Source organism: Sciurus carolinensis, chromosome 4, assembly GCF_902686445.1.
Source record: "Sciurus carolinensis chromosome 4, mSciCar1.2, whole genome shotgun sequence".
Taxonomy (NCBI): domain Eukaryota; kingdom Metazoa; phylum Chordata; class Mammalia; order Rodentia; family Sciuridae; genus Sciurus; species Sciurus carolinensis.
In genome coordinates this window covers 101,570,019-102,097,717 of record NC_062216.1, presented here as the reverse complement: position 1 = coordinate 102,097,717, position 527,699 = coordinate 101,570,019, and the positions used below count along the sequence as shown (strand labels likewise).

At 34.7% G+C, this 527,699-nt stretch overlaps 1 protein-coding gene across 6 annotated transcripts; it reads right to left on the bottom strand.

The window, feature by feature from the left end:
* Positions 1-41,844: 41,844 nt before the first annotated feature.
* On the bottom strand, positions 41,845-406,398 carry Cntn1 (contactin 1). 6 transcript variants are annotated; one of them, XM_047548775.1, is made up of 26 exons: positions 406,252-406,398; positions 312,234-312,281; positions 270,671-270,987; positions 191,098-191,251; positions 189,568-189,600; positions 181,082-181,214; positions 177,809-177,981; positions 175,628-175,723; positions 169,736-169,942; positions 167,109-167,208; positions 166,790-166,971; positions 163,882-164,006; positions 163,080-163,197; positions 157,924-158,074; positions 152,731-152,858; positions 152,332-152,507; positions 136,749-136,869; positions 110,956-111,114; positions 100,254-100,403; positions 92,010-92,080; positions 90,347-90,581; positions 87,828-87,931; positions 79,326-79,512; positions 76,785-76,897; positions 75,714-75,870; positions 41,845-44,406 (listed from the first exon to the last, which is right to left on the bottom strand). In XM_047548775.1, exons 4-26 carry the CDS (start codon positions 191,156-191,158, stop codon positions 44,330-44,332), a joined length of 3,057 nt encoding a protein of 1,018 aa, XP_047404731.1. In that variant the 5' UTR covers positions 191,159-191,251; positions 270,671-270,987; positions 312,234-312,281; positions 406,252-406,398; the 3' UTR covers positions 41,845-44,329. The 6 variants fall into 6 exon arrangements, with proteins under 6 accessions (XP_047404731.1, XP_047404734.1, XP_047404735.1 ...); XM_047548778.1 differs by having other exon boundaries at positions 191,098-191,158; XM_047548779.1 differs by having other exon boundaries at positions 191,098-191,158; positions 270,671-270,769.
* Positions 406,399-527,699: the final 121,301 nt, after the last annotated feature.

Genomic DNA, 527,699 nt, shown 5'->3' with positions numbered 1-527,699 from the left:
GACAGATTATTAACATGTTTTATAGATGTTAGCCCTTTGAGGTACATTTTTTTCTCCTTAATTTTTCTTTCTTTTCTCTCTTTAATGAGGTTTTGTTTTCCCCAGTCTTGAAGTACGTGTGTCCAGTGTTTGGAGTTATTTTCTGGATGTAATACCACTAAAATAAGCCTGGAAATAATAAAAGGTGTCAGATGCAGAGTTATCTCTTCTAGGGGGCATGGGTATTTTAAATAATCAGCAAGGAGTTCCTTCACATAATCTTGGCTAGTGAGTAGAAGGAGTTCTAATCATAGGTGTACAGGTGCAACTGGATGAGATTGGGTGGTGAAGGTGTGTTGTGTATAACCAGGCAAGCATATGGATTTCTCAACCTGCATGCCCTCCTCTGTGAGGAGGAAACTATGCTGGTAGAAAATAACATATTAGAAACTTTATTTTATTTTTATTTGCAAATTCTTTCCCATTGTTCTAGTTCAACCAAGGAAGAACAGAATCACCTCTCTTTCTTAGATGGGCAATCTTCCCCAAACTCAGCAAACAATGAATTGTAGAAGCCAAAAAAGGTCAGGATTTCTGCAGATAATACCTCCCAGAGACATGATTATGAAGTGCAGTACTTTTTATATATATATATATTTTTTTTTTTAATTGTAAACAAATGGGATACATGTTGTTTCTCTGTACATGGCATAAAGGCATACCATTTGTGTAATCATAAATTTACATAGGGTAATGTTGTTTGATTCATTCTGTTATTTTTTCCCTTCCCCCCACCCCTCCCACCCCTCTTTTCCCTCTAAACAGTCCTTCCTTCCTCCATTCTTGCCCCCCTCCCTAATCCTAACTCTAACCCTAACACTAACCCCTCCCACCCCCATTATGTGTCATCATCCACTTATTAGCGATATCATTCTTCCTTTGGTTTTTTGAGATTGGCTTATCTCACTTAGCACGATATTCTCCAATTTCATCCATTTGCCTGCAAATCCCATAATTTTATCATTCTTTATGGCTGAGTAATACTCCATTGTGTATATATATATATATATATATACCACAGTTTCTTTATCCATTCATCAATTGAAGGACATCTAGGTTGGTTCCACAATCTGGCTATTGTGAATTGAGCAGCTATGAACATTGATGTGGCTGTATCTCTGTAATATGCTGATTTTAAGTCCTTTGGGTATAGGCCAAGGAGTGGGATAGCTGGGTCAAATGGTGGTTCCATTCCAAGTTTTCTGAGGAATCTCCACACTGCTTTCCAGAGTGGCTGCACTAATTTGCAGCCCCACCAGCAATGTATGAGTGTACCTTTCTCCCCACATCCTCGCCAACACCTGTTGTTGCTTGTATTCTTGATAATCGCCATTCTAATTGGGGTGAGATGGAATCTTAGGGTGGTTTTGATTTGCATTTCTCTTATTACTAGAGATGTAGAAATATTATCAATCTGAAAATGTGGCACAAAGATAAATGGAAAATGATGACATTTTAGAAACATATGATATAAACAATGATAAAGAAACTATTTGGGTTAATTAGATATGTACTTGACTGGAAGCTATGAAATGGGTAGAGCTGGTTACCACCTCTTCAACCCAGATCTAGTCCAGGCATATGATGCTGTTCTTTACAAACTGAGTGACTGCCTGCCATGATTCACAGATTTGACTCTAGTTTCAATACGAACTGGAAAGTACCATTGGCAAGTCATTTACTCCACCTCTGCTTCCTCATTTGCAAAATAACTGAAATATCTTGAGTGCCTCACATGATTGTCACAAAATTAAATGAGATTTTGCATATGTAAGTCCTTTACAAAAGAGAAAATCATTCAAATGTAAATTATTATTATAAAAGATGAGTAAAGCAGCCAATTATTGAGATGAGTTAGCATTGGTCATATGACTTCTAAAAAATTCATTATTGGAAGTCATTTAGAAATTTATCATGGAATATTGGCAATATTTTGTCATTATGACTGTACCCATTCACACAATACCCAAGTATTTTCTAACTTTTTGTATCTTCTACCACCCTTTTCCTCTCTTTTACTCCAGCTTCTAAAATATTCATCTCTTCATTTTTTTAAGCAATACATTTTGAGCCTTATTTGTACTCAAGCTGTTCTTAACTGAGGATCCCTATCACATTTTCCCTTCCATGAGTTTTCCCTTAATTAATTAATTAATTAGTTAATTTTACTGTATTTGGGTTCCTTATGTGTTTTTCTTGTATTCCATTTAGTGAGCCAAAAAACATACACTGAGCACCTGCCAAAAGGCTAGGGAGGAAGTCCTCATAGAACTTAACCTTTTGTCACAGAAAGGAGAAAGGAAATTCTGACCATTATCACAGCATGATCAGTTTTGACAGGAAAAATTTTAGGTGTAATGGAAGCACATTGGAGAGTCAATTCAGATAGATGAGGAGAAGGGCCCTAAAGGAACAGATATATGAACTAACACTTGGAAGATACCAGTATTTGACTACAAAAACATGGTGGGAAGTTTCCCAGGGACTTGCAGGTGAAAGCAAGTAATTGTTAATTCTTTAAAAAAAAATTTCAGGTAGATCGTAAGGGTTCGAGGAAAAAAGCAGGTTCTGTGTGGGTGAGTAATGAATGTGTGTTTCTAGAAAGGCAAAGACCAGGCCCTTTGGTCTCATACACTAAGTTAAGAAGTTTGAGCTTCTGTGAAGGTTAGTGAACTATTAAAAGGACTGTATGAATTACATGAGTATCTCAGGAAGGTCACACCAATGGCTCTGTGCAGGATGGACACACTTGGGGAAACACATCAACTGTGTTTAAGTTACATTTTCTTCAGGGGAAGTAAGGGTTCAGAACTAACAGAAACCATCAGTGCCAGAAATTAGAGGGGAGGGTGTCATTTCACATGGACAAGAACATCTTTAAGTGTGGTGAAATATATTTCTAAGTGTAAAATTTTGTTGTTTTCTTAACAACCACATTTTTACAGATATAATTTAATATATTCAAGCATTCTATCAGGTTTGGTATGTTTTCATTTGTACCAACCATACTGCCAAATGCACATTCAGGTAAAAGAGAACTTGATTGCACAGCATGGGAGAGAATTCCCGGGGTTGGTCTGACACTTCTTCCCTTGGCAAATGACTGAAAGAGTAATTAGAAAGCTGTAACTCTTTTTTAAGAGATAATTAATGACAGACTGCTCCAAAGAAATGACAGAGAAGATGTGACAGATGAAAAAAAAATCTATCAAGGAGAAAGATTACATGAAAACATGAAAAAAACAAAACAAAACAAAACAAAAAACGTTTAAGCCCACAGTTTTCTTTCCAAGAGCCACATTCTAGGCTCCTTGATCTCTTGATTTCCCTCATCTCTGTTTTCCTCTTATGTAAAGTAGTAAAGATCCATCTCAAAGATCAGGTGAGACAATGTACCTTTAGAGCCTAACAGATCATGCTCAGTTTCAGGATTGACTTTTGAGACCCATGCTGTTGGAGGACAAACATTGCTGTTTTTCTTTTTATCTCCGATTCCTTCCTTCTAATGCCCCCACTGTTTGATTTATTCTTATTATTTTCTTCCTTTTTACACTGATTCTTGAGTCATACAGCAACCAAATCAAATACTCATGAGTTACTGTTCTAATTGTTCTGATGTAACTCTTCAATTATAAAGTCCTTACAAACCAATATCATCATTTCCAGCATTGGTGAAGATAATTTATGTATTTGTTTCTTTTAAAATTAAATAACATCATGTATAAAAGTTAATTGTAGGTACTATTCATGCTTTTGAAAGAGTAGACTTGAATTGAATTTATTTCTAAAAACATTAGCAAATATTTTCAGCAAAGATTTACCCTTCCTTTCTTTGCTTTCTCAGAAAATTGAAAGAAATGCCTGGGTTTTTAAATTGAATTCTGATTTTTAGTTCCAGATTAGCCACTAATATCATGGATTCTCCACAGGACACAGTATGTATTCCCAACTGCACCATGAGAAAATAAAGGAAACCAATAGAAATGGTAAACATTATAGTAATGGAAGAAATCCAAGATAGGTTGTTACTGGATATTTTATGCAAATATGTACATATGGGCATTTCAAATATACTTAACAATGATCACAGAGAGAAAAAAAACCTTTGATGGAGGCCACTTGACATTTAGTCCTCCAGATACCATTGTATATGTGACTAGAAGCTTCTTAAGAAGTCTTACGTTTGAGCCTGCCATTCTCTCTACTAATACAGCCCACACTAATGCAGACAATGATGTTTTATAGTAAAATTTTCTGTCCATAATAAAATTCAAATGGAAAAGAAATTTCAAAGGCAAAATTTCACATTAGAAAATATCAGGTCCTAAATGGGATCCTGATATCAACTGGAATTCCTTGGCTGTTTTTCTTTTTCAACTTGAAAGCAATTCTTATTAATTGACTAGATTACAAAAAATAATCAGGGTAGACACCCTAGTTCATTCTTTCTAAAAGCCTGTTAATCTGGTCCTCTCTGTTGCCAGCATGTCTATAATGCCAGCATTTATATAATTGCCAGCAATTCTATAATTTTATTTCCTATAAAATGGGTGGTGGTCTTTTTCTTCATTCCACATCATGGAAAAGGTAATCTGAAGGATCATGAGAAGTGATTTCCCTCTTCACAGTCTTTTCTAACAGTACAGATCTCATAAATCAGTTCCTCCATGTAGATGATGCTATGTTTTCCAAGAGATCCAACAATCACAGTGTCATCTGTCAAAGCAAGTCACTTCTTGGCTTTGTGATAACCATATTTGTAGATTAGTTGTTACGGACCTCAGTTTTTGATACCCCATGCAATAGATGGATCCACAATCTCAGCAAGTTAGTGAAGCCTCCTTGAGTCTTACTTCTACTGAATAGTAATTGGAAGGGAAAAAACTAACACCTTTGGACCTTTGGACTCATGCTATTGATACCTCTGATCCTGTTGACAAATGTTAGTTTGGGTTCTGCAGGTACACAGAAGTTGGCAGTTTTTCTTGCTGGCTATTTAAATCTCAGTTTTTGCATCCATCTATACTCACAATAATGCTTAGTTTTTTTCATAGACAGCATCTTACTTGCCTTTTGAAGTATCTTAAGTGCTCCATTCAGCTCTGAAAAATTTCTTCCCTTCTAAGCGCTTCTGGCACTGTGGAATCTTCTTTTCCACACTTTGTGTTTCCAACTGGAAGAGGTTTGGCTAACATTTGGGAAGGCTCAAATTCATAAACAAGGAAGAAAGAAGTTGTTAGAATTTTCTTTACCACCATCCTCCTTTATGAGTTGTTCTTGTCTCTGGAATTTTTCTCCATCACCGAGACAGATTTTTCTAGGTCATGACACTCATGAGAGTAGGTTTCTCTATTGTGCGAAGTATTACATATGACAATCATCCAAAAGAGGCAGGCAGCAACCTCCAGCTCGAACTTCTGCAAATGGCATCAGATCAGTTGCACTCCCTTCCGTGACTTGTGTACAACTCACAAAGCACTTGTTTAGATAATATTTTGAAGCTCAAATTATCCCCAGGGGGGTAGGTAAAGAAAAATATCCCTATTTTGGCAAAGAATAAAGAATTTCTTAATTAGTGGAGGTAAAATTGAACTTCAACTTCCCAACTACAACCCTAATACTTCCAAATTCTCATTTATGTATATTTTTGGGGTGTCTTCATTCAGATGCTTGTTGCAGCTTCAATTTCTTCAAATTTTCTACCCAACTTTAAAGGAAGAAATGTGATCAAAGGAAAAACAAGTACATAGTTATTTTTATTATAATTATCCTCTACATTGTTACTTTGTTTTAGAAGTAGAAGAAGATCATCACAGTTGATATGCAGGATTCAGCCAGTTTTGAAGGAGGCTTAATACTTTCTGCCATTTGAACTGGTGCTATGGCTTAGCAGTGGAGTGCTTGTCTTGCATGCATGAGGCACTGGGTTTGGTCCTCAGCACCACAAATAAATAAATAAAATAAAAGTATTGAGTCCATCTACAATTAAAGATATTTAAAAATTTTTCTGCCATGCTCAATCTATCATAAGTTTTTTAGACAGTTTCAACCTTTTGATTATCCCCTGCTTAATATGCTTCCATTCTTTCCCCTACATGGAGGCTGGAATTCCTTCTCAGAGTGTTGTCCCTCCAGCTTTGCTACCTTTGCGCTCCAGTTCTTCAAAACCAATGTACTTTCTCACTTCATCAAATCTATTCCTCCTTCAAGAATTAATTCCAATATCACCCTCATGTGAGAAGTTTATCCTTGGATTTCATAAGAATTAAATTGTGTTTTCTGACCTCCCCTCTTAACAACTATTATTTATAATTATTTTTTTTTTCTCTCTCACCTTCTAGAAAGGACCAGGAAGTCAGGAACTCTGTTCTACATATCTTTATATTTCAACACTCTGGCCTGGTGCTTAATAAATGTTTGTTACACAAACCATCAAGTTAATGAATTCACATAATGAAGCAGGCTCCTAGAGGCAACAAATTGTTAAAAGGTTAGAAAAATTGGACTTTTGAATTGGATCTATGTTTGAATGCCACTTTTGAACTTATGAACTTACACTAATCATGGAAAAAATTTCTAACCACTCAATTTCAACATTTGTGTAGTGTGGATATGTTAAGGATCCTAGGGTGCTTAGCACAGAGCCTAGTACTTTAACTAGTCAACATAGTTTAATTGTACTAACCATACATTTTACTTAGAAAATGAGTGATAGGGTATGGTTGGTGCACAGCAATTCTAAACAAGAGGAATGGGGTGAAGACATTTCTCAAGGGCACAGAGGAGTTGAACATGGTGTGTCAAATTACAATATTCAGGAAAGATGCTGCCCTAGCAGACAACCCAGGCTTTATGATGGATGAAGTTGCATCAGACAGACATGAAGGAAATTCAACCAGTAAATGGAGCTGATTTTGTTCTTAAAAAATGCTATTAACTAGCTCTAATCAAAATTAAAGTATGGTTTTCATTAGATTACAATATGGCTACTGGTTGCCTAATGAACTTTGTAGTTATACATTCCTACCAAGCTGATGATCACAGCTAAGTTGATTTTCTTTAACACAAAATATACAGAATATTTATTGAGCTGAATTCCCCACATTATCAATCATCCTCTTCCCTCTTATTAATAAAAATCTGTTATTAAGCCCAAATCAGTGGGACCATGTAGAGAATTGTGCCCTTTAAAATTAGAGCAAGAGAGATTCTTAGAAAATGAAATATTTTGAAAAGATAATGCAGAACCTCTTTGGTGTTCTTCCTTACCTCTATTTTGTGAAATTAAAATCACTATATTGATCCTATCAATCTATTGACAATATCAACTTTGTTAAAACAATGAAATTTCAGTACCTATAAAAATTTATTATAAGATTATAGCTAGACTAGTGTTTAATAAACTAAGTTGCTGAAGCTGGCTTTGAATTAAAGATTCTCCCACCTTAGCCTCCCAAAGTCACTGGGATTACAGGTGTGCACCTTGGTTCCTGGCCTCACAAAATAATTTTGACCATTTACAAATTATCAGAAAAACGTTCCAAAATTAAAAGAAATAATTAAAATTATTTGCAGTTTAGACTGAAGTTTACAAAAAAAAAAATCAATTTCTTGACTTGCTTTAAATAAATTCCCATTCTACTGAACCTGTGCAAATTGAATTTTTAATCATGATTAGAGGCAACATCTTACATTTACATGCTCTCTGCATCTGACTAAAGGTCCTGAACTATAATCTTGAATGTGTTCATATTCTCATTTTCTAAGTGGGCAGACAGCTCTGTCATTTTTTTGTGTAGTGTGGAGTATGGACAGACTGGCCTGCACTGGGGCCTGAGCATCTGGCTCAGCTTCCATGAAAGAGTGGTGCCTGGGCCCCAGACCTCACTTCACTCACAGGACCTTTTCGGTGCCCTTAGACCAGAATCACTTGCCTTCAGGCTGTATCTGCTTTGAGCTCTGCCATTGTCTCTCCAGCTTTGAAACACCTGGCTGTATGATTTCACCTGAAACATGGAGTAGAGCAGGGGAAGGTGGGGCCAGGCAGAAGGGAGCAGTGAACATATAGGTAGAATCCACCAGGTTACCATGATAGTCCTTTTTCTAGTCTCATTTTTAAAAGGAAGGCAAAAGACAGTGAAGATTTTGGGATAAGGCTTTAATAATTATAATTGAAAATTGTCATTAAAAAGACAAATGACAGTACTAAATTATCTACAGAATGAGAAGGAAAATCAATTCTGATATGAAGCTCATCTAAGGAGTAATGGTTAAATTTATGTGTCAACTTGAACAGGCCACAGTATGCCCAGATATTTGTTTAAGTGTGATTTCTGGGTGTTTCTAGAGAGATTAGTATTTGAATTGGTGAACTGAGTAGAGGGTTCTCCCTGAAGTGGGTGAACATTATCCAATCTGTTGAGGGCCTGAGCAGAACAGAAAGACACAGGAAGTGGAATTTCCTCTCTGCTGACTGAATGAGCTGAAATATCTGTTTTTTTTTTTTTGTTTGTTTGTTTGTTTTTTTTTCTTCTTGCTTTAGAATCTCCTGGTTTTCAGGCCTTCATATTTGAATTAGGATGTATGTAATTTGACTTAACTCTCTGTGGTCTTTGAAATAAAACTGCTTGCCTTGGCTTCCAATTTGCAGGCAGGAGATCATGGATGCTCTCAGCACCATGACCCTACGAGCCAATGCCTAACTGTGTGTGTGTGTGTGTGTGTGTGTGTGTGTGCGTGTGTGTGTGTGTGTACACAAATATGTGTATTCTGTGGCTGCTGTTTCTCTGGAGAACAATGACTGATACATTTAAGCTTCTCAAATTATCAGTTTAAATTTTGTGGTTGTTATTTCATCTCCTGTAAGTAGAGGTTATTCTATAACATAAGAACCAGTCTTTGCAATATTTCTTTTGAAATAATCATCTTGCCCTAGAGTCTTCTCTGCATTTTAGAGGACTACTGAGAAGGAGTTAAGGAGAGACAGCAAGCTGCATTCTGTAATACACTTCCTTATTTCAATCAAAGCAACTCCACTTAGAAATTTTCTAAATTGAACTTTCTAGTAAATTGCTCTCTGGAGAAAGAATTCTCTGACCAAAAGAGAATAAGTATATGAAGAACTTATAGAGTAGCAGAGAAATGATGATCATAATAGAATAAAATGTCTTAGAACAAATAAAATCTATATAATACAAACTATAAAGAAAAATAACTTATTGAATCATTCATTCTACAGATATTTATTTGTATCTACTGTGTCAACTATCATCTAAGTAATGAAGATACATCTAGGACTTAAATCAGGAAAAATGGTTACTGTAATAATGCTTCTGTTATAGCAGGAGGCAAAATAATCAAACAAAATCTAAATAATATGATAATATGTGCTATGAAGAAAAATAACTTAGGAAAAAAAGAATGGAAAAATTGGTGTGGTTCCTACTTAAAAGGTTTTTATAGGAGGTATTCCTGATAGGATTATGTTTGAACTGAGATAGGAATAAAATGAATGAATCTTTTGGAGCAACGATGAGGATTATATGAGATAAGTATATAAAATCTCATGAGACGGTGCTTGTCATAATAGAGGTTGGATAAACTGCATTTTCTTCTTGAGATAGGGAAATTTGGCCCTGGTAGAAGATAAAGTGTTGATTGGAAGCTTGTTCATTCAAACATGTTTTAAGCAGAACAAAAAACAAATATAATCAAAAGTCTTCACATCCCCCTTGAACCCTTAAATTTACACAAGAAAAATACATTGCAAACACAAGAAGAATAAGCTGTGTGTTTGTATGTGTGTGTGTGTAAGAAAGACTACATAAAGGCATATGGTAAGAGGAAAGAAAAAGGGCTGAATTAGGTAGGGACATTTAAAGTTTTAAGCAGAAAGTGCTGAAATGTTCAAGCATTTCAAATCAGAAACTGTCTAATGTGCTAATAAATAATGTCGAGTCAGAAATCAGAACTTTTTTGCAGAGACAGGAAAATAAGTCTGAGACTGTTTCTGGATTTTGTCCAGCTCAATTAAGGCCATATATATCATATGGCTCACCAAATTGATAAATCACAGGTACAGCTGCCCTTATGTTTTAAATAGTGTCATGACTATCATAATTCTGTGCAGAGAAATTGAAGTTTCCTCTGGGAAAATTATATAGACATAACAATTTTATATGACTAACTGGAGAATAAATATGGTGCTATAATATACAATATGACATTTACCTGAGTCCACGTAGTACATTTAGTGTGACTTCACTTCATGGTTTTGGTATTAAATTAAAAATGAAATTGATAAAGAACTCCACCAGAAATTTTATACAGAATCCAGGTGCCAGATTGTGAAATAGTAACTACTTTGAATTTCTTGGCATGGTCAGGTGAGTAGACCAGGTTAGTGTTACCCTACATTATGCTGCTTCTGTTACTAATCTTTGTAGCTAATTATGATATTATTGCCCATAATATCTTATTTAATTTAAATATGAAGGTAAAAGATATAATGAAGGAATGTTTGAGTAATACAAGTTGGCGGTTAGAAGTGTGCTTTTGCTTCTCTAACAGTATCTAGAGTCCTTGTAGGAGAAAATAATTGGGGAAATTAATCCAGTAGGCTGTTCACTGATCTATCTATGGGATTAAGTTGCCTGCTAGAAAATGGGGTACTGCAGTAGCCCACAACCTCTGAGTACCTCTCCATTCTACTCTTCCAGATTGCCCTATTTTCACTCATGACCTTCAGCCTTGCTTTTGACAACATTTGCAAATCATGTTTTGTAAACCAAGACAGTGCATTCCTCTAAATAGCTGCTCAGGTTATTTTATCTAGAAAGGAATTCCCCAAGTTAAGGCATCAGACATGCAATGTTTTTGTTGCATAATAAATCTTTTTAGTCTGAATTTATACTGTCATTTCAAAATAGATCAAATTAGAACTGTAAAACTAGAGAGTGTCAGAATAGTGTGACCATATTCTCTGTGGACCAAGTCCCAATTCCTTGTCTCCTCCTTGAATTTCTCCATAAAATTCACGACTATATTTGTTTTGAAAGAGGTTGTAATCTCTGTTGCTATGTCAGCAAATAGCATTCTGCAAATTAAGAGAATGGATTCATTTTTCTGAATCATAGTATTATTTTACTTAATAATTTAATAGTGAAATCAAATATTAATAGAAAATACTTTCTCAAATCATCTTTAGGCAGGGTAACTCATCTCAGAATAGATTCAGCCATATCTATTTCTGGAAGTTAAATTACATGGAACCTTAAAGAGTGTGTCTTTTTCAATAACAGAAAAAGCATAGTAGCTGTGCTGGTTTATTTAAAAATACATATTCAGTCTGCATTTTAAATAACCACTTGGCCTTACAGGAATTTCATATTTCAGTAACCAAGTAACATTTAAAAATATAGTGACTTATCACCTGTGCAAGATAAGGGTAATGGTATTGTAACTATGGGAACAACTTTTGATAAAAAAAAAAAAAATACCATCCAGAGGCAGGTCTTTCTGAATGTGGCATTCGCTCACACCCTTTCTAGGTGTGGTGTGGTTTCTTCTTATTCCTTATAAAATCTAAATGCTAAATATAAATAATGCTTACAGTGCACATACCATGTAGTTCACACTAGAACAGATGGATAGTCTCAATATCAGAGAGCCACAGTTCTGATTTCATAGCAACTCTATGAATGGCTTATTCAGAGGTCTCAAGCCATAGACAGCTGGCTGCATTCCTCAGGGCTCCAGGTGAGGCAAGGCATCATGGTGGAAGAGTATGGCGGAGGGAAGCAGCTCACATGGTTATCAGAAAGCAGAGAGCACAGCGACTCCATTCACCAGATATAAATCCATACCCCAAAGCCATGTTCCTATTGCCCCACCTCCTCCAATTACCACACAGTTAATCCCATGAGAGGATTAATTCACTGATGGAGTTAAGGCTCTCACAACCCAATCATTTTTTCTCTGAACTTTCTTGCATTGTCTCCCATGTGAGCTTTTGGGGGACATCTCACATCCAAATCACAACAGGAAAGCACTAAAAATATTTCTAAAGTTTATCTGGCTAGCCAGACCTGTATACTTCTATCCCATAGCTGTGTCTGACTGCATCATAGTGCCACAATTTTGGCTACAGCATTATTTTGTCTAATATGAACATTTTCTTCCCTACTACCATTACAATAACGGCACTTGATATTCAGAGAGCATTTTATATTTACAACTTTGTGAAAGCTTTAGATTTGCTTTATAGATGAGATCAGAAAAAAATTGATTTGTTCAATCATATAACCGGAAATAAGATACATACCATTCGACACTAGTTCTCTAAACTTCAGGGTCTCTAACATGTCTATTTTTTAAAAAGTCTTTGATGAACAAAAAGAAATTTAAAATATGGAGCTCAACAATAAAGTAATTCCTGGGAATTGCTGCTGGGTGATGGTAGCGGTTCCTACATTGACAAGTCCTCCCATCAGATTAGAGATGAAGTTGATTTAATCTTCATCATTTTGCTCAGTTTTTCCCAGAAAGACTTATGATCTTTATACCATACAACCTCCCCACTGCGTGTTGATAGAAAATCCACCTATTTCCTTTTGGCCCTATGCTTAGAGAGATACAGTTGAACAGCCTCTCAAGGGGTCTACAATTTGGCACGAATAGCTGTTGTTTGCACACAGATTCTGTTTTCCAGGCAGCGTGCCCAGTTTCATTTACATTTTTGTTTATTATTTCTTCAGCATTCCACATGCTTTTCATCTGGCTGCTTTGGATTATGATCACATTTGTCTTACTCTTCTTTAAAGGGGACAATGTCATCTTAAGATGGTATATATCCAAATTCGGAATGTGATAAAATGTGTAATTCTGAGTTTTTTAGTGCTACACCATTCATTTGCTTACTAGAGCATTCCCTGCATGCAGTGGGGTTACCCTAAGGAAATGAATAAGGAATCTTTCTGAGGTTCATATTTGCACATGCTGTCTTGGCAATACCTTGAAATAATAAAAATTAGGGGAAAAGAAAAAAAATATCTAATCTACAGGAAAGGAAAACAATATGTCCCTTATTTACCAAATTGAAATTCAAGTCATTTTTCATTTTGGTTTTGTTTTTGGTGATGCAGCTTGAGTTGTGAGGTTTACATCTAGCTAACATGCTTCATGGAATAATGTGTATAGTATGCATGTGTGCGAGAGAGAGGGAATAGCATGACTTTTCCTTATTCTTTCCATTCCATGGTTGGACATAAATTACTTAAATAAAAGATATACATTTAGTCCTAAATGAAGGGTGAAGAACCTGAAACAGTCCAACTTGCACGTTGGTGCCCCATCTAGCATTACCAATCCCAGTAGGAGGCTCATGTTAAGTTTATAAAAATTTTATTTCTCTATTTATCACACTGTGAGAGACACTACTGTGGATGCCAAGATGAACAGAAGTTTAATTAGGTCAAAGGGAGAAAAGGAGTGATAGTCACAGTAGGCCATCGCTACAAATAAATGGGCTTCCATTAAAGCCAGCAGCCCTGAGGAAATAGCGTCCTGTGCATCTGTGACAGAGTGGGGAATGAAGATGTACATCTGAGATGGAGTGGGGAATAGAGAAATGGAAGCAATGGATGGTGCTGATAAGGTAGGCAAGATTGTTGCAAGGTATGGTAAGTTATTCAAAAGAATTTGGAATTTAGCTGGGTGCCATGGTGCATGCCTATAATCCCAGTGACTTGGGAGGCCAAGGCAGGAGGATTCAGAAGTTAAAAGCCAGTCCCAGTAAATTAGTGAGGCCCTAAGCAACTTAGTAAGACCCTGTCTCTAAATGAAAATATGAAAAATGGCTGGGAATGTTGCTCAGTGGTTAAGCACCCCTGGGTTCAATCCCCAATACCAACAACAACAAAAAAAAAAAAGAAAGAAAGAAAAAAGGAAGGAAGGAAGGAAGGAAGGAAGGATGGAAGGAAGGAAGGAAGGAAGGAAGAAAGAAAAAAAGAAAGAAAGAAAGAAAGAAAGAAAGAAAGAAAGAAAGAAAGAAAGAAAGAAAGAAAGAAAGAAAGAAAGAAAAGAATTTGGAATATATTCTGGTCTGTTCCACATAGTCATCAGTGTTAAAGCTATTATTTCAGCCTGGGTCATGAGTTTTAGTTTCTGGCATATATTTTCTCCCCCACTGCTCATCAACTCTAAAATCTGGGAGTAGTAAGGCAATCCCATTACATGTGCCTTTTGCGACAGTCTCTCAGTTTGCAGAGTAGGAAACGAGTACCTCATGGTTTCAGTCTGGAGTTAGACATGGTTGATGTTATCACCCAATAAGATTTCAATCTCCTGGGCTCTCAGTTCATTTAGACTACAGGCCATAGGTATGTCTTTTTTAAGAAGGCTCTATTAGCTTTTGTCTCTGTTTGTAGACTAGTATGCCCTCACCTGAATTCTGCTAAAATTTTTTGATGAAAATGTTTTTTTGGAAGTTTGAAGAAGCAGCCAGAACACAACATTCTGATTTTTTTTTCCCACTCATTTACTGAAGATGATAGCTTTGGTTGGCATTTTATCTGTCTTCTAAAATATAGTAGACAGTATTTTGACCAAATGTTTTGCCGTTTCTTAACAAGGGTCAACAACTTTCCCAGCATTAATATTTATGTCTTCTCACATCTACTAAGTCTGCTACCATTTAGGTTTTATTATTGCATTCCATCTAATCACATTGTTGGTATAAAATATAAATAATAAAGAAACATGTAAAAATGATTTTACTAGTTTGAAAGGAGATTTTAAAGTAATGAAATAGCAACCTTTAAATTAGAAAAAAAATTAAAATTCAATGATAAGTGATAATAAACATGGAGCAAAACCAGTACAGTCATACATGCATATTGCCACAATCATGCTTTCATTTAGTTGGGCAATATAAATCAAGACTTCGATTTTGATATTATAACAACAATCATGCAAACCATGATTTTTAAGAAATAATAAACCCACTTAGAATTTAAATGATATGTGTGATTCGTTTCCTATCCTTGCCAAAAGTAGGAAGCTGCTGATTTTAGTTGGGTTGGTCTGTTGTAACAGTATACCATAGACTGAGTGACTTATAAACAGAAGAAATTTCTTTCTTACAGTTCTGGAACCTGAGAATACCAAAATCAAGATGCAGGTAGGATCAGTGTCTAATGAGGGCCCACTTCTTGATTCATAGGCAGCTATGTTCACTGTATCCTCACATGTAAAAGGGACCAACAGCTCTCAGAAGTAACAACATTTCAATTTGATAGAACGCAAAGATTCTGGTCATGGTGCTACTAGAATATTGACATGAAGAACAGAGGACAAGAAAAGTACTAGTCATATACTCAATGAAGTATTATGTAACTATGAAAATAATCAGGAAGACTATGTTTCAATATGTATAAGTGCTTATTATGTATTATTAAATGTAAAAATTCAGGATGTAAACATGTACATGCATAATAGCAAGCAAGTGAAATAACTTATGAAAAATTATTAGATGAGATTATAGCATATGATCATAGTATTCTGTTGCATGCCAAGGTCATTTGTTCTTGATAATTTCCAAGTCTTTGGACACAAAAAATGTCTAAAAAATTATGGACTATAAACAGGCACAACTTATTTTTAAAACATAATAAACAGAAATTATGTTATTAAAACTATTTTTCTTGGAAGGACTCTACTTCCTATGTTGCAACGTCACATTATTGATACCCTTCTTGCTTGTGTTTCTCCCCCAGTAACATCACTTTCCTCCACTAAAATCCCAACTCAACATCCACTAGCCACCCCACCATATGCTTTTTGTCAAATACTTCTAGAATTTTATTTTTACTGTAGATGTAATAATAAAGTGAAGTTGTAAGTGGTGAGAGAAACAGTGCTCATATATTAGCACCCAAGAAATCGAGGGTGTCCCCCCTTTTCTAGTGTTTTGATCCATTATTTATTTCCTTATTCAACACTTTTTTATTATGCTCAATTATATGATAGAACTGAGCTAAGTTCTGAAAATCCTGTGTTAATATAAAACCAAATAAAACTATGGTGTCTGTGTTTACAAACCTCACATTCTAGTGGGAAAGGTAAACATGAATAATCATGATCTATTCCCCTATTCTCTTTCATTTTTACTTAGAAATTTATAATAAATATAATAAAAGGTAAGAACAGAATACCACTGGAGAATCAAACAGGATGTAGATAGTTTAAAGAATGATTTTCTGGGTAATTGATATTTAAGGACCAAAGTTTGAAAAGGGTCGACTATGTGATGAGTAAGTGTGACTGTTAAGGGGACAGGGGTGGTGAGCAGAGAGAGCACACTCTGCTGAAGGTCCGGAGGTTAGAAATAACTTGTCACAGAGCTCCTGTCCCCCAAATAGGAACTATGCAGTGAAATAGATACAAGGTATCGTGCTCCCTCCAGGTTGACCTCATACATATAGGACACAATCCTTTTAGTTGTTTCCTTTGGTTCTATTTCCACAGAAAGATGGTAGGTTCTTCTTTTTAGTGTTGAGTTCTCAATATATATTTATTCATTTAGTACTAGGGATTGAATGCAAGGGCACTCAATCACTGAGCCACATCCCCAGCCCTTTTTATATTTTATTAGAGACAGGGTCTCACTAAATTTCTCAGTCCTCACTAAGTTGTTGAGGCTGAGTTTAAACTCACGATCCTGCCTCAGCCTCCTGACTCTCTGGGATTACAGGTGTGTGTGACCGCACCCAGTATGAGTTCTCAATCTTTAAACGCAATATTTACAAGTATTTTTGTTGGCAGTTGGTAGAATTTGAAGCTGGATTTGCTCATCAGTTGACCTTTTAAGAAGAATCTATCAAGTAACCACAGATTTCCTAGATAGTAGTAGCACAATGGCTAGCAAGACAACAGGTGTGTGATGATGGCTGCCTTGAGGTTGGTTCAGCTCCTTCCATGGATTTGGCCAACAGGGAATCTCGACTCTGAATAGTTCAGTTCTCTCTTACATAAAAGCAAAGTAAGATTGGCATGATGGTTTCAACTCGCCATGTCCCTAATTCCACATTATGATTCTAAACCAGGAAAATGAGACAATGAATGACACTGGTAAACGGTCCTTGATGAGTGACCTTTAAACCATGGCCAGTCACTTTCATAAACTTACCCAGAAGCCAGAGGCTATACTTCTAAGGCATAAAAATGTGATGGAATGGGGGCTGGGGAGATAGCTCAGTTGGTAGAGTGCTTGCCTTGTAAGCACAAGGCCCTGGGTTCGATCCCCAGCACCCAAAAAAAAAAAAAAAAAAAAAAAATGTGATGGAATGTCCTGGACTCAACTAAAATGAGGCAAATGAATAAGAACCAGCTTTGTGGCAGTCTTTCACCAAACTGGAATGAGAAAGTGCCTAATAGTGACTTCTTATGAGGTTTCTCCCCTTACTCCAACAGGTTCACAAGACATTCCACCAAGACTTGGTTCAGTTACTAAAGCCTGGCCCTGTGTAGAGATGTACAATTTTGTCAGGTCACCATGATAGAGCCATTTGCATGATTTTCAGTGTTACTCCATAATGTGTGTCCCTTGTGTCCTTCATAATCAAAGGAAGTCAAAAGTAATGAATTATATAAAAATAGTGTACATTAATATGAAGTTAGAACAAAACAGCAACTCTTCTTCCATAAACACCACACACACACACACACACACACACACACATACACACACACTTTCTAAAGATATTTGCCCTAGGTGTTCCTTACTCAAGATGACTAAATTGCACTTTTGTCTTCTCATCAGGGAGACTGGAAAAATGATATGTAGGTAGTGAGGTAATTTTAAGGTTACTGTCCAATATAGAGGTATAATTATCTATTGATTAAACAAGAGTGTCCTTGGCCCTCCCGAAGGGACTAAAACAAGACTTCTGGAAATATATGACATCCAAGCTAATATATAAAGGAAGAGAATACATTCAATTTATAGTTTTTCTTTTTTTTAGTTTTTTTATGTTATAGACTGTATTTTGATTCATTGTATACAAATGGGATATAACTTTTCATTTCTTTAGTTGTACACAATGTAGATTCACACCATTCATGTATTCATACATGTACATAGGGTAATGATGTGTGTCTCATTTCACCTTCTTTCACACCCCTCCCCCCTTCCCCCTCTTTACATATAATAAGAGTTCAAAAATATCAGATGGAGGATGAGGCCTGGTCAAGGTTGCTGTTGGAAATAAAGTGAGATCAAGCCAACATTGGGTGTTGTATAATGATCTAAGAATTTAGAGTTTATCTTGAATGTTATTTTGAGAAGTTAAAATCAAAACTGAGGTTATGTTTGTGTATTAGATAAATTATTCTGGTAGCAGGACATATAGAATTTAAATGTCTCCTACACATACACATAAGAAACTAAATCAAACCAAACAGAATAAACAGTTGCAAAAATAGAAATTGACAATATCATTCCAAAATTTACATGGAAATGCAAAAACAAAACAAAACAAAACAAAACAAAAACAGGAATAGCTAAAACAGTCATGAAGAAGAATGCCTAGGAGAGCTTGCTTTAATGGATAGCACAGCATGTTATAAAGATAGATAATTAAGATGGTGTGGGTTAATTCAAATACAGACAAACCAAAGCAACAAAATGAATAATTCAGAAGGATACTCATATACATGTGGACACTTGATTTATGCAAAAATTGGCATTCTGAAGTAGGAGAAAGAATGATCTAGTCAATAGAAAAGTTGAGTCACTTGGATAGTTAGAAGGGAAAAAGGATCTTGCAGAATTAAAGTTATTCCAGATGGATTTTAGATATACATATAAAAGGAAAAGCAAGAAATTCATCTAAATAAAGATAAAATAGGAGTTATTGGTAGGAAGCAGTTTTAAATATAAAATACAAAAACTTTAATCAAAAATTTGTTCAATTAATTATTTCAGAACTAAGCACATTTTATCAAACTATGCCATTTAAGAGAGTGGAAAAACAGGTCTTGGAGTGGGAGAACTCTTTGCATCATCTATAACAGACTTCTTGAACGTTAGGAAGGACTCCAACTATTGTGGAATGAATTGTGTTGGATTAACACCTAACATAACTGTATTTGGACCTTCATCCCATAGAACAGATGTCCTTCTAATTGGAATGGACATCATAGTTTATCTATCCTTCCACATATGGAGAAGAGGCAAGAAGACCACCATGAGCAAGCTGGCAAGAGAGACCTCACTAGAAATCAACCTGGTGACATCTTGATCTTGGACTTCCAGATGAAACACTGTGAGAAGATAACTTCTGTTTTTCAAGCTACACAACATATGATATTTTGTTACAATAGCCTGAACAGACTAAGATGCCCACCAGTCAATAAGAAAAAGACAGCAACCTGGCAAGAAGAAAAAGGCTAGCAATTCAATCAAGGATTTCACAAAAGAATCTCAAGGGCCAGTAAAATAGGAGGAAAAGTATTTATAGCATCAAAGATCTGGTCAGGAAGTCAGAAAAAAAGTATGTCTTTCAGGTATGAAGGACTTTACTCAAGGAATTAGAAACTTATAGACTCTTAGGAATGGGGACTAAAGCTGAAAGAAGTTTGACTCTCAGTCCACAGTAGTACAGAGAATTGTTCCTCAGAACCAAGAGGTAGTTTATGAATATCATGTCTATGGAGAATCTGGCTGCAGTGAGTTCATTTTTATAATATTGTTTTGGTCTCTCAGTCTATATATCTATACCTTTCATTTATATAGGAATAGAGATTTAAGGTTTAATGTTTAATGATGACTAGTTCTAGGTGGGATAGAATTGTTTGCTGTTTTTTAACTTTATTTTTTATATTGAATGGCTTAGATGTTTTAAAGTGTGCAAATTTTTATAAGCAAATAACACAAGCAACGATATTTAAAGGTACTGAAGTACATGTTACAAGGTGTTTTCTATTTCTTTTATGTTAACAAATATTGCAATATAGTAAACCAATGTCTGAGAGTACCTCTGTGAAGCCCACACTCAGGGCAGACTTGGCATATCTATGTTTACCATGTCAGTGGTGGTAATCTGATAAACAAATGTCCCTGTGTAAGTGATTAACATAGTATTCTGTTTAAGCAAGTGAGAAGTAAATATAATCACTTTTGTAGACCCAATAGTTTATCACATTTAACAATGAGACTGGATTATTCACTAGTAGAATTTTGACACCAAAAACTATCCAAAGGTTAGCTGTGAAAACATTCTGAGTTCCATGCTGAGATGACTTAGTCCAGTGCTTTTTTATTGAGATCCAGAGGAGCTGAGTTACTAGTTTCACTATTTTCTCTTTCTTAGGATTACTAAGTGATAGCCCTTTAGCTATTTGAATAGGTTTGCTATAGCCTATAGCTTTGATGTCCAACATAGTAGCCACTAGTCATGTGAGCCTATTTAAATGTAAATTAATTGAAATTGAATAACACTTAAAAATTCAGCTTCTCTTCACACTGTCTAGATTTCAAACTCTCAGTGACTAGAGCTGCCACTTTGGATAGTGAAGATCAAGTGTATTTCTGTCATTTCAGAAAGTTCTACAGGATGATAGTCTAAAGTTAATTTGTTCAATGAAAGAGTTTTTTGAAAATTTTTTTACAATGTTTTCTCTCTCTTTTAATGTATTTTTCTAGGCCACTTTTCAAAAATCGCTATTTCAAGAAAAACAAGATATGCTATATGATATCATATATTAGCAAGCAATTTAACTTGTTTTAAGAACTTGAAACAATATCAGGGAAAAAACTTGTGATAAGAAATCAAAGTTGACTTCAAAGGTTTCATTGCAGATAGAGCTCTTGTCTCAAAATTAATAGGATCTGGAAACATCATCAAATTTTAATCTTAGTCTAACAACAAAAAACCATTTGAATTATAATTCAGATTAAATGCAAAGTATATTTTCATTATTTTAGTTATTCAGTATTTTTTATTATTTTAATGAGGCATTTAAAAAATCTTACAAAGTTATGTAATGAACACACTGGAAATTGATCCTCAGATGGTTGGCTCAATTTTTCTAGTTCAGGGAAGTTAAATGGTACCTGTATCAACTACATTTAAGGTACCAGGGGACATGACTTTTTCCTAAGACAAACTTCTCCCATCAGCAGCCTAGGATCTGAGCTAATAATGGCAGTTGGCCAATCTTATGGATTAGTTTAAGATAGCTCTTGCTTACAAAGCAAAATGGCAAGACCCTAGATATTAAGAGTTCATTTAATTTAATTTCCTTGCCTAAGAATAATCAACACTTCTTCCCATAACAGGGAATAAGCATTTATATTTATGAGTAACTCTGTTGATGCTCATTTATTACCACTGATTTATATTAATTGCTTTTTGAAAAATAAAAAACAGTATTTGCAGTTCCCACTATCATATATACAACACAATCACTTAAAACTGATTACTAATAAACTTGGAACTGCTTTCTGTAAATGTTCTGTGAACTTGTGGTGAGACTGATGCTGTTAGCAACTATACCTTACACATTTTGGTTCAGAATGATACCACATCATTTCATGTATTTGATTTCATAATATTTTTGGAGTTTTTATTTATATGATTACAAACATGTCCCTAGTATGAAGCCTACAGAGTAAAGATACAATTTAATATTTATGTTTTATGAATGAAAGTATGGTCTTCGAATTATATTTCTGGAGTTATAAATTCTTTGTCCTAATGTTTGCTTCTAGACTAAAATAGATTAACCAACTGTAAAGTACAAAAAATGAAAACAGCTTATATATATGTAAAACATTGAGTCAAAATATTTGATTGAATGATTATTGGTCTTACTTTGAAAATTGCAAAGCTGTATATATAAATTTTCCACCTCTACAAACATTTTTAAATATGTAATAAGTAGTACTTGGGTAAGCACTGTGTTTACATGGTTATGCCTTTACTGCTGAGGTAGAAGTTTAACCCCAACAGAAATATCTGGGTGTCTTAAAGACACATTCTACATGCATGTTATCCCTTTTTTCCAAAGATCTCATGGAAAAAATCGAACCAAGTCAGTACTGGACAATAATGTTTGGGAGTACACAGGGACTGTTTAATACTGGAGGCTTGAGAGGATTCCATGTTGTCCAGAAATGAGGGGATCCCTGAGAATCAAGAGGAACTCACTTGAGGTTGCCATCTGTGAATTGTTATTTATAAAAATGTACAAAGGAGGAAGGAGAGGAAGGCCCAGCAACCCAAGGGAAGCCTGGCCTCTGTTGGTACCTAAGATGAGATCCCTACGCTCTTAGCTATTATTAGTTTTCTCTTCAGTTCACTGGAGGGTCTGCTTCCATTGCCTAGCTGCACAGAACCCAACTATACTGGCTGTTTTCAACATATTCTACTGAGCTTAACTGCCTTCCCTTAATAGAATGGGAGATTTGGATGAGCCACAATATTAGATTAACAATTACCTGCATGAAAAAGTATCATGTAAATAAAGTCAAAAGTAAAATAAAAAAATGAAATAGCATATGTAACAACATATAACAAACAATTAATAATAGTTCCAACACGTCTATAAGAAAATGACAAAAACAGTAGAAAAATTGGCAAATTTCTTAACAGGCTTTCTATAACAGAGGAAATATAAATAACCAAAAACTTGTAAACAATGCTTACTTTAGTAAGAAGAAAAATGCAAATTTAGACAACTGTGAAATATCTTTTTCTCTCATCAAAAAGGGAGAAGGTATGGTAATTATCACATGTTGTGAAGATGCTGAGAAATTAATATTCTCATATGTTTCTTAAATTGCATCTGTTCCTTATTTTATAGTTTTATAGTTATCAAAATTAATACCTTATATATTTTATCCAATGTATTGATTGCACAAAATCCCTGTTCCCTTCTCTTTTATAATAGTATTTTAATATTTCTTCAGAAATCTATCCCATCTTTATTAAATTAAATCCTGTCAGAATTCCCAATCAAGTTCCTCTACTTTCTTCCAGAATAAAGATTGGCATCTGATTAAAGCAAGTCTATACAAGCCCTCTCCTTTGATTTTGATCTAATCAGAATTTTATTAGACTCTAAAAATACTGGGGTGCTTAGGAAATTATCCATTTTGGGATTTTATCTAAAATGCTGTACATGCAAGAAACACCTTTACCGTACACCACTTAGAAAAAGTTGTCAGTTATACAGATAATGCTTTCTTATGACACACTTTCATATTTAACAAAAGAGCTCCTTTAGATGCACTTAGAAATATATTTTTGCTATGTATCACTCTTTTTGTTTTTTTAATTTGTTCTAATTAGTCACACTATCACTCTTGCAAATTAAATAAAGTAAAATAAATTTTCTAAGTTATGTCTAAATCCTCCTCATTTTGAGAATTGCTTTGACCCAGTGTTGTCTTGAACCATCTTTTATTCAATGTTCATAATTCTCTGAGTCATATATGAGGGAGTTAATGAAGTACATTTTAGTTTCAGATATTTTCTTCCAAGCTACTGTTCTGCAATTTTGGTGCTTATAATCACCTCTTCAACATATTACTTCACTAATGTAAAATGTATGCACTGTGACTGCTTTGATGTCTTTTTGAACACACTATTCTTTTTCAATAAATATCTACTCATAGAATAATCAAGATGTTTAATATAATTAAATCAAACATGTCTGTTACCAACTGTGTTCTCTTCTAAACTGTGGTGAGGTCAATATTGACATCATAACCAAGTTTTCAAATGTTTAGCCAAGATTATCCCCTTTAAAAATTCTTTCTGTCCAAAAGTGATTATAAGGCACCACCAACTAGAAGATAAGTCCCAAATCTAGACATGTTAAAAGATTAAAAAATATTCAGCTTGGAATTAGTAAATATGTTTTAATCATAATAATAACCACAATTACTTTAGTTATCTGATAATGCCATGTTTTCTAAAATCTGAGAACTGATATTTCAGATTTTCCTTCATTTAGAACATATATGTCATAGACATTCTAAGTGCTTTACAAGGATTATCTAACTGGATTCTATGACATACCTGAGGTAAACACAGTGCATGTGTATCTATATTGGAATATATAAAATATATAGAAAAAATATGTAAAAGTATGTATAAAACTGGATGGAATGAGAACTGGAGGCAATCCAAGTATCTTTTAGTGAAAGGGAACTTAATTTATAGTATGTTACAAAAACTAAGTTACAGTCAGTCTCAGAGCTGCTTACGGTAACTCAGGAACGTCCATAGTGACCATAGTTAAGCAAGAAGGTAACTGGGCAGCCTTTGCCCTGGGGAAAGTGGTGTCAAACATTTGCAATATCAACAAATGTCTCTGAGGCCAGAAAAGAGGCCACTGGGTCAGCCATCTGCAGAGTACAAGCCTCCTTTACAGAGAGAGGCTGTTCTTAATTCCAGCTAGTTCCTTGTGGACACATATTCCATTGTTACTAGATTTGTCTGATTTTTCAAGAAAATCCGTAAGTCCCATATTTTACATGCCATTAATTGACAAGTAGTTAAAAAGTTAAATAATGCAGACAAAACAAAGCAAGTACGCAAACCAACTTTGGGTTTGGATAAAGCAAGTAGGAGGCAAGATTAAAAATTCAGAGTACTCTTGTCTCAACCTTCATTTTGAGGATACATGGCTCCCTACAGAAAAAAGACTGCATTCCACAGGTTCCCTTGGGGCTCAGACTTCATCTGGTTAACTTCAGAAATTTTCAATAAAAACAGCCAGAAAGTGCCCTTTGCCTCTTCTTCTTCACCCTTTCTTGATTTCCACTGCCTGGAACCCTCCTGGATCTTGAAGACAAGGCCCACATCTTAGGAATAACAGACTGGTGACCCAGAAAGGACCCAGGTTCTTCAAGACATTGCAGAACATGAACTATCAAACTAGCCCTCCTCTTTTAACCATAAGAATTTTACTGGACAAGGAATACATTGCTGTACCATTTAAACCTGCAAATGAAGTTTATTCTCTCTTGGGAAACTAAATTGGATAATCTAAATTAAAAACCAGAGGAAACTGCTGCCTCCTGTAGCATTATGGATCTTATATAATATGTTCCCTGATATTTAAGTCACTAGGCAGCAAAATATCAGAGTGAAGAGAAGTGGATTTCTTAGGAAGCAGGAAAAGAAAGGGACAGATTTTGTTATAAGTAATTATACTGGAAGCCAGAAACAAAAAAAGCTCTAGTCCTTGTAAGTAGTCCTTTTTGCTTGTGGCCAGGCCTTCAAAGGAGCTGAAGATCATATAATCCTGTTACTCATTCTTATGAATTTCAAGAACATCTTTAATTCTTTTGATTTGTATGAAGGTTTCAATAATCAAAAGCAGGGAATGAAAACAGTAGTGGTAGAGGTTAATAACAGACTGGAAGAAACTATAAAAACTATACACTGTGTATAGGAAATGCACTTTAAATATAAAGACAAAATGGTAAAAAATAAAAGATGCAACAAGATCTACCATGTGAATACCAACTATAAGTCTGAAGTGGTTATATTAGTAAGACACAAAGTACATTTTCGGACAAGAAATATTACCAGAGATACTGAGACACAATTCGTAAAACTAAAAGGATCAATTCATCAAGAAAATGAGTACAAATTGTGTATGTGCTCAATAACAAAACTGTATAATGCACAAAACAAAAACTGATAGAATCATAAGGAAAATAGGCAAAATCACAATTATTATTAGAGATTTCAACTCTCAAGTTGGTTAATCACAAAAGACAGAAAATCAATAAGGATGTAAGAGGCCAGAAGATTATTAATTATTAAATTTTTGTCATAGTTCCCCAAACTTGGAAGACTCAAGGGAACCATATTTGAATGTAGGAAAGCCTGTGTTTTTGATGACATCATCCAACAGCTGAGACACCTTGAAGAAACCATGTATCTGGACTTTTTGATGAGATAATGACGAAAGTCTGAGTGAATGAGTTTTACAGTGGTTGCATTCAAATACATCTGAATTCATATAGCATCCCTGGGCAATCTCTAGAACAACAGGATAGAGCTAGTTTAAGTCAACCAGAACCTATTTTAATGAGGAAAGGTTTGGTTGAACCTAACCCACATGACTCATGGGAAGCAAGTAGAGATTATTTGTCTAGGAAAGTGGGAAAAGGGATGCTGGACAGTCATCACCACCTGACTAAGCATGTGCCATAGAAATGGAGTCAGTTAATTTTTTTCAGGAGAAAAAAAAAAGCACTCAAAGAAAATTACCAGGTAAAAGCTTTAGAGAGGGTGTGCCTCTCATATAGAAAGTAATTGACAAGAAAATAGACAAAATTGAAGACTTCTCAGTTAAGGAATTTCATTTTCTCTCTTGAGAATTTTTAAAAGAATTTGTATGATGTGTTTCCTTCTGGAGAGTGTGTTAGGGAGGCATCTAAGGGGGGGTGTAGGAAAGAAGAGATGATTGTTCCAGGAACTAGGCAGTAGAAGGAAACATAGCTGGAGCCAGGTTGGAGTGTTTGTGGCTGCTCCAAACTGCAACCTTGAGAGTATCATCTCTGCAGAAAAGTGAGTCACTACTCTCAATGAAGACCCGGAGGTATTTAAAATCCACTCATGGAGTAGCAGCTTAAAAAATGTTGAAACTTCCATATAGGATCAAAGACAAAAATCCTGCATACTGGTACTGGAAAGAGAGAAATTTTGGGTGGTATAGGAGAGATGAATGGATTTTCATGTTTGTATAATAAATACAAATTACATTATATCTATTACATAGATATTAAATTATGGGTGAAGTTTTATAATTTATTTCACCTAAATTCAGGAGAACTAGGAAAGAAAATGGAACAGGAATTTGATGTACTTATCACTTGATATTCTTTGATATGAATAACAGGGGTGGTAACATATAAGGCAAATATTTTGATATAGTTGTGAAAGAATGATAATAATAAGCCTTTTCCCAAAACCACATGTCTAGGAAACTGTTTTAAAAGTTTATCAGGTAGTTTATAGTATAATATTTTAAATGATTTTTTCAGAATATTGACATAAAATTATTAACAGTGAATGAATTGAATTGCTTATGAAAATTTCTTTATTGAGATCATCACTCCAAAAAGAGAAACCTAAATCGGAAGTCAGGCTTTTTATAGAAGGCTTGATAATGGTCCTAAACCCTGGAACCATTAAATGTTAATTTTACAGTAAAGACTTTTCAAGTGTGATTAGGATGTACAGATTGGACTATTATCCTGGATTATCAGAGCTGGCCCTAATGCATTGACAGGTATCCTTTAAAGAGGGAGACAGGAGACCTGAGTACGTATGGAAGAGTAAAAGGTTATGTGATCATCAAGATAAAGGTTGGAGTAATGTGAGCACAAGCTCAAGAATGTCAGAATTTGCCAAGGTCTAGAAGAGAACAGGGGTCGATTCTTCCCTAGTGCCTCAAGGGAGTACCACCCTGACAAAACTTTGAAGTGGATTCAATGATACTGATTTATGATCTCTGAACTCCAGAAATGTGAGAAAATGTTATTTTAAACCATCTAACTTGTAGTCATTTGTTACAACAGCCATAGGAAACTCATACAGTTATAAAAGGGGATAACATTCTTAAAGGCAATTTGCCACCTAAGAAATCATACATTTGAAATTGTTTAATGAATTGTTTTATGTGATCTACAATTGTTTAATTCCTTGATGACATTGGTTATGAGAGAAGATAAGCAGAAACCTAATATGAAATTACAAGTAAATCCATATTTACACTCTCATTTATTATAAACCCTTTGAATCAACTTCCCAGATATAATAACAAAAACTTCAAGCCAAGTCTTATCTGGTGGATCCTTTGTATTAGTTTTCCAGAGGACAGAATCAGTAGAATGGAAAATATGTATGTGTATGGTTTGACTTACATGATCTGAAGCTGAATGGTCCTGCAATGGCAGTCATTGGAGTGGAGAGATGGGGAAACCAGTATCTGCTCAATCTAAGAACCTGGAACCTCAGAACAAGTGTGACTCACATTCATGTAGGGTCTTTCCCACTCAGTTCACTTCCTCCCATGCCAGTCTTCTCTGGAAACACACTCACAGACACACTCAGAAATGTGCTTACAAACTTTCTCACTCCAGCCGAGTTGACTGACAACCAAGATTAACTATTACCCCTCAAATAGTTAATGAGGACTTAGAGTTTAATGACCTTAAAAAGGTCTGTATCATGAATTTTACATGTGCTACCAGGTGACTTGCACCTCATAAGAAGCAGGTACTTTCCATTACTAACCTCTCCAACCTCCCCTGTTTCAGTAGTCTACTTTTTCAAAGCCAGAATAGTCAAAATACCAATCCTTAAAAATATTTTTTTTCTAAATACTAGTTACCATAATTTCTGTGGTGTGGTTTATTTAAGAGGCTACATATTTAAATAACATTTGAAATTTTAGAAATCTCATAGGAATTTTCTGGAAACCTGGGTTCTTTAAGGGTGTTATCAGAAGACTTGGTACAAGAAGGCAATGTAAGGGATGATTGATGACAATTTTCCTTAGGAGATTCTAAAGAATGGGAGAAAAGAGACATCTGCTCAGGAACCCATGCCACAGAAGCAGCCAGTTGTAGAAGGTGGAGAAAGATGGGACAAACGGGAGATCAAAGAGCTTCCTGTGGTTATTTTGGGGATGGAAGTCTGAGGCAGCCCTTTGATTTGGGACTTGCCCACCCACAGGGTATTTTATGCCTCTTTAGAATGGCCACCCAATTGGAGCTTTCCTGAGTGCCATGGAAAGAAATCTAAGTTGTTTTACTGGCCTTGAAGAATCATCACAAGGGAAAACTATTATATTAATAAGGAGTCAACAAAAAAACTATGGGGGGGAGGGAAAAAAGCAAGATAATACAATAAATGAGATTCTCAGTGAAAATATTTCAGGAACTTGGAAAGATCACATTTTTTATTTGATCTTTAATAAATTGAGATTTCATATAGTTGTTATGTAGTTGTCTAGAGGCAGTATTTCTCCAGTTGAAGAGTGATTGATTGTGTCAAACACAAAAATAAATTCACTGTAAATTCCTAGGGGAAGAGTCTTTTCCTGGGAGTGGTAGGAAAGAATGTTAAAATGATCTTTTTCCAGAAATTGAGATTATAAAAATGTATTCTAGAAATCAAATTCCCTAAATGTATGATTTTGTCAAAATGAATTACTATGTGTAATTATAATTCTCTAATAAACATTTTTAAGAACATATTATAAAAATATGGCATATTTTTCTTCAATTCTGCAGCTGAAGCACACAAATAGATTACAATTAAGACTATCTAATAGGCTTCTAGGAATATGCACATATACAAGGTGAGTTGAAAATACCTATTATAAGATACATGGGGGATTCAAGTGACTAAGAAAATGAGAAATAATTTATTTTTATTTTGTTTAATGTTAGTATTGCAAAAGTTTAGGATGTAGATTAAAGGAAATTTCTCTCCCTACATGATTTGATGATACAGAGGGTTGAGCCAATGATTATTGATACCAGCACCCTACTATTATGATAGATAAAATTAAGACACACAACGATCACATATCTAGCTCAGTATCTCTGAATCTGAAATTCAACTGATGGTTTAATGCACTTAGTAAATTACTTTTTTGAAGAGTGGTTATGTTTCCCAGAACTTTTCAAGTGATAAAACACTCCCCAAACTGGATTGATTAAAATACTACATTGCATGCCAAATGAGTCTTTTTCTGAAGTAAACAATCTGTCAATCTAGAATAAGATAATTTAAAAATAATAGACTTATTTTTCAAATCAGAGAAAGTGATGAATATATAGAATCAATAGTGTCTCACTGGCCATAAATTTCAGTCCATAAATCTTCTCTAAAAGCTTGTTGGCATTAGTTAGTAGTGTAAATAGTCCTTTGAGAACTGATGTCATTTTCAAAATCTGCCTCTACTTTTCTGAGAATGATAACTCCAGGTGAACACAGCCAAATTGAAGAGAATAATGCTACCTCCTCTATAATATGTATTAATGTTGTGAACAATTCTTTTAATATTCAAAGAATGTTTTACATTTTTTCTCAGATCATTTTAAGTCACCCGCCTATCCTGGATGATGACCTCTTTGGACTCTGGTCTAAAGCCTTCTAGAACTTTCTAGTATCCCCTGAAAGACTTATATAATTACTACAAATGGTTTAAGTTCTGACCACTTCTGAACTCTTAACTCAAGTAGAAAGAAGATTTTCTTTCTTTTTCTTCAAGGCCCTTCCCCTCTCCACTCAAACTATTTTGAGTTAGAGTGTCAAAGATTGTGTGCTGTTCAAGGCCGAGAACTCTCCATACAGCGACTTCATTCCTAAGGTGTAGAAAGGCCTCCGCAGCATGAGAGATTTGGGGAAAGAAGGGTACTTGCTGATGGGCCTCGGACAGCTCCCTCACCGACATCCAGAAGACCCGAAGGCAGCAATTGCCAGACCCTGGTCTGATGCCCCTGCTTGAGGCTGCTGCAGATTTGGACTGGTCCAACTTGGTAGATGCTGCCAAAGCCTATGAGGTCCAGAGAGCCTCCTTTTTTGCTGCTAGTGATGAAAACCATCAGGAGAGGAGGAGGGTACCCTGAAGCCCCTCCTCCCGCCTGCAGGAGCATTCTCCGCACCTCCCCCAGCCTCCCACCCCTCGGGAGTGCACAACACATTTGCAGATCAACAATCATTATCTGCCTTTTGTAGAAAAGAAAAAAAAAAAGTAAATAAAAATTTTAAAAAGTAAAATAAAAGTTTAACTGCTAAAAAACAAAAAAGATTGTGTGCTGTTCTTTACAAATAATATATACTCTTAACTCTTGCCTATCAAATCAATCCAGTGCTCCTCAAGCTAATTCTGGTCTAAGAAACTTCTTCCCAGAAATTATATTTTAAATTCAAGGAGAATTTAAAGTATTTGATCATTTGGTGATTGTCTTTGGATGATATCTTTAAAAACATTGAAAGCATTTACTGGGTCCACTAGATAACTAAACATTTCCTACAACTTTAGTCCTAGAGTTTGTATTTATAATTCCCTTGGTGCCAAGTACCATTGTGTATAACAAGAAATAAACCGATGTGAACTTGAGGGTAAATGATGAGTTTGCACTAAGTGATGTCCAAATGTCAGCACTGCCTGCCAAAAGATTTTATGGTAATTAGAATAGAGAAATATGGTGGAAGACTTCAGTTTTCTAATATAGGACTGTGAGCAACAGATTAACTTCAGCCAAACAACCTCAATTGGTCATATTAAATCAGTTATTAATTTGAATATTAGTAGCCTTGTAGATTTGTTTCATTTTAAAATTTGCTTCAGTATGCAATACCAGAATGAGACATTTATATTGAACATATTTAAATAACATTTTAATAATAATTTTAATCAGCAGGGATAGTTTGTGGTTGTTTGGTTGATTTGTTTGTTTTCAGTTACATTTTCCTCAAGTTTAAGGGACACTTTTAAGAAACTAGAGATAATAATATAGATAATTAAAATCTATCAGATATTTGTCCCTTTGGCAATTATCAAACCACTTGATACCAGCAGTTGTCTTCCCAATAACTGTAAATGGCAAATATTTAAGCAGTCAGTTAATGTTTCTGAGCACAGCAGGGTGAGGAGGGGAATATAACTTGTTTCCTTTTAAAATGTCTATATAATCATGTTCTCAAAAGGGGATTGAAATTTCATTTATAAATCATGAACAATTAGAGAAACTTTTGAGCAACCTAAATTCTTTCTGCTTACCTAAGCAAGTTCTTAAGTCTCACGGAAAATACTTTGTAGTTTTCCTTCTGTTTCCTTTCCTTCTATAGACTAATGTGCATTAAGCTGCCCTCCAGGGATTCCATTATTTTTCCTAGTCATGGCTATGAATAGTGCAAGCACATTGAAATGATGCAATTATGAACATTCAGTGCAAATACTTAAGGAGACTCAAAATCTTTCCTTAAGTCAGTTTTGTGTACTGCTTATAATGTCTATGAAAAAGAGCCAAGACAGAAATCAGTAAATGGTATTCAACTTTCTTTCATTTTTCCTGTCCACCATGTTCAATCGATTTAGGAGTTCTTTTTTTTTTTTTGATATTTCTTATCTCTAAAGTCTGTGTAATTTATTTTGCTGCATCATATGAAGATTTGGGGCCACCTGAAGGATTCTCTTCTGGAACACAGAGACTGTCTACTCCCAGACTAATGTTCCTCACTTCAGCAATACTCATTTCCAAGCCCCTCTCCAAGTTCTAGTCTGAATTAGGCCTAAAAGGTCATTCTTATTATTTCACTGTTTGTTTGCCTCCAATGTGGCCTATTTCTTGTAAAATAAACCACAATTTTCCTAACAGGGATTACAAGGTCCTTATGATCCACTTTCATCTATAATTATAGTCTCTATTCTCACATTCAAGCCATACTGCCCTTCTCCCAAATTCTAAACCTCACTAAGTGCTATGGTTTGAAAGTTTCCTTCAAAACTTAATGTTGAAATTTAATTACATTAGGACAGTAATATAAGGTGAGGCCTTGAAGAGGTGACTAGGTCCACACTCATTGTTATGGTTTAGACATGAAGTGTCCCCCAAGTACTTCATGTGTGAGACAATTCAAGAAAATTTAGAAGATGAATGATTGGGTTATGAGAGTTTTTAAACTAATTAGTGCATAAATCCACTGATATGGATTACCTGGGTGCTAACTGGTATAAGTAGTCTGTGACTGGAGGAGACAGGTCACTAGGATGTGCTTTTGGAGTTTATATTTTGTACCTGATGAGTGGAGCTTTCTCTCTGCTTCCTGATGGCCATCTCCTGAGCTGCTATCCACCATCATGCCCCTACTGCCATGATGTTCTGCCTCACCTTGAGCCCAGAGCAATGAAGCCAGCTGTCTATAGACTAAGACTTCCAAAACCATGAGCATGAAGTAAACTTTTACTCCCCCTAAATTGTTCTTTCCATGTCTTTAGTCAGAGCGATGAAGAATCCAACTGAAACATTCATGAATGGATAAGTTGATTATGGTGGGAAAGGGTTAGTTTTAAAGGAAGGAGATTGACCACCATTCTCCCCCTCCGTCTCTCTCTTTCTCTCACTCATCATGTGATGCCTCCCTCCATGTTATGAAGCAGCAAGAAGACCCCTACCAAATGTGGCCCATCTATCTTGGACTTCCCAACCTCTAAGACGATGAACCAAGTAATGTTCAATTTATCATTTGCTCAGTCTGTGGTATTCTGCTATAGCAGCACACAACAGACTTAAGCTTCTCTTGTTTCTGTCCCTTCACAGTGCCTTTCCATTTGCTGGGCAACTTCTTTTTACTTATTGTTTCCTGAGCGATACCCAGGTTTTTTCCCCCAGGTATCCCCTTAAACACCATTTCCTCTGAGAAGCTTCCCTGGATTCCTAGATGTTTTTGCCATGCCTGCTGTACTCCTGTAGAATCTCAAATTTTCCTATTATAGATTTGTCAAACTTGGTTATAATTTGTTCTTTAATTACCTGTATTTTTTGTTGACCAAGAATAAAAGTCTTATTAGTTTATTGTGGAAGAAATACATGATAAACATAGTACCTGGACTAACGATTTCATTTCAGGACAGAGCTGGAAATGTAGGGTTATGCACAGATAGTGCTATTAAAATTTTAAATTCTTATTGAAACGTAATATAAATAAAAAAGCACATAAGGTTTAAGTTTTCAACTTAATGAATTTTTATACAGTATGATTACCATGTATGGAAATCTCTTCATGCTCTCTGCCAAGACACCCATCTTCTCAGATTCTGACTTCTAACCAAATATATCAATTTCTCTGGTCCGTGAACTTAAAAAAAAGTTTTACAGCATACAGTCTTTTGTATCTAGCATTTTCAGTGAACTTACAAATATAATTCATCCTTGAATCTAGTAGTAGAATATTCATATTAATCACTGCATAATATTCCATTACATTAAAAATACCTGTAATAGTTAATTTTATGTTTTAATTTGAATGGACTAAGGGATGCCCAGAATTTTGATTCCAAAATTTATTTGGAAAAATAAAAAACCCAGAATAGTCAAAGCAATCCTTAGCAAGGAGAATGAACATTATTCCTGGGTGTGTCACTGAGTACTTTTGTAAGAGATTAGTATTTGAATCTGTAGACTGAGTAAAGAAGATCCGTTTTTACCAGTGTAGATGAGAATTATCCAATCCATTGAGGGCCTGAATAGAAAAAGGTAAGAGGAAGGGTGAATTAATTTTCTCTGTTTAAGCTGGAATATCATTTTCTTCTGTCCTTTGACATCAGCACTCATGGTTTTGCTACTTTGATCTCGAACTATAACCACACCATCTGCTTTCCTGGGCTTCCAGTTTGCAGATTGCATATCTTGAGACTTCTCCACCTCCATAATCACATAAGTTAGTTCCTCATCATAAATCCTTGGTTCAGTTTCTCTAGAGAACCCTGAATAATACAATGCCACAATATAGTTATCTAAGCTACTAATTCTTGGAACTTGTGCCAATTCTAAATTTGAACAATCATAAACAATGCTGACTTGAATACTTTAATACTTAGTGCATATATACACATATTTTTCTAACATATATACCCAGGATTGAAACTGCTTGCTCAGAAGGCATGCATACCTTTAAGGGAATATTAAAATGTTTAGGTATGAATAGGCAATACATGAAAGAGAAAAATATAAATAGTAAGCAATCACATGAGAAGATAGTACATCAGAAAATGTAAATTAAAACACTACACAGACTATTGGCTAAACTTTGAATCTATATATTAATATTGGATGAGGAAATGAAGACCTTCAAATGCTGGACAAAGTGAAAATTGGTGTTACCTTTTACAAATTGGAATGACTTTATTTTGCTCATTCCAACACCAAGAAGAGTACCTCGCTAAAAAAAATAAATAAATATATTATACACACATACTATAAAGTAGTAATTTTGTTAATAAATATACCTCAGAAATATTCTCACAGAGGTGCATAAAGAATCATGCCAATAGATGTTTGCTGCAAATAGTCTTTGGTGGAGAAATTTAAAAATGGAATGGGCAGAATTAATATCATCAAAATGGTCTTACTACCAAAAATGTATACAGATTTAATGCAATTTCAATTGAAATCCCAAAGATATTCTTCATGGAACTAGAAAAAACTATCATGAAATTCATTTGGAAAAATAAAAACCCAGAATAGCCAAAGCAATTCTTAGCAAGAAGAATGAATCAGGAGGCATTACAATACCAGAACTTAAACTATACTACAGAGCCATAGTAACAAAAACAGCATGGTATTGGCACCAAAACAGACACATAAACCAATGGCACACAATAGAAGATACAAAGACAAACCCACATAAATACAGTTATCACATACTAGACAAAGGCACCAAAAACATTCACTGGAAAAAAGATGGCCTATTCAATAAATGGTGCTGGGAAAAATGGAAATTTACATGTAACTAAATGAATTTAAGACCTTATCTCTCACTCTCTACTCAAAGTGAATTGAAGACTTAGGCACTAGACCAAAGACCCTGTGCCTAATAGAAAAACAGTAGGCCAAAATCTTCACCATGTCAGCTTAGGATCTGGCTTCCTTAACAGGACTCCTAAAGTGAAAGAAGTAAAATCAAGAATCAATAAATGGGACAAATTCAAACTAAAAAGCTTTCTAGCAAAGGAAATAATCAATAATGTGAAGAGAGACCCTACAGAATGGGAGAAAATCTTTACCACGTGTACCTCAGATAGAGCATTAATCTCCAGGATATATAAAAAACTTGAAAAAACTCAACACCAAATAAACAAATAATCCAATCAATAAATGGGCGAAGGAACTGAACAGACACTTCATAGAAGAAGAAATGCAATCAATCAACGATATATGAAAAAAAATTTCATCTTTAGCAATTAGAGAAATGCAAATCAAAACTACTCTAAGATTTCATCTCCCTCCAATCAGAATGTCAATTATCAAGAATTCAAGCAACAATTTGTTGATGAGGATGTGGGGGAAAAAGTACACTCACACACTAGTGGGAATGAGACTCAGGACCTCACATCAGGAAACTGAGAAAGCTTTGCTCAAAAAGGGCAAAATATATACCCCAAAGGCACACCCCAGGGTCCCACCCCCAGTCACACTGTGCATGCCTTCAGTTCCCTCTAGGTTAATCCCTATTGGGGGATTAATTCACTTACTGGGTAAAGACTCATAACCCAATCTTTTACTTCTAAATCTTTCTGCGTTGCCTTACACATGAGCTTTTGGGGGATACCTCACATCTAAACCATAATAAAGGTGAAATGCAAAATCAGAGTTAAATGGATAATTACATAATAAAACATATAAACAAATACACATATAAATAAAAGATGCATTTTGCATATTGTGTAGTTATCACAACTTATATAGCATTTTCAATTATGTCCTCCTGAGATGCAAACATTTGAAGAAAGTGTTATAGAAACAATGCTAAGAGAAGGAAGTACTGGCTGTTCCCTGAAGGTACAAGTGTAAATTGACTTCTTCCTCTTCAGTGATCACTATTCATTGAACCTATTTCTTTTCTAGATGGTTTTATAAACTCAGACCTATAAACACTTCATTGTCTGGAGTTGATTTTCTCTTTTATTCAAGAGCTCTCCTAATATTAAAATATGTGGAACACATACCTTAGCAATCCAGCAATACAAAAATATTTTAGAAAAAGGTCCTAAAACACTAAACACTGAAAACCTTAATTTTTCATTCAGCAATCCATTCAATAAATATGTACTGAGCCCTTTATTACATGCAAGGCCTTGTACTGCTCTGTGAAGATGAAAAGAAAAGGTGAAACAGTGAGCCAGATGGAACACTTTGAGCTGCTACATTTACAGTAGATGTAAAGGCAGAAACCATTTCCCTTGGCAGCCCTGCTCCTCTCGGTTTACCACTGGGATCTCAGCCAGATGAGCTGGAGTCCTGCCTCCACAGTGAACCAAACACCATTCAACATCCTAACCTAAATATAACCCTCACCTTCTTTACTCTAAATTTACTCATAGACGCCACAAGCATCCATAAGAGCTGTTAAAAATCATATTTCTAGTATACATACTTTTGTACATTTTAACATCTCAGAAAATAGGCGGCATCTTGCAATCTATGTTGTCTTTAAATTGCTCTCATTGAGGAGACAACTATGACATATGTGGCCTTGTTCATACCGTTTATATTGTCATTACTCCAGTTGATTAGGAAGTATGTTGAGGATAACACATGTTGACTTTAATTGCTTTTTTAAGTGTCTTACAATTTAAAATGGAGACAAAAAGTTCTAATGTACAGAGATTCCTCAAAATAAGGTAGCTGGACATCTAGGGATACATTTGTTATTCTTACTGAAAGGATGACTTCATTCACTTAACATTCTTGTTAACAAGTCATTTAAGAGTTTCACTGTATACTACTTGTATGGCTCTCTGTTACTGAATACAAATCACTGCAAGACATACTGGCTTACAACAACAAATATTTATTATCTCACACAGGTTCTGAGAGTCATGCTTCTGGGACCAGTTTGATTTCATGGTTCTGGTTGAAGGTCTTTCATTAGATTGTAGTTAAGCTTTCAGCCAGAGTATGGTCATCTGAAATCTTGGCTGGGGCTTGGAGATATGCTTGCAAAATGATTTATTCACAAGGCTGCTGTCAGGAGGCCTCAGTTCTGGACTATATAGGCATCTCCATAGGGCTGCCTGAATGCCTGCACAACATGGCAGAGAGCTTCTCCCAGAAACATGATAGAGCTAGATGGAGATGTTTGGCCTTTATGTTCTCATTTCCAAAGTAAACCACTGTCACTTTTGCTTTATTCTATTCAGTAGGAGAGAGTCATTAAATCCAGCACATCCTCCAGGGCAGTAGAATTAGATTCCACCTATTAATGGAAAAAAAATCTGTGGACATATTTTTTTGATGGACACAGTAACTTTCTTTTAGTGTCTGGTAATGTAGAGAGAGTATAGGCATAATGGGCATCAGTGGCTTAGAAAAACGCCAGAGTGTTCTTTTAAGAAATGATGCATCACACAATACTACCAAAGAGCAATATTTTGTATCAACATACAAGCATCAACTGCTCAGACTTTTTAAATGATTTAGAAGAGTCATATTCTGAATGTGGAAAATTTTAAGATTACCTTATACAATTTATTTTATGAATAGTTTCATTTTTGTCTACCTATAAGAATAATAAATAATAATTTATGCAATAGATATAGCTGTTTCAATACACATGTGTATATATATGTAAATTTTACATGATAATAAAACATTGTATTATAGTTTAATTAGGAGTATTTTTTCTTTTTTAATGGAAAAATTGATAGTTTCTGAGAACCAATGAAATTTTGTAAGTATTTGAGGGAGATCGCACCATTTGGTTTCAGTTTTTTGACTCTGTCTTTATATCTATATTCTTTGTAACTTGAAAGTGCCCACCAATATATGTGGGTAATCTACCTTTCCTCTTGGACCTGTGTTTGTAATATGACTCAATTTGGTCAATAGAATGTTAACAGACATGAGGCAAGTGAAGGCTTGAAAGAGGACATACATGTTTCCACATGCTTTTTTCACTTCAGTTTTTGCCATGGGAAGATGCCAGGACTAGACTCCTGGAGGTTGGGAGAAAACTAAAGCAGAGCTGAGTTGCCCTCAAAGCCCCATCTAAAGGCAACCTCTAACAGCTGACAGTCATTGACTCCTAAATTTAAGGCAGCCCAGCTCAGGTAGCAAAGCAACACATCTATTACTGCTACCCAGATGTGTGAGCCACTATCACCTATTGTTATATGCCACTGATGTTTTGTGTTTGTGTTTTGGCCATAAACACTAATGTAGTTAGCTTAAAATGTTGTGTGTTTTCAACATGATTGTCTATGTTTGTAAGATTTTCCAGTGAAGTTCTGAAGTCCCTTAAAAACTTGTACTCAATATTCATGTCATCCTTTCTTAGACAATAGTCTTGATTTTAGAAAGAGCCTCCACCACTGGGCTGGGGATATAGTTCAGTTGGTAGAGTGCTTGCCTCACAGGCACAGGCCCTGGGTTCAATCTCCAGCACTGCAAAAAAAAAAAAAAAAAAAAAAAAGAGTCTCCACCAACACAGTTCCATCATCCCTCATGCTGCTCATGTGCACACGCTTCCCTCACATCCAAAGCCTGGCAACCACTATCCTGTCCCCAGAGTTCCATCTTTTTCAGGATGTCATATAAATGAAACCACATAGCATTTTGCATCTGACTTCTTTTGTAGCATAATACATTTCATATTCATCTACCCTGTCGCACATTATCAACATAAAGGCTTTCAGAAAATGTGCTTGGAGCAGCATTTCAGTCGTATCCACATTAATGAGAGTGACACACATACAGGTTTCAAAATGAGGAAAGGAGAATATTCTGGGTGGAAACAAAATTAACATTTACCCAAAACCTGTGAATGTGAGCTTTATTTAGAGATAGCATCCTTGTAGATGTTACAAAGTGAAAATGATGTTGTACTGGGTTAGAGTGGGTCCTAATGTCCTTTATAAGAAGAAATTGGAACATGAAGACACAAGGGAGAATACTATGTGACAGGGAGTCAGACTGGAGAGGAACCCCAAAGAACGCCACAACTACAAGGAGCGAAGAGAAGCATGGAGCAAATTCTCCCCCAGACTCCAGATGGCAAATGGGCACACTGATTTCATTTTTGAAATTTATACTTCCAGCTTCCAGAACTGCCAAAGAATAAATTACAGCCCTGGGAAACTAACACAAGAAAATATGAAGATTTGGGACTTTGCTCTCAAGGCAGCATCCTTGAAAGCAAATGAGTCTGTTCTTATTTATTTGTATGGTTTGTTCTGTTTAGTACTATGCATGACAGCAGAATGCATTTTGATTCATTGTACACAAATGGAGAACTTTTCATTTCTCTGGTTGTACCCGATGTAGAGCCACACCATTCGTGTGTCATACATGTACATAGGGTAATGATGTTTGTCTTCTTCTCTTTCCTTCTCCCGACTCCTCTGCTCCCCTCATTTTCCTCTACACAATCCAAAGTTCCTCCACTCTTCTCTTTCACACCCCTGACCCCATTATATGTCATCATCCACTTATCAGAGAAAACATTTGGCCTTTGGTTTTTTAGTACTGCCTTATTTCACTTAGCATGATATTCCCCAACTCTATCCATTTACCTGCAAATGCCATAATTTTAAGCAGATGTGACAGAAGACCAAGTTCCTTCACTTCAGAGTTCTGCCTTATGATCAGCCAGACTGAATTCTAAATCCAAATTAGTAATGGTATTGCAGGTACTGGTATTCATTACCCCAAATAGCAAATGTATTCCTAGTTACTAAAATGAGGAATCTGTTTTTAAAACATAATAGATAATTTATAAATGTAATTTTGACCCGCCATAAACTAATTTATGAAGTCAACCTATTAAAAATCATATTTCTATTCAGAGAAAAACAATTTCTGAAGTTGGAAGAGGGGCACCTTTCATCATTATTTTTGTTTTTAATAACCTCCAAAGGATTATAGATTCAGAAAATGATTAAATTTTAATTAATTTTCTAAGTGTCATTGAGGAAATAAAAAGAGAAGAAAAAAAGAAAACATAAGGAAAATCAACATTGCTTTAGAAAAGAAATTTAAGGAATATTTGTTACCTGCATTTCAGATATAAACAAATTAAGGGATATTTTTGTTATAGAAAACATAGCACTTTGATACTTATGATGTAGAGGTAAAGATAAGTCATAAGCACATAAGCATTTTAGGCAAGTTAATATGGATTTTTGTCTTCAGGTGTATTTATATTATGTATATATTATGTTGAACTATTTTCTTTATTTAGTTAAAACTGTCAGTTGAGCTTATAGTAATCATGAAAAATCTGATTCTCATATCTGACCTCTTATCAAACACTCCTAAACATTGCTGCCCATCCCCCAAATTAGCTTCCTGTATCTCACTCCCCAGATTCTGATTTGGAAAATTCAGACTGAGGCCAAGGGAAACCATTTTGTTTTTTCAACTTCTCGAGAATTTGAAAATTCTGATGGTCACCCAGTTTTGAGAAATGCTTAAATAGAAGGTACTCTCAATGAAAACTTTGATCTCCCAAAGCCTGGAAAAATTTGAGCTGAGGTCAGTTGAAGGTCAAATACCAAAAACAAAATTTTAGAATTAGGAAGTAACCTAATACTTTTGGTCTAGTAATGGAAGCAGGGCTTAAAAGGAAAACCAGGATTCATGGTGAAGCATGTTTCATGAATCAGGAAGGGAGGTCAGAATGCCAAAGAGAAATCACAATAGGGACACTTGGGAAAAAGGAAAGGCAGAGCTCACGAAGCCCTGAGATTCAGAAATCTGGGTCCAGCCTTCTTAGGACACAGAAAAAGACTTTACCTGTTTCAGACTCCTTGCCTGTGGGTTCATAGTTTTATGCAAATTCTTCTTAGTATCTCAGCTCATTCAAGATCTACCAGTCTCCTTTATTTTCTCAGTCTGCTGCAGATGAGTGATATTCATGGGCATCTCCAGGAGTCGAAGTGACTTACTGGGTGATCCTATTTCACTGTAACAATGCTGCTGGCTGTTTTTGTCTGTGCATGTCTACTTTATTTTTAAAACAGTGAACCATATCAACATTGAACTGTTGCTTCACCATTAATATTTATTCCATGCTATTGAACTTAAAATGAAAACCTTCTAAAAATGAATTTAAACTTTAGGTAAATTGAAAGGACAGTTGTTATGTTTTGGGTAACAGTAAGACATTTATTTCTTTATAATTTGTTTTCATTCATAAAAAGGACAAAGCACAGTCCTATACTACTCCATTGAAAAATGATAAAAAATAACTAAAAAAATCAATTCAATATTTTATCAGTATCAAATAAAACTACTACCACCTTTCCTGAATACAAAGAAACCACAGATGTTTCTATATCTATATAAAGTTTAATTAAGAATCTTGCATCTTAAAGCATATGATACATTAGTTAGTTCAACAACAGTTTAAAACTGATGGTCCCAGTCAAATTCGTACAATTGTATGAGGAAATGAAAAGCTTAAGTTATCAGTATATGAGATATTTTAGTCTACTTTATCTGTCACAAATTTAAAACTAAAAACCTCCAAAGTCTGTTTTCTTCTTACCTCTCAGAACCATTTCATGCAAAAATCTAGCCAGCTTTGCTCTTTATTACCTTACATTTAAAAATAAAAAGGCAAGCATGCATTTGGCAAAAGATGTAGTTGCTGTTGATATAAAAATGCCCAACGTGGGTCACATTGCAAAAGGAAAACCCCATAGTGAAACAATGAAACACCAACATTTATACAGAAGGCTTACAGAGTATTCATTTCCTTTAAAGTATGAAGTCATTTTCTTTTCTAAATAATTAAATATTTTATGAAACCTGGTAATGATCTTAAGACTGTTGACATACTTCCACTGGGCAGTCATTCATTTAGTTGATTTTAAAAAGTTTCATTTTATAACAAAGAGATAAATGTAAATTAATGAAATATTTATCGGTATTTTCATAATGAAGACTCTAAACATTTACACATAGATATATAGTACAAAAATTATACAAATTAAAGATAGGGGGTAAAGTAGTAATAGATTTATTTTGCTTCCTGTAAATATCTTTTATGAACCTATAAGGTATCCTTTCTAAAAAGATAAACTCTATCTCTAATTAGCTAGCAAGGTTGTGCTAATAAATAGGATCATACCTCCTGAAGCATCAAACATTGCACTATTTCATGAGCCAGCTAATTCTTTATTTCCCGAGCTCTCACATCCACACTCAGACACATTTCCATACACACCGTGGAGAATGAAGAAATGTGCACCCTTCTTTTCACAACTTATTAAAAGCCTTAAGCACCAACACTTGGGAGACACCATCAGACAGATACATCTTCTGTCTCCCTCTGGTCTTCCAGTTTTGCATAATCTTTAAAGTACCATTAACAACATATCAATTTGGTATTTTTAGCCATTTGTCAGTATGGCATTGAAGTGGCAAATGAGCTTAAAACTAAGTTTTGTTTTATATTTTTAAAAGAATACTGTAGCTTCTTCAACCTACAGGTGATGTCTTGATTTCATACCTTCAATTAAAAAAGAGATTATACTTAGGAATGAAGCACAAAAACAAGATATTAGAATATTATTAGGTAATTCAGATATTCACTTAACTGTCATTTATTCCTACTATATAAAGACTCACATCTTAATAAAAAAATGGAAGCACTCCTCAAAATTCGTCATTCCACATATGAATAAATACAGCAACATGATGACACCTCAGATAAGAGCTGTGGTTTTTGAGGTTTGATACTGATGATAAGAAAAGCATAAAATAACTTCAGAGTAGAATACAAAAGTAAAAAAATCTTCATATGGTATGTGTACCATTAGAAAACTAACTGAAAAGCATTACTGATTCTGAAAATGAAATATTTAGAAAATTACTTCAAAAATAAGAATACTGATAGTAAGTTCTAGAATTTGGTTTTCAATAGTCAAAATCTTTCAGCTCATTCAGTAAAGTGATTTGGTAATGGAATTTATGTTGAAATGTTTCTGTCATGTTCTATTTTTTTTCAGAAAAAAATTAAAATGTTATGAATGATAGGGGCCATTCAAAAAGATGCAGGACCCAAAACAGAGGGGATAGTACAAGAGACTGTATTACTCTTACATTTACCACATACAATCAACATTTCAACCTCTATTATATTTCACAACTTGTTATTAAATTTAAAGCACCTGTGTATGGTGATTTTACTTTCACTCTACAGCCTATGGTATTGAATTGAACACTGTAACTTGTCCCATTGGATTAAATCATGCAACTGTCACAGAATCAGGTTAAGTGGTTTATAAGGCATATTGGAACGAGTTAAAAATCATTTTATATCCATTTAAAAGTTTTTTTCTTTTGGATGCAGGGGTTCCTGAATGCCTCAGTCATAGTATGTTGGAAATCAGTTGGATAGTTTGTTGAAGTAAAATTTTTTTGGCTTAGGATGAAGCCGCAGGAATTGGTGGGAATTGTAGTTATCCCAGGATGAGGGGTATCCTCTGAGCTGGGTTGGGAACAGCAGCTTTCACACCACATTCACAATTCCAAGTAGACAAGGATGCCAACGGCAGGCAGCAGTAAGCCAAGAAAACTTGACGATAGGGTGGATGTACCTACAAGAAAACCAAACACATGCTTATTATTTCACTGATTAGTCACTATTGCTCATTTAGTCTGCTTGGGAAGGCATGATTGTGTTGCCCTGAAAACCAAATGCTTTGTTTAACAAACTGTTTTCTTTTATTAGTGATTGGAAGGAAGGAAGGAAGGAAGGAAGGAAGGAAGAAAGGAAGGAAGGAAGAGAGGAAGGAAGGAGGCCATGTGGACTGTTTTTATATCAAGTTTAAAGTAGTTATGGAAAATAATAAGCTCAGAAATGATTATGCTGTTCCTATGTTACAACAGTCCCAAATTCCTACCAGAAGGCAAAAGATCAAGAAAAAGTATATATGAATAAGTACAAAAATAAAATAAAAAGGCTTTAGTAATAAGAAAGAAATGCAACAAATACTAATAATGGGGCTGGGGATATGGCTCATTTGTAGAATACTTGCCTAGCATGCACAAAACCCTGGGTTTTGTCCCTAGCACTGCAAAAACAAAAAGCAACCACCACAACAACAAACTGATAATGTTACCTGGGATAATGATATCAGAGGTGTACTAGACAGATCTTGCATAATTCCATATTCCAATGATTTTAAGACATTTAGGTACTTACACAAAGACTTAAAGGCATTTCTAATAACACTAATTTCTTTAATTTTTTTAGCTAAAAAACAATTGCTCTGAGGTATTATTTTGTGAGATAAAAATAAAAATGATGTAACATGCTATGAACACATATGAATTGATATTGCATTTTACCCAGAAGGACTACTTCTGTTGTAAGTAAGTTCTTGGCCCATGTGCTTTTCTCTCTAGAACTCTTGACAAAAAGGTTTACTGTTTGTTTCCATTTTCCACACATTTTAGAAACTAACTTGCTGGAATGAGAGAAGGGCTAAAAACTATAGTCAACAGTTTGCAAAGATAATAGATTTTTGTCAATTTTTAGAAGTTTACTTTCTAAATTGGAAAACTTAAACATTATTATCTAACATTAAAAATGCCCCAAACCAACCCATTCTTTGTAACCTCTTACATTCAAGAAGATTTAGAGCATTTCTCCTGAAGATCTAGGCATTACAATCACATCTGTGCTCCCTCTAAGGGGAAGATAAGAGTGTTTGCGTGCCTACATTCCACCATTGCCCTGCTGGCTGCATGGAAAACATAACGAAAAGTATATTTAGACATACCTAGATAAAGTGATCTTAGAAATAAGCAGGACAGTGAGGGTCAGAAAGTGAGGACAAAATTTTAAGAGCAATATAAATGGGCCTTCAACAGCTTCTTAGAGCCTTAGTAATGCAGATTCACTGCAACAAAATAGACTCCCTGTTGGTCCTCTTCTCTCCCCACCCCCTTATACACACACACACACACACACACACAATTAATTTAAAGTCTCTTCATTTTATTATCCTGATATTATAGATTTTGTATCCTAGATTCAGACCAGCCACCACTAGAGCCCAGAGAACCAGACCAGCCACCACTAGAGACCTCAGATTTGTTCAGCTCCAAAGGCCATGTTCTTTCTACCTCTCTGTCACTATCCCACAGATAACTTTAGGAAGGGACCAATTTCGGAAATGCATAAGGACACTGCACCCTACTCTTAATGTGTCAAGACAAGGGCACAGAAAGAAAATAAATGCCATATGAGGAAACATGGCTACCTCCTAAACTGTTTGAGAGAGGTCTTTGCATTCTTGTAGACTTTTTAGACCTATTTTTCTACACAACTTTTTAAAAAATACTATAATGCATACATAATGTTATTCTGATAGTTGACTAATAACAAACCTAAATCAGACAGTAAAACATTCAGTTTTCAATGTTTGACCCAAATTAAGACACCCCCCCCCCCCCCCCCCCCCCCCCCCCCCGCCAAAGACCTTTGTCTGAGGATGAGTACAGGGTTTCTACAATGGTCTATCCTGTGACCACAAATTACATCAGCAATGGGTATGCATTTATGTGCTTGCCTGAGTATGTGGCTTGGCACTGTATAAATTGTGGCTGCAGAAAGAAGTTTAGTCAATTATGGATGTGATTTTGAAGTTTTTGTGTTAGTATGAAAACCAAACACAATTTCATAATTTGTGGCTTCGACATCAGGATATTTGATTTATTTAAATAAACTCTTCATGTTTATGTGTGTTATATTTAATTTCTCTAATGGCTCATGCTTGTGTAATTGTGGTCTTCATATTCAATTCTCTTCTCCATTCCAAGCAGAAACTGGAAGCTTGATTGAATTACTATTTAAAGTCATTATAAATGTGGGGTCTATATATTCTTGAGGGATTTTCAATATATTTTGGTTACATATCTCACAAAATATATATTACTGCTATCAAGAATAATTCTAGTTCATAGATGGTATATACTAAATATATATTTTGCCTTTCATGAATTTGATGAAAGTTAAATATGAACAAATCATCAGTCATGTGAATCATTTTTTCCCTAGAAGAAATGTAAAACTAATTTAGAGTACTATCTATTCCATTAGATTTTCTTGCTATTTTTTTTTTTTTAACCTAAACTCTCAGACTTATTACTTTCTTCAGGAAGGGTTCTTGCCGGAGGGAAATACAGATTGAGAGCAGAAGTTTCAATTAAACATTACTTCACTTAAAAGTTAAGTTGTCTTTTTGCTAAGCAGAGAACTGTTCTTCTCAGTTTTAGTGGTATCTCCTTTCTGAGGCTTAAATTTGATTACTATGGTCCAATCCAAGTTGCTACTGCTTAGTTAACGATCGTGACATCATATAGAGATTTTTCTTTTTCTGGTATCATTTTTTTGTTTGAGTTCACAATTGTTAATGTCACTAGTTTGTGAACAACTTCAGGAAAGAGGCTACGTACATCCAAATCAATGCAGCTATGTTGACCAACTTCAAGCCCAGTATATAGAAATTATTCAAACCATAATGACATATAATTGAATCATGTTTTCATTAGCAAGACAGGAAACTCTTCTGATAGATATCCAAGTACAAGGCATGAGGGAAAACAGCAAGTGGGTGGGGTAAGGAGATCTAAGGAGGAAGACAAGGGACACCACTGTGACCTCAATCAAACTTTTGATATTTCTCTCTCTCTCTCTCTCTCTGTCACTCTTTCTCTTTATTTTAATTATTTTTATATCATGATACCTCTAACCTTTAGAGACAAGGGGTAAGGCAGAGGGTTACCCCTTTCTTTGAAAGATTTTCCTCAGGAAATAGTTTTTTTTTTTTTTTTTTTTTTCCAATCAGAGAGTTGATATTCATCATCTACACCATCAGAAGGCATTAATTTTGCTAAGTCCTAGGGTTGTCCAGCTTGTCTTGCAAGGCCACTTTTGACTTTTCCAAGGTCTTACAATCTCCCTGGGCTTAGGAAAGAAAGCATTCTGATAAGATAGTTGATCCCTGTACTAAGAGGTTTGCTCAGTATACATCAGATCTCACAAGTTTTTGAGTCCAATGAAACCCCTACCGGGACAGCAAGTTTAGAAAGGAGAAAGAGCAAAACTTTGGGACTGAAAGAGTGAAATTAGCTCAGACAGGAAAAGAACAAAGTCACCTCTCTTTATACAGGTTAGTAAAGAGACAAAAATAATGCCAGCTGCGAAGTTGACAGGAGGCTCTTCCAAGATGACACAGCAGCTATAAAAGGCGATGATAAATTCTTCCTTGAGTGGATAGCGTACTGTTACAATGACGGCCCAGCAATGCTTTACTCTCTCATTTGTTAGTAGGGATACCCAACCACTAACCTGCCCTCCCCTCCTGACCATAGTTAATCCCCACTTCTCCTCCTACCTCAGAAGCAGAAGTTAATCCAGAACTGACTGCTAACTTTCTTAGGTCCTCCTCAGAATTTGTTGGCAGGAACTCAAATCTTACATTAGGTCCTTCTCACTCATGTGTGAGTGAGATTTCATGATTGCTCAGTGTGTTTCCTTGTTGCATTCAGTTAACATTGTCTGGCTATTTGTCAGAAAACAGATGTGTGCTTGGTTTTTAGTTAAGTTTTAACAGAACAGACTGGCACATATGAGGATCAATAAACAAGCGGCGATTTCCCTGGTCTTAGTAGGAGCGGTGAGGGTGTGCTGGGAACAGCTTCACATGGCAGCTCAAGTAGAGGGCTCTGAGGCCAGTTGAAGTACAAACCCTGTCTCTGCCTTTTGCTGACTGGACAATCTTGAGGATGTATGTTCTGTAATCTTTAGTTCCTTCAGCCATGGAATGGGAATAACAATATGTCTCTAGGCTTTATTGTGAGAATTGAGAACATATCTATCAAAGTCTTATATATGTACAACATAAACTCTTTCTTTCATAAACAGTGGAAGCCCATTATTGAACTAGATAGGAAAGGGATGCTTTATTGAAAGATGGGTCTGTGGGCAGGACACTGCCAGGTTTTTGCCTTATCTGTGTTCAAGCTTGCAGCTATACTCTGCCCCTGCCATTCAATCACTCCATAGAACACATGGGGTTCTGCTTATCACAGCCTGAAAATAGCTTCTTTCTGTAAAGCACTTCAGCAAATATGTAGACAGTAGAAAACTCCAAGAAAGTGGTAGCTTTTCACACAACATCTGAATGATTATTTCTTGCTCTGGACCTGCATATTTTATTTTTTGAAAGAGTAGTTGAATAAAAAACAAAGTAAAACAACAGCATAAACTGAGCATATTGAATTTTAGACAACCTGCATCAGAGGCCTAAATTTGGGATCTTGGACCCTCAAATCCTCTAAGACTTAGACATTTTTCTTCTAATTAAATGGCAAATGGCCTGAGGTTCCTTACTTCCAAGCTTTCTTTTATCTTTGCTCAAGGCCCTCATTATGCCAATCTTGCTCTGCTATACCATTAATTCTTGCTGACTCCCCACTCCATAACTCCCCTAAATCAGGTCCTGACCCCCAGCCCTCTTCTTCACTTACTGCCCCTGAAATAGCAGATGAACTCCCACCAAAAGTAAGTCAATCTGCAGGCTATAAATGAAAGTTTCATAAATAGGAGTGCCTGATACTATCAAAAGAGACTACCAGAGTCACAAGCTTTTTTGAGTCAGTTGGAGACCTACAAATCCTCCTTACCTCCAACATAGGCAGGCTTGATCTGTGTTTCTGTACTTGTTAGTATGATTATCTAGACTCAGTATTTGTCCCTCATGTTAGCCTAAAAAGATGTAAAGTGGTGCATAAGAGTCCTAACTAACTTTACTAAGAAAGTCCTCATTGACACAGATAAAGGGATCTCTACTAAACACAGAGGTAATGCCAAAAAGAAAGATATTTTATAAAAATCAAATGTCATTAGACTTCTTAACTACAGCTTGTGAGAACATCTGTGGCATTATAAAAGCCAAGTGTTGTATATAATAATTCTATCAAATGGGTCCACTGTGCTGATTCCCACATGCTTTCTTTTCCAAGAAGCAATTTGTCTGCAACCCTGCCTGGGATATGCCACATTCCTTAACAAACTACCTGTTTACTGCAGGAGAAATGCAGGCCCAAAATAATGTTGATAAGAGGTAGGTTAAGAATGTGGGTCCTGACTTGCTTCAGGTTTTTGTTATTGTTGTTGTTGTTTGTTTTTTTTGTTTTTTGTTTTATTTTCCTGTGGGAGAAATTTGATGCCTGGGTCAGAGGAAGGCTTGAGACAACAGAAGGCAGCTGGTGGGGGCCACTCCCCAGCACTGCATGAAGATCTCATGCCCTGAGTCTGACCCCAACAGCCCACAGGGGTACCAAATATTGACCACTATCTGCCTTTCTGTTTCTGATGGACTTGACCTTATGGTGCAAGGCACCTTCACCCCAATCTTGGATCCTGAGATAAAATCTTAGTCTGATCTCATCTTTGGGAAACAGGTGACCCAATAATCCCCAGAACCTGACTCAAGCAATCTCTCCTCTATAGAAATGATTTGACCTCAATTCTGTCCATATTGTCTGACTCTGAAACAGGGAAGCATTATGAGAAATTCTCCAGATAGAGCTCCTCTAACTTTAAAAGAGTTAGACTACCTTCTCTAGACTCTCACAAGACTCATTTTCATTTTTATTCCCCCTGTCTGGCAGGAAAAAAACCAGAAAATCTGTCTCAATTAGCGTAAACTACCCCTTATATGTCCTATTTCAGGAATCTGAATTATTTATCATCTCTAGTGGAGATATCACCCAGAGCACTAATGGGCTTACCTCCCACTTCAAATTGAGGAGCATAATATGAAATCATGGTCTTGTGAGTATGAATTTCCAAAAGGACAAAGGGAACATGTAAGAAATTTTAAGGGCACAACTAGCTGACAAATGTCCTCCCTTAAATTAAAACAGTTACCAAGAAGTTAGTATCCTCCATTCTGGGTGAGACCCCAGTCAGAGGTCATGGAAGAAAAGGCAGAAACTGGTGAATTTTCTGCATCCAAACCTGTCCTGATTACCAACTGGGGAAATTAAAAATGGTTAAAATGCCCCATGCATGAGGTTTCACTCAAACAGGGGCTTCCCTTCCTTCTTAGATTCTGCCAGATCTCTATCTCTCCAAGGCTTACAGAATCTGCGGAGTTTGCAAGATTGACAAGACTTGCAAAGAACCAGTTGAAACCAAAGGGGGGAAAACGTGTCACTTTTAAATTCAAGCTGCTTGTGGGACCTAAATAACTGACTATCTTATCTCCTCTAAATCTACCATGCTGCTCTTTTAACAAGTTCCTCCCTAAACACTACAACACAGGGAGGGAAAATGAAATGATCTCATATAAGTCTTCTGTACCTTGAGAATCTTTACCTAAGGATTTCACAACTCTCTCACTCTTTCAATATCTGAACTGACTCTTATGTGATCCAAAGTGTACTCTGATCTGATTAAAGATGTTCTGCATGTTCCTTTATTAATTACTGCTATTTTTTTAGAACTTCTGATTTTAAAAATTCTATAGTTTTGAGCTCATGGTTTTATGGTGAATTCACATTTGATTCTGCATGCCTAGTTTAAAATATTCTTTCTGACCAGTCTTATTTTACCTAACTAGAGAAAATTTTACACTCTGTCTTTGTTTAGAGGCCAGATTTTCAAGGGTAAGCTCTCAAATACATTGTAGAATCTCCTTTTACAAAATCCTAAAAAAAGGACATGGACATGGTGATGTTGACAATAAATCTGATAGCCTTTGAGGACACCTGATTTTAGTGGCCACCATGGTTCTTAGACTTTATACCTATAATTTCCAATTGCATAGGTCTCTGCATTTAAGTCATAATGTGAAAGTCTAATAAGCTCTGTTTTAATTTCTAACAGTTTAAATCTAATAATGGTTTTAATAAACATCTGTAACATTGCCTCCTACATGTGGAGATCTACCTATAAACAACTACAAGATCATTGTTTCCTGTTTTATGTTTATGTGCACACCTGTGTATTTTGTTGTTGTGTCTACATATGTTCTTATGTCCATATATTATGTACATGGCATCAAAATTGGCATGTAGATAAATGAGTGCTCATAAGTCAAAATTTAAAATAAAAAGGGATCCAAATACCTTTTAGTTCACATGACTTAAAAATTCAATTTAAATTAGGTGAAGGGATGAGACTAAAGATGTCTTTAAAATTACTAACAAATTTTTCTAGGTAGTCAATTAGCAGAGTGTTAGTTTCTATAAAATGTCTACAATGTAATATCCATTGTTTCTAGGATTTTCCTTCAACAAGGGAAATCTCTAAGTGTAAACGTTCAGAGATGGGTTTGCTGAGGGTGAGGATGGACGATGCCTACCCTACCTAGCTTTACCCAGTGCGCTTACTCAGGCATCGGAGATTGAGCTCTGAAGGCATGGATCTAATTTTATTTAGGGTTGCACATGACATATATAGACATTATCCAATCAATTAACATGCTTGTTAAAGTATAACAGAGTCAGCTTACAGGTGAACTATATGTCAAGGGTCCAGGTAGGGTAAACAAACCAAGTATGCTGAAGCAAATCTGCCCAGCAACAGGTCTGAGAAAGGACTGGGGGAATGGCAAGCTCCAGCACACAGCATGAGGCAAGGCAGTGCGGGCGAGTTCACATCACAGCTTTCTGAAATGCATGTTAGAACGAGGCCTCCCCTCAACTCAAACTCAGCCTCAGAAACTGCAAAGACCCATTCCATGGCGAGTCTTTACCATTACCTCAGTTTTTCTGTTCAGACTGTTTGGTTTACTTAGACCAAGGTGTCAGTGACTGCTGTCAGATAAGCTTGAGGAATGTTCCCTACATCTAAGGACTTTGTAATTCTGGGCCCCATGACCTCCTAATCGGGAAGATTGATGAGACCCTGGAGAACAGAAAGCTGACCAGTGCATATGCTGCAAAGAGGAGGTTCATTAGAGAAGGAGACATCCAAATGCTTCCAAGGGAGGCACATGGTCAAGGAGACCCTGACCTACCCTGGCAGATGGCACTAAAGGAGCTAAAAGGCTACTCACAAGTTCCCAAGAGTGAACCCCTGAGGGAACTCAGCTGACTCTTAACAACAGATAGGAACAAGGTTAATTTGACCATCTTTGTCTTAAACACCTAGCAAAATAGTTATAACTAAAGTACAGCTATACCTGAACATTTAAAAGAAAAGACAATAGTTCTTTTAATGGAACTTAAGATGTACACTTGTGTCAGCCCCAAAGCCCCAGTGCTCCCAAATTCTGAGGTGTATTTCCTTTGCAAGGCTCATATTTACCACTGTCTACCAAAAATTGGACTGGACTCTGTACTTTGGTCTTTCTTACTCCTCAAATTTCCATTTCAACTAACAACCAAAGTTTGCCTATCCTGACAATGGTGTACACCAGACAGAAGAGAGCCCATCAGTTTATTCCCTTACTCATAGGGCTAGAGATATCTACTGGGATTGGCACAGGAGCAACAGGATTGAGAGCCTCAATTAATTACTACAAAGAATTATCAGGACAGGTTATTGAAGACCTCCAGCAACTAACTGATTTCTGGTGGTCCTCATTGGGGGATCTAAAATGATGAACCTCCTGGTTATACCACCTTATATCACCCTTAATATTCGTATTTCTCATAATAGACTTTCTTCCCTGTATTTTTTATTTTATATAGAAACATCTTCTTAGTAAGGGGACTTGTTTAGCTCAAACCACCTCCCAGGAACACATTAAAGCCACTCTCCTCCTGTGCTCACTCTGATTCTCTGAAACCACAAAAAGGGAGTTCATCCACAATGACCTTGAAGCTCCTTCCATATACACCCCTCTTTAGCCTCAACCCTAGGATCTCCATATTCTCCCCCAGAACTTTGAAAGAGAGTCCCCCTACTTGACCCCTTTCAGCAGGAAGCAGCCAGATGTGATATCAATGCCCCTATTCATTATCCCTTTCCAGATTCTGGAATGAAGGATATGGAAAACAACCCTTGGGCTCCTGACTTTCACAGTGCCCCATATCTACAACTGTTCCCCCTGATGGCCTGATGCATTCTGCTATGACTCAGTCTCATTGAACCCTGTAAAACTCAGACCACTATGGTAACCAGTTGCCATTTTTCTTTTGAAAATGTGCCCCTCTGCTGCTTAATAAAGCATCACTGATCCATTGAGGTCTGTTTCTTTTCAAGATCACTGAAAGCAATATTGGATAATCAGTATTCCAAAGTTGTTGACTAGTAACCCTTTTGTCAAAGAGCACGTCATAAGAGGAATGACCTGTCTATAACTTTGGAAAGTATGTTTTGTGGCAAATTTGTGGTAAAGTACAAAAATGTATTGCAGGGAATTACATACCTGAGTTATTCACAGTCTCTCTAACTTCCCTTTCTCTACTTTTACCTACTTTTTAACTGCTTGAGGCTAATCAAGATAAAAGTGAGTGATCTAATTAGCTACAGAAAACGTAGGCATTTCAGCAAACTAGAGTCATTTCAGGAGAAACCACTGAGATTCACTCAGGACTGGTGCAGTACTAGAAACTGTCAGCATTTCTGACCTTATTTATTTGCAGAGGAGTTTGTCAATTTACAAATTCAATCACTCATAAAATTTACTCTGAAAAAAAAAAAAAAACATTTAAAAGAGGCTTAAGAGCTCTGTTTTTGAACTTAGCTCAACAAGTTGGGTATTTCTGGGTCATTCACCAGATGTACCCTTCAGCAAATTATTTAATTTTATTTGTGCTCTACGTGATCACAGTAAGGATTAGGTGAGGAAATTAATTAGATACATAATTACTTAATTTTTGTGGTAGAAAGGAATAAAAACAAACATTAAAGGAGGCAGAACTGAATCAACCTAAGAGATGGATCAATCTTCTGACAAAGGCAATTTTTAAAAATTCATGTAGTCTAGTTTTCTTACAGAATTTAACACTTGATCAATTTGAAGCTATTGAGACAAAAATAAATTTTAAAATGTGCCTTAACCACAGGGATTTTACAAAATATCTGGGACAACACAATCTTAGAATTATTATTATTTGACAGATTTTTTAAAGAATTTGTCTTTGTCTTTTTGTGTTTGTATGTTTTCTCTTGCACAGTTTTTTCTTTCCAGGTACATATCCCATTCTTCATCTTGCCTAAACTCCATCAACAGCAAAAGTAACAATAAAATATAAAACTTACAAACCTACAAAGTAGAAAATTTACTTGCCTGAAAACTGGGAAAATATCAGTGGTAAAATTCCTGCAGTTCAGGGAGATTAATGTTAAAATTTCTTTTAGACCAGTACCAAAATTGTTTTTTATACGTGTTCTAATGCTTGTTAAGAATCTGAAGAAATTTTGAAAAACTTAAGTTTTTAATATTCTCATCCCCCCCATACACAAACACAAATGTGGGTTTTGGTTATGTTAATTAGTTTGAATCTTTACATAATGTGTTCATAGATCAAAATATCACATTGCATCCCATAATATATATTACTATTATTTGCCTATTAAATATGAATGAAGTAAAATAGTTCAAAATTAAAATTGTCTTTTTAGGGAATTAGTTGGACTTGCTTTCAACAGTTCTTTTGGGGAAAATGTCCATACCATTTTTGATTTTGATCAATTATTATCAATATTAACTTTCTGATTTTAACAAAATGAAGTAATAGATACCCTAGTTGGTTTTAAGAATTTCCAGAAAAGAAACCAAAAAGAAATAAGAAAATAGAATTAATTTATACTTTTAGGTAGAGCAGGATTTTTCTATATTTGATATTTTTGTTTTCTTTTTTGCCTTCGGATATATATCTCATTACAGTTATCTGTATATCACCCTGCTTATTCTGATTTTGCTGATTTTATCTCCTTATTCCTCTTTGAGATGGTATAATACTAAGCTACATGGAGAGAAAAAAGGCAGCCTAAGGCCTACTTATAGTTTTGTCAATAACTAGTTATATAACCAGAAAAAAGAATTTTTTAGGCTCAAAACATGGTTCTGACACTGCCATGATCTTTGGCTATTTTATGTCTCATGAATGTGGACTTTCCCTCTGTAAAATATAGGGTTCAGTGTTTTAGTCTTAAGATTCCTAGTAAGGCCATGAGTCTGAATCTAAGCAAACCATAATGTAGTTAAGAATGTCATGCACTGAGCCATGAAATCTACAAACACACTTGTTATATTTCTCCTTATTTATGATAATCAAAGTTGATATTAGTTTATAAATATTCATTAAGAGCTTGGTCATATAAGCACCAGTGGCTTTGGTGGGTTTTTTCAATCTAGTGAAACCTACTAATCTTGCTGCTTCTACTTGTTTGGCAATTATGAACCGTTATGCCAAGCAAAATAGATTTTTTTATTTTTTTGGCAGAGGTTCATGTTTGGCTGGCAGCTGGTCCTGGCAGTTGTGTTTGTTCCTCACTGTTGATTCTGGCCCTTTCCCTGTCAAAGAATGCCAGATTGCTAGGATACATTTCCTCTTTGAGCAAGGAGTGAGCATTAGCAATAGATGACTACCAATTATTTTCTGGGAAACATAAAAGTAACCTATAACTACCTCCTTTCCAACAAGCACATGCTTCAAAACCCAATTTTGATATATTTGTGGGGGGAGCAAGGTAAGGCAATAATTATGAAGACTTTTAAAATTGGTACACCTACTTCTTTAGAAATGCAAGGTGGCATTTTCACAGGGGCATGAGATTTGGGATGAGAGAATATAATTTGAATATCACAGTCACTTACTTGAGGATGTGACCCCTCAGAGGCACTTACCCTCCTCTCTGAGTTCATTTCCTTACCTGTAAAATGGGGAGGGTATACTTACATAGTAAGATATTTGTGAGAATTAAATTTTAAAAATATTAGAAATGCACAGTGAAGAACATTCATTAGTTGTGAAGTTGAAAAAAAACGTTCATTAAAAAAATATTAGTTAGTGAGAAAATGAAAGCCTGGAGGGAGACAGAAGAGACCCAGATCTCAGTATCTGCATCCTGTTCTAAAGAATTCTTGCATGGCATACATAAGGGTTTCATGGATTTGTTCGTTTTCAACTTATACAAATTCTTTTTCTTTTTTTAAAATGAGAAACGTCTCTTTACTGTTGACTGGTTCCATTTCAAATACAGCATCTCGCAAGTCACATGGACCCCCCAGAAAATCTACATTCATTCCACATTTTCCTTGCAATTACCCCTTCCAAAATGACTTTTACACACTTTCTGCAACCATACATCTACTATGTCTCAACTGATGTTGATTCATACATCTTTTAGAAAGGGAAGACTTAGCTATTTAACCCTTCCTCATCACATGTACCCTCCATCCGCTGTCTCCTTCATACAATGATGTCATGAAGGGTAGAGCAGTATTATCAGTTTGGTTGCAACCACACCCTTCTGAGCTGTCATGTGATTAACATGACTCATACAAATTCTATAGCAACAATATTAAATTTCTTTATTTGTGATTAACTTGATAACAACCAGAGCAAGGGTGTTAAATAATCTTTGCATTTAGTTATGAAAATAGCCATTTGAAAGAACATTCTTTGCAGTAGTAAGCCTGAATTTTGTGGAATATATCAAATTACCACCAGGATTAGTTTCTCTTAGCTTGAAGTTAGAGAGCCTGGGAACTTCAGATGCCCATTTAATTTTTTCCATATTTTTTTAAAGTATTAAATTATTCTTCTGCAACTTCTACCTTGCCTTCATCTAATTAGTATTGAGGCACAGGGACAAGTGGAGTCAGAAAGAAGGTTCAAGAATTGATGCACTCTCCTGCACCAAGCTTACTGGTTTCTCCTGCATGCCAGGCTGGAGGGACCAGATGAAAATCTTCATGACCAAGACTTCCTGGACATTTTCAGGAGCTACAGGTGGGTCTACCTAGTGATAAAGAAGGATAGGCTCCTGCACTTCCTTCTTTCCCACTTCCTTGTTCTATTTCTTTGCTTTTTACTGTTTGGGGGAGACTGGCTACTGTTGTGGCATGTGGATCATAAAGAGATAGAATAAAATTAGCTGTTCATGAGAATTGATTTTCTTTAAACTTAATATAAATGTATCTAAACTAAAGAAATTCAAACTAAAGGGAACAGATATGTCTTCCCACAAAGCCCACTGAATTCCTCACAGTTCTTTTACACAAATTTGCTGGTTTTAACACCTATGTTTGAGGCCATGGCAAGACATAAAATTTACTTCTAGATGAGATAATGGAACCTTAAAGACCTAGACTATCATGAAGCTGGATGTCATGACTACTCATCAGAGATAATCTAAATGGTATGAAATCCCTAAAATTATAGGAGAGATGCAATATGTTTGGGAGACATGTATTTGAACACCTATCACCATACCAATATTTGTGAGAGAATTCATCTTCTATTCTAGGCAAGGGTAAGTATGTGGCCTATTAAGTTTATTTAGAACAGTAGCTCCTTCAGGAAGATGCAAGTTGTGGGATGACCCAGAAAAACTTCTGTCCATCAGAGTTGTGTGTTCCAAAGTAGAAGCAGTATTCAGTTTCATATGACTCCTTATTTATAGCCGCCATCCAAGTGGTTGTGTTACTTGGAAATTATTCTGATCTCACATGTACTTCTGATTTTCTTTGTAAAATAAAATCTTCCTCTGACAATGAGGAAAACCCCCAAATTTAAAAATGCTGAAAGTGATGATAGGAGAACACTGAAAAGGAGATTTGTTTAAATTACTTCGCTTAAATTTTCTGGACAGTCTAACCCATAACATGCATTAAAAAATATTGGTTCAATGTACTCCTTTAATTTTTAACACTTAGTAAGTGCCTACTCTGTTCAGGACACTTAGAACATTTTATTTTATTTAACCAGTATAATGCACAATTGATGTATCTTTATCTTTATTTATGGAGGAGGGTCCAAGGCCTCACATATGCCCACCTAGCAGAAAGCAAATTGGGTACTCAACTCAAACCTTAATCTAAGCCTAGTGCCCTTTCCTCTATCCCTGAACATCTATTCCTCTTCCTGAACATCTCCTAATATTGTTAGATAATGCAGTGATTCTACCTACTTTAATGTAATGATTTGAGAGTTGGAGATTATTACAGGTATCTAAATGCCTCCATAGCCACAGCAGTCAAGAATCCTATTTCCCCACTGGTTCCAAGTGGTGATTCAGAGACATGACTAACTTGGAAATTTTCCCAGGTCTTAAACTGGGGCAAAAAGTCCCATTTGATTTCTCTTGATTTATCTTTGGCCTTGAGGCTATGATAAATGAATGAGTCACCTGTTTAGTATAATATCTTGGTACATATGATTTTCCTTCCTATTTGATCCAGAAATCATTTGCTATACCTGGAGCCCCACTGCAGGATTCAGCTATTAAAAAGATCAGTGCCTCTCTGTTTTCCTCTACACACATGATGTTCTTAAAAGAAACTGTCCAAATCCATTGAATCCCTGGGACCATTAAAGGATCATAACAAGCCTACAGTTCTCTTTGCACTACAGGAGAAACAATTCAGCGTGTCCTGAAAAGGGTCAGAAATGTGTAAGGAGTTACTGGCCAGAACTGAACACTGACTATTCTAAAGAATGTCTAAGAACATGTGCTTATTCACTTTCTCATCCAGCAGTATAAAATAATTGTAATTACTTTAGATTGTATCTGTACAGAATTTCCTTGGTTCTGTTTATATATTCTCGAGAATTTCTTCTTTTTCCAAAAGGCTACTTCTTAATCAAAGTTTCATGGTATTGGACCCTTAAATATAAAGTGCTGTTAAAATTCTTTTTGAATTAAAAAAAATGATTAAAAAAAAAGTTAGCTTTTATCACTTCTGCAGAGTCAACAAAATCAACAGAGTAGTTACTTCTTTCCAATCACGAGGGAGTCTGGGAAATTCTTTAAGAAACCATTTTGTTTATATTGAGCAAGTCAATGCCCACACAGATGATGAGAATTGAAAGCCTTTTCAATACCAGCATTTCTAACAGTACTGCTGCTCTTCTCTCAGTCACTCATTTACATAGTTTTTAGAGTCATTATTGCCTTTCATCTCTTCAACTTGTATCTTATTATCTTTATAAGTCTTGAATTTTATACAAAGGGATTTTTAAATGCTAATCAATGATGATATACTAAGCATTTTGAAGTAATTGATAATGTAACTTTGAGGTTCTAAGAGAAATGTTATTGAAGTCAGAAGTTTGAGAGCAATGATTCACTTTTGACATAGTATATCTTACCTGGGCTGTCCTAATTCTTGTTCACCTTACCTAGTTTTCTCAGGTTGGAATTTTTCATTTAGAGTTTGTCACAGGACTCCCTCCCTCTCTCTCTCTCTCTCTCTTTCCCTCCCTCCCTCCCTCCCCCACCCCACGCACACACACACATACTTTGTCATTATTCTTACAAAATTTGCCCATCCTTCTGCATTACCTAGCTTAGTTCATGACATCACCATGCACTTAATTATTCATAATAGAAAACAGTCATTTTCAAAACCCTTTTTTTCCTCTCACTTGCAATATATCAACTTGGACATGAAGTTCAATTGATTTATTTTCCAAAGCAGCTCTTGAATCTTAGTTCCACTCTATTGCCTCTGCCTTAGAAATGACCTCATCAGCTCTTGCTTAAATAAAAACAAACAAACAAACAAAACCCCAAAGCTAACAAAATTAATCTGCTCCCTTTTCACAGTATGACTAACCTGTGCTTTTTCAAATCTACCCTACCTTTGTTTTTGAATTTTCCTTTCCAGATTCACTGAATGAGACACCATTTTTATGTTTTTCCAGAGTCAGCATTTTTCCTTAAATTTGTTTCCTTAAATGTCCTTCTATGCTTTTTATGCCTGGAAAAGTCTTAGGGATCTTTAGGAATCACTAAAAGTGTCATTTCTTGAAACAATTGTGCATAGAAATAATTATCTTCTCTGTGCTGGATTCTACAAAACTTAATGCACCATGCTGCAATTATTTCTTCACCTGCCTTATTCTCTTTTAAGTTTACGGCTCCTTAAATAGAGAATAGAGACTATGTTCTTATTGATCTTCAAATTTCCAAAGACTAATTCCTATCTAATGCAAGTTTGGTGCTCAGTACATTTTTGTTGAATGAATTGATTAATGGTCAAAACTAATTTCATTCTATCACTAAGCCGTGCTTTAGATTTCCCCCCTCTGCTGTAGCTCTACCATGTATTCTCTTTCTTTCTTTATGCTGGAAAGAGCATTCTCCTGAGAAAAGGCAGTGAATGAAATTAGTTTCCCTATGAAATTCCCTCTTGTTGGTAGATCCAAATCAAGTAGTTAGTTTAACATACACTGTAGACTTCAATTCTGAAATATGATGAAACAGGGTCTTTCATATATTCCATATTTGAGGAATGTCTTTGCTAGCTAATCATTGGTCAATTTTATAATATAGACAAAAAGAAAACGGAATTCTACTGGAGAAACTTGCTGCACACCAGACCTTGACAATATTTTTTTTTTCACTTGTGAAATTTCTGCCCCTGCAGTTAATTGTAAGATGTTAAGCACTATTGAGCATCTTTCTTACTTTATGTGTTGATTGCATTTTTACTGTGCAGGGAATATAATCTTAGACCAGTAATCATAATCTATTACTTTTAAGGAATATATTTAGTTAATATTTTAATTTGACTATGTTAGCTTTTAAGTGAATCAGAAGAATTTTCCTCTTATATGGATGGACTCTAGATAATTAAAAGAAAATCATCTGAGTTTATTTAATTTTTCCTCCCCCAAGAATATTGTGGGTTCATTCTGTTTAGATAATGGACAAGGCAATTATAGGTTCTTTCTCCTATAGTTAACAAAATTTGATTTGGAGGTGGGGTGCTATAAATTTCACTTCTGCCTGTCTGGTTTCACTATTTATTTTGCAACATAGTAATTACTTATAGAATGGCCTGAGTGTTTCTGGTTGTCTTTGTTTCTCTTCTGCTGTGCCATGGCATGTCCCAGTATCAGGTTCTTGTTAATCAACCATATGGAATTAATCACATCTGGGCATAGTGTAGAGATTAAGAGCACATACTTTGGTGTTAGAACTAAATCATATGAATTCTGGATACTTATCAACTATATGACTGTGGAAAAATTACTTAAACTTTGAATTTCAATTATTTCATCAAGAAAAAGGTGAGAAAACCTAATTGTATCTTTATACCAATTAAAGATACAGAGTACATTGCTACTAAAAATATTTAATAGCTGGTAGCTCTTCCTATTATTATAACTAGATATATCTATCCTGATCATCTCCATTTGTCAAAAAATTGAGTGACATTCTTCTATAGTGTCAACAGACCACATTCAAAAGAATTCCACACTCAGGAAGGAAAAGATATCTGATCAGGCCCACAGTGAAGGACACCTACAAGGTAACAAGAGGAATTTTGAGCACCATAAGTCAAGCCAGGGGGAACCAGTGCTGTGCTACTATAGCTTAACCTTTCCAAGGTTGTGCAAACTAGAAACCAACAGAGGTGAGGCACACCCTTCTTTCAAATAAGAGCAGATCCAGGACTGTCATTCCACTAGCAGGTAAGCAGAGACAGAAGACAGACAAATCACTGCCAAGAAAGGTAGACTAACAGGATCCAACTTGTAGATAAAATCAACACCCATAAATCAAGTGTATGTATATACATTACTGATGAATCCTTTGAAAGAGAATTTAAGAAAAGTACTCCATTCACAATAATCTCAAAAAAAATAAAGTACTCAGGAATCAATCTAACAAAATAATTGAAAGACCTCCATGATGAAAACTATAGAACACTAAAGAAAGACATTGAAGAAGACCTTAGAAGATGGAAAGATCTCCCATGTTCTTGGATAGGCAGAATCAATATTGTCAAAATGGCCATACTACCAAAAGTGCTATACAAATTCAATGCAATTCCATTTAAACTCCCAATGACATTCCTCAAAGAAATAGAAAAAGCAATCGTGAAATTCATTTGGAAAAATAAGAGACCCAGAAAAGCTAAAGCAATCTTTAGCAAGAAGAGTGAAGCAAGAGGCATCACAATACCAGACCTTAAACTATACTACAGAGCTATAGTAACAAAAAGAGTATAGTACTGGCACCAAAATAGACATGCAGACCAATGGTGCAAAATAAAAGACACAGAGACAAACCCACATAAATACAGTTATCTCACACTATGCAAAGTCACCAAAAACATACATTGGAGAAAAAAGTAGCATCTTCAACAAATGGTCCTGGGAAAACTGGAAATCCATATGCAGCAAAATAAAATTAAACCCCTATCTCTCACCCTGCACAAAACTCAACTCAAAGTGGATCAAAGACTTATTTATGCACTAGAACAGAGACCCTGCACCTAACAGAATAAAAAGTAGGCCCAAATATTCATCATGTCGGCTTAGGACCTGGCTTCCTTAATAAGACTCATAAAGTGCAAGGTGCAAATTGAAGAATTAGTAAATGGGATGGTATCAAACTAAAACACTTCTTATCAGCAAAGGAAACAATCAATAATGTGAAGAGAGAACCTACAGAATGGTGGCGTTAGTAATAGTATTAGGATTTGTAGGAGTTCTTAATATCTTTGGTGTGTCATGGATGCCTTTAGTAGTCTATGAAACTGAGACTACTAGAAATAATGATTTTACATGAGTAAAATACAATATAGAGCTAAAATAAAACCAATTATTGAAATGTATCTATAAAAAGATTTGGAAGCCAAATATATGTTTTCTAACACATTAATATAACATGTTGGGGCTGGGGTTGTGGCTCAGTGGTAGAACACTTGCCTGGCATGTGTGAGGCACTGAGTTTGATTCTCAGCACCACATAGAAATAAATGAGTAAAATAAAGGTCCTTCAACATCTAAAAATACTTTAAAAAAAATATAACATGTTTATCAGTACATTAAATAACAAGACCTAGAACTAGGTCTAATAATATTTTTGAAGTGCTACATCAACCGTTGAAATAAGGTATGAGAATATCTGCAGTTGCTATTGGTGACAGTGATTTGCATTTGAAGGAATGTTAAAGTTCTATTAGAAATTAGTGAACATTACAATGTATTTTTTCCCTTATTAAAATGTCAGGGACCACTCAAATTCTAATTCATATTCTGGATGTGATCCTGTCTAGATTGTGATTTTAAATGGGTTGTATAGAAAGGGGAAGGGATAAGATCCTCAGGAAAGGAAAGGCAAATAAATCAGGAAGCCAGGACATTATTGGAGAAATCACCTATACAGATAATCGATATCTTAAGAATTAACCACCTGCAGGCACAGCTGGACTCTGAAGCATCTCTGGGCTTAGTGTCCTGTGGAGCCACTCCTCTGCAATTTACACACCCTGGAATCATCCTGCTTTTCTGTGACTCAAGACCGGTGCTTGGCTTTTGATACAGTCAAGTGTGCTGGGTCTAATGGCAGAAGAAAGACAACTGGCTGGAGAAATTCATACTATTGAAATATGCTCCAAATTATTTCCTTTTGGTCTGGTTCTATAAAAACTGTCTCTGGAATGCCATCTGATTCACTGCACTGCTTCCATACTGTGAATGGCCCACCGAGAGGCCTGGCTTCTCGCCTTACCCAAATCTGGGAAGTACTTTGAGCCCTGAATATTCCTTCATAAATCATCAAAGCTGGTCCCTAATGTAGTATTGAATGGACCATTTAGACTTGTTGGCATATTACTTTTCAGTTTAAGTGTTTTATGCTCCTCTTATTATAGCATTAAAGGTTTTTAGTTACATTTGTGAGAAGTTTCCAGGGTCTTATTTTTAACGACAAATTCATTTTCTTTTATAAACATTTTTCACATTATGTTATAGTCAATTCATGTCAAATCTCAGGAGAGAAAATTTAAAACCCAACCCCCTTTCTCAACACAGGCAATTGTCATTATATTTTCTTAAGATGGTTATAAAGTTCCTGAGGATAATGAATTTTGAAATAGTAATTTTATGCTTGATGCATCAATTACAGATCATTTAATTGCTTTACCTCACATATTTATTGATTCTATATCAATAGAGAATATAAAGTAATAAAATGATTTGAGAGGAGGTATATCTATCCTAATATTTCCATCTTTAGGAACGCAGGATATCTCTAATCCTTCTACGTATACAGAAGAGATATGTTAATATTGTGACATTAATATGCTAACTTTTAAAAATGCAAATTTTAGATTATAAATAATTACAATTATATACATAAGACATATCATTTTAAAATATTACCTATTTTCTCATTACCAATTTATTGAAGTACAGCATTATAATTCATCATTAAATAGATGAAATTTTACAACAAAATTCCTCATAGTTTGGTACTATACAAACAAGGTGAGAAAACCAAATTACTATTTAGTGAAACAGGAATTTTTCTGATGTCCAATATTTATAAAAGTAAAACCTATTTATGAATCAAGAACATTTATGAATCAAGGAACATTGGTTCATTTTCTGGAACTTTTTTGTTGCAATTATACTTTTCAAAAATGGTAAATTCCTCTAATATCCAATCCACTTTTCCAAAGCAATGATCATATATAGGAGTCCCTGCTCATGCTAAGTTCCAATTTTAGTTTCTTTAGTAATATTCCTTCCGGTCTACGTCCTCACAGTATAGCTTTCTGATATCTTCAAATGAGTTTTAAAGGGGAAAGTGCTGCCTCAAAGACTTCAGTATTGTGAAATATCTAATCTAAAATAGAAAACAGAAAACATTTACATTTTCTTATGGCAGTAATGACTGAATCTGTTCCTTAAATATTCCTGTCTACTTGTGTGTGTGCATATTCAAATATTTAAATACAGCCAAATATATATTTAAAAAGGATAATTTGAGTTTACTGAGTTTGTTTAGATCAGAGTTCTTTCAACTTAATTTGTTGACATAATCTTGCATAACTTGGTCAGTATCATAAATCCTTGTTTTAATTTCAGCATCTATACTGATTGACTATACCTTATTGCTTAAATTTAAAATAACCCTCTCTTTTGAAGATAATGTTCCCAGCATGTCCATAACTTTCCAACCCTCTTCCTCTGCATTTTTATGAAGTTGATCTTTGACCTAATTCCCTCTTCTTCCTAACTTTGAATATTAAGCAGAAATCTTTTTTCCTCTTTGCTTCCTTGCTAATCTACTATTCATTGTTTGTTGAGATATTTATTCTCCAGAAAGTTTTGTCATCCTCATAACAGCAGTAAATCTTGATAATTTGGGGCAATGGTGGAAATTCCATTTTACTAGAGATAGACTTGTGACTTGCTTCTGAATATCATGGGAGAGTTTTCTGAGTGGCTTTTGGGTAAGATCTATTATTTTAAGATGGACTTTCAAAAGAGACCTTCTTGTTCAGGGACATTAATTATAGAGTCTATATGTCATGGATAATTCCTACTGCTTCTTCAGCCTCTTGAATGAAGGGAAGTTTTTGAATAAAGCCAATACTGGGACCTCTCAAGGGGAGAGAGAAGGAAATTTGTTCACTGGTTATATTTTTGAGACCCTGATTCCATCAGGACTAAAGTTCATCTATTTTCTCAAATAATTTTGAACTGAGGATTTATTATGGACCACTGAAATTGTTCTGATGTATACAGACTGTTTGGCTCTTTATTATTTAACAAGAAGTGATGAATCTTTGCTTTCTTCAACCTTCTACTAAATCCTATTATACTAAAGCACTCTTTAATTTCTCCAGTCATCTATTATATTGGTAGATGATTCTGTTTCAGGACATGAACCTCTTGGTCCTGTCAGTAGATGATTCTACTGGTCAATCTAAATCTTTAGAGTTATACTAAATCCCCTTTCACACCCCTCAGCAGCTCATCAAAAAATAGTTCTGGTCTTCTTCCAAATAGTCCTGAATATAACTGCATCTTCCATCTTCTGTGGTTGGCACACTAGTCAAAGCTGATTTCACGTTTTGCTTGGACTATCATCACTAGGCTCTTCACTACTCTGTTTCCAGCGATGCAGAGAGATTTTCACACCATTCACAATATGTCTTTGTCTATCTCAAAGAGTAGATGAAATGTTCTTTTGCAAAACATAAATTTGATCATATCACTTTCTACCTTAAAATGCTTAATAGTTTCACATCACATCTACAATAAAATCCAAAGTCCTCAATAGGACCTGCTGACTCTCTCTGACTCATATCCTATCTACCTCTTCAGACTTACTTTGTCCATTCCCCTCATGGCTTGCTGGGCTGTGGCTACCCTGTTTTTGTTTATTCTGGAATATCCAAACATACTCCAGCTCAGGGCTTTTGAATCATTCTGGTGATAGTACTTTTCCTTCTCCCCAGATACTCTCCTCACTCCATTGTTTCTCTTTTCCATTGCTACTATAGCAGAGCATCCTCTCCCCGTCACACTGAAAACTGATGCCTTCACCTCTTCCTTCACTCTTTATCCACCTTTTCCTGCATCACTCCCAAACCAGCTATCTCCAGATATGATCGCTACTTGATAAAATGCCATATATTGTCATATATTTATTAATTTTACCTCCTTTCTTTAGAATGAAAACTCTACAAAATTTGCTTAGAGAAATAAGACCTTTACCCACACTATTTTTTTTTTATTTTTTACAGATTTCATTTTGATTCATTATACACAAATGTACATCATTTTGTTTCTATGGTTGTGCACGATGTAGATTCATACCATTCGTGTAATCACAGATGTACATAGGGTAATGATGTCTGTCTCTTTCCACCATTTTTCATAGCCCCTTCTCCCTCATTTCCCTCTATGTAATCTAAAGTTCCTCCATTCTTCTCTCACTCCCCACTTACCCTCTCCCATTATATATCATCCACTTATCAGAGAAAACATTCAGCCTTTGGTTTTTTGGGATTGGCTTATTTCACTTAGCATGATATTCTCCAATTCCATTCATTTATCTGCAAATGCCATAATATTCTTCTTCTTTATGGCTGAATAATATTCCATTGTGTATATGGTGCTGGGAAAACTGGAAATTCATATGTAGTAAAATGAAATTAAACCTCTCTCTCTCACCCTGCATAAAACTCAACTCAAAATGGATCAAGGGCTTAGGAATTAGACCAGAGATGCTGCACCAAATAGAAGACAAAGTAGGTTCAAATCTTCATCATGTTAGCTTAGGATCAGACTTCCCTAACAAGATTCCCAAAGCACAAGAAATCAAAGCAGGAATCAATAAATGGAATGGACTCAAATGCACTTCAGATAGAGCACTAGATTACAAAATTTATAAAGAACTTACAAAATTTGGCACCAAAAGTACAAAGAATCCAATCAATAAATGGGCCAAGTAATTGGACAGACACTTTACAGAAGAAGACATACAGGTGATTAATAAATATATGAAAAGCGTTCAACATCTCTAGTAATTAGAGAAGTGCAAATTAAAACAACTCTAAGATTTCATCTTACTCTAATTAGAATGACTATTATCAAGAACACAAACAATAATAGATATTGACATGGATGTGGGGGAAAAGGCACACTTTTACATTGCTGGTGGAGTTGGAAATTGGTGCAGCCACTCTGGAAAGCAGTGTGGAGATTCCTCAGAAAACTTGGAATGGACCCACCTTTTGACCCAGTTATCCCACTCCTCGGTTTATACCCAAAGGACTTAAAATTAGAATACTACAGTAACGTAGCCACATCAATGTTTATAGCACCTCAATTCACAATAGCTAGATTGTGGAACCAACCTAGATGCCCTTCAACAGATGAATGGATAAAGAAACTGTGGCATATATACACCCACACTATATTATAAAATTTACTTGTTCAAAATTATTAACTTCTTTAGGGATGAATTTTGATCCCCACTAAATTCTTATGTTGAGTCCTCTCACCCAGGACCTCAGAATGTAGCTACATTGGAATATGATTTTAAGGAGATAAGTTAATTAAAATGAAGTTGTTAAAATGGTCAATTCAATATGACTATGTCTTTCTAAGAAGAGGAAGTTAGAACACAGACACCCACACAGGAACACAGTATGGAGACAGAGCAAGAACTCAGTCATTCTACAAGCCAAGGAGAGGGCCTCAGAAGAAACTGACTCTGGGATTACTTTGCTCTGGAGCATGTGACCTCCAGAACTGTGAGAAAATAAATGTCTTTCTATTTAAGCCATCCAATCTTGGGTACTTTATTATGGCAGCCCTAGACAACTAATACAGACTTCTAAATGCCAAATTCAACTCCTTCCACCCCCTTCTTACTTTTATAACCTTGTGATAAGTTATGTAAATTAGTATTTGAAAAAACATAATAGAGCAAACAAAATTAAAAAAATCTCTATACTTCCTTACTAGGCAAAGAAAGAGCATTAGTCCCATCCTAGTAGTCTCTTCCTGCTTGCTCGCGCCAGAGTCCTCACAGCCGCCCTGTACTGAATTTTGCATTAGTCATTCTCTTCTTGGTGAAGTTCTGCATGTTATATATATCTTTTTATACAGGACTTCATTGTTTTATGTTTTAGAATTTCATATAAATGAACTTACAGGCATTATTTTGTGACTTCTTTCTTATGCTGAACGTTAACAATTTGAGAATTCTTATCATGGCAACTCATTATTTTTTATAAAAATAACCATATCAATCTATCATCAATAATATATTTAAACACAAACTTGGAAAAATATTCACTATGAACACAGAATGAAAATATTTATAATCTTGCTTTATAAATTGATCATAAAATTGTAAAGAAAGATATTAGTATTTAACACAGCAAAGGTCATGAATAGAACTTCTCAGAAGTGGAACTATAAATAGTGAATCTATTAACATTCCCCTCAAGAGCAATAAAAATTATGAAATAGTATTTTCTAAATTAATAATTTTTTAAATGGAAAATGCTAGAAAAATACATTATTGATAAAATATGGGCATTGTTTTTAGATAATTTGAAAATTGCTAAGTATAAAATATATATATATATTTTACTTGTCTTTAAAATTCACTCCCTTTAATCCAGTATTTCTACTTCTAGTAATGTATTCTAAGAAACAAATTCAGAAAAAAACAGGTCTATGCACAAAGATGCCCATTATGATGCTATTATAATATGAAATATTATGTAATATAAAATATGAAAATAGAAGGGAGATCATTAGAGTGGGATTGATGAGGAGGGTGGAGGGATGGGGAAAAGGAGGATGTGTGAATTTTCTGCAGCTCAAAGAGACCTTGGAAAAGGATCAGGAACAGCCAGGTTAGTTTAGATGCAGAGGTGCCACCTGTGGCCTAGAAAAAATGGTAGCACGTGCTTCTAGAACTAGTACTCAAAGTTTCTGAAGGACAAGTGAGACTCCAGGAGGTCCCTGAGCTGGAAGCTGACCATTCACTGCTGGAGCAAGCCTGGGTCATCCAAATAGGTTATCAATCACAGGGGCTGTGCATCTCTTCTTGAAGTCTAATTCACAAAATATTACTTTATACAAATAACTTCTACTTCATTTTCTTATTTGCCACAAAACTAGGAGTTCTGTACAGCTATTGGGGAGAGGTTTTGAGATGTTATTCAGGATTCACTGGAAATGAAGGGGATTCATATTCAGAAGTAACGTAAATTAAGCTATTTGTCAACCTAGATCTATGTAGGCTGGATTTATTCACTTGAAATCCCAAAGTGAGCACACATAAAATGTAAAAGAAAACCAAATATTTGGTTACAGCAAAACAGTCACAGAGATAGCATTCCTTAATAATATCTAATTGCCTTTATTGCAAATATAAATTTATTAAATTATGGTGATGGATTTATAAGAATGGCATTCAACTGTAGTATTACTGTTTAATAATATACATTCATAATATTCACGTGGGCATTTTATTCATAGAAATCTACTTCTACTAAAAGAGGACATCACAAAGTTGCTGATGTAGGGATTACTGAATCATATATAGCATCCTGTCATAAGAAAGGAAGGATAAAGTAAGCTTAAAACCACCATATGTATTACCTTCCCCTTCCATTTATAACTTATTGTGTAAGATTAGAAGCCCAGAACAATTTTGGGCTTGAAAATGCCTATATAAGACATTATAAGGATGATGATGTCAATATTGCACTTTCATTTAATAACATGTGAATTAATTAAACATTCCATCTGTCATCTTGTCACTTTTATAGTGCACTACTTAGGCACCAGAGAAGAGCACATGAGAATTAAGGAGTTAAATCCTCAAAGTTCCAATCATAAAGTGATTTTTACCCCCTTTTCTTCTACTGGGGAGAAAAGGACAAAAGACAAAATATGTTTCTCATCAGTGTTTAAGTCAGTGGCTTTGGTTATATAGTTTAACTTAATAGCTTGGAGTTACCAAAAATAGTAGGTTAAATGTTTAGATTACATCATCTGTGGTAACATCAGGATAAATTACAGATTTATTAGAAGACATAAAGTCCACAAAATAAATACACAGTAACTTTAAGTCAAATGGAAAAGATAGCCTGTTCTTTTAGTATCAACCCCAGATTCCTATTACCCTCTTTCTGATCTAAAACATCAATATCTTTTAATAATTCTATGGTAATAAGCTCTACAATTCCTCTCCTTACTTCTAACTCCCCTGCTATATATATTTTCCATAATCACCAATATGATTTTATAAGTGAGAAAATCTGATCCTTTTAATCCCATGCTAAAGGTTTCAAATGACTACTTCTGCCCTTAGGAAGAAGTCCAGCCTCTGAAATGTCCTTAAAAGTCCTCCTTGGTTTGGCTAAGATATCTATAGCCTGTTTAAAACTAAATAGAAAAATAAGGGCTTAGAGTAGGCATGCTCACACATGATTAATTCAATATAAGCTTCTCTGTGGATATTTATTTATAACCAATGATCCTTATTACCTTATAGCTTGAATCGTATAGCAAATATGAATTAAACCGAACTAGTTTACTTAAATTAATACTCAAAACACTGTTGCTATCTGCACATTCTCTTCATTTAGCTCATAATGATTGGAAACAACTAAAGGTTGTAAAAAGATAATTCAGAATTTCTTATAGTTTTTTTGATGGAACATTTGAGGTATTACATTTGTCTTGATGTGTACTACAAATATTCGATAAGGAATCATGTAAGACAGGAAGGCAGTATTCAGGTCAGAAAGCAGTAGAATTACCGATTATTGTGCCTCATAAAATTTCTAAGTCTAATATAAAGTTTTAATCTTCATAAGACTCAAATTTGTAGATCAGCACCTGACATACAATGCCTATACCTAATGGGAAAATGTATCAATATTTCTGGAGATCTAACCATGGTCTTAAGTTGCCCAAATTATTCTTGTTACTAAAATTTTCTCTATGTGGAAATTGTAAATGATTTAGCATTCATTTATTAAATGTTGCTATATGACAAATAGTCCCCTTGGGGCTGGAGATTCCAAAGTTGAACAAAGCAGACAATAGCTTGCTCCCATAGGGTTTAGAATCAAGAAAGAATGGAGAGAGACAATGAACAACTGGTTGATTTTATTAGGCACAAAACACTTTTAAATGGTTATAAGTGTTATGAAGGAAATAAGACAGTGTTGTGATATGTAACTAATAACTCTCAGAGTTGCGGGGGCAGCTAAAACTGGGGGTGGTACATGGTTCCTCTAAGAAGGTTATCTCAGAGCAGAAACAAATGATAAGAATGAACCTGTTTTATCAAAATGCAAAGAACTCCAGGCAGAAGGTGGAGCAAGTATGATGCTTCAACCAGGAATGACACCTCTGTGTCCAAATAGACACAAAAAGTCAGCGGAGAAGGGAGAAATCACTTAATGAAGGTGAGTTTGGTTAGATTACAAAGGACCCATGGGTCATGAGAAGGAACATGACTCTATGGGATCTCTTCTTAAGAGGAGACATAGATGATTTGAGTATGTCTGGAGAGACCCCTCAGAGTGTGCATATACTGGATTGTAGGACACCGAGATTGGAACTAATAAGACCGAAGAGAAATATAGAAATGTGTATACCTTAGCACATTTTAAAATATGTGAACTGTGCCCACTGCACTGTATCTAATTGTATATTTGTTGAATGAATGAATTAATAGCATAATAGTTATAAACATCTAAAATCTAGCAATATATTAAAATTCTTGGCTACATATTTTGGATATAAAACTGCAATAAAATATTAAAGTATTAGAAGTCTTTAAATTTGCAAGAAGGCTTAACATTTCCACTTGTATGCTTTTTTCTCATTATAAATAATTTAAGCAATTTGCAAATAAATCCAAACTCAAACAACAAAATACTAAAATGTTATTATTCCCCAAATATCTGGCTTTTCATAATGTTGATTCTGTATTTCTTTGTGCACTTATGGTTGGACTAAGATAAATAATAGAAGTTTTGCAACTAAGAATTGTCTGTTAGGGAAGAAAGTGAGGGAAAGAGGGAGAGAGAAGGGGAGTGGAGTGGAGTGGAGAGGAGGGGGAGTAAAAGAGAGAGAGACAGAAAAAGGGAAGGAGGGAAGGAGAGAGGGAGGAAGGAAGGGAAGAAGGGAGGAAAGGAAGGAAGGAAGGAAGGGAAGAAAGGAGGAAGGAAGGAAGGAAGGAAGGAAGGAAGGAAGGGAGGGAGGGAGGGAGGGGAAGATACTCAAAATATGCTTCTAAACAGGCAAACGATGTGTCTTCTGTACATAGGCTATTTATACTGGAATGTCTAATTACTTCTGTGGTGTGCTAAAATTGGCCCATACCACCTTCTGAGAGTCGACTGTCATATATTCAGGAAATTTATGAGCAACTATTAAAAACACCATTATTAAAAGTCAAATTAAATAAACTTGTTAAATTAAAAGCTTGAAACAAAGGTAGTAAATATTCAAAATCCATCACCTCCTAATTATTTTACTACTCTGCAATGTCACCAAGGCTCTTGAAGTTACACCCCTCACATCTGCAGGGTGGCAGCACTTTACACTAAGTAAAACCATGCGGGAAGCTTGAAATCAAACATGGTGAGAATATTTACACCACAGATCTTAACAAAGGGCTTTCCACCATCCCCAGAGTCTGTTATTGAGCATTTACCAGCATATCACTTTTATAAACATGTTGACGTTACTGGCTTGGCTACAGAATCTCCAACTACAGACTATGAGTCTAAATACCAGAAACTATGTGCAGTTTAAACTAAGGAATGAATGCCAGACTTAAAAAAAAAAAAAAAAAAAGTGTCAGTTATCAAAGTTCAGAATATAGGAAAAGTTTCAAAAATAAAATGATACCATTTTCTTTTATCAAATTAGTAATGACTGAAGAGAAAGACAATAATGATGGAGTATTAAAGTGAAAACAGTACACATAATCAATGATAGGAATGTCAATAGATAAATGTCTTCAAAGTACTTCTACAAAAGTGGAAGTAAAACATTTAGTTTCATTATTTAAATTTAATCAGTGGAAACATCACTTTATAAACATGTTCTCAAAAAGTGATCACTTATGACGGGAAAAACTGAAAGGAGTAGATTTGTTTAAAAGAATATTATGTGTTATTTTAAGTGAAATTTTCAAAAACTTAAATGATAAGCAATATTTTCCTAACAATTGATAAAAGTTGGTTATGACATATTAAAGAAAGTTAAAATATGAGATAATTATATGTACACAGAGCACCTAGAAATAAACTCAATTAAACATTAAGTATAATTATTATAGGGTATTTGGAATATGAATGATTATTTTCTATTACTTTTAGATTTCTCTAATTTCTAAATATTCAAAAAGGCAAAATACTAATGTTTAAAATAAAAATGAAAAATTTAAATTCACTATCCAATAAATTTTGATAGTATATATGTATTATGGTACATTTCATGAAAATATGGCAGATAGAAAGCTAGCATTTAATTTATTGTCTGATATTGTGTTAAAGATGTGTTATTGGTTTAATATGTAACCTACTCATCTATTTAGTCATACATCACCACTCTTCTAACTCAGGTATTCCTATCTGATTTAGCATCTTCTAGTATTTCATATTCTCTCATAAAATTCTCAAATCAACATTAGTTTTAATTCAGTACAATGAAATCATGCTGATAAGAAAAAAGCCTCAAAAATTTAACAAATCATGAGTGCTATCCAGCCAAAAAAAAAATTTCTGCCTGTAATATACATTAGAAATTAATCAATGATGTGAGAAATAGAGTTTGCAGAAAAGAAATAGGCTAACGCAAAAGGAGACAGGGACCAAGGTAAAGAAGAGATAATGTGCTGTCTTATTATCATAACAATATGTGCAGACAAGGAAAAGGAGCTTTGTAGAGTATTAAAAAATCATTCTGTAGATTTGCTTTTGACGTAAGAGAAGTTTGGATCTTATTAAATTATGGTCTAGAATTAACCATTTTGATGTCTTATATTTTAAATGTACTTTTATATTTTAAAATATTTAATTGGAAAACATATTGAATCTATTCAAGGTATAAAACATGATTGGATACACATACATAGTACATAGTGATTATTACAATCAAATTAATACATCCATCACCAACCCTGGTGTATGTTAGATCCCCAGAACTTGTTCATTCTGTAACTGAAAGTTTTCAACTATGCTTTCACGCCTAGATAATAATCAACAAGCTTGTGGTATGTTGTAAATTTACTTTTGAGACACATAAGGAAAGAATATCAAGTACCAGGTTTCCCTGACATTTCAAAACTACTTAGGGAAATGTTGATATTGGTATGAATATCAGTTCTACCTTTACTCTTGGGAAGCCACATGGCATAGAAACTTAAAGGTATTTAGCTGAAATATGTCTGACTTACCTGAAATTTTGACTTGAGATACCACTCCATCTCCCCCATCACTGTGTGCTCGAACCTCTACAACATACTCTCCGTCTCTGGGGATGGGGACCTCTATGGAGTGTTTATGAGTTGAATACAGCTTGCCATCATGCTGTCCATCAGGTCTATAGAGTACCTGATAAAGTCCAAAAACATAAATACTTAATAAATTCAAAATAATGAGCAAATGCCCTAATACTAAAATCAGAATGAAAGTACTTACACTTGCATTCATTTAAAAAAATAATAATAGCACATTTAACACATTCACACATGGGAAAATTTCATGTTATTTTCAATTCATAGAAATGATTTCTGGTGGGGTTGGAGTTGTGTCTCTGTGGGAGAGCACTTATCTAGCATATGTGAGGTACTAGGTTTGATTCTCAGCACCACATATAAATAAATGAATAAAATAAAGGTCTGTCAACATCTAAAAATATTTATAGAAAAGAAATTGATTTCTGCTTTGGGAGGAATGTTATATAAGAAGATTTTCCATAAGAATCTAGATTTTATTTTTTGATATGACAGAAAACAAAGAGATGGGAGTTGTGTTTTTTAAGAAAAAAACGTAAAACATTTTCAATATATTAAAATAGTCTAAACATATTCTCTCTTAATTTAAGTTTTTTTACACTATTCTGAAAATTTAGTATCTGATAAAAAATATGATAGCATGTGATATAGAGGATATAGTAACAATCTTTTCTGTTTTACTTTGCTGTGTGTTTAGCAACACTAACATAAATATTATCAAACAAAACCAAATTAATTCTGTCTTTCCTCTGTAAGCTCTAATTATTTTGACAATTATCTTCTTTAAAACAGTTATTCTATGTATCTTGATCGCTTAACATAGCATTTCCCTAAAATTTACTGAAGATGTTTTCTCATTTCAAAATTTACCATAGACTATGTCAACTAATTCTGCTATAGGTAAAATAAGAAAGCTGAATGAAATTCACTGACATGGCAGAAATTACACATGTCAATCAATGTTTTAAAGAATGAAGCCTGTGTGGGGAACATTTTGGTACTCTTGTATACCTTATATCCCGTCACTGTAGATTCATTTGATAGTGCAACAACATGATCCCAGGTGATTATGTAGCGTGAACCAGACCTTATTGAACTGATGATCCTTGGTGGCTGGCTAGGAGCTGTGGAAAGCAGCAACATGTAATCAGTGGTCACCATATCCAAACTCAGGTCAGGTCTGCAGTCTTATTGCATCAGGAAGTGTAATACTGATGATATAGCAATGGTAACAATTTGGAGGAGTGCTTCCTGTTCTGCCAGTAAGGCACTAGGCTAAGCACTTGATATTCGTGATAATAAGTTTCCTTTAATACACCTGGTGGGCTTGTAGGTTAGGGAATATAGCTATCTTGTATTCTTTTCTATCACACTCCACTTGGGTTTCTTTCTCTGCCACTTTTTTGAAACTGCTATTTTCAAGGTCACCAATCACCTCCACTTAGCCAAATCTAATGTCCCTTTTCCATTGATTTCAAACTTAATATCCTTGGAATATTCCACAGAACTGAACCACTTCTTTTTTTCCTGAATCCCTTGTTCTTTTTTAAATGCATGGTGTCTTATCTGGATATTCTTTCTACCTTGGTCATAGTTTTTTCTCATTAATTATCCTGACCTAGCTCTAGTCTTCTGCTCAACTTCTAAATGTAGGCATCACATGGAACTTGATCCTGCACATCCTTCTCTCCTCCTTGTCTAAATCTTCCCAAAGTACTGAAATCAAGTCAATTGTTTTAAACACAATTCTAATTACAGCACTATTTTCTCTTTTGACTTCTGGACATGTGTGCTTAAGTGCCTATCTCTAGTTGAACATCTGAAAGACTTCTTAAGTGTAAAGTAATCAAGATGGAACACTTGCTGTGTACCTCTAAATCTGCCTTTTATAAATCTTACCATTTTTTTTTCAAATGACACAACCAAACCAAATTTTTGTGAAGCAAAAATTTATTCAGAGTAGCAACTCAAATTTACAGGAAGAAGTCAACTCTACCTGTAGAAAATGTACCACTTCTGTCTTCATTATCACTCCATACTGCCACCAGTAGTCCTCCTCAAAGATTGAAATGGACTTCTGATTGACTTTTATGTTTTCTCTTAACCCAACATTAATCATTTTCCACCCAAAGACCACAGTGATTTTTTTTAAAAAACAACGACAACATAATTAGATATTTCTCTCGACCTTAAAATCTTTCAATGGTTTTGTAGAACACTTAGAACCCAAACTTCTTATTGTGGTCTACAAAGCCTTCAAAGTTTGGCCCCAGGGTACCTCCGTCTCCTTACCTCAAAACCTAAGCCCTGACTCTATTTGTCTTTCTACAGCTAAAATACTTCAGGCTCTACCCAGCTTATGGTTTTGCAACAATTATTCTCTCTGCCCGAAGCAAACTTTCTGCAGCCTGCCACAGAGCTGGTCCTTCTTATCAGCCATCACTGATACTCATGCTTATAAGTCATTCACTCATATGACATCTTCTCAAGAGTCTTCCAGCCACCCAATTTGAATTTTGCTCCCACCCAAGTAACTTCCAATTTTATCTGTTTGTTTTTTCTATTGCCCTGTTGATAGGACCACATTTAAATATTTCTCAGAGTTTTGATTTGGTTGTTTTCTTCCAGGCCTGGCTTAGTCTCTTCTGTATACTTACCACTTACAATAGTGCTGGATACATAGTATATTTTTGAGGAATGAATAAACGGAAAGAACAACAAAGGAATGAATGCTTCTTTTATAATTTAGACAACTGAGTTTTAAGGAGGTCAGGCAATTTTTCTTTTATCATTTACGAAGAGGCAGACTATCTTAAACCCATATCTGACACCAAACTTTGTCTCTTACCGCTATGTTCTGTCATCTCATTAGGAGCTTCTCTGTCCCCAAAAGCATTTTATAAATTTTCAAACCCTAATACTAATCATGTCTAAGCATTCTTGCAAAAGTCCCTAGAGTCCTGCATGTGAATTCTTCTTTTTCAGATATTCAACTTGGGTTCAAGAAGAGAGATATCAAGGTGAAGCTGGAGTGATTGGAATGACCAGAAAATCTGAGCAGATTAGGCAGTCTTGATATATGAACAATGGAAAACATACAATAATACAAGAGTAACAGAAATGCCATGAGATTTAACTTGTATTTGCTTTGTGCAGTGATGGTTTATAAATCAAGCATAGAAAAATGAGCAGAATTTTAATTTTTTGATACTGTGAATGCATTTCTTTGGAAAAAAAACATTTAAATTAATGAATACAGAATGCGAACAAGTTATTTACCTAATGGTACAAAATTTGAAGTAGACTTTACAAAGGGCAGTTGTTTAATTATTGCTATAATGGAACTTTAAATGTATGGAGACATTCTTCACATTTTTTTCAATATCCAAACTAACAATGCTTTAAAAGAAATCTTGTGTGACCATAAAAGATATCATTGGAAACCAAACGTGTTCCCACAATAAGGTAGCAAATTTCCCTCCAATATACCTGTGTCATGATTGAATCCAGTGAGAGTTTTTGACAAGGCTAAAATCAAACTATGACACTCACGTGCTTTCCGGGTGAAGGTTTCAATCACATCACTGGGAGGGCCGCACCCTGCACTATTGCAGGCTCCAACCTCCACAAAGTACTGGGTGTCTGGCAGAAGATTCTCCAGTCTGGCTGAGTACTCTTGACTGGTGACTTGAACCCGGTGTGCAGCTGCTTCTTTGTCATGGGCGGCCCAGTATCGAATCTGCAAACATTGAAGAGGAGTAATATTTTACCATGACCCAGACTCTTCAGTTTTGAAAGGTTCTTTTCCATTGTTTCCGTATAGTGGTGTTTGTTGAACGTCATATTCTCAAGGGTTATATTATGGTATCACCCTTCTGTCAGTCATTAGAAAATGGCAAGGTACACATGCAGTTCTTATTAAAGCATCAGGAGCAAATCAAAGCCTCACCTCATTGGTTGAAAGTTTTTATACTGACTAAAAAGAGTATGACTTATCTTCAAACTATGAAAGTGATCTCCTTGAAAATAATTGCCACAGTAATTTTTATCATTTATTTCCTACTTTATTTCTGTTACATGGTTTCAAACTTGTTAGGAGTCACTGATTGTTACGGCTTACATGTGGTGTCCCCAAAAAGCTCACCTACGAGACAATGCAAGAAGGTCTGAAGTAGAAATGATTGGGCCATCACTAGTCACCTAATCAGTGAATTAATCCCTGATGGGATTAACTGAGTGGTAACTGGAGGCAGGGTGTGGCTGGAGGAAGTGCTTCACTGGGAGCATGGCTATGGGGTATATATTTGTATCTGGTAAGTGGAAACCTCTCTTTCTGCTTCCTGGTCACCATGTGAGCTGTTTCCCTCTGCCACACTCTTCCACCATGATGTTCTGCCTCACCTCAAGCCTCAAGGAATGGAACTCGCCTTCTATGGACTAAGACCTTTGAAACTGTAAACCCTCAAATAAACTGTTCCTCTTCTACAATTGTTCTGGTTAGGTCCTTCATTCACAGTGGTGAAAAAGCTGACTAAAACACTGATAAAGCAATTTGACAGGAGTACAACCTTGTTTGACAAAAGCAGTCAATAAGCAGCCTAGAATATGCCAGAGTAATCTCTAGTTTCTTTTAGAAGTATGCAAGTAAAATTGTTTCCTTCCAACCCTGATAGAAGAAATATAAAGAAATATATCTAATAACTTAGTAAGTTTTATAAACTATTTCCCCTTAAAATAATTTTTAAAAAATTTACCCAAGTTATAAGTAGAAATAATGACTTGTGCTAAAGGATTATAGTCTCCCTTATCTCTTAGTTTAAGAAAATTTATAAGTTATAATTTTGATCCTTCAAATACAGACTTTATTTTGGGGGGGTTATGGCTCAATATTCTACAATTATACCTAAGGATGGAGTAAAAACACAATTGTTTATAAATATGTTGGTATTTTATATAGTATAGGTTCCCATCTATAAAATTATAATTTTAATTTCACAATTAACTCAAAATTCCAGATAAAAATATCTAAAATTAAAATAATCTGGAACTTTTCATTCACATAAATACATATGAAATCATTATAAAATGGAACTGAATGATCCAAATTCTCATGGCAAAATAAGGTTTATATATAAATGAGCACATTTCTTAATAAGATTAGCTATTAATTGTTTATTTATTCCTCTGCAATGTTTTTGTTTCCTAATGCTAAATTTTTCTTATACAATAGTGTATTTTCTAATGATTGTAACAGACACTCCTTGGCATTTTCATCATCAGACCAGAAGAGTAATCTCAGACAGAGGAAGTAGAAGTGCACCAGAGACTGCAAAGGCAGCTTTAGCTGGCAGAAACTTCCTCCTTCTAGATGAAACAGGAGCCTTCTGGTGGAGGTATGGGTTTTTCAGGCTCTAAGCACATGCATCTGAGCAGAAGCAAAATGCTGATATCTAAGTGGGTGTTTGAGTCAGACAAGACATAAGGCCCCTTCCTTGCTAAGCTAAAAAGAAATAAAATGAACATTTATGTTCTAAGGAAATGCCAGGTGCGGCATTAGGATCACCCGCACACATTCTCTACTCAACGAAACTCTGATGGTAGGATTTACCCCATCTTACAGCAATCAAAATGGAGGCCCTCATGGTTCCTGAATTTTTATATGTGTGCTTATTGACCGAGATGCATACCAGAATTTAAAACATCATTCCATGAGGAGAACCTTTATACCCAGTTTAAAGAAGAGAAGTTTTAGACTAGATGACTATAATGAAGGCAATTTGTATAAGATGTTATATACTAAAATGAGTCACCTTATTCAAATTCCACGATGCATTTGGCACAAAAGAAAAAAAAAAAGTTTTCCTTAATGTATTCTTTGTAACTTATCCTAAATGACCAATTTTTTATTCTTCTGACTCTGGCAGGAATCTATGTAATCAGTCTCCACTGAAATTCATCAATTGAAGTAGTGACTTAGCTATTCCCTTGTAACTTGGGAGCAGAAAGAATCATTGAGTGTGCCAAGTACTCCCTGATTTCATAATTTCTGCATATGAGAGTTGCATAGCATTTTCACAGGTACACTCAACCTTTACAAAAACATCTGATGCAGAATCATCTCATTGTGTAATCAGTCTCTTCTTAAGTATATATGACTTATGTTTTCAAAGAATCCTAAAATAAATAGAAGTAGATGGATATGTGTAAATATGGCATTATAATTTTTATCTGAACTAGTTGCTGACTGTGAACTTTGAATTTCCAAGTAGATGATAAGTTTGGGCTCTTGCATCTTGATATCCATGATGAGTTACATCATGGTGAAGAAACAACATTAATTTGTGTGAAAATTTGTTTGGCAGTGGGAGTCTATGACCTATAACCGTAAAACTGAACAAATGCAATGCTCTTGGTTAATCACTAGGGAGACCGAAAGAGAATCTAAATGAATTAATGAGAAGTAAAGTATCATTACTAGAAAAGTAAATAAATAAATAAAGCAGGACCCCACTTTGTTATAGTGAACCATAAATTCATTTCCATAGGCTAGAGAAACAAATGCTGTATTTAATTTAAATGTTTATTAATACATGTTAATTATATAGAATAATGGGTTTCATATCCATATATGCACATAACATATTTTGATCATTTCCATCCCACCATTACCCCCTCTCTTCCCCTCTTATCTCCCCAATCCCCTTTCCCATCACTAAATCTCCCTTCTACATTCATATGGTCTATTTTTTTCTAGATTTCACATATGAGAGAAAATATGTGATGCTTTCTTAGCAGTTTATTTACTTCTATTTAATGCATGATATTTAACTCTTATCTACATGTTGTTAAAATGCCCACCATATGCAGTGTCTAGTGTTAACTCCTAATAGCATATTAAACCATTATAGAATCACCTCATAACTTGTCTCTCTGCTCTTATAGATTATAAGTTTAATGACAGCAGGTGTATGTTATTTTTGAGCACATTTTATGCTAAAATTGGGAACTAAAATGTGTGCGTAGGACTGTGTTTTACCTGTGTCACTTATTCATTCATTAAACAAATATTCATTAGATTCACAGTTTGTACCAGGTCATGTGCTAAATGCTGATCATGCAGTAGAGAACCAAGCAAACATGCTCTTCTCCTTCATATATTTTTTTAAAAAATAAATCAAGGAATAAATCAAAGTGCTTAAGTTCACATATAATTATTAAGTCATTGATACAGAGATCTAAGTGTTTATTTTTGTTCCAAGAAAATGTACTCTTCATAAAAGTATTAAGAAGCTAAAAGAAAAATCCTCAGAAAAAAAGACTAACTCCTATTTTTAATTAAGAATGATTATAATAAACTTATGAGCTACAATAGTGTCATTTTTGTACAAAGGCAACGATTACATCCCTTCTCAGAAAAAAATGAGAAATTTGTAATAAAGCCAGTCCTTTAACCACATTTACTTCAAAGAAGAGCAGAATAAAATAATAGATGCTACCAATTATGGAGTACTTGAAGATATTTAGCATTTCTGAAAACTAGGCTTGTATCATTTTATTATTTACTACTTCTGTAAACCTTCCTATCAATTTCCAAGTTCTCTCCTTTAAATCATGAATTTTGTCTGTCCAAAAGTAATATCTGACACGAGACTATTCCTCTACTTCATATAAGAATTTAATACAATCTTTAAAAAAATCTACATATGGTATTTAAGTAAAAAAAAAAAAAATGAGAATAACAACAACAACAAAAAAAAAAGACTGATTTTAAATTATCCAGGTCCCAGATCAGTATTAGTACATTCTATGACTATGAAAGGCAATGATATAAATCTTCCAAAGTCTATTTGTATGCCATCTGGGTACTACTCAAAGCTCCCTTTTATTTCAGTCACTGGTAGAGATATCAACCAGAGCTAAGCAGGCTTCAACTAGCTTTCCAAAAATACAGGACACCACTTCATCTCCTGGTAGCTGCCAACATCACACTTCCCATGCAGGATCAACCTTCACCGCAAGGTGAAACTTGCTCAGTAGGCCCAAGAGGAAGAGGAGACAATGCATGGCTCCACCATTAACCAAGGGGAAAGGAGGGCATCAGAGCTTCCCCTTTTATCCCAGGCAGGGCAGTCCGAAGCCACATTTATCAAGTTTCTTACAGATCTCAAAGGATGGGGGTCCAAGCTGTCCACAGTGGCTTTGTTTTTAAGCTCTCCTCAGTCATGTTTTCTTTGCCTTTCCCTCCCACGTGTTCCCTTGGATGATATGTAAAATAAACAACAGTAATAAAAAGCCCCCTTTTCCTACATCTTTGTGAGGCTCTGCTTAGGGGAGATATAGACTAAGATAGATGCCTTCTCCAAAATAAGAAAACAAAACACTTCCTAAACATAATTTTATGCTTACTAATAAGAACTTCACCTGTAAGAACACTTCAGAAGAATATTTGGGGCTGTTAATCCTTTATGATGGTTGTGCAATCAATTATCTGCATTAATCTCCAGTTCAGCTGCTAAGAGTTTTTTCATTCATTATTTCTGATAGCCTAGTTTGGCTTATTTTAATTAAATTAATTAAGTGAATGTTTTACCTGCTGGGTGAGTAAAATAAGTCTTTTGTGGATTTCTGGGAAGGAGATCAAAGTTACTGAAATGACTTTGATAAGGACTTTTTGTGTTTTTCTAGCTCACCTATTCTATGGAAAAACTCACTTGGTAAATTAACTTGGAAGTGGGGATCTTTTTAACCTGATCATCCCCCAACAGAAAAAAAAAAAAATGTGTGCCTTTTATACTTTCTACTGAGATACACTTTAAATCCACAAAGGAATACTATTTTTAGACCCCATTACCTACAGTACTCATTTGAAATCTCAGAATTCAACTTTCTCAACATTATGTTTTATCTAATATTTTAATGTGTTGCTTTTCGCACATGTATCTTTATAACTTAGATTCATCTTAGGTTTTCATAGGAAGTGCAGTGGGGTATTTCCTGACCATCTATCTCACTAAATCACTGGCTTCTTCCATACTTTTAAAAATAGAAATAATAATTATATGATAATCAGTAAAAAAATTTCCCCCATATATTCATGGAACATTTCTCATGGGAGAAATAAATGACACTGATTTTTGTCTTTTAAGATCTGTGCTTGTCTTTGATATTCAAGGGTCTGTGTAAAAGACTTCAAAGGATTTTAAGAAAGACTAAATAGAAACAATAATTGAATGATTTACTTCCAACATTTTAAATCTTCCATTCTCTGGAGAGGCAAGACATAGATTAAAATCTGGTCATGGTAATTATTATAAATGTTTGTAAGACTCACGACCCTCATCTTTAAAATGGCGGTAAAAAAAGTGGCTGTTCCCTAAGGTTCTGTAGATTTGGTACCATGAACTCCTGAAGTATTCAGCGTGTAAGGGCTCAGTAAGAGCTGCTGTTCTCATCATCATTAATATCATCCCAAACATCTTCATCATTGCCACTGTCATCTTCAGCGTGCCCAATGGCAAAGAATAGGAAAAAGCTTAGTGTGGATTATTCATTTCTTCTAAGCAACAATCCTATGAGGCAGTGGTGACTCTCTCAGATTTATAGGTGAGGAAACTAAGGAAGTTCAAATAAATCTCCCACAAAATTCCTAAGTGCTGGAGCTGAGATGTAAACCCCTGTCTGCTCAGCAACAAAGCTCATAACTTTCTACTTGATGTGGTGCTGCAAAAAATCAGAAGTCTATGAAACCACTTTTCTATGACGCATACTTTTCTTTTGAAATTCTCATTTCAGAAAATCTAATTTGCTAAAGATCATTTTCTGTGATTTGAGAATCCTTAATCGAGGGTTAATTCGCAATCAAAAAAGCTTGTATTCTGATTATTATCTGAATCATTGGTATCACTGTATGGTTTCTCACCTTATATTTCCTTCGTACTCTGCTGAAAATTATAAAATAGTCAATATAGAATTTCTGACACAGGGAAAGATAGTATATACTTCTCTAGCATGCTCTTTAATGAAGTGGAATATATATTTAACACTTCATTCTTTTTAAATTTTTTATTTGTTAAAAAGGAGTAACATCAAGGAGGAAAAAATCCTGTGGTCTAAAATTTGACTTTTCTTTTTTATTTTAATATTTTGACTTTAGATGAACACACTAGCTTTATTTTGTTTATTTATATGTGGCACTGGGGATTGAACCCAGTGTCTCACATGTGCCAGGCAAATGCTCTACCATTGAGCTACAACCCTAGCCCCAAAATCTGACTTTGCAAGCATCGATCATTGGTGTCTTCTCCCAAAGATATCTTGGACTTACTTATTTTGAGGATTTGTGACATCCAGAGAATCAGTTTCTCTCTCCTTTTCTACTCGGTCTGTCAGATTAGTAAATTATGAACACAGGGTAGTCTCAGTCTGCTACTTTCATTCCTAATCCCCTCTTATCTGCTATCTTTATTATAATTTCAGCTGAACCCTCCCAAAATTTACCTGAAGGCACTTTGAAGGTTACCAAAATCATGAACTACAGTGCCAAAACAAAATAACAACAAGAGAAAAGCAATTTCTATTAGTCTAGGTGTTTCTGCTTAAAGACTTGGGTGGCTTATGTGTCTGCATCTCAGAAACATGGTCTTCAGACAGCCAAAAGTTAACACTGCATTCAGTCATGCCTCATTATTCCTACCAGTATTCAATGAGCATCTATGTAGTACCTGCTATGTGCCTAGCACTCTTGTCAGCACTGAGAATGGAATAGACAAAAGCCTGCCCTTATGGAACTGATATTCCATACACAGATGGAAAAGTTGAGCACAAGAACAAAGAGGGCAAGCTAGCCAGCAGGCACCTCCAGGACAGCAGTTCTGTCTACTTGCTGGGCAAAACGAAAGGAGGTCTGTGGTGTGTCATCAAGTCCTAACCTTCAATCAGAAAATCTGAGTTCTAGACACTGCCCTGACACTTTTTGTTACTAATAACAGAGGAAACATGTCAAATCTTTTGGGTATCCGTTTGCTCAGCTGTGAAGGCAGATGACACCAATTCCTTTGTTCACTTTTTCTACATAACCATGTCCAAATTGTGTTAGCATTGTGTTAAAGACCCCAACAACTTCCTAGTTTGCCATTTCCAGTTTTCACTCCCCTAAGAAGACAAACCTTCCCCTTCCTACCTGGCTAATTCCTACCATTCCTGTAAGACTGGGTTCATGAATTTCTTTTTTCTGTGAGGGAGGGTACTGGGAATTGAACTGAAGGGCACTCTACCATTGAACCACACCCCCAACCCTATTTTGTATTTCACTTAGAGACAGGGTCTCACTGAGTTGCTTATCACTTTGCCATTGCTAAAGCTGGCTTTGAACTCGTGATCCTCCTGTATCAGTCTTCCAAGTTGCTGGGATTACAGGAGTGCACCACTGGGACCAGCTGGGTTCGTGAATTTCTTTGGGATGTTTTGATTGTTGTGAATTTTCTGTCACCATAGATAACATTATAAGACACACTTCTGGTAAATTTATAATGGTCTCTTTTGAAGGAATTTTAGAAGTGGAACTGCTTAAGTGAAATAAGAAGACCATGTTAAGGATGTTGATATAAATTACTAAAATGCTTTCCAAAACACTTGACATTTTATGTGAATGTCAGTCTTAAAATATTTGGCTAACTATGAGTGTTATTACCTTAATCTTTATTTCAGCCAATGGTTTGCCAGCATATAGATCTCATCATTCTACCTAGATTAGCCAGTTAGTAACTGTCTTACTCTTTTTTCCTCTTTTTATTGAGACTAATATTTGTACATCTTTATGGAATACATTATGATAATTTAATACATGTATACAATATGTAATAATAAATCAACTCAGGGTATTACCTATTTTACTCTTGAAAATTAGCTTATAAAGCCCAAAACACTAAACACACAGAATACAGTGTTTGTTGCTCTATCAATCAATAGGACCCAGGACATTAAAATATGCAACTATTTCAAACTTATGCTTATGTATTTATGAATAAATGTATTTTTAACAAAAATTGAGCTCACCTGATAGCTTTCCACTATTTTTTCTAAAACATGTTTCCAATGAACTGATATCTCAGAAGATGATAAGACCTTTACACCTACTTCTGTGGGGGCTTCACTAGGAGCTGAAATTTGATGAGAACATTACATTTTAGATGCTTACATAAATAAATTTGAATAAAACTGCTATATAAATGAATTAGAGCTATAACATTTTAAAAATAAATTAGTTTTACTATATCTCCATTTATTTTTATTAATATTACTATGTGCACACATTTTCTTACACATAAAAGATAATGTAGACATACAAATATTCATGCACTTTTATAAAATATAGGAAATTTGGGGGATTTCCATGATATCTTTTAGCAAGAAGTACGTTATTTCACCCAACTGATATTTTTAAGAAGGCCTACTTATATAAATTAAAACTGTATTTATCTATTCTATCTTACCAAAAGTAAGAACTTTGGGATTTACTATAAAACTTTTTCATTATAATGAAGTTTTTCCTACTTGTTATTTATTTATACAAAACAATATAATTAATAAAAAAAAAAACTTCCCTCTTTTATGTTCAAGCTAAGATTTTAAAAAAGAATGTAAGATCCTTTGAAACAAGTTGTGACATCCACTGTTTCTTGGACTCAGGAAAGCTTTTTATATGTCTAATCTTACAACTGGGCATCAAGTCAAATATGTATCAAAAAGGCCTCTGTTCAGGGAGAAAAAGTAATTTACATCCCTTATGAAATTTACACAAAGAAACCAGGGAAACCTTTAAGCAGGGGTGATCAATTTTTATTATCTTTCATTAAAAGGCCATAATCCTATTTAATGTTAAAAAATGTCCTACATATGAACACTGTTGCCTTTCCAAATCAAGGTAAACATGTAGCACTGTGATGGATTTCTTAGAAGTAGAAGAAAAGATTAACAACTTATGCAAGTTTCAGCACATGTGAGTTTTATGAGACTCATGAAATATTTAGGAAAGAAATATAATTAAACACAAATGGCCATGACTCCATAGATGACAAGCATGGCCTTTTGCCTGGAAGCTTACTTTAGCATCAAATACAGCAGTAAAAAATGATATTGGATGAAAAGATAACTTGTAAAATACTTTTAACTTTCATTTTCTCCAGGAGATGTAATCATGTTTTTCAAGTTATTAAAATTGAGTCAAGTTATCACATTTCTGCTGAATAAGTACAGGAATAGGGAATATAAGATTTGTCATCAGGACTTTTGCAAGGTTTGATTATAAACAAATTATTTCTGCTTTTTATTCTTTTAAGGTATTTAGCTGAGCTAAATGACTCCTATGGTTGCCTTTCATATGTGCATTCTTGAATGCATCTTATATATATTTAATATATATAACATGATGTTATAAGATACATGTACAATAAAATGACATAATTGGAGTATATAGATCATGAGATTATTTGAATTCATATTTCATTTTTGAACAAATATGAATGCTAAAGAGTCAATGCCTGAGGACTATATGGGAGAAGTTCAGTTGAATTCTAAGGGACACCTGTGTTAATATAAAGTGAAAATAATGTAAATTGGATGATGAATTAGTTGGAGCCTTTTTCCTCATAGAGAATAGAAGAGTACCTCACACAGTTCTAGTTTTCATACTCTTCCATCCTGGTTTTTTGCATGTGTTCCAAGGGAAACTTGGCTAAGGGTAAATGTTTAGATCAGAAGGCAATGAAATCTCTATTTGCTTCCCCAGTCATTAATTATTTACGCAGTGCACATGAGTAAGAAGACATAATGTGGACATTTTATCTCTTTGTAACAGGAGCATAAATTAAAAAATCTTAGCAGCTTAAATAGGAAATCATAGGAAACCAGACAATTATGTTTAAAATTGTAGGTCATTTTGTCTAGATATTTAAAGTCCTTTATGAGCATGCTTAATTTAGTTAGTTTCTAGAAAAAGAGAGAGCCAGTATCAGTATTTTTCCCCTAAATGGCCTACAGGACAAAAACGTTACCTTTAAAAGAAAAAAATTCAACTGATTTTCTGATTCCTCTTTTATATAATTATGTTTAGATTCCCTTTAATAAAATTTCAGCACTCTATTATAATTTAAAAAACTTACTTGAATGCTGCGATCACACAAATTTTGTATTATAATTTTGAGCAACTTTATAATACATATGTTTTACAATACATATGTTCTAGAATGTTATGCAGTAGACTTTATAAATGCATAAACATAAGTTCCAATAAAGTATTGGAGAATTTTGACAACCAAATTATAATTAAGAGGCAAGGAACCGGAGTCTACTTAACTATATTGAACATGATCTAAAGGATGAAAAAAAGCATGAGTAACACTCTTGTCATTTACATGGAGAGACTGAGATTTTACTTTGGCTCAAAATGATACTCATTTGCTAAATATGTAGGACTATAGAAAGTTCTTAATAAGTAAGATGGGACAGAAAGCAAACTGAATATCAAAGATTTGGATTCCATCTCCCTCATCACATTGGTAAGGCCTCTGACCTACCGTCTTGTGCTGAATTAATGACAGCTATGAGGCTGTAGGGTCCATCTCCTTTGTTGTTGAAGGCTTTCACTTTCACTTGAAATGCAGTGGAAGGGCTCATGGTTTCATCTTTATGAACATATCGGCCAGTGTCTGGATTAGTAACTGTAACTTTTTTCCATTCTTCTCCATCAAAAGGTTTAAATGCCACTATGTAACCAAAATTGTTACCATAGTGGTATTCTCTTGATAAAGGCTAAATAGAAGTTAAAATATTAAATAGGTTTTAGTGATAATAGCAGGGAGAAAAATCTTATGAGAATAAATATTCACCTGGAAACATGCTTTTCCCCAAAATGTATTTGCTCATAAGTTAGTTCTAGTGGAAAATGCCAGAATAAAATCATGCTCACATATGTGATGATCTCATTTGCCAAGTGGCATCCTTGCTATTTCTTAAACTCTCCATGAGCTCCTGCCTTGGGCCTTCCCATTTTTAATTTCTTCTGTCTAAGATGTTCTTCTAGATGCCATGTGATTCCTCCGAAACTTTCTTGAGCTTTCAACAATACTGATTCTCAGGCCCTATCCTTGGAAACTCAGTTTTGAATTTTAAGAGAATTTCTAATTCAAATTTTTTTGACAGCTCATTTTATTGTGAAGCAGATACCAACAGGGTTTACAAAACTCATGCGATTTGGAAAACATTAAGATGTCTTAATTTTAATATTTCCATTTTGGGTAATCACATTGACAGTAAAACTTAGAAATAAATAACTGGAGATTCAGAAAAGCAAAAGGTAAGGTACTTTTTAAAAATCTTGCTTAAAAATCTAATTTAGGTGGCAAACATAAGAGATGACTACAGAGCACTGAGTAAAGTCAAGTTCTCCTAAATATGCACTTACTGAATAAATTAATTTGATTCATGCAAAGTTAAAAATCTGTCTTTTTCTTATAGTCCTCAAAAATCCTTTGGAACCTAAATTGTGTTCCTTAACTATCTACAGAGGTTAAACATTAAAAATATGAACTTCATAAATGAATTTATATAAAGTATTAAATGCCAGATGTCTACTTCATGTAAGTCTGTGTTTTCACAATCTTCCCCACACCCTCCCAACATCTCTCCCACTTCAAAAACCCACAAGTACTATAGTTTGATATAGAACTCTTCTTTGCTTAAGAAAATGTAATAAACTATTTATATCCCTTAGTAGCAGTCCCTTGGATGACTTCTAAGACTGATCTATCATGATGGATTATACTAGGAATCAAAGTAAACCTGAATGAAGAACAATCTCCAATTTAAAAATGGGTTTTGAAATAGTTTCCAAGTTGACTCTTTGGAGTTCAGAATGCCAAGAGAAAATGTTATAAATTACAATTGGGTTACCAGACCACAATGAATTCAAAATATCCTGGAATCAGATAGTTGAATATTTAATCTTATAGGCAATTGCCTCTCTGGGTTTGGGATCCTTGTTTGTGTAGGATCTGCCCCCCTTAGCTTTTGCAAACCTGATGAAATTTGACATGCATGCAAGGAAAAAAATAATAAAGTAATTCATTCTTGTTTGCGGATTGAGTGTTCAGTTTTATTTTGAATTTACTGCAGGAAATAAAATGCGTTTGCAATTCAGTGTAAAGTACCCTATAATACGTTGAACTCATCAATACTTACTGCCCATGTTATAGTCAGTTCTCTGTTGCTTCCACCCCCACCTCCCACATCAGAAGGAGCCACATTTGGTGCTGAAACAAACAAACAAACAAATATGTGAAACAATAAAAATAGAGGTTACATAATTCTTTTCTGATGGTAGTGTTCTATTTACCACAGAAACCAGGATTTTTTTTTTTTTGCTAGGAAAAACAAGCTTCCTGCATGATCTACTCAATTATAATAACAATGACTCTCAGTAGCTGTAATAATCTGTTTTACTGCCAAGATAAAAATTGATTCAGTGCCACAGGAAATGTGCCGGTTTCCCTCAGCAAAGGAGAATGAAGCAAATTGGCCTCAACCATCTTTTGTGTGTGTGTGTGTGTGTCCTTCCATTTAACATGATTTTGAAAGACTAGATATACTCTGTTGGAAAACATTTTAGAGCTCTCACTTGAAGCCCTACAAATTTCTAACAACTCACTGTTTTGTCATTTTTATGCTTCATTCTACAAAATAATGTTAAGACACCACGAGTTTATATTAACATTGGATAATGTTTCCCCAAATATCTGGAAATAAGAGAAATGTAATAAATCTAAGATTGTCTCTTATGCTCTCACTTCCAATTCTTAAGTCTCTTTTGGAAGCTTGCCCCATCAGTGACTCCAACCCTTCTGCTCCGGATCCTCTTACATCATCCTTTAGTCTCTTTCTCTGCTGGAGAGTTTTCACACTGTGCAGTCTCTCTGCTCTGAAGGACTTCCCTGTAATGCTGCTTTCCTCTTAATCCCAAGCCATTACACCCTTTCCTGTCACTGAAGTATGTGAAAGAACGGATATATGACTGTCTTTTGTGTTCATTACATAATCACTTTTTAACAACCCACAATCAGTTTCCACTTCTTCATATTCCTAAAAATCACTATTTCAAAAATTACAAAATTGCTTTTAACTGCCAAGTCCAGTGGGTTCCTTTTTGTTCTTCTCTCTCCTTGAAACCCCTTCAGGGTAGGCACTGTATCTTGTTGGATGTGTAGACAGCCTCTAACTGGGGACGTGCAGATGAATGAAGCTTTGTGTGTTCTGAGTATGCCCCAGCTACTGGTTGCCAGGGATGAGGTCTGTGTTTCCATAGGCTATGTACATTCCCCATGCAAATGTGTTGGCTCAGTGGGAGATATTATTCCCCCATCTGTTAACCCTTCCAAGAGAATGAAATGTCATTTCTTCCCAATTCCCTTCCCAAGGGGACACAGTCATACCTTCCTGAGAGTCCTCATAGCAAGGTGACATTCACTGAAGTACAGATTCTAACAAATCTGTACTTGTGATTTGTGATTCCAAAAGTTCTTTGATGAAATATGTACATTTATTGCACAGAAACAAAATGCATGCTTTCCTTTATATTTATGAAACTATATGATGATTTCCTTTATTCATGAAAAAAGTAGAACAAAATCTGAGTGATTTCAGTTTACTACTAAACTGTTACCATATTGAGTGTTGGAAGGTGAAATTTAGTGCACAGTGTTGTTAAAAGAGAAATTATTTGTAGCTCTTTAGTTAAAATACATATTGAAGGCTGAAGGGATATTAAAATAACTCTGGAAAGTCTTCTAAGACTATAACTTATATTCTAAAGTCAAAATTTCATATGCTATAGAAAAATAAAAAGCTGTTGTCTAATAATCAATAAATAAATCATTTTTTGTTTAAGTACAAGGTTAGTGGTCATAGGCAAATTATTGTAAAAATAGTTCTAAAATAATGTACTATACTGTAATTTGTTGAATCAAATATTTCCTTCCTTGGGACAAGTATATTAGCTAGGACATTTCACTGTAATGCATTTTATTATAATCATTTTTAACCTTAAGAACAGAATGAAAAAAAAATGGGTATGTTTATATTGCCACTTTATGTTTAAGTGCTTCTTAACATGCTTCAAGCAAATAATTCAAGATTGATTTGTTTCTCAAATATTGCCTATTGGGCTCATGTTGCTGAAAACAAGACAATGAAGGAAAGCACAGAAGTCAAGTTAGTTTTATCTTAACCCAGTGTTTTGATTTCTCACTTGGATTAATTATTGACATAATTTCCCCCATGTTGTCTTGACTATTCACTTGGAACCTTAGCAGATTAGGGGTATTTTTCATAGATGGAGTGAGAACATAGCCTACACATCTAATTTGAATCTGAGACATAGCAGTTACATGTTCAATTTTTACTTGGCCCTGGTAACACAGGAGGACCTGGTCATACACGGTGATTTGTTTTAGGCAAGTAGATCACCCTACGCACAAGGGAGTCTGTTTAACTCCAGGCTCTAGCCACTGAACAGAGAACAAACTGGACATTCTTTAAATGATAAATCATTAAAATGAATTTAAGCTAATATTTAGGAAAAATGCTAAAATATTAATCATGAATAAGCAATATTTATAATTTTAATAAGAAAGGTAAAAATAGTGAAATGTTTGAACATGTTCTTTTGCCATCATTTCAGTCTAACTGTGATTCCCTTGAGGTTTTTATAAGAGTGCCTCTGTATTATAGTCAGGAGTCTAGAAAACTTAAAAAAGAAAATCAAGTCAATGCCATGATTATTCTTTCCCATGAAAAGAAGCTAATACTGCCAATTTTCCTTTTATATTTGAATGCTTAAACAATTTGCATGTAAGTACCTCTTGGGGCTTTGATGTTTTATTTAACAATGTTGAAACTGACTCATAACAAATCCTAAATTTTCAAAATAGAGTATATAAAGATTGGACCTTGACTCAGAATATGTTAACTACTTATTTGTTGTTAATTATTTCCTTGACGTGAATATCATTTTTATAGACAAAAAGTTAAACATGAATGTAACTTCTCTTCTTAACTTGCAGAAAAATTTCAAAATGATTTAAAACAAAATATTTTAGTGAGAGATTTTAAGTAATATTCTAGTCTAGGAAATCAAAGAGATTAAAATCTAACACCTACTTTTATTCTATCTTTATATCTATACTCTTAAGCACTTAAATATATAGTTCTGAAGAGTTTTTAATAAATTAAAATGAACTGTAAAATATTTGGAAATTCAAATAAAAGTAGTTCTTTGTAACTCATGAAATCTTAGTTTGATGGTGGAACAGATTGCTAGCAGTTCCAATGCATTTCTATGTTAAATTGGTGTTCTTCCATTATAGATACAAAAGGAATAGAGTCTAAGATAGTTTACAAAAATATTAATGTTTCAGCATTTTATCGGGCAGAGATTGTAAGTATGTTTGTTATTGTAGGCTTTGTTTTCAAATAGGAAATTTTAACAGGAGAGTAGAGTAAGTTTATTAATTGCTCAATGAAATGATCCTATAAGAAAAGTCAGTTGCAGATAGTATTTGGGTAGACAGAAAAGAATGCTATAAGTTGAAAAAATCATGGGCATAGTAAAATTCATAAGAAGAACCCAAACCAGTAATGGATTATTTATTTAAACTAAATAAAGGACTTAATACTTTCTAGTTTACCTTTCTCTGTGCATGAAAATCCAAATCATCCAATACAGATGTCACGTTTGTTATCAAACAAAACAACATATATTTGGTAATAGATCCTTCTAAATCATATGTGAATCTCACTGTTGCTTTGATCATGCTTTCTCTTTTCACCGTCTTCTATTAAAGTCTTATAGTACTATCACTTTATCCTCCTTGTTTCTCCCTTTTTCTTCTACAAATAATTTTGAGCAACTATGGGCAACATGCTGTGTTAAGCACTAAAGATAACAATACAAATACAATCTACTTCAAGTCCTAAAGATGCTCTTTATGATGGTAGAGATTAAGGGCACGCTTCTAGTTTTAGTTCAATGTCTTAAATATCCAAAATTTATAAAAGTGCTGAATGAATAAATGATCCCTGCTTAACAACAGGCTCAACTAGAATTTGGGAATTATTTTTACTTACCTCACCTAATTGGACTCTCAGATAAGCAATCTGAAGTATATGGAGAAGTAGCATTATCCCCATTCATGAATTCCAAACAAACTAATTAACTTGTCCAGGTTACTCTACTCACAAGTATAGAAGCTGCCAACTTTAATTCAGGTCTTCTGATGGCTTAAAAATCAATTTGCTTCTTTTAAAAGGATTTACCTATTTAATTATTAATGACAACAACTAACTTTCCCATAGTAGTTTCTTACCAACTACAAAACATGTTTCTAGTGGCATTCCTCTCTTTTAATGAACATAAAAGGAAAAAAAAAAATAGAAAGAAAAGAGGAAGTAAAAGAGAAATGGAGAAAGCTAAAAGAAAGAACATTCTAGCTTCTTTGGACATGAAATTAATACTTTATACATAATATGAAAGTGTTGACTCTGATTTTGTTATTTTTCCTTTTTATCCCCCTCAAAATGGTTTGAACTGGCAAATAAACACAAAAATGTCAAAATAAACCTTAATGTACCATTTGAGGCTATCAATTCACCAAATGCACCTGCAGAGCTATTAGCTCTGGGAATATATCTTACAATGACTCATTATTTCAAAGGATGTTTTTGTTATCTCTTTCTTACAGTCAAAATTAAATGGGCTCAAATGAATTACAAACATGCCTTCTAATTCTTCATTTGGGAGCATCCATTTTATAATACACTTGTCTGAATCCAAAGAATACACTCAACTGTGCTCTGAGATCTTGACTTTAAGTAATTGGACATATCAGGGCATGTGCAGCATTGGATAATGTCACCTCTCTTCAATCAGCATAATGAGGCACAGATCAACCTTTCTATCAAATGGAAACTAGCCTTTATCCCACATAACATATGCTGGTATCTCTTAGAGTCCTTATAATGGCACACAACAAGACAAACATTCCTCATTTAGAAAGTATTTTTACTTTCTTGTAAGAATGAAAATTGCAAATGTCCAATTTTACATATATTCATTATTAATAAAGTAAATGAAAAGAAAAACAAAAAGAGAAATTCTGTTGAATTTTATTTTGTGAATATATAAAATGACTTTTAATATGATTAATAATTATATGAAATAATACGATCTATTATGTTTATAAAAATGGAAATATATTGTCAGGTGAGGTGATCAGTTACAAAGTAGACAAGAGACCATATTTTTATAAGCATACTAAACTTTAAAATGAACATTAATAGCACAATAAATATTATTTGTTGAGCAATATTATGTACCACAGTGCTTATCCTTACGTTTTTTAATCATAAAAATAATCCCATAAGTCAATTGATTTCCATATAGAGATGAGAAATGTGAGACTCCAAGAGATTAAGTAATGTGTCCAATATCACAGAGCTTCCAAATGATGATGCTAGGATCCCACCAGAGGATTGATGGCTTAGAACTTCAATACTGTATACTGTTTCAGGTAGAGGTTTAGGAGCAAAATCTTTAGAATTAGAAAGATCTGGGTTGAAATCCTGACTCTGCCTCCCATTAGCTGTGTACAATCTTAACTTCCTCATGTCAAACTAGGAATAACTATAATTCTGTAAAGTTATCATGAGAATTAAGTGAAGCAATATAAGCAAAGAGTGAAGCACTATGTGTGATAACCTACAGCCCATGTATGAATTGTGGTGCCATAAAAGTTGATTAATCAAAGATTCTAAAGCATTTCCTGATTAATAAATGTGTTAGAGGTTATAGGATTTAGTTTTTCACACTTGAAGTAAATGAATCACTCCATATCACTACAGGGCTTTACCTTGTACTGAGAATAAGACCTTTATCATTTTGTAATTGTGTTTGCTGTTTTGGCTATGAAGTCACTTAAAAGAATTTATTTTCTAAGCACACCAGAGATGAAGATAATTTCTCAACAAAATACCATTTGAGTAAAAATAAGGTAAGAGGTGCCAAAAAGTAGTTGGTTGCCACAATTTTGGGTTTGATATTACTTTGAAAGATTTTGTTTACCAACATTTAAGAAAAAGAAGACATCAAAGAAAATTCTTCAGAGTTACATGTTAATAAGCAAGGTACTTCTAGGTATTATATACAAACCATATTCATAAACTCAGATATGAAAGAATTAAATTGAATGAGACATTGGTATTTTTATTGTTGCTCTTAAAGATATTTAATATCATCACTCCTACTTGGGAATTAAAAAAAAATAAATCATACAGCAATTGTGACCAGATGATGCACCCATGTAGCAAAACCTTCTCTGGGAAAAATACTAAAGGTATTATTTGTAATGAAATTTGTAAAAGGAGGGAGGTCTACATCTATTATCAGTGCCAAATGAAAGATTCCTCCTGTCTGTGAGTCATTTTTACTTAAGAAATAGTGTCCAGGTAAGACTTGGTTCATATTACATTAATCAAGAGATTGCAGAAAATTAATCAAATTCAATGAGATTTTTGTTTAAAAAGGTTTGTATTTGAGGTAGATATTTACAGTGTTGTAACTGAAATATTTGCTTAGGCCAACTTAATTACTCTGTATTTTTTCTCCAACTTTATTTTGAAAATGAAAATGCTTGCTAAATCAAATCAAGTGCACGATCTTTCAGAGTGAAATTATGTGGTCAAAAGTACCAGTCTAGTCATGCCCCATTTTCCATTTCTTCCTGTTTTTCAAGAAAGAGCAACTGTGTTCAGTCTGACATACAGTAGCCTCCATTGCAAACATAGGTGGCTCTAGGGGATAATAATAATAAAAACAAACACAGCAGTGCTTCCTCTGTACATTTGTGCTTCATACAGCTTTGACTTAGATGACCTCCATATTCTAATGGGATTTCTATGAGGAAGAGAAGGGGAAACACTTTGTTTCATAGGTGAATATACTAAAACAAACAAATAAAAATAATATATAAGACATCTCTAACTTCTTAGTTAAGGATTAAATAAATTCAAGCTTCTAATACAATTCTAATATGGTTCATAGAAACAGATGAATTTTTAGGGCGTTGCTTGAGATGTTGTTTTTATGAGAAAAGCTCAACATATCAATGGTATCAGACAGATCTGAATTTGAATTCTGAATTTTGCAAGTAGGTTATTAACTTAGGCAAACTACCTAATGTTCCTGAGTCTCCTGCTTATTAATGATCATAGGGACAATACTCCTACATGGAAATATTATCATGAGGTTTAAACGAAATATAGATGAAAATACTCCACACAGACCAGATATCTTAATGCTATTTTCTTCATTTAAGAATCGGTCATTTTTATCTGATAAATTAGATAAAATTATAGGAAACTTTGAGAGACAATTTATTGATAGCCATCTCTGTGACTTAGTTTGCTTTAAAAACTAAAGACATTAGAACTAGTAATTCTATTTAGAAGTTATACCATGTAATTGAGGTAGCCAGAAACGTGGATAGATGGTATTAAGAGAGCACAGCGGAATTTAATGACAGTCTGTTATCTGCTTAAAATCTTTTCCCCAAAGCACAGAAATTTGTCAATGTGTAGTCAAAATAAAGGAACCCAGAGAGCTTACAAAAAAAAAAAATCTTTTGATAGACAGGAATGATAAAAGAAGAGCTATCATTAGAATCAGAACAACATTTTGCTTAGAAATTCAGGGGGAAAGGGGAAAGGAGTAGAGTGCATCTTTCAGTAAAAGCTATTTAAATGGAGTTGGTAATTAGCATAAAAATGCCAATTTGAATTTGAAGAACAGTCAAAGTTGAGCTAGATAAAAGAGAGTATTTGAGTGATACCTAATGTTAAAAGACCACGTCCTGGCTATGTCTTGGGGAGCTCTGACTCCCTAAGTGGCACTGATCTGAGAAGTCCTCAGCAAATTCTCTCCATGCCCCCCTGTCCCTTTGCTCTCTGCCACACCCCTCATCCATGAGTATGTTCAGTTAGAAATGCCTCCAAGGTACATAAATCATTAACCTTCTAAATCAAATTCTGGAACCTGTTTAATCCAGACTCAGTCTGGTTAAGATTCAGAATGTACATTACAGTCCATCTTCTACATACCAACTTCATTTAGATAGTCTCTGGTAGACTGTGCAGTGGTTTCCATTTACTTCTTTCCCTACATTAGTTATGCAAAAATATTCAAAACTTCATACTTTCTTTTTTGGGTTTTAGCTGCCTTGATATAGAATACATACATGTGTGAAACACATACACACATATATACTTTTTGGATGAATCACTTACCTTAGAGTATTATTTATTTCCACATACTTTCCTCTATTTCTTAGACTGATACTGCATTTATAAATCTTTCAGAGTTTAGTTTCTTGCACATACCTGCGCCGTCCGTTTTAATCCTGTTCGATGGTAAGCTGGGCTCTCCTATACCCAACGTGTTAGTAGCTACCACTCGAAATTCATATTCCATCCATGGGATTAGGTCCACTGCTCTTGCCGCCTCCATATTCCCTTCAATAATTGGGGGATCTAAATGAAATAAATATTAAATAGAGATTATTAGTTAACTAAGTTGTTATTTCTATCACTCCTATATTATATGCAATGGAAATAAAAATAACAACTAGAATGTGAAGTTCAAGGAAGAAGGAGAGGTTATTATAAATAATCAACTAGGAAGAAACGTGCAACTTAAGAAGTCTGAGGTGAGGGACTGAAACTCTGTACTTCTGAGGAGCTCCCAGGTCAGGCTGGTACTGCTGGTCCAGGGAGTACAGCTTGAGGAACAAGAAGCAGTATTCTGGAGGTGAAACCTAGAAAGATTTCCAGAGGCAAGGGTAAAACTGACACAAAAAGTTTATGCACTGCCACAGGTATAGTCTACACATAGCAAAAGATTTATTAATAGGGAAAAATGGATGATGTTTATAACCTTTTTTGGTTGGTTTCATAGATGTGTACTTAGATCATTTGGGGCAGTGATAGTAAATGTTATATTAGTAAAGTACTCACAATTCACATTACTAGCTACTAACAAACAATTATAAATTATGGGTAGGATATGACATTAGCTTGCTTATTTAATTGACATATGATAAAGTATATAACCAAGACAGGTCTATATTTTACTTTAAACTCTCTACAAATATTTCTACATGATTTTCATAATTAACTTACACATACATGTGCATGCAAATGCCCATACACTACCTATTTGGAAAATTTGTTCCTTTGGGCTTGTCTATGACTCATTATGTTAATATTTAGGGAATTTTTATCCTGCAATGCACCCCATGAATATGCAGCTTCTTAAGAGGCTGTACCCATTACCATAATAAATGCCAAGCATCCTGGTGTTCAGTTTCTACTTTTAGAAAAATTCTTCTATAGCTCAGACTGTTTCATTTCTCACCCTGCTGCAAGTTTTGCTATTTATTCTCTTATTTTGTTATGGATTTGTTCTATAGACAACATACATTTTTGACTTTCTAATTAAAAATTTGGCTTTCCCTTCTGTGTTTCTGTTCTGCCTGTTTATTTTCTATCTATTCCACCATTCCCTTGCATGCAATCAGAATCTTTTTGTTTTATTTGATATACTTAAGAAATTTTCCTTTTAGGTAATCAGAAGAGAAAAAGTAAAATTCTGGATTGCAAAGGGCACTTCATAGAGTAAAGGGAAAATAGAATGGGTTGTTATGACCTGGGTTGGGCAGTCCTTAATCCTCTCTCAATGCCTTTCAGTGGCCCTGAACCCTCTGTGGAAAAAGACACTGTGAAGCTATAATGGCTTAAATCATGCCCCCCTCACACACAAAAGTTCATGTCTAAATCTAAATTACCTGAACCTATGCATGTTACCTTACTGGAAAGAGGGTCTTGGCAAACCTATTCAGTTTAAGTTAAGGCTGTAATTAAGTTAAGGTTATTGGATAAGATCATCCTGGGTTATCCACATGGGCCCCAATCTAATGACAAGTGTCCTGATAAGAGACACAGAGGACAGACTCATAAAGAGATGGAGGCAGTGTGACCGTAAGTATTGAAGTGATGCAGTCATATGGCAAAGAACACTTGGAACCATCAGAAACTGAAGAAGCAGGGAATGGCTTGCTCCCTGGAGCCTTTGGAGAGGGTGCTGTCCCGTCAACACTTTGATTTTGAACAGCTGGCCTCCAGAATTGTGCAAGAATAAATTTCTGTTGTTTTATGTTACAGAGTTTGTAGAAATTTATTATCCCATCCCTAGGAATTTAATCAGAGGCTTAAAGGAAAAACCTGATGGAACTATTTGACAGTTTGTGATTTTGTGAGTTTAGGGGCTTGAGAACAAATTATTATAAAAGACTTGAAAATATTATAAAAGACTGACCCAATCCCCTCCTGCCTATACTGCAAAACCTTGGCACTGTTCAAATGCCTGGAGAGTGGAAATGTTGGAAGCATTCTAACTGGCCCATCTTGGCAAGGATGTGGTGTTCTCATGATGGCCAAAGTTACCCTGGGTCTTTTCCAAGGAGCTGAGTAGTCAACAGGCAGGAGCAGGTATCTGCTGGATGAGAACAGGAAGAACCAACTGGATGCACAGTACAGCCCGCAACCACTAGACTGATTTCAGGCAACATGAGAGTCCACTATGAAAATACCCCAAATCACAGGAAAACTCAGGAACATAGTCCAAAGACAAGAAATTCAAACTTGACCACAGAGAATATTTCAAGGAATGGTGGGAGATAAAGTAGAAAGAGTCAACTGGAGTCATTTTGCAGTAGAATTTGGATTTCAGCTGAGGACAAGGGCCTTTGATTTTAAAATCTGAGAGGAAGAAAGGAAGAAAAGTAAGTATATAACCTTGGAGTTACTACATTGAGCAGGTGGACACAATGGGAAGCCAAGAGATGCCAATAACCTTCTCAAAGGGGAAATAGAAAGTATATATCAAGAAGAGGGACCTCCAGAATGTGCCTCTTAAAAGATTAAGGAGGGAGTTTGACATGTATAAATTAACAATATTCTCTACTAGAATTGGTAATGACTTAAAAAGTGCTTGTTTTAGAAAAAAGAAAACTAAAATGGCATGTGCATTAATTGAATAGGTTTCTAAATCTTGGTTTTAGTTCTGAGTGTGAATTTTAAGCAAAAAAAAAAAAAAAAAAAAAAAAAAAAAAAACCAGTAAAGGAGGAAACTATACTTCTTACTTTAGTACTTAGGCGAGATTCTTTTACGTACTTTGATTTTAGCAACAGCCATGATTACTAACCCATAGACCTATTTACAAAGATCTTGAGGCCAGAAGACTCAGAATAAAGACTGACAGCTTTTTGAGGAAAAGAAAAGCAAGCTCTCTAAGGCCAATAACTCTTAGGTGTTGCCTGGAAACCATGCTTGTGGTTTTTGGCCATCAGACCACACTGACTGCAGGTTCAAACCACCTCAGAAATAACTAGAGTCACTTGAGGACTAAAACTAGATTGCTTCAATAATAACTCCAGCCAATATAATCCCAGGTATTCTAGGCTTTGGGAAATTGCCAGAGTGAGTCCTGATATTTCTTATGGGCTCAAATGGAATTTTTAGGATCCTCCATCTCAATCTAAAACTCAAATATTTGAAACTACCTGGAAAGAACTTCCCACTCACGGTTCTGACTAAAACAGCAGGGCTGTATTTAAGACTGGAAAATAACATTTAAAGGCTTCTGCCTGGCCCTAACACAATCACTCAGTTTTGTGTTATAGACCTTAGACCCATGGATAAATTGATCACTTGGCAAGACTCAGGAAGGAGCCACAGGTGTGGCACAGTTCCTACAGCAAAAGGAAAGCAAGCCATGCTCTGGCATCCCAGCAGGTGTGATTCATGGAACTTGCTCTAAGGAACATAAAAATGAGAAACTCACGTTTGAAATGAGAACTACAAAATGTGAAGGCAAAGAAAGAAACAGAAGAAAGAGGGAGGGAGAGAAAGAAGGAAGGCAAGGGAGAAAGGAAGGAAATATCCTACAATAAGTTTTGAATAAGCCTTGAGTTTTTTGTTTTTTGTTTTTTAATCTATCAATTTGGTAAAGACATAAAATATAACAGTAAGTATTAAGTAAACACAGCAGAAGAAACACTCCTACTAGTTGTGGGAACACTAAGTGGTTCTGCTTTTCATGTAGCCCATACACTAATGTGGTTTACACTCAATAATTTAATTTATAAATGTCTACTTTGACAAAATAATCTAAAGTCCAGAGAAAGATGTTTTTGCAAAGACGTTAACTGTAGAAAGTGCATAGCACTCAATTCAGTCTTCCACATGACAGAACTTTACTAATAAACTCATTTTCTTCTCCACTTTAGAGAACAGTTCTTTTAACTACTTCTCATGCTTTCTAGGCCTTACTACATTCTGTTCAACATCGCCCTTACACATGCACACATGCACAGGCACTCACACAAGCACACACATGCTCAACCTTCAAAATATATAATATTTCATTCTCTAAAGGTAGCAGCATGAACTCTAACACAGTATTTTGAGTATGACCTGAACATCTTGGGAATGATAACAAACTGTCCACTCTTAAAAAAATTGAGAGCAGTATTTATAGTAGATTGTTTTAAAAAATCTACTCTTTCCTCCTCACTTTTCCTCATCTAATTATTCTAAATTTAAATTTAATCTTTGAACTTGTGGTAAGAGTTGATAACTTTGAAAAATATTTATTGAATACTCAAAATAATTAACTTCATAAAATTTATTTCATCCTGTACTTTCCTTTTTAATGAACACTACCATAACATTAAACATCCATGATTTTAATTATGCATTTCCTGCAAAAGTATTTTTTTACTTCTATTGAAGATGTAGTCACAAAAAAAATCTTCATTTGTACACTAACAAAAGTACACAGCTAATCTACCAAAAAAAATTCATTCTTCAAAGCCAATTACAGTTGAGATTGTGAATAAATATAATGGTGTAAATCTCATCTTTGGTAGAGCACCAAGGAAAGGAGGTCATAGTCACAGATGTCAGAGTACCAACCAGTGATCTAACATACACGTCAAGAGGGACAGCAAAAAACAGAGTGGAGAAAGGAAACATTTCAAGAGGTAGTGGCTTATAATTTTCCAAAGCTGAACTATCAATCCAATTACACAAGAAGCCCCCAAACCACACTCAGGATACATACATTCTTGCCAAGCTAAAAAGCAAATTTGCAAAGGCCATCTATTCTAAGCCCATGGCCAATATCATTCTAAATGGTGAAAAACTGAAAGCATTCCCCCTAAAAACTGGAACAAGGCAGGGATGCCCTCTTTCACCACTTCTATTCAACATCATCCTCAAAACTCAAGCCAGAGCAATTAGACTGACCAACGAAATTAAAGGGATATGAATAGGAAAAGAATTCAAACTATCCCTATTTGCTGATGGCATGATTATATATTTAGAGGAACCAGAAAATTCCACCAGAAAAATTTTAGAACTCATAAGTGAATTCAGTAAAGTAGCAGGATATAAGATCAATGCTCACAAATCCAATGCATTTTTATACATAAGTGATGAATCTTCAGAAAGAGAAGTTAGGAAAACTACCCCATTCACAAAAGCTTTGAAAAAAAGAAAATACTTGGAAATCAATCTAACAAAAGAGGTGAAAGACCTCTACAATGAGAACTACAGAACACTAAAGAAAGAAATTAAAGAAAACCTTAGAAGATGGAAAGATCTCCCATGTCCTTGGATAGGCAGAACTAATATTGTCAAAATGGCCATACTACCAAAAGTGCTATACAGATTCAATGCAATTCCAATTAAAATCCCAATGATGTACCTTACAGAAATAGAGCAAGGAATCATGAAATTTGTCTGGAAGAATAAGAAATGCAGAATAGCTAAAGCAATCCTTAGCAGGAAGAGTGAAGCAGGGGGTATCAAAATACCAGATCTTCAACTCTACTACAAAGCAATAGTAACAAAAACGGCATGGTATTGGCACCAAAACAGACAGGTAGATCAATGATACAGAATAGAGGACACAGACACAAACCCAAATAAATACAATTTTCTCATACTAGACAAAGGTGCCAAAAATATGCAATGAAGAAAAGATAGCCTCTTCAACAAATGGTGCTGGGAAAACTGGAAATCCATATGCAACAGAATGAAACTAAACCCTATCTCTCACCCTGCACAAAAATCAACTCACAATGGATCAAGGACCTTGAAATCAGACCAGAGATCCTGCGTCTTATAGAAGAAAAAGTAGGTCCAAATCTTCAACATGTCAGCTTAGGATCAGACTTCCTTAACAGGACTCCCACAGCACAAGAAATAAAAGCAAGAATCAATAACTGGGACAGATTCAAACTAAATAGCTTTCTCTCAGCAAAGGAAACTATCAGCAATGTGAAGAGAGAGCCTACAGAGTGGAAGAAAATCTTTGCCACTCATACTTCAGATAGAGCACTAATTTCCAGAATATATAAAGAACTCAAAAAACTCTACAGAAAGAATACCCAGTCAACAAATGGGCTAAGGATATGAACAGACACTTCACAGAAGAAGATCTGCAAGCAATCAACACACATACGAAAAAATGTTCAACATCTCTAGTAATAAGAGAAATGCAAATCAAAACTACCCTAAGATTCCATCTCACCCCAATTAGAATGGCGATTATCAAGAACACAAGCAACAATAGGTGTTAGCGAGGATGTGGGGAAAAAGGTACACTCATACATTGCTGGTGGGGTTGCAAATTAGTACAGCCACTCTGGAAAGCAGTATGGAGATTCCTTAGAAAACTTGGAATGGACCCACCATTTGACCCAGCTATCCCACTCCTCGAACTATACCCAAAGGACTTAAAATCAGCATACTACAGAGATACAGCCACATCAATGTCATAGCTGCTCAATTCACAATAGCCAGATTGTGGAACCAATCTAGATATCCTTCAATTGATGAATGGATAAAGAAACTGTGGTATATATATACAATGGAATATTACTCAGATATAAAGAATAATAAATTATGGCATTTGCAGGCAAATGGATGAAATTGGAGAATATCATGCTAAGTGAGATAAGCCAATCTCAAAAAACCAAACGATGAATGATCTCGCTGATAAGTGAATGATGACACATAACAGGAGGTGGGAGGGCGACAAGAATGGAGGAAGGAGGGACAGTATAGAGGGAAAAGAGGGGTGGGAGGGGTGGGGGGGAAGGAAAAAATAACAGAAAAAAAAGAATAATAAAATTATGGCATTTGCAGGCAAATGAATGCAGTTGGAGAATATCATGCTAAGTGAGATAAGCCAATCTTAAAAAACCAAAGGAGGAATGGTCTCACTGATAAGTGGATGATGACACATATAGGGGGTGGGAAGGGGGCAAGAATGGAGGAAGGAGGGACTCTATAGAGGGATAAGAGGGGTGGAGAGGGGGGGAGAAAAATAACAGAATAAATCAAACACTATTACCCTAGGTAAATGTGTGAATACACAAATGGTATGCCTCTACTTCATGTACAAACAGAGAAACAAGATGTATCCCATTTGTTTACAATAAAAATGAATTAAAAAAAAGAAAACAACTCAGAATTTATATCCATTAAAAAACAGAACTTCAATATGAAACAAAAGATATTTTCTAATGGAAAAAAAAAAAAAAAACCCTGAAGGTCTTTGACTCTAATAACCTGAAACAAGTGTTATAAGGAGTTCTGTATTTATGGAACTCATGCCAAAGGAAAACCAGTTTTACTGAAAGGAATAGAAAACTCAGCAATAAATATATTCACAAATATAAAGGGATTTGAAACACCTTTCAGAAAACTGAGAATAGAAAAGTGCTTTCTCAGCCTGATAAAAAAAAATCTAAGATGTCATAGTCTGAACATTTAAAGGAAAAAAATAAAAACTCAACCAATAATATTATATGCAATAAATATTTTAAAACTAAAGGTGAAATAAAGCCACTGCCAGGTAAATAAAACTTTGGAGAATGTGTTTCTCGCAGATTTGTCTCAGAAGAAATACTGAAGGAAGTTCTTCAGACTGAAAGCAGTGTTTCTCAGAGGGAAATATGAAGCAGCATGAAAGAAATAAGAAGCCCTGGCAAAGGTAATTATGTAAGTATAAAAGATACACCTTTTGTCTTTTTCTTCTCTCAAGTGATTTAAAATAAACAGCAGAAAACTATATATACAGTTGACCTCCATATCTATAGTTTCTACATCTAGATTCAACCAACTATCAATCAAAAGTACTAGAACAAAATCAGTTGCATCTGTTCTGAATAAATACAGATCTTTTTTCTTATTATTTCCTAAATAATAAGTATAATAACTATTTGCATAGTATCTATATTGTATTAGATATTGCAAGTCATCTAGAGATGATTTAATGTGTGGGATGATGTGCATAAGTTACATGCAAATATTACACCATTTGATATAGAAGACTTGAGATACAAGGATTTTTTTTCATCCATGAAGGGTTCTGAAATCACTTTTCCATAGATATTGATACAATTGTACAAATATTAATACATATGTGTCTGTAATACATGTGTATAGATTACATGTGCATTGTATAAAATTGTTTTGGAACCTATAATATATTGAAGTGCAATATATTTGACAGTAACTATACAAAGGGGACAGGTGGAGCAAAGTAGTAAGAAAATGACACAAGATGGTAACTCAAATCTATAAGAACAACTGAAGAAAACCAAAAATTATGAAAAAGTTAATAAAACTCCATAAATACAGATATACTTGCTTGTCTTTCTTCTCTGAATTTGCTTAAGCTACAAAATTATAGAAAGTTATATTTAAAATAAAAAGTTATCCATCATCTATTTATCTATATACTTATATAATTATGATAGTACAAAAAAGGGAGAACATGAAATACAGCCATCTAGGAGAAATATTTGCATATCTCTCTGAAAGTAAGTTAGTAAATATTTGAAGTCTATTCTAAGAAGTTCAGATATCTGGTAAGCCCTACAGAATTGATTAAGTGTACACACACACACACACACACACACACACATATACAGTGAATATCATTAAGAAAATTAAAATGTTATACTAGAAAATGTGCATAATCCAAAAGAAGAGAGTAAGGAGGAACTAGAAGAACAACAACAAAAAAAAAAAAAAAAAAACATTTCGAAAGCAAAAATACAATGGCAGCTGTAATTCCAAGCAGAATTCCAAGCACAACATTAAATGTTTAATGGATTAAAGAATTCAGTCAAAAGGTAGAGATTATCAGACTGGATGAAAATAAGCTCTAACTATACACCATCAACAAGAAACATACTTAACAGCCAAAGATACAAATAAGTTAAAAGGGAAAATAGGAAACATATGTGATGCAAACAGAAATTGTGAGAGGAAGGAGTGGCTACATTGGTATCAGAAGCACTCTATTTAAAATACAGCTCCCAACTTCCTATGCTTCCTTACTGTTGTTTCTCTTTAGCACAAATCACCACATGACTTGCTATATATTTTAATTATTTATTAGCATTTCTCCTATAAGAATGTAAGGTCCTTGAAGGCAATGGTGTTTTTGGACTTTTATTTTTTCTCTATGTTGCTCAGCTGTATTTCCAGCATCTAAATCAGGCTCTGGAACACAGTAGAAGCTCAGTAAGTACCTAATGAATGAGCACTATGGGACTGAAATAGGTCCTGGGAGTAGAAGAGTGAATAAAACAAAGTTTTCATCCTTATGGAAATTAATTTAGGGTGGATTCTTTTTTTAGTAATAACTTTGCTTTCCTTTTGATTGAGCTACACAGTAAGCATACATAGAAAACTAATAAAAATGACTGAATTTAGTATTCCTATTCTAAAACCAAGGCAAATATTAACCATGTATTGATTTATTTCACTTTGCTCTTAGTACCTATAATTAGTGTTCACTACTTGATTTCTAATATTATATATAATTTAATAATTGTGTTATTCTCTTCAGAAAAGTAGGAAATGCTCATGATTTAAATTAGTCAAAGATTTAAAAGGTTTTTAAAAATGTTTTCTAGATTATCTGACTTGTTCAACTGTATACATAAATAATTTCTTATAATGAGCACAGTGTAATGGAAATATTTCACCTGTTTCTAATTCATAGGAACTTTATACATCTATGTGGAGAATTACTTGTTACTAAGATATATTCTAAATCCTTGAAACAGATTTAAGCTTATATTTGACTAATTTCTCTTGAGAGAAAACAATATGTACAATATGAAATAAATTTAAGTTAAAACACCTTAGTGAGCAAAACTATGTCAGGATAAAGCTAAACTGAGAGTATGTGTGAAGCATGGGATTAATTATTTTTCAGTTTTTAAAAGAAAGAAACATCTTATTTTCTACTTATGTCTTATTTCTTTTTTCTGTAGTGACAAATGAGTAGATATTTCTACTATCCTTCCATATTATTTTATTAAAAAACTCCTATCTTCTTCAATGTTACCAGAGAAAATAAACTGATATGTGATATTCTCAATTAGTAGTGATAAATGGCAATGGTAATAGTTACAGGTAAGGAAAAGTGTCCACATAATAAACTTTCCCTTATTGACTTTTAGAAAATCTAAATATAAGAAAAGAAAAGGTTTGAAAGATACAAAACCTTAAAATATTTTTTTGAGGAAATCAAATCAGGCACAATCATTCTTGGGAAGTAAATGACTACAGGAAGTAAGACTTGAATGCTTAATATAATATTTATGACCGATGCAGCTTTTTAAAAAAATGAAGAATTAAAGTTCCTAAATAATAGAATAAAATGATTCATAAATGACATTTGCCAAAACAAAGACTTTGTAATGATTTTTTTCCCAATGAATCTTAGCCTCACTATAATTCAAAGAAGAAAACCAAGAGGTCTCTGTTTGCTTTTCCATTACAGATTAAGACATGCTTAAAGAACTAGTATGTTAAAACAATGATGTTTAAGAAAGAATTTTAACATATATTATGAAATTCTAAAACCTGCAGGATTTTATTGAAAAAGTCACACTGAAACATGTACAAATTAATCAGACAAATACAACTCACCAGTCTTAGCATCTTTCCAGTCATCTGAAAGAATGGTCCTGGTCTGGATAGTGTATTTGGAGATGGGACTGTGATTGTCTGAGCCACGGCTCCAAGTGAGGGCCACAGAGGTGGCTCTAATGTCCTCTATTCGCAGACCACCTGGAGGGCCTGGGGGACCTGGAATGAAATGAGCAATGAATCGATGAATTCCAACTAGTGGGTTGAACACACATTAGAAACAAAAATACTCTCTTCCAAATTAACCTGAACAAGTATAGAAGACAATCAAGTGTTGCTGCACTTCTTTTAAATATAGACTATATATAAGGAAGAATAATGAAATATCATTTGTGGTGTTCACCTAATGATTTCATGTCACATTTTAAGGAAGAAGATAAATAGTATCATTAAAACACAGCATTATTATTCAGGATATATATGATAATCTTCAATTTATAAAATGCTATTGGCATTAAGAGGACCAATACAGATTAAAGGACAGTAAAATATAATGAAATTTTGCTGAAAGCATGAATCAGATATGGCATTATAAGTCAACCCAGGTATGAAAACACCTATTCAAACATTTCTTTCTCTCTCCTCCAAATGAAATAAACACTTTCTTATAACTCTACCCAAAATGCTCTCACATTACTCCCAATAATAATATAGGTGATCTATTACTTGGAGGGGAAATTTCTCCAAATAATTTTGTATACTATTTGGTGTAATAAAATTTCATGTTAGAATAATAAAAATAACTAATAATAAAATAAATATTTGTACTTCTATAAGACAGAAAACAATCATCAACTCATAGATACACCATGAATATTCAGAAAACATCACATTATTTGTGGAAAAGTCTTAGGACTTGTTATTGCAGAACATAAAACAAAGTTAAAAATAGTTTTTCACAGATGCTTCATAATTGAGCAACAATGCTATTTACTTATTTTTTGAACTGAGAGCACTGTGCTAAGTAGCAGAGATGAAAAGATACATAAGACGAACTTTTGGGCTTCGAACAGTTCTTTGTCTTAAAGAGGGTGAAATGGATCAGCAAGCAAATAACTATAATAGAAAGTAATAGATGCCATGATAATTACATATAAGGTACTGATATTTTGCATCATGATTTCTTCTTTTTTAAAAATGAGGGGGGAAAGCATTTAAAATGATAAAATGGTATCTGTTGCTTACACTGTTAAAGAAGCCTTTTGGTTAATAGTTCCTAGTACAGATATTTCAGAAATACCATCACTGTATTTTTTCTTTGCACTACTAAGGAGTTCATGTCCAACTGAATTAGGCATGCTGAATATAACAATCAAAACTTAGGTTAAGTAATACCTTCAATTTGAAATAATGAATGTAGTACTAAAGAAGATATTTATATTTATCTTTTAGCTGAGAGTAACATAGTTTTACATCAGATGAGTCGCTTAGCCTAGATTGCTTTTTCTTTCCATATGGGTTTGATCTTTGCAGAAATGTGGGCAAAACCCAAACCTTCACCAATCTCTTTATGGTTGTCCCAAGGAAGAAAAGAATTTGTAGGTCAATGAACACATCATCTCTAATATAAAGTAACACGAGACACAGTCTATGGATGGTAGTAAATTTTATTATTTGGAAATATATCACATTTGAATATAATAAAGGTAAATTAACTTGTATAAATGTCCTCTGTAATATTGTACTTACACTTTTTAATGTTAAATAATTGAAAGCAGATACATAAATAACAGAGCACATTTGATATTGAGAGAACATATTGCATTTTTATGTGAAAAATCACACTAAAATACAGTATACATTATTGATCAGAACCAAGAAGTTCAGTACTTCACAGAAAGCATCATTCCAAGTTAATAACTAAGAAGAATATTTCAAAGTATTAAAATTAAAAATAAGGGAGGAAATATAAAGGAAAAATTTTAAAAGAAAGGTAAATTTCTGTAATGCATGCATTCAAATACTTTTTCTGAGTTTAAAGGTAAGGTATTTAGAAAATGTTAAAGGGAATTTGAGGCAAAATTGCCATAGGTTCTTTAACCACAAAACTATAAATCATTTCCTTGCTGTTATTCTCTGAATTCTTGGAGTTTCAAATGACTAATATTTCACAAGATCAGATTAGAGCTGCATATTTCAGTGTATTTGTTGGAATATTGCGTGCATAATATCTTTTTCAGTTTTCCATTCACTGAAGAGCAGCATTCTTAAGTAAAACATGGTGTTTGTCATTTTTTCCACTAATATATGTTTGACCTATAGTGAGTTTTTCATAAGTATTTGGTAACTATACAAAATAATTTATCATAATTGATCTCCAGATAGGTCCATAACCATAATGACCATCTACAATACAATCTGCATTCTTACACCTGCCCTGAAATGACAGTGTCATCACAAGGAGGTGGAATTCAGAGGATAAATACAGAGGGTCAGGTTGGTTAGTATTCTTACACCCTTGTGTGGCAATGTTACTTGGTAATGTTTCAACTGATGTAAAGTAGCATTTTCCATCTAGCAACTGACTACAAATCTTTCTCAGAAAATAAAGGAGAAAAAGACATACTATTAAAAACCAGGAATTTTAGAGTTAAAATGGGCTTGGCTTTAAATTTTATGCCCTGATTTATCTTGATCAAGTTTCTTAAATTTACTAAGTTCTAATTTTCTCAAGTATAAAACAAAAGTAATGTAAATTGATGATACTGTTGTTAGGATTAAGATGACATCCTTAAAGAATCTAGTGCTAGGCCTGGTCTGTAGAAGTCCTCAGTAAACTTCAGCTAGTAACAATATTATTGTCATTGTCTCTAGAATAGCTGTCCAAGTGTCTTAGCTATCTGGCAATAGTGATTGTAGTCCTTGTTAATCATTGTGAGGGATCTATTTACCGCATCACTCATTTATCACTTGCCACTAAGAAGAAAGTAGGAATATCAGAAAGTAAAGTGTTTTCTGGTCAATTTGATGGAGGTGAGGAAAAGTCCAGAATATGAAGACACTCCTGTCCATACTAAGTAATCAGGATGTGGTAAAAATAGGACAGTGTTACCATAGAGACGGTCAGGCCAGCCCTGTGGCGGCTTGTAGAAGGAAGACTTTTGAGCATGGAGGCTGATGTTACTTGCTTAGTTATTTTTCAGAATGGAGAGAAAAGGGCTGTGGTAGAAAATAAAATAAGGAGCTACTTGTTCCTCAGCACAAGGGAAGGCATTTAAGAGTTTACAACTCTTCTGATTCTATTGTCAATGAAAAAAAAAAAAAAAAGCTATACATAATTCTGACCCCACAAATTCCTTTTTCTTAAACTCCCTTCATTGTGTACACTCAATAAATCCTTAAGGAAAGAATCGAAGCCAGGGAAAGCTGTAAGCACGTGAACTGCTACACGCAGCTCTTTTCATTATTATCCTCTTATACCTCTTTAGAGTTTCTTAGATTGTTCTCAATCACATAGCTAATGACTGACAAGAACATTATCCCAAAGTTAAATTATCATGAAACAGAGAAATTGATCCCATGAAAAGGACCTCTGCCATCTGACTATATTTTAAGTGTCTAGATACATTAGGTGATAAATTACTTCAGTCTTTCAATTTTTTCTTTCTTTTATTTTAATTATTAAAGATTTGAGGGGGGACACTGGAATGTTCCTCTGACTAGCCCAGGAGAGGTCATTTCATCAGTTCTTCTTACTATCATTAATTAAATACTTGGGGAGTTTGAAAGAGAAGAAAATGAGTAGAAAAAATAAAAGGAGATTTGGATGAGACAATAAAAAGCTATTTAAGTCATGCTTTTTGCTTTTTTGCTCTTATGAGTATGGCTTTATTTTCCTTCCTGTCTTCCTAACATGTCTCCCATCCCATGCCCTAGAGTTTCTGAAATGCATTTTATTAAGCTCATATATCATATCCCTACAGCAGTGCTGCTATTTTTGTTTCCTGATTCTTCCCAGTTCTGACCATATGTCACAAAGAGTGGACACCTCTAATTGTGTTAGGCCCATCCAGGTGACCAAATTCCACTTTGATACAAGTAACAATACATATGCAGTTCCATGTTGGTTGTTTGCACCTTTTCCCATTCAGAATCAAAATCGGTGTTTAATTGCAACTTTTCTTTGTCTTGCCTTTTTTCTCTTCTCAGCTGGAGGCTAACACTATGAGTAGTTTTCCTTTTCTATTTCTATTACCTATTTCTTACTGTGCTTGTTTGACACCTAAGTATTCTTTCTCTCTAGCTGCAAGTATCCCTCTCAGAAACTGTTCATTAAGAATGTTCAATAAAACCTCGCCTATGGGGGATAAATAATGGTCTACCAAAGTCCTTGTCAGTGTTATAGTTTTACATCATGAGTTCTTCAAAGTTAGCTAAAAGTTCACAAATAATTACTGAGGCTCATTTCTGTCACCTTCTTACCTAATGAAGGACTTTGGAAACTTCCAGAATGATCCCTATCATCTGCAGTTAAATGGAAAGTCTCACTTACCACATCTGTATTTTCTTTCCCTAAATTTTTCTTGGTTCTCAACATTTTTACTATTAAATCATTGACCTTCAGCAGATAACAGAGATAGTTCAATATTTTATATATATCATATACACTTCAGAGCTTGTTTAAGCCAATATCTGTGTGTTCCATAGAAGGATGCTGTGTCTAGATAGATTACTACTGTCAGAATTACAGCCTGTCAGTGGCAATGCAGAGTCAAAACAGGCGACAGGGCTTCCTGTTGTAATGTGCCCCATCTGAGAAAATGTCCATTTGCAAATTCAGATCATGTGACTCAAATGTGTCATCTGCAAAAAACTTCTAAAGAACTATCTGGATGCCAACAGTTTTACTCTATTGTTCTCTGGGATTTGTCGATATTAGTTGAGGAAGTAATGAACCCATGACAGCATAAAATTTACATGAGAAAATTATTAGTAAATCACAAAAGGAAGTTTATATGGTATATGTTAATAAAAATTATAGTTTTCATTGAGTTCTTATTGCAACTGAATTACTGCCAAATATTTTATAATTCATACTAATACCCTATCCTATGCTATTATATTTCCTATTTTATAGATGAGGAAATATAGTAAGGGACAGATTAAATCAATGACCATGGTCATCCTGCTAATACATGGCAAAGTTAAGGATTTGAACCCAATCAATTTGCCTTGAGGCCAACTTCTCAACAACTATGCTAAAAGCAACAATTTAGACATAGCATTATTATTATCACATTTTAAAATAGACTTGATTACTTTCCATTAGTTACTTTTTTTTATCCTTCTTTAAATATTTTATTATGCATATTATTCATGTTAAGGGAACAGTGTTACTTTTTATTGGAGAGAATATAAATTACTTGGGCCCAGGAGCTATCTTGGAAAAACAATGAAACTATAGTACATTGGTTATAGCTTTTAAATCTCCATCTGATCTGCTAAATCAAATATGTAAAGATTTTCACATCACCTATTTATAAATTCTTAATACTTTCCCAGTCTTTCTTGATCACCATAAAGATATTTGTTAATCTTTTCTAAATATTATTAATGTTTTAGGAAAAAAACTTATTTGATTTTCACTCAGTTCTCATTTATATGTAAAATAATTAGAAAAATGATCAGAAATACAATAAACACATTGATAAAACATTTTTTATCAATTTTGTCCATAATGTTCAATGACAAGATTTCAGACATTTTAGGAAAGCTAGCAGGAAAACTATGTTTTCCAAATGATTCACATATTAAAAATAAGCTGACCATATTTTTCTCAATCAATACTTGAAATTCATTTTTTAATAAATCAAATGGGACAGAAGACTGGAGAAGAGATGGGTTGTGCATGCCGTGCCCTCCAGCCATGGGTGAAGTTGGTGACTACCTAGCAGGAGACCTAACATGCTCGCTCCCCATTCAACAACTACAGTTGGCTTCCTCAACAACTACTGATGGAAATGTATCCCCACAAGCATCAGTCCTTTTGGGACACTCCTGGACACAGCACACTGTTTTAATATTTTAACATAAATCTTGCTGATCTCAAACTGATGTTTAATAGAAAAAAACATTTTGTTATCATTTTCTTTCCCAGCAAGGAGTAAAACGAAAGCACCACAGAAAGTATCCCAGGATTTGTTGTTTATTTTTGCCAAAATGACAACTTCCAATGAAAAGTTTGAAGATGATATGGAAACAAAAATTTCAGAACTAATTATGGTTCCTTTTTAAAATAAGTTAATTTTAAAATGAAAGTTGCTGGGAGATAAAGATCATCAGTTATGTTAAGGCAAGTCTTCTTTACTGAAATAAATTAAATTTCCCTTATTACTGTTCTTGCCCTGAAAATTAGTTAAAGCAATGGCTCTATTTTAAAATGCATATAAATGCACATTAGAAATACATTTATTATAAATGCAAATCAATTTTGTGTGGTCTTGTTGATGTTTGAAACTGTACTAGCAGAAAACTAAGTATTAAATGTCTCTACCATGTAATAGGAGCTTGATTTTTCTTAACCTCTGACATAGATAAAAGTGAACTTAGATTCTAATTACAAAGAGATTGGGACCAAAAGGAGGTCAATGAATCTGTACACTTCTCCTACTTTATATCAATATAATTTGCTTAAATAAGAATGTTGTCCCTTTCCTTGTCCCATCATGCTTGTTACATGGCTTCTAATCTAACTTTTACTCTTTCATTCTAAAACTATATTCCCAGCTTGTCTCGGTGGTATAATTTCAAATATGGACTATGTAGGAAGATGCCCACAATGATGACTCAGACACATGTCTCCATGGTGATGTTTATAGATACTTGAAAACTCTCAGCATGATTTTACATAACTTACTAACATGGAAATTGATTCAGACCTCTAGTTCAAATTCTAAGAGAGTTCCTTCTGTGATGGCAACTGAGTTTACAAAATATAAAAGATGGAAGTAAGATCTTGAATCAGAGACATTTATTCCTTTAAGATGACTAATACATTATTTTGAAAATAAAACTATATATAAGTAATGGTTTAAGAATAATATCCATATCCCTCAGTGCTTTCTGAGGTGTTGCTAGAGTTACTAAATGAGAGGTCTGAATCCTGTCTCATACCTAAATATAAAATTGTTTATAAAGAACAAAATTATTTCTTGGGAAGAAACAAAAATTTTAAGCATGCTTCTTTGACCAAAGAATGAAAATGAAAGCATTTTCAAATAATGAAATTTAAGTAGTCCCAGAAAGAGTTATATAGTGTCATTTTAATCCCTCCACTTCTGCCCAAGTCCTTCTAATAAATATCTCAACCTTGCTATCAAAAGAAAAGCCCAAGAAAGCTAATGGCTTTATGATAAAATTTATCATAAACTTATGTTGCTAGTGGCTTAGCCATCCTCCCATAAATCTTCCTACAGAGATGATGTTTTCCTACCCATACTGTCCATATTCACTTCCAAATCCCAGTATTCCCAGTTCCTTCAGGGTTGTGATCACTCTCTGTGGTTATTATTGCTTTTCCTTCTTTCCTACCAAAGAATATGAATGGCACAAGGATAGGAAAGGCTCCTGGAGCACGGCTCCTCTTATTTTATGTGCTAATTAAGGTTGCGCAATGGTGAATTTGACAGCAATATTGTTCATTACCTGCTCAAATAAATCAAATAGTCCATTCAGTGGCAATACTCCTGTTATACTTTACCAGTTCTTCATAAATTTTTCAGGTAATGAGCTAACTTCTGAGATATATAGTTTCAAAGAAAAACAAGACAGGAAAACACAAAACTTTCACTTGGCCAGTATATGAAGTACTGGGTTAGTTCACTAGGCATTGTTTTCGGGTATTAGTGAAGCTGTATAATTACATCTAAAAAAAATCTTTTATGTTTAGAAATTTCAATGGGGAAACATCCTCTAAGAACTAGTTTGCAGAGGGAAAATTGCAGAAACTATAAGATTGAGTTAATTAGTCAACTCTAGTATCATATTAAAAAAAAAGGCTTTCACACAAATGGTGAGTGTGAACGATCACCAGGTTGGAGGCAGGCTTGCACAGACGGGGAGAAAGGGATCCGCCATGCTTTTCTCTCCATCTTTTCTGTTTTTACCTGCAAGAGGAAAGATCAAGGCTGAAGGGAGAATGTGGATGCCAAGTTCCAGGCAGGAAGCCATGAACTTTGGGGATTCACCATGTCTCCTTGACAGGTAGGTTGGAACAATGAACAGAGAGAGCTGTCTTCAAGACACTGAGGATGGAGGTTCAAAGGAGAGCAGGCTGAAGTGACAAGCTTGCCCAATCAAACCTCTTTCCCTCTTAAACAGTGACTCACTTTTTAAAGATGAGTAACTAGAGACCCTTCACAAAAAAAACAAACAACAAAAATGAGAATTCTGACCCTGTGTAAACTTCATTCCCATAGTACAAGTCTACCCACAAAAGCATATGCTTATACTCTGAGAAGTTTAACTAAGAAAAATATACTATGGTAGATTTAAGCAATAATCCTAAAAGGTTAATCAGTAGTTGGATGTGGATGTCATGATAGCCATGTCTGGAATAATATTTATTTTACGTCTCTATTTATTAATAGCAAAGAGGAAGGAAATAAAAAAAAATACGAAAAGTTACCATGGGTAATGTGTACACAGTAACTAACAGTATTGTCTTTCACAAATATGCGACTTGAAGCTTATAGTGATTAACTGTCTCTCCTGACCCCACAGGTAATTAAACAGGTGGAGTGAATAGCTAACCTATGTGCCAAATGCCAAAGGCCATAGTCTTTCTCTCACACCAATCTTGATCTTGTAGCAATTATATGTGTTTATTAATACAGCTAAGGTATTATACAAAATGGTGCAACTGACAGAAGATCATCTACTTCTTTTTCTTCTTCACAACTCAGGACAGTCTGGTTATTAGAATTAGGTTACTTAGTAGCTACTACTGATCTTGATGATAGTTACTTAAATAGACAAATGTATCTAGGAAAATTTGCCTCTGCTGACAGTTTGTTGTATATTTATTTATTCCTCATGGCAAATAGTAACAAAGGTTTTAGAACTCGGACACTTGAAACATATGAAATTTTAAGCTCTTTAAATAAAAATTGAAACTGCCAATTTGATATATATTCTCCCCCTCTACCCCCACACTTTTTTTTTCTTGGTAGTTTTTAATGTATTAGCAGAATGTGTTTATTTGTGATCTGAAGTTTTAAGTCCAGAGAGAAGGGGCTGTAATCATTTCCCCAGTGAGCTTCCCTGAGCAACTCCAGAAACAGGAACCATGGTGATCATCCAAGCTGTTTAAAGCCCAGACATCAGAGGGACCTGACTCATTTCTCTCAATAACAGTCCCTACAATCTGGAGAAACCCTCAGAAATGTGTGAAAGGGGATCAGCTCTGCTGATCAAGAGCCACTACAACTGCAGGTGGCAGGTACTCAAAAGTATATTCTTCAAACTACACAGTGACACTCCTACAAAGCATTCCTACACTTTGGTATGTGACCAATAATTTGCTACTAATAACATTGATAATTTAGAAATTTGTACATTGTATTTACATACTTATTTTTAACTGATATATAAATGTTGAGTATATTAGTGGGGTACTATGATGTATACATGTATGTGATACACAAACACATGGTAAAAATATATATGGTAAAAATATTTTAAATCCTTTTGTCTGATATTTTTAAAACTACACAGTACATTATTGATATCTACAACAATTCTAGTGTGTAATGCAATACCAACACTTCTTCCTTCTAACGTAGTACCTGTTAATCAACGTAGTAGTTAATATAATGTAGTAGTACCTGTTAATCAACCTTGCTTCATCCCTCCCCCACCTCACTCTTTCCAGTATTCAGTAATCATCATTCTACTCTCAACTTCTGGGAGATCAACTTCTAAAAATTACACATCTGAGTGGGATCATGCAATATTTGTCTTTCTATGCCGGGGTCATTTAACTTAATGATCCCTAGTTCCACACATGTTGTCACAAGTGATTGGATTTCATTCTTTTTATGAGTATGTACATTTTTTTTAAAAAAATTAATGGATTCAAAATTATCCCTGCAATACGTGAGATGTCACTCACTGTATTCCAATGCACTTTCAAATAAAGGGATTGCCTGTCCAGGAGTGTCTTGAGAAATGCACACAAACCTCAGTCAACTTCTTTGGTATTCCCACGTTCAAAGTGACCATTAATGATGGCAATTGGAAATTAAAATAGTCTTTTACTTTTTTAGGAGAAAGAAATTTGGGGATTTATGCCAGAGTCTGCAATCACTTAAGATAGAATAATATACAGTAAACACTTCGATGGAAAAGTGCCCTGGCAGAGACAAGAAGAACTTCTCCCTGATGCTCTGATCTCATGGGATGCCTGACTCAGATGTAGATTATGCACACACACAGTGTGTTCTGAAACACAGGTTGGGGTCCCAGGATCACTTTTGAGAAGGTAGGAGGGAGGCTAACAAATCCGGAGCAACTGCATTTGTAGGGTACCAAGAGAGATTCTCCAGTCAGTTGTAGAACCTTTTAACATTTCTTCCTTTCCCTTGCAATATGTTTCATTAAATTCCAGTAATGTTTGGAGGAACCATGTGATAGGAATTTAGAGGCACTAAACTCTCCTCCTTATAGCTTCCTAAATTTATCCTATGTGTAGATGTAAACACTTTTTCTGAGTTTTCTTCATTCTCCTTTGTTTAGAGGTAAAAACTTTGGGGACATAATCAAATTCCTGGGGCTGGGCTGAAGAGGTAAGTTGAGAGGTCATGGTGGTGGTAGGAAGCCATCCTGCACAGGGCACCCTCAGGATAGAGCTGCACTTTCCCAGAACTTGAAAGGGTAGACTCCATAAAAACCATCAGAAACAAAATTGTTTTGTTTGAAAGGGATTTTACATCATTACTTCTTTTCTTGGTTATTTTATCAGTAATAACACCAAAGTGTTTTTCTTCCTTTGTTTAGTAACTAAAATGAATTGAAAAAGATCATTTTAATGAAATTCTAATTTTAAATAACCTAAAATTGTACATTACTCTATAATTAACTTGGAATTATCAATGACTCAGAACATTTGTATGTGTGGTGGAAAATCCAGTTAATTTGATAAACTAAACATTTACCCACAGTGATAGTGATATACAATAAAAGTTGTGTGGTCTGATTTCTGTCCCTGGGAAAGTTAAATATTAAGAAGAGAAAAGACATTTCAGGTTGTTGAATTTGGAGCACTGATATCTGCCTGCATATAGTGTGACAAATAAGAATTTTCTCTTTTTTAAATTCTTTTGTCAATGAAAAGAGATTAACAATCTTCTTATTACCACTTCACAACAATTTTGTTAGAATGATATGGCAAAATTTATATAAAAGTTTTATAGATATGTGCATTGTATTACAAGATATTTAAACATTTTGAATGAGTTATTTTTAACTGTATGAATTAGATGCTGTTAAAAAAAAAAGCAGGAAACATAAATCAAAATTTCAATGAACTATTTTTAGGCCAAAGATTGCACTATAAAATCAAACTCTAAAACCATCTACAATAATTTATTTACTCTTTTTACTATTGGAATTATAACTGTATGAAGTTACCTAGTTGAAAAATATATTTTAAATTACTATAGTTATTAGGTCATATATATATGTATGTATATATATACACACACACATATATTACATATATATGTATATATATCATATATATCATGGTGAAAATAAATTATATATTATATATCAATATAGTATATATTATATGTATTATACATTATTTATATAAAATTATACACATATATATATCATGGTGAAAATAAAATTTCAAAATCTTTTATCAGAGGCTTCTATAAAATAATTATTTCTTGCCAAAATAGAAAAGGCTTTCATTTTAACATTTTCGCATGATTTTATCACATTAAATATATCTGAATTAGAATTTATTTCCATCATGTTACAGTAATCTAGTCGTATTGCTAGATATCATACTGGGAGTCACTGTCTGGATTTAACCTTGCTCTTATACTAAATAATTCTCTGACTTTGGGCAATAACATCCTTGGACTCAATTTCCTCATGTGTAAAATTGGGATAATAAAATTGTGTGTGCCAAAGAGTACTTTTAGTAAATGTTATATATCCTCATGTAATATAATAAACATATGACATAAGTAATAATGTGCTATATAATTATTATATTTATTACACCATATATTACAATTAAATAATTCTATCATATATATTTACATTTATTTTATATTCATAATACATACCTTTATACTGCATAAAGATAAGAATTGCAAAAATATATTATTTTGTGAACAAAAATAAAATTATTTTCTAAATATGAAAAAACTGTCATTTATTCACTTATAAGGAATTTCGACATCATCCATTATCTGCACCTGCTTCTAAAAAACTGACTTAACTGGTGTCATTCTCAGCTTGATTTGTTTGGCATGTCTGGTAAATACACGGAGACTTGTAAACCTATAGGGGGGACTGTAGTAGAAAGTCTAACAGTTCACAACGCGAATTAAGTTCTGCAATGTTTTTCTGTTTTCTCCTGGGTCAAAGAAAGAAGTAACAGAGTTGTTTATTTGTTTGATTGTTTGTTTTAAGGAAGTTGTAGACACAGATCAACTGTGTAGCAAAGAAGAAATTCCAGTTTGCTAAAAGCTGACCAGCTTAATCATAAGGCAAAGAAAGTCAGAAGTAATCACTATAGGTTCAACTTACATTGAAAAAATATAATTTCGGATCACTGATGTACTTTAAAACTCTAAAAGTAAATGGAAAGTCTGCTATTTTTATCCAAGTTCCTTTTTTTACAAAAGAGCACCACTAAGTTCTAACTTTGAAACAATCATCCATTTTCTAAATTCTGTATTTATTATAACCAGATATGCATTTTGGCTCAATATGTCAGCTTCAGTATGTAACAGTTATGGACAACTGGCCCCTAATAGTTTTTCTCTGACCTAAATTTTAAGATTCTCTTGGGCTATTAATAGCTGTATTGCCAAGGCTTCATGCAGAGTGGGGTCAGCATGCCTCAGAAGGGCGCCCAGTCTGTCACTGTTCCAACCAGTGTGGGCAGCAAAGGACCATTTTGCTGTCTCAGTTCTCCAAGGCTGATGAGACAGAATCTTTAGTCTGTCTCTGTGGCAAGATTTCCTTGGCCAAAGCAAGTGGAAAGCACAGGCAATTATCCAAGTATCTGAGGTAAGTGTGTGTTTTTCTGCCCCAAATACTTGAAAAACTACCTCTTTAATTTGACTATGATGATCTGAACACTGACTTTTTTATGCCTGTATAAATTTATCCCTTTTTTGAATCTCTTCCCATTCTTTGGTGTGTGTGTGTGTGTGTGTGTGTGTGTGTGTGTGTGTGTGCCCGTGTGACATACGGGCATACGTACATGAGTGCATAGGTGTGTGGTGAGGTATGGGTATACTTGGATACTGATTTTCTATATATACTACATGAAAGTTTTGTCTGTTCTTCCTAATTTCATGGTGACCAAACTGATTAATTTAAAAGTCTTTTTTTAATTAATTTTAGCCTGGCATGCCTTCATAGTAATTTTGTGTATAAATCCACATTCATTCGTTTAATAATAATAATTTGAATACAGGGATTCTTGAACACAATGTGAATTTTATGCCAGATACCACAGAATTCTGAATTCTGATTTAGCACCAAGAGTTCCACAAACTTCTAACAGACTCTCCATCCTACTGCTATCACTAACATGCAACTTCTGAGTTAGTCATTCAAAGAAACCCTAAATAATCCTGGAGGTGGTGATTTATCCTTTTCCTAAAACACGTCTTTGGTTCAATCTTTCCCCACAATGTTTCTAAAATTGAATTACTTTTGTTAGTATATGCCAGACAATGGAAAAGGAAAAATAAAAAAAGCCGTTTCAGTAGAAACTGAAATCAGGAATTTTTACTGCTTAGTAGCAGTGATTTTAAAGCTGACTTGATAATCTTTCTAATGTGGAGACTTTTAGAAATTAACTATGTATCTAATTTTATTGAAAGTTTCTCTTAGAATCCCAGTATAATAAGACTGAACTAGAGTCCCAAAATGATCAGGTGCCAGTAAATAAATGGGTAATGCAGGGAAAGGCACTTTATCTGATTCCAAGTTTGTGAAATGAGGGAATGAGAATTATCCAGATGACTTTTAGGATTAATTCTCAGTTCCAAATTGTATTTTAATATAAATAACAAAAATACATTTACAAAGGGCTCAATATCTTTAGCATTAGGAAAATGCAAATCAAAACTACACCCAGACTTCATCTCACGTCACTCAGAAAGGTACAATAAAAATAAATTTAAAAAAATAAAGAATACAAACAATACTAAATGCTGGAGAGATTTTGGAAATAAAGGAACACTATTACACTATTGGTGGAATTAGTATAACCACTATGGATATAAGTGTGAAGATTCCTTAAAAGACTAGGAACGGAACTACCATATAACTCAGTATTCTATTCCTCAGTATTTATCCTAAAGAATTAAAGTGAGCAGACTATAGCAATGCATGCATATCTGTATTTATAGCAGCACAATTCACAATAGCCATATTATGGAACCAGTCTAGGTATCCATCAATGAATGAACAGAGAAAGAAAATGTGGAATATAAACATAATGTAGTTTTATTCAGTCATAAAGAAGAAAGAAATTATGTCATTTTCAGGAAAATAGATGGAATTTGAGAGAATTAGGTTAAGCAAAATAAGCCAAACTCAGAAAGTCAAAGGTCATATGCTTCTTCTCATATGTAGAAGATAGAGAATAAAAGAGGGGAGAGGTGATGTGTGTTTGGGTGGGGAGGGGACAAACTAAAGAAAATAGAATGGAGTACAGTGGAGTAGAACACCACCAAGGTAGGAAGGAGAGGAGGAGAGAAGGAGGTACTGGGGAATGATATTGATCCAATTATACTGTTATATTCTGTGCATGTGTGCATATGTAACAACAAATACCACTATTATATATAATCGTAATGTGCCAATAAGAATGTAAAATTGTTTTGCAAATGTCAAGAAGTGGGAAGAAAAAAAGTTATAATTAATGTATCAATTGCCATCAATAGGATTAGCACATGTTTCTCAAAGAAAATTTTTATCGATTCCATATTCCTTAAGGAAAGAGTACTAGTTTCTCTGGACAAACATATCTAAGTAAACACATCAAAAACATTTTTGCCTGAACAGCAAAGACTGGTATTCTCTGGATATAAACTGCTAATACAGAACAGCTGAAAGTAATAAATACTCAAGAGCATTTTTCAAAGGAAAGACTTTCAGCCAACCACTTCTAGTAATTTAAAATTTAGGAATATTATTCAGACTAAAAGGAGTATTGACAGTTCCCACTTCGAGTTTCCAGGTTATTTTATTCAAGTATGTTACCTTTACTTATCCAACAGAGAATTTAAAAGGGGATTAGTCATCAAACAAAATGACCTCCTTAAGAAAGAATCTGGTAACTATGTCATTAGGCCAAGTAATAAAAACTTCAATAGACTATACCAAATAAAGATGGCATCTACCTTGTATTTCTCTCCATTCTGAAACTCTATGTTTGGCCTTGGAAATAAAGTAGAAAGTTACACACACACGCACACACACACACACACACACACATACACACAAAGTGCTTCCAGCTAAATAAAAATTCACATAAGACAAAATCAATATAAACTTCTAATATTACAATAGAAAAAACATGAACATATTTTTGGGCGAAAACAATTCACACCATTTTCATATTATCTATTTTAGCTTCAGCTATTTTTTCCCTCAAAACAATTTCAAATTTCATGGCACATATGTTGGGGATGGGAATCAGATCAAAAGAAAAGTTATATAATAAAATCCTTTTGTCTTCTGTTTGCTTTTTGAAAGTTCAGACTTCGGTTAAGAAATATTATTTAATGTAGTATCTAGGCACATAGGAGAGGACCTGAAAAGTATAATCCTGATTGCATCTCCTATTTGGCAATTTTAGTGCCAAACATATTTTGTTCATCCAGGTGTCCCTAATAACTAGCAGTATTGCCAAGGATATTTGTAAGATAGCAGGAACAACAGGGAAAGAAGTAAAGCACATACAAGTTAAAACCTAATTTCTTGCACTTGTGGCTTAGTTTTATGGCCCATTTTTAAATATCTCTCATGAATGAGAACTGAGATTTAGCAAGCTTAATCTTAATGTGTTTCCACAAGTGTGGCTGAGTAAATCCTGATGATCCTTTGCTCCTAAGTGATGCTCTGAATAGAGGAGCTTTAAGGCCTCCAGAAATGTCTGCAGAAGAACATTCACACAGGGCTACTCCCAAGCCTTGAACATTTCCATGAGCTTTAGAAGTAATCATTTTATTACAAACCCAGACATTTGCATCCATTCTCTTAGAACGATTTTTTACATTGAAAGCCTAAAAATATCTAAAGTACAATAGAGCTGATTCTTTTTCTTTAAAACCAAGACAAAATGTTATTGAACTCAAATGATCATCTAAATATTGAGCAATTTATAGTGGTCTGAGTTTTAAATCTGTTTGACTATACGACACAACTCTAATTTGAAAAGGTTGATTCTAAAATTACTTCTCTCACTGATACATTATCTTCAATTAATACCAATATATGACCCTCATTTAAAAAAAAGACAAACTCTCCCTATCTCTGCAATCTTCTCAAAACAATTTGAATGTCATAATATCTATGACCTCCTGTAAATTTATCTTAATTTTAAATTGATGTTGCATCTGGGGAACTTGTTTTTGCTTTTCCTTTGTGTTTTGTCCTTTTTTTTTTTTTTTTTTTAACCATTGATGCATGCTTATATTGAGTGGTCCTAAGGTTAACTACAGGGTTTTTAAAGCTAACTCCATCTAACTTAGTGTGACTTAGTGTTTAACTGCAACTATGCTAAAATGATGACGGATGAATTAAAAGACCATGAAATTAACCCTTTTCTCTCCCCCTGGAATGCTTTCCTCCATTCCCTGCCATTCCTGGCCTTAAGGTCAGAACTCTATTCCATTGCTTCTAGCAAGACGTAAGCATTAATTTTCAATGGTCTTCTGATTTAGTTCTATATAGTTTCCACTTGATAAACTGGAGGAAAGGACTGTAGTACTATCTTTCTGAAACACATTTCAAAATTAATTTATCCTAAAAGTACATCCTATACACAAAACAGTACAACTTGCAAACTGTTCAACAGGTATTCCTTAGAATAATAATTTCCAAATAACAGTTACTACTTCATCACATTTGTCGTGGGGACTAGTTAATTGCAGAGTTGCCAACCCAGACCAGGTTTAAACATTTGATCACTTTAGGATTGTATTCATCTGATGAACTCCATAATGATATTCTTTAAAAATGTATTTAATATTTATTTAAAGGAGAGATGAAGAAATGCAAGGGGAAAAATAGAAAAAGGGTTTTTAGTGCAAGTGTCAGGCTCAACTCTTCTCCACTGCCTTCAATAATTTCAACACTGCTTCCAAAACTGCAAGTCCCACCCACTTTGCTTGTTCCTAAGGTTAAAAGGAATGCCCCTTAAAAGGCAGTGTAGCAGTCATCACTGTTCAAACATTCCTTTGGGGATGCCTGCCTTCTAATCACATCATGCTATTCTTGAAATAAGTGCCAACAATGACTACATGTTTTCTCTATATTTCTAGTATATTTCCAGTGATTTTTTTAAGTTTTATTTTGAGCTAATCACAGATTCATATGCAATCGTGAAAAGTAATCACAGAGATCTTCTTTATCCACCACAATAACATTTTGTATAAAGTGCCACCAGAAAAATTGGAGCTACTTGTGTGCAGCCACAGCCACTCTGTTCTTTCCCTTTCCTTAACCCTTGACCACCATTCATCTCTTTTCTATCTGTATAATTTTGTCATTTGGATTGTTTACACTTTGGGGCTATTATAAATACAAATGTGATGAATATTTGTGCAAATATTTCTATGTGAACGTAAGTTTTTATATCTCTAGGAAAAATGCCCAAGATTGGAATTGCTGGCTCATATGCTGAGAACATGTTAATCTTCTAAGAAATTGCCATATCGTTTTCCAGCGCATCTGTACCATTTTACATTTTTACAAATAATATGTAAGTGACTCAGTCTCTTTGCACCATTTTATTCTATTTTTAATTTTAAGCGATTCTGATTGGTGTATAGTGATATCTACATTGGGTTTTCAATTTGTATTGAAGACTAATGGCTAATTGATGATAGATATCATTTCATGTGCTTGTTATTTGTATACATTTCAGTGAAATGTCTGTTGCCTATTTATTTTATTGGATTTTTTTTGTCTTTAAATTATTGAATTCACAAAACTCTTTATATGTACTACATACAAATTTTTTTGTCAGAAAGGTAGTTTGAAAATATTGTCTCCCAGTCTGTAGGTTATCTTTTTATCCTCTTCACAGAATCTTTTGCATAGCAAAATTTTAAAAATTTTGATGAAGTGAAATATGTCACTTTTCAAATTATACATTATGCTTTAAGGTATCAAGTCTAAGAACTCTTCAAAATTACCTCTAGGTTCTGAAGAGATTTATCTATATTTGTTCTATAGTTTGATGGTTTTACATTTTTCATTTAAGTTCATCCATGATCCATTTTTTAATGCAATACCTTGATTTTATTTATTTATTTTTATGTAGTGCTGACAATTGAACCCAGTGCCTCACACATGCTAGGTAAGTGCTCTCCCACTGAGCTGCAACCCCAGCCCCCATGATCCATTTTTCTTTACATTTTTCTGTTTTACCTATGAATGCCCAAGTGGTCTAACACCATGTGTTGTAAAGACCATCCTTCTTCCATTAAATTGTTTTTGCTTCTTTGTCAAGAAACCAGTGGGTATATATGGGTCAGTTTCTGTTGTTATTGCTAATACACCAAGGTCTACCAGACTAGTCTTTGATCTGGCTTTACTAAACCCATCCTAGAGCTATTAATTCAGAAACTGCCAAGAAAGGGCCTAGAATTGTGTGTTTATATTATCCATAGAGGTGGAGCTGATGCACATACAAGTGTGTTGGTCCAGGCGTGCACAAAGATTTCTCATCAACCATCGTGGGGAAGGATAGTGGTGAGGAACTGGGGAACAGCACAGGTCCTCTGTGACTCTCTTTTATTAAATTAGATTTGTTAAGAAATATCTAACATTTAAGAACAGTTTTAAAAGATAGGAAAATGACTATACACAAACCTACCACCTGGCATAAGAAAAAATTACTTATAAAGATGCAGCTTCTAGCAGATGCCCTCCTTCTTTAAATGCTATCTTCTCCCAATCCTTTCTTCCCAGCCCAGAAGTAACCCTATTGTATTTCATGATTCTCATTTTCATGCATTCTTTGTTTTTATCCATATTAGATATATACCGTGTGTGTAACACACATACACACTTACACACACTGCATTCATACATATATACAGATGCCTGATTAGTGACTATGTAGAAACCTGAACTAAAAGCAACTGACAGCTTAATTGGAGGACAATTCATCATTCTGACAAGTCTTAAAATCCAGACCAAAGCATACTCTGAAGTCTGACTTAGCTCAGTCTGTTTATGTTATAATCTAAATGTTGTATTCCATCCCAGAATTCTTGTTTGAAACCTAATCACCAGCGTACTAGTATTTATGTACTAGTATTTGGAGGTAGGGCCTTTGGTAAACTTTTGATCATCAGGGCTCTGCCATTAATGCCCTACAGAAGAGGCACCAGAGTGCTGTCCCCTTCCACCTTGTGAGACTCTAGTAAGGTGGTTTCATCTATGAGCCAGAAGCAAAGTCCCTCACTAGATACTGAATCTGTTGGTACCTTGATCTTAGACTTCCCAGGCATCATAACTATAAGAAATAAATCTTGGTTGTTCATAGTTGCCTAGTTTATGGCATTCCATTTTAGTAGCCCAAACAGTCTAAGAAAATTTTGCATCTATCCACATGTTCATCAGTTTCTTCATTTACTATGAGTTTTAACATCTCAGAACTTTCTTCTAGAGAGGTTTTCCTGAAATTTACCCATTACACATCTTTAGAGATAAAAATCTCTAGGGGGATAAACTGTTTCTGTTCATCTTACTATGGTTTTATTTTTTTATTATAAAATAATTTGTGTAAACAATAAACATTTAATTTTCTTTTAGCACATTGAAGGTAGTATAGTATTCCACAGTTGTATTAGTAATCTATTGCAACAAGACAAATTAACCCCAAACTCAGTGGCTTAAAAACATTATTTTCTTTCATAGTTTTGGTAAACTAAGAATTGAGTGACTGAGCAGATTGGCTGACTCCTGATCAATTTCTCTCATGAAATTTATAATCAAGATGTCAAACAGAACTATATCTGAAAGGTGTTTCTGGGGATGAAGAATCTGCTGTCTAGACAGCTCACTGAATGATTGGGCAGTTGGTGCTTGTTATTGAAGAAGGCTCGTTTCTTCTTCAGGTAGCTTCTTCAGGAGACTGGACTGTCCTCATGACATAGAAGCTGTCTTCCCACAGAACAAACCAGCCAAACATGCAGGCAGAAGTAGAAATGTATTTTACCACTTAGCCTGAAAAATCACACACATTCACTTCTGCTGACATATAGCACAACTCCACGTATGCAAGGGACCACACTAGGATTTATGCATCAGGAGTCAAGGATCAGAGGAAGTCATCTTGAAGGCTGGTGTCCCCAAGTTTTATTGCTACTGAGTAGCCCATGTCAGTGTATTGCCACATCTTTGGAGGGAAAAAAATTATTTTTATTCTCATACTTGTCTCAATGTTTTAGAGTTTAACATTCATTTTTATTTTCTTGTGTTTCATTATGTTGCTTGAATATGAGGAATCATTTTTGCCACTAATGCTCCCACATTTATAATCATTAAATTTTGAAAATTGTTTCTCCTTACTTTGTCTAATGTTTCTTCTGGTAATCCAATGTGACAAATACTAATTTATGGTTAAATTTATAGTTATATCTTCAATTTTTTTTTTGAGTTTTAGTTTTACTATGTAGTTCAGGCTGGTCTCAAACTCCTGGGCTCAAGCAATCCTCCTGCCTCAGCCTCCTAAGTAGCTGGAATTGCAAGTGTACACTACCAATTCCAGCTACATCCTCAATGTCTGGAAAATATCTTCATAATTTACCTTTTATTCATTATGTTGAAATATGGTGATTTTATCATATCTATCTTTCACTTCTCTAGTTCATTCCTAGGTTGCTACCATCTAATTAATTATTTTCAATGATTATATTTATCATTTTCAGGTGTTTCTATTTTTTTCCAAATTTGCTACATTTTTATAGTACATTAATTTTGACTCATTTTTAACATTTCCTCTCTAATTTCTTTAATATTTTCAGCATGGCTATTTTTATTTTTATGTAATGGCTGTACTCTGAAATTTTCTTGACTTGAATTACAAATTTTTTCTCCCTCTTGATTGTTTTTGATAGTGAGTTTTCTTCTTCATGTGAGTTATCATTTTTTTATATAATTTCATATTTGATTTTCTAAGTCTGTTGGAATCATGAGCAAGGTGGTTTCAAAACACTATTTCAGAAAGGCTACTTTGCATTTGTCAGACAGTGAGGGTGAATGTTTATCCACATCCTGAATTTTATAAATGGAACTTTCAGGAAATACTGTTTGAAAAAAGGTTTCTCTTGTAAAAATAATCTCTATTACTGTGAAAAGTCTAGTGAAATATTTCTAAAGTAAACAGATAGTTCTGATAAAAAAAAATAGATAAGAAAAGTGAAAATTATAGGGTTTGTGTGAGCCGATGATTGGAAGATGTTTCCAGAGCTGGAGGATTAGACAATGTGCACTTTTCTGGACTCTTCTCCTTGAGCAACCTTGGATCCAATTAGTGGTTAAACAAATTAAAGTGTTACACCTTCAACAGGTAAACAGTTATGTCTGCTATAAAAGATGACGTCTCATAGTTGATTACTGGGGCCATATTTTATGGATTATTTTCAGTTGACAAAAATTGCTGTTTTTCTTATATTTTGATCTTACCATATATAACACAGACAAACAAGGGAGTAAGTATAATGTTACATTTGCCTTGACTATGATTTTCCTATATTCAATTTTAGTTTTACATTTAGAGACTGCTACAGTTTAGATATGATTTGTTTGTGTCCCCCAGGGGTTGTTCATGTGTGGAAAGTGTGGTTCCATAGTGTGGCAGTGTTGAAAGGTGGTAGAACTCTAAAGAGGTAATTCTTAGTGCTGAGCCCCACATAGATCAATACTGGTCTCATGAAGTGAGTTAGTTATTTGCATTAGAGTAAGTCGTTAAAAGAGTAAACCTCATCTCTGATTCTCTCTGGCTTCTTGTCTTGCCAGGTGATCTCCCCCCTCACATGTTTTACCATTACTGTGATACCATCTGCCATGACGTCTTTACTCAAATTGGCCAATGCCAGTGCCTTGGCCCTGAGCCCTCAAAACTGTGAGCTACATAAATCTCTTTTCTTCATACATTATTCAAGCTCAGGTATTTTGTTATAGCAATGGAAAGGGTACTAATAAAGAGGCACTCATATTTAACTGACTTGTCTCCATTCTAAAATCAATTTAACACAATAATAGAAAGCATAAGCCTAAAACACATTTTTCTTGTCATACAAATTGCTTTCATGAAGTTTTACACATATAACCATACTTACTCATTGACAACTACAAATTCACACACACATACACACACACAAACACACACATGGTATGAAGGGTAGCAACTTTTTTTTTTAACTATGTATTGATTTCCTTCAAGGTAATATAGACTAAAGGAAACCCACAGGCTTAATTACATCTAAATATTTATACTTTTGTTTCAGTCATCTGATAGAGTATAAATGTGTACGTAATAGACTAATTTGATTATCAAAAAATTTCTTGGTGTTCCTCAGAGAAAACTGCTTTCCCATCTACAATGTCCACTGTCCCTCTCATAACCCTAACTTCGGCATCTGCAGTTCAGATCACTGGTATCCGATACGAATTAGAATGAGTCCATGTCAAACCTGGCAAGTTTTGTATATGTCTAAAGCCTAGTGAATGCAGTAGTGTGCTCCTTATTAACATTCCAAGATCCACAGTGGAGGCCTGAAACTGCAGATAGTACTGAATGGTACATATATTGATTTTTCATACACATATATAGTTATGATAAAGTTTAATATATGAATTTGCACAATAAAAGACTAACAGTAACTAATAGAACAATTACAACAATAGACTGCAACAAAATTGTGTGATTTGGGACTGTTGTTATTTAAAGTAAAGGTTATTTGAACATAGATACTGCAATACTATGCAACTAATTGGTAAACCTAGAGAGTTACTAAGTGACTGATGCACAGGTAGTGTACACAGCATTGACACAAAGAAACAATTCACATCTTGGGAAGTATGGAGTGGGACCACATGAGATTTCAAGATGTTACTCAGAACAATGTGCAATTTTAAATTTAAAATTATACATTTCTGGAATTTTCCATTTAACATTTTCAGAGCATAGTTGATTATAGTAACTGAAACCACAGACAGCAAAACTGCAGATAAGAGGGGAGGACTACTATGAAGTTTACAAACTTTTGGGAAACAGATATTTATTCTTGAATGGCTAAATGCAAACAATCTTTGAAGGAATTCAGTCAAAATGTGCTACTAGATATCACTACATGAAATTTATTGGAATTTTATACTTTTATGTAAAATGAATTAACCAGCTCTTTGTTTCTCTTTTCAGAGAGTCTTGATCTAGATGGGGAAAAATAAAGATTAAAAATAAAAATTAAGATTTTTAATGCTTTTGGACCATTGCTGCCTGAGAAAATCTGATGATGATTATAAATCCTCTTCCCAGGAAAATACACATATATATGGAATTCAGCATATAATTTCAGCAGTTTCATTCATCTCTTGAGGCTGTCCATGATCTCTAGGTTATGACTTCCTGAACTAGATGCAAAAGCATAATTAAGTGGACAAATGGACCAATAATAATATCACTTAAAGTAAAATGTTTCATATATTACTACTACTATAAGAAATATTGAGAAAACTATGTAGTTGAATAACCTCTGATTTTAGAAGACCTGCAATATGATTTTGACATACTCTGCAGGAATATATTTATCTATTTTAATTGTGAATTTCTTTTGACATAAATGAATGCCTTTTCTATTATTTTTTCAGGGGGTGTACCGGGGATTGAACTCAGGAACATTTGAACATTGAGCCACATCCCCAGCCCTATTTTGTATTTTATTTAGAGACAAGGTCTCCCTGAGTTGCTTAGAACCTCACTTTTGCTGAGGCTGGCTTTGAACTCTTGAACTCTTGAACTCTTGAGAACATATTTAACTGGAATAATAGTTTTTCTGCATTTTCACTATGTTGCTTAGGGACTCCATATTAACACTGCTCTAGAGGGAATTCAGGAAATGTATAAAACTGAGTGAAATTCTATTAATCTGAGTCTGGGAGGGGCATTAAAACTTATCAAAGATATTATTTTATTTACCAATTATTTGTTCAAAAATATGAAATGTGGATTTAAATAATAGTCAATAAATATTTTCAGTTGGTAAAATGTGAAAAAATGGAAATTTTAATATGACATTGAGACAGAAGAAAAGAGTTATAAAACTATGTAAAGGAATGTGCAATTCATTAAATATTAATTTAAATGCATGCATGAATTTTGCAATTTAGGAGATAACTCATGCACAGATAGCTGTAAAATACATTGGAGAAAGAAGTAAATGTTATGAAAGTTCATATTTGGACATTGAAAAAAGATTCCTGAATTTAGTAATATGTAAGCAATACTTTGAAAGTATAGATATGAATTGGTGTGAGAAGTACATTAAAGAACTACTGTGAATCAGGAACAAATGTGGAAACATGAAGGTATTGTGAATTAGTGGAGCATTTAGAGTTGGTTACAGGGAATGATGGTAAGACATTAGAAAGTAAGTAGTCTAAAGTCAACACACAAAATGCCTTGGACACTAAGCAAAATGAAATGGTCTTCATTCCACAGACAACCAGCAAAGAGCCAATTAATGAATTTTAACAAGATGTGTCATGTTCCAAGTCAGCCTCATCCCCACACCGAGATCAGAAGCAAAAGGGCTATATTTTCAATAAACATGTATCCCATCACATTCTGAATTATATTATTTATATGAACAAAGGCACTAGTTTGAAAATGAGCAACAAATAGAAGCATGATAAATGAATAAATTAGCTTTTTATTCTACAATGATGGTTGGTGATAAGTATGTAATACTCAATATTATAGTAAACAGTATATTTTTCCATAAAAAATTAAAAAGGAAACCACACTATACCCAACACACTAAAAACAACAACAACAAAAAAATAGTAGGAAATGAAAACTTTTGGTAAGTACTTAGTTTAAAAACACAAACATTTAGTAGGTCTGTGGCGTAACTTTCTAGACAATATAAAGTTAAACAATAATCAGTCTTGTTTACTGCTTGTCTGGTATAAATCATTCTCAGACATGGGTAAGAAGCTAAGAGACATTCTGAGGCATGGAATTGAGACCCTACATAAGAATTTGAATTGAGACCCTAAGAGTTACCAGAAGATTACACATATTGCCACAAACCTTTGATTATGTAATTTTGAAATTGTGAAACTCTTACCTCGCACAACAAGGTCAGCTGAAGCTGAAGAATTGTCCACAATTGTCTGAGCAGTGCATGTGTATCTTCCAGCATGTTTCAGCTGGGCATTTCGGATGAGCAGCTCACCATTGGCATCCAGCTGTTAGCAAAAACAGCAATCATTCCAATCAGTGCATTTTCTTTCCCACAAATTATATGGCATTTAGAATCAAAAGGTACTTTTTCTCCCCTGACAAAATGAACACCATTAAAAGGCATCTAACTGTCCTTGCTTAATTTACACATGATTCTTTGGATTCTCTGCTAAAAAAATAAAGTTACCGAATTCATTACTTAAGGTCCTTTTGAACTTCAATATCTTTATAATTCTATTATTTTTAATATTAGAGAGCTATACTGAGAAAAAACAAGAGATAAAACTATTTTACTGAGCAGGGTACAGTGGCGCATGCCTGTAATCCCAGCAGCTTGGCAGGCTGAGGCAGGAGGATCTTGAGTTCAAAACATCCTCAGCAAAATTGAGGCACTAAGTAACTCAGTGAGACTCAGTAAACTCATATTTAGACTCTCTAAATAAAATACAATAGGGCTGGGGATGTAGCTTAGTGACCAAGTGCCCTTGAGTTCAATCCCTGGTACCCAAAGTCTAAAAAAAAAAGAATAAGAAACTATTTTATCAATACCATTTAAAGAAAAACATCAAGGTCTCATAATTGCAGTGTTAAATGTCAATGTGGATAAATAAATGCTATATGGCTGAGAATTGCTAATTTGGTTTTGCAAAGTTGAATTAATTGTCTCATTTCAAGCTATGCTATAGTTCATTTTACAAAGATACTAGAAGTTGGTAGGAACTGTCAAAATGAACAGTTCTACTAATGTACTTTGTCACCAAAACATAAGCTAAGTGAGGATTTTTGTGGTTGTTTTTTGATACTCTATTCACAATGCTCTGAAGAGTGTTCAATGAGTACTTTTTGAAGGAGACTTGAGGGAAGCTTACTTGTGACGATAAGGCAAGATTTCAATGTAATTTGTAAAGATAGCTAACATTTATTGGATGCCTAGTCTGTATCAGTCCTGCGCTATGAATGCATGTATATTATCTCATTCCTCACTTCTGATCACAGCCCTACTGAGATAGGTCTAATCATGTCTACTTTATTAACAGTAAGAGGGAGACTTAAAGGGCGGTCAAGTAACTTAACTAAGGTTTCAAGATTTTACTTTCTGTTATTGGTTTTTCCCTTTCTCCACCTTTTGCTCCTGGATCAATTCTAATCAGGACTTCATCCCTTTGCCTCACCTTACCTAACCTCCCAACAGCATTTGACCTTCCTTCTCAACACATTCAGTTTTTCTAGTCATCTGTGACTTTCTAAAAACTTCAAAGTCATTCTTAAACCCACCTCTTCTTCACCTTCCTCAAAATTTCATGACAAATTCTTAAATTTATTCATTGTTTCCCACCACTATTGCCTCTACCCTTGTCCAAACTACTGAACTCTCGGGCCTGACTTTTACTGTATACCATTTGGTCTCACCAGCACCCTGTTCCATTCCACTCTTTTCTTTTCTTTTTATTTTTACAGACTGCATTTTGATTCATTGTACACAAATGGAGTACATCTTTTCATTTCTATGGTTGTGCACGATGTAGATTCATACCATTCATGTAATCATACATGTACATAGGGTAATGATGTCTGTCTCATCCAACAATTTTCCACTCTTTTCTTCACCTGATACCCAGAATGACCTTTTGAGATATGCGACCATGCTCAAGTCACCAGTCTGTATAAAAGTGAAAAACTGAAACATTCAAAACTTCCTCTTCCTTGGATAAAAGTCTTAAACCACTCTGACAGACAACCTGCTTCCTTCTCAGGTGCTGATGCCTGCTTACAAGCTGCTCTCCAGGAAGAGTACTCCTTTCTCAGAACCACAAGGGCAAGTTGCTCTGTCTTATCTCTGCCCTCCATGATGTTATTGCTCCTGGAAATATGATTTTCTCACACTCCACTGCATTACCATCTTCACCTAAATACCACACTTCCCTCCCACCCTGATAAAAGTTCAAACTACTCCTCAATTAACCTTCCAATTTTCTCTGGAGCAAGCAGTTCCTTGTCCTGTTTGACCATAGCACTGGGTATCTTATGTCATATTACATATCTCAATTGTGATTAAATATTTATGCAATTATGTGGCAATCTCCCTGGCAGATTGTTAGTTTTCTGTAAGTAAGAAACGTGTTGTAAGTCCTTGTGTTGTAGGTCCCTATGGCTGTGTGTGCTGCCATCCCAGGACTGGCATCGTGCCAGGAACATAATCCCTAAATCCACATGCTTGAATGAAGTAGTCAAACATCTTATTAAGTATATGCATCTTCTTTTTAAAATAATATATGTTCACATCTTTTTAGCTTCAATCAGAATTAGGTTAGTAGGTATGTGACAATGTAAGCCCATGACGATGATGGTATTTCTTTCTTTTTTTTTTTATATATTTATTTATTTTTTTTAATTGTATACAAATGGGATACATGTTGTTTCTCTATTTGTACATAGAGTCAAGGCATACCATTTGTGTAATCATACGTTTACATAGGGCAATGATGTTTATTTTTTTCCCTTCCCCCCCACCCCTCCCACCCCACTTTTCCCTCTATACAGTCCTTCTTTCCTTCATTCTTACTGCTCTCCTTATCCCTAACCCTAAACCTAACCCTAAACCTAATGCTAAACCCTCCCACCCCCCATTATATGTCCTCATCCGCTTATCAGCGAGATCATTCGTCCTTTAGTTTTTTGAGATTGGCTTATCTCACTTAGCATGATATTCTCCAATTTCGTCCATTTGCCTACAAATGCCATAATTTTATCATTCTTCATTGCGGAGTAATATTCCATTGTATAAATATGCCACAGTTTCTTTATCCATTCATCAACTGAAGGGCATCTAGGTTGGTTCCACAATCTGGCTATGGTGAATTGAGCAGCAATGAACATTGATGTGACTGTATCTCTGTAGTATGCTGATTTTAAGTCCTTTGGGTATAGGCCAAGGAGTGGGATAGCTGGGTCAAATGGTGTTTCCGGTATTTCTTAAACACATAAACAGACTGTTCTTGGTGTCCAGTGTAACGTACAGACTCTTGCTACCTGTTCAGATCTCTCCTGCACCCAGCTCCTGTGCCCAGTCTACCATGAGAAGCTCAGATTTTGCTACATGCTTTGCCTACAGACCTTGTAGATATCACTTCATTGCCTGCCCCATCACATGGTTAACTTCAGCCCAAATTTGAGAAGCCCCTTCCTTCTTCAGAATTCAAAGCCTCAGTCAGGAATTGGCCTTGAACTATCCCTACCTAGGATAATTACGCAGCTGTTCATTTCTTCCACTAAAATGTAATTCTATGAAGGAAGTACTACATCTTATTTATTATTACACACAATGTTCTTAAGGTCATATCTGCCACATGAGATGAATTCAACAAATATTAAATGAATTAATAAATACTTATTATCTAAAATGACATGATTTTTATCCATTTTATTTTAATTTATTTTATTAATTTCATACATATTTTTCAGTTCAGATAATGATGCCACAAGGAAGCTGTATCCATCTCCTTAAGATCAATTCTTCATGACTACTACTTTTCTCATTATTCATATACTGATTTCATGAGAGAATGTAAAAGTTTTAGGAAAAAGAGTATATTTATAGAAAGAAAGAATATTGTTAATATTTTCAACAAACTAATATGTAAGGTGTTTTTCAATCTAATTGTGTAGTAAGAATTTGACATTGCCCAAAGATATTTCTGGCCTTTGCTGTCGGCTTCTGGAAGGTGATCTCTAACATCTTTCTTTCCCTGGTACTTGGGTTATACTGGATAGTCTAACAATGTGATTTAGGTTGGAGGTTAGCTACACTTGTATAATTTTAGAGTAGAAACTGATCATAGAGTAGGGATTGGGTCATAATGCATAGTCTACCAATGAGATTGAGGGTGGGAGAAAGTTACGGTTGTAGAGTCTCAGAGCAAGGGGTGATTGTGCCAAAAAGATGAGCATTGTGACATAGAATAGGGGCCTTTGGTAACATGGTATCAGTGGACATAGAGATTGAGATTACCCATGTGAGTAATTCATCAATCACGCCTACATGATGAATCCCTAATAGACACTCTGGATATTGAGGCTCAGGTAACTTCCCTGGTTGGCAATACTTTGTGTATACTACTGCACATCAAAGATGGTTAGTAATGTATTTTGATTTCACAGGGAGAAGATGATGGAAGTTGTGTGTTTGGCATTTCTCCAGTACTGCCCTATGTACTTCTTTCATTGGCTGATTTTAACCAGAATCCATTTTTTTGTAAGAAACTGTAACCACAAGTATAACCACTTTATTGAGGTCTGCACGTCTCTTCTACTGCCGAATTGAACCCAAGGGTGGTTTTGGCAACCTTCTGAACTTTGCAATTGATGTCAGGAGTAAAGGTGGTCTTGGGGACTGTGCCCAATTTTGTATTTGACCTAACTTCGTATACCATTCTAAATAGAATTCATTTAAGAAAGGAGATTAAACATTATTTTATTACTTATATTTTAAAAAGATATTAGAGGTAAGCAGAGAGTAAGATTCTGTATATGAGGAAGGTAATTTTAAAGGTTTTTCTTAAACTATAATAAAAACCAATTGGCACATGTATCTAAGTAATTTTCTGAGAAAAAATATTCAAAGTAATATAAAATAATTTGAGCAAAACAAAATGAATAGTATACATTTATGAGACAGACTAATATGCTTTGACATCCTTAATATAAATGTACTTGCCATTAAATATTTATTAATAGAAATGTGTTAAGTAAAATGTTTTTAAACTATTATGGCACAAGAATACTATTGTATTGAAAAAAATAATGTTCACATAGAAAAAAGCACCTATTCTATTATATTCTTTACTTAAGTGACTTAGTACTTTGATTGCTCCAGTTTTCTAACTGAAAGATAAACCTGTGAGCTGGAGATGTAGCTCAGTGGTAGAGCTTGTTTTATAGTATATGCAAAACTGAGTTCCAATCCCCAGCAACAACAACAAAGATTATCCTGTTATCAAACTTCTATTATCTCATTATTTAAAAAAAAATCTTATCTGATCAAAAATATTTTATTATCCAATGTTATAATAAGAAAACTAAAAAACTAATATAAAAATGAACAAGGGCATCAACATTGCTTCTTAAAAAATAGTTATCTGATATTCTTTACTTCTTAATGAAATAGTTATCCTTCTGTTCCTAAGTTTTCAGTTTGAAACATAATACTATTTATATATCTGCTTATTTTATTCTGATAGAAATGATATGGTCTTTCTTTTTATATGGTCACATGTTACAAAAACAAGATATTTTATGTCCTCAAATATTCCATCAAATCTAAACTTATTGAATGTTCTCAACAAACACTTTTACAACTTTTAATTAAACTATTTTAGAAGTTTAATACAAACCTGATTTTAAAATCGGTTCTGTTTTAAACTTTAGGTTTTAGGTACAGAATGATAGTAAGCAACTTCAACATTTATTCTTATTTGTCCTATATTTGGTGAAGGTGTGGTGCTGCATGTCTTCAGAAGGAAAGCAAAGAGAAAGCATACTATATCATTTCCAGTATAGCTGTGTACATAGAAAAGCTTTCCTGACAATTTTATAAATGCTGCTAGCACTTTCCATACCTCAGGAGAAGCTGAGGTTCTCAGTGGTTGACAGAACGCTTACAAAGCAAGTAAAGATCATGGACCTCAGCACATTCTAGCCACAAATTAGATGCGAATGCTCTCTATATTTTCACTAAAAGCCACAGCTTGGCTGAATTACAAAATTCTTCCCTTCATACGAGGATAGTTGAATCACATACTGGAAATTGTGATAGCAAAGCTCAGGGATATTCCAAAGTGTGTATGTGGTTGACCACTCAGAAGTTTCCCAAGTTTAAGTTAAAAGACTTCCAAAGTACAACTGCCCATTCCTCTCTCCCCCTCCCTGTATACTAACTGCAAAATAATTACAGCAATATAAATGCACCTAATTACTAATTTGTATTAAATTAAATTAATTTTAATGAGCAAAGAAATATGCTACATGGTACATACAAAGTCTAGATAAAACTTAGATCTCAGAATGACTATTTAAAAAAAAATCTGCTGTATTCCATTGAAATTCATAGTGAAGGGACAAATATAGAAGACTGAAAGAAAAGGTATCTTTTAAAGGTATATCATATAAATGTAAATAGAATTTATTAAATATATGTCTTAGAGTCTTTATTCATGAAACAATAACAATTTTCTTCTTTTTTACTTTTCACTTGGTAGAGTGAAGAAATAATAGCTATAGAAGATGCATCTTATGCAGTTACTAATGGTAGCATCACCATCACCAACTTTGCTAATGGTAATATTTACTAAGGGTTGTCTAGGTGTCAAGGGCTGTTATAAAGACTTTGCATGTACAAATACCCTTACTTGTAGCAATAATGCTATAAAATAGGTACTATTTCTAACTATTTTGCATATAAAACCACAAAGTTACTATGACTACAATTGCTACTACTGCTGCTATTAATACTACTACAGCCACCACAATCACTTCTGCTCTTGCTACCTCCACTGCTGTCACTGCTCCTGAACCCTTGCCATGACCTGATCTAATCTACTGAATGATTTTTAAATGTCTGGCAAGGTGCCAGCTACTTCACATACATTTTTCTCATTCATTTTCATAATACCCAGGGATTTACTATTAATACTCCCATTTTAGAAATAAGGCATTTGAGTTTTTAAGTTAAGCTGCTGTGGAAGACTCCACAGGCAACAGATCACTCTGGTTTCACCGGATTAAGCAGTTCCCTAGGCAGTGCTTTAGAAATCAGGTAACTGCATGGAGGTTCACAGTTTGGTAAGTAGGAGCAATAATTCTCATAAATAATATGTTACTATATTATTATGAAAAATAATTATTGTTTTCCTGCTTAAATTTTCAAACATCAGAAAATAGAATTTGTACAATCACTACCCATAAACCACCAGACTAGATTCAACGAATGTAAACTTTTTGCCATATTTGCTTTATCTAATTGACTAGGTAGCTAGTTCTATTTTTTTCTTCTATTATCTAGCTAGCTAGTGCTGAAACCTTGAAAAATAAATGACTGATAGATCAGTACTACTTAGCTCATCAGAAACTTAATAAGACAGTAGTTTGAAATCTCAAATGACAAAAAATTCTCTTAATCACAAAACCATTTTCACACATAGTTAACACTAATTCCTTAACATTATTTGCTTACAGTTAGTGTTATTTTAAGAAATGCATCAATATTAAGATTACTTGAATCTAAACTTTTTAAAAAATATATAAATCTTATTAAGATGAAGGAATGTAATTGAACATATAAAAACTCAAATAAATAAGAAAATCTGTCCAGGATAACTACTGAAAAGGTCATTTAGAATCTACAGGATCTGTAAAAATGTTGACTTCTCTACTTTAGATGATTTGGATATAAACTGTGAGAATGATGACTAAAGGGTCCATTTTTGATCAATTGATCCATTTAAATAAAAACTCAAAAGGAGGAAATTTTGTTTGAGGCCTCTGCCAAACATTTTGAATGATGAACAAAAATATCAATGCCTTGGATTTGGAAAAGTTGAAAGTAAACTTGGATATCATTGATTTTGTATATTTTCCAAATTGGTTCTAATTAGCCTCAGAGTCAGAGAATTTTCACAGACTACTAGTAGAAGGAAAGAATCAGGATGGGAGTTTTAGAATAGGAAGAAATGAGAGGCCCTGTGGGTAGGGCTCCTGACTACATCATAGACAGACAGACACACAGACACACACTTTCATTTTCAGATAGAGAAACCTCATTATATATATATATGTTCTAAATTAATTTTTCTTTATTAAAGGTATTTTCTCCTAAACATTCTTGTTTCTATTGTTTATTAAAACTTCTAATGTGACCCAACCTTCTTCATGTGACAGATGCAGAGCCTGAGGCTCAGAGTGACACTTTTTGCCAAGGTCTACAACATATTGATGGCAAAACCAGAAGAAAAAAAAAAATTCAGATACTTAGATAATATCATATTCTTTAAAACAAACTGAAAAAGTTTGATTTTTTTAGGAATATGACAACTAATAACAAAATTGTATATTTCTAGTGTGATAGAAATAAAAGATCAAAGTCTACAGTACAAAATTATAAAACTCCTAAGATACCAAAAGTTTTTATATTCATTTTCACATCTTCTTATTGACTTTATATTGTAAGCATAAAAAGCCAGAATAATTATAGTAGAGACAGTTAAGTATATGAAAAGTTCTATGTAAAAATACGTTCTTAACTTTGGAAGAATTTTAGGAGATCCCTTGAAGCCAATCATACATCTCTATGGAACAAAGACCTGCTCTATGTGCTTACTGCTATTCAATTAGCTCTGTCATCAACCAGTGCTCATTAAGCACTTGACGTGGGAAGCTTGGTGGGACAGTGATTTCAGCTGCATGGTCTCTGCGCGGAAGTGTGATGATCCTAAAGAAGCCTGCCCAACGAGAGACACAGTTCATGAATGTAGATAACGCCCTATGTGTTTAAGCTGGGAAATGGCAAATAAAATTAGTTATAATTACCTATGACCTAATTAAAGGTTTATAGCCTACCTAATTAAAGGTTTACAAAGGTAGTAAAGAAAAGCCTAACTCCTTTCCAAATAATTACTAATAGGAAGAACAGAGAGAGGACATGGTCCTAAGTGGAATGCCCTTGTGAGTTTCGAGGTCTCAGAACTATGCCGGGGGTCTGCATACTTTTTACGTATTTCTTCTTCTTTTCTACTGTTCACTAAAATTTAAGTCTTAAATTCACAGTGCACCTACAACCTATCTACTACTCATACTAATCTTAAAAATGCCTTCTTTTATCTAGCTTCTTATAATATATGTCCCCAACACTTTCATCTGCTCAAAATAATATGATTCCTTATTTAATTCTTTCTTAAAAATATTTCCCAATCTTGGCACTTTTAACAGTTTAGACTACATAATTCTCTGTTGTAATGGGTCTTTCACATCATAAGATATTGAACAGCACCTGTGCTAAACAGATACTCATAACACACAGCCACCCAACACCTGTGCAGTGTGAAAAAACACAAATATCTCCACACATAGCCAAAGTTTCTTAGGGAGCAAAATTACCCTACGTCTATGACTATGGATTTAGGACTTACGACTCTTATTGCACCTGCCTAGTCTTCTACCATTTTCTTTAGCTATAATTTGATTCTTGTCTCTCTCAGAATGATTGTCAAATAGTCTTTATCTCTTCCAACCTGTTGCCCCATAATCTTGGACAGTCCTCAGCTTCTTATCCAACAGTGAAGAACAGAGAGCAAACCCTATAGTATGAAGAATAGATTTCTCAGATCTAAACACTTTTTGTGCCATATATAGTATCATTAATAGTTTCTTTATGAATGAGAACAGACTTTGGGATAGAACCACTATTTTTTTTTTCTTCAGTGGTGTCGCCTGTACCATCAGAAGAATGCACTACAGACATGTGAATATACCTACTAAAGGAGGAGATCATTAAGGATTGACAAGAGGGACTGGAAATATAGCTCAGCTGGTAGAGGGCTTGCCTCGTATGCACAAGGCCCTGGTTTCAAACCCCAGCACCACCAAAGGAAAAAAAAAAAAATTGCCAAGAGCTTCACAGACCACCTGAAGCAGTGTAGGCCAGACTTACAGTATATTGCAAAAGTGATTGACAGCGTAGGAAGAAAGAAACAATTCAGATTAAACTGAGTAAACATAAGTGGTTCATAAATAAGACTAAAGAATAAAATATGAGTTGAACAGTATTGCCTTGTAGTGTTTTGAACAACTATAGAATTATTTAAATAGGTGTAGGCATGAATATTAATCTATGGATTAGAACTACAAGTGAGGAAGATCACATGACCAAGTAGTTAGCCCACAGGGTTTCAAACCCTTTCTCAGCCATGAGTTATGAATTATGAGTTATCAGGGCTAGAGACTCAGCCTTTTTAATCCTCAACTTTGCCGCCTCAAAAGTTGAGAGATTTACAATGACATGTATTCCATTCTAGAATGCTAAGAAGAGCAACAAAGAAATATAAGAAATACACTTAATATAGTGCTGGCCAAATAAGAACTGAATACATGTTGATTATTATGGCCTCTTCTTTACCCTCAACAATGAAATACCTAGGATGTTTTGGTCTTAAATTAGGTATCCAGCAAAGTGAGCAGCACAAGAAGTAAACTGTGGAAATGAGATCAGTTACCAGAAAAAAAAAAAAAAAAATTTGGCAAAAGCTTTTGGAATTTTCAATGGGAAATCATTGCTCTATTATAAAAAGTATTAATAATAACCATTATAGTGGATCCTGTTCCAAGCACTTTATAGGCACTCTCTCATTTATCTTCACAAAAATACTATGAAGTAATTGGTTTGGAAACCCAATGAAGTAATCCAAATAAAGTAAGTAAATGATTAACAGCATTTTAAGAGAGAAAATCTGAGGCTTTAAGAGGTTGCAACGATGGCTCAGGGTCATAGTGTGAAAGAGTAGAGACTCCCTTATAAAAAGAAAAATGTAGAGACCCTTTGAAAAAAGCAAATATATCTAGTTCAGATTGACCAAACCAAAATGGGTGTGAAGAAAATCTTTGAGTTGTGCTGACTATGGTAAATACAAGGACAGAAATACCCAAGATAAAATAAAGTGACCGTGAGTTAAGGACATTGTGACCATTTCTGTGAAGCAACCCATCCTCTGGAGGCCCCAGAAGCTGCCGGTTTCAGATATGGATAGTCTAGCTCCCCGACCCAGCCTGCCCTGTTAACCTGACAGATGCAGCCTGAAAGAGATAAACTGAAGCTTGCTGTTTGCATTTCTTTAAGAAAGACCCCTATTGTAAGCCTGCCAAAATTTTTGTGGTCTTCACTTTTAAAACCCAGCGTGCTGGAGTCACTTGCTACTACTGCTCCCCATTACTTGGAGTGGTAGTCCTGATGTATCAGCCTGCTCCTTCTCTTTCCCCAGAATAATTTTTTTTTTTTTCTCTACTATAGTCTCTGGTGGTCTCACTACACATCAATAATTGGACCCCAAAACAATAGAATAAAAAGTGAAGAAATGGAGCTTAGAGCCCAGGTCAGGTTATGACAGAGCCACTGAACAATTCATATGATATTTGTGATTTCATAACAGGATTGCTGTAACCTCCTGCTGGATTACAATTTTAATATTTGTAATAAGAGAGTTGGAAAAAGTACAGAATTTCAAAGTTTAAAAAACTCATGTTTAAGATTATGACTGACAAGGAGAATATCACTGAACAGTTGAGAGAAAATGACTCATACTAGGATGTCAAAAATTAGGCAGCTATTGAAAAACTAAATTCTGTCACTCAGGTACTATCATGAGAAAGAAATAAAATGATATATTACAAATGCATATTTTATGATAGATGGTTTCAAGTCTATTCTAGAAAGAGTTATAAATTAAATTAATAACTAAAATGATTGTCTTTTGTATTTACTCTAAGGAAAGTACCTTGGATTGGAAAATCAATAGAGAAATCATCTTATAATTGGACTAGAAAAATGTATACTTGTCACATAACTGTAACAGAATAACAATGTAAGCTGCTTTAAAAACTTAGTAATGTTTAATGACAATAAATATGGAAGCTTCTAATTTATTAAATTTAAGCTTATAGTTTTAGGATCCCTGTACATACAAGTTTAAGTTAAAATGAAACATTTACCAGCCATGATCATGTAATGATATAAACTCAGTGAATTTTTATTAAATAAATGACATGACAGGTAAACCTTTGACATTTAACTTCTTGATATTTTTTATAAATCACAGACTTAAAATTAAAAGTTCTATTATAAAAAATAATCTCATGCAGAAGAGTTTTACATAAATAGAATTATTAAATGTAATATTAATATTCTTCTTACTTTCTGTTTGTGGGTTTACCATAAAGTCTTTAAAAAAAATACACATCTTTAAAAATGCAGTTACTTTCTCCTGATAGTCTTATAATTCTAATTGGATAAACTGTAATGAAGAAATTTTAAGATCACCCATGATCCCACAACATATTCATAAATATAGGAAAAGGCATTAGTTTAATTTCATAAACTAATGCTTCAAGTTACAAATTAGTCCAGGCTGTAAAATTTGAAGCCTTATACAAGACTGCCATTTAGTGGTCAAAATAAAGAATAGCAATCTAAAAATCAGGATATTTAATTTTTGAAGAGCTTATTTTTCAAATTGGAAATTCAAAACAAGCTCATGAAAAAAAATTTTAAATTGAATATCTTCAATTTTTGTTAGTTATAACTTCTGATATTAATTGGTAGCAATTAAAATTACTAAAACGAAGATAATGGCATCTTTTTTGATAATGGTGAAAGTTTTCAAACATTTCCATCCAAATTTTAAACTCACAGATTATCTCTGATTTATTTTGAATTGGTATCTGTCTTTGTTTCAGCCAGTGTTTCATTTACCCTAGGGCCTCTTACTATGCCTACTTGTGGTAGGGACTCAGAACATATGTTTTTGAATTTTATTTTTTTAGTTGTAGATGGACACAATACCTTTATTTTATTTTATTTATATTTCTGTGATGCTAAGAATCACACCCAGTGCTAAGCAAGCCTCGAAGGTGCTAGGCAAGCACTGTACCACTGAACTATATCCCCATCCCTCAGAGCATGTTTTTAAACAAACAAATGCTATTTAAGTATTAGAATATTGCCAGAATTAACTAAAAAAGCAAATCATTATTTAAGAAACACACACATGGCATTTTACCTATGCAATTTTGAACAATAGACAAATGGTGTCAACTGCATTCCCTTCTTTATTCTTGTTGTTCCTAATTCCTGCTATTTCTGTTGTTTCTCCCACTAAGCATTAGGCAGGAAGAGTTGCTCCTTAGTGTTAACAGCCTCACAAGCAATCACTAGCCATTAAGACTACCTTTCAAAACATTTCTGATGTGTTTACTTAAATTTCATTTAGCTGGGAAGTCTGCCTTTGATGTTTGCCTTAAAAAAGAAGGAAGGGACCAAGGAAAACTTATCTTTTGGAGGTTCAAAAGAGAGAATTAAGTTTAATAATGTATTTTAAAATAAATATTTGTATCTGAGATTTTTTTTCTTAATTTAGAAAATTGAACCCACCTGTCCATCTATGGCGTGCTAAAAATGTGACTTTGACATTCTTATTAATCACATTGCCTATTTAGCTGGTGCTCGGGTGTTCTGTTATGGGTGGATCATTATCTGATGGAAGGAACTAAAACCCGGGCGAATGAATACTGAGATGGGGCCCACCTTGGAACTGTCCTGGGCTTCCTGAGGCAACTATGTGAACTCTGTGTCCATGGTCTGCAGAAGGAGCGAATGCAGTAAGTGACAACTAACCTCCACATTCTTAGGGTCTGTTTTCTCATTTATTATTCATTTTTAATTTGTATTCTAAATATTTTCTTATTTTACTCCCTTTTTAATGTACTGCACTCTTTTTACCCCTCCCTCCTTCCTTCTCTCTTTTCTTACTACCTTTTTTTTTTTTTTTTTTTTTTTTTTTTCCCCTCCTCTTCCCTTCCCTCTCTCTTCCAGTCCTCTCCTTTCTTCTCTGGCACCCCATGGCTATTTATATCAACCAACAACAATGTAACTATTATTTTAAAAGAACATACACACGTAAATAAGGAATTTCCACTTAATTAGGGAAACTGAAGTCCCCAAGGTTATTTACTGCAGCAACTAAACAACCACTTTAAAATTTATAATACCAAAGAAGTAAGTAAATTCAAAAGTCTATTTTGTTCTTTATTTCAAGCAAAATCTCTATCTCACTCTTTTCCTTAAGGTGAGTAAAATACTGAGTGGCATTTACTTTTCTTAGAAAATAAAATTTACAATTTTTTGGTTTTAGGTTTGGTACTCGGGATTGAACACAGGGTGCCTTAACAGTGAGCTACATACTCTGCCCTTTTTGATTTTTAATTTTGAGACAGGGTCTCACTAAGGTACTGAGATTGGCCTTGAACTTGTAATCCTCCTGTCCCAGGCTCACCAGTCACTGAAACAGGCATGTGCCTGCTAAACCCACAATTTGAAGAATTATTAAATTGTTAGAGACCTTGATAATGATTTCATTAATGTTAGGTATGTTTATATTAGGTAGATCTAAACAGTTTTAGACATATGAGGACAAAAATATCACATGGTATGATGTCAAAATAAAATTCATAGAATTCATAGTTCTCTAACAATTCTGACAATTTTCTTAAAAGTGTAGTTTTGGTTCAGAAACAAATTTGTATGTTTACTGTTGATTTACAGTTCTAGCTAGACCAGGTAAATTAAAGAATCTGATTTATAGTGAACACACAGATACATATGTATTGATAACTGCATCAATAATTGTTCATATGCATCTACCAAATAATGTACAAACAAATGTCCCTTTCTAACTAAAGTCTCACTGAACTTAACTGAAAGCCTCTTTGTCTTTTAAAGTGGAAAGTTCTAGAAGAGTAAAAAGAAAAAAAAAGGCAGGATGATTTGTAAGCATGTTATTATAATGTGTAAACATCAATCCAGATTTTATATAATTTTTAAAAATCTTAAATACCCCACAAGTTTCATATCTATATTAATAGCTGATTCTAACTTTAAAGTTTTATTAATTAAGGATATGTTCTAAATAGATCTTCAGATTTCTAAACAGTCTTCTTTTTAGGGAAGAGGTTAGCAGGAGCAAGTGACCAATTTCTCTTTTAAATAAACAGCAACCCAGGAAGTCTATCAACAGACCAATGTGGTTCCTTTGCAAGTTGCTGCTCTTGCATTACTTCCAGGTCTTTTCCCTCTATTTTATTCATTTACATACATTGATTCTCTATATCACTATGCTTAATTATAGGACTCATGGCATGTGCACTTTCCAAGTTTTTAAAATATAGCCACTTAATCCTCCTTTTCAAATCATATTGACTATCTCTTCAAGTCTTGCAATATTTTAAATATATATAAAACAAACTATCTGTATAGATATAGATGGTTTATTGCCCTCACAGAATGAAATAACTACTCTAAAGTAATTAAGTGTAGGTTCTATGCTCTTATCTCATTTAGAGTAAAAGTGAAAGCAGTAGTATATATACACACATACTGAGGTACAATATATATCACTATAAGTATTTAATTATAATTAAGAGGGAAAATGTACCTAAAATCTAATCAATATTTATATTACTATCTCTAACAAAATCCTTCGGGTTAGCCCTTTTTGGATTCAAATACTATGATTACTAAAAACTATGAAAAGCTTTTTTTTTTCCTGTGTTCTCAAGAAAAATCATATAAAATATGATTATGGTTATAGAAGCTTAATACAGAAACACAAAAATAATTGGGATATTAATAAGATGAAAGTTAAAACACATACCATAAAATTCCTCTGGTAATGGATATTTTCTTTGTTAAAGTCAATCACATAGCCATTGAAGGACCAAACAAATGTGAGGTCCAAGGCGGGGTCAAAGGATGCAGCACACTGCATGGTGGCATTTTCTCCAACAGTGATATCAGCATTAATTGGGGCCAATATGATTCGTGTGGGATCTGTAAGTTTTTAAATGAAGGAGTAAAACACAATTCAGGAAAATATAAGATACCATATTATCTTGTACACTAAATGAATAATAACCAACATGTGTTGATTTCTCTATGTAAAGTAATAAAATATTTTCACATCCAAATTCCAGGAACAATTTTATCAAAGAGGTTTGTCTAAGAAGCCTTTTGAAATTGAAACATATTGATCAAATATTAAATTACTTCTTACCTGTGATCACAAGAGTCCCAGTGCTATTAGCTTTCCCTCTATTATTTTCTGCAAAGCATGTATAGACACCTCCATCATTCCTTGTAATGTTATTGATTTCCAAGCTACCATCTTCCCAAATGAGTATTCTATAAAATGAAAAAGTACATGATTACACAATTAATTTAATAAAATATTACTGTACTCTTTACATTACAAACACTAAATTTTTTTACTATTATTCTACACAAGTCTTGACAATAGGGTATTTTCAAGGTGAAACACCCAGCCTTCGTTTTTACTATTCTTGAAATATCCCTGGGTCCTTTAACTGACTTCTCATTGGTACTCTGGCTTCTCCATTGTCTCTTTCCCACATATCAAACAGAGAGAAATTCCTCTTGCAACAGAACCTAAATCTTTCACACTACACCTATTTCCCAGGTACTCTTCTTGTAACTTAGGGGTTAGAAATTAAAAACTTGCAATGTTTTGTTTTATAACCCCTCATTCTTAGACTCAATATTGGATTGCCTGTAATTAGATTTTTATTTTCTTTAAAAATGCATTATTTTCAAAATTTAAATAATTGTTTTCTACATTGAATGTACAAAACCTTCAAACCTATTTTCCATTTTAAGGGCAAAATCTGATGAAAGAAAAATAGTACTTATTTACTTCACTTAAAGTGTCAATATAAGAAAATACACCAGTCTGTAAAAATAATAATAGAATTTAAAAAGAAAAAAGAAAATACCAAAATTCCACTAATACTATATTCCAGGATTTTCTTTCCCTACTTTATCCAGTTAAAACTCATTTCAGAACATTATTTGATGTTGAAGAAGGGCAATATCAAAATAATATAGGAATAAAAGTAGTTCTTTGATATCCTGGGAGCTTTAAAAATGTGCCTTTCTCCAACTGTAAGAGAAGTTGCCCCAGACACTACCCTCAGAACTCCATCACCAGTCAGCCAAGGTCACCCAAGTTCACCCATCCCACGGGTTGCTCTCAGCCAGTGACTGAGCATGGGAGGACCTGTACAGGAGGCCTGTCCCTTGAAAACAGTAAACTCCTCCAAGGGGCATTTGGCTGAAGCACTCCTGAGAGTTGTGCTGTGCACGTCCCTTCAGCCCATTCTTTCCCCTTTCATCCCTCTCTCCTTCTTCTGGTATCAGAACTGCATCTCTGTCAGATGGCTCCCCACCTTCCATCCAACTTCCTCTATATTTTCCCTCCCAGGCATTGCCATTAATAAATCCCTTACTCAGCTAGTCCTTCTCTGGCTTCTATTTCTTGGAAAATACATATTACCACAGTACCAATATTAATGTGCCATACATTTTCCCTCTCAGTTCCAGAATAAATCCTTGCCAAACTTCTAACCCCTCCCATTTAATCTTTCTTCAAGCAAAGCAATGAATATTTTGGTCGAGTTACTGGGGGGGGGGGACCACAATTCCTTCTAAAATTCATACTAATATTTTTAGTTGATTTACGTATATTAGCTCACAATTGATTTTTACCATCTTTAAGGGGTTTAAAGTCATGTACCACTCATGATGTTTCAGTCAGTGACGGCATATGAAAACAGTGGTCCTGTAAGCTGAAAAATTCCTATCACCTCTTGATGCCATAACCATTGCAATTTCAAGGGCAATGTACTGCTCACACATCTGTGGTGATGCTGGTGTAAATAAACCTGCACTCTGAGTTTTATAGAAGAGTAGCATGTACAATTATGCATGATCCCTAATAGTAATGATAAGTGACTGTGCTACTGATTGATATATTTACTGTACTATATTTTATCATTAGTTTAGAGTGTGCTCCTTCTATATAATAAAAAGCATAGGTTACTATAAAACAATATGCCATATTATGCTGGCAGCAGCCTCATCCATCTCATGTTTCCCATGTCCCTTCATTGAACTGTTATCTCTGGTGCTTTATTATATCTCATGTTGTTTTTTCCATTGTGACTGTAGGGATGACAAGCCACACCAGCTCGGCTTGTGTAAGCACACTAGGATGTTCACACAAAGATGAAATCACCTAACAATGCATCCCCATGTCAAGTGAATATGCTTCCAACTTCTCCCTTGGCATTGAAATTACTTTTCAATAAGAATATTTAGGGAATTTAAATTTTGGTAAAAATGGTCCTCATTCTTAAATAAATTTGAAATAAATTCTCAGATTCTTCTCCTAGTTTCTAGATAATATGCTATGAATCAGTCAACATAATCAAGGAACAATCCAGTTTTTAACAAATTAGTCACTTATTTTCATCAAAATTACTCCAGGATGACCTCAATTTGAAGGTTGTTTATTGTAAAGCATACCAATTCTGCTGTAGGAAATAACAGTGGATCCTCCCACTTACATGACTCATATAAAAGTCATTTTAGAGTTGACAGTAGTCTATTGAATACAAATGAGTAGCTAAGTTAGTTGTAAATTAAAAAGAAATTCTGTTGGAGAAAGTATTTCATTTCAGTCCAAAATAAAATCATATAAGTAAGAATGTAAGTATAACTTAAATTTAAGTTCTTACTGAATACAAAAATTGTATTAACCAGGCCACTAAACAGGCACAGAAATAACTGCATTATGTGAAACCAATTTTTATATATATTATTTAATAATATATAATATATACTATTATTTTTATACATAATAATTATATATTACATAATATAATAATATTATATATAATATATAATATGATAATAATATATAATATTTATATAATGACTTTTATAATAATTATATCCATCAGAATATTGTATTTTTTCTTAAAAACTATTTAGTCCTTAGATATTCTTTTTCAATGTTTGTTTATTTTTTATAAATACGAAATGTTTTCAGTTTTCTCTGTACATACGATTTTACAACATTCAACATATTTGTTACATATTACATAGTTTTTTTAAGTGGTACTTTTGCTGAAATATTAATGAATTTAAGTAGTGAGCAAAAATTGAACTCTAGACCCATTAAGGAAGTAATGCAATTTGATTTCTAAGTGTATGCAATTGTTATAGCGCAACCAAAATTATAAGATTTTAGGAGCTAGACCATTCTCTATCTCTGTCTCTTGATTTTTGTTTTTCAACACATATTGATATTTAGGAAAAACAAGACCAGGAAACATGGTTCTGGGAAATCCTTGATTGGAGAAACTTTTGACATTAACATTGGTCTTCCTCAGAATCAGAGCAACATTCTGCCATAAAGTAGGGAGGGCTGGTGGTGGGGCCAGTGGGGAGTGCTGTACCCTATGTGCTGTAGGAGTGAGTGCCTAACAAGGGGGTAAATTGAGCACAGTGACTCTTCTTTTAGCATTAATTCTTCTCATGTCATTTTGTTAAAGTCTTAAAGACTCAGGTCAAACAGACTAACATTAATGTGTTCAAAATTCACAATAACCAAAGTATGGAACCAACCAAGGTGTTTGTCAATGGATGAAGAGATAAAGAAAACGTGGTATATATACACGATGGAGTTTTATTCAGCCATCGAGAAAAATGAAATTATGTCATTTACAGGAAAATGGATATAACTGGAGAACATTTTACTAAGCGAAATAAAACAAACTCAGAAAAGTTCAAGGGTCCTATGTTTTTTTCTTATATGTGGAAGCTGGAGAGGAAAAAGGAAAAGAAAGGTGAGGTGGGATCTCATGAAAAGCAAAAGGAGATCAGTAGAAAAGAGGAAAGGGATCAGAGGGTAAGAAAAGAAGAGGGAGGGTATTGGAATGGGTACTGACCAAACTATACTGTTATATCAAGGGGATGAACTAATGTGTGACAACAAATACTAACATTATGTACAGCTATAATGTACCAAGAAATGTGGCAAAAATCAAATCTGTAAATTATGACTTTCAGACTGGCTGGCTGTTTTTATAAATAAAAATTAAAGTTAAAAAAAAAGTGAATGTGTTCAGGTAAGGCCCAGCTGTTCCCGCCCTGCTCCCATACACAGTTGTAGGTGGGATCATCCTAATGAGACAACTGCACTGGCAAATTCTCTTTCCATATCAACATGACACAATCAAGTTCCTTGGATATTAATGATGAGTTTTCATAAGATCAACTTAACTTTTCCAGGTCTTAGACACATCATATTACCTTGTTGGATTGTTGTGGAGATTTATTTTCCATACTTTTGCCAGAATGTTCTTTCAAAGGGCAAAAAGTTACCTCATTCCTCCCTGGTGTAAGTCTTTAGACAGATTTCCATTATTCTTACAGGAAGCCCAATCCCCTTAGCAAAGACAACTCTGTAATTTTTATCTGACTCACTGTGTCTCATCCCTTAAAAGTCTTCCCCAGGACTGGGAATATAGTTCAGTTGGTAGAGTGCTTGCCTAGCATACACTAAGCCCTGGGTGTCATCCCTAACACCACTACCAAAAAAATACAAACAAACAAAAAAAAACCCCCCAAAAGTCTTCTCCATTTCTCCTGAAGACAAATCATGCTGATTTTAGGTCTTGCAGTTCCTAACATCCTATACACCTGCCTCAGGGCCTTTGCTATGCTGCCTTCATTTCCTGGAACACAGAGCTACCCCACTTCCACTTCCATTCTTCCTATTTCCCATCCTAGTTTTCGCTCTCTCATTAATACTCAATATAAATATAACCTCCTCTAGAAAACCTACAGAAACAATTCACTGTTGGTTTTAAGTAAACAGTCTATGCACACCACACATTTATTTTTTTGTACCTAAAGCCACCAAAACATTGGTTGACTATTTGTTTACTGGGGAGATGCTAAGAATAAGGATATTCTTATCATTATAAGAAGATGGGAAGACATGATTGTACTTTGAAATCACCATTTTATTTTCTTATCAACATATTTAATAGGCTAATTGTATAAAATTATATAAAATGTGAATAAATGACCTTGTTAGGGAAAAATTGAGTTAGAGAGATCCTATTTCATTTTGCATGTTTATTAGCTGGATAGCCTGGGGAAATTTACAAACCACAACTTACACCTCTGAGCTTTGAAGTCCTAAATGCCTTATAAATTATGTAATCCTGAAAATTAAATTCTGTTCATCTTATTACTATAGTATCTTCTCTGGAGAAAAGTTGGAAGAAACAACACTTTATTAATGATACGAAAGCAAGTATTCTACAAAATAAACTCCCAAATAATTAATTTCAATTAGATTTCTAGTTTCCAAGCTGACCTGCTACTGTTGACAAGCCACTCTGTTCCTTTACTCCAGGAGAACTTTGGTTTAGGTGCAGCTTTAGGTTTGCATTCGATTATAACCCTTCCTCCCTTAGCAGCCAAGATCTTTTTCTTCATAGGATTCATTTCAAAAGTTGGAGCCAAAGCTGAAAGGAAAACAAATGATTATTTTTCTCTTCTTGTTAACAAATCCAATATTCCTTCTGCATTACATCACTTCTATTCCACTTTGATTAGGAGAAAGGATTAATCTCAGTAAATACAAACAATTATGAGCCATGCCTAATATCTTTTTTCTTTTATTGAATAATATATACATATCATAAACTTCACTCAATTCAAATATACAATTCTTGATACCTTGATTATAAATACATAATATTCCTTGGTTATAAACTTTAATTACAACCAAATGTTGTGCATAATTTAAACTCAAAATGACCTCTAATTCAATTTTTTTTTATTCATTTCCAAAAGGGAAGTTAATTGAAAGGCCGGAGGGAACTCAGCAGTGCTGTAAACACTCCCATATGGTCATAGTAGGTCCTCCGAATCATACTTTGAATGAACTGTGCAGAGGTTATAAATAAGAGAATTGAAATCTATTGGGATCCTACAATTTCACAAAACTGCCAGAGAAAATATATTGGTAGGATTCAAATATGAATTTAGGTCCTTCTGTTTCCAAAGCATGCAATATCCAAAACAATATCACCCCTCTTTCATTAAACATTTGCCGAGCACTAACTGTGTACAGACTCACTGCAAGATGCCCAAATAAACAGAGCAATTCCTGCCTTCATGACCTATATACAAATAGCTGTGGGAAGAGGACCCCATTCATTAAGGAGCACATGATCAGCTGTAGCTCATCCTCACTTTACAGTACACAATAATAATGATATCTGGATATTGTGTCTCATGAATGGTCACTCCATTGATGGCATGCTCTCACTCTCTTTTGGGTCTCCACTTCTTGACCACTGCTCACTCCCCTTGTCTTTAGGCAGACTGTAGGGGGACATTATCCATTCACATTCCAGTCATCTGTACCATGGCTCTTCTGGAGACTTCTAGGACTATGTATATCTTTAACTGGAATTTGACTCTTCATCTAGTCCAGTGCTTCACTAATTTTATCTATCTGAGGATTTTGTTTTAATGTCCATCAGTCGGTATGGGAGGGCCTGAGATTCTGCACTTCTAGTAAACTCCTAAGTACTGCTGCTGTTCTGAGAAGATGCCTTTTATGCAAGGATTTAGTCCATTTCATTGTTCTTTTAGTATGAATTTTAATAACCGGCAATAGATAAGTAGCCAATCAACCTGTATTGTACACCTAACAAAGTGTCAAGTATTTTGTGTAGATTCATTTTGGGGGTGACATATTGTACATAAAATATAACAGAAACTTTAATAAGAGTATATTTTTTAAATTGAAGCACATCTAGAAAATAAGAAAATTTATAAATCAGTTAATATTTTAATGAAATGAAGTCCCTTAAATGACCTCATTTTATCTGATATTTTGATTTCTAGAAACAGAATCTAGACTATGTTCCTACATATTTTGGAAGTAGGAAGCAATGGGAGAATATTTTTTTTTAACTAAGAAAAAGAGAGTATGACACATAGCCTGTCTTATTCTTCACTGCATCACATGCATCTCTTAGAAGAATGGAATTTGGTGTAGAGTAGGCACTTGACAAATATTTGGTGGAAGAAACATGAATTAAGCATGAAATAATTCAGGAAGAAAGAGAGAGAGAGAGAGAGAGAGAGTTTCTAAAGGTATAAGGTATAAGAGTAAATTAAGACTAACATAAAAATGTCCTGGAACTATTGATGTGAGACTTAATACAGGAATAGTTTGCTTAATTACTATTTTCAGCAAAAAGCAGAAAGTTTAAATTTGGGAAAGAATCAAACTCACACCATTTGTTTCTTTAAGCATCCAAATGATTTAACATCCCTTTGTACCAAAGACATCTGGGCCTGCAATGTTTGTTTGATACACAAAGTAACTAGAGTAAATGTATTACCAAGGAATTTAGACTCTAGGGAGGAAGACATGGAGTATGATCTTCAGAATTACAAAAATGACAAGGAAGTTAAAATTAATATTGCCTAAACTGTTTTTTGAAGATTCCTTAACACTTTCCTAAGAATTTCTCGTCTCCTACCATCATCTTCTAGAGTCAATCAATCTGCAGTGATACACGTGGTTTTAAGAGTTTCCTTTTGGTGCAACAAGAATAAAATTTGTCTCACTGAGTCATTGCTTTATGTTTTCAATAACCAATTCTAGAAGAGGAAGTCTGACTACCTGGATTCATTACTTTCAGTCTGAACAAAACTGGTGTCAACTCCTTCAAATAATATGAACAGGATGTGACACCGTAAGTACTTTGCTAAAGAACTTACTTTAGTAAATTAAAATAAGGAGAATGTCAAAGATCTGAGAGAGATTGTTGCTGTGAACTGGAGAAGTTTGGTGAATGTACTAGGTGTGGGAAAGGCACCTAGTGGACTCTACATCCTTTAGAACAGAGAATTTTTGAGGAGAGAAGATGTGGCTGTGAATAATGAATTGAGTTTCAAACATTCTGGTTTTGAATTGTTCGTGGGGTCATCTGGATAAACATTTCTTCTAGAAAGTATTTATATTGAGTCTGAAGCTGAGAATAAGTCTCTGGGACAGAGATTAGAAAGATAATAATTAATGGGAGAAGTAGAAATTGAGTAAGAATTTAAACCATCATCATCATCATCATCAACCTGGAATAATTACACAGAATATGTGAAGGATACAGGAAGAAAATGGAATGGAACCAGAGGAATGGAATTCTGGAAGAAGGCAAGGTTTTAGCCAAGCAGAGGAGGGGATGGAAAGAGAACAGTGAAAGAGATGGAGAAGAAGTGGTCTTGGAAGTATGGGAACTGGAAGTCCCAAAGACAAGAGAGATGAGAGTTTAAAAATAAAATATGACTGGAAGAGGTATCTTCAAAGAATATGTATACATACAAGGGTGCACACACATGAGAGAAGGAATAGGTGCTGATATAACATATTGGGAAAAGTAAAAAGCAATGAAAATAGAGGTAGAGGGATGGAAGAGACACCTCCTTCGCTAGATGAAGAGTACTGAGAAGATAGATGGTGCAGAGATAGTTTAGAGTGTGGGGCACAAGTTGAAAAACTTTATGCCAGATTTCTATTCTGATGAAAAGCAAGACAACACCTTGAAAACAGGAGTCAGGGTGGGGCAAAGGACCAGCAGAAAGTCCTGAAGATAAGTAACGGTAGCACAGGAGACTCAGGGACTGGTAAAGCTCCAAAGTGGTAAAGACTCATCTGAAGCGAGATCACAGGCAGTGCTGGAGTGTCAGTCTTCACTGTTAGGTGAATTTGTAGACTGTGTTTAGCTGCTTAGACACATGAAAGAAGACTTGTCAAAAGTGACACTTGTAGCTGGGAAACCTGGAAATTCATATATAACAAAATCAAATTAAACCCCTATCTCTCACCCTGCACAAAACTCAACTCCAAGTGGATCAAAGACTTATGCACTAGAACAGAGACCCTGCACATAACACAAGAAAAAGTAGGCCGTAAGCCAACATCACGAAGATTTCACCATGTTGGCTTAGGGCCTAACTTCCTTAACAAGACTCAAAGTACAATAAGCAAAATCAAGAATCAATAAATGGAATGGTATCAAACTAAAAAAGTTCTCAGCAAAGGAAACAATAGGTAATGTAAAGAGAGAGTCTACAGAATGGGAGAAAATCTTTACCACATGTACCTCATATAAAATATGAATTTCCAGGATATATAAAGAACTCAAAAAAAGTCAACACCAAATAAACAAATAACCCAATCAATAAATGGGCTAAGGAATGAACAGACACTGCACAGAAGAAGTATAATCAATTAACAAATTTATGAAAAAATGTTCAACTCTGTAGCAATTAGAGAAATGTAAACCAAACTACTCTAAGATTTCATCTTACTTCAGTCAGAATGACAATTATCAAGAAAACAAAAACAAGCAACAATAAATGTTGGCAAGGATATAGAAATAAAAGGTACACTCATATATTGCTAGTGGGAATGCAAATTGGTGTAACCATCAGAGAGAGTGGTATGGAGATTCCTCAGAAAACTTGGAATGGAACCACCATTTGATCCAGTTATACCACTCCTTGGTTTATACCCAAAGGACTTAAAATTAGCATACCACAGTGACACAGTCACATCAATGTTCATAGCAGCTCAACTCACAATTGCTTAACTATGGCACTGACATAGGTGTCCTTCAACAGATGAATGGATAAAGAAACTGTGGTATGTATACACAATGGAGTATTACTAGGCTTTAAAGAAGAATAAAATGGCATTTGCAGGAAAATGGATGGAGGTGGAGAATATCATGTTAAATGAAATAAGTTAATCCCAAAAAAACAAAGGCCAAATGTTTTCTCTGATATGTGGATGCTAATTCATAATAAGGGGGGAGAGCTAGGAAAGAATAGAGTTAATTTGGATTAGGTGGAGGGGAGTGAAGGGAGGAGAGGGGGTATGGGGATAGGAAGAATAGTAGAAAGAATTGAATATTATTATCCTATGTGCTTATATGATTATACGACCGGTATGATTCTACATCACATACAATCAGAAGAATTGTTAAATTCCATTTGTGTATGATGTGTCAAAGTGCATTCTACTGTCATGTATAACTAATTAGAATAAATTAAAAAATTAATGACCTTCAAAAAGAGTGGCACATGTAAAATTTGTTTTACCATTTTAAAAATGTTAAAAACCCATTATACTTCATGATTTCTCAAAATGATAAGAGAGTACAGGTTCTCAGTTAAAAATAAAATCATACAATTTATGAAATAATTAACATGAACTGGGAATTTTTCAATGAACCTAAGACAATTTTAAAGAGTTATTCTTTCTACTTAGTCTTCAGTGAAAACAAAAATAATACCATTCCATTCTAAACCACATTTCAAAAGCTAGACCACATTTCTAGCAAGTAGAGAAAATAATGTGAAATGAAACAATTATGAATACCCTATTATCTTTTTATATGTTATTTTCATGATAAACATTTAGGAGAAATTAGAGATGATACTGACCCAAGATTTTCAACTCAGCATTTGCATAAATGGCTCCATATGTGTTTTCAGCTATGCACTGATACATTCCAGCATTTTCAAAAGTCACATCATATAGTCTCAGTTCCCCTTTATGATACTGAAAAGAATAACAGTAAAACACACTGTCTTGATAAACTTTAATAGAAATGCTTTCATTTAGGCTTGGGTTTATCTTTTAATTCAGCTATGTTAGGTTTCTCTGCCCCCGCTATTACCTAAGATGTGAAGAGTGGGAATTTCATGGCATGGGGAGGAAAACCCACTTACCATGCCCAATGGCTCTTGTTCTACTCATCTTACAGAGCTGAGAGTCCACCTTTTTCCCTCTTGGACCAGCTGGGAGAATACAGTGGGTAAGTAGACAAGGATCCCACTGCTGCTACTTGTCCCCAGGGCTAAAGGTAGGACTTAGAGAGCGTCTCTCCTACCTCTGTTTCTGTGGGGTTCAGGCAAACAATGGCAAGAAAAAGGGGACAATATCAGGTAGTGGAGATGGATGAGTAGGAAGAAGGGGAAAAAGTGGAACAAAGGAAAAAATAAGGAGAGAGAAAGAGAGAAGGTAAAGATAAGATTATAGAAAGTTGTTTAAACTGAAAGAAGATACGTAACATTCAGTTTCTTTCTTGCTTTTTTTCTTTATTTCATGAAGCTTTTATATTTCAGGGCCACTACCCTTACTCTATTGACTCTCCTGACTCTTCTGCTAAATTTATCCCAGGACTACCCTGAAATGTTGCTTAAACGTGAACTTGGAGACAGCACAACGCTGGAACATACATACCGCATATCCATTTTTCAGCCATCGAATTGAAGGAATGGGCTTCCCTGTGGCCACACAAGGCCAGTAGAGATCACTGCCAATGTCCACCTCTGTGTCATTGATATGTTCTACCCACTCAGGAAATGCTAAAAAGCAAAGAACATTTTAAATATCAAATGCAAATCTCAACATCCCTCATAATCTCAAGAGTGTAAATATTATATTTTGTTAACATTTTTATGGAGAATACATTAGATATGGCATGTGTCCAAAATCAGTGTTAGAGCTATTGAAACTGTATTTGCACAGGTCTGCATTCTATGCAAATCCTACATCATCACAACATGAGGTAACTATAATTCAGCAATTATTTTTCTATTTGTAAAGCATGTTTTGTTGGAAAGCTAATTCACATAAAATTGATTTTTTTCCTTTCAACATAAATCTTTTAAATCTGTCAAAAGGAAAAAGAGCTTTTAAACAATTATGTATTAATTAATTATGTCTTAATTAATTCATTATGATATCATATTTTCATCTTCTGAAGAAAAATTCTGTTTTTTTAACTACCTCAGGTATACATTATCTTCCTTTTGTATCTTTTATCTGTTAACCACTGTACTATGCTATTGTAGGACTTAAAAATGACCTGGTCACTGAAATGTGCTTTCCATATTTGAAACTAAACACAGGAGCTATTGACTGGCAAAATCCATGCTTCAGTGAAATAATCTCAGTCTCATTATTTGATCTAATCTACTAGATCTGATTCTTCTAGTTGAAGAAATATGCTTGGCAAATGAGAAAATGCTAGAAATTTCCCACAAGAAGAAGGAAAAAAAAAACTGTAGACAGCAAGCACATGAACAATCTGATAGTCTGGTTGAGTACATCAGTTATCTAAGTCATCCACACAGATGTATGTAAATGAACTGATGTAAAAATGTTAAAAAATATGGGGAGAAAATCCTGAGTGGTGAGTGGCAAAATTAAAATTCATATTCAGTTTTGACAAAAGTAATATATATATCTTGTGGGAAGCATTTAACCTTTATGTTAATTTAAAAACAGAATATTTTAATGATATCACCAAGCCCCATCAATAGTATATAAATGTGTATATCTATATAAATTTTTATGGTGCATATAATGTGATTTTCATTAACCAATATATTTGTCTAACACATAGAGAATAATTTTTTAAAAACTAAATATTAGTAGATATGTTCATGTTAATTGATACATGTTTGATTTTGTGTACAATCTTAGCAATACTTAGCAATACTTGAAGTAGGAATGCCAGCATCTTTCCTGGCATCACGTGGATGTCACATTACATAATACAATGAGGAGTATAAATAAGTGAATCAGCTTGATACATTCTATGCATGGTTTAATTTTTTAGCCTTCTGATGGTTTGATTATACCTAAAGGAAAACTTTAATATATCTCATTAGAAAAGGAGAAATAATAGTTCCCTTAAATACAAGCTCTATCACCTTGGTCCTTCTAAGGCATTAGATATTAGAATATTCAAAATTCTACTCTTCTGAGAAACTGGAGTGCAGATTCCTAAATATATTGAATAAAAACATATCTATATACATTAGAAATCTGGTAGAAAAGGGAAGCTTTATTTTAAAATTTAAGAAATCTAACTAGAATTTCCCCAGCTCACAAGGCCATCACATTTGATGTGTTCATGTTAGTGGGTCATTTGGCATGTAAGTCTGTAGTTCAGAGGAAATGTCAGGGTTAGAGCTCTCAGGGTATAAATGAGCTCATAAAAAGGGTGACTGAAATAGAGAAGAAGTGCAAAGACCAAACTGTGAATGCACTAATCTTAGAAAGACACAGAGTTAGGAGGACATGTCAAAGGAGAATGAGACAGGTGCATGAGGAAGTTGATGAAGTGTGGGTTTGAGATGCCAAGTACAGAAAGTGAACCATGGAGAAAGGAGGGATCCAGTGTGGCCCCTGACACTGTCAGATCCAATAGGTACAAAGGAGAATTGCTCATCAGCTTTAGCATCATAGATGTCCTTGAGGATCATGAAAAGAAAGGCTTTGGTGGAAAGGTGTAGATGAAAATCAAATTGAAGTGCACTGAAGAGAGGTAAAAATTGGAGATGGAGACAGCATCTTTAGAGTCTGAATGACTCTGTCAAGATTTTTGTTATATTTTGGGGGAGACTAGAAGAGGAGAAATGGGGTATAAACCATAGTTTATGGTTATGAAAATGAAAAATCTTGTTGAAGTTTTAGATGTTTATTCCACATAATGGAACATGACAAAAATGATTTTGACCTGAAAACTTTCAAGTGTTGCCTGAAAAAAATATGAGTTTATTTTAATGTGTGAGATTAGAAAACTTTTGCTGAAATGATTTTGTCAAAGAAAAATGGTTCCTTATGCTAGTGGTTGTCAAAGTGTGATTGTAGGATTACCAACATCAGCATCTTCTGGGAACTTGTTACAAATACAAATTCTCAATCCTACAGTAGACTTTCTGAGTCAGAAATTCTGAGGATGGGGCCCAACAATCTGTGTTTTAACAAGCCCTCTATCTTTGGGTGATATTGATGCATGCAAAAGTTTGCAAACCACTGAATCAAACTAAGTCATAGTATATAGATTATTCTATAAATACAAAGGTACTGAAAAAAGAGAATGTCCGAAGGAGTAAATGAACTACATTAATTGTGTATTTTGAAAATTATCAAAACACTACTATATCAATCTATTAACAATGATGCTAAAGGTTTAAGTTTATAACTTCTATAACTCATTTGTGGCATAACTAAACATGAGGTAAATATTTCACCTTTCTGTACAATGTAATATATTGTACTGTTTTTAAAATATATAGCAATGGAAATTGTTCTGAATAAAATATTGATAAAATTTTTAGAAGACTAAAATATTCACCTTGAACATAAATTCTTGCCTGGTGTTTATCCTTTCCTCTAATGTTCTCAGCCTCACATTCATATATGCCTTCATCTTCCAGTTGGATATTGAAGATCTTGAGGACAGCTCCTGAGGTGCTGATCTCAGCAGTACTTGGCATTGGTTCTAGAACCTTCCGCCATCGGATATCTGGAACAGGACTTTAAATAAAAGATACAAGAGCTAAAGATCCACAATACTTAAGATATATTTATAACTAAATATTTACATCATTCATTTCCTGGAAAAGTACAAAAACTAATATTTGTCTATACATGTTAATGAAAAGTATACTTACTTTCCAAGTGCAAAACACTCTAAAGTCACATTTTGACCCATCAATGCATATATGTCCTTGAACTGAACTACAATATCAGCAGGATATGGTTTTGTTGTTCCTAATGTTAAAAGAAACAAACATCCATGAATTATTAAGCACAATAGTGTTTTGTTTTGTTTTTTTAACTTTGTGACTTATGTAGGATTAGAGCTGCTTCAATGTGGAAAGCTTTTCTCCATACAGGTATTCATGATGTCACACTATAGATTCACTTGTTTATATTCAGTATGTGAAAATATAAAGTTCATCAAACATTTTCAGTTAACATGAACTCATTTTGAGAACTATATAATCAATCTGACTTAATTCACTGCAAAAATTAAAGGAGTCATTAAGGAGCATCAAATATGTGTAAAACATCATGATCAGTGGTGTACAAGACTCCGGAAAATAGAAAAAGAAGAAAGGAAATGAGGAAGAATGGAAAGGAAGAAGAGTGGAAAAGAAATAGGCAAGACCAGAAGAGATGGAGAAGGGATGGAAGAAGTATACAAAAAAGATAAAGGCAAACAGGAAACAAGAACTGTACAAAGATCTAGAAACTCGACTGATGTTAAAATATATGTTAATTGAAGATCAGCTTTAACCCACAATGTGGAAGGCCTGCAAACATATTAAAAGTTTTGGGATTTCCTCACTGGATAACTACCAAAAGCACTTTTAAGAAAAATAATATGGATATTACCTTAAGTAGAAGACCTTGTTGGCTATTTTAAAGAATGAAGTATGGAAAAGGGAAATAGAACAGACAGAGATCTAAAGAAGATTGTTTCATTAATTCTGGAAAAACAGGTGAGAGCTAGACCTGGGGTACATAATAGAGAGAATAGAAAAGAAAGACCAGACACAAATTGTATTTGAAGCAATTACAGCAGTCAACAGGACTCTCCTTGGATCAATGTTTCTCAAGGTAAAGATCAAAGACTAATGCATCAGAATCACCTGGGATGTTCAGTGAACTTGCAGATTTCTGGGTCATATTCTAGGTCTTCTAAGTCAGGATCTGCACTGCATATTTTTCTCAAAACTTCTCAGTGCCTAAACTAAATAACAGCCAAGGACTAGCTGTTCAGAATATCAGGGAAAGAGAAAAATTGATGAGTTAAAATTCTTCCTTGCATTAGGAAAAATAAAATAGTGTGTTCTGATCACTTTGAGCTTAATCTCCTTGAAAACTTTTTGTGGGACAAGTTCAGGACATAAATTTAAAGAGATCTGCAGAAGACAGCTATTAAAAATGTGTAAGTTGCTAAGAATACCTAGGAAATGAGAGAGAAGAAAAATAAGAAAGAAAAATCTCTGGTGAAAAACACTGCAAAATTTGTCACAGCAACAGGTGGGAAATGAGGAGTCCAGTAATTAAAATGGAGAGTTCATGAGAGGTAGAAAAGAAGTGCCAAAATCCAACAGAATAAGGGCTGAAAAGAGTCTTTTGATTGAAAAACAGGAAGTTGTTTGCTTTGAATGTGAAGAATATACAGAGGGAATGAGGAAGAGGAGATTTTGAAGATTGTAAGAGAAATTAAAAAAGCAATGTGGTAAAGTCTCCAATTGAATCAAATGGGATGTGAACCAGACCAATGGGAGGAAATAGCTTGAGCAGGAGAAGAAATATTTCTGCCACTGAGACAGAAAGTAAGAAAATAAACTGAAGTGCTGAAATGCCAAGTATATTTCTTGGGGAGAGTAGGAAGAATGATCAAGGGAATTTTCGCACAATGGCTCCTTTATCTTTTGAAGTAAGAAGTGAGAGTATCTAAGACTAAGAAGAAAAAAAAAAGAAAGTCAATAACTTGTACTGAATACTAATTATGTCACTTTTTCTTTACAGGGAGAAATCTGGCATCTCAGTGGCATTATGGCATTTTCCCCATTGTCACGCTGCATTCTGGAAGAGGCAGGAACCAAAGCTGTCTATCCAGTCTTATGATGGTGTTTCCTCTGATGCTGGAAATCACTGATATTAATGTAGCAGCAGGACTGGGATAAGAAGCAAGGTAAAAGAAGCAAATATAGTGTGATCTGATTTTCTTAAATAGCAGTGAAATTTAAAAGGAAGTTAGCTCACTGGGAACGTGTCCAGTGGCAACAAAGGCATAGCACCCTATGTGAATTAGAGTAGAAAAGACAATTTATTTACTTAATTTGCATCATATAAATATTTCTTTCAAAATTTCAAAGCAATAAAACTACCAATCACCATCATCCCCCCAAATCTGCAATGACTGTTGTTTGTTTAGATCTAATCATTTGGTGTCTTCATGGACTTACAAAGAAATAGGAACAGCTACAAAACAAAAGGCAGATGCCAGCAACTCCCACTGCAACCAATAGACTGGCACTGGGAGGAGGAATCAATCCTAAGCTAAAGGAAACTAACCTCAACTCAACCATCTTAGGGAAGTTATGTTAGATAAATCTCAACTTGAAGAATTAAGCTTTTCACCCCACTTAGATGCCTGCCTTTTGTATTATCCCTCCTAAGAAGCTGTCTGGTCTCTCCACTGAATAGAACTTCTTACTAATATAGGTATGCCATAAGCAGACAACCTTGCAAAAAACAGTGTATCAAGTAAAATACTTACGTTCAGGTATTGGAATGAGTGGGATAAATTTGCTGAACACACTCTTTGTAATGGAAGGACTGGATACAAAGCAGGAATAATTGCCTTTGTCAGATGCCTCAACATTTGCAATGTAGAGATTGCCATTGGTTTGAGACACAAATCTTCGTTTATCCATTGTGATAAATACAGGAAATTCATTGAGAAGCCAGCGGTAGCTAAGATCATCTAGAAGAAAATATTGTTGATTAAATATTCAACTCTTCTTCAAAAGCAAAGATTCTGTTTTCTAATCACAAGCTGTCAAATAATCCAGTAGAGATTATGGAAGAACAAATGTTGGAGGAAAGCCAAGACAACCTTAGTGCAAATTTTCTAATAGCTATCACTTTTCATGAATGCAAGCAAAGTACTAAGTAATTACATTTATTTATCTATCTATATTAGTGTATAAACTATTAGCATTGTTTTTTCCATTTCATTGATAGCTTTAAGTGAAACTCAGGATTAAAACTTGCTTAGAATTTTCATGACCACTAAGTATAATTGAGATTTTAATCCAGGTTTAATAATTCCAAAGTCTACAATCCATCTGCCCTACTGTATTTTGTAAATAAGTTCAAAATGACTTAACATACTATGGCTTTATATATTTTTCTCCTCTGTATTCCTATTTCAAATTATAGATTTAGAAATGAGCTTGCATAACCTGTTGTGGTCATAATAAAAAATAAAACCAATAGAAGTGGAAAAACATGTAACTGGTTTTCTTAAATAGGAAACATATCATATGGTTACTCTTAGCCATGGAAATTTCATTGATTAGTCATACCAGACAGACCAAAAACAGAATGTCCTTCTTAACTTGCTGCTTCTCCACTCATTTTTTATTTCTGCTATGAGGAAAAACTCCCCAGTAGTCATTCAACAAAAGTACAGGATGAAACTATGGATGAGGCATACTTCTAGATTATGAAAATGATTACTGTCTATGTGAAGACAGATGCTGCTAGGAAGAGTGTAATTAGAAATTCAGATTCTAATTAGATTTGAAATGTAGGTGTACATTCTCTAATTTACTTAGGTTGTACAAACTGAGAATCTCCAATGTGCCATTAAACAATATAGATATGGTCTTGACCCTCGTGGGACATGTAACATAAACTAAAGTCAACTAACAAATTTTTACCTAATGACAAGGCCATTCACTTAGACAAAATAATAACTGCAATGTGTCAGAAGCTTTCAACTTTCATTACAACAAAAGAAGAAATATTTTACCATTATCATACAGGGGAGCAAAGGGCTTACTATGTTAATCGATTTCCCAGAAGTCTTACAGCAAGAGGAAGCTGGAACTATTCTCAACTTCCTCCTTACCTGCCATCACCAAAATAAACTGTGCCATGACCATAGTCATAGGCACCCTGGCTCCCTAAGTTAACAATGAGATAATTTTAGCAATCAAGGGCTAAGCCCTAATATAGTTCTCACAAAGACTCAATGGATTATCTTCTCTATATATTTCCTTGTCCATTCCTCTGTCCCTTGCAGTTGAGCAAATCAGTCATCCTTGAAAAAGCTATTCCCTCTTTTTCTCCTACCATTATACACTGAATTATATAATAATTTACCATAAAATTAATTTTTCAGTCAGAATAAGTGCCACACATGTTTTAAAATGTTGTTTTTGTCCATGGATATAAAAGACTTCTAACCCTTGCTCCAGGAGAGTCTGAACCATACATGTTACAGGGGAAATTTTGTTTTGGACAACTGCAGTGCGTTTAGCTAGATTCATTGTATTACTTTAAATTGCACTTATTTAGTCTTACTAAATAATGTATCTTTCTCCTAGAAACACACTTTAAGTTCTTTTGTGTGCCCTAGAGGAGTAATTCGCAAACATTTTTAGAATATTTTCATGCCTTTATAAAAACTAGCCTTGACAGCATAGTTTATCTACACCAATAAAATCACCAGAGCTTCTGATGAGTGCTTTGACATAGTAAACTACACATTAAACATGTTTGGAAAGAAATTTATACCAATTTATACCCATTGTGAGTTAACATATTCCCTACCTTGCTCTTCTGCTCATCTGTTTTTGGACTGACCATTATTAGTCTGTTGAGATTCATTCATAATCATATTCGACATACCAGGAATTATTTTTCTTAAGAGTATTCCCATGTTCTTATTCAGTTTTGAATTCATATATAAGTCTATTTTTAGGTATTTTATATTTTGTAAATAGAACCCACCCTTCAATTGATGGGCTTTTTCTTTTCCTCTCTGTTCTCACTCTCTAAAAATACAAAGATATGGTTTATATTTTCTGAGATATTATTAAACCATTTATAATGATTATGTTAACATAAAATAGACTGGAAATAAAGCATTGTGTTCTAATTTCAAGAGTCTAGGAATTTAAAAAGTCTCATACATTTGTGAATTACTTATCTAAAATAAAATTTAAACAAGTTTATCTTTATATGAAACTTAACTCCTACATGCAATGAACTTAATGAACAAATGATATTCTCTGTCATTTTCTTACCTCCTCATTCGTCATTGAGCACTTATTTTGTGCTAGGCATTAAAAATCAGTTGTATATCAAATTTTAATATAAAATTGAATGACTATTTATTCTGAAATGCACATTTGTGATTGCTCTTGATAAATAAGTAGCATAGTTCAAATCAGATATTTCTCCTTAGGAAAATTACAGGGTACCTAAACTCAGAGGAAAATGTAAGGACTATGAAAAATGAGATGTTTCCTTTTGGATTTTTTTCCTCTGCATAAATGAGAGAGATAAAATTTCTATAGTCATGAATTAAAAATCTTGGACTAGGAGTGTGGCTCAGTGGTAGTGTCTAGCATGCATGAAGTCCTGGGTCTAATCCCTAGCATTGCAAAAAAAAAAAAAAAAAAAAAAAAAACAATCAAAAAAAAAAAAAACACCACACACACACACACACACACACACACACACAATAAAAATAAGTAAATAAAAGTCCCAAATCTTTAATGTAGTAAGATGTACTGAATAATGACTGTAGACCCAAAAATATTGAATGCATTCAGAACAAGCTACATGGAAAATGGCACAGGAGTTATTATCTCCAAAGTTTAAATGAGAACATTAAGACAGATGTGTCCAAGTTTACCTCACAGTGAGGACTCATTCTCAGATTATCACTAGTAATAGTGCTTCACAACTATAAATAGTTCCATGTATAATATTCTTAGATACTCAGAAACCTACAACAGATTTTTTTGAACCCCCATTAAAGTTCTAAGCTTCAAAGCACAAAATTTCAGTTTAACTGCATTAAGAACAAAGGAAGATTTATGGTATGGAGATGGTATATATGGTTAAAGATGCCATATATAATGTTTAGAGATATCATACAGATGCTAATAACATGAACTGGAAGGAGATAAAGAGCTACTCAGATTTTATTCAGTGATTAAGGGTTTTCTTAGACTCATCTAAAACCAATTAAGTTTTAGTTTTAGTTTTTTTTCCCACAAATGCATATATATCTTTATCAAAGAGGTAATCGATTCCCTTGGTTTAATTTTTTAAGTTTCTCCAAACCATTTTTCTGGTTCATGGAATTCTTTATTCAACACAGTGGTTAAGAAATCATAGAGACTGAAATCAGAACTTATATTAAATACATCTTATAGCTTGTATCTTGGAAATCTTCCTCCCTCTTTCTATCTACTCTAATTTTCTAGGTAATCACATGCAGTCCAATGGCTTTAAAAATATATCATGATAAATCACAAATTGATATTTCTAGATCAGATGTCACCTGTGAGCTCCAACATAGAGAGCTGACAATATGACTTTGATTGGAAGTTTAATAGACACTTGACATTTAACATTTCCACATCTATTCCTTCAGCTTAAAAAATGGCAATTTCATTCCTTCAGGAACTCATGACAGAAACTTTGAAGCCTTGCATAACATCTGCATTTCTCATATCCTTCACATAAAGTCTACCAGTAATTCCTCTTAGCTCCTTCAAAATGTATATGGAATTTAACTAAAGGATATGTAAAATTAAACATACAATTAAATATATTCTATTTATCTAGAGTATATCCAGAATTATCTTTCCACCTGTCCTGCCACCACTCTGGACCATCATATGCAATACCTGTAACTGATCATCTTCTTCCAGTAACAAGTCATCTTTTCAAAACTGAACTAATGTTATGTGACTCCTTTGCTCAAAATCCTTCAGTGTAATTCTCATATGAAGCAAAAGCCAAAGTAATTTCCATGAGTGAGAAGATCCATCACAATAGGGCTCTAGTTCCTCTCTCATTCCATTTCTTGCTGCTCTCTACCTTTTTTACTCTAATAGAACCCCTCTGGCTTCCTTGGTTGCCCATGGTCTCACCTCAGGCCTTCATTCTTGCGACATCATCTGCCTGGAACATCCTTCTCTCAGCTCTTTCATTTCCTTCAGGTCCCTTCTCAAGGAGGCCCATTCTAAAAGTTCAACCATTCCGTCAACTTACCCTCTCCTCCCCTTCCCTGCATTATGTGTTTCTCCCTAATATGTATCTAAAATACCAAGTATGCTATATCTTTTAATTCTTCATCCTATTTATTGTCTGCCTGTCCCAGCAGAAGGTCTAGAATGCTGGTAGATTTTCTAACTTGTTCCAACTGAGGTGTTACTGTGGCATAACAGTGCCTGTTACATAAAGTGCTCACAAGAGATTCCTTGAGTCAATGACTAAAGGAATGAAGCCCCTCTAGGACTGAATTTCAGATGTAGCCATTGCTGTTCATGGCTATTACCTTGTTTGTGGAAAATACTATGAAGCTGAGAAGGGGTTTTATTCACAGAGTAGCAGTTCCTCAAGAAAATGCCTACATTCTCTTTGAAAGGTTGTCACAACATTTTAAATTTGATGTTCTTCTTGAATTTCTCAAGGAATCCTCTCTCTGTATGTATATATATATATATATATATATATATATAATAGAGTTATGAGTTGTGGTATATATATAATTTTCAGGGAATACATATATATATATATATATAATTTTGTGCAAGGTACACGTGTATATATGTGTGTACCCATATATACAAATCAGATTGACATATTTCACACAAAATTATTTATAACAGCCTGTTATGTTTCATTCTCTATGGAGATGTTTAAAGTTAAATTTATGACATAAATTGTATAAAACATTATTTTAATTACAAAAAAATTTACATATCATCTCAAGGGGAGGTTTGATAATAAAGCAAGGGAACATACATGTATGAAGCATTCTTTTAGCAAGTGCTTTGCTGGCTTTTATTTTACTGATATTATATTATAGAAAATGAATTCAGAGTTGAATCTCATAACGGATGATACTCATTTTGCCTCTTTCCTAAAGTAATGACTATTCTTGCATCTATGTGTTCCTGAAGAGATTAATAATTTATTACATCTATATCACCTTCTAATATTTAGTTTCAGTTCACAGTATGCTGTAGGTGTTAAATTATTAAGAAAATGATTGATTATATATCATGCCTTAGTGCTGTTCTATTTCATGAATAATTTCTCAAAAATCTATCATAATTTTCCCCATGTAACAGGAATTTTAATGAGAATACAATCCAACATATATACTGTTTATAAACTAAAATGATCAAAGATCCTTGGTGTTAGGATCAAGAGACTAATAAACCAATAAAGAAACTGTCTATAACTACTAGAAAGTAATGCATTAAAAATTTAGGCAAACATTGTGTCTCATTTAATTAATGATGAGACATGATTATTAAGTTAGACAATTAGTAAATGTACCATTATTACTAGAAAAATGGAAACTTGTCACTCATTTCATATGTACTTACAGACACAGAGACACTGAGTTTACCTGGAAAATGGTATGGGGGATCACAGAGAAGCACCATTCCTTTTCCTTCTTTCACTTTGACCTCAGGGCGTTCCTCAGGTGGGAAAGGATCAAGATCTATTATAAAAAAGGAAAAGGAAATTATTCACTTTCCGGTCAAGAGAAAGAGAGCCATTCATTAAATATTACCTTTCAGTAGCTAATTGAGATACAAATGCTCCTCATTTTCACGTGCCAGGATTTGCACACACTATCCAAGAGTTTTGTCATGAGTACAAAACCTATGGATACCAGCAACAGCCTGTGTAAGAATTCTAACAACTGAAGATTACAAATATCATATGAACTTTTGTTTCAGATTTAAGGATAACCTACATAAGGAAGTAAAATGGGACTGGACAAATCAGAGATCTACCTAACAAAGTAAGTAAAGAGGTATGCTTAGAGGAACTGACTCATTTGAAGGTTTATATTTCCCTACTAGAGGGAGGATTTGGATATTGAAAGGAATTCGAGTAAAAGGCAGAATCTTAGTTGAGAAGGTGAATATGACCAATTGCTTGCTCCTTTTCAAAATCTTGGTTGTCTCAGTCCCAATTTCCTTTACTCTTTTCTATGTATTTGGAGCTCTTGGTTTGTTTTATTCCTAGATCCTGGGCCACTTTAATTCTTCATTTCTTTTACTTATACTCATTTTGTTTCAGTCCTTGCCTCTCCTTCTGGTCCTCATCTACAATCTGCCCCCAAACTATATTGATTTTTTACTTCCCTTAATATATTGCCTACCTCTCAAAATCCCTCTGTTCTGACTTTTATCTCTATACAGAGAAATATTCACATCAACATCTCAAGTCCTGATGTCTCACTTGAATGCCATCCCTATCTTCAATTGCTTACTTGACATTTCAGTTTGGATAACTTCATATTACAATAAGCCCTGCATATGAAACAACTATCCAATGCTTTCTCCAATCTTTAAAAGTGGGTTTTCTTTTTCCCATTCCATGTTTAATGAGCACAGAATATGTCTGTATCTGCCCTTTCTCTGGACTTTCCTTAAAAAATATTGAAGGTCTTCTTTCCTTCAGTGCAATGTAACCTGTTAATTATTTCTCAAGGTTAGTATTTATCATTTACATTTCACTTTTATCACACTAATTTATTTTATTGTTGTTTCTGATCCTGTCTGACCCCCTTCTGGTGGTCACTGCCATGTAGTATTTCTCAAAACACTATTCTCATCCTATAATTCATTTTGCAAACGATTTGGTGCTGGCTTATAAAATCAAGTGGATATCATTTGGTTCAATTCATTTCCCAATGTGCAATGAAAACAACCTCTAACTTTAGCACAGTATCTCTTGAAATGTTTTTAACTATTGGCTCCCTATAGGTGAAAATTTTTATTTAAGTTTAAAATAATTACATTAATTAAAATATAATGTTAATTATTCCTACTAGGAGAACTTAAATATTGAGGAATAAGATATTGCCAGGTAGCATTGAGCATTGGAAAGCTATAAACCACAGCATTGTAATGCCTAAGACATTTCCTCCTCCTAAGAACTAGTTTGCACTTCCTTGGAGATACTAATGTATGGCTCAGCACTTCCAGTGATGCTAGTTTTTAGAGCTATGCAATAGTCTTCAACATGGTCTCAGTTTATTTTACAAAATTATCTTTCACAATTTTAAGTACATTCAAAACACCCTGTGTGATTATTTGATCTCTTGAAATTTTTCATCACCATACAATTAAAATCCACTCATCATAAAAGAACCACCTCATCTGCATTGACTTCCTTTCACTACACTGTCTTCTTGCTGAATTTTTAGGGTAGCACTTATTGATAACTATCTCAAAGATCATAACAGAATTTCTGCATTTCAATTGAAAACTTTCAAACACGTCTGACCTGTCTCATCAACTACATCCTGCTAACCTGTGTGGGGAGCAAGACCGCATCTTCTCCAACAACCCACACAGTGAACATTTAGTACTTCTGTTGGAATGTTGAGGCAAGAGACCATTTTCACTGGGAGAAGCAAGTAGAAGGATTTTAACAGGATAAAAAAAAAACTAAAAGAGTTGACCATCACAAAATTAGTCCTCCAGTTTATATAGATTTTTATCAATAATTAAAACATCTAATTCCCACTTCACCAAATAAAACTGCCCTTTTAAAAGTTATAACTACTTACATCCAAAGCTCAGGATTGCTTCAGTGCTTCTGACCATGCCATAGTTATTTGATGCCAAACAATAGTATGTTCCAGCATCTTTCTGTTTGTCAGGGTTGTTGATGACAAGGTTTCCTCCCACCATACTGTATCGGTCACTTGTCAGATCAACATCTCCGTTATTCATTCTCCATCTGTGAGAAAAAGATATTCATGTCATATCAAAGGTCAGGAGGTTTGGAAACTTTTCTGGACTGGCATTTATCTAAAATAACTTTGGTATAGCTCCATATGAAATCAGATGATTAAGTGTAAAATAGGGTGGTAATTCATACTCTCAAGTATCTAGGGTCATGATATATAATTTAGCTCAGATACAGAAAGGCAAATGTCAAATTACTTGACATTATTTCCTCTTTTTTTAATGAGACATATCAAATAATAATATATTGTTGAGTTTTACTCCATAAATTGATTTATTAGCAGATATACAAGAATACATCTGAATATAAATGTTAGCAATTAATGTACTAGAATCATACATATGTAGGTGTGTTCTATGAAATATTAAAAGCATTGATCTGTCAGAAATAAAATATAAAATATCAGTATCTGATTTTTAAACAGCAAATAAATTTTGCAGTGACATAAACTAATTAAAATTCTGCTTAGTAAAGGGTATATTCTGACCACTAGAGGGTGATCACACAGTTTGAAAATTATAAGATTCCATTGGATCTTTTGATTCTAAGTCACATATAAATTAGTTTAAATCAGATTTCCTCAGCCTAGAGTCAATGGTCACACTGAGTGGTCAGTGCTCCTTTTCTCAGTATTTAAGTATTACTTTTGACGAAAGTTATTTTTTTACCTGTTTTATAATCTTATAATGGATGGGAACTGTCATATATAAATTGACTAGAAACAGGGATCTAACTTTCTTGGTGAGATAATAAGAAAAATGCATGTGGAATATAGTTTTCAATTAAGATGACCACCTCAAAATTTTATGATCATCCTGTATGACCATTTATCCTTTAACGTTTCATGTCCTTAGAAAGGTCAAAAGGCAAGAACCCTGGTCAAGTAATTTAAGTAGTAAAGCCTGTGACCACATCATTCATTGTTGGCATATTTCTGATAAGCAAGAATCATGCCAAAATGGCCTGATGATTTTAGAACATCTTTTTTACCAAATCAAATTTACTAGAACATATTCAGTTATAAAGTTCATAATATGGGGGTAATTTAAGAAATAAGAATAGAAAACAATGCTTTTGCATTTTTAAAACCTACCCAATCCAACCCAAGGAATAAATCTATCCCCTTTCCTTCAGTTGATGGTAATACCATTCCTGCCCCAACCATCCAGTGCTATTGCTTAGACTTTTCAGGACAGTGAGTTTCCTTGTTGGTCAGCTCCAACTGTTGGGATTTCTCCTCCATTATATGGACTCCCCATTTTTTGTGTATAGTATTGGCTTCCTCCCTAGGGATCTGATTCTGCCTGTGATATAACCATTAAGTTTTGCTGTTTGGGTAAGTTGACTGACCTATTTTCAGAAACACACTATTGTTACAATTCCTTTTGTACTGCTTTAAATACAGCTTTTACCTTAGAGCTTGTTGCTTTGAGGGCAGGGGGAAGATAATGGAGGCCTCAAGGCTAAAAAGTGGAAGATAAAGTTCCCTGTTGTAACTCTTACCTCTCAGGATGTTGCTATGAATAACACATTATCATGGAACATGCTACAAATATAAATCCACTGTGTGAATGACAGATTGCCTGATTACCAAGGTTAGTATGGCTTGCCTGGAATATTAAGTGAATTTAAAAACTTTGAGTGTTCTTTTCCATGAGACTAGTTGAATCATGAACATTTTGTTTTCTTTTTCTCCTTTTCTTTCTTACTTCTTTATTTATTGATTTGTTTTTATGTTTTGTGGTTAAATGTAGACTGTCTTCCTAATAGGATTAAACATCTACTTGGCTGCTCCAGCTTTCTACATTGATACAGGCCAAGGCAACCTGGGGATTTCACTGCAGGGATAGCCTGTAGGAGGGAAATGGTGATACATTTGCCAAGAGAAGTTTTCTTCTTACTGTCTCTGCTGAGGGGCACAAGGCACAGCAAGAAACATAACCCTGCCAGTGTTGTTTCTAGAACACTGAGAACAGCCCCTCTATTTTTTTGACTCCATTCTAGTCTGGAGGCTGACTTGCCAAGGTTTCTGGTAGGCATATCCAGGACAGAGTGTCACAGAATAAGCATCACTGAAATAGCTTTTGAAATTCTATCAATCTATCTAGATAGATAAATACTGAAAAAATTATAGACTTCTTTGCAAGTCATAAAACTTGGGTTTTCAACCTGGATCTGTGATTTACTAACGCAAAACAAGTCAATTTAATTACTGAGGGCTTAGCTTCTTCTCCTACAAAAGTCTTAGGTTGGATCTCCTCTATAGTTTCTAATAGCTGTACTAGTTCATGACCAGAACTGTGTGCATAGAATCAATCCCCTTACATATAGCTTAAGGGTAGCAATAAGTCTAACCCATCAAATAATTTACAACAAATGTATTTATATTGTACTCCCATGCATGAAATTGAAACAATAAAAATAATTTCAAAGGTATGGTGATTTTATGTCTAAATTCATATTTTATTTTAAGAATAATTTTGTAATTATACCCAGTGGCAAGAGAAAATGAGTTCAATTAGATTTAAATGAGGGGAAGGGGATATTTTTCTTTGATATTAATTTTTTATAATAATAGAAAGTTATTTTTCTATCCAGGAATAGGAGTCTACTACTAAAATCAAGGCTGTTGAGTGACAACCTTCAATTAAGTTGGTTGATATTAACCCACTGCAGCCCTTAATTTTCCCATCAATCACCTGCTTTATTTTCATGGAACTGATTCAAGTGAAGTTCAAATCCATTTGTGTCTGGCTAATTTTTGAATATTTTTTTTTGCATTAGACTAGAAACTGCTAGTGTTCTTTTTTGAACTACCTGAAGCAGGAAAACCCATTGTAACTTTTTCTAAAGTTATTTTTAAAAGCATCAACATGTAACTCAGAAAAACTAAAAGGCATATATCTAATAAATTGTCCTATAGGTATAGCTATTTAAGAAATTAGTTCTGTTATCTGGAATACAGACTTAAGAGTACTGGAAAGGTAATGCTTTCTAGAATTATCTATGAAAGCTTTATAAATTTAGTTAACATAGAAATATTATCCATCATTTATAGGTATGACTTTTTCCGGATAGTGAGACACATTACTTGTAAACTGGAAAAGGGCTGGCTCGTGCCCTACAGTTTAGTGAAACTTTTCCTTCCAGTGATTCTTCTGGATAAATGGTATTGATTGGTTGCTCTTCAAAAATTGGTCCAAATCCTTTGTCTTCCTCAGAAACTGTGAGAAAAATAAAATTATTTTATATAGCAAAGAAAATCTAGATATACTGAAAAAAGTTATTTAAAAAAATGTCAGAAACAAGGTCTCCATTTTAATTCAAAACAAAGATATTACCTCCATGACCCTGATGAAAATATCCTGTTCTGTATTCAAAATTCTTTTCTACCCATCCCTCATCATTTTCCTAAAAGTACCTGGTGATTCCATACTTCACTACTTCCAGCAATTAGAGCCATGCTTTCATGCCCCTGGGCCTTTATATATGCTTTTCCCCTTTCTAGAATCACCATTCAACTCTTCTGCGAAAATTTGTATTGTCCTTTATGACCTAGTCATAGAGTTAGTCCCTTCAAGCAGCTACCTCTTGCCCCTCTTGGCTCTAGCTGATTCTGTTTTTTCCCCATACCTCCCTATACAAGTTATGGTACTTAGCATACCCATTGTGATGTGTGTGTGTGTGTAATTTTTTTTTTTTTTTTTTTTGTACCAGGGATTGAACTCAGAGTCACTTGACCACTGAGCCACATCCCCAGCCCTCTTTTGTATTTTATTTAGAGACAGGTCTCTAAATAAAGAGAGACAGGTCTCGCCAAGTTGTTTAGCACCTCGCTTTTGCTGAAACTGGCTTTGAACTCACAATCCTCCTGTCTCAGCCTCCAGATTCCCTGGGATTACAGGCGTGGGCCACCGTGCCTAGCCCAATGTGATTCTTTTTTTTTTTTTTTTTTTTTTTTTTTTGCAGTACTGGGGATCAAACTCAGGGCCTAGTCTTGCAAGGCAAGCACTCTACCAGCTGAGCTATCTCCCCAGCCCTCCAACGTGATTCTTGAGGCAACTTTCTGTCACTCTAGATGGTCACTGCTTGGGAACAAGTGGTTATGTCTTTAGTCTCCGTAAACCAGTGTCCTAGATTGGTGTGTGTCTGTGTGGTGCTTTAAAAACTTGTTATAAGAAAACAAATAAATTTCTAGAAGCTCTAGGGGAATTAGTCTCTTTCTTGGGTCTCTATCTATCTATCTATCTATCTATCTATCTATCTCCTAAACATGTGACCAGCACTGGTACTCAGCAACATTTAGAACAACATTTAGAACAACTCAGAAACAAATCACCTGAGTACAAGATCTGACCAACTGGTTTGAAATTCATCACAATATACCCATGTTGTGAAGAAATTGTTCCTGACAGTCTATCCTCTCTGGAAGGAAAGGTGGCAATGCACAGCAGGACGAAGAGAAGGAACTCACTCACATGTCACCAGTGTGACAGCACTGATACTGCACAGCTCAGGCCCCCCCCCCCGCCATGTTTCCAAGTGAATTAATATTGATTTGTGTGGCTAGAAAGGGGGACTATTCTTACATAGGGTCACTGAAATGTCTCTGCTAGTTCAAAGCCATAGTTTATTCCTCCAGTTTATTTTTTTTTAAGAGAGAGTTTAAGGCAAATGTCATGTTGCCTTTTTATCTCTCTAACCTCAACCTTGAAGATGAGAGATCTGTTCCAACTTTCTTTAACAGTTTAAGTATGTAATTTAAGTTTTGCTACATACCATTTATCAATGTGCCCTTAGACAAATTATTTACTCTATCTAAGCCTCAATATCACCCTTATAAAAGAGGAATCACAAAATCTCTCATGAGGTTATTATCACAATAATTTTGAGACATTCATGGAAGACAGTAGCATACCTACTTGGTATATAATCACTAAACAATAAATATTTGTTATATAAAAATTCTCAACTTACCAATATTTTCAAATATTAGTTTATATTTTTATGTATATCTACTCTCAGACAATCATAAAGCTCCTAAGAGACAGAAGCCAACTTGTACTCAGTCTTATACTACAGCCGTGGTACTATTAGTATTGTGTAGACTTAGATACTCAACACATATTTGTTGTACACATAGATAACTAATAAAGTCCTTAAGGTAGTTTCCTCCACCGTAAAGCATTAATTTTTCTAAACTAGCTCAAAATGTTTCAAAAAGAGCTGTCTCATTTTTTTTAACTGAAATGCTCAAATTGCCATTCAAAAATTTATAGATCTCAGTCACAGTCATAACAGGTAGCTGGTAAGTTGCTCAGAGGACCTGGGATTTATCTCCAGCAATTCACTTTTTAACTGCTATTTTATACAAGCTACTTGTGCTACATGGCTTCTACACTTATAAAGAAAAGAACAGGGGCATATGTCTTTGGGACCCCATGGGCCTACCATAACAATAAATAAAATCGTGAATGCAAAGGATTCACAGAAGCCTTCAGCTAATGATTTTGAAAGTGCTGACTCTAGTTCCACATTCTTCTTGAGGTTGAGAAAACCAAATATATTTATATAAAATGCTTTCTGCTTCACTTCTAATAACTATACTGATGATGCCTGCTACTTTCTGGCCTTTCTGAATGTAACAGCACACCAGGGGAAAAGAGAAATGAATACAAATCCCTGAAGACTAGAGACTTCCATTTTGTACAGAGGGTCTAGATTTTCCAATTTTTGAGAGAAATGACCCTGTGCTTATCTATGATAAAAGTCATGCTATTTTTCTTCCCACTTAGACAACTTCATAAGCACTTCCTTGAGACTCTCCCAATTGCACAAGCTTTTCTTTCTGGAGCAATTTAGTAATACCTGCTGATTTAGAGATCCCGCTGTTCTTCCCAATGCAAATAAAAATACTCAAAAAGATAAACAGAGAAGTGTACTTTTATCAGTATATTTAGGTTCTCTTTTTGAGAGCAAGGTGACTTCTATTTTCACTTTACCCTTTGATAAAGTGATTTCAGTGTGAATTATTTCAAACATCATGTAAAATCCTATACATAAATATTTAGAATACTAAAGATACATATTTTACTGAGTAAAAAGTTTATAATTATATTTCAAGTAAGCTGCATTTAATTAAAAGCATAATGATGATGTCATCATGGTATTACCAGTAGATAAGATCATCAAGAAGAAATGGATGTGGGATGTGGTTATGCCTATAATGTACACCCAAGACCACTAAATCTTCACTGGATTTGATTTTGTGTTTCTGCTAAGTACAACAATGTTAGACTAAGGATTTCAGATGTTGCCTTGGGAAGTACAGTTTGATGAACCTTAGGTGTTAGTGTTCTTAGTTCAGCTGATGATCTAATCTTGGGTACAGCGATGAGTTCTTAGATACAACACTAAAAGCATGAACCATGAAAGAAAAAAAAATGGATAGGTTGAATATTATTGAAAATCAAAAACTTCTGCTCTGTGAAAGGTACTTTTAAGAGAATCTCAGATCTTCAGAGTCAGGGGATTTTCCTTTGGGACTTTTTCAAAGTTACATTCTACAGGCAACAATTTGGAGAAGTTTTATCTAACTATCTTACTTAATGGGGAATACAGTAGTGATTGCATAAGGCTTTGTAAGGTTTAAACTAGAAAGAAATGGATGTGGGATGCAGTTATGAAAGTAATGTAAACAAAAGACCACTGCTGATCTGCAGAATAAGAAACAAATAGGGATTATGTTTAAAACAGAAGCTAAGATTATTTTTAAAATATACTCCCCTTTTCTTGTTGGATAGAGTCTTCTATAGAGAAGCATCAAATTCTCAAGCTAATTGAAGATGTAACACTTTACATCTCTTTTTCTTTTGAAGTGTTCTTCATGTGGACTCATTTATTTTCTAACATGATTGTCATAAGTCTATCAGTGAAGTATCTTTCTTAAATTTGATCAAAATATTAATAAGAAAAAAATCATTTACATATTTGTAGTCAAATTTATACATATTATATTTATATATGTATATATATTTATATTTATATATATTATATTTGTATATTTACATATATATATTTATATTTGTATATTTATGATTGATAGGCAAGTGTTACTGATTTTTCTTTGGTGCAATTTGCAGTCTCAAAATTAACATAATCAGTCAGTTGTTGGATCAAAATTATGACTACTTCATTTCTCACTATGTGGAGATGGTCCTCTATAATCTTGTTATTCTACTTTATTTCTGGAGATTGAAAGTAAAATAAAATTTGTGCTGGAGAGTTATTTTTATTCATTTTATATCCATATTGAAACAAATTCCAATTCTCATTCTGAAATGTCATCTCAATCTGTTAGTTATTAAACATAATTTTTAAGCATATTATAAGAAGAATCTCAGAAAAAACCTATTAGAAGAAAAGTAATGGCATAAAAATTTGAAGAGAGTCTAATATTGGAATTTTTACAATATTTACAATAGCATAATCATTATAGGGTGGGGTTCAAGCTCTCTTGAAATAAAGTAACCTCTCTAAATAAGACAATATTTAAGTTGTTTCAAAGCATACTTATAGGCAGTACAGATCCTTGTCTTCACTGCCAATCATTCCCTACTGATAAAAGAATAAAGATGTTTGATGTTTAGGGCTTGGCTTTGAAAACTTCGGTTTTGTAGGCATTTAGAGTCATGAGTAATAGGTAATATTGTAATAATTTATCATAAACAAAAATGCAAAATGTGCAGAAATCCAGTTTGAAATTCAGAATGAAAACTAAGATCAGGTTAACAGAAAACTTAAGTGGATAGAATTCTCCTTTGCTTGACTTTACCTGCCCAAGCAGAGCCCATCAAATTTCCATAGCCATTTCCTGGACCAGTGTCCAGATACACACTGTGATTTATACAACTGGCACAGCATCTTTCCAGAGCTTCCTAAGATCTGCCTTCATCCTCAGATGTGCCATGTTCCAGCTGATGCACCTACTTCAAGAATCCAGTCTATGGAGCTATCACATATACTAAAATAGTAATAATCACTAAAATATCACTCGGATAAAAATGTACTGAAAATAATGCTAAATAACCATTGTAAGACTAACTGAAATAATATCCAGGAAATTTGGGTGAAAATGCTCTAAAGACATGGGAAAGTCCCTGTCTGCCCTCCCTCCAACCAAGTCATGAAAATAATTATTTTTTAATATTAGCTTTGGATATGATAGAGTCCTAGCAAGATGTAAAGTATAAATTACAGATTATTTCTCATTCTAATTATTCTGAAATAAATACTACTGTTTTATTTCTTCACTTTATACTTTTTGTCATTGAATTATAAAGAATTTTAAAAATATTTATTTTTATTTTTTGGTTAGCCTAGATGAAATTTGGTCCTGAAATAGCTGCAGATTTGTTTTATTCTTTTTTTCTGATAGATAAATGCAGATGACAAATGAAAAAGCACCTAAAATAAGTAGTTACTTTCAAATGATATTATTATTATTAGGGTGTATGTGTGTTTGTGTGTGTTAGTTTTGTGTGGCTGTAACCAAAATCCCTGACAAAAACAACTTTGAAGAGAAAAAGTTTATTTTGGGTTCATGATTTCAGAGGTTCAGTCTATGGTCAGTGGATTCCATTTTTCTGGGCCTGAGTGAACTAGAGAATCATGGCAGAGGGTGTGGCAGAGGAAAACTGCTCAGTTCATGTAAGCCTGCAAGCAGAGTGAGGCACCAAAACATAAACCCCCAAGGCATGACCCCAGTGAAACACTTCCTCCAGTCATGTCTCTCTGCCTACACTTATCATCCACTACATTCATTTAAATTATTAATCCACCAAGTGAATTGATCCACTGATTATATTCCAAATCTCATAATCTAACCATAAATTTTGGGAGGACATCTCTTGTCCAAACCATAATTGTATGGGTGTGTGTGAAAGAGAAAGAGAAAGAGAAAGAAAGAAGGGGAGAGATACTGGAGATTGAATCTATGGTCACTCTGCCACTGAACTACATCCCCAGCCCTTTATACATATATATATATATATATATATATATATATATATATATATATATATGTATAAATTTTTTTTTGTACCGGGGATGATTAAACTCAGGGCCATTTGAACAGAGCCACATCTGAAGCCCTCTTTTTATTTAAAGACAGGTTCTCACTGAGTTGCTTAGCACCTCACTTTTGCTGAGGCTGGTTTTGAACTCACGATCCTCCTGCCTCAGCCTTCAGAGCAGCTGGGATTACAGGCATGTGCCACTGCACCTGGCTATAATTTTTAATTGTGAGATAGAGTCTTGCTAAGTTGCCCAGGCTGACCTGGAACTTGCAATCCTCCTCCCTCAGCCTCCCAAGTAGCTGGGATTACACATGTGCATCACCTCACACATCTCAAAGGATTCAAATAGTAATTAAATATCTGAGCATTACAAGTTGGTTTTATGCAACTAGATTATATTCATTCTCTTATCTTGATAGAGTACAATATTGCTTTCACAAAACATGAAAAATTTAAAAAACAATTAAAAACATGAAGAATAATGAAGTTGGTTCTGATGATTTTACTATATATCATACATTTAAATTTAGTATAGATGAGTTTTTTGGTATTAAAAATCATTTTTTAAAATGGGGGCAGTTAGTGTTCTTATTGCCATCAGCTAGTGGTCAAATTAGCTTGGGAACATCTGGACATTTTATAATTCTTCTCAGAGAGTCACGATACTTTTTGTTAGAGCAATGCTATGGGTTAAATAAGGTCTCCTCCTCTTCCCCTAAAAATTATATGTCCTAATTCCCAGTCATCCAAATGCAACCTTATTTGTAAATAGGGTCTTTATAGAGGTAATCAAGTTCAAATGGGGTCATCAGGTAGATCCTGATTCAATAAGACTGGTATCTTTATGGAAGAGGAAACTTGGACATAGAGATGGAGATTCACCAAGGGAAGATTATGTGAAGAAATGGAGGGGTAACATCATGTGAAGTTGGTGACAGACATTGGAATTATGCTGCCATAAGCAAAGGAATCTGTGGGGCTAGCAGAAGCTGGAAAAGAAGGAAGAAGACATTCTCTTTAGGTCCCAGAGGGAATGCATCCCTCTGACACCTTGATTATGAGCATCTATCCTCCAGAACTGTGAGATAGTAAGTTTCTGTTCATTGTCACCTATTTTGTGGTATTTAATTATGGCAGCCCTAGGAAACGAATACATATTATACTTAGTGTATAAGTAGTATACATATTATTTAAAATTAATAATAAATGATTAAAATTAAATTTGCCAGTTTTTCCTAAATTTATTGGATAATGAAGTCAATTTTAATGAAACTACTAACATCCTACAAAACACTATAGGAGTAGTGTTTTTTTTTTTAATACTCTTCACTCTTATTTGTGTCTTGTCCTCTATTTAGAATTTACTCTACTTCTAACATTTAAAATACTTGAAGTTTCCTTTCCCTACCCTCTTTATCATTAAACATATCTTAGTTCTGCAAATAATTCTTTTAAAACATCCATCGCACTTTTTCTTATAAAAGGGTTATCTTATTTCTTACTACATGATAAGGGTTTTACATCAAGGAACACATCAAACTCATCCTTATACAGCCTACATATAGTGATTCCCAATTGACAAATGTATAAACAGAAAAGGCTTTGATGGACTTTGGGCTAAGAATTTCTTGTCCTTTTATCCCACTTGTGGAAGTTCTTTTCCTTCAAACTGGCATGGAATTCTCCAGTTGGCATGCAAGTTGTGGCACTGGTTGCTGAGATTCTTCCTAATTTTCCAATCTCCTATCATTATCATTATGCTTTTTCGAGTTACCAGTTTTATTGTATTCATTAAGCACAGTCACTATGCTACAAGCTTTCTTGCCTTCTTTTATCGGTACTCACGATTCTGATTTTTTCCAAAGTGCAAAACTGAGATTAATAAAAGTAAAATAATATACACGAGAATTCACAAAATCAGCTAGTGAGAACTAGGTTGTAGGTGCAAATCCAGGTTGGCCTTATTCAAGATTGCATTTGTTTCTAGTATACCATGCTGCCTCTATTTCTGCAAGAACTGTTGAGTAGTCAAAGTAGAATACAAAGTAACAGGATTGTCCATTGTTTAATACATCTTGAACCATAAATTCTGCAACATGTACAGGCTCCTAATGAAACCAAATCTTAAGTTTCTAACTTCACTGACTTCAGTTTTCTCTCTTAAGGCAATGCAAACAGTTTTCTAAAATAAATTAGACAGCTATAATGTTTAAAGTAATGCTTCAAATTATAGTAGCATAGCATTGTTACAAAGCATATAGGAAGATAATGCAGGCCACATTGAATATTTTCCTTCTGCCACAATCCTATTTGTGATTTATTCACTTGGCAATTGAACAAGCTGCCTTATTATCTCACAAAAACCATCATGTAAATTTCCTAAGTTATCTAACATTAAAAGTTTGTTTTCAAGTTTAGAGAGGTAATAACACAAGGAAGAAACAAGAATTGATTCAATTGAGAAAAGCTATTTAAGGGGTTTTCCCTTTCATCAACTTACCTCCATGACCATACCTTCTGTGCCATGTAAACTCTAAAACAAAAAAGAAAAAACAATTTTGACATAAAGTAATTATTTGAGTTGTGGTTTCAAACATTACTTGAATAACTGAGACTCTAGTTAATGACATGGGAGAATCAGTCCTTCACCTTTCAGGTAGAAGTATCTCTACATCTGTACAGATGTTATATTCTTGTCTTTACATTTTATAGTTGCAGCACTAGTTTGTAATCAATAAAATTCATATGAATTTTTGGTACTAATAAGATAATTTTGACTTCATACATATAAATAAGACTTTGCAATAATAATATTACCACATTTTTAATTGCATTTACATTACATATGTGTATACATATAATGTATGCAATTATATTTGTGCATGTGTATGTAATTATTATAGCTATAAAATACATAGTAGTCAATGTCATTAAAATTCTTAAGCAATAATGAAGCTCTCTTTTATGGATTCTGGAGTCGGCATAATAAAATTTTCTACCCAAAATAAAACACTATTTTTATTTCCTTAAAAATACATTAGGAATAGGATAGAATGTTCCTCAGTTTTATCATTAAAGCAATCAGTAAGAATTAATTAATGTAAAGGGTGGACACACAGCTATGTCTTGAACTTCAGCCACTATATGAGTCTACTGAGTTAAGATTATTGACATGAAGGTATCAGAAATACTGATTGTTAGAAAACACTACTTTCAGATAAAAATATGATGCATCTTGCCTTGGAGGAAATATCTCTGAGTGCTTCATATCTGTCTTCAAATGACAGACCTAAAATATTTGTCCTGAAACTGGAACACTCTCACAACTCCTTTGTTATTCTGAATGTGCCTACACACATTGTAAATTATTTTAAATATTATTTATCTAAGATTGACTAAATTGATCAAAGATATGTACAATTCAATACTGTTTTGTACCTACTCATAGTAACTCTCAAGAATTGATTATTAATTTTCAGGAATTTTATGAATCAGTTGTTAAACACAGAATTAACATTTACATTATTATGAAGTTACCAATAAATTTATTAAAAACAAAGGGAACATATTTAAAATCATTACTTTCAAAATATTTTAACCACTTTTCATTTCACTGTTGAATTTAAGTATTTCGTTATCTGGATGATGAAAATAACTATTTAATGGTGAGCTGTGACCCATTGTTTCCAATTCCAAATTAAATGATTTTAATTTGAAACTGACAATCCTAGGAGGATTTATTCTCAGGAGTGGACAAATGCGACATGCCAGAAATTCTTCCCCTTAGATATCCAAATTTTAAACATTTACCAGCATATTACCATATGAGGTGACAAAATCCTGTGAATTTTAATTGAAAGCAAAAATTTTAAAAAATAGGGTCAAGCCTAACATTAAATTTATTTACTCGTATGACTTGAATGTCAAAAGAAAACATTAATTTTAACTCCATACAACTGATTTAGTGAAATGCAAAACATATTTATTATGTGTGCATAGTTTATAGAAAATATACAAAGGATATGCTTACCTGCTAGACAGGTTGTAAATGAGATTATCATCAGATGACTAACCAGCAACCACATTTTCATCTTGTGTTTAATAGAAATTCATCGAATTTTCCAAAAAAAGAAAAAGAAAAGAAAAAGCTTTAGCTTTTTCGGCAGTTGGGTAGTATTAAACACCTGCATGAAGAAAAGAAAAGAAATGGAAGGAGAAAAGAAATGGAAGGAGAGGAGGGGAAATGTAAGGGCAGGATTAGGAAGGAAAAAAAGAAGAGGAAAGAAGGGAAACTGTTTATCATTTGGGGCCAACAACATTGTCAAACCTATTTTATTTTCTACTTCTAGCTTGTAGAATAAATTTTAGCTTATTTAACTACATTTGTAGACACTATTGTAATGAAAAGAGTAGATTCAGTATCACAGGACTGACATCCAGTACCGACACAGCCTGGTCATGAGCAAGTCACTCAACAGGTATGTGTTCAAGTTTTTTTTCCTCTCTAACCACTGAGTATAATAATCCTTTTCTACAAATAGTACAGTTGTCAACATTCCAATATTTATCATTTTCAATAAAGATTAAATTTAATTGAAGTGCTGATAGAAAGATTCATTTAAAGATGCATTTGTGTTAAAGCTTTGTGAACTCACAGGTATTATTAGGGTGATATGTTAGTACTACCTATTGTTGGTTTGTGGAAAATTTTTGCCATATTGCTGATTTTTATAGTAAAACACACTGATTAATAATATACTCATTCTTCCTTACTTTTATCAATTCATCTAACAAATAGTAAACTACTAGGGTGTGTCATCAAGGAAAAATCTAGTTCAACAATCAGATCTTTAGAATGCGGGGAGACTTCTTTAAAGACAAGGAGACAAACTTAGCAAACTAAGCTACAAAATTATGCAGCTGTCTAATTAAAATATCTTGCCCTTACAAAATTTGCAAAAATTAATGACCATGTAATCAATTACACTGTTGAGATTTCACCCAGGGCCTTGGAATAGTTTTATGCAAATGAGGGGACCCACAATTTAAGCTTTGTTATCTACATGGTATCTCCAACTGTATTAAGCATACAAATAAGATGAATCAAGAGAAAGGTGGAGTTTTCTGTCTTAAGAAGTTCCTAGGTCATTAGAAAAAGAGATGGATACACAAGTTTGTGTAATGAGATAATTATTTGGACTTATATGCTATTAAACTTGAAAGAAAATGTTAATCATTTTAATTGAAAGCATTGTAAAATATAGCACTGAGCATGTGCCCAAGTGTGGTAGGCAGGGCATGAAAGTGGTGATGCTGTCTGTGTTCTAAGATTTAAGTCATTTGATTACTTTGTAACTCAACCAATTATTCCTGGGTCTTCTTGAGAACAATATATCCTAGGGCATTAAGAAAAGACCTCTTAAATAGGACCCAACAGGAGTTTCAATTTGAAAAGACATTAAACCAAGTTTCAAGTGTTTTATAATAGAACAGAGAAATCTTACATCATAGAATTGAGTGTAAAACATCAGGTTATATACAGCAAGAAATAATTCTAAAAAAACTTAATGATGTAGTGTTCAACATAGAAATATACTTAAATATTATCCAAAAGAGCAAAAACAAAATCTTACTGATTACTCATATTTCACTGACATGTTGGAGAAAAATATGGGCTTCAGTTAACTTTAGTTATGATGGATTTTTGAGAACATAATTGCAACCTTGATTTTCAAGAATTCTAACACTTTGCATTTGGCTTGACCAAATGTTTACTGGCACCACGTGAGCCAGGATAATTTTTTTTTTTTACTTTCAGTGTATTGATTGCTCTGCAAATTATTTATTCATCTATTTATAGAAAAATTTGAGTTGGATTCTTAAAGAACACAGTAGAAATGAGTCAAATTATAAGCAGGAAATAATTAGAATGCTTTATTGTAAAAGAAGTACCTCATAGATAATTTTTAATTATTGATATTAATTTATAACCAAATTTTTTCTCTTGGAGATTCTGAGAATATATGAACTATACATCTGTACAGACAATATGAAATCTAGAATTTTTATTTCATTTTTCTTTTACTAAGCAGGACCATCGAGAAAGAAAAATAATTAAGTATAATTAAAATGAAGAATGAAGAATAATTCTTTTGGTTGTAGGAGAATCAGTGAAATGACCTGTGGAAGGTTTTTCAGTTTTTTTTATTTCAATGCTTCATGGTATCATTTATATCTAAATCTAGATCTAGATGAGAATTACTGGAATGTGTACAGATTGGCTGTGTCTTTCTAAGCTTTGTCAGACACACACAAATGTGTCTTAGAGCATTTTCTTGGCCCTTTGGTTTCTAACTCTTCCCATTGGAATATGCACAATAATGAGGACAGCCTCCTATTATGAGGAGAAAGGTAGAAAACATCAACAGGAATCCATGCAAAAACTGTTGTCTTCATCAATTTATTTTTAAAAATTAACTTGGACAACATATGTGCAAACAGTAGCAAATCACAAAGCATGTACAGCTCAGTGGCAACCAAAAGTGATTATTAAACTAGATTTTTAAAGTTCTAATTTATTTACTAATATACTATATATTATTATTTAAAACTCTAAATGACTCTCACAGATATTCAAATTTAAGAGCAAGGGATCCTGGTGTAGTTTTGTTATTAAGAGAGAAAAGGAAATAGAGGCAAAGGATAAAGTTCAAGTCCTCTGGTGTCCGCCATATTTTTCATTTTGATGGACTGTGGCAGGGAGATTGGGTCTATTTACCCATTAACTTTAAAGATAGTCTAAAAAAGTGGGCAAGTCTAAAGAAAGGATTATTTGTGCTCACACAGAGCAAGTGATTTTAGGAAATTGAAAATAAAATACAGACTATTTTTTCTAGGTCTAGGATATTATTTAACACTTCCTTCTCAGATAACAATCACAGTGTGGGAGAACTCATGCCAATGCATAGTCAAAATAATCCAATAGAAGCCAGATAGATTTTGTGTGAATTTTACCCCAACAATTCTTTAGCTTGCTACTTTGGGCAAGTTACTCAAACTTTGACTCATTTTCCTTACATATAAAATTTAGAAAATGCCCATTTCCTAGAACTACTGTAAGTATTACATGAGAACTTGCATGTTAAGATATTTAGTATATTTTTTTGGTAAATATTAATTTATTATTCTACTAGGTCGTAGACCTGTCAGGGCAAGGGACATGTTTCTTATTCATTGTTCTGGCTCTCTGCCAAGCATGTATATATTTTATTTATAATTGATATATATGTAAAATAAATGAAAGAATAAATGAACCATGTGCATTACTATATTCCAAAGCCCTTGCCATAAACCAACTGAAATTTAATTTTAATTTCCTTAAATAAGGATAAGATGGTGACAATAGGTACCAAGAACTGTATCTTAGTGAGGCTTTGATCTTTCTCACAGATTATGATGACTTTAAAATGTGCTCTTAAAGATGTTCTAAGTATCAATATTTTAAGGCATTCTAGATTTGCAGTTAGTTGAGTGTTGATGGAAATCTGTCTTTCAGTTGGAACATGCACACTCTAATCAGAATGCAAAGTTTTTTCATTGTTTTGAGCCTCTATGTCTTATACCATGTTATCTCTTCCTTCACTTCAAAATGTTGCCATTTCAATGGGACAGTGAGCCATCACTCTGGTGGCATGTAATTTAGTTTGCTTAATGGGTTTCTTGCAGGTTGGGTATAAAAGCGTCTTTCACATCTTGTTTACACATGTGCTTTCTGCTTGTGATTTGCTCTACTGTGTCACCAGTTATCCAGTCATCTGTGACTCCTGATCACATCCCTCAGCAGCACAGTAGAGAAGCTAAACTCATTTCAGCTAATGTGGAGGAAACCACCCTTACAAGTTCTCTCTTAAGGACGTAGCACTCAGCAACTCAGTCCCTCTCTGACCTCCATGGGCTTGGCAGTATTGCAGCAAATGAAGGGACAGAGGAAGAAAAAAAGTAACTATGACAAACGCGTCAGTTACAGGGGCAGAATTGTTCCATCTCAACAACTGAAATAAAAGAATGATCAGAAGCACGCATACATTCCTGTCCCTGAGGCCATGCTAGGCTGGCCAGCTCCCTGAATTTCTTGGCTTTCAGAGAGTCCTGTGGCTCTTACACTCCCCAGTCTGGCATCAGGCCACTGGATATTATATCCCACAACCCATCAGAGCTCTAAGGGACTCTAGTGACTGGCTCACCACTGACATATAGTGGGGCTGTACTAATGTCCAAAAGAATCCAGCTTCCTCTTTTCTCCAGCACTCCACTAAATCTCTTAACTATGTCTGGAAACAACAGCACCTCTCTATGTGGTAAAGAAATGCAGTAGGATTCCCCTTCTTCCTTCCTTCTCCCCATGCCTGTCTTTCTCTCTCTCTCCCTCTTTGCTTTAGACAATTCTAGTTGAGAAATGTGGGCCATAGCTAGATATGCATTCTGTCCGGAAAGACACTGTCTAACTCTTCTGCTCTTATGCAAGATAACTCAAATAAATTATTCAGAAAAGCATCAACAGTACATTAGCAAGCATTTAGTCACCAACAATTATTTACAAAGTATTTAATACTGCTATATAATGAAAACATGTTCCATCAAGACCAATAAAACAAAATTTTCATTGCACTAATGGTTACTTTATCTACATTGAGGGAAAACAAGATCCCAGGAACACTGAGAAAATACTCAGATGTATGAGCAAGTGGTTCCATCTGTTTTAAAAAGAAAAAAAGTTTGTTTTTTTTTTAATCTTCAACACAATTCATGAAAGGTGATTTTAAAAGGATAGTTATCCTAAGTATAATTTCACCTGGTTCCTCGTCCTCACTCTGTTCTGGTTCTGAAGAACATTTGCTATCAAGTTCTATTTCCAAATGTTTTGAAGAAGCTTGTTAGAGTTAAGCACAGATTATTCTAGTTGAAAGACACCAATACCTCCTACTCTTTAGTTCAGAACTGGGGGACATTTTATTCTCAGAATCATTCTAAAATACTGCCCCTGCTGCTCTGTCCCTTAATCTTTCCAGTGTTAGTAGCCCAGTCTGTAAAACTGGATATCATCCTTTTAATTTAGAGAATTATTGTGACAATTAAGTAATGTGTATGTTTGTAGATGCATAAGTCTTATGATGTGTGCTTGTAATAGGGGGATAATGAATAAATGAAATTTCCTGGGAACAAAATGTTTTTTGAATTTTTAAAACACTACTTCTTTAGAAAGGGGATGTTATATATTCAAATGCTAACTTCATTAAATACTTTCATTTAAGTATTATATCTCTCCAGTTCATTTAAACATAGATGTCACAACTTTCTCTAGTTGAATAGTGGTGTGTTTTAGAACTTCAGCTCTCGCTTCACAGTGACTTCTTTAAATTCTATCATCAAATTATTGTTATTTCAGTCTAAGCTTTTTTATGCAAACTTATAAACAATGTTTGACTAACTTACTGCTATTGTCAAGTATATTTAATAAAAAGATCTGAAGAACATTGTGCTTTAAGCCAAGGAATATAGTACATGCCCAAGGAAAATATCCCATTTTCTGAAAATTATTATATAAGTAGTATCCTTTCTTTTTCAGAATAGAATCATATATTGCTTGACTAGCAGACAAAGCTGCATTGATCTGTGGTGGTCTTCAGATTACAAGAATTTAGCCCCTGACCCAACCTACTATTGCATGTGATTGCATGTGAAGGATACATTTATTTGCAAACAGTTTTTAAAAATAAAACACCCTGGGAGTGTGAAATTTAATAACTCGGAGGATACTAGGGAGGGGAGGGATCTAAAGGCTTTTTGCAGATATGGATATTAATTGAGTGCTGACAACATAGCCTGCGTTTTTGCAGAATGATGCACACATCTTAGATAATTGAATTTATGCTTAAATTAATTACGCTTTTATTTTTTAAATGATATAATGCATCCAAAGGAACTTCAAAATAGTGGAACCACATTTATAATATTTATAGCATTTTTTCACATGGTGTCATACAGAACCATCAATGAAGCAGTTGTGATTATTCACTGGATTTCAGGAAACCATCACTATTACTTGGTAGAATAAATAGAAAGTCCTATGTAGATTTTATCCCACATTGTAGGAGTGTGTGTATGTGTGGTTAGGTACTTCATAAAACTTGAGAAAATGCACAAAGGCCCTGCTGATCCCAAACTCTGTCTCACAGGAAACTGGTATGGTAACAATACCACACAATTGTTTTTCTTGAAACTACAAAACCTGAGATGTTAAAGGAAAAAGAAAAGATTAATAATGAGCAAATCAAGCAATGTGACTTCTTGGTTATTGGAAATTCCAAGAATCTTATTCTAAATCAATGAATAAAGGAAGTGCTTTTATTAAGCAAGATTTAACAGTCACATGCATATTTATGGGGTTCCACTCAACCTTTTTCCCATCAACACATTAATAAAAATCAGTTTGCTACTCAAGGGCAAAGCCAAATTTTATTTTACTCTGAATTACCAGAATCTAGTGCTAGGGTTGTCAAAAAATTGTTGTTTGAAATCTAAGTGAATATTCAACAAAAATGTGGTAAGACATAGAAGGTGAGTTTAATAGGAGTTGAGGAAAGATGAGAGGGAGTACAACTGATAACACTCCTGTGGTCAAGGATTTACAGGATTGACAAGGGAAAGAAACTGAATGGAACAAGGTGGCAAAAGGGTAAACCCAGCAAGGTTACTCAGATGCATGAGGACAGTTTGGTTACAAGCAACACACACAAACACACTCACACATGCTTAAAATGTTACAAATCATTAATTGATATATTATTTCATATGATCCTGACCACAACTGTCTGAGTTTTCAGAGACAGACTAGGTTATAGGGATCATGTGGGTCGCCCAAAGACACGTAGCTAGTGACAGAACCAGGATTTGAATCCTATTCCAGACAACTTTTAATCCCATATTTTTACTGCTTAAAGTTTTAAAAAGATACTTAAAATATGTCCTTACTGTAGATAATAAGAAAGGATATTTTATGTATTCAATGATTAACAGTTTTCATAACTATGGGTCAGTGTTCTGCAAAATGTAGTCTAGGGGCCACTACTTTAACAATGTTTGGGTGCACTTGTTAATAAGATAAGAGTACTGAGCAACTCATAAAAATAATCAATTTCTGAAGATAGCCCAACTTATCAGAAGTTAAGTCAAACTTCTCAAGGAATAGATAGGTTCAAGAATTATTGAAGTGAGAATATTAAGTGAAGGTTGTAATATTTCCACCACACCCAGAGACAGTCTATAGGTAAATTTGTGCATGCAAATGTGTTCTAAAGCCACACCTTCAAGCAATGCATTCTAAATTATACTATGCCCCACGTAAGAATATACCACAGTGAGCCCCACTTGCACATAATTATAATGCACTAATTAAAATAATGATGATGATGATGATAAAGAGCTATTAGTAGAGTAGACTGAGCAGATCAGTGGAAGGGAGGAAGAGAGAGAAAGAGAAGGTACTGAGGAATAAGATTGATCAAATTGTGTTCCTATATGAATGTGTCATAATGAATCCCACTATTAAGTATGATTATAATGCACCAATAAAAAATTATAAGAATCTATAAAGAACTCAAAAAACTCTACACCAAGAATACAAATAATCCAATCAACAAAAGGGCTAAGGAAATGAACAGACACTTCACAGAAGAAGATGTACAAGCAATCAACAGATATATGAAAAAATGTTCAACATCTCTAGTAATAAGAGAAATGCAAATCAAAACTACCCTAAGATTTCATCTCACCCCAATTAGAATGGCGATTTTCAAGAACACAAGCAACAACAATAGGTGTTGGCGAGGATGTGGGGAAAAAGGTACACTCTTACATTGCTGGTGGGGTTGCAAATTAGTGCAGTCACTCTGGAAAGCAGTATGGAGATTCCTCAGAAAGCTTGGAATGGAACCCCATTTGACCCAGCTATCCCACTCCTTGGCCTATACCCAAAGGACTTAAAATCAGCATACTACAGAGATACAGCCACATCAATGTTCATTGCTGCTCAATTCACCATAGCCAGATTGTGGAACCAACCCAGATGTCCTTCAATTGATGAATGGATAAAGAAACTGTGGCATATATATATAAAATGGAATATTACTCCACCATAAAGAATGATAAAATTATGGCATTTGCAGGCAAATGGATGAAATTGGAGAATATTATGCTAAGTGAGATAAACCAATCTCAAAAAACTAAAGGACGAATGATCTCGCTGTTAAGCAGATGAGGACATATAATGGGGAGTGGGAGGGGTTAGCGTTAGGGTTAGGGTTAGGGTTAAGGAGGGTGGTAAGAATGTAGGAAGGAAGGACTGTATAGAGGGAAAAGAGGGGTGGGAGGGGTGGGGGGAAGGGAAAAAATAAAAATGAATCAAACAACATTACCCTATGTAAATTTATGATTACACAAATGGTATGCCTTGACTCCATGTACAAACAGAGAAACAACATGTATCCCATTTGTTTACAATAAAAAATAAATAAATAAATAAATAAAAATTATAAAAATTTAAATAAAAAATAAAAATCAGAAGATATGCAACATTTAATAGTCTATCTCTTAAAATTGTGTCTGTACTCTACTTTGGCATCTAGCCACCCAGACAAAATAGTCTGTCTACATCTGATTAACTTTGTCATATCATAATGAAAACGGTGTTTTGATATGTGGCTTTGAGTAATACCTAAAAGTGTTCTGACTTTCATATGAGACAATCTTGTTGGATTATATAATGACCTGACTGTGCTTTTCACTTCTCTTGTTGCCCAACTGCCACTCAAATTGATCTGCGATAACGGGACTACTACAAAGAAATGTGTGCTGTGATACCTTCCATGTGAATCATATCAAAAATCCAAAGTTGAATTTAATAAGTCTTTGAGAGCAGAAAAAAATTCCCATGCCAGCGAGACTGAATGTTCAAACTTCTTTCTCTTTTGCTCTCACAGAGTTACACAAAAGGACAAGACCTGTGAAGAAACAGTGCCAGATTGAAGAGCCCACTCAATTTACACTGAGAGTGTTAAGGTCCTCCCAAGCTTTAATATCCCCTCCGTATGGCTTTATTCCTCTGTGGAGATGCCCACATTTAATAAAAAGGCTTCATTGCTGCTGTCATTTCTGCTTTCTGAGGCTCCACTCTAAGCCATTTGCTCTCATGTTTCTGCAAAGGCTCAGGATGTTAACAGCTGCTCCATGCTGCACAGTATCTTTATGTTCTGCAAGTAAAAGAGTAGGTATTGATTCTACTCCACCTGTCCAAAGGTACATAGAGTTTCTTAATGCCTTCTGACAGGAGACCTACACACATAGGGAGAATGAGGTTGATGATCTTATAACTCCTATGAGTGGCTGTTCAGGTTAAGAAATATGCCAAAGACATGTCTCCTCCTGGGAGAGCATGGTGTAACCATGGCAGTCTATTTTGTAAATAAAAGGGAAGAATCACTGAATATAGAGCATTATATCAGTACTTGACCTAAGGAACCATTCATACGTAAGCCATTTAAGTCCTTATTACTAGAAATAACACAAGATAATTTTTCTTTGAAATGCACTTCAATGCAGTTTTGAAAATTCAAAAGCATTTATTTTTTTAAACACATATAACAGGAGTTCAATGAACATTTGCATAATTTGACCATTTTGACATCCATATTTATAGTATGCTGTTCTAAGACCAGGAAATTTGATTTATTTTCTTTGAAGAATATGCAACAGAATAATCACATAGGGTAGATGGAAGGTGAATTTTTTTTTCTTGCAAAACTGGGGATTGAACTCAGGGGGCTCTACCACAGACCTAAATTCCCAGACCTTTTTATGTTTTATTTTGAAACAGAGTCTCAATAAGGTACCCAGACTGGCCTTGAACTTGTGATCCTCCTGCCTCAGTCACCAAAGTAGCTGAGATTACAGGTACATGCCACCATGCCCAGTTGATGAATGGTAATTTTTGATTATTCATTCATTCATTCCATATATGTTTTCAAATTATCTACCATGTCCAGAAATTATGTAGGAGCCACACAAATTTGGTAGATCAGAGGTAAATATTTAGCAAGGGAATTTCTAAATATGATCTCCAACAGCAAGGGCTGTCTTGTGCTTTTTTCCTACCTACATTACCTACCTACATGATGCCTTACATATTGAGGATTCTCAATTAATACCTACCAAATAAATTTACTGACTAACGACTAACAGCAGATCTTTGCTCCATATTTGACAAATAGATCCACATGAGCAGAAAAAAGTAGCAACAGCGAAGTCATAAAGTAGAAAAGGAAAGGTCAAATTCAGAAAACACTGAGAGTGTTATATGGCCAGAGCATAATCTTGAGGGATCATTTAAGAAAGGCAAGTTGGAAGAGAAGTGTGATGAAACTGCAGGAGCATAAAGGCCCTGGGTTGAACTTTTGGTTTCCTCCCTGGATAATGAGTTGCTGGTGAATAGTTTAATCCTAAATGCTTTGGTTCATGACAGCTCTGTGCTTCACACTCCTTTCAAAGGCTCCATTACTGAAAAGGACATTGGAGAGACTCCCTAAATCCTGAGTCCTGATGCCCGTGGGGTGTTGAAGTGTTGGATGTATATTGACAACATGGTCTGGGGCCATACAGAGAGTTTGGTCTCTTTTTATTCAGATTTGTATAAAATTTAATTGAGTAGCCAACAGGACAAGAGTGAATACATGCATAATTTCATATAAAATTACATTAAAAAGATGTGAATCATGCAAAAACTGAAATCTAAAGGACTAGGATTCCATAGTTTCTGGTAAATATTTATTCTCTCTCAATGTATGTATTTTATTATATCAAATCAAAGTCTTAGCAAACAACAAATACTAATTACCTACTATATGAAATTTCTTAAAAGCCTCAAATGGTAATAGAAATAGAGGCAAATTATTAAAACTTAGGAGCTTAGATTCTAGTGAGGTACAAGAATGAGAGAGATCTCTCTAAATCTACCTTTTAATCCCTACCCACCGAGAGGAAGCATTGTCTATTTTAAGGAACATATATCCAGATTTCTGAAGCTTAGTGCACAATATAAAATTAGATTTGACTTTCAGAAAATGTAACTGTCTTGTACTTCTCTGGCTCAAAGTTTATCAATGATGCATCATCATTTCATAATTCACTCAACAACTGTTATTGAACACTACTTATAGACAGTATACTAGGCCACAGAATTAAAATCAATTTAAAAGTCCTAGTTTAGTAGTCAAGATATCCTACTCCATCTTGCAACTTGTAACTAGGCTCCACTTCAATAACTTAAGTATTAACTCAATTAATTAACATAACCCAATAATGTAGCTGCTATGATTAACCTCAGCTTGTTGATGAGAAAAGTCTCATGTACATTTCAAGACCCAAATCAAAATTTATTCTTATAGAAAATGGTCTTCTTGGCTAATCTTCTCCTCAGAGGACTTTTCCCTTGTCTAAAGTCTAGGAGCAGCTGTTTGGCTTACACAGTAAAACCTTATTATTATGTATTAGGTTGTTGCTGCAGTTTAGATCTGAAATATACACCAGAAGTGCATGTGTTAAAGGCTTGGTCCCAAATGCAGCAAAGTTCAGAGATGGGGCTCTTGAGAAGTTATTGGATCATGAGGACTCTGACCTCCTCAGTCGATTAAGCCATGGGTATTCATAATTTAATGGCATTATTAGTGATGGAAACTGTAGGAGGTGGGACCTAGTTGAGGGGAGTGAGTCCTTGGGGGCATGCCCTTGGGGTCTCTCTTATCTCTGGCCCCTTCCTCCCTCTCCGTAGCTTTCTCTGCTTTCCACTGCCATAAGGTGAACAGCTTTGCTCTGTCCTGTTCCTCTGCCATGATGTAATAATGCCTTACTACAGGACCAGAAATAATGGGGCTGACCAATCATGGACTGAAACTTCTGAAACCATGAATCAAAATAAATGTTTCTCCTCTAAGTTGATTATCTCAGGTACTGTGTCCCAGAGAAGAAAAACTGACTAATACAGAAAATTCCTATGTGAACTCTTGGAGTAACTGTTTCACTTACTCAGTAATATTTTGTTTTTATGCTCTTGCTTATCTTTTAAATGTGATGCTACTTCCAACTGAATATAGTTATATTTGATTAGAAAATAATATTTGAAGATGATTTCAGAGGATTAGAAAAATAATATTTTGGAGAAGTAATTTGTTTGCTGAGATCTGGTATTTCTTATAAGTCTTAATGGCCTATGAAGATAATTAATAAATAGAAAAGAATATCTGACCAGAAAACTGGTCTGCAAACTGGACCTATAGTAATGGTATTTTAGGTTTTTATTCTTATAAGGTAGTGAGATTGAGAGAAAAGTACTTGTGGGTATAATTAGACTAATTTGTATGACTGGATGGCTTTGGGCAAGTTATTTTAGCATTTGAGAAATGGGAAAAATAATAGTTATAAGAATTATATGAAAAATGTTACCAAGACCTATCATAGTTTCTCTTTCCTAGTTACTAAATTACTAAGGAAAAAGAACATGATTTATAGGAGGCATCATATTTCTAATGGGAGTTAGATACTTTGCTTAGTATATGGATCAATAAATGTATGTGTGCATGTTTAATAACATTTATGTGTCATAGAAGGCATCTGATAATTAAAAGGAAAAGTAAGTATAAATACCTATGCAACTGTGTTCATTCAGAGCTCTTAATCACTATCAAATATTTAATATTGGTTGAGGGTAATTCCATAAATTTTTTTGTAACTGGGAGAAAGGATACAATAGGACTTCTCTTCTGAGACCTAATGACATTTCTAAGGCAGTGCAGTTGCCCCTATAATTTGCAATGTAGATAGGCTAAATTAATAATGTACTTAGCGAATATGGAAACATTTACAGGCAATTTTAGTTATTTTAATATGTTGAAGAACCTATCATGTGCACCAAATGAGTTCTTAGGGTTTCAACTGATCCCAGAGACACAGCCTGTGGCTTCTTCAAAGAGGGATGGATCAGTGAGAGATGAACACCCAGTGGATGGTGCCAGTAGAGACACTGGAAGTAGGCAGTGAGAGAGGAATTCAGGAATGAGTCTTTTAGTTTGGCCTTTGGAGGGAAAAACGCTGCTACTTGGCAAAGGAGAGGGAGGATTTGGGTGGGAAAATGAGTTGGCCAAAAAATAACTTTCAAGCATGTTGGATTTCTGTTTCTTGACAGACATCCAAGTGGAGGTACCAAGTAAACATTTTGAATAAATGAGACCAAAATTTGGAGATGAGAAGAGCTGTAAATAGCCTGCATAGGACTGTTTGGATGTGACCTGTACAACAATAATATTTGAAGTGCAATAGTAGATAATTGCTTTATGCAATGGATAAATCAAAGGGAGAAAATTATGTAGCAGAAACATAAATCTAAAGTGATTTTTTCCCCATTGTAACTCTCAAAAACTAACAAAATAAAACAAGGGAGAGAACTGTGACAGCTGTACCTATTGGCAGGATCCCTAAGTTCTTTGCTCTCTTGCCAGATTATTGACTTACTTTACAAGTTTGGAGAAATACTTTTGGCCTTTATTCTACATTTCTTCCTGAAATAAAATGATTTTTTTAAAATTGCTTCTTCTGTGGTTTTGGAGATTTAAGGAATATCTCCACTATAATTTCAGCTTCTTAGAATAAGATGTTAGAAACTCAGAGGTTAACAAATACAGAAATTTCTCCCCTCCTATTTTTTGTGAACTAATTTTGAGTGTATACTCCAAGGTTTTTTATGGCTATTCAAAGACTTTTAATTTTATTCAATAATATATCAGTGTTAAATTCAATATGTCCAAATTTTTGTCTCTGAATTTTATATTATCATTGACATTTTAACTGACACTGATTTAGCTTGAAACCCAAATTTTTTACTTGATTATGTAAAATGATATAATGATCTATACGGTAAAGAAAAAAAGGAAGATTTCCCAATTAAAAACAAAACTTTGGCCAAAAGGTAGTATTTTTTACTTGAATTATCTAAGAGGTCATTCATTCTTCATTTGTATTTAAACTATATGTGAAATATTTAAACCAGGATGTTCCTTTTTAATATTTTATGTATTTTATGTAATGTAGATAGATGATGCTTTTAATACGATCCTTTTTTTTTCAGTTCCTCCTCCTGTTGTTTTCATTTGTCTGAGTTCTTTTTTTTTTTTTTTTTTTGTTACTATATCTTGAATCTCTGGGATGGAAGATTTATAATGATTTGTAGTCTGCTAAACTGAATCTCTTTGACTCTAAGCATTCCGGTAGGAAGAAAAGGCACCAGGTGTTGCCATTTATATATAAATATATATATTTTAAATATATATAATATATAATGAATGAGATAGTAGCAAACTCTTACAACCATGCAGGCTGAAAAGTTACCAGTTTCAGATTGCAAAATTAGACTTCTATTTAGGAAGGTGGAACAGTCATTAAATAAATTTTGTCCTGAAACAGATTAGTTTTCCTGTTGTTGGGGCTGAGATAATGATACCCCATAGTCTAAGTATTTTTAACTTTTTAAAAATTCAGTCTCAGAACCAAGGTCTCTCTGACCTCTCACCCTCTGTCTCTGGCCCCTCTTTGCCTTCAGCAGGGAATTTCTCTGAGGTTCCTCTATCTACTTAAAGGTGGATCCTCCAGAGGATTAAATCACCAGAATGAAGACTGAAAGTTAAACACCACTCCCTGAGTTGAAATAAAGTTTGTCTCAGCCCATTTTCTGTCCTTCAATCCCACTCATTTCCCCTCAAAATCATTTACTCTTCTTGTAAACTCACCTATAGCCCAACTTTCCTCTTTCATGAAAAGGATATTTAAGCTTCCATCATCTTTGATTATTTGAATTTCATACAATGGGTGACTGTTATGTGTTTGCACATTAATAAATTTGTTAATTTGGCTATTGTTAATTTGTTCTACAGACTCAAATTTCTAAACTTTCAGAAAATAAAAAAGTTCTGTTTGCCCCTATATTGTCAAAAAAAACCATCCTAACTAAATCAGGTATTATTCCTGACAAACCAGTAATAATGATTATTTACAGTTCTTGCATACCCTGTTGGTGTGCCTCCTTCTTTAGAAAGGATTCCATTTTGTTTTCTGCAATTATTTTTATTTAAGTAGGAGTCAGTAACCTAATATATCTGTTCAAAGAAAAATCTAATTTGGTTGAGATAGAGGTTTGCTGAGAAAGAGCGATTACTCGGATTCATCTGGATCATGCATATTATTTTATGAAATCTGAAAACTACATTGAGAAAAACATTTTAGAGGTCTTTATTATAGCACAGATTTTAGACATGAGATAATTTCAACTGTACTGTAGTTACATTCTTCCTGCTGCCTGCTAAGTGCATTTAAGCTATACATTCTGCACCTTCAGACAGTCCAGTGCAAAGATGCAAATTCTCATGACAGATCTTTGTTTAACCTTATCAGTTAGCAAGTTATTTGACCAAAACCAAACTGCAAAAAGAAAATATTTTCTCAACAAATGGTTGCAGCATAGAAGAGATCAAATCTTCCTTTCACTGAACATATATTTTAATAAAATGCTAAGATAAACATAGAACAAAAAGTCAATATTGTTAAGGGGTTGGTTCTTCTCAACATTACCTAGGGATTCAACACAATCCCAATTAAAATCCCAGAAAATTATACTGTGGATATCAACAAAGTGATTCTAAAGTTTATATGTATAGTAAAAAATCATAGGATAGTGAACACAATATTGAAAAAGAAGAATTAAATTAGAAGACTGATGTTATCTGACTTTAAAACTTACTACAAAGTTGTAATAATCAAAGCAGTGAGGCATTTGTGAAAGAAAAGGACAGCTAGATCAATGGAAAAAATATATTCAATTAAATATAGATCTTTGGCAAAGAAGAAAAGACAATATATTGGAGAAAATTAGTGTTTTCAACAAAGGATAGTGAAATAATTGAATATCTATGTGCAAAAAAAAGTCTAGACAGAAAATTCACATTCTTCAGAACCTGACTCAAAATGTATCATAAATCTAAATATAAAATAAAAAGCTATGAAACTCCTAGAAGATAACATAGGAGAAAATCTACGTAAATTTGGGTAGAGTGATAAAGGCACAATCCACAAAAGAAAGAATTAATAAGCTGAGTTTCATTAAAACTAAACACTTTTACTCAGCAAAAACTATTCCAGGAGAATAAGAAGACAAACTTAAATTGGGATAAACATTTGCAAAAGACATATCTCAACATAAGAAAACAAACAATCCAACTAAAAAATGACCAAAAGATCTGGACACCTTGTCAAAGATGTCAATGTAGGCTCATCCACTATAAGAAACACACTGTGCTGAGGGGTGCTGCTGAGGATGAGGCTGTGCATGTGGGAGACAGGGTGTACATTGAAACTTTCCACACATTCTGCTCTGTCTTGCTGTGGACCTAAAACTTTCCTGAAAAATTAAAATCTATTCATAATAATAATAAATTTTAAAAGGGGGAAATAAAGTGCAATGGGAATTACAGGATATTCATACTCAGCTTATAGATGACTTTACAGATAGACCTCATCCAGTGCTATTCCCAGAACTGATCGTCGATGAATCTGTATTTATTTGTTTTTTATTTAAAATATTTGTATAGTATACAGATTGACAACCCATAGGTGGGAGTCCAGTGAAAGAAATTACTCATTTTTGGACACCAATTCAGTTTCAGATACTGGACAGGTTGTTTAAATATTGCTTTCAGTTATACATCATCCAGGAGGTAACTATTGTTAACTCCAACAAATGGATAAACAAAATTATGCCAAGAGGATCGAGGGACTCATGGATGGCTATAAATGCTGTTACCTGTACCCTAACATCTCCATCCTCATCCCAGAGCTCCTTCTCTTCAGTTCTTCTCATACTGGACAAGGTGTGATGGTTAAACTCTGCCATGGTCCCTGTCAAGTTCCTTTCACGAATCACCTCTTTTAATACTTACAATGACACATCAAGATTTATACTACAAAAATTTCCATTTTTCATATGAGGGAATCTATTCAGAGATGAGTTATATTTCTTTTTTATTGCAAAGTAATATGCACAATGTAAAACTTACTATTTTAACCATTTTAAGTGTTCAGTTCAGTGTCACTGAGTACATTCACATGGTTGTACAACCTTCACCGCTATCAATCTCAAGAACTTTCTTACCTCTCCACAGGGAAACTTGAGTTATTTTTAATATTGGAAACTTGATCAGAGTTTTCCTCCTTCAGTGAGTACCCGCTAATTCATCAAAATGGGTTGCAGTGTTTTGTCAGATCTAGTTCTTGCTTGTGCATCTCATACTTCTCATTGTGTAACTCTCATTCCTTTCACAGGTTGCACCTTAAATATACTTTCCTTACAGAGGTTGTCTCAGGATCCCAACTATAATCAGAATGTTCTGTTGCACTTTCAGTTTCCTGTGACTTTCCCTCACGGTAAGTAGAGTGCTTATGACTAGATGATTCTCAATGTCTGACTTCCCCACTGATCCTCAAGCTTCAAAGTTCCCTAAGGTTCCCTAAGGTTCCATAATGCCTATCAAGGCTTACACTGTTTTAAACTCCTGAATGTATAAATTAACACTTTGAACATTATAACTATTTCAGTAACTTAAAAAAATAACAATCTAATATAAGTGCAGAATACCGGAAGGGATAAATGGATGAGACTGGAAAGGAATGCTATTCTAATTGCCCTTTTTCTTCTTCAATCACATTCAAGTTATTTACCACCATGTTTAACTTTAATATGCTTTTGTTATTTCATTTTAAAGTACTTATTACATCCCCCATCTTTGCTTTTTCGTCTTGCCATTATGATCTAAAATCTAACTAATGAAGAGCAGTGATTCTAAGTATTGGCCTAGTCAATTCTCACAACCTAGTAAACAATCTCCATCCCCTAGAAATTTATTAAAAGGGCAGATGGGAAGTATGAGACATCAAGTTGAAATCTTACAGAGAATAACTTGAGAAGGAATTCTCAAATATTTTTATCATTTTACAGCTTCAGTCAAAATATTTTCAAGGTCCTGTGGAACAACACCTGCTGGCAGAGACCTACGGCCCACTGGCAAGGGGCCACTGAGGGCTCCTCCTGTGAATGTTTCTTATAATGCTGAATCGGGGAGGTGATCGCTTCCCTTCTCAGCATCTCTCACACTCTTCAACCTTGTTTTGTTTGTGGAAAGCTTTTGAGCTTATTAGACTCTTATTCTGCTACATTTAATAAATTGATAAAGTGCTTCCATAGGCACTTTAATAAACCATGTCAAAACCTCGCTGTCTTCCCTACCAATCAGGCAATTTGATTTGACAAAATACTTTCTATCCTTTCTCCTATTTCAGCAGTAGAAATATGAAAATAATAATTACTGGCAGAAGGTAAATCATGGTCTATTTGTTTGTGCTTTTTTTATTACCACATTTCTTAAAATCCTAACCTACACTCTAGAACAACAAACCACATGGTAAGATTATAATCATACCCTAACATATTCCTGTTTCCTACACATGTAGGTGACCAATCTGTGGTTGTAGACTTGTCTTATGTTTCCAATGTTGCCTTTAAACACTTAGAATATTACTTTCTAAATTTAAATTAATGTATTTATAAAAAGTCCTTTTCAATCTATCAGTTATTTTCACATAGTTCTATGGAAAATAAGGAACTGATTTTTAACTGTCTTAGTACTATCAGTTTTCCTGTGTGTGTTTAATCCACACACAGATAGGAAAACTGATAGTACTAAGACAGTTGATTTCAAAATTTAAAATGTCTCTTACAAAGTTAAATTAATCAGGATATAAATAAGACTGCCATTTATCACTACAAATTCGGATTCATGTTTCTGGATTTTTTATGGTCATAAACTCTCTAGATAATTGAATGGAAGCTAAATAGCATGCAAGTCGACACACAGCATTTGATAGATTGATACCACTGAAAGAGTTCAGGAAAGGTCACCCCAACAGAAGATGCTTTGGTGTGTTGATTACTTTGTATTGAGGGTACTTAGTGGAACAGCAAATGCAGACAAAAGTTTTCTCTGTTCTCCCTTTATTTCCCTAAAGATGGGTTCCAAAAAAAGAGTTCAACTGTCATGAGTCACCTCCTGGGAATATTAGCAATCAGGAAAGATTAACTCAGAGCACAGGAAAGGAGAATGGAGTTTGGTATTATACCCAGCAAGAATATAACCTTTCTAAGGGGCCATTAACCTGTCCCAAAATTAGTTTACTGTCCCCTAAGTTGCCCTTACTTCCCCTGTCCTCTCCTGTATGAAGAGCGCATATAAGCTTCTAGGCCTCACTGAGTTTGGGGGTATTCACATTTTTTTTTTAATGTGATGACTCCAGACACCTATTAAATGTTATACAGTTTCTCCTGTTAATCTGTCTAATGTTAACTTAATTCATATTTAAGCCAAAGAACCTAGAAGGATACAGGGAAGTCAATTTTTCTCTCGTCAGTGCCATGCCAAGGTTCTGAGGCTAGATTTGAAGTTCTGTGTGTACTTGGCCCTTCCTTGGCTGTGGCATCTGTCTACCCCATCGCCTTCCACAGCACCTGAAACGTGCAAAACACCCCTTGAATATAAATTTAAACATACATGAATTTTGTATTACTCTGAAAGCTTAGGCAAAACTGTTGATAATGAAGTAAAATTAGATTTCAACAATTAAAAAAGAGGAGTTAAGATTATTATTTGCATGCAGTGTGATTATATATCAGTATACCAGAGAAAATGTATTTTAAAAAATACTAGAATTAAAAGAGTTGATTAATGTAGGTAAGCAGAAGATAAATATAAATCAAACAATAGTTTTATTGTGCACTAACAATAATTATTTAGTATTAAGAAAAAATAATATTAGCAAACACAATTAATTATTTAGTGATATTCTTAATAATTGGTGTGGGAAGAAAAGCTATAAATGTTTAGTGATACATCTAAAAGAAACATTGAAGAATCAGAGAAATATACAATTTTCCCAATAAGGAGATTTGATGTTATTATTAAGTTTTTCCAAAATGATGCTCTTCCTGTTAAAGTACAAATGGATCTCTCTAAACTTGATATAACAAATCTCAAAAATTGGATGAAGAGAATATTAAGAACACTTTGAACTAATGGCTAACATTAGCACAGCACTTACCACCAAAAATTTTAAATATATTTAGTTCTCATTTAATCCTTTCAATAAATCTCTGAGGTAAATGATATAAATACTTCAGTTTTACAGACAAAAATTAAAACACAAAGATGGGAAGTAATTTACCCAAGGTCATATAGTTAATTAGTTGGGAGGCTGGGAGTCACACCCAGGCAGTCCAGCTCAAGAGACCATGTGTTTAAATACTGCGCCAAATTGTTTCTCAAGGCTAGTAAAGTGAGAATGACTCCACCAGATAGAAAAGAAAACATAAAACTCCATAAAACAAGTGTGTTGTTCTTGTAAGGATAAACAGATTTGGTAATAGCTGATGTTTCCTGAGCATTTACTACGTACCCAGACATCTTAGATATATTATCTCACCCTTTACAATGTCAGAAATAGACAGGTTTGAGTGGTGCAAACATGAGGATAGGGAATAATTCTATAAATTGGACTCACTGTGCTGACCCCCAGGTGCTTAGCTTAAGTGGACAGGATATATTACATTCCTCAGCAGACAACCTGTTATCTGAGGGAGAAATGCAAGCCCAAAATGCCAATAAAAAGAATACAAGTTACCCTGAAGCAGTGGGGGGCAGGGAGGCTTTTGTGACCCTTATACACACAGATCCCAGAACTCAGGGAGATAAAGATAATTCTTCCTAACCATAAAATTTGTAAATAAAAAAATATATAAAATAAAATTAAAAGTTCCAATTAGAACTGGTCAGCATGGACCAAAGTGATCTAGAATTGTCATGCTCAGCGGGGTCTTGAAAGTCTGAAGTCATTCTGCTGTTAGTCAAAAGTTAAGAGGTGGACCTGGGCAGGACTCTCTGGAAACTTCCTGGGATCTCCAATAAAACTAGAGGTTAGGAGGGGCACACCATCCTTCTAAGATGATCCACTCTCTCCGTTGAGAGTGTTCCTTTCTCCTTTCTCCTATCACTTCTAATAAACTAACTCAAGCCTGTTAGTCTGAGTGACAGATTTGAAATCCTTCTGGTATGATTGCAAGAAGCAGGGTTTGAAGAGGGGAACTCCGTGGCTACCTCAGCTTCAGGGCAGTCTGGTGCCTTGTAGTAAGTAATACCTTGTGATATAGCCTCTTTCTTTGTGTTAATTTTGGAGATGATACAACTGTGGGATATAGATTAATCAACTTGCCCAAAATTGTGATGGCTATGATGACAATAATAGAACTGAAATTTCAACCCAGGTTTCCACGTATACACTTAATCTTCTTCATTTCTGAAAATACTAATAGGCAAATGAAGATAAATATTGTTTAACAAAGAGTACTGAGGCAGTGAAATAGTCAGAAGAAAATCAATTTATATTCTACACTACATACATCAACACGAACCCAGAAGAATTAAATGTTAAAATATACAAATCAAATCAACTTAAAAGTAACAAAGGAAACAAATATATAAAATTCTGAATAGAAGAAAATACAAAGAGGAAGTTTTAAATGGCACACATAAAAATTATGAATAAATTTTAAATTAGGTAAAAGTTAAAAAAAGATTTTTAGACACAGTTGTAAAGAACTCATAGCTGGGGCGATCCAAGATGGCGGCCTAGAGGGAGACTGCACTTCCAGTCGCTCCACAACCCAGGAGTTAAGAAGGGGAGGCATTGAGAGACTCGGACTGAAGTGGAGCCACGGGTGAGTCTGCCCACTAGGTAAAGCTCGGCCTGGGTGGCAGGCCCAGATAGAGGTGGCTTATCGGAGCCGGGCAGGGCAGCTAGAGTCATCCACAGGCAGCCCTGCGCACTCCGGCGGTGGGCCCCGCCCACACAGCCAGCTTCTCCAGGTTCTCGGAACGGAACTGGCCCGCTAGTGAGAGCCTGTCTGAACAGAGCAGGCTCCGAGTCCCGGAGCCGCTGCAGTGCAGTGTACTCCTGCAAAGAACCAGCGGAGAGTCTCGATCTGCAATCAGCCTCAGGGATAAGGGCAGGGCAGCCGGAGACCTCTTCAGGCGGCTCTGCCCACTCCGGCTGCGGGCTCTCTCCACGGGGCGATCCAAGATGGCGGCCTAGAGGGAGACTGCACCCCCAGTCGCTCCAGAACCCAGGAGTTAAGAAGGGGAGGCACTGAGAGACTCGGACTGAAGTGGAGCCACGGGTGAGTCTGCCCACTGGGTAAAGCTCGGCCCGGGTGGCAGGCCCAGATAGAGGTGGCTTATCGGAGCCGGGCAGGGCAGCTAGAGTCATCCACAGGCAGTCCTGCGCACTCCGGCAGTGGGCCCCGCCCACACAGCCAGCTTCTCCAGGTTCTCGGAACGGAACTGGCCCGCTAGTGAGAGCCTGTCTGAACAGAGCAGGCTCCGAGTCCCGGAGCCGCTGCAGTGCAGTGTACTCCTGCAAAGAACCAGCGGAGTGCCTCGATCTGCAATCAGCCTCAGGGATAAGGGCAGGGCAGCCGGAGACCTCTTCAGGCGGCTCTGCCCACTCCGGCTGCGGGCTCTCTTCACGGGGCGATCCAAGATGGCTGCCTAGAGGGAGACTGCACTTCCAGTCGCTCCACAACCCAGGAGTTAAGAAGGGGAGGCATTGAGAGACTCGGACTGAAGTGGAGCCACGGGTGAGTCTGCCCACTGGGTAAAGCTCAGCCCGGGTGGCAGGCCCAGATAGAGGTGGCTTAGCAGAGCCGGGCAGGGCAGCTTGAGTCTTCCCAAGGTAGTCTTCCACACTCCGGCAGTGGGCTCTTCCCACACGGCCAGCTGCACGGTGCAGGCCCACAGTGAGAGCATTTCCGCACAGAGCCAGTTCCAAAACGTGGAACCAGTAGGGGGCTAGGGGCCGTATTCTTCGAATGAGCTGCTTTATCAGATTCCTCCAAGACATCAGGCTACTGAAGGCTGGGAGGTGATACACTGGAAATCTACTGGGACACTATAAGCCAATAGTGGAAAACTGCAATATCTCAGGGTCCCACTGACAACTGACCATTATGAGAAAACAAGGGAAGAAAATGTCCCAAACAAACCTAGATACTACATCAATAAAACCCAATGACAGCACAGCAGAAGAAATGTCAGAAAGGGAGTTCAGAATGTACGTAATTAAAACGATCAGGGAAGCTAATGAGGAGATGAAAGAGCAAATGCAGGCATTGAAGGAGGAGATGAAAGAGCAAATGCAGGCATTAAATGATCGCACCAATCAACAGTTAAAAGACCAAATACGGGAAGCAAGAGATCATTTCAATAAAGAGTTAGAGATACTGAAAAAAAACCAAACTGAAATCCTTGAAATGAAGGAAACAATAAACCAAGTTAAAACTCCATAGAAAGCATAACCAATAGGATAGAACACCTGGAAGACAGAACCTCAGACATTGAAGACAAAATATTTAACCTTGAAAACAAAGTTGAACAAACAGAGAAGATGGTAAGAAATCATGAACAGAATCTCCAAGAACTATGGGATATCATGAAAAGGCCAAATTTGAGAATTATTGGGATTGAGGAAGGCTTAGAGAAACAAACCAAAGGAATGAACAATCTATTCAATGAAATAATAACAGAAAATTTCCCAAATCTGAAGAATGAAATGGAAAACCAAGTACAAGAGGCTTATAGAACTCCAAACATACAAAATTACAACAGACCCACACCAAGGCACATTATTATGAAAATACCTAACATACAAAATAAAGACAGAATTTTAAAGGCCGCGAGAGAAAAGAATCAAATTACATTCAGAGGGAAACCAATAAGAATATCAGCAGATTTTTCAATCCAGACCCTAAAAGCTAGAAGGGCCTGGAACAACATATACCAAGCCCTGAAAGAAAATGGATGCCAACCAAGAATCTTATACCCAGCAAAACTTACCTTCAAATTTGACGATGAAATAAGATCCTTCCATGATAAACAAAAGCTAAAGGAATTTACAAAAAGAAAGCCAGCATTACAGAACATTCTCAGCAAAATATTCCATGAGGAAGAGATGAAAAACAACGATGCAAATCAGCAACAGGAGGCGCTAGCCTAAAGGAATAGCCAAATAAAGGAGAAACCAAATCATGTCAAAAACAAATATGAGTCAATTGACTGGGAATACAAATCATATCACAATAATAACCCTGAATGTTAATGGCCTGAATTCATCAATCAAAAGACACAGACTGGCAGATTGGATTAAAAAGAAAAATCCAACAATATGCTGCCTGCAAGAGACACATCTCATAGAAAGAGACACCCATAGACTAAAGGTGAAAGGATGGGGAAAAACATACCATGCACACGGACACAGCAAAAAAGCTGGAGTATCCATCCTCATCTCAGATAATGTGGACTTCAAACCAAAACTAGTCAGAAGGGATAAAGAAGGACATTACATGCTGCTTAAGGGAAGCATAAATCAGCAAGACATAACAATCATAAATATCTATGCCCCGAACATTGGCTCATCCACGTACGTCAAACAAATCCTTCTCAATTCCAGAAATCAAATAGACCACAACACAATAATACTAGGCGATTTTAACACACCTCTCTCACCACTGGATAGATCGTCCAAACAAAAATTGAATAAAGAAACTATAGATCTCAACAACACAATCAGCAATTTAGACTTAACGGACATATATAGAATATACCATCCAACAAAGAATGAATACACTTTCTTCTCAGCAGCACATGGATCCTTCTCTAAAATAGACCATATTTTATGCCACAAAGCTACTGTTAGTAAATACAAGAAGATAGAGATACTACCTTGTACTCTATCAGATCATAATGGATTGAAACTAGAAATAAATGACAGAATAAAAAACAGAAACTTCTCCAATACCTGGAGACTAAATAATACACTATTATATGATGAATGGATAACAGAAGACATCAGGAGGGAAATAAAAAAATTCTTAGAAGTAAACAAGAACAAAGACACATCATATCAAAATCTCTGGGACACTATGAAAGCAGTACTTAGAGGAAGATTTATTTCATGGGGTGCATTCAAAAAAAGAAGTAGAAATCAACAAATAAACAAGTTAACACTACAGCTCAAAGCACTAGAAAAAGAAGAGCAGACCAATACCAAAAGTAGTAGAAGACAGGAAATAGTTAAAATCAGAGCCGAAATCAACGAAATCGAAACAAAAGAAACAATCGGAAAAATTAATAAAATAAATAGTTGGTTCTTTGAAAAAATAAATAAAATTGATAAACCCTTAGCCACACTAACAAAGAGAAAGAGGGAGAAAACTCAAATTACTAAAATTCGGAATGAACAAGGAAACATCACAACAGACACGAGTGAAATACAAAACATAATTAGAAGCTATTTTGAAAATCTATACTCCAACAAAACAGAAAACCTCAAAGACATCAACAAATTTCTAGAGACATATGAACTACCTAAACTGAACGAGGAGGACATACACAACTTAAATAAACCAATTTCAAGCAATGAAATAGAAGAGGTCATCAAAAGCCTACCAACAAAGAAAAGTCCAGGACCAGATGGGTTCTCAGCTGAGTTCTACAAAACCTTTAAAGAAGAGCTCATTCCAATACTCCTCAAACTATTCCATGAAATAGAAGAGGAGGGAACCCTACCAAACTCGTTCTATGAAGCCAATATCACCCTGATACCTAAACCAGACAGAGACACATCAAGGAAAGAAAATTTCAGACCAATATCCTTAATGAACATCGATGCAAAAATTCTCAACAAAATTTTAGCAAATCGCATACAAATATATATTAAAAAGATAGTGCACCACGATCAAGTGGGTTTTATCCCAGGGATGCAAGGTTGGTTCAACATTCGGAAATCAATAAATGTCATTCACCATATCAACAGACTTAAAGTTAAGAATCACATGATTATTTCAATAGATGCAGAAAAAGCATTTGATAAAATACAGCATCCCTTCATGCTCAAAACACTAGAAAAAATTGGGGTAATGGGAACATTCCTAAACATTATAAAGGCCATCTACGCTAAGCCCATGGCTAATATCATTCTAAATGGTGAAAAACTGAAAGCGTTCCCCCTAAAAACTGGAACAAGGCAGGGATGCCCTCTTTCACCGCTTCTATTCAACATCGTCCTTGAGACTCTAGCCAGAGCAATCAGACAAACCAAAGAAATTAAAGGGATACGAATTGGAAAAGAAGAACTCAAACTATCCCTGTTCGCTGATGACATGATTATATATTTAGAGGAACCTGGAAATTCCACCAGAAAACTTTTAGAACTCATAAGTGAATTCAGTAAAGTAGCAGGTTACAAGATCAATGCTCATAAATCCAATGCATTTTTGTACATAAGTGATGAATCTTCAGAAAGAGAAATTAGGAAAACTACCCCATTCACAATAGCATCGAAAAAAATAAAATACTTGGGAATCAATCTCACAAAAGAGGTGAAAGACCTCTACAATGAGAACTACAGAACACTAAAGAAAGAAATTCAAGAAAACCTTAGAAGATGGAAAGATCTCCCATGTTCCTGGATAGGCAGAATTAATATCGTCAAAATGGCTATACTACCTAAAGTTCTATACAGATTCAATGCAATTCCAATTAAAATCCCAATGATGTACCTCGCAGAAATAGAGCAAGCAATTATGAAATTCATCTGGAAGAATAAAAAACCTAGAATAGCTAAAGCAATCCTCAGTAGCAAGAGCGAAGCAGGGGGTATTGCAATACCAGATCTTCAACTCTACTACAAAGCAATAGTAACAAAAACGGCATGGTATTGGTACCAAAATAGACAGGTAGATCAATGGTACAGAATAGAGGACATGGACACAAACCCAAATAAATACAATTTTCTCATACTAGACAAAGGTTCCAACAATATGCAATGGAGAAAAGATAGCCTCTTCAACAAATGGTGCTGGGAAAACTGGAAAACTATATGCAATAGAATGAAACTAAACCCCTATCTCTCACCCTACACAAAACTCAACTCAAAATGGATCAAGGACCTCGGAATCAGACCAGAGACCCTGCATCTTATAGAAGAAAAAGTAGGTCCAAATCTTCAACTTGTTGGCTCAGGATCAGATTTCCTTAACAGGACTCCCATAGCACAAGAAATAAAAGCAAGAATAAACAACTGGGATAGATTCAAACTAAAAAGCTTTCTCTCAGCAAAGGAAACTATCAGAAATGTGAAGAGAGAGCCTACAGAGTGGGAGAATATCTTTGCCAACCATACCTCAGATAGAGCGCTAATTTCCAGAATCTATAAAGAACTCAAAAAACTCTACACGAAGAATACAAATAATCCAATCAACAAATGGGCTAAGGAAATGAACAGACACTTCACAGAAGAAGATGTACAAGTAATCACCAGATATATGAAAAAATGTTCAACATCCCTAGTAATAAGGGAAATGCAAATCAAAACTACCCTAAGATTTCATCTCACCCCAATTAGAATGGCGATTATCAAGAATACAAGCAACAATAGGTGTTGGCGAGGATGTGGTGAAAAAGGAACACTCATACATTGCTGGTGGGGTTGCAAATTAGTGCAGCCACTCTGGAAAGCAGTGTGGAGATTCCTCAGAAAGCTTGGAATGGAAACACCATTTGACCCAGCTATCCCACTCCTTGGCCTATACCCAAAGGACTTAAAATCAGCATACTACAGAGATACAGCCACATCAATGTTCATTGCTGCTCAATTCACCATAGCCAGATTGTGGAACCAACCTAGATGCCCTTCAGTTGATGAATGGATAAAGAAACTGTGGCATATTTATACAATGGAATATTACTCCGCAATGAAGAATGATAAAATTATGGCATTTGTAGGCAAATGGTCGAAATTGGAGAATATCATGCTAAGTGAGATAAGCCAATCTCAAAAAACTAAAGGACGAATGATCTCGCTGATAAGCGGATGAGGACATATAATGGGGGGTGGGACGGGCTAGCATTAGGTTTAGGGTTAGGTTTAGAGTTAGGCTAAGGAGAGCAGTAAGAATGAAGGAAAGAAGGACTGTGTAGAGGGAAAAGAGGGGTGGGAGGGGTGGGAGGGGTGGGGGGGAGGGGAAAAATATAATAAACATCATTACCCTATGTAAACGTAAAAAAAAAATAAAAAAAATAAAAAAAAAAAGAACTCATAGCTAAAGATGTAAAAGAATTATAATCACAATAGAAACATGGATGGAAAACATGATTAGAGATTTACATGAAAGAATATGAGTGACTACTAAATGAATTAAAAATACAACTTTAAAAGGCTATACATATGTTTTGATAAAATCTGCACAGCATTAAAATTAGTAATATTCAATGTTAATCCAAGTGCAGCGGTTGGTATTTTTCTACACAGATATAAGAAATAGTAACTAAGACAACATTTTGAGAAAATAACTTAGTAATAAGTATCAAGGGTTTTAAAAGAGTTCTGACATTTTGACACAGAGATTCCCCGTAGAGAAATTTATTCTAATGACTATATTTGATTTATTTGTTATAATATACCAATATTATGAAATATTAGGGAGACCTTAAAGTTATACTAAGTTACACTTATAAATGCCTCATTAGAATCAGAGAAAGCTTGTGAACTATATTATGTAGAAAAGCAAGATTGAATATTGTGTCGTGACTTCAAAAATACAAATGTATAAAATGCAAAAAAAAATAAATAAAATAGAGGGTAGGAAAGGAAGCAAAACAGAAAAGGAATGAACTGGAAAAATAAAATAAAATAAGACTTTGGAAATACATCAAGGTACATTAAAATTACAATAACTATAAAGGGATCAAACAAATTTACATATTCAAAGGCAGGGACTATGGGAATTTATTTAAAGGGAATGAAACCAGACTTTAAAACTCTTAGCTAATATATACTAAGTATTTAAAATAAACAAAACATGAAGTGATATCACCAAAATATGTATACTTCTGAATGATGGTATTAAAGTGATCTTTATTATCTTCTTTATATTTTCTGTATAACCAATATTTTCTATGATGAAGAATATGTTACTTTAACAGTAAGAAAATTATTAAGAAAACATTTAGATGAGTTCAACATTATGTGTGCCTTTCTTTTAGAAGTGATTATTTTGACAAATATCATTGTATGCTTACAATTTATCCTTACACAAATTTTTACAAAGAGAATTCCTATAAGTTTCAGTGTGACAAATTTTTAAAAATTTCCAAAATGAAACTATGTAAGTGAAATTATAACTGACTCTCTCAGGATACTGAGTTAATAGATTATTTTTCTACTTTTTAAATCAGGACATGCTACCACTACACTTTCTTATTACAGGATAGAAGACAGCTCAGTAGGGGATTTCATCTTCAAACTGTGTTTCCTAGCAACACTCCTTAAGCCAGAGTGTCTTTTCTATCAATCACTCACATCTGTGAAAAATACTTAGAAACAACTCTTTCATCCTGTGAATAAACAATGTGAAATAGGCTAGCAGGCAGCTGCAGAAGCAGAAAAGGAATACCAATTCTATAGTCCTTGGACTTCATATTCACTGTGGAATATTATGACACCTGCACTTTAAATTTGGATAAATACATCTGTATTTTCAATTGCAATTGTACAGTTTTAGTAACACTTTTAATTGTGGAGGTTTTATAAAGAAAAACAATAGACACCATAACTATGCCATTCTCATTTTTTCAAGACCAGAAATAGTCACTGATTTTGAAGAATACATTTAACTTTAAAAAAGTAGACTTCTTATCAGATTAACCATTCTTAACCTTGAATACAAGTGAAAATCACCTGGCAATCTTTTAAAAACTTCTCATGCCCTCATTCAAATTTTGTTATTTTGTCCGAATTGAGGCTTGGTTAAAAGCCTTCCAGATGATTAAAACACATAAACTAATTGAAAAGCACAGCACACCATACAAAGCTTTTAGTAAGGTATTAATTAACTTTCTATAATGAATGAATAATGATGTTCAAGTACAGCTTAGATATACTAATTTATGCAAACATTTCCAATCATAAGTCCACTGTAAAGTTCAAATAATGAAACCATAAAGAACTTGAAATAAAAAACTAATGCTGTGTTAAAAAGAAGAAACAAAAAATATAGTTTTAAAATCTTTGCTACTATAAACTATTTTGCTTGTATTAAATGTGGAATATGTTAAATTCAAAGCATTTATTTTAATTTAGTTTATTTTTTGGTACTGGGGATTTAACCTAGGGGTGCTTTACCACTGACCTGCATCCTCACCCCATCTTTAAATTTTTTTTTTCTTTTAATTTTGAGATAGGGTCTCACTAAGTTGCTGAGGATAGTCCTGAACTTGCAATTCTCCTGCCTCAACCTCCTGTGTCTGCAAGTACAGGCAGATGCCACTGTGACTGGCTAAAATTCAAAGCATTTTAAAAGGAAATTTTGTGTACGTGTGTATTGGCACATATATGACCTGGAGCAGGACATGGATAGCACATGGGCTTACTGAAGATGGAATACTATTTTGAACTATACCATACTATTTATACTTACACAGATTCTAAGGGATAGGCAACAGGAGAAAGAGATTCAAGTGAGATTATTTCTTCTGAAACAACTGTGTAGAGGGAAAAGAGGGGTGGGAGGGGTGGGAGGGGTGGGAGGGGTGGGGGGGAGGGGAAAAATATAATAAACATCATTACCCTATGTAAACGTAAAAAAAATAAATAAATAAAAAAAACAAAAAAACAAAAAAAAAACTAAGAATTGGTTGTGTAAAGCACTATTCAAGGGGCGTGGTAGAATAAGCATTGAATAAATCCTATATGATTCTTTTAAAAAAAAAAAAAAAAAACAACTGCTATTTATGGTCAAAGAGGAGAGAAAACCTAGACTGAATAGTGTTTATATCACTCAGTTTTCTGCAATGTATATTCCAGAAAATTGGGAGAGTGAGTTCAAAACCAAAAATCATCTAGGATACAGCAACATTTCTTTTCAAACTGGAAGAGTTTTAGAATTGTTACTTTTTCATATAAGTTTTTCCTCCTGTGTAACATTCTCTGCATCAAATTAAGAAAGGCACAAATATATGTACAGGTTTTTTTTGTAACCCATGCATCTAAATAACTAGAATCAATCACTAATAAAGTTTATAGTATTCAAAATCCTTGTTAGTCCAATTTATTTTGTACATACCTTCTTTGTGACTATTTTCATGATAATTTCTATTCTAATTTATGCAAATTAAATAAGTGGATGATGATACATAATGGGGGGTGGGAAGGGGGCAAGAATGGAGGAAGGAAAGACTGTATAGAGGGAAAAGAGGGGTGGGAGGGGGAGGGGGAGGGAAAAAATAACAGAATGAATCAAACAACATTACCCTATGTAAATGTATGATTACACAAATGATATGCCTTTACTCCATGTACAAATAGAGAAACAACATGTATCCCATTTGTTTACAATAAAAATAAATTTAAAAAAAAAAGACTTCTGATTCGTGCCTGGTAACTGTGTAAAACCTATCCTTGTAGCTATAATGGTGAGCTCAGAGATGAGCTTGTGACCCTACAGGTTCCAAGCATAGGATACAGTAACTATTCAGGAATCAACAGAAGTTTCTCTCCACTACAGGACTTAATCCTAAGAGGATGTCAACCTAAAAACTTAGAACTGAAGGGAACTGTCACGGACCCTGAGAACAAAACAGAGTGAAGAAAAGGATAAAAACGCATTACTGTTTGAATCATCTGAGTCTCAGATATTTCTGCATTACATCTGAACTTTTCGATGATAAGTACCAGTATAAATTCCTTCCTTCTTCAGTCAGTTTTTGTTGTGTGACACTTATTGTCCAAGGAATCCTAAGTGATGCTCAAGTTTCACAATGTCCTTACTTGCCTAAAAATAAATTCTATTTTGTCCACTGCACTAATTGCCAATATCCTGGCTAGTGAATAAAATTTGTCCTTTCTAGTACCTTTAATTCAACATAATTTAAATGCAAACCTGTTTATACCCTGCATACTAGCCAGAGATTAACCACTCTATCCTGAAACTTAATTATTTTTATTCCCCTCCACACACTATTAACTCTGTATATGCATTTAAAACCACTAACTCAGAAAGGAATACTCTCACACTGTAAATCTACTTACTCCTTCCACCACCACTCAAAAACAAAACACTCCAAAATTCAGCAAAAGAAAATCCTCCTTCTCTTCCTTAGACTTCCCAAATTTTAGAACTCAAAGTAATCTTTCACCTCTAAATTCTAGTTGATTCTAGATATTTTGGAACTAAGTGAATGAATATACAAAGTATGTATCAGTTATATCATTTCCCTTCTTTTTATTTTAAGTTCTTATCTATTACATAATATTTACCTTATTGTAAATAGTTACCACACCAAGTAAATCTGTTTCTTAGGAGTTCACTCACTCTGCATTATACTATCCTGTATTTGCTCTAGAAATCAGCAGTTAATCCCTAGAATACAGGGATTATCATGGATATTTTTTGTAATCTTTATTCAGCACATCTGATGAGATAATGTTACTTATTTTTACATAACATACAATTATCTCTAAGAATTTATTACCTCTAAAGAGTTAGCTATTTTTCTTTTCCTTGTTAAAAATTTCCAAATGCTCAACAAGTGAACAAATTATGAAATTGAGTAGCATTCAATGTAAAAATTGAGACAGGGGCAAAAGAGCAGTCAGTGTAGATAATAAATGGGTAGGGAGATGGGGGCTGATTGAAAAGGAAGTAAAATGCTAATACCTCCAGAGTACTTTCCCTTCCTCCAACCTGTTGCCAAAGTTACCTACCTCCAGAGAATTGTTCCTCCCAGCAAGGAGTTGTTAATGAATGCCCCTGGGAGGCTCCTTTCCTGCCTGCACACCTGAATAGCCCCTTTCCCACCATGGGTACTCTACCTTTCAGGTCAGGTAGGCAGGATTGTAGGAGGGGCATGAGAACAAAGGAAATCTGAAATCTATAAAAGGGGCAGGACACCTCCACTCCATTGGCACCAGCTTTGGACCCCCTCCTCTTCAGAGGAGTCTTTGTCTTTCTCTCTCTTTATTCTACCCTTTAAATAAAACTTTTTGCTCTTGCCTCAGCACTTCTCGGGTGTTCAATCTTCAACATCAGGGGAACAGGAACATAGATACTGATTTCTTTTCAATACCAGTATCATTTCTTGTCTCAGATAGAGGTTCAGCCAGGACTACCACCAAGATAAGTTCCTTTGCATGTAACCCACATTTTTCTGAGGTGCAACTTTCTGTCTCTTTCCTTCTTTCTGGAGACCATAATGGTCACCTGCCAGCTAATTAAATGCAGTTAGTGCAAGTCACCATTCTACAAAACGGGTGACAGGAATCACAGCCTAGGTGGTTCCTAACCACCTATCTTGAGGGTCAGGAATGTTGGATTCTGCCAAAGCCATTTCTCACTATCCTATCCAGGCTTGGAGCACATTTGGCATGAGTATGCAGGTCTCTAATTAGTCTTATTTTATATAACTATAGGAGACTTTATACTATGTCTTTGTTACAGAGGTTAATTTTTCAAGGGTTAGCTCCCAAATACATTGGAAAATCTTCTTTTACAAAATCCTAAGAAGGATATAGACATGGTGATATTGGGAATAAATCTGATTGCCATCGAGGACAAGTGGCCACCTGAACTTTTTGATTTTGTTGTCTACCATGGCTGTCAGAAGTTACACCTAGAATTTCCAACTGTACAGGCCTGCCTTATATTTAAGTCATAATATAAAAGTCTGATAGGCTCTATTTTAATTTCTAACAGGTTAAATCTAATAGAGATTTTAATAGATATCTATAGTATTGCCTTCTACTTGCAGAGATCTAATTACAAAAAATTACAAGATCTTTGTTTCCTGCCCATCTTGTGTATGTGTGCACACCTGTGTATTGTATTGTTGTGTCTACATATGTTCTTGAGTCCATATATCATGTACATGGTATCAAAATTGGCATAAATGAGCATTCATGAATCAAAATTTAAATCGGAAATGGATCCAAATATATTTTAGTTCATGTGACTTTAAAAAGTTCAATTTAAATTAGGTAAACAGATGAGAATAAAGACGTGTTTAAAATTACTAACTCACAAGTTTTTCTAAATTGTCTTCTGAGTGTTGATTTCTATGAAATGTCTAGAATGTAACATCCATTGTTTCTAGGATTTTTCTTCAACAGAGAAGAGATGTCTAGTGCTGTTAACTACACTCGTCTGATATTTTGGTTTTTATAGTTAAAAACAAGTAATTTTAATCTTCATAAATATGTTTTTAGAGGAGACATCTGACTAATTTGCAAAGTTAAAGTGCTAAAACATCAACTACTAAATACAAAATCAAGTGCTCCTGACTTCTTAAATTCCATAAGATAATATATTTAAACATTATGCACTTTCATAAATGGGTAAATGAAAAAGGTTTGAGATTGCTTTGTCTCTTTGTCTTTATTTTAAAAAGGTTACTAAGGTTAAGATTCTATCAAGTATAATTTTATAGACTAAGAATATAAGAGGGTTTAGTTGGATTTCAATCAAAATAATACACACAGTATTTCATCTTATTAATTTGTCTAAATTCAGAATTTAATAAGGATTGTTTCAGAATATAAATTTAAAAGGAGGTTAATAGCTAGTGAAGAGATATAATGAGATTCTAGATACGGAAATATGTTTTAGTATGAAATTATAAGGAAAAAGAAATGCTTCTGGTTGAGAAAATCTTGGTAAAGTAAAGACATAGAATGTCTAAATTACAGAATGTTTATGGAGGATAAATTTCAAAATGTGTGTAAATAAGTCAGTTATATATAATTAGCACAATTAGTTAATGTTACTTAAGACTGTTTCCTAAGGTCAAATATTAATGTAGTGATATAAACCAAAGTTTAATCCTGTATGGGTTAAAGTCACAAAGATTTCTTAAAAAAATGAATCTGCTTTGATATGTCAAGATAATTTCTTGTGTCTGTTAAGTTTTATTCTTTAGAGAATGACTAAACAACTGTTATTTTAGAGTATCACAGTACATTACAAATCTAAATTATTCTCTAGAAGCTAAATTTGGTTAATACAAGAACATCAGTGTAACTGTGGTACTGTTACTGGCTTCTTTGTATATTAGATGTATTTATATCTTCCAAGTATGCAAATCTTTAAAGTATATGGTTTAGAAGAACATTTTACCAAGCTGGTTTTCTTCAAATTAAAGTTTAAAGTAAAGATTTGGGCTTATAAAATTTATGTTTCTTGATTCATATCTATTATACAAACTAAATATGTTTTTACTCTTGTTAATTTCATTTAGTATCTTCCTTGTAAATTTTATAATTGTTATCTGTTAGTGCCCTACAGAAGTGTAAGTTCTAATATAACAACCAGAGTTAATTTGAGATAATAGGCCATCGCCTATAGGACAGACAAGATATGAGGCTGACTTCCAGTTCTAACACTGACCCCAAATAAATAGAAGGGGTAACTTCTATTCAACTAAGTAGAAGATATAAAATAACTGTAAAGTTATAGACATTAAAGTTAAAACCCAGTACTCTTACTTTTAAGACTGGTGAAACTGGCTTGCTGAATGTTTAAGACCAAAACTTGGAGACTAAACTTAAGGAAATAAAAGGGCCAAGGAAGAAAATAGCTAATATTTGGATCTTGCCCTCTGATTCAGCTTGAACTGATGGAACAAGGGGAATTTTCTAAGGGCTTTGCAACTCTAAACCACATGAACTCCTGGTAGGGGTGGGAGGGGGGGTTCAATGACACCTGGGAAACAGAATGATCAGTGCACATGCTATAAAGAGGAGAGTTGTTGGAGAGGGAGATGTCCCTAATACTTCCAAGGGAAGCCAGGTGGTCATGGAGACCCTGACCTATCTTGGCACTAAAGGAGCTAAGAGGCTACTCACAAGTTCCTAAGAATGACCCCCTGAGGAAACTTAGCTGACTCTTAACAGTAGAAAGGATCAAGGTCAATTTGACCAGCTTTGTCTTAAACATAGCAGAACAAGTTATAACTCAAGTACAGTCAGCCATACCTGTGCATTTAAAAGAAAAGACAATAGTTCTTTTAATGTAACTTAAGATGTACACTTGTATCAGTCCCACCAAGAGTAAATAATACTAAAGTGTAAAAAATAAAATTCTTAGACAGGAGTGCCTTATAACTATCAAAAGAGACCATCAGAGTCAGAAGGGTTTTTTTCAGTCAATAGTCAAGTTAAGGCCTACAAATCTTCCTAACCTTCTACAGAGATGGACTTGATCTATTGGATTGTATGAAATACAATCTACTACTCTACTACACACAGAGGTTATGCCAATAAAAAGATATTTTACAAAACTCAGATGACATTAGATATCCTAACTACATCTCATGGGGGCATCTGTGATATTATAAAAACTAAATGTTGTATTTTACATTCCTGATAACTCTGGCAATGTAACTAACATCCTTAAAGATTTATATTCCTAAATAGAGACCATGTGCTCACTGGCCTTGTCAAGGAACAAATTCTTAGCTCTTGCACCTCCTGGTGAGACTACTGGTTTCTATCATCATCATAATATTCATTGACATGTCCCAGATACTACAATATTTATTTTGTATTAATCTTATTCAAATGCTCATGTATTCTTGTTTCTCTCATGTAAGCACCCATCTCCCCAGATGACTTTACAACCTGTTGTTTCAGAACCATACTTTTGCCATTGACCCCTCAATTGACCCAAAACATTCCTAAAAGGGAAACCCAAACTGTTTGCCTCTGCATTGCCCCCTCTCAGCTGGAAGCCACCAGAGCAGTCAGTCCATTTCCCCTTACAGCAGTATGGGTTCCGTTATCAGAGGCGGGGTTGAGGGTGTGGGGGGCCAGCCAGTGTAGGTAATGAATGATAGGGTAGGGAGACAGGGGCTGATTTAAAAGGAATTAAAATGCTCCAGAGCACTTTCCCCTCCTCCAACCTGTTGCCAAGATTACCTGCCTCCAGGGAATTGTTCCTCCCAGCAAGGAGTTGTTAATGAATGCCCTGGGCAGCTCTCTTCCTATCTGTACATCTGGGTGGCGCCTTTCCCACCCTTGGATCATGCCACCTTTTGGGTCAGGTAGGCAGGATGGTAGGAGGGGGCATGAGAACAAAGGAAATCTGAAATCTATAAAAGGGACTACTCCCTTCTGCACCAACTTTGAAATCCCTCCTCTTCCAAAGACTGACGACTGTCTCTCTCTCTCTCCCTCTCTCTCTCTCTCTCTCTCTCTCTCTCTCTCTCTCTCTCTCTTTCTCTCTCTCTCTCTCTCTCTCTCTCTCTCTCCCCTATCCTTTAAATAAATATTTTTGCTCTTGCCTCTGCATTTCATGGGTGTTCAATCTTTAACACCCAGGAACAGAAACCAGGATCCTGATTTTCTTTTACTTATTTATTTATTCATTACTTTTACAGACTGCATTTTGATTATACACAAATGGGGTAGAACTTTTTATTTCTATGGTTATGCACAAAGTAGATTCATGCCATTCGTGTAATCATACATGTACATAGGATATTGATGTCTGTCTCATTCCAGTATCTGTCCTAACCCCGCCCCCTCTTCCCTCTCATTTCCCTCTATATAATCTAAAGTTCCTCCATTCTTCTCTTACCCTCTACCCCCACACCCCCATTATCATGATCCATACCAGTATCATTTCTAGCCTCAAAATCGCAACACTTATAGCCTTGGTTGTAACAAAGTATGTCATGTGTCTGTGTGAACCTCCTGGGCTCTCTTATCATAGGGACCTTACTTCTTCCTGTTGGTGAAAGTCGGGACTATGACTAAATTCTCTTCCAGCTGCCTGTTGTCTTCTCTAATGTCCCTCTGTGTTTCCTGACGTGCCTCTTGTTGTTCTATGGTGGTAATGTTAATCTCTTCTTTAATTCTAACCTGCTGGCCTCTTTCCTAATTTTCTTTCTCTTATTGCTAATCTTCACCTTAATATGTAGAAAGAAGAGAGAGGAGAAAGAACATTGGGAGGGGAAGAGTTGGGGCAGCATAAAATACTTTCATCTATTCCTGGTCTGCTAATTCCATGTCTAGCATTTTCTTAGAGAAGAAGGGACTTTACTGTATTCTCAAGATTTTTTATTAAGCTAAGGGATTCCACAGAAATGAGCATTCTTTGTTGTAAGAGGAATACTGAAAAATCCTTTGAAGAAATAGTAAATAAAATCCTGCTGAGGTGATTAAGCTTCCAAAGGAAAAACTGACAAATGCTCTATGAGGAAAAGGCAAAGTAATATGTGATAAATGATTTAATATGTATAATTAAGGTCATCATAATGCTTCAAAATCTCAACTCAAAAGCCATGACATTGATTTAGCTTCCTCACATGAGATTACTCCAGGCACAGCATAGTTGATAATCAATCTCTAAACAAACCAAGGCCAGATGATGTGACCTCACTGCCCTTCAGATTCCATTGCATGGACTTTATTTTACATGGAGTTAAAAAAAAAAAAATGAATCCAAAACATCTCATAGAAAGTTAAATAATGTGAGCAACCTTTGTAAATGCATGTGAGCCTTGTAAATGCTAAGGTAATTTCTTCCTTTGAAAAAAACGTTTTGAAATATGTTTAGGTTTCTCACTTTGCTTCTTTCAAAAAATTACAGAGTGAAAATCAATGTTTAATTAAAACTAATAAAACATTTAAAAACATTATAAGATGTTGTAGATATGTTTATTAATGATTTGTGAATCCATCTGAACATACCATTTTGGATAACATAATAGTAACTGCAAGGAAATTCACTGTATAAACTTTAATTTAAAAAAATATTGTATAAATGTTGCGAAATACTGTATAAGTTGTAAAATACTGTATATCCCTGCCCTTCACTGTACACAAAATAGGAGATATAAATGTACAAGTTAGGATAGTTATAATGGGAAATTGGCTGGTGGTAAGGACTGATGAAGAAAACATTATTTTTTTTGTGATTTCATTATTGAGCTAAGAAATCACAAAATAGGAATATTCACATTCACAATTATTTTAGTGAGATTCACTTCTTTCAGCAACTCATAGCCAAATGATTAGTGGCAAGAGAAATTGAAGACACACTTGAATATTTAGGTTTTGAAAAACTGTAGTCAGACGAGAAATGTAAATTCATCTTGATAAATTTTGGAGAAAAATAATGCAGGCAAACATCAGACATTACTTCATTAATAAATGTATTGAGCTCATTAAAATGATATAATCACAAATCTCTTCTATAAAAGCTTTTGTTGACAGAACAAAATAATACTTGTCCAACATATCTGCAATTATGCTTGTGTGTGAGGAAGCTGAGAAGTCTGTTTCCAACAGGTGGGAAAAGGAAACATGTTTTAATCAGCTTTTTCACTGCTATGACTAAAAGACCTGAGCAGAACAACTGTAGAGGAGAAAAAGTTTATTCGAGGGCTCATGGTTTCAGAGGTCCTAGTCCATAGAAGGCCAGCTCCATTCCTCAGGGCTTGAGGTTAGGCTAAAACATCATGGCAGAAGAGTGTGGCAGAGGGAAGCAGCTCACATCATCAGGAAGCAGAGAGAAAGAGAGTCTCTACTCAACAGATACAAATATATACCCAAAGCCATGCCCCAATTTCCATATCCTCCAGTCACACCCTACTGCTACAGTTACCACTCAGTTAATCCTATCAGGGAATTAAATCATTAATTGGATCAAAACTCTCACAACCCAATCATTTCTCCTCTGAACCTTCTAGCATTGTCTCACACATGAGTTTTTGGGGGGCACCTCCCATCCAAACCATAACAAAACACTAGAAACTAGAAAATGTTCAACATGTATATTTAATAGTTAATAATTTGGTATAGAAGTAGACATAGTTAAATGTTATAATAATAATAATAATATATGTTTTTTCCATGCTAATTTAATTTTATTCTCCTTAATAGAATATTATGCTGTACTTTTGCTGATGCTAGTATCCTAAAAATTTTTGAGGACAGATGTGCTCATATCAATGGTTTTGTCCAGACTCTAGTAAAGAGGACACATGCCTCATTTGATATCATACAATACCAGTCATTTACTTTTTCCATAAGTTTACTGGAGGTTTAAGTGTAATTCCAAATCCAGTTTATTCCAAAGATGCTTGGGTATTTTTTTCTTCAAAGCATTTCTCTTACTTTGATTTCGAGTCAATGAACACCTCATTAGCAAAGTATGCTTCTTTTAATTAGTTTCTAGGAATATACAAAAGTGTTTTCCTTTTCATGCTTCATGTAGAAAACAAAACTGGTGAAATGGATGTATATAGACATTAATTTCCTAGTAAATATGCAGTACATTGGAAAAAAACCAAGTTCATTTTTACAAATATTTAAAGTGTGGCTATTTCATGTTTTATAAGTATTAAATATAGCATTCATTTCCAAAATTAAAATATAAAATTTGGTGATGACATTATTACAGGCAATTTTACCCTGGACAGGCACTGACTGACTTTTAAGGGTGATCAAAGAGAGAAGTGTGAGTTTAACATAATTTTCTGAAAAGCAAAGAATGATTCAGGATATCTGCTTCTACCCTTCCATGCAATGTTACACTTGAGTATTATGCCATCAGGCCAGAAAAAGAAATAAAAGGTAGAAAAACAAGAAAGGAAGAAAACTATAATTGTTCAAAGACATATGATTGACTATGCAGAATTTGTTTTAAATTTTGCAAATTATAACTAAAAATACATTGATTTTCATCATATAAATCAATTATAAAAATTATTTGTAGTCCTATAAACAAGTAACTGACAGTTAAAATATATTTAATAATATTTACATTAGCAACAGAACAATTAGGCATTTGGGGGAAAAAAACACAAAAGTAGTATAAAATCCTTGGAGGAAATTGTAAAACTTTAGCAAAAGACTTTGAAAGAAAGCTAATTAAGTGAAGAGATATTATTAAATGTCCACAGATGGGAAATATTGACTACTTCAAATTCTACTGAAAATATTCTACAAATTCAATACTATTTCAGTCAAAATATCAATAGTATTTAGCAGGGCATTTAGTAAGATGATTTAAAAACTTATGTTGAATAGTGACCTGACAAGAAAAGTCAAAACAACTTTGAAAATGAAATAAGTGGGGTTTTTATTATTGCAGGTTTCTTAACTCTTTCTAATGTTATGATAGCTACAGTTGCATAATAATATTGCAGGTGGGGAACAATAAACCATTGGAACAAAATAGAAAGTTTAGAAACATAGAAAAGAAGACATGATAAACGATAGAAATATTCCTATAACTAGTAGGGGACAGAATGGGTTATTTATTAAGTAGAATCTGGGACAACAGGTGATTCAACTGACAATAATTTTGCATTCAAATTACTAACAAGTTTAATAAAGAAAAATGTTTCAAAGCACAAAACTTCAGACTTCTAGGGGAAAACAAAAAATAGAAACACGTTCATGACCTTAGAATGGAAAAGAATTCCCTTAAAAAGATACAAAAGCACCATTACGATTGAAAAGTTTTATAAATTTTGCTATATTTACAAAAAAGTGACTTCCATTCATCAAGACACCATAAACAAAGTGAAGAAACAAAGCACAGCTAAGGAGAACCTATTTGCAATTCATATAACTGACAAAAGCTTAGTGTCCTGAGTATGCTAAAAAAAAAAAAAAAAAAAAAAGGTCATGCTGAGCAATAAAGGACAAAGAGAAAAAAAAAAGAAAAGTTGGCTGAAACCTTGATTTCTTAGAGAAGCTGCAAACTGCAAAGCTGATAAATGTATAAAAAAAAGTGTATAAAAAGATCCTTAATCTCAGTAGTAATTAGAGTTAGCAAAATAAACCACGATAAAATATCATTAAAAACCTATTAACATTTTAAGATTTTGAAAATGCCAAGTAATGATAAAGATGGAGCAAAGAATCACCTATGACTATGTAAATTGCCACAAACTAATTTTGCCAAAACCTAGTAATGTTGAAGATATGTATGTCCTATGTCCTGGCAATACCACTTCTAAGTATAAATTCTAGCATAGTAACTCTGAAAACATGGGGAGATCTAAAAATTCTCATACAAAGATCATTTAGAAATTTTTTAAAAAATTAAACATGTAGGTACTACATCACTCACAGCTCTATTCCTGGGCATTTATCCCACAGAAATGTAAATGTATGTTCAAACAAAAACATGAGCATGAACATTCATAGTAACTTCATAGGTAGAGTAATCCCCCTTTATTTGTGGTTTCATTTCCCACAGTTTCAATGACCTGTGGTCAAAGGGGCCCAAAAATACAAAATGGATAATTTCAGAACTACACAATTTTAAGTTTTAAGTTGTCACTATTTTGAGTGGTGTGATAAAATCTCACACTTTTCTCTCCTTTCTGCCTGGGATGGATCAAAGACAGCTTTGTACATCATATCCATACTGTATCCCCTACTCACCTGTTATTTGCTTTTGACAATCTCAGTTTCAGATTGTCTACTGGGTTCAGTACTACCTGAGGTCTCAGGCATCCACTAGTATCCTGAACATACACCCTCAGAGTAAAGGGTGAACTACTCTCTTAGCCAAAAGTTAAAGAATACCCACATGTTTTTCAACAGGTGATAAGCTGAGATAAAAATTTGTAGAAGACAAAAAAGAGTAGGGAAATTTGGAAGGACTGATTTACATTTTGGGGATTTAGAGACATGGCCATTAAAACACATTGGTATATTTTAAAACTACTACATTCTTTAAAGCAAGATCCAGGGCCAAATGTCATGAGCACCACAAAGATAGTTGATGTTCCTCATATAATTAAAATGCCCTTTGACCTAAAACATGAAAATTTTAACATTAATATTTGGTAAAAGCAAAGAAAGATTGCTACATTTTATGTTTGATTTGAAAACTTTTCTAATAATAAGCCAATGTAGTTTGTATCATGTTTTAAAATACACATTATTAGAAGCTTAACCCAGAAAAGCTTTATCAAAATTGTTCAATAAAGAATTATAACTATTCTTTGGACCATGAAACTAAGTTATATTTTATATCTTTCATCATACATAATATTTTATTACTTGCAATGCATAATTTAATAGTCACAAAATGATCAGGAATATATATTAATAATTTCTTAAACAAACATAAAAAAGCTAAAAATATTTCATATTTTGTGGGACATTTTAGAATTAATTTTTAAGTGACAATTTTGTGTCACTAATGCCTCCTTGTCGTGTTTATATAATATTTCACTTTCTGATTACAATACTTATTGCATTACCAAGAATAAGGTAGCAGAGCAGAGTGGAGAACAGCATGGGGTTGGCTTTAGTTGTACATTGGCTGCCTACAATGTTATGGTTTGGAGAAATGACCTTGTCTCTTACCCTTGATTTATGCAACTGTTAAAAAAGGAAATAACAGTACTAGACTCACAAGGTCTATGAAGATGCAATAAGACAACACCAGTAAAATACTTAGTGCATATAACAAACTACTAATATTACTATAATTAGTATCATTATTAGTATTTCTCAAAGACCAGTTGAATATCAGATGAATTTCACTAAGCCCTCTAAAGATATCTATATAATTAAGAACTCCCCAGGTAAAATTAAAGTAGCATTTTAGTTATTTCTGTGGATACTTTTATTTGAGTCCACACCACTTCATTTGATGGATATTAGATTGTTACACTTGATATGGCTACAAATGACAATGTGCAAAATTTAGTAAATGACTGTGATTTTCTATCATACTAGATCCCATAAGGTCAAGCTCTAATCCTGATTGATAAAATATGTGTGTAAACTTTTTCAACTTATTTGGCATTTGTAGGTCAATTTTTTTCCTTCTATACAATTAAGAATTATACTAGATCATTTCTGAGGAAACTTCAAAGGAATGAGCCCAAACAAATTAAAAATAGCTTTTATATCATTCTGTCCCTCAATGTCTTCAATCTCATTCAGTGATGGACAAAGAACAGATATAAATTCATATTGTAAAAACATATATTTTATGTACAGAAAATCACTCATTAGATCATTTTTGTGTGCATGTTGTTTTTTGGTTGCCAAATAAAAAAATAAGTCTGAAATATCTCTGTTAAACCACCGTCAACAACAATAATATCTGGCCAAAAGAATAATAACAGATGAGCATTCAAATTATTTTAGAATGATGTAAGTTGGTCTGACTTGCTCTATTAACACAATCATTTTGAGTCAGACTTATTTTATTTTGTTTTGGCAGTGTAAAATGCAAAGCATAGCCTTATATAAAACATTTAAATCTCTCTCCTCCCTGATTTGAGAATACATCAGAGAATGGAATAATCATTTACTCAGTTGATCAAGCACAGTGATTATTATTATCTTTTTCTCTCCATTGATATCCAATTTTTTAGCAAGTCATTTAGACTATAGTGTTGGAATATCTTAAACCCAACCCACATCCTCTACTACCAATCTATCCTGTACCCCCATGTGATCTCCCTGAAGTCCACTCTGTAAAAGTTTCAGAGTCATCTCCCATATTTCTCCTCTCCCTAACATCATACAATAAGTGTTCACTGCCACTAAGCATCTTCTAATGGCCTAACACCCATATATCTTAGCACTCACCTACTCCCTGAACACAGCGCACCCAGGGCATATCATAATACCTTGTGGTTGTATTCTCTAGCTTATTTTTCTTTCTTGTGACAGCTGCAAGCCCTTCCTTAGGAAATTTGAGCTTGTTATGGAACTAACTCCCAGCAAATTCTGATGGTTTTCCAGCCTGGTAGGAATCTTCCATGACTACCTCTTCCAGGTAAAGTGACCGCAGACTTTAAGTATGCTTCAGTGGGAAATTGTTCCTACACTCTCACTCACTCACTTATGTCCTTACCTGCTTGTTTGCTAGTTCTAGATAATGCAACATGAAAATATCCATGAACTGAAACTTTCATAGTTCTCATTAGTCTTTCAACTCAGACCACCCTTTACGATCTTGCCATGCTCAATTAAAATCTTTACTTATTTGAGTGTGAGAGTGTGTATGTAGGGTATAATATGCATAACTCCATAATAAGCATCTGTACATCAGCAACAGTATTTCTTAAATGTCTGTCATTCCTTTGCCCACACCATTCCTACCATATCATGTATCAAAATAGGAAATCAATAAATATTGATTTAAATTTATTAGTTCCCCTACAAAAAATGATACCTAGAATTGCCATAAATATTAGGTTTAGAAATTAATACCTCTGACATGTCTCCATGATTGTGGACAAGTGATTGAATGCCCTACATCAAGAAATAAAAGGTGAAAAAAAATATATAATTTGAATTCTATTCCAAGTCTCCTTAGATTTCAAATTAAACTAAAAGTACATAGTATCTTATTTTTTGCTCTAAGAATTGAAAAAGAGATCCCCAGTACAATGGCATTTTCCACAAAGTATAATGTCTTTTGTTAAAATAAATAGATTATGCCATGCTTAGTTCCTTCTTTCTACAACTCAGTAATTTTATGTTCCCTTTTTTTCCCCTTATTTCTTGAATAATGCCAGGAATATGTAGATGTTACATGAGAAAAAATAATCATTGTCTTCAAAGTGTGTTTTTTGTATTTGTAACTCAAAATAATTTCCTTTCTAGTCCAATGTCTTTATTCAGGACACAATAATTAGCAGTTGTTACAGGTAATTTTTATTTAGTCTGCAAACCATGACAGTAATATGAAATGAAAAACCACTATAAGTTTTTCAATAGATTTAGCATAATAATAAGCATTGTTTATCAATAAGCTATATATACAATATATACATAATATGTGCACTACAGTTCATTGATTAAAATAATGTATGTATATGCAAAATTAATGCAGTAGTAGATTTAGTATCCTGTTATACTGATTGTTTTTATTTTTTGAATATCTTAAGATCAAACCTTGTAGACTACCAATTATTGTATTATTTTGTGCTTTCAAACACAAAAAACTAAAATGATGAATTCATATTCACCAATGCAGTATTTTATTCACATTAATAAAAATTTAATCAGAATTTCTTTTCTATTTTCCATACCAATATTGACATTAATATTTATAAAGAAATCTAAAATGAATAATGATAATGTAACATTAAAATAGGAAATAACTAACTACAAGATCCACAATGTCAATAGATCCAAGAGGTGGGTGATATTTTATTCATTGGACAACATTTTTAAAGCATCTAATGCTTTAAAGAACTATAACTACTTGTAAAAGAAAACATAGCTGGTCTTTGTCCACGTGGACTTTATGATCTACTGAATTAGATGAGGAAATGACAAGGACAGTTGTTTCTGCTACATGGAAGGGGGTGCCACCACAGAGATCTGTAGGGAACATTCCTCAAGCTTATCTGGCAGCAGTCACTGACACCATGGTCTAAGTAAGCCAAACAGTCTGAACAGAGAAACTGAGGTAATGGTAAAGACTCGCCATGGAATAAAGGTCTTTGCAGTTGCTGAGGCTGAGTTACGAGCTGAGGGAAGGCCTTGCTTATCAAGCACCCCAGCAAGCTGTGATGTGAACTCCCTGGAGCTGCCTTGCCTCATGCTGTGTGCAGGAGCTTACCTTCCCCCAGTCCTTTGTCCCAGACTTGTTGCTGGGCAGAATTACTTAGGCAAACTTAGTTTGTTTACATTATCTTGATGTATAGTTCACTTATAGGTTGATTTTGTTATGCTTTAACGAGCGTGTTAACCTGATTGGATAATGTGCCTATATATGTCTTGTAAAATCCTAAGTAAAATTAGATCTATGCCTTCAGAGCCCAGTCTCCGGTGTCTGAACTGGGGTAGACACTGTACGTCCTCACTCTCAGCGGGACCCCTAGTCTCTGAACATCTACAGAGATCCAGGGCCACACATAGAAAGGAGCTTGTGAAACAGGAGCAGAAGGAGCAGAGTACACTTTTTAAGGAAGCAATAGTTCACAGAAGTTGAAGCAAAGTGCATGAATGGTGTGTTTGTGGAATGAAGAGCTGAGAAAGATGTTATGCAGAGGTCAGCACTTTTTTGAGTGTCTTCGAACTACACCTTCTGTAGATTTTATAGAAATTGTTATAGTTGTTGTTCCTTAGACAGTTAAGGTTCCTATTTCAATTCTTAGCCATAGGTATCAAATGAACCCAAATCTCTGCTCCCATTTCCCATAGTATTGTCCAACTGTAGAGTAATTCCCAACATATAGGATATGACCCACAAGAATTAAAAGTCAATGTGAATATTAAGCTTTATTCTGATAAAAACAAATAAAACAAAAGATGAAGACTCCAGTTCTACATCAGATTGCTAAAGACTTTTATGTCACTATTTCTTTCTTTCTAGTGTACTCACTTCTTATCAAGACATGATGATTTTTATGTTCTATTCTGTGAACTTTGTGGGGCTACTGACCAAGAGCAATAAACTGATCTGTGCTCTTGGGATAGCAGATCATGATAACTTCCATTGTTACTACTTCCAGTTAGTACCTTAAGATTTGAATAAGGGTATTCAAGTGAAAACTACTTAACTAAGAGCAATGGTTCAATAAATGTGACATTAGAATATATTTGAAGAGCCCTGCAACTCAGGTTTCTGAGACAGGAGGGTTCTGAATTTGAGGCCAGCCCCAGCAACTTAGCAAGACCCTCAGCAAAAAGTGAGACTCTGTCTCTAAATAAAAAATAAAAAGAACTGGAACTGTAGCTCAGTGGTAAAGTACCCTTGGGTTCAATTTCCAGAACCATAACAACAACAAAAATCTGAAGAAGCATGTAAGTCTAGAACTAAAACTCTATTACGTACAAAATGCCCTTTCTGCCCTGCCACAGTTAATAAACCTTTTGCAGGACTTTATGGCTATATTCACATGGGTAGATCTGTTAGTACTTAGAACAGTGCTTTACATAATGAAACTTAAAGGATAGATTAATAGGATCAATTATAAACATCCGAGAACATAATTCAGTCTAGATAAATTACTTTATGATTCACTCATTCAATAAATATATTTTGATTGCTCACTGATAATAATACTAAACACCCCCTCTAATCCAAATGTTCCACATAATTGATTTACTTAATCCTTATAGCAAATGGATGAGAAAATACGTATTTCTTAGAAGGGTGTAATAAACAAAATTTCAACTAGTAGCATCTAAAAATTTTACCCATTAAAAGTATATGAATATACTTATGTTCATAATTTGACATATCTGATTTTGATAAATTAAAAATACCCTACCTGACATAATTGTATATTTCATATCATTGGTTACACAGCCCTCAGATTCTCTAGCTTTCACTTACACAAGTTTCACATTCTTTCTGAAATATGCCCTGAAATATTTCAAAAATTGAATTTAAATTACTAACTTTTTAAAACAAGTCACTTTTTGACTATTTTTACACTCTCTGGCCTCTTAAATTGATGAATTAAATAACACATTTTCTAACATTGGGATAAAGAAAAGTTAGCATTCAAATGACTACCTAACTCTAATAAATAAAATCTTCCATGGAATAATTAGTTATATTTATGGTGGTCAAGATTTTATACATTGAGAAAAAAGAATGTCATTAGAAATAAAAACAAGCAAAGGAAAGAAAGAAAGAATGAATGAAAGGAATGGATGAATAGGAGCCATCATCTCCAGAATGAATAGAATCTAAAAGCTCTTAATAAGTTGTGGCTTTTGATTAATGACCTTTTAATTTCTCAAAGCAAGTGATTTTTTTCAGTAGTAAAGCCAAAGCCACAAATTACAACAGGTCTCAAGAGCAGAGTCAAAAGCTAAAATATAATTCATGGTGTTTCCATCCACACTAAGGCAAGTATAAAATACCACCAAAGACATCTCCAAAATAATACTGTAGATAAGTAAACAAATAAACAAATAAATCCAGAAAGTTCACCTTTACGCTGCTTTTCCTTTGTGTAAAGGAAACAGTATGACTTCATTTTTGTGTTATTAAATATTTAACAAAATAAAGAGAATATATATAAATTAGAAGAACAGTAATGCTAGAAAGTTGATTTTAAATACTAGGTCTCTGCTAAATACTAATCTTTAAAACAAAAATATATGTCTGTATGCTCTAATCAAAGTGACCAGAGAAACTCATTTATAGTTTATAGAGTAATTATCATAAGATGTATAGAGCTGCTGTTAAGTATATATAATTTATAACTGCAAGAAATGAATTTGATCCATTCAGGAATTACTGAAACTTAATTTATTGATTTTACATTTGTCCGTAGTATAATAATTTTCAGTCTGGGAATTAAGACCTAAATTCCTCTGCCCTTGGCAGCATTATACACTGCCTTTCTTTGTAATCACCTAGAATTTTGAATATACACAAACACATATACACACACAGAGTAATATTTATATGTGTGTATATATATATATCATATATGTATAAATATATATTTTAGCTTATTTAGATTATTTTCATGTTTGTCTCTGATACAGGCATACCTTGATTTATTATACTTTTTATTGTACTTCACAGGTACCGCACTTTTTTTATATAAATTGAAGGTCTGTGGCAACCTTGCATTAATCAGGTCGATGGTCACTGATTTTCTCAACAGCAGGGGCTCACTTCATGTCTCTATGTCACATTCTGGAGATTCTCACAATTGTTCAAACGTTTTCACTATTAACATATCTGTTTTGGTGATATATGATCAGTTACCTTCATGTTGCTCTTACAGTTGTCTTGGGGAACCACAAACCACACTAATACAAGATGGCTGACATTAAATGTGTGTGCTGAGTACTCCATTGATAGGCATTTCTGTCTCTCACTAGCTCCTTGGGGCCTCCCTATTCTCTAAGATAGAACAGTACTGAAAATAGGTCAATTCCTAACACTACAACGGCCTTTAAGTGTTCAAGTGAAAGGAAGGGTCACAGGTCTCACTTGGAATCAAAAGCTAGAAATAATGAAGCTTATTGAGGAAGGTCTGTCACAAGCCAAGACAGACTGGAAGGTAGACCTCTTGCATCTAAGAGTTAGCCATGCTGTGGATACAAAGGAAACATTCCCAAAGGAATTAAAAGTGCTACTTTAGTGAAGAATCAAGCAATAAGAATGTGAAACAGCCACAAGGCTGACATGGAGAAATCAAACCAGCCACAACATTCTTTTATACCAAAGCTGAATCAGAGCAAGGCCTCTTCAATTCTGTCATGCCTAAGGAAGGTGAAGAAGCTGCAGAAAAATGTCTGAAGCCAGTAGAGGTTGGCTCATGAGGTTTAAAAAGAGACAAATTTCCACAACTCGGAAGTGCAAGGTGAACAGCAAGTGCTGATGTAGAAGCTGCAGCAAGTTAACCAGACCAACCAGATAAGATCACTGATGAAGGTGGTCACACAATAGGTTTTGGTGCAAACAAAACAGCCTCACATTCAGAGAAGATGAGATCTGATCTTTTTATAGCTAGAGGTGGAAAGTCAATATCTAGTTTCAAAGGGCAGACTGATTCTCTAGTCAGAGGGTAATACAGCGGGAGACTTTAAATGGAAGCTGATGTTCATTTAGCATTCTGAAAATCCTAGAGCCCTTAAGAATTACACCAAATCTACTCAGCCTGTGCTCTATAAATGGAACTACAAACCCTGGATGATAGCACATCTGTTTACAGCATGGTTTACTGAATACTTTAAGCCCACTGTTGAGATCTATTGCTCAGAAAAAAAGACTCCTTTCAAAATAGTATTGCTCATTTACAACACACCTGGTCTCTCAAGAGCTCTGATGGAGATGTACAATGAGATTAATGTTGTCTTCATTCCTGCTAACCCATCTATTCTGCAGCCTTTGGATCAGGGAATAATTCAAGTTTTCAAGATTTACTTAAGAAATACATTGTGTAAGGCTATAGCTGCATAAATAGGACTCCTCTGAGGAATCTGAACAAAGTAAACTGAATGTGTTCTAGAAAGGTTTTACCATTTTAGATGCCATTTAAAACATCTGTAATTTATAGGAGGTTAAAATGTCAGCATGAATAAGAGTTTGAAGAGGGCTGATTCCAGCCTCCATGGATAACTTTCAGGAATTTAAGACCTCAGTAGGAAAAGAACTGCAGACATGGTTGAAGTTGCAGAACTAGAATTAGAAGTGGAATCAAATGATGTGACTGAATTGCTGCAACTATGTGGTAAACCTTGAGAGTATAATGAGCTTTTTTTTTTTTTTTTTTTTTGGTCAGTGAATCATTTATTAGAAAGTATTCAAATAACATGACTTTGGATCCCCCAACAAGGGTAATAACACATTTTGTAATTGCTAACTTGAGGAATCTGCATCTAAAACTTGTTATAGAATATCACATAGCATTCTGTATCTACATTTGTTAAGTTTGTAAAAACAACTCACCCTTATCAGCAGACAAGTTGCTTCTTTTGAATGAAAAGATGAAGTAGTTTCTTGAAATGGAATTTTCTCCTGGTGAAGATGCTATGGACATTGTTGAAATAACAACTAAGGATTTAGAATATTACATAAATTTAATTGATAAAGCAGGGGAAGGATTTGAAAGGATTGCTCCCAATTTTTAAAGCATTTACCATGGGTGAAATACTATCAAACAATATTATATTGATTGATAAAAAACTTTAATGAAAAGAAGATGCTTCTTTGGTGGGGCAACTTTCATTGCTAACTTATTTTAAGAAAACCTTACAGCCACCCCAAACTTCAGCAACAACCACCTTGATCAGTCAGCGGCAATGAACATCAGACAAACACCCTCCACCAGGAAAAAGATGATGACTCACTGAACACTCAGGTGACTTAGCATTTTCTAGCAATAAAGTACTTTTTAACTAAGGCACATACATTGTCATTTTAGAAATAATACTATTGTACCCTTAATACACTACAGTATGGTTGTGAACACAACTTTTATTTGCATTGGAAAACTAAAAAATTCACGAAACTTATTTTATTGTAATATTTTATTGCAGTGATCTGGAATGAAAAGCACAATATCTCTGAGGTATGCCTGCACATCTTGTCTTTGTGTTCTAAGTGCTTCTACAGTTTTAAGCATATCATCTGTGCTGAATATTTGTTGAATAAAAGCATTAATTAATGAATGGATCAGAAAGCCAGCACTGTTTGACAGTGCCAGGATATAAAAGACGACTTTGGTAAAATAGCAGGTTCATATTGATCTTAAGATGATAAAATGTTTTAATAACTGGCAGAGACTTACAAGCACTTGCCAAGTATCCTTTTGCTTTTCTCTTCTGCATTCACATGGCTGGAGCCTATAACTGGTTCTGGCCAATGGAATGTAGTCAAATTCTCTAGCTCTCTCTGCCCCTAATACAGTGACCTTGGAGTTTCTAAGTTCTAAATGGCAAAACCACAGATTTGATATCAATAAGAAATTAACATTTTATGTTGAAACAAATATTTGGATTTTTTGTTAGTAGAGCAGAGGTTAGCTTATCTAACATAGAAATCTGTACTTTGTAGAGGGACACTGCTGCAAAGTTAAAACATATCCTAAAGTGATAGAGAAATATATAGTGCTCAGATTGTGGGCAATAGGGAAGTCAATAATGGACACTGGAAAGACCTTGATTCATATATGCAGTGGCAAAATTTTGGCAAAGATGCCTCCTACAAACTCGAGGGGAGCAGGCTACTTGCTCACTGAGCTAGTACTTCAGGGGATGGTTTACAAAGTCTTGTTGTAAGTACTGACTTTACTGCTTATATTTGGCTAAGTTTTATAAAAACAGATGAGCTCAGGAAAGAACTGGCCAATTTTCAAGAGGGATTAAAAACAATATAGTTAAGTCTAGAAACGTGGCTTCAGGGTTGAAAAAGACCAACTTTTCTATATAATAAGGAACAAAAATGAATAAAACAGGTTTTCAGTGAGAAAGATCCTGGAAAACTTCTCAGTTAAATAAAGTAAAAGGGTAAAAGTTGATTAAAGTTTTAGTCCTTTCATCAGTTGTTCCAGATATTCTAAAGGTAGCAGCTATGGAGTTGTGAGATAAAGCAGGTGCCCTGATAAAGAAAATAAAGCAGATTCTAAAACAATGTATAGAAAAGATGATTGAAGTGTGTTGAACTGTTGAAAATTGAAACCAAACTTTCCAAAAAGTATAAACTTATAAAAGAACATGATCCCAAAAGATATATTCAGTGAGGATGATAGAAGAGGGAAGAATCAGAGGGCAGAGAGGAAAATAAACATAAAATTTCCTTCTGGAGAACAGAGCATGAGTCTTAGCAGAGGCCTTCCCCATGATCAGGATAGCTCAACTTGACAAATCGCCTGACCTAGAGGAAAACAGCATGTCTGTATGCAGTGATATTTGCATGTTATTCAACCTTTTATTTTCTAATCAGCAAATGTTATCTTTTTCCTCTGCTGGCCCTGATTTTATGTTAGGTGTATTGATGGATGCAGAGGGTGTGTATATGTCAGTGGGAAAGTGCCTTTCAGTTTATATATTGTTAGACAAAGAAGATGTAGTTACTAACCAAGAGTTCCTGAAAATTGAACTGAATGTAGCTTGGGGTTGTGGTGTGATTTGGGGTTGAACCCTTTAAAGAAGAGATTGACATTGCTATGAATATAGAAAGGGAACAAGGGAACAAAGGGACAGAGGGTGACCACAAATGCTGATGGTGGCATAGACTACTGGTGATCAGCAAATGACAGTGTTTCTTTACATTTTCCAACCTGTCTTTAGGGTAAGTGCAGGTCACATTTCTGAATTCTGGCATTTGGGACTGAATAAGAGTAATGTATGCAACATCTAGGTCTAAGTCTTAACAATATTCTTCACAAAAACAGACAACAGAATGATTTCAGACAAGTCACTAAGCAAAAAAATTATCAAAAATAATAACAAGCAAACAACAATAGTTATAGCCTCTAAGTAGAAGGATCAGTACCCAAATATAAAATATGCAATTACAAAAAATTAAAATTAAATGAAAAGATGCAAAAAGGTGTAACCCATGGAGTAAAATTATTAATGAAGTGCTAGCAGTAGAATGAATCCAGCAATACAGAAGAAGGATTATATATTGTAACCCAGGAATTTTCTCCAGGAACACAAGGTTGGTTTATAATCCCAAAACAAATCAATTATTAGTAGAAGGAAGAACAAAAGCCAGGGGAGTCGAGATGACAGATTAGAGGCACCCAGCATTTGCCTGCTTCTCTAAGAGAGAGAATTAAAACAACAGAAGTGAAGTTGCTTACTGAGGTGGATGACTGTGGGAGATGGCTGCAATTTAAGTTAATGTACAACGACTTGGAGAATTGCAATTGCAAGGACTTTGGATAGTGGAAAAGAGAATGAAACAGAGTGCCCCAGCAATGATCACAGAGCATGTCAGAGGCAAGGGGAATATCACCTTGATGGAGACGAGGTGAATGAGGGAGAGTCCCAATGAGCTCCACTTGCACAAGATTTGGTACTCTGCAGGTGTATTGTTCAAACAGATAACAGAGCTAGAACCTAAATAGTGAACTGACTTTGGAGTAGTTCTCTGATCTTAACAGCATATTTTCACAGTACTGTAACTGGGAATCTTTTGGAGAAGGGTCCTATAGTCTGAGCCTTACAACTCTGGAAGTCAAGTCTTCTGCATTTTCTTGCCTTCAGGACTGTGCAGTAATATCATTGCACTGGTTGAGCAAGTGGCTGTCCCTTATGTCAGTTTGGCCTGGGGGACAGAATCTGACATAGGCCAGCTGAGAATTTTATGTAGTAGAGAACCAAACTGTGACATGGAGGGGAATGCAAAGTCCAATTTCTTTAAAACTTGCAATTCAGGAGAACTGGCTATTGGAGTCCAGGGGAGTGAACAGTCATGTACAACTCTTTGTGGTAAATAAGCCTGGAAACACCAGATGTGTGGGTAGCAAGTTGCATGGATCCATTCACCACTTCCCCCAGCAGAGATCTGTATGATTCTACAGTCTCCATTGTCTTTTTCTGCCCTTAGGATCATCTGGAGAGAAACCAGAGTCAGAGGTATCCCTGCCCTCAGAGTGCATAGCATAAAAAGTTCTGGAAAGATTCTTTGCCAGATGAGTCCCACATTCTATATTAGGTAATTAACACACTGCATCATCACCATCTATCTTTCCCTTGGAGTGTGCAGCCAAGAGAGCTTCAGTGAGAATCTTTACGTGGGAGCTCTGCATCCTGCCCTAGCTCATTCCAGCGTGCAAAGCAGCTGAGAAGTGTTCCAACAAAGACCCTTAAATCAGGAAGTTTCATGATAAAGTGACAGTAGATAAATACGTTAACGAAATGATGCCATATCTCTGTACCCTTTCACTCCTGTGGTAGGCAGAATGGTAAGATGGTCTCAAGATCCTTGCTCCCTACCTCTGGCATAAACTTTCTATATCATTTGCCCCTTGAGTGTGGGTGGGGACTGTGAATATGGTGAGCTATCATGCCAATCAACAGATTACATAGTAGAAGAGAGGTGAAAAGGTACTGAAAAATCTAACTGAAATCTCAAATAGATGATTCTGAATTCATCCAAAGCAAAGCTAGCCCTCAAAAGAAGGTTTGGGGCTGGGGATGAGGCTCAGTGCTAGCGGGCATGTGTTTGTTTAGCATGAGCAAGGTCCTGGGTTCAATTCCTAGCAAGACCTTTAAAAAAAAAAAAAGAAAAGAAAAGAAAAGAAGAATTTGGGCCTTTCCTAAAGAGAAATTCACTGACCTGCTGTGGAGTAAGCTGTTTCCTTGAGAGAAGAGATTTGAGAGGGGCAAGGAATGGTGAATAACTTCTAGGAGCTCACAGTGACCATGACTAAAACCATGAGGACCTTATACTTAACAATAAGAAGAATTCTACTTAAGATTGGAAGAGAACTCCAAGCTCCAGAAAGGAACATGACCCAGCTAAACTTGATTTCACATTTGTTAGACTCTGATCTGGAATCTATTTAAGCTGCTCTTATGCTCCTGAGACACAGAAATTGAGATCACAAAGCATGCCTCAAGTCACTAGATTTGTGGCATTTCATAAGCAGAATAGAAAAGTAATACACCCACTATCAAAAACAGAACAGAAAACAAAAGCGAAACAAAACACAAAAGAATTGTTAGATTGATGAAGGAAGCTGATCATTTAGGGGGCATGGGTTATCTTAGGAAATGAAAAAGGCTGTGTCTGCAGATCTGAGTCTTTTATGAATGTACAAGAATTTATACATTCAGAAAAATTTTATTCCAGTAGTTTTCCCTTAGTCTCAGTTTCTTTTCTGTGATGTAAGTTATGTGTGGTCAACTGTGGTCCAAAAATATTATATAGAAATTTCCAGAAATAAACAATTCATATGTTTTAAATTGTGAGCTGTACTGAGTGGCATGATAAAATCTTGTACCATCCTGCACTACTCTGTTCAGGATATAAATCTTCTCTTATCTAGTATATTCACCTTATATATGCTATCTATCTATTATTCAGTATGAGAAAATACACTATATGTCCAGTACAATCTAGTTTCAGGCATCCACTGGGTCTTGGAACACAGCATCCATGGACAAGAAGGAACTACTGTACTTAATATGATATTATTTTTCTTTAAGGTTTTCGAATTCTGACTTCATGTTTTCCATAGTAAGAAACTTTATTTTTCTTTGAAGCAAAACCATACTTCTGAGTATTTGTGTGAACAAGCCTGCCATCAGGTCATCAACTTCTTGTAATGACTGAGAAATATTAAGGTTTATAGCCCCAGATCTCTGTCCTTGTCAACTTTTGCCAAGCCCTGAGAGGGCATCTCTACTGTGAATGTATCCCTACCAGTCAGAATGTAATGAAGACAAATTAATCAAAATCAAAAGAGTACTACTTGCCTACATTTGCTGTGTTATTTTCAATAGCTTACCAAACCCTTAGAATGGATTATTGGGTGGAAACTCTTGAAATACTCATAATCACTTCATTTTTGGAAAAATTATGTAGATTAATAATTAATTTCTGCTCCTGAAACTACCGTCAATCAACATAATACATTTCCCTCTATCTAGATGAACACCACCATCCTCTCCCAAACTCTGCTCCCACTTATTACTTACTTTTAGTGTTCTTTCCATCTTCTGCCTACAAATCCCCCAAAATAATTTTGAGAAAGTTATATGCCTCCTTGTATAAGTTTATATCTAAACTCTTATTAAGATATATATATAATAATTTCAAAGAACATCATTTTCAGTATATTATATACTATAAAGTTATTTTATCTAGACATTTTAAAAATCTTGGGAATAGATTAGAAAGAGAGAGAGAGAGAGAAAATTCAAAGTTCAGAATGTTCAATGACTTGGTCTCCTGAATGCAAAAAGGTTTTGTACTAATTATTTCAAATATTATGGTAACTTTCTTGGCTTTGATCTCAAAGAACTCTTTCAGAAGAGCAATTCATTCTCCTATCCACATTCCAATCAGATGTACCCCTGCTTAGCTTCTGAGACTATATGGGAGCATTCAGGGTGCTAAGGACTTAGATAGGAACTATACATTCTCAAGTCATCTTTGCGTATGGATTGTCTCCTAGGCCTCTTATCTCTGGGATTTTTCTTATGTTCTCTTGTTCTGACACATTCTGACAAGTCTTACTTTACAAATACATATTCCTATACCGAGTACACTTTTTAATTTTATTCTACCTAGAGGTACTGAGCTACTTTGCATTTTATCACTTCCATTGTTAATAATTCACATTTATCTCACATTTCTCAAAACCAGCTTCTGAAATTAGCATATAAAGCCATCAGTCTTTTGCCTGCTCTGTACCTTCACCCCTGTGGCTGATGACTGCAGAGAAAATTACACAACTTTGCAGGTCAGCCCTATAAACATCATCTCCAGTTACCAGACAGATGGCTCCCTATTTCCCTACTCAGCTATATTCCACTCTCTAAGGAATAATTTAAATGCACTCTACTCTTCTCAAATTTTAGAACTTTGACACATATTCTTAATCTAATAGACACCAAAATTTATTGGATGTGTTCACTTCATAGTTCTCTTTCTTTCTAATGTCTTTCTACTTTTCTCCACAATTACTGGGTAACTTGGTCTGCAAACTGCTCTGCATCTACTCCTGAGGTACAAAAATCCTCTCCTAGATAAGATGTACTTGAAAAGATTTCAAAGAATCAACTAAAGATACTTCTATGTCAGAAGTGCAAGTTCCGCTTTCTTAGTTACCTTTCTCTTATTTTTCAAATAAAGACATTCTTCTTACCCATCCAAAATTTCAATTGCAGTGACCCAGCATGAAAATGCTATAGGGGCACCAAACAATAAAACAACTGATATGAATGCTGAGAAATAACTGGAATTGCTGTTGACAAAGTGAGTGACTTCAAAAAACTATTTTATAAATCAGATAATTTCCATTTCTTTGTATTCAGTGAAATTAATAAGTCTTAAAGGTAGATTTTGACAATAGATCTCTATGTGATTTTTACATATGATCTGAAGGAGTTCAAATAATTGAATGGCATTGTTATATTCAACCCCTTCTCCCATCTACTAGTTACCATCTATAAAAATAAAAAGCCAAAACAGAATTAATAATAAACCTTATCTCATTTTTTCAATAAGTAACATTCCTCCAAAGGTGGAGAATTAATTAAAATTTCAAAAGCCCATCTGTCACATTAAGCAATACATTGCCAATAAGTTGTACTTCTTTTGTCACTAGCAATTTTTTAGAATTTGAAATTCAAATTCAAATATGTAGTTTTAGTCAACTGTACATTAATAAAAATTTTATCAACAATCTGTTTTAGAAAAAATATTAATAAATATTTAGACCCTTACAGTTATAGGAAATTGAAAAAATTAAGTGATAAAAATTCACAATTAAAAACATGATCAGATAATAAATTGAACACTTTTAAGCATAGAACATATAACAACAGGATGAAATTCTATCGAATGGAAATATGAATTAAGAAAAGAGAAATGCATACAAATTTTAAAGTTCTATAAGAGCTACTTTCAAATATTTTTAAATGACTTAATGATAAGTTTAGAAGCTCAATGTTATTTAGACTCTAATAGATACATTTAAGAGTGAGACAACAGATTTATTTTAAAATGTCAAAATTTACAATATGTTCAAAATTACATCTTCTGCAAGTATTTAAATTTATGATGAATATTTATGTTGGTTCATAAGTACATGACAGGATATATAATTTTACAGATTTTGGGGTGTACTTATAGGAAATATTTTGGACTACCAGTCTAGGCTATCACTGTTTCTCCCCAAGGTTTCTGCAATATCCTCTAGTATTCTTCCTGCTTGACAGTCATATCCCTCTCAAAAATGTTTCCCAACTACAAACAGTTGGGAATTAGTGATAGTTCCTAAAGGAAAAAAATCCAACTGGGTTCCTTCTCTACTTAGTTCAGTCAGTAGCTTCTCACTGCCTTTCATTGTGTACCTCTTTTGTGACACCTTGCCACAGCTGCCCTTTACCAGCACTCTCTGGAAAAAGAACCACAGGACTTTCCAGGCCCCCACCTCTGGGCCTTTTCTCAAGTCCTCTCTGTTCTGACTCCTCAGGGCTTCTCACTCCACTTCCCCTCCTTCTACCATCTGCCCTTCTCCTGATCAACTCTCAATCATCACTCAGGTCCCAACTCTAAAATCAGTTCCTTTAGAAAATGTTCTTGGCCCTCCGATTTGGAGTTAGAAATTGCCTCCATGTGTTGTCATAGCACATAACTTCTGATTTAGAACCAAAAATTTTAATGGGAGCCAAAAATTTCCACTTGACTCCTCAAATCCTCTTATTTTAAATGGTTAGATGTTTGCAAGATAATCTCTCTTTTTTTCTTATTTCTCCAGCTAATTTTTAACTCAGATCAAATCATACAGACTTAAGATGTAGAGACTTAAGGTAATTCATAATTTCGATAAATAATACCAAACATAGATTTAGAAATATGAGAAGCTGAAATCTTCAAAGTTAAATATGAGAAGATAGGAATAACAAGCTAAACCCCTATGTCTGGTTGAATAAATCTTTGTCCTTCAGTATTCAAAATAAATTACATTTCTACAAAAGTCTTTCTTTGCTCATCTAAATTCACTCCCACACACTCTTAGTCCACAAGAAAATTTATATTTCTGCAATTTCCTTCTCAGTATATATGCAAGATGACTTATATATTTAAATATTCACCTGTTTAATTATTTTTAACATGTGTCTTTACAACTAGACTGGACAGTACTGTTAGTAGGACAGTGTGTTTCTGTTCCTACCATTATATCCCAAGATTTAAGAGAGTACTTAGCGTACAGCAGGACTTCAAAGTTGCATCAAAGAATATTTGATTTAAATGTTTAAAAGTCAGTCCTATTGATCTAGAATTCTGGGAAAGAGAAGGTATTTAAAAGAAATGAAAAAATATTTGGAAAATTATTTTAATTTTGTACATACAGGGAAGCCTCATTCTGAGTCAGGTATAGACAAGGACATAGTTTGATTATTAGGTCTATGGGCAGTGGCCTACACATCCTCTTGTATCTTTTTTTTTTCTATTTTAATGTTGTTCCCAATAACTTGAAATAATCAGAGCCTTTTAAACAAAAAATAGAGGTGGATAAGGGTGGGAGAAGTGATGGAGAGAGCAGAAAAGAGAACTGAAATTATTCCTGATATCAAAACTTGCCTGAGTTTCCCAACAGACTCCACACCTTTTAGTAAAAATGGGCTTGTGTGTCTCTTGTTTACCACTGAGCTTCAATACCTAGGACAGTCTCACACAGAGAGGGTGTTCAGTAAATAAGTGCTGAATAAATGAATGAAGCCAGACTACAGCGATATAAGCATGAAAACAGTTTTGATGTCATAGATCCAAGTACGCCTTGGATGGAGCCCTCAGCAAAATTTTCCACTTACCCTTTCTATGTCAGCTAGATCCACTTCACAAGGACCTAGCTCCATTTCCTATTCCACACTTCATTTTGTACAAAGAAGATGGAACTCTTCCTTGCACTTGAATTCCTTATGCTGAGGTCTTGCCCACCACAGCCCTTTGAACATACTCCTTTGGCATCCTTTCTACCTCCACTTTCCTCTTATTCTTAGTTATTCAGACATTTAAATTGCTTCAATTCTGATTCCCCTCTACTCAGGTCTTGTCATCCCTGGTAGAAAAACCTACATAAGATGAGGCAAAGATAGAAAAGTTCAGTAAGAAATTCTAAACTCCAATTTCTTACATACTTTCCCCCACTAAGAAGAAAAAGAAACACTGAGATGTCCTAGAATATTAAAAGTTTAAAGGAAAGGTAGTGTGTCAGTTAATATGGTGGAGAAAACACATCGCAATAATCCAGGCCATTACTGAAACACTTCAGTAGCTATTTAGCAAGATCACTAAAAATATAATAGATATTAGATTAAATTCCCTCACAAAGGAAAACCAATGAAGATTATCTGCTAGGAGAAAATTGAGTGACTTAAAACTGATTTTAAAGATTGTGAAAATTAATAAAGGAAGATTTACTAGCACTTTGGAAATTGTAAGAGCAGAAATAATTAACTAGTCTTTGAAATACATAAAGTTTCCCCACGAAAACGGAGATTTTTATCAGAGGTAGGGAAGAAGGGAATTCAAAGATACATAATAAGTTTCTAAGGCATCAGAACCAAACAAAATCATGACATAAAAGTGCCTCCTTTGTTTTGTGACACTTTCTGTTCATCGATTTAATTTTGGGCTTTGAAAAAAATTATTGTGACATTAATTCTAGTAGCATCTTATTTTTCAAAATATTTAAATGGGGGAAAATGTGCCATTTAGAATTGAGAGAACACAGTGCTTAAAAAAAAAAAAGGAAGGTACATGTGATTCTTAAAATACAAATAAACATTTTGGATATATGATGGGTATCTAGAAAATTTGATAAAAACCTTGAAAGCCATACTCATACTGTGTATTGGAAAGGGCAGTGGTCCCAGATAGAGCTGGTCAAGACTACAAATAAACATTGCTCATCAACCCTGGAACAATTATGAAGCCAAGTTCTCTGAATCTGTTTCCTCATCTATAAAACATTAAGAAAAATAGCTTTCAAACCAACCTTAAGTACAGCTGAGTAATCATAAGGGGAAGATAAAGTATGCATAGCAATTTTACAGATGTGATTTTATTTTATTTTATTTTTTTTAGTGAGCATGTAATTCTCTAACAAAACAACCTCCAAAAGAATAAGAATGGTTGACAGACAGATGTCCTAGAGGACTCCCAAAACATGGATGAGTCTTCTTTATGGGCTGCATATTTAGTGCAGAATACCTACTCCTTTTTGAAATGATTTAAAGTACATACACATGTACAAATACATATGGGTGCACATACAAGTATAATTTTTTAAGCTAGGGCTTTTATTCCCAGAGCACTGACAGGGAAAAAAAAAAACCAAAAAAAAAAAAAAAAAAAAAAAAAAAACAAAAAAACAAGGAGATGAAGAGGGGAAGAGAAAAGAGAATATGCAAACTAAAAAGAGAAAGTCATGCCTACTTCTAAGCTCTAAGTTTTTACAAATTTATGTTTTGATATTTGGGAACATGGGAACTCTGTTAATACAATTGACTAAGAGCCCAATCCAAAGATTTCCCCATTTCTACCACTACTTTGGAAGGTTTTGGAAAATAACTTTGCATCAAATCAAAGATTCACTGCATAGTAAATATAATCCCAATCAGAATTCCAACAGGAATATTTCCATTTCATATCCTAAAGTGAGAGTTGTCTGGGCGAAAATAACCCCATTAAAGATAATTGGATGGAAAAAAACATTTGCTGAGTTTGTTTTATGCAAACAAATAGTATTTTAAACCTCAAAATGAAAAAGAATACAATGAAATTGAGTAATTCATACTTGGTTTAGATTTAGTGCAGAAATAATGCAAAAATGAGTAATAACTTCCTGCACAACTCCCCCCCCAAAAATAGAAACCATCTCATGTCATCTGGTATATGTCTGTACCAATTATAATGTCAAGGAAAGATGAGAAAAATAGATGCACTCTACTTATTCATCTAAAGATGGAGCTTATTCTAGACTAGCTCATACTTTAATATATCACTAGATAATTTTTATTATGCCAGATAAATAAAAAGATAAAAGGTTCAAACTGGGTCTGCAACTTCGGAAACCTCTCCGCCATTTTTTTAAGCTTGAAGAATAACTAAGGAATAGATTGGAGGCTTTAACAATTCCATTTTGTTTTATGACACAAAGGAAAAGAGCTTTCAGTTACTACTCAGTTCTTTTACCACAACTCCTTGTGGTTGGCCCTGCAGGACTTAAGTTGGGATACATCTAAGGTAATAGTTTAAAAGTAGTAAATATACTCAGACTTCTGCCCAAAAAATTAAGAGAAAAATTAAAATTCCTGTCAGGACCTTGGAAACTTTAAGTTAAATTCTATAAGCTGACAGTCTTTAGAAAATATGAAATGGGTGAAAATTTGTTATAAGTTAATTTCATAATGATCAAAATGAATATGTTTGCAAGACATACCCATGGAAGGAGGGGTCAGAAAAATAAGAACCTGCACCTTTGTAAAATATACAACTTAAATTTAAATAGAACTAACTCAGTCAGCATCAATTATAATGCTGAATACATAATCTATTTAAAAACTCACTTTTCTGAAGAGTTGAAGAGTTGACTGGTTGATCGACTCTTTGACACTGTATAATATGTAATATGTATATACATAATATATATATAAATGAGCAAACACATTCATATTTCTCATTATAAAATAAACTTACAACAAATTTTTGTTCATTTTTTATTTTCCTAATGACTATCAGCTTACAGGCATTTGGCTTGTAGTTTCTTTAACATTATTATTTATTTTTATATATATACATCATTATGTATATATATTTCTTTAACATTATATATATACATATATATGTGAATGTATATATATATATGTGTGTGTGTGTGTATATATATATATATATATAAAATATCCATCTACCTATCTATTCATATACACATACACTAATACAGTATTCTGTATCTCATGGGGGAAAAATAGGCTTTTCCTAACTTAAACTTATTTTGCCTGGATTAAATATGACATGGCTTACAAATGGGTTTTAAATCTTTATATTAATAATACAAATTGCTATTAATTTTTAACAGGTGTGTAAGAAAGTGCTAGCATTACTTATTTAAGGGAAACTCCATCTTCTCTTTAGTAGAAATTCTTCAAATAGGTAGAAAATAAATCAAAGACCTTAACATAATGTCTAACATCAGTTACCATTATTTCTTCTAGTAAATTCTAATCAACCTTCATTATTGGTTTGTGTGGAATCAGAGGACAGATAGGACTGGACCACAGTTATGAGGCAGTTTCAAAAGAACTATTGAAAGATTCACTGTGATTTCAAATCTCGAATACGCTTGCTTTAAAGTCTATTGTTAATGCATTTTAAACATTCATTTGTGTTTTATTTTCCCTGAATGAATTACTTAATATATATTTATCACATAAAAATCAACCTTTTAATAGTGTAGGTTTTATTTTTTAATGTTAAATTTACTTCTATTTTCTTTATACCATTTTTTAGATGTGCATTAATTATATGCAGTTCTGTGAACATTTCATTTGTATTTGAAAAACACTTTGATAACTGGTAAAATCAGGTATGACTTATTTCCATTTTAATGATTAGTAACCTAAAGTTTAAAGAGATTAAGCCATTTGTTTAAAATCTCACAGGACTAAATTTGGGTTATCTGATTCTTAGTCCAGTGTTGATGATACCACCACATTAATATTTATTGAAATTTTTAAGCGTTCAGGGATATTTTCTTTTGGTACTTTAGTACCTTAGTGACATGGGCCTATTATAAGTATACTAGTACATTGCATTCCTATATTGTATTTGATTATTTTACTTGAGAAGGCAATTCATGGAAAAAGAAGTGATATTTTCCCTTTATATCCGTTATATCCCTTTATATAGAGAGTCTCTACTCTCATTAGTTTTTAAAAAACTGATGCTCTATATTCTGTCTACACTACAAAGCACTTATATATAATTCAGTACTGTACAACTTCAACAAGAGTTTCATCTTCTAAACCAAAAGACTAAGACTGACTTTCTAGTTGCCAGACATGACATACATTGTTGAAAAACAAACAAACAAACAAAAAACAATTTAATCACGAAAGCCTCTTCAAAATATCCTTCCTTCATTTTATTTCAGTGGGCAGTTTATTATTTATCATAAATTCTAAAATATCATTTGAATTACTTGACTTTTAAAGAGGAAAGTGTCCAGATGCTAACTGGTGAACCATTTACCTATTGCTTTTTTCATTTTATGTACACTAATACTTCCTAAAGTATTAGTATGGCATCTTACATAGTCAATAAAGCTTTTAACATTGTCTTAAGTGAGATACCAAATCAAGTAACCTAGCCTATGGCCCATTACTGCATTGCCTATTTACTGAACAGAAAATTTTGTTATGGGAAATCTGTCAATTTAAAAAAAAAATGAAGATATAAAAGGAAATATCAATCAATAATATGACTTTCAGCTACTAAACTAAGTACTTTTATAATATTAATCATTTTTCTTACCACTGAGCAGTGAAAAATTTTACAAATGAAATGGGGGAAAACAGTAGTTTGAAAAAAAATTAAAAGAATATCAGGTGCATTTTTATATACTGATTTTCATATTAGTTATGTTGTCAAATCACACAGTCCTGAGAATCCATTCTGTGGATGTAGAAGCTCACCACAATGACACACATACAGTTTAGAAGCCTAGAGGAACAACTTAATCCTTCAGGCTACAACTTCCTACTGAGGAATGCCTGTGGCATTTCCAGAAAGATACATTTCCAATTGCTGCCTATATATTATGAAGTCACTGTTTTTTAAACTTTTCTCTAAAGATCTTTGAAAATAATAAATTCAATGCTCATTTTTATTTGTCACTAACAGGCAGCACAATGTTTGAAAGAGCCATAATTAAAAGAAAGAACACCCATTAGTGAATTATTTTCCCTCCTCTGAAATATACATGTTGCACACAAAAGAAAAAGTTCCCCTACTATTAAGTACAGTGGAGTATTGAAGCATGGGAAAAACGGAGATGAGTGTGAGATTTTGTGGTAGCATTGGGTTCTCAATATCCAAATCCTTGCTCTTTTCTAAATTACTGGCTGATTTGTTCTGTCTTTTTCATATCAATTATCCACCAGAGTTTACTGTTTTTCTAATTTCCTTTGCAGGGCCATAGCTAATTTCTCTTGACTTTTTCCATACATTCATTTCCTAAATTCATTTTAGAACATACCCCCCAAAATCACAAGATTGTTTGCCCAGCTAACTCAATCTATGACCATTTTTACTGCCTATGAAGAATATTTAATTTCCATTCTACTAATATGCATTTTTTGTTTTTTTATAACCTAAACTTGTTTACTCCATTCATTCTACCAATAATATGTGAAGAAGATTTTTTTTTGTAGTTTATCTCATATGTAATTATGAAATGATCTATTAACAGTACATACTAACTTATTTTAAATAACCAATCATACATGTAGCATACCCATGACAAAAACATCAGTTTCTAAATCAAATTGAAATGCTGGGTATTATTAAACCATTTAAAAATGCTTAATGAGTTACAATAATGATGTCATTTAAATAAATATGCAAAACATTTAACACAGTGCCCAGCAGGAAGTAAAAGATGAGTAAACGTTGATGCTCCCATTTCTCCCTGTGAGCAGTCTTTGGAAAGTCAACAAAATACAGAGTGTGATTTTACTGTGGAAGAGGTGATAACATATATTGGAGATTAACAAATTCATTTTTACTCTTCATTCCTCTTATTTACCTAATTGCTAACCAGTGTGATCGTCATAATTTTTCTTCATTTAATGTCTATTACTATCTACACTTTACCAGGCTACTTCCATGTGAGAAATGTAGATTTATACAATTTGCATTTCAAGTTTCACACATTTGCTCTTATTTATTCCTAAATTATAAGCCACTAAAATTTCTGATTTTAATAATATAACCAAAGCATTAGCAGATAGTCAATTAACACATGACAAACTCTTTTAAAGAATTAAATTTATATTAATGCTGAGCAAGTATGTCCCAATGGTGCCCACTTCCTAGTCAATGCTCATGAATGATTTCTTCCAACATTCTCCTTCTGTGGTTGAAATCTAAGAAATCTAGTCAGGCAAGGTAGTGCATGCCCATAATCCCAGCAGCTCAGGAGGCTGAGGTAGGAGGATTACAAGTTCAAAGCCAACCTTGGCAATTTAGTGAGGTCCTGAGCAACTAGGTGAGACTCTGCCTCAAAACAAAATATAAAAGGGCTGGAGATGTGGTTCAGTGGTTAAGCGTCCCTGGTTCAATCCCTGGTACCAAAACAAACAAAAAAATAAGAAATCTACATGATTTGAATCACAAAGGAATGATATTCTTAGACTGAAGTTATTTTCTTAAAAATATCTCTTGAAATAGATAATTTAGAGAAACAAAAGTAATTCAGTAAAGAACATTGTCCCTTAAACTCTGAAAGTAACTACTTGAAGAACCGTAAAACTGAATCAAGAATTCTATAATTAGGAAAAAAATACTGTAATTTTTATATCCTTAGATTTTCAAGTATACACTCAAGTATATATATATATACACACTACATATATATATATATATGTATGTACACACACACACATATATATATGCTTGAATGCTTATATATATATATATATATGCTTATATATTTTCAAGTATATATGTGTGCAGGAAAAAATTACTATATTTTTTATATCCTTAGATTTTCAAGTATATATATATACTTGTATATATATATATGTGTGTATACACACACACACACACACACATATATATATATATATATATATATATATATATATATATACTTTTAAACATTTTTTATTCCACAGGTATGCTTAAGTGGTAGGCTTGGTCATCAGAAAATTAATTTCCACATGTAAAAGTAAAGATTAGTCCCAATTTTTAACATTACCACTTTCAAATCTAAGATTTCATTTTATTCTTGATGGTGGACTAGAGAAGCAGATCCTAAATAATATGACTTCTGGATTACCAAAATTATTTTTTTGTTACTGCAAGAATCATATTTAAGTTCAATTTAAGTTAAAGGAGGGCTTCACCTTAAGCAATGTGAGGGCCACACCCTGACCTTTACATCTTGAAGCACCACTGCCCTACCAGTGAGCTCAGGTAAGGGTTCATCCACAACAGGATGAGGCCAGGGCTCAGAGGTGAGGCTCATCCTATTGCATTAGAGAACACAAAAAGATATAACCATATCGTGGGTTTTCTTGCATTGAATAACTTCGAAATAATTATTGTGCCAGAGAATTTTCTTTTATCATATTAAAAGGATTAAAATATGGCATTTATTTAAAAATCAACAATATTTGGCATTCATGCTCTCCTGCAAAGGTCTCATCCAAATATATCTATGTAAACATTGAGCCATGTTCTCTCTCTTCTAACTGAGTATTCTGGCACCAATAACCCCTTTTTTCAGTAACTTTATCATTAGCCCAACCCAGTGACTCATGCCCGTATTATGAGGTACTCTGGAGACTGAGGCAGGAGCACAACTTCCAGGCCTGTATGGGCAACTTAGCAAGACCCTGTATCAAAATGAAATAGAAAGGTCTGGGGATACAGCTCAGTGGTAGAGCACTTGCCTTGCATTGGGGAGGCTCAGGATCAAAACAAATAAGTAAACAAATACAATTATATATTTATCTACATACATATATTTTTATTATTATTCCTACTTATATATACATATATATTTATTTATTATTGCTACTTAGTTCTACTCTTATCCCTAGGTATTTAACATTGTCAATAAATCCTAAACAATGTGCTATTTCAAGACAGTTTTGAGACATAAGACCAGACCCAATCAAACACATTTTTTTGGCCTAGACCTCCACTTGTCTTGCAGGTCATATATTTCTAAACACTCTCTATCATATAATTTGTCCTTTTTGAGGAGGTCACTATCTGGAATGTATTCACTGGTTTATGAATACTTTCTTTTCATTTCCACTCCCTGATTGTAATCCATTTCTCTAAACTATTATGAGCTAATTACATAAGTCAAGAAGTCCTTATTACCATCATATTAAGAGCAACTATTTACCAACTATTTGCAATATAACAAGCAACATACTAAATGCTAGAGATACACAGATAAATAATATGGAGACTAAAAAAGTGATGAATATTATTTACAGTAATTTAAAATATTATAATTAAATTTATCCCTAATATTCATCAACTTCTATGTAAGACATAATTTCTGTGTTATTAAAATAAATATAGTAACTTTTTTGGATAAATATCTTTTTAAGTTTTAAGTCAAATGTTTTTACATTGATTTTCAAAATCAATATGTCAACAAAAATCATATGTTCATTCCAATCACCTGAACTATTTACAAAATAATCTTTGTTAAAACAAAAAAAAAAAATCAAAAAATGTATTCACTGATGGGGGGGTGCTACAAGATATGAAGATATTTAAACCTCAATTCCACCAAAACATAGTGAGGTGGGTCTTCACTGAGATTGGAGCCCACTAACATTGTTGACATAAGAGTCAAGTCCTAAAGGTGTCCTTAGGTCCAGTCTCACTATAACCCTATCCTTCCCAAAATCTGTGTATACAGCCTTCAATCATGTGATACTAAATCCTTCCAATAAATTCCTCTTATTTAAGCAAGTTTAAGTTTTTGTCATTTAACAAAGAATCCACTATTATAGGATTCATATTACATTTGGTAAGTATGTTTAACATAATGAGTCCCTGGTATGGTTTGTGTATGAGGTGTCTCCCAAAAACTCCTGTGTTATACAGGTACATGCAGAAGTAAAAGGATTAGATTATGAGAGTCATAACCAAATCAGTCCATCTTGGTTTGAATGTGCTAACTTGGTGGTAATTGTAGGCAGATGGAACATGATTAGAGGGGGTGGGTCATTGAGGCCATGTCCTGGAAGTGTGCATCTGCCCTGCAGCCCCTTCCTGGTTTCCTCTCTGTGCTTCCTGACCATCATGAATGGAGCAATTCTTCTCCACTATGCCCTTCTACTATGCCCTTCTGCCACGATGTTCTGCTCACCTTTGGCCCAGAGCAATGGACTCAGGCCACCAGGGACTAAACTTCTGGAACCATGAGCCAAAATAAACTTTCCCTCCTCTACACTGTTCTTTTTGGGTATTTTGGTCACAGCAATAGAAAGCTGATTAACACAGTCCCTAAATATGTATAAATTTGATGGTGTGATTGAAACAATTTCTTAGATTTCATTTTGACAATAATAATTCATGTGGTCATTTGTTCAAAATGCACCTATCGAACATCTGTATTCAAGGCACCACGTTAGATACCAGCAATGCAGTGACAAGCAGAAGTCATGCCCATTTTACTTTTCACCCATCTACAGGAGACTACCCAGGTTAATGTCCCTTTTCTTACCTGAATTAGAAAGGGGAGAAAAATTGTCTAAAAGCATTTCCTGAGAAAAAGACATTTTAAAAAGACATTTAAAATCATTATCAGAATAATTCTAATAAGAATAATTTTAGAGAAAATAATAATAAACTAATTAATATAAATGTATTAAAAACTTACTCTCCATCAAGCTATTCACTGATATTTTAGTTGCTTGCACACATCAGATACCTTATAATGTTTATGTATTTTCTCAAATGGCATTTTGTTTCTTATCCATCGGTCAAATTTTCCACACTTAAGTAAAATGACCTATCTTTTGAAACTTTTGCTTATGGATGGTTTACTTTTTAAATTATGCTTGACATTCTCCTAATTAAAAACATCAATAAAAATTAATTTGCAACTTTCCATTGGTTCCAGTATATCAATTTTACTTCAAATGAAAGGAAGATGAACAAACCAAAGAGTAAAAGGGGTCCAAATATCACTGAATAAATAAATGCATTGACATTTGAAAGTTTCTGCAAAGTGTCAAGAAGATTTAGCAAATTATGGAGATACAGAAGAGAAACATTAATCTCCTAATCCTGAACCAAGAGTTTTTGTAACAGTGTTACTTCCAGATCTGTTTTCCCACCATTGAGAGTGTGAACCTCACTTCTGAAGAGGATTGAGTGACACATGCATTTAAACATGATTTCAACCCCAATTTTTGTTTCTGTTCAAGGTGTGTTCATTAAATGCATGTTTCTTTTTAGTGTGAACCTGTAGGTTTATAGTCGACACCACTGAAAAACACCAATGAGTAAGCCATTATGCAAATATCTTTAAAACTACTTTACCAATCCCGTGATTGCCTCATTTAGGAAGTTTTTTCTCTAATTTTGAATAGCATCAATTTATATTCACTTAGTGTACCTGGTGTACATCCTTAAAAGAACTATCTTTGTCTAGCTAGTGAACTTTCTGTTTGCCCGGCTGTTTTTCAATAGACTGTTTTATCTATGGTGATAGAGACTATACTTTATATACCCATTACACAGTTAAGGAACTAAATATATACTTTCTGAATTAATAAATTAGTATGGTCCCTAACCTCAATACAATAACAGTTATGGGGAATGATATACACATATATCACATGTATATAATATTGTTTATCTATGAAATTGTACCTTGCTATCTGGCATATATATAAATATCTGGTTAAACCACTAGAATATAAATTCATATTTTATTCAGGTTTGATTATCCTGGAAGTCTAGTATAGTGCCTGGCATATACGTGTAGGATTTGCCATAGATGGTTCATTAGCTAAGGAATTTGCTCCAGGTTATATATATATATATATATATATATATATATATATATATATATATATATATATATATATTCTAAGTTTACATACATAGCAAATGGAAGTATCTTATCGACTTAGAGCATATGTAGCTATTATGAAGCTCAATCAGAATGGCTATATTAAGTCAAGTTAATCCTATAAATATTATTGTGCATGGCACTATTTATATCAACCCATTGATAGAGGCTGCATTTATAGGTACTTAACTACATTACACAATTGAAAAAGTTTTTTTAAGTAAGAATAATTGTCTAAGTATATGGTGACCTAAGGGTAAGTGAGTATGAAGGCAGAAGAGACCAAATGGCTTGTAACCATCTTCTTTATGTCACTACTTTTAATAGCCCAAGATAATGTAAGGCATCTTTATAAAGACAAAGCTATATTCAGATGTCCCATAGTATGATAAACTCCCTTTTCAATAAGTTACCATTCTTATTTATTTACTTTCATTTTATTTTCATTATCTTTTATTCTACTTGCATTTTATTTCAGTAGTATTTTTTCAGCAAGATATTTCAACCAAGCCAGGATCAAAATCAAACTATCAGACACACGAAACTAGGAAATAAAATAAATTTTATGTTCATATTAATTTTACAGAATAAATTTCCTTAACTGTAAGCATCTTAGAATTTTATACAAAAATCTTGGCCTCTGTAGAAGATCTTTGTCCATCTTCATTACACAGCACTTTTTCAAAAGCATATAGTAAAAGTTGTTTTCCCAGGCTTAAGTAAAGGAAAAAAACTGCATTTGTTTTCTATTCTTCTTGCCTATTTGTTCTGGAACTTTGTGCCCTCATGTTGAACTATTTCCTTTACTACTGGTCCACCTAATTCACCTCTTGGCTGCCTACCCACCCAGTTCTTCAGTGTCTTCTCCTGCTTGTCACACAGCATCTTTCCTTGCCAACTAATATATCATCTTCCATCTGTTTAAATTCCCATGTTCTTTCTGGCACATCTCCGCCTCCATCTTCCCTCTCAGCCACCTACCTTGCTGCCCTTCCATCTGCTAGCATGACTAGTATCTTTTCTAACCTATTCCCAGCCAAAATCATCGCCAATTTTGCACGTAAGCTTATCGAAAGTTTACTTCTTAAAGGGAGATTGCAATTGCAACAACTTACACAATCTCAGTGTAGAAAGGAAAGTTAAAAGGCATAAAGATCAGACACGTTTAATGTTTGAATTTTTCCACACCTTAAGGTCATTTGCCATTCTCAACTTCCTTCAGTAATGGTGTTTTGAAACAATGGAGTACACCACAGGATGATATAGCTAATGTCTTTCGGTATGAATGCTTCAGAGGCCTACTTTTTGCATGGTTCAGTTCTTGTTATTTTTGTAGTTAATTGTATTTGGTTCGTTGTTACAAAGCTTTGAATTCATGGATTAGTAGTAACCTTTTCTTGGAGACCACATTCTCAAGAAAGTTCAATTCAATTTTGTAGACTTAATGTAGCAGAAATATCTTTTAATTAGAGTGTGTGTTATAGTTGCCTACTGGACATGAAAGACATTATGTAAACAACACTAGCATTTGGTAATTACAGATTCAAAAATTTAGGTTCTCAAGTAGTATAAAGACAGCATTTTCTCTCAACAATGATGTAACTGCTTGACAAACTAGAGACTTGCCTTCATGTAGTTGATATGATAAACTATAATTAGGTTGTTTCAGGAATTTTTCTTTCTCTATTTGCAGTTTTGAGGATGGAACCCAGGGTGTTTTGCCACTGAGCTACATCCTGAGCCTGTTTTATTTTTCTATTTTGAGACTGAATCTATCTAAGATGCTGAGGCTCTCAGTGAACTTACAAACCACTTGTCTCAAGTCCCCCCATTAGCTGGACTTCGGGAAAATATTTAAAACTCTAGACCTATGTATCTTAAAAGTCTAAAAATTTCTAATTGTTCATATTTCTGGAGGACAAACCCGCTATCAATCACAATTTTGAAAATAGTTTAGTTTATGCTTATAGCAGGTTCACTCAGAATTTATCCTTAAATTCAAAATAACAGTTTAATAAAAAACTGTTTTTAAATAAAGAACTTTAAATAAAGAAAGAGCTTTATAATATACATATCATATGTGTGTGTGTGGAGAGAGAGAGAGAAAGGGAGAGGTGTTAATTTGTATTAAGAGGACTGGAGTGCAATTCAGTGGCAGAGCACTCACCTAGCATGCAGGAGGTCCTGGATTTAATCCCCAGCACCACAAAAACAAGCAAAACAAAGATTAAAAAAGACTTTTTTTCATTTTTGTTTTAATATAGGTTTTATTATTTAGGTCTAATAAGGACAACAGCTCTGATGACAACTGCCATTGAAAAAGACGGCTTGTTATACATAAGAGAAAAGGTACACCATACCATGCAGAGCCATATGAAGATACACAGAGGCCAGTCAGGAGGCACAGGCGAGAGGGGACTGTGTGATTTTTTCAGAGGAAAGAATAGAGGGGACAGGTAAGTGTTTAGAATTGTCTATTTTGGATAATTTCAGAGGGCCCTGTCACATAGAAACTAATCATCTGATACCTATTCTTGGAGTGACTAAGGCAAGTGGATAATAGCCCAAAATATCAGAACCCAGATAGGAAGGTGGGTTGTAGGTATGGACTCTGAATTGGCTGCTTTGCATTTGAATAGGGAACTCAGGTGGAAGTTGTTTACCAACTCTGGTTATTGGTTAACCCTGGGAGGGACAATCTCTATAGATCAGCAAATTCAAAGCATCAGAATGCAGAATAATAATAGGATTAATAATCCTATTAATAATTTAGGATTGATAATCATTAAAAAGAAATGTTGAGAGTTATCTGATGCAGGTGTTAGAAACTTCTCTAGTATTAAATATTTCTAGTGAGGTTAAATGATGTCTGTGAGTGTTCATTACCTGTAAAAACAAGTTTTAACATGATATTCTGGTAGTTCCAGTCTTACTAACCTGACCCCACTTCATTTTTTCTCAATTACAGACCTCTAAACCCTCTGTTCAGTACTGACATTAAAATATATAGTATTAATGTTTGCCTTCATGTTTTTATGAATTTTTTTTTTCCTTCAGGATTTAGAATATGGATCCTCATTTTTGCTATGACTTTTACCAAATATTTTGACCCACCCTACATTGCACCTACTTTTCCCTCTATATTGCCTTATTTGTTTCCAGTGTAAGCACAGGCTCATCATTCTTTTCCATCTAAAGAGTCAGAGAACCTAGTGATAGGAAACAGACAGATGTGTGTGGTGGGAACTTAAGGTCAAAGAAATCATTCTATAAACTGGGCCCACTATGCTTGAGACTGGGGCAAAGGACAGGTACCCGATTATCAAAGAAAAGGAAGTAAGTAGATATTAAGTCCCTTTCAACCAGTTGCTAAGAGCCTCCAGGGGAGGGGAAGGGTTGTACTTTCCAGCACAAACACCCACTGGGTGACTCTCTTCAGTCTTTTGGTCACATAAGCATGAGAAAGAAGGAGACCTAAAATCTATAAATGGGCAAGACACCCCCACTTCCACAGGCACAGCTCTGGATCCTTTCTCTCTCAGGAGAAGTCTCTCTCTCTCTCTCTCTGTTCTCTTTCTTAAATAAAATTTACTTTTTCGCTTTTGCTTTGGCATTTCTTGAGTGTTTAATCTTCAAGACTACGGGAACAAGGACCCTATCCTGATTTTCAAGACTGATGTAATGCTGACCCCCACATGATTTCTGTTTTAAAAAGCAATTTACCTGCAGCCCAGCCTGGATTAAGTCACCAAGATGTATTACATTCCCCAGCAAACAATCTGTTATCTACAGGGGAAATGCAGGCCCCAAATGCCAATAAAAAAAATACAAGTTACCCTGAAGGAGTGGGCTGGAGTTGGGGTCTTTTGTGAACAAATTCAAGAACTCAGGGTGATAAGCATAACTACCCCTGTAAGACCAGATTCCAATTTGAACTAGTAATATAGGTGAAAGAGAGCTAGAGTTATTGTGCACAGTGGGACTAAAAAGTCTAATGTCATCCTGCTGTCAGTCAAAGTCAAGATGTAAACCTGGGTGGTACTCTCTGGAAACTTCCCTAGCATTCCCAATAAAAATGAAGGGAAGGAGGTGTGCATCATCCTTCTTCCCTCTGAGAGGACCTATTCTCTCCCTAGAAGTATACCCTTTTGCATTTTCCTCTATCTTCAATAAATTCATGCCTGCTATTCTGAGCTACATATCTGAAATCTTTCCCGTATAATGACAAGAACTGGGGTGAAGAGGGGGTTTCCGTGGCTGCCTCGGCTCTGTGTCATGGCTCATGCCCTGTAATACTAGCAAAACCACAAAGAGAAGATCATTCAAATGCTTCCTTATTGCATCGAGTTGTCTTTTGAGAGGAAAGATATTAAGAACCAAAAGAAAAATGGGGTGAAAGGTGTATTTCAAGTGAGAGGGAATCAATAGTGAAGCGTGCATGAACTTATATCAAAGGACACACTCCTCAGAATCCACTCCTGAGCATACCTTGAAGTGCTTCATTAACTACTCAGGGTATATTTCAAGGTAGAACTAACTTCATCATTTTCTCCAAAGAGAGAGAAAAGATGAAATCTTTTGATTATTATGTTTTATTATAAATTCATACTCGAAAAATTTTCTGTGAATTTTACAAAGCTTAGAAATGATCAGAAATTTTTTCCAAAGAATCAAATGGGGAATTTCCTTACAATGCAAATAAAAGCTCTTAGTTAATTTGTATATGTGTTTTAAGTTTGGGAAAACAGATATATTATCTCACTATGAATATTCTGAAGTCTCTTAACCTGCCATAAGTCATCTATAATTTTCTCACAATCCTATATAAATGAATATATACATATAAATATATAAACACATATATAAGCATATATATGTAGTTCTCTATGTAGGTTTATTATAAGTTCCAACAGCCCTTATATATATATCAGTATTTATTCCCTATAAGAAATTAATACTTTACCACTTCAAATTTTTCTTGTCAACTGATTTCTCAGTATGCTAGTTTATCTCTGAAATTAATTTTAAAGTAAATGGTAAAACCATTGACTAGTAAATCGTTTTCAGAATTCTTACACGTTGATTTTAAGAGGCATTAATAATGTCTATCAACCACGAATTAAGTACATTTTGTTTCAAAAATCTTATATTTGATGTTTTATTATTATATTTTCTGTCTTTCCTTTTCATTGTCTTTTTAGAATATCTTCAGTCTTTTTCCAATTATATCTAATATGATTATATCTTGCCATAATAATCACAAACCAATCTTATTTTGGTGTTTTACCTCATATACATCGAGGTTGATGCTCACAAGTTATTAATTTCCTGTTAGGCTCTCCCCAGAAAGAGTCTACAGAAATTAATTATAACTACTTGAAAAGTGGGAACTGAGGCTATCTTGGTTCACATTTCTGTCATGTGATTCAGGAAATATTTCTTTTCTGTCCGTTGAGTATTTAAAATGAGATGGATTAATGTCTTGGCTTGGCACCCGAAACAAGACAGAGAGGTTTAGGTAAGTTCAAGTGCAGTGCTCCCTGTATCCCTCTGTACCATCTCCCATGCTCCTGCATTAATTTCATTGCTATGATCTTGTCATCCAGAGCAGGGGCTTCTACTCAGCCATAGTCACCTCAGCTAGATCCAACAAGTAGCACTGCCATTATACTCATAACTCAGAATTTACATGTCAGGCAATAAATATCCTCAAGTTTCTGCCCCCTCCATTCTTTCTCATTTCCCTTTAGTTTCCATTTTACTATCTGATAATGGAACACCTCAGCCAGGAGGCATCTGGGCAGAACTAAGCACCATGACTCAGCATCAGGAGACCTGGAAGATATATAGGCACCTACTTCTTACTTCCCCTCTCTAAGGAAAAACTCCATGTGGGCACTTCCTTATATACCTGAACTAGATTAGCCTTGAAGATTTAAACTCTGTGGTCATGGCTAGAGTTCTCTGCCACGCCAACAGGCAGTTGATAGGAAACCCAGCTGATGTAGTAACACTGTGGCAGAATTGAAATGCACTGTGAAATGCTCGAGGAGTAGTTTTCCTATGCTCTTATTATCACTGTTCTATATTTCTTCCTTTGTTTTTAAGTAAAAGGATGCCTATTTTAGAAAACATAGTTGGCTTTATTTATTATTGGTTATTGAAAGATTCAGCAAACATTTTTAAAACAGTATCAATAAAAACACTTAAGGAAGTAGAATTACATATACATTAGACATTGTTTTATAAATTATGTATCATATATATTCATATATGTATATTTGCTGATAATGTAATAATATAAATTTACTGTTGAAAAGTCTCCCTAAAAATTTTACTATATCTAAAGTCTCTTACTAAATATATGTTAAAGCTATTTTCTCACATTAAAGAAATATTCATGAATTCTATGCTGAACATTATTTGTATACTTCTTAATTGCCATGATATTTAAACAAGCAGATTTAATTCACAAAGACCTCTAACCAATATAGCAGTACAGTATATTTTCAGGTCTGTAGGGTTTTTGCAAATTTTACTTGACTCTTATTTTATGGGTCCTGTAATTGTATAAGCTTAATTTTTAAAACATCAAGAGAACTATAAATCTTCTCCCTCCCTCTCTTTCTCTCTCCCTCCCTCCTCTCCACCCTTCTCTGTAAATTTCACAATATGCCATCTATCCATTCCTTTTGGAGTAAGCCCTTGACAGGAGGAAAAAATAAAATAACAGTTATTATAGGTAAAAGTCAAACTGTTCTGTTTCAGACAAGGTCTTCCCTCAAGGACACACTAGTCCAAATGGTTTTAATTCCATCTGCTCAATTTGTATGCAACACAGTATTTGAGTTTGAGTACCTCAGTGCTTTCCTCTACTTGTGGGAGAAGGATTGAGCATTTTTTGGTTTCTATCATCATCATTATCTAGAATGAGAAAATGGTAATGTTAAGGAAATAATCTGAGCCAAAGCAATGCCACAGCCCTGCTAAAACTTCTCCACCAGGAGGTAATTTTCACTTATTGATTCAGCTCACTCTCAGTGCTGTCCCTCCCCGGTTTGCAGACATACACATTTGGGCTCAGGTATATTCTTGAAAAGCCTTGCCTGCAAAATTAAATACCTAGTATGGTCAAACACAAAATAAAGTCACCTCTCAATTAAGATAACAATTGAGAGCCCTGCCGCTGCTTTACAATACTGAGGTCTGAGTCTACCTTACTATTATCACCACATCACCATTATCCCAACTCAGCACATTCTAGTTTAAATTACCTAAACTAGAGAAAAATCTTGGACTTACCTCATATGTTGAATTATCTGCCGTTCTGGGTATTATGTCTATTGCAAATTGTCCATTTGAATAAATGCAGCGACAGTTATATCACAATACGCCTCTCTCCTGCAGCAGAAGGCAAGTTAAAAGGACTTCAAGCTGTGACCTCAGAGGCAGGCACAGCCGCTCCCATCCTTCAGCCAACCTTCTGGGGAGAACAGGTTAGATGACTGCAAAGCTGGCTCTCTACATAGCAATACTTTCAAATAAAGCCTTCTGTGCTGTGAGCTGGGGGGTTTACATCTTCCAAATTCGGCTGGCCCGAGTCAATGCTGCTTCTATGCCTGAAAATATTAAGCATTTTACTGCAGTCACTTAATGCAAGAAACTATCTGAGGCGACTTCACAAACCCTGTCATTCTGTTTGGAGACTAAAGAATGAGCACAGAATGAGCACGGCATGCATAATTCATGCATTAAAATCTTCAATGCACTTCCTGTAGCCGCTGTTCTATCCAGTAATGGGCTATTGATCACCTCATCGCTAAGACAATCGGAGCTCCGTGATTGGTTTATTTCCACAAATAAAATTACAACCTAAATCACAAGCAGAAGCCTCCAACCCTGCAGCAGCCACTCGGGTAAAACATTCACATAGACAAGATGACATTTGCATACTGCAGAATGTTCAAACTGGACTCTCTCTTGGGCAGAAAATGCTACAGCATCTGTTTTTTCTATTCAAAACACATACGTACTGCAGGTTTAGGCTGGATGCTCTACATTTTTCGTTAAGACACACAAAGTTGTTTTTTCCTACCATTTCTGGGGTATCAGAAAGGCTTAATGAAAATTAAGAAAAAGTAAATAAAAGGGAGAGTAATATGTGGCTATAAAAATAGATTTTGTTTTAAAAACTGGACTCATTCAAATAACCTTTTTTAGAATACATTAATTTTTAAATAATTATTTTTTCATTTTTATAAAGTATGAAGAGTTTTTTCTATAAATTATCATAGTAAGTATGTGTGACTACAAATATTAACTATTTTGAATCCCAAGTTCCTTTACTTTGGGTGTGTCAGTAGTTCTGAGATCTCTTTCTCGAGAACTCAAGCTTGTAAGAACACATCACTGTTTTCAAAACCCCCCAAAAGATGCTTTAAAACAAAATGCACATTTAGATATGATATTCTTTGGGAGAAAACAAAGTAGTACTTCAGAATGGCATAATAGTATTTATAAAAATACTATAGTGGGAAATCCACACAAAACAGAATAATGCATACATGTATAAGGAAGCTTGTTCACTCTTCAGTGTTTTGGAAGTAAAACTAAGTCTTATTTTTCCACCCACAAAGGACTGAACCTAATGTTATTAAGGTCACTGAGTTGCCTAAAGTCTTGTCTTTCCAAAGCTTTATTCATAATGTGTGTGTGTGCACGCGCACACACACAATTCATATTTCTATGTTATCACATATGAGTATATGTAAAACCAGAGTAAAATCTTCAAGCTTATATTTTGAAGTTAGAATAAGGAGTAACCATTGGAGGGTAGCTAAGGTTTCCCATCTGATATTTATATTGTAGGGAGCAATTCCCCTTTGGAGAACATAGGATCATTCTGGTTTTTGGTCAATAAATCCACAGTTGATATCGGCCCTTGAGGGTAGTAAAGGTGCTGAAGACAACAGAGACAACCAAGGAAATATGCCTTTCTCAAATGTATGTAAAGAATAATCCCTGCTTGACTGATAAAGATTAAGTTAAAATATCCTAAATGGCAGTCTGAGAAATTAATTATCCAATTAGTTAGTCTTTAATATATTCCATATTCTTATTGTTGTGTTTTGCCCTGGGTAGCTTTTATTTTTATATTTATATATTGCCACTTACCTAATAAATTTCAAGTAGACTACATAATATTATTTTATTTATTTATTATTTTATCATATTATTGTTATTTTATAATAATATTTATCTTTCTCTGAGTAGTATTCTTTATTCTTAAATAGGATATTGAAAAGTTTCATATATTTTTAAAATTATAGAAGTTTTATCAAATATCAACAGAAGTAACTTCATATGAAGAGAATATCTTATTTAAAAATAATATAAATTTGAAAATTTTAAAATGTATTGATTATAAGGATAGAAAATCTAAATTACTGATATAGCCTTCAGTAATTACAAATGTAAGCATTAGAAATTCAAGTTCCCGGAAATGACATGACAAATAGTGCATAACCAGGTGCCTATGAAGAACATTAGTTTATTCTGTCTCTGTGCAGTGAATGGGAGAGAAACCAGTATTTTTTTCTCCCTTACAAATATCAATAGTTCATGTCTAAAACAAAGACTGAAAATTTGGATATGCTAGTTCTCTAAAAATGGGGAGAGAGATGAACACAGACAATCAACCTAGAACAGACCAACATTAAGAGCCAGCAAAAAGGAGGATATAAGAGAAACAATGAATATAATAAAATCCCAAAGAAATCATAAAAGGGAGGTGGTAAGTAAGACTTGAATAAAAATTCCTGGAGAAAATAGTACTCTCATATAAAACAGTCCAAGGCTGTAATAAAGAGCCACTTTCCATTTTCCAGAAGCCTGGCTATGCTTGAGAAAAACACTTAACCGATCCTTTCAAAAGGATGAAAAACAGAGATGACCACTTGGAACAAATTTGATCTCATTGCAAATCAAGAGACTTTCCAATATTTCAAATTTTTAATGCATGTAAAATACAGAGTGAACACTGTATGGTGAAGAGGATCAATAAAATAAATCAAAATTTGGTAATAAATCAAAGCATAGTTTGTTAAATCTGTATGCCTATTAAGGTATATAATTAGACTGCCTGAATACTGTCATTTGGAAAAATGCATAATTTGTCTCCAATATATAAAGAAAATAATGTCATGAGAATGCAGGAAAAGAATTCAGTCCAAAGTTCTTACAACCCTGAGCTCAAGGAAATAAATTCCATAGGAGATTACATTGTTCTGTGAAATTGAAGACATTCTTTCTACTTTTCTATGTCCTACCAGTACTATAGCTACCCACTAATTGTAACCCATTCATTTATTTAAAATATATTTATTATGACCTTCTACATGTAGGAAAGTTTGCTAGCTAGAAAAACAAATATGTATAGTCAGTGACTGCCTCCAAGGTGTTCAAATGTTAGTTACAAAAACAGGTAAATACCCTGACATAGAATGATGAATTTATTTAATAGGGTACATATTATGATGTACAAATAAGAAAACTATCAAAGCACATATAACTACACCTGTATGTTAAGTAACTACTAGGTAAAAGTCAACTCTTCCTATTTTATTCCACTACACGAGGCATCGTGCAGAAGAGATATTGGCATTGTCATCTATCCATGGGAGCATCAGGAAATGATTCATGGAAGGGGATGACATTTAAGAAACTGGGTGGTATAATGGAAATAACATAGGCTTTAATGTTTGATGAATTTTAAACTAAATTCAGGCTTTTCTGAATTTAACTATGGGAACTTAAATGTGCCATTCATACTCCTTGAGTATCAGTTTTACCATGTACAAATCAAGGTAAATATGTTTCCTTTGTGTACATGTGTGTGTGTGAGTGAGAGAGAGAGAGAGAGAGAATCAACTTAAGGCACCATCATTTTAGAATAGAGTTTATGTAGTTAGTCAATGGGAGTTTAAATTCTACTTCAATTTCCTCATTTCTAATAATATGTGTTTTTTTTAACCTCACAGAATTATTAGCAAATTCAAATATTGCAATGTCCTTATGTCACTTAACTCAATTTAAGACACAGTAAGGACCTTACAAATATTGATTCATTTCCTGCCAAAGTTTAGTCTTAGAAGAAAGAATTTAAGGGAACAGCATCTCTAGCAAAAAAACAAACAAACAAACAAAAAAAAACATGTATTTGTAGGGAAATAGGAGATCCCACGATATGTGTAAGAAACTCGAGCATCTATATTATGAGTACTTTGGATACAATGAACATTTTGTTAGGTGGTAAGGCAAAATTATATAAAATGTGACTTATAGAGCTGTTTTTTAAAAATTTAATCCTGAATAAAGGACATTTCAAATAGTATTGAGGTATTTAATACTATTTTGCAGAGAAGGAGATATTTATAGATGTCACCAAAAAAATAATATGATTAGATTTTGTGGGGAGATGAAAAATGAGTGCAGTAACCAGATGCAAGGAATAAAACTAACAGAATACCATTTGTGTAGTCTGACAGAAAAGGATGAGGGCCTAACCATGGCAGACATAGGGATATGGAAATAAAGAAAATACTCCAGAAACACTGAAACTTTAGAGTCAGTAGTTCTAAGTAGGACTGAGGTTGAGAGGAGCCATAGGAGACCTTAATGGTTTGACTTGAGTGACTTGTCTTCCGCCCTGCTTCTGTCAATACAAAAACCTACTGGTATTGTGAGAATATGGTAAGATAATGAGAATACAGTATTAGACATAGCAAACTAAACTTGGAAACAAGATGATGCGTTGATGAAGAGTTAGACAAATAAATTTCCAATACACAGTTGGATAAGGGGGTCAGATGAAACTGAAATATTGACAAATAAGTACACATAAAGGCCTTCTGTTAATGTCTTGACATAGTAATAGATTCATAGCAAAAGAGAAAACTGCTCATATATATTACATATACATATCGAAGCTGGAATAATGCTTACTACTTTAATAAATTAATTTAATTTGGCCGTCATGAAACCCTTATCAGTTAAGTAGAACTTTTTTCCAATTTTCTCAATGGAAAGTCATGCTCAAAGGAAGACAGTAATTTGACCAAGTCACATGACCAATGAAGAAGGAAGCTGGAGGTAACATCAAGAATTTCTGAGTTTGCAGGGCAGGGTGGCACGTGCCTGTAATCCCAGTGGCTCAGGAAGTTGAGGCAGGAATATCTTGAGTTCAAAGTCAGCTTCAGCAAAAGGGAGGCTAAGCAACTCAGTGAGACCCTGTCTCTAAATAAAGTACAAAAAAGGGTTGGGGATATGGCTCAGTGGTAGAGTGCCCCTGAGTTCAATCCCCGGTATCCACCCCTCCATCAAGAAAATAGAATTTAAGTTCATAGCTCAGGCTCCTTGCACTATATTCAGCTGCTGAACCACCCCCTGGAACCACTGTCACAATGGAGTGTTTTGAATCCATTTCTTTGTACTTTTATGCCCCAGAAGACCAATCAATGGTCAGTTTTGTATAAAAATTATGTCTAATAATTGCAACTAATTTAAAAAATTAGAGAAAAGAATTAGAATGTAGAAAAGTGAATGCACTTATGTTCCAACATATATTACATATCTCCATATATACATATACATGATTATATCAGAGCTAATTTATAAAAATGTGATTATCTCATTCTGTAGGTACAAAAATAGGCTGAAATAGTTTATATAAATTTCTTAAGGGTGAATTGACATAAAGAAAATGACAGAATTTGAGTTCCTCTGAAAACAGGGCTATGCTTATTATATAAAATCACATTTTCATAGGAGTTTTAAAATTTCACTCAAAACATAAAATATAAATGTCAAAATAAACACAGTTTATAAGCTTAACACTAAGGTAAAAGTATGGATGAACTCATACCTTCTAGTTTGACTCACAACATTTAAAAACAAGAAAACAGTATAATTAGGCAGACATCAATGCAAGGTAACAGAAACAACAAAACCAAGGGTACATAATGTCACAAAAGGACCACAGTAATTTTCTAATAACCCACCTCAAGAAAATGGAAATTTGAAAATTGCCTGAAAAGGAATTGAACATAGTTGTTTCAAGAAAGCTCAACAAGCTACAAGAAATACAGCCAGATGACTTAATGAAATAAGGAAAACAATATATAAAGAAAACAAGAAGTCCACCAGAAAAATAGAAATAGTAAAAAAGAACCAAACAAAAATTCTGGACTGAAGAATACAAGTAATAAAATAAAAAGTGCAATAGACAGCATAGATAGCAGATATAATCAAACAGAAGGAAGAACTTGTGAACTTGAAGACAGCATTTAAAAACATCCTGTCAAAGGAGATAATAGGAAAAAAGAAAGTCTATGAGATTTATGGGACATAATCAAATTCACATTATAGGAAGGGAAAGAGAAAAGAATATAAATATTATAAAAAATGATGACTGAGATTTCCCCAAATCTGGAGTAAAGATGAACATGTAGGTACATGAACTTGAAACTCCAATCAGGTTCAAACCAAAGAAGACTTCACCTAAACAAATTATAATCAAATGATCAAAAATAAAAGACAAAGATAATCTTAAAAGCAAAAAGAGAGGAGGTTCCTCACATACAAGGCTAATTCCTTAAAGCATTCAGCAGATTTCTCAGCAGAAATTTCTCAGACAATACAGTTGGATAATATTTTCAAAGTACTGAAATAAAAACTGCCAACCAAGAATACTATACATAGTAAAGCTGTTCTACAGAGGGTAGCAGAGATAAATTCCCAAACAAAAGCTACCAGTTCACTAGTAGATCTACCTTATAAGACATGCAAAACTAAATTCTGACTACTAACAATAAAGGACAATAATTAGTAAGATGAAAACATACGAAAGTAAAAAACTCACTGGTAAAAGCAAGTATATGGTCAGAATACACTAGTACTGTAATGGTAGCATGTAAATCACCTTCTATTATAAAAGGTAATAAACAACGATTAAATTTAAATGTAGTTAAAGTCATTTGTTGGTGGATATTAAATATAAAACAATGTAACTTGAGACATCAAATTTTTAAAATGTGTGTGTGTGATAAGAATTGTATGTGATCAAAGTTAAGCAGTTATTAACTAAAATTAAACTTTTATGATTATAACAGGTTCTAAGTAAACCTTGTAATAACCACAAACCAAAAACCTATACTAACTACACACAAAGAAAGAAAAGAAAATCGAAGCATACCACTTTAGAAAGTCATCGAGTCACAGAGGAAAACAGCAAGAGAAGATGAAAAGAAGAAAGGATCTACAAAATAACCAGAAAACAACAGCAGCATTGTCTTTACCTAAATATTAATAATTACCTTCAATATAAATGAATTAAATTCTCTAATCAAAAGACATAGAGTGGATGAATATATTCTTAAAAGACCCAACTATATACTTTCTATAAGATATTCACTTTTATGGACACATGGAAACTGAAAATAAAGGAATGGAACAAAATATTCTGTGCCACGGAAAATGAAATAAAGCCAGGGTAGCTTAAGTTATATCTGAAAAAAAACAAAAGACATTAAGTAGAAAACTGTAACAAAAGACAAGACCATTATATAATAATAAAGAGGACAATGCATCAAGAGGATGCAACAACTATAAATCTATATGTCCCCAATATTGTAGCACCTGAATATATAAAACAAATATTAACAGGAACAAAAGGAGTTATAGATAGAAATACAATAATAGTATAGTACTTTAATATATTGCTTAAAACAATGGTATTGTCATTGATCATCTAGGCAGAAGTTCAATAAGGAAACTGTAGACTTGAATAACTATGTATACCAAGTTAACCTAATGGATATATACATCAAACTCCATCCAACAGTAGCAGAATATATATTTTTCTCAAATGCACAAGGAAAAATCTCCAAGGTAGATCATATGTTGAACTACAAAGACAGCAAATTTAGAAGACTGAAATTATATTAAGTAGATTTTCTAACCAAAACTAGAAGTCAATAAGAGAAGGAAAACTGGAAAATTCACAAAAATGTGGAAATTAAAAATGTACCCTTGAACAAGAAGTAGGTCAAAGAAGGAATCAAAAGGTAAATTAAAAATTATCTTGATATGAATGAAAATTAAATGAGATACAACAAAAGCAATTCTAAGAAGTAAGTTTATGGATAAATGCCAAATTATAGTAGCAAGAATACATCAAATAAATGACCTAACATTACACCAAGGAACTATAAAAAGAACAAAGAAAGGAGATAACATAAATCTGAAATAAGTGAAAGCAAAATAGAAAATGTCAATGAAGCCAAGAGTTGGTTGTTTAAAAAGTTCAACAAAACTGACAAATTTTTAATGAGACTAATAAAAAAAAAAGAGTAGATTCAAACAAATCAGTTTGTTAAAGATAAGACTTATGACTATTCTACAGAAATACAAAAAGATCACAAATGACTACTACGAATAATTATATGCCAACAAATTGTATAATCTACAAGAAATGGATAAATTACTGGAAATTACTACCAAGACTCAATAATAAAGAACTAGAAAATTTTTACAGATCAATAGTGAGTTAAGTAAATTGAACCAATAATCAAAAATCTCCCACCAAAACCAACAAAAAACCTGGCCTGATGGGTTTTCCTGGTAAATTAAAGTAATAATTCCAGTCCTTCTTAAATTCTTGCAAAAAATTAAAGAAGAGGAATTGCTTTCAAATTCATCTTGTGAGGAGAGCTTTGCCCTGATACCAAACCACATATGACACTACAAGGGAAAAAATTATAAACCAATATAAAAGAGATGCAAAAATCCTCATATCAGTCTTTTAAAAGGTGTTTTGTGCTGTCATTATCAAATACCAAAAAAGATCATGATTTCAAATTCTAGAGTTTAAACACTATGTATATCTCTATTTTGTCTCTTATGACATACAATCTCAAATCTAAAATATCATAAAATTCCCATGATGTCTTTGGTTATCACAGTTGTATGGGAGGCAAATTTTAAAAATGAATTGAGCCAAATTTCTATCCATGAGAGAATTTTAACAAGGAGGAATAATTTTATGAGCCTGTCACCATCCTGATTCCAAACCCAGATATCAAAGTCAAACAAGGACACTATAAGCAAAGAAAATTATAGACCAATACCTTTGAATAGAGTAGAGATAAAAATCTTCAACAAATTATTAGCAAATAAATTCAACAGCATTTTAAAGGATGATATATCAAGATCAAGTAGTAGGATCTATCTCTGGAATGCAAGAATGGCTCAACATATGCAAATCAATACATGTGGTTCACTACATTAGCAGAATGAAGACCAAAATTATGACCATCCAAATAAACTTTAAAAAAAGTCATTTCAAAGTTCAACATCTGTTCATAATCTCAACTTTTAACAAAACAGATATAAGAAAGAACTTGCCTCAACACAGTAAAGGTCAAATATGAAAATTCCACATTTAACATTATAATAAATGGGGAAACACAAAACCTTTCTGGTAGGATCAAATAAAAGGCAAGGATACCTTTCTCCTCACTTCTTTCAACATAGTACTGGAAGTCCTTCTCAGAGTAATTTGGCAAGAAAAAGAAATAAAAGGCTTCCAAGTTGGAAAAAATGAAGTAAAACTGTCTGTCTATAGGGGATATGATTTTATGCATAGAAAACTTTAAAGACTCTACAGAAAAATACTGTTAAAATAAATGCATCTAGCAAAGTTTCAGGATACAAAATCAGCTTACAATAATCATGTGCATTTCTACATATTAACAATGAACTAGGAAAATAAAAGAAAAAAAAAAGATTATAGCATAAAAAATAATAAATTACTCAGGAATTAATTTAACCAAGAAGGCAAAAGAGCTGTACACTGAAAAGGATAAAACTGATGAAACAAATTGAAAAAGACAAAAATAAATAAAGCAATATCTCAGGTTCATGAACTGGAAGGATCAATATCCTCAAATTGTCTGTAACTCCCAAAACAATCCTCATACAGATTCAATGCAATTCCTATCAAATTCTTAATAGCATCCCCCCCCCCACTAAATAGAAAAAAAATCCTAAAATTCTTAGGAAACCACAAAACACCCCAAATGACCTAAGCAATCTTGAGCAAAGTAACAAAGTTGGAGGTATCACACTTTCTAATTTAAATTACATCGTTATGCTATAGATGCATAGACCAATGAGACAGAATGGAAAACCTAGAAATAAAACCACATATATACACATTCAGCTAGGCTTCAACAAAGTTGCCAAAGAATACATGTTAGAATACATGCTGGAAAGAATCATCCTTGCAATAAATGGTCTGGGAAACTGGATACACATTGTTATGGTTTAGATATGAGCTATCACCCAAAGGTAATGTGTGAGTTCACAGGTGAAATGATTGGGTTATGAGACCCTTAACCTAATCAGTGTGTTAATCCATTGACTAGGCAGTAAGTGTAGGTAGGTAGGGTGTGGCTGGAGGAAGTAGGTCACTGGGGGTGTGCCTTTGGGGTTTATATTTTGGCCCTAGTGAGCAGAGTTTTGCTCCCTAATTTTTATTTCCTGAGCAGTTTTCTACCTCCACACTCTTCTGCTTTGATATTCTCCTTACCTTGAGTCCAGAACAATGAACTGAGACCTGTGAAACTATGAGTGCCAAATAAATTTTTCCTCCTTTAAAATTGTTGTCAATTCTTTTGTTCACAGTAGAAAAGAAAAAAAAAAAAAAACTAAAACTAAAACAGAAATACATGAAGGAAAGAAAAAGAAACAGAAAAATAAAAGGAAAGAATAGAAGAAATGGGAAACATTTTGTATATATCATTGAAAATTAATTCAATTCAAAAGAGATTAAATGCTTAAACATAAGAACTGGACCTGTAAAATTTCTAGAAGGAAATGCAGAGAAAAGCTCTATGATATTGGAGCTTGATTTTTTGGATATATCAAAAGCAAAAATAAATAAGTGTGACTACATCAAATTAAAAAGTTTCTACACAGCAAAGAAAAGGATCAAAATGAAAAGCAATCCATGGAATGGGAGAAAAATTTTGCCAAGTATCTGCAAAATAAGTGATTAATATAAAAAATATATACAGAATTCACACAATTTAGTAGTTTTTAAAAAGACAAATTACCTGTTTAAAAAATGAGCAAAAGATTTGAATAGGCTTTCTTCCACGGAAGACATACAAATGAACAATAGGTGTATGAAAATGTGCTTAGCATCACTAATTATCAGGGGAATGAAAATCAAAACCACAATGAGATATCCCTTCACATATTAGGATGGTTGAAATTAAAAAGTCAAAAGATAATAAGTGTTGGTTATAGTATTGGTCAGACATTATATATTTTTGTTGGAAATGTAAATTGCTATGGCCATTATGGAAATCAATGTAGAGGTTCTTCTAAAACATAGAATTACCATCTGATATAGCAATCCTAGTCCTGGATATTCACCAAATTTCCAAAGGATAACCACTATGGAGGAGATAGAGATACCCACATGATCATTGCAACAATATTTACAATAGCCAAGATACGTAAACAGCCTTAGTGCCCACTGATGAATCCATGGATAAAGAAATCTGGTATGCACACAAAGGCATGAATATTATTTAAAATATTAATATATTTTAAAGAAATCTGGTATACACACAAAGGCATGAATATTATTTAAAAAAAGAAGGCAATCTTGCCATTTGTAGTGTCACAGATGAACCCAGGATACATCATGCTAACTGAAATAACTCAACCAAAAGGTAAAACTTGGAGACCTAAGACGAATAAGTTCTGGAGACCTAATGTACAACATGGTAAGCATGATTAGAAACAATGTATTATATAGTTGAAATTCTCTAAGACATTAGATCCTAAATATTCTTACCACAAAAAGAAAAGAAAAGGAAACTGTGTGAGGCAATGGGTATGTTAATTAACTTGTTGGTAGGAAACCTTCCAGAGTGTGTAAATGTCAAAACACTGCCTTGCCATCCTTGTACCCTCATGCACCTTGAATAGAGAAAAATTTTATTGGTCAAATACAACAAATCAAAATGCAGTCTGTAAAAAAAAATAAATAAATAAATAAATAAATAAATAAATAAATAAATAAATGGATTCAGTTAATGGAAAAAATATATACCTCAATAAAACTTAAAAAATAAATAAGCGGACATATTGTATGAATGCATAAATGATTAAGTGCCAATAACAAAACAAGCAATATATTCACTACAATATTTTAATTAGCACATTAAAAAAATAGGCTTTCTTTATGGGTTTCAAGCCTCTTTATCATTTAAAAGGCACTTAAAGACTTTTGAATAGATGTACTTAAAAAACAATTACATTATGATTATAGCATGAAAGTATATATTGTGTGCATATATGTAGATGTGTATTTGCATTCAACATTGTGAAGCTTTTATTGAAGACAACATACTTCACATTAATGTACATTAAATGTACTTTACACAAGCATGTGTATACTAGTGTACATCAGGGTACACTAATACATCCTCTTCCAATTTCAATGTTAAGCACTATCCTGACTGAACAACATAGATTAGTTTCACCTGGATTTTTTTTTAATACAAATATCTGAAATCCAACTGTAGAACTTTAAAATTCTTCAGCTATACAGTCACTTCAAAAGTAAGTTTGGGCAAAAGTTTTATGTTCACACTCTTCCCATTTTTATTTGACTAGAAGTTCAAGATGTAAAATGTAAGAGTGATAACATGCTTTTATTTGAGAAGGCAATTGTGAGTTAGCTGGTTTTGATGTGCATACTTCAGAACACATTTTATTTCCTATCAAAAACTCTATCCCATAGCAGGATATTAATGTACCAGTAACTTCTTTCTCAAAATATTTGTTTTTGTGAAGTTATTACAGAAGGCAATCAACTTTGTTTCTTCATAAAAATTCTATCTTGAAACTAGCAACTATAATTTCCTGGAAAAGATTTTATCACAGACATTTGTCCTATAAAATTAAAGAGGCACTCTTAAATGTACTTTGAAAATATAATTAATGTTTACTTCTAGGTAGTTGGTTATAGGAATCTTTTTTAAAAAGTGAAACTTTAAGGTAACACATGAGGATTTCAATTAAAAACATATGAATGACTTAAACAGGCTGTAAAATTCCTGATTTCTTAGGATGACATATGACCTAGAATGTTTTTTTTTGGTATAACATGGCAAATGCAAAGTTTGTCCAGAAGGACTAGTATGTAACAGAAATAAATTACATTTAAGAAATCAGAAGAACAAATAAAACAAGCTTAGGGTAGGGAGGTAAAGAAAAATGGTTTGGAGGCACGCAGGTGTGAATACAAGAGTAACACTTAGCTTTCTTGCCTTGGCTAACATTGACTGGAGCCCCTTCGTTCACAAATATTCATTGACGAGTCGAAACTCAATGAAGTGCCTGGAATTTAATGGCCCTGGTCCTCAAAGGCTTATCTGTGGGATTCAGTCCATAACAGCTTGCAAGAGCCTATTTTAGCTTCCAGGAATTTCACAAACATGGTCATTACTAGTAATTAAATGATACAGATTTATGATTGAATAAATCATATTTTAAAAATAATATATGTTCAAAATATAAAATTTCCTATATATATATAAACTATATATATAGTTTAATATTATCAATAGTTTAGAGATTATTTATACATATTTTATTGGTGATATAAATATTATATAACAGCATATATTGGGCATCTCTTCCCAACCTCATTGGGAAGATATTGTATTGGTAGCTTGAAGTCAGTCATGATGTATAAATAATTACATGACCAAAATTAGCAAATGCTACAAATTTTATTCTCTAATAGAAAAAGGCAGTTGTTGAAGATTTATCCATATATGCAGCTCACAAGTAATTCAAGAATTTTAAAAACAACAAATGCTAAATTATTCTAACAACATTTTCCAATTTTAATCTTGATGTTATTTACTCAAAATTTCAACTGATGTTACCTGTAAAGATAGGCAAATGCTGTATGACAACCTCTCTTTGGTCAACTGAACAATGGTTGAACCTAAAGGAAACTCTAAGGAGTATTATTTCAAAAGATCTTTACTTTTTCCCTGTTGACTATTGGGAAAAACAACTGGAAAACATTTTAAAGTGATTATACTTCCAGGTAAACAGAGAAGTGAGCAAATCATTGTGGTTAAATTTTTTTAAACAAATTCACAGGGAAATTCACACACACACATACACACACACGTATATATGTGTATCCTTTAAACCATCTGATTGTGCTTCCTCCTTTCACAATAGTATTAAAAATAAATAAAAATTCTAAATGTAATTATATTTAAAATCAGCCTCAAATGTGTATTTTTCCTGTGACTGAATAGGATAATAAAGTAGCCATCTAAAATTCCAAAGCAAAAATTTAAAACAGTACAAAGGCTTAACAGAATAAGATAAGAATAAGGAACATAGGTTCCTCTTGAAGCAATATAAAAACAGAAGATGATATTGAGGTTCTGACAGTTTCTGAGACTTCTAGTCAGTTCTAGCTTCTAGTCTTTTTATTTATTTTTTTATACACTGCATTTTGATTCATTGTACACAAATGGGGTACATCATTTTGTTTCTATGGTTGTACATGATGTAGATTCATACCATTTGTGTAATCGTACATAGGGTAATGCTGTCTATCTTATTCCACCATTTTTCATACCTTCCCCTCACTCTCATTTCCCTCTATGAACTCTAAAGTTCCTCCATTCTTTCTCACCCTCCACCCCCGTGACCCCCAATTATATATCACCATCCACTTATCAGGGAAAACATTTGGCCTTTGGGTTTTTTGGGTATTGGCTTATTTCACTTAGCATGATATTCTCCAATTCCATCCATTTATCCACAAATGCCATAATATTATTATTCTTTATGGCTATATTAATAAATATATGAAAAAGTGCTCAACATCTCTAGTAATTAGAGAAATGCAAATTAAAACAACTCTAAGATTTCATCTCACTCCAGTTAGAATGACTATTATCAAGAATACAAGCAATAACAGGTGTTGGTATGGATGTGGGGGAAAAGGCACACTGTACATTGCTGGTGGAGTTGCAAATAAAAGTAGCCACTCTGGTAAGGAGTGTGGAAATTCCTCAGAAAACTTGGAATGGACCCACAATTTGACCCAGCTATCTCACTCTTCGGTTTATACCCAAAGAACTTAAAATTAGCATACTATAGTACCACAGTCACTTCAATGTTTATAGCAGCTCAATTCACAATAGCCAGATTGTGGAACCAACCTAGATGCCCTTCAACAGATGAATGGGTAAAGAAACTGTGGTATATATACACAATGGAATATTATTCAGCCATAAAGAAGAATGATATTATTTAACTTCTAGTCTTAAGTGTATTAAGACTAGAAGGTTCTGACAGTTTCTGAGACTAGTCTTTTTATTATTATTTTATTTTTAAATTTGTTTTGATAATTTATACGTGACAGTAGAAGGCATCTTGACACATTGTACACAAATGGAGCACAACTTCTCATTCCTCTGGTAGTACATGGTGCAGAGTCAGAATCAATAAATGGGCTATGGAACTACACAGACACTTCACAGAAGATATACAATCGATCAACAAACATGAAAAAATGTTGATGATCTCTAGCAATTAGAGAAATGCAAATCAAAACCACCCTAAGATTTCATTTCACTCCAGTCAGAATGGCAATTGTCAAGAATACAAGCAATAAGTGTTGGCGAGGATGTGGAGAAAAAGGTATACTCATACATTGCTGGTGGGACTGCAAGTTGGTGCAACCATTCTGGAAAGCAGTATGGAGATTTCTCAGAAAACTTAGAATGGAACCACCATTTGATCCAGCTATCCCACTCCTTAGTTTATGCCCGAGAAGTTAAAATCAACTTACCACAGTGATGCAGCCATATCTATGTTTATAGTAGATCAATTAACAATAACTTCTAGTCTTAAACAGGGTCTGTGAATCCCTTCAAACATGGAAGTACCCTTAGGACTACTCCAGAGTCCTGGAAAGTAATAGACTTTAACTTTGGTACAGCAACATCTTAAACTTCATAAGAGGGTGACCCTAGATGACAAGCATCATCCAAACTCTCCAGCATAAACACAGCACTGAGCATCAAGCAACAGCATTCTGCCTCTGAGATGCTGGCAGAGCATGGAGAAGATGTCTTCTGTAGGAAAGGCAAAAAGAGTTGGCTAAGAATTGGGTATATATCACAATGTTGGTTTTAAAAAAGAAGTGAAAAACAAACATCAAAATTCTATCAATCTAATCTTTTCTCTAAGCACTAGCACAACACTGGAGAAATCTGAAATTTCTCTCCTATTAAAGATCATCAAAGTAACACTAAAACTCAAAACTTAAATCCATTGCTTCATAATACCAATCTGACAGAAGAAAGGCACACTCATTTTCAGGTATAAATAGAGTTTGGTTTAATCTCCATGGTTCCAGAGTCAAGGTTTAGCATCCCAACTTATGAGATGCATACACATGCTCACACTACAACCATTTTCAAGAATAAACCAATAAACTGGCCCATGTTCCTGGAACTAGCAGGAAGTTTAAAACAACAGTGATTAACACACAAAAGGATACAGAGGAAAGCATGGAAAACTTCATGAATGCATGAAGAATTTAAGCAGAGACATGGAAATGTTAAGCAAAAGATAAGTGGAAATATCAGGAATTTTAAAAGATGATATTAGAAACTGAGAATTTCTTTGATGGACTGAACAGTATACTTGACACAGTTGAGGAAATAGTGAACAGAGGACAGTGTAATAGAAATTACCCCCCCCCCAATTAAACATGAATTAAAAAATAGTTTTTGGGGGAAATAGCACAGATCATCTAGGAAGTATGAAACAAATGGTAAATAATAATTGTGTAAAAGTTCAGAAGAAAGAGAATATGATAGAAGAAATACTTGAAGTGATAATGGTTGAAAAATGTGGCAATAAATAAATAAATGCAATTGAATCACAAATATAAGAAGCTCAGAGAGCTTCAAACAATACAAATAATGAAAACCAACATAATACACAGACATATAATAGTCATAACGATGTAAACAAAAATAAGCAAATGTTTTGAAAGGCAGTGAGAAGACAGAAAAATACATGATATAACAAGGAACAAACATAAGAAATTCTATACAGTTCTCACCAAAAACTATGAAAACAGATGATGCTGAAGTGACATCTTTAAAGAAGCAAAAAAATATCTATCAGTCCATAATTCTATACTCAGAGAAAATATGTTTCAAATATGTAGGCAGAACAAGAAAAATTTTAGACAAATTAAAACTTAGAAATTTAATTTCTAATATGCTTGAATTATAAGAAATAGTAAGAGAAAATTTTTAGGCAGAAGGCTTGCAGTACCAGAGAGAAACTTGAACTCTATAAAGAAATGAACAGCTCTGTAATTCGATATTTTAAAAACTCCAATTTGTTGTGTTCTAGTTATCCTGAGCTAAAAATTCTGAGCTCTCTGAGAATTTCTTTGATGGACTGAACAGTATACTTGACACTGAAATCATGATGATTTTTCTCTCCTACCCTTAACTGTCCTTTCCTGTGCTTCTTAACTCTTACCCTATTCTCTATCCACCAACAGGTCCCTGCCCTGTTGTAAATGGGAGAATGTCACTATCGTTCCACCAGCTTATACAGGTCCAGGTCACCATCCTCTCTGGTGCCAGTGGAATATTAAAGTGATTTTATATCCTCATTTCAAACTTAAAGTTTCTCAAGAGGTTTTCAAACTAACAATTTTTCAAAAAAGCAATAGTAGCTGAAATAAATTGGATGGAATTTTTAAAGAAATATTCTTCTTATGACTTCAGATAGATTGTAACTGTTTATGTACACATATATGGTTAAATTATGTTGAATTTTATTAACATTGTCAATATACCTTTTCTACTTCAACTTTATTACTGTTACATTCCAGGCAATAGAAGTGAATCTTGAAGCACTCAACCTAATCTCTGCCTTTTGTTGACCCAACTTCTTTTCTAAACGATGTTTAGAACAAAATTTAGGTGTGACTATTATTTGAAATAATTTTATTTGTTTAAAGAGAGCCACAGCTCCCAAGTTAAGCATTCTCTAAGGCAAACAGCAGCAGTAATGGAAGTCTGGAACTAGAAAGGTAGATTTGACTGATAAGGACCTCAACTGTACCTCCTTTACTTCTGCCTTAGTGAATCATTTGGTAAGCAGTTGTAGTGAATTACAACTTGATTTCAGATATTAAAATCTACTTTAACATTTGTGTGTGTGAGCGATGGGGGTCTTGCTGCTTCCCAGGCTGGCCTTGAACTCCTAGGCTCAACTGATCCTTTTGCCTCAACCTTCCAAGTAGCCAGGAATAAAAGCACATGCAAGCACACCCATCCATTTTAATAAATTTTAATCATATATACTAGTTACTTGAAATATGTTTAAGGGAACTTACTTAGAATGCAATCACCAGAAATGTAGGGAAATATGATGAGCTTAGCATCCATAATCAACGATTACATATGTGGTTTTAAAACATGACATCAGAGGGAAATTTTTCTAAAACATGGTCACAACATTTTTCTATAAACGGTAAATTAGCAAATATTTTAGGATTTGTTGGTCATGACCACTGGAATCTAACGTTGTGCACAAAAAAGTCATATAAAACATGTAAGCGAATGGGTGTGCTATATTCCAATAAAACTTTACAAAAGCAGGTAATGGGTAGGATTTGACCTTTAGGACATGGTTGGAAAAATCCTTGATTAGAGAAAAGGAAAAATCTACTCTGAACAATGAATGAAGTGATTGAAGATTAGAAAGAAGAAATGAAGGACTGGGGATATAGCTCAGTTGGTAGAGTGCTTGCCTCACAAGCATGAGGCCCTAGATTCAAACCCCAGCACCAGAAAAAAAAAAAAAAATGTTAATGTAAGTTGTTTATTCCTGTCTTTGGGTACAACAAAGTTAAAAAGAAAAAATTGTGAGATATAAATTAATATCAAATTAGATTGTGAACTTTTCATTTATTCATCTCCAACTTACGTAAGAAAACATTTTTTTTATGTAATATGTTAAATAGTAAATCAAAATTAGTAGAAATTTCTAGGGTCCCTATATTTCCTATGCTTTTCCTAATCCCCTATTTTCCTGTCTCACTCTCACCTCCAACAAAACAGTAGCCATATATTTTATAGAAAATATTCAATGAAGCCCAAATCTGGATCTACTATAAATTACATTGACTCAGACCCCCACACTGGTGACTTGACCGAAAGAGAGGCATACTCTATTCTGGGGATAAATAGTATTTACTTTAATCTCTATTGTTCTTTTACAAGCAACACATAATATACACTTTAAATGTATTATATATGCAAATCAGCAAGACACTGTGCTTGTGATTGAGCAGATTCGATAATAGGGAACTTAGGGTATTTTAGGATTGAAAGATGTCTGAAGGGATGAAGCATTAAAAATTATTTCATGGCAAAAGAGTAAAAAATAAATCAATACAAAAGGATGCCTTGACTGTAAGCATAAGACATAAGAAGAGGCCAAAGGCATTTTCAAGGTTAAGAGTGATAGGATCATTGTAAGCTTCTGTTATTTCTGGAGAAGAAATAACATGAAGGTTTCTAAGAAAGTCAGAGAAGGTTACTTCAACTGTAGCTGACTGTCTAGAAGGTGGACTTATAGAATAATGGAGGAAAGTGAACTGCATGGGTCTCCGGATCTTTACTCTGGCACAGTTTTCCATCCATTCTCTAGAACGTGGAGCATCTCCTCACAGAACTTGAGCACCATGCTCTCTAAATTTCCACCTAGTTTCTATGATCATCCTCTTAATCATTATCAGCCTGTCTACTTCATTTCCTTTTAAAGCTCTAAGGATTTCTCACTTCTCTTCTCTATATTCCTCTCTTCAACTCTCCTCACCTCTTTTCTCTTCCTTTTTCTTAATTTTTTCCTTTCCATTCCCTTCTCATTTCATGGTTGTTCCCCAGATATTCTCATCCATTCTCATAAAATCATATGTTGTGGATTCAAATATATCTCCAGCCAAAATGTCTTTTCTGAACTCCAGATCCATCAGACCATTTATGTACTTGATCTTAAAGCATGGGGTTCTCACAAGCATCTCAAACTCAGGCAATCCACTACTCGATTTCCCCTCCCCCCCAAATTTGGTTTTCCTTTTATCTTTCCTATCCTACTGTCCACTAATTTGTACATGCCAAAAGGTATGGTGTCATCTTTTACACTTTGAAGGATCACATGCATACTGATAAACTCGAACTTTGTTTTTTCAAAGTCCAGACACATCACCCTGACATTCTGCTTGGTCATTCATTCTAAGATAACTGAACTCTGGGTATTTCCCCCCAATCTGATCTTCCTTCAATAATTCTTATCCTAGTAAATGACATACTCCTACATTATCCTGCTTTGCAGTCATGGCTACAATTCCCTTTTCTCCCTCCTGATTATCTACTGAATTCCTCTACATTTTCCTGTCTTTATTGCCAATAACTGAACTCAAGTCATCATTATCTCTTGCTTAGACTATTGAAATAACCTTATGGGGATGAGACCACACCCTCTCTGCCTGCCTGCTAATCCATATCAAATACCATATCAGAGTGCCTAAAAGGATCTTTTAAAAATGCAGTTGTCATCATATTATTTACTGGCATAAAAAGATTCAGTATTTTTCCACCACAATTAATATTTTAAATCTTCTGTATAGCATATAATGTCCTGTTGGCCCCCAACCAACCCTCCAACCTCATCTTGTTCTCTTTTCCCCCCAACTTTATTATATTCCAGCCACATTGGCAATCTCCCTGTTCCCTCTTGACTTTAAAAAAATGTTCCATCTGTCAAGAATATACTGTCTCCCCAAATATTCGCTTAGCCAACAGCCTCATTATTCACTCTTCATCTCCTTTTCCACCTTGCAAACTGAATAGAATCATCTGCAATTCCTTCTCACAATACTTTACCTTTCCTTTATTGTTCTAATCAAAATTGCAATTAACAACACAATTTTGCAAATACTCATTTAATGTTTAAATCTTCCACTACAATATAGTATCCACTATAGCAAAAAAATCTTTGTTTCATTTCACTTTTCATTTTTTTACAAGTCTGGTGTTTATCATTGTTATCAGCACGTAAAAGATGCCAGATATTTGCTGTACGCTGGAATAAATTAATCAATGGCACAGTGTGTGCTTGTTTCAGAGGACCTGATCCTTTAAGGTTGAATTATCAGCCATTGTGAAGAGTTGACCACACAGAACTGAGCTGCCTGCCCTGGCATAAATGGTTCATTCTCAACCTCAAAAGTTGGGCTAAGGATGCTTATTACTAAGGTTTTCTCTAAAACTCAGTGCTACTTATCTCTGTCCCAGGATTTTGCCTCCCTGGTTGATCAAAACATGCTTTTTAAAGAAAATTCTATTTTGACTTGTTTTTCAAAATCCACTCTGGCTTTGCGTACAAACTCATTTATTTTTAAGTGAGAAAGTTTTATCTCCACAACTCTATCTGTGCCCTGACCCACTTGAATCCCCTGCTGCCATTGATCGCAGCTTAGATTCAACCTAAGTCAGACACTGATTAGCTGTTATTAATTCTAATAACACTAGCTGTGTTTTCACTTTCTTTGCTCCAGAGAATGTTTCTCAGGTCTCTGAAAATTTTCTTAGCTGGCTCCTGTTTCTCTGGTTAAGGTTGATGTGTTGAATCTGGTGTAGAGAACCATGATGACTTTACCTTTCCTCTCTGGTTTCCAGGCTGTGATCTGTTCCTGAACCCTCAATGATTCAGCTGTCACTGTTTCTCCATCAAAACTAAGAAAACCTCAGTTGAGTAGAAAGTCTGTCAAATCTTTTAATTCAATAATTTCACAAATATTGCTTAAAAATAAAGAACATTATTGTTTTAAACAGGAAATTAAAGAGCCATTTTTCTTCTTTACTCATATTGTTTATATTTCCCAACACACTTTCCCAACTAGTTGTAAGGAAGAAGAGGTAGCATATCCAAGAGTTGAAGGCATAACTTTTTGTTTCTTACATCCTGGGTTTAATACTATGTTGTATGCTTGCTGACCATTTTTCACAACCAAGTTACTTAAGCTCCTGATACCTTAATATGTTTGTCAAAAGAAAATGCTAATATCAATAATTCCTGTATTATAGGAATATTGTGAGAACTGATTAAAAGAAAGAATGTTAATAAACTTGCATAGCATGGTGTCACTAGCTAGCTACTTCTCTGCATTGTTGGTTTCCATAATTACATAAACTCCCTGCAAGCTGGCACCAGGCTTTATGCGTCTGTATCATACGCATCCAGCACAGAGCTGAAATGGAGTAGGTTTACAATAAATGCTTGTTTAATGATTGGTTGATGAATTTTCTGTATTTATCTACTAAGTCCTTTTGCTTTGTTAGGTCTTAACTAAGTCAGAAAATATTATCTCCCACTAGAAGAATCATAGGCAAAAATACAAGGGTTCCTTTTCTATTCCTTTTTTTCTTTTCTGCTTTTTTTTTTTTTTTTTTTTTTTTTTTTTTTGCTTTCTTCATACTGGGAACTGAACTCAGGGGTTCTCTGCTTCTGAGTCACACACCCAGTCCTTTTTATTTTTGATTTTTAGACAGGGTCTCACTAAGTTGCAGAGGATGGCCTAGAACTTCATATCCTCCTGTCTGGACCTTCTTAGTGGCTGGGATTACAGGTGTGAGCCATTGTGCCCAGCTACAAGTGTCACTTTCTGCCAAAGAAATGATGCTATCATCTTACTGAAGTGCTAGCTTTTTTATTTAAAATTTTCATTACCTTTTTAATGATGAAAGAAAAAAACTCCTAGTCATAGACTTAATTTAATTTCAGAATTGAATAGAATATGACCTTACTATACTCTGACTTAGTGATATAGATAACCTTAGAGTAAATTCTAAGAAATAATAGCTTTTATTATGTATACATTATTAAGTAACTGTTAAATAATAGATTTTTATGTTTATAGGTATCAGTTATGTATATAAATATCAAATAACAGATATTTGATTTGACTATACATAAAAGGTTTTATTATATATGCATTATCAACTAATGATAGGGTACAAACATCAAGATTTATTTGTCAGATATGATTTATCAAATCTGATGTTTCCAACCTTATAATGCCTTGTTTTTTACAGTAATGCTCCAACAACCTAAGGAACTTATACATTCATTTAATTTACTGACATTCATTCTTAAATATATGTGTATATATATGCATATATTTATATTTTTTAAGAAAATAAATTAGAATAAGACTTTGAAAAATACTTATACTCTTTTCAGCTTCAAAGAAGTAAACAGTATGGACAGATACAGGCTTCAACACCCTGGATCTCCATATTGCAATGTTTCAAAAAATACCCACTGGTATCATCTACCTAAAGAATATCTTTTGCTATTAGTCTTGGTACAGGTCTGCAGGCAATGAATTTGTTTAATTTCTTTCTTCTTCTTCTTCTTCTTCTTTTTTTTTTTTTTTTTTTGCCTGAAAAAATGTCTTTAGTCAGGCTAAATTTTTGAGAGGTATTTTTGCTAGGCATGAAATTAAACGCTGATTCTTCTTTTAGTGCTTTAAGATGCAATTCTTTAATGATGTAGGGTCCATGTGGAGGACAGGAGAAAAAAATGTTAAGAACAACAAGAAGTTTCTGGTTGATAAAAGTAAGTGGATGTAGACATAACTCATCCGTATTGATTAAGAAAGTACAATAAATGTAGAAAAATTGAGGATAGTTCATTGTTCTGTCCCATTACTTCATTCTGCCTAAACCATTGGCATGCTATCACACACACTGATTCCTTCTTAATAGGAGCAGCTCTTCAACCAGTCTTTTGGACCTGAACTCTCCTCCTTAACACTTTTCTTCTCTGATCATTTGTTTTCTGTCTTTTTGCCAGTAAAACATTTCTGTTTGTCATTCTTTAAAGATTAAAGGATAAGAAACATCTCATTTTATCTCTAGGTATTTCCATCCACTCTAATAATTTGACCTATCATGTATAATAAATTCTGACTTACATATGGAAACAAAATGTCCTTTTGGAGCTCCAGATTCATCAACTCATTTCCATATTTTCTGTTTACACTTGGGTAACTAATAAGAGTCTCAAACTCAGGCAGTCCACAATTGAACTCTGGTCTTTACTCCAAAATTTGGTCTTCCTCCAATCTTCCCTATTTCAGTTAATGGTACCAAACTCTGCTCATCTGCTCCATAGATTTTTATATTTTTGCCTTCCTCCATAGCCACTAGTCCTTTGCTCTATTGGTAAATCCATGTTGAATCCACTGTGTTCTTTCTCTTCCATTGTTATTAACCTAGTCCAATCCAGGATCATTTCTGGATTTCACTATTGCAATGAGCTTCTAAAAAATTTCCCTGTATAATCCACACCAAAACCCGACCATAACATGTAGAAGAATATTTTAATGCTGGTATTATCATTACTATGTGGTTTAAAAATTTCCAATGTTTTTCTATTTCAGTGACATTGCTACTCTGTTTTCAACGGATTATTGCTGGCCCTGTGTCACTACTAAACTCATCTTGGGCTATTTCCTTTTTTATTTTTACTGTATGCCAGTCATCTTGGGCATCACCCTGTTCTATCCCAATGTGTACACTCTTTTAAGTCTATAATGATTTTCCCCTAGCTCTTTGCTCAACTAAGTCCATATCATATGTAGAGCTGTTGTTTAAAGTTTATTTTTTCTAGAAACTTCTCTGTTCATCTTCCTAACCTCCCAAGCTAGGTTAGGTATCTTCTGATTTCCTCTAACAATACCTGTACTTCCTCTGGGTAAAACTTATGATAACTGTCATTAAGTACTTGTGCAAGTGTTTATTAATGTCTAACATTACTGATAACAGGGATCGCATTTGTCTTATCTTTGTATCTCTGTTACTTATCACTGTTTTTGGCATATACAGGGCACCAGAAAAATTTTCTGAAGTCATAAATGAATAAGTCAGTTGGAGAAGATACAACCTTATCCTTTAAGATGGAAACTGTCAACTGTACCCTAATAGATATGGACTGCCTGTTTCCAAATACGTAGTTTATATTAAACTTCAGACTTTGACTGTGAATCCTTTTCTTTAACTTTTCTCCAAAATAGCTGTTAATTTGTCCCAGGATTTTTATCTTTTAGGCTTTCCAAACTTGCTCTAATTTTTAATTCTGCTTTGATCCTTGAAGCACACCACTGCAACCTCTTTAATTTGTGCTGTGTGACCTGTTCTGACTTTGTGTCCAGACATATCTTCTCTTAAGTGAGAAAGGTTCCGTTTATCCATGACCATACTTAAGTTCTGTCCCTCCTGAAATTATGTTCTCCCACATTCCTACCTTGCACCTCAACCTAAGACAAACATCCATCAACCATTATTAATTCTAGCTTGGAGTCTTCATTCTGCTTTCTCTGGGGAACATTAGCTCAGCATCATGAGACTTCTTTGCCAGATCTTTTAGTTCTAATACAGGACTTTTCAAACTTTAATATGAGTACAGATCACTTGAAGAGTTCATTCAAATTTCAGATTCCCAGGATCAGATTTTGATATGTGGGTTCTGAGGGGAAGCCCCCAAGTGTACTTCTCTGCCAAGCTCCCAGGTAATTTTCAATGCTGATGTTGCCAGTAATAGAATCAAAATGGAAGAACAATATTCTAATTGATGGAGGAAAGTTTGTTAAAATCCTGTTTGAACCTGCTTAAGATTTTAAAAACACCATGTTTCAACATTTCTTGAAGATTACTATCACAATCTAAGCTATTTTCCTTTCTTATTGTTTAAGCCATCAGATTCCTTATAAACTGTTTTCTATAAGAAACATGCTGTTCCTTTATGATATTTAAAAGCACTATTTTATTCTATTCACACGTCATTGGTCATAGCCAAGTTGTTTTTCTTTAGGAGAAGATATGCATTTAATGGTGAAATATGTATTTCATATGCTGTAGCCCTGGTTTCGTCCCAAGGATGACATTTACTATTTGTAAATTCTGTTTATTGCTCCTTCAAATTAGAAATATAAAATAGCTATATTTATATGCACAAGAATATTTCATTGATTAATGCAAGAATTTGAAAAAAATAGCATATCAATTGCTATGTAAGAGAATTAAAAACTGTTAACCTGATTTTTATTTTGTATCATGTCTGTTTTTATACCACTTCTAAGTTCAATTGAGAGATTCTTTGCTTTTTTTCCTCAGAAATTAATTTACTAAAATTGTTAAGAATTCCAGAAAAATAAATTTAAATTTTAAAAGAGTAAGTAAAAATTGTTCACCATTGTTTCCCTACAACCTGGCACAATGTTTTAGGGTTCTGTTCACTATATAGCATGTAGCATAAACCTGGCATAACCTGACAAGACTTCATTTCTGCCAGAAAGGTAGCAAACATAGTTTTGTTTAAAACTGGTAATGACTCTCAATTTACAGTTTGCCAAAGAACTAATACAACTCTGTATGTATATAGAGAAAATACATATATTTAGAATACATATATTCTACACATATACATGCATGTACATATATATCTATAAGTTCTGTTAAACATATAGATTCTGTTTAGATATGTTTTTCCTTTTTGGGTGTATGTGTGTATTTTTTTTTTTTTTAACATGGTCTTGTTATGGTCTGAACTCCTGGGCTCAAGGGAAATTCTTGCCTCAGCCTCCAGAGAAGTTGGGATACCAGGTACACACCATTGTATCCAGATGTATAGATACAGATATCTAAAGAGCTTAATTTTAAGGAATTGTCTCACAAGATGTAGATGTGGAGCTGGCAAGTAAAAAAATTCCTAAGTTAGGGATATGAAAGCTGAAAACTGGGCAGGAGTTGAAATCTAGAAGCAGAATTTCTTCTAATCTGGGAAGCTTCAGTGTTTTCTCCTGAGTGATCCGATGAGATCTTCCATATAATGGAGGGCAATCAGATCTACTTATAGATAACTGATTATAAATGGCAACCACATTGGTCAAATGCCTTCATACCGACACCTGGATCATGGTTTGATTAAATAGCGAGTCATTATAGCCTAGTCAGGCTAGCACATAAAATCCATCACGACTTCTTAATATCTACAAAACAAAAGTAAATTCTCTCCTGGTATTCAAGGACCCGCATGATCCAACTCAAATCCTCCCTCTTAATTCCTCCTTCCTTAGTCAGGAGAATAGATTTTCAGGTTCCATCAATTTGAGAAGCCTTTTCCAGTCATTCCTTCCCATGGGAAGAATTACAGTAACCTTTCCCTCCTCTGTTCTCAGAGTCATTGTAACTTTCCCATATCTGTGTTGAAGTCTTTGTCCTTGGTAAATTTCCTCTGCTGTTGAGAGTTCTTTGATTTGGGGGAACATGCTTTTTATTTTTTCTATCCCCTACAAGAAAATCTTCACCACTCAAAAGAAATTTGTTAATTTTATAAAATTATATCTCAGTCAAAAGTTTCAAATAATGGCTTCACAAATTATGTAAAATTTAATTCTCTTTATTTAAAGGAAAACCATTTTAAAGGTGTAACACATTAGTAAGTAGTCTATTCCATTTTAATAAGGATATGATTTACTTTTAAAAATCCACAATATTTAAAAAATAAGATTGAATATTTTGGTTAATAAAGCATTTGGGTAAAATACTAGGTGTAGTATATTTTTAACGACAAAATTTATTAGTTCTGCTTCATTTAAATTATACATTTTCTCATCAGCCATTCAAGGGAAAAAAAGGATAGTTATTCATTTTCAAATTCAAGGGGCAGGCTATAAAACAGCAGGAACTCAGGCAATTCAGCAATCTATCTATCTTGAGAGGAATAAAACACTATTCCACTCTGTACTGGCTGGCACAGATCTTCACCAACAATCCCCCATTTAGATATAAAAACAAACTGGCCTTTGTATTTTGTTTATGCTGTCACCAGAGCATTACTCTCAAAGCACTTCAGCAGTACAAAAATAATGTTGCTGTCTCTTACAGGCATAACTAAAAAATATTCACTGAAAGCAGTGCTCAAAGAGCATGTTTATATTCTATTGTACAACCATAGAGATTTTAAACCAAATTTCTTATTTTGAGAAATCCTGAAGATTTTCTGGTTTTACACATGTCTGAGTAAAATAGTGAACACATATTATATGCATGTAAGAAAATGATCTAAAAGTACTCACACAAGATTTCTCTGTACCATCCCCTGAGCATTTAAATTTACAGCCTCATTGAGAAGATTTTAAACAAATGGATGCAGTAACATGTTATAGGGGCTATGATATAATTAAGTACCAGATTCAGAAGAAGTAGAAAGAACAGACCAGTGTTATTCCCCTGTATGGGGTGAAAATGAAGGTTAGGAAAGTTTCATTCAGCTGAGTAATGGAAGAAGAGTAGATATTTTCTTTTGCAAACAGAGACCTATCACAGAGCTGAAGAGGCCAGAGGGGTTTTTAGACCCCAGGTTTTTGTGATTCCCCTGAAAGGATTTTGATCCTGTCACACATAGTAGCAGACCAGAATTTATTAGAAGGAAATGAAAAATGGACACAGGGCAACTCTCAAAGGATAAAGGGAAAGAGTGGGACCTCTCTCACAGGAGAAGGAAAGTGCATCACCTTCCCACCCTTCAAGTTTATTTGGGATCCCAGGGAAGTTTCCATAGAGTCCCTTCCGGGGCTACCTTTTGACTTTCAACTAACAGCAGGATTGTATCAAACTTCCAAGTCCCCACTGCAAACACAGGTACCCAAACAAAACTCTTGGGAAGTGTAAATTTTACTACTACTCTGACATGATAAAGATCCAAAGGCCACTCTGGGTCACCTTGACCCAGGCTTACCAGTTCTAATGGAAACTTGTTCTTAAATCTTAGGGTTGGTGAGTTTTGCTTCTAAATTACCCTGTCTCCCTAAATCCTGGAGTCTGGTCTGCATAAAGGTCACAAAAGCCCCCGACTTCAGGTTGATTTTTATTCTTGTAGGTAAGGAGGAGTCTTTGGGCCTGCATTTCTCCTGCAGATAAGAGGGTGTTTGCTGAGGACAACATATCTTGTTGACTTAAAACAGGACAGGTCCAGACTGGCCTCAGGCAAATTGCTTTTTAAAAGGAAGCATATGAGGGGTCAGCAGAGAAGACCCCATCTATAGAATCATCCCCCTAACTTTACCACTCTTGTCTGTCTGCTACCATTGTTTTTCAGGTAGCAGATAGGAAGTTATTACAGGAAGAGGAAGTTACATATAGGAAGTGATAAGGAACAACCCCATTTGGTTTATTCTCTACAAAGAATGATAGAGTGAGGCATAATTTAGAGGGGTAGAGAATTACAAGGCATTATTTTTATCTTATGAATTTCAATATTTTATTTCTAAAACCAAAGTGCTTCATGTCCTGGATCCACATTTTTCATATAGTCTGATTATATTCACGTAGTAGGTGCCAAACAGATATTTATTTAATAAAGATAAAGATGAATAGCATTTGCTAAATATCTCTATGCAGAGAATGTTAACAAAGCATATATGGAGGAATGAAAACAAGCTACAAGTAAAAAAATAATAATATAGATAAATAATTATAAATCGAGATAGAAAATACAAGACATAATAAATAATTATAAATACAGAAAGAAAGTAACATAGAGGTTGTCTCTGGAAATTAAAAATTTACTATTTCCCCTACTCCATAGATCAATCTATGTCCTCAGGGCAGTCTGTCTCTAATATTTTAGTGCTTTGGTTTATAATGCTTTTCCTTTGCCTACCTAAATGTTGTAATTTCCATCTTTTATACATCTAGATTTTATCTATCTCAAAGAGAAGAAAGAGAAATGAAAGTAATTAAATAGTAAAAACAATTAAATGCCTTTTTTGGTTACTGATGGGGTAAACACAAGTATGCTTGGGAAGGTTTAATGTTCTTGGGGGTGAGATAAGAAGGACTCCATACAATGTGAATATGAAGGAAATAGAGATAGGAAACTAGCCACTTACCCTGTTGCCAATGTTCAGGTGGAGTTTAAAGCAGAGTGACCTCATTATAAAGTAAAAGAATGTTCTCAAAAAATATCTTAAGAAATCCATCTGTGCAGTGGGCATGCAATCTATCCTATGTACTGCCCCTACTCAGGCACAGGTGGGCCTTCATTTTCTCCCAACTTACTGTTTTTCTCCCAACCACCTGTGAGAAAATAAAATGACCAAGTCCTCTCAGTTGAGTCCCCCAAATTCTTTCTATGGAATCAGTCACCATATAGTGGGACTTTTGGAGCCCTGGAATTGAACAGTTAATAAGCACTTTAGGTATATTGTGTAAAAGATCTTTTTTTAATTGTCACAACTCTTAAAGTGATTAAATTAAGCACTGCAAATCAAAATTGCACTCTGATTTCATCTTACAACAGTCAGAATAGCACATCAAGAAGACAAACAGTTAATAAATGCTGGACAGGATGTGGAGAAAAATGAACACTTCTACTCTATTGATGGGCTTGCAAATTAGTCAACCACTATGGAAATCAGTATGGAGCTTCTTCAAAAGACTAGGCATGGAACCACCATATGACCCAGCTATACAACTTTTCTGTATTTATCCTAAAGAATTAAAGTCAGCATACGATTGCAATACACAATTACCCATGGCTATAGCAGCATAATCCACAATAGCCAAACTATGGAACCAGTCTAAATGTCCATCAACAGATGAATGAATAAAGAAAATGTGTTATAAATACACAATGGAGTTTTATACTCTCATAATGAAAAATGGAATTATGTCATTTGCAGAAAAAATGGATGGAACTTGAGAATATTATGTTAAGAAAAATAAGCCAAACTCAGAAACTTAAAGGCTCACATCTTTTTTCTCATTTGTGGAAACTAGAGAGGAAAAAGGAAAAGAAAGATGGTGGGTGGGTGGGGGAATCTCATAAAAATCAAAGAGAGATCAGTAGAATAGAGGAAACGAACCAGGGGAAGTGAGGAGAAGGAAAGGGGAAATACTGGGGAATAGTATTGGCCAAATTATATTGTTATAGTGTGTACATGTATGACTATGTGCCAACAAAGTCCAGCATTATGTATAATTATAATGTACCAATTAAAAATAAAGTAGATGTTGTCTGCTCACTTTACTACTATAAACGTGTGGTTCAAAGAGCTTAAATCACATGCTCAAGAAAGTTTAACAGTGACTAGAAAAGCTCAGATATGAGCCCAGATCTGTCTCCTTTCTCTCAAAGTTTATGTGCTATTTCTTCTAGAACTATCCTCTGAGGACACCAGCCCCTGATATCCTCTTCCGTCTCTGAATTCCTATGATCAGTATACAATATGTTTCTAGAAATTCTTCAGGTGAATTTTACCTCCTCACATGGGTTTTGAGACCTTTGATGAAAAGAAAAATATTTTATGTTCTTTTTCATGGTTCATAACCCTCCAAAGAGTACTAAGCATGTAGAAATACCTAGGAACATATAGACATTGATAAATCTACATCTTCAAGGGTTTGAGCCCTTATTTCATTTCCATACTAACCTCTCTTCCATGATGAAACATCAGAATATCACACAGTGAGCCATTTATTTCCAGTACTCTAGGAGAAGATGGGGGTACATTATTTTCTAACAATAAAGCATATTCTCAGAGACCATTTTTACATGTCCTAAGAGTATCAGTTACATTACCTGGTAGTTTATATTATTAGCTCTGTGAACCTACACAAGCTACCTATTTCACAGGCTTTATGTGAAGGTTATAAGCAGATTATTCATGTAAATGACTGTCACAGACATTTGAGAATATGAAATATAGGTATATGACTATAATATTTAAAGAAATACTATATTTATATTTTTAATTTCCACCCAAAATTATCCTTGAGTTTGTCTGATAATTTTAGCAACATCCCTGTGTCAAAAGAAAATGTCAGTGCCCACCTGTATGTTAACTGGCCTACTAAAGAAAATGGTCTAGATCTGGTTACAAAGAACATGAGTAAATTCCACAGTGGGAATCATATAGTAGAGAACTTGAGAAATATTGAGGGCACTTGAGTAAGTAACTACCTTTACACCTTGTTAGGAACAAAGTAATAAACCATCTCTGAAATGATACAAAGACATGCATGGGTTAAGCAAAATCAAAAGTCACCAAGGTTGTTTTAAAAGTGAATGTGTTTTTATTTATTAAAGAGCTAAAAGGAGCAAATTGACAAACTACGTATTGCATGCCTTAATGTATGGGAAGAATTCTAAATTTGTCCATAAAATCACTTAAATGGGTAGAAAATTATTAGCTCCGACTGTAATAAGTAAAAAAAAATTTGTTATAATAATGTGAAATAAAAATTTTTGAGGAAAATATTCTTTCCTAACCTCACTCAGAGACTACTAGGAAGCCCCTTTGCAAGCTGTGGCTGACACTATATCAGGGATTCCCTGGAGACATCCTTGGCTGATAGAACAAAATCCCAGGCCTTCCTAGTTACAAAAGGGCCTCCCTCAAATTTGAGTTAAAGTCATTGTTAGGAAACAGGCAGAACTGGTTTTCTGAAATCCTTTATCCTCTGTTGGTTGGTGGTAGGTAGGAGGGGTGGAGTGAAAACCCTCCCCTGGGGCTTGGAAGTGATTTTGAATAAGAGTTGCTGGCACTCTCTTCTTGCCTATAGGTTACTAAGCAGCAGAATCCCAGATATTTCCAGTGCTGCCAAAGTCTGAGGATGGGAGAGCAGTGAGAGAGCAAAGAGCCTCAAAGAGGGAGAAGAGAGCAAAGCCCAATCTAGGTGTCAAGGCTTCTAAGAGCTCTTCTATGAAATAAAGTGATATTATCACTGAGGTGGTAACAGCTCACTTGGGTAAGGGGTCATGTGGCTTTTTAAACATCAGACAACCCACACCAGGAAGCCATGGGGGAGATTCAATGGCTCTGAACTTCATCTGTATCACCTTCAGAGGAAGAAATGGACTACAGCTATATATGACAAGTGTGACTAGCCAAGTAGGTGTGGACCTTAATCACAGGAATTGCACATATAACCCTAGTCTTTCATGTACTAGAGTTTGCAGCTGGAAGGTATCTCAGAAATAGCTTTTTTCTGTATTACCCAGGTCCCATCATCTGACACTAGCTTCAGGAGCAGCTAGCAATGCAGTGGTACACAGGACACTTGTTCTTTTGCTATATGTACAACTATTTATTTCGTATGAATTGGTGTAAAGTCAGATCTCTTCTATCCCACCTTTAAATAACTACATTTTCCAGTACAATAGACAAATTTTAGATTTATATCTGAAATATTTTCTCATGTTAGTTTGAGCTCAATTTTATAATTGTACAATAAGTTTAAATGGTGATTATATAAAGACACTACATTGTTCTATTTAACTATTTAGCTGTTATATCTAACTTTAATTTTCCCCATGCACTCTAGAATATGGAATTAGGTTATTGCTTTTATTGCGTAAACCTGGAACTATAGCTCTGATAACAAAATAACAAAGCACAAAAAAAAAACAAGTATAGATGTGATAATAGATGCTAAGTGATAAAGTCCTAGCCAATCAAGTTTCAAAATGAATTAAAATTCTCTCTTGGGTGAAAGAACAGTTTGATATTAGAAAATCTATCAATTTAATAACATTGCAGTAAAGAGACATTTGATGTGGACCATGGAAAGAACAATACAATTAAGCTGAATGCAGAAACTGATACAGAAGGACATGCGCCATTAGATTCCTTCCATACAGCTGAAGCACATACTAATTTTACTAGACTGGGAAGCATCAAATGTGAACTTCAGCAAAACACTAGATTCAGGTAAGTCATAAGTCTGCACAGGGTATTTCAGAATTAGATGGAAAAAGAAACATTAAGTTAGCAAATAATTAAGGGAGTAAATTCAAAACGTAAGAATTGCAAATGTTTATAGCATATTTTCCAGTGAAATACAAAGAAATTTGGAGACATTGTAATAGTGATAAAAATAAAATTATTTTTAAGCTAAGTAATAGAAAAAAGTATAATATAGCTGTGAGAAATGCCCAATACCATTAAAATAATATACTTGAAGAACTTATGACATAGAAAGGTTAAAAGGTCAACATGATATAAAATAAATTAGAAAATAATATGGTATTTAAATATATGCATTTATGTTCTCAAAATATCTCCAAAAGTTAATAAAAACTTATCCATGGAGTGTGAGATTTTACGTTTTTTTTTAATTTTACAACTTTTTCCAAATACATGTGCATTTTTTAAATTAAAGAGTTCCTTCCACAATAACTTAGACAGATATTTTCTTTAATCCTTATAACAATCTTGTCATTACCTTTTTGCCAAATAAAGCGTATTTTAAATGACTTGCCCCTACTTTTACAAGTGTGAGTGGAGGTTTAGAATTCACATTTAAATTCTCTTCACTATAATGCTATGCCTCATATAAATGTATTCCTACCTCACTATTCTGAGAAAGAAGAGAAGCCATTATTTCTAGTGTTCAAGAAAATTTCTAAGCAATTTAAGTGTTGTTGATGGATAGGTGATTCAGTAATCAAAATGCAAATAGCTGGATTAGAATTTCATCTCCTTTCCTTGCCAAGCTTCTGCTCAGAATGATAACATTAGTATGACAGCAGAAAGTCATACTTTAAAAGCAGATTATATTATCTACATATGGAAAAAATCAATCTCAAAGTAATCACTACAGCAATAATTATATAGTAATTAATATTTATCTGCAAGGTATTATGCTAAATAATCTGTGGAAGCTTGAAAGATGTGGAAGACATTACTCTTCCCTTGCAGATTTTATAATCTCATTTGAGACATATATATATGAAAAAGAAAAGTAACAATAATAAATGTCTAAAACTAAAAATTAAGAATCTAGGACAAGGGAGGAAATTAATGTGTAGTGTCCACTATATAGTGAACACTGATGGTCACATTATATATAGCATCTCAGTCATCACAGAACATGATGAGTGATGTGTCTGAGAAGGCAGAACTCCCAAAGAAGAGGAATCTCTGACAAATTTAACAAGTCATTTAGAAAGAACTTCTTTTTAATTGAATCATTTTATTTGCCCCTAGTCATTTTATATCCCCCAGTCATTTTCCTGGGGAAGGTAATAGTTAAACTTTTTATGACCTGCTAAATTATGGATCACCAAACTTTCCCAAGAGTGAGTCACTGAGGGCTTAAAAAAATTTCCAAGATATTATTTGCTGTTGGAGAAGGGTACTTTTTGATTAAATGCTACTGGAACCTACTTGAAGTATTGTTATTGAGGTTGCTGGCAGGAAAATTTATCAGGAGCCCCAAAGAGGTTACCATGAGGCAAGAGAATGGTCATTGACCAAGCTCAGAGTCATGGTTTTAAGGTACCCAAGGAAGGGCTGGAGCTGACAGCCTTTCCTGTCCTGGCCATCGCATCATGGTGAGTGTTGTAAGAACAAGTTGGCTGAGTTTATTCTGGTTGACAGATAGAATCATAAAGTCCAAAAGTGTACATGGATCAGTTTTAGCCAGGAGACCCTGTAGTAGCAAAAAGTCACCAGCTGAATGTACTGAGGCTCCATGTGCAGTGACAGAATGAATGAACTTCTTGGCTTTCTATTTGCTTAACATTTGGAAGCAGGGACAACTGTATTACATGGGGTAATTATCTAGGAATCTTGGGCAATGGGAGTGTGGATCAAGAAGACCTCAAGAAGGAGGCATTGGCCTTCCTGCTAATATGGGTATGCTATGTTTAGGGTCATGTAAAAAAAGTTAAATAATAAGTAAATCAGTAGTGACTGCATTTGAAATCCAGCTTTTTAATTTTAGTGCCGAGATGATAGCTCAGAGAAGTTATATAGCTTGCCTAAGAAGTCATAGCTAGTAATTTGCAAAGCCAGTTTTAAAACCAATTCTGTTTGACACTAACATTCTATCCTCCACATAAGAAATACCACAAGACTTTTATGCATTTTCCAGATAAAATTATACATCAAGCAAAACTCAATAGATTATTACTCACTAGTAGTAAGTTAAAAGAAAAAACTCCATATAAATGTTATCATGCAATTCTGGAAGAAAATAAAGCTCATATTTATTTTATGAAAAATTCAATCATTTTATTTTATTCTCCATTGAATGTTAGGCACTAAATCCCCTGTGCCTGCTTGGATTTCTTCTTATTTAATAAAGAATTCTTGTTTTAATGAAAATGAAAAGATTTTCTTATATTAGTCACGCTCAGAAAAGTAAAGCAACAGTCCTTAATATCTATTCTATAATTCATTCTAATAGAAATGATGAACTTATTATTAAAAATCCAAAATAATCCAATTGTGCAATAGAATACAAAAATATAATACAATGAACAGACTCTAGTGACATTGTAATGATACAGTGGGGCTGTAACAGTTAAACCTGTGTTCCCAAAGGTGCTATGGAGAGTGGTGAGTATATATTTAGTACTACACAAATTATTATTTGTTGATTGATGAGCACTTCCAAGTCCTGAGTAAATTATAGTATTTAGGGGAGTCCACAGAATTGTTGGGAAATCATAGAAAAGTTATAAAGATATACATTTTTAAAGTAACAGGCAAATGAGAAAAGTTTATCTTCTAAATAAGAAGAAAGGCATGACTTTGTGCATATGATTTCTATCTCAAGAGAGATTGATATGCATAGAAAACTTTACAGAGCTTTGTCCCAATGCCTCCATAGAACCTCATCTATAATGGGAATCACAATGAGCTGATAATATTTATTCAATAACAGATAATTAGATAGGCCATACAGCTGTTTATGCTTATATTTATTGGCTTTCAGAAATGTTAAACTGTATAAAAAGCATAAAAAGAAAAATACAAATGACACCTCAGAATAATACTCAGCTGGAAGAGAGAAGTGAAAAACATGATGAAGAGCATGAGGTGGGAAATACTCAGTGGGATGGAATAATCTAGACAGATTCCAATATCCTCTGGTTTCCACTTTTGCTATTTAAAAGTCTAATGCCTTTCATTTGGCTGTGCCCTACCTTGTTTCTCTAGCTTCTTAAGCTCTTCTTTGTTTTTGGTATTCTTCAGTTTAATTATTTTGTGTGTAAGTATAATTTTCTTTTAATTTATCCTATTTACTTTTTAAAAACTTCTAGCTCTGAAGATGAGGCAGTCTCTAATGTCCATCTTTCCACTCACAGTATTCAGTGCAGTCTCACTTTGATTGACACCTACCTCACAGATTCCTTCAATCATCTCAGCAGATGTTAAAAGGAGAAGGAAGTATCAATAGATTTGCCTCTTGTCTAATGGAATGAATCCTCATGACATACATTATAACAGACACACAGAGGTCTTGAGGTCTTATTTCAGCAGAAACACTGCCAGTGTGGACTGAAAAGATTTAAGACAATTGATATGAAAGGACAAAACCTATCTTTGTTGACTTTGGACATGAAGATGTGGCCCACAAGCCAAGATGTCCAGTGGTCTGTAGAAGCTGAGAGCAAGCTTCAACTTAGGGTAGCATGAAAACTAGGAACTCTGCACTACAGTCATAAGGAACTGAACTCTGTCAGCAGTCTGAGGGAGCAAGAAACTTCTCCCTGGAGTCTCCAGAAAAGAGCCCAGCCCGACAGTACCTTGACTTTAATCTGGTGATTTTTGCACTGGATTTCTAACCTGCAGAATTGTAAGATAACAAATCTTTGTTGTTTTACTTAGACACTACCTTTATTTAAGATGGTACTTCTGTGGTAATTTTTATAGCAGAAACAGAAAATTATTATGATATTAAACATATTTTTTCTGTCTGGTAATTCCAATCTCTGAAATCATTTTAAGTCCATGTTTCTGTCATGTTTTTGTTGACCTTCTTGCATCTATTTTTTCCTTACATTTTGTAATTTTTTAACTATTAAATCATTTCTTTAGAACTTTATTTTGGAATTGCTTTGAATTTAGGATCATAGTGCAAAGGATGAGATTTGTGGGACCACAAAGGTGGATTCTATGAAATCTCAGCAAAGGCTAATTACAGTTCCAAGGCCCAGGGACAGAGTTGTTTCCTTCTAATCAATGGCAAAGTTTTAGATAAGTATACTTCCTGATGGATCTGTTCAGGGTAGGTTTGCTTCTTGTAGACCTTGCCTTCAGACTGTTGCCCCTTTGCATACTGACTTTCTGGTGGCCTTTCGTGTTATATACTTACCTGGGCTGGCCCTAGGCTAGATCTTGTGTTCTAAACTTCCCATTTGTTCACCTCTCAGGCTTCTGCACTTTAAGAAAAATAATAAGCATACCATCACAGATAGTGTGTTTTGTATTTTAAATACTGACTTTCTGAAATACATTAATAGCACCATATGAATACGGACTTCCAGACAAACATAGAACAAAATTCAGAAATTATATTTTCTTTCATGGTTTTAACAACTAAAGATGTACATTTTCTGGATGATTTTAAAAGTGTTAATCTCTACCCAATCAGAATGAGTAAACCTTCCTTGAGCTTCCATAGCAGGGGAATACACTATGCTATAATAATTTGTTTAGATATCTTGTTCTTTCCTATTATATTGTGAGCATCTTGAAAGAGAGACCCTGTCTATTTTTTTATGATTAACTCAGAATTGAACACAAAATAGGTGCTGAATAAATGTTAGACAAATGTAAACAATGAGTAAAGGGGTTCACTAAAAGCAAATTCATCGTAAGAAGTTGTACATACAATTTCAACTTGCATGTTTTTACTGCTTAAAAAAGGGCTTTTTATTTTTATAATGTTAATCCTAGCACTAGGGAAAGACATCTTTCAAAATGAATTTGCGGCTTAAGAAGTGCTACTCTTCTTTCTTCATCTTCTTGTTTACTGATTCACATGTTTCATGGACAATGAATATTTGATTCTAAAATATAAGTGATTTTAAATTGTATTTTACCTGAAACATTGTTAACAGAATGATGATAATGTCAGATGAAAGAAAATGCTTAAAGTAAGAGAAAGAACATTGTCAGGAACAAATTGAAATAAATGTTTGCGGGAGCACTATTCTAAGTAATTCACATTATTAAGGGAGTTGCAAGATCATCCTTTATTCTGTTCTTTAAAAAAATCAACATTATGTTGCCAAACAAAGAAACAAATCCCAAGCAAAATTTTTGGTAGTTTACAATGAAGCATAGGACACAAGGCATTTATTCAGCTTGCAAATCTTCTCATGTGTATTTTTAAAGATTAGCTATGTTTCATTCATACATATTCATCTGAAATTATCTTTAAAATGTCAGCTATTTGGTGGTTCTGCAAATTGGTGCAACCACTCTGGAAAGCAGTATGGAGAGTCCTCAGAAAACTTGGAATGGAACCACCATTTGACCCAGTTATCCCACTTCTCAGCATATACCCAAAGGACTTAAAATCAGCATACTGCAGTGATGCAGCCACATCAATGTTTATAGCAGCTCAATTCACAACAGCTAAGCTATGGAACCAACCTAGGTGCCCTTCAACCAGTTAATGGATAAAGACAATGCAGTGTATATACACAGTAGAATATTAGTCAACCATAAAGAAGAATGAAATTATGGCATTTGCTGGTAAATGTATGGAACTGGAGACTATCATGCTAAGTGAAATAAGCCAATCCCCCAAAACCACAGGTCAAATATTCTCTCTTATATGTAAATGCAACAGATAATAAGGATGGTGGAGGGAAGAATATAAGGGAATGAAGGGGAGGGAGGGAGGATGGGAATAAGAAAGACAGTAGAATGGACATAACTTTCCTATGTACATACAGTGTAACTCCACATCATGTACAACCACAGAATGGGAAATTATACTCCATGTATGTATAATATGTCAAAATACATTCAACTGTCACATATAACTAAAAAGAACAAATCAAATATTTTTAAAAATGTAAAGCAAAAATAACAAACCTTACTAAGCAAAAGATAAAATAATTAACTAAAAAAATGCAAGCGACTAATAGCTATATGTAAATGTTCATTGTTACCAGTAATGAAAGAATGTGAATCAAAATTTTAAAATACAGGAGAAACATGTACTGTGATTAGAAGATGACAAAGCAATTATCCTAACACACTGATGTTAAAGCTTGATCTTGTATTCTTTCTTCAAGAAAATCTGCCAGTTGCATAAAACTTCTTACATTTATGGTGTTTTATTGCACTTCTAGGAGTCTTTCCAAAGACAATACTTCCATAATTATTTTTTATGTAATTAAAATAATAAAGGAGATAAAGAATGTTAAAAATTATTCCTTCTATTTTACATGAATTCTTACAGTGAAATCTTCTGCCTTAAAAACTTTAATAAATAAAGTTAATACAATGAAGACCTAATCTGTACTTCTTTCCTTCACTCAACACCTATGTCCTAAAGGATATATGAATCCATTTCCCCTCTTACACTTCAAAAGCAAAATATGGAAACCAAATTCATCTTCTCTAACAAAACTGTTTATATCCTTATATTTCTCAGTTTTGAAAATTCCCCTTTTGCTATAGGAAAAAAAAACTTAAAACCATCTGTTCTCCTTTTTATTTTTTGTCTTTTACCTAGTCTGTTATAAATAATGTCATGTTTGTTTATTCTTCTAGCAACAAGCATTCACATCTCCTTCTATTTCTACTGCCTCTCCTGGAATTCTAAGGATGGTAGGGCTAGGTAAGTCAAGTATTTCATTGTTACTTTTTTTAAACAGGTTATTCCCATCAGGTTATGGATTCTCTCACTCATCTATGATAGTACAAAATCCAGCTCAGCAGTTTTTAGGTATAACATTAGAGATGGGGACCAGTTACCAAGTTGAAAGGATCACTTTTATCAACAAAGTCCACACACCTGCATCTCCTCCAGCACAATCTTCCTTACGTTTTCCTCAAACATGCATCATTCCCTCCAGCACAGTCCATGTCTCTGTCCTCTTTCATGCTTTTGTTAGCAGTCATCATACCGTGAAGAATTCCCTTTCATTCTCTCCATCCAAAGCCTTTCTTGCTCCCAATATAGCACATAACTCTTATCTTTCCCAGGTAGTTACATAGTTACAGAAAACTAAAACTTGAGTCTTTTAGACTTAAAGTAACTGTGCCACTTACCAGTTACCTATGAAACTTGAGGGACCTCAGGGACTAATAATAATATAATAATAATAATATAATAATAATAATTTTACTTAATAGAAGGAGGATTGAATGATAGAAAGAATATAGAATACTTAGTACAGTGCCTTAATTATATTAACATTAAGTAGATTTATTATTATGGTTATTTTTCTTATTTATAATTTCTTGACAGGTCCCCATTGCTCCCCCCAACACTGGATTCTGGACTCTTATATCAACTTATAACAGTAATATGACGGTTGCACTAAACAGTCTGATTTGTTTCCTAAATGTTTTGTATGTTGGCATGGTGATTTCTTTGTGTGGCTACTGGCAGAGAGAACATGAGCAATCCTTCATGCGCTTTTACTATCTTTTAAAAATTGAGGAAGGTAAGCTAACAATGCCATTCAGTACTTATCATGGATCAGAATATTTCTGGGTTCTTAGCAACTAGAAATATGTTTTAATATTTCATTCTGTACAGTTTTGACACAAATTTTGATTTCTTAAAATAGTCATGTACATGTACATAAGTAAATATCTTACCTTGGGATTTTTCTGAATTGGGCTTCAAAAATGGTCCAAAGTGGATATCTACAAACAAATAGTTATGAAATGACAGTTAGTTAACTTGAAATTAAAATGTTTCTACTTTTAGTACACATTCTTAATAGGTTATGCAGAAGAAAAGATGTATTTCAATCCCCTAGAAGTTCTAAGTTTCTGCTTTAATAATTCCAGTAAGACCTCAGCAAATTCATAAATTACATTTATAATATCAGTAAATACATTTAAGCTAAGGGAGTCTGACCTTTGTGAAGCATTTTTTCAAACCCTATTAATGGTTTATATCTAAACCATCATCTTATTCAGCATTATTGGCTTCTATTAAAAATTAATGTTTCAAATTAAATTATAATAATGTCATAGCTGAATTTGTCCCATTTGATGATATACAACGCTAAGAACACTAAGTTGGAGCTAGTGACCTACCATTATGCCAAATAATTCATCTTCAAGAATTAATAATTTCCTGTTACAAGACAAAAATCACATCCAAATAGTATTCTAAAGATATTTATTCTCACAAGATAAATTATAAAAAAAATTTAATAGAAGGAAGAAAACAGAGTGTTGGATTTCCAAATCTCAGTAACTTTGAAAATTTTTATTGCCATTCTTATGGAAAAACATTCTTTACTCTTGAGAAAGTGTAAAATCAGATGCAGAAACCAAAATATAAACAGGCATTAAATAAATCAATAAGGATCCATTTTGGTTATAATAGAGAACAATTGAGAAGACACAGTGTACACAGAGACAATTCCATTTAGGACCTTTGATGCTGCTCTATGCACCTAATGATGTTGCTTTTGATTTCCTTTATTCTTGTACTTCACTTTAGTGACTCATTTTGACCCAGACAGTGGTTAGAAGAAAACTGATGAAAAATCAAATTTTGTGGAAGACAGAAAAAGCAATGGTTTACCCTTCTTTTAGCCCATGTAAGATAATAACAAAATTAACAACACATTTTTGTTTGTTCCTAACTCATGGGGAAGAAATACTTGTTTCATATCATCATTGAGAAAAGAGAGAAAATTTCACTGAGGGACTGGGGCCAGCTTCAGTGGCCCAGGGGAACAGAAATTTACATTTTCTATTTTGATTGATTAGGACAAATGTCCAGTAGGACAGACACTCAAGTGTGAGAGCACATTGTTGGTGTGTCTTTTTGGTGCTGATGTGCTATCTCTACTTCTCTGTCTCATCTGAGGTTGTTTGTCCCACAAGTGTGGTTATGGGCTTATTTGTTTCTAGCACTTTACCCAGTGTAAATAGGACTTTGGAGGATTGATAAAGCAAGTTATAGCCCAAAATTTGACTTCTCTCTTTGCTGGTCACTTATGTCTTAAGGGTCCTGAATGTTTTTCACATCCAACTTATTTTCATGTATTTGGATCCCATTTTTAGCTGTTTATGGATGAGATAACTCTTGTTAATGGAGGTAACCTTCCTAGTGAGCACGGATTGCTTTCAAGTGTAAGGCAGAGCCTGACTCATAATGAGTCACACCATCTTCATAGAGAAAAAAGACTCCCATTGTCTTGACATAAAGTCCTTTAAAAGAGAAAACTGAATCCTTTGGTGTGACTAGTCATTCCTGGAACCACATTATAATTGTCTACTCAATGAGTCCTGAACCTTTAATCAAAAACAAGAAGCTTGAATAGAGTGCCTTGCTGTCTCCTGAACAGTCTCCTTTTTGGATTGATGTAATTTTGAGATGAACCTTGAAACAAGGCTTGGTCATATTTTTTCTCAAAAAAAAAAAAAAAGGCATTCTATGAAAATATGAGAGAGGAAGATCTGAGAAACACTTTCAAATCTTGTTTTACATGTTGTGTATTCTAAAACTATATTGTAGCTTCCTACAGTGTTGGAAACTAGATAAACTTTTGGTTGATTTTTCCAGATCTTTTGTCTGAGGTATTTCCAATCCCTAATAGTTTTAAACTTCAAAACCCAATCATTTAGATGATTCATTATCTTTTTTTCCAATGCCTATTATACCTATTCACAAACTGTGAGATATGTAGCTTCCCATGGTCATTTTGACCAACTCTGATACCTTTCTACAATTTTCTCCAAACCATGGAGAATGAGTTGTACTCATTACACATGAACACTTTGCAGTGGTTTCCAATTCCTTCCAATCCTAGCATACTTGAATATGCTATTTGTTTTACTTTGTTATCATTTGTTTGCTTTTGTTTGTTTGTTCGTTTGTTTAAGTGACTGGTACTCCTGGTATAATAAGGGCACAAAGTATTTCTTCTGTATTCCTATATTGATCAGCTAGGTCCCCCAAAACCATAACCTTTAAATGGGATAGGACTGTGGTCTAGAACAATAAAAATAAGATTACACTTTGGTGTAAAGACTTTTCAGGAAAAAGATAAGAAGTGCAGAGATCTGAGGAATTCAGACTAGATTCTCAGCTCAAACTCTGAACCAGTACTTCAGAACTATACCTGCTCTGGGGAGATTTAGAGTTTTAGCCTAAAAGATTCCCCCTAACAATGGTAGGAGCAGAAACCAGAACTGGACGGCTTTGAACTGTGCTTATCTGTGAAAAAACTTTCATAATCTAGCCAAATGGACCCTTTTGTACTTTGATCTTACCTGCTCTTTGATATGTAGGCACAAAGTAGAAATAGCATTTTTTATATTCAATTTCTTCTTTTAAAAAAGAGATTTAACTTTTGCTCCCACTTTTATGTAACTTTGGGAACTTTCTATATTGAATCCCAAAGTATTTCTTAACTGCTTTATAGTCAATAACAGGAAATCTTCCCTTTCATGACTTGACTCTAAGAAAGCACATTTAAAAGAATGTCTTAAGTGACAGCAAATGTCTTAAAGGGTGTACTTATAATTAAGGTTCAATCCCTGGCCACTGATAATTGAGGACCTTGGGAAACCTAATAAAAAATAAGTCTCATAAGGTTTACTGTTTATTTTCTTCCTCCATACCTAATTATTCCTTTAGGTATAGCTACACATCCAAATGACACCAGATGATTAGCTTTTAAATTATAAGTTTCCTTGATAGAATTCTTCTAAGTAGCAGGTGAAAAAAAGTTGAGGAAGGTTAAGTTCTTACTTGTTTTAAAGAATGAGAAGTAGCAAACAAAAGGAATTGTTAAATAACCCCATGCCCCACACCACCTCCCAGAGGGTGGGGAACAGATGAGGAATTGACAAAAAAAAAAACCTTTTTGAAGGATAATTTAAATAAATTTGACATATTTTACGTAAGGAACTCAGTATTTACTTTTTTCCCTTCCTACCATTTCACTTAAAGCATTTTATGATTTCTTCTTGATATATCCAAATTGTCAGCATCACACTTTTGAACTTTGAGTCCACTATTTAGCAAAAAGAGGGCTATTTTAACACAAACATTGCAATAACAGAACAGTTAATCTGGTAAGTGAAATAATCAGTAGGTAACACATATAGTATGAACACGTTGTGCAAATAAAATGATTCATACCCTAGGAGGGACAGAACAGGATGACATGAGAGTTTATCATGCTGCTCAAAAGAGTGTGTGATTTAAAATTGAGAGATTGTTTATTTCTGGAATTTGCCATTTAATATTTGTGGGTCACAGTTGACTGAGAGTAACTAAAATAATGGAAAGTGAGCAGCAGATAAGGCAGCACCACTGTATAGGCAACATCAGCCCCTTCCCTGCCTTTGAGTCCAAGGACAAATTTATTAATACGAAGACAAAGATTTTATTTATTTAAAAATCTTTCAAGCGCGATCCAAGACGGCGGACTAGAGGGGGACTGCATCCCCAGTCGCTCCAGAACCCAGGAGTTAAGAAGGGGAGGCATTGAGAGACTCAGACCAAAATAGAGCCACGGGTGAGTCTGCCCACTGGGTAAAGTTCGGCCCGGGTGGCAGGCCCAGATAGAGGTGGCTTATTGGAGCCGGGCAGGGCAGCTAGAGTCTTCCACAGGCAGCCCTGCGCACTCTGGAGGTGGGCCCCTCCCACACAGCCAGCTTCTCCAGGTTCTCGGAGCAGGCCCCCTACTGAGAGCCTTTCTGATCAAAACAAGCTCCAAGTCCCGGAGCCAGTGCAGCATACTCTGGCCCACAAGCGGCTTCAGGGACCAGGACAGGGCAGCCAGCAACCTCCCCAAGCAGCCTGGACCCCTGCGGTGGGAGGTGCCTTTCAAGGCTAGCTTCTTGGAACAGACCGCCCAGTGAGAGCTTTTCTACAAAGAGACAGCCACAAGTCCCCGAGCCAACGGAGAGCTTCGATTCCCAAGCAGCATCTGGGATCAGGGCAGGGCAGCCAGAGACTTCTTCAGGCGGCTCTGCCCACTCCGGCCGCAGGCTCTTTCCATGGGGCGATCCAAGATGGCGACCTAGAGGGTGACTGCATCTCCAGTTGCTCCAGACCCCAGGACTCAAGAAGGGGAGTCATCGAGAGACTTGGACAAAAATAGAGTCACGGGGTGAGTCTCCCCCACTGGGCGAAACTTGGCCTGGGCGCCAGGCACAGATAGGGGTGGGGTTATAGCCGGGTAGGGCAGCTAGAGTCTTCCCAAGGTAGCCTTCCACACTCCGGTGGTGGGCTCCCCCCACACGGCCAGCTGCACGGTGCAGGTCCCCGGTGAGAGCCTTTCCGCACAGAGCCAGCTCCAAGCCCTGGAACCAGTAGGGGCTAGGGGCAGCTTTATTCGGAAGCACTGCATTATCAAGTTCCTCCAAGACTTCAGGCTACTGAAGGCTGGGAGGTGATACACTGGAAATCTACCGGGACACTATAAGCCAATAGAGGAAATCTGCAATATCTCAGATTCCCACTGACATCTGACCAATATGAGAAAACAAGGGAAGAAAATGTCCCAAACAAACCTAGATACTACATCAATAAAACCCAATGACAGCACAGCAGAAGAAATGTCAGAAAGGGAGTTCAAAATGTACATAATTAAAACGATCAGGGAAGCAAATGAGGAGATGGAAGAGCAAATGCAGGCATTGAAGGAGGAGATGAAAGAGCAAATGCAGGCATTAAATGATCGCACCAATCAACAGTTAAAAGACCAAATACAGGAAGCAAGAGATCATTTCAATAAAGAGTTAGAGATACTGAAAAAAAAAACAAACTGAAGTACTTGAAATGAAGGAAACAATAAACCAAGTTAAAAACTCCATAGAAAGCATAACCAATAGGGTAGAACACCTGGAAGACAGAACCTCAGACATTGAAGACAAAATATTTAATCTTGAAAACAAAGTTGGCCAAACAGAGAAGATGGTAAGAAATCATGAACAGAATCTACAAGAATTATGGGATATCATGAAAAGGCCAAATTTGAGAATTATTGGGATTGAGGAAGGCTTAGAGAAACAAAACAAAGGAATGAACAATCTGTTCAATGAAATAATATCAGAAAATTTCCCAAATCTGAAGAATGAAATGGAAAACCAAGTACAAGATGCTTATAGAACTCCAAACATACAAAATTACAACAGACCCACAGCAAGGCACATTATTATGAAAATACCTAACATACAAAATAAAGACAGAATTTTAAAGGCCGCGAGAGAAAAGAATCAAATTACATTCAGAGGGAAACCAATAAGAATATCAGCAGATTTTTTAATCCAGACCCTAAAAGCTAGAAGGGCCTAGAACAACATTTACCAAGCTCTGAAAGAAAATGGATGCCAACCAAGAATCTTATACCCAGCAAAACTTACCTTCAAATTTGACGATGAAATAAGATCTTTCCATGATAAACAAAAGCTAAAGGAATTTGCAAAAAGAAAGCCAGCATTACAGAACTTTCTCAGCAAAATATTCCAGGAGGAAGAGATGAAAAACAATGATGCAAATCAGCAACAGGAGGCGCTAGCCTAAAGGAGTAGCCAAGTAAAGGTGAAACTAAATCATGTCAAAAAACAAATATGAGTCAAATGACTGGGAATACAAATCATATCACAATAATAACACTGAATGTTAATGGCCTGAACTCGTCAATCAAAAGACATAGACTGGCAGATTGGATTATAAAGAAAAATCCAACAATATGCTGCCTGCAAGAGACTCATCTTATAGAAAGAGATACCCATAGACTAAAGGTGAAAGGATGGGGAAAAACATACCATGCACACGGACACAGCAAAAAAGCTGGAGTATCCATCCTCATTTCAGATAATGTGGACTTCAAGTCAAAACTAGTCAGAAAGGATAAAGAAGGACATTACATGCTGCTTAAGGGAAGCATAAATCAGCAAGACGTAACAATCATAAATATCTATTCCCCGAACATTGGCTCATCCACGTACATCAAACAAATCCTTCTTAATTCCAGAAATCAAATAGACCACAACACAATAATACTAGGCAATTTTAACACACCTATCTCACCACTGGATAGATCGTCCAAACAAAAATTGAATAAAGAAACCATAGATCTCAATAACACAATCAACAATTTAGACTTAACCGACATATATAGAATATACCATCCAACAAAGAACGAATACACTTTCTTCTCAGCAGCAGATGGATCCTTCTCTAAAATAGACCATATTTTATGCCACAAAGTTACTGTTAGCAAATACAAGAAGATAGAGATACTACCTTGTACTCTATCAGATCATAATGGATTGAAATTAGAAATAAATGATAGAATAATAAACAGAAACTTCTCCAATACCTGGAGATTAAATAATACACTATTATATGATGATTGGATAACAGAAGACATCAGGAGGGAAATAAAAAAATTCTTAGAAGTAAACGAGAACAAAGACACATCATATCAAAATCTTTGGGACACTATGAAAGCAGTACTTAGAGGAAGATTTATTTCATGGGGCGCATTCAAAAAAAGAAGTAGAAATCAACAAATAAACGTCATAACACTACAGCTCAAAGCCCTAGAAAAAGAAGAGCAGACCAATACCAAAAGTAGTAGAAGACAGGAAATAGTTAAAATCAGAGCCAAAATCAACGAAATTGAAACAAAAGAAACAATTGGAAAAATTAACAAAATAAACAGTTGGTTCTTTGAAAAACTAAACAAAATTGATAAACCCTTAGCCACACTAACAAAGAGAAAGAGGGAGAAAACTCAAATTACTAAAATTCGGAATGAACAAGGAAACATCACAACAGACACAACTGAATACAAAACATAATTAGAAGCTATTTTGAAAATCTATACTCCAACAAAACAGAAAACCTCAAAGACATCAACAAATTTCTAGAGACATATGAATTACCTAAACTGAACGAGGAGGACATACACAACTTAAATAAACCAATTTCAAGCAATGAAATAGAAGAGGTCATCAAAAGCCTACCAACAAAGAAAAGTCTGGGACCAGATGGGTTCTCAGCCGAGTTCTACAAAACTTTAAAGAAGAGCTCATTCCAATACTCCTCAAAGTATTCCATGAAATAGAAGAGGAGGGAACCCTACCAAACTCGTTCTATGAAGCCAATATCACCCTGATACCTAAACCAGACAGAGACACATCGAGGAAAGAAAATTTCAGACCAATATCCTTAATGAACATCGACGCAAAAATTCTCAACAAAATTTTAGCAAATCACATACAAATATATATTAAAAAGATAGTGCACCACGATCAAGTGGGTTTTATCCCAGGGATGCAAGGTTGGTTCAACATTCGGAAATCAATAAATGTCATTCACCATATCAACAGACTTAAAGTTAAGAATCACATGATTATTTCAATAGATGCAGAAAAAGCATTCGATAAAATACAGCACCCCTTCATGCTCAAAACACTAGAAAAAATAGGGATAGTGGGAACATTCCTTAACATTATAAAGGCCATCTATGCTAAGCCCATGGCTAATATCATTCTAAATGGTGAAAAACTGAAAGCGTTCCCCCTAAAAACTGGAACAAGGCAGGGATGCCCTCTTTCACCACTTCTATTCAACATCGTCCTTGAGACTCTAGCCAGAGCAATTAGACAAACCAAAGAAATTAAAGGGATACGAATTGGAAAAGAAGAACCCAAACTATCCCTGTTCGCTGACGACATGATTATATATTTAGAGGAACCTGGAAATTCCACCAGAAAACTTTTAGAACTCATAAGTGAATTCAGTAAAGTAGCAGGTTACAAGATCAATGCTCATAAATCCAATGCATTTTTGTACATAAGTGATGAATCCTCAGAAAGAGAATTTAGGAAAACTACCCCATTCACAATAGCATCGAAAAAAATAAAATACTTGGGAATCAATCTCACAAAAGAGGTGAAAGGCCTCTACAATGAGAACTACAGAACACTAAAGAAAGAAATTAAAGAAAACCTTGGAAGATGGAAAGATCTCCCATGTTCCTGGATAGGCAGAATTAATATTGTCAAAATGGCCATACTACCTAAAGTGCTACACAGATTCAATGCAATTCCAATTAAAATCCCAATGATGTACCTTGCAGAAATAGAGCAAGCAATTATGAAATTCATCTGGAAGAATAAAAAACCTAGAATAGCTAAAGCAATCCTAAGTAGCAAGAACGAAGCAGGGGGTATTGCAATACCAGATCTTCAACTCTACTACAAAGCAATAGTAACAAAAACGGCATGGTATTGGTACTAAAATAGACAGGTAGATCAATGGTACAGAATAGAGGACAAGACACAAACACAAATAAATACAATTTTCTCATACTAGACAAAGGTTCCAAAAATATGGAATGGAGAAAAGATAGCCTCTTCAACAAATGGTGCTGGGAAAACTGGAAAACCATATGCAACAGAATGAAATTAAACCCCTATCTCTCACCCTGCACAAAACTCAACTCAAAATGGATCAAGGACCTCGGAATCAGACCAGAGACCCTGCATCTTATAGAAGAAAAAGTAGGTCCAAATCTTCAACTTGTTGGCTTAGGATCAGACTTCCTTAACAGGACTCCCATAGCACAAGAAATAAAAGCAAGAATCAACAACTGGGATAGATTCAAACTAAAAAGCTTTCTCTCAGCAAAGGAAACTATCAGAAATGTGAAGAGAGAGCCTACAGAGTGGGAGAATATCTTTGCCAACCATACTTCAGATAGAGCGCTAATTTCCAGAATCTATAAAGAACTCAAAAAATTCTACACGAAGAATACAAATAATCCAATCAACAAATGGGCTAAGGAAATGAACAGACACTTCACAGAAGAAGATCTACAAGCAATCAACAGATATGTGAAAAACTGTTCAACATCCCTAGTAATAAGGGAAATGCAAATCAAAACTACCCTAAGATTTCATCTCACCCCAATTAGAATGGCGATTATCAAGAACACAAGCAACAATAGGTGTTGGCGAGGATGTGGTGAAAAAGGAACACTCATACATTGCTGGTGGGGTTGCAAATTAGTGCAGCCACTCTGGAAAGCAGTATGGAGATTCCTCAGAAAGCTTGGAATGGAAACGCCATTTGACCCAGCTATCCCACTCCTTGGTCTATACCCAAAGGACTTAAAATCAGCATACTACAGAGATACAGCCACATCAATGTTCATTGCTGCTCAATTCACCATAGCCAGATTGTGGAACCAACCTAGATGCCCATCAGTTGATGAATGGATAAAGAAACTGTGGCATATATATACAATGGAATATTACTCAGCCATAAAGAATGATAAAATTATGGCATTTGCAGGCAAATGGATGAAATTGGAGAATATCATGCTAAGTGAGATAAGCCAATCTCAAAAAACTAAAGGACGAATGATCTCGCTGATAAGCGGATGAGGACATATATTAGGGGGTGAGAAGGGTTACCATTAGGTTTAGGGTTAGGTTTAGGGTTAGGGATAAGGAATGTTGTAAGAATGAAGGAAAGAAGGACTGTATAGAGGGAAAAGAGGGGTGGGAGGGGTGGGGGGGAAGGGAAAAAAAAAATAATGAATCAAACATCATTGCCCTATGTAAACGTATGATTACACAAATGGTATGCCTTGACTCCATGTACAAATAGAGAAACAACATGTATCCCATTTGCATACAATAATAAAAAAATAATAATAAAAATAAATAAATAAATAAATAAAAATCTTTCAGGACAATTGATAGGAGTTGGTCAATTCTATATTCTAATATTTTTGTATATAAAAATGAAAAATATGGAACTAAATATACTCTGGGAGTCCTCTGTGGTGGACTAGATGTATGAATGTGCTACTGCTAGAGATTTGGAGACAAGAGTTTGGAGGAAAAATGAAAATGACATTTTTTTAAAGGTTCAGTGACATGACAGAGAAATCAAAATGGGAAGTTGAAAATATGTACCTGAAGTTAAGACAAAGATCAAGGCTAGACTTAAGGATTTGATGCCATTTTCACAGAAGTATGAGAGTTAGTGCCAGGAGAATTATGGAACATATGTGGGAGGAATCTAGGATTGGGAGGGATGGGAACAACAAGATAAGCAAAAAAAAAAAAAAAAAAAAAAAAAGAAGGAGAAGAAATAACAGTGTAAGGGTGTGATCAGAGATCAGAGAATGGATATGACAAGTTAAAAAAACCTCACTGAAGCCAAAATCAAACAAAAAACATTTTTTAAATTATTTAGAGCATTAGAGTTATACATAGAGGTTAGATCCATTTTGAAAAAAACATATGTTCAAATAAGTTGCTTTCAATTCCCTATTTCAGAGAGTTCCAGGAAGGTAAGAGCTATGCAAAAATCACTGCAGCTGGCAATGCAAGAGTAACTTGTGACCTTGTAAAGTCAGTCTCTCCAAAGAGTAAATACAAGGTGGGATAAGTTAAAGATGTGGAAATAGTGTGAGGACTATTTCTTAGTTATACCTAATACTTAGGGGAAAGCAAGGGAATCATTTATTTTCCCCATCCTTCCCCTGATTCTCCTTCCTCTATATTGGTCTTTCTTTTACTCCTTTATTTATTTATACTTTATCGGTACTGCCTACATATACATTAATGTGAATATCTCTTTGATATATTTATGTATACATATAACATGATTTTATTAAATTTGATCCATATTTCCTTCCCTTTCCCATCCTTCCTCTCTCCCTCTCATTCTCTAACTTCTATTCCACTGATCTTCCATATATATTTATGATATCTGATCCCCCCTACCACCACCATTTCCATCCATTTACTGACAAATGTAATTATTTCACTCTTCTTCATGGCTGAGTAAAACTCCATTGTGTATGTATACTACATTTTCTTGATCTATTCATCTATTGACCGGCATCTGGGCTGACTCCATAATTTGGCTGTTGTGAATTGTACTGCTCTAACATTGAAGTGACTGTATTGCAATAGCTTGCTTATTTTAATTCTTTTGGATAAATACCAAGAAGTGTGATAGCTGGGTCATATGGTGGTTCCATTCCTAGTTTTTTGAGTATTCTCCACATTGGTTTTCATAGTAGTTGTAAAACAAAACAAAAACAAGCAAATAAAAAATAATAATTTTAAGAAAACAAAGAACAATTTTATGAAAACAAAAAAACAATTTAAGAGGTTGTCCAGAGAGTTCCCAGAAAGATGAGAGCTGTGCAGAAATCACTGCAGCTGGCAATGTAAGAGTAACTTGTGACCTTGTAAAGTCAGTCTCTCCCAAGAGTAAAGGGAGGGGGAGTTAAAGATGTGGAAATAGTGTGAGGACTATTTCTTTCTTATACCTATTACAAAGGAGAAGGCAAGGAAGGAAGGAAGAGAGAGAAAGAAACATTTTGTTTCCTGTTCATTTTTAGGAATGGAACCTCACTGAACATTTTTCAAGTTCAGAAAGTATCCAGGGAGAAAGGAACAGTTTAAAATATTAAATTATGACCTGACTATTGACCTCACAGGATTGCACAGACTATTTATGAATCCAAAGTCACAGATCAAATTGGTTACAAATAAAATAATTGTCCTAATTCTCTCTTAAAACCAAAACCAAACAAAAAAAATTTACTGAGATATAACTTAAACGCTATTAAATTTATCCATTTTAAGTGTATAATTCAATGAATTTTATTATATTTATAGAGGCTTTACTCATATCTTCAAGATCAGTGTAAGAACTCTTGGTCTTCTGTGTTGGAGGGTTGTAAGAACTTTATACTCAATTAGGAATCCCAAATGCACATTAGCTGGAAGAATAAAGGAATAAAATTTAAGGCTTATTTTCAATAAAAGAGAATAAAAATTTAGAATGGAAGAATAATAGAAAAATATCATGGGTATTGACCATATCGTGGGTATTGCCTCATGTGGAATGAGGCAAATGCTGTAAATAGTTGCTTTTGTAATGTTTACAATAGATAGTTAATAAGTCACACTGCATGAATCAAATAACTTTTGTTTCCTAACATTAAGAATCTATATGTACAGTTGACTCAAGAACTAACTGTACAGTAACATACAACACACTCAGTATATTTTTACCTCACATTGATCTCTACGGTTTGTTTTTGTTTGCTTATCTATTATTGTCAATGTTGCCCAGAGCAATATTTTACCATTTCATGAAACTATTGTCTCAGTTCTTTGTAGTATGTAACATAGATCTTGAGTTGTAATAAATATAATAAAATTTATCATGGAACTCTCTTTTCAATTTTTTAAAATTCATTTTTATTGTAAACAAGTGGGATACATCTTGTTTCTCTGTTTGTACATGAAGTAGAGGCATACCATTTGTGTAATCATACATTTACCTAGGGTAATAGTTTTTGATTCATTCTGCTATTTTTTTTCTTCCCCCCACCCCTCCCGCCCCTCTTTTCCCTCTATACAGTCCCTCCTTCCTCCATTCTTGCCCCCTCCCACCCCCCATTATGTGTCTCATCCACTTATCAGCGAGATCATTCGTCCTCTTTTCAATTTTTAAAGATCATAGATTTATATATTTTCACACTCCAGTTTCTGAATGCCTATTTTCAAATTCACAGTGTGTTCATGCTTTACTTGTGGTTAGGAAAAACATTTCTCAAATGAAGTAAAAAGTAAACAGAACAAAACTAAAGATGAAACACAGACTATTCACAATAATATACTTATATATGTTACCCCACATCAGGATATCAGACTCAGATATGTAAAAGAAGAGAGAGAGAAAGAGAGAGAGAGAGAGAGAGAGAGAGAGAGAGAGAGAATGTTTCATACCCAAAAACATGATGAAGGGAAGAATTACTAAGCTAAAGCCAAACCATCCAAGATTCTAGACCTCTAGGTAACTATACCTGGTATTTTTAAAAATTTTCTTGAAATTGACATCTGCAGAAGAAAATGTATTCAAAGAAACAAGCATGATATTAAAAAACAATTAATTACACTATTCTCTTGAGTATAAGTTAGGTTTTGTCCAAATACAGTATCTAAAGTTATTTTTAAAATTTCTCCTCCATACAATAGATTTAAGAAATAACTGCTTTCTTATTGAATATGAGAAATATTTCTTTAGACTTTGCTCTAATTTCTCTTTCAAAGACTTTAGTGAACTTTGATTTAATAAAAAATCTAGAGAAGGGTAAAAAATAGACTAAAAGAAGGAAACTAAAGGCATTATTGAAATGTTCTCTTATTATAATGAAAAAAAATTATCAATAACTAAATTACATATTGAAATGAGAGTTAAATGTGTGATTTCTGTAGATATTAATGAAATTAGATTGGGTGGGAAGGAATGGAAAACTTTCTCAAAGTACAGATATTTTTACAGAGTGTTTGTTAAATTTTCACAAAGGTTGACAATCACCATTAGCTTGTATTTTTCCCATCCATTGGAGAAGACTATCACTATCTCAAATGCATTTCCTATAATCATTCCACTATGCATTGTCTTGTGAGATTGCAAAATCTCCTTTTTGTAGAACTACAGAACTACGACAGATCCACTTCTTTCTATCAATAAGACATTTGAGAATGAATTCTAGTCTTTGAAATTCTCCTCAGACACTTTAATCATTAATGCTTTCCTCCTAGTGCCATTCCAACCACTGAAAACCCATTCTTCTTGAGAACTTTCCAGGGAATGTTTTCAGATGAAAGGCTCTTTCCATCTCCAGTCTTTACATATACATACTAATTTTGCAAAAAAAATTCTCCAGTGTTCAATTTGTTTTGACTTCATCTCTCTTCTCCAATCAACTCAGTTACCTACATCAGTCATGTTATTATTTTACCTTGCAATTTCCTGGCTCACAATTTTATGTTTATGTTCATGAGAGTCTTCCTGTCTTCTGCAAACCAGTGTCAACTACTAATGTTCATGCTAGTCCATGTTCCTTTTCTGAGATCCAGGGACATAAAAACCAGACTGTTGGTCATTTTTACTTGGATGATCCACAGAGTTATCAAAGTTAGCAAGTCTTAAATTAAACTCTTTATAATTTCCTTTTCCTCTCCCTCAAATTTCTCATTATGTATCCCCTCACCATTTTTCATCCCGTTTCTCAAAAAGAGAAACCTGAGCACCTTCACACTCCTTCCTCACTCTCAACTCATACTTTAAACAACCAAGTTTTATTGATTTGTCAAATTAATTCAAACATGTCTCAAATCATCTGCTTCTCTTTATCTCCATTTAAACACAGTTATTTCTACCACAGCAACCATGTTTCTTCTGTAGAAGCCTTATTTCTTATAATCTTTCCCAGCTACAATCTATTATCTTCTTGTAGGCAGAATGACATTTTAAAAATGTCATCCTTGTTTCACTTTTCTTTTCAAAATCTTTTAATGGTTCCCTGTCTTTCATTCATTCTCTGAACTCTTGGTTTATTTACAAAATATACATTATGATAGGCACTCTGCCGAATGCTGGACTATAATGGCTGCAAGATATTACTCACTAAGATATTGCTTCTTTCCTGAAGCAAGACATTAGTTCTACCGTCAATCCAGAATCCACATTTATGGCATCAGAACTCTTCTTTGGTCATGTGGTTTATTTGCCTTTTTTGAATGTTCTTGAGATGACCTAGAATTTTTCATCTCCTAAAAGGTATTGATATATATCTCTTTCCTGTTGTGTTTCTTTGTCCCCTCAATCTTTTCCAGACTGAGCCTGGACCTCTTTTTTTTAAGTTTAATATTGAACATTTGAATGCCTCAGCTTGGTTGCATTCTCCAATAAAGCCTCAAGAAGCTGCTCAGATTACATTTCCACCAGGACCTCTCCCTTCCCTGCAAATATTGTTTTGGGTTGGACCTGCTTTATCCTGGCTTGATCTCTGAAATGTCGATTTTTCTTACAAAGGGGTATGGATCTACTTCTCATTTCGCAAATAGTTGTTGACTTATGCTGATAATGCACTTGTGCTCTAGACTATGTTCCCATTGATTTAATAATTTTGATATATTTTTTTTCAGTGCTGTGTTTTATACCCAGGGCCTTGCATATACTAGGTATACTCTAAAACTGACTATATCTATATCCTCAGACCTAATCAAAACTTATTTATATCATCAATTCTTTTTTAGTTCAAAATGTAAAGCTTTGTTTTTAACTTTCATTCTACTCATTTTCTTTAGAGTATACACCACTATTGCTGAGTCTTCCCTCTTTAAAACCTTCTTTTTTCTTTGATTTTTATGGTATAGCACTGTATTGGGCATTCTGTTAGTTGCCTTTTCTATCTCTCATTGGCTTCTGTTTTTCCCAAGATTCAATAAAATCAGTATTCATTACCCAAAATTCTGACCATGACTCCCTTTTTTTCTGAATATAATTGAGTTCTTTCAAATAATTTCAAAGTGTCTGTAATTGTTTCAAGTGCTTTCTCTCTCTTTTCTCTCTCTCTCTCTCTCTCTCTCTCTTCAGTTCCAGAATCACTGATGCTCAGTTCCTGAATTTCTCAGCGCAGCTGAAGTCTGAGTCTGAAGTCTCCCACTTCATCAGTCCTCTCCACAGCTTCCTTCTTTTTCCATGGACTATATTTCTGTTAATGTTAGATGAGACACTGTGTGTAACCTGCATTTTCCAAGGCACACGGTAAGACTCAGAGGGCATTAGTCCCTTCTTCCCCACTTACTCAAGCTTGAAACATTAGTGCATTTTACTTCCACTTTTCCTTAGAAAGTAACTACATGTACGGTGGACATTTTAATAGAGTATATACCCTTTTCAGTCTCACCGTCCCCACCCCAATGAAGTCTTTCATTCTATTGCTTAGACAATCACAACATTCTGACTAGACTCTTTTTCCACTTTATCCTGCACACTGATTCCAAATAAATATTCCTATATTACAGGCTTGATCATCTTAGTGGCCTGTTCAGATACATTCAATGGCTTCCCACCATCAGTTAAATATTAATTTTGAGCATGTCTAGGTAAAGAATGAAACCCATCCCTTTCAGTGAGTCTGAATATTCAACTAAGAATTTTGGATTAGTACTTGACTGAAAATTTGACAAAAATCCTATAGGAATAGGGATAAAGTTAATCTTCCAAACACATAGCAGTTGAATAAGTATGACATACCTTCTTCTATTTTACTCTTCCTTAGTATAAATTATAGAATAGATTTTAGTTATTTATTTTCTGGCGATAAATTCCTCAGATTGCATTTAAGATTCCTAATCTAGGTAGCTAACTAGTGGAATCCATCTATCATATAGTGAACAAAACACAGTGTATGATTACAGACAAGTGAGTGTGATTACTTCAATCAAAGAAAATAGATCTTTTCATTGCTTTCTACTGATACCATATACATAAAAATAAAATCATCTTTAAAACATAATTGAAGACAGTTTAGGAACTACTTGATTTGGAATCAAATATTTCACAAGTCTATATAGCATCTACATTATATTATTTTGCAGATACTACATCCAGCAGGACTATAGGCAGCCCATAGACTGCAGTGGTTCATCCTGCCTGTGAACTCTGCAGGTTCACAAAAGCAACAGGATAAGTATTTCTCACTTATTAATGTTTTCCTTCACTAATCCTGAATTGAGGATTCAGCTGTCTAAACTAGAACACATCCCTCATGGAGCATATAGTTTTTCATATCTACCAGAATTTTTGTAAGAACATTATAAAAGAAGTAAATAACACTATACATTTATTTTAGTTGAAAATTAAGCTCCTCAGAAATTTATTTTAAAATCAAGGTGAAAATATATACCTATTCACACTGTTCAAGAAAAGATTGCAGGTTGACAGGCTGATGTAAAGAAGACTATTCTAGTTTTTGAGTCTTGAGAAGTGGTTTTAATCCAGATTCTAATATGTTCTGACAGTTATTCTAAGTAATTCAATAAGCTTTCACAGGCCTCAATTTTTTTTAAACTACAGTACAATGAGATTAATTTCTGATGTGATTTCCTATTAGAATGGCATAGGTGACATCCTATTGGATTCTCTCCAGGTTTTCCTTAGAACTGGTTTCTCTACTACATGCACGGACTATTTTATCAACAAATGAAAATGCACTCAGGGTTCTAATTTAATAAGCAAAGCAAGACTCAACTCTCAGAATTGGAAAACAATTCATTAACATCTAAACACTAATAAGGAAGTTTCCACACCATTAGTTTCATAATGCACCTGCCCCTGACTATTTAACTGTCACTAGTAAAATTTAAGTGCTTCATATTTCATATTTATTATTTTGCATATAGCATGTGCTTTAGATTATCCAATATAGCACACATTATAGAAAAAGCATTTACTAGCCAGACCAGTCTCAGTTTTCTGTATAATGTATAAACGTTTCCTCTTTATACATACATTTTAGTAATATTTGCAATTATATTTCATTAATCATATATTATCTTTTAAGTTTTTTTTATTCCTTATGGTGCATCTAGATGCTCAAATTCCAATCTGTAGCTGATATGCAAATTATTGTAAGTTATATATACAACCTTTAAATATTATTTTCATGGTTTCAGTCTTCAGGCACTGAAAAAATATGTACATATGCATACATTGTTAATAGATACAAATTTTTTTGATTCTCTGAGTGAAAATTTTATTCTTCTGGAATTCATTTTATTTCCAGTTCCAGATAATAGCCCACCCAAATTGGCTTTTTAGGAAAGACTCAAAAGGATTTTAATTACTTCCTCTGAAATTGTTCTAAATGAAACACTGGGCCTGAGGGCTATTCTTTTCCAGATGACTGACTGGGTGAATCTTCTCCTTCAGAATCACCTGGGTTATGAAGACTGCCAATTTATCCTCTAAAAGATTGTTTTCAGGTAACAGTGGCAGCATTCTTCAAAGTGCTAATGTAATTTGCTTCAGTAGGAATTTGGTAATAGTTATTGAAATGCAAAATGTGAAATAACTTGGGCAACAGAGTCCCTCCAAACTTGATAGGGTTGTTTTAGCTTCAATACCTGTCAAAGAAGCACTGAAACAGTGAAGAACAACCTAGAAGAAACCACTTTTTACTTCCCTGTAATGTAGTCCAGATACCCTTCTCCCCACAATGTATAGTTTGATATTAATGTAAAAGAGATATTTACACACAACTAGTTAAGAGAGTTGACTAAGGATTAAATCCTTCCTAGAGATGTATTCTTACAAATATTATAATTAATACTGATGCCTTAAAAATATCCAAGTGGCACAGAACCAGAGCCAGAATGAAAACAACAAGGCACTTGCCTCAGATGTAAAATTTAAGGGGGCACCAAAAAAAAATTAGTAGCGAAAATAAATAATATTTTAATGTGATATTCTAAAACATTAAACTTAATGAGAAAAATCTATGAACATAAAATAAAAATCTTAAAGTTTTTAACCACTAAATCAAGTTCAACAAGGCCTCACACTTGCCTGTTGTTTCTTCTTCCATTGGTTAATTGAAGACTACTGCAGGTCAACTCATATATGTCAGAATAAATGTTATATAACACCAAATCAATAATTTAATTATTTTAACTCCTTTATATACTAAATATTTACTGTTGACTCTGGCAAACTTGAGAAGCACTTTATATTCTGCTCCTGTTTCTTAAAGAATTGCAATTGGTTGTGATATTTAATAACATTAAAACCACATTTATTAGGAGATGAGATGTAATACAAAGCTACCCTTCTCCCTTTATTAATAAAAAGTAATTTATCATATGCTCCATAAAAAAAAAGGTAAGGTAACTTTCACAACTATTAAATTTTATTGGATAAAATTTTTCTACTTACTCAAATGTTTATGTTTTTTAAAAGCATATTGAGTTTAAAATTAACACAATAATTAGTTCTTTATATTTTCACAGAGATAGACTACAGTAAGTCTGACTTGGTCATTTGTACACCTACACATGCTTGCATTTTTGTTGGTCCCACTAACAAAAGGAGGACTGGCTCACATTGAGCATTGCAGCACATGTAGACCACCAGAGCTTGAAGTTACAAACATACAACCCTGTGGCAACTTTACAAGCAATGTTTCAGTCAGGAGGAACCACATATACTACAGTGGTCCCCTAATTACAATGGAGCTAAAAGAGACTTATCTCCAAATGATTCTGTGGCTATCATAACATCCCAGGCCAACTCATTACTATGTTTAAGGTGGTGCTGATGTAATCATAGGTAAGTAGAGAACATACAACTATGTACATTGTATAATACTTGATGATGACAAACAGCTGTTACTGGTTTATGTATTTACTACATTAAACTTTTATCATTATTTTAGAGTACATGCCTTCTGTTTATATAAAAAGAGTTTACTGTAAAACTGAATGCTGTTATGCCAGGAGCAGTCTCATATGTTTGCTTTTTTACTGCATCTCTTGATGACATCAAGGGACCACTTTGAGTGATTGACCTATACCATCTAGATTTGTGCAAGTACACTGTTTGCACTATGATGCATTTCTCAGTGTACAGCTAGGCAGTGAATGATGTGTTTATACAAGCATATGAAGTAGCATATAAATAACAGATTTCATGTTTCATAAAATTAAAATAAACAGTACTTGATTTGAACATAAGCATAAAATTTCCAGTTATTTGAAACTTGAGAAAATGCAGACAATGGGTATGTTACAGACATTTCTTGCCAAAAGTCCTCTTCTCATCCTTGTCTACATTTCTTATTTTGCATTCCAACTAAGGAGGAATTCTTTCAGCTGACCTAATGAAAACATTCCTGCAAAAATGAGAGGCCAACCTGTGTGCAGTTGCAGTTCAGCCAGAAAGACTGCTAATTCTTGGCTTTGGACTTTGCTTTAAAGGAATTATTCAGGCCTTTCTGTGGTGTGGAACACGGTGATCAGCCAGCAACTGTTTAGAGATGAAAATAACCTTTCTTTGTTATACCTCCCCAAATGAAGCACTGCTTCAATTTCATACAAGATCCTTACTGTGCCCAATTAGCAAAAAGAACAGAGTTGGGGGAGGTAGGGAGGGATAATCAGACATGACCTAGTCATTGTGTATAAAGGATATGATTGCCTAATTAGTGTACATTTAGAAGGGATTTGCAAGAGCAGCATGAACAAGTAATTTAACAAAACTACAGATACTACTTTGAAATAACTGGGATATGGCCCCAGCACTCCGGATCAGGAGGGAGAGGAGATGATTTGAGGGACCCCGTGGCCTATATTGGCTGTACAACATTGCCCTTGACTCCTAAGCAGAGGTTCCCTTTTCCAAAAAAAAAGGTATTACTAATACAAGATCACAGAGTTGTGGTAAAAATTAAGGAACATGACAACTATAATTTATAAGTCATGGGGCTGGGGATATAGTCAGAGTTCTTGCTTAGCATGCACACAAAAAAATTAAATTATTAACTGTTACATAAGTGTTGTAAAGGTATTAAATGGATAACAAAATACACTGAGAATATGAAGCAAGGTTGTAAAATCAATACCCATTGTTTGAGATGAAATTTCATTTAAAATTATTTTCATTAATCTAGAGAAGTGTAAGTTACCTAAAGATGAGTCAACAAACAATTTCTTATGTCAAGACTGTGCTTTTTAGGAACACAAATTAAGAGATTAATGAAACAATAATTCTCTCTACAATTTATTAAGTTAGGAAAGTCAACCAATTAAGAAAAACTCCTTTAAAGTTATTTTTACCTACAGAAATGTAAATAAGTAAATAAGAAAAGTGGAAAGACAATTATCTCAGGTAACTTTCCAAGTAATATTTAATTAACATATAAAGAATGGATGGTAGAAATGAGATAATTCTATTATTAAGGAGTAATTGAAAAGTAAATATTTTACATCATAGTATTATTTGACCCTTGTAATTTCCAAGCCAAGTAGATATTATATAACATAAATTGAAATATTCTCATTGATCATATTAAAAATAGATAATTCCTTTATAAAACACAGATGTATTTTGTATGACAGAATTTTGAAGAAAGCATATAAAACTCTCCCTGAACAATGATACCACAGGGTAGATGTTTTCTACAATTAACATGATTCTCCAATCAGCTTCTCTCCAATTCCTCTATTTCAAAATATGTTATCAACATTCACTAAGTAACTCAGGTTGAGCCCTATAGCAAGATCTAATTTTTCTTGATTCCTTTATTTATCATACCCTTCATAGTTATCCATTATCAAGTCTTATCAACAAAATTCTCAAATGACCTAATACCTAATTACCTATCATAAAAAGATGTGTACGTAAAACACATTATATATGAATTAATATAAAACACTGCATCCGGTCACTATACATACATATTCTTCTCGAGTGCTTATGTAATGTTTACAAATCTTACTTTTGTAACCACAATGCAAGACTCACAAACCAAATGGAATGTGTACGCTAATCTCAAAGAAAATTTAACTTGAAATTATAGAACAATTCTAAACCAAAAGGTAATCAAAAAATTCTCACGTCTTGGGAAATTAAACAACATACTGCCAAATACTCCATGACTCATCTCGTGGGAGGATGGGATTATAAGGGGCAATCCTGAGGTGCTTCTAAAGATACATGTGTTATTCACTGTGAGCAAGACATCCTAAAATTCCCCTCAGCCCAACTAAACTTCAGGCAGGTTTTTTCCTGACTGTAGGTCCCTGACCTCTTTTCTCAGAGCATATGACTTCAGAAAACTTGAAACTGTAAATTCTTTCTTTATCCCTTTGAGATATAAACCTCCCAAGACCAGGAAAGTCTGTCAAGGACTTGGAAGCATTCCTTTGAAATGTATTTATGTAAAAAGATGTACACCTATTTCCCGTCTCTGTGGAAGAGTAGGAACCTAACTTCAATAATAAGCAACAATTAGCAAACACAGATGGCTCAATCATATTGACTAGTCTCTCCCCAATAATGTTCAGTACTTTTCCATTAGTTCAGCCCAGTGTTTAAAAATTCTCCTGCCGTTTATTTCACTGAGTTTGGTCTTCACTTAGTGCAATAGTCTTAAATAAAGCCTTTCTTGCTTGCTTAACTTGACTAGAATAAGTGCTCTTTGACACTTCCAACCGTAGTTTCCAGAAGAGCCCTTTGGTAGATATTGTTCACCAAATAATCATATTTCTCCTCATCCCCTCAATGGAAAAAGCATATTTTTTATTCTTAAGTTTGAATTTGGTCATGTGACTTGCTTTTGGTAATGGAAAGCACGGATGTGACCAGTTACAAATGAACCATCTCTGAGCAGAGACTTAAAAGTACTTGCATGATTTGGCTCGACCCAGGCTATACCTGCCCCCAAATCCTGCTCCTAACTTCTACTTTCCACCTCACCTCCTGCTATTAAAAAAAGTATGCTCAGTTCCTAGAGAAAATCTGAGTCTCCAGGTCTGGAATTGAAGCCTGGAAAAGAACTATTCCCAGACTACTGTGGACTACTGAGTGGGAAATACAGTCATGCATTCTATAATGTTTTGGACAATGATGGGTCACACACATAATCCCAGGTCCCATAAGAATTCCTATTGCCTAGTGATGTTTTAGCCATGGTAACATTAGCACAATGCATTACTCACACGTTTATGATGGTGCTAGTGTATGTAAATGAACCTGCTACTCTACCAGTTGTGTAAGAGTACAGCACATACAATATGCAGTACATGATTTTTGATAGTGATAATAAATGACTATGTACTACCTAAACTGTACTTTTTATTGTTATTTTAGAATGTACTACTTCCACTTATAAAAAATAATGTAAACTGTAAAACAGCCTCAGGCATGTCCTTCAGGAGGTGTTCCAGAAGGCATTGTTCCCATAGGAGATGGCAGTTCCATGAGTGTTATTGCCCCTGAAGACCTTCCAGCAGGATGAGATGTGCAGGTGGAAGACAGTGACAGTAATGATCCTGACCCTGGGTGGGTCTAGGCTAACGTGCATGATTTTGACTTAGTTTTTAATTAAAAAAAAAAAAAAAAAGATGCTAAAAGTTTAAAATTTTTAATGGGAAAAAAATCAGTACAACAAAGATGTAAAGAAAGAAAATAGTTTTGTTCATGGGTACTATGTATTTTAAAAGTGCTATCACCAATAGAAACAAAAATTTTAAAAACTAAAGTGTTTATAAAATTTTTAAAAAGGAAGAGTGAGCTAAGATTAATTTGTTCATGAAGAATTTTTATAAATGTTAATAAAGTTCAAGTGCACAGTGTTTATAAGGTCTACTATATATAGTGCACAGTAATGTCTGAGACCTTCACATTCACTCACCATTCACTCAGACTAACTACTAATCCTGAAAATTCTACATGTGACAAGTGCCATACATAGGCATTCCATTTTTAATCTTTTATGCCATATTTTTATAGCACCTGTTCCATGTTTAAATATGCTCAGGTACATAAACACTAATAAGTTATAAATGTGTACAGTGTTCAGTATAGTAACCTGCTGTATAGGTTTGAAGCCTTGGAGTCATAGGTATTGCAGTAGGCTGTACCATCAAGGTTTGTTTAAGTACATCTTATAATGTTTGGGCAACAACAAAACAGTCTTATGATGCATTTCTAAGAATATATCTCATTGTTAGATCATGCAGGACTGTAAGTATTCCTGCAAGCCACTGATTTTGAGGTTGTGAGGATACTACAACATATTTTTAGTAAATGAATGAACTTGTCAATGAATTAGCCTTATGCATTATATACCTCTGAAGCTCCACTTTGTTTTTATCTTTTTATTCTGTGGCACGCTGATTAAAGACCCATCCCCTTACCATGACCTACCTACCCTCCATGATCTGTCCCTTACCCATCTCTTTAATCTGGTCAGATTAAAGGTCTACTTCCATTTGCTTTTCTTCTCTATACACTAGCTTCTTCTATTGTCCTAATATGCTGTTGCTGTGTTCCTTCCCTCCACAGACATTTACTCTTAGTACATTTTTTCCATCTCAGAATATTCTTAGCTGAACAACTCTCTTGCCCCATTCTCATTTGAAAAACTCCTATTAATCTTTCAGTTCTCCACTAAAATACCTCCATTAGACAAGTTGTTTCTGAACTTCACACAGGGTAAGATCCTTTTCCAAGGCAGATTTTTTTTTTTTAATTTATTTATTTATTTTTTTTACATTTACATAGGGTAATGATGTTTATTATATTTTTCCCCTCCCCCCCACCCCTCCCACCCCTCCCACCCCTCCCACCCCTCTTTTCCCTCTACACAGTCCTTCTTTCCTTCATTCTTACTGCTCTCCTTAGCCTAACTCTAAACCTAACCCTAAACCTAATGCTAGCCCCTCCCACCCCCCATTATATGTCCTCATCCACTTATCAGCGAGATCATTCGTCCTTTAGTTTTTTGAGATTGGCTTATCTCACTTAGCATGATATTCTCCAATTTCGACCATTTGCCTACAAATGCCATAATTTTATCATTCTTCATTGCGGAGTAATATTCCATTGTATAAATATGCCACAGTTTCTTTATCCATTCATCAACTGAAGGGCATCTAGGTTGGTTCCACAATCTGGCTATGGTGAATTGAGCAGCAATGAACATTGATGTGGCTGTATCTCTGTAGTATGCTGATTTTAAGTCCTTTGGGTATAGGCCAAGGAGTGGGATAGCTGGGTCAAATGGTGTTTCCATTCCAAGCTTTCTGAGGAATCTCCACACTGCTTTCCAGAGTGGTTGCACTAATTTGCAACCCCACCAGCAATGTATGAGTGTTCCTTTTTCACCACATCCTCGCCAACACCTATTGTTGCTTGTATTCTTGATAATCGCCATTCTAATTGGGGTGAGATGAAATCTTAGGGTAGTTTTGATTTGCATTTCCCTTATTACTAGGGATGTTGAACAGTTTTTCATATATCTGGTGATTACTTGTACATCTTCTTCTGTGAAGTGTCTGTTCATTTCCTTAGCCCATTTGTTGATTGGATTATTTGTATTCTTCGTGTAGAGTTTTTTGAGTTCTTTATAGATTCTGGAAATTAGCGCTCTATCTGAGGTATGGTTGGCAAAGATATTCTCCCACTCTGTAGGCTCTCTCTTCACATTTCTGATAGTTTCCTTTGCTGAGAGAAAGCTTTTTAGTTTGAATCTATCCCAGTTGTTTATTCTTGCTTTTATTTCTTGTGCTATGGGAGTCCTGTTAAGGAAATCTGATCCTGAGCCAACAAGTTGAAGATTTGGACCTACTTTTTCTTCTATAAGATGCAGGGTCTCTGGTCTGATTCCGAGGTCCTTGATCCATTTTGAGTTGAGTTTTGTGTAGGGTGAGAGATAGGGGTTTAGTTTCATTCTATTGCATATAGTTTTCCAGTTTTCCCAGCACCATTTGTTGAAGAGGCTATCTTTTCTCCATTGCATATTGTTGGAACCTTTGTCTAGTATGAGAAAATTGTATTTATTTGGGTTTGTGTCCGTGTCCTCTATTCTGTACCATTGATCTACCTGTCTATTTTGGTACCAATACCATGCCGTTTTTGTTACTATTGCTTTGTAGTAGAGTTGAAGATCTGGTATTGCAATACCCCCTGCTTCGCTCTTGCTACTGAGGATTGCTTTAGCTATTCTAGGTTTTTTATTCTTCCAGATGAATTTCATAATTGCTTGCTCTATTTCTGCGAGGTACATCATTGGGATTTTAATTGGAATTGCATTGAATCTGTATAGAACTTTAGGTAGTATAGCCATTTTGACGATATTAATTCTGCCTATCCAGGAACATGGGAGATCTTTCCATCTTCTAAGGTTTTCTTGAATTTCTTTCTTTAGTGTTCTGTAGTTCTCATTGTAGAGGTCTTTCACCTCTTTTGTGAGATTGATTCCCAAGTATTTTATTTTTTTCGATGCTATTGTGAATGGAGTAGTTTTCCTAATTTCTCTTTCTGAAGATTCATCACTTATGTATAAAAATGCATTGGATTTATGAGCATTGATCTTGTAACCTGCTACTTTACTGAATTCACTTATGAGTTCTAAAAGTTTTCTGGTGGAATTTCCAGGTTCCTCTAAATATATAATCATGTCATCAGCGAACAGGGATAGTTTGAGTTCTTCTTTTCCTATTCGTATCCCTTTAATTTCTTTGGTTTGTCTGATTGCTCTGGCTAGAGTCTCAAGGACGATGTTGAATAGAAGCGGTGAAAGAGGGCATCCCTGCCTTGTTCCAGTTTTTAGGGGGAACGCTTTCAGTTTTTCACCATTTAAAATGATATTAGCCATGGGCTTAGCGTAGATGGCCTTTATAATGTTTAGGAATGTTCCCATTACCCCAATTTTTTCTAGTGTTTTGAGCATGAAGGGATGCTGTATTTTATCAAATGCTTTTTCTGCATCTATTGAAATAATCATGTGATTCTTAACTTTAAGTCTGTTGATATGGTGAATGACATTTATTGATTTCCGAATGTTGAACCAACCTTGCATCCCTGGGATAAAACCCACTTGATCGTGGTGCACTATCTTTTTAATATATATTTGTATGCGATTTGCTAAAATTTTGTTGAGAATTTTTGCATCGATGTTCATTAAGGATATTGGTCTGAAATTTTCTTTCCTTGATGTGTCTCTGTCTGGTTTAGGTATCAGGGTGATATTGGCTTCATAGAACGAGTTTGGTAGGGTTCCCTCCTCTTCTATTTCATGGAATAGTTTGAGGAGTATTGGAATGAGCTCTTCTTTAAAGGTTTTATAGAACTCGGCTGAGAACCCATCTGGTCCTGGACTTTTCTTTGTTGGTAGGCTTTTGATGACCTCTTCTATTTCATTGCTTGAAATTGGTTTATTTAAGTTGTGTATGTCCTCCTCGTTCAGTTTAGGTAGTTCATATGTCTCTAGAAATTTGTTGATGTCTTCAAGGTTTGCTGTTTTGTTGGAGTATAGATTTTCGAAATAGCTTCTAATTATGTTTTGTATTTCACTCGTGTCTGTTGTGATGTTTCCTTGTTCATTCCGAATTTTAGTAATTTGAGTTTTCTCCCTCTTTCTCTTTGTTAGTGTGGCTAAGGGTTTATCAATTTTATTTATTTTTTCAAAGAACCAACTATTTATTTTATTAATTTTTCCGATTGTTTCTTTTGTTTCGATTTCGTTGATTTCGGCTCTGATTTTAACTATTTCCTGTCTTCTACTACTTTTGGTATTGGTCTGCTCTTCTTTTTCTAGTGCTTTGAGCTGTAGTGTTAACTTGTTTATTTGTTGATTTCTACTTCTTTTTTTGAATGCACCCCATGAAATAAATCTTCCTCTAAGTACTGCTTTCATAGTGTCCCAGAGATTTTGATATGATGTGTCTTTGTTCTTGTTTACTTCTAAGAATTTTTTTATTTCCCTCCTGATGTCTTCTGTTATCCATTCATCATATAATAGTGTATTATTTAGTCTCCAGGTATTGGAGAAGTTTCTGTTTTTTATTCTGTCATTTATTTCTAATTTCAATCCATTATGATCTGATAGAGTACAAGGTAGTATCTCTATCTTCTTGTATTTACTAACAGTAGCTTTGTGGCATAAAATATGGTCTATTTTAGAGAAGGATCCATGTGCTGCTGAGAAGAAAGTGTATTCATTCTTTGTTGGATGGTATATTCTATATATGTCCGTTAAGTCTAAATTGCTCATTGTGTTGTTGAGATCTATAGTTTCTTTATTCAATTTTTGTTTGGACGATCTATCCAGTGGTGAGAGAGGTGTGTTAAAATCGCCTAGTATTATTGTGTTGTGGTCTATTTGATTTCTGGAATTGAGAAGGATTTGTTTGACGTACGTGGATGAGCCAATGTTTGGGGCATAGATATTTATGATTGTTATGTCTTGCTGATTTATGCTTCCCTTAAGCAGCATGTAATGTCCTTCTTTATCCCTTCTGACTAGTTTTGGTTTGAAGTCCACATTATCTGAGATGAGGATGGATACTCCAGCTTTTTTGCTGTGTCCGTGTGCATGGTATGTTTTTCCCCATCCTTTCACCTTTAGTCTATGGGTGTCTCTTTCTATGAGATGTGTCTCTTGCAGGCAGCATATTGTTGGATTTTTCTTTTTAATCCAATCTGCCAGTCTGTGTCTTTTGATTGATGAATTCAGGCCATTAACATTCAGGGTTATTATTGTGATATGATTTGTATTCCCAGTCAATTGACTCATATTTGTTTTTGACATGATTTGGTTTCTCCTTTATTTGGCTATTCCTTTAGGCTAGCGCCTCCTGTTGCTGATTTGCATCGTTGTTTTTCATCTCTTCCTCATGGAATATTTTGCTGAGAATGTTCTGTAATGCTGGCTTTCTTTTTGTAAATTCCTTTAGCTTTTGTTTATCATGGAAGGATCTTATTTCATCGTCAAATTTGAAGGTAAGTTTTGCTGGGTATAAGATTCTTGGTTGGCATCCATTTTCTTTCAGGGCTTGGTATATGTTGTTCCAGGCCCTTCTAGCTTTTAGGGTCTGGATTGAAAAATCTGCTGATATTCTTATTGGTTTCCCTCTGAATGTAATTTGATTCTTTTCTCTCGCGGCCTTTAAAATTCTGTCTTTATTTTGTATGTTAGGTATTTTCATAATAATGTGCCTTGGTGTGGGTCTGTTGTAATTTTGTATGTTTGGAGTTCTATAAGCCTCTTGTACTTGGTTTTCCATTTCGTTCTTCAGATTTGGGAAATTTTCTGTTATTATTTCATTGAATAGATTGTTCATTCCTTTGGTTTGTTTCTCTAAGCCTTCCTCAATCCCAATAATTCTCAAATTTGGCCTTTTCATGATATCCCATAGTTCTTGGAGATTCTGTTCATGATTTCTTACCATCTTCTCTGTTTGGCCAACTTTGTTTTCAAGATTAAATATTTTGTCTTCAATGTCTGAGGTTCTGTCTTCCAGGTGTTCTACCCTATTGATTATGCTTTCTATGGAGTTTTTAACTTGGTTTATTGTTTCCTTCATTTCAAGGATTTCAGTTTGTTTTTTTTTCAGTATCTCTAACTCTTTATTGAAATGATCTCTTGCTTCCCGTATTTGGTCTTTTAACTGTTGATTGGTGCGATCATTTAATGCCTGCATTTGCTCTTTCATCTCCTCCTTCAATGCCTGCATTTGCTCTTTCATCTCCTCATTAGCTTCCCTGATCGTTTTAATTACGTACATTCTGAACTCCCTTTCTGACATTTCTTCTGCTGTGCTGTCATTGGGTTTTATTGATGTAGTATCTAGGTTTGTTTGGGACATTTTCTTCCCTTGTTTTCTCATAATGGTCAGTTGTCAGTGGGACCCTGAGATATTGCAGTTTTCCACTATTGGCTTATAGTGTCCCAGTAGATTTCCAGTGTATCACCTCCCAGCCTTCAGTAGCCTGATGTCTTGGAGGAATCTGATAAAGCAGCTCATTCGAAGAATACTGCCCCTAGCCCCCTACTGGTTCCACGTTTTGGAACTGGCTCTGTGCGGAAATGCTCTCACTGTGGGCCTGCACCGTGCAGCTGGCCGTGTGGGAAGAGCCCACTGCCGGAGTGTGGAAAACTACCTTGGGAAGACTCAAGCCGGAGTGGGCAGAGCCGCCTGAAGAGGTCTCCGGCTGCCCTGCCCTTATCCCTGAGGCTGACTGCAGATCGAGGCTCTCCGCTGGTTCTTTGCAGGAGTACACTGCACTGCAGGGGCTCCAGGACTCGGAGCGTGCTCTGTTCAGACAGGCTCTCACTAGCGGGCCAGTTCCGTTCCGAGAACCTGGAGAAGCTGGCTGTGTGGGCGGGGCCCACCGCCGGAGTGCGCAGGACTGCCTGTGAATGACTCTAGCTGCCCTGCCCGGCTCCGATAAGCCACCTCTATCTGGGCCTGCCACCCGGGCCGAGCTTTACCCAGTGGGCAGACTCACCCGTGGCTCCACTTCAGTCCGAGTCTCTCAATGCCTCCCCTTCTTAACTCCTGGGTTGTGGAGCGACCGGAGGTGCAGTCTCCCTCTAGGCCGCCATCTTGGATCGCCCCGTCTCCAAGGCAGATTTATAATCTCCTTCTCTTTGACTTCAGAGCACTCCTCTCACTTTTTAAATGTGTAATAATAGCATTACTATTATTGTATAAATTTCTGTATTACTCACTAGAATATAAGCCACAGAAGACAGAAATCAAGTATCATTTTACTCAGCATTTTCATCTGCACACAGAATAACACAAAACAGGGTCTTAGTCAGTTTTTATGTTGGAGTTGACAGCTCCTAGTTCACAAGTTCACTCCTTTCTATTACATCTAGTACAGCATTTACCGTTACACTTTGCATAAGTAGGCTTACTTTTTTTCTTTATTTTGAACTCATACTCAGTTTTCCTGATTACACATATTACTTATCTCAAATTTTGCAGATAATGACTTTACATTCGGAAAAGTTCTGACCATTTCTCTGAATTCTCAAGATTATTTAAAATTTTATACCATAGTTTAAGGCGATGATATTCACTATGTGTCCCACAGATCAAGCCCTCGCTCTTTCATCTTGATTCTACCTGGGAAGTTAAAAAGTGTACCATAGAAATCCATCATGGCGAATGTATTCCAGAATTTGCCCTAAATCTCTCTGGGATAACTTCAGACAATACCTTCTTCCTTAGAAATTGTAACTTAGACGTGCCCATTTTTTATATTTATAAAAGTAAAATCAGAATATATGAATGAAAATGCCTACTCTTCAATTATTTTGAACTCATCCATCCAGGAAATAAAGACCAAAATATGTTCTAATGCCACATGGGTAATATCAAGTTGAAGATTAGTAACCAAACTAACTGAATCATATATTTTAAAAATACAGGAAAAAAAATAAATGCAAATTAAAAAGTGGAAGTACTCCAGTGACTACTACAAAAAGAACAAATCTTTATTACAATTCCTGAGTCAAGTATACATTAAAAAGATAACCTCCATTATTTTATGAGAAAAATAAGTGTTATATAAACAAAAAACATGTTACTACACTAACTTCTAGAGCCTGTTTTTCTAAAGATGGGTAGAGATTAAATGTTTAGATACATCACTTGACAGTTCCAGAACAAATGCATTATCAGCATTTTCTAAATTGTATTTCACTTGGAAACATTAATGAGTTTACTTGCAAAAGGGTTACCTGTCAAATACATTTGTGAAATGTTACATGGATTATAACCTTCCTTAAACAACCTATGTGTCCTTCAATGGATGAATGGATAAGAAAATGGGGTACATATACATAATGGTATATTACTCAACCTTAAAGAAGAATGAAATAGTGGCATTTGCTGGTAAACGAATGGAACTGGAGACTATCATGCTAAGTGAAATAAGCTAATCCAAAAAAACCAAAGGCTGAATGTTCTCTCTGATATGTGGATGAGCACACAAAACAAGGGAGGGTGGGCAAAGGAAGAATAGAAATCCACTGGATTAGACAAAGGGAAAAGAAGGCAGAGAGGGGAATAGGAAGGACAGTAAAATTAATTGGACATAACTTCCCTAGCCTTGACCAGAGTAATTCCATATCATGTACAACCACAAGAATGGGATCCTAAATAGAATATGTATGTATATGTACGTATATACGTATGTATAATTTGCCAAAATACATTCTACTGTCAGGTATAACTAAAAAGAAAAAAGAAAAAAGAAAAAAGATTTTTAAAAGCAAAAAAAAAAAAAAAAAGATTATAATGCACGTTTTCACACATTTCCAATAAACCTACTTTGACTACCACAGATATTTTTCTAAACTGATTTGACAGAGTTATAGATCAGATATAATTTGAGTGTGTCCCCAAAGGGACATTGAATAATAGCCACTCAAACTTGGATGAGATGGCATCTCATTGCAGTTTTGATTTGCATTTCCCTGAAAGCTAGGATACTGAGTAATCTTTCATATGTTTATGGACCATTTGTATTTCTTATTTTGAGAAGTGTCTATTTGAATCTTTTCCCCGTTTATTAATTGGATGATTGGATTTTTATTGTGAAGGTTTTTGAGTTCTTTACATATTTTGGATATTAATGAGATGTAGGGACAAGAAAGAAGTGATAAAAATTCTGAAGGCTTGGATTTCAGACACAAAAATCAGTATAAAGTGAATAATATATTTTATGTTCAACTTCAAATAAAGCATGTTTCCTATTCTCTGAACTAAAAAAACAAAACCAAAACCAAAACCCAAGTCAGTACCAAAGTGACCCCTTGGTACCCAGATTTAATCTTGAAATACTAAAAGAATCATAGAACTTGGAGGAAATTGATTTCAGATCTGAGGCATGCTATGCATAAGCAGGTGAGATATAGAGAAAATCAGATTTCTCTTGAATTAACTGTCAAAACTGGGTCATGTGCATAGGGATTCATTTTTATCTTCGCTCTGGTTTTGTACATATTAGAAATTTTTCATAATATGAATAGAACAACAATTTTCATGATCTGTGGGCATGCAAAATCTTATAATGTGAAGTGTTGATAAGTGTTTCAAAATCTATAGAAAATAATTTTTAAGCAGGTATAAAGGGTTAAATTGCAAAGGAAATCTAAATGACCACAACTTTTGATAATTATAGTTTGATTTTACTTCCAAAATGTTGCCTGTATTTTTTTTTTTTTTTTTTGTACTGGGGATTGAAACGAGGGATACTTAAACCACTGGGCTATATCCCCAGCCCTTTTCATATTTTATTTAGAGATAGGGTCTCACTAAGTTGCTTAAGGTCTTGCTAAATTGCAAATTGCTGAGGTTGGCCTTGAACTCAGATCCTCCTGTGTCAGCCACCAAAGTCTGGATTACAGGTGTGTGCCACCTTGCCTAGCTAAATTTTGCCTGTATTTCCTAAATTTAATCCTCCTTTTCTTGATACTTGCTCAATAAATGGCAGAATTTGAAGTAACAACAGAATCGTCTTAAAATCTCCTAAAAAATCTCAGAATATACACCCATACATAAAAACATTGTTTTGAACTTGAACTATTCTGAGTATACAAATATAAATTAACTACTGTGTAAAATATTCATAGTATCAGAGGCTTCAAAATGTAAATGATGAGAAACATTAAATCACTGATGTGATTACAGAGTGGTACTTTATAAAAATAGGGCATCAATAATTAGAAATTTGCTAGATAATCACCATCTACATTGTGGAAAATTTTTTCCCTAGGCATCAAATTAAGGTGTATAGTTGTGTAAAAAAAGGAGTAGCACAAACCTGGTCAAATAAAGAGAAAAAAGAGGAAATAGATTTACATTTGTTACCTTAATTAATCCTTGGCAATACCAAGGGCTTATTTTACTATATAATGATATTTCCAGTTACCTATATATAAACTAAACATCCTTTTAATTAAATAATAACCTAATATTCCTGCTTATTTTCAAACCATCAGAACCTAAATTTACCTACAGTACTTTGTATTTAGTATGCAAAAATAAATGCTTGATTTTTTAAAAATAAAAACCAACTGAAGATAAATGGTTTTCTTTTTTCATGAATAATATTTTCAATTCTTATGTAGTCTGACTTAAAGAATGAGCAAAGCAGACCTTCACATTGATGACAGCAAGAAGTTTACAGTTGTGTGATAAAAAAATCTTTGGGCTACCACTGTCTAATGGCCTAATGGGAACAAACCAATAAATCAGAATATAACTACTTCAAGTTCATTATTCCACTAGTGAGAATTGTTCAAAGTAATGGTGACAATATCTTTGAGTCCTAACTTTAATTACTATCACAAGATAAACCTTATGGCCATACCTTATTTCTACATGGGTCATAACTCACCTTTCCTGAGCAGAGGGTTATAAATAGGAATTCTTGTAAGAAGAATGAATCCTCTGAGTTAGAGAATATTTTAAAAAGTATATCTGGATTCTGGGAGAAGTGACAGGAAAGTGTGAGAGGTTCTTCAACCCAATGTAATGGACTCTGTTGACTTTCCCTCCCAAATTCAAACACAGGAATTCCAACTCCCAAATGTCATGGCACTAGGATGTGGGTCCTTTGGAGGTAATTAGATTTAGATGAGATCATGTGGATGAAATTTCAATAACAATTAGTGTTCTTATCACAGAGTTCGCACTCTCCCTTTGTCATATGAGGATAGTGCACACACACACACAGACACACCAATAAACATTAACAAACTAAAACTAAAATATCTTATAATTATTAATTCAATCATTCAACAACTAATTATTGGCTATTCACTATGTGCCAATAATCCTGTCTGGGAAATCAGCCATAAACGGGGCAAGCAAAACCACTTTTTTTTTTTTTTTTAAAGTTATATTCTCTAAAGGGGAGAGAACCAGTGTATAAAAACAAGTAAATAATCATGATAGTTTCAGTAAGTTATAAATACTATTAAAATATAAAACAAGTAAAAAATGAAGCAGAGGTACACTTGTAGGACTGTTTTGGATTGGATGAGGGGGCACAGCCTCTGGGAAGAGGTGACTGTTGACCAAAGAAGAGGAGCAAACACTGGAGATGTGGGAGGAAACACTCTAGGCACAGGGAATATCTGGTGCAGAGGCCTCATCACACACAGCTTTGAAATGCATGAGGCTCGGGAGCACTACCCCATGTCCCTTCTTGTCACAGTCCTCTCCACTCATTTCCCAGATGTCTTTGCTCATCACAATCTCCAACACTAACTTCATATCAGTTTTTGGCACTTTTAGCATCTATCGCTCTTTCAGCACACTGGCCTCTGTGTTCCTTGATGTCCTCCTACAGTGATCCTGTCGTTGACACCACTGCGGCTCCTTTCATCCCACCAATTAGGACATCATTCCACACCTTCGATCTCTAGCACTGCATTCCCTATCACCTACTTTCTTTCCAGATCCCAGGTGCTATCCTACCAGGACTTGCAATTCATGGATCCTATCACCTGTGTTCTATCCCTTGCCCCCGACTCCTGTCCTTACTGCTTTCCCTATGTGGCATACATTTGATGATATGGCACTAAAATCACTCCATTACATAAAACTCAACAAAACACACCATAGAATCATACTGAATGGTTTCTCCTTACTTCCACAAACAGTCCCTGGAAAAGTTCCATTAAACCATGCCATCATCTCCTGTTCTCCTAGATTAATATTTAATTCTTACATTTCTCCTTATCTGTCTTCACTTTTATAGCACCACCCAGGTACTATAATTCCGCAAGATTCAAAACTTACCATCAATTTAAAAAGTGTGGATCACTCTTTTCAAAACAATTGTTCAAAAAGCAAAAAACAGAACAACTTACACTTGTACATAAGATTCCATTGCTCTCACCTACTTGTATCAATCTAGTAAATTGCCCCTATTTTCTTGTATTGTCAATTTTTTCAACAGTTGTTGAATATTCCCATCAACATATACACTTGTTGTTATTTATCTTTTCTCAGATAGGTTTCTTTGGAAGAATAAATAAATACAGAAGAAAAACAACATTTTTTTTCTGGATGAATAAATAAATTAATAAGAGCGAGTAAATTATTTTTAACCTACAGATTTTAGAAAAGTAAAGTTGTATCAAAATATTATAACATACTATTAAAGCAAAGATAATATAAAAATATTACTAATAAAAACAGAAACAGAGTTCCTTTTAAAAGATTAGAGATAACAGAAATAGACCTACAATCAATATGACAATTATAGCATGTTCATGCAAAAAAGAATAGGTGGATTTAAAAAAAAAACTATGAGCACATTGATAACATTGGGAAAATTTACAATGCAAGTAACAGAAAAAGAAAAAATAGCATTAAAAATGCAAATAACTTATAAATCATTGCTTAATAAAAAAATTTGGTAAGATGCGTTAAGAAATTCAAAAGAAGATGTAGCCAGTAACATATGAAAAATCTCTAACTTCACCAAAACTAATAATATAAATCAAATAAAAATGAGATACTCTGTTCAGCTCATTGATGAACAAATATAAGAAAAATGTTCAACATCCTTAGCAATTAGAGAAATGTAAATCAAAACTACTCTAAGATTTCATCTCATCCTAGTCAGAATGGTAATTATCAAGAATACAAACAACAATAAATATTGGTGAGGCTGTGGGGGAAAATGTACACTCATATATTACTGGTGGGAATGCAAATTGGTGTAACCATTATGGAAAGTGGTATAGAGAGTCCTCAGAAATCTTGGAATGGAACCACCATTTGACCCAGGTATCCCACTTCTCAGTTTATACCCAAAGGTCTTAAAATCAGCATACTACAGTGATGCAGCCACATCAATGTTTATAGCAGCTCAATTTACAATAGCTGAACTATGGAACCAACCTACGTGCCCTTCAGTAGATGAATGGATAAAAAAAAAGTTATATATATATTTCTTATATATTTTATATAATTTATATGTTTATAAATTATATATATTATATATATATGTATTATAAATTATATATATATTTATATATTATATATATATATATAATTCTTAAAAAAGAATGAAATGATGGCATTTGCTGATAAATAGATGGAGCTGGAGAATATCATGCTAAGCAAAATAAGCCAATCCCAAAAAACCAAAAGCTGAATGTTCTCTCTGATATGCAATGCTAATTCATGATGCAGGTGCTGGGGAAGAATAGAGTTACTTTAGATTAGGTAGAAAGGATTGAAAGGAGGGAGGAGGTGTAGGGACAGGAAGGATAGTAGAATGAATCAGACATTATTACCCTATGTATATATATAACTACATGACTGGTGAGATTCTACATCATGTAAACCAGAAGAATGAGAAATTCTTATAAAATTCATCCATTTTATATGATGTATCAAAGTGCTTTCTACTGTCATGTATAACTAATTAAAACAAATTTTTAAAAAATTTTAAATATGAGATACTCTTGTTTATAACACATATTTAGTATATTTAAATTTATCATAAGTGCAATGCTAACATACATTTGTGCATACACACACAGTGGACCTTATATTTATTACAAGGCAGACAATGAATACTTTCATACCAATGGGATATTAACTGGTAACATTGTAAAGATAATTTGACAATATGAACTGACAGGTTTCTTTAATATGATTGTTAGAAGAACAAAAATTAGAAATATAATCTTCTTATAGTAGGTAATTATTTAAATAAATTGTAATATATCTTTATATTCAAATTTTATAGACCAAATAAAATTTATGATTTTGAAGAACATGCAAGCACATCTGGCATTGCTCCAGGCACACGGTCAAGTCTACAAAGCAGGTTATAAGGCCGTGTGATGTATACAGTTTCAGTTCTCTAGGATATGTTTCAGAAATAATACACCAAAAAATAATGATAAGATAGACAACAGAGAACCAAGAATGTGACTCCTCCTAAGTTGCGGATTTATAGATAAGTATAATTTTCTCAGTTTTCTCTTCTTTTTTTATAGCTGGATATCCAGAAACTCAAAGTGACAATACTGATGATGCAGGTGATAAATAGGGAGAAGGCAAAGAGTAAGGAATAGAAAGCTTTCCTCTCTCCACCTCTTCTAGTAGGAATTGGTCAGAGTCACTAGAGCCTTAAAATATGCACATGGGTAAGGGGCTTGGAACCGGAATCTTATTATGAGATTTCAACAAATACCATTCTATTCTATTCTTACCACCACCATTTTTGGCAATACTTAATTATTAAAACCACTAAAAGCAATAACATATAATGCAGTTATGAAAAAATTCTAAACTCTGCCCTCCAAGCATGTACCTTAGGCAGTTATAGAATATTTCTGAACTTCAGTTTTAATTTATAAAATAAATATTGAATGAGATAATCTCTTTAGTACATCCATTAATCATTTGTTTTGTTTAATAATATAGAAGAAAATTAGGTGAAACACAACTTTTTGTTTTTGTAAGTCAGATATAATTACCTTGAAAAAGTCCTAGAGCTTAAAATGATGGTTGAAATATTTTATCTTCCATTTGTGAGACCATTTTAAATTATTAAATAATGATCTTTAAAATTATTGGAAATTCCCAGAAATGGAGATTATAATTATAAAATATGATGTATCATAGAATTGTCTCATTTGGAATTAAATGAAATAATCACAAATTTAACTCTGCACATAGCAAACATTCATTATTGCTGAACAGAGGGGAGAATGTGAAGCAAGTCTGGTCCTACCCACAAAGCATAGTTATTTTTCGAAATCACACCAGGATAAAGTTTACACCTCTTAAAACATTTTAAGGTCTTTATATATCTCAGAATTTAAGGCAGAGTTCACAGAAAATATAAGGAAAGAACCTTGAAAGATCTGAAGGTAAAGTCTCTTGAGATTCCACACAATCAAGAGAGTATTATTCAAAGGACAATGAAAGTGCTACACACGTTGTAGTTCTAAAACAGTGAATTTAGGACAAACTAAATTGCACCAAAGCATGGGCTAATAAACATCAAACAATGCAGTCATTGTAAGCTGAGGCTCATCTATTATTAACATGTGACCATACTAGACAGAAAAGACTTTATTCCTGTTAGTGTAGAGTTATCAAGGAGAATTATATAGTCTAAATTTATTCTAACTGTTCATTTAAAAAAGGAAACTAAATGTTTTCCAAATATATTTTATAAATATCAAGTTAAAAAAGTCAATAAAAAGATGAGAAATTATACTCAAATAATAATTACAAAAATTATATTTAAAATTTAGAATCATGAAATATGTAAGTCAGAAAATTCTACAGATGTGCTGTCAATTTTGATTTTCTGTCATTTAAAAGGGTCTTTAGAGAATATGCAATTTCATTTGACCAGTGTAACCACACTGAACACACAGGGAGTATGGCTACTTTACAGAGAAAAAGCTGTGGTTCCAAAGGCTCTTTCCTTTATAGAACTAGTGAAGTTGTGAGGCTAGAACCACGGTCTCTGACATCCACTACATTAATCTTTTCACTGAACTACAGTGTTTCTGTACATAACCTTCGTCATGAAAATGCCATCAATTGAAAACAAAGGAGACCTCTTTGCAATTGATCTGGGTTTCCTCTTATGACATCAAGTCATCCAACACACTGTGAATTTCCCTGAGCTCTACCATGCCTAGAGCCTCCTCTTATTTCCCTCTTCTTTGACTCTCTCCCAATATAAAATTTCACAATGCTCAAGGGCTTTACAGGCTGACAGAAATGACCCAAACTAAAATGTGAGATATGAGAGCATGGAAATTATTGTAATTTGGATATGAGGTGTCCCCCTAAAGCTCCTGTGTTAATGCAAAAGGTAAAATTATTCAATTGTGAAAGTTCTAACCTAATCAGACCATCCGGGTGAATGAACTAACTGGGTAGTAGCTGTAGGCAGGTGGGGCATGGCTGGAGGAGGTGGGTCACTGGGCTCCTCTCCTGAAAGGGCTCACCTTCCCTGTTGCACATTCCCATCTCTCTCTGCACTTCCTGGCTACCATGAGGCCAGCAGCACTCCTCCACTATGCCCTTCCTCCATCATGTTCTACCGCATAATGAACGATGGACTCTGCCTCCCATGGACTGAACCTCTAAAATCCCGAGCCAAAATAAACCTTTCCTCTTCTAAGTTGTACTTGTCAGGTATTTTGGTCACCGCTATGAAAAGCTGATTAACACAGAAATTTTGGTCTGTTTTGTTTTCATTAAATTTTTTTCCTACAGTGGTCTACAATTTTATTCAAGACTATCTGAAATAGTGCCTGACACAGAGGAGATTCGTAAATTTTATTAAATTTTTTTTAAAATATAAAACTTCCTTCAACTTCATCTCACTTCAAAGCTCCTAACTTCTCATGACATTTCTCTTCACTTGCTATAGTCAAATATCTTGAAACTTTAGTCAAGTTTCAAATTCACCCTCTTCTGACACAATTCCCAGATAATCAATAACCTCCTAATTTTCAAAATGTAATGGCTTCCTTTAGTCTTCAACCTATTAGAACTGGTTTAAAAACTGAATACCCTGTAAGTGTTCATCTCCTTGCCACTATTACTATTTTATCCTACTTTTATTTGTCCCTCACTGTTTTCTTTCTCTTTTGTTGACTTTTCCTTTTTTTTTTTTTTCTTTCTCCTTTCCTTATTTAAACAGGTAATGAAATTCAAGTTATGACCTTGGCCTCCTCCCCTCACTTCACTAGTTTTCTCTGGTCATATCCTTTATACAAAGATATAAATTACAGTATCTGTGTCATTAATACCCAAAATAGTCTTCACTTCCTGACTGAGCGAAACAATTGTATATCTTTTCTTCTTGAACAACCCAGAAAACTCTGAACTAACATCCTCAAAATAAGTATGTTTTGTCCTTTTTAGAATTCTCTTTCCCCAAATTTTCTTTTCTCACTTCCATTCCCTCTCTGGCATTTTGTACTTTTCTAATTCTTAGCCACAACAAATACTTTCTATTAAAAAAAAAAAGGCAATTAAAAGAGAAAGAAAATTTATAAATATCACCAGTACCGCATCTACCAACTTACTTCCACCTGAATCCATATATTACCTCTTTTCTGTTGTTAATATATGTGAGCTACTTCTACTTAGAGCCCATTCCTCCTTATATGCTGGAACCCCTCCATATATTTTTATCGACTCAAAGATAAAACTGCAGAATATATCCCTCTTCTTTCTCCTGTCTCATTGATTTTTTTCTTTGTCCTGGATGATCTTATCATCATACAAATTAGATTCTTAAAACATTTCCATTTTTCAAATGTGACAACCAAACTCCCTTGATCCCCCTTCTCCATTCAACTGCTGTTCCCTTTCTATACTGCATAGCAGAACTCACAGGAGCGGGGACTACTATTTCCACTTCCTTTTTTTTTTTTTTTTTGCACATTCTCTTGAATTCAATTCACCCAGGGTTATATTCTTAGCACTCTGTGCAATGGGTTTTCTCAAGGCCCCACTGACCTCTATACCACAAAATTCCTGGTTGATGCTCAGTCCTTATCTTTTAGGAACTAATAGGAACATTGGAAGGATCACTCCTTCCTTCTTGAGACAATTTCAAGACTTCCCGAACTACCTATGCAAAATAGTAAGATCTCATCTCTAGCCTCTCTCCTTCCTGAGGTTTTCTGTGCTCCTTACCCAGCCTTATTAGAGTTTTCCACAGCACTTAATACAGGTGGCATATGACATATTTACTTTTTATGAAACGTAAGTTCCATAAAAGCAAGCACTTTAAACTTATATCAGTCTCTGGTCCATATTAGTCATGTACTAAATATTATTTATATCATTCATACTAATTATTCTATTTGTATTATTTTACCCATTTAATTAAAAAATTATAGATACTCTTAATTCTTAGACCATGTGACAAATGAGTATTTGTATTTTAATTTTCTTTCCCTTTAAATCTATTTTATGCCATTATTGCAAAGCATAAATCAAATTATACATAAATAAATCTGCAGTAGTTGGTAACATGCGAAGAAGGAAAAAATCAAATATCTTAAATAAAAGTCAAAGTTTAGAAAAACTAATTTTTGGTCTATTTTTATTGCACATTTGTATTAACTAATTCACATACCTTCCTTTGGTATTTAAAAATACAGTACATAGGAGGACTTCATAACTCTTCTGATCACATATGCCTGAATTCAAATTACAGTTCTACCATCCTATGACTTTGATCATGTTAATTACCCTATCAGAACTTCAGAACTTCATTTTTATTACCAATGCAAATGGAATAATCATTAAAAAGAACTGATTACCAGTGTAGTTTAGAGGATTAAATGAACTAATGTGTACAATTGCTACTACTATGTAGATGGTCACACATTTTCTTCATGAGCTCAGGGTTCATTCAAGATGTATAGGTTATTACCAAAAAAAGTATTCACTTGAATCTGTAGTCTGGCTCCTACCCACCCAAAGGAAAATTATTTCCCTCATTTGAAAGATATATTAAATGGTCCTAACATACCTCACAGTATTTGAAAACATGTGTAGGACTAGGCATAAACATCAAAGTAGTATTTTTATTATTAAAAAATCAGAGTTGTTACAGTTTAAACTGAAAGGTGGACAATGGAGATGTAGACTGTTTCCTATGCATTTATTTTGCTATAATGCATTGGCTGCCATATGGAATTGATGAATATTAATTTATAGTGATTTTTTACTCTCTTTAAGAGGGATAGCTCTATAGAAATATTATGTAACATAGTCCCTGAACCATTATTACAAAATGGAATAGAATTCCAGAGAGGTATTGAAGTACAGGTGTTTTTCAGTTAGCAATAATAATCAGGAAAATCCTGCGTTAATCATTTCTACAACAATTGAAAGAATTAAACTGAAATAACCTATAAGTGTCAAAGATTGCTGAGGATTAAGATGAGGTGAAATAACCTGAGGGAAGTTTTATAGATTTTTCAGGCCTAATACATTTCAATTTTAAATTGGTAGAAAAAGATTGACTGAAAATACACATTGCACCTCTAACTTCAAACTAATACTTATTGTAAAAGCATTTTCCCTTCCACTAAATTGTCTCTGCAGCTTGATTCATCTGGCTTTCTCCCAGTTTTGAAAGCATGGTGATCCCCACTGAGGCTTTCCACAGATAATTGATTAAGTCAGGAAGAACATCTAATATAAAAAGCATATCAATATCATTTGTGATTAAATGAGGATAAAGGTCAAAATTTCACTTAAAAGCTTTCTTCATTTTACACTATGTTTTCAAAACCTGGAGTATAATAACAGTAATATCTGTAAAAGATCACAGCAGTTTTCAGGAATAACTATTCCAGCATGAAAACAAATATCTTAAGCGTAGTACAACATGCAAGACGACAACCACCAGTGCTTAGAAACATTAAATTGTTTCACAACATTTTGGTAACAGTGTTGTATAATTTACCAGGGTTTAAAAATTCCACTCGATATTTACTAGCTGAGAGAACTTGGCAATATACCGTGCCAAGATGAGAAACTGACAACCTCAGTTTCCTCATCTAAATAATAAGGATAGTACTTACTTCACTTATTGGTTGTAGGGATTATGTATTTCTCATGTACACCTGGGAGTTACCTTTCAGCCTTCCTTCTCCTTTACATTACATGCATGCTTCCTTTCCAATGACTATTAACTCTGAAACTGACCTCTGCTCACATATTCATTTTATAACCCACCTATTTCTTTCCTCCCCAGCAGGTCTTCTTGTGTCCAGTCAGGTCCTCAAAACATACTATGTACCACTGCTAGTCACTGTGCCCAAAGCACCAAATGGAACACTGATTATCCTCTTCAGATATCTGTACTAACTCTTACTGCCTGCAGGAAAATATATAAACTCCTGAACTTTTTATTTTATGCTCTTCACAGTCTGGGTCTCTCTGCCTAAAAAGCTTCTAATATTCTCATTTTATGAACACTCCATTGCACTCAAGTTGAAGTACTCATTACCTAGAAAGAGGTCATGCAAATTCAAGACTCCTTTGCCAAAACAGTTCTAGTTCTTTCCATTGCTTCTTGTGTACTTGCCCTTCCTTGAATCTCAACTTCCTATAAAGGAAAGCTTCTAAAACACAAGATCACAGTCAAGTCCATCAACATTAAATTTCACTCATTTTCCACACTTCTCTGCATTGTCACTGATGCCATCGTTCTATAATATTCTGATTAGAGACTTACTTCCTTTACCCAATGCAATCCATTCTCCAAAGAGCAGCCAAAGTGATATTTTTAAAAGTACAAGTCATGTCAGGTCACTGCACTGTTTAAAATCCTCCAGTGGGTTGCCATACTTAGAAGAAAACACAAAAGCATCATGCATCACTCTGCCCCAGGCCAACCTGCCTCATCACTTGGGTTCTGGAATTCATCACTCTGCCTTTGCTCTCTGGATTCTTGGCAAACTCTACAGTTATCCTTTCTTGTCAAAATCCTTACCGCCATGTCTTCACATGGCTGCCTTCTCTGAGAGTCCTTTCCTGATTATCTTTCCTAAAACAGTCACCAACACACACACACACACACACACACACACACACACACATTCATGCACACATAATCACCTCTACATATTTTCCTGCTTTGTTATCTTCAAATTTATTATTACCCAAATCTATTTATTGATTTCTATCACTCTGAACTCTTCAGGTGGAATGTAAACCCCATGAAGTATAAATGCTCCTTTTTAAGACTGAATCACTAATTCAGTATATAGGAAATTCTCAACAAGCATTTGTCCATTTAGTAAATTAATCATTCTGTTAAAAAAACAATCTATTTCCTAATCAGACTATAACTTCCCCAAGAATAGTGTTATCTGAAAGCTTTTAACTTTTTTAAATCCAGTGAAGTGGTTTGAATTTGGCAAATGATCAAATATTTTGTTTTTTTAAATCTACTAGAGACAAAGTATAATGATTATTAATAAATCCAAATAGAATATAAAATGAAACAGAAAATACAAAATAAAAATATTATTCTACCCATTATATAAAATAGTTTCTTATTCAATGTACCATGAAAATCTGTTCCATTTTATATAGATGCTTTACTGCAAGGACATCTGCACTATTATCTTGTAGAGAATTTCAGCTCTATTAAAACAAAACAGAACTTTCAGGGTTTGTGAATCTGAACTGAATTGAACTCATTAACGCTGGTCCCACAAGCTGCAAGAGGACTTTTGGTCAACTGTATATTTCTAAACCAAGGCAGTGTTTTTCTACCCTTTTCCTTACTGTCGTCAGATTTCTCTTTGTGATAATGCAGATGAGAGGCACAAATCAGTAGACACCAACGTTCTTAAAACTTCAGAGGGAACCAAAATGTGCTCAAAACCTCATTCCAAATTATTTTTAAAACCTACCAACAAACTTTTTGCTGAGTTATTTCTTTTATTCTCCCTGCTATTCAACTTCAGATATTTAATGTTTTCATTGAAAAGGTCCACAAAAGGCCAGAAACAGCAGTGAGTGAGTGAAATGCCTGGCACGTAGTTGTCATTTGATGAATATTTTTAAATGAATAACTAAAACAACTTAAAAAGTGCTTCAATAAGAGCCTCACAAAATATCTGGCCCTAGAATATTATTATAATGTGTACAACATTTAACTGGCTTGAAAAAGCAAGTGCGTGATAACTATCTCACTTATAAAAAATGTAGTAAGTAAGAAAAAGAATTATGAATTGTTTAACTGGACCCTAAATGATAGAAACAGACAGGGTTTCTTTATTGGTCTATGCTATCAAATTAATCTCCTCAATATGTGTCATATATCTGGATTATATTGATATATAACAGTGAATCATACATTTAGTTCTTTAGTGAATAATAAACAACTAAGCTCCTGAATAAATATTGAAACTGCCAATGTTATTCAAAGCAGTATTTTAATATTTTAAGTGTTTTAACAATTAAATATAATTTGATAATAGTAAGATTGTCAGTATTTATTTTAAAAAAAAGCATTTTAGTCTATACCTGTATCTTGATTAAAAACTACTAACAATAAGGGGATTGAGAGCATAAATGATACTGTAATAGTTATATGAATAATAATTATTGGAAAACCAAATATGTTTGTTTGTTGTTAAGGTAAAGTAACTTTAGACATTTTGTGATGTGTGTTCAGTCTCATAAATAGAACTACCCAAGAAATGAGAAACTAACTTTAGTAACTTTAGACATTTTGTGTTCTGTGTTCATCTCATAAATATAACTACCCAAGGAAAAAATGAGAAACTAGCTCTAGTTCTGAAAATATTTGCCAGAAGAAAATAAATAAATAAAATTGTAATATATCTCCAAATAGGGAAACAGTTAAATAATTCAATATAGGTTATTTTGTAGTTATTACACATAGTGATTATAAAGATTATATGACAGTGTGGATCATGTTAACTATCAAGTGAATGAAATAGGTTATAAATTATTTCAGCCCAATTACAAATGTTCAAGGAAACATTTGTTTAGGAAATGAAAGACTAGAAATAAATGCATACAATGATAAACATGGCTGTGATTTGAAGAAGATATTCCCCCAAATGTTCTTGAAAACAGAGATTTTATTTTTCAAATATATAACATGCATATGTGCTATACCTCTATGCAAAAATCTTGAATCCAACTATCCCTTTTCCCAAATTACCTATGAATCTACCCATAGCTATTTCTCCCTTATTCATTCTTAAAAACCGTGATACCCAGGGATTCTTTTTTTTACTCCATCTATTGATCCTATATGGCTGTAACAACCATCTTTTATTCCTTTGACTCCCAAATCTTTCTCTCCCAACTACTAAGCATTGTTAGCCCATGTATTCTTACAGCAACTGAATGTTCCAGAGGTTACCTGGAAAGCCTTTGTATAACCCTCCTGTATAATGTTGACAGGAATTCCTTTAATCACTTCTGGCATTCTGTAAGTTTTGGTGTTAGTGTGACTGTTTCCTAGCCTGCAAGATGTAGTAGCAAACTTCACGTATTTGTACTTTTTCCCATCATAAATAACAAGTTACCAAATAGAAGCTATTTCATTCCAGAAGTCTGCTAAATTTCATGCTTCTTTTCCATCCTCACTCTGTTCATCCATTCATCTCTGGTGTTTTATTTTGTTTTTTATTTCAAGCATCCATTCTACATACTTATATTATCTCAATTTTTACACCAATCACATGTATTTGCATTATTTTATAATATTATATTATTATGCATATCATGTATAGCATATATACTATGTTATAGTACTATAGTATATAGTATTATAAACACAGAGCCATAAAAAGGAAAAGTAATTCGGTAGAATAGTTACTAAATGGCATAAGTGGCAAAGCTGGTAACCTTTAACTACTGCAACAATCTAACTCTATGTCATTCCTTACAATTTCTATTAAAAAAAAATATTTTGACCTCAAGTGCCCATGTGATTACATTCAATTCATTAGCATCACAAGAAAAGCCCTGGAAAGTCTAGAGCAAGTCTGTTTTCTTATGTATTGTCACTTCCTATCACATATGTTGAATTCTTGTCAAACTGAGCAGAACTCAAGATGTGCAGAGTCCTTTTTCAACCCCATTGCTTTTTGCATGCCTCAGTTGCCAAGAAAACTGTCCCACTCTACTTAGAAATCCTTTAGAAGGCTGGAAGATTTCTTCCTCAATATAGCTTCCCCTTCCCCTGCCCCAACCCTGCAGAATAACTTGTTCAGCTCTTAACATTCTTGTAACAAGATATTCATCTACCTAACACATTTCCTACTCTAAGATTCAGAATTTAATTATTGGTTAATCTGTTTTCCATACTAAATGTGGATCTCCTCTAGAGCAGAAACTGGATCTTGCATTCATCATTGTATTACTTCTCTTCTAAGATTAGTTGTCCATCCACCTTGTGCAAATGTTTAACTCAGTGCTTGACACACAATAGACATTCAAGAAATTGTGGATGAGGAAAATTACCAGAGCACCTTCTATCAGTCAATCTCCACAGTCAAGAAAGCTTATAAGAAAACTAATTGAAAAGCCTGACAGAGCCCTAAGGATTGAAGGCAAAGGACATAGGGGAGGCCCAGTTATAGAAATGACAGGAGAGTTGAAAAGCAGCAGAGACAAACTTGACCCACTTGAAAGTTTTATCATTTTTGTAATATTAAGTAATCAAATGCAAGCTAATTTGGACAGAATCCTTTGCAACGAAACAAAGGATCTTCTTCTTTCCCTCTTTGTGTAGTTCTTGGTTCAGCTATTGAGCAATGGAGCTACTATGGTGAAATACCACCCTACCAAATGCGTTTAGTTTTAGCCCATTTAAGCTATTGTAAAACTCAACTTGGCAGTCACCTTGCTGCACAGTGAAAGAACAGGATAAATGAAACTTTCCTAAGTTCTTTTTATCATCAAACAGTAGGAGAACATTATTGGCATCCTTCAGTTGTGGCTAGGTTACACGGGTTATATTTTAAACATTTTAGTCCAAATTCCCATTGTAATGTGATATTATTGGGCCAGTTTGTTTGATTTGAAAGAAAGCCCTATTACAAATAGAAGTGGTTTTGTTTCATTTCTTCAGAGTATATGTAAAACTTTTGGAAAGGTTACATATCTAAACTTTATCCCTATAATAAATAGAGAAAAAAAACAAATTTACCTGTCAAAAAATAATTTAAAGCATAATTAGAATTTCAAATGAATTTAATTAGTAATGATAAGACATTATGGATTTATTCCCAGAATTTTCAGAGCTTTCCCATTAAATTTCAATTCATCTAAAAATAGTTATGTGTAAACACCCATCACAAGAGACAAGCAAAAATGGAATTAACACTTGTAATTAAGGAAAATAAATCTAAAGTAAAATGAAATAGTCCACTTCTCTGAGATTTGGCACTTACAAGTCATAACAGTGAATTTATTTCACCTCTCAAAGTCATATTTCCTCCTATAAAGTAGAATATCTAATGCATAGTTTATTTCAAATATTATGTTGATACTTGTAATATCTGGTACAAATATCTGATCACTAGATGTTATTTAAAATGAAATTAAACACATTTAAATGATGAAGTTTTATGCCTATGAGAATTGTTCAACAGCCTTATAATAAAGCTAAACAGATTATTCTTAATCAATTCTTTTATTTCAGGTCATCATTATTCTGTCTATTTGCAGTAAAACATGATAACTTTATGAAGATAGGAAGAAGAATGAATTATAAAAATAAGAGAAACTTGCTCACCACGGGCTTTCTTGGAATCACAATCTAAACAATGAAGAAATATTGGTTGATTTAAGTCCAAAAATCAAAATTATTAAAGTTGATAAAGTAAATAAATATATGAAGGATATACCCAATAAACTAAAAATAGTTCTGCCTGCCTTTTATTGCAGAAGTTTAGTGTTGGTTTAGTTCGAGATGTCAATTGTCTAGATATGTATGTGATTTTGATGTGAGAAAGTATTCAGTTGAGATTTAATTCATCTTTAATATTTATTAACAATCAATTTTACATGCACTGTGTCAAGAACTAAATGCAAAAAGATAAATATTTTGTTCTGAAGAGTACACTCAGTAGTGGGAAGACTGGTACGGAAATGAAACAAAGAGGCAAATTCACTTGTGAGCTGTAAAATAGAGACTCACAGGGAGAAATCCAGAGGAGCTGCACTTGGCCCATCCCAGATGTGGCAGCCTAGTTAGTTTCTTTAGAATGAATAGAAATCAGCCCAGTAACGCAAGTTATAAAGAAATTCTAGGTAGTAAGAAATGGACTAGTGTCGCAGGAGGGGTTGGAGGGAAGCTCATTACAAACAAGATTGAAGAAGTCAGCAGAGGCTGAGTCCTAAAGTGTCTTTCATTTCATGCTAATGTGCTTGACATTTGCCTACTGAGCCCTGTAGAGACATTGACAGATTTTACGTTAGAAAGGGCCACATTATGGGCTTGCAATTGATCATTTTGGCTGATGTTTGAAGAGAAAATTTAAGAAAATATTGTAAGTATGAAGAACACTAAAACAGTTATTACAATTTCCAGATGAAAGAGTATGGAAACCTCAACTGGGGAAGAAAAAAAATAAAATGATAAGGAAGATGAGCACAGACTAAAAAAAATATCCATGGTAAGTCCACATTTTGCAATAACTGACATAAATTTACTTCTTTGACCTTCCAAAGTGTTAAAATAGAAGGATACAATCTGAGCTCAAATGTAATCATGATATTTTTAATAAACATTTCATTTTAACTACAATAGCGTTCTAATAAGCTTTTGTACAAGGTTGGGTTAGTCACCCTTTTTTTATTGTTCTTAGATTTTTCTGGAAGATTTTTCAAATTTACTTATCTTTATGAAGTTCAGAATCTGTTATTTCATCTATTTCACAAAAGTTTATATTCAAATTTTTGAGAGAAATTCATTAACTCTGTTGATTAACATAGAAAGCAAGTTTTCCTTGCACCAATATTCTATCCAAGAACAAGATATGGCATGACTTTCTGTGTCTGTGTCTTCCTTCCTAATCCTCAGGGGTGTCATATGTTTTCATCACATAGATTTTGATCCTTTATTAATAAGTTTATTTCACTATCGCATAATAAGGGTGGGAGAGGGAAGAATAGAAAGAAGTTCATTGTAGTAGACAAATGGGACATAACTTTCCTAAGTTCATATATGAATGCATGACCAGTATAACTCCACATCATGTACAACCACAAGAATGGGAAATTATACTCCATGTATGTATGATATATCAAAATATAGTCTACTGTCACATATATCTAAAAAGAACGAATAAGAAATTAGATAAAAAGAAGCTTATTTCAAAGTCTCCTTTGTGTTGCTACTACAAATGAGGTCTGATTATCCATTGTCTTTCTTTTAAAAATATTTTTACATGATTTCTAACATATGAAAAAATACAAAGAATTATAAATTGGATACTCTGTGTTAAATACCAACCTCTGACACATTCTAGCATTTGACCATACTTGCTTCAGATTTTCTCTTAAAGAGAGAAAATATTATAAATACTGTTGAAGCCCCTGATTACTTTCCAAGTTCCCCTCCCAAGTGAGATTGTCATATAAAATTTAGAACTCACTGTTAAATTTGAAATTCAGATAAATAATGAATAAATATTTTGTATAACTAGGTCTCATGCAATATGCAATTTGAATGTATTTTTGTTTGCTAAATCTGACCTTTCCCCTGAGGTCTAGAAACATCTTGAATATATTTTTATCATTTTTAAACATTTCAAAACACTACACTTTATGTGATATAATGAATATTTTGAGCACTGTTTGGGAAGAATTCAAAACATATAAAGGACTTTGAGATGTCTCTCCAAAATCTCATGGGTTGTGCAATTCAGGAATGTTCAGAGGTGAAATGATTAGATTATGAGAGCTGCAAACTAATTGATGGTCTAATCTATTTGATGGGATAAAAACTTGAATGGATTATTATGGTGGTAACTGTAGTCAGGTGGGGTGAGTCTGGAAGAAGAATGTCACTGGGGCCATTCTCTTGGGGACTATATCTTACCCCTGGCTCTCTCTTGCTCCCTCTGCTTCCCCATTAACATCAGGAGCACTGTTCCTTTGCCATGACCTTCCACCACGAAGTCTCACCTCAGACCCAGAGCAATGGAGTTGGCTGAGCATGGACTGAATTCTAAAACTTTGAGTCCCAAGTAAACTTTTCCCCCTCTAAATTGTCTTATCAGGTATTTTGTTCAGGGTGAAGAAAAGCTAACACAGGGCTCCAAAGTACTTTCATTAATTTGGATCAGTCAGCTATATATATAACTCCCCACTGCTATTTTTCATAATTTTTGCAAATTTGGTATGTATATGAATCATTAAATCTTTGTGATTTTATTTTGATTTTCCTTGATTGGTAGTGGTATTAAACATCCTACTAGGTATTCATTGATCATCAATATTTCCTTTTCTTGGATATAATTGTTCAAAAACTTTTGACTATTTATTAATAGATTCTTTCAGTTATTTTTAGAATTTTATGCCCTGTTTATTGTTCTTTATCTAAGTCTGGCAAAAGCCTTTTACAAGTCCATGACTTAACTTCAAATTTTGTTCAATACTGTACTTTATCAAACAGAAGCTCGTAATTTTTAATCTTTCATTGTATAGTATTAGTTTTTAAAGTTTAAAATATTTTCACCCTTAAAATTCCTAATCGGTATCAATCATTTTTATTGATATAAAGTAGATTTTGAACACACCGAGCCCTGAAAAACAGAAAACCAACATTTTCTGTACCATTTATTTTAACTGTTTCTCTTTTCCACCACTTTTATATATATCAATATAACCATATTAATAAAAGTTTCTAAGATCTTTGTTCTGTTAAATTAGAACACTGCATGCTGAACAAATATAATATCACCATAATTATTATAAATTTCTAGTTTGGTACAACAGTATTCCTATTCTTGTTTTTTAAAGTCACTTTAGGATTTATAGATTATCGATTTAGAATGTATAATCATGGGTTCTGTCCCTACTACTGTAAAAATAGAATGTATGAATCATTATTATACTATTTCAATATTTTGAACACAGAAGGAATTCTAGAGTGTACAAACAAATTTTCAATCTTGGTTTTTGCATCTGTTTGATATTTTTCTCTTTTGATCTCTCAATATGATGTCTCAATCCAGAAACATATTTGGGTTCCTAGAGGAAGCCACACTTAGTGGTGGTGTACTGTTTTTCACTTGATGTTCAATTTTAGTTGCTAATTTTGAATCTTGCTTCAGGTTCTTTTGTCTACATATCTTTATAATTTGTTGTATTTCTGTATTAATGTCATGCTGAATAAGAAAATGTAAATTTTTATTTTCCTAGATTTTGCAGCATGTTAAAACACTACAAAAATTTGTTTCTTAAAGATTTGGTGAAGTAACTATCCTTACTCTAGGGGTTTTGGAAAGAATATTGGCATGACAAAGTTTTTGATTTTTTGTCATTGGCAATTGCTCTGTTTACAAGGTTCAGTTACACTCATTTATATTTTCCTAAACAAATAATGACTTTGGAATTTAGTTTTTATTTTTATAATGTTGAACAAAACACTGCTGTGCAATTCTTTAATATCTTCTACTCTGATGATATTTGCCCATTCCCAGTGCTTATATATTTGTAAGATTATAGTAACTGACCCGATTAGGCTAGTTAATGGACTGATTCATTAGTTTTATTGTTTTGTCTGTATTCTAAGACATTACTTTTCTGCTTTTAAATCATTAAATCCTTTTTTCTATTTTCTTTATATTCTTATGCTTAAAAATCTTTTATGTTCATTTTTATTGATAATAAGCATTTATGGCTAAGAACTTGTTTCTGGTTACTGTGATTTAACTGTATCCCATAAATTTTGACATATAATGCTTCATAGTTACTTTCTAGGTTATCCACGTTGGACTTCATCCTTTAACCCAAGAGTCATTTGAAAGAGAAATTTTATTTTAATCTGTCGTTAATATTTTATTTTTCATATTTCATCTAGGTATATTGCGCTTTTTTTGTTTTTCTAATCTTATTTCATTGTGATGAGTGAACATTTTCTGTAATACTTTTGCTTTGGAAATATGTTGGAGATTTCTTTGTGACTTGTTCACCTTTCCTGTATGGATATTCTAAGGACTTTTTAATGCTAACATGATATTATTTAGATTTATGTGTTACTTTTGGTCTATTTGATTATCATAGTCTCAGAGATGAATTAGAATATCCTATATAAATTAGCGTATTCTATGTTTCTATTGTTATTTGGGTCTATATATTATGAATGTTATATCCTCATCATCGTTTATACCTTTAACACTTTCAAGTGCACCTGGCTTTCTCACACACTGATTGTGTATGTGTGTCTGTATGTGTTCAGACTTACGGTCTGATTGGAAGAAAGTGGCCACGGCTCACAATTTTCTGTTCTGTTCCCTCTCCTCTCCCTGGGGTTGTGTTTGCACAAGGTCAGCCTTCCTTGCCCCACCCTTCTGAGATATGTGGCTGCAGGATGATCACAATTCACATTTTCCCTTCTGCTTCTTCTACAGTTCTCCTCCTGCCAGGTAGGAAGCAGTAGGTTTTCCTCAAGACACATTCCCCTCTGCCTCTCTGTGATGACAAATGCAGGACCAGAGAGTTTCCAGGGGCAGCTCAAGCATATTACTATGGAGCCAAATCAAGGATTATAGGTTTCTCTTTAGCACATCCCAGTTGTCTGGACACTGTATTTAGCTGACCATGTCTGAGATACTCTCTGTCAGTATCTTCCTGTACCCTGGTTTGGTATTTATTGCATTCAACAACGCTTAATCTTAAATGGTGATTTAAAATTACAGATGTTCCTTGTTTTGTCCAAAGCATAATTTGTATATTTGTTGTTGCTATTCTTGTGTGAATGATTTCAGGGTAGAGAAAGGGAAAGTGCCTTTGTTTCTTCTTCCCTTAATTAGGATATTTCTTGTGTTTTCGAAATTTGTTGATGCCTTAAGCTTTACCCTAAACAAGTGAAATCAGAATCTTCAAGAGCCAATCCAAGAGCTGTGTAATTTGACAAATTTAAAAGTGATTTTTCTGTGTGAGTGAGATCCAATACTATTAGGTCCAAAGCTTAAAATAAGTTACATTTTCCTGTCCTAGAAAGATACTTACAAAGAAAACAAAAGTTAACAGATAGCTCCCCGTCCCCTTACTACCTGTTAACCAACTTAACTAAAATCTCTTTGTTCTTCTAAAAGCCCACCACAAAGCTTTACACAGGCAGTTCATAGAAATGACCCACCACAATCCAACCACAAGGTCTATGCAAGCAGCTCATACGACCTTACTCAAGCAACCCAACCTGCCCTATAAAATACCCTGAAGCTAAGCCTGCCTGCCTCACCTGCTTTCTTCTGAGTGATGGCCTTTGTCAGACCCTGACAGATAAAGCTTCTTAACTATGGATCTCTCTGCCTGATTTCTGTGCTGCTTGTGTGTGTTTCACTTTCCTTTCAAATACTTTGGTCAAACCAAATTACAAAAAAAAAAAAAAAAAAAAAAAAAGACTTTTAATATTTAGAAGGTTCTATTTTGTGTGAACTAATACATTTCTAAAAATCTTGTTACACAATTTTAGGTTTCTTGCCATTTCCAAGTTTATCTCCATAAATTCTATTGGTTTCAATCTGTAAGAGTTTATAAATGGTTTTAATTATTTAAAAAAAAAGACATTCACTGAGATTTTATAGAAGGCAAAATCTTGTGTTGGAATATGGAACATTGAGACTTACTTGTGTTAGAATATTTTAATACACAAAAGTGAACAAAATATCCTTTGAATCATTCAACAATTACATGATTTAAGTGTAGTTGATCCACAATACTTATCCATTTCTTTTTGCAATATGATCTTTTACCTAATACAAAGTTTTGTGTTTGTAAAATGGTTTCTTTACTGTTCTTCAATTGCCCACGATGTTTTTCCTGCTGCATTATTTTGCTGCTACCCTTTAAAATAGACTCCCTTACTTGTTAAATTGTTGAAAGAGATTCTTCCTAAAGAATAGCTCCTAAAGAAACTCTTCCTCCTTCAAGAATCTCCCAATTCAGATGTTTGGTTTTTCATTTCTGAATATGATGGACCATTCATTTGTATTTTTCTTATCTTGCTTATTATATTATCTTATAATGTGTAAATTGCAATGATATTAGAATTACAACATGTAATCATTATTTAGCACCTATCAATCTTCAGGCAATGGGTTAATGTCACTATTTTCTTTTAAATTTAAATTTATATTTGTTCTAATTAGTTATACTTTAATTCCTAAACATAAAAATTCTGTGAAATTATTTTCCCTATTTACCTAACGAGAAAACTTGGGTTGAATGAAGTTAAGTAATGTCTGAGAATCACACATCTAGAAAAACACTAGCATTTGAGCCTGTCTCAGGGTGAGGCAGTGCTCTCTAAGCCTAGTGCCGTAAGTCCACTGCCCTTTGAGGGTAACTTTCACCTGGCAATCCTTAGGATATTTGTTACATTGAATCTCATCACTGAACTCTTACCACCAGTCGGATCTTATATAGACTATTTTTATGTAATTATCCATGTGGCACTCTCAAGTCAACATTTTGAGTGTTTCTGTTTCCTCATTATACTCTAGTATTTTAATCAGAAATAGTTCCCAGCTTAATCACTAGTTCTTCTGCCTCTCTCTCCCTTTTAGTGGACTCCAATTGTTTTGTAGATCTGAATTGACAGCAATTATATAAAGCAGCCAGAAGATGATTAGCTTGGAAAGCTGAATTTTGTCAAGTTAATTACCAGTGGTGCACACTGACTTTGATTCATGAATATGGCTTTTAGTAGAGCTCTTAAAGTGAGATGTTAATCAGTCAACACTAATATTTTACAGTTTAATGGAAATGTCAAAAGGAGAGTCTCAGGGAGAGCCCAGGCAAGAGGGACCCTGGTGTGCACTAAAAGAATCACCAAATGTAAAAGAAACATTCATTTTAAAGAACTGTTTTACAGCTATTTGATCATGAAATGAACACTCCTTTCTCTATCTGCTAGAGCAGCAATCAAATCAATCATCAGTGCTCTTGACAAACATGAAGATCAATTGTGAGGTTGTACTCTTTCAGGTCTGCACTTCCCAAAGTCCATTAAATGGAACCCTGTGACACTAGTGATAAATGTAAAAAAGGCAGGAGAGGGAAGAAAACATATTCCTTTTAAAGATAGAATACTTAGAATTTATTATAAAATTTCAATTTGATTGAAAATATCCTGCAATTTATTCCTAGATTAATGTTGAATAAATACCACTGGGAATGAAGACTCCCAATCAACCTTCATTCTTCAGACTTCTAAGTCTGCTGCATTTTGTTGTCTCTTGGTTTCAAAAATCTCTTGGACCTTACTTGAACCCTTGAGGAAGAGAACATGAAAGGAAAATATAAGCCCTGCATTTTGCTAAATTTTGCCACTAAACATATTTTAACTTCTGAAAAAAAGTTTGACTTTTATGGCATGTAAGGAATCCATGTTTGAAATGAATATTTCAACCAATATTTTTAAGCTATTTATGACCAAAAAATAAAAAATAAAAAGGAATAATAACTGGAACATCATTCAGGTTTTATAAGATATTTATTACCAGGCAATATTGAATTCAAGGACACTGTATTTTGTATTTTAAAAGGTGCAAATCAAATGTGACATTAGCCAACAAAATATTGCAACCAAATCTATTTATAGTAGTCATAAATATTATCTCTCCCCTGACTACTACTGGTCTTCTGTCTCCAAATTCATACCCAAGAGCTATATTTCTTTTACAAACAGAATGCAAAGTCTCCGAATTTTGCTATAAATTATCATATCCATTAGGCAACTGGAAAAATAAATTGTTGAGTAAAAGTAACAAAGCAATTGTAAAATTTTAACTTATTAAAATATATATCAATCCTAAGATCAATGCACATAAATCTAATGCATTTTTATACATAAGTGATGAATCTTTGGAAAGAATAATTAGGAAAACTACCCCATTCACAATAGCCTTGAAAAATAAAATAAAATACTTGGGAATCAACCTCACCAAAGAAGTGAAAGACCTCTACAATGAGAACTACAGAACACTAAAGAAAGAAATTAAAGAAAACCTTGGAAGATGGAAAGATCTCCCATGTTCTTGGATAGGAAGAATTAATATTGTCAAAATGGCCATACTACCAAAAGTGCTATACAGATTCAATGCAATTCCAATTAAAATTCCAATGACATACCTTACAGAAATAGAGCAAGCAATTATGAAATTCATCTGGAAGAATAAGAAACCCAGAATAGCTAAAGCAATCCTTAGCAGAAAGAGCGAAGCAGGGGGTATCGCAATACCAGATCTTCAACTCTACTACAAAGCAATAGTAACAAAGATGACATGGTATTGGTACCAAAATAGAAAGGTAGATCAATGGTACAGAATAGAGGACATGGACACAAACCCAAATTAATACAATTTTATCATACTAGACAAAGGTGCCAAAAATATGCAATGGAGAAAAGATAGCCTCTTCAACAAATGGTGCTGGGAGAATTGGAAATCCATATGCAACAGAATGAAATTAAACCCATATTTCTCACCGTGCACCAAACTAAACTCAAAATGGATTAAGGACCTCGTAATCAGACCAGAGACCCTGCAGATTATAGAAGAAAAAGTAGGTCCAGATCTTCAACATGTCGGCTTAGGACCAGAGTTCCTCAACAGGACTCCCATAGCACAAGAAATAAAAGCAAGAATCAATAACTGGGATAGATTCAAACTAAAAAGCTTTCTCTCAGCAAAGGAAACTATCAGCAATGCGAAGAAAGAGCCTACAGAGTGGGAGAAAATCTTTGCCAATCATAGTTCAGATAGAGCACTAATCTCCAGAATCTATAAAGAATTCAAAAAACTCTACACCAAGAAGGCAAATAACCCAATCAACAAATGGGCTAAGGAAATGAACAGACACTTCACAGAAGATCTACAAGCTATCAACAAACATATGGAAAAATGTTCAACATCTCTAGTAATAAGAGAAATGCAAATCAAAACCACCCTAAGATTCCATCTTACCCCAATTAGAATGGCGATTATCAAGAATACAAGCAACAACAGGTGTTGGCGAGGATGTGGGGAGAAAGGTACACTCATACATTGCTGGTGGGGCTGCAAATTAGTGTAGCCACTCTGGAAAGCAGTTTGGAGATTCCTTAGAAAACTTGGAATGGAACCACCATTTGACCCAGCTATCCCACTCCTTGGCCTATACCCAAAGGACTTAAAATCAGCATATTACAGAGATACAGCCACATCAATGTTCATAGCTGCTCAATTCACAATAGGCAGACTGTGGAACCAACCTAGATGTCCTTCAATTGATGAATGGATAAAGAAACTGTGGTATATATATACAATGGAATATTACTCAGCCATAAAGAATAATAAAATTATGGCATTTGCAGGCAAATGGATGAAACTGGAGAATATCATGCTAAGTGAGATAAGCCAATCTCAAAAAACCAAAGGACGAATGATCTCGCTGATAAGTGGATGATGACACATAATGGGGGGTGGGAGGGGTTAGTGTTAGGGTTAGAGTTAGGGTTAGGGAGGGGGGCAAGAATGGAGGAAGGAAGGACTGTATAGAGGGACAAGAGGGGTGGGAGGGGTGGGGGGAAGGGAAAAAATAACAGAATGAATCAAATAACATTACCCTATGTAAATTTATGATTACACAAATGGTATGCCTTTGCTCCATGTACAAACAGAGAAACAACATGTATCCCATTTGTTTACAATAATAAAAAAAATATATATATATATATATATATATATATATATATATATATATATAAACCCTATGAGTAAGGACAAAGAATGTACAAAATGCTTGCTTCATTCATTATGTAGGCAAAAAGTAGCATTTGGTATTAAGAGGAGCTGCAAAGAATGCTACTGGATCAAGGAATTTACATCGATGGAATAATGTGAAAGAAAGGGTTTTTATACAACAAACTCCTGTCAACTTATCCAAACATTTGGACAAAAAATTTTGTAGGCAAATCATTAACAGTCCAGTGCTTTTCTTTGCCTTTTCTTCAACAGAGGCACTAATAGGATTTCTGAGCAAATGTGTATTTCAATCTTCTTTTGCACTAAAGCCCATCACAGCCAGTGGTTTCTCATACCCCTCTTTGCACCAGAGAAGGAAATAACTCCAATACTGCAATGCAGTTTTCCTGGTGGCACACCAGCACCGTCTACAGAATCATTTGACATTTTCAAGGACTCCATTATAGAAATTTGAGAATTTAAGATAATAAATTAGTAAAATGTAATGATGTAATTTCATAGACCACTATACAATTCTGAATTAAAATATCATATTTCTGTTCTATTTTAAACTTTTGGACAGGGATATTCTCTTGATCATGTATATCTCCATCTTTGGGTTTTGCTTATTCCTCCTATCAAGTTCTGCTTATGAAATTTAATTGGACAGTTTCAATGACAGCCAGAAAGTTGACCTCACATATTACAGCAGCACCTTATCAGATACTTTGCATAATGAATATATCAGGGGAAAATACTTGCCTAAATTAAGCATGATGGGCTTAAAACTGCTTTAACCCTTCCATATGGTTAATAACTTAAAGAGCAATTTCCTAGCTCTTCCCATCTGCAATTTGAACTTTTTTTATAGTATAATTCTTCAACATTATTCAGTTTTCCCTGCACCAACAATACAACAATTATATAAACCAAATGCCTGTTCCCTGACAGTTTGTAGTTTAGTGGGAGGTTACCAAGCAATACACACATGTTATGTGCTCATATAGTTCCTCTATTAGGATCTAATTAGAAAATTTAAGTCACTCCTAGTTCCCCCACCTAGAGATAGCCAGTTAAAATGCTACAGTATGTACCTATGAGTTTGTGTGTATTTTTCAGGTTGGACCATATGAAGTTACTATTTTTATAGATTAGAAATGGTTAATAAGGGTAATTTCAGACAGCTCAACTTAACATATCCTCTGTTTAAGTAACCTACAATTTTACACAGTTGGTTGAATGATTTTCAGAATTATCTGTAAGCAGTGCTAATACATTGTGCTAAGTTCAGTCACATCTTTCATTCTCTCCCTAAGAAAAATTCCTGTAAGCAAAATATGTAAGACCTATCTATGTACCTTCTTAAAATTTTTAAAATTTATTTTTAAATTGAGTGGAGGATACTTGACTCAAATTGTTTTCATTTCAAAATGACTTATGGTATTTTGAACCTAAATAGCTATGTTAACTATCTCTCCCATGTTTTTAAAATTAAATATAAATTTCAACCACTTAATTTTTATGAAAAATCTTTCACTTCATCCATGTTTGAACTTATTTAAACATAGAATTTCCACGTTTAATATCTGCTCAATAATTCCTAACATAATATACTGCTTTTCTCTTTGTTTTCCTATAAGTCTTGCCAAGGTTTTGGCTTATATTATTGACCTTGTCAAAGAAGAATACTGAGTTAACAATGACATTTCCCCTTTTTTCCTAATTTTTGAATTTCAGCTTTTGCTTTTGCTGAAGTTTTTATTTTCTTTAATATATTCTAAGTTTTTCTGATTTTTTGCTGTATCTAATACTTAGTTCACTTCATTAAGAAATGTAATTTTCTTCTGAGAACAGCTCAAGAAAATTGCATAATTTTATATGTACTTTTTTTCTCTGTTATTTTACTAGTATGATATAACAGTAGAATTGAATTTCTACCTCTCTAAGAGCCAATTAAGAGAATCATTTATCTCAAATATGAAATTGGTTGGTTTGGCAAACATTGTTCAAAGCCATTCTAAATCCCCTTCTCACCAGGCTTGGTCCCTTCAAGAGGAGGATGCTAGAATTCTCAACAGGTCTTCATGACTTGGGTATAGTTCTAACCTATGAAATGGGAACAGAAGTCCTGGGGTGCTACTACAGGGAAGGAATCCTAAGACTTGTCTTAAGAAAGTTTACTGTACCTACTGGTGGCTTTTCTCATTGGTCCTCTGCTCTTTCCCTCTTCTTGCTTAGAACATGGTCATTTGTGCAGTTTTAGCAGTTGGCTTCAATAGGAGGATGAAAACCACATGCTTAAGATACAATGGAAGGAAGAGATAAGACTATCCTGGAATAGACACACAGGTCTCAGTTGCCCCACTCCAGACTTCTTCTTACATGAGAAAATAAATCTTTTTCTTATTTAAATCACTTTTGTCAGGTTTTCCTTTTCTCACAGCTAAATTGAACCTTAGCTAAAAGCATGACTGATGTAAGGGAAACTGCCCCATTCAGATCTCCCCTTTCTGCTCAGTGCATGTATTTGAGCTACCATATGAGAGAGCTGTGCCCTTCTCCAGGAACTTGGGCATGGTACCCTCAGGCAGTGGTTTGGTGATGAAACAGTACAAAAGCCTGGACCCCCTTTTCTGAATGTAGGACAATTCGACAGATTTATTGATATGTCACAGTTTCTACTGGAAGAATCTGAGGCCAGTCTTCAAGTTTCTCCCCTCCCCCACACACTCTATTCTAATTCTCTCTTTCTGGGTTTTTTTTTTTTTTTTTTTAACTTTTTTTCCCTAAGTGTATACCCTTGATAAATCACTTACTTCTAGGGAATCCTATTTAATTCAGGGGGTATTTTATGTACTTTTAAAAATAAATTCCTTGTTTTACTCTATTATGGTAATAATGAATAGATAGCATCTGCAGTATTTGCTTCATGGAATTTTTAATTTTTCTACGGCTTTATATGAGATAGATTTTGTATGGATGCATGGATATTTCAAAACAGTTGATTTTCTCTAACCTTCTGAGTTTGATATATAAGTTAATTTTTTGTCACTTAAATCCAGTATGCTGATATTTAGCATTTGATTCTTCTTAGAAGTTTTTATTTCTTAAAATTGCATGTTAATTTCCTGACTCATCAATTACATATTTATCTGTGATGTAAAATTTCTCGTAATTTATAAAAATTAACCCTCCATTTTCATTTTACACTCTTTTCTTTGAATTCTCTTGAATAGTTCAGTGGTAGCCAGCTCCATTTATCACTTGCCATTGCCTGATAACTTTCCCATTTTATTTAAATTTTATGCCATGGTAAATGACCTCTAAACTTTCTCTTATAAATAGAAATTATTGAGGTTTTATTTCTTTGCCCCAATCTTGGAGCCTTTCTCCTTTCTCTTTTGTGAGCTTTCATTGCATTAGAGATGTTAGCCATCACATTTCTTATGTTGTGTCATAAATTTCCTCATAAATATTTATGTTCCCTTCAATTGTTAGGAGTTTTTTGTCTATTGGTTTATGTGGTTCTTTTAACCCATTTTTATTTATTATTTTGTGTATTGATTCTGAAAGTAAACATTCTTTTTACTCCAATAATTGTTTTTCTTTTTTTATTAACTTTTTAAAAAATTCTTAAATTTATTTGTATTGTAAACAACCAATAAAGTTTTTAGTTTTTATTTATTTATTTTTTTAAGGGTAAAATTTTTTTTTATTTTATTGTAAACAAATGGGATACTTGTTGTTTCTCTGTTTGTACATGGCGTAAAGGCATACCATTTGTGTAATCATAAATTTACATAGAGTAATGCTATTTGATTCATTTTGTTATTTTTTCCCTTCCCCCCCACCCCTCCCACCCCTCTTTTCCCTCTATACAGTCCTTCCTTCCTCCATTCTTGCCCCCCTCCCTAACCCTAACTCTAACCCTAACACTAACCCCTCCCACCCCCCCATTATGTGTCATCATCCACTTATCAGCGAGATCATTCGTCCTTTGGTTTTTTGAGATTGGCTTATCTCACTTAGCATGATATTCTCCAGTTTCATCCATTTGCCTGCAAATGCCATAATTTTATCATTCTTTATGGCTGAGTAATATTCCATTGTATATATATATACCACAGTTTCTTTATCCATTCATCAATTGAAGGACATCTAGGTTGGTTCCACAATCTGGCTATTGTGAATAAAGTTTTTATTTTTTAAATGAATATAGTGTCTTCATTGGTATTATCAATATGAAAATAACATTGTTTCCATTGACTTGCCTCTGTTACCAAGTTTCTTCAGAAATACTGATATTTGAAAGCCAAAACGATTTGAAATTAAAATTTTTTTTATTTTCCATATTATATCAACAATAATAAAGAATTGCTTATGTTCTAATTCTGAAGTAAGTCAAACTTATTTTCCCCTAAGATTAATGCCCTCTTCCCCTCTGTCTACAAACTCATTAAGAGTTTTTGTTCTTAAAATGTAAGATATTTTCCATATCTGATTCATTAGCTGCTTCTAATTTGTTATTTCATTCTTTGCTTCCCACTTTAATTTGCTGACTCTGAATGAGACAGACATCATTACCCTGTGTACATGTAATGATTACATGAGTGGCATGAATCTACATCGTGACAACTATAGGAACAAAAAGTTGTACCCCATTTGGGTCCAATGAATCAAAATGCTGTCTGTAAAAATAAAAAATAAAAAATAAATTTTTTAAAAAAGACTTTCTTGAACTCATGAGAAATTTTCTTTCACTATTTTAAATTACTGCTTCTCTGTTTATTCTGGCCTTTTATTGGATTCCTGTTAAATACCTATTGGAGCACAAAGATCTGGGTCTCCATGTGTCTAAGAAAATTTGTATTGAACATATTTAAGTGAGCAAGGAAAACTTTATTCAAGACTACTGCAATAAAGGAAAAGAGATCAAACTAAACTCCACTGAATTATTAAGTAGAAGAGTTTTTAAAAGGTGGGGTAAGCTAGTGGAAAAGTACTAGAGGATGTTAGGGGGACTTTATTACATGTGGTTAGGTCTCTGTTTGCTAGTTGGAATTTATTGAAGCTGGGTTTCCATCCTCCCACAACACTGAAAGGGCTGCCTTCTTCCTTGATGATCATGCTTTGAATGAGTGGCTCCCAGGTCCTTGGGAAAGACACTCCTGGATTATAAACCTACAAAAGAAGCTGGGAAAAGATTGATATATACCTCAAGGGGGCAGAGACAAAATTTACAATTATAAGTTTTTAAATAAATCCTCTAAGAAAAGGGAGCTCAGGGGTCCAGACTCAGGAAGAAGTCTATCTACAGTTAGTCAAGCAGAATGAAACTTCAGGCTGTCTTGGTCACATATCTCTTTTGTCATTTTCTCTTGATCCTTTTCCCAAGTTCCAGGAGAATTTTCTGAACTTGCCATCTATATTACTAATGTGAAATTCCATCAGTGGTCTGTTTTCATTCAGGTTTTAAATTTGGCAATTGTGTTTTTCACTTCATAAAATCTCTTTTGTTTCAGACAATTTTCTCACCATTATTTATATACTATCTTAATTGAAAAGATTTTGATTTTATGCCAACCTAACATATTCTAAAGATTTTTATCATGTATTGTAGTAACCAATGCTTAAGCATATACTTTTTTAATATCATATTTTTGAGTCAAAATAAATCTGTTCTTTCCCTCATCATGACAGAGGATAGTCTGAGCATTTTCAATAGAGTGTTAAGATGGGTTCTGCCAAAAAAACTGGTGTCTTTCCAAATCTTTTTAGTACAATGAAAGGAGAAGGGAGTAGTTTTCATTTATTTTGCTGTCATTTTGCTACGCAGGAGATCCAGTAGCCTGGGGTGGAGATGGAGAGAAATTAAGCCAAACTGGAAGGAGTCAGGACAGAGTCTGTCAGTGTATGTTAAAGATGAGTTTTCTTTTTCTCTGTTGAAGAAGACTGCAGTTGGCTTGGCCAACCTTCTATTTTATGCCTGAAAGATCTCTTGGAGAAATCTAGGGATTGCAGTGGTACCCTCTCTTTTTTATCTCCAAATTTGATCTGCCTACCCATGGATTTTTTTTTTTTCAACCTTAGGGAGTTACTTGTCTATGCTATACAAGCACCCTACCACTGAGATATTCCACATTCCCAGTTCTACACAAGTTTTTAGTGGGGAGGATTAGCAAATTTCTTCTATTTGCCAGAGCAACTTATTTTTGAGGCAAGCAGAGTAACCATAATGCCTAGGGTATGTGTTAATTTTAGGGTTCACAAAAATGTTTTGTTTTAAAGCTAGAAACATGATTAAATCTAATAACAAATATGTAATAACAAATCATGGTGAATTGTACTCATCTTTGTGCCAAGAAAGAATATAATTTATAATTTCATTTTCATGGAGGAAGAGACTCATGACGGTAGAGGTGTGTAGCATTCCTGAAAGTCATGGTGTGACCTGCAAGCATCTTTTCCACATCCTTGTCAGATGAACCACTTTAAAACGAGATTCTTGGTCATGTGGTTGTTCTGTCAACCTAGTAAGACTTTACTATATCTGGCAGAAATATGCCAGAGTTTTTAAATGGAATATCATCTGTTGCCATATTTCCCTTTGTGTTTATAGTTTGTAGCTTACTGCAGTAAGATACATATAGGTGAAGGGGTCAAACACCATTAATAACACAATATGCTTAAGATAAAACATTTTAAAAAACAAATCTGATAACAAGAATATTTTTTCCAAAGCTCAAAAAGCACTCAAACAATACATATTTAGTCATTTTTCATTCAATTGCAATTTTCTCCACTTTCCAGAAAAATTCTAGAATTTAAGCTGGAAGTCTCATATGACCTTCCTGAGAGGCTTCCCACATTAGTAAATGTGCAGGCCTAAGGCAGCTGAGGTTGGTTTTTTAATTGGACAACTGCTGTAATTATTAGAGATGAAATCTTAAAAATCATAAAATAATTTAGCCTATCAGTAGAAAATCTAATGTGCAATGAACATAACTCTCTTAAATAGCTAAGAATTAATAATGTATAATTTCATGCTCTAATAATATCATCAACTGGGCCTGGATCAGAATGGCTTCATAACAAGAAGCATTTACTATATATTTCCTATGTGTCAAGCGCCCTCCAATCACGCATTATCCAATGTAAACCTCTATATAGTAGCTACTCTTATCAATAGTTTAAAGCTAATAAAGCAGTGTTAGCAATTTTAGAAAATTTGCTAAAATGAGTAATAGTAGTAACAAAAGCCAACTAAATTCTCCTTTGCCATAAATACATTATTCTGCTCTGTCTTGAAAACAACTTTCTTTTACATGGAAAATATACTTGCTGAAGGACTCCAGCGCATGTACAGAAGATTCCTTATTGGCTGTGGTTTTATTTTATTAATAAATAAATTCAAAGATGCTCATAAAAAAGGAAGCAAGTTCTATTATCCTCTAAACTATACCAGTAGACTTATTAAAATCTACTCCTACTTTTTTCTTAAACTAAAAAAATTCACATTATAAACATTACATGTAAAAAACAGTTTCACATTGTGTGTGTGTGTGTGTGTGTGTGTGTGAGAGAGAGAGAGAGAGAGAGAGAGAGAGAGCGAGAGAGCAATAGACATTCAGTCACTTTGCTTGACTTTGTGTTTGAGGGCAGTGTCACATACCTATAACACACCTCAATAAACTACAAGCTGCCTGAGGTCAAGGACAATTTCTAATAGAGCCTGCAACCTCTTTCCAAAGCTCACGAGGTTGGATATGTTTTGGACCCAGACATATTTTAAAATTTTAGAAATTTTGGAAGAGCATACACCTGTCTGGAGTAACAACATATACTTAAAGACAACAATATTTCTTCAAAAATTATAACTATTCATACTGACTGGAATAATGTATAAATAGCCTTAAATAAGTCCAGAACAGGGTCTTCTATAAAGTGAGTCCAGACCAAAGTCAGGTTTTGGCATCAAAAGAGTCACAAACTGCATGTTTAGTTTGAATTCCAGAATTAAAAGAAAGGGGGACCTGCAGTTCCTTTGTACCCTTGTGTAGTTTCATCAAGAGATATTTGTCAGCTGATGGAGAATTGTACTGTTCACAGCTTGGATTAATGTAATATACTCCAATTCCATAGACAGAATCCTTTATGATAAATTACAAAAAATTAATACATTAAGTTTTGAGGGTAACAAAGTAAAATTTTCCTTCAGCATGTCTCTTTGGTAATGAAAATAAGATGATATTTTTAGAATTTCATATATAACAAAGAATTTTAAAATCTAGTGAAAGGATCCAACAAAAAAACGTAGGAGCTGGGTCTGAGAGTTTTTATAATCATCCTCCAAGCAGCCTACTTAATTGACATTTTGGGGCAGATGTTATTATAGAAGACATGAAAAATAGCACTTGTGATTACTGTGAAGGAGGACTGAGATACATACAGTACACTGCATCTTTTATATGAGCATCATTATCTAAAGCATAATTCTAATAAATGAGAATATCTTGATGAGCCATGATGTTTGGGATTTGGAAAAGGGAGAGAATCAACGAATGTGATAGTTCTTTTCTCAAAGGGAAAAATATGCTTTCCTTCCTTTATATTTTATACAATCATAGTTGGATTTCAGTTTGAATAATCCAACAGTATTATTTGCCAAAGAAGAAAAAAAGTTAGATTATACACAAGAGAAAACAATTTTTGCTATAATTAAAAATCTTTAAAGGGAGTCATAATAAATTCTGATTATCTGGCAGCAATATTGCCTTTGCATTTCAAATAAAATTCATTTATCAAAAACAAAATATAGAGTCACATAAATTTAATGGCATGTGAGTTAACCTAACCCATTGGCTCTACTCTCATGTACATACATACACACACAAAACCTTTGACTTAGGTAACAATATATTACTTATATAAAAATCTACTTAAAGCATTTAGTAATGAAACAAGCATACTTTGAATTAAATCTTTAAAAGTTAATGAAAAAAGCTAGAGAAGAAAATGCCAAATTACTGCTAATAAATACAATTTTCTAAACTTACCCTTTTGACTCATACATACTTTAGAGAAAAATATGTTGTAGATTCCTGAGTAGACCAGTCTAAGAAAGCCACATTGCTGAGTGAGAAAATATTAGGACAAGAAAGGCAGATCTTTTAATAACATTAAGCTACTAACTTTAGCTGTTATTGATTCATGGAAAATAATTAACACTTGCTTTGCTGTCTAAGATTTGCAGTTATACAGAAAGTACATCTTGAACAATGCAAGAGAATATTAAATAAAAATGACACTTTTTGTTGATCTAAAAACTTAATAGTAGACTTCCACAGTTTCACATGGAATATAATCAGGGTTCTGGTCCTCATTCCAAGTTGAATGCTCTTTTCAACAAAAGTCACTGCTTCATTTCTTTCAGCTGTTGAATTTAGTAACTATTTTATATTGCAGATGATCAAGTTAAGAAGGTCTGCTATTTAGAAATTGCTTATAAAATGGCTTAGAAATTATATGACAAATTCTTGAGCTAGTTTAAGGTAACTAAATGATTAAGCCAATAGATACAAAGCTTCCCTAATTACCATAGTCTGATAATACAGCTATCCTCAGTTTTAAATGATCATGGCTATTAATTAGTTTTCCCATTCTGTTCACATGACATTTATTTAGAATTCTCAAATATTATAAAAAAGAATATTCATAAATATTCAGTTTCATTTGATGAATCAGCAGCTACTGTAAACTTCCATCTTGAGCACATTATTTGTAACTGAATGAGCAACACTTGAGTCCTCCAGGGATAAACAACTATATAATTATTTTTGATTGTGCAGTATTAAAAAGTTTAGAACTGTAATAATATTCAGGTGATCAGATAATGCTGATCTCAAATAGCCGCTATTAAAAGATTTAACATCTCACACCATCCAACTGAGGTGAAATTAAATGCAATGAAGCTATCTACCCAAGGGCACCTTGGGAAAATTTTCTCTGATGGAAAGAAATCCCAGACTTTCATTACATGAACAGCCAGGGTCCTGAAATGCACAAAACAGTCCTTTCAAATAAAGGTAACAGGAGAGTCTAGGAAAATTTTGAAGGACAGGTTAAATGTCCACCAGTTGTGACTTGGAATTGCAACCTTGACTCTTATTGACTCTAACCTTGTAACCTCACTTGGCCTCCATTTCTTCATCTGGAAAGAGGAGATAATTGTTACCTTACAGTGCCATGCAAGTGTTCTATTCAATTACCCTCTTCACACGATAGGCTTTTAAAACACTTTAGTCAGTTGCCTCAAGAAGCCTCTTTTTTGTCCATTGGGACAGAAATAAACTAATAGGCTCTACAGACATGACTGAATGCACTGAAGCAAACTCAGTGTTGACCACAGTCTCTTGGGTTTTTCAATCAGAGAAAGTACCAGAAATTTTTCAAACTCCTCAGAAATATCTTTAAAATTATCCAGAAGTTTCTTGGTTTCAAATGTATATGAGAATGTATATTGTCTTAAGAAGAGACATCATGTGGGATTTTAAAAAGATAGATTGAATAGTCCTGATTCCACATAAAAACATACAAATACTGAGAAATATCAAAACGTAAATGTACTGTACATATAAGTCATTCAATTAAACAAACAGAATCCGTCTTGTGAAAGACAAACTATATAACCAATTTATATAGAAATGTCATTTTATATTAGTAATTTAAAACTGATTAGATAATAATACAGTCCTAAACTTAATTTTACAAAAATTTACAGACATAAATACTTTACAAGAGGCCCATGTTTTGCTGAAGAAATACGAAAGGAGCTCCTCCCACTCACTAGCTACACAAGGCTTACAGGAGCAGTTCTTTATCTAGTGGTACTTGTGACTCTAAAGCTTCAACTTTATATCAATGCAAGGAAAACATGACTATACTTTATATAAGGATATGAAATTATTTTTTCATGAAGTTATAATGCTCCTTCAATAAAATTGACTTGAAACAGAAGAAAAGCACATTTGAAGATGATTTTATATTTATGCATGTTGAAACCCATTTGATAAGCAGAAATTCACTCTTTTAAAATATTAATTTGCATGACTAGCTACAGTCTAAGTCAGAGTTTACTCCAGAATTTGAAACGAGAGCTTTTTTAAGTTGGAAAAGGAATACATGCAAAGAATACAACTCTACTAAGACATTCCTCTAAGTTCTTTGAAAAGTAACTCAATATTCATTTTAGTTGAGTTTAACAGATTATTTTAGTTGAATACCTATCCTTTATTGACTTTATTGTTTACATATACATTTAGGTAAAATAAATAATTGCTTCTATACAAAGTTTTCAACTGTTTCAGGTCAATAAAAGTGACTACTAAAATCAAAAAGAGTAAGGAGAAAAGTTTAAGTCAAGCTTTTGTACCAGATTCAGGTGTTGATCTCAGGCTCTAGGAGTTACAGGGTCAATTACCCTGAGCAAGTTCCTTCACTTCTCTGAGCTTTTTCTGTAATGCAGGAGCAAAAATAACTTTTCTTGGCAGCTGTGAGGATTACATAAAAATATATACAAAACGCTTGTACACACCTACAAATATATACGCCATTATTTTCTCTTTCCCTATTGCTCTAAAATGATGTTGTGAAGATCAAATAAGATCATAAAACATCTAGAAGGGCTTTGTAAACTTTAAAGCATTTTTAACATTATATATGGGATCAGGTTGTTTTTCTGTTTTCAGGTGGATTAATTTCTACATGTGATTCCTAACTTTAGAAAAAAGAAATAATTCTAGCACAGCCTTAAAAGTAGTTCTCAGATACTTCAGTTTCCCCTAATCTTGTCCCTCTAACCATGTGAAGACATTGTAGTTGGTTTCCACTTTATTTACAGAGATAATTATTGTTAGATTCTAAGTCTAGGCTATTTATCATCCAAGGCCTATTACGCTGCAGGCTAAGCCAATGTGTTTCAGATGTACTTGGAAACGCAGCTACTATTTCAGTCTCTGGATGCATTCACATCTGTCCATGCCTGCATGCCAGACACCAAGGTACTATAAACAAAGCTTTATGCATCATATGACGACTCTGCACTCTAACGTATACGTTGCTCCTCAAACGACACTCTGGCCTTTCAACATTTCTAAGAGGTTATCTCTTACCCCAAAATGTTTAGATTTGTTAATATCAACAAACAAAACAAAGGAGAAGGGAGAAAAGAGAGGGTAAGAGTGAAAGCAAGACAGAGGGAAAGAGAAGCAGCTAGTACTTCTGCAAGGAAATGGAGACTCAAGGATACCAGTGCCACCTTGACCTGTGCTCTAATGGCCAGTCCCCTGATATGCTCCTGCTGTGGGAAAGTACTCTACCCGTTTCTTTAAGCCTCCTTCCTTACATTGAGGGGGAGAAAAGGTACCTTACAAGTTTATGTGAGGTTTATAGACAGATATTTACAAAATGTCTTGTGTACTACGATAACTGACACATGGAATGCAGATCTCAAAAAACGGTAGTTGTTTTCCAATCTGCACATCTGGTCTGTTCTCAGTCAAGCTCCTCTACCCTTTAGCTTTGTCAAGACCCAAATTCAAACCCATTAAATCTGAACAGCTGAGTGGTTGGGCCTAGGCACAAGTATTGCTAAGTTACCCCGGCCATCTCAATATCCAGCGAAGGTTGTAAACCACTCTGCCATCCTGATTTTCTAAATACTCAACATACCTGTGGAGTTTAATCCTTAATCTCAAAGGTGTATTGACTAATTATTTGTCATGGCAAATTATGTTCACTCCCATATTCTCAAACTGCTAGACTATAACAGGTTTGAAATCAGTTAATGAGAAAGCATCAGGGTTGTTCCACTAGATCCCTGCAGGACTGACTGTAATAAAAACTCAAGACTCTAATAGATTCATTTCTCAAAAATAACATGAATATCGATATTTTCTCTAACACAGAGTAAACAGAACAGGTCCTGGAAAATTACTTGTTTTATCAGTAAGGAAAAAATATATGAGTAATGTTAAATCAAATCAAGGAATTCTGTTACTGTGACTTAATTCAATACATAAACTGAGTTGTTTTGTTCTTTTCTCCTATTACTTAATATTCTTAGTATGGTTATCATTCTCTGAAGGTAAGAGTTATAGGTAAATCTAAGGTACTCAGGGAAGTGCTCCCCAAAGGTGGTTCTCAAAAAAGCAGTATTAGCATCACCCAGGAAGGAGGAAGCTTGTTAAAATGCAAATTATCCAGCCCCACTCCAGACCTCCTGAAGCGGAATCTCTGAGTGTGGGTCCAAGGAATATGTTTCAACAAGCTATTCCAATAATACTTTATGCACATTCATGCTTAAGAATCACAGACTTAGAGGATATAGCTAATGCAAATGAAATTCAGTGCTTAATCCATGGTGTTATGTATTCTTATCTCATTTCTTCCTGCATGTATTTTTTCACTTTCCACAAAAAATGCTTACAAAATAATTTCCATGCAGAGGGAATTTCTTCAGACAGTTGCAAAACGACCATGAGAACATGATGAGGTTCTGGTCTGAAAGGATCAATATTTACTTCTTTTATAAGAAACAAAATACTTTCAGTCTATTTCTTAGTGGATTGCATACAGAACATTGAGTTTAATATTGAAGTCGTTCTCTTTCAGCAAGTCCTCAGGCAATCAGAATCCCATGGGAGCTAGAGAGCACATAACCCAAAAGTAGTTCAAGCTGCATATTGTTAACATGGCACACTTGCTTCTAGCTTACTGAAATAAAATCTTCCATTTTTAGTTGCTTTACCCTGAATGCCTAAATACCTGTCCATAAAGAAATTCATATTAGAGTTCTTGATAACCCTAACCTCTTGTAAGGTAACCAGTTCAAAATTAAATAAATGAAATTTCAAAATCAGGAAAAGCTGATTTAGAGTGTCATTTCTTAAAAGAAATTATACCAATTTCAACATTTATTTTTGAGAAGATATAAGAGATGAGAACATTTTTATGTTAAAGGATTAATAGTTACATATGCTACTATACCATTTTACTTTTAAAGAAAGACACATCTTCATTAATAATCAACGTTTCAATCATGCCTACTTTGAAGAGATGAGAGGAGGTGCTAAGATTCAATAATATGTGAGATTTTGCTGTCAATACTCTCCAATCTATTAATTTCAGAAACACCCGTTCTGTTCCATTATTTTATTTTCATTGACTTGCCCAAATTGTGTGACCCTTGTTGACTCACTCATGCTTAAAGCCAACATCTACTTCTTAAAATTCTGAAAACTTTTAACATGTCAATCTGTGGAGAATTTTCAGACAAGATGCTAAGTCAATTCTCAATTATCCTTATCATTAGACAAGACCTATTGTATGTGCAATACAAAAATAGTTGACATTTTAGATCTCGTATATGGACTCTAGATTATATCTTCAGATTCATATGTGGTCACAGATGAAATTGTTCTAGTTAGTACCCCAAATTCTAATAATAAAGTGAGGCCACAATTAAGCATTTCCATCTCATGCCACGTAGATGATAGAAGAGAGAAATCTTCCCAGTGATCACAAGAGTCCAGTTATTACCCAGGAAGAACACTTGCCCTCATCTTGTTCCCCTTGGCATTAAGAATAGAGCACAGTATAATTTGAAAGGTGTCATTATACCATTAAATAATAGACTCAGCCAAAGCACTGGATGTGGAAAAGACACATGACTATTTCTCAAGGGTTCTTATGGTATCAAAGCACAAGGGTTTTTGGTTGGACATTTTATTTACTTTTTTGTTTATTATGTAAATATGGACCTCCTCCATATTCTCCATGCATACTCATTTTCTTCTCCTATTTCTCATTGCACCCTTAACATGATGAGACCTCATGATACCTACAGCATGACATCCCTACCACATTCATTAGTAAAATATTATTTGTGAGAATTGTGCTAAGCAATTTGCATGTGTTGTGCGATTCCATATAAATAGAAAAATCAATCTATAAAAATATGTCAAAAATGCCAAGAGATTATTAGCATAAAGAAATTAAAAACACTAAGTAAATCTATCCCACCTCATTTTAGCACACTTTATTTTGTACCATATAAACAAGTATGGTGACAACTGTGATAATTAAGCTCCTTGGGATGACAGCTTTGATTTTGACCAACTTGAAGTTGATTTTAGTTTTTGTTCAATGAATCAATTCCTACAATTATTTCCATGAAGACTATCAATCCATGATTTGAGGAGAAAATATTTCTCTAAATGATATAAATCATCTGTGATATTTTTGAGAGAGGAATAGAAGAGAAAGCTATGATATGGAACTAAAAATAAAAGGTTCATTTCAAATTATTTAATAAGATATAATTGGCTTTGAAATGAACACAAAATTCAACTGACCATATACTCTTTGTGTTCAAGGGACAGCGAAAATGGTTAAGATGTGAAGACTATTAAACCACACAATAATTACATTTTTATAACATTTTACTTGCATAATTCCAACTAAATTGAAAATTTCTGTAAGATAGATACTATTTATATATAATATAAGAGTATCAATAGGATTAGGATCAGAACCTTGCTGGTAATTTCAAAGAATCTTAATTGATATGATTAGGGGAAGAATAATGATATGGGAGTTTAAGTACTTAACCAGTATCATTAGAAATAATTTGAGTTTTTTTTTTTTTTTAATAGAAAGTTAAGCTTTAAATGAAGTATATCAGAGAAGAGAAAGATCTGGAAAAAAGTGAGGAGACAAAGCATCATTTTCAAATAATAAATAGCCTAAGTAAAGAGAAGTACTAATGTGAGTGGTTTGTTTGGAAGATAATAAGGAAGTTTCTTTTTAGGGAGCAGTGATAGTATTGTTGGGTGGGTAACACATATGAAGCACAATATCCTTGAAAGGACACAAAGCCAGTGTGGGCCTTAAATTGAGATTTTTAAAAAGTAACTCATAAAATATAGTAAGTAGATCTGCAACATGTGGCCATGTTAGAGTCTGATATATTTGCATTTGACCTTGTTTAGCTCCTTATTAGATATTAATCTTGGGCAAGTTACTTAACTCATTGGGCTTCATGTCCCTTATCTGCAAACTAGCAATAATCATCCATATTTATAAAACAAATGGAGCTATTGTGACAATTAAATCAGGGTAATTATTTAAAGGCAGAGAGCAAAAATGTAATAAATTATAAACCCTATCATGATTTTTATAATGAAGTTGGTGGTACAGAATTATTTTAGTTTTTTATCCCCTCATGGTTAAAATTGAATGTAAGATGTATTATAAGCTGAAGTTCTGTGTACAGGTTCAGTTTGGTGTACTGGTGAGACTACCAAGTGAAAATGTTCAATGTATTTTTGAGAAGATGTTTCTGATGTACAGGAGAAAGGTCAAGTTTGAAGCTAAATATTTAGAAGCTGGATTAGCACATGGTCATCAAAACTGGGAATAAATGCTCATAGAAGTTATATGTAAATTGAAGTCAAAGCTTAAGGCATAATACTTAAAAGATAGGTAGAAGAAGAAAAGACTACAGATACTATACTGGATTCTGGGATTTGAAAGGAAAAATCAAGATATTTTCATGAAACGGCAAGGAATTGTTTTATATACATCAGCTATTGCCTGATAAGTTATGTAAAACAATTGCCAAAATTACAATAAGCATTTCTTTTTCTTGCCTATGGATCCACAATTTGGTCCAGCTACTCTTCAGGCTGTGGGGGTGGTTGGACTTGGCTCTAGAGCTTTGCATTGAATTCATTTCTGCTCATCTGTCACCACATATTCCCTGGTTCCTAGCATACTTGTTTCTCAGAACAGATGACAGATGCTAAGGGCCGTGCCAAATCGAAGACGCACATTAAAAACCTCTGCTTAGTCCACATTTACTACTAGTACCCTGGGCACAGCAAGTCATTTGATCTACCATCACATCTGTTGGTGTGGCAGTGTGCTCTATCATAGCAGGAGTGGAGGAGAGATGAGTATGTGCAGAACAACAAATCCAAACTATGCAATGATTTTTCCAAGGAGGAAAATTCAACAGCATTGATATTTTCTCAAAAATCCAATAACATCTGAAAGATGCTCACATTTCATGAACTAAGATAAATTTTAGTGACTAAGTACAGTTTAATGACATTCTTGGAACAGAAAACAGATTCAGAGGTTAAAATGAATGAATTCAAGAAAAAGAACGGAGAAATATGCATAAAGAACTTTGGCTAAAAGAGAACAGTGAAAAGACTTTTGTCATTGTGGCAGGCCAGAGTTTGAGGAGAGTTTTTGTTTAAATTTTTTCTGCATTGTTTTTAAGTTGAAATGGAATTAGGCACTGTTAAATGATACAAGGAAGCCAGAAGAGAAGCTACGGTTGAAGATCCAAGAAAGAGACAATAAAGAAGATCCCTATGAAGGTGGGAGACTGTAACTTAGAATCTGGGAGGAGAAAGAACACAGAAATGGAATTTTCTCTTCCACTCTGATAAATTGGAAAGATGGAAGATATTTAGAAACTGTTGACTGGTAATTTTAGGAAAGGAAAAAGAAAAAAGTAAAATAAAAAAGTTAGAAAAGTTAGAAGGAAAAAATAACTGAAAAGCTCGAGGGCAGAATTACAGAGTTGAGAGAGAAAGGTTGGAACTTCCAGGGAGGAAACGAGTTAAGTAGAAAATTTCCCTTCATGCTGTGGAAAGTTGAAATCTAGGACAGCAGTAGGCAGAGTAGAATGGGGAAGGAGCAGGGTTCCTGCTCTTTGACAGGTTTAAAGGATAACTGTAGAGGTAAAGACACATGAGGGTAAAGCTACATTTAATTAAATAAGGCATTCCACCTTCCAGTGATATTGTTGGTAACACAAATATTAGTGTCATCTTCCATAACATGCTCCAGAAGTGTTGTGGAGATTCCCTAGATTTAAAACTCAACCATAGAAGTAATTATGTGTGTTACATTAAGAAATTTCTTGTGGTAAATTTCTTGTGGTAAAACCCAAGAAATATTTTAATTGACTGGTAACCACTACATTCATATCTACCACCTTATATCAGACTATGCAGAGAAAAATTTTCAGTATATTGCCAAAATAAAAAATGAATGGACAGATTTAATAGAAAATCTTAGTGGTACAATAGTGATTTTATAAATAAAAGCATAGGACTGGGAATGTAGTTCACTTGGTAGAGTGCTTGCCTTGTAAGCACAAGGCCCTGGGTTCAATCCCCGGCACTGCAAAAAAAAAAAAAAAAAAAGAAAAAGAAAAAGAAAAGAAAATAATAATAAAATAAAAGCATAGCCATGGGTAATATACTATAAATTCTCTATAAATTAAATGAATGAAAGGAAAATGTAATTTCAAATTATACTAAGTAGTCCAACACATAATACAATTTTTATTTGAGAAAAATTAGCCAGGAGTAATAGGCTACTCAGAGTTAATTTACTTTAAAATCCATCGATTTTTATTAATACTTATGTAGGAATTAAAGCAAAGAATTAAAATCTCTTAATTTGCAAATAAATTATTTTTTTTATTTCCTAGACATGTTGAGAACTTGGTAAACTAAAAAAACTTATATTAAAATCCTTAGCAATACAGAAACCACCCCTTCTGTTACAGAGAAAATAGGAGATTTCAAATAGTGTTCCCTCTTCCTCTTAGAATTAAACACCTTTTTGAGAGACAGATCAGTCACTCGTGATCAGTCATCAAAAAATAAGTCTGGTCAAGCACAATATATTAGATCATGTGTGTGCTGAAATAAGTTAGTATTTAACCCAAATGAAAAGGGATGCTCTGATCAGCTAGTGATGTTTGTAGAACATATCTTTTTGCCAGAAAACCTAAAAGTTAATAGGATGAAAGAAGAGGAGATATGTAGTGAATAGGGTGACAAAAGAAGTGGCAACTCTGGCATCCTGGTGGTCCTTGAGGTATTTAAAAGCAACCCTTTGGTCTTAGTCTAAGCAGGTTGTGTGTATGAGTATGTTACATGTATGTGTTGCTGAAGGATAAGCATCAACTCCATCTAAATAAACCAAAATCATTATCCCTGAGGAACCTCAGAGGTTCCTTAAAGAAGTGCAGATTTCAGAGTTGTACTCCAGAACACCTGCCCCAGAATCTGTTCGAATAGAGGTCAGGATTCATCATTTTTAATAGTATCAGGTAATTCTTATAAAGTGCAAGGACTGAGAACTACTGTACTTTAACATATCAACCATAAAGCAATTGTATTATGATGATTATACCCACAAGGGTGGAGGCAGCGGCATCTGCTAATAAATTAATGACTTGCCTCTGGAATTTTCAGAGTATATGCTATTATTTCAAAAGAAAATTTAAAAATAGTTTGTTAAGACATGTGCTGTGTGTGTTGAGCATTTCTAAGTGTAAGACAGCATTCTAGGAATTAAAAGTAAAATGAAAATGATAAAATAAAGCTAAAGATAAAATGCAAAGAGATTATCTCCATTCTTAAAATTTAGTAAAGAAAGGCAGACTTGTAATGTACAAAGCTGCTCCCCCTGACCTTTCCGGTGCAGCCTTTTCCCCGCCTCCCAACCACCTGTCAATCTGTGAACATCCTAGCTAGCTATTGGTTCATCAGTCAGCTTGCAAGTGTCCTTCTCCAATATTGGTCCCCTGTTAGCCCGGCAGAATTCAATTGCTTTACTGTAGCTACCCCGCCCATCTTTCCTCATCTTTCTCTCCTACTCACTTTCTCTATCCTCCTCACTTTCACACTTTCTTGTGCCCCTGCCCTTTCTCGTTCCCTTTCTTTTCCTCTCATTTTCTCTCTTACCCTGCAGGGAGACACTCTGTTTGCTTAATAAACTCCCTTATGTGATTTCCCATGTCCGGCGTGGTTTCAGTGGGATCCCTTACAAGACTGGTATAAATTTGGACAATAAGGTAGCACATAGGCTACAGCAAAAGTTTGTAAATGGTACTCTGGGGACATATAAGGTACTAAATTACCCCAAGAAGTCAGTCAGGAGAAGCTTCCTGAAAGAGGTGGCAAACAATAATCTTAAAAAAGGAGCAGATGCTAATGGACACACAAGTGCAAACATAGGCAAAACTTTCTATCTTGTCAAAGTAGTAAAGACACTTACAAAGATGTCGCTTTTACCCAGAATTCTGCGTAAAGTTCATTATTAAAGAAATATTGAAGAAAGCTATTATCTGATACAGATGAAAAACTCCTCCATTATTATCCATCAGTCACAGCACTTGCCTGGCCTCAAGTCCAAGGAAGTTTATAATAAATGAAGAAGGTAAGTACATGTAAGCTGAGCAGAAGATCCATGGCAGTTGTAAAGCAATAAAATCCTCTTAGGAAAAGACTGACAAATTTTAATTCTCTAATGAATCAAATAATAGGCAATCACTAGCTTTGAAAAACACAATTGTTTTCAGACATTAGAAACAGGAACAGTGTTGTCAATATACCTCCACATGACACTTCCCAGAACAATGAAGGCTTTAAAAGGACCAAGGAAGTAAAGAAGAAACAAATAGGACATTACAGTTGCTACATGTCAGTTATTCTTTGTGACTTCTCAATATGTAATTTCAGCAGAGTATTAGAAAATAGAGGAATTTTGTGGAAAGTATAAGATTTTCATAGGCCGAGGAGTAGTTCTCTGAGTACATTTCAGTATGACCAATGGAACCACTTAGGTCAATAGTTACAGAAATGTTTTTTCTTTACACTTTTACAACTATAAAAATAAATAAAACAAGAAAAAGTTCTCAGTTCAAAGGAAGCTTCAGAAAACAGCATTTTATAAAACTTCAGTTTGAATATCTCATAAATCCTTGTACTACTGGACATCTTTTTGGAGTGATGTCATATTGCAAATAACTTTTATATGCTCCTATAGCAGATATGATTGTATGCAAACATGAGATCATATGTGTTTATAAAAATAAACAATACTGTTCTCAGTCCTGGTTGAGGGTGAAATGCAAAGCCCAGGACACACATAAACTTGCCCATGGCTTTCAAAAAGTTATGTATGTCTTAGCAGAAATCAAACTCTCAAAAAAAAAAAAAAAAAAAAAAAAAAAAAAAAAAAAAACTGTGAAAAGAAGATGAAAATACATGGAGCTGGGGTTGTGGCTCAGTGGTAGAGCGCTCCCCTAGCACATGTGAAACCCTGGGTTGATCCTCAGTACCATGTGAAAATAAGGTAAAGGTATTGTTTATACCCACAACTAAAAAAAAACCCAAAATACTTTTTAAAAAAGAAATACATCACTCAGTACATTCATTTAATTATCTTTAAACATTACTTGAAAGGAGTTTTATAACATACCTAATAGCAAAATGAAATCAATAATGAAATTATTAGAGATTATTAAAGAGATGATTTGGAAAGTATGGGTCTGCCAATTTTGCAGCAAGATTTCTTACCAAGGATGATCTCTATATGCTTTTTCAAAACTAGACTTTATTCCTTAACATTTTTGAAATTACAGTCTCTTCATACCTAGCATATTTTTCATACTTTACAAAGTCCTCAAAAATATGTTTTGTGAAAACTGACTAAATCAGTACCTTGAAACCATTGGTTTGGTCCCAGGATAAGAAACAGTCCTTAACACTTTAAAAGAATTTTCTTGATCTGCCATTCTCCCTTCCTTAGCCACATGTCTTGCTACTGTATAATTTATACTCCCGCATGTGTTAGATTTCTTTCTCGAACTTGAGCCCATAGTGACTGTTCTTTGCTTTCATGCCTTTGTCCTTGGCATAGAACATTTCCCTAACATAACTTGGCTTGCATCAAAACTCTCGCCCAGTCTCAGTTCACCTTTTAGTCAATTTTCCAGCTCTGAAGCCTTCTGAAGGCAGCAGAAAATTGAACTTATTTCTCACCAGATCTCCAGATCTATAATGCCTACCACATAGTAGATCTGTTTCTGTTATTCTCTCTCTTGCTCTCACTTTTGCTCTCCTCTTAGAATATAAATGAAACAAAGACGTATTTACATATTTCTTTCCATTTCTAGCTAGCAGAAGGCACTACTTTGTAGATTATTCATGGGAGACAGGTCCTTTTTGTATCTGGAAATTGCTCTCATTAAAACACAAGCAGCCTAGGGAGAGTAATAGGCAAGTGACAAAGAGGAACCTGCCTGATCACCTCAACCAAACCTCAAGAACAATCAGATGAGAGACAATACAGAAAGTTTGTTTCCATACTTATTTTCCCCAGTTTAGAAAATGAAGTCACTCAATTATAGGATGTGAGTACCTCCCCAAGATTTCATATCTGCTAAGTGCCAGAATATAAATTTAAATCTTTCTGTTCAGAGTCAATGACACAAAAAATAACAAAGCAAGGAAGATTTTGCCATTTGAATTTTATAAAAACTTAAGATATATTTTAATTTAAATGTTTCACAATCTCAACTGAAATATTTTTAGATAAACCACCTTATATAAAAATTTGGAAATACCAAAATTTATAGTTTATATCTGCACAATTATGCCTTATTACTTAATCAGTAGTTTATTTGGAAATACAAATCTTCTAAACATGTTTTAAAAATTAATAATACCCCATACTAGGGAGGATATACAAAAGCAAAAATCCATTTTGCTAAGAATGATAAATTACTAGAGGGCATTTAGTAATTTTAAGAGCAACTTGAAAATATCAAGAATCTGTTAAAAAAAAAAAAATTCTCCTGTTAGCAGTTTCACTTTAGAAATATATTGTATAGAAATGCCCCCAGCAGGACCATTCAGAAGGAAGATGATTGGATTGTGATAGTTGTAATCTAATCAGTCCATCCAAGTTTGAATGGACTGGGTGGTAACTGAAGGAAGATGGGAGATTGCTAGAGGAGGTGAGTCACTGGGGGTGAACCCTGGAAGGGTTCATTCTTCCTGTTAACTTCTTCCCTGCTTGCTTCTCTCTGCTTCCTGGCTTCCATGAATAGAGCAGCACTCCTTCACCAAGCCCTTCCTCCATGATGTTCTGCCTCACCTTGGACCCAGAGCACTGGACTCAGTCAACCATGAACTAATCCTCTGGAACCATGAGCCAATATACACTTTTCCTCCTCTAAGTTGTTCTTGTTGGGTATTTTAATCACAGATGAAAAGGTGACTAATGTACCACAAATGGCCAAAGTTCTTAAGTGAGCAAATAAGAAAAATGTTTGTCTTTCTTTCTTGCCTCTGAAAAACCACTTATTTGTACTTGTTATATTGATGAAATAAACTCTGTGGCACAATTAAAATGTAACACACACACACACACACACACACACATAAAAGAAATATATAAAAGTACATATTTAATAAGGTTCTCGTAGCACTCTAAAAAAATAAACAAACATTGAAAACAACCCGAAGATTAAACAGTAAAACATTTATATTTCATTAAAAGGGATATCATACAAATGCTAAAGACATTGCACTTGAGTTAAAATGTGTGAAAATATTATAAAGTTGATCATGATAGAAAATAGTGGCAGAACATTACACATACTATGCTACAGTTGCTATAGTTTTGAGAGTAGGAATAATAATGCAATAATACTAAATTTTATGCATAAAATTATTTTGTAATTATATACAAAATGTCACAAATACTTTATGGAGTATTGAGATGAGCAGAAAGAGAATCATCATTAAAGATTTTATAGCTATTAAAAAGATAATATATAATTATGTTGAAAAATAATGTTCAATAAAAATGAAAACCATATAAATTTTAAAAAATGCCTGAAAAAATCCCAAATAAAATAGCATCATACCTAATCCAAACATAGATAATGGGTAACAAATATATCATGAACAAGTAAGGTTTATTCTCATATTTCAAATTGAACATTTGACACAATATAATTCACTATACTAACTAACCTAATATGGAGAAAAATCTTATCATCTCAACAAATTTTAAAATGCTAACAATTTAAAACATCTTAAATAGAAATAAAAGAATTTCCTGAACCTGATAAAGGTTATTTATGAAAGGTTTAATACTTAATTGTGGAATGCTAAAAAATGTTCTTCTCAGTTCAGGAATGAAACAAGGATATCCAGATATCACTAGTTAGCTCAGCATTGTACTAGAGATCCTAGCTAGTACAATGAAGGCATTATTTTAAAAAGTTATAAGGAATATAAAGAAATAAATTCGGTATTCTCAAATAATGATTGGGCACCTAGAAAATTAAAAAGAATCAGCAGGTAAATCATTAGTATTGATGGCGAGTTTTGCAAATCTATATGGGGTTGTCATATAAAAATGAATTATATTTCAATTCAGTAAAAACAAAAGTAGAAATTGAAATTTAGAAATTATAATACTTACAATAATATGAAAAGCAAATACCTAACAAGTCTAACAAAAGATGTAAAATATTCTTACACTAAAATTTTTAAGCATCATCTAGAGAAAATTTAAAAAGCCAAATAAACTGACATATTAGTCATGATCATATATGGAGAGACTCAAATTTTAAAATTTTAAACATGAATTATGTTTAAGTGATTTATAGGTTCAATGCCATCCTATCAAAATTCCAAGAGAAATTTTGTAGAAATTAATTACCTCACTTTGATATTTACATTGAAAGGCAAAGATCAGTAATAGTAAAGACAAAGACTAATGAAACTAGAGAAACTAGCAATTATCAAGTCCTTTTTTAAATATACATCATTAAGAATGTGTGAATAGGCAAAAGGGCAGATAAATGAGCTGGTAAAACAGAACAGAAAGTTTAAAAGCGGATCTGCCCATATATGGACACTTAATTTATGACACAGTTAGAATTGCCAAAGAAAGGAAATGACAATAAATGTTTCAATAAGTGGTTCTGGATCAATTTTTATCTTCATAAAAATAAAAAATAAGAAAATGAAACTCAAGTCACACACAAAAATTGACTCCAAATGAAATAGAAAACAATATAGTATCTAGAAGACAATACAGAGAAATATTTCCATAACTTTGTAATAAATAATGATTAAACAAGACATTAATTGCATTATCTGTTGATAAAACAGAATATTGAGAGAGTGGTAAGGAAAATAAAGTGAGAAAAGAAAATTGGAAACATTCTCACAGGACTCAAATTAGAATATATAAGGACTGTTCTATCAATCAATAAGTAAAAGACAACCCAATGAAATAGACAGTAGTTTTGAATGAGAACTTTGAAGCAGGATATCTAAGTGGGCAAAACACATAAAGTGTTCAACTTATTAATGAAATAAATGCAAATATAAGCCAAAATCATTTATCTACCTATACATACTCCCATCCAAAGAATAGCTTAAATTTAAAAGATTATTGATATCTAGTGTTAGCAAAGTAAAAGAGCAGCTGGTAATCTCATACACTACAGTTTGGATTGGAAATTAGCATAACCACGTTGGAAAAAGGAGGAATTTCTACTAAAAAATTTTAATTAAGTTTAGCCTGTGACTCAGCAATTTTAATCATGGCTATATTCCAACAAAAATGCATATACATATACTACAAAAAGACAAGTCAGTAATAAATTTTTATAGGAGAACTATTAGTAATAACACAAAACTGGGAACAACCCAAATGTTCAACTATAGAATAAACATGTGCATTTTGGGAAATTCATACAATGGAGTTTTGCAGAGTAATAAAAATGAACTCTTGGTACATGCAAACAAACTGTGAACTTCTCACAATAGTGTTGATCAAAAGGAATCTAATACAACAAAGAGCATGCTTCATGATATTGTCCTTATGTTTCAACACTAGACAAAGCAACTCCATTTTCTTATAAGTCAAGAGAGTCATTACCTTTGGGGAAGAACAAGGTGGTAGTGATTGGGAGGGGCTGGCAGAGGGGTGCTTGAATGCAGGAAGACAGGTTCTTTATTATTAACTGTAGGTATAAATACTCTAATAATTCATTGAGTCAAATAATTTCTGTGCACCTATACTATTCTGTGCACCCACCTGTTATTCTTTAATTATATTTTTTAAAAAAAAGAAATACAGTAATGCTGTGCCTTATTGAAAGTAGACACTTTTCACCACCACTCAACTTGCCCATAAATAAAAATCTCAAGATAACTTTTTCAGAAACACTGGATCAATTTTCAAATAACCAGAGTTGTTAGAATCTCCAAAATAATATATGTAGACCAAGAGTAATCAATCTGTTATGCATTTTAAAAGATTTTCAATTAAATGTTATACTTAATGTATAAAAATAATATAGAGTGGAAAGTTTTATCTGACAGAAAAGTTTGTTGTATTAAACGGCTTGAATCTCACACTGGAATATTACCAATATTTTTCTAGTATCTTAGCAGGCATCTTGCCAGTTAAAGATACAAAATCTGTACTTTAGTTACCATGACAATTAAATACTATCAGATTAAAAGCTTCAGGATAGAATTATGTTTATGGGCTTGTGATGGTAGGAAGCAAAATTAGAGCAGAAAGGCATAAAAACTTCTGATGCTTAGGTCAAAATTCTAGTAATAAATATTTAAATGGTACATTGTAATGATCTAATTCATATTTGGGAATCCTTACCATATAAATCCTGTAGTAGACGAACTTTTTGTTTATAAGCTTTCCATAAATAAAACATTTGCAAATTTAGAATGATTTAATTCCTTGTGTTAACAATAAATATATTTGAAAGTGTAAGGATAGAGTTTGGTCACTTAGAATAGCAAAGTTTTAAACTATGACTCACAACACTAAAACCAGCTATCTTTGGAGTAAGGAATAGGTATAGATAAAAGAATGATGGAAGACATTTGGGCACTGGAATCAGACAACCTGAATGTGCATTCTAACCTCTCTAAGCATTAGCTTTATACTGTTTATCCTTTTCTTGATTGAAAAATGGAACAAATACATTTTAAAAGCCCACTTCATTGGCTTTGTGAGGTTTTCTAGTGCCATGTGCAGCACATTTAAAACAATGGCCTACACAAAGCAAGGCATTCTATAAGTGCTTATTAATAATTGAAGTGAAATCCTAGAAAAGACATTGCATAAACCAGATAGAAAAATAAATCTTATGTCTCAGTATTTTTAATTTTCAAGTTAAGCTTGATCACTACTCTAGATAAGTATCTTTCTTTTTTTCACAAATTTATTTTCAAACACTTCTACAATTTTCAAAAAAAATATATTTGGCCCCTCTGATTCTCCAAGACTGTATAGAATTATATGGTATGCCAAACTGAAGAGTGAATTTGAATATTGTCTATAATTAAGACTATCCAGTAAAATTATTTTAATAATTCAAGTAAAAAAGATAATGGAAAAAACACTGTACTTGTCACCAAAAATACAAAGAAAGTCTGAAACAAACAACTATAAGTCTAATACGGGGGGTTTATGTGGGGAAGGTCTACATGATCTAGCAATTAAATAAATACAAGATTTTAAAAAGGTTTAGAACCAAAACTTCTGTCAGCTGGTTTCTTCTCAAATTATTAAAAACCAAAGCAAAAACTGTGTATACGTATCAATGCAGTGAACTTTTACAAGATTGCTCAGAACTTGCAGCTCAGGACTTGATTATGAAAATCAAGACTAATGTCCTTAACCTAGACAAGGTGGTGGAAGTCATCTCATAATGCTTGGGGTGAACAGACTACATAGGATACTCAACCATGAGTAAGATGTTCTTACCTCCTGTCCAGTTTTGTCACTAAGTATAAACTTAGGCAAATTACTTATTTCTCTGAGTTTCTTTATTTCTAAATGTGGATAACCATGCCTCTCAATCTAACTTTCAAAATTCTTTCAAAGATTAAATAAGTTTACACAGGAGATGTTAACTAAGGTAATAAAAACTACCAAAGATGATAACAGAATAACTTTTGTTAAACAGAGAAAAGGGGAATCAATTTGCCCAATATTTACTTCCAACATAGCTACATTTGTTTATCTACATCATCTATGTACCCACAAATTTCTCTTTCCTTATAAATGTCAATTTTTTTAATATGCCTACTCATTTAACACTTTAGAATTATTAGATGTCCTGGGCATAGTTTTTTTTCCTTATAAAATTCATTTTTTAAAAAATTCTTTTTTATCTATCTTACATAAATCAACAAAATCAGGATCTTGTTGAAATGTTGTGAAGATGGACATGACTTGTAGATTTTATCAATTTCTTTTTGAGGTCAAGATATGACTACTTCATCTGTTGACATCTTTAAAGGTCCTCTTAAATTTTTTCATTTCTTCAGAAAGTAGTTATTAAGTATCAATTATATGTGAGGTCCTTCCATGGACACTAAGAAGAATTAGGCATGGTCTCTATCCTCAGGGCTTACAGTGGAGATGATAGGCAAGTAATCAATTACAGTACAATCTGGTAAGGGCTACGGTAGGGTGTCACAGTTTGCAGAAACACTGAACAGGGGTCCAAAACTCAATACTGAAAATCCAGGGAGGTAGCTAGAAACTGGCACCCAACTGGAAGTGTTAAGTTAGGTTAGTTACAAGGAATACAAGTAGACAAGTTATTTCCTCCAGAAAAGAGAATGTGAGGGGGTGGGAAGAAAGGGAAATTGTGCACCATGGAAAATGAGAACAGTTCAGTTGTGACTAGCACTGTGGGATACTGGAGATGGAAGAGATTTGAGTAATGAAAAAATGAATTTAGAGAAGTTACCAGGGACTGTTTATTTGATAAGGACTTTGGGTGCAGTAAAAAGACTTATTATTTTATTATAGAAAAAAAAAAAAAAAGAACTCCATTGAAAGATTTTCAGCTGAGGAGGCACATGAGACTGGTTTTAGAAAGACAACTATGGTTATGATATGGAGAGTGGGTTTGGGGGGAAGAAGACCCCCAAGAGGGGGCAACTGAAATGGGGACTCAGCTCTAAATGTGTGTGTTTTGTTTTGTTTTGTTTTAACAAAGAAAACAACATCTTTAAAAGACTAAGTAGTTTGCCCCAATCACACTTGTAGTAATTAACTGAGCTGGGTTTAATGGAAAGCTCTGCATGCCTCTTAACACCTGTGTGCTTAAGGACCCAGCAACCTGTTTCTCATAAAAGAAACGAATGTGACCAACCCTAAGCATTTAGAGAGTAACAGTGAAGCAGCACAAGAAAAGCACTGACACACTCAGGTTTATATCATCAAAATCAAGTAGAGGGGGTGAGCAATTATCCAGTGAATTAAGGACCATCTGGATAATCCTGGCAGAAGCAGATTTAGTGCCTGAGTCATTCAGATAATTGTGCAAACAATGTGCCCTGCTCTGGCTGAGTAACCTGGTCATTAATATCTTCTGTAGTACATTTTGCCCTCTAGCACTTTGGAAATGGACAGTAGTAGCTCAGAAAGAATTAAGGTAATGTTGACTTCATGGAAGAGCCTCATAAAGAATAATGGGATCTTAATAGACAGAGAGGGTTTTTTATGTGTCCCCAGAAGCCTTTACACAGGGGGTGGGGGTTATATACATGATATACATAAGCCAAATCTCTATTTAAAAGAGGAGAGAATTTCAGCAATGGTACCTCATATGTGTGTTTTGGTATTCAATTCTTTGTTAGGTGTCAAGAGTTTTTTGAGTCCTGAAGCTATAAAAGATAGCACTACAAATAAATTTGTAATCTATAGTAAAGTTATAAATTTCTGTCAGAAAACAATTTTAAAAAGGTAAGAGAGCAAGGTAAGCAAAATTTTCACAGCATATCACAGATTTCTTTTTTATGAAAAAATATGAACACTTCAATAAGAAGTCTAATGAAATTCTCAAATTAAGAAATACAAAGAGCATAAAAATAACATTTCTTGAATCCAAAAATCAAATATAACTCAAAAGAACAACTAGGTACACAATTTCTGTGATCAAAATAGTCATATTTCTTTTAACTGTAATACAAAGTGTAATGAAAAGTACTGTCCCTCCAAATCAGTATACCTACCCATGGAAAATAAGTCTGTACATAAGCTTTTGAGGAAGCAGATTGTCAGTATTAAGAGGCTGCAAATATTTATATATTTCCCTGGTAACTTCTAAGAAATTTTCATAAAGAAATCATCAGAAATGCAAAAATTTATGTACATTTATTTTTAACGCCATGACTGAAAAACTGAAAACACTCGAAAGACACTATACATAAAACATGAATATTTGGAAACTGTAAAAAAAAACATGGTTAGTAGAAATAGTAAATGAAATGAATTAATGTTTAGGGTAGGTTAAGTAAATGCAAAAATGAATATTCACTGTAACCTCAAATCTATAAATTGAATATAACTATGTATATTTATTGCAATAAGACTGAAAGAGTGAGAATGGATCTCTCTGTATGGTAGACTTTATTTCTAATTTTTAATTTTTCTTCTTTTTAGAGATATTTCCTTCTAATAAAATGTTATTTTTGATTTAATATTAAAACATATTTAATGATATAAGTTTGTATTTATATGCTTTTGAAAGCAATTTTACACAATAGGACATTCATACAACCAACATATAGTGTCTGCTATATTTCCAAGGACACACAACTAATCCTATTATTAGTAGTTGAACCCAAGTGTCTCTTGCTCCAAAGTCAGTTCTCATTAAGATTTGAATTAAAGTACTGTCACAGTTTCAAAGTAAAGTAGAAGCAATATTGAAAATTCAAGATACTTCATACCCATAATAGTATGTGGCATCTTAGATTAAAGCAGAAAGACTGATACCTGGGGACACTTGATATATTGCCTTATGCACTAATTTGGGCATGTGATCACAGATGGAACTAGTACTACAGAAAACAGAGGATACAAATTAGAGTTGAGAATAAAAATGAATGAACTGGTTACTGAATAAGCGGTATATACCAGGAGGTAGATGTAGGGAAGTTTTGAAAAGTAACTAACCATAAACCAGAAAGCAATGAAAACTGTAGCATCTGTTGCCAAAAGCTGGTTTATGGGAAATGCCTACTGATGGGAAAAAAGCAAAAAAATAAACAGTTTTCACTATGTGCATTATCATTACCATAAACACAACTTCCAATAGCTATTACTTATGAATAATTGGTATGGGCCAAGCCCTATCTAAATATTTTACATGCAGTATCTCAACACATTAAAAATCCTTCTGAAGTAAAGCCAAGTGCAGTGGTGCACACCTGTAATCCCAGCAGCTCAGGAGGCTGAGGCACGAGGATAGCAAGTTCAAAGCCAGCTTCAGCAAAAGCGAGGTGCTAAGCAGCTCAGTGAGACCCTGTCTCTATATAAAATACAAATAGGGCTGGGGATGTGGCTCAGTGGTCGAGTGTCCCTGAATTCAATCTCCCCTCTTAAAACACCTTCTAAAATAAGCACTATTATAATCCCCAACTAACTTACTGATGTTCATTTATCTGCATAATGTTCTACAAATGTTAACACATGTAGGTTCTTTCCAGAGCCTTTGCTCTTACCCATGAGGATAGTCTTTTGGGGTGGATAATGGGAGAAAATTTTTGTTTCCCATAAATTATTATTAATTTGCGGATTCATTTAACAGCTAGGATCAGGAAGAAGAAATAAGAGGATTTTTAAAAAAGAAAATTTGACATAAAAGCAATATGGTATCAAGAATTAAAATTTCAAGGAGGAAAAGAGAAGCACAATGGATGCTATACCAATAAAGTTAAAACAAGCATCAGGCATGAAAAATAGGAGCTTGCTGGCAATTTGGGATAGGTTCTGTGATATTATGCAGGTCATAGGCAATTTACATGAAGAAATAAGTGAAAATAGAACAAGTTGTTGATTTCTTTTTTTAATAAGAAAATATGGCATGCTTTTTATAGAGAAATATAAATTGTCTATCTCTCAACTAGGTCCCTAGTTAGTTACAAGGTTATAAGTTACGAGGAAATGTATGGAATAGCCAGTGCAAAGTCATCGCCCCGATTAGGAAATTGAATCATTTTGTGCAAGGATATAGAAATACCTCACGTCATCTATTACTCATCATGGAGAGGATAATAGAGCCAGAAAAAGTTTCCAAAAGTAGTTCCCAATGCTAGCTTTCTATCCATAAATAGATCATCCCCAAATCATTGTCATAGCCCTCCAAGTAGATCCTTATGATGGTGCTTCCTCAACAAGAATCTTTGAGGTTACTTAGAACTATGCTCAGTGTGATGGTGCATATAAAAACAAAGGTGATAATCTTTTCCTGCAAAGTACTTCCTGTCTAATTAGAAAGCAAAACAGACATAGGAATAAGTTCAAGCAACAAAGCAAGACTGGGACTAGTTTTCCAAATGAAAAGTTATCCATTAGAAAGGAGTGATCAGTCTGCGTTAGAGTCACAGATTTAGAAAGTGCATCTAGTTGACGTATACTAATGGATCATTACAATTAATAGCTCCATTTATTAATGACCTACTATATACCCACCCTCATGGTGGAAATATGCATACATTTTATAGACCCTTCACAGCTATGTGAAAAAGTGGTGCTATTACTCTCCTTTTAAAGACAAGGAAACTGAGACTCTAAGATCATAATTAACTTGCCCCAAATCAGATAATTAGGCAGTTACAGAGCCAAAATTAAAAGTCAGCTCTCTCTGCCTGTGATGGTTAGGTTGGTAGACTGAATCATTTATCTTCAAAATAACATGGCATGTTACAATTATATTCTAGAAATTCAATTGAATTTTGCAAAACTACATGTAAGACCAGAACTGGATAACCTTGGTGTGTATTATTACCAGTATCAACATTTACTGAATTTTGTTACCAGGACCAAAAATTGTGGGAAGCTGGAAAGAATTTTAATTGAAGGGAATCTGCTATGCATTCTAAATGCACAGTATGTTATTAGAACATTACGGTTGAAATTTTTAGAAGACTTTAAGCATATCACTTGTGTCTTCCAAATTTCAATGTCTCTCATCAGTAACCATAGAAAGATTATCATCAGAAATGAGTAATTCCAGGCAATGGGAAAAATACATGCAAATGTTATCTATAAAAGAAAGCCCATGTAATACAAATAGACAGGATAATAGATATGATGTGAAACAGCAGTACAAATTCAAATATGTCCACAAGAAAAACGTTTTTGAAGAAACATATTAAAATTACCCCCAGAGGTTCTCACAGTTTCATAATTCTGCATCTTGAATAAGGGGTGGATCCTTTTCCAACCCCTCATATGCTGCTAGCTGTAAGTTGCCATGAGATATGTTTACCCCCAAATAACCAAGGTACATGCATAATCACATCATTATTCTCTGATGAGTTTAATAAAATATCCCAGATATAGCATGTATTTATTTTGTCTGTTATACTGCAGGCTGGTAAGATTCGTATATGCACTATGAAGCTGAAAAATAGATGATAAAATAGCACTTTAAGAATTCAAAATAATATTTGAAAATATTGATCTTTATGTGCATTGCAGAAACATTATTTCATGAAGGGTTTAGTCTGAGCGTCTCTTCTCTGGCTTTTCCCCCAATGGAGAATTTGATTCTCTTTCTGCCCCTCCCACTCAGTGCTTCCAGATTGCTTCAGAAGACTAAGGCAGCCTGCTCAGCAGCAGGCAAACCAGGCTGGGTGTGCAGGAGCTATATATAGATCTACCTTGGAGATGTGCACACACACGCACACATACAAATGTCCATGCTGGTTTTGGCATGAAAAGAGAGAGAGAGAGAGAGAGAGAGAGAGAGAGAGAGAGAGAGAGAGAGAGAGAGAGAGAGAGAGAGAGAGACTGCAACTCTCCCGTCTTCCCTCCTTCCCATAATCCCAATTTTTCAGGATTCTTAAAGCAGGGTGTCTGCAGTCCCCCAGAGTGATGCAGCATCTGATTTCTCTGCAATTCTTCTCCCTACTGCTACCAGCAATCTGACTCCAACAGGAACAGGCACTGGGCCAACACCTACTACCCAGATGCGGTCACCCAGGGAGGCTGCCTTGCAGCGGCTTGAGCTCATCCGGGCACAGTCACCTGACTCTGGGAATCCCTGAGACCAAACCCACCTTTCAGAAAAAAACTAGGTGAGGTGGTGATTCCCAGTAGAAAACCCTAGAGTGGAAGGGACGAGGCAAAGCCTTCCGTGTCTCTGCCCTCCTCAGCCTGCAGCAGATCGTGGAAAAGGGCCCGTGTCTTCTCAATAGAGGCGTAATTAATCGGAAAATGCCCTTCGAGTTGCAGGGATTTTTCCCAACCCCCCTCCCAACGGGAACTAGTTCCTAACAGAGAGGCCAGGGAACAAACAGTCCCTTCTCCTCCTCACTGTAATCATTCCCAGGTTTCTGCGAGATGTGCTGGAGTCTAGACCGCAGGTGAAGAGAGGGGAGAGCGGTAGGTGCAGACAGGCATGGGGAGGAAGAGAAGCTCTTAGCGATTTAAGACCTGCGGCTCCCGTGGCTGACATGTCTGCTTCCCCAGCCCCTCCCCTGCCCCTGCCGGGTCGACATGGCATCCCTTGGACGAGTCACCGGCGGTGGCAGTCACAGTCCCTGAGAGGAAAGTTGAGGAGACACGGGACCAGGGCTTGGTTCCCTTTCCTAGGGCACTGCCACCCTTCCCTGCCCACCGCCCCCGGGCTCCAGCATCCTGCAGCCCGACAACCTCTACCCCAGTTTTTCCCTCAGTACTTCATGACGAGAGCTGCAGCGACCACAGAAGATTTGGGGGTAACAAGGGCGGGGCAGGGGGAAGGGGTAGCGAGGCAACAGTATGGAAACACGCATTCTTTATTCTATTTGCAAAGAAGAAAAAGTCCTGCCTCCTACCTGGTCCCTGCTCCTGCTTGCCTCGGCGCGGCACAGCTGGACCATACCCTACAGGTTTCCCACTTCCGCTGCAAACACCTGGGAGCGCATCTCCCCTCCCAGCGCCCCTCCTCGCCTCAGCGGAGCCCACCCTAGCTACTTGACAGCAGAATCCAGCCTTTTTGAGCGGTTATTGGGGCCGCGGGGAAAGTGGGGCGGGGACCGCAGAGAAACCTGTGTCTCTGATTGGACAGAAGAGAGATCACTCTCACCCCCCCACCCCGGACCAGGGCTTGCTGCGGACTCGCGTAGCTAAGGAACCCAACTGCAAAGGGTCTCTGCAGTTTCTGGAATCAAAACCTGCTGCTACTGGATTGATGACTCCTCACAGGAGGGAAACTGGTTTGAGGACCTGTCATTAAAGGCCCCCAAGAAGGAGGGAGGGGCCAGGCATAACCAGACACCCAGCACTTCCCTGAAGGGACCATCTGCTCCAGGAGATTTGGCAGGAGAAATCAGAGGCAGTCCCTTGGTACAGAAGCATGGACTTCAGTTAGGAGAGAGGCGGGGGGAAATTATACACACACACACACATACTTACATGAAAAAAAATCAAAAGAAAATTCTAAAATGTGAGGATTTTGTTTCGTTTCCATTTTTGCCTAATTGTAACATGGTAGTTTTACTTGTAGAAAAAAGGTTGAACTGTAATGTTAGAAACCTCCAAAATATCTGGTAAGAACGGTATTTTTAAATGGGAAAACGCTGCATAATAGCCTCTCAAAAGAGAGTAAATTGAATAAATTAAGACTGAACTCCATAAGGGACTTGGCCTTGGGCAGTTCCGTTGGTGGCAAAAGTCTTAAAATAATCTCCATCAGACTGAGGGACAATTAACCAATCTGTTATCCTCCTATTGATAATGGACCATCATTTCTTTTGTGCTAGACCCTTGAGAGAGAATATGTAAACCTAGGTGATTCTTAGACTGTTTTAGGTGAAGGGGGACAGGATAAAATCTCCTGGTGCCCATTTGTCACCTCTGCCATTCATCCAGGTACAATCTGAAGCCAAGAAACCCAAGGGATTCCTTAAATGGAGGAAGGCTATAGAAAGGCCTTAGGCAAAATTGGGTACAGGGAGTATCTTAATTTAGTGCTTAGGAAACAAAATGCCTCCTTCCAGGAAACAGCAGAATTCTTCCACCTAATATAAGTACTAGTCTTAGCTAGTGCTAAGCATAAGACACCACTCATTTTCGAAGAGTTTATAATAGACCTGACCATGAACAACTGTTAGAGAAAACAACAACTGTTGTTGCTAAATGTTAAATAAGTTATCTACTCTCAGCTGAGTGCTTACCATTGTTAATACTATCAGGCCAAACTCTTCATGAAATGTTCTTTTCATAATAACTGAAGGAATCAAAATAATGTATTTGAATGTATTTGAAGCCACTCTAGAGGTAATCTACAGTAAACAATAAATATGATTTGTGTAGTGGGAAACTTTTTAACACTGAATGGAAATGACTGAAAATACAATGACAAGTTTCTTCATTATCTTCCCATTAGACTTGTGTCTTCACCCCCACTATCCACATTAATTATTTCCATTGAATTGGACAAATCATTCATGAGTTACTGAGCATTTATTCTGTGCTACACTCTGTGCTATAGAACTAAGCAAATAATGCATTGAACTTGTTATAGAGGGGTTCAGAAGGCAATTAAGACAGTAAAATACTGTAGTAGGAAATGTGTATTTTCAATACTAATATCTTTTGATTCCACAGCATAACACTGTGGGTCACAATGAACTCCAGCATTAAATAGAGGAGATGGCAGAATATTCAAGAAAACACTGAACACTCAGGGTATCACAGGAATTGAAACTAGAAATGAAAAGAATAAAGAAATCTCTGCTACATGCATTCTTTCATTCCTTCATTCTGTCAACAAACATTAGTATAAATATGGTGATGAATAAGATAGACAAGTCTCATGGAGCACATTTATTATTTTTCAACTAGACCATGTTACTTTATGTATTTCCTGATCTAATTACCATTTGTGTATATTCAGGCACACACAAAACTTAAAAATAGCATTAGGATTATTACTAGCTTGATCAGTCACTTCATATTTTCAGATAAAACAGACTCTTTCCAGGTAATTTTGGTTATTATCTCAAAGAGCAGAACCTATACATCTGTTCCTGGAATGCATATATCAATATTTATCTAAATGCCCAAAGTGTCTGCTGCAGAGTGTTCTACACTTTCCAAATCCCTTTCAGGTACAATCTCCTTGTATTCTTACACAGAAGCATCATTACTAGCCCAGTAGAATACAAAATGATGGGCATGTATATAATGCTTAGTATATGGGAGACAACCTAGATCTATCAACAACATATACTTATTGATGAACATGTGATTAATAAAATGGGAAAGTTTGAAAAATCTTAGAAATCTTAGAGTTTCAATCATCAGGTTCCACCTATGATTTGGTGAAGGAAGAAATCAAATGTAATTTTCCCAAGGCCATGTAACTGGGTGAAGCTCTGTCTAGTACCCAGGTCTTAATATTCACTCATTATTTTTTCCACCACATGAACAATGACTTTTCTGATATTTCTTTCAGCAGAGTTCTTGCCCTTTTTCCTCCCTGAGCCATTGGCCTTTTGAAGTTTTCAGGATTGTTTTAATTGGTGTATCCATCATCCAGTATCTATAAAATACTTAAAAGTGTGCCACATGGGCTAGAACTTACACAGAGCATAATCAGTAGCTGAGTTTGGGGTCTACCTCATAGACTGGGATCTGAGTAAGTAGGAGTACTGTTGAGGTGCAAAGAAAACTGATGGGAAATAGGGGACCAACAGGCAGGTGAACTCTGTCACTTGTTTTCCCTAATGTGAGGAAGAAGTGAATTGTAGAAACATTAGTGTGAATTCCCCTACTATGGCAGTCTGGTACAGAATATATCTGTACATCTTCAGAAAGAAAACTGTGGGGCAGATTTGCCTTGTTCCCTGGTTGACTGACACCTCAATCACCCAGGGCTCCATTTATTAGGCATTACATTGCTAAACTTCCCTTGGCCCCATTACTGAGTTCTCCTGCTATCCCCTCCTTCTTTCACCCTGCATTGGCCCACATTCTTCAAACCTTCCAATTTCCTCCAACCTCTGATTAAGCCTTCGTGAGGGGAAAGGAAACTACAGCAACAGTGCAGCTTTCCACAGCATGGATTCCCTTTCTTTCTCCTCAGCTCCACCCACCATTTCCTCACTTCCACGCTTCCCAGGAGAACAGTTCCTAACATAGCCTGATGTGACAAAGGGGGAGAGTGGAAGAAGGGGCTTTTCCAATCAAAATTTCAAGCTGCACTTAACACAGCAGAAAGGCAGCAGAGGCTCTGCTTACTGGTTTTAAGAGAATCATCCTAAACCAGCCTGCAGCATCTCAAAGATCACATCAGTCCACTGACCTAGCTTTTCAGAGCCAATTGGGAACACAAGCAAAGGGATGCACAGAGCAGTGTGTGCATGCGTATGTGTACGCACACACACACACACACACACATGCACACACACAATCTGTACTGTAATAGGAAAAGGAGACTGGGAACAGTTTTCAAATACTAAGTACTGAAAAAAATTGTCAACAGCAGCAACTTGCTACATACCAAAATGCTACATACATAAAATGGGAAAGTTTGAAGAATCTTAGAAATCATCGAGTTTCAATCATCAGGTTCCACCTATGATTTGGTGAAGGAAGAAATCAAATGTAATTTTCCCAAGGCCACTCAATTTTTCTAGGGATTAAACACAAGATTAGAATTCCTTTTGTTTTGGCAGTCCGTGCCAAGAGGGCAGACTTACAGAAAAAGCCACATGCTAATATTGCAAGGATAGCTTTACACAGATCCCATTTTTCACAACAGAGTCTACTAATTTCTTTTTAATACTACCCCATATGTATAGTGGGAATTACCATATAATGTAACAAAAGGACACTTCACTCTTAGTTTACAGCTAATATGTCCTTCAAATTCTTTCAACTTATAGATCTCCTGGGGAGGGGCCAATGCTCAAGTCAGTTGTTGAATTGTAGCTTCAGTCTGTTATTCACAAAGAGTCAGAGGTCAGAAATTAGTGAATTCCCACTGTCAACTGTAATTAGTATGTTCTGTCCCTCCATTACCAATGACAATCACAGACACTGAAAATTCCACTTCTGAATTGTTCTTTGAAATAATGGATACTTTCATCATCTGGAGTGTATATAGAATTGGATGTTAGACCTTTTGACTACATCATTTTGTTTTGCTGTAACAGCATACCTGAGGCTGGGTAGCTTATAATAATAGAAATTTATTTCCTCACAGTTCTGGACGTTGGGAAGTTCAAGATGGAGGGACTGGCATTTGCTGAGGGCTTTTGGCTACTTCATGCCATGGTGGAAGGCAAAGGACAAGCAAGCATGTGTGGAGAAGGGGGCTAAAGCATCCTTACATGGAACCTGCTCCCACATTAACAGCACCAATACATTCCTGAAGGCTGCCGCTTGGCCTCAGCACCTCTTAAATTATGTCTCATCTCTCACTACTGGAGATTGTTTCCAATGCATGAGCTGTGGGGAACACATTCAAACCACAGCACCTTTGTTCTATTCCAGACTAGTTAATTAGCTTAGGGACCAGGGAAAGAATGGTAAACCTCAGTTTCCCATGCCTTAAAATGAGAGTTGGAGTTACATACCAGTCAAAACTATTGGCTAAGAATACAGTATCCATGTTTTGATTAAAAACTCATCTACTTAAATAACGCACACTGTCCCCAGAGGACTGAGAGGAGTGAGGATAGAGAAAAAGAGGAAAGAATTTGTCCATTTTATTCACATTTTCAAATATCATGGTGTTTTAGTCAACTGTTTCGCTGCTGCAACTAGAAGACCTGACCAGAACAACCATAAAGGAAGAAAAGTTCATTTGAAGGCTCATAGTTTCAGAGGTTTTAGTCCATAGAAGGCCAGCTCCACTCCTTGGGGCTCAAGGTGAGACTGAACATCATGTAGCAGAGGGAAGTGGCTGACGTGGTGATCAGCAAGCAGAGAGAGAGAGACTCCCCTCTCCAGATACAAATATATATACCCCATAGCCACACCCCCAATGAACCACTTCCTCCAGCCATACCCCACCTGCCCCTAGTTACCACTCAGTTAATCCCATCAGGGATTAATTATCTGATTAGGTTAAGGCTATAACCCAATCATTTCTCCTCCAAACCTTCTTGCATTGTCTCATATGAGAGCTTTCGGGGGATACCACATCTAAACCATAACATGTGACGTAAAGTTGTTTGTGATAGTCTTTCAAATTTATTTAAATTAGATTTATATTTATGACCTAATTTTCATTCCTGATTATTAATAAGTTTGGTGGGCTTTTTCCTTGTTTTCCATGGGGTTTAGAGATTTTATTGATCATTTCAAATATCAATTTGGCTCTGCTATTTTCTCTTGTGTATTTGTTTTCTAATTTATTGATATCTGCTCTTATCTCTGTTATTTCCTTTCTCTTGCTTTACTTAGTTTTGATTTGGGATATATATGTATGTATGTATATACATATACACACACACACATACATGTATTTGTTTGTTTGTTTATTTATTTATTTATTTATTTATTTATTTAGGCAGGATCTTGCTAAATTGCCCTGGCTGGCCTTGAACTTGAAATTCTTCTGCCTCAGTCTTTGAAATCACTGGGATCATAGGTATAAGTTATTGCACCTGTTCCAAGCCCTTCATTTTAGAATAATATTTACCTTTAAAGCTAATATTTTTATCTAACTAGTGCATTAACATATCTGATGAGTTTTAATATGTCTTATTATCATTTGGTTTAAATATTTTCTGATGTTTTTACTTTTTTGACTCAAAAATCATTTAAAATTACATTGCTGCATAGTTAAAGTCTTTCATTTTGTTTTAGAATTTTAATTGCTTTTGTCAGAAAAATGCTCTAAAAGGATTGCAAGCTTTTGTGAATTGTTGGAACTTTGTCTATATCCAAAATCTATGGTTTTTGTAAATATGCTACTCTTAAAAAGAATGTGGAGGGTCTGTTCTGGTAATAGGGAATAGCTACTGTTGGGTCATCTCCTACAGAATACCCCTCTAGATAAAAATAATAATCTTTGGAAAAGAAAAAAAAACTGACTTGGTATTGAAGAAGAGTAAAGAAGTCGGCAGAAACTGCAGAAGCATTTATATGTGGAAAAGGAAACGGTGGGGGTGATCTTTCCATCTTGTACTGTTTTGGATCTTGAAGACAGGGCTCCCGGCATCTCCAGACATGTGGCTAGATCCAGAAGAACATCAGCAGCCACACAATCTTTCTGGTCTTCTGAAGATAAAAGAAGACAGAATTTTAAATGATGACAGAAAATCCCAGAGAGGAGAGATCCTGCAAAAGTCCTCATTTCAGAATATAAACTCTATCTGAACATTAACCTTACTCTCAAACTACTCACAGGGCACACTCCGACCATCTCAGTTAAGACTGAAAGAACTGTAGTAGGCTGAATAATGCCCCCCCCCCCCATCTCTGGAACCTGTGAACCTTACCCTATATGGTAGTCTATGCAGGTGTGAGTAAGTTAAGGCTCTTGAGATGGGAAGATTATCCTGGATTATCCAGCTGGGATTGTCCTAAATGCAATCACATGAATCCTCATAAGAAGGAGGCAGAAGGAGATTTTAGTACACAGAGCAGATGGTGATGTGAAGACACAGCAGAGAGAGATCTGAGCATGCTGGCCTTGAAGATTGCAGTGGTGCAGCCATATGCCAGGAGTCCCGACAGCCACCAGAAGCCAGAGCAGCAAGGAACATACTCTCCTCCAGATCTTCTCCAGAGAGCACAACTTGGCTCACACCTTCATTTCGGCTCCTTGATAATGATTTGGACGTTAGGTCTCTAGTACTGTGAGAGAATAAATTTTTGTTGTTTTAAGCTTTTTTATTGTTTCGAGGAAGAGAATATCTTTTTGTTGTTTCATCGTGATGATGATATGTGAGAGTAGTCATAAGAAATTAGTACAAGAATTTAGCAATAATGATTTTAGCTACCTTCCCTGGGAGGACTAAGTTTGGAGTTTGAGTACTTTAAAGTTAATTGTTTTCTAAACCAAATGACATATTAGTATTATTTTTTTAAAAAAATACAGAATCTAGAATGTATCATTGCAGTGTTCAGAATATAATTTAAAATTACTAGGTGTACCTGCTTTGCCCCATCCACTTTCGAAAAAGAAAAAAGAAAAAGAAAAATGTGATTTGTATATAAAAGTTGGATGTTGGATTTTAGGCAAAGTTTAATACTGCTGTTAGGACAAAAAGAAAAATGTGCCCATAATAGATATTTTCCTCAGCAAATTTTTTGCGCACAAATCTTCATCATGGAGTCTGTTTCAGGGTAACTCAACAATGTAATAAATCACACATAGTCATTCTAGAAATGCAAAAAACTAGGAGACATAAAAGTTGGAAAGAAAACTACTCAGAGATTGGCAAATTATTGTTTGATTTTGGTTTACAAGTTTTATGTAACTTGGTAAGCTTTCGCTGAATTTTCGTGGGTCTTCCTGTGGAATGCTGACTAGTTGTATTTACAACGAAGAAAATTATTTCTTCACCAAACTTCTCTTCCTGACTCATTTTGAGCAGTTATGACCTATGTGTCTTATATTTTCAATATCCATTTCTTTGTATACTTCCTCTTATTATAAAAATATGTTATATTCTTTCTTGGAGAAAATCATTTCTGACCATGCATTTCCTTCTAATTATAGTAAGAGACCCCCAAGAACTGAGCAATTCCCACCATGCCCTCATGGCACTTCTCAATTCTCACTTGATTTTCTCTTCCTGCTTCTCTAAGAACTCTAAAGCTGCTTTCTTAAATTCTCTTTTTCAATCTACCTCTCAATGTTAATTTTATGAAACCTGTATGTCTGGTTTTTGACTCTATCACTCAAAATGTCCCACACTGAACTAATTATGTGGGTAAGAGTTACAAAGGAGAAATATGAAAATATATTCCCCCAATATGCCTGGGGAAAGAAAAGGAGGCAGAGATGGCATTGGGTGGATTCTTAATGGAAGACTGGTCAATCCAGGAAAACAAGAGTGCAAGATGGCATTCCTGTTTGGTAAAATACACAGTGTAAACCAGCAAGTCATGTTCAATAACTGAGAGGAGCTGGTTATGATTAAATCATGAGCAATAGATCAGAAATTAATGGGCCTGCTCACCCTTCTTCAAATTAATAAGGGAAACTCCAATTGTAGGTTTTTGGACTTGTGGGTTTTGCCTCCTGAAATACTCTTCTCTGTTTTCTGCATAAAACCCTTTTTCAGATTTTTATTGAAACCCTACTTTCTCAATAATCCCATCCATGATCTTCCCGTTTAAAGCTGGCATCCTGGGTTACCTGATCAGAACTCACCATCCCCTTTCCTACTTCATTTCCTGCAAGGAACTTTTCATCTGTTGTACTCTTCAGCTTTGGTGTCCATCTGATTATTGTCGGTCTTGTAGAATATATCTGCCCTCCCTCTGCTCTAGAATTTAAGCTCCTCTAGGGATTAAACTGACCTTCTTTTGTTCATGGTTGTATCCTCATGTCAGTCCATGGGGCATAGTTGTTACCCAATAAATATTTGCTGTCTTTGAAAAATAAAAATTAAATAATTAGGAACTCAAGCAAACCAGAGCACCCATGACGCCATGCTTTTTGCCTGACCCTGTTTTTCTTACAACCTGGAAACTGTTCCTCCCACTTCTTCCTCTAGACTGTTTTCAATCTCAACTCCTATTTATCTTCAAAAATAATTTAGCTGTTGTTTCTTTTGCAAAATCTTCTCAACCCATACCTCATGCCCATACCCAGATACAGTGATTTCTCCTTCTGTATTTCAATACCTTACACATAAGTTTATCATGATAATATGATATTTTATTAGCTGATTTTATTGGTAAGTCTCTCTTCATTATAAGTAAAATCTTCTTAAGGGCAAATCTGTATTTGATTGATAAGGTAACCTGGTCAGAAGTGGAAAAAGATGTTATTTCCTTATATCTTCTGTTATATGTTATTTGAGAAAACTACAGAGAAAATGACATAAATTAGATCTTTAGAAACAAATAGAAATTAACTAGATTGAAAGAAGTTAAGTACTATGTCTTGGATATAGTTTGTCCCCCAAAGGTTCATGTGCTGAATATTTTGGTCCCCAATGTAACAGTACAGAGAGGTGCTAGAATCTTTCAGAAATAGGTACCAATAATTTGGTTATGGAACCCTGCACTCAAAAGGGATTAATGTCCATCTTTTGGTAATAGATTAGGTAACTCAAGACTGGATTAGTTACTATGAAAGGAGTCTACATGTTTGATCTCTTCACACACTGCTTGCCTCTTTCACATGCACTCCTGTTGTGTGTTATCATCTAAAATGAAGTCTTAACTGGATGGGACTGTCTGAGCTTGGACTTTTCAGCCTCTAAAAAAGCATGATCCAAAATAAACCTTTTCATTATAAAGTACCAAGACTTGGGTATTTTGTTACAATGCAAAGTAGTTTAAATAATAAATAGCAGAGATATGGTTTTATGATTTAGAATTACATTTTTTAGTTCATTTATAGATGAAATAGTAAGTGTAGGTTTCTGATGATCACATTAAGTTACTTGGAGTATAGCTAGAGTGTGAGTGCTATGGTTTGAATGGAGTTCATCCCTCAAAGGTTCATATACTCAGAATCTATGATCAGTTTTTGTCTTGATAAAGGATCAAGTTGAAGTTCTCATAAATTTATGACAAAATATGGCAAGTTACAGACAAAAGCATTGAACATTCTAAATCCACCTACACAAATAAAGAATACATATAATTCAAATTTTCAAATTCCAAATTTTTTATTTCATTTTGCTGCATATGGATTTCCAATTTTCCCAGCACCATTTGTTGAAGAGGCTATCTTTTCTCCAGTGAATGTTTTTGACACCTTTGTCTAGTATGAGATAACTGTATTTATGTGGGTTTGTTTCTGAGTCTTCCATTCTGTACCATTGGTCTACCTACCTATTTTGGTGCCAATACCATGCTGTTTTTGTTACTATTGCCCTGTAGTATAGTTTATGGTCTGGTAAAGTGATGCCTCCTGCTTCATTCTTCCTGCTAAGGATTGCTTTGGCTGTTCTGGGTCTCTTCTTTCAAATGAATTTCATGATTGTTTTCTCTATTTCTATGAGGTACATCATTGGGATTTTAATTGGAATTGCATTGAATCTGTATAGCACTTTTGGTAGTATGGCCATTCTGATAACATTAATTTTGCCTATCCAAGGACAAGGGAGATTGTATTAGATGAACTTCATCAAACAAGAGGATGTATACAAAAGACAGAGGTGAAGATAAGCATTTAATGTATTTAATTGTAGAACTAAGAATAATTAATAGTAGATGTAACAGTGAAAGAATAATTGTGTAAGCATTACATATTCTGAAAAAGTAGAAAGAAATGAACTAATAAATGAACTCACTAATAAGTGACTGAGAAAAGAAAGAAAAAGAAAAATTGGAATAATATAATTGACCACTTTAAAGGTATTAGATGGGAGTTGGGCATGGTGGCACATATCTTGTAATTCCAGCAACTCAGGAGTCTGAGGTAGGAGGATTGCAAATTTGAGGCCAATATCAGCAACTTAGTGAGACTCTGTCTGAAAATAAAAAATAAAAGATTGAGTATGTAGCTAAGTGGTAGAGCACAATTGAGTTCAATCCCCAGTACTACCTCTACTACTATTACTACTACTAGTAATTAATAATAATAATAATGATAAAGGTAATAGATGAGAGTCAAAGAATATCATTAAACTTCACAAAATACATAGTAAAATATACATAGTAAAAATAAGAGGATTAAAAACAGTATAACAGGAAAATATCAATAGTTAGTTGATAAAATATAATTTCCCTGAACACAAAAAGAAATTTTTAAATAAATAGAAATTAACATAGAAAGATACACAGTAAATGTAACATAATCGACACAATTATAGCATAATATGACAGATGCTAATGTAATCATATTAGTAAGTATGAATTGGCTCAATTCACCTACTAAAGGAAAAATCATTTTCAAATTGGTTCATAAAACCAACTCATGTCTCTGTTACATATGTCTTGCAGAGACACATATGTAAAACATAGCAATTCAAAAGTGCTAAAAATAAAAGCATCAGCAAAGATATACCAGACAATGGAAACACTAAGAAAGCAGGAACTGTGTGTCTTTAGTATCAAAGTAAAATTTAGAAATTAAATTACAGCAAAAGCCCTTTAAAATGCCAAAAGCCACAATTCACATTGAACATATAAAAATCCAAGTATTTATGCACCAAATAATTCTGTAAACACTTATCTAAAACAAAACTCAAGAGATATAAAAATGAAACAGAAACACCCAAACTATGAAATTCTAATATTATACTCTCAACGCAAAATAGTTAAAAAGGAAAAAAAAAGTGGGTTAGAGAAAGTATAAATAGCATAATCAACAGCCTACATTTTATGAGGACATGCAAACACTGTACTACAAAGCAATATGGAGAGGACACTGTCTTAATACACATGAAGCAGCCCTCCCCCCAAAATAATTAGAAACAACCTGTAACTCCTACGAAGTAGAAACAACTACAACACACTTTAATTGCAATGTAAAACAACTAGAAATTTAAATAAGAATGACTTGCACAGAGATGAATAACTCATTTTTAAATAACTTGGGCAGAAGAGGACATAACAAACAAATCACAAAAAATTCTGAAAAACCAATAACAAAAACACTACATATTAGTATTTATGGAATGATTTAAAGCAAAAATCTGAAAATAATTCATAGCCTCAATTATCTATATCAGGATGAGGAAACTATAACCACTGTAGTAGTCAAATCCAGTCAAATCCAGTCACTGCCTGTTTCGAGTGACCTCCAGAAACAATCGAGCTTATTCATTTCTGTATGTTCTGTTACTGTTTCTGCACTACAGATGCAGAATTGAGAAGCTGTAATAGATTATATGGCCCACAAAACCTGAAATGCATACTATTTATAGGTCTTTTACAAAAATAGTTCACCAACCCTTCAACCATATGTATCAACAGAGAGATGAAAAGTAAATAAATATTTGGCCCCTGTTCAAAAAGTTCAAAGAAAGTTAAGCCAAAATAAAAACAGTTAAGAAGATTATAATAGAGACAAAAGCAGAGATTAATTAGGTAGAGAAAACAGTTTACTGAATTAAATCAAAATCCTGCTTTTAAAAAAATCAGCAAATTAGAAAACACTAGCTAATTGAATAAAATCAAAGATAAAAGAAATGACATGGGAAAATACTGATACATAGAAGATACATAGAATATATGTATACATATATATACACATATATATTATATAGAATAAGATATATATACTAATTTTGTACACCTGCATTAAAAATTGAAACTATAAAGTGAATTTCTTATAATTGTACAGTGTATCATCATTGTCTCTAGTAGACAACAAAATAATTTTCATAAAAAATAACAACTTCCATAAAAAGTATAAAGACACCTCATGCCCATTAGGATGGATACTATTAAGAAGAAAGGAGGGAAGGAAGGAAGGAAGGAAGGAAGGAAGGAAGGAAGGAAGGAAGGAAGGAAGGAAGGAAGGAAGGAAGGAAGGAAGGAAGGAAGGAAGAAAGGAAGGAAGGAAGGAAGGAAGAAAGGAAGGAAGGAAGGAAGGAAGGAAGGAAGAAAGGAAATGAAAGAGAAAGAAAGAAGAAAGCAAGAGTTGGTAAGGATGTGTGGAATTGGGACCCTTTTTTGCACTGTTAGTGTAAGCTTAAAATAGTACAGGTATCATGAAAAAAGAAAGGTAAGCCAAGGTAAATCACTGAAAAAATTAAAAATAGAATTACCACATGATCCAGCAATTCCTCTTCTGGGTATATATCCAAAAGAATTGAAAACCAGGCACACTAATTCATTCTCTCTCTCTCTCTCTCTCTCTCTCTTTCTAATATGCTCTGCTAAAGACAGAGAGAGAGAGAGAGAGAGAGAGAGAAATTCATATATGTATGAACTTCTATAATTCATAAATATGAATTTTTTCATGTTCATAACTACTGCTTTTTTCCATTTAATTTAGGCTGCTGTAACACAATAGTATGAACAGAGTGGCTTATAAACAACATAAATTTGTTTCTCACTGTTCTGATAACTAGGAGAGGTTCTGGTGTGAATTTAAGTCCCAAAATCAGCAACATCAAAATCTAAAAGAACAGCTGATCTTTCGATTCAAGACTGGTATGCAGCTTCAAAGGAGTCAGACAGGCAGAGTCCACTCTTACTCATGGGATGATCTGCCTTTTTGTTCTGTTCAGGCCTTCAACTAATTGGGTAGGGGTCCCCACAACACTCACTATACTGACTCCAATGTTAAATCTCATCCAAAAACCACCCCCATAGACACAACCAGAATAATGTTTGATCAACCATCTGGGTATTCTATGGCCCAAACAAGTTGATTAATCATCACATTCAGCAAAAGAATTGTCATAGAACATTACAGGCCTTCAATCTGTAAAAGTTTTAGTTAAATGATGATTTTGAAGGAAGTGGGAGAAAAAGAATGTGACAGGTTTGGGAGTTTGATTTTTAGATATGTAGAAAATAACATGTAGATGATAAATGATCTGTAGAATATATACAATTTATAATTTTTAGGACAAATACCAGAAAACAATATCAAGAGTTGCTTCAGGGAGACAGAAATCGAGGGAGGAAAAATATTATATTGGGAAAATTACCTTATATTTTGAAGTATTAATGAATTTTAAAATTTTAGTTAATTACTAAGAAATTGTTTCTGACACGTTGGAATATTTAAGGAGCTGATTTATGAAATATCTTTACTGAAATGCAAAGAAAGGTTACTCATACTGACACTCAGTGTTCATGGACCAATATCTTGGTGAGACTTTTTCATTTATTTGCATGGACAAAATAATATAGAATATAGGTGTTATAAATGTAGCTTTTATGTATACTTCCAAGGAGGAAAAATATACAAAGATGCTCATCTGGTGTTTAAGAAATGTATTAATATTTTGAAAATTAAGAAAAGGGTAGTCAGAATTAAAACAGATTCCCAAACAGGAGAGACAGGTAGTAGAATCATTACATCACTTTAGCAGAGCATATTATAAACTCTGGAAATTCTCAGATAAAATTATATTTTGAAATATGTTTTCAATTTCATAATTTTTTATGTAGTTAATTTATTCTAAAAATCAGTCAAGCATCTTTAAGTTTCTCAAAAATACATCTGAATAATACATTTTTAAAGCTGTAAACCACCGTATAAATAACTGTTATAAAATATCTGAGATTGAGCAACAAATATTATCTGGATCAGAAGCATCAAATAAGAGTGACAAAAGTAGCACAAGTCAATAGCCTTAAACATTGATAACTAAATAAAATTGGATGAAACACCTTTCGTAACATATAAGTCACCAACAAAATGTGGGGTGGGAAGCATGGCCATCCAAATATTTATAAGAAATTTCCAGGAAAAAAGGTAGAAAAAAAAAATCTACAATGAATCTACAGTTCATTCAATATTCATCTTTTTTAACCTTGCCATGTCTTTGAAATGCTTTGAGGTATTATTGTTAAATAGTTAAGTTGAAACTTTCAAAGAGCATAAAATATGGCAGAAGCCTGATAAATTGGAATGAAGAAACAATGAGTTCCCAGATTTCACTGGTCTACTTGGAGCAGAAGCCATGTGCCAGGCTCCTTTCGAGGCAAGATCCCATCACAAATCTTAAAAACGGGTATCTTTTCCTCCTTATTACAAATGAGGAACGAATGTGTGACTCGGAGAAACCAAAAAGCTCCCCCGTGCTTATAAATCTACTGGGAGTCATGGTTGTAGATCACATCCAGGTAGTGGACTCCATCTCCACTATTCTTTCAATAAGTTCATGCTGCTTCAGAAAGGCTTGCTCCCGTGCAGTAGTGCTAAGGTCAGCACGTCAACAACTGCTTTTACTTTCCTCCTTTGTTGTGCTAACTTTCCCATCCTTATGATTTCAGCAAAGAATCAAATCAACACAATAACATGTGCACTGAGCTTAAGTAAACCAGATGCACCCACTTACAAGATGGAGTAGCACAGATTTGTGCCATCAAGCCTTGGGCATCAATCTTAACAAAACTGAAAAGGAGAGCAACAATAACTGCTCCTAAATTTCCCTTACATTCTAGGAATGGTGCCAAGTGAAATATTGCAGCCTACACTAAAGAAAAAAAAAGTGATTTTTTTTTCATTTAATTTAGTAAACAAACAACTCTATTATGTATAACTGATCTTAATGGTAGCCAAAAAAATTTCCTCTTTTATTCCAAAAATTCTAGTTACAAAAATTTGTATTATTTCCCAAAGTATGGGAAAATAAGACAAATATATTCACTTCTCTGGAGACACAAAAAAAGAACTGCCAAATTTTCCATACATGCAAGCTTCTCTAGGTTTTCACGTTTGTGCATAGATGTGGTAGTGATGGGACCAAGGAATAATGCCTTTGTAGTAGGTTCACCCATCTTTTCTGCAGTCCCTCCAACTACTCATCCTAAACAAAAGTTTAGGATTTTTGACAAAACAGGCCCTTGAAAAATTGAGGTGTGCAGTTTCTCTGGTGAGAAACTTTATGCTCACGTACATTGGGAATTTAGACCAAAAGTTGTACACCAAATACTTATTATATTAGAGAATTAAAAATCCAAAATATTTACCAAAATCTAAAATGGAAGATAGCTACCTTGACTTGCTCTCAAGTATTTATACAAAATATCAGAGCAGATTAATGGCAGTGAGGTAGTAGCCTGTTTCATTAATTTTTTTTTCCATTTATGTGCTAATGTGCCTAAGTTTCCAGAAAAATGTAGGTCTTCCTTTTTCCTCAACCCATGGCTAATGCAAATGGCTCTTTGCATGTAGACAATAGGAAAAATATGGATTAAAATGATTTACGTGAATGCATCTACAGAACAATGTACATCCCTTTGTCACTTTATGCCCTTTTGTAAATCCTTTAGTGTTAGCATTCATTGTCTCTTTTTCTAAAGAAAAGGAGGCAAAGAAGAGCCAAACTGATGACTAACAGCTGTCCTCAGACCAATGGGAGAAATGCTCACTTCCATAATATTGTGTCCTTTTAAGTTTTCCCTAGTGTTAGTAATCATCAAGTGAAAGAGGCCATGAAAATAATTTTACAGAGACAAAATTCCAGTTTTTCTGTGGCAAAAGATGCTTCCATATGAGGTAAATGTTTTGTGAGAAATATATTTTAAAATATAGTATGTCCAAAATCCTGGGTACTTGCCTCCATTTGGGCCCTGGGCCATCAGTTCACCACACAGCAGTAAGTAACAAGAATAATAATGTTTACAACATAAATAGATCATGTTGTCATAGCTTGAACATTTCCTAATCATGTTCTAGCTATATGAAGGAAAAATTAGTTTCTTACATGACCTAGAAGGCCCTATATTATCTTGCCTCTGCCTATCTGTAAATAGACTCCTAAAGATACCTAAGACTAGAAAAAAGACGTGAGCTATAAAACACTCCCAGAAAATATGCCTGTAGAAGAAATTAGGATTTAAGTTTTGATACTGTTTGACTCTCTAAGCATAGGAAATGGGCAGAACAGGCTAAGGAAAACAAAAAAAAGTGGAAAGAAAGAAGAAAGGGAATTTTTCTAAGCAGAGTTCAAATCCCTTTGCAAAAATCCACTGAAATTAAGGCATTTGCACGTGTTGGTTAAAGAAAAACTGACTGGGTTTTTTAATTTGGAAATGACTTGTATTTGCATAATTTCAATGTAAACTTGCTTTGTTATGCCAAGCTTAAAGAAAAATTATTCACTTTGCTTTCAGTGAAAGAATCAAAAAAGAGTATTGGCTTCTCTCTCTCATTCACATTTGTTGTGAGTTTTTCAGTAAAAGAGAAGGAAATTATCCTAGAGAACTACATATAAAAATATTGAAATGGAAATGTTCATCAAGCAATTTTTTAAATGTACATGCATTTGTCCAACCAATCCAAGGCTAAAATTTCTACATAGTTCAGAAATGTTGTCTTCACTTTGAACACACGGCATAATTTCAGTTAAAATTTTCCAATGATAAGTGCTTTTTTCATCTTAAGATTTCTCCCATCACAGTTTTGATGAATGAAAAGTCTGTACATTGAGATAAATGCCTTCTTTTAATTTTCACTTATTGATTCTGCATTTGTCTTCTGGGCCAAGGCAGAATGCATCTAACTTCTTGTGTACCTATCATTGCTTTGTGTATTTGAGAACAACTGCAGGTCTCTCACCGGTGGTCTCCTGCACAGACTAACCATCCCTGAGTCCCCCAGTGCTCCCTCTCATTAGATGGTCTCTCTTCTTTTCATTCTATTACTTTAATTCCTCCAGATGACATAGTTTGCAGATATTTATACTAAAACATGGCATCAAGTACTAACACAATATCCAGATGTATCATGAACACCATTTAAAGTTATTTTGTCTTTCTCAGTCTATAGAATGTCTTTAATAGTATCCAACAGACGTTGCTTTAGGGATATTCCTCAACAATATCGTGAGACATTTTATTAAAATTTCTTTGAAAGTGATGAACAGTAATTATATATAATTCTCTTGGTGTAGCAGTCTATTTATCTGAACCCCCTAAAATGAGCATAATTTAGGTTAATTTACACTTAGTGGATCCATTACCAAAGTAAATTAACACTTTTTCTTCTAAATTCCCAGGAAACAATTGTCCTGAATTTTCTTTTCCTTTACTAGATGCTTTGCTCCATTATTAGTAGAAGAGTGCATGTGAATGTGTATGTATAAAAGACAGTTGTTTTGATCTGTCCTTACCATTGTAAACAATATGCCTCAAAACCGAAAGCCTGAGTACACCTCCAGGTTTAAGAAATACTTCAAATTTAAAAACATACTTGTCCCCTCATTCCTGTGGGTGAAAGATAAAAAGACCCCCAAAAGAGACCTTTTAGGTGGATGAATGAAGCCAGAAGGATGGATGACACAGAAGACCAAGCATTGTTATAGCAAGTTTTGACATCATGCAGACCACAATCAGAAGGATCATTGCTAAGTATAAGCAATTTAACAACTAGCACAGATCTGTGTGTGAAAAATTTTTAAAGACTTCAAGGTTTTTAGTTTTGCATATAAAAAAGCATGGCTTAAACAATAATAAATATAGTTTCAAATAAGATCTTGATATCATCTACCCCCTTATTTAATATGTGATTTTAAACAACAAAAACAAGGAGTCCTTTGTTTTAAGTTGCTTAGGAAAAAGGCTTTAAAAGCTTCCAAGTCATAATTGATCTGATAATTGATTAGCATTCAGTTCAAAATGGAGAACTCTGTTACAGTCATGCCCTCCTCCCATGCCATAGGAGTAACATCCTTAAACTAAGGAAATCACATGCCTAAGGAGACCACCACTCCCACAGGGAGAAGTCTGTGGGTACTGGTGTTGGGAACTGCACCACCAGAAGATGCAGAAGCAATTGATAGAATAGCTGAGCCTTACACTTAGATAACAGTTACCTGGCTGGTGCTGTCTCATGGGCAACATCTAGGATCAGAAAACTCTCCTGCAGTCTTGGATGAGAGGATAGGAGAACCATTTCAATACCCAGACATTTGGAGTCAATCACATGACTCTGGTTCCAGATTCCTAAAAATATGCCAAACTCCCACCAGACTATAAACCCTCTCAAAGCAGGGCTTTTTGTCTTCTTTCGTTCCCACTGTGTCCCTGTATCCCAGAGCCAGCCCTGCCCAGCACGGAGGATGGGATTGGTTAAGTGTTTACTGAATGTATTAATTGGGATATCTTCATGATGAGATGAAGTCCTATCCCATATTTATAATCTTTCTTATTTTTCCTATGCTTACTTTAAAAAAAAAAAAAAAAAAACTACTAGCAATAGCTAGCATTCGTTGAGTGGTGTGTGCCACACACTGCTCTAAGCACTTGACATGCATTAGCTCATTTACTTAAGTAAATTAAGTATGAGTACCTAGCTCCTCTCATTGCATATTTCACAATCTTAGTTCATTCTCTGACTTTGCTACTTTGACCACAAAACTTCCTCCATTGAAAAACACTTCAATTTGCCCAATTTCACCTTCAGTCCCTATACCAGTTACCTCAAGTCCTGACAGACGCAATAGCTCTAGCAACTATCTTTCATTATTGTGTCAAAATAAAGGGACTTGTAAAATGTCAGTAGAGGAGAGGGGCAGCTGTGGGGTGGGGGGGTGGCAGGGAGAAATGTCAACAGGACAGATTTTGTTTGTACATATTTTGTTCATACATCTCAGATTTTGAGTATTTAAGACCTTCATCTCAAAGAATCACTCCCTATTGGGTAAATTATATACAGGAATATCATAATCTGGTCTCTGCCTTCTATTCCCTGGTACTTCCCTATGTCTTTGCACATATATTTTTTTCTTTCTGAATAAAATAACCTCTTGACAAACATACTTCTTGACAAATTTATTTATCTCCAAAAATCCAACTGTTATTGCCTCTGTGGGATGCTTTTCCTGATGGACCAACATCTCTTTTCCACGTGTTACTTCTATATCTGTTGACCTTGACCTGTTGTACCACTAATCGTACTCTGGGTTGCAGTCTTCCAGTTTCCTGAGCCTTTGGCATAGTAATGTGCTCGATGCTCATTAAAGCTTTATTAGATAAATGAGGGAATTAATTAAGATCCATTGCCAGATAATAATGAACTTTTCCTGCTCCTCCTAGAGTGAATTCTAATAGCATGTTTTCCCAGATACAATGTGATGAAAAACTTCCTTCAGCTCCAGTGTTGTTTTTCCAAAAGCATTCTCCAGAGGCAGCTTTCAATTCCATCTTTCTGACACTTTCTTCCCTCTCCAAAGGCTAGATTGCTTAAAATGTTTGACATGAAAAAGACTCAGAAAGAAACGAAATAAAAGCAAATGTCCTCCAAAACCCTGTATGAATGTTTTCTACATCCTCTGCCAGAACTCAAGCTTGACTAGTCGAATGCTCTTACAACAATCCTAATAGATGCTCTGCTCCATACATTCATCAAACATACATAGGATGCAACGAAAGGTGTAAAGGGTATATTTCTCTTTCCCACACTTCTAAGCATTTATTTTATTATTGCCATATATTTGCAAATACAAGAAAAGCTAAAAAGGAACTTTAGTAAACACTGTGAAACATCTGGAATAATTTTAGCTTAATAACTTCCATAAGCCTGGATAAACACTGAGTATGGACTCTTAAAGGTCAAAATATTTTTCCTCATGTGAAATGCATTAATAATATCCATATGCCAATTTCAAGAGCCAGTTTTCAGTAGGTCAAAATATTTCCAGACTTTTTATTTTCTTCCTCTATCCTAACCTTACTTTCTTTATAATAATGAATTGACTTCCTAAAGCACACCTCTGATCATGTCTCTCATCCCCTGCTTTAAAAGCTTTTATTAGAACCTCATTATTATGAAATAATGGACAAATGTTATTCATGTGGTATTCAAAGTCCTCAAAATTCAGCTCACATGATGTTCCCTGTCTTATATTTTATCTTTCATTTGCGTGTTCTCTATTTTCCAAACAAATTATTCAAAATCAATTATTCCACCTGCTATTCTTAACTCTTTGTTCTCTTCCTGAGATGGCTGACCTCTGAACTTCCTAGAGATTTTCCACTTTTCCTTATTGTATGTAACACATGTTATATTATTTGGCAGTCCTGTGTCCAGGTATGAGTGTGTGTGTACACACAATGTTCATAAAATAATCAGATTTGTAGGCACGATTTCTTGTTTCTATCTTTTCTTACTCAGAAATTTACAGTTAAGAACTCAGTAAATATGCATTGAAAAATGAGTAAGGAATTAAATTTCCTAGTAAAACCATTGTTCTAAATAGACATAAAGAATTTTAACCTCAGAAGTTACTGTCCAATATCTGTTGTGTTTCTACCTGTTGCTTTACCTACCAGGCTGCAGAAGGTTGCTGAAACCTTGACCAAAAATATCCCTTCTGTCTTAGAGAGTGGCGCCACCTTCTGACATTGCTTTTTTTTTTTTTTTTTTTTCTTTCAATTAAATATGGATATTTTCAAATTCAAATTCTCAAAGGAGAGAATTATTATGTCAATATGAAATTATGTCAAATATGTCAATATGAAATTGTTACAAACTATGTTGACAGTTTGCAAACATACACTCTGATAATTCACTTTCTGCTCCAAAAACTTTGAAATCATGACAGTTTTAGAAACTGTCTCTAAAATGGATCATGGGTTTAACTGTGACAGTCACTTACTCCCTAAATTCACAGTGATAAATATGCATGTTTAAAAGACAGGATCATTCTTAGAGGCTAACAGAGACATATTCATGAAAATGAAAGATTATATTCTATTCTCTTGCATTTACAGAAAGGCCTAAGTTTTGTCCTTTGATTTTTCAAAAATGATTCATGACCTAAAAACATACTTGCTGGCTTCAGTTCTTAAACAGTGTATTGTGACAAACAACTGCTTTGCATGTTGTTTGTGAAATGGAGACAGAATATATCATTTTATGAAGACTGTGTGTGTGTCATACATGCATGTGTGCTTGGATTTGGAGTGGGAAAATCTTTATGAGGGTTTTAGATAAGCAAATGTAAAGTCAATCCTATTCTGGAAAGGAAATCATTCCCATAAACTAAAATACTAAATACTCTACATAATGTAGAGTATAGGCAACTGGTCTCTAAGTAGTGAGATTCTGATGGGGCAAAAAATGTGGCCCTGGAAGAGAAATGGGTCCCTGCCACAGAGTGGCAAGTCTGGGGCATACGAGAGTGATGGCAGACCTCTGTACACAGAATATGGCATATAGGTTCTGGAAACTGCTAATTCTAGTTCTGGGAAAGGATAGAAATTATAGGATGCCTCTCTTCCCAAGTCTATTGTAACTTTTTTTTTTTTTTTTTTTTTTTTTTTTTGTTCTCAGGGATTTGACTCAAATTTTGCTAGATGGTAAACTTTAAGGAACTATTATATGAATGTGTTCGTACGTTTAGGATCGCTCCAATGTCCTGGAGGAGTAATATTGACCCAGAGAGCAGTGATCTGTTTAGTTCAGAGAAGCAGCTTGAACTAAAATATGCTCAGGAAAGAAGCATCTAGGGGAGAAAGACTCATTCCCAAGTATTAAGCAGGAGATATTTGGAGAGAGGAACTTTGTATAAAATAGCCATTTCCTGTAAACCAAGCAGGACAGGAAATGCAAACTGTTTTCACTTGGGTTTTTAAGAGAGGAGTAGCCAAGAAGGTTGTAGAATCTCAGGGTAGTAAGTTCTTAATGATTCACAAAGTGTAAGAATTCATGATTAGTAAGACTTCATCATTAATGCTTATTTTCACCAGTTCCTCATTATTCAGAGACATTCTATTTGACTTCTTGGATTTGGCTATGGATAATTAATGCTGTGTCTAGGGTATTTTTCTTTTTTCCTTTTTCCTTTTTTACTCTTTATTGGATAGAAAGAGTATGTTCAAAGGAAAGCAAATATGATCAGTCAATAAGCCCAAACCCATTCTCTTTCTTCTCTGCTAAAGATGCTTTCCCCTTCTACACTGGAAAAGAAGCATCCCTTAATTAAGTGTAAAAGGTAATATTTAAAAATAGAAACAGTCAAATAGAGAAAGTAAAAAAGTAGAAACAGCCAAAGATAATGTGACTATAATGAATTCTACAGAAAATATATAAAGATATTTCTACAATTATAACACAAAAATTGGTCCATAGGTAAATGGAATTATAAAGTGTGTGTCTTATTTTCATTTTAAAGCAATTCAACACTTTATATTTTCATTAACTTTGCTGAGGATCCATAACTCTGACATTTTTCTGACAACTGAAGTCTAACTGGTTTTAAATTAGTATTCCATGTCGGGAAGCAACTTTTTTCCCTGCCACTCACGTACAAGACAATTAAAAAAGGTGGTAGAGAATTCATCTATCTTTTAATTTGACATTGCTCAACTGTTGCTATTTTACTGATACATATTCTGAGGAGAAGTACTTGTCACAATGACATTCTATCCATTCTGCAGTAGTCTTTTTTTTGATCACATCTGGACATTCCTCACACACAGAATTCATTTGTTTTCAAACATTTGAAAGCTGCTCCTATGCCAAAAACTGTCCTGAATTTTATTGCCTATGTAGTAGACATGGTTTTCCTGTGTGTTTGTTTTTAGTATTTGTTTTGTGTGTTTTGTTTTTGCCCACCCAGCTTCCCTTCTTATTATTTTGTAATGAAATTCCTCTTTCCATTGGGGAACCCACTGGTTTATGTGAATCTGGTCAGTCCCCATGAAGCCCAGGAGAAATGTATGATCCAGATCTGACTAAAGTTTCACCATCTTCCTGGACATTGTGACTGGTCATAGAATATGCACATAACTCAACAGGTCAAGAAGAATCTACCATGGAACATTTCTTCTGGGTCAACCAAAAAAGACCTATTCTATTGAGGTTGGTACGCTAGTAAGATATGAACTGAGCCATGGAGCCATTTGGTCTACCATGTATCAAGAGTCTGTTCAAGAGATGAAGGGTGAGACTGAGTACTAATACCCTCATGTGAGGTTTTGGGTCTAGCTAAAACTTAAACATTGGTGTTTTCAGACTTCTTGGTACATGAAACTATATATTCTCTTTTGTTGAGAAAGCTGTTTTAAGTCAAGTTTCTGTCATTTACATGGAAGGACTCCTGACTAATAGATCATTTCCCAAATTGGATGGTCTATGTCCTTCCTAGGCATGTACCAGGATTTCCTGTTATTTTGTTTTAAAACATTATTCCCTATAAGATTTATTTGCCTGGATTATCTACCTATTGATTTTTATCCCATGCTGTATTTTCTTTTTGGACCTGTACTTGAGGGCTACCCTAATTAATGGACCAGTAAGTCTCCAGAGCCTGGCCCTATTCACAGATGATAAACCTTGAAAAATGGCAGAATAATATTCCCCATAGAAGAATAAGAGGCAAAGCTCACTAAATTCATGTTGACTACTGTGCTGACTCGATTGAAATGAATTATGCTAGACTTAGAACACAAAATTGGGCAATAGTAATAAATGGTATGTATAAGATTAATATAGTCATGCTTTTCATCCTCCAAGAACTGGGGCAGAACACAGAAATCCTAAGTGTGAAGGAAACTTTCTCAGTAGCAATTCGATATTGTCTTACCTTTTCTTTTAGCTGATGCTCTTAACATTCAACAACAAAGACTCTAAATGACATTTTTTTTTTCTTTAGGACCTTTCTTTTTGCTTTATTCCACATATTCTTTAAAAATAATACATCATTGCTTGCTAAATTTTAGTATTTTTCTGTATCCTTTGTGGTAATCTTTTACTATTCTTGATGTCAATCATTTTCAGGATTGCTGTGAACACACTGTTATGTTCCCAAAAAGAATTGCTAAAGACATTTGAAGTGTAACCTCAAGTGCCACTAAAAGTTGGATTGAATTCCTGTCTCTATCCCTCTCCCTTCTGTCTTGGAATTTTAATTTAAATGGATCTAGATGAGTTTGCAAATGTTGACTCTTAATAATAACATCTTAGAAGAATAAGTGTTCCGGCTAACTAATCAAACATCAACAACATCGACAAAAGCTTATAAAATAATTTTTGTTTTATCTCAGTTTTACTCTGAGAGTAATATTTGTTTTATCTCAGTTTTACTCTGGAGTAATATTTGGTTGCTCACAAAATGTAGTGAAAATGACATATGTTATATGAAATTATTTGAAAGATGCATGAGTAATTATAAAAATATAAATTACAATCATTATTCATTTTCCTATTCCTTCTCAGACTATGAGAGATATGTGTTGCTCTCATCTATTGCTAAATTAGATTCTCAGAGATATACCAGTAACTGTATTCAGGAACCACTTTCACTTCCTTCAATCAGAAAAATATGGGTTGCTGAAATTGCATGAGAAAAATCCCGGGTACATGTCCAGGTCCAACCAGAAAGTATAAACTATTCTGAGTTTGTAAAAGAGAAAAAATTTAAAACAGGAATTGGTCACATAATGAGAAAAGAGATGAAAAGTTAAAGCTAGAAGTAGCAAGAAATCACTTACCAGTCTTATACTGAAGTGTCCAGGGAGAGTAAGTGTATCACATCCTAGAGGTGAAGTCGATTGGAAAAAGCTAGAAAGTGGAGGGGCTTGAGTAATAGAAAATGGAGCCCCAAACAACACTGTTCTCTAAGATTCAAGAGGATAGAGAGAAATATTATTCACCATTCTTTTTTGTCCTCCCTCTGGGTTCAAAGCTGCTCTTTGTCCAAACCAAGACAGAAGACAGCTAGCTAGTGAACCTGAGAAACTCAGCCTGTAAGGAATGGACTAATAGGCTGACAACCAAAAAACAAGCTCTCATCATTTCTCTGACTCCCCAGTTCCTAGTCCATACAGGGGTGACAATACTTATCTCTCAGTATTATTGCATTAAATGAAATAATATAAACCAAGTATTTGAAATAGAAGTCATTTGACAATCCTGTTTCTTTCCTCTAAGCTTTTGATACCTTTAATTTAGACACCTATGTAATGGTTAATTTGAATTGTCAACTTGATTGGATTAAGGAATGTATATGATTAAAAGACTTCTGAGTGTCAGTGAAGGTGTGTCTAGGAATGATTGGAATGTGGGATCATTAACTGAAGTGGAGACCCTTCCTAAGCATGGGCAGTACCGCCCAATAGGTTGAAATAAAAGTTGGGAGAACAAGGAAGCAGATGCAGATGTAAGCTTGGCTCTTCTTGAATGGGTACTGAACTGCTGCTTCAATCATCTGAGGATATCGGTCTCTTGCTTCTTCATGATCATGGTATCTCCCCTGCCAGGTAAGTATGGTCTCTTGCTTCTTCACACTTCCAGAGTGGACTCTGCCAATGATTCTCCAGAGAATTTCCAGAAACCTTGGTCTCAGACTAGGATAGTACTGTTGATCCTTCTTGTTCTAAGGCTTCTGTCTCTTGAACTGCACAGCTACTGGTTCTTCCAACTCTGTATCCCGCAGTCATGTGGACTATCCAGCTTCAGGTCATGTAAGCCCTTAATTGCTGGGAGAAAATGAAGATTACCTTGTAATGTAGTTGTACGGGAAAGGTGAGAAGTAATCCAAGGTCCTCCTATGGATATTCTGAGGGGTCCTCTAGTGGAGGTAAGGAGACCTGGAGAATGAAAAGGAGATTTCTTCACAGAGCAGAGAACATTGTAATTGGTGGAGAAAATGGTTTGTGGAAAAGTTCAAAGTAAGAAAGAGTTTTTGTGTGTGGTAGGAACTGTTTAGAAAGGCAGATTTAATGAGAGATTCAAGTGAAGAGGGATAGTGTGAACTAGGAGCTAAGGCCTTTCAGGAAGTAAGGAGAGGAAATATGGATGGGGTGGAACTGAGGGGCAGGGATTTTGGTGCTGGGAATAAGAGAAGAAGGAGATATAAGGAAGCCTTACCACGCAATTCCCTGCAAGTGAGTGACAGGTGTATATGTGAGCAGGGAAGAAAAGTCATTCGCTGAAAATCCTTTAATTCTTAAAGAAGTAGATTGTTGGAAACTCAAAAGCCACAAATTAATCTTTCATGTGTTTCTTGTATCTTGTGCTCTTATTTCTCTTTCCTGAGGCCTAAGACAGGAGAGGCCATGATTTTTAAAAGAATGTAGATAATGGGGACTTGTTCGCTTTTTCTCTCTTGTCATATGTACTTTTCTAACCATCTATTTCTTCCAGTGAGACATAGGTAAATTCAAAAAAGGTAAGTAAATAAATATTTGCTGTGACAATGCCATCATGTCTTCATGTTGTTTAAAATGTTGATAAAGCCAAATTCAAGTGAAATGGTGAAATATTTTCTCTTTAGCAACTCTCAAAGGATCTTTGAAACAATTATTCTCATGCCTCACCATCTTTGTATTCACTCATTTTGTTAGTCAATTTTTCTTCACTGTGACGAAAATACTGACAAGAATAACTTAGAGAAGGAAAGGTTTATTTGAGCTCACAGTTTCAGAGGTTCAGTCCATGTTTGGCTAGTTTCTTTGCTTTGGGCCCAAGAGGAAACAGCACATCATGGTGGAAGGGTGTGGCAGAGGAAAGCAGTACAGGACATGGCAACCTGGAAACACAGCTTGAGTTCAAGGAACCAGGGATAATATGATCCCCAAGCACATATCCCCAGTCGCCTACTTCCTCCAGTCATACTCCACCCAGGAATCCATTCCAAGCATTAATTCATCAACTGAATTAATTCACTGATTGGGTTACAGCTCTCATAATCTAATCATCTCACCTCTGAACATTCATGCATTAACACATGTGCTTTTGGAGGGACACTTGATATCTGAACCATAACAATCCGCAAACACACACAAAAAAGAGTGAAATGTATGCTTCCTACCTCAATATTAATGGTAATACTCAGTACTACCTCTTTAGGAAGTTCTCAAGGCATGATAACAGTACACGGCCCTTTCCTAGTTGTCTCCCTTTCCAGCTTCTTTCTTGGTTAGTGAACACCTAACTGGAATTTTATTCAGCCCTGGAAACTGATATTATTTTTAAACAATAAACATTGTTTCATGGCTGTTCAGTGACTGTCACTTACTTCTCCTATGATTAGGATTCTCTATGCCAGTTAAAACAGACAAAATTGAGGATACTGACTAAAAAGCTCAAACATTTCAATGTATAAACTTGACATGTTATCTATACCAATTAAAAGGTTCACACATCAAAATATAAATATTAAAAAATTGAAAGTATTATTTTCATGCAAATATTAAACACATGTCAAATACACATTTAACTCATTTGTGTGGGAACTAACCAGGTTTGCAATTGATTCAAAGGAGGTTAAGAAAGACAGTTTAGGGAAATGTAGTGAATAGAAATAAAGTCATATAAAAAACAGAATGTTGGAAAGGACAGAACACTGAGGAACAAAATTCAAAGAACCATAAAATTGTAATTGTTGATGTTGTATTTTCTACTGAATAAAAATTTATTTTACTGTTGGACAAAATGTTGCTTGTATTTTATAACTCTTGTCTAAATCAATATTATGGTCAAAATTTATAGAATCTGGACTCTAAGAATAAATGTTAAGTCCAACAAAAGTTGTATTTCCCTAGAGCGATACCAGCTAACACATAAGGCATTAGCTACATGTGGCTATTGAGCACTTAAAGATGTGCTGCAAGTGTAAAGTATACACTGGATTTCAAAGACTTCATGAAAAAAAAAGAATGTAAGCAATCTCAATAATTTTTATACTGATTATATATCAAAATAATATTTTCATATGTTGTGTTAAATATAAATATAGTATTAAGATTAGTTCCATCTATTTTTTTAAAAAATGTTACTTGGGCTACTGGAAAACTTAAATTACTTAGAAGACTCTCATTGTATCTCTATTAGACTGATCCAGTGGACTAGTTGGATAATGCACTTGTATAACATGAAATAAATACTGAGGAATCTCTACTTTATTTTGTTAAATTTTAGATGGCATTTATTATCAAATAATTAAGAAAATGTAATCATTTCTGCTGTAAAATTATATTGAAGTAGAATAGAAAATCAAAAGCTCTACCCTCAGTTACATTTTCTTTAGCAAGACTTGGCAAATATGTGCCAGAAGAAGGTTGGGCCTGGATATCTTGTAAGTGCATTTCCAAGGCAACTTTTGCATAGAACTCTACCTCTAGACTATAAGCATAGGCCAAACTACAGTGTCAGACTTTAGGATAAAAACCAAAGTCCAGATACCACCTAATCAAACATAGATCAAGTTTTATTTCTTTATGACCTAATAAAATTACAAGGAAAACTTAGATGTTACATCATTTTTTTATTTGCATAAGCCTCTAATATATGTAGTTTATTGTTCATTCTAAGAAAAACCTCCCCACCAAACAAGACACAGTAATCTCATTATGATGCAATTTATTTATTCAACAATTTTGATGTCATTTCACTGAGAGGGATACTATTTAGGCATGAAAGAGCAGGGAAACTCCCTACCTTCAGAGAGTTTGTAGTCAGGTGAGAATAAATAGCCCATAACAGAAACAACGACAACAGAAAACTAAAACAAATAGATGAAGAAAGGATAAAGCAGGTTTCTGAAGAGGGTTGCAAGGTGTCATTGCAACTTATCACAAAGTCAGGGAAGCGTCTCATGGGGAGATTGTGAGCAAGCTGTGACCTGAAGAAAATAAGGAAGGAAGTCATGAAGTTGTAGAAGAACAACACTCCAGGTGAAAGAAGCCATGTTTGAGAAATCCCTGAGGCCAGAGTGTAGTGGGATTTTCCCCAAAACAGCATTAAGGTTAGTGTGGTTGAGACACAATAAGTATAATACTCAGTGAGTGGTAAGTTAATGGGAGACAAAGTTGAAAGGCTGGGAAGAAGGGAGAGGGTTGCAGACATAAGGACTTTAGTTGTTACTCTGAGTGAGTTGGGAAGTCATTGGATGGTATTGATCATAAATGTAATAGGACCCAGCAGCATATTTTAAAAAGATCATTGTAGCTGCTGTGTAAAGAATAGATGGAACATACTGAAAAAAGTGTGGCAGTACCAAGACTGAATAGCTTACTACCATAATACAAGCAAGAATACAATGGCTTAGATAGTGGAAATCATGGTACAGATGATGAGACATGGTCAGATTCTTCATAGATTTTGAAGATAGTTCAGGCAACATGACTTCATAGGTTGTATGTGGCAGACAAGAAAGAAAAGATTAATGTTTTGGCCTAAGCAACAGAAGAATGGAATTGCCATTTACCGATACAGTTGGCCTGTAGAAGGAGTGGAATGGGCCAGAAATGGGGGAAATTAGTACTTGGTTTAGACTTATTAAGCTTAAAATGAATATTTGACATTCAAGTGAAAATGTGAGGTATGTAGTTGGATATGTAAGTTTGGAGCTCAGCAAAGGTATCTGAGCTAGAGATATTAATATGGAATTGATGGCATGTTGCAAGTCATGACACTGGTTGAGATCACATAGGGTATGAGGGAAGATATCAGAATACTGAGTTATAGGGCCCCCCAATTTAGAGTTAGGAGAGATCAATAGGAATGAGCAAAGGAGATTGAGAAGGAGTAGCTAATGAAGACAGATAGTGAGAGAGACAGACAGACAGACTGAAATCCCAGAGGTCCAGTAAAGAAAGTGAGAATGAGAAAATGGTCACTCTATTAAACAACAGATGAGAAAGAGAATTGACCATTGCACATTAATCATCAGTTGAAAAGAGAATTGACCATTGTACTTGGCAAGGTGGTGGTCACTGGAGATCTTGAAAAGAGTTATTTGAACTGAAAGTCAGATTGAATGTGTTCAGGAAAAGATTTAGAGAAAGAAATAGAGACTGAAACATAATCAAATTTTCAAAAACAAAGTTACAGGAAAGGGGATTGGGAAATGAGGCAGTAGCAAGAAAGGCACAGATTAGATATTTTAGCATATTGGTATGCTTTGGGAAAGATTCAGTAAAGAGGGGAAATTGATGATGCCAAAGAGAGGAGTCAGTTGCTAAGTTAATGTTTTCAAATTGGTAGGAAAATTTGGCATTCAGTGGCCAAATGGAAGGATTGACCTCAAAAAGGATAGTGGATATTTAATCCACAGAGATGGGAGAAAGGTAAATTTACAAGTAGGTTTGAAGCATCTAGTTTTTCCTATTTTCTCTGGTGCGAGAAAAGCCCACCAGATTGGAAAGGGAGGTACTGGTGGTTACAGGAGACAAAATAGGGATAAAATAACTATCTGCAAAGGTGGAAGAGTGAATGTTATGAGAAAACATAGCAGATAGAGTTCCTGGGCAACAGTGAGGGCCAAGTTGAGAATGAGGGTCAGCACAGTGGAAGGCAAAGAGAACAAGAATATACAAGATAATGGAGAAGTCAATATATTCCAAGACTGTCATTAAGTTGATATTGTTCTCAGTATCCCAACTTCAGTGAGGTCCCCAGAGATTTAGCAAATGCAGAAGAAGGGAACCACTTAAGATCCTGGACACTGGTTCCAAAGTATTTTGTTTAGGGCACTATGGCCCAAACCAGAAAACACACAAGGGTATAGAGTAAAAGTGATGCAAGAGGCAGACCCAAATAAGTAGCTAAGTAGCCAGTGGAGTCAAAAATGGAAGAGACAAGAGACAGAACAGGACTCACAGCAACATCATAAGGGTCATGATGTGAGGAGAAAGTCTAGGTAGCACTAAGAGTGGAACTTGTGAAGGGGTGCAGCTGAGCACAGGGAACAGAATCAGAGTGAGAGCCCAGGGAGGGACTGGTGGGAACCTTACAGTGTGAAGTTGTATGTCTGATCCAGGAATACAGAGGTTGATCATAAAAGAGTGTTTCTCCACAATGACATTCTTCCTTCTCAGAAGTTACACCACTTTTATCTTAAAGTGAGACCATTTTACTTGTTTTCTTGACTTGGAAAGCAATAGTCATCACAGAAGATATCGCAATCAGTACATTCTAACAGTCTGATGAACTTGGAAGACTCCTTGGATTGTCTTCCCTGATTTCCACATTGCAGATTTCATGGTTAAAAAACCCTGTACGTGATTTGGAGCCAAAACCACTGAAGTCTCTTTGGAGAATCAAGTTTTGAAAAGAAAACTGATGATTTCAGGAATTAAACCCACTTCACTGGGCAATGATTAGTCATTTAAATAGGAGATTAATCTTTATGATTGAAAAAAACAAAGTATGATAAAATGGAAAATGAATGAGCTTAAATCATCACAATGAATTTGAACCCTGGCTTTAGTTAATTTTTCGTGGGTCTTGGTTTCTTCCTCTACATAAACAGGGTTATAATACTTATACAGAATATTAAGTTTAAGTCTAGTCAGTTGACATATATGAAAAGACCTAATGCAGTACTGAAGCTCAATACATGCTCTGGAAATGCTGGTTTATGTTCCTCTATATTTAATCCACATAAAAGAACACATGTATTTTGTTTTATTTTTCTTTTTATGCCTTCTCTTCTTCCCCCATTCTCTAACTGTCCCTTCCCCTTCTTTCCTTTAACTTCCTTTTTAGGCACTAAATCTTATTTCCAAGATTTCTAGGTGTTAATGCTGCATATCCAGGAATACTTGATTTAAATATATTGTTTTCCCTTTTTCCTCACCTATAGTAGGAAGTGTGAAAAAGGTCTAAATTCATGAAGTGATAGAAAACCTAAGCCTACTATTTTTCAAAAAATCCAATTACTTTAGTTCTGACCTGCATTTGTCTTAATTACTTTGATTTTGTTTTATCTCTGTCCTGGGGATGCACAGTATGATCTTTCAGAATGTTCCCCATTGACCCTCTTTCTGTGAATGTCATTTTGGAGTGACAATACATCAGATACTTTCTTTTAAGGTGGCAGAGTTTTGTTATTGTTGTTGTTTAATTCTCTCAAAATATCTCAAATCTGGAACAAAATAGCCATCTTTAATAGCTACCCAGAAAGTAAATTCAGTCTGTCCTTCGGGTTTGTCTAGTCTGTGTTATTTTTGCTTAGATAAAAGTTCTTGAACTCCTAATAGCCACATCAGCTTTCTCATCAGCCTGGCCTTCCATCATCTCAGAAACATCACAAGGCTGTGGTATTACCTCTCACAGCAGGAGGATTGATGGTCTTTGCTGTTGATTCCTATCTAAAATGTCAAATTCATTTTGTTAAAAATCTTTCCATAGTCCATACTTAGTTTGATTGAAAAAATTTCATTCAAGATTGTGGACCATCTCAGATTTAGTTAAATATTTTATAATATTATTATCTTTAGCCTAGGTGGTTTATTTTAATTAAAAATGTAAAAATATATCTTAGGTAAATGCCTTCTTGAGGGCATGAGTGTAACACTACTTTGCATTTTCACAGGCCTCTCCCCCCAAAGTAATGCATTCCTATTTTACATAAAAATTCAAAAAATAAAATAGATACACAAGTATAAAATCATATTAAATTACCACTTTGTCAAGATTGTTTAAAAATGATTTTTCTATAGTGAGTCAATTTCACAGCCATATTGCCAAAAATAGCAATATTTGAGAATATAAGAAAATAGTTATTGAAAAATACAAAAATCTGAACTCATTTTTATGAGTACCATCAATTATTCAAGTCAGTTATGAAGTAATGCAAGGGAAAATAAAACACAACATTAAACTGTGATAAACGAACTTTTATAATACTGCTTTTAAAATGTGTAGGCAACTATTATGGAGAAAAATTAACCTCCGTTTTAGGAAATTTTGCTTCAAGATCACTTTAGAATTAACATTAGAGAATATGAGATCCAATACAGCAGAATTTCAAAAGGAGGGACTTGAACATGAAGAAGCACTGCAGTTTCCTGCAGTCTCCCTAAAAGTGTGCGTTCAGGGGGCTTGATGTTGAAGTAGGCAAGAAAAAGATGAATGGGGAAATAAAATGCCAGAATTTGTCCTGTTTTTTTTCTTTTTCTTTCTTTCTTTTTTGGACCTGGTCTATGAGCAACGGTAGATCCTTCCAAGAGTACACAGCAGCTGCTCATTCCAGCAAACTACTCTCCCATGGAAGCCATATGGCTAACTTTAGGTTTTGATCCTGTACAGGGAATGTTAGCCCTGTCCAGCACATAGTCTTTCATTGCAGTCTTTTTTAGAAGTCCATCCCTAGTTCTTTCCTGTACTAAAATGCAAATTAGTGACTCACTCTTGAATAATGAAAATATGTTGAAACATGTTGAAATACCTTTTCACACATAGACAAGTTTTCCCTTTGAGAAAAAAGCAATATTTTAAAAATCGCTCTTATAAATCCTAAGTCTATTTTTCTTCTAAAATATAGTTTTGTTTTTAATTGACACATAGTAATTGTACATACTTGTGGGATGTGATGTGACATCATGATACATTTGTACAATGTGTAATGATCAGATCAGGATATAAATCCTGAGATTCTCACCTGCTAGGAAACACTGTGATTAGCCCCTGAAACAGAAAGATCTAATATGCCATGTTGCTTCCAGTTTAAATCAATGACCTGAAAGCTGAAGTTCAGCCAATTTTTCTATCTTCAGGCATTTTATTTAATATTACTTTGAGAGAGTAAGAATAACTATTGGGCTTTACAAAAGGTTTTAACATTCTCTTTCCTGCGAGGGTAAATCTTGCTTAAAAGCCAAGGGTATTAAATTTGTTGAAGTAATATAAAAAATTAGTTTTTGATGCCAACATAATGTGGATTTGTTTATCCAGTCAATCCATTCGGGAATTAAAATGGATAAGAAGTCTGTTGGAGGAGAGAGACTGACATCAGGAAGCCTGTCAGTGTTAATTCACTGAAGTCAGTGGAGGGAACTTGGCAAGAGGATTTGTCTCCTCCACGTGCTCTTCCATGCAGAAAGCCTCCTTGGCTCTGCAGTAATTCCCTCGGACATGGAAGACAGAGCTGACCACCACAGTTGGTGGTCCTTTTATTTTGGAGATATATTTGATTTATTCTAGTCCAGGTTTGTAATCCTAAAGTATTTATAGAGCATAATAATACTTGGTCTGCCTTACATGTTCTCTGAAATTCAGGATTTAAAACTTAATTCCTCTTGGAAATTTTCACAATGTAACCTAATTAAAAGTTCTGTGATGATACAGATATGATTGCATATCTGGGGTTGCTTTATTTTTCAACAAAACATTTATAAGAGCAAATAAAAGCATGGTCAGCAGGTGTTGGGAAATCTCAAATTGTATTTGGGCAATGAGCCATTTCTTTGTCTTTTTAAAAAAATTGTCTTTAAATTTGTTGTAATGAAACTACAGTTTTGTTCAACATTAGCTTGAAATCTAAGGGTTTTAAGGTCCTTCGTTCATTGTCAGTGTCTTTTATACTTTGTTGTCAGGTTGAGTAGCATTTGGTAAGATAGTTTGATTTGGACACTGCCATTATAAAATCCATCCCTATATGTTAAATACTTAATACTAGGACTCCCAGCATCTAGTTAGGTGTACATGAGTTTCCTCAGCCAAAGGAAGCCACAGTATTTGCGCCTTATCCCCAATACCTCAGTTTTTACTTTTCAGAATGAAGTATATTTCACTAAGTCATGACCAATTTGTTATAATTTCAGGGACAGCAAACTCCCACTTCTAAAATGCAATGCTGACATAGGTATCTTCTTATAAAACAATCAAAATCTTAAATATTTATATTAGATGGTCAAAGGCAAGAATAGCAGGAATTTGTAACCAATTTCTTGCTAGTGTAGACAACACCCTACATCTTTCACATGCACACACATAGATATAATCTCCCCACATACACAATAGGTGTCTGTCTGTCTCTGCTCATGTGTTTACACAAGGCTTTGTGGGAACAAGGTTTATTCTAATAGAAAATTGAGGTAATCCAGGGACATAAATTAGAACATGAAAACAATGAGATAGTGAGGATTTTTCATTTCCCTGGAATTGGAGACTGGTTTCTAAGACCAAAAGCTTATGGTCCTATTCAAAGGGAAGTTGTGAGCCTGTCACAAAGGGAGCTGCCTCAGGGGTCCAGGGCAAAGTCCAGGCTCAGGGCTGAGTCAGGACTCCCATCCCCCATGAAACCTGTCTCTGCAGAGCACCCTGCACTGTTCTAGAACTTGGTAGCTGAGAGCTGTCTGAAGGGGCAGAACCACGCTCCTGGCATGGAGTCGCTGGTGACCTCTGACTGGGCAGTGCTGGCATAGAGGCTTTTGCCAAAGAACTGGGATCCTCTTCATATTCCAGAGGTGGAGTTGACACCTTGTATGCATAAGACGCCAGATGGCAAAACCTTTCAGTTTCCATGACACATGCTTTCTGTCCCATTGCCTCCTTCCTCTCCTCCTCTTCTTTTTTTGCCTTTTTCCTTCTCTTCTTTTTGTTCTTTAAATAAAATATTTAGTATTTAAAAAAAAAAAAAATTTCAGATTGCAGGCTACACACAACAGACCCTGACTGGGCTTGGCCATCAGTCTCTAGGTTCCCAACACCAGTACTGAAGGTTTAGAGGAGTGTGACAAATAATCTGGAAAAAGAGCACTGTATTTTTCTATGTACACTTCACTGCTGTTATAAACAACTGCCAAATGCCATGGCCTAACAAAAGTAATAATTACTTTCTACTCCTATCCTAATCCAATGCGGAGGCTAACTGGGGTGGAAGCAGTGGGACCAGGATCAGTCTGGTTCCCATAGCCATTCAGGAACCCATGTCTACTGTCATCTATACCTTCTGAGTATTTATCAAATGCTTTGTATCTGGGTTGCAGGCAAGGGAGAAAAAAGAGGGAATCTTGTAAAAGATGATAGCAGCTAGGCTTGAAAAATGTGCAACCTAGATGCCTTTTCGACAGATGAATGGGTAAAGGAAATGTAGCATATATACACAATGGAATATTACTCAGCCATAAAGAAGAATGAAATTAGAGCATTTGCCAGCAAGTGAATGTATCTGGAGACTATCATGCTAAGTGAAATAAGCCAGTTCCCAAAAGCCAAAGGTCAAATGTTTTCTGTGATATGTGGAAGCTAACCCCTAATAAGGGGAGTGAGGGGAAGAATAACAGTTCAGTAGATTAGACAATGGGGAATGGAGGGAAGAGAGGGGAGATAGGAAAAGGAAAAATGAAACTGATATAATTTTCCCATGTACATATGTGAAAACAACAGAGTGAATCCCACCATCATGTACATCCCTAAGAATGGGATCCTTCCATTTATGTAGGATCTATCAAAGTGTATAAATGTATTCTACTGTCATGTACCACTAATTAGAATAAATAAAACTTAAAATTTTTTAAAAATTTTAAAAATGGGATTCTAATTAGAATAATTATATCAAAATAATATCAGATATAGCACTATATAATATCACGATAATATTGTATAACTATATCAAAATGGAGTCTGTTGTCATGTATAACTAAAAAGAACCAATAAAATTTTTAAAATGTTGTGCATCAGTAAACTCAGCCTCCTTGTCCCATCTGAGAAAGAGCCTGGAAAGTGTAATGTGGCAGTGTCTATGGGAAACAGGCAGGCATGGATGTTAGAGATGCAAGCAATCGCCATAAAACTGTGTCAAGGGGACTGACAGTAGCAGTGTGCAGGCTACAGGTATGTGAGGTGGGAGGAGAAGGAAAAGTACACAAAGTGATGCGAGGAGGAAAGATACATTTCTACCTACTTAGGAACAGTCTTTGGCATTATATTTAGTCTATATTTAATAGTCTATGTTTCATATGCAAGGATGAAAATTCCACTTGTGGAATTTGGAATTCCAGACAGATAGCTAGATGCATATAGGTACAGACATAGTCAAATTAAAAGCACATTAAAGTCAAAATGTTAGAAAATAATATTTCCCAACTTGACAGTTTTCATCAACAATTTATTTTTCTAATGCAGAATCAGATTTGGGGGCAGGTTGAAATAAACAATCTCCAATGTTATTTTATTTTGACCAGGATATTAATTGAAGTTTAATTATTTTGCTAGTATCAAAAGCATATTACTAAATCCACTAATCATTTTCCCCAGTAGCTAAGATACTTTGTTTACACTCTATGTATCATTACACATGGATATTTTAATTTTACCTTATCTTCTCAGTCAAATGGAAATGACCTTTGTTCAACCTTGTTAATTTTGTTGTGAATCGTACTCAATTAACTTTCATGAATATCACTGTAGGAATTTCAGCAACTATAGCAAAAATTGACATAGCACTATAGTTGAAGCAGAATATTCTGTGTAAGCATTTGCTAGTTGTAGTAGCCCATAAATCAGCACAATTATCTACAATGCACAGATTCTTTCAAAGTGAAAAAAAAAGGTATATCAGCCAACATTTTCACTGTGTCATTATATATGTATAGATTGTAAGATACAAATTACAGACTTTGACTTTCAAGAGCTTGGAATATCTTTCTAAAATAACAAATTCAGTTAACTTTAGAAGATATATTGAATTACTGATTATTTTCTGCAAGCCACTGTAACCATGTGAACTATAAATCTATCAAGAGAATCAACTTTGTTGTATTTTTCATGAGAAAAATGGCAAAACCCCACATCTGCAGCACACAGATTTTTCTTCAGTTCATGGACCTTGGACATTTCTGTAGGTGATGGTAAGCCATCAACTATAAACACCTTGGAGAAACAGATCTACAGATCTCCATAAGATCATTACAAGTAACTAATGTTTAAAATGTCTGACTAGGAGCCATAAACTACACCTGACAACTAAATCTTACAGGAAATTAAAATAAAATGGAAAATGCATACCTCATTTCTTGGTTGGTTATTACTAATTTTAGTATTTAAAAACTCTATTTACATGTGTTTTTGTTATTTTACTTCATTCTTGAGTACATTTTTCTTCTCAGAAAGCTGGTTCAGATACATCAAGTTCAACTTTGTGTTCTGGAGATGCTATTTAAATAAAATTTCCTGTTTATTTCCACAAACTCTCTTGTTTCTGGCTTTTCATGTTCATAGATGATCCTATTATGGGGGATAGTGATAATGATTTTGAGGTTTCTGCTGAACCTTTAGACTATGTGTGGAGACTATTATTTTCATAAGAATCCACTGTCCCTTATTATGGGAGAATTATTTCCCCTCTTATTGGTATCAGAATTGAAACTTCAGGGGTCTTTGTCTTACTATAGAACATAGAAATGGCAAGATGAACTTGAAAAAGGGTCATGTAACATGACACTAATTTCATTTTTTAAGATGAGTTTTGGATGATGTTTTAGAAATTTCTGAAATGGTCTGCTTACTCACAGCTGCCTAACAAAGGTGCCTCTTCATGACAAACATAATGTCAATTCTTCCTAATTTGATTTATAGATTTAATGTTACTGTAATTAAATTCTCCACAGTTATGTGTAGGTCTCCATGCAGAAGTTAACCAATTGATTCTAAAATTTATATGAAAATGCAAAAGAGGTTAAAACACAAGACAATCTTGAAAAATGTAAGTAGAGGTCTCACAATTCCAAATATACTGACTTATTAAAAAGCTATGGTAAGTATGACAATGTGGCCTTGCACAGGAATAGAGGCAAGGAATGGAATAAAAATCCAGAAGCAGACACATAAACATAAAATCAACCTAATATATAACAAAAGTGCCACTGACAACGAGTAGGAAAATGATTTTTTCAATAAACGGTGCTGAATCAAGTAAATATTCATATAAAACAAATGTTGACATCATATACAATAATTAATTCATAGATATACTTGTGAAATATAAACAAATTATTTAGAAGAAAAGACATAAATAATTTTATGACCTGAAGCATGCATATATTTCTGATGGGAACAAATAGTACATTTGCACAACCATAGAAACAAAAAGATGTATCCCATATGTGCACAATGAATCAAAATGCAGTCTGTAAAATAAAAAAATAAAAAATAAAGAAATAGTACCAGCTAAAATGAGGAACAGCAATAAATTGTTTTTCATTAGATTGAGATATTCTGTTCTCAAAAGACACTATTAAGAGAATGAAATGTGAAATTAGGACTTGGAGTATGACTTTACTAGTATGTGTGAGGCTCTGGGTTCAATCCCCAGCACTGAAAAAAAAAAAAAAGAGGAAAAGGTATCTATCCAACCTGCCCAATGGACCTCAAACATACTGACCAGACCCTACCATCAGGTATCAGAGCATTTACCGAATATATTGCAGTTCATTTTGTTTTCTTCTTCTCCAACACTGATTTTTGTTTTGTGATTACTTCTGCCTCCCCTTTGTGTCCTCATATTGATTTCTCAACTCTCTTTTTCCACTATTATTTCATATCTTCGTCAATCAGATATCTTCCAACAGTTTCTAATTTTTTTTTGGTGTTGTTGTTGTTTCAAATGGACAAGAATGTTCTGAGTTGTATCTACCTCTCAGTAAATTAGAAATTTAGGCATATCTGTAACCTGTTTTTTTCTTTAATAACTTGAAATATAGAACCATCAAACTAGGCCTGGAATTTTCCAAAAGACAAAATAGACTATGTCATATACCACTTACTATTCATATGGGTGCTAGTAGATTTTTTTTGTCCAAGAGGAAGGAAAACCTGATGTGCTCAATTGTAATATCTAGCCACAATCCAGTGTGACTTTATTGAGTTAGAGTCAGATCTTACACCCTTCCTACTCAAGATTTCAGACCAACATGAACTGTAACTATGCCATTCCTATTATCTATTGAGAAAAATAATCATTTCTTCAGGCAATATTCCAGAATGCATTTATCCTTTGCCCCTCTTCCCTGATATGTTGCCAATTGGGAGTTATGGTCTCTGAATGATATGTTGACATTTGTTGGGATCAGAAAGTTTTCAGTTTCAGGAAACTGAAACTGCTCTAGATATATTTTAAGCAGACTTTGGCTTAGTGTAGAGAATGCGGTGCTTACAAAAAAATTACTGAAGGAGAAAAGCAGGCATAGGCCTAGGCCTCCTCCAGGAATGAGTCCATATCAATACAATTGAATCAACCCACAAAGGAAATGCAATCTTCACCACAAACCAGAAAATGGGGAAACAAAGAAGCCATTTCTGAGAGAGTGGGATCCAAAGAACAGCTGTGACACGGAGATAAGAAGCCAGAATTTGCACAACCACCTCCTGACACCTGAAGATAGGAACTAGAGAGTAAAATGTTGAGTTGGACCATCGGTGCTGCCTGTATCTGCCTCCCCAAAGCTGTGCTCTCGAAAACTCGATGAACAATGTTCCCCAGGCCAAATTCATGCCATAAACACAGCCACCTTCCACATACATGCAGCCTGCAGATGCTTTCACTGCAATGACCGAATAGTAGTGACAGAGTTTGTATGTGGCCTTTTATTCCATGAAACCTAACATTTATAGTCTCTGGCCCTTCACAGGAATAGTAAGTCAACCTCTACCCTAGAAGTCAGGGGTTGAACAAAACAAACAAAATCTCTATAAAATATACAATGGTGCCTGCCAGAAATCATACCCAAAGGGAAGTGGAGGAAGAAAAGTTTATTTGAGGGCTCACAGTTTCAGCGGTCTTAGTCCATAGAAGACCACTCCATTCCTCGGGGCTCAAGGTGAGGCAGAACACCACAGCAGAAGGGTGTGGCAAAGGGAACAGCTCACAGATCAATGAGGAAGCAGAGAGAGAAAGACTTCACTCTCCAGACACAAAATACATACTCCATAGCCACGCCCCCAATGAACAATTCCCTCCAGCCACACCCCACCTACCTCCAGTGACTACTCAGTTAATCCCTTCACGGATAATTTCAATGATTAGATTAAGGCTGTAGCCCAATCCTTTCTCCCCCAAACTTTCTTGCACTAGCTCACAAGTGAGCTTTTGGTGAACACCTCACATCTGAACCACAACACTTCATGTGGTTCCATCTGAAAGGAGAACCTAATTCTTGCCCTCAACCTCAGCTTCAAGGTTAGCTTTCCAACCTTTGTTTTTCAATGGTTTGGGTAAGTGACCCCCAAAGGCACATGTGTTAAAGGCTTGGTCTCAGCTTAGCACTTATTTGGATGGGGTAGAATTTTTAAAAGTGGGGACTAGTGGAACTCTTAGGTCGTTGGAGGCAGGACCTTGAATAGAATTGTGGAAAACTGATCCTTCGCCCTCTCTTTTGCTTCTTGACCTTGAGATGAATGATTTTGCTTTGCTATGTGCTACCATCATGACGGGCTGTCTCCTAATCCAAGGTCTAAGAGAAACAGGTCAACTGACCCTGGACTGAAACCTCTAAAACTGTGGGCCAAAATAAACTTTTCATCTTTTAAAGTGGGTTATCTCAGGTATTTGAAATAGTAACATGAAGTTAACTAATTCAGTACTGTAGGAAGCCACGTTAAGAGAAAGTCTGGGTAATGTTAGTGCTATATTAATATATTCACCAGATTCAATTTTTGGGGTATGGAACAAGTACATATGTACATGTCTTCCTCTACTTAAATGTCCAACAACAATCATGGCAGCCTAAAATACCCTTTGCCACACAGATATAAGTGCACTCACCCTCTTTTCAAAAGGAGAGAACATCATCTCATCAGTCACTGTGTTCATCATTTGGTGATATTCATTCCTCTACTGGTTGAGCTAAAATGCCACCTCATACATCTTTTTTCTTTCCTCTTTCCCACAGGCTGAAATATGATGTGGGTTCAAACTATCTGTGACAGGACAGGAAGGGACAGCATTCTAGGAATGGGGGAACAGACAGTGGAAAGGATTTGGATCCCTGGTGGTGGTTCAAGTCACCAATTGGCTCTAGAGTGCAATCCAGACTCACATACTAAAGACAAATAGGCTTGTCTTAAGCTACAGAAAATAGTAAAGAGGAGGAAAAAAGTTAACCAGTATGTTTACATCTATACAAAGGAAGAAATTACACACAGCTACTGTAGTGCTCACTTTTGCAAGTAGGCATGAGAACTATACTAAATTCTCTTTCTTTTCACCGGATACTTCAGCATGTTTGTTTTATTTGTTTCACTTGATGCTTGGTTGATTTGGTCTGTAGGTTGATCCAAGCTTTATTCTGAGATGTCTGGTTCCTTGGTAGTATCTCCTGAAGGAAAATTTGGCCAATATCATCTTCCAGTAACTTTTACCCCTAGATCAGCCAGTATTAAGAGGTAACTACAAAGTTCACTTGGTTATGGACCTGGATCTTTTGTTCCTATTGTTAATCTCTAGCTCTGTTTCTTTTTGGTAATCAAAGTAGTCACTGAAAAACATAGTTATATTCCTCACAACCCCACTTGCTGCTCTTTTGTTTTGTTTTGTTTGTTTTGAAAGAAGAGACTACAAACAATCACCACTATGTCCCTTGTAGAAGCATTTCTCCCTTCAGTAGATTGAGAAAAATATTGTCCCAAATCTGGTCTGGTATATATTTTGCAACCTCTTTCTGAGGAAACTATTGGCATTCTTAATGAAATTACTTAGCACCATAATACATTTGCCAGATGAACTTTAATAAGCCCAAGATCTCTTCTGGAAAACTAGTCATCCACCAACCATTTAACTGTCAGCCAACAGTCAGTTAGAAATTTAATGACCTTTAATCAAAAAAGATTTTTCTAGATTATCTACAACTGTCTTCTATAAATGTCACTAGCAAAAGATATATCTTTGTTCTGTTTAGGTCCCTTTTCTTGGACTACTTTGAAATAAAATTTGAGAAGTCCACATAATTAAGTTGTCAGAACAGGTTTAAATTAAAAAACAAAACAAAAACCACAGTTATAAAAGAGTCCAAATTGGCAGGAACTTTGCAAAGGTAACATTGGGACAAGAGGTCAGAGCATCACTTCTATTTCTATCCCTTCCTTCCTTGACTCTTACATTATGGCTACAAATCATAGTTTATTTGAAAACAGTTTTTTTTCTTTTAACTTTCTTAGTTGTAAATACAATAAGGGTGCTCCTTGCAATCGAAGTAATTTTAAAATTGATGAATTAGAGTATGAATCATTGTTTACTATCATATAATGCGTTTTCCAAGACAGTTCTTAACCTCACAAGGAGTTATCTTCTGGAAAGTGCTATTACTGAGTCTTGAGTATGCTCTTTCATCAAGTTAGGGGACAGTAGGAAACATGGTACTATTGGGGAATCCCTTAGGGTTCATCACATTGTCAAACTTTTTTTCCATAAGAGAAGTTGATTGATTAGAAACAATATTGTGTGTACTCCTGATATGAATGAAGCATGGTTGTTGATGCCAGATGTACAGACAGGAAAGGCCAAACCAAATCTAGAATAAGGGTCCATTTCAGGGAGAACAAATTAATCTGATAGATACGGTTCAAAGTAACCACACTGGCTCCAAATGTTTTCTTCTTCCTGTGTGTAGCAGTAGTCTGTTCTGGCAAGTGAAATATTAAGAATACTGTTAGCCAATTTAGCCATGGTGAAGGGGACGCTGTTCACAATTGACACCCAGACACCACAGTCATTTTGTTCCTGAGGCCCTGGAGCAAACACTGGGCTGCCTGGACAGAGGGCCTGGCTGTCATGCATGAGTCCTGTTCATTCGAATTTTTTTAAGTTGTCACATTTGTGATTTTATCAAATCAACCATATTATAAAATATCATAGATGTCATAACATAATACCAGTTTACCAATCTGTAGTTAATTGGTGCCATTTGCTGAGCACGTTTTGTAAGGAAAGTGACTTGCCAAAATTCTAAGTGTAGGGAAAGTCCAGATCTCTAAGACAGTGAGTGGTTCATTGCAGCCTTGGAGACAAAGATGTTGTTTCTCAGACACTGAAATTGTGCTGCTGAAACAGGAAAATAATTTCTCTCCCACATCTGAAGAGCTGCTTCAGAAGGAATATTCCAGCAAATATGGATCACACCTCTTATGCTCTCCAGAGATTTTACAAGCTGTGACACCCAGTTCTTGGGCGTCGAAATTAGAGCTTTGATCTTTTCATTTTTAAGTATCAAATGTATGGGTTTTTTTGCCTCAGTATCTTCACTCTGAAATAAACAGCCTACTTCACAATTTCTTTTTAAAATTCTAACACAGTACTTCCAGCCAAATGCATTTAATACTGAACACACACCATATGCCCTATTGCAAACTGGTTTCTGGTTTTCTTAGCAAGTTGCAAAATAATTCAGGGAACTATGGTTAAAGCTATCTTTCTGAGTGCTATTGATAAATGCAACACAATTTTTTTTAATACAGAGAACTTGCCTCCAATTTTCTGGCTCTTTACTGTATAATAAAATAGGATTAGACATTATTAGATATTTCTCATTATGATTTAGTAAAATTTTCTTTTACTAATTTAAACCTATGGCAGCAAGATCCAAGTTTTCTTCATTATATTAATAACTAATTGGGATTAAAAAATCAACACTTTGGGGAAGATTAAATTTGGAGGAACTGAGAGGAAAAGTGAAGCTGAATGTTGAAGGAATGAAGACGTTCTTTCAATAAGACAGGAAACCGTGGCTGTGCCTTTAGGAGTTGTCCTTGGCAGTTACTACTGCTTCCCTTGCCTTTGGCATTCTAAATTCCAAGGAATTTAGCCACACTTAAGTGCTAACTGCTAAATAACCTTTTGTTTGATTTATATAACCCAAAGCTTCTTTAAGACCTTAAGATAACATCAGAATGTGTACCATCCCTTATTCTTTAATTGTGTGCATGTCAACACAAAGCATATAAATTGTTGCAATGTTAAACTTGCAGAAAAGTAATATGTTTGTAAATAAACCCAGGAGGTCAAGGTTAATTGCAATGCTGTGTCCAGAGGAGAAACAAAAAGAAGACATACATCCTGAATGATGAAGATCCCCTCATCACTGTCCCTTGCTCCTCCTTTCCTTCCCTATAAAAGCCCTTTCATGTACAAGTCCCCCAAGATAAAGATTTGAGAAAAATAGAACCCTCCATCTTCCCAAGACCAGCCTTTGATAAAACCAATTTCCTCACCACTAACAAAGTATTGTTGGGGTTCAATATTGACAGATTCCCAGAGAGTCAAAGTGCACACACGATAATGCAAGACACACAATGAGGTTATATTGCAAGCACGAGCTTGGACTGCAACCAGCCTCTCAGACCACTACAATGGCTGAGTGGGGAGCGGCCTGGAGGGGTGAGAAAGCACTCTATTTAAGAGATTTTCTAGCAGTAACACACAAAGACCTGTATATTATTGGTTAACATTTGAACAGCTAAACATTTGTCCTCTTTGGTTGGGTCCCGCCAATCTATTTGATTCTCATTGGGTTCCGCCAGAACTGAATGGTCCTGGAGGAAGAAGGGAGGAGGGAAGGGGTGAACTATGCAGAAGATGAGTCGGGGCTAGGCCCCCCTGTTCTTGATAGATAAGGTTCCCTGGCAGTTGCACATTCCTCGGACAGGTATCTCTTAATAGCCTTGATAAGCCTGGGGGCCCAGCAGGTCCTATTTGTCCTGTATTGGCTCTTGAGGGCGCTGTTGCAACCACCTGCATCCTGGTGATTAAGATAGTTTCTCATTCCTTGGTGTTTGCCCGCCCTTTCCTGTGGGAGGCTTTACAGATGTCACCCTGTTCTCAACAGTATTGACTTCATGTGTTGAGCAGCTGGACTTAGGTCCTATAACAAAAATAGACACAAGTAGGTAAGATCTCAAGAAAGCTAATTCCGCATCCTAGTCATCATAACCTGGGATGATCATTCATGGAGGACTTATCTTCACTTCCTAGAACCATTTCTTCTTTTTGATTTTACTTTGCTTCTCTTTTGCTTTTTGCTACATTTCTTTGGCAATAAATTCTTTTTCTTACTCAGGTCATTTCAGTTCAATGAAACGAATGTATAATGAATAAAGGCCTCCCCAAAAACTGATGATAAATTGATTTTATATCCTATTATTTTATTATTTGATAAATTTTCAAACTCTTCAATTGCTTCAAAAAGATGTCTTTTTGACATTTATTCCATGAAATTTGTTAATAGTGCAAAAATTATTTCTTATTTCAAACTTCTTTTCCTTAACAATAGCTTTACTAAGGCAATTTTATTTACCATAAAACTTAGTCTTTTAAAGTATATAATTTGTGATTCTTTTCCTATACTCACTATGCTCTATTGTAGCCACTTCATACATTAAGCATTGTCTTGTTTATTCTAGAACAAAAGTGATCATTTCAGGAATGACTTTGCCATTACATCTCATATGTTACCAGTGTCCCACTTGCCTTTAAACCCATACTTAATGAGAAAACTCATCCCAGTGGTTCATCCACAAGGGAACTTTGACTGCAATTCTTTCCTGTATGTGGCAGTATTTTTGCTGTTATTCAAGTTTCATTTGCAAGACCCAAGGACCAGTCTAGCAATCTTAAACAGAAAGGAGCCAAATACCTCAAGGGATTCAGTACTTACAAAGTCATTTAGTCTCTTTTGTTGTTATTAGGGCTTGGGAGTTGCATTCAGATGTGCGAAAATTGAACTTCCTTTTTATTTCTCATTAACTGAACTAATCTTAGCTCCCCAAACCTCCATTTTGTATTGTTTTACTAAGGACAGAAATCTTAATTTTGCCAGTGTACATTAAATTCAGTTTCTATTGAATTAAAAATACATAATTTAAATTCTGTTAATTAAGAATTCTCGTTCCTGCTTTCTCTTCCTTCTCCGTAGGGAGAAAGTGCTTACATATCATTATGGATCAAGGAAAAGGTGGTATCTAGCCATGAGTGCTTTTGCCCTAATTGGCCTTTACCATGCGTAATCCATGCATACTGGCCTTGAATTATAAACATCCGTCCTCTTTATCTTCTACTCCCTGGATCACCACACACAGGAAAGGATTCTAGTCAATGGTCTCTCATAGATGCACATCTGGGATTGGTTTTCTCATTAAGTTTGGGTTTAATGGCAAGTGGGACACTGGTGACACATGACATGTAGTGCTACTGCCTGGATCTCCAGCTGGCTAGTTGATAGGAAAATATAGTTCACATATTCTTCAGTCCAGTTCCAGGTTCTACCCAGTGTGGCAGACCAGAATAGTCTACCCCAAAAATGCCTCTTTTGCATTAGGATTGTTGATCTGAAAACCAGAAGAAAGATTATTTGCCTAAAAGCAGAACACAGAATTACACAAAGAAAAGGTATCCTGACCTCCATCTACCAGGCAAGACAAAGGTTAAATATGGAAGACAACTTTAGATCCATTTAGCCTGTTGATGGTACCTATCGGAACTACATCAAAGAACTTTACTAACTGACCTTTGTCTTTCATTTGTTTGTCTTCCCATAAGTTGCCACCTTTAGAGACTCAAAAATCTCTTTCCTTTATCTTGTAACTTATCTAAAAATGTACTTTTCAAGTTGGGTACGGTGATGCATGCCTGTAACCCCAGGAGACAGGAAGGCTGAGACAGAAGGATTTCAAGTTCAAAGACAACCTCAGCAACTTAGCAAGACCTTGTCGCAAAATAAAAAATACTAAAAAAAAAAAAAAAAAAAAAAAAAACGGGCTCAGTGGTTGAGTATCCTGGAGTCAGTCCCTGCTAAGGAAAAAAACAATGTATTGTCAATTGTTGAAGATGCTATATAAACTAGAATTCAAAATCATCTTGAGAATTACTAATTTCCTAGGTATCACCCATGTATAAATGAGTTATACATATTTGTTTGTTTTTCTGTTTTTCTCCTGCAAATTGTCTTTAAAAAAAAAAAACAAAAAGAGGTCCATTCCAAATAAGAATTTACAAGGGTTAAGGAAATAATTAACTTTCCTTCTCAATACCAATACTAACTATACTTTCTCTATATTTATTAATATAATTTTCAAGTCAGCATGAAAATTATTCAGAAATTTATCCAATGTGTGGGCCCCATCAGAAACTGGAAGATAGGGCTAAAAGACTACCCCACCACAACAACTGCTTTTGCAACCATTTTGACTCCATTGTGATTAGAATGCTCTTCATAACTTCCCTTAGCCAGCAATCCAGATTAAGGAGAAGGGCACAGGGCATTCCTGCCCTCTGTACTGTAGGAGTGTGTGATACATTTCCTCACCCATCATAAGAATCAGGACCAGTGCTCCTGTCACAAAAGACAGGTTAACAAGGGAAAAGCATAACAAATTTATTAAATCAAAGTTTTATGTGACATGAGAGACTTCAGAAACAAAGATCCAAAGACCCCATGAAAGTGTCCATTTTCATGCTTAGATTGAAGAAGAATGGACACTTGTAATTTGGCAAAAATGGGTACGACCTAAGGGGTAACAGAATGGAGAAATTTCAGTAAGCCTGTGTGTTCAGATTCTTCTTGACCTCTCTGTGCAGCATTAGTTTTTCCTCACCCCTTCTGGTGTGAAAGTCTTGGGAACCACACCAAAACAAGGTGGGTCAGAGAATTTCTTTGGCCCACTTCTTTCATGCAAAGGCAGGGAAGGTTGATACTGGCTAATACATAAGCCATACCCAGTTTTGACCTGGAGAGGGGCAAAAACAGGCTACCTTTCCCAGGTGTCCATGGGGTAACAGTTTTGCTCTTGTCTTGCTATTTCAAACTTTCCCCACAGTCCATAAAGGATTTTGTTTATCTCTTCTGTATCACCCAAGGAGAAGATTCCTATGGTGGAGAGAATCAGAAATCAGCCCCTAACCTACTCATTCCCCTGTTCAACACCAGAGGGAAGTTGGGTGTGAGGAGGCTTCTCTTGAAGCTGCTTGTCACTTAAAAGTCTAGGATTTTTTTTTTTTTAAATATCAAGTTTTACTCACTGTAGCTTGTTTCTTGATGAAAGTTAAAGCCATGAAAACAAAGCACCAGTCTGAAACAGTCTGAAATAGTTTTACTGAGGTAAGCTTTGTTCAAACATTTTTCATTATAGTGAAAGCCTCCATTTTTATGTTAATTTATTTACTTCAGATATTCAAAATAATTTTTTATTCTCTTGTATTTTGAGATCATTCTTCCTGGCACGTTTTTCCTTAGAATTCATTCAGAAATTCACACCACCCACCCCACCTTGGATTTTTAGGGCCTTCCCTTTCCAGAGGCAATTGAAAGGCTACTAAGGTAAGAAGAACCAGTTGCTTCAGTGGGTAGATAGGAAGGTGGATGAATAAGAAATTACATGTGTGTAAAAACTTAGGGGCAATCCTTCTAAATTTTATACCAATCCCCAAACATTTCTCTCATTGAATCTTTTAATGAGGTAGAAATAGCCTCCCGCCTGGTTTTTTAACATTATGATTGATAAAGTACGTGCAATGATGACTTGAATGATGGGTGTTGAGAGAAAGGCTGAAAATGTAAACTTTTGATCACTTCAAAAAGCAACATGAATATCATAAAGGAGAGATTTTCTCTTTTTTCTGATTGATAGAACCCTGGACTTTTTGCTCCCATTTTTTATAAGTGCATTTAAATTATACAGAAAAAAATGGGTTAGCATGGCATACTTACACATGAAAGTAGCATTCTTTGATCATATCTGACCCTCTCTCCCCAATCCCTTCTTCTTCTCTAATAATCTTCCTGTTACTTTCATGTTACTGTTTTCCCCTAGATTCAATGAGGAGAAGCACACAGTACTGCTTATTTTTGACTTATTTCACTTAATATGATGATCTCTAGTTCCATTCATTTTCCTTCAAAGAACATGGTTTCTTTCTTCTGTATGGTTGAATTAATAGTCCATTGTGTGTATATATACCACACTTTCTTTATCCATTGCCTGTTGATAAGCACTTAGTCTGAACCCATGACCTGTCTATTGTGAATTGTGCTGTGATATCTCCTATGCAAATAATCCTGTATAAATAATTGGTTTTCCTAGTACCATTTGATAACGAGGCTGTCTTTATTCCAAAGTATGTGTCAGGCAACTTTGTCAAGATTCATATGGTTGTCACTGCATGGGTTTATTCCTATGTTCTATATTTGATTCCATTGGTCTATGAATCTGTTTCATGCCAGTAGCCTGCTATGGCTCTGTAGTATGTTTTGAAACCAAGTTTTGTGATGTTTCCAGCATTACTCTTTTTGATCAGGATTGTTTAGGCTATTCAGGGTATTTTTTTGTCTCTATATGAATTTTAAGATTGTTTTTCTAGTTCTGTAAAAAAAGTCATTGATTTTTGATAGGCGTATTGCATTGAATCTATAGATCATTTCCAGCAATATAGCCATTTTAACACTATTGTGTCAATCCATGAACATAGGGGGTCTTTCCATCTTCCAGTGTCTTCTTCAACTTCTGTCTTCAGATTTCTGTTGTTTTCATTGTAGAGGTTTTTCACCTCCTTGGTTAAATTTATTCCTATTTATTTATTTTTGTTTATCTTTGAAGCAATTGCAAATGGGATTTTTTTCCTGATTTCTTTTTTTAGCAAGTCTTGGTGCCTGAACTACTAACAAAGAGACAGTGGGGGAACAGGGGAAGATCTTGCACACTTCCTCCACAAGGGTTGATTTACTCACTTTCCCTTAAAAGCATTATTTTTTCCTCTGTCTGATTCCCATCAAATATCAATTAAAGGAAATTTCCAACACTTCTGGAAGAAGTTTATCTTGTAGGTAGTAGATTGCTGATCTCTTCTGGATCTTTTCAGAAATCTAAGTGGGAAGCTACATTACAAACTGCTTGCCATTTTTTAAGACCAGGATTTTTTTTTTTTTAAGAGCAAATTTTACTCAGTGTAATTTGTTTCTTGATGAAGTTAAAATCCTGAAAACAAAACACCAATGCAGACAGTCTGAAAATAACATTACCGAGGTAAGTGGTTTTTTGTTGTTGTTTTGGCTTTTTTTTTTTTTGGTCTTCTCTAATGATCGCCTTTGTGCTCTCAAAATGGTAATCATCTCACCCTGTCTCTGCACCTGGAAGTAAAAGAATTCAGCATTATGTGAGGGAGAAGGCTCGCCATGACCCAGTTCTCATCCTCTCCTGCACTGCTTTCTCTTCTGAAAGCGCTGATTGATTTCAAAGAGTGCGCAGCAAACAGATCCTCTGCGATGTGAAGAGAATGAGAATTGGACCCAAAGGTGCAAGTGGAACTGGTGCTAAAAATAGCTCACACTTTAGAAAGTTGATTAACTCAAAGAAAAAAAGTTATTAAAATGTTCAATTAGAATCTCTGTCGGTTGGAGATTCTATTTTTAATTTTTAAGGCATTACGTATGTTAAGTACAAGAGGGTGTGAAGCTTACTAGAAGCAGGAAAATGGAGAGGAATGTGCAAAAGCTTCCTTTGAAATGCAGCCAAGGAGAGAGTTTGGTAGCAGCAGGATTTATTATTACTGCCAGTGCCCCAGTCTAATATTTCTCTTCATTATCATAACAAAATTTTTATGACTCACATTTCTTTGGAATCATGCACACTCTTAAATATTAAATTTTAGAAGTCCATAGCCTTGAAATGTTTGTTTTTATTATATATTTCTTGATCACATTAAACAATAGATGATTAGCTTAATTCTAAATACTAATTGGTAATACAAAAATCTAATCAACCCTGGAAATAGTACAGCCTGGATAGAAATTCAGCAGCTCAACCTGGAAACCATAGAGTCCTGCTTGATTCCTTCTTCTCCTTCTTAGCCAATCACCATGGCCTGTCCATTTTGCCCCTTAAATAACATTCAAATCATTCTACCTCTCCATGGTTACAGTCCTACTCTTATTAGTCAAAATTTCTTGCCTCCACTGCTTCACTATATCTTTATCAACCCGCTTGTGCTTTTCTTCAATTCATTCTCCATTTTAGAAATGCTTCTTAAAATTTCTCCCTGCTGTTGGTAAATTCCAGTATCCTTTATAAGAGTCTAAGGACCTTGTGCAAACCCCCCACTACTTAACTCTGCAGCCTCCTCTGAATATCATTCTTCCTCTGTCTCCCCTCCAGCACACTGGATGTCAATTGATTCCATGCATACCATCTTCTAACTGAGTGACTTGCACATGCTCTTTCCTCTTTTTGGAATGTTGGTCTCTCTTGTTTGCTTCTCTGACTTCTATTCAATCTTCAGATCTCAGCTTCATCCCCCAGCAAAGCTTCAGCTCTCTGTAAAAGATGTATTTCCATGGTTCTTCCTAGTACTCATCATACAACTCTTCATGTAATATCTTCACTTCCTGTTGCTTATGAGGGCACCAATATAATTATTTCAGTTACTAGTCACATGGGTTTAGTGCATAGCTAATTAAATAATAATCATTTATTAGATGAATTATCAAATGAAGAACCATATATGTAAAAATTATAGAAACTAAAAGGCATTTTTACCTGAATGGAAGTGAAGGGCAACAAAGTTTTCATGAGGAGTTATGTTTGAGATGAGTCTTAAAAAATAAGTAGAAGCTTGTCAGGTAGAAAGATGTGGAATATTCTCAAATGTGGGTCTAGTATGAGCAAAAGTGCTAAAGTAAATGAGTGATTGGGGAATGAGTTCATCATGACTAGAATGCATGATGGATGGGGAAGTGATTGCAGTGAGTGTTGGTAAAGCTAATTAAGTTTCAGAATATTAAAGGCTTTTATGCAGCCTAAGTAGTTGAATTCTAACAGGGGAACAAGACAATCATGATGATTAAGAAAATGACACAAGTATTACTGCATTACTATTGAGAGAACCTGATACAGCAACACATAACCTTTGTGAGTCAAAATGGTGTCAAGTGAATTAATTCAGTTTCAAATATAAAATGTCTTCATCGTGACTTATTTATCTTACTGTAGGATTTTAAGGTTAAAATTAATATCTTTTTAGGAACGAACCCTCCCCCCTTTTTTTTTACAGTACTGAGGATCACACCCAAGGTCTCATGCACACTAGGCAAGTGCTCTATCATTGAGATACATACCCCACCCTACCTATTATTTTCAATTTCATAAATTTGCAACTTTGCTTTTTTTCCTTTCCAAAGATATCACATTATTATTATTTATTTTTAAAAGGATAGAATTTATTCAAGTGAGAAGAAAAGAGACAGTGCTTTTACAGGATGAGAGGGGACCCAACAGGGGTTGCCCAATGCCCCAGTATTGAGTAAAAACTTTCCTACTGAATTTATAAACTTGAAGTGTTTCCCATAAACATAGAAAACCAAATGGAAAAATCCAATGATGCCTCAAGTACATCTGGACAATAATCATAGTGCAATACATTTAAATGGAGGCAAAATTAAAAGGGAATCATGCAAGAAGAAATAACTCTTTGCTGCCATCTGGTGACAACCCATTTTGCCACCAGACCATTTCTTCAGGTCCTTACTTCCAAAACCCTATGAAGTAATTGGACCACAAAAATGAAAGTGAAGCATGAGAATCCATGAGACTCTTATCCAACTGGTAAAAGCTTCTCAGACTGCTAAAGTATTTGCAATGTTCAGTGGTTCTACTACCTTTTTAATAACTAGCACAATCACAATAAGATAAGAAAGGTAGAAGGAACTCCTGTTCCTGATTGTTTCAGCCCTTAGAAACTGCTCCTGAACAGAGAAACTTCTCTTGGTCCATTTCCTCAAAGTGTTCACTTATACAAATAAATTAGACTCTTGAACAATTAATCAACTAATTCATTTAATAAATGACTGAGATAATGTAACAAACAAAAGAGACACAGAACCTAACATCTTAGAGTAACAAAAATGAAAAAAGGAAATGAGACAAATAACACTTGCAAATTTTAATAGCTTTGAAGGAAACAAGGGTTGGAAGGAATATCAGCAAGCCTGCTTTATCAGGTGTGGTCAGGGAAGGCTTCATGAGGAGATTGCATTGAAGTGGAAACCTAAAACAAAATAATATGTTAGTCATGTAGACATTTGGGATAAGTGTGTCTTAAAGGCAAAAATAACAGGTGCAAAAGGAGTAAAATAGGATAGAGCGTGGGGTATTCAGTGCATAGAGAACTTTAGAGGGCTGAGGCTGGAGTGTGTTGGGGTAAAAGAGTACAAGATAAAACTAGACCGAGATAATGCAGAGACTTCAGGTCACCGAAAGGACTTTGATTTTATTCTGAACTCAATGAATAAACATTGGAAATCTTTAATCAAAAGAATAACAATGCAATTTATATTTTAAGTTTTCTAAGTGCTGGTAAACAATAAGTTATAAAAAGACAGAAATGAAAGTAAAAAGAAAAATTGGGTTAGCAAGCAAACACTGATGTAAATGAAGTGTTGGTACTTAGTACATTGTGATGGCAGTGGATTTCCAAAGAAATGAGTAGACTCAAGAAATAACTTAGAAATAAAAATCAAATAATGAAGAACTTACTCATGTGAGCAAAAGCAAGAGAAAGATGAATTGGTGGAAAATGCAAGATTTTGGTTTTGAAGGCTGTAACTTTAAGACACTAGCAAAGATGCCAGGTAAGCAGAAGTTAGAGAGATTGCTATTTAGAAGGGAGATCTGGCCATGAAACATAAATTTAGTAGTGTTCTGTGTAAAGATGTTATTTTAATCTAGGATTACTGAAACATCATCTAGGGAGGATATATAGCTAAAGAAGACAAGATAAAGCAAGACTATAGGTACCATATCCAGTTAGATGATCTTTAGAGTTGCTTTCCTTGTCCCAACCTGCTTTGACCATTGACCATATAGCCTTCCACTCATGTTCTTCCTATAGCTCTTTACCAAACTGCAATTTCTATCCCAACTTCTAGGTTCAACCTTCCACCTGCTCTAGTCTAGGAAACTATCAGCAGCCAATTCAAGTGAATTGGATTTTCCATCTATGGACCGCAATTCCCATCTACTTTTGCAATCAGAGTCTTAAATCTAAGCAGTTATTCATTTTGACCTCTAACTGGAAGCACAAAGCTTAAGTCAATTCTATCAGTTTGAGTTACTTACAGATTTCTGGGAGAAAGAATTTTAGGAAAAGTTCCATAAAAAATTAAACTTCCATAAAAAATTAAACTTCTTAGGTCCCATTCTTTGAAGTCTCTTTTTTGTTTTTCATTTGTTTTTGTTTGTTTTGTGGTGTTAGGGATTGAACCCAGAGCCTTGGCCTGCTAGGCAAGCACTCTACCATGGAGCCACATGCCCAGCCCAAATGTATTCATTATACAAAGTAGGAATTTGTTAGCAAAAATAAATAACTGAATGAAATCTGTTCATTAATTTGAATTTCTTTTTTTCATGTCATGTTACGAATTTTCTCTAAAAATTATTATCTCCATGATTCTGAAAGCAAATGCCATCTCTAAATTTTTTTTTTTTTTTTGTATTAGAGATTGAGTCCAGGGCACTTTACCACTGAGCTACATTCCCAGTCATTTTTCATTTTGAGACAAGGTCTCTCCAAGTTGCTGAGGCTGGCCTTGAACTTGTTATCTTCCTAAGTTCCCAAGTTGCTGTGATTACAGGCATGTGCCACTGTACCCAACCAATTTCTATATCTTAAAAGTAGAATAATTTGGAAAAGAACAGAAAGAAAAGCTTATTGTTCTTGACATCACATAGAAAAGAATGTTTTCTTTCCTTATCCATGGTCTGCTACAGAAAATGATTTCTCAAATTAATTTTGAGTTTTAAAATATTTGATTGATGCTGTTAACTGAAGAAATTGATAAGGGAAATTGTAAATTGTCCTGCTGTGGTACTCCAAGAAGGTCTCATTCAAATAGTAATTAAGATAAGAGGTTTAAGTTTAAATGTACATTCTCTAGCTGGGTTAGTGGCACATCTTCTCCTAGTCTCCTTCTTTTCTGACTGATACCTCAGTGAAAGAAAAATTAATTTTAACTAGAAAATATTCTTTTTCTAAATTGCCCTAAATTGCCCAGACTTACCTTGAACTTGCCATCCTCCTGCCTCAGCCTGGAGTAGCTAGAATTATAGGTTTGTACCATCATGCCCAGATTATTTTTCCTTTTTAGTCACATTTATATGCCACTTAAGTTTCTCTTCTGCTTGAATGAATACTGATAAGTTGATTTAAAACATTTTGTTTTCAAGTAGGTAAACAATTCTTTGTAACTGAGAAAGCTGAAAGTCAGAATGACAAAATGGATGAAAAGAAAACTCATGGAAGTCTTTCAAGGACTCTCCCTTTCTGGCTTCGGAAGAGTGAAAGTACTGTTTTGTTTTGTTTAATGCAAAACTTGTTTATTATTTTAGGGAAAAAATTAAAATCCTACTAATTTCCACAGTGTAAGCAAATGGCCACAATATAATCAAATGGCGCAGAAACAAAGAACAACACAGCAAGCCAGGGCTGGGTGGAGGAGAGCAAGTGTGTGGAAGCCATGATACCCAGACAGGTTTGACTTCAGCATGCACTCCTGTTGAGTCGCACAACTTTGGTATTTCTCTTAATGTCTCGGGGCCTAGTAACACATCTGTTGGGTGTTACATCTGGTTCTCTAGTATTAATGATAATGAATATGAACTATCTGGCATATAATAGTTGTGCCATAAATGGTGTTAGACTAATGATTTCCTGTTCAGCATATGTGGATAAAACCAGCTAAGGATCACTCCAAAGATGTGTCTTCCTACCTTTTGAAGGCAGTCTTTTCATGATTGTGTTTTGTGCTGCTACATAAGAGAGATTTACTACCAGTTCACTTTAAACCACTAAACCATGACCCAGTTTCCTAAAGGCAGATGGCAAAGCCACTTCCGGTGGGCAGATGGGCCTATTGATTTTCAGTCCCATGAAAACATGAGGCTTGGAAGATATTCTGAGATCCAGCAAATGCACCAAAAAGATAGAGAATGCCTTTGATATTGGCCTGGGTATCAGGGAAGCAAAAAACTGTCAGAAAGACATGTGAAGTTTTATACACTCACATAGTATTGAGGGCATGAAATAGAGCATTCAGAGGAAGCCAAGTTGCCTTCATTTGTGTTGGGGATATTCAAGAAGCTTCATCAACTAACCCTTTTTGTGTGAGATTGCAGCAATGCTTCTGAGTACCAGATGTGCTTTCCCTGAAAGGAAATGGAAAAACTGGACACATTCATATTCATTAATTAGGTAATATCAAAGTTAATTTATAAAAGCAACTATTTGTTGGAGTCACACTGGCAGCAAACATTCAAGAAAAATATTATCTCAATGGGAAACATTTCAGGGACTATTTTCCCTTTGAAATAAATATCAATTACATTGAAAATAATGACCCCTAAAGCTAACACCATGAATAGAAAAGTGTATATATTTATCAAACCTTGCATTTAAATTTTAAGAGAAGGTCTACCTTAGTAAAAGCTGTGGCTACAAAATAAAGTCAATAAAGCAAAGAACTCTTTGATAGTCATATATCCTAGAAATAGAACTAATTACCTTAGAAGTTGTGAGCTCCCTACCTCTGGAACATAAACATACCTAATACAACATAGAGGGTATTAAATTAAATCCCAATTGATACTGAATAAGCCTATTGATAAGGCCAACATTTGATTTATCTTTCTGTAGTCTTTATTTTTTTAGGCATCATAAAAATATAGGTATTACTTCCACTCTTGATAATAGGAAATAAGAATTATAGAGATGTTATTAGAATCCAGGTCTGAATCCAAGCATGCTAAATCTAAAACATTATGGTTTTCTGATCTCTTTTAAGTACAAGTTAGCACACAACTATTAGGTATAAACACCTATTTATAGAGCATTATTTTAGGTAAACTACAACCGAGGAACCATTAAATACAAAGTTTAACATAGTGAATCTATGTGGACATTGCCATTCACCTACTCAATACATATTTCTATTTAAAACCAAAGTCCCCATTTTATCTAGGGGAGAAATACTTCCCCATGTTCCTTGGTACTTATGAAAAACCAGATTATAACCACAGTTTTATAAATGAAAGTGTACTTGAAGCATTGGGTGAAGGAAAATTCCCCCAATAAAAATAATAACTTAAAACATTTATTTGTTCTGACAGTAAAGTGTATTTTGACATATTATACATACATGAAGTATAACTTCCCATTCTTGAGGTTGTACATGATGTGGAGTTACACTGGTTGAGTATCCATGTCTGAACCTAGGAAAATTATATCCAGTTCATTCTACTGTCTTTCCTATTAAAATAATTTTTAATTTATATTTCTATTATAAAAATAAGGCATGTTATTAGAAAAAAATAGAGGTACACAAAAATAAAACTAAATTCATCTGAAGCCCTATTAACAAGTAACTATTGGTTGTCTCTTAGTGTATAATCTGTTAGTGTTTTGTACATGTGCATATAGATTCTTTCACAATAATTTTATTAAAAAAAGGTATAAAATATATATACTTCTTGGTTACTATTTTTTCCAGTTAATATAAACATTTTATTCCACTAACAATTCCTGTACAAGATTATATAAATGGCTCCATTATGTGCCTTTGTGTGATCATAGGCATTCATAACCCTGAGAATGGGAGTCTCATGATAAGGGCAGGAAAGCACACAGCTGGAAGGGTCCTGGGTTCATAATGAGTACCCTCATTACCTGCACCAACCATGAACTATTCACTTTTGGGCTCTCTTTTATATGAGAAAAATATGCTATTAATTTTAGGATGTTATCAGCTATCTGTACATGATACTGAGCTCTAACGCTAAGTTGAGTAGGAAATAAGTTGTTGAAACTAAGAAAGAGGAGTCAGTGTTCCGATGATGCAGAAAATTTGTTTTTAAGTTGTCAGCAATTCAGTAGATGTGATGAAGCAAATAGAAAATATAATTTTTATTATACCCTCAATGCTTGATCTGGCAATCAATTTTGTGAAAGGTAGTCTGTTATACTTCTCAGTTTCTATTCTTCTAAATAAAAATAGGACAGTGAAAAGTCATAGATTTTGAGAAAGAATGTTTGAATATACGTACTTAAGACAGCTTTAGGCCAAAGAAACTCGTCAATATCCATAAAAGAACAATCATTAAATATGATATATTATCAATAAGAAAGGGTTACATTTGGTTTGGTAGCCTCTGTTTAAAAAAGTAAGGAAAGATGTAAACCAGTTTAGAAAGGTATTACTTGCAAAACATCAACGCAACCTCCAGTTTTTTATTGGCATGTAGAGTTTTGCTAAAATGGCAAGAATGAATTGGAAACTGAAAGCAGAATCTGAAGACATGTCATTAAAATGGCTAGAGATGTGGTGAGCTAAACTGAAATAATAAAAATAGTGCAGAATTGTCAATTAATTAATAGATTAATTGCATCATATTAAGTGAAATAAGATTTCATACATGAAAGAATTAGGCAAATTGCCACTTGAACATGGTGGACACATATTTGCTAAAGTAATCATATTTAAATGCTATGTTCATGAACTGGCATTGCAAAGAATCATTAAAAAGGGCCCATTGACTCTTGAACACAAGCAGTCCCCATTCACATGTCTTTGTCTTAATTCATGAACTGATAGGCAATTATATCAGTAAAATTAATCTTCCTGAGACTGAAAAAAATACATAATCAATTGGTGGAAGACTGTATTTTCAACTCTGGAAGGATTTACAGTTAAGAAATGGTTGAAATTAATGAATGATGAAATTAATATAACTCATGAACATTTTAATGTTAAATATGGAAATAACTTGAATTTTTATTAATCTTAGTGATTTAAAACTTAAAGGTTTAAAGAATTTGATTTAGTTTATCAGAATTGGAATGATTATGAAAACTTGATTTAATATATCTCTAATTTAATTTTTTTTTAGATGTAGTAGAGGTTTTTTAAAGACTTTTATTGTTAGGGTTGTCCATTTGTTCTCTCAGACATTTGAAATTCTTAAGAAGGATAATTTTTCTCAGATTTACTGAGTGTGAGAAGCAGAATAATGGCCTCCAAAAATGTCTACTAACCTCTAGAAGGAAGGCAACCTGCTGATTCTTAGATCCTTAGTTCAGCAGTCCTCATTCTGGACAGGAAACTAATATATTGAGGCATTAATTTACACATGATATCATCTACTAATTTTAAGTTTACAGTGAAATTATTAAAATTACAGTGTCACACAATCATAACCATAAACCAAAAATAAAACTGTAATCCATATTTTCTAGACATTTGCAGTCTCTATTTGTATCAGTTTTCTATTGTGATGGCAGAGCCAGTGGTTTGTAGCCACATATTATCTTTAGTTCTTGCAATCAGAAGCCCAAAACGAGTCCTGGAGGACTAAATTCAAGATACTGACAGGGTTGCTTCCCTTCTGGAAACTCTAAGGGAACAAATGTTACATTTATAATAAAAAAGAGAGTATTAAAAAAAAAAAAGCAACTGCTTAGAAAATTCCACTGTTTTGCCCTATTTTAATACAAGTTCAGTAGATTAGACAAAAAGAAATGAGGGAAGGAGGGGGGAAAGGAATAGGAAAGACAGTGAAATGAATCAGACTAACTTTCCTGTGTTCATATATGATACACCACCAGTGAAACTCCACATCATGTACAACCACAAGAATGGGATCCCAATTAGAATAAGTTATACTCCATGTATTTATAATATATCAAAATACACTCTACTGTCATGTATGTCTAAAAAGAACAAGTAAAAACATTTTTAAAAAATTAGGCCTTTTAATTTTAACTTTAATAATTTGAATATTGATTTAAATTCTGATAACTAAGTAATCTTTTCTATGAAGGAAAAAGCCCTGCTTGAATATTAAAAACAGACAATCCATATTAATCCCGTTAATCAAACGTCTAGTTTTTAGACTTAACTTTGAGAGTTTAACGTATTTTTGTGTAATGGTGCCTGTTGAATAAAAAGTGGGTTTAGGCATGTACCTTTTACTTAGGAATACTGAGATTGAGACCACATTGACAAACAGGCATCGTAAGAGCAAACCCCCAATGGAAACCCACCCAGCACACCTCACCCACCTCTTCTCATCACTCTCTCCACTAATTTTCTTCATGGTCTACCTTCTAGCACACCTTCCAATCGTCACATCTTAATGTGGATGCACCTCTGCAGCGGACTCTTTTTTCTGTCAAAAACGACTTTTGAAAGCCCTCATATCTTAGACCTAGAATATGTGTTCAAAAAGAGAAAAATGTTCACGGTGGCAAGGGCCAGTGACATGCCTAAGGCTATTCTGAAAAGCAGGGACAGGCCTCTCTGAGAGAAAATTCCTTTCATTGTAGAGACTTCTATGCCAAACTAATTTTACAAACTTAACATATGTGGAAGATGATATGCTATCTTTGATATGATTAGGATCAAACAGATACGATCAAATACTAGGAAATGATAAAAATGTGCTCAAAAGCAAGCAATTACATAAAATACAATGTGAGATTATGGATTTTAAGCTACTCCTTTACCCTTAGAAGCAAGAATTTAGGTGTGACTCTAAAAACAGTAGTGTATACTAATGGGATATATAAAGTTCTTCAGAATCAGAATATTATGAAAGTGTAATGATGCTAGGTGCTTGCACTATTTAAGGCACCAGGTCAACTCTATATGCTGTCTGTGGAGTAAGAGTGTTTTAATTGTAGCACTTCTCCTGATAGCTACAATTTCTCCAGGAATCCTGAAGAATAATTTGAGTGATGATTTTCTCCATTTTGTCATTTTTCTGCTGAACTTCCCTTACAGAAAATCCATTAGCATTCTTAAAACCCTATAATAAATGCTTCATTTAAACAAATGTCTATTCAGTGTTTCTTTTTTGTCAGTAATAAATTGTAAACTTCAGGAAAATCACAGTTATATTTGTGGTTATTTGCTTAGGACACAAAACTCAGATATAAATATTCAATAATTAAAATTAAAGGAATAATATCTCAAATTATATTATCTATATTTCTAAGGGATAACACATATCAACATATGTTTTATATTTATGCTTATATCCACATATATATGTGTATATATATATATAGTATCTATTTTCTTCTAAAAATTATTTGCCAAAATTCGGTGAAAATTTTTGTCAACTCTAACCTTGAATTTTCCAGAATTTAGTTTGTGTTTTAGTCAGTTTTTTTTTTTTTTTTTTTTTTTTTTGCTGCTGTGATGAAAGGACCTGACCAGAACAATTTTAAAGGTGGAAATGTTTATTAGGGGCTCACATTTTCAGAGATCTTAGTCCATAGAGGGCCAGCTCCATTCCTCAGGGCACTAGGTAAGACATGAACAATATGGCGGAAGAGCATGGCAGAGGGAAGGAGCTCATATCTTGGTGATCAGAAAGCAGAGAGAGAGATTCCACTTGCCAGATGCAAATATATACCCTATAGCTACGCTCTCAATGAACCATCTCCTCCAGTCACACCCCACATGCCTTCAGTTACCACTCAGTTAATCCTAATCAGATGATTAATTCACTGATTTGGTTAAGGCTATGACCCAATCATTTCTCCTCCAAACCTTCTTGCATTGTCTCACACATGAGCTTTTGGGGAATACCTCACATCTAAACCATAACATTCTGCCTCTGGCCCCCAAAAGCTCACACTCATCTGACAATGCAATACATTTAGTTCATTCCTAAGAGTTCCCATAGTCTCAAAAGTTCTGAGATTGCTCAAAATTCAAGTCCAAAGTCTTCCCTGAGGCTCCAGGCAATCTCACATTATGAGTTCCTAAAAAATTGAAAGCAACCTAAGCAGCCAACATATAATGGTACAGAGTAAATATTTCCATTCACAAAATTAGGGGCATGGAAAGAAGGGCTAGGATCAAAACAAGATGAAATCCGGCTAGGTAAACAAGTTCTGTAGCTCCAAGTCTGGCATCTGGGGCATGTGGCATCATGATGTTCTCTCCAAAGGGCTTGTGTAGCTTCACCCCATATCCTTGTTTGTTGCAGTCCAAAGTCCTTTTTTTTGACTTGTCTCTCACAATTCCTGCAGCTTTCCTAGGACCATGTCCCATGTTACTGCATTTCTTAATCTCCAGGGTCTCCACTGCAGTTTTGGCTTCTTCCTCAAATCTCCACACCTTGCCTTCTCAGGGAATGTCCTTGGGGACTCCAATCCTGCTGCATTTTGCCTGACTTCCAAGGCCTTCCTTTGAAATCTTGGTGGAAATCTCCACAGACCCCTAATTCTAGCATCCTCATTTCTGCAGAATCAGCACCACATGGTTGACACCAAGGTCTACTGTCATCAAGAAATCCTGGCTACAGAAGCCTCTGAGTGCCTGGGTAGCTGAGTACATTCAAAAAACTTCATAGGTCCCCTTATGCAAGAAGGGTACCCCGCTGGTCTCTTCTCAAGAGAATTTTCACCTTTACTCCTTTGTGTTTAAGTTGGGTGTGGCCTTGCCAGCTCCTGAGATGCCCTCAAGTCCTTTTTCTTATTGTCTCTGGGCAAAGTCTTTAGCATTTCTTTAGTGACAGTAATATCTTAAAAACTGAAACTTCCTTAGCCCCAATTTTACTTCTGCCTTTCAAGTTCAAGTTTTTCAAATAATTCTACTCTGCTTTCTGCTCCTGAATATCACAATAAATTTGGCTGAATGCTGCCAGCAATATCCATGCCACCTACTGAATACTATGCTGCCTAGACATTTCTTCTGTCAGATTAAGAAGTTCATCACTTTTAAAATCAGCCTCACAGAAAGTCTCAGAACAAGAGCAAAATGCAGACAATTTCTCAGTCAGAACACAACGTGAATGGACTCTATTCTAAATTCTAAAACAGTCCTCCTTTTCTGAACCTTCTTGAGCCCTGTCTTCACTGACCATGGTCTTATTGGCACCAGAATTATTGACCATTAATTTCTGCTTATGACAATCTAAAGCATTTCCAGTTTGCACTGCTATACAACTTAAAATTCCTCCCACCAAATCCAAAAAACTCAGAAAGTTTCTGAACCACATGGTCAGGTTAGTCATAGCAACAACACCACTTCTTTGTATCAATTTTTGTTTTAAATAGCTTTTTTATGCTGCTGTGACTAAAGGACCTGACCAGAACAATTTTAAAGGAGGAAAGGTTTATTCAGGGGCTCACAGTTTCCGAGATCTTAGTCCACAGAAGGCCAGCTCCATTCCTCAGGGCTCTAAGTGAGACAGGAACAATATGGTGGAAGAGTGAGGCAGAGGGAAGCAGCTCACATCATGGTGATGGGAAAGCAGAGAGAGAGAGAGAGAGAGAGAGAGAGAGAGAGAGAGAGAGAGAGAGAGAGAGACTCTACTTGCTAGTATGAAATGAACCATCTCCTCCAACCACATCCCACATACCTTCAGTTACCACTCAGTTAATCCCAATCAGATGATTAATTCACTGATTGGGTTAAGGCTATGATCCAATCATTTCTCCTCCAAACCCTCTTGCATTGTCTCACACATGAGCTTTTGGGGAACACCTCACATCTAAGCCATAACAGTTTGGTAGTCATAATTATAAGTGTAATTTTCAAGTCAAAATTGATTATTTTAGGATTGAAGGTATAAATTAATGTCAGAGTATTTGCATATCATTCTCAAAGCCCTCTGTTTAATATGCAGCATAAAAATATCATTTTAATAACAATACACTTGTTTTCCTGACTTGCAATATGAGGAGGTGGTAGGAGCAACAGGGCAATATTGGAGACAGTGGACTCTGTACTCTTGGAATGATAATCATGACAGTTGCTCTTTTACTTCATGCTCTTCTCCTATCAATCCTAGTGCATTATTCATCTTTGAATCCACATGGCAGAAAACCAGCACATAACAGTAGAATGAAAATAAATTGGGATTCTAGCACTTTATTATGAGCAAACTGTGGTTTGGGTAAATTACTTATATAGCTTTACCTGTAAATTACCAGGAAATTTGACAAGATTCTTCCCCTAAGTTCCCTTTCAGACCAAGAATTCTATAAATACAAGTGCTTATATTTTAAAATTCCATGCCCTATCACAGACTTTTCATGATTATGTTATTCTTATTTCACAAGAGTTCTAACTTTTTTTTAATCAAATTGTGCCCGAGATAACATTAGATCAGCCATCTGTCCCTGGAACTGATTTACTTTGAAATGGCAAGGCCATTGTGTCCGCCTTTCAGGAGTGATTGCCTGTGAGATACAGTTGATGCCTGCCACTTTTATTTAATGTAATAACATTTTATTAAAAGTTCTTTGAAAACCAGCAAAAAACACTATTATAGGTTACTGAATATTAGTAGAATAAAAGACCATCATAGGGATTTCTCAAAAATACCCATGGCTGAATAATCAAAATGGTTTTAAGATAAAAAGAGGACATAAAAGAGAGATAAAAACATACACAATTTATTCCCTGTTTTGATATGAGCAAATTTAATGAAATTGTTTTCAGGCTAATATTCCGCCAGGCTGTACAAAGAAATCCATAAACCCATAAAACTATATCTAATTCATATGAGAAACCCCCTAACAGGATTCCAAATTTAAAACAAAACAAAACAAAACAAAAAAAACTTATATTGTCAGATAGTGATATCAGTGAAATATCATCCAAATTTAGAAAAATTTGACCTCCCCAAGTTGCCCCTAATCTAGTACCCACCCTTTCCTTAATTCTTTCATCTTCTACATTGTTTTAGTCAGCTTTTTTTCTGTGGTGACCAAAAGACCTGACATAAACAATTTTACAGGACAAAAAGTTTAGTTGGCACTCATGGTTTCAGGGGTCTCAGTTCACAGACAGCCAGCTTCAAGACAAGGCACCAGGAAGCAAAAAGAGACTAAACTCAGCTCACAAAATACATACCCCAAAGGCACACTGCAATGACCCACCTCCTCTAGCCATACCCTACCTGCCTTCAGTTACCACCCAGATAATTCCTATCAGAGGATTACTACACTGATATGTGAAAGCTCTCAAAACCTGATCATTTCACCTCTAAATTTTTACATTGTCTCTCACATGAGCTTTTGGCAGACGCTTCATATCCAAACCATGAAGTATGCTAAACATGTTTCTATGTGTAAGTACCTGGGAACTGTTCAGAGATCAGTATGTTATCTCAACTCAGCAAAATCAAGTAAATCACTAAAGTAAAACACACACTGAATATGTAGCAGGAGAGTGTGGTTATTGAAGGAATTCAATGTTTAAGAGCCATTAGAACTAATGATCAGTTAATAATCAAGAACTACAGATTTATTAGCTTTATGTACTATACTCTTTTATTTTAAATACCAATAAGCTAAAGAAAAACAGAGGTGAAAATAAATGATCTACATCTGATACAGGGTGTGTTTGGCACACACCTGTAATCCCAGTGACTCTGGAGGATAGATCAAGAGAATTATAAGTTTAAGGCCAATCTCAGCAATTTAGAGAGAACCTTTTTTAATTTGTAAAAATAAAAAATAAAAATTAAAAAGAGTTAGTGATGTAGTTCAGTGATAGGGTGCCCCTGGGTTCAATCCCCAGAACCTTAGAAAAAAAGAAAAAGAATATAAAATGAAATTTCAAAATAACATTTAAAAATGATTTGGATGTAATTTAAATGATTAGCCCAATTTGAGACTGATGAAAAGTAGCCATTTCTGCTTCAGTGACACATGTGCAAAACAGATTTTGGGTACTCTACAGTAAGTAATGCACCTTTTAACAAACAGATTAATTCCAACCATGTTCTAATGTCGACATTGCTTTTCCAAGAGTGGATATAATGTAGTGGCAGAGAGTTCAATCCAGGACAACAGAAAATAGAGTGAGAGTTACAGTTTTCATTAAAGCATTTTTTTCCTTTCTTTATGTGATTCTAAAAACTTTGACACATCTTAATGCTAATTTTCAGAATATTGTGAACCAAAAAGTTGTCTAGAGAAACAAAGATTCAAAAGGGAGATATATATTCACATAGTTAAGATGATTTTAAAGTACCTATATTTTAATTAAGAAAAATGTTATAATTACCTGTCTATCTGACTAAAATAAATGTTACACCTGGAATGCACCAACTCGGTTTGATATTATGAAATTAAAAATCAAAGCACCCACCTGCGATCATTCAGAGTGAAAGGACCAAATCAAATTTTATAATATTTTGTTTTGCTTTACCTTTGAATGACTTGGAAGTAGAAACATGAATTCCAGCTTGACATCTTATGCACAGCATAAGATGTTTTCTAGACAGGATAGCCTACAGTAAGAGGTATTATAATTGGACATAGGACCTGAAAGTGAAAAGTTATTGGAAGAAAACATAGGGAAAGAGCTTCTTGACTCTTTTCTGGTCAGTGATTTTTTTGGGCTATGACCCCAAAAGTGTAGGGAACAAAAGCAAAAGCAGACAAATGGGACCGTATGAAACTGAAAACCTCCTGCACAGGAGGAAACCATTAGCAGGTGAAGAGATCACCTACAGAATGGAACAAAATATTTGCAAACCACACATCTGATAAGGAATTGATATCCAAAATACAGATTTTAGGTACTCTACAGTAAGTAATGCACTCAAAAAATACAACAAATAATAAATAACTAACAACAAATAATACAACAAATAATAAATAACTCAAAAACTACAACAGCAAGAAAATAAACAACCCACCTAAAAATTAGACAAAGGACTTGAATAAACATTTCTCAAAAGGAATGGCCCAGAGGTATGTGAAAGTATTTTCAAAAGCACTAATCACCAGGGAAATGCAAATTCAAACCATAAAGAGGCATCATTTCACACCTGTTAGAATGATTCTCCTCAAGACAAGCAGTGTTGACAAGGATGTGGCTGGTAGAAATGCAAATTGGTACAAACATTATTTAAAACAGTATTGAGGTTCCTCAAAATGTTAAATATAGAACTACCATATGATCTAGCAATCCTGTTTTTGAGTATATATCCAAAGTAATGGAAATCAAGATCTCAGAGATATCTGTACTCCATGTTCTGAAAGCCATGGAAATGACCTAAAAAGTCCTTCTGTGGGTACATGGATGAAAAAATCATGGTACATAGTGCAAAATACTATTATTTAGCCTTAAAAAAGGAAATCCTGTCATTTGTGACAACATGGATGAAGCTGGAGGACATTATGCTAAATGAAATAAGCCAGGCACAGAAAGACAAATAATGTATGATCTCCCATGTGGAATATAAAAATCAAACACAGAGAACCAGAGAATAGAATGCTGGCTGTCCAGAACTGGAAAAAGGTGGGGAGATGTTGGTCAAAGGATGCAACGTTGCATGAGAACAGGAGGAATAGGGTCTGGAGAGCTATTGTATAGCATGCTGTCCACAATTAATAATGATGTATCACTTGCTTGAAAATCGTAAGAGAATAGATCTTAAAGAGTCTCACCACCAAAAAATAAGTATGCAAGACAATAGATATGTTTATTAGCTTGAATTAATCATTTTACAATATAGTTACAGATCAAAATTTTAGTATTCACCATAAAGATATCATTTTTTTTTCAATTTTATCTTAATTAACTGGGGAGGGGGAAAACACAGTATAATAATTTCCAAATTTTAAACCAACTTGTTAAACTCACTTGCCACAAAAAGAAAAATAAGGAGAATTAAAGGGGAGGATTAAAGAATTAAATTTTTATCATATTTAATATTCCTTCTACCCTGTGTTCTCATATTTCTCTGAGGATACTCTCTTCAAATTAGGTGATTTTAATAAAGTAAATGACATTGTGTCAGTAAAAGTAATATTTTTATGAATATTGATATAATTTCCAGTGGAACCTTCTGTTCATTTTAGGAGGCTTAATGACCCTTATGACTAATTAATTTCTTTCTCAAAATCTTCCTTCGGTCAAAAAAAAAATCAGTTTCCTCTAAAGGACTAAAACTATATATTTTTTAAAAATAATTACCCTCAATGTTTAGTGTATATTTAACCTTTTAAAATCTCTTGTTTTTTGAATAAAATTTCTTCAAATGAAATTTAGTGCATTTGATGGAATTCCAGAGACTGCTTTTGGGGATAGGGGAACTGTTCAGTTTTTAAGGAAAAATTGGTTTTATTATATGCTTTTTAGTTACTTTTGGAGGAGGGAGATGAGCATATTGATATCTTGAAGTTCTTTTCATTACCAATATTATATTACTAATTATTAAATATGGGTTCTTAGTGTAGCAATGCCTAGAGAAGCAGCGATCAAGTGGCATTCCAATGATCGAATTTACAGGGCCATTCAGGGCATGTGTGAAGGCACCTGGTGGATACTTAGAGAGTCCTCTTCCCTCACAGGGCATTTCAGTGCCCTCTTTCTCTACTTGTTGGGATTCCCCAGGAGCTAACTTCAAAGCCTGCTGCAGCAAGATTTAATCCATAGGTGATCTCATCCAGTAACATAAATCCAGATTACCTTAGTTCATGAATGAGTCTCTAATGTGCATTTCTAGTGCAAACCATATCCTGAAATTCAGATTCAGATGCTCCACCCTCACTATGACATCTTCACTTGGTTGTTAAATAGGCACCTTAAAATTAATATATGTACTCTTCTCTCCAAAGTCCTTTTCCAATACTTCCTATCTCAGAAAATGGTTCAGGACCAAAATGATTTAGGACCAAAACCTTAGAATCAATTGTGCTTTTAGTATCCCATCCTGGCCAGATCTTACTGCCTTCTGCCTCTGATACCACCACAACCAAGATTAACTTTTGCCTAAATTACTACTATCTCCAAATGATCCATCTTCCTACTTTCTTTTTTGTAGTTCTCACACAAAGTATTACTGGTAATCCTTTTAAATTTAAATCTGATCTTGTCAATCTTCAGTCTCAACTTGCCTTTAGAGGAAGAAGGGAGAGAAAGAGAGAGAGAGAGAGAGAGAGAGAGAGAAAACTATTCCATGTCTTAAAATCCTATATGACCAGACCCCTGGTTTTTTCCTTACTTGATTTCCAGACATTTTCTTCTCAGTCACTCCTTTAGTCAACGTAGGTACTTATGAAAATGTGAGTCATATCCCTAACACCTCACCTTTGAACTCAGTTTCACTCAGTTTTCTTTTCTTTCTTTCTTTTTTTTTTTTTTTTCTTTTGTCCTGGGGATTGAATCCAAGGGCTCTCAACCACTGAGCCACGTCACAATCCCTCACTAAGTTGCCACACCTGATCTGGAACTTGCAATCATCCTGCCTCAGCTCCCAAGTCCCTGGGATTGCAGGCGTGCTAGTGCTTGAACTCAGTTTTCATTGCCTGAAATCTTCCCCCTTTCCAACGCCAGATGTTTATAAAGCATCTTCCTCATTCTTTTCATGTCCAGGTTCAAAAATCACTTTCTCAAAGAGGCTTCATGGAAAGTTCAATCTAAAACAGCCTTTTTTTTCAGCCCTCCCAAATTCATCTCTCCCCTTTTCCTGCTTTTTCTTAATTGCTCCTATCACAACCTAATATTGTGTTTAAATATTTCATTTGCTTAACTCATCATAATAGAGCTCTGTGAGGGCACAGACTTTTAAAATATTTTAATCATGAATACCCAGAACAGTGTCTCCCGCATACTGGGTACTCAATAAACGTTTGTTGAAGGAATCAGCAGAAGCCAGACTTCTACACAATAACATTAGCACATATGGATAAAGTGGACCTTCCCAAATCACCTACTTATGAGACTTCAGGAACATGTAAGATAAAAAAAGTTTGCTGAACACCCAAATCTCGATGAAGATATAGATGCAATCTCCCTTTGACATATAAAGCAAAATTTGCATTTTCAAAGCAGGGAGATGGCAACAGAAGGGGATCAGAAGGGCCCTCTTTGGAAGAAAAGATAAAAAAATTTGGCTGGTGCATTAGCAAAACTCCACACAGGTTGCGGTTCTCTCCCTCCTGTCTCCCTCTTCCAATTCTAAGGACGCATGTCATTTCATCTGGCCCACCCAGTTAACTAAGGATCATCTTTCTAACTCTTTCAGCTGATTAGCAACCTTAATCTATCTGCAGCCTTAATTCTCCTTTGTCATGTGACTTGACATATTTACAGGTTCCAGGTTTTAGGATATGGACATCTAAACTTATATTTTGCCTCCTGTTAGAATTTAGTCATGAAGTGTCCCCCAAAGCTCATGGGTGAGACAATGCAAGATTTTTCAGAGGTGAAATGACAAGATTATGAATGCATTAACATAAGAATAGATTAATTCACCGACACAGATTAACTGAGTGATTACAGTAGGCAGGTAGTGTGACTAGAAAGGTAGGTCGCTGGGTGTGTCCCTTTGGATTTATATTTTGTCCCTGGCAAGTGGAGCTCTCTCTCTGCTTCCTGATTGCCATGTCCTGAGCTGCTTTCCTCCACCCTTCTTCTATGGTATTCTGCCTCAACTTGGGGCCAGAGCCATGAAGTTGACCAGCCATTGACAACATCTGAAACCATGAACCTAAATAAATTTTTCCTCCACTAAGTTGTTCTTGTCAGGTCTTCTGGATACAGCGATGCAAAACACCTACAATAATACATAAAGCTGTATTACATCCTTGGACCAGATGTATTTTGGAATTCAGAATTTTTAGGATTTAATGATAACCTCCTTAATGGGTTTTGCAATAGCTTCCCGTATTCTGCACATTAATCTTTCCACAGGAAGTACATGAATATTCACTCCAAGTGGGATAAGCAAAGACTATAAATAACTTCATGTCAGTTAAGGTCAGGTGTTGTCATCAGATGAGTTCATTGCAGGTCAGAATTTTGTTGCCAAATGAGATATTTAAAAAAAAAAAAAAAAAACCTTGGGTTTTGAACTTTGGGGATTACAGAAGTACAAATAATGTGTGTATGCATTAAAATCTAGTTAGAATTACAAAAATATTAAGATGCATCCTAGCTTTTAAAATATCCCTTAGTCTTGACCTCAGGCTTCTTTTCTTAAAATTTAGAGCAGCTAGACTCCAGGCAAATAATGAAGTAGGGGCCTTTATGCCAAACATTCCATTTCAGTACCTCAAGTCTGTCTTTTGTCCTTCCTCCAATCTCCAAAAATACTCTGCACCTTTGCCCACCATTCACAAACACGCAAAAATGAAATGAGACAGACCCTGATCACTATTTCTGTTTGGACTTAAGATCTCACCAGGTTTCTTACTTGATTATCAATTACCTTCTTCCCCTAAAATGTTCCTTGATACTTCTTAGATCTGTGACCTATTTCTTAAGGTGGTTACTTTACATAAGATTTTTTGTCAAATAAAGAAATAATAGGCATTAGACAAGACATATGGGCTGGGGGATTCTTTTCAAATTCTATCATATACAGAATTCTCTAAAAACAGGATAATGGTTACACAAAGATGAAAAAGATGCAGGATAAATAAAATATGTTTATAAATAAAACTTCTTAATAAAGTATAGGATTTTTAAAGTCCTTTATTGAAGCATTATTTCTTAAAAAATGAATAATATGGGGAGACCTGAATGATTAGAAGTAAACTGAAAATATTTTAAATGTTCATTTTTTATGGTTGTGATATAAAGAATTTAAAAAAAAAATTAAATAGATGTGCCTCAAAATCTGCATGCTGGTCCAATAAATCCATAGATAGATTTTTGCCTGTTTTTGAACTTTCAAAAACAATGGAATTATAAGTATGTATTTTTTGTATATCTGGCTTACTTACCTTAATATTATTTTGTGTAACATGCTTCTGCATTGCTGTAGGTAGTTGTAGACTTTTTTTCCTTTTCATTGCTTTATGTAGTATCCATTTTGTAAATATACCATAGTTTGCTTATGCATTCTAGTGCTGATGAATATTTAAGTTGTTTACATATAGGAGCATTAAAAAAAGCACTCCTATGAAACTTATTGTGATATATACATTTCTGATGGGCATAAACCAAGGAGTGGAATTTCTGGGCCATAGAGTTGCTAATGCTCAGCGTTAGTGGATACTACCAAGTTGCTTTCCAAGACTATCAAATTTATGCATCACTTGCATAACCAATAAGAGGATAAGTAACTATATAAAATAAGTAAGAAATTTGGTTTGTTTCCTCAGAAGAGTACAAGATTTTACCAAGAGTGATGTATGTTTCAAGCCTGGCTCTACCACCAACAAACTAACCTCCTAGGGCTGAGTTTCCCTATTTTAAAATTGGGTTGGAGTGGATGAGTGTGTAAGATCTATCCAAACTCTGAGTCTATGAGAAACAGTGGAACAAAAAGTTTTGCAAAGTCCACACTCCAGTGGCTGCCTTCCACACCTCCATGCAGTGCCCCTTTTCATAGCCTGAGACCCAAATGTGCCACCTTGTGGGCTGTTTTGTTATTTGTGGTGTCAACTCCCCTACTCAAGTTTCCTTGGCTTTGCTAGCTAGTACTGAGATTTTGAGGCGCATGCATTTGAAGTTTAAGAAAATAAACCAGAGATCAAGGTAAGGGATATTTAGATGCATTTTAAAATAGAAGTAACTTCAAATCCAATGGAGCAGAGCAGTTCTCAAATGTATGTTGTGACTGGCAACTGCTGAAAGTAGCACTGGCAAACTGACTAAAAATATTTTATTGTGTTTAGTCATTTAAAGTTCATTTATCTTGGGAAGAGTAGTTTACCTCCAGTAGAAACAGGTCTGAAATCATGTTATCTGAAACCGTGAACACCTTAAAGATGAAATATACTGACTATATCTCAGTTTCCATAAATTTGAATTTTTTTAATAACTTCTACATTTAGGCAACCAAGCAAGTACTTATTTATGGACAGAATTTGAAAGCAATGCTTTAGTCTAGATCATCAAGAAGAAAAAGAATAAGATGATAACTTATCTATTCATAACCATTGATTAAGTAATCAACATGGTAGAGATGTATGTAAAACTACTTCCAGTCAAGATAAGTGGAGATTGTCAAATATGCATGTATAGGATTTATGAGTGTAATGAATTTGCTGAATATAGTTGCTGTTTCAGTGTCCAGTTTAGGCCTGATGTGAAACCCAACCCTATCCTGTCACTTGTGATTGAGATACAGTCCACTTATTCCTCATTTCACTGACTCAATACCCAACACATCTCACAGCTGCTGACCCTGATAAACCGTGATTGTCAATACCAGAGACAAGTCAGTAAGAGTCTCTCTTTGCACGAGTTTTTCTTAAACTAGCCAATCTTCAACCCCGAGGGAAAGCCCAAGGGATGATGTGAGCTTTAATAACAGGGAGTCCTGAAGGTCCTCTTGCTCCACACCTCCTGGTTGAGCTCTACATTGCCTTCAGACTTTTTGGACATCCCAATCTCTCTGGAGTCAGTAAGTAATACATTTTTTTCCATCTGCTGCATTGCAGTTTTACTTTCTTGTCAGGTTTCTCCTGAAATACGCCCAAAACTGACTTCCCCACAGTCAGGGCTGTCCTAGCAAATGGCTGTCTTGGTTTATGGCCACTCTTGACAGATCTCAAGATGAAATTAAAAAGAAATCATAACAATAAAAATGACAGCAATAAGGCCTGTGAACATTGGGAGGGTGGACTTTCTCCTGGGGAAGGGTAGAAAAAGGCATTCCAGGAGCGATGGCCATAGAGCCCAAAGGATAGAAATGAGGTAAATGTAAAAACAGGTCCTAAGAGAAGCAAGTACAGAAACCTACTCTAATGAGCCCGAACTGAAATCAAGTGAATAAAAGCAGGAGCTGGGCACAGCCTGTTATCCCACAACAGAGGTAAAGGCAGCGGGATGGCAAGTTCAAGGCCAACCTCAGGAATCTAGTGAGACCCTGTCTCAACATAAAGAATAAAAAAGCTAGGGATGTAACTCAGTGGTAATGGGCTTTAGGTTCAATCCCCAGTACAAAAAAAAAAAGGGGGTGGGGAGTGTAGGAAGTCAATATCTCTGCAGGAAAGGGGAAAAAAAGTTTGGGCTTTCGAAAGTGGTACATTTATGTATTTTGTCTTTCACTGACTTTTTCTCTAGGACAACATGGTTTCTCCCTTCTGCTTCTTTCTAGTGCTCTTTAGCAGTTAGTCTCTGCTTTCCCATTATTTCAGTTTTCCTGTGGCTTTGGCTCGCTGGTACCAGCGGCTCCACTTTAATGTGTTCTGTTGCCCTGGCCACCAACAGTTATTCTCTCTCAGGATCTGTGTGTGTGCCCTCTGAAGCCCTTTTCTGAAGTTTCTCAGTATCCTGAATCCAAATCCCTGGGGAAGGGAAGCCAACCAGTCATGGTCCGTTGGGTTTCCCAGCCTGATTGAGCCAGCTGTGGGGAGTGGCGCAGGAAGACTTCTCAGTAAGTAGGGTTGTGGGCTCCAGGTATCAGGCATTCTCGTGTGGGAAGACAGGCCATGACACAGTGGTGTTTATCACACAGACAAGGAAGGAAAGAAAAAGAAATGTCAGAGAATACAGGAGGATGTTTTCAAAAAGGGAGAGAACATTTCAATGTTTATTAGAAAATGATTAAATATTTAAGAAAACGAGGAAATAAAGCATCGGCCTAACACTTCCCATATTGTGGTTGAGAAGAATATCTAGGATGAAGTAAGTTTTCATGAAACAGCAGACACCCAAAGCAGTAGGTCAGTGAATATGTACTAAAAGGAAAAAAACAGAAGATACAAAAGTAACTTTGAGGGGCTGGGGTTGTGGCTCAGTGGTAGCAAACTTGCCTAGCACATGTGAGGCACTGGGTTTGATCGTCAGTACCACAAAAAAATAAAAATTAAAAAGAAAGTTAAAAAGACAAAAAGAAAGTAACTTTGAGGGTGAAATAATTCGTATAGCCTACACAGATACTTTATTTACATGTGATTTGTGAAAACCGTCTGCTAATTCCACTCATTTAAATGTCAAATGTGGAGTTCAGGAAGGTTTTATGGCTTTTTTTTTTTTTTTTGTATTTTTTCCCCATTGTGTTACTATTGTGGCTCAGACCCTGGATTATAAATTACCAGTGGTACTTGCTAATTTTCTATTAGTGCCTATGTTTTGTTAAATTTTAATGAGAATAAGTTTCTGATAAGGAGAGAAGATCACTGTAGAAATACATGTCAAATATTTCAGAGCATTTTGAAAAAGTCCTGAAGGTGTAAACCACAGGGAATGCCTCTCTTTCAGCCCTGCCATGGCAAGGGACAGAGGTTTCATAATATTGCATACATTAGATGCTGGGTCAATGGGAAATGAATTAACCTGCCAAACTCTGGCTCTAGAGAATTCTTCAGCTTGTCCAAATCATAGACAAAATAGTCTCTAAAGTCCTTCAAATGTGCATTCACTGCTCTGCTCTGATTTTATAGAATTGAATGTCATAAAGGAAGGACCCATTTGCTCATATTTGGTCTTAATTCTTCTAAATGTTTCTTCAGGGCTGAAAATATGTAAACTTAAGTGAAAGCACTAAGAAATGTTAATTATTGTAGCTTACAAATGGATGAAATTCTTCTGTCATGTTTTATCCACATCACTGAATTTAATTAATACTCAAAAGTTTAGTTCTGAGAAGGATTTGGATCTTCCTTCTCTTTACACAAGAGTTTAGGTTGTTATGTTTGTTAGTCCTTGAAATCCAACTCCTTAACAAAATGTTTCCGAGCCTTGATTATTTTAATTTTCTGCTGAAAGTGTTTTCTTCCTTTCCAAATTAATGCAAGTTAGAAAAAGAATTGTTAGTCCGATCTTTAGTGTGTTAGACACCAAACATTTTTGTGTGTTTGGATTTAAATTCAATTCATATTGGACAATAAAATAATTCAAATACAGGACAAGGAACTCTAAAATATTTTTACTTCTGGAGATTTACAATAATTTATGATTTATCTTTGGGCTAGAACAGCCAACTTTATGTCCCACTGCCCTTATTCCACATTTCTCCAAGACAGATCATGACTCGTCTAAATTGAATGGGTCTAGTCGAATTATTATCAGCGGTATTCCTGAACTAAAAAGGTGGATAAATACAAGTTGAGCCTTTAGAAAAGACATAAACATATCTGGTCTGTTTTGGGGTTTGCATATTTAGCTGCAAGCAACAATGACTCAGTTGCAATCTGAATTCAGAAACACTTCATTGAGTAAAAATATGGAAAACACTTTTGTATGTCCATAAATTTCTTCCTCTGAACACATACATGTTAGCATTTTATGTTTCTTTCTTGCACTTTGTCCAATCCATTCTTGACAGAGAATTAGGATAAAATTAAAAAGCCATTCTTGAACTATGACACATTTGGCACCTGCCTATTCTCTGGCCTCAACCAGGGACACTCTCTTCCATAATAAACGGAGAAGCAACAACTATTTTTCTGTTTGTGAGAGATGTCAAGCTGCTTCCACATCACATCTTCTCCCCATCTTGCTCCTCTCATTAGTCTTGATATATCCAGGACTTTCTCATCTTTGAGGTGAGGTTTAGGTAGATGTTGTATTGTGATTTCCTTTGTAATTACATCGCTTTGTAATCACAGTTCACAATCATCCATGAGTACAGAACATTTTCATGATTCACAAGACACATAACATAGTAGATGCTCAGTTAAAATTATTTAATAAATGAACAAATTAATGAATAGTGGCTATAATGACACATGAGTAGAATTGAACTTTCATCTGTTTCCTTCAGGTACATTCATTCCTATTAAGTATCAGAATAACTTAAGCACGGTTTTTGTACCTAAGTCTCTTCATACTGTTTACTTTCTCCATACCCATTTCTTTTCAAAGGTATTAAACTCAATCTGGTGAAAACTACTTCTTAGAGTTCAGAACAGGACAATGTTTGTAAATTCTCAGATGTTTCTCAGGTTATGTTTTATATTAGATAATTTAAGCTATAAAATTTATTGTTTCCTTTTGGTAACTGTTGCTATAGCAAAATATCTGGGTATACCCTGAGACTGGGTAATTTATAAAAGAAAAAATTTATTCAGCTCATAGTTCTTGCAACCAGAAGTCTGTAATCAAGTGGCTACATCTGGTGAGGGCTTCATACTGTATCGTAATACAGCAGAGGAGCAGAAGGGCAAGCAGGCAGCTGCAGAAGAAGAAAAAGGGACCGAACACATTCCTACCAGCAAGGCATCAATCTATTCTTGACAGCTCCACCCCCATAACCCAAATGCCTCCCACAAGGCTCCACCTTTCAACCTGCGACTCTGAGGAATTGAGGTTCCAGCACAAGATCTTTTGGGGCGCACATTCAAACCATAACACTAAAATAACTAAGTTAATACTATTATTTTCTGCTTCCCATTTTTTCTCTTCCCTCTTTTATATGTATATATAATTTTTTTTAAATCCAGCTAAACTAGACCTTAGGTATGGCTTTTTAAAGATTATGGGTGATTGGACAGGGATTGAACCCTCCAGATTCCAACTGTGGCTCCCAACTCAATTCTCCCCTGGTTAGACCCACAGTGTTCTCTGACATGACTGGATACTATGAAAATTGGAATCTGGCTTCAGCTTTTACATTCCCCTTTCTACACCTGCAAGGACCTTCTCCAAACCACAACAGAAGGTGTTTATTTTTTATTGAGAGCTCTTATAAATAAAATTATTGCATGAATATGAGGTAAAAAGTTGTCTTTAAAAAAATCATTAGCTAAAAGATTCATGTGCACGTCACAATTTAGGCTTCACAAGACTTTAACTTCCAATGTGTCAAAACTGTTAAGAGAAAGAGTTTATAGGCTATTCCAAAAGAATCTGTTGAGTTTTGACTATGTCACATGGTTTATTTCCTTTCCATATTTGAGTGAAGGTGGAATCAGGAAATTATACACATAGCTCTCTTGGGAATACTTACCAAAACAGGTGCAGTAATGTGATTCAGGGGCTCACACTGTATGCCTCAGACCTCATTGACAGGCTGTCCATTTTTGCTCTGTGTAAATTAATTGAATATGCATATTGTGATGGCAATGTCAGAGAGTGAAACTTTCAAGCTGGCACCAAAATAGATCTCATTTTTATTGAAATATGCAGGAACGTTTGGCAAATACATACGAGAGCATGATCAGGGCAATAAACCACAGAACACAGCACTGAAGGGCAATCAAGGCAATGGTGTGACGACAGCTGATGCTGTCCTCACACTTAGGACTGTTGCCACACTGGGAGTGGATATTCTGTAATACAGACTTATTTCATGTCACACAGGGTCTTTTAATCCTGCAAGTGTGCCAACAGCAATTGTAAGAGTGGAAAGTATGGAATGCACACAGAAATACAGAGAACCCAGTATTAGTTTCCTATTAAAAAGAAAAAGAAGAAGAAGAAAGACATGGTCTGTTTCTCTGAAATATCATTTTTTCAAATGTTGGTGTCATCAAAGCCTGACATATCCCCTCAGTGCCTTCTTGTCTCTAGAGACTCTCTTACAAAATCCCAGCATGTGACCCAGGGAGCACCCAAGAATACCACTGCTTTTTGTCCTGGAGTACATTAAAGCAAATCCTTTGACCAGTAAATGCTTGAGTGCGTATTTCTCACAGATGAGGATGAAAGAGGAAATCATGATCACAATACTATCATCACAGCCAATGAAACTAAAACCAAGTACTTCATATCACTAAATATACAATGTATATTCAGTTTTCCTTGACTCAAAGAATGTCTTCTTAATGATTAGTTTGTTTTAATCAGGAATTAAACTATACACATAAATCACATTTAATTCACATGAATCTGAAGTATCTTTTAATATATAATATTTCCTTTTTAATTCTATTTACTGAAAAAAACTGGGTCATGAATCCTTGTTTTGACTTTGTATCCTCACAGCATCATTTAAACTGTTCTTATAATTGGTAGTTAAATTTAGATGCATGATTGGCTGTAGCTTTAATATTTATGAGAAGAATATTTTATAACAGTGCTGTTTCTGGGTAGTGCATCAACAAAAATTAATGTCTGGTTTCTCTACTGGTAGTAAGATTATTACTAACAACAACAAAAATTGGACCAGAAGGTGTCAGCCTTTGAAAAATCATCTTTAATCTTTTTCATGATAGTTTAAACAGTCATTGGTGATTATTGACTAGATCCATTATTTCACTAGCAAATAAAATGGTTGTCTTTGAATTCTATTGTTCTTTTTACGTGCATTTGTTTCTATAAAAAGAATTCTCTCATCAACTATTTGTCTTCTTATACATAGAAGAGCGACTAGGAAAATACTTGATTCTTTCTCTTTATTGATTTCTAGAAAAAACCATGTATAAGAAGTGTTAAAAGAAAAACTGGACAAATAATCAGCTATGTGAGCACTAAAGGGTTGATGAATTGGGCAGCACTCAAAAGAGGAAAGTTCAGGGGGCTCTGCTTCAGTGGTACGAGTAGTGGGCTTTTAAAAGCTGGATATGGAAGCAAAGTAAATTGTCTACGACTAAATGTTTGCCCCACTTTGTAATATGATTCAATGGTAAACCCCTACTTAGAGGTTAATTGGTAGTTTCTGATTGGTGATACTTAAATTTCAATTTATTGGGGGCAGTTTTCTGTTTACTTATGAAAGAATCCCAGGCACTGGAGCCATTTCAGTCAGATGACCTCTCGATGAAAACAAAAATAACATAACTATCCTCAGGGAACTTGAGAGTTTTATTTTCTCCTAAGTACTATGAATTCATGATTTTTTTTTGTATATTTGAAGTGTTTCAATGCATTTGAGTAATTAATTTGTTGCTCAAACTGGTCCCTCTTTGGCCAGTGTGAACCCTTTCAGGTTGGTTTTTAGACATGTCCTTATTGCAAGAGATTTTGATACCTTCTTTGATTTCAGGAATGAAAAATATCTACTCTTCTTGTACATGTACTGCCCAGCTAAGAAATCAGTCATTCCCTTAAGGAGACCTGGTTCCTTTCAGTGGAAAATGGTGCTTGAGGATAAAAATCTGTGCACTGCAGGTATTTGTTTCTGTTAATTGATAGAGCTTATCTTTAGATTGAGTGGACAAAGGAATACACACACACACACACATATTATATTTCTATGTATGCATATACATAAATAGGCACATGCACATATAAAATGACAATAAATGCCAAGTTCAAATTATGTTTCCAATTAAAATGAAAAAATAAGAGGTTTTACCTACCTCAATTGATTTTTATATTTGTATCAGATATCTCTTAACCAGATCTTAATTTTTCTATGGGATATGGATTTTTCCTATGGAAACAATGGGAAATATTATTTAAATTTGGGGCTTCTGATATTGTGGATGTTTTGGATAAATTTGTTAAATGGTCTACTGTTCCCTACAAATGACTGACTTGTCTTAATAAATGGTATCAAAAATCTTATAACTATCTTTAACTCTCTTATTGTGTATCTACCCTATTATCAGCCCTTATAAGCTTTACCTCCAGGATGTGTTCTAAACCTATTTACTTTCCATCATCACTGTTATTGCTATCAATTGTCAATCGTTAGCTTTTGCTGTGCCAAAACAAACAAACACACAAAAAACTTAGTGCTTAAAAAAACAAATCACTGGACTGGGGAGATAGCTCAGTCGGTAGAGTGCTTGCCTTGCAAGCACAAAGCCCTGGGTTCAATCCCCAGCACCGCAAAAAAAAAAAAAAAAAAAAAAAAGCATTTACTGTTTGCCACTGTTATGTGGGTTGTGTGGGTGGTTCTCGAGGGTGGGCTGGAGCTATTACACCAGGCAATAGAGTACTCTTGGAGCAGTGTTGCCTAAGGGCTGAATGGATAGCATGATGCTGCTTACACATTAGAGGCTTCACCTGGGGCAGCTGGGATGTCTGGAAGAAAGCTTGTGCTTGTTCATCTTCAAGGATGCCTGTCTGCATTTATTCATATTATGGTAGAAGGATTCATAAGATGAGCATGGCAAAAGCTCCAACAGGCTGGTTGCCTTTTGTTTTCAAGCCTCTGCTTGGCCCATCAAAGCAAGTCACCAGTCCAAACTAAGATTCAAGGACTAGAGAATTAGACTCCACTTCTTGATGGAAGGAATGGTAAAACCACATGGCAAAGTCTGTGCCTAAAAGCGTGGGACAACTCTGTGACCATTTTGCAATGCACCACACCACACCAGGCCAAGTCACTGCTGTCTCTCATGGAGATCCTCACAATGATACTCTGTTTCCACTTTTGTCTTTAGCTATTTGTCTCTGTCTGCTTTTTTGAAATATAAATCAAAACACATCACTCTTCTTTCTAACTATATTTACCAACCTTTGCTCTTTGCACCCTAGACTTCTTTTTGGACATACTATCATTCTTCCATGGTGCACTGGTCTTCTTTCTGTTTGTTTTAGGACACTTGCTCTAGCTGTTTCTTCTACTGGAATGTTTCTCACATTTATCCTCAAACATATGACTTTTCCTCATCATTTCAGAGAGACCTTCTGTGGAGTAAATATCACGAGCACATGCTCTCTGTGTCAGGCACATGGATAATTATACTTTCAAATTCTGTCTTAACAATCAGTTTCATTTTTCTCATAGCTCCTAATATTTATCTACTTCCTATTATGCTCCCACTCAAGTAAATATAAACCGTATATATCTTATTTGCTTATGAACTGTTGCTTAGAATAGTAACCATTCCATAAATACTCATTGAAGGAGTCAATATGAGCTCTGTTATATAGCACTTTCTTGTAGAGCAGATTGGATGACACAACCGGACATGATTTGAGAAACAAAATAGAACAGCAAGCGAATTCTCAGTGAAATGTAGTATGTGGGGTATTAGTGTTAACTTTAATGGTGTCTTTTAATAACTTTTCAATTATAAAAGTATGTCAAAACAACAATTGAAAACCCATTTCATCTTGAGCCCCAGGTGGATGCATAGGTCCAATGCAAAATATTGGAGGAAGAGGTCCACTAATACTCAGGCTGTGTTTCTCTGACACTCCATTTACTTATTTATTTTTGAGACTTTCATATCCTTATCAACCATAGACTTGGTATTAAGTCTACTGAATTAACTTAAATGTTTTTAAAAAATCAAGAGAAAAAATTTCCCTCCTTAACTGACCTCTATTCCCATCCAAGGAAAAGGAAATAATTTCATACATGCCACCAGGACAAGTCTGACTCACAGTGTAACTGTTCGTATCCTACTGTCATTGTTCCTTAGGCATGAATCTTTCTCACAATCCTCAAGATTAGCTGATGCTTTACACAGATTCTGGCATCATTTAGAGTTCAGTCTTTGATAAAATTGAATAGAATCCTAACCTGCACTGAAAGATAGGTTTGCTAATGACTGAAGCTCATTAGATTAGGATTAGATTCTTTGTCATAAGACTCCTGAGCCCCATGTAAATCAAGGAATGTGGGTGGATAATTATATCCCTGGATAATCTATAATAGCAAACAAATTTCCTGAGCATTCAATGATAAGGAGCTATTGCACCAGGCAGTGTTGCCTAAGCCACTTGCTACTTTAACAAACTTAACTAATAGCATCAAAATATGATTGGAAGCAAAAGCAGAGAACAGGTAGTCGAGGAGAAAATTGTTAGCAAATACTACAGAATTCATGACCTGGATCAAGGAGAGAGGAAGAAAGTGGAAGCAAGGAGAAAGGAAGGAAAAGGGAATACTAAAATAGCAAGGCCATGCTGAGACTGTCCTTTGGTGATTGCCCAGAGAGATTCAGGCTCTAGGGAAAGAAAGCATTAGTTCAGAATAGAACAGGATGCCTCTGAATCTCAGGAACAACAGGAAAATCAGCTGTGGGGAACAACATCATCATGAAACTGGCAACAGAAGTGGGCAGGAGCTGCTTAATGACAGACCTCTGTGGTGGAATTGACCCTAGAGACTTCAGGTCTGTGACTAGAGACCGGCATCAAGTAACTCCAGCCCTGGGTAGAGTAAGGAGAGTAAAGAGAGCCTGGGAGCCAATCAGCGGCTGAATGTAGAGTAGTAATTTCTAGGGGTCAATAGCAGATTGGGGTGAGGGTGGATAAAGGTTAGTTGGATATTACCCAGGTATGCTATATGTATATCAAAATATCACACAGATATATGACTGCATGACTGATGTGATCTTACAATATGTATAATCAGAAAAATGAGAGATTACACTCCATTTATGTATGATTTATCAAAATGTATAAATGCATTCTACTGTCATGTGCAACTAATTAAACAAAAAAATTTTAAAAATCACACAGAATCTCATCAACATGTACAGTGAATACAAGTTCATAAAATTATTTTACAATTTAAAAAGAAGGAAAAGGAAAGCAGGACATGCAATGAGAATGGCAATGGAACGCATTTCATATGATTAACATTTTCACAGGAAATCCCCAAAATGAAGAATCTCATTTTATCTTCACTAACCAGGCTATGCATTAAATGGTGTTTAAATGTCATGAGTGAGAGGAAGGATAGACAGAGGATGGTGTTCCATTCATTTATCCTATGCAGTAACAAATTTAGAATTTCTTTATGGGCAAGTTTCGATTCTTACATATAGATAAAAGAAAAATTAGTTTTTTCTAATCACAGAAAAATGACAGATATCTACTCAATATTATCTACATTATTTACTAACAAGCCTTGAGTACAATGCCCCTAACTAATCTTGGATATTCTTGCTATATCATGAAATAGTCATTTCCTGTATACTTTGGAATTTCATTCTGTTTTGTCTATTTCTTTATTTCTAAGTAGAGATAAATAAAGTCAGCAGTATGCAAATCAGTTCCTAGAATTGTTATAAAGTTCTTTGCAATGTTGAGGAAAGGCAGAATAGGAACAGACAATAAAACTTATGAAAAAATATTTTGTATGCAATGTGATAGCATGTTTATACATTCTCAAGCAAACTTAGGAAGTGGGTATTTTTATTACTTCTCTTTCCAAGTTGCAGGGGGAATGGGGAACAAGGCTTCAAAAGAAGTTAAATAACACACTAGAATGGCTAGTAAGAGGTAGGCAATAATAAGTGTTGATAAGAATGTACAGAAACATTCTGGTGGGAATGTAAAGTGAGATTGCCACTTTGGAAAACAGTTTGGCAGTTCCTCAATATGTTTAACATATATTTAACACAAGACCTGCAATTCAACTACTAGATGTGTACCAAAGAAAATCGAAAGTAGAAGTTCACATAAAAACCTATATGGGAATGTTCATTGCAGAATTATTCATAATAGCCAGAATATTCGAAATGATACAGATGTCCAAAAGTAGATAAGCAAAATATGATAAATCCAGAAGTGGAATATTTTTCAACCATAAAAAGAAATGAAATACTGATACATGCTGCAATATGGATGAGGCTGGGAAACATTGTGTTAAGTGAGAGAAGCTAAACACAAAAGATACACGCTATACTATTTTAGTAGTATAAAATGTCTGGAATTGGCAAATTCATACAAAAATATAGTTTAAATACACACACACACACACACACACACACACACATATAGTTTAATAGTCATTATGGGATATAGGGAGGGAAGAGTAGAAAGTGACTGCTAATGGATATAAAAAAAATTTTTTTGCATGAAACTATGGTTCTATCTTCGAAAGAGGTGATAGTTGAATAAACTTGTGACCATGAAAAAAATCTATCAAAATATATGCTTTCAAGAGATGAATTTTAATTTACTGAATTATATCTCAATAAATATGGTATTCTCAAAATGAGGCTAAGTAATGTATATAAGACTAGGTAGAAGTGAGCCAAAATTGTAACCAAGAAAATCTGGCTCCAGAGCCTGCATGTTTACCCATTCTATATTACATAATTCTAGATAAAAGAAATATTACAAAGTAATATTTCATTTTTTAATTTTATGATTGAAGGTATTTTTAAACTTGATACATAAAAATATGTTTAAATAGTACATACTTATGGACTAAAATCAATTTTAATTGTGTAATGTTTAAATCAAGTTGAACATGTTTCTGCAAACCTTTTTTTTCCATCTGCCATTTCCATTATATTTTACCTGATTTAAAAAACATGAAGTTTCTATATATCAATGGAATACCATGAAATGTTTATAATGTAAAACATATCTATCTTCCTGAATCATTTCTTTTTGGTGCAAATGTTCAAAAAATTTTCTTTTACATTTTGGGGATGTACCGTACATAATTATTGCCAGTGGTCACCCTACTGTACAAAAGCATGCCAGAATTTCATACTCTATCTAACTCTAACTTAGTACCCATGGATCAACTTTTCCCCATCCCTCCCTCTAACCCCAACTCTCTCCAAGCTCTAGTAACTACCATGCTACTGTTAACATCTACGACATCAATTTTTTAAATTATTTTTTATTATTGCTTTTTTATTACTCATACAAGGGAGATCATGTGGCATTTTTCTTCTGTGTCTTGCTTATGTCACATAACATAAACATCTCAAGTTCCATCCATGTTTTGCATGGTTATACATTGTCACAATGTCTTTTGAATGGCTGAATAGTATTTCATTGTGTATATCGCTACATTGTCTTTATCCATTCTTCTGTTGATAGAGTCTTACATTGTTTCCATTTCTGGGCTACTGTGAATAATGCTGTGATAAACACAGGAATGCAGCAATCTCTTTAACAAACTGATTTCATTTCCTTTGCATATATACCCAGTAATCAGATTTCTGGAACATTTGTCAGTTCTAATTTTAATTTTCTTAGGAAAATTCATACCACGTTCCATGGTATGGAGGCTATACTAATTTACGTTCTCACCAACAGGGTACAAGGGTTCCCTTTAGTCCACATCCTTGCTAGTGCTTTTCATCATTTGCAGTTTTGATAATAGCGTTTCTTACTACAGTGACATGAACTCATAATGGTTTTGATTTGCATTTCCTTGATGATTAGTGATGTCAGAGAATTTTTCATACAACAGTTGGCCATTTGCATTTCTTATGAGAAATGTCTAACCGAGGTCTACAGTCCTTTTTTTTTTTTTTTTTTTTTTTTCGTTTTTGGAGTTTCTTGTATATTCTACACATCAACCCCTTGTTAGATACACATACTGCCAATATTTCCTCCGATTCTATAGATTTTCCCTGAACTCTGTTGGTTGTTTCCATTGCTGTGCAGACGTTTTCAATATGATGTAATCCTATCTGTCCATTTTTGGTTTTATTTCCTTTCACTTTGGGGGTTTTTTCATAAACATTCTTGCCCATTATAAAACTCTGAAGAATTTCTCCTATGATTTCTTTTAGCAATTTCATAGTTTCACATCTTTCATTTAAGTCTTTAATACATTTTCAGAAATTGTTTTTGTAAGCAGTGAGAAATAAAGAACTAATTTCAGATTTCAATATGGTGATGTCCAATTTTCCCAGCACCATTTATTAAAAAGACTATCTTCTACAGTGTGAGTGCTGGAGAAAATTTCAGCACCTTTGTATGAAACCAGTTGACTGTATATGTGTATGTGTACTTCTAGGATCTTTTTCATTGATCTATTTCCTTGATCTCTAGATCTGTATTCCTGTACCATGCTCTCACTATAACAGCTTTGTAGTTATGTTTTGAAGTTAGGTAGTGGCCTCCAACTCTGTTCTTTTGATTCAAGATGGATTTGTCTATTTGAATTTTTCTGTGGTTCCATATAAATTTTAGATATTTATTCTATTTCTTTGAAGAATGTTATTAGTGTTTTATAGGAATTGCAATAAATCTCTAGATTTCTTTAGGTAGTATGGATCCTTCAACAGTATTGATTCTTACAGTCCATAAATGTGGTATTACTTTTCTTTGTATGTATGCGTCCTCTTCAATTTATTTCATTAATGTTATGCAGTTTTATTTGTAGAGCTCTTTTACCTCTTTAGTTAAATTTATTCCTAGTTTTTTGTTTGTTTGTGGCAGTGTTGGGAAACTGAACCCCAGGCCTTACACATGCTGGGGAATTGATCTATCACTATATGACATCCTCAGCACACTAGATGTTATTTTGTAGTTATTATAAATAGGACTTTATTAATTACTATTTCAGAAAATTGTCTCTTAGAGTATAACAGCACCTCTGATATTTTTATGTTGATTTTGTATCCTGAAATTTTGTTGAAAATTTATTAATTGTGATAGTGCTCAATGAAGTCTTTGTGGGTTTCTATATGTAAGACCATGTCATCTGCAAACAGTGATGATTTGGCTCCCTCTTTTCCAATTTGAATGTCCTTCATTTCTTTCTTTTACCTCATTGTTCTGGTTAGGACTTCCAGCACTATGGCGAATGAAAGTGGTAAAAATGGCCAACCTTATCTTGTTCAACATCTTAGAAAGTTTTCAGCTTTTCAACATTCAGTATAGTATCAGCTATTGGCTTAATATTAATGGTCTTCTTAATGTTGAGGGATGTTCCTTTTATATCTAAGTTTTTCAGTATTTTTTTCATGAAAGGACTTTGAATTTTATTAAATACCTTTTCTGCATCTATTGGTATGATTATATGGGTTTTGCCCTTCATTCTTTTGATGTGATGCATCACATTTATTGATTTGCTTATGTTGAACCATCCGTTCATAGGGACATATCCCATTTATCAAAGTGAATAAAATTTCTAATGTGCTGTTGGATTAGGTTTACTAGTATTTCATTAATGATTTTTGCATCTATGTTGATCAAGGATATTGTCCAGTATTTTTCTTTTTTGTTCTTTTCTCATTGTATCCTTGTCTTGTTTTAGTATCAGAGTAATGGAGGGCCCATAGAATGAGACTGAAGGAATTTTCAATTTTTGAAATAATTTAAGAATAATTCATATTCTTCTTTGAGAGAATAATTGAAATTGGCAATGAAGCCATCTGTTGCTGGACTTTTTTTTTATGAGAGTCTTTTTATTACTAGCTCAATCTTGTTACTCATTGTAGATCCATTTAGATTTTCTTTTCCTTTATGTTTGAACATAGATAAGAAATTTGTCCATTGCTTCTGTTAGAAAATGTGTAGTCATATGGTTGTTCATGATAATCTCTAGTGATTCTTGGTATTTCTGTGACATAACTTGAAATGTCTCGCTTTTTAAAAATTTTGTTCTAATTAGTTATACATGATAGTAGAATGCATTTTGACACATTGTACACAAATGCACAACTTCTTATTCCTCTGGCTATACATAGTGCAGAGTCATACCGGTAGTGTAATCATACATGTATATAGAGTAATAATGTCTGTCTCATTCAACCATCCTTCACACCCACACCCTTCCCCTCCTCTAACTCCCCTCTGCACAACCCAAAGTTACTCCACTCCAAAGTTCTTCCATTCTTCCCTACCACCACCACCCCTATTATGGATCAGCATCCACTTATCAGAGAAAATATTTGGCCTTTGGCTTATTGGGTTTGGCTTATTTCGCTTAGCCTATTCTCTAGTTCCATTCATTTACTGGCAAATGCCACAATTTCATTCTTCTGTAAGGCTCAATAATATTCCATTGTGCATATATACCACATTTTCTTTATCCATTCATGTGTTGAAGGGCATCTAGGTTGGTTCCATAGTTTGGCTATTGTGAATTGAGCTGTTATAAACATTGATGTGGTTGTGTCACTGTAGTATGCTGATTTTAAGTTCTTTGGGTATAAACTGAGGAGTGGGATAGCTGGTTCAAATCGTGGTTCTTCTCCCAGTTTTCTGAGGACTCTCTACACTACTTTCCAGAGTGGTTACAACCATTTGTAGTCCCATGAGCAATGTGTAATTGTCCCTTTTTCCCCCACATCCTTGCCAACACTTATTTGTTGCTTGTATTCTTGAAAATTGCCATTCTGACTGGAGTGAAATGAAATCTTAGAGTAGTTTTGATTTGTGTTTCTCTAATTGCTAGAGATGTTGAATATTTTTTCATATATTTGTTGATCAACTGTATTTTTTCTGTGAAGTATTTGTGTAGGTCCTTAGCCCATTTATTGATTATTTGTTTTTTTGATGTTGAGTTGTTTTGAGTTCTTTATATATCCTGGAGATAAGTGCTCTCTCTGAGTGTATGTGGTAAATATTTTCTCCCATTCTGTAGGTGCTCTCTTCCCATTATTGTTTCCTTGCTGAGAAGAAGTTTTTTTGTTTAATCCTTTCCATTTATTGATTCTTTTTTTTTTTTTTTTTTTTTTTATTTATTTATTTATTTTTTTTTTACGTTTACATAGGGTAATGATGTTTATTATATTTTTCCCCTCCCCCCCACCCCTCCCACCCCTCCCACCCCTCTTTTCCCTCTACACAGTCCTTCTTTCCTTCATTCTTACTGCTCTCCTTAGCCTAACTCTAAACCTAACCCTAAACCTAATGCTAGCCCGTCCCACCCCCCATTATATGTCCTCATCCGCTTATCAGCGAGATCATTCGTCCTTTAGTTTTTTGAGATTGGCTTATCTCACTTAGCATGATATTCTCCAGTTTCGACCATTTGCCTACAAATGCCATAATTTTATCATTCTTCATTGCGGAGTAATATTCCATTGTATAAATATGCCACAGTTTCTTTATCCATTCATCAACCGAAGGACATCTAGGTTGGTTCCACAATCTGGCTATGGTGAATTGAGCAGCAATGAACATTGATGTGGCTGTATCTCTGTAGTATGCTGCTTTTAAGTCCTTTGGGTATAGGCCAAGGAGTGGGATAGCTGGGTCAAATGGTGTTTCCATTCCAAGCTTTCTGAGGAATCTCCACACTGCTTTCCAGAGTGGTTGCACTAATTTGCAACCCCACCAGCAATGTATGAGTGTTCCTTTTTCACCACATCCTCGCCAACACCTATTGTTGCTTGTATTCTTGATAATCGCCATTCTAATTGGGGTGAGATGAAATCTTAGGGTAGTTTTGATTTGCATTTCCCTTATTACTAGGGATGTTGAACATTTTTTCATATATCTGGTGATTACTTGTACATCTTCTTCTGTGAAGTGTCTGTTCATTTCCTTAGCCCATTTGTTGATTGGATTATTTGTATTCTTCGTGTAGAGTTTTTTGAGTTCTTTATAGATTCTGGAAATTAGCGCTCTATCAGAGGTATGGTTGGCAAAGATATTCTCCCACTCTGTAGGCTCTCTCTTCACATTTCTGATAGTTTCCTTTGCTGACAGAAAGCTTTTTAGTTTGAATCTATCCCAGTTGTTTATTCTTGCTTTTATTTCTTGTGCTATGGGAGTCCTGTTAAGGAAATCTGATCCTGAGCCAACAAGTTGAAGATTTGGACCTACTTTTTCTTCTATAAGATGCAGGGTCTCTGGTCTGATTCCGAGGTCCTTGATCCATTTTGAGTTGAGTTTTGTGTAGGGTGAGAGATAGGGGTTTAGTTTCATTCTATTGCATATAGTTTTCCAGTTTTCCCAGCACCATTTGTTGAACAGGCTATCTTTTCTCCATTGCATATTGTTGGAACCTTTGTCTAGTATGAGAAAATTGTATTTATTTGGGTTTGTGTCCATGTCCTCTATTCTGTACCATTGATCTACCTGTCTATTTTGGTACCAATACCATGCCGTTTTTGTTACTATTGCTTTGTAGTAGAGTTGAAGATCTGGTATTGCAATACCCCCTGCTTCGCTCTTGCTACTGAGGATTGCTTTAGCTATTCTAGGTTTTTTATTCTTCCAGATGAATTTCATAATTGCTTGCTCTATTTCTGCGAGGTACATCATTGGGATTTTAATTGGAATTGCATTGAATCTGTATAGAACTTTAGGTAGTATAGCCATTTTGACAATATTAATTCTGCCTATCCAGGAACATGGGAGATCTTTCCATCTTCTAAGGTTTTCTTGAATTTCTTTCTTTAGTGTTCTGTAGTTCTCATTGTAGAGGTCTTTCACCTCTTTTGTGAGATTGATTCCCAAGTATTTTATTTTCTTCGATGCTATTGTGAATGGGGTAGTTTTCCTAATTTCTCTTTCTGAAGATTCATCACTTATGTATAAAAATGCATTGGATTTATGAGCATTGATCTTGTAACCTGCTACTTTACTGAATTCACTTATGAGTTCTAAAAGTTTTCTGGTGGAATTTCCAGGTTCCTCTAAATATATAATCATGTCATCAGCGAACAGGGATAGTTTGAGTTCTTCTTTTCCTATTCGTATCCCTTTAATTTCTTTGGTTTGTCTGATTGCTCTGGCTAGAGTCTCAAGGACGATGTTGAATAGAAGCGGTGAAAGAGGGCATCCCTGCCTTGTTCCAGTTTTTAGGGGGAACGCTTTCAGTTTTTCACCATTTAGAATGATATTAGCCATGGGCTTAGCGTAGATGGCCTTTATAATGTTTAGGAATGTTCCCATTACCCCAATTTTTTCTAGTGTTTTGAGCATGAAGGGATGCTGTATTTTATCAAATGCTTTTTCTGCATCTATTGAAATAATCATGTGATTCTTAACTTTAAGTCTGTTGATATGGTGAATGACATTTATTGATTTCCGAATGTTGAACCAACCTTGCATCCCTGGGATAAAACCCACTTGATCGTGGTGCACTATCTTTTTAATATATATTTGTATGCGATTTGCTAAAATTTTGTTGAGAATTTTTGCATCGATGTTCATTAAGGATATTGGTCTGAAATTTTCTTTCCTTGATGTGTCTCTGTCTGGTTTAGGTATCAGGGTGATATTGGCTTCATAGAATGAGTTTGGTAGGGTTCCCTCCTCTTCTATTTCATGGAATAGTTTGAGGAGTATTGGAATGAGCTCTTCTTTAAAGGTTTTGTAGAACTCGGCTGAGAACCCATCTGGTCCTGGACTTTTCTTTGTTGGTAGGCTTTTGATGACCTCTTCTATTTCATTGCTTGAAATTGGTTTATTTAAGTTGTGTATGTCCTCCTCGTTCAGTTTAGGTAGTTCATATGTCTCTAGAAATTTGTTGATGTCTTCAAGGTTTTCTGTTTTGTTGGAGTATAGATTTTCGAAATAGCTTCTAATTATGTTTTGTATTTCACTCGTGTCTGTTGTGATGTTTCCTTGTTCATTCCGAATTTTAGTAATTTGAGTTTTCTCCCTCTTTCTCTTTGTTAGTGTGGCTAAGGGTTTATCAATTTTATTTATTTTTTCAAAGAACCAACTATTTATTTTATTAATTTTTCCGATTGTTTCTTTTGTTTCGATTTCGTTGATTTCGGCTCTGATTTTAACTATTTCCTGTCTTCTACTACTTTTGGTATTGGTCTGCTCTTCTTTTTCTAGTGCTTTGAGCTGTAGTGTTAACTCGTTTATTTGTTGATTTCTACTTCTTTTTTTGAATGCACCCCATGAAATAAATCTTCCTCTAAGTACTGCTTTCATAGTGTCCCAGAGATTTTGATATGATGTGTCTTTGTTCTCGTTTACTTCTAAGAATTTTTTTATTTCCCTCCTGATGTCTTCTGTTATCCATTCATCATATAATAGTGTATTATTTAGTCTCCAGGTATTGGAGAAGTTTCTGTTTTTTATTCTGTCATTTATTTCTAATTTCAATCCATTATGATCTGATAGAGTACAAGATAGTATCTCTATCTTCTTGTATTTACTAACAGTAGCTTTGTGGCATAAAATATGGTCTATTTTAGAGAAGGATCCATGTGCTGCTGAGAAGAAAGTGTATTCATTCTGTGTTGGATGGTATATTCTATATATGTCCGTTAAGTCTAAATTGCTGATTGTGTTGTTGAGATCTATAGTTTCTTTATTCAATTTTTGTTTGGACGATCTATCCAGTGGTGAGAGAGGTGTGTTAAAATCGCCTAGTATTATTGTGTTGTGGTCTATTTGGTTTCTGGAATTGAGAAGGATTTGTTTGACGTACGTGGATGAGCCAATGTTCGGGGCATAGATATTTATGATTGTTATGTCTTGCTGATTTATGCTTCCCTTAAGCAGCATGTAATGTCCTTCTTTATCCCTTCTGACTACTTTTGGTTTGAAGTCCACATTATCTGAGATGAGGATGGATACTCCAGCTTTTTTGCTGTGTCCGTGTGCATGGTATGTTTTTCCCCATCCTTTCACCTTTAGTCTATGGGTGTCTCTTTCTATGAGATGCGTCTCTTGCAGGCAGCATATTGTTGGATTTTTCTTTTTAATCCAATCTGCCAGTCTGTGTCTTTTGATTGATGAATTCAGGTATTTATTGATTCTTGATTTTACTTCTTGGGCTTCAGGAGTCTTGCTAAGGAAGTCAGGTATTAAGCCAACATGATGAAGAATTAGACCTAATTTTTCTTTTATTAGTCCCAGTGTCTCTGTTCTGGTGCCTAAGTCTTCAATTCACTTTGAATTGAGGCTTGTGTAGGGTAAGAAATAGAGGTTTAATTTCTTTTTGCTACATGTGGATTTCCAGTTTTTTAAGCCCTGTTTGTTGATGAGGGTATCTTTTCTCCAATGTATGATTTTGGCACCTTTGTCTAGTATGAGACAACTGTATTTACATGGGTTTGTCTCAATGTCTTCTATTCTGTACCATTGGTCTACATGTCTGTTTTGTGCCAATACCATGCTGTTTTTGTTACTATGGCTTAAGATCCGGTATTGTGATGCCTCCTTAGTCTTCTTGATAAGGATTGTTTTGGCTATTCTGGTTCTCTTATTTTTCCAAATAAATCTAATGTTTCCTTTTTCTACCTCTATGAAGAATGTCATTGATCTAGGAGTGACTGCATCAGAGCTACAGGCGGTTGCCAGAGGAGGAGCTGCGTGGTGAGCTGTTTAGACTCAGAGCGATCCCTTCTGAACACCGGGGGGCTGCCCGGAGGAAGAGGAGGAGAGCGGCAGGTCACTGGGTCTAGGAGTTACTGCATCAGAGCTACAGGCGGTTGCCAGAGGAGGAAGCAGGTGGTGAGTTGTTTGGACTCAAAGTGACCGCTCTTGAACACCGGTGGCCTGCCTGGAGGAGGAGCGCGGTGGGTCGCTTGGTCTCTGAGCGACTGCTCCTGAACACCCGGGGGGCTACCCCGAGGAGGAGGAGGAACAGGGCGGGTCACTTGGACTCGGAGTGACTGCCTAGGGCTACGGGCGGTTGGCGGGAGGGGGAGACGCAAAGTGAGTTGCTTGGACTCCTAGTGACTGCGTCGGAACACCGGACGGCTGTCCGGAGGAAGAGGTGTGTGGCGGGTCTCTGGGTATTGGAGCTATTGTACGGGGTTCCAGGTGGCGGCTCAGAGGAGGGGCCGCATAGCCAAGCGATTAGGTGCAGAGCAGGGTCCCAGGACCTAGGCAGCTTCTTGGTGGAAGAGCCGCACAGAGACACGCCTAGGGGCGGAGCGAAGTTTCCAGGACTGCGGGCAGATTCTCTGAGGAGAGGCAGCCTAAGGAGACTCGTCTGCAAAGGGTGAGGCTCCCAGGCCCAGGAGGTAGGTCCGGGCCCCTGGGAACGTTGCAGAGGAAGGCAGCCCAGCCTAGGTGGTAGTTGTAGATTGAGGGGAACCTCTAGGAGGGGAACTGACCAGCGAGACCTCCCCACCGGGTGAATCTTCCCTGCCAGGTGAGGTTTGCCCACAAGGATGGTAAAACCAGAGACACAGGCACAAACAGGCCTTGCCTCAGCCCGCAGCCTAGTTCCCCTTTGATGACCATTGGTCAACAAGTGGAGGCACCTCTGCCCACTAGCAGGGAATATACACCACCTGAGGGTCACCAACCCTAGAGAGGCAGCTTCCTTGTGGAGCACCGCATTATCAACTTCCTCCAAGACTTCAGGCTACTGAAGGATAAGAGGGGATATACTAGCAATCTTCAGGGACATTATAAGTCAATAGAGGAAATCTGCAATATCTTAATGTCCCACTGATTCCTGAACAATATGAGAAAACAAGGGAAGAAAAAGCCCCAAACAAATCTAGATGTTACATCAATAAAATCCAATGACAGCATGGCAGAAGAAATGACAGAAAGGGAGTTCAGAATGTACATAATTAAAATGATGAGATGAAAGAACAAATGCAGGCATTGAATGATGAGATGAAAGAGCAAATGCAGGCATTGAATGATCGCACCAATCGACAGTTAAAAGAGCAAATACAGGAAGCAAAAGATCATTTCAATAAAGAGTTAGAGATATTGAAAAAAAACAAACAGAAATCCTTGAAATGAAGGAAACAATAAACCAAATTAAGAACTCCATAGAAAGCATAACCAATAGGATAGAACACCTGGAAGACAGAACCTCAGATATTGAAGACGAAATATTTAACCTTGAAAACAAAGTTGAACAAACAGAGAAGATGGTAAGAAATCATGAACAGAATCTCCAAGAACTATGGGATATCATGAAAAGGCCAAATTTAAGAATTATTGGGATTGAGGAAGGCTTAGAGAAACACACCAAAGGAATGAACAATCGATTCAATGAAATAATATCAGAAAATTTCCCAAATCTGAAGAATGAAATGGAAAATCAAGTTCAAGAGGCGTATAGGACTCCAAATACACAAAATTACAACAGACCCACACCAAGGCACATTATAATGAAAATACCTAACATACAAAATAGAGACAGAATTTTAAAGGTTGTGAGAGAAAAGAACCAAATTACATTCAGGGGGAAACCAATACGGATATCAGCAGATTTTTTCAATCCAGACCCTAAAAGCTAGAAGGGCCTGGAACAACATTTTTCAAGCTCTGAAAGAAAATGGATGCCAACCAAGAATCTTATACCCAGCAAAACTTACCTTCAAATTTGACGATGAAATAAAATCATTCCATGATAAACAAAAGCTAAAAGAATTTACAAAAAGAAAGCCAGCATTACAGAACATTCTCAGCAAAATATTCCATGAGGAAGAGATAAAAAACAAAGAAGCAAATCAGCAAAGGGAAAAATTATCCTAAAGGAACTGTCAAATAAAGGAGGAACCAAGGTGTGTCCAAAAAATAAATAAATAAATAAAATTTAAAAAATGAACCAAATGACCGGGAGTACAAATCATATCTCAATAATAGCCCTGAATGTTAAAGGCCTGAATTCATCAATCAAAAGACATACACTGGCAGATTGGATTAAAAAGAAAGATCCAACAATATGTTGCCTGCAAGAGACTCACCTCATAGAAAGAGATACCCATAGACTAAAGGTGAAAGGATGGGGAAAAACATACCATGCACATGGACTCAGCAAAAAAGCTGGAGTATCCATCCTCATTTCAGATAATGTGGACTTCAAGCCAAAGTCAGTCAGAAGGGATAAAGAAGGACATTTCATACTGCTTAAGGGAAGCATAAATCAGCAAGATATAACAATCATAAACATCTATGCCCCAAACAGTGGCTCATCCATGTATGTCAAACAAATCCTTCTCAATTTTAGAAACCAAATAGACCATAACACAATGATACTAGGTGATTTTAACACGCCTCTCTCACCACTGGACAGATCTTCCAAACAAAAATTGAACAAAGAAACCATAGATCTCAATAACACAATCAATAATTTAGACTTAACAGACATTTATAGAATATACCATTCAACCAAGAGCGAATACACTTTCTTCTCAGCAGCACATGGATCCTTCTCTAAAATAGACCATATATTATGCCACAAAGCTAATGTTAGCAAATACAAGAAGATAGAGACACTACCTTGTATTCTATCAGATCATAATGGATTGAAGTTAGAAATAAATGAAAGAGTAAAAACAGAAACTACTCCAACACCTGGAGATTAAACAATATGCTACTATATGATGAATGGATAACAGAAGATATTAGGAAGGAAATTAAAAAATTCTTAGAGGTAAATGAGAACAAAGAAACATCATATCAAAATCTCTGGGACACTATGAAAGCAGTACTTAGAGGAAAATTTATTTAATTGAGCGCATTTAATAAAGGAAGTAAAACTCAACAAATAAATGACCTAACACTACAGCTCAAAGCCCTAGAAAAAGAAGAACAGTCCAACACCAAAAGTAGTAGAAGACAGGAAATAGTTAAACTCAGAGCTGAAATCAACGAAAATGAAACAAAAGAAACAATACAAAAAATTGAAAAAATAAATAGTTGATTCTTCGAAAAAATAAACAAAATTGATAAACCTTTAGCCACACTAACAAGGAGAAGACAAGAGAAAACCCAAATCACCAAAATTCGGAATGAACAAAGAAATATCACAACAGACACGACTGAAATACAAAACATAATTAGAAGCTATTTTGAAAATCTATACTCCAACAAAATAGAAAATTTTGAAGACATCAACAGGTTTCTAGAGACATATGAATTCTCTAAACTGAACGAGGAGGACACACACAATTTAAATAGACCAATTTCAAGTAATGAAATAGAAGAAGTCATCAGAAGCCTACCAACAAAGAAAAGTCCAGGACCAGATGGGTTCTCAGCCGAGTTCTACAAAACTTTTAAAGAAGAGCTCATTCCAATACTTCTCAAAGTATTCCATAAAATAGAAGAGGAGGGAACCCTCCCAAACTCATTCTATGAATCCAATATTACCCTGATACCTAAACCAGACAGAGACACATCGAGGAAAGAAAATTTCAGACCAATATCCTTAATGAACATCGACACAAAAATTCTCAACAAAATTTTAGCAAATCGCATACAAAAACATATTAAAAAGATAGTGCACCATGATCTAGTGGGTTTCATCCCAGGGATGCAAGGTTGATTCAACATCAGGAAATCAATAAATGTCATTCACCGTATCAATAGACTTAAAGTCAAGAATCACATGATTATTTCGATAGATGCAGAAAAAGCATTTGATAAAATACAGCACCCCTTCATGCTCAAAACACTAGAAAAAATAGGTATAGTGGGAACATTCCTTAACATTGTAAAGGCCATCTATGCTAAGCCCATGGCTAATATCATTCTAAATGGTGAAAAACTGAAAGCATTCCCCCTAAAATCTGGAACAAGGCAGGGATGCCCTCTTTCTCCACTTCTATTCAACATCATCCTTGAGACTCTAGCCAGAGCAATTAGACAGACCAAAGAAATTAAAGGGATACGAATAGGAAAAGAAGAACTCAAACTATCCCTATTTGCTGATGATATGATTATATACTTAGAGGAACCAGGAAATTCCACCAGAAAACTTTTAGATCTCATAAGTGAATTCAGTAAAGTAGCGGGATGTAAGATCAATGCACATAAATCTAAGGCATTTTTATACATAAGTGATGAATCTTCAGAAAGAGAATTTAGGAAAACTACCCCATTCACAATAGCCTCGAAAAAAATAAAATACTTGGGAAACAATCTCACAAAAGAGGTGAAAGACTTCTACAATGAGAACTACAGAACACTAAAGAAAGAAATTAAAGAAAACCTTAGAAGATGGAAAGATCTCCCATGTTCTTGGATAGGAAGAATTAATATTATCAAAATGGCCAAACTACCAAAAGTGCTATACAGATTCAATTCAATTCCAATTAAAATCCCAAAGATGTACCTTACAGAAATAGAGCAAGCAATCATGAAATTCATCTGGAAGAATAAAAAACCCAGAATAGCTAAAGCAATCCTTGGCAGAAAGAGAGTGAAGCAGGGGGTATTGCAATACCAGATCTTCAACTCTACTACAAAGCAATAGTAACAAAAACGGCATGGTATTGGTACCAAAATAGACAGGTAGATCAATGGTACAGAATAGAGGACATGGACACAAACCCAAATAAATACAATTTTCTCATACTAGACAAAGGTTCCAAAAATATGCAATGGAGAAAAGATAGCCTCTTCAACAATGGTGCTGGGAAAACTGGAAATCCATACGCAGCAGAATGAAACTAAACCCATATCTCTCACCATGCATGAAACTAAACTCAAAATGGATTAAGGACCTCAGAATCAGACCAGAGACATTGCATCTTATAGAAGAAAAAGTAGGTCCAGAGCTTCAACATGTCGGCTTAGGACCAGACTTCCTCAACAGAACTCCCATAGCACAAGAAATAAAAGCAAGAATCAATAACTGGGATAGATTCAAACTAAAAAGCTTTCTCTCAGCAAAGGAAACTATCATCAGTGCAAAGAAAGAGCCTACAGAGTGGGAGAAAATCTTTGCCAATCATACTTCAGATAGAGCACTAATCTCCAGAATCTATAAAGAACTCAAAAAACTCTACACCAAGAATGCAAATAATCCAATCGTCAAATGGGCTAAGGAAATGAATAGACACTTCACAGAAGATCTACAAGCAATCAACAAACATATGGAAAAATGTTCAACATCTCTAGTAATAAGAGAAATGCAAATCAAAACCACCCTAAGATTCCATCTCACCCCAATGAGAATGGTGATTATCAAGAATACAAGCAACAATAGGTGTTGGCGAGGATGTGGGGAGAAAGGTACACTCATACATTGCTGATGGGGCTGCAAATTAGTGCAGCCACTCTGGAAAGCAGTGTGGAGACTCCTTAGAAAACTTGGAATGGAACCACCATTTGACCCAGCTATCCCACTCCTTGGCCTATACCCAAAGGACTTGAAATCAGCATATTACAGAGATACAGCCACATCAGTGTTCATAGCTGCTCAATTCACAATAGCCAGATTGTGGAACCAACCTAGATGCCCTTCAATTGATGAATGGATAAAGAAACTGTGGTATATATATACAATGGAATATTACTCAGCCATAAAGAATGATAAAATTATGGCATTTGCAGGCAAATGGATGAAATTGGAGAATATCATGCTAAGTGAGATAAGCCAATCTCAAAAAACCAAAGGAAGAATGATCTCGCTTATAAGTGGATGATGACACATAATGGGGGGTGGGAGGGGTTAGTGTTAGGTTTAGAGTTAGGGTTAGGGAGGGGTGCAAGAATGGAGGAAGGAAGGACTGTATAGAGGGAAAAGAGGGGTGGGAGGGGTGGGGGGGAAGGGAAAAAATAACAGAATGAATCAAACAACATTACCCTATGTAAATTTATGATTACACAAATGGTATGCCTTACGCCATGTACAAACAGAGAAACAACATGTATCCCATTTGTTTACAATAAAAAAAAAAGAAAGAAAGAAAAGAAAAAAAAAAGAATGTCATTGGGATTTTAATAGGAATTGCACTAAATCTGTTTAACATTTTTGGTAGTATGGCAATTTTGACTATATTAATTCTCCCTATTCAAGAGCATGGGAGATCTATCCATCTTCTAAGATCTTCTTCAATTTCTTTCTTTAGTCTCTGTGGTTTTCATTGCAGAGGTCTTTTGCCTCTTTTGTTAGATTGACTCTCAAGTATTTTTTATTTTTGATGTTATTGTGAATGGGATAGTTTTCCTACTTTCTCTTTCAGTGAATTCATCATTGAGGTATAGAAATGCATTTGATTTGTGGGTATTGATTTTATATCCTGCTACTTTGCTGAATTCATTTATTAGTTCTAGAAGTTTTGTGGTGGAATTTTTGGATCCTCTAAATGTAGAATCATGTTTTGGATAAATAGTGGTAGTTTGAGTTCTTCTTTTCCTTTTTGTATTCCTTTAATTACTTTCATTCATCTAATTGCTCTGGCTAGAGTTTCAAGTACTATGTTGGTTAGAAGTGGTGAAAGAAGGCATCCCTGTCTTGTTTCAGTTTTTAGAGGGAATGCTTTCCCTTTTTCTCCATTTAGAATGATATTGACCTTGAGCTTAGCATAGATAGCTTTTACAATGTGGAGGTACGTCCCTATGATCCCTAGTTTTTCTACTATTTTAAACATGAAGAGGTAATATATTTTGTCAAATGCTTTCTCTGCATCTATTGAGATGATTATGATTCTTGTTTTTAAGTCTATTGATATGATGAATTATGTTTATTGATTACTGTATGCTGAATCAAACTTGCATCCCTGGGATGAACCCCACTTGATCATGGTGCACTATCTTTTTAATGTTTTTGTATGCAATTTGCCAGAATTTTATTGAGAATTATTGCATCTATGTTCTTTAGGGATATTGTGAAGCTTTCTTTCCTTGATTTCTTTGTCTGGTTTTGGCCTAGCGGGTGATACTAGCCTCACAGAATGAGTTTGGAAGGGTTCCCTCCTTTTCTATTTCATGGAATACTTTGAGGAATATTGGTATTGGCTCTTCTTTGAAGGTCTTGTAGAACTTGACTGAGACTCCATCTGGTCCTGGGTTTACTTGGTTGGTAGGCTTTTTATGACATGTTCTATTTCATTGTTTGAAATTGATCTGTTTAAATTGTGTATGTCCCCCTTATTCAGTTGGGGTAGATGATATGTCTCTAGAAATTTGTCTATGTCTTCAAGATTTTCTATTTTTGAAATATAAAATTTCAAAAGAGTTTCTAATTACTTCTGCATTTCAGTAGTATCTTTGATGATATTTCCTTTTTCATCACAAATTTTAGTCATTTTAGTTTTCTCTCTGTCTTCCTTAGTGTAGATAAGGGTTTATCAATTTGACTTAGTTTTTCAAAGAGCCAACTTTTCCTTTTGTCAATTTTTTTAATTGTTTCTTTTATTTCAATTTCATTGATTTCAGCTTTGATTTTAATTATTTCCTGTCTTCTGTTTTTGGTGTTGATTTGTTCTTCTTTTTCTAGGGCTTTGAGATGTAATATTAGGTCATTTATTTGTTGATTATTTTATTCTTTTAATGAATGAGCTCAATGCAATGAGCTTTCCTCTCAGCACTGCTTTCATAGTGCACCGGAGATTTTGATATGTTGTATCAGTGTTCTCATTTACCTCTAAGTATTTTTTTAATTCCCCCCTGATTTCTTCAACTACCCATTCATCATTCAATAGTTTGTTATTTAGTCTCCAGGTGTTGGAATAGCTTCTATTTTTTATTTTATGGTTGATTTCTGTTGGAAGCTGTGTATGAATTATGGGTTTGTTTGAACCATCATAAGGCAGAGAAGTGAAGTTGCTTGCTCTTCTGGGAACACCTGGGTGAAATTCCTGGGTTCAAGAAAGCACAGATCATGCTGGCACCCTGACTGAGCTCACAGTCCTAGGTTCAAATGCAGCTGCCCTGGAGATGGGTGTAAACTGCCAACCCACAAACAACTTGTATTTCCCATTCTTATCCTGTTTTCCTCAAGGAGCTACCACACTGAAACCTTTCGATGTTTTCCCCCTTAAATAAAATATTTGGGCCTTTTCCCCTGGTTCAATTCCAGTTCCTGTCAGGTCTAGAAGACCCACCAGGTGCCCCACATTTAAAACTATTTTCTGTCTATTGTCTTCTGTTCCTTATTGATTATTTTCAGACATTTTATTTTCCCAGTTGTTTTACACCTTCAAGCAGAAATCTTCTTTACTGGGGTGCTGGTAACCCCAACAGATTTCTAGTTCCATTCCATTATAATCTGATAGAATGCAGGGTAGTGTTTCTATTTTTTTGTATTTGCTTAAATTTCCTTTGTGGCATAACATATGGTCTGTTTTAGAGAAGGATCCATGTGCTGCTGAGAAGAAAGCAGCTGGATGATGGATGAAATACTCTATATATGTCTGTTAAGTCTAAATTATTGATTGTTTTATTTAGTTTGAAGTTTCTTTGTTTCTTTTTTATTTGGAAGATCTATCCAGTGGTGAAAGGAGTGTGTTAAAGTCACCCAGTATTATTATGTTGTGGTCTATTTGATTCTTGAAATTGAGAAGGGTTTGTTTGATGTATGTAGATGCTCCATTGTTTGGGGCATAGATACTTACAATTATTATGTCTTGTTGAAGTATGATTCCCTTAAGCAGTATGAAATGTCCTTCTTTATACCTTCTGACCTTTGACTTGAAGTCCACTTCTTCTGATATGATGATGGAAACCCCTCTTGTTTAGGCAGTCCCTGTGAGTGATGTTTTTTCCCAGTCTTTCATTTTCAATCTGTGGATGTCTTAGCTTATGAGATGAGTCTCTTTACGGCAGTATATTATTGGGTCTTTGTTTTTAATCCAATCTACCAATCTATGTCTTTTGATTGATTAGTTTAGGCCATTACCATTCAGCGTTATTATCGGGATATGATTTGTACTCCTGGGCACTTTGTTTATTTTTGGTTTTTAACTTAGTTTCTCCTTTGATTGAATTTTCCTTCTGTGTCAGTCCTCCCTTTACTCATTTTAATTTTTTTTTTCCATTTCCACCTCATGGAACATTTTGCTGAGAATGTTCTGTAGTGCAGACTTTCTAGTTGTGAATTCTTTTAACTTTTGTTTATCATGGAAGGTTTTTATCTCATCTTCAAATCTGAAGCTTAATTTTGCTGGATATAAAATTCTTGGTTGGCATCCATTTTCTTTCAGATCTTGGTATATGCTTTTCTAGGACATCCTGGCATTGAGGGTCTAGGTTGTGAAACCAGCTGAAATCCAAATTGGTTTCCCCCTACATGTAATTTGATTTTTTTCTCTCACAACTTTTAAGATTGTGTCTTTCTGTATGTTAGTCGTTCTCATTTTAACGTGCCTTGGTGTGGGTCTGCTGTAATTTTTGTATATTTGGGGTTCTGTAAGCTTCTTTTAGTTGATTTTCCATTTTATTCTTTAGATCTGGGAAATTTTCTGATATTATGTCATTGAAAAGATTGTTCATTCCTTCTGTTTGTATCTCCATGCCTTCATCTATTCTGATAAATCTTAAATTTGGTCTTTTCATTGTTATCTCATAATTCTTGGAAGTTCTGTTAATGGTTTCTTACCATCTTCTCTATATGGTCAACTTTATTTTCAAGAGTATATTTTTTGTCTTCATTGCATCAGGTTCTGTCTTCAAAGTGGTCTAGTCTGTTGGTGATAATTTCCACTGAATTTTTAATTTCGTTTATTGTTTCCTTCATTTTGAAGATTTCTTCTTGATTCCATTTTATAATCTCTGCCTCTTTATTGAAGTGATCTTTCACTTTCTTTATTTTCTTTATTTTGAAGATCAGTCTAACTATGTACCTTCTAAACTCCTTCTCTGACATTTCTTCTACTGTGTTGTCTATAGATTCTGTTGTTGGAACATCTTGGTTTGTTTAAGTCACTTTGTTCCCTTGTTTTTTCTTGCTGTTTTTGTGTCTTCCCATCTAGTGGTATGGATCTAAGGTAATACAGTTTCTACCCTGTAGTCTTGTAGTGTTCCTGAGGGCTTCCAGTACCTCACCTTTAAGTGGGAGACCAATATTAATAGCACCCAATACAAATGATATACAACCTTAAACCAAATATCTCCTATTAAGGAGCCTACAGTTTTATCATAATAAACACAAATGATGTGTTCAATTATTGTCTATAATATAAACAGTAAGTTTGCTAAGAGGGTTTACTCTTTCAAATGATGGACAAAGAGGGAATAGAAGTAGTATAGGATGTGATGTTTATGAGGGAGAAGGAGAGAAATAGAGGTAAAAATTTATAGTAAGAGCAAAGGAGGAATTAATAGAGGTTGGTTGTTAACAAGTGAAAAGTGAGAAAGAGAATCCTGGGTGACAGATGAGTGAGAGAAAAATATATACAGTTTATTTTTTTAAAGCAAAAATATGAAAATATACAACAAACTGTAATATGCTATTTAGACATCCCATTCCTCAATGAATTGATGCATGAAAAATATTTGACTTCAAAGATAGTAGAGATATGAGAGAGGGAACATTAAAAAAAAAAAGGAACACCTCAATGAAAAAATTGAATAATTGTTTCTCAGCTTCCCTTCCCCACTGATAGGTGGGGTTGTCTGAAGATTGATGGAAGCTCCAGTCTGGTGGGTACTGGATGGGATGCCTGGGTGAGCCAATAACAAGATGCCCTCTTCCAGTCCTCTCCCCCATAGTGGCTGATCCCTTCCATCTCCATGTACTTCAGGACTCACTGATCTGGAGAGAGCCTCATGTTCTCCAGTTTCTCTAAACTTTTCTCCCTGCCAGGGAAATGCCCCCAGTCTCCAACTTTCCACAGACTTGCCAGATTCAGACTGGCCCATGCAGATCCAGCTGTAATCTGATGAATTTGGATTTCAGACTCCCCTGTCTCTGTCTTACTGCAGTTTCAAGATCTAAATGCCATTCTTACTTTCAGAGAGACCATCAGGGAGGCACTCACACAAAGGAGTAATCCTGCAAGGAGGCAGCAAGATGGCAGCCACTGTCACACCCAGCAGGAAGATCTCAGGTGCAACCAGACTTGCAGTTACCCTGACATAGGTCTCCAAGCCCTGACCAGTGTCCCCAGATTGAGGTGGCCATGTCCTGAGATGGTGGCAGTTGTGGGGGCAAACCTGCAGGCCCCATGGCCCTGGCTGTTGTCAGTGGTAGTTGCATAAAACCAAACCTTTGGGTACCCTGACAATGAACCTCTAGATAGCAGGCGAATGGCAGGTAATCTGCCAGCAAACGAAGGATGATCTCCTGGCAATCAGGGGGCAATCATGGTGGACATGTTGGGGGGGGGGGTGAATGGTGGAGGATCAGTGGGCAGTGATGGCTGACTCACAGAGAAACAGTATTTCCTCTGCTTGAGTCCCAGGTCATGAAGTTACAAGGAATGCAGCCTCCTTCTAGTCTGCCATCTTGGATCTCCCCGAAATGTCTAAATTTTGATATGATTTTGGATCTTTTTCTTATTCTAGTAAAGAGTTTGTCTATCTTTACAAAGAATCAGTCCTTTTTGTTCCTTTTTTTTCTGATTTTTTGTTTTTGTCTCCATTTATTTCTGTTCTTTTATTAATGATTTCTTCTATAAATTTTGGTTTGGGTTTTTCCTCATTCTGGAATAATTGATATACATTAATATGTTGTTTCTTTGAGATTTTCCTTCTTTTTTGTAGTTATACATAATATTATTCATAATGTTGGGGTTCATTTTGACATAATTATGCAAGCACGATATATAATGTGCTTCAATTCAGTCCTCAATACTTTCCCTCTTCCTCCCATCATCCCCCATTCCCTTTCCTCTACTGGTATACCTTCTATTTATTTACATAAGTTTTCAAATTAGTACTTTAGAGATACACATGAAGGTAAAATTCACTGTGGCATATTCATTTACATACACAGGATAATAGGGTCAATTTGATCCCACCATTCCTCCCTTTTCCCATCCCTCCTAACTCCCCTTCAATCTACTTCCTTTTTCCACTGATTTCTATTTTCATGGGATCCCCCTCTTTGTTCTCCTTATTTTGATTTAGCTTCTGCAAATGAGAGAAAACATTTGACCTTTGACTTTCTGGGTCTGTCTTATTTCACTTAGCATGTTCCATTCATTTACCAGTAATGCCATAATTCCATTCTTATTGATGACTAAGTAAAACTCCATTGTGTATATTCCACATTTTCTTTATTCATCTGTTTATGGGTATCTGGGCTGGTTCTATCCCTTGGCTATTGTGAATTGTGCTACTATAAACATTGATATGGTTGTGTCACTATAGAATGCTGATTTAATTTTTTTGGATAAATACTGAGGAGCGGAATAGCTGAGTCATATAATGGTCCTACCCCTACTTTTTTGAGGACTCTCCTACTCCATTCCAGAGTGATTGTACTAATTTGCAGTCCCATCAACAATACCCAATGTACCTTTTAACCCACATCCTTGTCAGCATGTATTATTATTTTTTTTGTATTATTTTGTGAATTCTTTATAATTGCCATTATGACTGGATAAGATATAGTCTAATATTTTGATTTGAATTTCCCTGAGTCCTTAAATGTTGAACATTTTTCATCTAATTTTTTGTCTTTTTTTTTTTTTTGAAAAGTGTCTCTTTAGTTTGTTAACTCATTTATTTATTTAGTGTTAGGTTTTTTATTTTGTTGTTGTTGTTTACACTCTGGATAGCAATGCCCTATCTGAGGAGCAGGTAGCAAATATCTCATTTGGTAGGCTCTCTCTTCATGCTCTTAATTGTTTTATTTGTTATTCAGAAACTTTTTTTTAATTTTATGCTCTCCCACTTATTGATTGTTGGCTTTATTTCTTGTGCTTTAGGAGTTCATTACATAAGTCAGTGCATATGCCAATATGTTGGAGTGTTGTACCCTGTGTTTTCTTCCAGAAGTTTTACTATTTCTGGTCTAATTCCCTGGTCTTTGCTCCACCTTGAGTTGACTTTTGTATAGGGTGAGAGATAGGGATCAAGTTTTATTCTTCTACATATGAATATCTAGTTTTTCCAGTACCATTCATTTAGAGGCTGTCTTTTTTCCAACATATATTTCTGGCACCTTTGTTGAGAATCAGATTACTATATCTATGTGTATTTTTCTCTCTGTCTTCTCTTCTTTTGGTCTTCATGTCTCTTTTGGTGCCAATACCATTCTATTTTTGTTACTATAGCTCTGTATTATAATTTGAGTTCTATTATTGTGATGCTTCCAATGTTGTTCTTCTTGTTCAGACTTCTTTGTTTATTCTGGGTCTCTTATTCTTCCAAATGAATTTTACAATTGCTTTTTCTAATTCTGTAAAGAATGTCACTCATATTTTGATGCGGTTGCATTGAATCTGTATAACACTTTTGGTAGTACAACCATTTTGATAATATTAATTCTGCCTGTTTTGATAATATTAATTCTGTGAGGGCTTTCTATCTTCTAAGTTTTTCTTCAATTTCTTTCTTCAGTGTTTTATAGTTTTCATGGTAATTCCTTTGTTAGATTTAATGTTGAGTATTTTTTTTTAAGATTGTCATGAATAGGATAGTTTTCCTGATTTCTTTCTCAGAAGATTCATTATTTTAGTATAGGAAAGCAATTGACTTATGTAAGTTTATCTTGTATCCTGCACCTTTGCTAATTTTTTTTAGTGACTCTAGAAGTCTTCTCATGGAGTTTTTTTTTTTTTTTTTTTTTGCATCTTCTAAATATAGGATCATGTTCTTAGCAAACAGAGTTCATTTGACTTTTTTGTTTTCAATTTGTATTTGTTTAATATACTTTTCTTACCTTATTGCTCTAGCTAGAGATATAAGGACTATGCTGCATTGAAGTGGTGAGAGTGGAAACCCTTGTCTTGTTCCTATTTTAACAGGAAGTCCTTTCAATTTTGTCTCTGTTTAGTATGATGTTGGCCTTGGACTTGTCAGTTAAAGTCTTTAGAATGTTAAGGCAAGTTCCTTTTGTCCCTAGATTTCCTAGTGATTGAAACTTGAATGGGTTCTGGCCTTCATCAAATGTTTTTCTGAGTCTATTAAGATTATTGTGTTTTTACTTTTTGCACTTTAGGAGTCTTGATGAGGAAGTCAGTTCATAAGCCAACATGGTGAAGATTTGGGCCTACTCTTTCTTCTATTAGGTGCAGTGTCTCTGTTCTAGTACCTCAGTCTGAGCCTTTGATCCACTTTGAGTTTTGTGCAGGGTGAGAAACAGGGTTTTAATTTTATTTTGTTACATATGGATTCCTAAAGTGAAAGAAGTAAAATCAAGAATCAATAAATGAGATAGAATCAAACTAAAAAGGTTTTTCTCAGCAAAGGAAACAATCAATTATGTGAAGAGAGAGCCTACAGAATGAGAGAAAATCTTTACCACATGCAGCTCAGAAAAAGCACTAATCTCCAGGATATATAAAGAACTGAAAAAAACTCAAAATCAAAAAACAAATAACTCTATTACTAAATGGGCTAAGGAACTAAACAGACACTTCATAGAAGAAATACAATTGATCAGCAAATATATGAAAATATTCAACATCTCTAGTAAGAGAAATGCAAATCGAAACTACTTTATCATCTCACTACAGTCAGAATGGTAATTATCAAGAATATAAGCAACAGTAAGTGTTGGCAAGGATGTGGGGGGAAAGGTACACTCTTACATTCATGGCAGGACTGCAAATTGGGGCAACTATTATGGAAAGCAGTGTGGAGATTCCTCAGAAAACTTGTAATGGAACCACCATTTGGCCTAGCTGTCCCGCTCCTCAGTTTATATCCAAAGGACTTAAAATCAGCATACTACATTGACACAACCACATCAATGTTTATAACAGCTCAATTCACAATAGCCAAACTATGGAACCAACCTAGATGCCCTTCAACAGGTGAATGAATAAAGACAATGTGTTATATATGCACAATGGAATATTACTGAGCCTTAAAGAAGAATGAAATTATGGCATTTTCCAGCAAATGGATGGAGTAGGAGCATATGCTAAGTGAAATAAGCCAACCCCAGAAAATCAAAGGCCAAATGCTTTCTCTGATAAGCAGATGCTGATCCATAATGGGATGGGTAGGGAAGAATGGAGGAACTTTTGAATGGAGTAACTTTGGGTTGGGCAGAGGGAAGTTAGAGGAGGGGAGGGGTTGTAGGGGTGAGAAGGATAGTGGAATGAGACAGAAATTATTACTCCATATTCGTGTATGATTGAAAAACTGGTATGACTCTGCACCATGTACAGCAAGAGTGAAAAGTTGTGTTCCATTTGTGTACAATGTGTCAAAATGCATTCTACTATCATGTATAAATAATCAGAACAAATTAAGAAATTGCAAAAAAAGATAATCATGTGACTGCTATCCAAACTCTATTTATATGGTAAATTACATTTATTGATTAGCATATCTTGAACCAAACTTGCATCCTGGGATGAAATCTATTTTATCATAGTGTATATCTTCTTCATATGTTTTTGACTATGATTTGCAAATATTTTATTAAGGATTTTTCCATTTATGCTCATAAGGAATATTAGTCTGAAGTTTTCTTTCCTTGATATGTTCTTGCCTGGTTTTAGTATCAGATTGATACTGGCTTCATATAGGAATATATGACACATAGGTTACATATGTCTAAAAATTTCTCAATATCTTTAAGGTTTTCTAGCTTATTAAAATATAAATGTTGAACATTTTTTCATAAATCTGTTGATTGCTTGTAGATCTTCTTTGGTGAAGTGTCTGTTCATTTCCTTAGCCCATTTGTTGATTGCATTATTTGTATTCTTGGTGTAGAGTTTTTTGAGTTCTTTATATATTCTGGAAATTAGCACTCTATCTGAAGTATGAGTGGCAAAGATTTTCTCCCACTCTGTAGGCTCTCTCTTCACATTGCTGATAGTTTTCTTTGCTGAGAGGAAACTTTTTAGTTTAAATCTATCCCAGTTATTGATTCTTGCTTTTATTTCTTGTGCTATGGGAGTCCTGTTAAGGAAGTCTGATCCTAAACTGAAGATTTGAACCTACTTTTTCTTCTATAAGATGAAGGGTCTCTGGTCTGATTCCAAGGTCCTTAATCCATTTTGAGTTGATTTTTGTGCAGGGTGAGAGATAGGGGTTTAGTTTCATTCTGCTGCGTATGGATTTCCAGTTTTCCCAGCACCATTTGTTGAAGAGGCTATCTTTTCTCCATTGCATATTTTTGGCACCTTTGTCTATTATGAGAAAGTTGTATTTATTTGGGTTTGTGTCCATGTCCTCTATTCTGCACCATTGATCTACTTGTCTATTTTGGTACCAATACCATGCCATTTTTGTTACTATTGCTTTGTAGTATAGTTGAAGTTCTGGTACTGTGATACCCCCTGCTTCACTCTTCCTGCTAAGGATTGCTTTAGCTATTCTGGGTGTCTTATTCATCCAGATGAACTTCATGATTGCTTGTTCTATTTCTGTAAGGTACTTCATTGGGATTTTAATTGGAATTGCATTGAATCTGTATAGCACTTTTGGTAGTATGGCCATTTTGACAATATTAATTCTGCCTATCCAAGAACATGGGAGATCTTTCCATCTTCTAAGGTCTTCCTCAATTTCTTTCTTCAGTGTTCTGTAGTTTTCATTGTAGAGATCTTTTACCTATTTGGTTAGATTGATTCCCAAGTATTTTTTTCTTTTTTTTTTTTTTTGAGGCTATTGCAAATGGAGTTGTTTTCCTCATTTCCCTTTCAGATGTTTCATTGCTTGTGTATAAAAATGCTTTAGATTTATGCATGTTGATTTTATAGCCTGCTATTTTGCTGAATTCATCGATGAGGTCTAGAAGTTTTCTGGAGGAGTGTTTTGGATCCTCTATAGAATCATGTCATCAGCAAATAGTGACAGCTTAAGTTCCTCTCTTCCTATTTGTATCCCTTTAATTTCTTTGGTCTGTCTAATTGTTCTGGCTAGTATTTCAAGAATAATGTTGAATAGAAGTGGTGAAAGAGGGCATTCCTGTCTTGTTCCTGTCTTTAAAGGGAATGGTTTCAGTTTTTCTCCATTAAGAATGATGTTGGCCATGGGCTTAGCATAAATAGCCTTTACACTGTTCAGGTATGTTCCTACTATCCCTATTTTTTCTAGTGTTTTGAGCATGAAGGGGTGTTGTATTTTGTAGAATGCTTTTTCTGCATCAATTGAAATAACCATATGATTCTTCTCCTTAAGTCTATTGACATGATGGATTACGTTTTTTGATTTACAGATGTTAAACCATCCTTGCATTCCAGGGATGAACCCCACTTGATCACGGTGCACAATTTTCTTAATATGTTTTTGGATACAGTTTGCCAGTATTTTGTTAAGGATCTTTGCATCTATATTTATCAAGGATATTGGTCTAAAATTTTCTTTCCTTGATGTGTCTTTGCCTGGTTTGAGTATGAGGATGATATTAGCTTCATAGAATGAGTTTGGTAGGGTACCCTCCTTTGCTATTGCCTGGAATACTTTGAGAAGTATTGGAATGAGTTCTTCTTTGAAGGTCTTGTAGAACTTGGCTGAGAATCTGTCTGGTCCTGAACTTTTCTTGGATGGTAGCTTTTTAATGGCTTCTTCTATTTCATTGCTTGATATTGATCTGTTTAAATTGTGTATGTCCTTCTGGTTCAGTTTGGGAGGAGCATATGTCTCTAAAAATTTGTCAATGTCTTCAGTAGTTTCTATTTTGTTGGAATACAGATTTTCAAAGTAGCTTCTCATTATGTTATGTATCTCAGTGGTGTCTGTTGTGATATTTCCTTTTTCATCATGAATTTTTGTAATTTGAGTTTTCTCTCTTCTCTTTGTTAGTGTGGCTAAGGGTTTGTCTATTTTGTTTACTTTTTCAAAGAGCCAACTTTTTGTTTTGTCAATTTTTTGAATTGTTTCTTTTGTTTCAATTTCATTGATTTCAGCTCTGATTTTAATTATTTCCTGTCTTCTACTACTTTTGCTGTTATTCTGTTCTTCTTTTCTAGGACTTTGAGCTGTAATGTTAGGTCATTTAGTTGTTGACTTTTCATTCTTTTCTGGAATGCACTCCATGCAATGAATTTTCCTCTTAGTACCACTTTCATAGTGTCCCAGAGATTTTGATATGTTGTATTGTCATTCTCATTGACCTCTAAGAATTTTTAATCTCCTCCCTGATGTTTTCTGTTATTCATATTTTATTCAATAGCATCTCTAATAATAAGAGAAATGCAAATCAAAACTACACTAAGATTCCATCTCATCCCAATTAGAATGGCGATTATCAAGAATACTAGCAACAATAGGTGTTGGTGAGGATGTGGGGAAAAAAGTACACTCATACATTGCTGGGGGGTTGCAAATTAGTACAGTTGTTCTGGAAAGCAGTGTGGAGATTCCTCACAAAGCTTGGAATGGAAACACCATTTGACCCAGTTATCCCACTCCTCAGCCTATACCCAAAGGACTTAAAATCAGCATACTACAGAGATACAGTCACATCAATGTGCATAGCTGCTGAATTCACAATAGAGAGCCAGATTGTGAAACCAACATAGATGTCCTTCAATTGATGAATGGATAAAGAAACTGTGGTATATATATATATATACATACAATGGAATATTACTCAGTCATAAAGAATAATAAAATTATGGCATTTGCAGGCAAATGGATGAAATTGTAGAATATCATGCTAAATTAGATAAGCCAATCTCAAAAAAAAACCAAAGGACGAATGATCTCTCTGATAAGTGGATGATGACACATAATGGGGGGTTGGAGGGGGGCAAGAAAAATAAAATAAAATACAAATTTTCAAAAAATTTTAATGATCCTCTGGATTTCAGAAGGGTCTGGTGATATCTCCTTTTTTCATCTCTTTTGTTTATTTGGGTCTTTTTTTTTTTTTGGTTACTTTAACTAAGGGTTTATCAATCATGTTTATTCAAAGGACCAACTCAATTTCATTGTTCTTTGTGTTTGTATTCAAATTTTCATTAATTTTAGCTCTGATTTTAATTATTTCCTTTCTTTTGCTGATTTTGGAATTAGTTTATTCTTTTTCTAGGACCTTGAGGTATAATTTTAAATTATTTATTTCATATCTTTCTATTTCTTTAACATAGGAACTTGGTGCTATAAACTTTCCTCTTAGAACTGTCTACATACTGTTCCAGAGATTTTGATATGTTGTAACTCTATTCTCACTTGTATCTAAGAATTTCTTTTATTTCTTGCCTAATTTCTTCTGTGATATATTTCCCATCAAAAGTTTCCAGGTGTTAAAATTTTTTTATTGTTGATTTCTATTTTCATTTCACTATGATCTTATAGAATAAAAGAAATTATCTGTATTTTTTATATTTGCTAAGATTTGCTTTGTGTCCTAAAATATTACTTATTTTAGAGAAAGTTCCATGTACCACTGAAGAAAGTGAATTCATTTTTGATGGATAAAATAGTCTATGAATGTGTGTTAAGTCCATTTTATTAATACTACTCTTTAGTTCTGAAGAGTCTTTATTTAGGTTGTGTCTGGATGACCTATCTAATTGATGACACAGGTGTATTAGAATCACCCAGTATTTTTATATTGTGGTCTATTTGATTTTTTATGTTGGAGTGTTTGTTTTAGGTACATGGATGCACCATTGTTTGGGGCATAAATATTTACAATCATTACAACTTGTTGTTGAAGGATTCCCTTAACGTGTATAAAGTGACCTTGTCTACTCTGATTAATTTTGACTTAAAGTCTACTTTGACTGATATGAGTAGCAAACTGCTTGCTTTCAGTTTTTATTTGCAAGGTATATCTTTTCCTATTCTTTCACCATCAGTCTGTGAATGTCTTTCCTGTAAGATGAGTCTCCTGTAAACAACATATGGTTGGATATTGGTTTTTAATCCAATCTGCCAATATATATCTTTTTTTTTATTTTTAGAGCCTGAATTTTGATTCATTTTACACAAAGGAGGTATAAATTTTTGTTTCTATAGTTGTGCACAATATAGATTCATACCATTCATGTAATCATCCATGTACATAGGGTAATGATGACTCTTTCCACCATTTTTCATACCCCTTCCCCCTCCTCCTTCTCATTTCCCTCTACAAAATTTAAATTTCCTCCATTCTTCTCTCACTCCCCAACCCCCACCCACATTATATATCATCTTCCACTTATCAGGGAAAATACCTTTTGACCCAACTATCCCACTTCTTGGTTTATACTTAAAAGACTTAAAATTAGCATGCTACAGTAACGCAGTCACATCAATGTTCATAGCAGATCAGTTCACAATAGCTAGATAGTGGAACCAACTGAGATGCCCTTAAATTGATGAATGGATAAAGAAACTGTGATATATATATATATATATATATATATATATATATATATATATATATATATACAATGGAATAATATTCAGCTACAAAGAAGAAGAATATTATGGCATCTGCAGGTAAATGAATGGAATTGGAGACTATCATGCTAAGTGAAGTAAGCCAATCCCAAAAAACCAAAGACTGAATGTTTTCTGTGATAAGTGAATGATGATACATAATGGGGGGGTGGGAGAGTAAGAGAAGAATGGAGGAACTTTGGATTATGTAGAGGGAAGTGAGAGCGGGAGGGGGCAGGGGTAGGAAAGATGGTGGAATGAGACAGACATCATTACCCTATGTACATGTATGATTACACACATGGTATGAATCTACATCATGTACAGCCATACAAATGAAAAGTTGTACCCCATTTGTGTACAAATGCAGTCTATAAAATTAGTTAATTAATTAATTAAAAAATACAAAGAAATATTTTTTAAAAAGTGACATTAGAGTTATTTATAGTAAACCATGATTTGGTGGATAAAATTCTTATTGAGTTTGCCTGATACAGATTTCATCAAGATTTGGCAACTTTAGAAGACATCCATCACTCTTAAGCTTTGTATCCTGCTGGAGGTGCTGGGGCACAGGTACTACTCCCCTGGTTTTGATGGATTTCTCACCAGCCTGTTCTTGCTCATCAGCCCAGGAGCCTGAAGCTGCATGCTCAGAGGGTGCTGTGTTTCATTTGCTGGTTGTTTCTATTGGGTGCAGAAGCACAGGATCCAGGGCTCAGAGCTGTCATTGTGCTGCAGGATGCTGTGCACTTGTTTCCTTTCACGGGGTCACCTTTAAAGTGGCAATGAAACTGGTGGCTCTCTGCAAGCAAGGGAACTTTGATTGCAGGCTTTTTGTGGGTGGTCTGTGGCACAGAAGTATCCCACCTGACTGAGGTAGATCACCAGGGTACTATACCTGTGACTGGGAGAGAAAGCTGGCTTGCCTGTGTCTGCCCACTGTTGTGAATCATGGTCATCATTCCACTCTCCTGACTGGTATAGAAACAGTGGGCTTGCCAGCATCTAAACTCTTACTGCCCATGGTTGTGAATTGTAGGTGCTGTCCATTGCCTGGGATAGGGGCAACTAGCCCACTTGTATCTGAGTTCTTGCTACCCTGGCCGTGAAGTGTGGATGTCCACTCCTATCTTTGCCTGAGCTGCCACAGAGAATGCTTGATCCCCGAGTAAAGGCTAGCATGCCCTGGGCGTGATTAACCTTCAGGGACTAATCCACCTCACACTCTTTGACTGTGTTTGGGGGTAGGGAGTTTTGGTAACTTTCAGCTAGCAGTGATTCCTCCACAAGTTCCTTCTAGATGGATCATTGAGGCATCCCATTGCAGAAGTATTCCCTTTGGTTTTATTTATTTATTTATTTGCTACCTGAAGGGGGAAGAAGTACATAGATTTAATTTTTCCTAGAGAGACTGGTTAGCTGTGGCCTCTACAGAATGATTGCCATGCCCAACTTGGCTTTTAGTTCACAATTTGGGTTAAACTGCTTGATCTCCTTCACCATCTTTGCTGTTTCTGCTGTGTTTTAATTTGGCCTGCCCTTCTTTCCAGTTGTTGTTAATAAATGAGTTTATGTGCTTTTCCTCCCCATCTTTCTCTGTGTTGCCCCTCCTCCATATTCTCACCCTGGTCCAGGTTTGGGGTTGGGGAATTCTGTTCTTATTATCTGTTCTGGTAACAAAACTCCAAGTCCCTACTTGGACTCTACAATATTTAGTTTTAGAGTATTTATTCTGTGACTCACTTCTTTGGTCAGCTGTTAATTCATTTGTTGGTTTCTTTCTGGGCTGCAAAAGATTTGGGGATTACTGCCTAGATCCACTCCACTATCTTCCTATGTCTCTTTCTGCTTTCCTGATGTAGTCACTGATCGCTATGAACTTCCCTCTTACCACTTCTTTCTGTTTGCCATAGTTTTGGGCATGTTGGGTTTCCATTTTTATTCATTTCAAGGGATGTTTTAATTTTCTTATTGATTTCTTCAACCTACTGATTGTTTAAAGTAAGTTATTTTTATTTCATGTATTTTTATACTTTGAGACATTATTCTTATTATTAATTTTCAATTTATTGTGTTGTGGCCAAAAAAGACATTCGATATGATTTGTTTGAAAAAAATTTGTTGAGACTTGTTTTGTAGCTTATCACATGAGCCATCCTGGAGGATATTGCATGTGCTGATCAAAACATAGTAATTCTGTAGATATTGAGTGGTATGTTCTTTAAATAACTGTTAGCTCCACTGGGTTTAGGTAAAATTTAATTTTGATCTATCTTTGTTGATTTTCTGTCTGAATGATCTGTCCATTCCTGAAAGTGGGGTGTTTAAGTTCCCAATTATTATTGTATTGGAGCCTGCTTCTCCCTTTAGGTCTTTATGTATTTGGCTGTTCTGATATTGGGTTCAAATAGTCTTAAATTGTTATTTTTCTCTTACTGACTAAACCCCTTTGACCTTATATAAAGACCTTCCTGGTTGCCTTTTACTGTTTTAGATTTAAAGTCCAATTTAGCTGACATTACTGTGGGTATTCATTATTTCATTGTGTCTTTATAAATGAAGTAAGTTTCTTGCAAGCAACATACACTTGGGTCATTCATTCATTCATTTTTTCCCCCTTCATTCAATCACTCTTTGGTTATTAACTGGAGAATTGAATCCATTTACTTTCAAGGTAAATATAGACAGGTAAGGTCTTACTACAGTCACTTTGTAACTTCTAATTTTATTGAAATTCCTTTCTTTATCCCAATTTTAATCTTTCTTTGTGCTTAAGTGATTTACTCTAGTAGTGTGTTTTGATTCCTTACTATTTTTGATTTGTACATATTTTCTTTGTGCTACCATGAGGCTTACACAAAACATTTTTGATTATAGTAAACAATTTTTATGTTATAGCAACTTAATATGATCATAAAGATGAAAAAAGAAAACTCAAAACTGAAAAACAAAAGAAAATATACTAAGAAAACTACACTTACACTGCACTGCTCCCCATATTTTGAGTTGTTAATATTCTATTTTATATCATTTTATATTGCCTCTTTTAATATTATTATACTTATTTTTAATTTTTTCACTCTTAAATATATGAATGATTATACATCATGCTTGTAATATTAGAGCCTGATGAAATTGAATATCTCTTATCAGTGAGTTTGATACCTTGTGATTTTTTTAACTTATTAATTTAATTAAATAAGTTTTAAAAAAACTTCTTTAATTGAAGGTTATTTTAATAACATGTCATTCCAATTCTAGACTTTTCTCCCTCTTTCCCCCAACCTCCCACCAGCACCCAGTCCAACCTTGCTGAATGAGTCTTCCCTTGTCTCTTTATTTCACTTTCAAGAATTCCCTTTAGCTATCTTGTTAGTATGGGTCCAGGAGAGATACATACTATCAGCTTTTGTTTATTTTTATGTCTCCATTTCTAAATCATAGTTTTGCTGGGTACAGTAATCTTTGCATTTTTTCTTTCCTTCAGTACTATGGAAATTTCATGCCACTCTCACCTGGCCTATAAGACTTCTGAGAAGTTTGCTGTGAGATGAATTGGAATGCCCTTCAGTGTGATTGGTGTCTTTTCTCTTCCAACCTTGGGAAGCTTAACTTTGAGAACTTGACTATAAGATGTGTTGGGTAGACTTGATTAAGTTAAATCTGATTGGTGACCTTTAACCTTCCTGTATCTGATTATTTATATATCTCTTCAGATTCGGGAAGTCTTCTGTTATCAAGTCTTTGAATAAATTTTCTTCTCCTTTGGCATTTACTTAATCCCTAAAGTTTTTCTTAATCCCTAAAGCCTGAATGTTTGCTGTTATAATACTGTCCCCAAATTCCAAGTTCTATTCATTCTTTATTCTTTATCTTTTATCTTCTTTCTTCTTCTGTTTTCTCCTCCAGATGGGGATTTTCAAATAGCCTATCTTTGAGCTCATTGATTCTTTCTTTGGTTTGATATATCTTACTACTGATACTTTCTACAGTGTTTTGAATTTTGCTGATATTTCAAAAAATAAAAATAAAAATCCCTATGGATTTTTAATTTTTTTTTCTTTCATTTCTTTTAACTAATTCTTCTGTTCTCTACATTGCTTAATACCCTGTCCTACCTCTCACAAATGGTGTCTAACTCCACACTATGGTGACTGAGATCCAGGTATTATTGCTGAAGGCAGTCCCTTGGCTACCAAGGCTGAGGTGCACTTGAGTCTCACAGCTGCAAAGATTTGCACATTCTCAGAGGTATACCCAGGTCCACAGTGGAGCTAGCAGAAATCCATACTGAAACTAATGTTCATCCTACTGACATACAAATCTCCACCTGATGCCTGGGTGGGTGAATACTGTGAGCACTGTCCTGGGGATAACTGTGCTGCCCAAGGTTGGGGGATAGGTAATGAAGATAGTCTCTTGACCACGAAGGATGATACTAAACTGGGTTGTACGTGAGTTTGACAGCTTCAGGGATCTGCACAATATCAGAGAGGGGAGCGCCCCAGGCCTACTCCAATTCTGGCAATAATGCAGGCCAGAAGTAGAGTCTGTCACAGCAGTATACAGGTCTCTGCCGATGCTGGAGTAGTACTAGATTCTCCATGTGCAAGCTCTTCCTGGTGCCAGCTCAAGCTAGACACTGAGATCCAAGACAAAGTCCTGTTCTAACTTTCATTCCCTGCCTCCCAATAGGTAGAGTCTTGTTTTCATCTTCTACCTGAGGTGGGAGAAGGGGTGGTGGAGGCAGTCCCTTGGTCACCTGGCTACCACTGTTCCTGTGTCTCATCCATGGTTCTGGCCCAGGGATTGTGGGGTTCTGTCAGAGCCCTGGGTTTCACTATGGCAGGTATGGTATTGGGTTTCAAGTTTAAGGCCTCCATTCAATTCCTTCTTTCTCAAGTGGGTGGCATCTCTCTAGGCTGCTTGGAGTAAGGGAAGGAGTGAGGCAGGCAGTACTTTCCTTCCTAACTTCTTCAGTGGTCTTTTTTTTTTTTATTATAATAAAACAAAGTACTATGGTCTCTCATCCAGTTTCCTTAGCTTTGTGACAGTTGTTTGTGTGTGAATGGCTGCGGAAATTGATGTGTTTGTGGGGAGACATTGCTGGAGGATCTTACTCAGTCCCATCTTTGATATTTTCTTTTGTTTACTCCAAGGATATAACTTGGTATTTAAGAAAAGACTAAATGCAAACAAATTTCAATGAATAATCTTTGAAGAATAGAACTTCTGTCACTAAGTGTAGTTCATTCTTTCCTCTGATATAGATCTGGAAAATATATATTTCATTGTAAAAATAATTGTTCAAAGAATATAGTCCTAGATATGTAATGAATAATGAGTTGTATTTGTTAGATTTCATAATTTA

What these genes read in the sequence shown, in the direction of transcription:
- Cntn1 (XM_047548775.1), bottom strand. Translation starts at nt 191,158, where the DNA reads ATGAAAATGTGGTTGCTGGTTAGTCATCTGATGATAATCTCATTTACA. An exon ending in AGCCCTTTTCCAGTTTACAA is followed by an intron (nt 177,982 to 181,081) that starts GTAATGTGTCTC and finishes TTTTTCTCACAG; the next exon opens with ATGGAGAATGAATAACGGAG. An exon ending in ATCTCAAGTCAAAATTTCAG is followed by an intron (nt 44,407 to 75,713) that starts GTAAGTCAGACA and finishes GTTTTCTTGTAG; the next exon opens with GTACATCCACCCTATCGTCA.